At 45.2% G+C, this 521,996-nt stretch overlaps 8 protein-coding genes and 1 long non-coding RNA gene across 33 annotated transcripts; 4 read left to right on the top strand and 5 right to left on the bottom strand.

The window, feature by feature from the left end:
• Positions 1-18,950: 18,950 nt before the first annotated feature.
• DYRK3 (dual specificity tyrosine phosphorylation regulated kinase 3) lies at positions 18,951-28,738 on the bottom strand. The gene is made up of 3 exons (XM_068538479.1): positions 28,521-28,738; positions 26,531-26,642; positions 18,951-20,761 (listed from the first exon to the last, which is right to left on the bottom strand). The coding sequence occupies exons 1-3, from the start codon at positions 28,595-28,597 to the stop codon at positions 19,187-19,189; spliced, it is 1,764 nt and encodes a 587-aa protein (XP_068394580.1). The 5' UTR covers positions 28,598-28,738; the 3' UTR covers positions 18,951-19,186.
• A 20,043-nt stretch (positions 28,739-48,781) lies between these two features.
• Positions 48,782-67,683, top strand: EIF2D (eukaryotic translation initiation factor 2D). 3 transcript variants are annotated; one of them, XM_068541629.1, is made up of 15 exons: positions 48,782-48,979; positions 49,905-50,095; positions 51,598-51,681; positions 52,165-52,255; positions 54,824-54,931; positions 56,776-57,032; positions 57,529-57,646; positions 59,261-59,306; positions 59,698-59,801; positions 59,923-60,072; positions 60,442-60,531; positions 61,264-61,359; positions 62,425-62,545; positions 65,785-65,959; positions 67,478-67,683. In XM_068541629.1, the coding sequence occupies exons 1-15, from the start codon at positions 48,924-48,926 to the stop codon at positions 67,546-67,548; spliced, it is 1,758 nt and encodes a 585-aa protein (XP_068397730.1). In that variant the 5' UTR covers positions 48,782-48,923; the 3' UTR covers positions 67,549-67,683. The 3 variants fall into 3 exon arrangements, with proteins under 3 accessions (XP_068397730.1, XP_068397728.1, XP_068397729.1); XM_068541627.1 differs by lacking the exon at positions 59,923-60,072 and having other exon boundaries at positions 48,819-48,979; XM_068541628.1 differs by lacking the exon at positions 48,782-48,979 and having other exon boundaries at positions 49,947-50,036.
• A 2,412-nt stretch (positions 67,684-70,095) lies between these two features.
• Positions 70,096-141,748, bottom strand: RASSF5 (Ras association domain family member 5). Of its 3 annotated transcripts, none has more exons than XM_068541625.1 (6): positions 141,227-141,748; positions 114,468-114,589; positions 76,043-76,153; positions 74,725-75,022; positions 74,121-74,236; positions 70,096-72,529 (listed from the first exon to the last, which is right to left on the bottom strand). In XM_068541625.1, exons 1-6 carry the CDS (start codon positions 141,690-141,692, stop codon positions 72,377-72,379), a joined length of 1,266 nt encoding a protein of 421 aa, XP_068397726.1. In that variant the 5' UTR covers positions 141,693-141,748; the 3' UTR covers positions 70,096-72,376. The 3 variants fall into 3 exon arrangements, with proteins under 3 accessions (XP_068397726.1, XP_068397727.1, XP_068397725.1); XM_068541624.1 differs by lacking the exon at positions 70,096-72,529 and adding an exon at positions 73,602-73,831; XM_068541626.1 differs by lacking the exons at positions 114,468-114,589; positions 141,227-141,748 and adding an exon at positions 99,394-99,832.
• A 9,880-nt stretch (positions 141,749-151,628) lies between these two features.
• On the bottom strand, positions 151,629-174,759 carry IKBKE (inhibitor of nuclear factor kappa B kinase subunit epsilon). Of its 13 annotated transcripts, none has more exons than XM_068541619.1 (22): positions 174,536-174,759; positions 173,842-173,931; positions 172,084-172,198; positions 171,275-171,415; positions 170,769-170,898; positions 169,571-169,752; positions 168,937-169,097; positions 167,997-168,107; positions 167,509-167,688; positions 166,703-166,899; positions 165,865-165,929; positions 165,683-165,774; positions 165,436-165,522; positions 162,368-162,458; positions 162,151-162,263; positions 160,178-160,254; positions 157,547-157,586; positions 156,690-156,791; positions 155,284-155,380; positions 154,425-154,537; positions 154,131-154,202; positions 151,629-152,432 (listed from the first exon to the last, which is right to left on the bottom strand). In XM_068541619.1, the coding sequence occupies exons 3-22, from the start codon at positions 172,168-172,170 to the stop codon at positions 152,399-152,401; spliced, it is 2,172 nt and encodes a 723-aa protein (XP_068397720.1). In that variant the 5' UTR covers positions 172,171-172,198; positions 173,842-173,931; positions 174,536-174,759; the 3' UTR covers positions 151,629-152,398. The 13 variants fall into 13 exon arrangements, 12 of the variants coding, with proteins under 12 accessions (XP_068397720.1, XP_068397721.1, XP_068397712.1 ...); XM_068541620.1 differs by having other exon boundaries at positions 172,084-172,195; XM_068541611.1 differs by lacking the exon at positions 173,842-173,931.
• Positions 174,760-179,703: 4,944 nt separating this feature from the next.
• Positions 179,704-413,817, bottom strand: SRGAP2 (SLIT-ROBO Rho GTPase activating protein 2). Of its 7 annotated transcripts, none has more exons than XM_068541600.1 (24): positions 413,709-413,817; positions 411,355-411,963; positions 323,403-323,595; positions 296,010-296,172; positions 257,622-257,684; positions 249,353-249,568; positions 248,653-248,781; positions 240,817-241,041; positions 237,037-237,138; positions 235,855-236,052; positions 227,508-227,592; positions 224,740-224,767; positions 222,835-222,859; positions 217,363-217,423; positions 209,365-209,442; positions 208,302-208,436; positions 206,396-206,501; positions 196,586-196,810; positions 192,897-192,976; positions 190,654-190,834; positions 189,018-189,164; positions 185,729-185,767; positions 185,192-185,516; positions 179,704-183,077 (listed from the first exon to the last, which is right to left on the bottom strand). In XM_068541600.1, exons 2-24 carry the CDS (start codon positions 411,419-411,421, stop codon positions 182,694-182,696), a joined length of 3,255 nt encoding a protein of 1,084 aa, XP_068397701.1. In that variant the 5' UTR covers positions 411,422-411,963; positions 413,709-413,817; the 3' UTR covers positions 179,704-182,693. The 7 variants fall into 7 exon arrangements, with proteins under 7 accessions (XP_068397701.1, XP_068397702.1, XP_068397703.1 ...); XM_068541601.1 differs by having other exon boundaries at positions 240,817-241,038; XM_068541602.1 differs by lacking the exon at positions 185,729-185,767.
• LOC137761552 (uncharacterized) lies at positions 261,093-281,752 on the top strand. The gene is made up of 2 exons (XR_011073429.1): positions 261,093-261,255; positions 281,497-281,752. It is a non-coding gene; the product is annotated as an uncharacterized lncRNA (long non-coding RNA).
• On the top strand, positions 413,375-425,064 carry FAM72A (family with sequence similarity 72 member A). 3 transcript variants are annotated; one of them, XM_068541609.1, is made up of 4 exons: positions 413,375-413,526; positions 417,880-417,957; positions 420,472-420,596; positions 423,932-425,064. In XM_068541609.1, exons 1-4 carry the CDS (start codon positions 413,375-413,377, stop codon positions 424,024-424,026), a joined length of 450 nt encoding a protein of 149 aa, XP_068397710.1. In that variant the 3' UTR covers positions 424,027-425,064. The 3 variants fall into 3 exon arrangements, with proteins under 3 accessions (XP_068397710.1, XP_068397709.1, XP_068397711.1); XM_068541608.1 differs by lacking the exon at positions 413,375-413,526 and adding an exon at positions 414,321-415,476; XM_068541610.1 differs by lacking the exons at positions 413,375-413,526; positions 420,472-420,596 and adding an exon at positions 414,321-415,476.
• A 54,004-nt stretch (positions 425,065-479,068) lies between these two features.
• On the top strand, positions 479,069-484,110 carry AVPR1B (arginine vasopressin receptor 1B). Its single transcript, XM_068538478.1, has 2 exons — positions 479,069-480,011; positions 483,782-484,110. Exons 1-2 carry the CDS (start codon positions 479,069-479,071, stop codon positions 484,108-484,110), a joined length of 1,272 nt encoding a protein of 423 aa, XP_068394579.1.
• Positions 484,111-495,207: 11,097 nt separating this feature from the next.
• Positions 495,208-498,843, bottom strand: RHEX (regulator of hemoglobinization and erythroid cell expansion). Its single transcript, XM_068537645.1, has 5 exons — positions 498,833-498,843; positions 498,501-498,601; positions 497,291-497,434; positions 495,924-495,985; positions 495,208-495,432 (listed from the first exon to the last, which is right to left on the bottom strand). The coding sequence occupies exons 1-5, from the start codon at positions 498,841-498,843 to the stop codon at positions 495,208-495,210; spliced, it is 543 nt and encodes a 180-aa protein (XP_068393746.1).
• Positions 498,844-521,996: the final 23,153 nt, after the last annotated feature.

Genomic DNA, 521,996 nt, shown 5'->3' with positions numbered 1-521,996 from the left:
GTTTATAGCAATACAATCTCACCTCAAGAGACAAGAAAAATCTCAAATAAACAATCTAACCCTACACTTAAAACAACTAGAGAAAGAAGAACAAAGAAAACCCAAAGTCAGTAGAAGAAAAGAAATCATAAAGATCAGAGCAGAAATAAATGAAATAGAAACGCTTAGGCTTTTATTAGTTACTTCTGAGAACTTTCTCTCCCCTAAGTTGTACATTTCTCCAGGGTGGGTACTCTATTCCCAGTCACCTATACATTCCTCAGTAGCCCTGAGAAAAGCAGCCTGTGCCTTCTGGCTACTTCTGCAATGCCTCCTTTGCACATCTCTCCTTTTCCTTTAGGCCCATGTTCTGGACTGGAACCCAGCCTCCTGAACTCTCAATCAAGAGAGCACTGCTCTTCTGTCTAAATTCCAGAGGAAAGCATGACGTCCAAAGTCTTGTCTCCTATTATGATCAAAATGTGGCCAATTGGAAAGGTTAGGAAAATCTACCTCCCAGTGGATCAAGAATGACCAAAAAGCACTAGAAGCCATGGAGAGGGCTAACTGACGTTTCTTGCTTAGAACTGTAGATGTAGGCTTGTTTAGCCTGGCTTCAAGCAGAAAGGTGAAGAGATATGACTTCCATAATCTTCACTACCCATCACAAAGTGATCGGCAACTCAGGATTGTTTTAAAGAGTGATGGTCTTGACTGCTACTTTAGGGAAGAAGCCCCAATCAGAGATGCTTCACTTCGACATCTTTAAAAGTTTTACTGGTACCCTGATCCCATTTTAAGACCAACCTAAATTACCTTGGGTCCAGAATATAACAACCTCCCCATATCAGTAAGGATGAACTCAGCTGGAAAGGTAACTAGCAGTGGCTTAACCCATAAAGCAGGTAACAGTTTCTTAATAAGACCTGACAGAGGTGATCTCAGGTTTCTCAGCAGCTCAACAAAGTCGTCAAGTACCATCAAGGATCCATGTCCTACCATCCCCCTGTATTGCCATCTTCAGCAGACTGGATGTCACCCTCCAGCTAGCTCATCCCTTCACTGTTCCAAGGAGGCTGCAGCAGCTCCAAGCTTCTCATCCTCAGAGGACATGGTTCAACTGAGCAAGGAAAGAGGCAGGAGTGAAAAAGAGAATACAAATAAATTTTAAATTTTTAAAGGCTTTTTTTTTTTTTTTCCTCCTGTGACTGTCTTATTTATCATGGGAAAACATATTTCCAGAGGACCGCCACAGATTCCCCCTTATATCTCATTGGCCAGAAGTGGGTCACATGCTCGTCCTCAACCAATCACTGGAGAGAGGCAGTGGAATTCCTCCAACTCCTCCCCTGCCCGGAGGGAGGAGCCCTCCCCAAGGGAAGAAAAAGGGGTATGGGTTTTGAGTTGGTAACTGACAGTATTTGCCCCACTCCCACTCAACTGACTCTTTCTCCTGATCCTGTAACACATTTAAGTATCCTTGGCCCTCAGGCCTGCCTCTCCCTGACACCTGCCCCCTTTCTCCTCTTCCCTTCCCCAGCAAACTCACTGCAGGAGCCATATAACTGCATTGCCTCCGATGAATGATTGATAGGATCTTGTTACTATTAAAACCTGGGGCCCATAATAGGCCCTATGTCCTCTGTCCCAGGGGAATGGAACCAAGTTTTCGGATTTGGAAAGAGTAAAAGATGTGGAAGTTTAGTTTAAAGGATGAGAGGAGTGGCCTGTGTGGGTAATTTTGTATGGGGGTGGGTGGAAGGAGAGGAAAAACGCGTAACATGAACAAATAAATCACAACAACCATATCCAATAAAATAGAAATCGGGAGGCTCAGTGTCAGATAAGGGGAAAGTAACTTTCCCCTTTCATGGTTTCTCGTTATTAAAATCCCAACTTTAAAAGGCTGAGGTCAGAGCTCAGACAATGGGGAAGATGGGGAAGATGCTCCTTCTTAGGATCTAACAAAAAAGGAGCCAATAAGAAATGGAGGGCTTCCCTGGTGGCGCAGTGGTTGAGAATCTGCCTGCCAATGCGGGGGACACGGGTTCGAGCCCTGGTCTGGGAAGTTCCCACATGCCGCGGAGCAACCGGGCCCGTGAGCCACAACTACTGAGCCTGCGCGTCTGGAGCCTGTGCTCCGCCACGGGCGAGGCCGCGACAGTGAGAGGCCCGCGCACCGCGATGAAGAGCGGCCCCCGCTCGCCACAACTGGAGGAAGCCCTCGCACAGCAACGAAGACCCAGCACAGCCAAAAATAAATTAATTAATTAATTAATTAATTAAAAAAAAAAAAAAAAAAAGAAATGGAATCAAAAAGGAGAAAGTCATTTCTGGAAACGCATCTGTGAGATCCTCTCGTAGGTGGAAGGGAAAGAGAATTAGCGTAATTGAACTTCTACCTACTCTAAGGTAAAATACGTCATATACATTGCCTCATTCAGGCCTCACACCATAAGTTAAGAATTATTCCCATTTGTGACCTAACAAAGAAAAACCGAGCTGCATATTTTGTAAGGGACAGAGCCAGCACTTGAACCCAGATCTTTCTGACCCTAAAGCACATGCCTTGTCATCTCCCTATGACCATGAAAAGCCCATGAAGTCTCCTTTCCAAGGATAGTGATCTATCTGTACAGGCTCATTCATTCATTAAACAAATTTTATTTGAGCCATTATATGTCAGACACAGAGGTAGGCTGTAGGTTAGCTGTGGTTCTGCTCTGGGGAGGGGTGTTCAAAAGACCTCTAGGGGTCTCTTCTGGTTACAGAATTCTGCAATTGTAGGAAAGCAAGGCAGCCATAGCTTCCTTCTCTGCTGTTGTCCATATCTGATGAATTGCCACTGGGGAAGAGGCCAGAACATGGTGGACACTACTTTTCTGCCCAGGCTAGGAAGAACAGTAGAAGGGAGAGTCACCAAGAAGTTCAGTGGTCAAACTGGACTCTAGCAGTCTCTTCCAGGGTCCAGTGTTAAAAAGAGGCCTGGTATAGAGTTTCTTTTGGGGATCATGAAAAAGTTGTGGAGATGGATAGTGGTGGTAGTTGCACAACATTATAAATGTCCTTTAATGCCACAGAATTATACACTTTAAAAATGATTAACATTGTAAATTTCATGATATATCCATCTTATCACAATAAAAAAATTTAACGTACACTTGGCAAAATAAAGTCTTGAAAATAATCTTGAAACACACTTTGCAACATTGCTCCTAAATGTACAGCTATCCAAAGAATTAACCATTCAGAGCATTCATGCACTCAATTCATTTTAGTTTTGAGCTATCAGTACAAAAAGGAAGGAAGGGAGGGAGGGAGGAAGGAAGGGGAGAAACAGTAGCAAAAGCTCCATTAATTTATACATGGAAAGAGTCACAACCATAGTTGAAGCATAGAATTTATTCTTCTGGCTTGTTTCCCACCAACAGCATCCAGTGCCTGATAGATAGAGTCACAGTGCACATTTTAAAAACGTGCAGTAAGGTTCCTAAAAATAATTGTAAATCATACAGACTAAGTGACAACAGTAACAACAAAATAGACCCAGGACTTTGTCTTTCCAGCCTGAGCACCACAATCACCAGGTCACTCTGACCTTCCATGGCAGGCAGCCCTGGGCAGCTGGAAAAAGTGACTTCCTGACCAGGATGCAAGGAGCCTGGCAGCCACGAGGGGCTGAGCCATGTGGGGTGTCTTGGTCCAGGCTGGAGTGACGGCCAGCTTCCAACACGGAAGACCACACCAGCAATGGGACTAACTGGGTCCCAGGATCAGGAAGTGCCCCCCTTCCCCATACATACAGTGACTCCCCACTCCCCACCTGCGACACTAGGAGAGGCAGTGGCCCCTCTGGAGGGTGGGCAGGCAGTGTCTCCATCACCTCCACGTTACAAATATGGAAAGTGCTAGGCTTGACTAAAGTTACAAACAGGTAGTTTCTTTTCCTCCGTGGAGCAAAAAGGAAAAGTGACTCCATGTTCTCATTGGAACCAGGCTGCTAGTCACAGCATAGCTCCAGTGTTTTTTCCACTAAATATGTCAATCTGTAAAATTGAAAGAAGATCCTGGCTAGGAGCCATAACTGCAATCAGGAGATAGAGAGGAAGCTAGAGGGACTCTCCAGTTATCCTTTTTTTTTTTTTTTTTTTTTTTTTTGGAGCTTAGAAGAAGCGGCTGCGTACCAAGGTAGAGGGTGAAGTGGCTTTATCCCTTCGCTCACCACCAGAGGGGCAGTGTAACTTTATCCCTGTACTCACCACCAGAGGGGGCAGTTGCTCCACATCGGTGGTCTCTGCAGTGCTGAGAAGGTACTACTTGCTAAGGGTGAGACCCCCTAAGGCTCTAAGGGTCATTTTAGCTCTCCCTTGCCCCAGAGCTGCCTGCATTTACTTATCAAACCTCACTCTTAGATAAGGAAGGCACTGCAGGGATCATCTGGTCCCAGACAGCTGGGTGTTTCCCCCACTCTTAAAGAGCTCCAGAAATAAACTCCAGCACCGCGCCTGGCTGTGTCACAAGGCTCTCAGTGTGGGCTGCCTACAGCCACCGAGACAGGAGCCAGGTGAGGGCAGATGAACCCCCTCGGGGCAGGCCAGCTGTGCATTAGCCCCTGTGGAGGGAGGCAGCTTCCTCCTCCTGCCCAGGAGACCCAGGTACCGGCTTCCATCCTCTGGCCACCTCGCAGACCAGGCCTGAGAGCAACAGACCCCTGCCTGTGAGCCCGAGGGCTGAAGCCTCTTCATCTGCCTCTTGGGCTCCTTGCTTTAAGAGGCACCCTTTGTGGAGGTGAGTTTGGGCTCATGAGACAACCCCATTTAACATCGACTCCCACCCCTCCTTGCCCCCAATGCATCTGTCTCTGCTTCATTCCATCTGGTGTCCTCAGAGGAATGGCTAATTAAATTGAAAAGAGCTGGCCTATTTTTGGTGTTTTTTTCAGCTAAGACCTGGAGGAATAGCCACAAAGTTTGGAAGGAACCACAGGGAGGCTGAAAAGCTCTGGGGTTGGCTGGTTATTCTAGGATTGTCAGGTCCTAAGTCCCATAGGCTGGCTGTTCCAGTTAAGGTTCCATCCCATTCCCTGGGTCATCAAATTAGGGGATGGGATAGAATCTGAAAGAAGGGGAAATATCTTCTTGGGTATTCTCATCGCACATCGTCCTAGAAGAAACAAGCTGATTTATTTGGCTTATTTGTTGCAAAGTCAGAGCAGCAACAGCAGACCAAATAAAGATTGGTCTCTGCAGAAAAATGGCAGGAGTCGGGGAGGGTGCGGGGGGTAGGATGTGGGGTGGGAGCAGGGGTACCTGACCCTTAGCTCACATTCCATTACCTGCATTTGAACAAATACTGTTTCCTTCCAGAAAATTACTTTCTTTCCAAAAAGAAAACTCGTCATATTACTTCTCTACATTAAAACATCCTTTGGTTCCTTATTTGTCTGCCTAACTGACAAAATCCTTAACTGTACTCCTAATGTCCCTTTAAACCAGCCCAAACCTTTTTCACCAGATTCAATTCCTGCCATCTTATACACTAGCCATCCTGAGTTTTTCACCATCCCTTTTCACCTCTTGCTGTCTCAACACACTTCAAGTCCTCTGCCAGAAATTCCCTTCTCAGCCTAGCAAATTCTAGTCATTAATGGACTTGCAGTGCAAATATTAGCAATCTGAAGTCTTTTTTTAACACCTCCAGGAATTAGTCACTTTCTCTGCTGTGCTTCCCTAGAACTTGGATCATACCTCCATGAAACCTCCTGTCAAACACATTCTAATAATTTTTTTACATGTCTCTGTTCTGTGTAAAATATGACCTCCTGAGGACAAGGAGTGTGTTTTATTCACCCGTACTTCCAGCATGGGGTTCAGTGAGTTTTTTTTTTAAAAAACAATGTGTTTTTTTCCCTTTAGTTTTCCTGATCATCTAATATTATTTTATTTTATTTTTATTTATTTATTTTTGGCTGCATTGGGTCTTCATTGCTGGGTGCGGGCTTTCTCTAGTTGCGGCGAGCAGGGGCTACTCTTTGTTGCAGTGTGTGGGCTTCTCATTGCAGTGGCTTCTCTTGCTGCGGAGCACAGGCTCTAGGTGCGTGGGCTTCAGTAGTTGCAGCACGGCAGGCTCAGTGGTTATGGTGCACGGGCTTAGTTGCTCCGTGGCATGTGGGATCTTCCCGGACCAGGGATCGAACCCATGTCCCCTGCGTTGGCAGGTGGATTCTTTTTTTTTTTTTTTTAATTTATTTATTTATTTATTTATTTATTTATTATTTTTTGTCTGTGTTGGGTCTTCGTTTCTGTGCGAGGGCTTTCTCTAGTTGCGGCGAGTGGGGGCCACTCTTCATTGCGGTGCGCAGGCCTCCCACTGTCGCAGCCTCTCTTGTTGCAGAGCACAGGCTCCAGGCGCGCAGGCTCAGTAGTTGTGGCTCACGGGTCTAGTTGCTCCGCGGCATGTGGGATCTTCCCAGACCAGGGCTCGAACCCATGTCCCCTGCATTGGCAGGCAGTTTCTCAACCACTGCGCCACCAGGGAAGCCCTGGCAGGTGGATTCTTAACCACTGCGCCACCAGGGAAGTCCAAGTGAATTTTTATTGATGAATTGCTTGATGAATTAGCACATCACTCTTGGAAGTGGAGAAACCTGTCCTCAGAAACCCCAGGGGGAAAATAAACAGTTCGGCAAATTGATCCTTCCCAGGGGAGATGAGAAGTAACGTGTGGACTAAGACAGCCCCGGTCAGGTGGGCGTCTTTGGCCATGGCTAGGATGTAAAATCTCAGGGATGGAAGATCTGAAACTTGACCTTGGGACGGATCCAGTTGCAAAGTGGCATTCTGCTCCCAGAAGGAAAGAACTCCCAGCCCTTGTCTCACCTCTCTTCCGAGCTCCATCTCACATTCCCACTTCCTCCAAGAAGGCTTCCCTGAACACTCCTGCTCCTGCCTCCCCAGGAGTCCCAGGTTCTTGAAGTTTTACCCCCAGTGGGTGGCACAGTGCTGGTGCATGTTCTATGCTCCAAAAATGTTTATTGATGCTGATGAAATTGCCTGCTTAGGATCATGGAGACTGTTGTACCTACTCTGCCCCTCTGGATCCACTCCCCAGCCTTCTCCACTGTGCTCTGTGCCCCAGAGAGTTGGCCTTTTGGGACTGCACCAGTCAGACTCTCTCGTCCTTTGGCTTTGGTTAGGTTTGGTCAACGGAGGCACAGGAGTGAGAGGAGACGGCAGCATATTTGTCCCCTTGGTTCCTCCTTGCTGGCCAGAGGTTGGCAGGGCCACCCTCCTCTACTAAGGGCCTCCTGTAGAGGGGCCTCTCCTGCAGCCTCATCCACAGCCATGTTCTCTAAGGTTCTCTTGGCCGTGAGGCTATGCCTTGTGTGCTTCACTGTCCCTTGAGAGTTTCCTATAAACTTGTCCACATTTTGTAAGTGGCCTCTTCATCAGACTCTCCCCAATTCCTCCGTTTTTGAGTGGGGACTGGACCCAGTATCCATAGGAAACTTTTTCATCCTCATGTGTAGCTTGGTGCCTATCAGGCTTCTCCAGATGCCTGTTCTACATTGGCGCCTGAAGTTGGCTCAGAAGCAAATGTATTAATTACAAGAACTTAGATGTTTCTGCATATGTCCCAATCCCCCACGGATTTCATAAATTTTCCAGCCAGAGAATGCGGGCATCTGGCCCCAACCTTAGGAGGAATCTCTACGGAGTTTGGAGTTCCAGAATTGTTCTTGAAATCACAAATGATCCTGTTGCCTCCCTATATGGTCAGTGTTTTTCTGGACCAGTTAGATTTGCTAACTGGGAGTGGGTTTTTTGGGGGGGGTGAGGTCCCGATTTTCCCCTTGAACAATCAACCATCTAGTCAGTAAGAATCTCCAGAGCTGCTGAGTGAGCCCCGCCTGCCCACCCCCAGGCCATCACCCTATTCATGCTCCTCGAGGTCAAGCCGTTCCCTTGGCCTCCCCATTCCGCAGCACCATGTGGTCCTGCAGAGAACAAGTTTTGTCTCCTTGTGATCCCCAGGCTGCTATCCAGCCACCCCACTGCGATGGGGCTGCACGCTTCCAGCCATTCTACACAAGGTGTTTGCTCACCAGGAGGATCTGAGCAAATGAGTCTCTTGGCTCAAGGTTCCCCAACATCTCAGGGAACTCAGATCTGAACAAGAAGGTCCTGCGCTTGCTGAATCATTTCACCTAGTTCAGGGACTTCAGTAAAAGATCAGTTCCAGAGTAAAAACTCTTCTCTCGGGAGCCTCTCTGTGTGCTGCCCTAGTTTGCCTGGAGAGCCCTGAGGACCAGATCTGAAACATGCAGCCTGGAGGGAAACTGAGGCCTGGAGAGAAGCAGCCACTGGCCTGTGTCACAGGAGCCGGTGGGCGGGAGAAGGGAGCAGGGTCAGGTGCACTGCTGAAGGGAGACGGATGCTGACATTCTGAGCTGGGTGGGTTGCAGGTGGGGCAGGAATGCACGCAGGAGGACAAAGCTACAGGAGAGAAAAGTTATACAGTGGGTGGGGCGGTGTGCGCACACATGTCAGGGGGCAAGGGGTATGCTGGCAACAGCGGCTTTGGCCATATTAAGACTTGATCAGGGAACTTTTGCCAAGCGTTTCTCCCTTCGACTTCTCCATCCACACAGCCCTCACCAGACTTATCACCCTGTCCCAGTGCCAGGACCTGCGGACTACTGATGGTTTTGCCTGGAGTCAAGGCCCACTGGCTGGCTCTCTCCCTGGCCCGAATTGCCCCTTCCCCCTGCTCCTCCCTTTCCACCCAGGCCCCCGTGAAGAAGAGCTGGCACCCTTGCCCACATAGCTCCCCATGCCAGAGGAGACACTTGAGCCGGGAGATTACCGGAGCTCTTTTTAACCAGCTTCAGCTCATGTGACTGGCTTTCGTCCAGGCAGACATATGCAGGCCAGCCCTCCAGGCAGGGCACACAGCGCTATTTATTTCCTGCTGGGTTCTCTTCAGGCAGAGCTGGCAGGGTGGGGCTTTTTCATTGTATTTAAGCCTCAGCTGGCGCCACTGAACTGCCCCAGCCTCAGCCTTTGCCCCTTTCCCAACCCTGTCGGTAAAAATAACCCCCCCCCCATTTTGGCACCTCTGGGGAGTTGGATGGGGACTGGGGAAGGAGGGTTGCTGGGAGTGCAGTGTAAGCAGTGCATGGAGGCCGGGTGTTGAATGGGGCATGGTTTTTTGATAGCAGCAGTGGAGAGTCTGGCTCCAAACCTTGGCTCTGCTGCTAACCAAAGGGACATGGGTATTTGCTCTCTCCAGTTTGGGTCTCGGCCTCCCACATTTTCAGTTTCGAAGAGCCTGCGCACCATTCACCCATGATCACTGAGGCAGGAGGCCTTGTAGATAGTGGGTGGTCAGTGGGGGAAATGGTCATGGCTAGTGATGGATGGGGCAGTCACCACAAAAACCCTTTGCTGACTTCTACCCCTACCCTTCTTCTTTTGGCGGGGGGGGGGGGGGGGGGGGGATGGGCAGGAGGAGACTCCACAGGGCATCTAGTCTGCGTCTATCATCATATGTATCCCATTGTATGTCAGTTCTTCACCAGAGTCTAACTTTCCACTGAATTTGAGAGCAAGGACAAATGTCTTAATCACGTGTGAATCGCCCAGCACACTGCCTGGCACATTCATTTACTGAAAGAATGAAGAGAAGGTGGTAGGGGACACCTGGTGCCCACTGGGGAAGCCCCTGCAGAACACACAGCTGGGAGCAGGGAGAGGACACTCCCAGAGCCCGGGGCTCCAGCTTCTGACTTTACAAACTGTGACTCTGTGGTTGAGGAGCTCTCAGCCTCGGCCCCACCCAGGCTTTCCCAGCTAAAGTTGCACCTCTCTCCTCTGGATGTAGTAGAATTTAAGGCTGGGAATAAATCAAGAACGGAGGGATTACTCTCTCTTTGACATGCAGCTGCCAGGTTGAGGTAGTAGGGGTGTCGGGTGTGACACAGCAGTTGGGAAACAGTTGTCCCTGCAGGAAGATCCACCGTGGAAACCCTGGACCCTTATTTTAGCAGGATCAAGGGGAAGCACCTGTGGTCTCCTAGAGAGGTCTGGAGACTTCTCCCTCTCACTCATGCTGCTTTGCCTGGAAATCGCTCTGACATTTTAAAGCAGAGAGTGACTCTGGGTTTCAGGGAGAGGAAAGGGACTCCTGGATGAAGAGGGTTTACTGAGAGGGCGCTGGCACCAGGACAGTGTGGGACGGCTGCTCGAAAACTGTAGGAGAGGATCTCAGGGATGAAGTTCCTGACTCCATCCCATGTATTCACCTCAGTCTTGGGCTCAGACAGGGTTTGATGATGGGACAGAAGTAAAGAATGTTGATTTAGCAACCAGAGAAAACAGCAACGCAAGCCAGCTCATTGTCGAGGGAAATAAAGGAGCGAGAGGCAAGAGAGGTCGGGAAGCCTGGTGCCTGCCGTTTCCTCCTCTCCCGGGGTTGCTGTGGATGGCAACTTAGAAATAGAATGGATGTTTGAGGAGGGAACAGCAAGACTCACACCCCTGACCTGAAATCACGTCGGAGAAACCCCGAGGGTGACCCCGTCTCATCTTCAAGGTCAGAAACAGAGGGAAGTGAGAGCGACGTAGCAAGGGGATAGCGTGTCTCTACACCATCTTTTCTCCTCCGCCTGCAGCTCCGAACACAAGACTCCAAGTCTCGGCAGACTCAGAACATTCTCTTCTGAAACTCTCTCCCCTTCCCACCCCATTCACTTGCAGATTTATTCAAATTTTAAAACCAGAACGGACTGTAGATAACTTGGCATTTTCTCTAACTCCACTGCCTGGCTTTTAAAAATTCTGAACAGTCTACGTTGCTGCTGGCGCGCTCCGTCCCTGCCAAGTGCCACTGGAGTGCTCTTTTTCTCACACACAGCAGTTGCTCAATAAGTCACTGTCAAAAGAATAAATGCACCAATAAAGGCCTGTATGGACGGGCTTCAGAAAGGCAGAGGTGAGTTTAGTTTGGGCCAGGGCTCCACCCCAGGGATGACAAAGAATTCTCCGCGGTGGTTCGGATTGGGTGTCCTGAGTCTGCTTGCCATCAGAAGCTGTCAGCAGCCACTTGCAAAGGCAGGGCTGAGCAGCCTCTGTAAACAAGCAGGGCGCATTGCACCCAAACGCATGCTACAGAAAGGTCAAGATCAGCCCTCGGCATTGGCACAGTCGAGCCGCTGTCACTTCATGTGCCTCTGGACTGATGCCTTCCCGGACATTGAAAAGCAAAGGACAACACACCTTGAGCTCTCATTGCCATTTCACTGCCTTTTCCAAGCTCTGATGAGCTTTTGCCTTAAATGGAACAAAAAACCATAGGAGTGTCCTGGCTTGGGGTGTACTAGATCACGGGGAAATCTGAACAGCTATGTTCTTTTAACTTCCCCCTGGCCTGTAGTTTCTCCAGCCGAAGTTAGTTTTTCTAACATGCAGCAGCTTCATGTGAGTTATGGGAAGGTCCTTTTCTAGCTTTAGGCCCTGCTCTCATAGGGCAGGAAGCCCATTCAAGAATCCAAGGGACAATTCAAGGGTGGCAGAAGGCAGTTCTTCCGTGTCCACTTAGCTCCTGTTGCCAGGGCAGGAAGGGCTCAGGGCCAACCAGAAGCAGGCAGCAGCTAAGGTGCCTGAGGGCCCCTAAGAACATTCTTTCCCTTTCCATTTGCTCAGTTCCCTTAAGCTTAACGTTACCCACAGACAAAAACCCCGGAAACTTCCCAAATAAGCTGCATTCCTTAAACTGCTTGCCAGACCTCATCCTTAAGCTAAGCTTAGGCCCCAGGAGAGTAAATGTGATAACTCTCTCCTGATGGGAGAGCTGATTGTTAGAGCTCTGGGAAGCAGGCCATCCCTGGGTACCGCGCCTGTTTCCCAATCTCCCTTCTTTACAACAATGCCAGAGCTTATGGACAGATGCTCTGGGGAACTAAAAGGATATTATAGGATGAATCTCTACAAGGCTGTTTCTCATTCCACTTCTTTTCTCATCCCAATATTTTCTTTTTTGAGCATTTTCTTTCTCTATCATTGTCGTCAAGTTAAGAGAGGCAGTACCTGCAGCACAGCCCTAAAAATTCAGTGATCGATAACTTGCCTACCACACTGGGAACATTTCAGAGTATAGCACTCAGGGCCTGCTGGGAAAGTTGTCAGCCTTGGTTTTGAAACAGTTATGAGATGCTGAAAAATTCTCAAAGCAATTTTTATTTTTTAAAAAACAAACAACCTAAAATAAAATAAAATAAAAAAAAACCACTGACTCATCCATGCCAAACTGCGCTTTCCAGAGGAAGTGTGTCAGCAGATTCAAGTGAACAATGATAGAATCCCATGATCCCAAATGATTCAAACCTGATGCTTTAGAGGCTGACATCCTGAGCTGAAATAGCCACAGGTCACCATCTGGCCTGATTTAGGGGAGTCCTTTCTTTTTAGTTTATTTCTGTGGTAGCAGAAGAGGTGAGAATCTTCCGAGTCAACTGTCAGGCAGGCTTCTCCCGTTATAGAAAAAATTATGAGAGCTTGGGCTTGACTTAGTGGTTGGTGAGCTATATTAAGAATCATATTCTTTCTTTCAAAGTCTAGACGATATATTTGTAGCTCTGGCTTATCTCAGGGGCTATGGCTCTCAGGGACCAGAGAGCTTTTAGTCCTTACATGGTTGGGTTCACTTAAAAACTTTTCTCACTGAAATCAGCAGGCATAATTTGACAGGCACTTGGAAAGGATTACCCCTAATCTCATTCTGGTTGAAGGCCAGGTTTGGAAGTAAATTCTTTTAAAATCTTGGGCTTTAGGAAGCACAGTTTGAAGGTGAAAGCGGGACATGTCATGTTGAAAAGAGAATGTTAAAAATATTATTAAAAACTGAGAGGCTGATTCCTGGCAGAGGACAACTCTTCCTTGATTTGCTGATCCCTGGCCTCGTCTCTCTCCTTGTTTGGAAGACTCCAGGTTGCTCACGTTGTGGATGCCTGCAGTTGCTCTGTGCATATTAAGTTATAGGGCTCTACAGACTGGTCACCTCCGGCGAGACTGAAGAGACAGAGGAGAGCATGTTCCAGCAATTCTACCTGGTTCAAAGGATAAGCTCTTATCCTTAATTCTCAAAAGAGAAAAAGCATACAGACGCAGTCTGGAACAATCATTGTCACTCTTCCAACTTCCGTGTTCATGACATTGAATAATAGATGAAAGAGAAATAGTCAAAAGTAAATGAGAAAGAGTTTTCCATGATTCGCTAAAGTAGTAGGAGTATTCTGTTAGGAAAGCCCAGAACAATTTATCGGCTGCTACCTAAAATTTCGCATTTAACTTTAATTATGCCTAGTTAGGAATTAAGCAAAACAGAAAGTTTCAACATGACTAGCTGCTACAGATCCCGACTGTTTCACAGTTGAGATTTTTGTTTAATCTTTTGTTCAGTTTTTTGATCACGCAAGAAACCCCGTTCTTAACAGATTCAGTGTCATGAAAACTAAAATATAATGACATCAGCCAGCTAACCTGTCTGTCCCAATCCGCACCTTAAAACACCTAGGAATAAAGTATACTACTATGGTCATAAATTAATTTCATCTGGGAAAGGAGATGCAGGTTAGACTCTTTCCTTCTTCACAGAGCCCCTGGGAGACAGAAGCAGACTCTTTAATATCATAGTTAGGTTGCGGTTGCATTTTCCTTTTCATTATTATCAGTATCAAATACCGGACCAGAAGAAGGTGGCCTCACATAACCCTTCTCCAATTACCCTCTCTCTAAAAGAAGAGATCGGAGATTGACTACGTAGGTCAACTTGAAAGAAGACAAGAGGTGAGCACACTCCTGGTACACGGAGGGAAACGAACCCCCATCATCTGCACACGCTCGGTAGCGTCACAACCGATTAACTCAGAGCTTCGTGATGAATGGGAATGCCCGTCTGAAGCTTGCACTCTAATACAAGGAGAAATCGTGACAGCACATGATAAACAGATCAGTCACTGTGAGGGTAGAAAGCGGGATGGAGTCTAATAAAATAAGCAGGTATTAGCCGGATTAGCCAATTTTCCATGTTGAAAGAAAAACATGATCTTAGGAATGAAATAAAACAAACATTCCTACCCAGCTCTGTACTGTGTCAACAACAATTTGGAAACTCGGTTGATTTCGTGAATTTAAAAATCAATATAAGGGGTGAGAAGAGTCCCTCCCTGGATGGCACTTTGGAATGGAAAGAGCTTGGCAAGGTTGCAAGGAAAGCCAAATGGATCTGAATTAAATGCCTTTTTTTTCAAATAATTTTTTTTAAAAGCATTTTAAAAGTTCCACCTAGAATTGTATTTAAATTTTCCTATAAATTAAAATAAAGTGAAAAACAGTGACCCCGCTCCACTCTTTGCGGCCTGGCTTTTGTTTCTCATTTTACCGTTAGAAAAGTCGGGTTAGAGTTGTGTGGGTGCTGGGCGTTTAAGCTCCATTCTCCTTAATCAGGAGAACCACCTCAATGTTGTGACGCTCCAGAGGAAGCAGCTTGCCCAAGTCAGAGATGAAATATATTCGGAGTCAGGCATCAAACCCAAGTCTCCTCACTATTTTATTCGTTCCTGGGGCAAGGGGAGAATGACGGTTGTTAGTGTGTATTTCAGAATCCAGTTCTCAAACTTTGATGTGCATGTGAACCCCCTGGGAATCTTGTTAACGTGCAGATTCTGACTGATAAGGTCTAGGGTGGGGTCGGCACTCTGTACTTCCAGGAGATGCTGATATTGCTGGTCTGGCCCACAGGCCACTCTGAGTAGCAAGAGAAGTCCACTGCCTGCTAGTGAAGACACTGAAGTGGACTGGCTAAAAGTCAGTCACAGCAAGTTTGGGTCAGGAAGAGCTGGGACCGTATCACCCACCCATCTCTGCATTCCCTGCTAAGCCCCCGTCGTGTGCTGCACCTCACTGCTGACTCTTACTGAATTGGAGTGAACTTTGGGAAACACCCAAAGGACCGCTGACAAGCCATGTGGTAGTTGGCAAGGCTTTGGGAAGGCAGTGCTCGCAGATCAGTGAAGGAATACATCCGAACACGGTTGCTCCCATTTCTCAACTTAGAAACAGTATATCTTTAAAAACCCTGATCATCATCTCCAGAAGTAAGATATGGAGAAGACACACAGAAGAGAATTAGCAGACAGTTTCTGGCATTCTCTTGGAGCTGAGTGGTTAAAGATAAAACTAACTCATACAGTAAGATTCAATGACCTTTATATTCTAGTGACAATGATAATAATAGATGATATAAAGAAACCTGCCACCTCATTCCTAGAGTTCAATCAGAAACTTGGGACTTCACCCTCATTTCCTCTTCCAGATTTTGTCACCTTCAGAGATTTAAAGAAAACAAACACTTTTGGTTTCTACTGTCATCCTTCTCATTGGCTCCAAAAAATCTTGACCAAATAAAGTGATAATTTAATCAAGATGGGTGGGGCGTCAAAAAGACACTGACATTATAAAATTAAAATAGCAGCAACTATTCTTAGCTGACAAATAAGTAAGGCATAAATAATTCTATCTCCCCAAGATGCTCCTCAAATGTGCCATCGAAAAAGAACTAACCAAGCCTCAGTTTTCTTATCTGGTTAATGGGGATAATACTAATTCCCGTCCTGCAGAGGTAGCAAATGAGATAATGCTGCAGGTTCATTGCCTGGTATTTTGTGGGGTACCCATTTTCACAACTGAACAATTCTTTCCCCAAAAAGTGGACAATGCAGGTGAGAATCCAGATGTATAAGTGGTCCATGTTGAGGGATTATGAGGCTAGTTCAGTGAGAAGGGCAAGGAGGAAGGAGAATTGAGGATGCCAATGAGACACGATCATGGGATCCAGATTCAGAGGAACCAAGTGAGATGAGAAGGGAGTGATGGTGGTGGTGGTGAAGGGTGGGGAAGGTGGTGGCTGCTGCTCCCGAGGGAGGGGGTTGCAAAGGTGAATCAGCCGGTCCCTGCCCTCTAACTACAAAAGCCACTCCACCCACACACTTCAGGGAACAACACAACCCAGCCAAACTGCCCTCATCACTTTGTCACAACAGTGGAAAAGTTTCTGTCTGGAAGACTGGTCAGATCCTCCTGAATGTCCATATACCTTAGACCTTCTATTGAAGCCAAGATTTTCTGAATAGCTGACCCTTGGAGAAAGTTGCATTGATTTTGAGATTGGGAGCCTCGTATCTAGTTTCCAAATAGCAATACAGAGTGTTCCTCATTCATGATGTTGCATACTACTTGATTTACTGTGATTCAACAAATGTAGTTCCAAGCCCCCCAAACCCACACCCAGGAACAAACCTTGGAGTACCTTTCTTCTCTCCAACTCCACACTGTAAAAAAAAAAAAAAAAAAAAAAAAAATCAATAAAAGAAGGCGGGACTTCCCTGGTGGCACAGTGGTTAAGACCCCGCGCTCCCAATGCAGGGGGCCCAGGTTCGAGCCCTGATCAGGGAACTAGATCCCACATGCATGCTGCAACTAAGAATTCGCATGCCACAACTAAGGAGCCCACGTGCTGCAACTAAGGAACCAGCGAGCCACAACTAAGAAGCCTGCAGGCTGAAACTAAGGAGCCCGCCTGCCGCAACTAAGGAGCCCACACGCTGCAACTAAGGATCCGGCGAGCCGCAACTAAGGAGCCTGCAAGCTGCAACTAGGGAGCCCGCCTGCCACAACTAAGACCCTGTGCAACCAAATAAATAAATAAATATTAAAAAAAAAAAAGTCAACCAACTTGACCTGTTTAATTAAAATGACAAAAATGGCTAAAGAACGATCCAGCAACTGTAAGACACAGCCTGAATCTCTGTACTAACTCTGATCCAATTTGGTCATTCAGTGCCATGGCTGGGCAGGGATCCAAGCAAAAATCTGACAGTGGCTGGAAAAAGGGTGACAGCTTCTAAAAACTACAATTGTCCCTAAACTTGAAACACACTCATAAACCTCCTCAAATCCATCTGGCACAACCGCCATGTTTTAGAGCAGCCCACTCTCCCCAAACTTGAACCAGCCCGCAGAAGACAGTCATGCCAACTTGAATGACTCTGCTCTGCGTCACCCTCTAGGTTGACAAATTTAGGCATAAACACATCCATTCACCCTCCCAGAGCTTTCTAGAATTTGTACAGTGTCATGGGTTGTCTATATCCTGTCGCTTGGCCCAGGTTCTGTAACCTCATGGTCCATTCACTACACAAAAACAGACCACACGCCAACCTCAGCCACAGGCTCCCTTCTCTCCCAAGTCACACACAATGCTGGCTGACCAAGGAGACATCTCACTGACAACACAGACATCGAAATCCAGCACGTGGCAGATGTGTCTGGGGTTGCAGTCCTTTCAACACAGTTTGCTTAAGAGAGCAGGTCTCCCACACAGATAACGACTGGAAAAACCACCTCACCATATGCTCTGCCTAGATAATGCAGGAGTCTTACACGACCTCTCTGTAAGTTAGAGCATTCAGCAGGAGTTAGGGGGCTGAAAGGAGTTGCATATTCCATTGCCTTCTGTAAACTAGGGGTAGGGGAAATAATTAAGGTTTTAAATAGTCCACTTGCTCAGGCCCCAGAAGTACCAGGACATCCCCCTTTGTAAGAGGCTGAGGTCACAGTCTGAACCCTTCTCTGCCCTGTGGTCCTTGTGCCTGAGAGGCTGGGGCCATGCTCTGGACATTTGTTCTCACAGCCTGTGCCGTGAGGAATACTTTTGGTTAAGGCAAAAGTTCCTTAAGTAACAGGCCCATGGCATTTTCCTTCTTTTTGTGACTGTGCTGCCCAACAGAAACAGCCTCGTTCCGACCTTATGGAATCTGTAGAGACTAAATTCTATCATAAAAATGGAACTGGATAGTCCTGAGAACAGTGTTGGAGAAAGCAACGGTCTACTCTGAAGAACACACTGTCAGGACAGGATTCAGGTGGACTCTTGTTTTGGAGGAGGGTGGAAGCAGAGGCACGGCAGGCGGAAGAAAACAAAACTGCAGCAGTGAGTTAGTTACCGTCCCTTTCACCATCCTTCTGAATAAGGCATCCGGCCAGCAATTAGTTTTATTACCAGCCCTCACTGTTTAAATCTTAGCAGAGAAAAAGAAAGGACGTTGAAGTGAAGAAAAAATGAAATGGATTACCACCAGTTTCTGGATTTTCTTCTTATATCTGAAGCTCACTCCCAGTCTAGGGAATAGTCTTCGGTTTAAACTGAAAGTGAGAAAATTGTGGCACATTAAGGTGGCAGATAGCTGGAAAGAGGAGCGAAAGCAATGAGGCTGTAGTTAGGGTTATGTGATAGCAATCACTTTTATAAGGAAAGAGTCCATGGAAATGCAGAACTGCAGTTTGCAGGCTGATTCTACCTTTAACGTTCTGGGTCATTTGGGGCCAAGAACTTCTTTATCTTCCTTGGAGATGGGAGGAGGGATGCATATGACTTGTTTTAAAACCAGTACTTTGTGAAGTGGTAAGATGTCTGTAAAATGCTTTGAGAGCCCAGGAAACAAACCAGTGGCAAAATAATAATAAATAAAAATAATAACGACAACATACAATAAAAACACCATGCATCACAGAATTGAAGGGCAGAGAAATGAGCCACTTGGAAGCAGTGACGAGACTTTTCTAGGGGACCCACAGCTTCCCGGAGCTTCCCCCACCCTGTACTCTGCTGTGAGCCCTTTCACCTAGCATGAGCCCACAGGACAGGCTGCTGGCGCGAGAGATCTAGCTTTGAGTCTCATCTATAACTACGGCCATGTCCCAAATTAACCCTCTAGAACAGATGCCGAGGGAGACTAGAAGTGAATGTTCCGGATATACTTTCTGGTATATCGTTTACCTTGAGAGAAAGGGATTTAAACCAACAGAATAATACACAGGTTGATGCACACCTGACAATAATAACAAAAGATGCACTGACCTATAAAAAGCCTTTTACTATGTATCCCAGGATGGCCAATACAAGCTGGTTAGGTAATTAGCCCTTCAAGAGTTTTTTTACAGTCATATAAAAATGCTTTGCCTTGTTAAAAAAAGATATCTAGTCTACCAAAAACATATCCATGAATGGGCTTGGGGTTTTTTTTCCATTTTCAGGTTTGCAAGATAATTAAAAATACCTACATATCGTCTCTGAGCACACCAGCTGTCCATTAGCTAATCAGTTTTGGCAATACACTGCACAGAGGTATACCACCACTGGTTTCTGACATTAAGTTAGCTTTAAGCTTATTGGCTATTCCTACAACTGGAGGCAGCTTGGAACCCAGGCCCTGGAAAGCATTTGCAGGATTTACTACCCTTTTGCCTGACACCTTTTCAATGGTGAGAGGTCTGGGCACAGACTTGCTAATCCAAGGGTGTCTTAGTGCTTGAGCTGGGGTCAGGCGGGCAGAGGGGTCCCAGTGAAGACACCTTTTCAAAAACTCTACGAATAAGTAATCATCACACCCCTTCAGTGCTGTCCCCCAGTCTTTGCTGCCTGGGGGACCCCGCTTCTTACCCCTCCGTGAACGACCTCCCACAAGCACAACCCTCCCATCTGCCTGAGTGGTCACAGAACAGTAGCGAGGTAGGCCCTTGGAGTTAATAAAGTACTTGGCACGTTTGGATTGCTCCAGGAGTTTTGGTGGTGGCATCCCTAGAAGCTCCATCATACAGGCCAGCTGGTCTCCTTCATCCTCTCCAGGGAAGAGAGGCTGTCCTGTTAAAAGTTCTGCAAGGATGCAGCCAAAACTCCATATGTCAATGGGCGTGCTGTAGCGGTTTCCTAAGATGATCTCTGGAGCTCTGTAGAACCGAGACTGGATATACGTGTAAAGCTTCTGGTACTCAAAACAGCTGGACCCAAAGTCAATGACCTTAGTCGCACTGCGCCCATGGTGTTTCAGGAGAATGTTTTCTGGCTTCAGGTCACAGTGAATGATCTTGTTTTTGTGGAGAGCATCCAAGGATTGCAAGATGGATTGAGCAAACTTGCGAACCAACTGGATGCTAAAACCCTGGAACTTGTTTTTTTTAATGAGCTCATAAAGGTCTATGCTCAGCAACTCAAAGGCCATGCAAACATGGTTCCGGAACGTGAAACTTTCCAGCATATGAATAACGTTCATGCTACCAGTTTTATCCTGCTTTTTAAGATGCTCCAAAATCCGGATCTCCTCGGCTGCTTGGCGATGGAAGCGCTTTTCATTGCGTACCATCTTCAGGGCCACGTACTGTCGAAGTTTGTGATCATAGACCCGGGCTACCTGCCCAAAACTGCCCTTGCCAATAATTTTCAGCACTTCATATCGATAAGCTAGATGGTCTCGAGGCACGTGAATATAGGCCCCATCTGCATCATCATAACCCCCATTATTGGGACCACCGATAACTCCATGTCTTTTTTTGGCATTTGGACCCACAAAGTAAATTTCTGGATAATTGATGATTTCCAGCTTCTCATAAGCAGTGAGGTGGTGTTTATATTGCTTCAGTGCTTGTTCTGGAGTCAGAGGCAACACTTTGGATGCTTTGGATGAACTGCTAGATTTTACTGTATTCAAACTATCTGAACTTTTACCCTGAGAAACTGTAGGAGAGCATTTTTCAGAGTCGTTGATGCCATCTGACTGAAAAGTATCAGATCTTCTGTTGCCAAATTCTTGAAATAGTTGTTCTACCTTCATCTCACCTCCATTCAGGAAGCGCTGAGTAGGATCTCTTGTTAAATGCTCAGTGGTGATCTACGGCAAAGAGAAGTGAAGAAGTTAAAGTCACTAAAAACGGTGGAAGAATGAAAGAATCGTCCCCCTGACTGAACAAAACAACAAAACATGCCAGTTGTGTAGTCAAAAGACCCAAAAGTGAGATGAGAAAAGCAGGAGTCTCTAGAAACTCATGTTATGTTAATCCTTAGGTTCCCTGACTGCTATGGCCACCCCAACCCCACTACATAGGCCTCCCTTTGTTCAAGACAAGACGGTCATCTTACCATACCCGGAACATGCTAGATTCCTTCTAACTGGTATGTCTTCCTACCGAGAATCTTTTCACCCCATCCACTCAAATCCTACGCTCTTTCAAAGCCCAATTCTAGTCCTCCCTCTTCCACTTAGAACTACTCCAAGCCCATACTAACTATGGGCTTACACTCACATCTTAACTGCAGCTTTTCGAGTCTACCACATAATCTGGCACTTGTTTTTGTTTGTTTGTTTGTTTTAATTTATTTATTTTTGGCTGCGTTGGGTCTTCGTTGCTGCACGCGGGCACGCGGGCTTTCTCTAGTTGCGGCGAGCGGGGCCTACTCTTCGTTGCGGTGTGCGGGCTTCTCATTGCGGTGGCTTCTCTTGTTGTGGAGCACGGGCTCTAGGCACGCGGGCTTCAGTAGTTGTGGCACAGGGGCTCAGTAGTTGTGGCTCACGGGCTCTAGAACACAGGCTCAGTAGTTGTGGCACACGGGCTTAGTTGCTCCGCAGCATGTGGGATCTTCCCGGACCAGGGCTCGAATCCGTGTCCCCTGCATTGGCAGGCAGATTCTTAACCACTGTGCCACCAGGGAAGCCCGGCACTTGTTATATATATACTGTCCTATATTGTTTACAAACTGTTTCAAGTACCTTCCCAAATCTTAAGGGCATGTACCAGGAGCAAAATAATACATATTAAAGTGTTCTGTAAATGATAAAGGGACAGAGGCAGGATGTGACCCCAGGTCTTCTGAATCTTGGTCCAGAACATTAACATAACCTGGTACCAGGTTCTCCTAGTGCCTGTACTATTCTCCAGTAGGGCTGAATGTTGACTTTGGCCTGGAATCAACCAAGGCCTCATCATCTACTCCTGGGTCCCCAAATAAATGATCACATCTTTCTATCTCAGTTCACTGAATCAAAAAATTTCTAATCCAGAGAGAACTCTTGAGATCACCAAGGCCAATTCTTTATGTATCTGATGAATAGCAGTGAGAATCTAAGGCCCCAGGGTGCTTCTTGTAAAACTCTCCTAAAGACAAAGAGTCTCCTTTCTCTCTCCCTCCCTTGCTCATAGACACATACACTAGTCTCCCTCAGCAAAAGCCTACGTGACAAAGGCATACAACTCTTTTTACTTGATTTGGCATCACCTTTTCCTGCAAGGAACAATAACCCACAGAAAAAACTCTACTTACTAAATGCCTCTGAAATGAAATAAGATTCTTTGAAACTCGATGGAGGGAAAGACAACGAAAAAGCCAAACACTAAAAAAAATACTAAGAAAAATATAATGTGCTAGAAGGAAAGAAGAAAAAAAGTGCTAAATCTGTTGTTTAAAAAAAAAAGTCTGGGATACTTCAAAGAACAACTATTTTTCTTAACAGACCCTGAAGAACTGTACCCCTGATCTGTATGATTGAGAGCCTCTTTGATCAAGGGTAGATAATTCCAGAGAAGCTCTGAGCTATATTTATGATCTCTTAAAATATAACACAAATTATAAGGTAATGATCCAAAGTGGCCAACCATTTAAAAAATAGAATTTTAATATAACCTAAGCAAACAACACCTGACCCATCACCTATGTAAATAAAAATATAAAAGATGAAAATATAAACAACAAAAAAGGGATGAAAAAAAAATTAAGTGTTGGCATACTTTAGACAGCCCCTAATTTAGTTATAAAAGCACGACATTAGTTCCTGCCTGCTTCTTTTAGGTCATTTAATCAATTTAAACATTTATATAGTACTACAGTTACGAAACTGAGGCACTGCACCATCTTACATATAAGCAAAGCGGCCAGTACAACGGTAGCCATACTTTGGCATCGAGTTTCTAAATAAAGAGGCAAGATACGGACCAGGAGAGATCTCTGATACCAAAATAGAGAACTATCACTAGTCAAGAAAATAAAATAGGCTTGCAGACAGAACCTAAATACCTTGTTAAAATGTAAATATAATGCAACATTTTTTTTATCAGCAATTAAGTCAAATAACCATTCCTGTTTTTAGGGATGAAAAAAAAAGGTCTCATCCATCCATCTAACATTCACATGAGCATTAATTGTTCACAATTATAAAAGTGCCAAAAAACAGGTTACCTCAAGGCACTACAATCTATTAGGAGATAGGTTTGGCTGAGCTAGGGAATTATAATTATTTGGTTTTAGGTAGATTTACATAACAAAACCAAATATTTGCATGCATCTAAACCAGTTTTCCTTAAATTTTTACTACCTAACCTAAATGCATCTAAATATTTACTGCCAAAGTCTTGGGGACACATTCTGAAGAAATGTGAAGTCAGAAGGCCTAGGCTGGGGTCCTGGCTACACTGCTCAAAAACTGTAGGTCCCAGGGTAGGCTTAACCTTTAGCCCAGTTTCTTAGCCTCAATTTCTTTATCTTTAAAATGTGGATAATAATACCTCCTTGCACGATGTTGTGTGAATCAAATTATAATTAATAATATATGTGAAAGACCCTCAGAAACTATAAAACATGTTAAAAACACTGGTAACAATTAGGCAAAATTCTCAATATATTGTTTAAACTCCAATACACCCTCCCTTTCCCCTTTTAGCTTATCTTTTCTCTCTGTGGTGCCGTCCTCTGCAGCTCCAGACTCTCCCTCCGCCAGACATCTGGCATCAACTATGCCTTCTGCTCCATGAAGGCCCGCACAATCAGCATTCCCTTAGGATGCATGGAAACACCTCACCCACTTTCTCCCCCACATAAAACCTCCTTGCAATTTGCAGTGCAATTTAATGGGTTATCTCTCCAGGGATATTTGACCTTTAACAAGATCAATGCCTTAACCCAAGGGAATGACTCTCTAGGACCCGCAGTCATCAATGACAAGCTGGTAGAAAGGTATTTGTGGTCCGGGGTCCACCCCTGGGTGGACCTACTATTTCACCTACTCTGCCTACATGTAAGGCTGTGCTGGCTCTGGAGGTCTTCATTTCTGTTTGTGATAAAGAGAGGGTCTCAGGTACAGAATGTTAATAAGAACAGAAATTTAATTTCCACAGAACTATTACAATAAGATTAAGGATGTCATTTGGATTTCCTGACTCATGGTTTTTCCTTAAAGTGAGCCTAAATCTCTCTCTCTGCAAATTAAGTCTTATTTTGCCCTCCGGAACTACACAGGAGTGTCCAAATTTCCATGTTAAAGCCCTTCAGACACCTAAAAGGGGCTGTCCTGCCTTCACCAGTTTTTCTCTAGGCTCATCATCCCCATCACATCCTCCACCTCACACGCCTGGGTCAGGCTGCCTTACTATATCCTATTCACATTCTCAACACGGGCTGCACGTTATGTATCTCTGCAAGTGTGGCTCCCAGAACAGAACAAGACACTTCAGGTCTAGTCCCCCTGTGGACTATCAAGGTTTGAACCTCCAATGAATCTGAAGAATTCCAGAAAGGAATTTTTTCCACACAGGGAGGGGTTCTCGCCTTAGCTTTCTTTCCTTTCCTGTAATAACTCAAATACTGGTCTGAATCAATTATGGATCAAGTCTGCTGTGCTAGAAATAAAATCTTCCTTCCATTGTTCTAGGAGAATCTACAATTTTCACACATGTTAAAGTAGTTACAAAACACTATATATGTCTAGTCTAGGGTTATAATCACAATAACTGACCAATGTCTGCAATCGACTTCAAATATTTTAACTATGTAATTATATCCAGAGAGATAAATAATGCCAGATTAATCATGTTTTATTTAAGAATCCTTTATATACATTGTTAATTTGGAGCACTCTTTTTTTTTTTAACACCTGTATTGGAGTATAATTGCTTTACAATGGTGTGTTAGTTTCTGCTTTATAACAAAGTGAATCAGCTATACATATACATATATCCCCATATCTCCTCCCTCTTGCGTCTCCCTCCCACCCTCCCTATCCCACCCCTCTAGGTGGTCACAAAGCACCGAGCTGATCAATTTGGAGCACTCTTGACGTTTCAAATAGAATCTTCAACTGTGTTAATCAAGTCTTGAAGATCTTGTTGAGAAATTCAGAAAAGGAATATCCTTCTCGTCCAGATATAGAAACACCACACTCTCCCTCGCTCTCGACCCTAAATCTCTGCAACACAAAGCTAACCCAATAAAAGCCTGTGAGCAGATGATTTATAGTTTACAACAAGAATGTAAGGGCATCTTGGATAAACAATGAAGCCAAAGGACTTTGTGAAATAAGCAATAGCGTCTCGCAATGAAGTCATGGCATAATGAACTATAAGTGTTACTAAGAGGTCAAAAGCACTTTTTTCAGCAAAATTTGCAAAGACACCATTGGTTTAGAATCTAAAATCTTGTGTTTTGCAAGCTGTGTTACTCTGAATACCATACAGTAAAAAAATTCATTTTGATCCTGAAACATACAATTTAATTGCCGTACTATATGGTGATTAGCACTGGCCAACTCTGAAGTAAAGTTAAAATGGACTTTAAGTCACATGATGACCAACTGCAAAAGTTTCCCAGAGAGATGTGCTAATTGTCAGCAAGTAACCACGAAATCTGATAGTCAACACAAGGAGTATATAGGTGGTTCTGGAGCTCTTAGAGGTTTTTACATATTAAAAAAAAAAGCTTGTGGAGAATGGAAACTTACTACACTTCAGAAAGGAGATTAAAAATAATAGGGTGACCAGCCTTCCAAATATATATAGCCCGTATTTTGTAATATTATTAGCCTTGAAAGTAGTGAAGGGGTTGATTTTTAATGGCAAAAGCTGACAAACCGTTGGGAAGGACTATGAAAAATGCAAGCAATTTTTTACATAGAAATAATTTTAGGTCTTAAACAGAAATATGAAGGAGAATTATTGATAAATTAGTCTACTCAATTATTCAATTTGTTCATTGACGATATATGCAGCAAATTTTAAAGTCACAGGATAGATTCTCCCTGTCATGGAACTTGTCCAAACCCTGCTCTCCCTACCACTCTATGAGTGGCGAGGGAATGGGAATTAATTTATTATTTTAAACGTAAAACGGTGTCAAAAGCTAAATGTCTGCAAGCTCCAAAATGATTAAATGCATCGAAACCAAAATGTATTGTTCAAGTTTTATTTATGATCTATAAAATGGTTCTCTTAAGCATACTAATAAGCTAGGACTGCATTTCTGCCGTGCAGGAAAAATCTGCAGATCTGTAAGTTCAGAGGTATTTTCTGTTTCTTGTTCTTGTTAAAATGAGCCATCATAATATACTGTACATATCATTCTATTAAAAAAAATAACCACTATCTAGATAAAAGTAGCATGTCATTTTTTTCCCTATTTACCCCAGTGATTGAAAGGAATAGGTGGGCTCCAAATCAAAATCATTCTGAAAAGCTGAACTTGGACCACAGAAATTGTTATTTCAAAGTAAAGAAAAAGCAAAAGTGAATAAAAAATAGCCTGGGTTACCAGTGAGATGTGACTGTACCTTGACCATTTAAAGTAGCACTTCCTCCTTTCCAGGCCCATTAGAGCTCAAAGAATTACTTCATTTACTTACATTTAGTCTTCTGGGTAGAGGTGGTTCAGAAGGATTGCAGAGTGCATTTGAACAGGGTGGGCATTTGGTTTCATCTATCATCATGAAGGTATCATAGACACCATCACCCAATCTAGTTGAAAGGATTACAGATAAAATCTGTCAGTAACTGAAGTATATACATTTGTATTTCCAAAACACCCTGTGTCTTAACTGCTTCATATCTGCTACAAAGAATAATTAATACAAACAAATGTCTACACTGCATTTTGGCACTGAATACACACCACAGGGGTATTTGGCAGATGAAGAGAGGAAACCCAACTTTTCCTCCTTTTTTTATTTTTAAAGAAAGGACAGCATTTCTAGGTTTATATTTTGAAATCGTTAAAGTAAGTCTTACTTTCTGAATGTTGTTAACAATAGGGACTATCAAAAGAATCTCATTTAACTTACTCCTTGAAAACGAACGCTAGTTGAAATCTGAAGCCTAAAAGCTAACCAGAACAAACAAACAAGACAGAGAACTGTGTTTTCAAGTAGGAGACTTGGATTCTAATCTCAGCTCTACCACTGGCTACTCTACCTTCCTCTCTGAGCCGTTGGCCACATGTTGTAAATGGAAGAGTAGTTCCAGTCTACGCACTTCTGGGTCTCATAAGCAAGAAATAAAAGGCCTTCTTAGGGCTGTTTTCTCTTTATTTATTTATTTACTTTCCTACTTAACATCTATCTAACTTGTAGAAAAATACAGTGAATTCTACAGCAAATACTACAGTGATTCTCTAAATTACAAAATGTACTGGATTTCACGTCTTTACCCACTTAATTTTCTGGTGGATGGTGGAAGCTAAATGCCAAATGATCATTTCTCTGCTCTTTAACACTGTGCCTCCACCGCTGTAAGGGAACACAAAAGACGGAGAGGATTTATTTAATCCACAAGATGGCCCTGAATAATGTATTTCATCTGCCACCAAGAACATGGATTTCCCAGTAACACACATCAGCATTTCATTGTACCATTTTTACATGATATACTGTGAATACAATGATAATGACCCAGCTGCAAGGGAAGAATTTTTTTTAATCTTTAAAACGATGCTGGAATATTTTAGTGGCTTATAAAAACTGTTTTGTAAAATTAGTTCTAGAGTTTTCTTAATCGATGTGTTATAGGAATACAAAGAGAAAAAAAAAAAACGAAAAACAAAAACCAAACAGAAAACCCACTACAAATATTTTTGGAATGTTCTCTTTTTAAAAAACATGCTTACATTCTGATAAAATTACACCTTTAACGGGAACTGCTTCATTGACAAGAACCAAAAATTCTGGATGTGACTGATTCTTTGCCAACAGCATGAATAAAACAAACAAAATGGGACAGACGTCCACATTTACAGAGAAAAAGACAGACTGAAGACCTACAAGATTTCCTATAAATAGCCAAAGGAAATTACCCAAAGGTAGTCTCCATGCAAATGAAGTGGGCAGGTGGTCCCTACTCTCCATTAAGGTGTAAAATACAATGCAAGGTGCAGAATCTCTCAAAACATGATCCACAGAAAGCCCTACTCAGCAGAGCCCCTCACCTACACCCCTCACGGCAAAGCCCTTGGTTATCTGCTCTGAGCAACAGGGCTTCTTTGAAAAGGTATTGCTCCCTGTCTCCCCCGGTTTGCTAAAAAGCCCCACAAAAAATCCCAGCTTCTCAGAGTTCCTTACCATATACCCCCGATCTAGGACTTCAGAAATAATCTCCAGGGTGGGAATTCTTCTTTCCCTAACTCCGCTCAAGCCCCCTCCCGTGCTGGGGTGGGGGGAGGGGAGCTGATGGAGAGGAAGAGGGTGGGCCAGTCCCGGGGAGGGAGTCAGACCCCTTCCCTCGTCCTTCCTGCTTGGGGGCTCGCTCAACCTCCAGCCCAGTCCATCCACGCCCCCCGACCTCGCCTGCCAGCTGCAGCGGCTCACTCGGGCGCCCCAGCCCGTTATCCCCCGGCGCCGTTACCTCCGCTGCTGGGGCGGGAGTCCGGCTCCTGGCGGCCCCGCATCCTTCCGCCCGGGCCCGCGAGCTGTGCCTCCCATCTGTCAGCTCGGGACCCCCCGGAGGGAGGGGCGGCGGTTGGACGGTCAGGCAAGCAGTGTCCACCTGCCCTGGGGCGGCTGCCTCCCGGGCCGCGACGTTCCCTCGGTAACTCTCTTCCAGACACTGCAGCTCCGCGCGCGTTCGCTCGGGACTGGCTGGGGTCGAGAAGAGCCAGAGGAGCAGCAGGGGCGGGAAGGGGAGTGGTGTGGTCGCCTAGCAACCGCGGCACGCCCCGGGAAAGGCCTCTGCGCAACTACGCGGTCACGCACAGGGGCGGGGCCGAGGCCTCTCCCCATTGAGCGGCGCGTGTCTCGGAAGCTCTAGCTGGCTCCGGAAGGTGGGAGGCGGGAGGCTCGGAACCCGCCGCCTGAGGTTCTCTGGTCGCTGGCTGAGGCCTGAGGGCCGCGGCTGGGGAGGGAGAAGGGCCCTGATGGAGGGTTTGTGAAATAGCAGCCCCCGATTTCTGCCTCAGAAGTGGCAGCCGGCACCTCACGGTCAGCTATCTCTTAGCAAGTTGCAGCCTAGAATTCTAAAACCTCCCTTGAATATTAATAAAATGAGAACGAAAGACATGGGTAATTTCTCAGACTTCTCCACTGAGGGGTGTCCCTCCGGAGGGTAATGAGTTAACAAAGGAAACCAATAATAATAAACCCATTTTGTGACACCACCGGCGCCACGAATATTTTCATTTAACCTCGGTAACCATACCAGATGATATCCCTCTTTTATATAGATTTAACTAGGATCCGGAATTTAAGCTGAGGTATGTCTGACTCCCCTGCAATAAGATGCCACGGATGGTAGGGCTCAGAGCCATTTTAAGGATGAGGAAACTGAGGCCAGAGGAGATCATGTGGTTGGCGAAGCCTGAACTAAATGTCTCCAAATTCCCAGCCTTCCTCCTGCTGCACCAGACCCCCTGGAAAGAAGGGCTCTTCCTGTCTTCTTCCTTGGAATGGGTGGGGTTTTTCCCTTTACTTTTCTGAAAAGTTAAGATGCCTCGGCAACACCAAGGTTAAGCGGATTTGGATAGGTGGAACGAAAGTGAAAGGGCAGGAGGTTAAAACAGAAGAACACAAGTGTTGTTTTCTTGAGCGTAACAGCCAGTCGGATTATCTAAACCTACAAAACACGAGGCAGGCTGTCTGACCCTTGAGGAGAGAACTAAATGTTATGGAAATGCCGAACATGGGCGCCACCTGGTGGGGCTTGGGGACTCATTGCCCCAAGCCTGCAGAGCATAGTCCGTAAACCTGAAAATTTCCATCCAAGGCTCATTTCCGTGTGACTAAAAGTCATAGTCCCTGTTCTCATGGCTTTAGTAAAAATGCCCTTAAAATCCAAAGGCTCTTCACTTTATAAATTAATAATGTGTCAGTTTGGGGAACTTTACTCTTTGCAATCAATGCTTTCTTTAGCCTATGATACAAATATAAATTCAAAGATTTTCTTCCACGATGATTTAAAATTTTTTTCTAATCTTATGAATAATAATCTTATGAATTAAGTCTAATCTTTTTTTCCCTAACCTCGCCCAGCCCCTCCCCCACCCTTCCCCAACCAGAACAATCCTGCTTTCATGTGGGTTTGTACTTAGACTCCTATGGAAGATTTTGTTTGAAGGAAGAGTTCCATGGCAGCGAAAGGTTTGGACTAGATTGTTGCTGAGGTCCTTTCCAGCTCTAAGGTTGCAAAATTGTATTAAATAATCATTGTTCTTAGTACTTATGTGGACCCCTCAGACCACGTTTCGATAGGACTTGCCCCCACAAGTTTTGTTACCTCCTTCTGAATCACTGCTCTCTCCAAGTCTGTTTTAAGACATAGCTAGGTAAGCCACTTTGAAGCATCCTGCTCCCCTTCCTGCCCCTGAGGTGGGAAGCACAGAGGCCTCCTTTGTCTTTAGGCTATTGATCCCAAGGTCACGGGAGGGAGGATTGCGAGGGTGCTGGCACTTCATGAGTCCCTGACCTTAGTGACCCAAGTAATTTCTTCAAAGAGCCCCTGTTTCATAACAGTGTGGCTGGATTAAAGCCCAATGAGGGATCTAGCAGGAGCCTCCACACCCCAGCTGAACTGCTACCCTGTGCGCTCCAGCTCCTGAGCAGCTTCTACATCATTTACGCCCTTTCTTCCCTTCCCATTACCAAAAAACTGGCTTTGCCTCTTGGTGGGTGTTGAGCCAAAAGACGCAACGAAGTCAAAGAGTGAGAGAAGGAAGGATTTATTACTTGCAGCAAGTAGGGAGAACCCTGGGGATCTTTCCCAAAGCAGTGTCTCCCAGAACTGTAAAACTGGAGAAGGTTTAAGCATATTCATGAAAGGGCTTGGGTGGTTGACAGAGTTCAAGCTTCAGTTGATTGAAGTCATGAAGTTCATAAAATGTCAACATCATTACCCCTTAGGTTCCAGTTGATCTGGTAGCTGAGCACTTCAGGCTAATCTTTGCCATTGAAAAAGAACTGGGACTCTTTAGAACTTCTCTTGCCTAATAACAGGCAATGTTTCTGCATTCTTTTCTTCCCTTAAGATCGTTAATTACTGAGACCTGTTCAAGGGCAAGCATTGTGGCCAGGCTTAGATCACAAAATGGCTTCTGTCAAGAAAGCCACGCCTGGTTCTTTTTCTCCAAGGATCCCCTACCCTATCTACTTATGCTCCCTTGCCCCACTCAAGAGTAGTTCAAAATTTCCATTGTCTCTCTCAGTGCAGCTAAAGCCAGATTTACCTATCGTGGATTAGCCAAATATCATATAAGATACCTGCTTGCTTGTTGAAGCCAGTTCTAAAACATCTACAAAATAAGGAGACCCTAAAAAATGAACATGAAAAATGGAACTATTCTAGGGTCTTCAAAAATCATCAGAACATTCGGAATGTGATTATAACAGTTTTAAATGTATAGATTAAGAAAATATTCCCATGGCCACATGCACCTGGAATTTTGTGATGAAACACCTGTTGGTGGGTTAAGTTTAAATTATTTTCAATAGCTATAAATTATTCTTTGCAGCATGATGTGCCATAATGCATAGTATATCATATTAATCACAAAATTGCAATGCATTTAAAAAAATCATTTAGAGAGAACCTATGAAACTCACCATTTTCCCCAAGCTATGTCGACCTCAAGTTCACCTGAGCTCCAGAAACACGTATAGCTATTTTCAGAAACAGAGATTTAACTCACTGAAACACTAAAACCATGTCATTTTTCTGAAGTTTCAGAAAGCTGTCTCTCTTCTGAACCTCATGGACTTCTGTTACCAAACTCAGGTTCAGCTGTTCACCACTCGAAAGCCCATACTTGAGAGGCAAGTGTTGGTTGGAAAGGAAAGGTTGCTTTATTCAGGAGGCTGGCAACCTGGGGAGAAGGCAGACTTGTGTCCAAAAACCAACTCCAGAGATTCTGCTGGACCATGAAAGTTTTTAAAAGGAGAATCATTTGGGGAGGGGGTCAGAGTCTTCATTATCTTCTACCTTGTACAGACTTCTGATTGGTTGGTGGTGAGGTAACAGGGTGGTGTTCCCAGAGTCTAGTGCTTAGCCTGAAGTTACCATCCTCCACCTGGGAGGGGGCCTTAATTCCTGCAGAAGAACTCAAACATATATTGTTATGTATATTCCTTGAAGAGGAACCAGGAACCTGCCCCATGCTGCACTACTGTTTCTTGATTTCTCCTCCTTTCTTTCTGCAATCCCTCCCTTCCCTGATAAGCAACTGTTTGAATCTGCCCTTTGGAACTCAGGAAAGGTCAAGGAGGCTGAATGAAGACTATTTCCTACAGATAAGAGACAGGGTACATGGAAAGGATTTATACCTGGGAGGGCCCCACAGGGTCCTGCAAGGTTTCACTTCTTGTACTTCTTCCCTCTCTCTCTCTTCCCCAAGTTTTGAAAGTTGCCCCATTAATGCTTCTGAATCTTGAAAACAACAACAACAAAACCAATAAAATCCCTATGCTTCTTCCAATACTGTAGACACTTGGTTCTATATCTCCTAAATCCTGAAGTTTGTCCTTATTAATCCCTAACCCCAGAAATATTTATCTTTTCCCAAAATACCTGTCACCTCTTCTCACTTACTCTTCCCAAGTCAGCATGACCAGTTCCACCGACAGACCTGAGGGGCCATATGAAACTACGTTTCTGAAGTTTTAAAACCTAACCAGGACTCTTTCTAATATAATTACCATTTTTTAAAAATATATTTATTTATTTATTTTGGCTGCACCGAGTCTTAGTTGCGGCACGCAGGATCTTCGTTGAGGCATGTAGGATCTTTAGTTACGGCATGCAGACTTTTAGTTGCAGTGTGCGTGCAGGATCTAGTTCCCTGACCAGGGATAAAACCCGGCCCCCTGCATTGGGAGCGCAGAGTCTTACCCGCTGGACCACCAGGGAAGTCCCTAATTGCCATTTATCAAGTCTATTATGTTCCAGGTACCACCAGAAGTGCTTTACATATATTTTCTCATTTAAAACTTATAACAGTCCTGTGAGATAGGTATTATCCCTATTTTACAATTCAGAAAACATTCTCAAAGATTAACAACTTGTCCAAGTTTACCCAGCTGGTGTGTGGTGCCAACTAAAAATTGTCACTTGCCATCTGGGACTACAAAAATGAAGTCTCAAGCCACTGCAGTTGTTGACCTTCAACACACCCTGAAAGGAGTTTAGGGTAGAGATCAGGAATGAGGCATTCTGCGCTCTGGGAAAAATTGGCAGAACAGGCCTTCAGATAGTTGGATATTTTCAGAAGATTTTATGAGCCCAGTTTCTTGCATCTTCTCATATCTAGAGAATCACTAAAATCATAAATGGAGACATCTGCTCCTCATGACTAGCAACAACCTTCTGCCAAAATGTGTGCTTGACTGCATGTATCCCTCTTCACCAAAATCACATATATACTGACCTCCACCCTTACCTCTTCAGAGCAGTTCATCAGAGTTATCTGAGAAGCTGTCTTCTGGGCTATAGTCCTCATTCGCCCCAAATAAAACTTAACTCACAACTCTCATGTTGTGCATATTTTTCCAGTCGACAGTTTTGGCGACCATGAAGGGACACAGAGCAGACTTCTCTCCTTTACCTGAACTCTAGGAGGAACTGGAACACTGATACCAGCAGAGACCTCTTGTGCCCATCCACCTCCTTGGAGAGTCCAGACGAATTTGGGTGAGTCTCTCCTGGTTCTTGGATCTCCTGTATTGGTTGATGATCCTGAGTTTTATTTGGCAGTGTATAACAGGTACCTGGACCCCTTGTTGAAAGATTCTGGGGGCAGGGGGGGCTGGTTGAAAAACAATGGGGTTTGCTCAGTTTAAAGACACTGAGCGGTCTGGGCTGAGTAGTTTGGTAAGAAGCTGATCTGACTCTTTTCCTCAATTTGGCTGCCTTAATAGAATTTGTCAGGATAAAAGTGAAGATATTACATGAGAGCTTTGCTCCAAAGAAGAGGGACAAGACCCCTCCTGGTCAGTTAGAGCTTTCTCAGGCAACTGAGATATATATGGGAGTGGTGGAGGCAGAGTCCTCATACCGTGCAATGGTCCCACAGGGAAATCCACACATTAATTAAAAGACTTGCTCATCCAGGAATCATGTATAAGAATTGGTCATTCAGTGATCTGAGCACTCACAGTGGTCTTAGACCACCAAAGGGTGAAACTGAGCCATATAAGAGGGGTGAAACTGAGCCACATAAGAGGGCTGAAACGACTCTAGGGTGATGCGTAGAGGAGTTAAGCTCACAAGCAGCACACTGGCCCACCACACAATTTCATTAGTAAGTTTTACCCCTGACAAATTCAACTTTAAAATGGGAAATAGAGCCTCTCAAACAGAGAAATGAGGAGCATCAGAAAGCCAGCCTCTGACTAACACCCCTGCCAGGTTTATGTATGTACAAAACTTATATTTACAAGTACTTACTTATTTGGAATTAAAGGAAATCTTTGCCCTGAAAATAGCCAATATGGGCTCTTTTATTGCGTATTCAGTTGTTAGAGAAAGCTGACTTAATAAAACATCTTTTCAGAATTCTGACCCTTGAGGGAACAGGTCCTTCTAGGAGAACATGCTTTTCTCTCCCTGTGCCTTGAGACCAGGGCTCTCAGGAACAGTTATCTAGACCATCTCTAATTCCAGAGACTGAGGAGAAAAAAAGGGAGGAAAGAGGCCTTTTGAAATTTGACTTATTCTAACTGTCATAAACTAGTGAGTTTTATATTATAACACCTGATTCATGACTAAGTTTTAAAATAAAACTATGAGATCTCTGATTGTATCTGTCTATATGTCTATGTGTGCACATATGTCTTTACCTTTGGATGGTATTATCAAAATTAATTTGTAAATGAGCTCCACTTAATTGGCTTAAAGGAAATTAAGCATTTATAAAAATTCTCAGAAATATAAAAGGAAACTATCCAGTATGAATTTCAAGTGCATGTGAACTGGGAAATATTCAGCATTAAATTAATACCTGGTATTAAGGTTTGTTTGTAGATTTAATTAATACAGACATGTCTTAGAGTCATCAACATTAAGTATACTTTTATTGTACCTAGGTTTAATAAAAGTCAAATAAGATCTTATTATATCTGTTGCAAATTTGTCCACAAGAAAAATAACTTGGTATAATGAAATTTTTTATTAGTAAATTAAATGTAAATGAGAAAAGAGGTTTTGGGTGAACTCTTTACGAAAATTGTTTTAGGAATATCTACTTAAAAATATTCTCTCCATATACTTGGCAACTTTAAATTTTAGAGTTGTACTAAATTAAGTTAAATGATGGAAGTTTATTGAATGACTAGGTAATTCCCAAATAAAATAAGATAATGAAACATTAGTTACTGAACACTGGCTTCCTTTTACAGGGAAACTAAAGGCATTAAGTACTATTAATAAACATGTCTGGAGCCACGCTGAGATATTTTCTACAAAAAAAACATGTTTTTTAGAAATTATTACTGGTATTTATGTTTGCCAATCTACAGAATGAAAGTGTAAACAACAGTTCATAATTGCGTACTTCTTAGTCTTCACTAGAAAGTAAGGTTTTAAGAGTTGTGAATTCTAATTTAAGTATGTAATTAAAGCTACTAGAAATAATAAAGGAAACATTTCAGCATATATGTAGCAAAGTAGGATGTATGTTTTCAGTAAAAGAAGGTATGAGGAACGGAATTGCATTTTGTTAAGGGAAAAAAAAGTAATTTTGTCCTAGAGCTGGTTGTTTATGGATGGGAAAAAAATAAGGGACAAACTAGTATGGATACAGAAAGTTACAGAAGGTTTATGGAGACGGAATCCTGAGAAAAGAGTTCTGTGCATGGTCAGGATTGGCTAAGTTTAGAATAAATAAATAACTGAGTAAATGAATTTTAGAAATAAGCTGGTGCAAAACCTGAATTTGGTTTTTCTCTGTTAAGATGACAAAGTTTTCTTAGAATATTGATCCACTTTTGATAACAGATTGTAAGGTTTCTTTTACCTTTAACTGGTAATACGTTATAACTGTCTGTAATTGCCTTTGAAATATTTTTGTCACTTTGGTTAAGTGGATAAGCATTGTTTCACAGTGACCTATGATCCTATTTGACCAAGAGTTTTAAAACCTTTTTGATATTTTTTGACGAAGTTCCCAAATCAAATTCTAATGAAGTTCCTTTGACCTCTAGCTAACTTTGACCTCTAGCTAGCTTCAAAGGGCTCCCTGAAACATCCCAAAGAGAGGTATTAAACTAATTAGGTTCATTTGGTATGTTAAATTACATGGGAACTATTGTCAAATGAGTAATAAATCTTCTTAGGTTGTATTGTATGGGTAAATATTATTAATATACATAGTCTAGAAATTACCTAAAATTTCTAAAAATCTGGTATGTCCTGGTAAAAGTTATCAGTCATAAATCTGGTTATTATCTTAAAATGTCACAGGAGTAACCAAGTTTCTTTGTCAATAGCATTGTAATCAGGTCTTTAACTGTGCCATCTTAAGTCTTTTGTCGTTCATAGACAGTTACTGTCTTACACTTATGCCTTTGCAAAAATGCTTCCTCTTCAAGAAGATTCATAGCAAGGACTTTTTGACAAGTACAGGTTTCTGATAACTTTCAGATCATACTGCTGAACTGGGTAAGAAATTTAAAAATTCTAGTGGAAAACCGGATGGCTTCATGAAACTATTAACAGAAACGATTAGTTACATAGGACTGAGTGAACTGATGAATGTGGTTACAATTTTTATGGTTTCTGTCTAAAACATTACTGGCTTTTAATCTGTTTTCCAGATATAAGCAGACCCTTCCCTCAAGCTAATTATGACTTACAGCAATTTGGTAAGTTATACCTCTGTAAACAGAATTGAAACTTTTATCTTTTCTGTCTACCTGATTCCTCCAGAAATTGGAAACTCATATGTTCCCAGTAGCCTTATCAGGTAAATAAGGAAGGCAACCTCCTGGTTGGTGATATTGTGGGGATCTTGAAAAGGGAGGAATTCACCCAAATCTGTAAGGCAAAATCTGTGACAAGCCTTTGGCATTGCTTTCCTTGCCCTTGAGGCCTTTTTATTTTTTTTAATATTTATTTACTTTATTTTATTTATTTATTTTCTTTATTTTTTTGGCTGTACTGGGTCTTCGTTGCAGCACAAGGGCTTTTTTCTAGTTGCAGCACGCAGGCTTCTCTCTAGTTGTGGTGCGTGGGCTTTCTCTCTCTAGTTGTGGCGCACAGGCTCAGTAGTTGTGGTGCACGGGCTTAGTTGCCCTGTGGCATGTGGGATCTTAGTTCCCCAACCAGGGATCAAACCCGTGTCCCCTGCATTGGAAGGCGGATTTCTTACCACTGGACCACCAGGGAAGTCCCTGAGAGGGCTTTTTAAAAAAAAAAAAATTCAGTCCGAGACTCCTTATGAAAAGTTCCCAACAGCCAATATAAAAGATGCTATATGATCAATTACACTTACCTAAGTAATCAGGCCAAGTTTATTAAAATTAGACTTAATATGCAAACAAATTAATCTTAATTTGGCTATATTTGGTAAAAATGAGGGTAATTTTAGAGAGAAAAAGTTTATGTTTTAGTGGATATTAAATTCTAGTTTTGTTAATTGAGGTCTGTATTTACTGCCTAAGCCTCACTTCCGATTCAGCTTCTTGCTATTATGTTATATTATTGTAAAGTTTAATTGAATTATTAAAAGGACACTCTATTTTGTTTCTGAAGTTTATCTCAGTAATCTATCTTTGGATGAAGATCAGATGCCTCATGACCTGTAGCCAGGGATTATGCATACTGGAAAAGACATCATTTAAAGGACTATCTCCAACCTAGATGGAAAGACCCTTATCAGGTACTCTTAACTAGCTCATGCACAGCGAAACTGAAGGGAATTGACTCTTGGATTAACGTTTCCACTTAGAAAGGGCCCCTGTACTGGACTGGCCCATAGAGAGGATTGCTGACCTTAAAATCACCTTAAAACAAGACTCAAACAGAGGAGAAACTTCCAGACTAGGATGAGAAGAAGATGACATCTGAAATAGACATCTGACCCAAGATGCTGGACCAGGCCTGTATACCAATTACTTTGATAATTGCTCACAACTTTGCTTATGAACTGAATGTATTTCACAATCTTATACTGAGTTTAAAGTTAATCCAATTGTTGGCTTTATGGCTAATTACCTATATCCAGTTCTTCTGGGTTACTTTGGTGGATTTCTCCACTCCAAGGCTCTAATTGGATAGCCCTTAGGAAATTTATTCTAGAAGAAAGAAATTATAGTTCTCTTTAGGCCACTATTGATATTACTAGGTGGGATCCCTCACCTGGCCAATTAATAATACTTGCTCCGACTCTGACCATAAATATGAATTTTCTTTTAGGGTCACTCAAGCTCACTCAGAACACCAAGCTGAATCTCAGTCAAAAACCATAACCTCCTGTTTATGACAAGGAAACATCCCACAGTTATGGTATGTATCTATGTGGCTAACACCAGGCTATGCTCAAGTTTAAAGGCTCCTTTAGTATATTAAATCATACTAAGGATAACCAGCTAATAACAGTAGGAAATTGGGTCGGGTGCCTTATAAACAATACCAATATATAATTTCCTTTAAAGATAAGAATTGGTATAGAACAGACTAAGTCAGATGACCTGGGGATATACTGGGCTACACCTAATAGAAGTTCTAGGCTTAAATTCTTATTTATAACCTTACTAATACTACTAGCTATATCATTTGTATCTTGCCTGTTTTACAAAATTGTCTATTTTTTAAATAAGTTTATTTATTTAATTTATTTATTTTTGGCTGTGTTGGGTCTACGTCACTGCTCACAGGCTTTCTCTAGTTGCAGCGAGCGGGGGCTACTCTTCATTGCAGTGCACAGGCTTCTCATTGCGGTGGCTTCTCTTGTTGAGGTGCACAGGCTTCAGTAGTTGTGGCACGCGGGCTCAGTAGTTGTGGCTCGCAGGCTCTAGAGCGCAGGCTCAGTAGTTGTGGTGCACAGGCTTAGTTGCTCCGTGGCATGTGGGATCTTCCCAGACCAGGGCTCGAACCCGTGTGCCCTGCATTGGCAGGTGGATTCTTAACCACTGTGCCACCAGGGAAGCCCTAAAATTGTTGTTTTTTGCATTATCAAATGTGTGACTGAGCCTTTGATAAAATGATGACTAGGTGAACTTGAAGCAGTTGACCAGATATATAGTTCTATATCAGATCAATGATCGTAATAGTGTAACTCTAGATATGGGAAAAGGCAACAAGAGGGAATCACTTCCTGGACCATAACAGACTAGTAAGACTGTCTTGTGGTCCAGAGACTTTTGGCTACTGTTAATAGGGCCTAGTCCAGTAACAGCACACTGAGTTGCCTATCGACGAAATCCTCACCTGATGCAGGAATGTCCTAGCATTTTGGGACAAAATGGTCATGAAGTGCCTCCCAAACCATGGTCGAATTTATGACCATGATTGGGCAGTGCCAACTAAAAATTGTCACTTGCCATCTGGCACCACAAGAATGAAGTCACTAGCCACTGCAGTGGCTGACCTTCAACACACCCTGAAAGGAGTTCAGGGGAGAGATCAGGGATGAGGCACTCTGTGCTCTGGGAAAAACTGGCAGAACAGGCCTTCAGATAGATATTTTTAGGAGAGGATTTTACGAGCCCAATTTCTTGCATCTTCTTGTATCTAGAAAAGCACTAAAATCATTAATGGAGATATTTGTTCCTTGTGACTAGCAGCAACCCTCTACCAAAATGTGTGCTTGATTGCACGTATCCTCCTTCACCAAAATCACATATATACTGACCTCCCCCCTTACTTCTTCAGAGCAGTTCCTCAGAGTTATCTCAGAGGCTGTCTCTTGGGATATAGTCTTCATTTTGCCCCAAATAAAACTTAATCACAACTCTCACGTTGTATACTTTTTTTCAGTTGACAGTGGTGAACTGGAATTCAAACCTTGGTCCGCTTGAATCTAAAGCCCAGTCCTGGGGCTTCCCTGGTGGTCCAGTGGTTAAGACTCCACGCTCCCAATGCAGGGGGCCCGGGTTCAATCCCTGGTCAGGGAACTAGATTCCACATGCTGCAACTAAAAGATCCTGCACACCACAATGAAGATCCTGCATGCGGCAACGAAGATCCCGCGTGCCACAACTAAGACCCGGTGCAGCCAAAAAAACAAATAAATATTTAAAAAAAAAATAGAGCCCAGTCCTTTGACTGCCTGTACGCTGCCTGAGCACCCAGAGCCTGTCAGGGTAACCCAGACTAGATCACTGGATCCTTTGAATTATGTGACAGTTTCCCTTGATCTAAGATTCCCAAATGTGGTAGACAGAATAATCATCCTCCAAAGATGTCCATGCCCTAATCCCCAGAACCTGTCAGTATGTCACCTTATATGGCAAAAAGGGACTTTGCAATGTGATTAAGGATCTTAAATTAGGGAGATTATCTTAAATTATCAGGATGGGCCCAGTGTAACCATAAGCGTCTTTATAAAACGGAAGAGGGAGGCAGGAGGGTCAGAGAAGAAGATGTGACAATGGAAGCAGAAGTCGGGGAGGTGGGGAGATCTGATGCTTGGTTTTGGTCTTAAAGCTTGAGGAGGGGGCTGCAAAACAAGGAATGAAGGTGGCTTCTAGAAGCTGAAACAAGTAAGGAAACAGATTCTCCCCTAGCGCCTCCAGAAAGAACACAGCTCTGCCAACAAATTGATTTTAGGACTTCTGACCTCCAGAATTGTAAGATATTAAATCTGTGTTGTTTTAATCCATTAAGTTTGTGGTATTTGTTACATTAAAGCTTAAGAAGCTTGGGTACTGTGGTAGATTAAACACGGCCACATATTCTTTGCAGCTACTCCCATTAGGTGGTGGAGATTAGTTTCCCAGTTCCTGACTTTGGCTAGCCATGTGACTTGCTTTGACCAATAGAATGTGATGGAATTGTTCTTGTGTGATCATGAGTTTAGGCCTCAGACACCTCACAGTTTCTCTCTTTCTCTCTCTCTCTCTCTTAGCTGCTGCCACCATATGGACAAGTCTCAGCTAGATTGGTGGAGAATCCTCAGCCAACATCAACTGCTAGCACTTGAGACAGGAGATGAGTTGCCACATGGCAGCAGCCACATGAGGATCCCAAGCAAAGCTAACAGAAGAACCAAGTCAGCAGCCCCTTGAGAACTGTGAGCAAATAGGTATTGTTATTTTAAGCCATTAAGTTTTGGGGTGCTGCAATACATAAATGATATGGGTGCTTTTGAAAAATATCAATTTCTGCCTATCCTCCATTTCACCAGATATAGTGATCAAGAATTTCTTGGTAAGGAGTCCAGTTGTCTGCAGGGATTTTAGGTCTGAAAGCTGTTCTTCTCTGCCCTTTTCCCTGACCAGCTCAGTCCCTCTCTCCTCTAAACAAATAAGCACATATCTGGGTTTGAGGGAAATCCGGGTATTTCCACTGGCCCTGATTATAATGATGTGTGCATGGGTCTGTCTCACTCCCTGAGACGGGAACTTTGTTTTATTGATAATTTTCATATTCCCCACATCAAGTACAGTGCCTGGCATATAGCAGGCTCTCAGCAAAGATGTCAATGTCACCAGAATTTTAGAAACCACTTCCTGATAAATGGAAATCTGTCTTAATATCCACTACTCCCTTCAAAATTGTACTTGCTGGTCACCCTGATGCTGGGGAGTCTTCACTTTTGTTTGTTTGCTTTTTAAGACAAAAGCCTGGTCTTGCTCATGAAGAAACACAGTCCTTCTGGACTGAGCCCCCTCAAAGAGCCACAGAGAGCAGGAAGCATGCTGCCAATGGGCTCTGGAAAGTGGTAATACTTTTCTTCAGGCTTCCAGAGCTCCTGGTGGGTTTCTCCATTGTCCAAAGCCCCAGGGGTTGCTCCCTCCCCTGAGTCTTTTACATCTGCTGCCCTTCTCAGATGCAGAAAGCACTAGTGAATTAGGAAATCACAGCTTTCAATAAGGAAAAAGATATCTTTAGAAAATGCCACCTATATTCTAGTTTGTGGTCCTTCACCCTACTGAGCATGAAGTTCAAGAAGGCTCACTGGGGGAATTCCCTGGTGGTCCAGGGTTAGGGCTCAGCGCTTTCACTGCTAGGGCCGGGTTTGATCCCTGGTCTGGGAACTAAGATCCTGCAAGCCGCACTGTGTGGCCAAAAAAAAAAAAAAAAAAAACCTTACTGAAATAAGAGCAATATGTCCTCATATCAAGTGTTCCCAGAAATAGCATGGTCCTGAGAACTGAAGAGTAATGGAAAGGAAATTTGACTTTTTGAAACTGATCTCTAAAAGAGCAATGAGAATGCTTTCATTTTCCCTGGGATTTGATGATTAGAAAGCAAGGCATCCTCTTCCCTCATACAGTCTTTTTTTAAACAAATAGCTTTATTTGTAGACTGCCTAAGCATTCCAGGAAATACCATAAACATGAATGTGATCTCAAACCCATAGTTTCTGCTTCCTGTTCTCCAGTGTGTGCACCAAAATCAGAGTTTATCAAGTGTCTTTTGTAGGCAAGGCCCTTTGCTAGGTGCACAGAGGATCCAGATTTTCATCCACACACCAAAATCCCCGTGCCCTAGCCCCTCTTTCCCCTGCCCCCTTTTGTTTTTCAGACATCAAGAATCAGTTCTCAGCTCATAGTCATTGAATTTATACCTACCATAGGAATTGAACACTTTTCATTCACTTTTCCTAAATACTCCTTTTTTCTCTGGCTTTACCTGCCTTTCCTGGGCTGGACCTCACAGGTCATCAGCATATTCCCGCCATATGACCCAATACATAGGTAGGGTATGAGTATGTCTTATGCAATATTTGGGACACGCTGATACAAAAAATTATTCATTTTTCACTTGAAATTCAAATTTAACTGGGCACCTTCTATTTTTGTTTGCTAAATCTGGCAACCCTACAGGTAGGGAATAAAACCTTTATCTGAACTACTTTGGATTAGACTTGAAATCTGGTCTTGGAAAAATCACCCTAAGTAACTCCCCTCTCCCACCTTTTCCCCTGAAACACAAACACTCAAGTGCGTATAATCTTGTTTCCCACTTTCTTTTTTAATTTTTGGATTTTTTTATTTACTAATTTTTTAAGGTAAATTTACACCCACTAAAATGCACAGATCTTAAATGTATATTTTGATGAGTTTTCACAAATGTGCACCCCTGTGAAACACACACCCCAATCAAGATATGGACTATTTCTATAACCCCAGAAAGTTCCCTTGTGCCCCTTTCCAGTTAATTACTTCACCCCAGAGACAACCACTGTAGATTAGTGTTGCTTGTTCTTGAACTTCATATAAATGGAATTATACAGTATGTTCTCTTTAGTGTCTGGCTTCTTTCTCTCAACAAGTTGCTTTTGAGATTCACTCGTATGGGTGCATATCTCAGTTGTTGATTCTTTTTTATTAAGGAGTAGGAGTCCACTGGGTGGATTTAGCACAGCATGTTTATCCAGTCACCTGTCAGCGAACATCTGGGCTGTTTCCAGTTTGGAGCTCTTTATGAATAAAGTTCCTATGAACATTGTGTACGGATCTTTTTGTGAGCATATGTTTTTACTTCTCTTGTATTAGTTTCACAGGGCTTGTATTAGTTTCTCTTGTATTTGTTTGCAGTTAACAAATTACCACAAATTGGGTGGCTGAAAACAACAGAAATTTATTCTCTCACAGTTCAGGAGGCCAGAAGTCTAAAATCAAATTGTCAGCAGGGTTGGTTCCTTCTGGGGGCTCTGAGGGAGGCTATGTTCCATGTCTCTCTCCTAGCTTCTGGTGGCTGCTGGCAGCCCTTGGCATTCCTTGGCTAGTGGCTGCATTCCTCCAGTCTCTGCCTCCGTTATCACACGGTGTTCTTCCCTGTCATTAATCCTGTGTAGCCTGAGGGACAGTGGAGTGGGTAGATAAGCAGGGCAATGGGGCATTGTGACTAGATGTAATGGATACTTTTGGGTCAAATCCTGTCCCCACCCTTAATTTACAGGCTCTCTGCAGGCTGGACCTGAACCCTAGGCTGGGCTGACATCACTGATCCGAGCAAAGATGTTCATCTGCTTCTTTCCAAAGCAAAGGAAGCAGACATCAATGCTTGCAGACATGAAGCCGATGTTCCTGCCCTTCTTCCCCAGAGTTTCCCCTCTCTGTATATCCACCCCTAAACATCCAGCCTTCCCATACTCCAGAAGTGTTGCCCAATCCCAGATTCTAGAAATTCTCTTGCCTTCAAGTCCTCTAGAAATGAAATGATAAACAAAACCCAGCCTGTCTGGGCTTGGCTTTGCTGTGGACAGCACAAAACCAGAGGAACTGTGATATTCAGCAATATACCCACAGCACTTGTCCCCTGGGCCTCTTTCATCTACAGCCTCTGCTGTGTGATCTGGGCAGTTCTAGCTCTAGGTTTGATCACAGGATCCAGAAGTACACTAGGCATCAGTTAAGAAGGAACATTTCTCTAAGGGTCTGGTATTATGTGAAATCCTGACTTTGAAGTTAAGGAAGCATCTTTTTTTTTTTTTTTTTTTTTAATTTTAATTTTAATTTTTTAATTAATTATTTATTTATTTATTTATTTATTTATTTATTTATTTATTTATGGCTGTGTTGGGTCTCCGTTTCTGTGCAAGGGCTTTCTCTAGTTGTGGCAAGCGGGGGCCACTCTTCATCGCGGTGCGCGGGCCTCTCACTATCGTGGCCTCTCTTGTTGCGGAGCACAGGCTCCAGCTGCGCAGGCTCAGTAATTGTGGCTCACGGGCCCAGTTGCTCCGCGGCATGTGGGATCCTCCCAGACCAGGGCTCGAACCCGTGTCCCCTGCATTGGCAGGCGGATTCTCAACCACTGCGCCACCAGGGAAGCCCAAGGAAGCATCTTGACTCAGTCCCAGGGCTTTGCATCTAGACTTTGCCTGTCCCCTGCCTGGTCTTCCCTCTTAGAGCCACAGTAAGAAGCCCACAGCTGGCTGCAGGGCTTCCATTCCTCCTCAGTCACCCCCTGCACTTGGCTTTTCCCTCCTCCTCACCGCAGACATCCAGCTCCGAGCTCAAAGGTCCCTGGGAATGCAGGTCATCTGTGGTGTTTTCCCAGAGTCCATTAGTTTCTGAGAGTTTCCAACGACAGGTTTCTGCAACAGAAACCTTAGGTCAGTCCCTTCCAGATCTATCCCAGGCAAGGAAATAACAGTAACTTTCTGAGATGTAAAAGATTTTACTTCTGAGCAGCTATACAACTCTTTTTTTTGCCCAATTGCCAGTGTCTGAGGGTTCCTACATTAGCTTTTGGGTGTGTGAGTTTGGGGGAGGCAATGAAGAGGAAAGGGGATTTTCAAAAGCCCAGCTGAATATTTAGTTTGAGCAGTCCCAAGAAAAGAGAAAGGACAGGTGGGCATCAAACTCACAAAGAAAGTCTTTACCCTGCTGAAGCAGGGGGCAGCTCAGGGCTCCCAGGGCATGTGGGGCAGGCTGGCTGGGAAGTGGATGCAGCTGTTCTCAGACTGGGTGCTCTGGTCTTGGCTGGCACCCACCTATCCCTGAATACCAGGCAACATATCAGTGCTGAGCTGGGCATAGTGGAGCTCTGCCTTCTTCAAATTTGCCTTGTGGTTTTATTTTGCAAGTGCAAGCATCCGATGTGCATATCTTTGCCTCCTGTGTCCCCCTTTTATATTGTGAGTTCAAAATCTTAGGCTTTTAGGTTTTCAATTTCCACATCGTAAGCAAAAGAGCCAGTGGAGGATGATTTCCTGGGAGAACAGCTGGACTGTACACAGTTGTGGCTTCCATCACAGTGACATGGACCAACTGGCTATCTCAGGTTCCTGTATTAGTTATCCAGTGCATCATAACAAACCGTCCCCAAGCTTAATAACTTAAAACAATAATTATTTACAATCTCATGACTTCTGTGGATCAGGACTTCAGACAGGGCATAGTGGAATGGCTAGTCTCTGATCCCTGGTGGCTGGGGCCTCAGCTGGAAGGCTTGAAAGCATGTGGGATGGGACGACTTGCCCAGGGCTGGAGGCTGTGCTTCCAAGGTGACTCAATCACATGGCTGGCAAGTTGGTGCTAGGAGATGGGTTCCTCTCCACGGACCTTTTTACAGGGCTTTCTGAGTGTCCTTTCAAGATGGTGGGGGGTTTCCCCCAGAGCAAGAAATCTAGGAGACCAAGGTAGAAATGGCAATGACTTAGCCATAAGGAGTCACACAATATCACTTTGGCCATATGCTAATGGTCACAGAAGTCAGCCCTGGTCTCATGTGGGAGGGGACCACATAAGGACATGAAGACCACTGAGAGCCCTCTTGGAGTCTGGCTACCATAATCTACCCTCTGCCCTTCAATGATTCATGTGCCTCCTAAATGCAAAACACATTAACTCCTTCCCCAGGTCCCCTCAAATTTCACTCCTTTATCTGTTCAAAATTAAGGATCTCATCATCTAAATCAGGTCCAGGTGTGGATAATGAGCCTCAGGTGTATTTCCTTGAGTATAGCTGCTTGAGTACAGTTCTTGATCTGAAGATCTGTGAACAAAAGACACAAGCTATCTGTCCCAAACAAATTCGACATACAATGTTGGGACAGGCGTATTATAACCACCTATAACCATTGTAGACACTCCCCAAAGGGGAGAAAAATGGGAGGCACACAGGAGTCACTGATTATAGCTAATACGAAATCCATCAAGGCATGTGTTGCCAGTTCCTTGATTATGGCTGAAGTCTTGTGAATGACAGTTCTTGGCTCTACCCTCCGGACTCTAACGTCTACCTTTCCTTTTTTAAAAAAAATAAATAAAAGAGAGCCTGTGTTTGCAGCTTACCCAAGAGTGGGCAGCAGGTTGGTAGCCCTGTGGGGCTGTACTGGAGCCATAAAGGGAAAGTTAAAGAATCTAGGCTTGCTGGACTCAGGGTTCAGCCAGCTTGCCTAGCAACAGGGCCACCGGCAGGGAGCAGACAGATCCCTGATGCAGGCAGAGAAGTTGGGATGGCGCCCTCCTGGGGAAAGGGAGATCTTGCTCTGCCAATAGGGAGGCAGGATGCTGTGTACAGAATCCCCTTGGGTCTTGGCTCCTCCTTGTCAACCATGAATTAATTTTTAGGCTGCTAATCTGTGCCTTCTTAGCCAGGACATCTGGTGTGTACAATAGTTTTCCCAGCTTGAAATTTCTAGTATTCCCTGAATAACCTTCCTCAGCTCCTTGGACAGAGACTGCTTCCGTGGCTGTATTGCAATAGGCCTGGTCAGCAGCACAGAGTCTGGCATCACACCCCCCCGAGTGTGGCTGGGTGGGGGCCCAAGGGGACAAGGATCTGTGGCACTCTCCTCCTCTGGGCTTTTCTGACTTTGGCTTTATGGCTGGGGTTGTTCAGAATAAAGGCATGGTGGGTCAGAAGTGTAGGAGGAGCTGGAGTTGTGGCTGGCCCCAGATTAAGGGCAGAGATGGTGGTAGACAGAGACTGTGGAAGGCCTAATCTTTGTTATAGCCCAGATGGACTTCTCCTTTGTGTGACTGTATCACCAAATTAAAGCAATTAGGATTTTTTTTTTTCTTGGTGGATGGACACTCTGCTCTGAAATTTTCGTAAGCAAAATTAAGTTCAGTAGGGGCCAGGTCCCCAGGTGTTTAAATCCTTGTCTCCAGGGTACACAACAGTCCCCTTCAGGGAAACCCAATCCCTCACCCCTGCCTGAGACTGTTTTTTGTTTGTTTGTTTTGGACTAATATCTACTATTTATTGGAAAATTTCAAAGCACCCTGCAACATATCACATATGTTACCTCAGTGGTTTCTCACAGAAGCCCAGTGAAGTAGGTATTACCTCCACATCTTACGGAGAATGTAAGAGTTTCAGAAAGGATAAGCCATTGGCCCAAGATCAAACTGCTAGGGAGAAGCCAAACCATAATTTGATCTTACTATGCCTCAAAATTATTTTTTTATAAGCATTCTGAGTTTTAAAAATTGCTTTGGAAACAAAATCCCCCCAAATAATGCCTGAATGCAAAAGGTACATAAAAATGTCCCAAAATGTGGGGTTTTTTAACCAAAAATGTTTTAAATAACAGATTTGAAGATCATTTGTATAGTTGTTTCCTCTTAACAGGAGGTCAAACCTGGGACTAAAGTGGATACCTTGTTATTGCAATTATCACCTCATGTAAATTAAAAAACAGGGAGGAGAAAATCTCGGAAAGAATTCTAGCTGAGGCCCCAAGTGTGCAATAAAATGTAAAGATCTTAATAAACAAAAGCCCTGAAGAAAAGCATTCAAGAGGCCTGCAAGTTTAATAAAACACAAGAGTTCAATTAATTTTGTGCAGCTGAACTAAACTGACTGGAATGAGAGCTGGCAGAGCTCCTACTCAACACACTATAACGCTGATGGAGTAAAAATGAACGGAATCGCTGTTGGCCCCAGAGATACTACAGACGGGCCCGCTCAAGCCACTCGCGTAGGCGCAGAGCCGGGCAGAAGGGGTGAGGCGGCCGGGTGCACCGCTCCGCGCAGGGATCCGCCCCGCCTTCTCCGGCCCCGCCCCCCAGGCTTCAGTTCCCAGCCTTGCCACTAGGGGCGGCCGCGAAGCTGCGCGGCCCCGGTTTCCAGCCGGGCCCCTTTCCCAGCCGGGCCCAAGCATGGCTGCCCCCAGGACTGCGGGTCGGGAAGCCGCCGTGCTCGCGCTTTCCTGACAGCCCTTGGCTGCTGTGGTCTCCTTCTCTTCCCCAGGCCACTCCAGCAGACATGTTTGCCAAGGCCTTTCGGGTCAAGTCCAACACGGCCATCAAGGGGTCGGACAGGTGAGGGAGAGAAGAGCCTGCTCTGCCCACCAGGGCACCCAGACATCTCTCAAGCTCGGCTGGCTCACAGCCTTTTCTGGGCTGGGTCAGCCGACTTGGGGTGGAGGCCGAGGGGTACAGCCGGAGAAGGGACCCCGGGGGGCGGGCAAGGGTGAGTTAGACGTGTTTTGAGGGTGAAGATGGAGAGGAGGCCTGATTTATCTCCCAGGCTGTCTTTTGGATATTTTAGTGAGTTTACGAGAAAGCGTAATTCAATCAGCGCGTATTGACTGCAGGCTGTTTAAGGTGTCGTGGAGGATGCAAAAATGAAGGAAAACGGGGTCCCTGCCCTACCAAGAGCTTTGAGTCCCTTGGGAGAGATTAGACGGGGCACAGAGAACTACAAGTATACGAGAAGAAGTGTCTAGTGATTACCACTGGCAGGAGACACAGATGGGGGGTGAGGTGAGAGAGGATAAGGCACATGTGGTAAGAACTGTATCTGTTCAGTTTTGCAAATGAAGGTATCACCTTGGGGATTTTGGAGCCAGTGTTCTGTAGTTGTCATTCTTGGTGCCCTAGCAGAGCTGTTTAATCATAAGTTGACAGCTTTGCCAAGCATATATGAGAAAGGAGTGGGTCCAAGAGCTATGTGTGGAGTCAGGAAGGCAGGGCTTAGTTTCCAGTGGCAGGCTAACTTGGGTTGCTTACCGGATCTCAGTTTTTTCCTTTCTTTGTAAAATGGAAAGACATGCCCCGGGAACATGTGAAAATAGATGAGACATTGGATGAGAAAGAGAATGGGATGTTTTGGAAGAGTGAGAATAGGGCATCATCAACCAGTCTTCTTCTTGGCCCTCGTGATTTTATAGTAAGTCTTGAGTCCTCAATATTTATTAAAATCCATCCAGGCAGCATACATACCAGGTATGTGTGCTCTCTGCAGGAGAAAGCTTCGGGCCGATGTGACAGCTGTTTTCCCCACTCTTGGAACGGATCAGGTCTCTGAGTTAGTACCTGGAAAGGAAGAACTCAACATTGTGAAGTTGTATGCTCACAGAGGGGATGCAGTGACTGTGTACGTGAGTGGTGGTAACCCCATCCTATTTGAACTGGAGAAAAATCTATATCCGACAGGTATGGCAATGGGATGGAGATGGCCATTACTATGGTCCTTGCCTAATATCTGTTTCTCCTTGTTTCTTCCATTAATCTGTCTTCCTTAAAACAAATAAATGCAAAATCTCCCTAAGAATCTTTTTGGATTTAGTGTCCCTAGAATTGGGTCTTTCAAGATTAGGAACTGCTATAGAAGTGAGGGGAAAAAAGGGTTAACACAAAAAGAGGGTGGTTGCCAAGGGAAATTCTGAGGTGAAGAAACACTAGTTTCTAGTGGGTTAACTAAGGATTGGAGCAGAGGTCGTGAAAAGGGTGGAGTTTCAGGGCATGTAAAAAATGCTTCTTAAAACTTTCACTAGTGGAATTTTCTTAAGATCCTGAAGAGATACTGTGATGGGAAAGAAGCTGGGTTAGTTAAACTCCATACCCAGGTGTCTTAGTGGTGGACTTTGGTTGAGATATCTCACAGGGATTCTTTCTTAGACTCTGTCTGGCTCTCAGGATTTTTTGCTTGCTTTCTTTGTCACAGATCTCAGAGAGGCAGTGTCCTTTTCTCTTTTCCATGGCTGCTGACACCTACTTTGTCATTTGGGGGCTTTTCTTCCTCCCAGCTTGGCTGCAGCAGTGCAGTGCAATCTCCTACCCCAGGCCACCCCTACCCCCACCCTGCTTTGTTGCTGTACACATACAAGCCCTTTTTGATCTAAGGGTGTTACTGCTAATCCCTGTGGAAACAGAGAGAATAAAAATAATAAACATGGGAAAGTTTCAGAATTTCTTACAGGCTGGTGCCCTGGTTTCGGATTACTTGCTTCTGAGGTCATAAAAGGAATCCTCGTTAGGGCTCTGTCCCTACTTTTATCCACTATGGCCATTTTCTGCTGCTGCAATCCAGGTGGAACAATAGGTGCCTCCAAGTCTCAAGTGACACCCAGTTTCTTAAGTCTCTGCCTTCTTCAAGACTGCAGCCTCGTTGAGAAGGGAGTCAGCCTGATGTAAACTATATGGAATGTGTTTCCCACAGGAAAAGGGGCACTCAGTTCCCAGAGAGGGGAAAAGGGATACTGGACAGGCAAAAGCAGATGTTCACTTCATCACTAGTTTTAGCCTTATACATAAATATCCAACTTTGGCAATTAAACAAACTCTTAAAGCTGTAGCTCACTTCATGTGTCTTCCAACCAGTAAAAGTGATAACTTCTCAAGATCACAGATTGAGAGAAACTACTGCAAAGAGCTCAGTATAAATATGTAAAGAATGCAGGTCTCTAGGGCTAAAGTAAGCAAGGATTCTAAAGTAAATAGCATATAACATATAAACCGCTTCACAAACTTGGGGTAACCTAATAAAAAAAAAAAGAATGCAACTTCTTTGGGCATCCCTTTACAACCTTCTCTCTAGCTTTGAGTTGAGTTTCTTTTCTACATCTTGATTAATGTGCCCTTAGTGTTTGGCTTTGCCATTCCCCAGGGGGTTGACTTTTGGGCAGTAAGTGTTTTCTGGCTCTCTTTTTGGACAGTGTACACCCTGTGGTCTTATCCCGATCTTCTACCAACATTTACAACATGGCCCCTGGTGCTTGAAAAACTGGTGGGGGGAGCAGGTAAGAGTATTTTCCTATATTCTGGATACTGGCTGAAACCTACTTAGTAAAGGCCAACTACTTTAATAAATGTACCCATTTTGTGCATTCATATGATTGAAAAATAGAATTTTTCCCCCATGTCTGTTGTATCTCTTACTTGGCTGCTTCTATAAGCTCTCTGGGCCTCTCTGACCCTGCTGTAAGGCTTACATAAGATAAGTGACATGAAAGTGCTTTGTGAACTGCCATATGCTATACTTTAGATTAATAAACTGAATTTAGGAAACCAGAATAAGATAGATCATGGAACTGGACCCTCAGCTTGGTGCTTCAGTTTGACCACTAGTCTCCCAGAAGGAAAAGGTCTGATCCTCAGTTTGCCACTTTTAATTTTCATTATGAATAATGTAGTTGATGCTTAATAAATGTTTGTTTGTTGAGCGAATGAGTAAATGATGAAGTAAACTGTGGAGTTAGTTGCAATGCTTTTGTTTCCTACAGATTTGATGCTGCCAGGACTAGTGGTGCCCCCTGCTGGTCTGCCTCAGGTACAGAAGGGTGACCTCTGTGCCATTGCCTTGGTGGGGAACAGGTACTGTGCCAGTCAGCTGTGCCTATGGGGAAAAAACTTAGGGAAACTTGGGAGGGGTGGGAATGACAACTTCACAGCATATGGATAAAGGATTAAAAGAAAAAACAGATTCTTCCTGAACAATCAGAGAGTGGGGAATGGCAGTGAGCCTGTGGGGTGTCCATACATCTGGGCCAAGTGTATTTGCTCCTGCTGCTTCTTCTTTTTAAAATTTTTTTTTTTTTTTCTCCTTTAAAAATTTTTTTCTTAGATTTACAGAAGAGTTGCAAGTATAGTACAGAGTCCTGAAATACTCCTTACCCAGCTTCCTCTAATGATAACATCTTGTATAACCACAGTACAGTTATCAACACTAAGGAATTAACATTGGTACAGTCCTTTTGACACTATTACAGACTTTATGCATATTTCCCCAGTTTTCTCACGATGTCTTTTTTTCTTTTTTTGTGTTCAAGAATCCAGTCTAGGGTACCGCATTGCATTTAGTTGTCATGTGTTCTTAGTCTCCTGTCTGTGACATTTTCTTGGTCTTTCCTGCCTTTCATGACTTCAACATTATTTTTGTCTAACATCCACATCATCATCCTCATCTTTTAATTATTTTTAATAGATCTATTGAGATATCGTTTTCATACTATAAAATTCACCTGTTTCAAATGTACAATTCAGTGATTTTTTTTAGTATATTTACAGGGTTGTTCAGCCATCACCACAGTGTCTCTTTTTAAAAATAAATTAGGAAGTAATCATATGAACAGTTCTGAAAAATCAAAACCCTCTCACCCCATAATCCTTTTCTCCTAGAAGTAACCGTTATCATTCTGATGCATGTCCTTGTCAGCCTTCTTCAATGCATATATACACGTGCATATAAAGTGTATGGTTTGGGGTGTGTATGTTTAAAAATACAAATAAACAAACTTTATCCCTATTACTTTTTCACTTCAGGTAGTGGGGACATTTTCCATGTCAGCAAGCACAGATAAGCTGAATCTTTTTACCCACTGTGGGGTGATGGGAAAAGTCCCCTCCTAGTGGACATTGTGGTTGCCTCTACTTTGTCTCTATCACAAACAAGATCTTCCTGATGCCTCTAGGGACACTAGTGCCAATATTTTTCTAAAGTAGATACTAAGAAGCAGAACTGTTTGGCTGAAGATCGTGCATATTTTCTGTTGCCCTATAAAAATGCTGTGTCAGTTTTCCCTCCTACCTACAGGGTATATGGAGCCTGTTTCCTTACATGCTCACAGACACTGGATATGATGGGTCATTTTCATTTGTCTCATCCTGAATGAAAAATGACATCTTATTATTTTACTCATTGCTTCTTTGAGAGAGAAACATGGTAGGCATGGGAGGGGTCAGTGTTTAAAGATCTTATTTTTGCTGCTCATATTCTCCTATTTTCCTTGAACCTTTTGGAACCAAGCACCTAGAAATGTTTCCTTCCTTGTTTACCTGTAGCAAAACTTGAAGTTGAAAAGAATGGTGAAATTATTGTTTTTTCCCCCCAGTATTCTATCCAAGATAGGAGAAAACTACATAAATGTGTATTTGGCCTCTCAGTTCGGCATTTAGAATGTTTGTGGGAATGAAGCCTAGGTGGTTTATGGAAGGGGGTGAGGGTACAAGGGAGTTTACTAAAACTACAAGCCATGTGCGAGACTGAAGTTCTTGAGCCATTGACCGTTCCAAGGGTGGAAGACAAAGACCCGTCTTTTAGGAACTGGGAAAGAAGCCAAATTCAAAGATTCTGTGGCAGGAACTGACCCATGGGCACAGTAAGTGGAGCCACCGGATTAGCAAACATTTTTTTGAAGTTCAGGTGTTGGGAAATCTGCCCTTGAATCGTCTCCCTTGGGTCCAGGCAACGTTGCCAGGCTTGTATATTCCCCTACTGTTAGCCAGCTGGACACCAATCCTTACAGGCAATGTGTGAGCATTGCTGAGTAACAGTGGGCTGACAGAGATTTCCTATTTGGGCTTTGGAAGTTTTTTGTAGTTGTTGTAAATGTGGTTGTTTTTGATATTTTGGACACATCCAGTTCTTAGATAGATAGTTATACAGAGCAAGCCCTGTTATAAAGAACCAACTCAGAAGGAACCTTTAGTTGGTACCACTGTATCTCTCTTCTCTCTTCCCTGTGGCATCCCTCAGCCTAATGTATGGCATATGAATGGCCTCCCTTCTGAATTTCCATATAGGATGGCTATGCCTTTTTTAAGATAGGGGAGATAATTTATATTTTTGAAATTAAAGAAAGGGAACTTTAAATATCCTTCTGAGTCCTGCCTGGGTTTGATTCATAATAAGAATATAACAATGATAACATCAGTAGAGGAGTTAGTTACACAGAAGGGAATATTTGGTCAAGGAATTTTTGAAAGTCATATTTGTAGGTAATTTGAATAAGATTGAGACTGTACCGAGTTTTAGCTCTGTGATACAAGTGGATGCTTCAGATTTGCAACCGTGGTGCTTTGAACACATGTGTAGAAAGCTGGTCCTGACATGTGCCCTCCTGGAAGACTTTCCCTGACCCTCGTCTCTGGCCTCCTTCTCAGAGCCCCCGTTGCCATTGGAGTTGCTGCCATGTCCACAGCTGAGATGCTGACCTCAGGTCTGAAGGGAAGGGGCTTCTCTGTGCTCCACACCTACCAGGATCACTTGTGGTGGGTTCCATGCTTTTTCTGTTTTATAGGGAGCTGGGTGGGCGGAGAGAGCACAGGGCCTGGATTCAGAAGCGAGAGTTTTGATCCCTGCCATGTCCTTAGTCAAGTTGCTGACCCCAGACATTAATTTCCCTGCAAAATGTGGAGAAAAGATTTTTTTTTTTTTGCCTGTTTAGAAAAGAAATTACAGAGAACTTTATTTTCTAGGTGAATTGTAGAATCCTAGGCCTGGAAGAAGGCCTTAGGGATTGTCTTCTCTGCCTCTCAGTACAGTGATATTCTTTATTTTTATGGCACTGGTCGATCTGGCCTTTCCTGCCGTGTACCTTTAGGCATTTTCTGACCCCATGACGAGGGCTCGGGAATTCTCACATCTGAATCCAAATCAAAGTAGAGTAGATCCTCAGGCACCAGGGTGATAACCTGATTACTTTCATGTTGTTCAAGTTTCACATTTCGGATCTCCTCCTCATTGTGGAACTTGCACTTTCTCACTGTGACAGTTGCTCTCTGGAGCTGTATGCGAGTTTATTTTCTGGTTATTTTCATGTCATTTAACCAAAATAGTAAGTAGTGCTTTTCTCGAAAGCAGTATACCTGGTCTTTTGGCCAAGTGTTGTGGCCTGTTGGTATAGATTTACCCTTACATTTTTAGTCAGTCTTGGAGTTACTTATTTTACAAGTATTGGCCAAGCCCTGCTTTGCTGGAAGTACAGCCTCAACAGTCTGGGTTTCAGCAGGCATTTGAGGGCTGCTTACTCACGTGCTCCCAGCACCTTGTTTTCTGACTGTTAGTCTGAGCAATTAAGGTCCTGTTGTCTAAATTGTTTTTGTCAGCGGCTGCCTCAGTCTCCCCTCCTCCCACCCTTTGAAAATACTTAATGGTATTTACCTGATCAGAATAGCCTAAACATACGCTCTGGCCTCACTAGTAGCCATACTAATAAGCCTTGCTGCAGCTGTTAGTAAAACTTTGTTTGACTTGCATAATCTTAGTTAACATAAAGCTTTTTGCTTTTACCACTCTGCTATGTGGCACCCCTTTTTTTCCTGTCTTCATAAGGCTCAGTGGCATAAAACCATTGTAATCTCTACTCTGCAGGTTAGATTGCATTCTTTTTTTTTAATTGAGGTATAGTTGATGTACAATGTTGTGTTAGTTTCAGGTGTACAGCCAAGTGATTCTAGTGATCATTAGTATATCTAGTGATTCTAGATATAGATATATACATATATGTTCTTTTTCAGATTCTTTTCCATGAAAGGTTATTACAAGGTATTGAATATAGTTCCCTGTGCTATACAGTTGGTCCTTGTCATTCATCTATTTTAGATTGCATTCTGATTTAACACAGAAGCAACTGTTTTTGCAGTCTTGAGCAGTCCAGGTGTTTGTAATTTGTTCCATACGCTCAACCTTGGGTTTGTATTTCACCAAACTGGTACTACAGATGCGTTTGCAATCTTAATTTTGTTATTTAATTCAAAATGGTTTTATTTTTAATTTATATGAAGGGAATACTTTGGAAGTGAGGCTCCACTTTAACCATGTTGTCTTTAATTTTTCTCTGTCCCTGAATTTCTGTTAATATTATTATTATTCCTTTGGGTTAAGGAGGAGGCAAGAATTACTCTCCCCATTTCAGAGATGAGGAAACTGAGGCATGGGACTTCTCTGGGCCCAGAATTGGAAACAGAGTTGAGAGGCACACCCAGGTTCTCTGGCCTCTCCTGGACACCCCTGCCTGTGGGTCTTACTCTCTCTGGACCCCCGCTGACCCCCTGACCGGGGCTGGAGAGTGCTGTGGCTGATGCTCAGTGTTTCTGACATGAGGTTTTTGCAGGCGATCTGGAGACAAGTCCTCTCCACCATCCATTGCTCCACTGGCCCTGGATCCCCCAGATCTCAGTGAAGAGAAGGGCTCTGTCCAGGCAGACAGCACCGTGCAGGGAGACATGAGGCGCCTGACCCTGGAGGGAGAGGAGCAGGAGGAGGGGGAGGTTCAGCAGAGGTGTGGGGAGAAGTCCCTGTCAGAAGCCACGGAAGACCCCAGTGTCGGGGGCCTGAACCCAGACCCCACGGACAGCAAGACCCTTCAAGGTACGGCTCTGGCAGAAGTAGGGCACTCTCCTCTCAGTGTAGGAGACTTAAGTGCTCTGCTCTGCTTCTGACTAGAGCGGCACCACGGCTCCGGGAGGGGAAAGTCCTTATTTTTGGTGAGGGTGGTGCCACAGCCCTTTGCCATCTTACCTGGGAGTCTTCCGCATATGTCGCGTTTCCCTGGATACCCGTCGGTGCTGCTATTTGGACTGTTCCCAGCTACACGGCCCTCTTAGTTTTCTTCTGGCTCTGACTTCTCTATCAGAGAAGCATCTGCGCCTAGCTGGGTGGGACTTTGTGGCCTGACCCCTTCTGTGGGGTCAGACCTCTGTGAAGGCTCAGTGTTCTAGAGAGTCTGGGAGCTTTGGTGCCTGGGAATGGGCTCCTTCAGAGCTGAGGGGTGAGGTACGGATGTCACCGAGCGGGGAGTTTACTTGTGCTGTGCGGGCCTTCTGCGGCCCTCAGGAAGGATGTGGTTCTTGTCTTTTCCTTGCAGAACAAATGGACGAACTGTTGCAGAGATGCTTCTTGCGTGCTTTGAAGTACCGCGTCAAAAAGGCTGACCTCCCTTTACTCACCAGCACTCTCCTGGGCAGCCACATGTTCTCCTGCTGGTATGGAAGGCATGGTGTGGGCTGGGGGCCGGGTGGTGGGTCTGTCTCTTGCTCTTTGGTGTTAGGATGGGACAAGGCTGATGGGGGAATTGTTTTAGGGACATGATGTGGAAAGAGTGAAGTGGAGGGTTGATCTAGCAAATACTGAGTTTTAAAGACTTAAGTTTTAGCCAGGGAAAGGATGTTGAGGAAATGAAGGTTAACATTCGCAAGACGCTTTGGGCACTGCCTCTGCTGTGGTGATTCTGGGCTCTTTTACGGATCGGGCAGCATGTCTGGCCCCGGAAGGGCCCTGGGGCAGCCTGTTTGTCTGGAGGCTTCAATCCCCTCACACCTTTCTGAAGAGTAGGTGGGCCAGATTAGGTTGTGTCAGCAGGAAGAATCGGTGTGAACCCCCCACCCCACCTGCACACACAAGCCACCAGCAGAGGGAGTGTTACATGTGGGTTGAACCTGGACTTTGAAGACAGAGCCATGTGGGCTCAAAAGCCAGCTCCCCAGGGTGTTGGAGCAAAGGCGTATTTGAGCCCATTACCAGGCTTCTCTGAGCCCTGATTTCCAACACTTGTAAGATTGCTGTCAAGATCAAATAACCTGACATTTAATAAGCACCCAGTAAATATTATCATGTCAGGAGATTTGCTTATTGATTTTCACCTCAAGTCTGAACTTCTTTCTTTCTGAGAATTTTTCTCTGTTTTTTAAAAAAGTGGTTTTAATGTAATTCTCTTCCTCTACATGTGAGCTTCTTTAAGGCATTCTATACAAGTATGGGGTCTGGAGTGTGTGGCAGGATACTTGGTAATTTGTCCTGACCTTGCCGGGTTGCAAGTAACTGGGAAAGGGGTAGAGGTTCTTAACCTGGGGTGGGTTCTACAAGGGATCCCTATGAATCCCACTGCTTTTGCTTGTCACATTTTGAGAGAAGATGTACGTTCTGGGGAGATAGAATGATTACAGCTTTCATTAGGGAGCTCTCCCCCAAAGCTAACAGTCTATAAAGAGTCAGATAGTAATTATTTTAGGCTTTGCAGGCCCTACAGTCTCTTTTGCAACTGTGCAAGTCAGCCATTGTGGCAGTAAAGCAACCACAGACAGTAGGTGAATGGGCATTGCCAGATTTGGCCTGCAGCATGTGGTTTGCCTGGCTGCCACAGTGAGCTTGCTGTTGCAGAGGCTCACCTGGAGGTGAAGCTTCTGAGGCCACAGAAGCTTGTCTAGTTTGAAGGGACTCTAAAGCTGTATCTGGTACAGTAGCCACAAGCCATGTGTGGCTATTTAAATTTAAATTAATTAAAATTAAATAAAATTTAAAATTCAGTTCCTTAGTCACAGTCACGTTTCAAGTGCTTAATAGCCACATTTGTCTAGTGGCCACCATGCTGATAGCAGAGAACATGCCGTCTTTACAGAAAGGCCTTTTGGACAGCAGGATCTGGAGCAGCTAAGTCTGCATCTCTCTCCGATGCTGCCGATGGGCAGAGAGCTCTGGAACAGCGGCCTCTTTCTGAACATACAGGAGGAAAGCTGAGGAAAATGTCCTCCTCTCAGTGTCAGGCAGGCCGTACCACTACTGCTTTGTTAGCTTAACTTGCCTTTTCCATCTGCCATCAGCCCCGAAGGACGACAACTGGACATAAAGAAGTCAAGCTACAAAAAGGTAAGCGGGTCTCTTCTCTGCATACCCACACAGGGAGCTGTGTAGGGGCACACGTGGCGTGAGCTGGTGGGCATGGGGAAGCCCTATCTGCAGGGCTGAGGCTAGAACTAAGCTTTTTGATTCCAGGTATAGGGGGCGGAAGAAAACTCTCCCTGGGCTGAGGCAGTTGGGTGGGCACCCACTCCCCTCTCTCCTTCCCACCCCTTTATATCTGATCCAAGTTCTGAAAGGCTTCACCGGTAGGGGCCCTTCACTTCCTAACTGGATGAGGACAGGGACGGTCCCACGTCCCTCCCCGGGACCTGCCTAGCTCGGTGTCTGGCATGTCTCAGGTGCTCAGCGTGTGTGCAGAGTCGATGAGGTCCCCTACCACTGGCCCTCTCTCCCTTAGCTCTCTAAGTTCCTGCAGCACATGCAGCAGGAGCAGATTATACAGGTGCAGGAGCTGAGCAAAGGGGTGGAGAGCGTTGTGGCTGTGGACTGGAAGCACCCGAGGTGAGTGCAGGGGGCCTGGTCACCGCAGCTCAGCTGGCCGCAGGGCACCTGGGCCACGGGCCGGGAACCGCCGAGACGCTAGCATAAAATGTGTTTTCTCTTTCCTTCTGCTGGGTTTTAGGATCACATCTTTCGTCATACCCGAGCCCTCCCCGACCTCCCAGACAATCCAGGAGGGTAGCAGGGAACAGCCCTATCACCCTCCAGATATAAAATCCCTCTACTGTGTCCCAGCCAGCATGACCCTGCTCTTCCAGGAGTCTGGCCACAAGTGAGTTTTTGGAGAGCAGCCCTTCTCTGCCTGCTTGGTGTTCTGGCCTATAATCCTTTCAGCCTGAGTAGCGTTCTTCTGTGACTGGCAAAACCTGCTCTGCCCCCTCCTCCCTTTCTCTCAGATCCAGCTTCAAGCCTCCTTCCCCTGGGAAGGGTCTCTGGACTAAACGAATGAGAGAGTAGGTCTCTCCCTTTTCTACCTGTAATTATTCTTCACACGGCCCTGCTGGCCCCAGGCAGGAAAAGGGAAGAACCCAGAGGTCGAGAAGCTGAGGACAGCGCCCTGCTGAGCAGGAAGTGAATCTTGGTATTTCCAGTTTGTCTGCCATCATAGCGTGAATAACCACCCCGGTCACTTCTCACCTAGGAAGGGGAGCATCCTCGAGGGCAGTGAGGTCCGAACAATCGTCATCAACTACGCCAAGAAAAATGACCTGGTTGATGCAGACAACAAAAAGTGAGTGGATGGGGAGGAGAGCTCGCCCCGTGTCTTTCAGTGTTCATCTTCAGAATATGTGGAGGGTGGCTGGGAGGGAGGGGTGCAGGAGATCACAGCCTTCTAGAAATAATCAAGGCCAGTGGTTTCTAAACCACAGGCTGCGGACACTTAGAGCTGTGGTCTAAGGTAGTCAGATCCAGGTATGCTGTCAACATTGACTGTAGCCTGAATAAGCATCATCTCATATGTATCTACTGTTGATTTTCAAATGCACTTGCTCTTGTGACGAACAAAATGCAAACTTTAAAAAATTTTACCAAAGTCATCTTAGCTTTTTGGTATTCTCTATTTTCTTAGTAAGTGGATATAGAAGGTAAACTACTAAATGAAGAGTGTTTCATTAATTTTTTTTTTTTTTTTTTTAATTTCAAAAGATACCCTCATGATCAAAAAGTTGGGAACTACTGGCTTAATCATGGTTAGTTAGTAGCAGAAGTGAACTAGGATCCCTGTCTTCGGATTATTTTCCCATCCCACTTTCCCCTCCACTGCCCGTTTCTCCTTTGTTCTAGGAAAGCAGACGTGTACCTCCCATCCAGAGGGTACGTTGCTTCATGGACTGTGAACCCCTAATTGGTTCTAATAATCCTGAATGACTTTAAACAACACATAACACATGAATCCTGAGTGGACCCTGGGATCAGAAGGGGCGGGGCTAGGAGTTCTTTATTGCCTTTTCTTTCCCTTTAGTCTTGTGAAATTGGATCCCATCCTATGTGACTGCATCTTAGAGAAAGGTGAACAGCACACAGTCATGAAGCTTCCATGGGACAGTCTCCTGAACAGGTAGTGGGGATTGGCAGCCCCTCCCCAATGTTTCCATCCCCTCCCCTTAGTGTCTATCACATTGGCCTTCAGAATTGTCACTCTCATCATCTCTGACTTTCTTTCCATAATTCACACCATGTCAGTCTACATAAACACAGGCTTGGGTAATTCTGATGTGGACGGTCTTTGGAACGATCTGAGCCAACACAGTATAGAAGAACTTGAGAAGGAGAGAGAAGAAGAACATTAATTAGAAATAAGAGCTTCAAAAAAAGAAGGTGTGGGTGGCAGGTGGGGTTTGTCTTAAAGTCTTTTCAAAGGAAGGATTCTTATACTCTTTCTTTTCCGTAGACCCAAAACTGAAAATAACTTCTATAAGGAGTTAGCAAACTATAGCCTGTGGGCCAAATCTGGCCTGCTACCTGTTTTTGTAAATAAGGTTTTATTGGCACGCAGCCACACCCATTTGTTTACATATTATCTGTGCTGCTTTCCTGCTAAATGGCAGAGTTGAGTAATTTCAGCAGAGACCATATGGCCCTTGAAAGCCTAAAATATTTACCACCTGGCCCTTTCTAGAAAAAGTTTGTCAATCCCAATATATATGCTAGCAAAAGAAAATCTGTTTAGACAAAAGGTAGAAATTCCTTGTGGTAAAGGTGTCTATAAATGATGCATGATTGCAGCATGTCAGAAATGTGAAGCAGCACTTTATTCTGCTGGGTAAGGGAGACTCGTGAGACAGTAAACTCCACAAGCCCGCCTGGGCAGGTTTTCAGAAGGCCAGGCCAGTGGACAGTTTCTAGGGGCTCGAGTCTCGGATGTTCCCTTCCCTGAGTCAGTGGGTCTTGACTGTGGCCACACTTTGGGGAGCTTTAAAAAATGTATCTTCCTGATCAGAGTTTCTGACTTAATTGGTCTGGGGTTTAGCTCCCTAGTTGATTTGAATGATTCTACTGTGCAGGCAGAGGTGAACCACCACCTGTAAGATCAGCTTCCATCCAGCTGTCTGCTGGGAATGGGATATGAGGAAATGGTTTCTGCTGGCTTTATCATTCACCAACTCATTAACTCCCATTTCAGATGTTTGGAAAAATTGCAACCTGCCTATCAAGTGACCTTTCCGGGACAAGAGCCCATTGTGAAGAAAGGCAAAATCTGCCCAATTGACATCAGCCTAGCACAGAGAGCTTCTAACAAAAAGGTAATTGTTAAAAGACACAACGTTTGAAGATGGTGATTTAATGTCCCTGCCAAGTTCTAGTCTCTCTAATGTGATCGGAGGTTTTTAGATTGGCCTTAAACGCCTCAAAGATTGTTTAGGAAACACCCATGTTTGTGTGACTGGGCTAGGCCCTATGTAAAACAGGTAAAGCTGACCCCCTCCCTCACTGCTCTCTAGGATTTTGTGCTAGGAAACTTGCTAGAGCCTGGTTCTAAAAGTAAACAAGATCTTATATTTATTTTTTTCTTAGAACTATGGTATGGATTTTCAGCTCTTACTTATTCTGTTACCTCTTGGGCATTGCTCAGTGAAAATAACTACTAAAGAATCGCTAAAGGAGGGACTTCCCTGGTGGTGCAGTGGTTAAGAATCTGCCTGCCAGTGCAGGGGACATGGGTTTGATCCCTGGCCTGGGAAGATCCCATATGCTGCAGAGCAACTAAGCCCACACGCCACAACTACTGAGCCTGCGCTCTAGAGCCTGCGTGCCGCAACTACTGAGCCCACATGCCGCAACTACTGCAGCCCGCGTGCCGCAACTACTGAAGCCCACGTGCTTAGAGCCTGTGCTCTGCAACAAGAGAAGCCACCGCAATGAGGAGCCCGTGCACCACAACGAAGAGTAGCCCCCGCTCGCTGCAACTAGAGAAAGCCCGCGCACACCAACGAAGATGCAACGCAGCCAAAAAAAAAGAAAGGAAAGAAAAAAGAATCGCTGAAGGAACTGAGCGTGTTTAGCTTGGCAACACAAAGTCGTAGGGAACGAACTACATCTGTCCTCAAATATGTGAAAAGCTGTACTGGGGGAAAGGAGTGCACTTATTTTGTATGCCTTGAGAAGACAGAAATAAGATTATTGGGTAGAAATCCCAAGAAGACAGACTTGGGTTCAAAATAAAGAACTTTCTAGTAGTGTGTGGTTATGGACGTGGGCTTTGAGATTAGAGACCTGGGTTCCAGTGTGGCCTTTGCCTTGCTGCTTGACTTTGAGCAAGTTACTTAATGTCGTTTTGCCTGAGTTTCCTTATATGAAGAATGGGGATAATACCTACCTCATAAGGCACTGTGAGGATCAAATGAAGGGATATGTGTAGGCGAAGCACTTAGAATAGTACTTGGCATATAAACATGCAATAAATGAGAACCAAACAATGATAACCTTAATAATTAGCAAGAGCCGCCATTTCTTGAATGTGTAATTATGTGTGATGATGGTTTTGTCTTTATGTTAAAAAGAGCCCTTGTCTTTTGGCGATACATACTGAAATACATACATATTTGTAGACGAGATCTGATGTCTAGGGGGATTTGCTTTAAAGTAACACAGGAATGGGGGAGGGTGGGTATATAGATGAATCAAGGTTGGTCATGAGTTGATAATTGTTAAAATTCGTGATGGGTACATGGGAGCTCATTGTACTATTCTACTTTTATTTATGTTTTAAATTCTCCATAAAAAAAAAACTTAAAAAAAAGTATATGAATTTTTTCATTATTAAATTTGTTATGGTGATCGATGATCAGTGATCTTTGATGTTACTATTGTGAAAAAGGTTACAACTCGTTGAAGGCTCAGGTGATGGGTAGCACTTTTTAGCAATAAGGTATTTTTTAATTAAGGTATATACTTTGTTTTTTAAGACATAATATTATTGCAAACTTAACAGTATAGTGAGAACATAACTTTTAAAAATATTTCATTGAGGTATAGTTGATTTACAGTGTTGTGTTAATTTCTGCTGTACAGCAAAGTGATTCAGTTATACATATATATATTCTTTTTTGTATTATTTTCCATATGGTTTATCACAGGATATTGAATATAGTTCCCTGTGCTGTACAGTAGGACCTTGTTGTTTATCCATCCTGTATTTACTAGTTTGCATCTGCTAGTCTCAAACTCCTAATCCTTCCCTTACCCACCCGCCTCCCCCTTGGCAACCACAAGACTGTTCTCTATGTCTGTGAGTCTGTTTCTGTTTCATAGATAAGTTCATTTGTGTTGTATTTTAGATTCCATATATAAGTGATATCATATGGTATTTGTCTTTCTCTTTCTGACTTACTTCGCTTAATGTGATAATCTCTAGGTCCGTCCATGTTGCTGCAAATGGCATTATTTAATTCTTTTTTATGGCTGAGTAATATTCCATTTTATATATGTACCACATCTTCTTTATCCATTCATCTGTAAATAGAATGATAGATTGTTTCCATGTCTTGGCTATTGTAAATAGTGATGCTATGAGCATAGGGGTACATGTATCTTCTCGAATTATAGTTTTGCCTGAGTATATGCCCAGGAGTGGGATTGCTGGATCATATGGTAGTTCTATTTTTAGTTTTCTTTTTGTTTTTTGTTTTTTGTTTTTTTTTTTTTTTTTAATTTTATTTATTTATTTATTTTTGGCTGCATTGGGTCTTCGTTGCTACACACGGGCTTTCTCTAGTTGCGGTGAGCGGGGGCTACTCTTTGTTGCGGTGCGTGGGCTTCTCATCGCGGTGGCTTCTCTTGCTGTGGAGCACGGGCTCTAGGCATGCGGGCTTCAGTAGTTGTGGCACGCGGGCTCAGTAGTTGTGGCTTGTGGGCTCTAGAGCGCAGGCTCAGTAGTTGTGGCGCACGGGCTTAGTTGCTCCGTGGCATGTGGGATCTTCCCAGACCAGGGCTCGAACCTGTGTCCGCTGCATTGGCAGGCGGATTCTTAACCACTGTGCCACCAGGGAAGTCCTATTTTTAGTTTTTTGAGGAACCTCCTTACTGTTCTCCATAGCAGCTGTACCAATTTACATTCCCACCAAGAGTGTAAGAGGGTTCCCTTTTCTCCACACCCTCTCCAGCATTTATTATTTGTAGACTTTAATGATGGCCATTCTGAACAGTGTGAGGTGGTACCTCATTGTGGTTTTGATTTTCATGAGAACGTAACTTTTATATGCACTGGGAAACCAAAAAATTCATGTGACTCATTTTACTGTGATACTCGCTTTATCATGGTGGGTCTGGAACCGAACCCACAGTACCTCTGAGGTGTGCCTGTACTGGATGAGGTAGAAAGAAAAAATCAATTTAGAAGCACAAAAATTAATTATTTGGATGAAGGTACCATGGTTGTAGGGATGGTGAACCTAGGGGGTGAGGAGGCTTCTGAGGCCCTGGAAGGTTTCTGGAGGGGAGGGCATGTGGTCTGTACCCACCATCAGTCTTCTGTCCCCCACAGGTGACTGTGGTCCGGAACTTGGAGGCCTATGGTCTGGACCCATGCTCGGTGGCTACCATCCTCCAGCAGCGATGCCAGGCTAGCACTACTGTCACTCCTGCCCCTGGGACCAAGGACATCCTGCAGGTTCAGATCCAGGGAAATCAGATCCACCACCTCGGCCGGCTGTTGCTCGGTGAGCATCCCCTCTTAAGAAGCAGACACATTGGTCTAACTTGGCAAAGATCTGCCTACCAACTAAAGTCACCCTAGTGAGTTTACCATATAGGTAGCTTTTAGCAGCCAGAGAGAGGTGGAACTAATGTTTGAACCAGATCCTTTAGCCCCCAAATTCAATGTTTTCTCCACCATACTAGTAGAGTAGTTTTCTTCCTGGTTTTCCTTTTTTTGTAAGACATTTGTTGAGCACCCAAACTTTGCTAGGCACTTTGCTGGGCTTTTTGCAGGCTTGGTCTCTCTGAATCATAATGATGCTGCAGAACTGTTTCTGTTTTGCAGATGAGGAAACTAAGTTTCAGTACTTTGCGCTGAGGTATTCAGCTGTTCAGTGCTGCAGCTGGGCTCTGAACTTTGATTTGCTTGACTCCCGAGCCTAGGTTCTTTCTACCAACCCCGAGTCACCCAGCCTCCAGTCTGTCCTCAGTTCCAGCTGCCGGAGTCAGCTTCCTAAAACAATGTGATCACATCACTCCTCTCTGAAAAACTTTTTATATCTCCTTAATGCCTTCAGAATAAACTCTTAAGCTCAATAAACAAGACCCTCCCAGCCCAACGCCATCTTCCATCCGGGTTCTCTGTCAGGTCCCTGATCCCCACGCCAGGCTTCAGCCGTGCTGGTCTCCTTTGCTGTTCCCCGTGTGCACCTGCACATTCACACCTGGGTGCTTTCCTCTGTGTTGTCCCCTCACCTTGCGTGTCCTCGCACAGCCTGACCTTAAAGGCTCATTGGCCCAGCTCAGGGGTCACAGGAAGCCTGTCTTAGAACATGTCCCATTTTTTTTTTTTCTGTTTCCTTAAATTGACATTTAAAAAACTGCTAACATAGTACTTTCCAATTGTGTTTATATTTCTGGTTAGTGTCTACAACTTGGCTAATTTTTTCTGTTGTCTGAACTCCCTGTTAGACTGAACTTCTTGAATCAGAGACCTTACCTTTTTCATCCTTTTTTCATGCCCAGGGTCTGGCCCATAGTAAATGCTCAATAAGCAAATTTATTTTATGGTCTAAGGCAGTACCCAGCAGTTAACTTTCACAGTTGAGCCCCTTTAAGTGAAAAACCCCATATGAAATACAGAGGAAAAAAGATAAACACATGACTGAACTCAGACACACACATTCTCTCTTGTGAGAAAATTATAAGTGCCTAAAGTACACCTAGAAAGTAGCTATCAACATGAAAATTGCTGAAATACACACGTCATCATCAAGGTGTAAGGATAAATGGTCCATTCCCGTTGGAGTTGAGTTTGAGCTGGGTGTAGAAGAGCAGGTCATATGATGGAAATGGTTTGAACTGAGAGTTGACAGCAGGAATGAGCACACAGTGGGGCAAGAGGGCCAGGAGGTAGCTGTGCAGATTGGGGACCTTGGAGGTCAGGGCCAAGGAGGGTCATTGTAGACAAAGGGGAAGGGGTTGCGGGGAGGAGAGCATACACAGGCCTCACTGAGGAGTTTCTGCCTTTTGGATTGTAGAAGAGTATCGGCTTCCTCGAAAACACATCCAGGGCCTGGAAAAGGCCCCCAAACCTGGCAAGAAGAAGTGACAGACTCTTGTTTCATGTGGTTGATCCAGAGGAAATCCAAGCTGTGGGCTGGTAATTTATATGAGTATTTTCTGCTTTTGCAAATTAAAAAAAAATATAATTCTTTACCAAAATAAATTTTTATTCTAATCTAAATTTGATTTCCCTCTTGTTTCCTCCACTTAGCTAAAATGTTGTACGAAGTTTTCAGATCAGAAGCCATTTTAAATGGACACTCGAGGCCGTTGTGGAGTGCCTTTTCCATTCATGTGGTTTCAGTCATTTTAGTTCGTCCTCTGCTTTCAAGGCTGAATAGCCCATCCAGAGTTCAGGCAGGTGGGCCCTTCCCATTTTTAAAGTCCCTCTACCAAATATTCAACAGCCTCTTGCTACTCTTACTACCTAATTAACCTCCTAGCCCAAAATCATTCCTTCACATCTTTAAAGGGCTATTTATATAGATATTTATATTTGTCATCAATCAAGGCAAAAGAAGGAAGGGTTGGCCCTAAGTTATAGCAAAGTTTAGGCTAGACAGAAATAAGAAACAGTGAAAGCACATTAGGACATGGAATTCTATACAACAATGATTCTTCCCCAACATTGGCAACTGCCACTAACAGCCGTAAGTTGCGATGCGGCTGCAAGATGATGGCTTTGCTACAGTGAAGTCTTAGCCAACAGATGCTCTCTTTAGCCTCAAACTTCTTCACCTGGGGCTCATGGACGAGGTCTTCAGTTGAGCTTCAGAGGGTCCACGAACTTCTCTGAAAGAGTGTGCAAGATTTTGTATGATCGTTTTCCTAAAAGAGGTTACCATGCTTTTGTCAAATTCCCGGCAGGATCATGTGATGCCAAAAAGGTTCAGAACCCCTGCTGTGGTCCCTGCTCAGTTTGTGGCAGTCATTTCCGTACCAGGGCTCTCCTTGTATGGTAGGAAGAAGGGCTGAGCTGAATAACTGCAGGGTTCTTTGGTTTTACCATCAAAAAAACACACTTCAGTTTACTTCCTTTTTTTCCTTGGTCATACCACTTTTTTTTTTTTTAAACCAAGATAAAGGCTTGAAACTATCTACAATAGTCACAAATTCCCCATCTGGGGCTTGAAAAAGAAGAAGGGGATGAGTATGAAAATGTGTGTGTGAGGTCCCTTGCCTTTTGTTATTAGCCCCCGAATAATTGTCCTTTTCACTGCTGACTCACTGTAAGTAAACTCCTTTTTTACCGATCCACTCTGTTGACATTAGCAATATGAAACTGAGAAAGAGATTTCTAGAAATTGACCCCAAACAAGATTGTTACAGCAGAACCTTTGGACAGACAGAGTTTGATCTAAGGGAGCACAGTATGTACAGCAGTCATGAAATATGGTCCTCATATGAATACAAATAACACGTAGTACTTTATAAAGTTCTTTCACAGACGTGATTTGTTTTGCACAACGTTGGAGGGATTGGAGCCTCAGAGAGGTTGTGTCTTGCCTTGTTAATCCCTGCTAAAGACACAAGCCAGTAAATGGTGAGGCTGGATCTACAATGAACATCCAACTCTTCACTGTGGTTTGACCCAGAATTCTGCTGTGAAACAGTGTTGTCAAGACTTGTGCTTCGAATGGTTTTTCCAGTAATGGTGACGCATTTGCACTGACTCATCTTCCCTTTCCTCCTTGTGAATAACATAGGTACATGTGAGGAGGCAGGGGAGAGTTAGGCTGTGCAAAGGATTCCTTTTTTCTATGTGCTAAACTGAATAATCTATACCAAGGTCAAATGTACAACTTTAAACTTAATCCCATATTGTAACCAAATGAGTTTCAATGAAAAGCAGAAACTGCTTCATTTCTGGGTTTTGGCAAAATTATTGAAAGGTGTACTTCTTGGAGGTCTAGGTGAGCAAACATTACAGATGTGACCCCATTCCTGGACACTTTTAAGAATGTCTATTGGACAGGGGGTGCTCTCCTAGAGGGAGGCCGGGAGTGGACTGGATGAGCTCCGGGGGCCCCCATTCACTGCACTGTGTGTGATCAATACTGGAAGGCAGGCGAGAATTTCTTTCTAATAACTTTTACGTGGTTATTGCCACGATTACTGAGGTGTTCCTTTGATGGACGTCAGAGCTAAGGTGAAAGGACTGTTTTAGTCATCTAGCCCTCTTCCTCCAGGTGAGATGATCTCAAACTTTCAAAGACACATTCCTATCTAATTTTAAAATAATTCTGAAAATAGAAGAATTATTGTTTAACTCAGTAGCCTATTCTGGTGTTCAATCATCCTTAGCTCCAGAAAGCCCCTCCTCTTTTCTAAGTACTCTTTCTGTAGTAAGTCCCCTTTCCTCTCCTGCTCTGTGGGGATGCAGAATAGCCAGTCACCTAGGCAGCACCCCCAGCCCATGCCTTTGGACGGTTTTCTCAAGCTGATTTGAACAGTAGCCTTCATTCCTCCATTCGTTGGCAAAAGGAAATCTGACTTGGACACAAAATGTGCGCGTTCCTCTATTCCCACCCCCTCTCCCAGCTCCCGATTTCCATGAGATGGGGAAGTTCAAGGAACACATCTCTGGTCTGAATGATTTTTGCAACAAGCTTTTATTACTTTCTTTAAAACCCATATAAGAAAGACATTTAAAAAGAAAACGTCCCCAAAACAAACACTTTACGCACTGGGCAACACAACAGTAGAAGGCACTCCAGCAGTCATGCCCACCCTGGGAGGGAAGGGACACTCCCTACACACTACTGTTTCGGAGGTAGGGCCTCAGCCTAGGTCCTGGTCTAACTGTGCTTTAGAGAAAGTCTGAATTTTCCCATAGTTTCCTTATTTCATAAACACCGCTATCTCTTTATATATAGCTATATGCCTTTATGTATATATGTACATGACTTCTTTTCCTTCTCAAAAATAAAATAGCCACCCCATCAGAGGGAGGCTCTCAGCAGCATTCACAGCGGTTGCACAGGAGCCATGCCTTCTATTCATGTTACAGACATGCAGCTTGAAGAAAAGAGGACTCTGCACCCACCCCTGTCGATATACAGCAGGGAGAGAGATTTTTTTTTTAAGCGGGGGTTGGGGGGGGGATACGATAAGGCTGAGCAGGAGATGGCAGATAACTAGGGTTTTTATGATGTAAAAAATCTTTTTTGAGCTGCTTAACTTGTCCTGTTTTTGCAGCTCTGAAGACTAAGTAGTTTGCATGAAGGGGGCCTGCATTCCTTCTGTGATCAGGGGCGATGTGGACTCAGCGAGGGTCAGGGAGAGAGGGAACTTCTGAGGCTACACAAAGAAGCGTGGGCTCAAACCAACCCAACAGGGACTTGGGAAGGCAGAGGACGACGAAGAAATGGTCTCTCAGAGGCTGACGAAGAAATGGTCTCTCAGAGGCTGCACTGGAAAACTGGCCCCACTTTGAAAGTCCAGAGTCCTTCTCCCTCTGTGCAGGAGTGTCTCTGTAGTCCTGGCTACTGGCTTGAACTGTTTGGCTGGTTTTAAGTTTGAACCTAAGCAAGGAGCCAGTACACATGTAGAGTTGGGAATCAGATCCGCCCTGTCCAGGCAGTTTGACCTCACTTCTCAGAAGTCAGAGCCCAGGACCTTAGACGGGAAGGAGGTCTGCGACCCTCGTCGCATACTTGGAGAGAAGATTCTCCTGGCCTTGTCTCCCACACCGCCGTGGTCCACTTCCTGGCAGGAGCAAGCCAGCAGCAGAGCCTCAAGCAAATGCCCCTGCTCCTGTCCCTCTTTGAAAACAAAAAGGCACTGAGGTCAGCGGGAGGCCAGCCCCATGGCTGGCCATTCTTCCAACATAAAGGTCTCCAAGTTGGCTGAGTTGGAGGTTCCCCGCTCTGTGTACTCAAGGCAGCTCCTCTGGCGGTACCTGGAGATCCCAGAGTCCCAGTGGGAGGAGAAAGGCAGTGCTGGAGGCCAAAGGGAAACCAAGGCAGCCAGGCCTCCCCTGCTCTCTAGCCCGGGGAAGGCTGAAGACAGCTCGGACACATTTATCTGCAACATGTTTTGGCTTTGACTGCCCAATTTCCATACTCAGCAGGAGACTTTAAAAATGGTAAAAGGCTGGTTTCCCTTTGGTGGAAACACATGAGGATGATGGCAATATTAAATTCAAAACTGTAACTCAAAAACAAAGAGTTGTTGACAAAGATGTGGCTGAAGACCACACATACACAGATACATATGCCTTTGGGTTCACATGTGCACAGACTTTTGGGCCATCAGGGCCAGGGCCGGCTGCAGCTTCTCTGGAAATTTCCCAGGCAATCTCAGCTTCAGTGCTCCTGACCCGAGCCAGTGGCTTTATGACCGTCCCTTAAGCCTGAACAACGGGCATCTGGGGAAAGTGGGGGACAGTCCTTTTATGAGCACTGTCGTGCTTTCAGGGGCTTAGCTCAGACCTGCTAAAGGAATATGCTACAATTTTTGGACTCATAAATAAGGGAACCATGGATGGCAAATAAGAAAGAAATTGAAAAAGAATAAAAGGCAGAGAAAGAACATATATCTCTAAAATCTTTTTTCTTTCCTTTGCCGGCTGGTGTGGAGAGGGGCAACTGTTTGGTTTGTGAAAGGCTTGCCGATGGTGAGAGGACGTGGCGGATCTTTCACACGAGCAAGCGCTGCTCCTGGGCAGCGTGCAGAGGGCACAGCGTGACGGCGGGCAGGCCCCAACTCCGCGCACACACGTGTCCATCAGAGATTTTGTGCCACGTCTGGAACTGCTGGGCGGGCACAGATGCACCCAACAGAGGTGTCCTGAGAAAAAGTGTCTGTGGCAAAATAATAATTAATAATAAAAATAAATCCGTGGGCATTGGGAGAAGAGGAAGCAGGACCGGCTAGGCAGGTTTGCCCTGGGATTCTCTTAAGGCCTCCTCCAGTTTCTGCCTAAACTTGTCATACTTCTTCTGCACTTGTTGGATTTTGTCCTGCTCCTCTTTTTCCAGGATTGTTAGGAAGTTCTGGAGCTCGGGGATGGAGAAGGCATCCCACTGTGGGGCGAGAGGGAGATCGGGGGAAAAACAATAGGAGACAGGTTAGTGGTCGCCTGATCTGAGGGCCCCTGCTGTCCCCACTCTTCACACAGTTTGCACATGGTTTGCTACTGAATAGGCAGATGTGACAAATAAAGCTTGGGGTTTCCATGCCGCACCAGCAACAGAATTTCAAATCCTGGCATCTCGTGGCCAAGAGTTACTAGTCCACAAGCCATATTTTTATTCAGAGAATCAATAATCTTAAATTTCTCTGTAGCCGCTGAGATCTTAACAGTGATGCTGGAGCTGCCTGGGACGCAGCTGTCTGCTTTGGGGTGATCAGCAACAGGCTCCCAACATGCGGACCCTCAAGTGGCATCTGGAGGAGAGCTGGACCTGGACTCGGGAGACTGGGTGTCAGCCTGGCTCCACTGTGTGGCCTTGAGCACAGAAGTCCACCTTCTCAGCCTGTTTTCTCATCTGCCGTGGAATTAGGGTATCTGCCTCCCTTGGCTAGCAGAGCAGGTGATGAGATGAGTCACTTGCACAGCTCTGCAGAGCCTGGTGGGCCCGGGCCTGCCCGGTGGGACCTGGCCTCTCAGGACAGAAGGCAAGTCTGACTTCTCTCAGGCTGACCCAGGAACTGAGGCCCCCATGGGGCCAGGGGTTTCGACTCCTAAGCTCTTTGAGCACAAAGGAACATTAAGGTTTATCTGGTTTAATCCCCACATTGTAAATGAAAAAACTGAAGTCCACAGAGGGAACCACAATCACAGACACAACCACCACAATCACAAAGCTTATAGCAGCAAAACTAGAACTAGAAGCCAGGCCTCTAAACCCCCAGGCCCGTGAGCTTGCCATGGGCCAGCAGTGTTCAAACAGCTTCAGCGGAATACTTTTTCCAAACAAAATCTCCCACTATATAAAGCAGATGGAAAGCAGAGCTGCCTGGTGGAGGCCGGGAAAGGACAGGGCCCCACTCACCTGGACCCCCCAGATTTCCACAGTGGCTCCCAAGACTGCTTCCCCGAACCCCAGGCCTCCACTGAATGCAGTGTGACAAACTCTGTGAGAGGCACCCTGCTCTTGGTCACTCCTCTGTGACCCCACCCGCCACGTAGCCCAGGCCGCGGGGGGCACCAGCTTGGTTTCACCTCACTTCACACCACAGACTGGACTCCGGTGAGCTTCCCTTGGGGGATCGAGGTCCGCTTTGAAGAACCAGGGAGAGACAAATGACTCAAAAATACCCATGCCCAGTGGAGCCCAGGGATGGAGCTTGATGGGCCTCAGGCCATCCTGGAGCAAAAGAACCTGGGTGGAACACAGGGAGTTTCTCAGCGCCCCTCCACCCTGAGCTTTCAGAAATAAAGCGCATGAAATCCTGTCTTTCCACAGGCCTTGCCAGACACAGGCCCTGACTTGCTCCCCCAGGGCGCTTACAATCCTGGCTTAAATGCTGAACCTCAGCGGCACTCACCCCAGATCAACTGCCTTGAGACATTTTCCTGCTGTGCTGGGTGGTGAGGATAACCCCACCCGCGCCCACCCAGCGTGCCCCGAAGGCTGGGTTTGTGCACCAAACAAAGGGTCCCAGACCTACCTCCACCTCTCCAGTTTCGTTCTCCTTTAGCACGAAGCTGAGCACATCCGTGTCAGGCCCAGCGAGTAAGCGCAGGTAGAGGGGGCAGTCAGCAACGGAGAGTTTCTGGAAGAGCACTGCAAACCAAGAGAGGGGGCTGGGCGCTCATCTTGGAAAAGAAGGGCAGGGGCTCAGGATGGGTGGGACCGATTGGAAATGCAGAGGCTGGTGTTTCTAAATGGAAGTGGCCATCCTTTCAACCTAATGAAATGAACCTGACAAGAATAAATAGGGTAACAACCTTTATCTTCAGTGTCTGCTAGAGTGTGAAGCATGTTTCCATTCACGTCATCCCCTAAAAGATTAGTAGGAGTGGTGGGCGGGTTCTGTCCCATTCCACAGATTAGGAAGTGAGAGCCCAGGGTGTGGTTTTCCTGAAGTCACACGTGGAGGGAGGGGCACAGTGAGCGGGCAGAATGTGCGTGTGGCCCTTCCACAGACCTAAGCCACATGGATGGCTGGACGGAGGTGCCACGAGAAGCCCACTCCTCCCACTCAAGTGTGTTGGGGAGCACAGACAGAGTTGGGAAAGGTAGTTTCTGGGTGGGAGCTAGCTCTCTCATACCTTGCCCATCCTTGTGTATCCGCTTAAAAAGTGCAAACTTCTGGGGATTGTCCACGACCATGAACTTCTTGAGCAGCCCCTGGATGACCTCACTGACCGTGGTGGTGCTGCTGATGTGCAGCTGCTTGATGGCATCCAGCGGCAGGTAGAAGGATGTCCGCTTGTCCGTGGTGGCTGCCAGGTCCACTTCCTTGATGGCGTCATAGATGGACGGCGGCCGGATCCCAGCAGGCACCGTCACCGGCCGCCGAAGTTTCAAATGCACTTTGATGAAACCCGTGTAGGTGCCGTCTTCACTCTGCCGGGGGCGGGGGCGGGGGGTTCATGTGGGGTCAGGGGGCGTCTGTGTTGCTTGATCCTGTCTGCCACTCTGGGCCGTGGCCCCAGATCCGGTGGGCTGCAGAGGCCTTTCCTAATAGCAGTGCCATCCCAGTCAAACCCCCTCCCGACAGGCTCAGGCTGCCTGCCCCAAATCCCCTGCCACGAGGCAGATGCCGACTGCCTTTGGTGGGTCCCCAGGCCAAGAGGCAGGGTCTGGAGTGGCCTCTCTAGTTTGCCCCTCCCAACCAAGGAGGAGCAGGAAGGCTCTGTAATAAGGCCCTTGGAGAACCAGCGCACTGGATTTTCTCCTGCATCTCTTTCCAAAACCCGGAAGTCTGCAAGACTTAAACCCAGGCCTGTCCGCGACTGGGTTTTCTGGCGCCCCACCCGGCTGAAGCCCCAAAGAGCCAGTTGCCGCCAGCCACCAGCAGGGGGCAGGGTTCTTCTACTGTCTCCTCCCCTCCCCACTGAAGATGGCCTTTCCAAACCTGGCACAAAGTTGGTGCCCTCCCCTCTGAGCTCTGCACAGTCTAAGGAAGCTTCCCCAGACACAGGCTGTAATGACCAAGAAGGGGAGGAGGAGGAGCTGCGAGCTCCCCTTGCCCAGGGCCTCCTGGGCCCTTAGTCACTTGTATATCATTTAATTCCCACAAGCGCTTTGACAAATGGGAACTAATATCTCTCTTTTACATTGAAGCTCAGAGAGGTTAAGGTTTCCCAAAGCCACAAGTTAAAAACAGGAAGAGCCAGAGACTAGATGTGGATCTTATTCTAAAGCCCATTCTATTTCCCTAAAACACACGGAGACCCCTGATAACCCGGGCTCTCAGCTTCACACAAGCCTGGAGGCCTCCAGGAGCCCAAAGAAATGGGAGAGCCCTGGTGGGGGTATCCCCCAGAATGCAGAGGGAGAGCAGGGGAGCCACACCGGCAGGGGCTACGGAGCTGGGAGGGGGAGAGAGGAAGGGGGCGGAGAGTGCGGGGCAGGCCCCCTCACCAGCTTCATGCCCAGGCAGTTCTTTTCCCGGGTGTTGTAGCTGTCGATCTTCTGCTTGATCTCCTGCAGCGTGGGCGGGCACCGCGGCTCCTCTGCGGGTTTACAGTCATTCTGGAACAGACACAGATGTGAGGGTGGATGTACAATGGTTCTCAGGATGAGGAAGGGAATGACCTCGTCCTCCCAAAGGCCTCTCCAACCGAGAATAAGTGAGCACCAGCCTCATGCAGTGAATGGGATGGACTCAGGCTGAGAAAAATCAAAGGTCAAATCCCTGCGCAGCCAGCTACCCCGGGGAAGTGACTTCAGTCTCTCTCGGCCCCAGTCTCCGCACCTGTGAAATGGGGGCAATACCCACCCTTCAGGCTTGTTGCAAGACCAAGGTGAAAAGGCCCGGCACACAGGCACTGGGTATGAATCTGGTGACTCAGCAGAGCTGTTTTGCTTATGGAGGGTGTCCATTTAGATGCTATGGGAGATGCAAAGAAATGCAAGCCATGGTCGTCTCCTCAAGGAAGTAACAATAGAGCTGGAGAGACAGGAACATGCACGTGATCCCAGTATATGCTGATGGGAATGACAGCAATTCTCCCAGATTGAGAGGACCAAGGGCACATGGACATCAGTCCAGGCCCCATGTCACTGGCCACAGCACTTTGCACATAATAAAAAAAAAATATATATACACACACACACACACATATACATATTTATCAAATGAATGCATGAACTAGTGGGGGCAGGGGGCTGTAGCCTTCCCTGATACTTGAGGGGATAAATCTCTGCTGGGGCACAGGGACAGCCAGCGTTTACTTAGCACCTCCTCTGTGCTGGGTGCTTGGCTTGCATTATCTCAGTTAATCCTCAGAACCCAAACTGCAAGATAAGAGTTTATTACCCACATTTCACCGGTGAGACAGTGGAGACTAAGAGGAGTTTAGGAACGTGCCTAAAGCCCTGCCGTCAGTCTCTGCAGAACCAAAAGGGATGCCAGTCTGTTCTGCTGTGTTCTTCTCATGACATCACAATTTATTCTTCTGACTGCCCCCCCACCACACCCCCTCTAGGAAGAAGGAAGTCAAGGAGATGAAGGTCGATGTTGTTCACACTGTGGACAGAATTCAGGGGAGAATTCTGCGGTCTAAGCAAACCTGTCCGTCTGTCAATTCCCTGGGTTTCTCTCAAGTCCATTGCCACCCACCTTCCCTGCTTTGTCTTCACGCTGTCCTGTGTGGTTGAGAGTGCAGGAGCCACAGTTTGGGGGAATAAATAGGTGAGTCAAAACCTGCCTAGAGTTTGCCTTGTCTTAGAAATCTAGCAGACCCAGGGTGGGTCAGGATTCTCCTTTGGCGAATGAGGAAACTGAGGCCCAGAGGGGTGGGGCAACCGTGTTCTCCAGGCTGACATCACCCAGCACTGCCCTGTGGGTGTCTGGTTTGGTTGGGGAATTTCACAGCCATGCTGCCATCACAGCGTCACCCAGCTGAACATGTCAGGCTCCCAGGGCAGAGCTGTCCAGCCTCCTCCCTCCAGCCCGCCCACGGGAGACAAGTCACACTCAGCAGGACGCTTTCACTTCCCCCTCCCACTTTCCAATCCCACAGAGCCGATAAGATGTCAAGCTCTGTGGCTGCCGAGGGGAGCGGGCGTGGCCTCCCACACCCACCCCTCAGCATGGAGACGAACTGACATCCGTTTTTCCATCACAGGATCTTCCGTTGGCCTGTCTGCTCCCCTCTGTACTCTTCCTTGAGGATCTCGATCAGAACAGCACTGTACGCTCACATACCTTACATACTACGTATGTTATTCCTGTTTTACAGATTACAGACAGAGGCTCAGAAGGGTTAAGAAACACGCTTGTGGTCCCACCGCTAGTAAGCATCTGCGTTGGGCCTGGAACCGAGTCCATCAAAGTCTGGAACCCATGCTCTTCTCAATTCCACGTGGTCACCCTAGGACGGCCGCTTCAGCCACTCCCATAGCGATCACTGAAATTCCATGCAACAGGGCTGGGACGAGCAGCCGCTACACCAAGACCTAAAAATTACGTGACCTGTGAAACGTTCAGTGGGTCCCCAGAAGCCTCAGGACCTGGGGCCACCGTGTCACCTGTAAAGATGTCAAGGAGGGACTTCTAGCCTCTGGCAGGGGGAGGCAGGCGCCAGGATGCAGGGCCCACCCTTTTCCTATGTGGCCACTCAGGTCTCTGGAACAGGACCCTGATTCCATTGAGGACCACCCAAGGGGAAGTACTCCCCAGGGCATCTCCCATCTTCTTGAGCTGAGCAGCAAGTGGTGTGAGCCACACAGAGTGTCTTCTTTCACTGTCGACTTATTAATCCAGGGACCCTCACAGTGGAGCTTCTCATTCCTCGTCCCTCCCCGCTTAGTTCCTGGAGACCCCGCCCCCAGCACCCACCCCACTGGGCACATCTCTATGGGACCAGACGTGCCTGCTGCCCTCTGGGAGCTTCCAGTCAGAAAGACCAGTATCCCGTTACCATTACATACACTCCATTCTGTCCGTCTCTGAAACATGCAGGCTGTTGCTCCTTAGGAGTTAACAGCTTTCTCATACTTATCTACAAAAAAGAGTTAGAAGCTCTAGAAGCTCCTGGAAGATCTCTCATAGTTTCCAAATGAGCTATAGCCATTTCCCGGTAAGAAAAGGCAGCTGTATCATGGCTTTCAAAGGCCAGTATTCCAGCCTGTTTTTGAATACAGTAAGAGTCAGAGCTGCCTTAACCTCAGGTTTTTTCTTCCTGTTCTCTTTTCCTTCAGCAGATAACCCATCTATTCCCCGCTTCCCACCACAAACCTGGGGAAGTGACGCAAGTGGCCGTGGGCACCCTTTGCAGGACTCACGCAGAAAACAGCCATCCTGATCTCCACCCCGTCTGGGCGTGCCAGGAGCCCTGTCTGGCCAGCACATTGAATCTCCCACCCTGGGATGACAGCACCCCTGGCTGCTGCCCACACCAGATCTGGCAGACGAGATCTGACCATAGACTGAATGAATCACCTCCCAAAGCAGGCCAGCCAGCCAGCCAGCCATAGCTACGGGAGTCCACTCTTTCCCATCCTAGAGATGGTAGAAAACCTAGACCAGCGCTTCTTAAACCTGGCTGCACGTGGACTCCTCTGGGGGATCTTTAGAAACACAACACCTGGGCTCCATCCTGGAGATTCTGATTTAATTGGTTTGGGATGCAGCCCGGGCAGAGGGAGTTTAAAAAATCTCCCAGGTGATTCTAATGTGCAGCAATGTTGGAGAAGAACTGGTATAGACCCCTCCCAAGCAATTTCAGACCTCAAGGGTCCCCATCCAGCTGCAGACTTAACACTTTTGCACTCACAGATATGCACTGCCCCAAAGGTTTACCGAGAAGGCAGTATCCAGGGTGTGAACAGATCAATAATATTGTAATCTTCAGAGGATAAGTCAAAGACCCCACTTTCTATTCACCTGCCAGATTCTCAAGTCCTCAAAGTGAAAGATTTGTCTCCATCTATGGGTACAAAGCTAGAAACCAGACAGAGTTTTGTCTCCTGGGGTGGCCCAAGATGGAGACAGAATGGGGAGCTCACTCTGTTGTGATTTTAAAGGTAACAGGCATTGCCCTGTGAGGTGTCTCTCCTAGGAGGCTTATACATCTCAGTGCATCTGGCATGGGACGCATCTGCTCTGATTAAGCTCCTGGCATTGGTGGCAGACAGTTGAGTGGTTCCCAATGCAGCCAGCACATCCAGGGCACTGGTGAAAAGCAGATTTGTGTTCATAGGTCCTAAGCCATGGAAAGGTCTGTGTCCTCCCTAACTCTCAGGGTTATTGGGATGCAGCCAAGTGAAGAGGGCTGGGCGCTAGGGGTCAGAGCAGAGATGGCCCTTGTGACAGTGATCCTCAGACTTTTCGATTAAAATATTATCACACCAAAACAAAGAGGACCATCCTCTTGTGGTCTGCGGCCTATCTCAGAGCAGATTTACCCTAAGTTGAATTTTACTTTATATTAAGAAAAAATCCAAACACTGGCTGATTCTGCATCCGAATCAATGGCATATGTTAAGTCTTAATTTCGGTTACTGGGAAGTGACCCAACCAAGAAGAGACTCTGAGTGAAGCCTGTGGCTTTTAGTCTCCGCAGCTGAGCTCAAGGCAGCCCATGAAAGCCCCAGTGATGAGGGGGACCCTCAGGGTCAGGAGTGGGCTGAGGAGAATGTGTTGGAGCCATCAGATACGTTCGGGCCCATTTTTTTCTGGACCTAAATCACACAAACCTCATTTTTGCCAGAAATTTCACTTTCCCTTTGGGACTTCCCTGGTGGTCTAGTGGTTAAGACTCTGCGCTCCCAATGCAGGGGGCCCAGGTTCGATCCGTGGTCAGGGAACTAGATCCCACATGCCGCAACTAAAAGATCCTGCATGACGAAACGAAGATCTCACACACAGCAATGAAGATCCCACGTGCCACAACTAAGACTCGACGCAGCCAAATAAATAAACAAATACATATTTAAAAAAAAAAAAAAGAAATTTCACTTTCCCTCTTTTTAAATTTGTCAGCCTCTTCCTCCTGCACACAGCTTTCATCATCTTACTGCTGTCTGTCTATCTGAAATCTTTCACTTGTCAAGGCCTCTCTGACCACCTCAGCCCTGCATGATGATGACGATGATCGTTGATTGTTGTTAACAGGCTATGTGCCAGGCACTGTTCTACTCACTTAGCGTGTATTAGTTCATTTCATCCTCACCATGAGGAAGTTTATGAGGAAGGTACTATTATTATGCCCATTTCACAGATGAGGAAATGGAGCCCCAGCAAGGTTAGAGCTAACCTACATCCAAAGCTAACACTATACTATCCTGCACTTAAATATCCATCTACTTATATTAACCTCCAAGTAGACCATCCATCTTGGTTTTTCTTCCTAACTAGACTGAAGCTCCTTAATGACTTACACCATACTTCTATCTCTTCTCCACGCCCAGTGGCCCTGAGCATGAAGCAGATAATATATGCTTGCTCAAGAACCTTCAGTGGTCCCCCATTGCCTACAGGGGGAGAAAAATGATCTTGCTTTCTGCTAGGAATTATAGTGCAGTAAGTCTTGGATTGCCATTTGGACTGAGTTCTGTGATAGAAGCACCTGTCTGCTCCACCATGGGGTCCCAGAGCTCAGTTCCAGCTTGGCACATGGTAGAGGCTCAGGCAATACCTGCGGGGTGAACATAAGCATGTGTTCAGGTTCTGACTCCCATTACTAACAAAGTGATCTTGAGAGAGTTGGATCATGTCTTTAAGCCTCAGTTTCCTCATCTATAAAAATCCTTTATCGCCTCATAGGATTGATGCAAAGGTAAAACCAAATGAAATAATGGGTATTTTGGAAATGATTGAACCCATCCAAAAGGCATGCACTGTAACTATCCCTCCAGGCATACAAAGTCCTATCTCTGTTAGCCAATTTAATTTCTCACTTTCCTGGAGCACCTCCTCTGGATTGGCTCACATGTCATAGGGTTTGTTCATTCTTTTCTCTACACTAGTGCTTGGCAAACTTTTTCTGTAAAGGGCCAGGGAGCAAATATTTTAGGCTTCGTAGGCTATCCAGTCTCTGTTGCTACTCACCTCTGCCACTGTAGCAGAGAGCGACCATAGGATGAGTGTGGTTGTGTTTCAATAAAACTTTATTTGTGGACTCTGGCCCATGAACAGTAGTTTGCCCACCTCTGCTCTACACTGTCGTTTGTGCAGTTTCTCTGCCTAGGATACACAGCCCCCATCTCCCCTAGCTCCATCTTCTCTGTGTAGTTTCCCGAGAAAATTTCTGTGGCCCACAGCAATCTCCTCATTTTCTGCTCTGCTAATCTTTTAGGTTCCTGACATTTTAATTTCCAAATGGAGAAAGGTATACAGTATACAGGTTTGTACTGGTCCCTGCCTTTCTCCTAATATCATACTTGTATCAAGAATCAGGTGTTTCCTGTGTATGTCCTCCCACCACCAGTGGATGGGCCTCTGGTAACTTCACTCTCACTTAATGGACACTTTTCACAAGTAGACAAAAGCTTTATCACTTCATTGGAGTTCTGCTTTCTCTCCTCCCTTCTCCAATTGGGAGGCAGCCAGCTGGCTGAGGAAGGATGCAGGTGGGCAGCTAAGCTCACTCACCAGCTCAGGGACTCATTTCCAAACACCAGCCCCATGGCCTCAAAGCCTCAGATTCCTGTCATAGCAAAGCTGCAAATTCCACGTGCCATGGACCTCCACAGCTGCCTGCTAATGTTACCTCCACCACTACCAGGACCTATGGAGGTGCCTTCACAGCCTGTATGGCTACCTTTAGCAGCTGATTATATGCTGCCTTTTACTGTTTAATTATTGTTTCACCTGTGTCAATCCCATCTCCCCAATTAGATGCTCCCTGGAGGGAGTCAGACAGGATATCTGATGATTAGTCTTCTTTGGCACCCTCTGCAGGGCTCAGCGGAGAACTGGGCTGACCTCCAAGGACGTGTCAGAAAAATACCTGTTGCTTGGGTGGCAGGGAGAGAGTGGACCAGCCTAGGTGATACTCAGCCCAGAGCCCAGCGTGGACAGCAGTCAGGTCCAGGAGCACCTCACACCAACCTGCACCCCAAGAAGCAGATGCTGAGAAGGTGTGGGCTGCGTGGGGCTGTGGGCTTTGGCTGGAAGCCCGTCCCATGGCTCAGCTCTTTGCAATTTCTTGTTGAGAATGAAAGCAAGACCATCCAATGACCTGTGACCTCTGGCGAGTCACTTTCACTCCTGGGGCCTCAGTTTCCTCATCTGTGAAATCATGAGGCGAGACCAGCAAAGTTCTAAGACCCCTCTGCAGCTCTAAGATTTTACACAGAAGATAGGATAGGGTGGTTTCTTTCATCACTGCTTCCTCTTCTGTTTCAGAGAACTGGGTGTGGGGATGGGGGCCTCTGGGAGGAGAGCTGGGAGCTCAGCAGGTCTGCACTGCAGCAGTGACAACTGGTCTACAGAACGTGCCTAACGCTTCTCTTCGACTTGACTTTGCTCCTTACTCACCACTGGCTTTCTCTACTCGTTGGCCAGACCCCACGCTGGCCAAGCTCAAGTAGGTCCACACCTTCTGAACTCACACAGTTCAAGAAAACAAAACAAAAACTATCCCGGAAGCCGGTCACCATGAGCCTTTGCCACATTTCCTCTTTCTTAGCTCTTAGCAAATCCGTCAGCAGCAATTCTTTTGCCCCTTGGGTGGGAAGCATCTCCAGGCCTCTGTCTGGGAGGAGAGCCTCAGGCATCAGCTGCAGGAGAATGACCACCTGCAGACGCCTTCTGCCCAGCAGCTGGCCTGACCCAAACACCTGGTGTCTCTGTTTGGCCCATCGTAAGTAGGAACCTCTGAAGGAAAGGGGCAGGCACCCATCTGTCCAGGCTGGGCACACCCTGCTCGAAGCTCAGATCACATTCAGGGTTCACTGGCCCCTTTGTGATGGCCTCAACCAGATGGGAAAGAGGAAGCCCCATGGGGCTTCGCTACAGGGCCCCCTCCCAGTCCCGACTGGCCGTGTTCTGGAATGGCTTCCCCAGCCCCACCCAGGGCAGTGAAGGTGTTGATTCCCACAAGTCCCTCTATGAAGCTGTCCAATGTCCCGAAATAAAAGAATCAAATTCCTTAACTGTGTTCCCTGATAGGTTATTCCCAGCAGAGGAAGGAAGGAAGGATGGAGCCATCCACACAAGCAGAACCATGTGGAATTTGAGCTGCTTTGGGCGGACGTAGAGGAGGAGCAATGAAAACTAGAAAGAGACTGAAGTCCCTAAAGACAAAAATATGGAGCGTGGTCAGTGTAGACAGTCAGCAGTAACTGACTGAATTGCCCATGGGTTGGGGACTGTGAAAGGCACCTTGGGACATGAAACCGATGCGGTGTGGTCGCTGCCCTTGGAGCTCACAGGTTATCTGAGGAGGGAGGACAGAGACGCACATACTGTGGACACCGGAACAAGCACGGCACAACCCGGGACCAGCCTCGGCGGCTTCCCGGGCAGCCCAGCCCAGCTCCGCGTGTGTGGGCATCATGTCTGGGGGCTCTCTGGGCTGCCAGCATGTCCTGGAGCCTGGGCATGGCGTCCCTCACCCTTTCACTTGGCCACCTCTGTCTACCGGCAGGAGCAGGTCACCCGGGGTGGCAGGAGCCCCACGCAGGAGGCTGGGAGAGCCCTGTGGCCTTGGAGCTTCGCACTTAAGTTCAGGCCCTGTAGTGCCTCATTATCATGATAAAAATCTCAACAGCCAGGCATTCGCAGGGTTTAGCAGTCACAATCTCATTTAATCCTCGAAATAACTCAATGATGGAAGTATGTTATTACCCACTAGGCCACACTGCCTGCACATCCAGCCATAGGTTGGCCTTTGCTGGCCATACCCTTGGTCGTCTGTGAACGTGGTCAAGTCAGTCTCACTGAGACTCAGGATGCTTTGCCTGCGAAACGCAGATAAGAAGGCCTTCTTTACACACTTCTTGCAGAGACGGAATGAGACTGCACATCTGGAAGTGCTTAGCACAATGCAAGCATACAGTAAGCACTCAATAAACGCCATGGTAACCACCAGCAGCATCAGTAGTCATTCATCTGGCAGGGCAAAGGGAAGTTTGACTGGTGGGTATTGACCCCATGCGGGAGTCCTCTTGCCTTAACCTTGGCCCCTGACAGGCCTTTCAGCCTGGGCCACATCATGACTCTTGTTCATCCACTTTCATCTTCAGGGCTGTGGGCCCCTTTCTCCATAAAAAAAGTCTTGGAAATTATATTTTATGATTGGTATAAAAACAAATATATAAATGTCATATATTAAAGTACTTTCTTCAACCTAAAAGTTCATTTTTTTTCTCCTGATTTTAAAAGAAATTAAAACATTTTTGTGGGCCCCTGAAGTGCTGTGGGCCCCTGGCACTACATGCCAACTGTGTGTCCCATGGTTAAGTAGGCAGTGCCTTCAGCTTGAGTCCCAGGTAGGGTGACTAGCTGTCCCAGTTTGCTTGGTACTGAGTTTTCTCAGGATGCAGGACTTTCAGTGCCCAAATCAGAAAGTCCTGGGCAAACCAGCACATGTGGTTACTCTAGTAGCCCCAGGTATCACCTCTCAGTCCTAGGCGGATACCCACCCTCACTTTTTCTGTCTACTGCAGGCCCCAGGGCACAGCTTGTTCTTCTTTCCTCTGTAAAACTGCATCCTTGTACTCTACCCTGGAGGTTTTCTTGACAGTCCCTCCCCCCACCCCACCCCCAGCCTGGCTGTGGCCTGGACACAGGTGCTCTGGCTGCCTCTCAAGGTCAGCACACATCCATGCAGCTTGAGCATACACTAGAAGCTTCCCAAGGGCAGGGACAGACTTGTTCACTGACGCGGTTCCCAGGACAGTGCCTGGCACACAGGAGGGGCCATTAAACATTTGCTGAATGAACTGAATAAAACACAAAGAAGCAATAAGACACACACATGCACACACACACAAAACCCAAAAACGAATCTATGGAAATGAAAGGTTCCAGAATTGTATAAGGGTCCTATAGGATTCCTGCTCCATGGCACCTATCTACTTCTGAGACAGTAACTGGAAATCAGAGGAGACTCCTGCACTCTGACTGTTTCGGAGGGTAGATGATGCAAATCCCTTCCACTTCTGTTCTCCCCTCCCCTGGACCGTTATGAAGCCCCCCTTTTTTAGCTCAGAGGTCTAAAGTGTGAACCCAAGCAGAATAGGGTGACACCCGTTCTACTGCAGTGGCAACAGGAATTTTACCTTGGGGCATTCTCTTGTGCCCTCAAGAGTTTCTAGGGCATGAGAAGGTCTTTTTTCAGGTTAGTTTTCCTCACTGGATCTCCTTCTAGGTCCCTGTCTCCTTTCAGTCTCCCTGACATCTTAGTTTGATCATTCAGTCTGAGAGGTCCTCCTCCTCATCTGAGAGAATTTGCCCCCTGGAACTGACATATCTTTTGGGGATACTTTCCTTAATCCACCACTTCTATCTAGAATTAGTGGGCTCTTCGACAGCATGAGCTTACGCCCCAATATTATTCCAGCACTGGTTTCATCCTCTATATAGTAGTATGAGTTGTGTCTCAGCCTGTCTCCCCGACTAGACCATGAGCATCCCAACACCAGGAGTTGTACCTTTTCCATCTCTGTATTCCCAGAGAACCCAGGACCAGAGCACTGTAGAGTGAATTAGGGATGATGGTGGGCAGGGTGAGTGAGTGGGTTCCAATAACTCATCCTAGACTCCAGTCTCTTCAAACGCTAGACTTGGCTCTTTTAGAATCAATTTAAAGAGGATTCCATTGTAAATCATATGTCTGACAAGGGACCAAGATCCAGAATATATCAATATAAAGAGCCCCTATAACTCAACAATAAAAAAACAAACAGCCCCATTAAAAATGGACAAAGGACTTGAATAGACATTTCTCCAAAGAAGATATACAAATGGTCAATAAGCACATGAAAAACTGTTTGAAATCACTAGTCATTAGGGAAATACAAATCAAAACCATGGTGAGATGCCATCTCACACCTATTAGGGTGGCTATTATCAAAAACACAGAAAATAACAACCTGTGTGCATTGCTGGTGAGAATGGAAAATGGTGAAGCCGCTATAAAAAAATGGTAAGGCGAATCCTCAAAAGATTAAACATGAAATTACAATATGATCCAGCAATTCCACTTCTGGATATATACCCAAAAGAAGTGAAAGTAGGACTTGAATAGAGACTTGTTCACTCATGTTCATAGCAGCATTGTTCACAATAGCCAAGACATGGAAGCAACCTGTTGATGGATGACTGGATAAACAAAATGTGGTACATACAATACGATGGGATATTACTCATTCATAAAAAGGAAGGAAATTCTGACATATGCTACAGCATGGAGGAACTTTGGAGACATTACGCAAAATGAAATGTCAGTCACAAAAAGACAAATATTTTATGATTCCACTCATATGTGGTTCCTAGAGTAATCAAATTCAAAGAGACAGAAAGTAGAATCGTGGTTGCCAGGGGCTGTGGGGAGGAGGGAATGAGGAGTTATTGTCTAATGGGTGCAGAGTTCAGAAGATGCAAAAGTTCTGGAGAGGATGGTGGTGATGGTGGTACAAAAATGTGAAAGTGCTTAATGCCACAGAACTATACACATAGAAATGGTTAAAATGGTACATTTTACATGATATGTATTTTCTTACAATAAACAAAGAAGATTCCAAGGGCAGGGGAACCTGGGGGCCATGTAACCAGCTGGATTCACCTGGTTCCCGTAAAGTTGGGAGTGTCCCTTACTTTCTATATTCCGGGAAAGTGAGGAGTTGATCCTACTTCTAAGCAAGTGGGCCCTCATCCCAGGACCTCCAGGACCAGGCTCTTTTCCTAGGCCTGGCCCCTCTCCTGCCAGGTGCACTAAGAAATGGCTGAAGCCTAGGGATGATCTGGACAGCCCAGCCCGGCTCAGAGGAACAGCTGCAGCTAGGAGAGGGTCTTATAGCTTCTCAGACGAGCCTCCAGAGGGGAGCTCGGGTGCAATTCAGAAGCCTGGGCTCAGAGATCTGGAACGGGCCTGGAGACGAACAGTCCAATCACCCACATTCTGCAGAAACCTGAATCGTTAGGCGATTCAAGCAGTGGGCACTTCCCACCCTGCTTCAGATGCTCTCCTCCCACCCCGTCACAGCTGGCCACGAGCAAGGAGCTACCCCGGCTTTCCAACCTCATACATCCTAGAGAAATGGATGCGACAGCAAAAGGAAGATCTGGGGCAACACTGCCTCATCTTTCCTCTGCAGGCCACGGAGTCATGGAATTCTCCTGAAGTCACCGAGCTGGGAGCTGGGAATTGGCTTGCCTTCAGAGTTCTCCATCCCCACCTCCGAATCCCTTCCTCACTCTCACCTAGTGGACATCTCTGCACAAGAATGCTTTGCACACAGGGTTCCGCAGCTTCTAGGATCCCACGTGCTCTCAGAGCCATCAAGTCAAGCCCTGCAGAGTCACGGGGCCGTGAGAGATGGGCAGCTCTAGCAGTCCAGCTCGTGTGTTCTAATCACAGGCCGTGGGTGCCAGGACAGCAGGCGCACCTTCTCCTACCACGTGCTGGCTCCAGCTGGGGCCGAGCCTCCGTAAGTGATTCAGAGAATTCCGAGGTGGTGAGCGGGCGCGTGGGAGCCAGTGCCAGCTCCCCGCATCCCTGCACTGCCACGCTCGCTCAGAGGGGACGGGCGGCTGGGACACCAGTGGCACTGCCCTGCTGAGGGGAGTGGCTCCTTCTCGGCTCCCCTCTAACTGGAAGCCCCGCCTGTGCCTTCAGCTTTGCCGGCTGGGCTGGTGCTGGGTGCTGGAGCCTCGCCACTGGCCCACACACACCCTCTTGTCCCTGTGCTGCCTGCCCGCCCTGCTAACCCAGCCCACGCTGGTGCTCCGGGATTACTCTGTGATACTGAAACGTGTCTTAGTTGGTCACTGAGTAGCTCAGAGTCTTTCCACGTGTGTGTCTTCTCACTGTATCCTAAAGGCTCAGGGGCAGGGACATCTGGTTTCCTGTCTCCTAAATGGCCTGGCAAAGTGCGCTGTCCTCAGTGACTCCAAGACAAATGCTGCTGACGTGGGGCTGCATCTGTGAGCATCTCCTGGCTTCACTGCTGGGGCTTCGGTTACTTGGGTAATTCTGGAAAGAGCTACAGGAGAGGCAGCATAGCTTAGGGGCTGGGAGCTCTGGCATTAGATTACTTGGGCCCAAGTTCTGGATCTGCCCCTTACTACTGTGTGACCCTTGAACCCCTTCAGTGCCTCAGTTTCCTCACTGTTAAATGGAAACCATACACACAGTTGACCCTTAAACAATGCTGGGGTTAATCTGCATATAACGTATAGTGAGCCTTCGGTATCCTGCATCCGCGAATTCAATTAACCACAGACTGTGTACTACAGTAGTATTTACTATTGAAAAACATCCAAATGTAAGTGGCCCATGCAGTTCAAACCCTCGTTGTTCATGCGGCAACTGTAGATGATGTGAGGATTAAATGAGTCTGTACACTTAGAACAGTGCCTGGCACACATCAAGGCCCAGGAACTGACTATTACTATTTACATTCTAACCACTTCCCAGCAGACCCCTAGCTCCTGCCCTTTCTCTGTTCTGTGAACAGAACCTTATGCCTCCACACACCGCAATCAAGAACCCCACCTCACGTCACAATTCAACACCCATCTGCATTCCTCGAAACAGCCTTTATAATCCCAAGCCCAGGAGTTCTCCACCCATTCTCACAGCCAGATGCTGGGCCCTCTTTAGCAATTATTCTCCACTGGAGGGGCAAGTCTCCCCATTTTACAGAAGGAGAAAGTGAGGCTGAGAGCAGTGAGCATGCTTCCTGAGGTCACCCAGAGTGAAGGTTGAGGGCTTGGGTTGCCAGGCCCAGTGTTGGGCCCACTTGAGGGCCTGGGGCCCCCGCCCATTCCACCTGGGCTGTCTGAGAATGCTCAAACTACTGGGGTCACCAAACTGGGATCTTCACTTGCTTAGAGTTAAACTGGGAAAGTAAAACAAATGAGAGGTGTATTGATTCCTCCCCCCTCAACCTGCCATTCCCATGGCTGAAAGGCAGACAGGAGAAGTCCATCATAGTGGGCTCTCCTGCCTCCCCACATGGACCCCTCTGCCTCAGCCCCCCAGGGAGGCCCCACTTGAGGAAGGACCACGCCAACACTTGTCAGCAGGTGCCAGGGCCTGGTTGCTTAGTGACCCAGCTCTGCCTGCCCTCATCCTCCAGGGCAAACAGCTGAGCAATCAGACGGGGTGGAGGGGGCCGCTCCATGTTTGGAAAGTTGTCCTTGCAGTTTCTGCTCACTCAGTGAGATTTTTCTTTTCAAAGTCACTGGAAAAATCCATTGATTCCTCATCCAGAATCTTAGCAAGCTTCCCTTTCTCACAGTCCTGAGATCCGTTTTCACATACTTTGCCTAAAGTGCTGTGCGTGTCCTCTGGGAGCCCCCGCTGCCTCTTCGGGAAAGAAATTTTTTGAGGAAGAAGCTCCAAGCCCCTCCTCCTTTATCAAACATGCATTAAGTGCCTACCATGTGCTGGGGACACGATGACGAACAAGATCTGGTTCCTCTTCCAGAAAAGTACAGCCCATCAAAATGAGGGATAGGGGAGAAGGATACACCAGTGTTTTGGGAGCAGAAAGAAGGGAGCATCAAGTTGCAACTGGAAATGCTCTCTAAACACCCTGGACCCACCAGCTCCCACATCCTCCTCGCTAACCCACACTTTCCCAGCCATGTGTGACTCTGGAGTTTAGGTCCGCCTGCTGCCTCTCCACGTGTTCTGGCCAATGGAGGGCCCTGCCTCTCACACTCTCCGCCGCAAGGCTGGTGCCCTGTGGCCCCAGCTCCCCTTGACGCCTGTATCACGGCGCGGGGAACAGCCCAACACCACTCCTCACTCTGGGGGAGAGCCAGGAGATGAGAAGGATACAGAGGGGCTCACGGACTGGAGGCTGATGAGGTGCTGGTGGCAGAGTATGGCGACCAGGTTTCCCAAGACCAGAACAGGGAAAAACGGCCTGGATTTTAGCATCAGGAAATTGGCTGAATGAGAAAAACAGCTTCCTGTGGCAGGTCACCAGATTAGAGCTGGGAGATCCGAGTTTTTTGGAGCCTTTCGAAACTTGACTCTCACCCGAGATGCCATGTGTGTGGTGGGAAGAGCACGTGTTTTGGAGTTGGATGAGCGTGGGATGGGCGCCTCGCCCTTGGCTAAGCCCCTCTCACATACTACCTCATTGAACATGCCAACCTTTCGGCTTGACAGCAATAGCAATTCTGCCAGTGTGGTCTGTTAGGCGGAAACGCTCTGCTGCCGCCCTCCCTGATTTTTTTTGCCTAGAATTGTAGCCTCATACACAGCAGGGATCCAACCAGCTGGAGTCACGTTGTCTAGCACCGTGGACAAGGGAGGACTGATGAATGGGTTGGAGGAGGATGGTGGTAATGAGCACAGCTTCCCTCCCTGCCTGTATCAGTTATATGCAGGCCTGCTTGGAAACAGGGGAATGGCTGTAAAGACCCCCGACAGTCTCCTCCAGCTCCAGGAGTCTCTGCTTTTCAGAGGTTAAGTTAATCTCCTCCAACCCTCCCAGTGGCTGCTGCAGCTCTGTCACTGCCAGCCTGTCCCCAGCACCCTCCTAGGCTGTGCCCCAGGCTCTCTGATTCTGGGAGCTGCTGCCACGCCTTGATGAAAGTCACATGGCTGCAGGGCAGATGCAGCGTGTCTTCCCCCTGGATGACGCTTTGCTCAGGGGCCCCCATCCAGACACTTCATGGGTGGAGAAGGGGAGCAACTAGGGTCTGTTACACAATGTGGCTGGGGCCATAGGTCTTTAAGTGTGGAGACTGCATTTTATCCATCTCTGTATCTCCCACCACCCCAGTGCTCAGTGCTATAAGAAACTTAAAAACACAACATTTTGATTGAGCTCAGACATTGTGGGGTTCTGGATGCTACATAACGAGCAGGAACGAAGTGTGGGCTTTGCTCTGGAAGCAAATGGGGGGCTCCGAAGGCTTCGGGACACCAGACCGATATGCCATCGAATGCAGGGTATACAGAAGGAGAAGAAACAGGATGGAAACTGGTTGGGTGACCTCCTGGAGCATCTAGGGGTGAGGTGACAAGCCCCCAACATAGGGCAGGGCGGGGGACAGAAAGGAGAGACCGACATTTGCAACACTGTGGAGGCAGAAGCCACAGTGACAGACTGGATGGAAGAGACGAGTGGGAAGACCCCTGAAGTTTCAAAGGCAGGGGACTAGGAGGGTGGGGTAGAGACGGGGAGAGAAATCAGTCATGGGCAGAGCTACGAGTTGGTTCTGGACATATTAAATTTTAGGCATCTGAGGGGCATGGGAGACCTCCAATAGGCTATAGAAAATCTATTCTAGGGACTTCCCTGGTGGTCCAGTGGTAAAGAATCCACCTTCCAATGCGGGGATGCGGGTTCGATCCCTCGTCGGGGAACTAAGATCCCACATGCCAAGGGGCAACTGAGCCCGCGCGCCACAACTACTGAGCTCGCGCGTCTCAACGAGAGAGCCTGAGGGCTGCAAACTACAGAGGCCACGTGCTCTGGAACCCGCACGCCACAACTAGAGAGAGAAAAAAACCCAAAAAACCCACACGCCACAACTAGAGAGAAGCTCGAGCGCCGTAACGAAGATCCCGTGTGCCGCAGCAAAAAACCCCACGTGACTCAACGACCCGAAGCAGACAAAAAAAAAAAAAAAAAAAAAAAATTATTCTAGAGCCAAGAAGAGAGGTGAGATGGGGGATGTAGGCTGGGGAGTGATAAGTAAAGCTGGGGTGGGGTGGGAGAAAAGAAGAGACACGGACCAGGACAGCACCAAGGACAGAAGCCACAGGCTGAGGGAGTGAAACCTGAAGTTTTCTGCCACTACAGCTCCCTTCTTCCTCCTGGCCCTGAACTTAAAGGCTCCTGATTTTTGGCAAATGTATCTGGTCCTCTTATCCCCAGAGAATATGCCATGCCAGGACTGGGATGCTACTTTATGGGTAGACTGAGCCATCCAGAAGAGGAAACCGGGGTCCTGAATGAAGACAGGTCTGGGTCCTCCATACAGGGGGATCCCAAAGCTGGAAAGCACACAGGTGTGTGTTACCTGGCAAGTCAAGGGCAGCAGAGGGACGGGAACACAGGCTGGTGGGCACCCAGGCTGGGCCCGATGATGCCTCCCTTTCAAGCTCATGGGGTGGAAGCTGGATCCAGAGTCCAATCTGATGGTGTAAACTAAGAGCTAGGATTCAAGGTTGATACCAGTGTAAAATCTTCCTTTCTCCCTAAACTGCGTGGGTGTATGGCTGTTGCATGTGCCCTGAGCTATAACTGGAACTGCTTTAGAGAGAAAAGCCAGCTGAGCCAGGATAAACTTGTGAAGAGAGAGGGGTGGGTGGGAGGGGAGGAATCTGGAACACAAAGGTGAGGATGTCTTGGGTAAGTCCCAGGTGGTCCTGGAAAGGGGGCTCATGTAGCCATTCAGGCCCTCTTCTTGACCCCACCCTAGGGAAGTCCTTACAATTTAGAGAACTTGGTAGTCAGGATCTATCCCTGCCAGTCCCATGAGAAACTGGTAAGAAGGGGCTTCCCTGGTGGCGCAGTGGTTAAGAATCTGCCTGCCAATGCAGGGGACACGGGTTCAAGCCCTGGTCCAGGAAGATCCCACATACCACGGAGCAACTAAGCCCGTGGGCCACAACTACTGAGCCTGCGCTCTAGAGCCCACGAGCCACAACTACTGCAGCCCGCGTGTCTAGAGCCCGTGCTCCACAAGAGAAGCCACCACAATGAGAAGCCCGCGCACCGCAACAAAGAGTAGCCCCCACTCGTCACGACTGGAGAAAGCCCGTGCGTAGCAACAAAGACCCAATGCAGCCAAAAATAAATAAATAAAATAAATAAAATTAAAAAAAAAAAAAAAAAGAAACTGGTAAGAAGGCTCTGCTCCCATGCAAAGTGGCGAGGGACTCTCAGATAAAGAAGAAGGACAGGCTCGTATCGCACTCGCTAAAAGGACCAGATGAAGCGCCTGGGTCTGGAGGGTTGAAGTGTCTTGGCCACAGCCCCTCAGTTAAGAGCTGGGGCTGAGATGAGAAGGCAGGACTTTGCTTACAGTTCTGTGCTGCTTCCGTTACATCACGCACCAGTCATGATCACCAGGGGCTGTCCCCTCAGCATCCCTGCTAGCACGTTGTGGTGAGAGTAATGGGGACCGCTCTGAGCAGGGACCCAGGGGCTCTGAGTCCTTGGTCTGTCTCTACTTAGCTGTGTGACCAGGGACAAAACCTTTTACCTTCTGGGCTTCCAGCCTAGGAGGTTCTCTGGAATCTGTGATAAATGTTCGTCTTGAATTCCAATTGAAGTCATCAATTACCAAACATTTCCTAAACAGGTGGGTCCCAGACTTCAGTATATATGAGAATCACCAGGGGGAAGTATTAAAAAAGCAGATTTGAGGGTCCTACCTCCAAAGACTCAGGAGCCAAGAAGTCTAGAGTGGACCCTTGACACTCCATTTTCAAAGAGTGATCCAAAGAGAGATTCTGATGGCAGTAGCCAGGGCAAACCTTGTAAGCACCACTGAAGGCATCAGATGCTACAGAGGAACCGGGGCAGTGCTGAATAAGGAAAAGCATCTGTCCTCAAAAAGTTCCCAGTGTAGTTGGGGGAAACAGGACACCCCGCCCCCCATCCCTGGAAGAGCACATCCTTGGTGGCAGATGGAGAGGTACAAAGTCAAAGAGACAGAGGTTACGGCCCTTCATCAAGAAAGCAGAGCAGAGCTTCCAACGGTGCTTGGGCAGAGAGGTAGGAGGAGGGATGTGTGGCAGAGACAGCTAAGTGTTCACCACATCCGGCTTCCTCGTCCGCCTGGGCTCACAGCTGTACTTCATTTCCCAACCTCCCTGTGCTTAGGTGTGGCCACGTGACTGAGTTCTGGCCAATAGCACGTGGGTGTAAAACACACACACCATTTCCCGGCCTGGCCCACAAAACCTCCCATGTGTTATCCTGAGCCCCACCTGCCAATGTAACTTTACTTAAAGAGGGAAATAAACTTCTATTATACCCAACAACTGAAAATAACGGGGGCGGTTTGTTACAACATTTGGTCCACCCTGATTATACAGGATGCAAGAGAGATGAGGCAGCAACTAAACTCAACCAGCATTTAGTCAGCGCCTGCTTTTGTAACCAGTACTTGGTGCTGCCTTGCACCTGAAGGGGATGCGAGTTCTGATCTTACAGGGTTTACCATCTTCACGGAGAAAAGGAACACTGGGAAGGGCCAGAGAAGCAACGAGAAGTAAATTCCACAGGAGGGGAATACAGGTTCCAGCCCCAAAGGAAGGCTATTGTGTGGCTGTGCTAGCGTGAAGAATCTTTTGAGGTGAGTCTTGAGCTGGGCAGGCTTCTGAGAAAGCACACAGAAAAGCAGTTATGTGGTCCAACGTTTCTGAAGGTTTAATTTTTATTGCTCAAACTTGGAACCTACTTATTTTTAGTGTTCTTGTCTCTCATGCCAAGAAGGTCAGGGGCAGGTGCTGAGCCCGAGACCTGGGTGTGCCTGCTGCTGGCAGAGAGACGGGGATTTCCCTGACTGGTCCCAGGGCTGTCAGGCTTGGATGACGTCCCTGGGGCCACAGAGGCCCAAGAGGAGATAGGGCAAGTGCAGGGACGGAACCAGGAGTGGCTTCGGACTGTGACCTCTGAGACCCCCACGCCTTCCTCTTTGCATCTTCCTTGAATTTTTCAAGAATCAACGGTAACAGTGTAGACCAGGGAGGGCCTGGGTATGGGGGGTGGGGTGGGGGGGTGGCATGGGAAAGTATTCCAGCTGTGCTTAAGTATAATATTTAACCACAGATGGAGCCAAACTTCCACCTCCATATCCACAAAGAAAACATGCATGATGAAGATACAGCAAGCAGTATTCTAGGATAGACAAGAAGAAGAACTTGTAAAGTTGTAAGATTCTGGGACTGATGAGAGGGACCCCTGCTAGTGTCAAGTGTAGAGTGAATGTTTCTTGGGCCGCTGTGCCTTAGGAACGGGGGGACGGTGAGGACCTTATGGAGTGGAGGGATGTAAGGACCCTGCACCTCTTTCCTAGCCTGAGGTTGTTTGGGTCTTTCCATTTTGCAGAAGGCTCTGAGAGGACAAGGACTGCAGTTCATCCCTGTCACACGCTGAGTGAAGAAGACCAAGAAGAGCTCTTAACAAGGTTTCTAAGAGGGGTGCTAGTCCTGGCTCCACCCAGCCCGATATTTGGCCTGGTGAAGTCCTCGCGCCTCTCTGGCCTCAGCCTCTCCATCTGTAAAGTGAGGTGCCAGATCCGGTTCCTTCCAGCTCTGACGTGCTGCAAGCAGCAGGCTTTCTGTGTCCCCAGAGCATTCACCCCGATGCTCTGGATGGCTCCTGGGGTCCCGGAGCCTGTGGAACATGCAGAGAGAGCTCAGAGTGCCCGTGTCCCTGCTCAGAGGGACTAAACTGCCACCCTCTGCAGGCATTTGGGGAACCGATGGGAGTGGAAGTTGGCCTCACTTCCAGAGTCAGATCCCAGACAGGAAGAAAGGAGCAGCTGGCAGGGATGCCCAGAGGTCCCAGTCACCAGACCCACAAATCACCAAAACCTGCCCTTTGTGGGCCTAAAGCAGAAAAACCTCTGGGCTGGGAGATGAGAGACGTAGGTTCTAACCCTGGGTCCATCATGAACTTTCTGTGTGACCTCGAATGACCCCTCCCACCCTAACTCCAATGTCTTGGACTGAGTGACCGTGTGTGCACCTTCCTGAGAGCAGCTTGGTCTGCATCCCTGAGCACACAGGTTGGGCTTCCCCCAAGCCACCAAGAGCCCCATTTGGACGCGTGACCCCGGGTAAGCAATCTAATCGTGCCCAGCAGCCAAGGGGGAAGTCCCCGGAGGGCCCCACCTCAGCCCCCTGAAATGAAGACTGAAAACTGGGTCTCTTTGCCCCTCTCAGAGAAGGCCCGAGGCCCCAGGAGGCAGCTGTTTTCTGAAAGGAGAGAACAAGCCGGAGGCGCAGGGCCTAGCCCCACTTCCTCTGCTGCTGCCTCTCTGCCTTCAGGGCCTCCTCTCTGTGAACGAGGGCCCTTCCCCACCCTCCCACATCCTGCCCGAGGGGCTGGTGAGAGGCCTCCAGGACCCCTTGGAGGCCGGGCCAGGGAAGGCTCCTAGAACAGCAGGAGGCTCCCGGCAGCTCTGCTCCAGCCCGGCGCGCGCACCGCGCGCACCGTCAGATACAGGTCGTTCTGACGAGGCTAATTATAGAAGCCGGCTTGGCCTTTCCCGAATGCGGCCCTCAGTCTCTCAGCGACCGGGAAGCACACAAACGCTTTTCCTTGGAGACAGGAAGGAGAAATTCTCCTAGGAGCTCATATGCGATCTCTCTTTGGGTAGGAAAAAAGCAATGTTAGGGGTCAGAATGGGGTCACGAGATGGCAGATCTCTGAAACCCTTTCCAGAAGTGGCTCCAAGGGAGAAGAGAGAGCTAAGATGTTATTAAAGGCGGGAAAACACGCAGAAGGACCAGAGACTGAAATATGTGGATGAAGCTCCCCAGCTCCTGAGTCAGCCACACGCACCCCGTCACAGCCGGGGGCCACCCCAGTGCCTGCTCCCCGACGAGAGGCAGCCCTGCACCCCCTGCAGAGGGCTGTGCGGATGGCAAGTCTGGTGCTGAGAAAAACTGTCCCCGACAGCAGTTCTGAATCTCGGTCAAGACTCTTCTCACACTGCAGCCAGGCAGAGGCCGGGGATAAGAGGGGCTATGGCCACCTCTCTGTCTTTCTTTGAAGCATTTATCCGTATCACCCTGTGTGGGATTCAACAAAACCCGTTTCTTAGAAGGGATTCTCGCCCTCTGAGGGCTTATAGACTTGGGCAAAATGAGGTAGGGGGCTACGCAGAGGCCTCAAGACATGCCATGAATTCAAGAACCAGGCAAAGTGGAGTTGATGTGTGTGCCAAACCGAAGGTGTATTTTCAGGAGCGATGCTTGCAGGGGGATTTGGGGGGAGAGTGAAGAGAGGAGGCTCTCTGGGCCAAGGAACAAGTCACCTCTCCCACTCCCACCCCACCCCAGCATATTTTATTGTCAAATATCTCTGTTTCTCCCAAGAAATACCAGAAACAGATACCTTTTTCATTTGCCAACTGAAAGAAGCCTCAGCTTTGCAGTGCCCCTTCCTCTACCCAGTCATGCAAAAAACCCATCTTCTGGGACCGAGGGCTTACAGCCTGGCGGGCAGTGAGGGCAGCAGCTAAACTTTGTTCTAAAAACAGGAACCATTTCCTTCCCAGGCAGCAGCAAAACTCTCTAGAGCAATGGTTCTCAACCTCAGCTGCATCTCAGAAGTACCTGGGGAGCTTTTCATGATCTCGATGCCCAGGCTTCACCCCAGACCAAGGAAATCAGACTCCCCTGCTGTGGGACCCAAGTATCCTCATTTTCTAAAGCTCAGCAGGTAATTCCAGTGTGCAGCTAAGGTGGAGAACCACTGGTCTAAATAAAGACCCCAGATAGCTGGAGTGCCCTTATGTGTATGTGTATGGGTGGGGGTGAGGGTGGGAGCCATGCTTTCTGCATGAGCCCTCCTTACCCCAGCCCCCAGTTCTTGAGAACAAGTGCAGCTCCTCGAAGGGGTGCCCCAGAACACAGGTGCTGGTTCCAGGGGCCTGTTTTAGATGATCTTTCAAACACTAAAGTCAAAACCTCTCTTCTAATTCTTGGGCGTCCTCTCGCAATTGAAAAGTCCAGGGCATTTATTTGAAGGTCAGACCCCAGCCAATGCGGGCCCTACGGGCAAGATGAATTATTAACCACGGAGGCCCCAGAGTCAGGCCTGGGGAAGTTTTTGGTTAGTTCTACTCGGTGTAGGACTGCTAAATTAATGATGGGCCTGCACACACCTGTGAAATTTAACAGCTCACTTCAGTGTACAAACAGGCCCTTTTAGGCAAGGACCTGGCTTGGAGCCCTCTCATCTAAATAACAAAACAAATAAATAAACGGAGCTCTGCCACCACTCCCACCAAGTATGTGGCAGATATATGGCCGCACTGGGAGGGCGAGGCCAGGGGACTCAGGCAAGCTGGGTGTCTACCACATACAACCCCATTAGGGAACACAGGCAAACTCCTTTCGGTTATCCCCAACTAACCCAGGAAGTCAAAATGGTAGTAGGACAATGACCTAGGAGAGAAGTTTTAGTTTGCTTCTAAAAACACCCTAGACTTCTGCAAAGTTGCGGGACTGTGTTTTAAGATGGTTTCTGGCCATTTGCAATACGGAAGTCTCAACCTATGAATGATTATCTTAATGAGGGACTGGGTGCCATCCACTTGCCATGGAGAGCTTCAAAGCTGGGATTTGGGGGAAGGTCACCCTCCCAGGCACAGATGAGCATGTCCCCAAACCACGAGCCAAGCTCTGTCCCCAAATCCTAGAGAGCCATTTTGAAAAGGTCCAGGGACAAGAAATGCTGAAAGGAGCATTTGCCGGTTGTCCCCAGAGGGCTCCAGATCCAACCCGTGGTCTCCTCCGCCAACAAGTTCAAGAGGGTGCGCAGGGCAACTGCCCACCCACGCCCGTAAGACATGACTGCCTGTTTGCCAGGTGCAAGGTTTCCCTTCTAGACCACAGAGGTTATTTCCCCACAATGAAAGTCTCTTGTATTATTAAGTTTACCTTCCGAGGATGTTTGCTCTGCACATTCCTGAAAAAGGTGGTCTTGGCAGTGAAGAAGCAATCCTCCAGTTCCTCCTCCAGGCTGCAGTACCCACTGCTCATGCTGCTGTCCACTGTCATCTAGCCCGGAGCCCCGGCCGGAGGCAGCGGGCGCATCTGATGGGGCCAGGCTCTCGGGATGCGGCGGAGGGAGGTGGGGATCCCTCCCCAGGCGGCCGCGGCGTGAGCTTCTAGCCCCGCCGGGGAGCGAGTCCGTTATCGGGCCGGGCAGACCCGGAGCCGGCTGCCTCGGTTTTTTACACTGGGGCCCGAGTGGCTCGGGCGGCGGGGTAACCTGTTCCCCAGCGGCTGCCAGCACGGGGGTCGGACCTGGAGTCCGCCGCGCTCACCTCGCTCTCCAACTCACTAGGCATCTGCGGTTTCAGCCCCTCCGCGCCGGCTCCCCCCTCCGACCCGTGCGCCGAGCGCCATCTCGACACCTCCCCCGCCTCCCGCGCCTTTCCTGCCCCTCGCACTGCACGCAGAGGAGTTCGGAAGCCACTTCCTCTCGCAAGGTTCCTCAAAGCCGCTGGCTGTCGCGGCGCCCCTCCCCCTCCTCCCGCCCCAGGCCTGCGCCTCCCCACCCTGCCCCTGGACCACGTTGGCAAGTGGACCTAGGGCATCACGAGTCAGATTAGGGATTCAGGGCAGGAATAGACTAGGATGGACCCGAGGGAGAAAATTCCCTCTCTCCTCTCTTCATCCTTCTGGAAGCAGCTCATTCTCATCGCCCAGGATGGCTCAGGTTCAGGAGTAGCATGTGCTCTAAGGTCGACAGTGTCCCTCCTCCCTTCCCCCCATCCATGCCTCACCTCACCCTCTCATTCCCCATTCACTGGGTGAAGGAGCCACGTCAATCAGAGTGGTTAGAGAAGTGACTGCATTAGAAGAAAATCAATATCGGGCCTGTCTGGAGAAGCAGGAATATTTTAACTCGGAAATGCCAGAAGAAATGGCAGGGCCCCCCCCCAAGCATATGCAAATCATATGCAAAGTTATGGCAAACTGCCGAGCAAGCAGGCCCTTCCACCCACACAGGGAACTTGGCCTTCAGGAAGCCTCAGGTTAATCAAGGAGCCTGCAGACACCACCCAGGTTACTGGTGCATCTTCCTGGTGGTCTGGCCAAGAGGGGGCCGGACCTTTGCCAGATCTTTTGATTCCCATCAAGGAGAGCTCAATTACATTTCTCCATCAGACTGGATGAAGGAACACCTTCCTTGGCGGGCTGAATCCTTCAGATCCTTCATCCACAGTAGTTACTGCCTGTGCCTGGTGATTTACATGCAGTCTGTCACTTAACTTTCCCAATAGCCTTGAGATAGAGATTATTATTCCCTTTTTATGGATGAGGAAACTGAAGCTCAGAGTCACACAAGTAGGACGCATGTTCTGGGACTCAGAACCAGGTGTGTGCAATTCTAGGGCCTGTGCTTCTAGCCACTGTGATGTACGGTCTCTCAGCAGGGATGGGACTGATTTGGTGTGCGTGCTGACATCTTTCAACAGAGTGGGGCTTGGAGTCTTAGGAAAAAAAACAAGCCTTCAGAGCCTGGCAATGCCAGGGGCACCATGCTTGTGGAGTCTCATGGCCTGGGGACCCCAGAGGGACCCTGGGAGCACCCCAGAGAGCGGCTGAGAGGGGTTATCAGGACTTTCTCCAAGTCTGTGTCTCCTGTAGTTCTGAAACAATCCAGTCCTGGGGCACAAGCTGGGTGGAGGGCTAGACTCAGCCCCCAGACTGCAAGCTGCCAACTCCATTTTAAGCTCTGGCTACTTTTGTGAGGAACCCTCTTCCTCCCCCATCTTAGTCAAATCTGTCAGCGCTCAGGATGGTTTCAAACTGCAGCCCAATTTGGCTCCATCCTCCCACACAGTCTTTTTTTCCAGAAGCCAGTGAGTGCCTGGCAGGCACGAACACGAGCTAGCTGAGAGCCAGTGCCCCAGCCGGCTGACCACCCTCAGCTCCAGAGAAGGGTCAATACTGGTAGCTGGGAGATACCTTGGCAGGGAGATAAGTGGAGGTAAACAGCTGGGGGTGGGGGCTGAGGTGAGCTACGGGGTGTTTCCAGGGAAGAACTCACATTAGTGGGGTTGAAAGTAGGTTTTGGCTTTGTCTAGAGCAATCTTTTCTTCAAATGAATATTTTAAAGGCTGTTCTTTTTGGGGGGGATTACCCCAGAAACTGTGGTCCAGGCAAAGGTTTTGGCCTCACCAGCACCCCTCAGGCCAATGCCAGAATGATGAATGCTGCAGGGAGGGGGGAACTGCGTGACCCTTGGGCCATCAGTAACAGCCTACCTGCTTTGTTCAGCCAGGGAAGGAATGCACGTTTCTTTGTAAAAGGAACCTCCTTGCTCAGTGGGAATCCAATATTTAAAGAAAAAGCAGGCCCCAGATTCTCTGGCCACGCTGTGTCCTTGGAGCCACACAGTGACCTCTGCAGAGCAGCTACAGTGCTACACATTTTAAATGCACAATCTTAAAATACAGCTAATAACAAGCTTTTTGAACCGCAAGCCAAAGCACCCCAGGAGTCAGCGTGAGTCTCTCCTTGTGAGCAGCACACTAGATGCCAGACCTACTTAGGAAAGGTCTAAGTGACACTGCATTCTTCTAAGGTGCTGCTCCCTGCCAGTCCAAATATTATGAAAATTGACATCTGAATAGAGCTTTTCAAAGCCCTTTTACCTCATCACGTAGGTTGCTCTACAACCTTGAGAGCAGATTTTACCCCCATTTTACAGATGAGGAAACTGAGGGAAGCAACATGTTCCATCACAGCTCATTACATACTCTCAAAGCCTAGTTAGTGTCTCTGTCTCTACCCCCACTCCACCTGTCAATGAGTCTAGGCTTGGAAGGAAGCCACGTGTAAGACGCCAGCGAAAGGGAGACTGTGCTGGCGAGGACCCTGGGATGCTTCTGAACCCGGCAAAGATCACATACGATACAATAAGTTGGCCAGCCTCCAGGAGGAAAAATCCAGATAGAAGCTCCACAGTCCCAAAGGGAGGAAGCTTGGATTAGTTTCAGTGTCCAGTGACTCCGTCTGTACCCCTTCCCCGTGAACAATCAACAGTAGTGGTAACCTGACCAGGGAAGGAGGGAAGGTGGCAGGAAGAGCCTGGGCAACAGCCTTTCAAGGCTCTGGAAGTGAACACACAGGGACAGGAACTGGCTGTTCTTGTCCCTGGTCCCAGGAAGAGGAGTCTGGACCTGAAGATGCAGCATCCAGAGCCGCAAAGCCATGGCATCATGGTTGGGGGGTGGGTTTCAGAAAGCCCCACTGAGATGGTGGATGGGCGACTTCCCTGTCTCAGAGCGTCAGATGATGAAAGACATTATTTTAAGCTGTCTTCCTCTCTCAAATGCCATCCTGACACGTAGCCAGATCCCCTTGTTAAATCCACCCTGTGGGTCTGTGTTCCAGAAAAGCTGTGGTACAAAAATGGAAGCCGGGAGCTGGTATTCTAGGCCCAGCTCCAACTCTAGCTTGCTATGGGATCTTGAGCAACTTTGGACCTCAGGTCTCCTCATCGGAGCAATTGAGGAGTCCAGATATCAGATTTGGGGCCTCATGACTGACCAACATATTCAGAGGCTGAAAATGGGGTGAGGTGCCAACCCTTCCCCGAAACCTGTTTTGAAATCATTATTAGCCGCCTTGTGCAGGCGCTGTCCTAGTAACTTTATGTGCTTCATTTCATTTAATCCCTACTGCGTACCAACGAGGAAGCTCCAGTTATTATCTCTGTTTTACAGAGTGGAAGAGAAGGTTCTGGCAGGTTAAGTAACTTGCACATAGTCAGACATGCTAGCTCATGGTGGAGCTGAATCAGCCCGGCTGGTCTGACTCCAGACCCCAAGTTGTTGAACGCTCTGCAGAGTATGTAGCACCTATCCTGGTTGCTCTCAGAATAGCCATACTGCCTGAAATCGCAGTCCGACACAAACAAGTCAGGAGCTACTTTCTCAGTTCTCCTACGACCCTGTCTTCCCTTTGGCTCCTTGGGGGTTTCCAGAATTCAGCCACTGACTGTTTTCTCCACCCCCCTCCATGTGCCCGTGCTCTCCCTGGGAGCTTAGTCTCACCTAGGCCAATGGTATCAACTAGACTTTATACACACATGTCTCATAATTCTCTCTCTTCCAGGTAGCTCCAGATGAATACCTGCACCAGCTCGCTGGGTCCCCAGCTCTCCCCACTAGAGCCTCACTCTCAACAGGTCCAAACTGAGCTGATTATTCCCTGCCTCGCCCTCCACCTGCTCCCCCTCCTTTAGAATTTCCTATCTTGAAATTCTATCTTGTTGATGAGTGCCATCAACATAGATTATTACAAAGCCTTCCCGTAGTTTCCCTTGTTCCCATCTCTGCCTCCTCCAAACTCCTCACTGCCTTGTTGCCAAAGTTACCCTTCTAGACCAAGGTCTGATCAGTGTTGTTCTATCATAAAACCTTTCCATTCAGATGTCAACTAATAATTATTGAATAAGTACTGAGTTTCAAGACCTAGTATCAAGCTTATTCATTTATTCAACAAATAATTACTAAGCACATGGCAGGCACTAGACTGGGTGTTCTGAAGAAGACATAGTTCCTGCCACCTCATAACAGCCAGTGTAGTGGAACGACGTGAAATAAGACATTATATTGGAGTTACCGAGCTCTCACACACTTCATTCTCTCACTTAATCCTTACAACCCCGCAAGAACGTATTCTACAGATGAGTAAGCTGAGGCTCAGGGTGGCTAATTTTGCCCAAAGTCAAAGAGCTAGTAAATGGTGGAATCAGATTTCAAACCCGGGGCCTCTGTGTCTGACAATTTTTCATCACAGTTGTCCCTCTGCCAGTGACGCCCCAGTGCCTACAACAATATCCTGAACTCCAGAGTGGGTCCTTCAAGGTCCTTCACAGCATGTGCCCAGCCAACAGGTCATACCCATCTCCAGCCACAATCAAGCATCCCTCCTTACAGCCGCACACATTTGATTCACGTTCCCAGCAGCCGCCCTGCCCTCTTGTGGTCTTGCTCTCGCTGTTTCCTCTGCCTGTCAAAATCCTCCTGTGTCCTCCCACTTCCTGACACCCGTTCACCAACCACGACCACACCTCCCCCACCTTCCCGGTGCCTCTCAGAAGCAGCCTTTTTCAGATGTCCTCTCTGGGGTGAATCTTAAGAATGCCACCCTCCATCCTGAGAGCAGCATTTGACAGCATTAAACCTCCGTGCACAGCACAGAGCTCAATTTCCCCCCAGGTGACTTCCTGTTGTAAGAAGTACGTGGCTGCACACTATTTAGGCTGACTCACAGGAGAGTCACTTTCTTGGGGCTTCTAGCCCACTCCACACTTCTCTCGCTTGGCTGCGAGGCTGACAGCTTCGATAAGGCCCTGACACTTACAAACACCAAAGGCAGTTAAGTCAGCCCATACCAAGAAGCAGAGGCCCTGAAGAGCTCATGCTAGGTCTGAGGTAGGCACCGGGAGTCTGCCATCTAATTGCCCTCCTTTAGGGAAACTAGAGAATCATAAAAGATGTTTCTGATCAACAACCCCATCCCTCACGCGGCCCTCTTCAGTCCTCCAGGAGCCAGGGCAATGTGGTCACTGGCGTGAGATGTGTCAATAACTCTTGCGCTACTACACATAGAAAGAGAGCCTTGTTGCCTCCTTAGAGCCTCAGGACAACCTGGCCAGCCAGAGGTCATCTCAGACACCTACTGATGCTAGGATAGAAGGAGTGGGTGGGGCTGTGAGGAGCACAGAGAAATGTCTCCAGTGCTTAAGGATTTCTAGAGAAATAAGTACTAGAGCTCTGTCCCTCCTTGGAGCCAGGATATCAAGTGCCTTCTGGTGGGAAGCCGTTCCCCTCTGTCTGATCAGAACTGGGCTCCCCTGGGTTGGCCTGGGCTGGTGAGAGAGGCCTTAGGGCAGCTCCCGTTAGAGGCAGCTGTTTAGTGGAGTCAAATCACTGACAGCTTTGGCCAGCACTTCTGGCTTCTAGAGCATGGAGGGAAATCTGTGGATCGAGGAGCAACTGTCCCAGATATAGCCAGAGTGGAGCAGAGTGGCTGGGGACTGGCTCCTTCCTTTGGCACCTGAGGATGGGCTGGCAAAAAATGAGATAAAATGGAATCATAAAATGTATTTGATTAATCCAAAAGAAGGAAGAAAAGAAAAAGGAAGCAAAGAACAGATTTGACAAATAGAAAACAAACAGCACGATGAGAGACTTAAAATCTAATTATATCAATAATCACATTAAATGCAAATGAGCTAAATAACCCAATTAAAGGGCAGAGATGATCCAATTGGATTAAGAAAAACAAGATTCAACTATGTGCTGTCTGTAAGAAATGACCTTTAAATATAAAGACACAAATAGCCTAAAAGTAAAAAAATGGATAAAGAAATATCATGCTAATGGTAATCAAAAGAAAGCTGGAGTGGCTATATTAACATCAGACAAAGTAGATTTCAGAACAAAGAATATTACCGGGATAAAGAAGGTTATTTCATAATGATAAAGTGTCAATTAATCAAGAGAATGTAATTATGTTAAATGTTTATGCACTGAATAATGGAGCTTCAAAATACAAGATAGAACTTTAAGGAGAAATTGGCAAATCCACAATTATAGTTGGGATTTCCACACCCCTCTCTCAATAATTGATAAAACAGGCAGACAGAACACATGGTATGCCTCAACAAATGTTAGCTACTGTTGTTATCAGTCACAGTTCAGTTTGATAAACCTTTATTGAGCATTTCAGAGGAGACCCAGGACCAGAATTCCCAGAGAGGAGTACAGGTATCAATCAAGAGTGTTACTTAGGCGTCATTATCAGAATCTGTGTGCAGAGGAGAAAAGGTTGTGAACTTATAGGCACAAAGAAATAATAAATCAGACTAGAAGTGTATCATGGTGAAAGGAAGAAATGGTATACCAGGATAGAAGGCTTTGAGTGCTAAATAGAAGGCATCTTGTTATGCTTTATTGGTTTTTGTGACTTTAAAGCATTTAGCTTAATAGTAATGATATTATTATATTGTTTTAAGATGAAAAATCTTTGTTACAATTCATAATATGAGGAGTGAAGGTAAGTAAGCTCCTTCACGCAGGCCATATGATAAGCTCAATTCTTTCTGCAGACAGCATGACAGAGAAGGGTCACGAAAGGATTGAGTGACCCTCTCAAAGGAAAAATAAACTTATTGCAAAAGAAAAAAAGGAGCGTTACTTAGGGAGCCCCAGTCTCTCTGCAGAGATAGACCTGGTTCCCCAGGTTCTCCCCTCCCGGCTCCCTGGCTCCCCCGTGTGGTAGTTCTGGGCTCAGCCCGTGACGTTGGGAGGAGGGCCAGGGCAAGACCGGTCACAGGCGCTTCCTCCTCTGGAGGGTTCTGGAAAAGCAGAGCCCCCAGTAGGGTGACACTGGTGTGGCTGCGGAGGGAGCACAGGGCTGGGAGCCAGGAAACTCGGCTCTCCACGCCAGCTGAGTCATTGCTCAGTGGCTGCAGGGGCTGAGGGAGGGGATTCCAGCGGGGGCCCTGCTAAGGAATGACAGCGGTGGGCTAGGGGTGGAGGTGGGGTGCATAGGCAGAAAGGCAGCAGCGACCTGACCTGTGGGGCTGAAACACCAGCAGGCCGGGCTGACCCACCCTGGAAGCCGTCTGTCCCTGTGGTGAATGGAGACAGGGTCTTGAGTCTTTTTATCAACAGAGTAGAGCAATAACTCAGGCCGCAGAGGAGGGGATAATCGTAAGTCTTGTAGCAACAAGTACCCGCCAAACCACAAAGCTGTAGTGTCCTGGTTTTATATCCAGGAGAATAATCCATCTTTCTGGTATTGTGGAGAGTAGGCAGAGCCAGACCATGAAGGGTTTTGTGTGCTAATCCAGATTTAGACTGATTCTGAGGGTAATAGGAAGCTGCTGAGGGTTTCCATCACAGGGTGACACGATAAAAAATCCAGTTAGGCTGTTGGAAGCACCAAAGTCGGCCCTGGAATGTCACCCGGTGATACTGACACGCTTTCACATACATCTTCTCACCGGAGCCACACAACCAGCATTTCTCAGAGGAGAAACCTGAGGCTCAGAGAAACTAAGAGGCTTGTTCCCAGTCACATGCCAAGAATGTCATCTACACAATCTGAATTAGAACCTAGCTCTCCTGTCACTCAGGCCAGGGTTCTTTCTTTTCTTTAAGAAAATATGTATTGCCTTTTAGAAATGCTACACTAGAAACACATGACAGCATCTGGTTATTCAAACAGCCCTGAAGCAAACAGCAAAAGTCGAGAGTTCTCTCATTCTACCCATCACCTCCCACCCCCTCCCAAAGTGAAATCCCTTCGAACAGTTGGCTGGGCGCCCTCCAGGCCCTCACTCTGCATTTAGACACACACGCATACACACATACACACATATGTACAAAGTACAAATGGGCTTGTCCTGCATGTACCACTGGGTGACTTGTCTCTGTTGGCACTATTCCTTGTCAGTACATACAGATCCATCCCTCCTTTGTAAAGCACCTTGGCCTTAGTGCTGGTGGCTGGAACTTCCATCCCGGCACCCCCGCGGCTCTCACCACTGCTCACGGTGCCCCTTAGGAAGGGGCTGGACCCAGTGCCCTGGTAGTCAGGGCACCAGATGACCAGAGTGCAGCCTCTGTAGGGGGAATTTCCCACTGAGGGCACCTGAAAATATTTTAGAACGATGCCTGGCTCCATAACTATGTGTGGAAGGAATCTGAGACCGTCCTTAGGCATACTGTTTCTTAATTTTAGAGATTAAATATTAATTTAATGTGTGTCAGGAAAAAAATCTTAAGTACATCAATGGTGATTGAAGGATTTAAAATTTTTCCTTTAACATAAGTTTAAGTTTACTCAAATCTATGTAAAGAGAAATATTAAGTAAATAGTAGCATAGGTGGAATATTGATATGGCCAGAATCCTAAGTGTGGAAAGTGCCAAAGTGAGGTTTGGGAACTGCTGTGGGAGGGGCTGGAATTGGCAGGCGGGGACCTGGGAGCCTGGTTTCTGAATGCTGCTCCTGGGTTCTGGAGGGCCAGGAGGAGGGGATGGAATCGGGGCCTGATGGATATAAGATTCATTCCCCGGCTGCAAGTGATTTGAGTGGAAGGAAGAGTGCTTATGTTTTAGTCTTGTCATCTGTGCATTCCATGTACCAAGAAAAGTGGCAACAAAGGCCTAGGGAACAGAGCTGCCAGGAACCCCCTGGGCTGCAGCAGGTTATGATGAGCTTTATCAACAGCTGTGGGCAAGGGCTTCCTCTCTTGGGATCTGCTTCCCCAAAGGCAAGGAAAGGACTGAACCAAACCAGAAGAGGTCTCACTTCATCCTCAGGGCACTGGGGAGCTACTGGGAGTTTTCTTCATCACAGGGATGACAGGATAAGAGCACCTTTAGGACCACCTGAAGTATAACATCTTTGGAGCATGCCCCCAAATAAAGGAACTGCAGCTGTTTTGGCAATATATTATGATCTTCAGCCAATGGCAACCATGTCCTCTAGGAAACAGGCTAAAACTGAAGAAAGGATCTGGGGTAGACTTGAAGGGGATTTGCTTGGTCAGCATGGGTACCCAAGAGAAAAACCAGACATCACAGACCTCTGAGATCTCCAAGGAGAGACTGACAAAAACATAGGCAGCTCCCAGCCACTCTTCCTCTGTTTCTCCACCTGAGAGAGACATGCACGAACCACACACCTTGTGAGTGCAGCTGGGGCTCTGAGCCCATCCCTGCCCCGTCACACGCCCGCCCCTTCCTCCCTCCCCGCCTCTGTCTGGCATGGCAAAGAGAAGACAGACAGAACCTTGGGATTACTGCTTTTCAAAGGTTGAGGCCAAACACTTACATACAGGATGATCTCAACTGTGTTTTGAAAAATGTATGAACGTACCGGAAGAAAATATAAAAATGTTAACTAACAGTGGTTCCTTCTGGATGGAGGAAGATCAATGATTTTCTTTTGTTTTAAAGAACAAAGCGGAGAGACCTCCTAACAGCCATGTGCCTCCAAACTAGTGGAGCTCTGACCTGGGCCCGGGCCACTACAAGTGCCCACCCCCACCCCGAAAACGGCACTCGCATATTTGGTTAGCTCAGACCAGGCGACGAGGTCAAGGTGAACGAAAGCTCCATCCTGGTATGCAACAGAAAATCGAGCCAAGGCAGAAATCAGCACAAACAAGCTTTTTAGAAAAAGGCGAGTTAGCCTGGAGCAGGGCCCAGGTTTTATTGACAGAAGGCTAGGTCCTGTCCCAGCTGTGCCTGAAGCACGCAGCCAGGCCTGTCCAAGGCAAACACTGCAGCCCAACCCAGCCGGCCCGGGAGCAAACCCCATTCCAGGCTGGCTGCCGGTGGGAGCGCTGCTCTGCTGCACCCACGAGGGACTCTTGGCTCCTTCTACGTGTCTTCTTCTATATTTCAGTGGTGGTTCTGCTCTAGACACAGCCCTGATTTAGCCTGCCAGAAAATTCCAAGGTTGACTCATCTCCCCAACAGCGGGAAGGGAGTCACTCTGCTTCCAAATACTCAGATCTGGAAACACCTGTTCACTGAAATCCTGAGAATGAGACGAGGCATGCAGCAAACCCCAGGCCCTGCTCTGGGGCCTTCCCTCCCACCCACTTGAGAGCTGGCTAAGCCACTCTAGGGCAGGGTTGCTCAGCCTCCGCACTGCTCACATTTGGGGCCAGATGATTCTTTGTTGCGGGGCTGTGGCTTTCCTGTGCGATGGGGGCAGTTTAGCAGCATCCCTGGCCTCTGCCCACTAGGTGCCAGTGGCCTCCTCCAAGCTGTGACAGCCAAAAGTGTCTCCAGTAACTGCCAAATGTCCCACCTGGTGGAGGGGGGCAAAATCACCCCCTCCCATTTGAGACCTGCTGCTCTAGAGAAAGAAGTAGAGACCCAAAGTAGAAATGCAGGATGGGGCTTCCCTGGTGGCACAGTGGTTGAGAGTCTGCCTGCCAATGCAGGGGACACGGGTTCGAGCCCTGGTCTGGGAGGATCCCACATGCCGCGGAGCAACTAGGCCCATGAGCCACAACTACTGAGCCTGCGCGTCTGGGGCCTGTGCTCCGCAACAAGAGAGGCCGCGATAGTGAGAGGCCCGCGCACCGCGATGAAGAGTGGCCCCCGCTTGCCACAACTAGAGAAAGCCCTCGCAAAGAAACGAAGACCAAACACAGCCATAAAAATAAATTAATTAATTAAAAAAAAAAAAAAAGAAATGCAGGATGTAGTGGGGTAAGCAGGCTCTGGGATGGGGGATGGGTAGGCTCGAGGGGAACAGAAAGAAGGGAGACTTGGAAGTTCCCAACGGGAAATAAAATTGGGAAAATAAAGAGTCGTTTAAATAAGATTTTTAGTAAATGTTGTTATAGGGTGTGCTATGTAACTTCCCTCCTCCATCTTCTAAAGAAAACCTTCAGCAAAAATCTGCGTCATTCACCAGGGCTTTGGGGGTCAGATTTGTCTCCCTTCCTTTTCTCACCCTGGACAGGGCGAGGCCCTCCCAAGAGGTATGGTTACATTCAGACTACGTTATAAACAGTTCCAATTCCAAAGTGTGTGGAGGATGTACATAATATTTTTCTCATACTAAATAAACGAGTTACTTTATTCTGTTTACGGATGGAGCATTCCTCCATGATGAACGAAGTTGATCCAAATTTATTTCTTGTCCTTTTTTTTTTTTTTAATCTTTTGGCTGCACAGCTCGGCATGTGGGGTCTCACTTCCCTGACCAGGGATCGAACCCGCGCCCCCTGCGTTGGCAGCGTGGAGTCTTAACCACTGGACCGCCAGGGAAGTCCTATCTTGTAGGCAAACCCCAATCGGCAGTACCCCAAATGACACAGCATTCTTAACCAGGGATAGGTCTACCTCAAGTACATTTGCAAGACCTGCAATACTAGTATGCTCATCTGTGGAAACAAATACAGAGTTTCAAAACAATCAATCACCTTGCACTCGATTCATTACAAAACCTGCAAGAGGAGGAACTACTATATAACTGTCATCAGATATCAGCACATCCAGATAAATAAATCCTGTGTTATATAAACTATGTACTACATTGTAATCTAGTGATCCAGAGAGTTGAGGCCCTGCATCAATGATCTTATCAATAGCACATTTCTCAGGCAAACTGCATATCTTTATGTCATCTTCTGTGATATAGCCAGCCTACACCACTCAGCATGCCTCTCTGGCAATTTCCACTGGCTTTACTGGTAAAAGATCATGGGCGGTTTTCCTTCTGAAAAAAATTTTTGATGATCTACACAGGTTCATCAGATCAATGTACTGGTTTCTTCCTATGCCAAGAAGCCTTAGGCAGGCAGCAGCAGTAAAACTGGGCAATGAATCATAACTTTTCTCCCTGTTCATAATGTCATCCATGATCCCAGGATAATATGAACACGGTGTTATCCTCGGGCCCTTTACCATATCTGATAAATGGTAAGGGTACCGCATGAGATGCTCTCGACTGTACAGTTCCCCATAGTACTTGGGTTCAGCTTTCTTGACATGTTTAAGTATTTCTATATTGTAACTGACTGCGAATAGTGTACAGGACAACCTGCTTCTCATATTCTCTCTGTGAATTTCCAAGACTCTGCCTCACGTTGACTGGCAGCTTACTCCAGGGGTAGTTGTGCCGGATGTGGAACTCCACGGCTACGTGCATGATGCTGGGAGCCAGGGCAGGCGGCAGCGGCCGGGCCCGAGGCTGGAACGATGCCTCCCGCCTGCCAGCTCTCACACTGCGGATGGCCCAGGCCGCCCCATGGCCAGGGTGTCTGAGGGCTCAGCGAGGCCTGGGCCACGGGGCGCGGGAGCAGTGGAGAGGGGCGGCTCCAAGTTTCTTCCGGATGTACAGAATTTAAAAAACATATTTTTTAGAACGAATTCAATATCATTCTTATAAAAATACACATCATATTTGCTTTCTAGTACTACTTTCCCAGTGGGAGAAAAAGGCCTGGGGAACAGCAGGGAGGCCGGTAGCACCCATGGGTGGACCAGGTGACTGAACATTGTTGAGCATGTACATCATGGTCAGAAAAAGCGTGTGGATGGCTAGTCTGGGCACTTGGGACTGGACCCCGATTCCCCAGGCCCACTTGTACTCTCTTGAGGAAATAACCAGTCACTCAGCATCTGTGTTGTCTCTCACAGCACCCAGGGCTTTTCTCTCAGAAACATGGGGTTTAATTAAAGTCTTGCTCCCCTACTTTACTGCATCACTAAGTCCCTGGCATTCCCGGACCTGGCACATGCTCTACATTCAAAACATATTTGTTAAATAAATAAATGGATGATGTCCTTACAGTAAGGATGGACACTCCTTACTTCCTTAACCAGCAACATCTGACTCATACATTAAGGCTTACAGTAAATGTCACCTCCTCTGGGAAGTATTCCCTGATTTCTCCCAACAGAAACAATTGCACCGTATACTCAAAATGCTTCATTCGCACTTTTATTGAAACATGCATCACACTATATACTATTTGGTTGTATTCTGCCTCCCCTGCCAGAATGTAAGCTCTCTGAGGACAAGAACTATGATGTATCATTTATTATCCCCACTCTTACCAGTGCTTGGCACAGAGTACATAATCAATGTTTCATCAATGCAAGAATTAAAAGCAACGTTCTCCTGTCTCCCTCCCAAATCCTCAACATCAAAGGTCAGACACACCCTAGTTCAAGTGGCTTGGCAAAGCCCAGAACCAAGAGCTGCTTTGGGCATCAACCTCCCGGTCCTTTGACACAGGGAAAGAACATTTGCACAGTCCCCCTGAAGCTGATCTGGTCTGGCTGGCTGACTGGCAGGCAGGACGATGTGCTGAGAAGCCTCAGCCCCAGCATCCCCACTGCCCCAGGGCTACGAGGCCTCAGAGGGTCCTCAGGAGCTTTCTCTGGGACCCCCACCGCTACCCCGACCCGTACCCACACCTATGGCTGGAGCCCTAGGCCAAAGCAGGCTCTGAGCTTGGGGTGGACTACAGGGCACTTCTCAATAGTGACAGACTTCCCTGTGTCACCGATTCTGTTCCATCCCCCCAGCCACCTGGAAGAGGGTGTCTGATATTGTGATTTTTTAATAAGAAATATATATTTGGTCTCTGTCTCCTTTCCTGGCACAGAGCTCCTAAAACCCTTGGAACTTCCTAAGTGAGGAGAGCAACAAAGGTGTTTCTTGTTATGTTAATGAGGTGATTTTGGACGCCACCTAAGGATGCAGGCTAGTTGCCAGGAGAACCAACCAAGTGTTAGAGGACTGGAACTTTTAGTGCCACCCCCTGACCTCTGGGGAGGGGAGAGGGGCTGGAGGATGAATCAATCACCAATGGCCAATGATTTAATCAGTCATGTCTGTGTCATGAAGCTTCTATAAAAACCCAAAAAGTTGGGGCTTGGAGAGCTTCTGGGTTGGTGAACACGTGGAGGTGCAGGGAGAGTGGCGCCTGGAGAGGGCATGGAAGCTCTGTGTCCCTGCCCCATTCGTTGCCCTCTGCATCTCTTCCATCTGGCTGTTCCCCAGTTAGATCCTTTTATAATAAACTGCTCATCTAGTACGTAAAATGTTTGAGTTCTGTGAGCTGCTCTAGCAAATTAATTGAACCCAAGGAGGGAGTTGTAGAAGGTGACAACACGGCCTTGCAACTGGTATCTGAAGTGGTGGTGGGGAGGCGCACAGATGCCTCCCCACCACCAGAACTGAGGTGAACTGCAGGACACCCAGTGGGTGTCAGATGATTGCTTTGGTGGTGTGGGACCCTCGCCCCCCACATCAGAATTGGGTGTAGAATCAGAGTGTGTGCTGTGGACCCCATCTAGCCAGAAGGGGACCCCAACATCCAGCGTGTGTGGAACCCTCACACCACCTCCCCCTCACCAGAGCTCCTGGGAGGGACAGGGGAGCCCGGGACACCTCGGAGGCTGTTCCCAGCCTGGTCCTTGAGCCCTTGCTGCCTACCTGGCTGAAGGTCGAAGTGAGGGTGCTTTCTGGAGAGGGTCTGTCCCGGGAGGGGCCTCCCTGCTGACTGCAGTCCAGCTGGATCAGGCTGCGGCACTCCGGGTGGCAGGTGAATTTACAGTCTGGAGGGAGAGAACCACAGGGGGATTAGGGGCCAGACAGGAGGCCCAGAGAAATACCCTGGAAGATGGCGTGTATCTCCTGGAGGGAAGAGCACGCGGGAGGGAAGTGGAGGGGGGAGAACACCGGGAGAATGTCACCCGCTCTCCGCGCCACCATGAATGGTGAAGGTGAACAGGTGCTTTACAGTTTGCAAACTATTTGCACCTCTGTTATTGTGTGTGACCATGCAACCATTATTACTACCACTTTACAGACAGGAAACTGGGGCCTAGGGACATTGGTGACTTTCTAAGGGCAGATCATCTGGCTCTGGCTGGCTCTCTTTCTACTAATTTATGTTAATCACCCGGGGTCACGGATCCCTGGGGAAGGACTTAACTTTTCTGGGCCTTGTTTTGCAGTCTGTAAAATATAGGTACTAACTGCCCTGCCTAGTGCACAAGGATGTTTATAGTTATAGGGGGGGAACAGGTCTTAATAAATTAAAGGTGCCTCCAGGGACAAAAGCATTATTATCAACAGGAAGGGCTGTCACCTGTCTCTGACCCTGCCCCATCTAGAAATGTGGGGTGGCTTCTCTAACCCAGCTGACATAGCTTACAGACAACATCCCAAACTAGGTGCTTCGGGGAAAAGCACACGTTTATTTCCTAGACAATGTTCACTTCCACGGAAGTAAGACTTAATGACCAGGGTTGCAAAGAGTCTGGGCGACTACCTCGCAGATGGGGAAGCTGAGGCTCAGAGAGGTAAAGCTAGGTGCCCAACGACACACAGCTCAGTGGCGGAGCCAAGGCTGCGAGCAGTCTCCAGCTTCCTCAGGGCTCTCTCTGGAGCCTCCTTGGCAGAAGGGAGGTGAAGTTGAAGGGGGCAGGAGGCAGAGAGGCTGGAGCAGGCAAGGGGAGGGGAGTGTGTGTGGAGGATGGCAGTGAAGAAAAGGTGGGCAGCAAGAGAAATCAACACAAGCCCATCAGCAGGCAAAATGCTCAGATTTGAGGCTGGTTCTCACAGAAGCTGCTGGGCCTGCCAGGGTCACCTGTCCTGGAGGTGCCACAGCTCAGCCTGAAGGCCCAGCTGAGGGAGGCTGCCGGAGTCTCCATGAGAAGGCTGCTCGATTGTGATCCCGGGTGCATGGGGATGCGGCAGGGGACACGACAGCCTGGACTTGTTTGTATAACCTGGGGACGTGGGGACAACTTTTGGCTGATAAGGGCTGAGCCTCCTGACACTCTTTCCCTTCCTTTTAACAAGCTCCAAAACCAGGGCACATTGGGACTATCTTCTTAAAGCTGTGAAGCGCACTTCCGTCCTGGGGCGGCGGTAGGGGTGGGTCTCCTCTTCTCCCCACGCTCTCGGGGAGTTTTGGAAAGAGACCCCCACTCTCCCCAGCTGCCCCCTTCCCTTACATTCCCAAAGATAAGCACCTGGACCACATTCCTTGTACAGGTTTTGCCATTAATGCCTGCAGGGGAGCACCCAGCAAATGTGGGGACATGAAGAGATTCCAGAACCCTGCAACCTTCTGACTCAGTGGTCTGAAGTCCTGACTGCCTTTCTGGGATGGCATTTAGAAGCCCTACTGCTCACCTCCCTCATGCCTGCAGGTGAGGCCCACGCGACATCCTCTCCTTCACACCCCACCCTCTTCTGGGCATTCCCAACTCTCCTCCGGAGGGGCTGTGCTCTCACCTGGAGAGGGGATGGGTAGAGCCCACTCTGAGCCACGCACCATAACCCTGCCAGAGCCCACATGCATTCCTGGGCTCCCCCAGTAGGAGATCTCTGCCCGGCTCGAGGACGGCCTCACCCTTGGTGGGGGTAAAGGGCACAGGCAGTGTGCAGACCGAGTCTCCCCTGCCCGCAGTGCCCAGAAATGCCACGGCTTTGATAAGGGAGCACCGAGGCCAGAGCCCACACAGAGAGGCATTGTTCGGGCTCTGCTCCTGGGACACACCTATCCAGCTCCTGGCCAAGCTCTGAGCGATGAAGAATTCTCCGGGGCTGCCAAGGAGTGGAAACTCGCCAGCTCTACCTCAAGTGAGAGCTGCCACCGGCTCCCAAAGGGGAGAGCGTCTTGAGAAAGGAAGAAGTCTTCCAGTCTCCTATTTCAACTCTGTGTCCTGCAGACACGGGCACTCTGTGTCCACCTGTGCGTCTGAATCTCTCCATTTCTGTCTGTCTCTCTCTGCTCTGCCTCTCGCTGACACACATGCGTGCGCGTGCACACGCACACGCACACACACACACACACAGCACCAAAACCACAGGAACATTTTTTTTTTTACAGACTCACGCTGAGCTGGACGGAGTGGGGGAACAGAAGACTGCAAGAGGAGTGGTTCGGGATTTTATAAAAAGCACATCTGAGCACCAATGAGTCTGTCCCATCAGACCCTGTAATCACAGACTGTAGCAAAACCACTGAAGCACGTCTTGATATTTCCTGGCCCCTGGAAATGCTAAGCCCAGGGCTTTTAGGCCAGCAGAGATGAAGTCACAGTCTCCATGTCCTTCTGCATACACAGAAGCAAGCCCCGCCAGCCACAACCAGTAGCCTGCAGGCCTCATGCGCTCCGAGTGGGGACATTCATGAGGTTGCCAAGGCAGGGTTGGGTTCCACTGGATCCCAGTGCTTAAACTCCCACAGGCCATCTTTCCCTCAAGATAGGAGGAATGATGGAGACACAACCACAGAGGGGCCCTTCTCAAAGAGGGAACTGTGTGCCAGGATGCAGACAGGGCTCCTGTGGGTTACCCTCAGACCCAGGCTGTACTGGTTTCCTCGCTGCTATAACAAAGCACCACCGACTAGGTGGCTGCAAACTGAAATTACTGTCTCTCAGTTCTGGAGGCCAGAAGTCTGAAATCAACTTGTCAGCAGGCTCACGCTCCTTCTGAAGCCTGTAGGAGGATCATTTCTGGCCTCTTCCCAGCTTCTGGTGGTTTGCTGGCAGTCTTTGGCTGTCCTCGGCTTGCAGCTGCATCACTCCGATCTCTGCCTCAACCTCTACGTGGCCTTCTCCCTGTATGCCTGTGTCTTCACACGGTCATCCTCACATGACACCATTTGTATTGAATTAGGGGACCATCCTACTCTAGTGCAACCTTTTCTTAACTAATTACATCTGCAACTACCTTGTTTCCAAACGAGGTCACATTCTGATGTACTGGGGGTTAGAACTTTGACATATTTTTTTTTTTGCGGGGAGGGGATACAATTCAGCCCATAACACAGACCCTGGGCCATATTGGGAACCCAGAGCCCTTAGTCTCGAATGGATGCGGGTGTCTCATGGACACCATCTCCAGGGGTCAGCAGCAGACTGGCAGAGGAAGGAGGCCAGGAAGTGCTGAGCTGAGGCCAGGACCACCTCCCTACTTCTACTAGCCCTGCTCCTGGCCTTCTCGGTCCCTGAAGGTCACCACCAAAGGCACCATCTCGAACAAGGGGGTCAGGCCCAGAGGCCATGGCAACCTATGTCCAAAGATACAGTCTTTCTTCCACTTCAGCCCAGAGGAGGTGAATTCAGCAGATGGAACTGTGCTAGGAGATTGTTTTCCTAAATGCAAAAGCTACAAAACTCCCCTTAGTCCCCAGGGCTGCCATAGTTAGTTCCTGCCTGACCCCAGTTGCCAAATGCGCGCACACACACACACACACACACAGGCACACAAAGAGGCTAATTTTTCTGAACCAGAGGCATTCTGTTGATAAGGAACCCTTAAGGCCCTGTCACCCCAGGGTCATATGCAAGAGCCCAAGATAGTGTGGAGCTCTCCACTTCACTCTCCCCCTCCTGCAGCTGAAGCCAGGATGTGGGGTGAGGATGGGGCGGGTTCCCAGGATTCAGAGCCTGGGTTATAATGAGCTCATAGGCCTCCCTTGCGGTCATTCCCAGGTCAGGGAAGAGCAGCTTCTCACCCTGCATGGCCAAAGCCACTACTGAGGCCCGAGGGGAAGCATGACAGCCTCTGAATCCAGGAGCCCTGTGTCCATGCTCTGGGTACCCCAGGCCTTCTTGGACAAGGTCAACCTCAGAACAAACTTACCACTTCCCCCGTTCCCCCTCGGGACCTGGCCTGTGCTATGGGGAAATGGAAAGAGGATGGACTTGGAGGAAGGCCTGGCCTCCACTCACTGCTCAACCAGCTTTGTGAAATTGGGTAAGTTATTGAACTCCTCGGATCATTAATTTCCTCAACTGTATAGTGGGAATAATAGCCTGTTCATAGGGCTGCCATGAGGATTAAATGGGGTCCATGATGTAAAGCACTGCACAGGAGGCCTGGGACACAGAGGCCCCCAGTTAATGTTCCATCCCACCTCTCCCAACACCACTCTGCCGTGTGGATTCCTTCCCGCCCCACCGAGCTCCTGGTGGGTCATCTGTAGTCTCACCAGCTCCCCCTAGCTAGCCATTTCCAAACCAAGCACACAAATAGCTTTTAGTTTTAAAATAATTTTGTTCTTAGGCACTACAGAGAAATCTGAAAAAACACATAATGGAAAAGAATATGAAAAAGAATGTATATATATATATATATATATATGTATAACTGAATCACTTTGCTGTACAGCAGAAATTAACACAACATTGTAAATCAACTATACTTCAATAAAATAAATTTTTTAAAAATTAAAAAACAGAGACTTCCCTGGTGGTCCAGTGGTTAAGACTCCACGTTCCCAACGTAGGAGGCCCAGGTTCGATCCCTGGTAAGGGAACTAGATCCCACATGCCACAACTAAAGATCCTGCATGCCACAACCAAAGATCCCACATGCCACAATGAAGATCCTGCGTGCCGCAACTAAGACTCGGAGCAGCCAAATTAATTAATTAATTAAAATAAATTAAAAAACAAACAAACAAAAACCACTATCACCACCACCACACACACAAAAAAGTGCACTGGAAAATTACAATGTTACAAAAGTTTTTAAAAAGCAGGAGTAAGGTCTTTCCGAGCAAGTCAGTGGGGACAGTCCTCAGTCTTGGGGTCCCTGCCTTGGCTCCCTTCTCAGATATTTCTTCAAGAGTCCCCCATTCTTGTGCTGGGGGTCCCTCCACTCAAGACCAACCATGTCCACTCAGAGACCACCCAGAATGCTCTCTGTGCCTGTCTGTCCCAGGCCGGCCCGGCCCTGCTTCACCACCTGCAGCCCCGCTGCACCCTGCAGCCTCGACCCCCCCTGCTCCCCCAGCCAGAAGCACCTCTCTCCACATGGCTCCAAGATTTCCCCTCGGACCTCAGGCCCTCTAGTGTCCTCTGCAACCACACGCCCCTCTAAACCCCCAGGGCTGCAGCTCCTGAAGTCCACCCTTTCCCAGCCCTTTGCTCTGGGCCCTGCTCAGTGTTCAAGAGGACCAGCCACTATTAAGCATTTGGAAGGGAGTTAGTACGAATTGGTTGAGTGAATAGAGGAAGGAATGAATGGTCTTCTGCCTTTTGCTGAAGTGGAGAGACCAGAGTGTGAGTGCTGACCTACCCCTAGGCTAGTGTCCTAACTCCTGCGTGCCTCAGCTTCCTCTCTAAATGGAGCCTATGGCAGTACCTGCCTCACAGGGTTGCTAAGAGCATTAAACGAGGTAACTATGTAAATCATAACACAACACCTGATGCAAACTAAGAGATCAATAAATACTAGCTATTCATATGAACTGGCTAAAATCCTAGTCAATCTCACCAGAAGCCACAGCATCTGGCATCCTCATCCCGGAAGCCCGTCTGTGCTCATCCCATCACTGCCCACTGACCTTCCTCCAGACCTCCACTGAGTCCTGATAAAAAAGGCTCTGATGCATCCTCAGACCCCCACTGAGCCCCTCTCCCCACCCTGAGCAAGGGAGGCCCCTGGTCTCGGCTCCCTGCAGAGGTGAGGTGCCAGGTGCGCACGGAGCCTGGTGAGGGGCAACTCTCCCCCACCTCGGAGAGGCACCTTTGCCCACCTGGGAGGTCTCTCCTCCCCGCCTTCCTACCCACCCCCTCCAATATTTGAACTTCTAAAATCTTGCTCTAGTTTCAGAAAAGAAAATTGTTAACCAAAATTGATAACTTTGAGTATTAAAGAGGATGTGGGTAAATGAGAAGGTTCTTGCCTTATTGGTGGTACCAATTTCCTGCAGGAATGTATCCTCAGTGTGTATTTATTTGTATCTAAATACGTCTCCACTAAAAGGTTCATCACACAGTTATTTACGGCAACAAAATACTAGAAATACCGCACATCCATCTACAGGGGGCCAGCTACAATTATGGTATATTTAGCCATTATATAAGATGATGTAGATTGGTCAACTTGGAAAGATGTCCACAAGCATATTATTGAAAGAGAAAAAGGCTGTGTTTCGTGACCCTAATTATATAAAAACATACACATACTTACATATACATTATGCATAGAGAGAAATTTGGAAGGCAGGTGATATGCTTGCTCTGAGTAATGGGATTTCAAGTGTTTTTCCTCTCTTTATAGTCTAAATTTTTATAATAAATATATATTCTTTTTTTAAAATTTATTTTTGGCTGCAATGGGTCTTCATTGCTGCGCGCGGGCTTTCTCTAGTTGCGGCGAGTGGGGGCTACTCTTCATTGCGGTGCGCAGGCTTCTCATTGTGGTGGCTTCTCTTGTTGAGGAGCACGGGCTCTAGACACGCGGGCTTCAGTAGTTGTGGCTCGTGGGCTCTCGAGCGCAGGCTCAGTAGCTGTGGCGCACGGGCTTAGTTGCTCCGCGGCATGTGGGATCTTCCCGGACCAGGGCTCGAACCCGTGTCCCCTGCATTGGCAGGTGGATTCTTAACCACTGTGCCACCAGGGAAGTCCCAATAAATATTAATTCTTTATATTTTATAATGAATATATATTCTTTACTAAAGGTACAAAGAAAAATCATGAACCCACATTGTGGTGACAGCGGCTACCATTATTCACTATCTACAATGTGTTAAGACAGCTTATATACATGACTTCACGTTATCAGTACTATGCCTGTATGACATGTTTCTACCTCTATTTTTTAAAAAGCAGACTTTTTTAGAGCAAAACTGAGCAAAAGTATAGAGAGAGTTCCTGTATACCCTCCGCCCCCCTCCCACGTGCACAGCCTCCCCCTGTACCAACATCCCCCACCAGAGTGGCACATTGTTCCGATGAGCCTACTCTGACCTGTCGCTATCGCCCGAAGTCCATCATTTACATTAGGGTTCACTCCTGGTGTTGTACATTCTATGGGTTTGGACAAATATATAATGACATGTATCCACCATTTAGTGTCACACAGCATAGCTTCACTGCCCTAAGTATCTCTGTGCTCTGTCTATTCATCCCTCTCTCCCCACTAAATCCTTGGTAACCAGTGATTTTTTCACTCTCTCCATAGTTTTGTCTTTTCCAGAATGTCACATAGTTGGAATCACACACTATGTAGCCTTTTCAGATTGGCTTCTTTCACTTAGGAATACGCATTTAAGGTAACTCCATATCTCTTCATGACTTGAGAGCTCACTTCTTTTCAGTTCTGAATATTATTCCAGTGTCTGGATGGACCACAGTTTATTTATGCATTCACCTATGAAGGACATCTTGGTTGCTTCCAAGAGTTGGCGATTATGGATAAAGCTGCTGTAAACATCTGCGTGCAGGTTTTCACGTGGATGTAAGTTTCCAGTTCCATTCTTCTACTCCTATTTTAGAGATGAGGAAACTAAGGCTTGGAAAGGTTAAGAGACTTGTCGAGAGCCACACGGCTGGTGAGTGGCAGAATTGCGAAGGGAAATCCATCCCACCTGGCTGCTTCTCAATAGCCCTGTTTTCTGGGAAACCATCCCCTCCACTTGGTCCTGGTCCTCCCTACCATGCACTACTTGAGGCCAGGGGTGGACTTTATTAGGGATGGGGGTTAGGGGGGCCCAAGTCCAGAAGAGAGCATGGGTCAGAGGGATTTGGGCAAGGAGTGCTTTTCCCTCTGCCCTAGCAGGTAACAGCAAGAATGTCCCTCCCCAAGGCCTCTGCCTCATTCTGGGAAGTGCCAGTTCACAGCTTGAGTCCCAGCTCAGCCAAGCCACTCGGCCTGGGAGAACCCACCCGGACTGTCTGCCTGCTCTGGACTGGTCCTCCATCCACGGCCCCTTCACCTCTGGGAGACTATGAACTACTTGGGCAGCAGCCGGAGGTTCTTGCGCTGAGCTCCTCAGAGCACCAGAGAGGCCAGCTCTTCAGTCAAGGTCAAGCGCCACAAGTAGTGGGCGCTCGGCCTTCCCCACGCAGAGGCCCAGCCTCTGCAACTCTGCACCCCGTGACACCCAAACAGAGCCAACTGCCCCATCACGTGGAGAGATGAGGATGGTGGGAGAGCAACCAGAATGGACACAGGCCCCGAGCACCAAAACGCACCCACTTGGCATCTGTAAGTCAGGCATCCTCAGACAGGCCGTGTGGCCCCTGAAGCACACTGTTTAATGTGCATGATAGAGGTCTTTTAGAAAGGGTGCAAGCGGCAAAACACTAAATCAGGAGCTTCGGAGTACACGGAATCTGGCCTCCAGAGCCACACAGATCAGGGTTTGAATGCAAGCCCTGCTTCTAATTGGGTATGAGATGCCTGGACAATTTACTTAACCTTAGTAAATACGGAATCTATTTTCAGCCTCAATTTCCTCATCTGCAAAATGGAAGTAATGATATCTTCCTTGCCAGCAGATGTGTTGCCAAAATTAGAGAGAGTGTATGTAAAGCATCCAACAGTGCCTGCACATAGTAGATGTTCTGTCACTTTCAACCCTGGGACTCCTGAGTCTGGGTAGCCGGACTCCTGTTGACTTAGCGTGTGATGCTAGCCCTCAAATCTCTCAGTTTGGGGTCCTCTTCCAATGTATTAACTAAGAAGAATCATGAACTTTCTTGCTCACCTAAGTTCCTCCTACCTGCCCCTACCTGCCTCCAGCCCTGCCTTTGGTGGCCCAGGGGAGTGAGGCAGGGACACAAGAGGATGAGTCATGCTGGAGAGAGGGAAGGTAGGGAGACAGATTTGTCAAGCTTGGAGGGCTGTGGCCATTGCCAAAATCAACACAATCTACACATTTTTGATACTCCTGGTTAAACTTCTAGTGAGGCTGGCAGCAAGAGAATGGAAACTCCCCACTCCTGGGGTCAGACATCCAGCTCAGGACATCTGCATCTTTGTTTCCAGGAAGGGGCCTGAACCCCAGCCCTCTGGAGACCATATAATGTAGCTCATTGTTTCAGAGGACAGGCCAACCCTGAGGGCACCCAGCACCCCGAACCCCAGCCTGGAGGGCCTGGAGACACACAACTGCCCCCGCGCACCACACAGCCCCAACTTCACACACACACACACACACACACACACACACACACACACACACACACACACACACACTACAGACTGTGCCAGAATGCAAGCCAGGAAGCCAACAGGAAGGGTCAATGTTATGGTAGAGGAGTGGCCTGGAAGCCAGGCCCATGTCCTGGGTCAGAGAAGCCAGCCTTCCGGTGGACGGCTGGCCTCACTGGGGTGTCGCCTTTGTGCAAAGAGCCGCAAGGGAATGCTCCTGAATGCGCTCAAGTCTTCATCAGATGTTGGGGCCCCAAGTGAAATGGGGGGCGGGGATGGGTGGGCTTTATGGGAAGCAGGCGTCCGGATCAGGCAGGTGGAGGGAGAAAATGCTTCGGGGAGGGTGGTGCTGAGGAGCCTTGAATGAATTGAGGACACGAGGCCACCCCGAGACCTTGGGCCACGCCCTCTCACAAAATGACCTATCAGCATTGCGTGTGGCAGGGCTGGAGGGGTGATGGGCACTTTCAAGCCACCCTTTTGTACTGAAGGGAAAGGCAAAAGGCCCTGCTGAGTTGTTGCTCAGGGGCCAAGGCAGATATTAAAATTCTTCCTGGGGCCTCGGTCCCTGGATCTAAGGGTCCGTTCTTCATTCCTGAGCCTGGCTTCTTGGTGGTCACATTTCCAAGCAGGCCAGATGTGACCCCTGCACCCTCTTCCCAAACTTGGCACCCAGGCTGGCCTGCAGAGGCACGATCCTGCCCCGCGGGGGTGGGTGTGCCTCTCGGGCGGGCCCATTATTCATCATCCGTCTCCAACACAACCACACACCCCTAGGCTGAAGGCACCAACAAAGGGAAGGCACTGCGGTCAGGCCGGGCCAAGCGTGTTGGGTGGGGGAGAAAATAGAGATAGGCGAGTCTGCAGGCCCTCAATGCAAGGGGCCGGTGGAGGGAGGGAGGGCAGGACAGTTCCCGGCAAGTTCAGATGGATGATGCAGGGAGCAAGGGAAGCGTCAGGCGCGCCCGCCCTGTGCCCAGCGAGGCAGGGGACAGGGCCTGACCCCAGGGCACCTTCCCACATGGTCTGTTTCATGCCACTTCGCTCTTTGGGGGCGGTACACCCTGAAGCATGCCCCCCACCCTGCCTTGTGTGGATGTGTATATATGTTTAAAATTATAAACAAAATTAATTAATAACAATTCATGCTTCTACTTTAGATACTTTAGATAGTATTAACTAACTCCCTGCCAGGACTACACTAGAACTCTTCCTCCTGTCAACTCTGCCCCCACGCCCTGATTTTCACTCTATTATATTATTTACACTTCCAATGTTTATGACATTTACATTCTGTTGTAACTATAAATTGCATGGTTGTCTAAAATTAACTCTACTTTTAAAATGATTCAGTTTTTTTACAACAGAAAAACTATTTTTGATTTTAATTAATCTTTTGTTTGACTGAAATTTTTGGTATTATATTTTATATGCCTTATGTTTGCCAATGATGCTTCAAGCACCTTAAAGAGATGTGCCCCATTTTATTGTCCTTTTAATACTGTGGTGCTGGGGCCTTATGCATGAAAATGATGATCAGGAGGAGATGTGCATGGACAAAATAGAGATAGGCGAGTCTGCAGGCCCTCAGTGCAATATTACAGAGCATCTCTGAAAAGCTCCCCTTGGCCAATAGTGGTAGCAGGCAACAGATTTTGGAAAAATGTACAAGTAAGTGACATGAGGTGGGGTCTAGGGTGGGAAAGCCAAATGAACCTCATTCCTCACATGCAAGTGTCTGTAGGAGACCTGTCACCTGGACCCTCTGACACCATATCCAAAAAGGTCCAAGTTGTATTTAGGGTGTGGCCATGAAGATAGAAGTGCAAAGACATGGCACAATATTTGAACAGGGACAATTAAAGTATGTGCACCCACCAGGACACACATACTCAGAGAGAGAGTTAAACCTTTTTATGACAATTATGTCTCTTATCTTTCCACATCTACCTAATTACTAGTCAGTTTTTCATGTGTGCAAGCATGCATCCACTCAACATGTATTTATTGGGGGCCTACCAGAGGTCAAGTACTGTTCCAAAGGACAGCCAGTTATATCCAAAGACTTGTGTAAAAGGAACAAGTAGATGAAAGGAATATATATATATTCAAAGTTATATATTTTAATACAGATATTAAAATCCTGTTTTGATTGTCACCACAGGAAAAGATAAATCCTATTGCCAGAGCACCTTAAGAAAAAATACTTTAAAACACTGTAGACAGCCATAAAAAAGAACGAAATAATGCCATTTACAGCAACATGCATGGACCTAGAGATTGTCATACTGAGTGAAGTTAGTCAGACAGAGAAAGACAAATATCATATGATATCACTTATAGGTGAAATCTAAAAAATATCATACAAATGAACTTATTTACAAAACAGAAATAGAGTCACAGATGTAGAAGGCAAACTTATGGTTACCGGGGGGGAAGCGGAGAGGGGGGGGGGTGGCAGGGAAGAGGGATAAATTGGGAGATTGGGACTGGCATATACACACTACTATATACAAAATAGATAACTAATAAGGACCTACTGTATAGCACAGGGAACTCTATACTCTGTAATGACCTATATGGGAAAAGAATCTAAAAAAGAGTGGATATATGTATATCTATAACTGATTCACTTTGCTGTACAGCAAAAACTAACACAACATTGTAAATCAACTATATTCCAATAAAAATTAAAAAAATAAAATAAAACACTGTAGACAGTTGGATTTAAGGGAATTTTACGAACAGCAACAAGCCCATGAAAACTAAAGCCAGTGTGGAGCTGCCAGATGCCCTCTCGGCTCAGGTCACCTCAGAAGGGGCATCTGCCCCCTCTAAGCATGTGTCACTCTGCTCTGGGTGTAGGAGAGACAAAGCAGGTGGGGTCCCCCTCTCCAGGGCTCAGGGCCCCCTGCACCCATCCCTGGGGCCCCTGAGGAGATACACGGAGGAATCTGGGCAGCTGGCAGAGAAAGGACGTGGGCCTAGTAGTGAGGGGCAGAGATGGAATGAGGAACATGAAGGCTTTTTTTGGTTTTTAGCTTTTGTTTTTAAAGCAAACACCATCTTAGAGAGGCGGCAAAGGGCTGCCTAGCCTCTTGCTAAGCTTGAGTATATTTTTGGTAGTGTTCCACAGACCCCAAAGATAAGGACAGCCAAATAGTTTTGCAAGAAGTCCTGCCTAGGCATCTGTAGACCACAGGGCAGGGGCTGAAGCTTCGACAGGTGTGCAGATGTGAAGGCACACACAGGTGCGTGTGCACAGGTACGCCCGATCCGAGTGCCGGGAGGTCACAAGAGGGCAGGAGCAGAGAGGTTCAGTCCTTTATGGAACAGCCAGGCGGCTGCATCCAACTGGTTTTTCCACACCTGCTCTGATGTCATTTGATTTCAGAGTGCCAATCATCAACTGAACATCAACCAACCGGGTGAAAGGAGACTTTTGCAGGAGGAGAAAAGTAAACAGATGACGTCTGAGGCCTTCTCTGCAGAAGACATACAAAGGCTTCTTTACAGCTGTATCCCTGTAACCAGGACCACCAGAGACTTCTGGAGAGAGCCAGGCCTGTGTCCCAATGACCCCCGAGCAGCCTTTTTAAATGATATATGCCTTGCTCCTTGGCAGCATGCTTGCTTATCTCCTAATGATGCCCGGTGGGCTAATCCAACCCCTGCCTGTTAATTAAGTGGCATGGTAAACTCAATGATAGGAATTTTTCCAGAGAATGTGTTTAAGAGTTTTGTGCTCCTCCTCTATTCCTGCCTGGGCAAACCTTCAAACCCTATCTCTTTCATTGAGATGGGGGCAGCCCGCCTTGGCCCAGGTAAGATGGAAGAGCAGACAGCATGCTGGGGGCTTGCACAGATGACCCAGTGTGAGCCATCGTTAAAAGTCTTTCTGGGAGCAGCTGCCGATGAGGGGCTGGCTCTGTGACCAGCATCATGTCGAATGGTTTCCGTCAATGTCACGTTTAACACACATGACACCTGCTTGAGATGGGGATTCTTTGCTCCATTTTACAACGGGAAAAACTAAGGCTCAGAGAGGTTAATCTGTACAAGGAAGGCCCTACCACCTGGCACCCAAAGTCCAGGCTCAAGCTGCTCTGGCTCATTTGCAGCAACCTGGATGGGCCTAGAGATTATCATACTAAGTGAAGTAAGTCAGAAAGAGAAAGACAAATACCATACGATATCACTTATATGTGGAATCTAAAATACGACACAAATGAATATATCTATGAAACAAAAATAGACTCACAAATACAGAGAACGGACTTGTGGTTGCCAAGGGGGAGGGAAGGTGAGGGAGGGGAGGATTGGGAGCTTGGGGTTAGCAGATGCAAACTAGTATATATGGAATAGATAAACAACAAGGTCCTACTGTATAGCACATGGAACTATATTCAATATCCTGTGATAAACCATAGTGGAAAAGAATACGAAAAAGAATATATATATATATATATATATATATATATATATATATATATATATATATATATGTATGTATAACTGAGTCACTTTGCTGTACAGCAGAAATTAACACAACATTGTAAATCAACTATACTTCAATAAAATTTTTTTAAAAATTTGGCCTGGCTCCAAGCCCATTCTCTTAAATGCTACATTACAGGTCGCTCACAGAGCTACTGCAGAGTCCACGGGCCACAGTCTACCACTCCCATCATCTTTGAGCATCCTGTCTCGCCCCTCCCCTTCCAATCAATTCAACCCAAATGCTAACACAAGTTAAACGAGCAGTAGCCGCAGTGCAGTATTTGCCCAGACCTTAATGCTGCCACTCCAGGCCTGATTGATTTCATTAGATCTATAACTCCTTGGGCTAAAGAGCAAGGAGCAAGGAAATGCTCTGTTGAATAATTCTTAAGGAGGGACAGAGGGGACAGGATGGACACGAAGACGCGAGTGAACATTAAATCGAGGAACTCAGTCTCCAGCTGTCCTCTGCGTGAGGGGCACAGTATGTATTAGGCTATTGATGAGGATAAATTATTCAGGCTGGCTAAACAGTATTTGTCTCCAAATGGGGATTAGATCTAGTGGAAGTGAAATTCCCACCTTTCAAGACGTAAAACTGTAATCAAGAAAATTATATTTTCCGCAGTTAAGATCATATTGCCTTTCAAATTCTGCTTTCACAAACTTAACCCAGAGATGACTTTTTAGTTTAGTTCCATCCCTAAGACTCAGTGTTGGGACCCACCCAAATGCCCACCTGTCCCCGAATGTGTGTGAGAACAGCATGGAGACAAATGGGGCAGGGGCCCAAGGAAAGCTGATGTGCTCCAAAGATCCAGCCATCAAAGAGAAGCAGCTAGAGGCCAGTTAAGATGAGTAGAACCCGGCAGTGAGGGGTTCCAGGTCTGACTGTGCAGCTCTAAGCCTTAGCCAGGGGCCTGACTTCTTGGGGCCATCTCATTTGTGAAATAGAATAACCCCTTTCCCACCCCTAACATACAGAGATCTGGAGGGAATAAATGATATTTAAAACAAACAAAACACCCAAACAAACACAAATCCCTTGGATCTTTAGCAGAAGAGCGCTGCAGAAATAGAAGATGCTGTAGCTAGTCTGATCCAGCAGGAAGAATGCTAGGCTGGAAGGCAGGCGCCCGAGACCCTGGTCCTGGAGCTGTCACCAACTTTTGTTGGCCTCAGCCTCCTTCGTTTGAAAAAAGGAGTAGATGACCTCAGATTCTATGAAAATTGAATTGCTACAGTCTCTCCTCCTCATCTTTCACTCAGCCCACACTGTCCCGTTATCCTTCCCCAGCAAGGACTGTTCTCACCCTAATTAGTGCTCCGGGAAGGAAGCTGCAGCCCGGTCACTGCCTGAGGCTGGAGCTCCTGTCCAGCTGTGTTCCGCCTGCAGCCTCTGTAGCCCCACACAGTCTGCTTGTGTGCCCCCCATAGGCACCTCCACTAACCATGCAGATGAGATGCCTTTGCCTAGGAAACTTCACTGCTCCGGGGTCCTCGGAAGGCTGACTCAGCAGCTTCGCAAGGTGTGATGCCCCTGGGAGCTACAGGATGGGCAGAATGGAAAAGAGTGGCCACCCCAGATGCCCATCTATATTCTGCCTGCTCAGGGACCAGATTAGGATGACTGATCGGCCCTAATTCTCAGTCAAGGAAAGGCTGTTAAAGCCCACAGCCAACACGGGCTTCTGAAGTTCCACCTAAACCTGGCAGGGTGGCAGCACCTGAGCTTTGGGCCTGGGGAGTCAGGGCGGCCAAGGAGCGGTGCTGAGCTCAGCATTAAATACCTGGCTGCCAGGGGGCTCCTGCACTGCCTTGCCCATGGGAGAGGCCACTAGGCAGGCCTGGCCTCCGAACCCAAGCCCCCCCTGAGCACCCCCAGCTGGAATGACTTAGACCTACCTCGAGGAAGCCGGGCCTCGGGGTGGAACCTCTGGAGGGCCTGGAGCTTTACGGATCCCAAATGACTCTTAGGGAGCCTGCGGAAGAGGCGCTGGAGCCGTGAGGTGACCGTTCCGAAGCAGGTAGAGGCCGCCTCCTCAGCCCGGCCCTCGGTCATCCCGCTGGGCTACGGGATATCAATAGCTTCTCTCCAGGCCTGGCATCAGGGACAGAGTGACGAAGGGGGGAATCACTGGCCCCGGGAGGACTCCGGGCCTCGTGTGAGCCAGGCTTTGCTCAAATCAGCCCAGCCTCCTTGTTCCTCCGAAGGAAGTCACGGGCACTGGGGACCCCGGGCCGGCACCAGCCCAGCCTGCCCGATGCCTTCTCTTCCCAGCTGAGGTCCTATCCCCTCCACCTCCCCCAACGGAAAACTTTCTATTCCTGGGGCTTTTAGCTTGATAAGATAAACATGCCCCCACCAAACAGGCTGCAGAAAGAGCCTGCCCTGGGCCTCACTTCTCAGGAGCGCCTGTGAGTCTGAAAATCAATGTCTCCAAAGTTTCAACAGACGATAGAAGCGATCCGTTACCTCACGCTGGTGCCTGGCCCAGGAACTCGTTAATGGATTTCTTTGGGGATGTCGGATTAATAATGCTTTACCAGCTGTACAGGCTCCCAAGGGACAACCGGACTAATTCACATCCTCCTATGCTAAGCCCAGGGTGGGGGAAGAACTTTCAGCTGCCCAGGCCCATAGGAAGTGGTGCTGCCTTAAGAGGGTCAGACCATTTATCTGAGAGCGGATACCTGCGCAGAGCAGAGGCGACAGGAGTAGGAGGAAGAAAGAGAAGAGAAGAAAAGAATAGCGTCTCTCATGAAGAGGGCGGAAAGGTTGTTCTCTTGCCCTAACATGGGGCTCACAGGGTGTCCCCTAAACAGTGACTCCCAGAAGCAACCAAGTCCTGGTGGGGAAGTTCCCAGAGGCCCTGTCACCCAGGCCGAGACGGGCGATTGGCGCTAGACAGGCAGCAAAGCCTTCCAGGAAAACCGCTGAAGAGGGGAGCCTGTTCCCACGCTGCCCAGAGACTCCAAAAGTCACCTGCCCACTGCCAGCGGGGGCCAGCTTCAGGGGAAGCAGGGGTGCTGTCCTTTAACTACAGGCAAGGTACCACAGAGGACCAACGAAGCTGCATTGACGCCTCTGGGGGCTGGTCACCTAGTGCTGGGTCCAGAAGGTGAACACTCACGAGTTCAGATGTGAGCCCTGCTGGTCCTCGTGCAGCTGCCAACCTGCTTCCACCATTTCGTGCTGTGGTTCCTCCCCAGGCCACAGAGAACGTTGAATGGCATCACATCCCAGAGGCCAGGCCCTCAGGCCACTGAGAGAAGAAAATGGTAGAACAAACCCAAGCTGCACCTGACCTTCCAAATAGGCTCCCCTATCACCTGCCCCCTCACAGGATCTCTGGCCGGGAGGCCCCAGCTAGATCACGCCTCCCTGCTGAGGCCCTCAGTCCTTGGTGCAGTAACAATAAAGCACACTGTTTACAAGTCATCTATTTAATAGAGAGATGCCCCCAAATGCCCCCTTCCTCGGGCTGGGACACTGGTTCTTTCTCCCTAATGCTTCCTTGGTGGGGGGGGGGGACTGAGCTGCCAGTGGTCTGTTTTGTGATCGTCTAGCTTATCCAGGAGCTCTGCATAGACAAGGCTCGTGAGTCCAAGTCCTGAGATGACACCGGGGCCGCCACGTGAAGCTGGGAGCCCAGATTCCTGGCCCCACTGGGACATGAGATCTTCACGAGGGCCCAGGTACTCCCACGTGGTTGAGCACAGGCAAGGGTGGCATTCCCACTCCCATGCTCAGAGAGGAGGACACGCACATGTTGGGAAACTTTAAATCATGAGTCATGTGTCATGGGGGAAAATCCCTCCTGAATGCCCCACTTGGGCTGGAGGATACACTGATCTCACTTCTCCTTTTCCTCATCACAGAGATGATTTTGTGGACAGGTTAAGCCATTGGGGAAGCCAGCAGGAAAGAACTGGCTGAGAATCCAGATGGGGCTTTGGGAGGTTCTAGAATCTTCACTCCTGACCTTTAGAAAACCTGGATAGATTTTCTACTGTAGGGATATTTCAGGAGGAACACAGTGACCTCCTGCTGCCCCAACATCTAAGCACTGACCCTCTGACCTCCATGCTGAAAAGAGAGTCCAGCCAAGGCGAACCGAACTTGAAGAAACAGGCTTCATCATCTTAAGTGCTGGGGTTACAACATATTCTCACCTTGAAACCCTATTCATATAAAGGTCCTTCCAGATTGCTTTTTAAAACACTCATCACTAGAATAGACATTTACAGAGGGTATGCTCAACCCCTTTTTCTAAAAACTCTCAAGTTACAGCTGGAATCTTTTGTTCCATTTGAATAGTAAGGCATCTCTGAGGTTCTTTTTTGGATTTTTAATACTTTCCTCAGTTGCAGAAAGGACATAATTGTTTCAACAGAAACCACAAAACCTTCAGTTTCTATTCAACTTGAATGGAAAAAACAGCTTCCTCCAAGTCAGCAAGAAAAGTAAGTGACGGTACCCAAATGTGAGCCTGACCTGGAGGCACACAGGGTTGGGGTGGCAGTGGGGGGCTTTCCCCAGATTTGCTGTCCCCCGCTCGGCCACACCACTGCCGGGGACAGGGCGGAGGGCCATCATGCAAACCTCGGTTTATTTTCCAGTCCCGATCCAACTCTTCTGCCCCGTAGCTGTCCCCTTTGAGACACAACCTAATTTTTCTTTGGTTCATGGTGAGTCCTGTGTCATGAACCCTGGGTCCTGACAAGGAGGATCTTTTCAGTTCCAGGAAAAGGTCTTCAACCTGCATTTCCACGCCCACCTCCCCTACACACACCTAATACCGATGGGTGGGGTGGGGAGGGGACAGACACACTTGATTCTTTCCTCTTATGATTTAAGAAAAACTTCACCTTTTGTTTCAAGACCTCATGATTTACACATGCGGAAAACCTATTTAAAAACCAAACATGGAAAACAGGCTGAAGTGCCGCCAGCTCTCAGCTGTCCAGGACCTGACTGAGCCTCTAGCTTGCACGCGGCTTACCCGCCCCTTGGCTCACCCTCCTCTTTTTCTGTACCTCTTTTTATGGACATTTCAGCATTCGTTGGCAGAAGGGAGGCAGATGAATGAGGAAACTCCACTAACTTGCATATTCAATGGCATTAGCTCACAGGGCAAAATGCTATGTTGGGTTCTGGTGCTGATTTTGCTGCTAATGATCCAGGTCATCGCAGAGAAGTCACTGACTCCCTGAATGCTTGGTCTCCTCATCTGTGAGGTGGCCATGACCCACCCGGCCCTGCCTGCCTCACAAGGGCGCTGCAGGGCTCAGCAGAGCCAGCAGGCAAGAAAGCACTTTAGATACAGCCAAGTCATCTCTGAGATAAAAGTCATCTCTGTTCCCATAACTTATTGGCCATTCTCAGTATTTCTTGTTCCACATGAATATCTCCATCCTTGCGGGCTCACAGAACACCAATTTGTATCTTCAGCAAACACGACAATTCTTTCCCAGATCCAGCATCCGGTAGAAACAAAACATAAAAGGATAAAGAACAAAATGGGCAAGGAACATCGCTCTTCTTTCAAGGCTGACTTTCGTGACCCTCTGGTCTGATTTCGGAAAGGTTCATGTAAGCCACATTTTCATGTTCTAGCAGCCCTAGCCAACAGCAACTGCAGACATCTGGGTGAGATCTGCTCTGCCCTGGAAACGTTTGTTCAAGAGACAGGGAGGGGGAGCAGAAGGTGGCGTGCAGGCCCTCCACTGAAGGGTAAACATGACCCCGTCTCGCTACAGCGTGCAGGCCCTCCACTGAAGGGTAAACATGACCCCGTCTCGCTGTGGTCACAGGTGAGGGACATACCCAGTCACCTGCCTGCCCGCCCAGTGATACACAGGAACTGACTGAACGTTCCAACACCACCCTCCTTACCAACCTTCAGCACAGTGTCGCTCGTGCTTTCTTTCCCCCGATGCCCTCAGTGAGGCTAGGGCAATAGGGGTGGGTAGGAATATCCTGAAGAAAATCTGGGAAGCACTACAGCAACCAGGGGTCACAGACTCCTCAGCTAGGACAGAGTACTGTCCACCAGCAGGCTGGGCACAGGGCAACTGTGCCAGCACAGACCCCTGCTGCTCTTCCTCCTTCCTCTCCAAAAAGGCAAAAAAGAACCAAATGTCGTACTTCCCTGGTGGTACAGTGGTTGAGAATCCGCCTGCCAATGCAGGGGACACGGGTTCGAGCCCTGGGCCGGGAAGATCCCACATGCCGTGGAGCAACTAAGCCCGTGCGCCACAACTACCGAGCCTGCGCTGTAGAGCCCACGAGCCACAACTACTGAGCCCGCGTGCCACAACTACTGAAGCCCGCACGCCTAGAGCCCGTGCTCCGCAATGAGAAGCCACCGCAATGAGAAGCCCGCGCACTGCAATGAAGAGTGGCCCCCACTCGCCGCAACTAGAGAAAGCCCGTGTGCAGCAGCAAAGACCCAACACAGCCAAATATAAATAAATAAAATAAATAAATTTATATAAAAAATAAAAAAAGAACCAAATGTCACAGCTTTCCTTATGGGTGCATCTCTCAAGAATGTTCTCCATGCCAGGAACCACGGGCGGGCTAGAACAGGCCCTGCATGAACTTATTGGCCACTTTGGCCAACACCACCACTACACCGTGGAGAATTCTCGGGGTCCATCAGGCTCTGCCCATGTCTCCTCGGCATGGTGTTGGGGTGCCTCAAAGAACATGCAAATATCACCCCCCTAGGTCTGAGTCAAGACAGTCTTGACCTTGGAGTGGCACTCCCTGTGACTCCTCCCTGGCACCGATTCTATTCCACTTCAACCAGGGAACCAAGCCTGCTGCCCTGCCTGACATCATCACCTCGGCCTCCTTGTTCATTCCCCAAAGCCTAAAAGCTGGCTCTGCTCTCCTCCTAGCCCCGAGATCCAGCCCTGAAGATGCAGAGAAACTTGCCAAAACTCTTGGAAAAAAACCGAAAGTGACTAAATGCATAGCTATCTCCCCAGTCAGGGCTGGCCTTCCCAGGGTCAGCTGCCTCCACCACTTCCCGACCCAGCCAGGGGAGAGCCGAACAGAGCCTGCGGGAGGAGTGGGTGGCAGAGTGGGACAAGGCCCTCTGGAGAGTCAGAAAGCATCCTGCCACGGGCACCGGCAGATCTGCAAGCCCATGGTGGGTGAGAGGACTACACGAGCTGGTGCTGCTGGAAGTCGGGGTGGCGGCAGGGGGAATGTTCTGTCTGCATGCTTTGCACGCCCACAAATACTCAGCTGCCCAAGAATACTCACCTTGTCGTTAGAGGAATGCGAACAGGAAGGGCCTCTGGTCAGGCCAGAGATGTGTTTCCAGCTTCCTCATCAGCCTTAATAGCACCCCAGCAGGCAGGGCAAGAGCAGCAAGCAGCTCCTTCCACGGGGAGACTGAGGGGTGAGGGGTGGGTGTCGGGAGCCAGCGAGGGCCCTGTGGGAGAGCACCTGGGAAGCAAGACCCAGGATGCTCCCACGGCCAGCCCAGCGGGGGGCTGCCTCTGTCCCAGAGATGCTGGGCACGGACCAAAGGAGGGAAATGGCTTGACAGCCCGAGATCTCGGTCAGAGGCCATCTTCAAGGCCAGTCGGGTTTGCCCAACCTGAGGGTCTAACCTTCCCCTGCCCCTAGCCAGATGGACGGGCGACTCCTTCTCTCCACGTGAGACCTCGGCAGAAGCCTCCCTGCATTCTGACCCCATGAATCTGTTCTGAGGACGAGCGTGGCAGCAGTATGCAAACTCTTTGGGCTCCTCAGAGAAAAGGCACCGTGGACCTGTGAAGAATTCTTCCCATGCTCATTCTCAGAGCTAGGCTGGGTCTGCCCTGAGCCTCAGCGGCTCTCCTGAGCCTTTGGCCCCTGTCACCACGCAGAAGCCGGCTTCCTGAGGCAGGAGGGTCACCTCACCAGCTAGGAAGGGCTCTTCGGCTGGGCTGGGGGCTCTCTTTTCCCTGTCACTCAGGGCCTACCTGCCAGGCTTGGCAGCAGCTGAATTCACTGGTAAACTTGGGGAAAAGAGGGAGGGTACTGGATCAAACCCGCAGTGCTGAGGGGAGATGTCAATTTACTTCCACCTAATAACTCTGCAGGATCAGCAGGAGAACACACACGTTCATTACCAAGTCTAATTAGGCGGGCAGACAAGTGGCATTAATCATTTTTGACTGTACCTGGGATTCGAGCCCCTCTTACTCGAATAAGTAATTTTCTGAATAATCAGAAAATTTCATGCTCTGATGAATAGGGGGAAAAAAATTAAACCCACATTTAATCCTTTCACTTTCATCTTTTGAAAATACAGGAAGCAGGGAGGAGAGGAAACAGAATAACAGCTTGGGGAGCTCAAATGGCCTCTGCCAAAGCATTCCAGGTCCTTTCTCTGTCTTCCCTTGTCCCCCCGCAACCCACTCCACTAGGACGTTCCCCAAGAAAAAAACCCCAATCAGAGCCAGGGGCAGGGGAGGGATGGGGGATTCCACCATCTCTAACAAGAAAACATCTATTTCAGGGCTTAATTTTCCTAACCTCCAAAGCCAAACATGGGCCTGAATTAATGAAAATACTTCAAGTCAGATACTTCAGTGCTACCTAGTATCCTGGACAAATAAAACACTTTCCAAGTGCCCAAGGTTCCCGGGTCTGCCACAGGGAGACTCAATGTCCATGTCCCCGTAACCTCTCCTACAAAGAACCCATGACAGGGCGTGGGTTTGTAGGAGCCTGTGGCTGCCACATGCGTGGGTCCAGTCTGTGCAGAGAGGTGGGTTAAGCTCAACCATTGATGCAGCGACGAGACAGAGCTAGAAAGGCTGGACAAGGGGCTCTGTGAGATACCAGCCTCGCTCACCAAGAAGGTCCCTGTCCCCATCCCTGCAGGCTCCATGGCAAACACCTCATACTCACACCATAATTCAAGTCTATCACAGGAGGGGAAGGTCAGGATGATGAACCCCTGGGTCCCCCTTCCACCCTATAATCCCAATCACGTAACACTTCACAGCTCTGATCGGCACCCTCGAAAGAGGACTGACTCCACTAGCAACATGCAAGGCATGTCTAAGCATCCTGCCCTGAATGTTGAGTTGGACTTAGCTTTCCCCATTTTCCAGACCATTCCTTGATCCAGGATGGCTAACATACCCACCAAAATGTGATGAAAAGTAAAAGGTCAACTCCATGTGCCTTCTACAGAAGAAAGGGTCCACAACTTGTAAGGGACATTCCCTGAGAACAAAGCCAAAGGGCAGCCTGTGAGAGTTTTAAGGGTTGTTTGCTATTGACCGTTCCCTCCTGGAAGGCTGGAAATGGGCTCTCACTGCTGCAACTGCCTCCATCCCAAGACACACACACACACACACACACACACACACACACACACACACACACACACACAAATTCATACAATCTACCTCTCTCTCCCCCTCCCAATCCCCACTGGATTTCCTTCTCTATCTAACAAACATGACTTCTTTAATCCTGGAAATGAATATTAACTTTGAACTTTTCCTGTTCGCAAATCCAGCATTAACCAGAGCTCAGTTACAGACCTTGAAGTAGCGGTAAGCTTAAGGTAGAGGGATTTTCACTAAAAAGGCAGGCAGACAGTGGGAAGACAGTTTTCTAAAAGCTTCCCTTATTAAAAGCCCATTTTGCCAACACGGCTCCCACCCAGTGTCAGCCTCCTGCTCAGACAGATGTCATTTATATACCCGCTGCCCTTCTGCTTGTTTCCAAGAGCAGGGAGATTTAATGGTAAAAACAGGCGACCACCCTCATCAACCACTACTTACTGAGACTGTGCTGTGCTGGGGGCAAGTGGTACAAAGACAAGGCGCCTGGGTCTTCGTGACCTCTAAGCCACGGGCACCCTGTGAGGATGCCTGTCAGCCCCAGCAGGCAGGAGCGGCATTGCGAGAGGACGATTAGTGCCCACACTGCCTGGGGTGCTCAAGGCACCTTCTTTCCCACTCAGCTCAGCAACCAAGCAGAGGTGGAAAACTGTACTCACTGCTTGGAAAGGTGATCCTAAAGAAGTGTCAGGAGCCCAAATTGTTACAGCTGTTTGATGAGAGGGGATAATAACACTCATATTGCATTAAACATTTATATTGCCTTCTGCCAGGCACTGTTCTAAGCCCTTTCCATACATTAATTCATTTAATTCTCACATTAACACGATCGTGAAGGTAATGTTATCATCCCCATTATTATTTTTTTTTGGGGGGGTGGGGAGCGAGGCTAGGCTTGTGGGATCTTAGTTCCCCGACCAGGGATCGAACCCATTTCCCCTGCAGTGGAAGCGCAGAGTCCTAACCACTGGCCCGCCAGGGAATTCCCGATCATCCCCACTTTTTAAAACAAGGAAGCAGAACACAGAGGTGCCCAGGGTAACACAGAGACCAAGACGCAGAGTCAGGATTCAAACCTACGTCTCTGGTTCCAGGCCGTTCGCTTAGGCACTGCAGAGTATTGCCTTTCAAAAGTCATGTTTTTGACCCTTGCTTTTCGAAACAAAGATAAAACAAACCAACCCCACCATGGAATTAGAACTTCAACTGAAAGAAAGATGATTGGTGAGTTTGGCGGGCTGTGTCTCTACCTGCCAGCCATCAGAACATTTCTCAACTGTTCCCATCCAGCCACAGGTCCACAGTTAAATATTAATAACAACAAACAGAGGCTCCTCTCTATAGCCCCTTGATTCCAACTCTGCTCCCTCTCTGGTGTTCAGACATCCCTGGTTGGTATTAACCCACCTGGCCGGGGACCACCAAGTCACACACAAAGTCAGAGGACATGCCCGTGCACCTGGTGCTTCCGGCCACCAGAAACTATCTAATGTGAAGCGGGCATAAATTCATTTAATCATGGAGAAACACGCATATTCACATACAAAGACACACACGGACACCGTTATCAACAACACCCCCCCCCAAATCATAAAACTATAGGCCAAATAGTCCCCCAATGTCTTTTTCGCTCTTGCTTGCAAAATTTTTTTTTTCCCGCGTGGCGCGTCATGCGGGATCTTAGTTCCCCAACCAGGAATCGAACCCATTCCCCCTGCAGTGGAAGCTCGGAGTCCTGACCACTGGACGGCCAGGGAATTCCCCCAATGTCTTAATACAAACTAGAATTCCAATGAAGCGGCTTTCCCAGGATTCCGGCACATTAAAACCCATTACAACGAGGATACTGCCTCTCCCTGTGTTGACGGGGTTGGTGGATGCAGTAAAGCACCCCAGGACCCTTGAGAGGGCAAAAGCTGCCAACACATCTGTGGGAAAGTTGCATTTGATTCTACTGAAGGTCAGGGACATTTGCCAAGTGACAGCAGCCCTTCCACCCACGTCACACACCTCTATATCTTTTGCCCTTCCCTTTTTAATTAGCACCCGAATTGAGTTCAGGTGGTGGAGGGAGCAGCACCCACTTTCCCCTCCAATCTTCCTCTTCCACTTGACCCTGGCTTAGAGTCTGAGCTCTCCTTCCCCGAAGCCAGCTGCAGTGGGAGGCACACTGCACAGCCTTGGCTGTGGACCACAGAGAGAGGCAAGGTCGGGTTTTCCTGATGTGGAGGTAATTGCTGCTGTACAGTGCTGGAGCTGGGTGGGAGATGTGGGGCTGTTGTCATGCGGGAAGAGGCTTTGCTGAAAGATGCAAGCCACAAGCCATTTCCAGGGATGCTTTCTAGAGGTTGTGCCATTGTCTGTGCTTTGTGCTTCAGATATTTAAACTATCTGTATAAACACATAAACACATGGGTATGGATATCCTCTGCCAAAAATGGTAACAGCAAATATGGGGTGGGGTGGGGTGGGGGGTAGGAAGAGGACATCTTTAAAGAAATACACACACCTAACTGTCGGAAGAGAAAAATAATAAACCCTCAAGAAGACCGCAAATTTGCTCAGAAAATCTATACACTGGATGCCCTGTGTTTCAGTCAGGCTTTGAGAAGAGTCTGGCTCAGGAGGAGACTGGAGGGACCTGAGAACTCTGGGGAGGAAGGGACAGGGCAGGTAGTTGGGTCATTTTTGAGCATGATGACTGGTGCAGTGACCTAGGAGGAGGAGGAGGCAGGGCACAGCCAAACATCAGAGCAGAGTCCAGAGGTCTGAGGGGCCAGAGGTGGAAGGCAGGAGAGGGCACAGATTCAGGGTCACCTCAGGCTCTTTCAACCTCATAGCCCGTTTCCATCCAAAGCCTAACCAGATCTCCTCCCTATCTCAACAGGTCGCCCTGGAGGAGGGGTGTACCACAGGCAGGCATGTACCATGGGCCTGTACCATAGGCAGACACATAAGTCATTTTGCCACTACCCTAATAAGCACGGGTCAAATGGTCACCTCAATACCAGCCTTACAACCCACTCACAAGAACCTACAACAAAAGCAAGAAGGTGCATGGGAGACTAGGCAATGACCTGGTAGCTTCAGGTATCGACCCCAATCTACGTGTGTGTGTTTGTGTGTGTACGTATGTGTCTGGGGAGGAGCGAGGCGTGCACCTGTCAGGGGAAGAGGTATTTGTTAAAGACCGCATAAGCATACCTGGGCAGTAGGCAGTCACTAAAGGATACCGGGCAGGGGACTAAGGCGCAGAGCGTCTCTCCAGGACTTACCTATCTCAGTTAAAGTCGAGGTCTCCCCTGGAGCCAGAGAGGGCAGTGCCCCCTCTCTGCCTGCCTCAGTCCCCTCGCAGTTGCTCGCCCGTGGACTGCGGTCTTCCCGTGCGCCCCTCCCCACCCTGCCCTCACACTCACTAGCGCAGCGCAGCGCCTGACGCAGCACCTCTCGTCCGCACAGGTCACACCAGCCCCAGCCGCTCCGCAGCTCCAGTTCGGTGAAGCAGTGGCCCTCGCCTCGCTCCGCCGGGACGCGGGGATCCTGCGGCTGCTCGAAGATGCTCCGCACGTCTCGGGGCCGGGGCGCTCCAGGCCGCCGCCGCAGTCTCTGCTGCAGACCAGGCCGGAGCGCGCGAGCGGGTCGGGAAGCCCGAGGCTGTGGCTCCAAGTGCCCCCGGGCAGCCCTTCTGGCACCGCGTCCCTCGTGCGCCCCGGGCGCAGTGGAGAGGGGCGCGGGGGCGCAGCGGCGCGAGGACCGGCCCGGGGGCGGCGGTGGCGGCGGCGGCGGCTTGGGGCCGCTCAGGCTCTGTAGATAGCGCGGCGGTTCTGGGTCCAAGAGTAGAAGGTACGGGCGCTGCCCGATGGCCGGGGACGCCATGGCCATGCCTGGCTAGCGGCTGCGGCGGCGGCGGCAGCTCTCGGCGTCGGCGCTGCTCCCGAGTCCGCCTCGAGAGAAGGGAGGCCCCAGACCAGCGCGCCTTTAAAGGGACCGCAGCCTGCAGGGCGGGGCGGGGGCGGGGGCGGGGAGACTTCGGAGAGGCAGGAAGGAAGACCCGAAGGAACAACCGACCCGACCAAGTGGCAGGGGTGGCGGCGGGGGGCGTCTGAGCGAGTGTGGATTTAGGGGAGTCTTCAGGAAGCTGGGGCAGCTGAAGGATTGCGTATGGGAAAGGCTCTATACAGGACAACTCAGAAGAGGCATTCTGTTGGGGGTCACCTGCCTTCAGCCCTGCCTCCTTCCCTCTCCCATCATTTCCCCCAACACCAGATCCCCCGCATCCCGCACCCCAACACGCCCAGAGGAGGGATCGGGCCGGAGGGAAGGCTTTAGGAGCTAGCTGAGGATGGGGTCTAGAGAGGTTTCCACCGGCTGAGTGTCCGCCCGCCACCCTCCCGGTTTTCACGCCGACCGGAGGGATTTGTTCCCCTGCTCTTCCCCTCTCCGCCGTCCACCGTCCCCTTGCGCGCAGAGCCAGGTGTGGGTAGGGGATGCCCGGCTCCGGCTCGCGGGCCCGCAGCGGCTCAGAATCCCGTTGGCGCGGAGGGACGCGCGGCGGGGAACGCTTGCCGCGCTGACGGCGAGAAGCCGCCTCCGCGACGCGCAAGGCTGTCCGCGCGCCACTTTCACTCTGGTTGGATTTCCCCTCTCTCAGCAGCCCTGTCGGGTAGGATAGTCCTTTCCCGGAAGACTGGAGTTATAGTGGTCCTGGGTCCTAGATTCTGAGAACGCTCCAGCGCGCCTGGGTTGGGAGAGCTTTTCTTCCTAAGTCAAACCCGCCTCTCCCCATAGCTGTTCTAGTCATTAATGTGGAAATACAACCACCATCACCACCCCCGACCGCAAAAGCCCTATTTTGTATCCGGTATGGACAGCTCACCTGTGGGGCCCAAAGAGAGATCCCCATCTATCAGTTCCAGATCCAGCGTAACCTGGATCTGGAAGCTTCATAACCTCCCCCCTCCTCTCGAGTTTAATGTTCTGCTGTCACCGCCTTGAAAGCCTTAATAATTTTTGAACAAAAGGCCAGCATTTTCTTTTAGCACTGGGTCCCACGCATTGCGTAACCCGTCCTGACCATCTCTCATAGATGGGGAAAGGGGACTGCTGGATCTTTGAACCTGTGTGTCCCGTCACAGACCTGCTGTATGACCCTGGACCCTTTCTAGCTTCTACAGTTTCCTTAGCTGTAAATTGGTCTGCGAGTGGGGAGACAGGTAGATGCTTTTCCCATCCTCTCCGGTTCCACCACTCTGATTCAGTGATCACTGCCTGTCCTCTCAAAACTTGGGGTTCAGTTTGGTTGATTTAGCAAGAAGTCACCAGCAAATCAACTTTGGAAATACGCAGCCTAAATTCTAGACCTGAGTTGCTCCCTGCTCTTCCCAGGCCAGAGATGGGTCTCCCCCTAGTGTCTCCTAGGGGAATCTTCACTTTTGCTTTTCGATTTCCCCTTGGAGGTAATTTTTAGGTAATTCCTAAAATTTCAAGAGTCCAGTGGTCAGGGAATTCCAAGCTTGCTTTGGCCCATGGCTTCTCCCTCACGGTGGTGACAATCATGGAATCCTCTGGTCCCCTGGGTCTCACCAGAGGCTGGAGCTTCTCACCTCATGAGGTGGCTTCTGGGTACTTGAGAAGAATGACCCCCAGGAGCCAATAGCACAGTGCTAAGAAGCAGAAGGAGTTGAGATGGGGGAGTGTGAGCCAGAGCCACGCCCTCCGCTCTCCTCCTCCACTTCTCCTCTCCCCTGTCTGAACCTTGCTTTCTCTACATCAGTGGTTTGCGAAAGCCGCCGTGCATCGCAATTACCTGGAGGGCTTGTTAAATCACAGATTACCGGGCTCCACCCCCTGAGTTTCTGAGTCAGTTTGTCTGGAGCTGAGGTTTGAGATTTTGCATTTTTTTCTTTTCCATTATGGTTTATTACAGGATGTTGAATATAGTTCCCTGTGCTATAGAATGGGACCTTGTTGTTTATCCATTCTATATATAATAGTTTGAGATTTTCCATTTTTAACAAGTTCCCAGGCAGTGTTGATGCTGCTGGTCCAAGGACCCCACTACTTTAGATTTGGTGATAAGAGAATGGGCTTCTCTGCTCTTTGCTCCACAGAGCAGGTGAAGTTCAGTGGGACACAACTGAGAAAAACGCAATGGGGTGTTATTCTACAATGCTTTCTGCTGAACGTTGAAAAAGGAAAGCACAGTTTGCCTTTGTGGTCTCTTTTTCCCATCTCTCCCACTTCTTCTGCAAGCACTTTTGTTGCAGAAACCTGTATTGCATATAAATATTTGCTTGTATCCACTCTCTGTTATCCATCCATCTACACAGACTTGAGACTTGTTCGGAGATCACTCCCTCCAACTTTGGGAGAGCAGTGAGCTGGGTGAGGTCCAGGGTGTGGACCAAGCTTGTGCTCTGGTGACAGCTTGGTGTGGCAAGAAGAAGGGACCTGGCAAAGAGTGCATCACTGGAAGGCCAGTTTTGAAATGCCATTTGTGAAATTGCCAACAATCGCCATCTCTGTCCTGCATCCCCCTCCCCCAAGCATGAGTTTGGGCAGCCCAGCCCAGATTCCCAGGAGAGGGAGGCTCATGGGATGAGTGTCTCCTCTGGCCCTGGGAAACTGAGGACCATCTGGAATAGTCAGGCACAAACCCCTTTGCCCAGTTGCCTGAGCTGTACAGAAAAATGCTCTGGTTTTGTTTTCCTGCTCCAGCCCTGATTTGGAGGAGTAATAGGAGCTGCTGTCAGCACTGCAGAGGGGAGGAGATAGAGCAGGGCCAGAGCCCTACATTTGGCTTCTGGGATGGGAATGGAGATGAAAATGGAGATAACATAACTCCATGTAACCAATCCAAAAAGTTTATCAAGTTTATCTTAAGGTTCATCTCCCTGAGCCAAGCAATTGAGGTCGGAGAGGCAGCTGCCTTTTCTGAACCCCAGCAGGAGGCTCTCTGCCTGGAACTTGCCTCTTCTGATGTCATCTTTCCCAGCCCAGTCTCCCTCTTCCCTGAAAGAGCATCCTCTCCCACCCCCCACCCCCACACACACACGCAACCCATTCCTCCTTCATCAGGGAAGAAGTACTAAATAAACTCCAGTCTTATTGTAGGGTTAGGACCTGGGATAATGTCTGATGGTTGAACTTCAGAATTGCTTGGATTAGTCTTTGGTCATGCAGGCCATGGGGTGAGACCACAGCGTCTGCTAAGATACCTCCACTGGGAGTGTTTTCCCCTTGTTAGCAGATCCTCTTGGCTCAGAGCCATTGATTTTTTTCTGTTTGTGACTCACTCCCAGAAGAGTGGGTGTGTTGTTTTTTTTTTTTTGACCAAAGGGAAGGATGATGACAGTGAGTTTGAGTGTGTGGTCAGTGTGTGAGGTCACTTCAGAGGTGGCCCCAGAGGCTGTCGGGTCCCTCATTGGGTGAGTTGTTTCAAGGCTATCCCTTCACCCCCAGGGAGCTTCCCAGTAGGAAGGAAAAGGGGAGGACAGAATGTGGCCTGACCTTCTGAAGGGGAAGTTTCTGGGTTTGTTTGGCTTTGAGGCATTTGAAGTTGCTTGAAATCCCCAAAGAATTTAGGGACCTCCCAGTAATTCTAACAGTACAACTATCTGCATGGGATCAATGGACCTGTCAGGACAGGTTAGGTTATGCTGCAGTAATAAACAACCCTCAAGTCCCAGTGCCTTTAAGCCAGAGACTTCTTTCTCACTCACATTACATGCCCTTTGCCTGTTGGTAGGGAGATTCTGTTCATCAAAATCACTCAGGGACCCAGGCTGATGGAGCAGCTACCACGTTGAATGTTGCCCATCACCAAGCCAGAAGGAAACCGAGAGAGCCCAGAAGCTCCTACGCCAACCAGCATGGAAAAGCTCCAGTCACTTTTGCTCGCAACTCATTGGCCAGAACTAGTTCTATAGCCCACCCTCCACAAGGGGAGCAGGAAGTGCATTCTTTCCGTGTGCTCAGAATGGGGAAAGAGCTGGAAATATTTGACAAACAGCACCATTCTCTGCAGTCTTTGAGGGCACAGAGCAATCATTGATTTAACAAGTAATTACCTAATATCCGCTATATCTCAGGTGCTGTTCTAGGCACTAAAGGTGCAACAGTGAAGTAGCCATGCTCCTGAAGCTTACGTTTAGTGGGAGAGCCAGGTAATAAACATACCAACCTAAGTGTAATAGAGCCTCAGGTCATGCATGCTATGATGACAAACAAAGCACAGTGAGGGATAGAAAGCAACAGGGGCTACTGTATTGGATTGGGGGGTCAGGAAGGACCTCTCTGAGGAGCAGACATTTAAACACAGACCTGAGTGGAGTCAGCCATCTGTCTGTCTGTCTGAGCAAGGGTGGCCCAGGATGAAGGAACAGCAGGCACAACAGCCCCCAGACTCTCCCAAACTTTGTGAACATGAGTTTGCTCCAAATATGTATTCCCAGACCCTCCCTCCAGAGACTGATTCTGTAAGCCTGGATATTGGCCTGTATTTTATGTGAGCTTGATGAATGTGACTCAACAGACCACACTTTGAAAATGGGACCAAGGCAGTGGGTAGTGAGATTGTGTGAGCCCCTTCGTAGACATTTGAAGAAAAACGCTCTTACTCTTGTTAACTGCAGGATGACAGCTCTTTGAGCTTCTTCCTCTCCCGCCTGGGCAGCTTTGGCATATAGAGCTCAGCCCCCCCCAGAAAGTGGGTAATACCTTCCATTGCTAGACTGTGAGCAGAGACTGTGACAAAACATTGTCGGGGAATTAAAATGTTTGCCACCTGCTATGTGTTATACATATTTACTCTAGAAACACACATTGAGTACCTACTGTGTGGCAGGTACTCTCGGCTTGAATGACCTCATCTTCATGGCAACTCTGTGAAGTGGCCAGCATTCCCGTTTTACAGACGAGAAAACTGACGCTCAGAGAAAGCATGTGACTGGCCCCCAAAGGTGTCACAGTCTGGACTGAGATCTGTGATTTTGCCTTTGCACTGCCCAGCGGGTGTGGTAAAAACAGCAGTGTTTAAAATCTCTGATCTCACTTTGTAGGTGCTGTTTGAAGAATCAGCAAAATCTTTCCCCGTTTTCCTCTCTCTATGGAAATCTTGTCCAACTTTCAAAGTCTAGTCTGAATACCAGGCCCTCCATAGAGCCTTCCCACAGTCACCCAGACCTAATTCACTGCCCTTTCTCCCAAGATCCCACAGCAAGTTGCTTGTGCCTTTAGCATCCACACCATCCTAACAGGATTCTCATTTTGTACAAATGTAGTTTGTACATTTTTGCTTCCCTCACTTAGGTCTTGTCAGTCTTTCTGATCCCACTGTGCAGGGCAAATAAGAGGTGCTCATCAAATGTTTAGTGAAATGAACTCAACTGGAGGCTCCCAACCTGTACCTAATACAGAATTTATCTCTTAATATCCCTTCAAGCTATGGCTTCTGTACCCAGGGAGGGGGAGATGAAGGAATTGTCTGGTTCAGGAAGAATAGAAGGCACTCAAAGCCCTGAGGGGGCTGGGTAGAAGTGGGGTGGTGTTGGGAGCTCCATTTAAGGCTCACGCACATCCTCCAAAGTTGCTGGTCACTGTGGGGGATTACCTGTCTTCATGTGCTAGTAACTGGCTAAGGGTGAGGGCTGGTAGGGTACCATCTCTACTTTCAGAGGGTTGGGTTTTGTGTGTCACCCAACACCAGTGCTCCTGTGGGGATCATCTAGGTCCTTGACAGTGCCTGGGGACAAGAAGGGCAAACCAGGGAAGGAATGTGAGCAGGGACATGAGGGCTGCTGGAACGGTGTCAGCATGAAGGGGGGGGGGGGTGGGGCTTGTTTTCCAGCAGTTTAGTGGTGCCTCCTCCATCTGCATTTCAATTATGGAATTTTTCCATACCCAGCTACTCTGCCAGGCATATGATAAGACTGGTTTGTGTGTGTATGTTTCTTCTTTCTGTGTTGGAAAAACTCAGATATTCCAGGCAGATTTGTCAGCAGCTTTTGCCCTCAGCCAGAGGGGAGGCTCCAAGCCACAGCCACGGATGTTCCAGCACTAAGCCATTGCCGTGGCAGGCGGCCATGGACCAGAGCAGTGACAGACCAGTGCGAGCAGAGTGGCCTGGACGACCTCCCGTTAGACGCATGTGTGAGTGCATGCACACAATACGCCTGTCTCTCTTCTGGGCCTCTGTCTTGTTCCTCTTATTTCTGCTCCCCCTCCCTTCCCATTGTCTTTCCCTCTCCATCTCTCTATCTCTCCCTTCCTCTCCATCCTTCCCTCCTTCCGTCCTACCCTCTCTCCTTTCCTCACTCCCAGCTCTTCTCACTCCCTTCTTCTCTCTGTCTCTCTCTCTTTTTCTCTCTCGTGAAGCGTGCAGGGAAAGGATTGATTGCTTCAAGTGGCTGCTGAAATTCTGAGCTTCCAAGGAGAATAAACTGAAGCTATTTCAGGTCACACTAGCCCATTCCTTACCACCTCCCATCGGGGTTGCCTGATTATGGAGATTTTTGTGAGATGAAGGAAGAAGAAGCCAGGAATTCCACCCTTTACAAAATCACTGAAGCAGTTTGGAAGTGAATCCCCGATGACCAGCTGTGGCGATCCTCTGGGGTTGCCCCTGCTGCAGTGAGGAGGCCCCAGAAAGCAAATGGTGGGCCCAGTAGGAGGGAGGGCAGGTCACTATCCCTTAGACCGGCTTCCCTGGCCTCAGTTGTCAGGTTGGGAGGTGGCGCCTGGTCCAGTGTACCACCCACTGCCCACGGGCCTGTACTGGGCATTCACATGTCCTCTGCTGGACACGGCAAACTCTGCCTCAGTATCCTTGAACTTTAGCTTGTGGAAGAATCACTGGGGAAACTCATCAACGATGCAGGTTCCTGGGCCACACCCTTACCAATTGAAATCAAGAGGTGGGTGGGGTCACAGAATCTGGGTTTTGAACCAGAATGCCTGTCTGTAAAGAGGAAACTGCGTAGGGACTTCCCTGGTGGCGCAGTGGTTAAGAATCTGCCTGCCAATGCAGGGGACTCGGGTTCGATTCCTGGGCCAGGAAGATCCCACATGCCACAGAGCAACTAAGCCCATGCACCACAACTACTGAGCCTGTGTGCCACAACTACTGAAGCCTGCGTGCTCTAGGGCCCACGTGCCACAATTACTGAACCCGTGTGCTGCAACTACTGAAGCCCACGCACCTAGAGCCTGTGCTCCTCAACAAGAGAAGCCACTGCAGTGAGAAGCCTGTGCACAGCAATGAAGAGTAGCCCCCGCTCACCACAACTAGAGAAAGCCCGCGTGCAGCAACGAAGACCCAATGCAGCCCAAAAATAAATAAATAAATAATTTAATTTAAAAAAAAGGGGTGGGGGGGAAACTGCGTAGATTCTGAGAGAGATGCAAAAACTATCGCCCTGAGGCTCCAGGGCACGGAAAGAGGCACCAGCCCCTCCAGAGCCACTGCACTTCCCCCCGGGGAGCCCGACGTGCCCCTGCTTCCTTCCAGTTGGGCCCCTTTAAACTGAGCCGGCCCGTGTTTTAGAGCATGCTCACCGTGAATCTGAGTGCTGCGTGGACGCTTCCCAAATGTTTGTGACTGATCTGAGCCACCAACTGAGCCGTTCTGAGACAAGGGCTCCTGTTTCTCCATCCACCCTGCATGGTGGCCTCAGCCCCGGGAGGTGGGGCTGGGAGGGTGTGCAGGGAACCCACGTGGTGTTTCAGGCCCCTTGTGGAAGTACAGAATCTACCCCTACCCGTAACTTTGAAAGATATCATCTCCATTTTACAAATGAGGACCTGAGGCATGGGGTTTCAATCCACACTCCACACGGGCACCCAAGAGTTGTATCTTTAAAATACCAGTTGGACTTCACCTAAAACCTGTTTCTGTGATTCCCTGAGGTAACGCCCAGGTTCCTCCGTGTGGCCCACAAGCAGCTTTTGGGTCTGGCCCCTCCCTTTCCCCAATGACCACTCCCCACTTCAACCTGCTCTCCAGTGACACACACACTTGTGGTTCCTTGCGTGCCTGGGCTGGTGGTGTTCCCACTGCCAGGGGTGCCTTCCGTGCCTTCTCTGCTAGGTAACCCTGCTTACCTGCCAAGACCCCACTCTGGAGCAGCCTGCTCCCCAGGTCCTTCCCTGACCCCCTCCCGGCACCCTGAGCACCCTCCCCTGCGAGGGCGGTGACGCAGACCCACACCTGAGCTGTGCATTCCTATCTCTGAACGCTCCCGTGATACTGAAGTGCCTTTCCCCATCGAGGTAAGCTCCTCAGGGGCAGGCATGGCACCCTAGTCACCCACGTAGTTCTAGCCCCTCGCCCGGGCCCTGGCATACTGCAGGTACCCAGTTCACATGTGAGCAGCTGAACGGGTTCTTCATTTTAAGTGTCATGTTAGGAATCACTACAGAGAACAGAGGTCGTCAGACACCTGAGGACCTTACAAGGTTCTGGAGGAACTGGACAAGGTCATGGGCCTTGGTCCAGTTCCTTGCTCCCTCCTGAGATGGCATCAGAGGCTCTGCAGAACTATGGGTGGGGTGGGGTCACCCATGTCAGTGGCTCTGCAGCATAGGAACAAATTGAAGCTTTCAAGTATGTCTCCTGCTGGGATTTGCTCGTGAGATCATAGAGCCAATGATCACATCATTCCCCAAAAATCTGCAGTTGGATTTCAGGGATCCCCTAGCTCCTTTGCTGAGCTCCACCAAGCATGTGGGGTCCAGAAGCAGCCTCAGCTGCCAGGGAAAGTCCACTGTGGGACTTCCCTGCAGGGCCATTGAAGAGCCATGAGTGTCAGCCTGAACTTCATGCAGGCGGAGCAGCCCAGAGGTGGCCCAGTGTCCAGGGCCATTGGAGCCGCAGCTGGCTCCTGAGAACCCAGAACCTGAACCCACTGGGCTTAAGTGACCCATGGGCATGAGGCCCAAATGGCACACATGAAGCCACTTAGGCCTGATGCAAGCAAACCCAGCAACCCTCCCCCGGGTCTTTAGAGGGTGCTGATCTTTCCATAGAGAAGCAGCCCTGAGGATGTCAGACTCCAGGACCCAGCCTTCCTCACCTCTGCCCTGCTGGGTCATTAGAACAGCCTCTGAGGATGTGAAGGCTCCAAAAAAATTGGCAGGAAGGATTTCTAGGGTTATCTGGGGGTAAAGCATAGTGTTGTCTTCATGTTTCAAAGCACAAAGTAGGGCTTCTCACTCTTTTCCTTCCCGTGGTGGGGCTACTTTACTGCATCACCCTTTCCCCACCCCTAGGCTAGGTGGGTAGTCCAGCCCTGGTTAAGGGAAAGCTGGATATATTGCAGGGGAAGGACTAAATTTGCACAAATCTGAATGCCTCACCCCGGCATCATTCTAGCTTCCAGGCAAAATGAGGAATGTTCAAAACGACCCATAGTACTACTCTCACCTGATATTTAGGACACAGCCTATATTTTGAACAGTGGAGGGGGGGTGGGGGGAAAGGAATAGGCAATTAGATGGTGGATTTGAGGTTAAAAAAAAAAAGACCCTTCTCTGCAAGTTCCAGGCCCTTACAGAGCTCCCCAAATGACAGGGAGCAGGAAAAGAGAGGGAGTGGGAAGGCAAGCCCTCCCAGCAGGAGGGCATGGTCCCTGGGCTCCTCCCTGAAATCAGGGCCCATTTGGGGGGTGGGAGGAAGGCAGGAATCAGGAAGTGAGCAGTCCTGCCTCCATTTCCCAATCCTCCCCCTCACAGATCCCCACCCTGTGCAGTGCCTGATTGGTTGCCAAGCGCACCCAGCCGAGCCTTTCCCACCTCCCAGATGCAGCCCGTGAGAGCCACTCAAACAGAAAAGAATGTCGTTTATTTCACTTCTTGAAGGCACAGGCCTTGATTTCCTCAGGGCTCTGGACTTACGGGCCTGTGCTAATTGGCACGGCTACTGTTGACACCGCTGGCTACAAACCCCAGAACCTGGTGGTGCCTCAGAGGGACAGGGGAAAGGGTCCCCGAGACACTGGCACGCCGCCTCGACCACCTGCGTTCTCAGCCTTAGGCTCAGCCAGACCAGAGGGGAAGGGAACTTGGGCTCTGTCATGCCTGGGGCCACGTGTGGCAACCCTCAGACATCGCGGGAGCAGAGAGAGGGCTGTGTGTTCAACGTAGAAGACCTTAAGAGGAGGGAAGACTGAGATGAGGTCGTCTGACCCCAGGAGGCCTCCTCTTCTGTTCCCTGAGGAGCAAAGCCCTGTAAACCAGCGGGGGTGGGAGGGAGGGGCTTTCGGAGCCTCTTCTCGCCACAGCCCGGCCAGGTTCAGCTATACAGGCCAGGGCAACAGAAGAGCTGTACCTGAGCCTACTAAGATGCAAAGGTCAGCCCGGGCAGTGGGGCCAGGATGTAGAGATGGCCTGGTGCCCCAGGTCCTGCTGTGCTGCTTCCCGCAGAAAGGCAGTGGAAGGTAATGCTGGCAACATCTCCTGGCCGTCAGGCAGGAGGGAGGTAGGCTGATGAGATGCGACCAGGTATCATCCTGTGTTGGGTCCCCCAGTGCAGGCAGGAGAGCAGTGTCTGAATGATTCTAATGCTTCAGGATTCCTCATGCACCCCCCAGAGTTCAGATGTCAGGAGCTGATGGGACCCTACTTAACCTGTAAAGAGAGGCTCAGGTTAACTTCTGCCCAGGTAGAGAAGCCTGCAGACCATACTCCAGGACCCAACACAATCAGCTTTCAGAACACCAAGCAATTCGAATCCTCAGGTCTCCCCTTGCAGCATCTGTGTCCACTGACAAGAACTCTCCGGTTCCCATCCCTGACTACACGTTAGAATCATCCGGAAAGCTTATAAAAATCCCCCAATCCAAGCCGCACCTAGAGTCTCTGGGGACAAGACCTAGGCATCTGTACTTTTAAAAGCTCCCTTGGTGACTCCAATGCAGCCAAGGGTTAAGAGGAGGGGGAAAAGGAATTCAAATTGTTTCTTTAGGCTCTTCGGTTACAGCTCTGAACAAGGAAGTAAAAATTCACTGAAATAAAATTTTGAGCTATCTGTAAATAGACTACATGTCACAGCGAGAAAAATTTATGTCAGCACTAAAATTATAACTTCCTGCCCCTGAGGGCTATTTTGGAAAGTTTTTCTAAGAAGCTGTCAAATTTCCTCTTTGCAGACATTTAAGAGGATGGGTTCTCCACTTGCTGGACTGGAACATGGGATGCCTCCTCAACCCAAGGACCCTCTGAAACTCTAGGAACAACCATGAGCTCTGCTCCCGGCTTCCCTACCTCCCGGCCCCAATTCTGGCACCCCAGGCTGGCGTGACCTCTGGGGAACACCTACCATTTGGTGAGTCCCCCTTCTGTGCACCCTCCCCGCCCCAGCACATTGCATATCTCATCCTGTTTAATCCCTGCATTAACACAATGAGGTAGGAATCACTATGCCTATTTTTCAGCTCAGAGCCAAACAAACCTCCCAGGGTCACACAGTTGGTAAGAAGCAGAGTCAGGGTCAAACCCTGTTGGAATCTCTGCAGACTCTTTCCACCGTGCCACTGGTTCCCAGACGGGGAAGTGACAGACATAAGGACGATGGGGAGGATGTGGGAGGTGCGTGCGCGCACGCGTGAGTGTATATACGTGTAAACAGGGCTGATTTTCAGGGCGAGGACCATCCTTGATTCTGAGATTGTATTCTTCCTTCTCTTTGGTGTTAAAATGCACCTTATAAGTGGGACTTCTAGGTGGCACGGTTTTTTCCCTTTCAATTCTGCTTACTGGGTGATATGAGAAGTTGGGCACTCTGTTATTCTCCAGTTTTCTTTTGTGAATTTTACTGGTGTACAAAATCCAAAAGGCTGAGCCCTGCTGCATCCGCCAGCATCTTCCCCAGCACCTGCCCGCCCCCCGCCCGCCCCGCAAGGAAGGGACTCGATCAGGTGATGATGCAGAGTCTCTAACGCTGGGCCTGCAGCCCCGCGCGGTTCTCCCCAGCTCTGTGCCGCGTTTCCTGGTTCATCACCATTCTGAGGATGGTCGTAAAGGTGACAGGAGCCAGTTTGCCTGGGGCGTCAGGCAGAGTCCACATTCATGCAGAGCTGGACACAGCCGCAAATCCACGTGCCTCCCAGCCCCCATCTCTGACTGCACTGAGGCGCATATCCTCCAGACTACGGTGAAAGCCTACACCTGGTCAGGACACCGACTCACCTGTGCACAAGGCTCTGATGTGACTGGAATATTGGCCCCCGTCATCAAGCCTCCTTGGGCATGCACGGGGCCTGTGCCCCAGGGGCGAGGGCAGTCTGAGGGCCCAGCCTCCCCACCGCCCACACAGCGGGGCCTCACCCTTCGATGACGCGGTTGTTGTCCTGGAGGTCAGATGCCAGCACCTTCATCTCCTTGCAGAGCTCTTGCATACTGTCCAAGGCAGAGGCGAGAGAGGCGGCGGTGGCTAAGGCCCAAGTCGCTCTGCCCAGACCACTTCCTGGGAGGCCCCCCTTCCTCCACAGCCCCACCGAGCCTCATTCCTGCCTCTCGGGTACCTGGCAAGAGGCGAAGCCCCTAGCGCGCACGCACACACACACACACACACACACACACACACACACATATGCACACATCCCCCTCTCTGGCACTTACTGGAGAACCAGGTCCTTCAGTGCAGGGCTAGGATAAGGAGCTGTAGGGGGTGGTGAGGCCTGAGCCCCCTTTGTTCTGTCCTGCAGGAGCTGGTGAGATAGCCAGTCAAGGATCTGAAAGAACCACACGTTAGTCAGAAGGGATAAGCCAGCTCATGTGTGGAGGGCAGTGGAGGTGTGGGGAGAGGTAAGAAATGGGTGATACAGTGGCCCCCAGCCCGCATCCCCGGAGTGTCAGGAATTTCCCACAAGCCCCTCCTTCTCATCCTGGGAGCACAGCTGGCACAAGCACCATCACTGTGTGCGCTTGTGTTTAGGGGTGCAGACTGCCAAGCTCCCCTTTGTGTCTGACCTGTACCTGTCATGACACAGTTGGAGCCAGGAGCTGCAGAGAAGGGGTGGGGGCAGCCCAGCACCATCTCGGAAAGAATGGGCCCTGTGCTGGGGGCTGGGGAAGAGCATGTGGGCCTCGCTCCTTGAAGAACAGCCTTTCTCTGTCCCTGATGGCAAAGCAAGTGGCTTCTCAGAGCGGCCTGAGTTTGTCTCTTCTAGGAGAGCAGATCAGAAGACCAAGGAGCGTTCATATCGCCCCCCTCAGGGAGCCTCCCAGGCTGCACAGGGCAGAGAGGGAGATGTCTCAGCATTTTGGAGCCTCTGCCCTTACAGCGAGTGGCCTTCAGTCTGAGAACACTAGGAATTGCTGTCCACACAAGTGGATCAGAGACCTCCCATCCACACCAAAGTGTTTGGACTTGGTCGAGGGCAGCTCTGCCCCGAGGCAGGGGAATGGCCCGGATGCCCTCCAGGTGCCTGACTGGCCCAGCTCTCCTCAGCAGCCCCGGGGCCCCGAAGCTCCCCACCTTGCTGAGGCTCTCCTGGGCTCCCTGGGCTTCTGTGTTACAGGCGGCCACGGAGCAGCCCACCAGGCGCAGGTGGTTCCTGGTCTCATGCACCACCCTCAAGAGAGCAGAGAAATGTCAGAGCCCGGCCCACTCGCTCTCACCGGGGCCCACCCAGCAGTTCGGTCACCACACAGACACGGAGGAGAGGCTTTCCGGGTGGCAGAGGCTGGAGCTGGTGGGTGCCAGGCACTGGCCTCCCTCACTGCCTCTGCCCTTCCAGCTGTGCCCTCAGCCCTCACCTGTCCCAGGTAAGGATGCTGATGAGCACTCTGACCGGGGCTAGTGAGGGTCCTGGCGGAACCGCAGTGCGAGCTGCAAATACGCCTGTCTCAGGCCGGGCCACACAAGCCGGTGAGGGTGAGCAAGGGCCCGGGTCAGGCCCTGGAGAGGCAGGGACTGCCTGCACTGGGACACTTAAAACGGGAACTGCCCACGTTCCCATTCCCAGAGCAGATCAAAGTCAAGACTCTGTTATGAATTCTCTTCTCTCTCTAAGTGGGGGGAGAGAGCGAGAACATCGCCCCACGGCACAAAACGTACACAGAGTCCTGGAGGGGTTCGACCAGTGGTCGATTCTCAACTCTGGCTACACATTAGAATCACCCGAGGAGCATTTAAATACTGCCATCCAAGCCCTACTCCAGACCAATTAAGTCAGAATTTGGGGTGGCTTGGGTGGGGGAGATGGAAACTGTATTTTAACGTAAGGATAGGTGAGTGTCTGAGTCTCAGCCCCATAATAAGCCCACAGGTCACGTGGGCCACAGAACCAGCAACACCTGGGAAACTGCCCTCTTGTCTCAGGAGGGGAAGGGGGAAGGGGCTTGTCTGAGAGGCAGAAGCCAAAACTCCTATAAGGGACAGTGTGCGAGGCGGGTTCCATATAAGGGCCTCTGCCTGCCCCTGCTTCCCAGACCACTTGTCCTCATCCCAGAGGGATCTTGTGTTTTCCCCAGAGAGGGGGCTTCTGAACACAACCACCTGGGACATGGAAAGAATCTAGATTTTAGAGGCAGTCATACCCATATGCTAGTCCTGGGTCTGCTATTTACTAGTGGTGTCGTATTAAGGAAGCAAACTGCTCTCTGAGCCTCAGTTTCCTCACCTGTGAAATGGGGTGATAGTATCCACCGTATAGGGTAGACATTGCGGGATTAAATGAGTCAATGTATAGAAATCACCCAGCATACTACCTGTTCCACCCAAGGCCAAAAAACCACCCCCTTTTTTTTTTTGCTTTTGTTCCTTTACTACCACCTCCCTCTCAGTCGGGGCTCTGCAAAGCCCAGGGCTGTCTGAGGTGGGAAGGGCCAGGCCAGGAGGGCCCTGGGGACCATGAGTTCAAGAGTGAGGGCCAACGTTACCTCATTCTCTTGCCATGCGTGACCAGGGATGCCTGGTACTTCTGCACACGCTCCTCCTGGAACACCTGCAGGAGCCTTTTGGCTAAATGACTAAAATTCACCCTGAAAAGACAGAAACAGAGGCACAGAGATGAGAAGCCAGAGCCACCTGTGCATAAACCTAGCATCCCTGGGTCTTCATCACCCAAATGTCCAGCCCCCGGCTCCACAGCAGGGCGGCCTCTCCCAAGGAGGAGAGGACGCTCACTGAATGTGCATCATGGCGAGCAGAGTGGCTGCTCTGCAAAGCAACTCCAACAGAGGGATGTGGGAGAAGGACAATGGACCTCAGGGAACACACACGCTCTTGAGCTCAGCCCCCAGAGGGAAGGAGAGATGGTCGTGTGTGTGTGTGTGTGTGTGTGTGTGTGTGTGTGTGTTTGTGTGTGGAGTCAGGGGTGGGGGCAGAACTGGGGGAGTGAGTCCCCCAAAAAGCATAAAATCAGGGACGGCTTCCTGGAAGAATAGAGTGTCCAGGAGACAGAGGAGCAGAGGGAAGCCCAAAGGAGAGCCCAGGCAGAGGCCAGAAGCAGGAAGTAGTAGGTGGTAAGTCAGCGAGGACAACTAAGGAAAGAAATTCTTCAAACAATCGTGTTCATACCAGAAGTCAATCCAGTTCCATCAAGACTGCTGCTGAGAAACCGCCCTCCCCTGGCCCCAGATAACCTTCCCCAGAGGTAGTTAACCCCCTTTCCTCCTGCCCAGCTGTGGCCTGGGATCAGGGCCCTTTACCACCTCTTGTCTGGCACAGAGACTCGCTCTGCCCTGGTGACACCCACCCTCCTGCTCACCCGCCTGCCAGGGGGACAGGCACTCACTTATCCAGCTTGTGAATCTGCTCCTCGTTGTAGCCAAGCCCTGAAGGAAACAGACAGGGCCAAGGTCACCTATTCAAGCAGTCAACAGAACCGAATGGCGCAAGGATGGCAACAACTGCAAAGTGAAGGCAGCAGCCTGGGCCCTGCTCCACGGAGCTCACAACCCAGCGGAGCCAGGAAGGACAAACGGAGGGAAACAAGCACCCAAGACACTGCACTATGACCAGGTAGGGGTCCACCTAGGCCAGGCAAGCCCGCAGTGTAGGGAGTGGAGGGATGGGTGCTCGGGGAACACTTCAGGTGGACAGTGGTGGATGAGATGGGCCTTGAAGGATGTACGGTCAGCCCTGACCCCTCATCCAATCCCCTTCCCAGCGTGGCTGATGCCTACAGCCTATTGACCCCATCCCTGAATATTCGGGCTGCAGGCAGAGCCACCTGGGCTCTGCAGCAATGGGCTGGATGAGCCAGGCCACCACCCTCGACCTCCGCTTCTCAGCCCAGCCACTTTTGCCAGAAGGAGAACTTTTGCCAGTAGGGCTGAAGTTTTCACTGCTTTGGCAGCTTCCTGATGCTCTCTGTGCTAGGGACATGCTGCCCCCTCCTGGGCTTCAGGGGAATGGCCTCTGAAGGCCAAGATGAAGCGATGAGGAGATTCACCTTGCTGCCTGCCCCCACCACTCCCCTAATAGCAGAATCACCTCCCTGGCCTCTGGGTCCTGGGCCCTGCGCTCAGCCAGCTGACTTATGAAGTCCAAGCGACCGATCTGGGATGAGGCCCAGCTCTGCCTCCTCTTAGCAGGGGGCTATAGGCAAGTGATTTTGCCTCATCCATCACATGTAACACACAGGATGGGTGTGAGGGTAAAGTGAGAAAGTGCCCTGAAAACGATAGAGCATTTTCCAGAATGGCATCTTTCCACACCCCAAGTGTTGGCGGTTAAGTGTTATTCTTCCCGGTTCATTTTTAACTTTAATAAAGGACTCTTACAAACCAATACAGATCAAACTCTTTTTGAGGCTGTAAAATGGGGTGGTTACAAGCACCTGGACCTAGGTTGCTTGGGTTACTTAACCTTCCTGTGTCTCAGTTTCCTCATCTATAAAACGGGGAGGGCAACAGTGTCTAGAGCATTAAATAAATTAAGAACACGCAAAGCCCATAGGACGGTGCCCAGCGCATGGGAGGTGCTCAGAAGTGTCGTGGTCATAGGATGACAGAATTCCAGTGACGGAGGCAGAAAAGCCTCTGAAGGTCTCCTAAAATCACAGCAAAGGTGGCCAACTGGGTGTCAGGCCAGGCTTCTTGAGCCCAAGGTCCCCCTGGTTTCAGGGAACATAGGAGTCGCAGTTCTCCTGTCTCCTGTGCTGCCCCCCTCCAAGGTCAGACCGAGAGGCGGGACTGAGGCTCCCATCTTCTAGAATCTGCATGTCCAATGCGGTGGCCATGTGGCTGCTGAGAACTTGAAATGTGGCCAGTACGGCTAATGTGACTGAGCACCTGAATTTTTAATTTTAATTTAATGAATTTGATTAAATTTAAAAACTGAAGCAGTGTACAATGTTTTTTCCCCATCAAACACAGCTTTATTATTTTGGTAAGAGTACATTTCATTTTGTTAAAAAATTAGCTTCCAAATAGAGATGGCCAGTGAGTGTAAAATACACATGGGATTGTGAAGACTTAGCACAAAAGAGAATGTAAAATATCTCTTTAATAATTGTTTCTATGGATTACATGCTGAAATGACAACTTGAATATATTGGGTTGTATAACATGTTATTAAAATAAATTTCACCTGTTTCTTTCTACTTTTTAAATTTTGGCTACTAGCAAACTTAAAATTACAAACGTGCCTCGCATTGTATTCCTATGGGACAGTGCTTTTTAGATAATCCTAGGGACAGAAGAGAATTTGCAGTCAGGTGCAAGCCCTCAAGTATTGATTTCCTGCACGTTAGGAAATGCTGGGGGCATGGGTGGGCGAGAGGGTCGGTCGGTTCCTGGAGTGTTAGCTCCCCAACCCCGAGAGTCACCTGGAGCCTCCCCAGGCTCCCCCCACAACCCCCGCTGCCGTCAGCCCCAGCCCTGGGTTCGACCCTCCCCTACCCCATGATGGGCGAGAAGCTTCCCATCCCTGGGCCTGTAAATGAGCTGCTCCTGCCCAGAGGGTCTTTGTGAGCCTCGGTAGATAATGCAGGCCAAGTGCCAGGACTAATGACTAACTGGTATTTCTCCCGATCCTTCCTTTTCTGGAAAGCCTGACTAACACTTCAGTGAGCCAAAGTCACAACGGATAGGGAAACACTCCTTAAACTGTAAAGTGCCCTGCAAAGGTGAGGGGTCTCTTCCAAGGCCACCACGTCTATAGCATCCAGGCCTCAGCTGAGCCCCTATGTGGCAACAGGCAAAGGTGGAAAGGCTTCATGTCCCTCACTGGTGTGCAGGCAGCCTGCAGGCAGCGACCTTGCCCTAGACCAGCAGCACCCGGGCACCACAGAGCGCCACCCGCATAGTGGGCCTCCAGCAGCGCCACTGATGGAGTGTTAGGGACAGCCAGCTAACCCAAGGGAAGGAAGGAGGGAGGGAGGGGAGAGCATGAGGAGTGTTTTGCTCTCCTTGCGGCTCACCTGGCCTCATCCTGGATTTCTTGAACTGTTTGTAAATGAGATACATCTTGTCCAAACAGCACTGAATCTGCTGGATGCTGTGGGCACGAGACAGGGACCAGGTGATGGAAGAATCAAACAGCACAGGTAAAGGGTGAGGGAGGGGAGGGGATGGCGGTGGGAGGAGGGAAGCTGTCTCCCTGCAATAGGAGCCTCATTGCCATAGTTTGTGGGGCCAATCTGGGAGTGGGGGTGACTCTTCTGTTTCTAAACTTGTTTGAGGTACCCTCGGGTTAGCCAGCCAGTCATCTCTCATTCCTATGTTTATTCCTTCTCTCTTCCACACACACACACACACACACACACACACACACACACACACACACACAGAGGAAGAAGCCAAGCAGGACAGGCGACAGGAAAGTGGCCTTTGCTACACAACAGGGCTTGAGAACAGGCTCCGGGAAGGAGTCTTGGACCCTGAAACAGGAGAGCCTGGTGGTAGCAGCTGCGTGTGGGAGCAGAGTAGAAACTTCTCTTCTGTCACCTGGCAAGGGCAGAAGTCGTGCTTTCTGAGAATATCCAATGCCTGGTATATAGAAGGGACTTAAATCATGAATCAACAACCCTTGTTTAAAACAAGAATGAATCAAGGTCTTTGGTCCTGCCTGCAGGCAGGGGAATTCGGGAGATGACCTCTCTACCCTCTTGGCCTGGGGTTTAAGGTCCTTATTGTTTCTTCCTTCCCCTTTTCAGGATACAAACACTTTGTTTGAGATGTTGGGGGTGTTTGTGGGTGTTTGTGGATGAGGATCCCTCATCCTCGGGCCTATTTAGCTCCACTTCCTCCCTGCAGCTCCTCCCAGGACCCTGTCTCAGCTATTTCTGGAGCTGGACTCGGGGCAGAGCCCAAGTGTGTTCCCAGGACTCTGCGGACCCCAGACCCCTGCCCTCCTGACACCTGGGGTGGGCAAGACCCCAGGTCCAGTCTTTATCCAAAGGGCTTGAGCCAGATGTGTTCCAAATTCAGAACTACCTTCTGATTTGAGAAAGGTGGTCCAGTATACACACACTATACTGTGGAATTCCCCCGGAGGGCATGGTCTGGGGCAGTACTCCCTCAACACATACCCTCAGTCTTCAGAGAACCGTAAGAATATTCACCCTAAGTGAGATAAATAAAGACTAGGAAGAGCTTCGTGTCAGTTTAGGTCAGGTTTTACAGGCAAAACAGCGAAGAAACACCCTGTGGTTTTCAGAGCTTTCTGCATTCAGAATTGAGGACCGGGCGTGCGGATCTGCGAGGGCCCTGACTGCGGGGGTTGTGGGGCTGTTCCAGGAGCGGGACCACGTCCAGGTCAGAGCAGAGCGGGAGGCAGGGGGTCCACACACTGGGCTGTGAGGGCAGGGGTGCTGGGGATTTTTCTGTCTGTTTAAAGGGAGACTGGGTATTCAGAGCTCGAAAATCCCTGGTGCAGGCCAAGCACATAGGCTTTGGAGGTAGGCAGACCTGACCCGGAGCCTTACGTCTGTCATTTGTCATTTATTGGCTGGTGTCTCGGGGCAAACTAAGCTCCCTGAGTGAGCTTCCTCACCTATATAAGGAGCATAAGAGCAGTAGTATTGTTATTGTTTTGAGGATTAAATGATAGAAGTAGGAGGACCTATTCGAGGGTCTGACGCAGAGCAAGGGTTCAGAAGAGGTAGGGAACTCGATTATTCTTTTATTTAGAACTATTGCACCTGCTAATATTTGTAATTCACTCTCTAACTCCCAGGTGGAGGCGGGACCCCAGATCCTTTTCTCCTTCTGGCCAGTCTCATGGGAGGGTCTTGTACATTCCTGGATCCCCTACCCCTAGCCCCAGGCCCCAGCATCCTTGCCAAGATAAGGGAGAAGGCAGGCTGACTCCTAAAGAGGCTACTGGGCCTTTTGCACTCTGTGCACCCCCCAACTCCCCCCCCCCCACCACCAAGAAGAAAATCCCACAGACCTTCTGTCCTCATGTACCTGATCCCGGTTCTTCATCAGCTCAGAGCTCAGGTTGCTCAGGGTCATCTTGGTCTCTGTGATATTACGGGAACATCTGGAGAGGACCTCAGCCAACTGGGGGACACAAAGGCAGACCCCCATGGGGGCCTCAGCTGGAGGCTCCGATGGGAAGCCCCACCCCCCACCCCCCGCTCTGCGCCTGACAGCCCCTCACCAACCCCAGCCTCACTCACGGTCCGCAGCTTGGACCTCAGCTCTGCGGCCCTCTTCAGTTCCTGGATCTCAGTCACCCCAGCCATGTTGCTGAACCTCGAGGGAAGGATTAAAATCGACGTGAAGAACATGACAACCAGACACCAAGTGTGTCTTGGATTGGATCCTGGTTGGGATGAAAACAGCTAGAAAAGAACACTTGCGGGATTACCAAATTTGAGTATGGATGGGTACTATAGATGAGATGGAATGTTTTGACACGGAGGGGGCAGAGATCATAAGCTGAGAAAAGCAGGTTATAAAACAGCACGTACAAGAAAATGACATGTAGGTTAACATACAGAAATAACAGAAAACTATCGAGAACGATATATATGACTAAGCAGTGACAGTCTATCTCTGGGTGGTAGGATATGGTATTTTAATCTCATTTTTGCTTATCTGTATTTTCCAGCTGAGTATAATTAGCACATACTGATTTTATAACCATGACAACTGGGGAAAAAGAATCCTGTGTGTTTTGGCGTGGAAGTGAAGGGGAGGGGAGAGAATTAGGAATGAGGTGGAGGCCCCGTGAAGGCAGGGATACTGCCCACTCTGCTCACCAGTGTATCCCCAGTGCCCAAGAAAGTGCTCGGCACACAGCAGGCACTCCACACATGAGTGTCAAGCAAATTATCGAACACACGGATGGATTTTAGGGCATGGGATACTTGGTGGCAGAAGAGGATGAGGCTGACCCAACCCTACTGGACCGAGTCCTAGTCTTGGCTGCCACACCTGCCTTCTGCATGATCTTGGTAATCACTTCAGCTTTCCAAGCCTTGGGCTCTTCATCTGTATAATGGGGAGATAAACCTCCTTCCTGCTACCATAAAAGGTGTTCGTGGGATCAAAGAGACCTCAGAGATAATTGACATGACTAGAGAACACATTCACACAAACACACGCTGTTTTGGGGGTGAGGGTGGGGAAGCAATGGGATTCCCTGAGCCAGTCCTGGCTGCCTGAACGGTGCCTCTGGGTGGCAGCGGCTGCTGAGGAGGGCCGGGGAGCTTTGGGACAAAGGCAAGGACACTGCCAAGGGAGCGAGTCTTGGAGAACCCGCAGAAGGAGGAGCGCCCTGTAGGGGAGGCTGGCGATGATGGCCAGTTCGTGCCACGTGCTTGGGCTCCTCCCAACATGAAATTCAGCTCATTAAGATATATCAGGTTCTGCTGTGGGAGGAGCTAGTGGCTTCGGACCTTAGAAGAACCGACAGGTCTGAGCATGTTCAGAAAAGAATGAGATTGCTACGCATGGGAGCTGGGAGGCCTCCGAGATCGTCCAATCCTCTCATTTTGAAAATGAGGAAATAGAGGCCCAGGTAGGAAAGGCGACAATGGTCTGAGGCTAACAGTGAGTTAATGAAGAGCTTGGGCCGGGCCTTCTGACTCTTGGCCCAGCGCTCTTCCTCGTGGGAGAATGAAACAGGCCTCAAAGCAGGCACTTGCCTGACCCTGAGCTCTCCACACCCACCACGCCTCGGAGGAGGCCTTGGAGCCAGAACTGGAGAAACAGCGGCCAGCAGACCCCAGCACTCCAGCCCTGGGGCTAGCCTGTCGCTTTCTACACTCGTCAGCCCAGGGAAGGCGGGCAAACAACTGAATGCTCTCTCTATACATTTCTTTCTCACACAAGAACCTAGAATAGATCCTTGTTGGTCATTTTAGCGAGGTCCAACCTCTCATCTGGACCCTAGGACCTGCCTGCACTCTCCCCTTCCCTCTGTCCCTCTCCAATTCCACTCTGGGACATTCTGCACTATGACTGTGGCTTCAGCAAACCTCCGCAGCACCTTCCCACCCCTCCAGTCATGTCTCTGCATAAGGCCTTCCCACCCCAGGTATTTGCTCACATTCTGGCCTTGACAGCCTCCCTTCCTCCGGGTCTTCCTGGCTGCGTCTGCCCATCTCTTGTCTCCCTTTACCCAACCGTCCTGCCACGCGCACATGCTGGGGAAGGGCTGTCCTCCAGGGCCGTCTGCAGGCCTGGGGCCACATCCAGCCCTGGAAGCCCACTCTGTGCCTGGGCAGATGTCTTCTCAGAGCGACTCCACCACAGCGCTGCTGGCTGATCCTGCCCTCTGCAGCCCCTCTTCTCTGTCCCCATTTGAAGGCGGCTCAGCCATGCCGGGGACTCATCTGGGGACACTCCTCTTCCTCCTCCCTGCCCGGCCACCACCCTGTCTACCCCACGGTCAGCGTCGCTGCTGCCGAGCGCCAGGTGGAGGGCAAGTCTGCAGTGAGTCACCCTGCTCCTGGGAAACTCCCAGGACCTTCCTGAAGACAAGGGCTGCGGGACGTGACGGGTAGGACACCGGGCGTGTTTGGCACAGTCTCTGCTCTTCTGCCACCACCTGTCACCGGGAGAGGCTCCAGCCACCATCAGCTTCCCTGGGCCACAGGGCTCCCACCTCTCACCTGTACCGTAGCCCCTGCCACCTTCTCAGCAGCGCGCCGGCCAGTGGAGTCTTCCTGCTTCTCATCTCCAGACCCTCCAGCTTGATGTCCTCCTCCCCAGTCTCTCCCTTTCTGTAACCCTAATTAGCCCAAGTCAGAGGAGTGGAGGGTGTGGATTTCCAAGGACTGGGGCAGGGAATCCCAGGAGGCGGGGACAGTTTCAGGCCCAGAGGAAGCAGGAGGAGGAGTGTGGAGGATGAGACCGCCTAGGTCTCCATCCTGTCAAGTCCAGGGGACCGTGTGTGAGTGTGAGTGCTTCTCCTAGAGCCCTGCTCCAGGGCCTGGTGCAGGTGAGCGGTTTAAATCTTCAGAGGTGGGGCTGGTAGGACAGAGGCCCCTTCCTGGGGCAGGGAGGCTCGGCCCCCTGAGGTGAGGGACTGGCTGGTGGGGGGAGGGATGGGGCGGGAGCACCCTCTCCGTTCTCGCATGGCAGGGAAGTCGGGAGCTCTGGGTGGGAGGAGGCGAGGGGCACTGTTGGAAAGACTGGGGTGAGGAACAGACAGAGAGAAGGGCTGATGGGTCTGAGCGGGGCTCATGCCGGCTGCGGCCCCCACCCTGGACGGAACACCCACCTCTCAGTGCCGAGGCTGCTGCTGAGGAAGAGGAGGGCCATCCTCGTGACCTCCAGCGTCCGCCTGCACGTGGCCTGGAGTATCTCTCTGCCAACGGGAGCCTGAGTCAGAGCTGCCTCCTCCCAGGGGACTGAGGGCACTGTGCCCATGGGCACAGCCCCAGGGCGGTGTTGGAAGGGGTCTGGGTCTCCTGTCCTACCCTGCCCATGCTCCTTGCCCTCCCCACCCAGCCCTTGGGGGTACTCACACGAACCAGTGCAGCCCCCGAAGCATCAGCTCCTGTCCTGCCAGCAAGGCCTGTGCCAGCCGCAGGGCCTGGTAGCCGGCACCCAACACACCCTGAAACACAGAGGTGGGCAGGGTCAGGTCCCGCACCCCGAACCCCTGCATGAACCACCCCCTCCCTGCCACCTGGGGGCCACCCCTCACCTTGGCCGTGTTGTAATCTGCCTGCAGGTCCACTTTGGGGACAAACTTGGGGATGTCCAGAGCAGCTGCAGATAAAGACCTGGTCTGAGGGGGCTGCCTGTCCAGCCCTGGATGAGGTCTGAGCTCATCATTCCTTATTTCCAGCTCACACTCAGCCCTCACCACCTATCTGCCACCTCAAGCTTCCCAACTCACCTAGAGCCCCGACCTTCTAAGCCTTAAATGCACTCAATGTGCTTCTTTACAATTGCAGTCCCTCACTGCCCCCTTGTGTCCACTCTGGAGAACTACAGCCTCATGCCCAAGGCCCCATCTCAACAGCAGAAAATAGACTAAAAGCACCCCTCACACTCAGGGGTTTCAAGGTCAATTCCCCTCCCAGCCTTGGAGACCCTGAAGAGGAGGATGAAATTGGCATCATTCAAATGATAAGGAGTGATATTTTTGCCGGAACTTGGAGGACAAAACTCTGGACCCCTGACCACCTTCTCTTCTCTCCAGCAGCTTAGGCTCCTGCTTCCTCCAAACCAAACTATTGGAGGCTTCCCCACCAATCACAGACTGTGGAGACCACATTAAACCCACATCTCCCTGTTTCCATTGGAGTTTCTTTCCCAAATCTTTGGACGCTGTGAAGCAGGTCGGGCAGGCCACTAGCCCGAGTCACATGGCATTTCAGAGGCATACGCAGAATTAGAACCCAGATCTGCCTTCTACACACTGGGGACCCAAAGAAACACCCACAAGAAAATGAATCAGTATCTTGGATTATAAACCCCTGCCCCTTGGAAGAGAATGTGAGGAGGAGAAAAGATCCAGCCTGGGTGGCCCTACTCACGGTCCCTGAAGGCCAGCCCCTTGGGGGTCTCGCTGACCATGCTGAACAGGGTCAGGGGGCTGCTTGCTGTCGTGTGGGCGATGTGCTGTGCTGAGAGGCTGGGCTCGAGGACACAGAGGTGACCCTCAAAGAGGTACTCCTGGTGCTGGGGGGCCACGTTGGTCTGCTTGTACACGGCCTCCAGAAAGATGGCTATCCTAGACACACCAGAGGCAGAGAGAGGAGAGGGGGAGGGGAGGGCATGTCAGCAGGCAGGATACGGGGTCAGGGTGACCCAAAGCCCAGCTAAGACTTTGGGTTCTGCTTTTCAGAGGGAGGGACTGGGTGATTTTTTCTCTAGGGCGGGGAGATGAAGGACAGAGCTCATGTCTTATAGTGGATGCAGACAAAGTGGGGACAGAACTCAAGAAGCCTTCACATCTCTTCCTGCCACACTTCCATTAAAACTCACCTAGTCCCATAGCATGCTCCAGAAATACAGGGTTCCATGAGTAATACACTGGGGAAATGCACTGCCAGCACACACACACACACACACACACACACACACACACACACACACACACACACACACACACACCCCCTCAGGAGACTTATAATGCATCAGCTTTATAAAGTTTGCTGAATCTCTCAAGTCCAGCAGCAAGGAGGCCTGTTTAACTTTAACTTGGTGGAACGAGTATTTTTCCAAACTAAGATTGGACCCAGAAGCTTCCAAATCTAAACTGCCCACAGAGCACTGCCCAGGACATGCCCCTGTGCTTGGGGAGAGGAGGCTCGCGCCGCCCTCGCTCGCGCCCACTCACGTGTTGTGCGCGTGGATGTAGACGTGGTGCACGACGGCCTGCGGCAAGGAGAAGACGTGGACGACAACTCGCTGCAGGATGTCACTGGTCTCCGCAAAGAACTGGTCGAAGCCCCAGCACTTGGCCTGCTCCACCTCCAGGATGTTGGCCAGGATGGGCACCAGCTGGCTCTGCAGCCCCCTGCCCCCCGGGACATGGAGACTGTCAGGGGCCGGGGCCCAGAGTTGGCCTCCTCAAGTAGGTAATAGGGGCCTTCCATGAGAATGTCCTGAAGAGCCAGGGCCAAGGGGCTGGGGCAGGGTGGGATGGAGAGGAAGAGCTGGAAGGGTCTTCCAGCATCCAGATGGAGAAACTGGGGCTAGAAAGGGAGAGTGGTGTACCCAAGCTACCAGCACACAGGGTGCTCCGCCGGGCCAGGCCTCAGCTGAGAGAAGGACATGGGCCCAGACTTGGGTTTGTGTCTGCCCCTCCCGCAGGGTCCCACTCACATGGACAGCTGGCAGGTGACGGGGAGGGTGTAGCTCCACTCCAGGGGCCCGTTCTCCAGCCTCTGAGTGCCTGCAATGGCCCCGGCTGGCTTCTCCGTGGTGATCCGGTACCTGCGGGAGACAGGACCAAGTCAGCAGGAGCCCCCAGGCCATCACACTTCAAGGGATGATGGACTCAGCCCGGAGGGCTCAGAGCACTGGGGCAAGTCACCCAGCTGCTCCGAGGCACCCTGAGAATGGAACCTGGGAGTCTGGCTTGCTGTCCTGATGCTCTCCAGTCAAGTTCTCCACTCTCTCCTCTGTCCGTTTCCTCTGCTCCCTCACCACACGTCCGTGTCCACCTGCCTCCACACCTGCACCTGCACTGTGCTCGGCCCCCGTAGCCTCCCCTCCACCTCACTGTTCCAACCTCCCCTCCCTCCAAAGTCCAGCTACCCTGACAGCCCCCATCCAAGTCACAGCTTGACCCCTGAGTTGAAGGGGCATTGACCTTCCTGCAAATCCACTTTAAATCTCTTTTGCTCTGGGTGGTGCCCTCAGTGGGAGCAGCCACGGTCTCCAGCTACTTCTGTATCAGACAGCAGAAAAGCATGAGGGACCTGGGACCTGGGATCAGGAGGCTAGGTCCTTGCCCTTCCCCTTTGCCCCTGGCAGGCTCTGCAACCTTGGCCAAGTCGCTCTGGGAGCCTCAGCTGAGATGTGGTGAGCCACAAACAGAGTGGGGTGCTCAACGGAAGCCCTGAACTAAGTTCTCCCATCAGGAAGGGACAGGGCTCAGCCTCTTGTTTGATGGACTGATATCCAAGGATCTAAAAGAAGCCTGTGTGGGGGGCAGACCAGGAGGACCACAGAGTCAGAGGCAGAATAGGGGGCACAGCAGGGACCAGAAGGGAAGGCCCAGGGTCCGCCCCTTCGCCCCCTGCCCGGTGGCCCACCGTACATGATCTCCTTGTTGCGCCGGGGCCCTCCAAAGGGGACGAAGGGCAGGCTGCCAGTGGCCGCATGGTACAGGGTCACCCCAATGCTCCAGAGATCCACGGCCACCCCAAAAGCTTTCTGTTGGGGCTTGCGAAGCACCGCCCGCTCATACATATCAGGATGCTGCAGGAGGGGGAACCAGAGAGCTGTCATGGAGGGGGAAGGGGGCAAGGGCCTGAGCGCACCCCATTCAGACCTCCTTCTCCCACCTTCAGGAGAAAACAGAACCGTCAGAATGCATCTCCTTTGTCATCTCAAAAATGGGCGTGGCATGTGCTTATCCAAAGCACCCCTCCCCCAAACCCCAGCCTCTGCCCTGGGGGAAGTGGTGACCAGCAGTGTTCCATCCTCCAGGAGGATCCTATCAAGGACTTAACTGAACAGGGGAGGCCTGGGCAGGCTGCAGCATTGCCTTTTTGGCCTTAGAGAACAGAACAAATTGTTCTGGTTGGGGATAGGGGGTGAGAGATAACCCTGCTGGGCACAGGGAGATTGGACAGAGCCCCTCAGAGGGGCACTGAGAGTCACAAGGTGTGGGGCAGCCAGCTGCAGGGGAAGCCCTCCGCTCGGGCAGCGGGTCCCCCACGCCCGCTCACCAGGTACTCCTCGGTGCCGTAGACCGAGACGAACTTCTCGTCGTCATCCAGCTCCCGGGCTGCCCCGAAGTCCGTCAGCTTGTAGATGCTCTGCCCCTCCTCCCCGACCAGGCGCATGATGTTCCCCGGCTTGATGTCTCGGTGGACGATGCCGTTCTCCCGCAGGTGGTTCATGCCGGCCACTGGGACAGAGGGAAGGCTGCTAGTGGCTCTGGCCAGGAACAGCCCAGTGTCAAGGCTCATCTCAGGGGAAGGATCCACATAGACAGAGAGTGGCAACTCATGGGACAACGGGGCCACAGGAGCAGCAGGAGAACAGAGACAGGCACAGAGCAAAGGATGGGGGTCCCAAGGATGTGGGGTGTCGAGGTCCCATTGGGGTTCCCTAAGAAACTGAGAGGGATGGCGGCTCTGTCTCCCAGAGGAGGGCACTCTCCTCCCTATCATTTTTTTAAAATTATTATTATTGGTTTTAATTGCGGTAAAATATACCTAACATAAAATTTACATTTTAACCATTTTTAAGTGTACACATCAGGGGCATTAAATACACTGACATTGTTGTGCTACCATCACCACCATCCACCTCCAGAACTTTGTCAACTTCCCAAACAGAAATTCCACCTATTAAACACTCACTCTCCATCCCCCCACCCCAGCCTCTGGCAATCACATTCTATACTTTCTGTCTCTGTGGATCTGACCTCTCTAGGTCCCTCACATAAAAGGAATCACAGAGTAGTTGTCCTTGTGTGGCTGGCTTTTTTCACTCAGCACAATGTCTTCCAGGCTCATCCATGTGTCCTTTTTAAGGCTGACTAGCATCCCATCGTACGTATATCCCATATTTTGTTTATCCATTCATCTGTCTGTGACATTTGGGTTGTTTTTGCCTCATGGCTATTGTGAATAATGCTGTTATGAACATTGGTGTACAAACTATTTTAAATTTTATTCTGAAATTGGAGTTTTAAACTGCTGATTAGCAGGAATCAGACCCTTGGGTTCTGTCTGTTCATTAGCATCTGTCCCAGGTCTGTGAATGGGGAGCCTCTTAGCTTCCAATGCTCTACTGGGTTTGGATACTTGTTCCAGAAATGCCATACCCCTCTGGGACTTCACCTGCTGCTGAGGGCTGGGTCTGCGGCTGGCCTGAGGTGGGGAGGGGGTCCCCGGTGGGAGTCAGGGAGGGGCTTACCCACACAGCGCAGCACCACCAGGAACTCGTCCTCGGGCAGCCCAAAGGCGTTCTCAGGGCCCTCCAGCACACTCATCAGGCTCCCGCTGGCGCAGTACTCCATCACCAGCACCTTCTGCCGGCTGCCCCCCTGTAGGGGACAGAGGGAGGCTTGGGGAGGAGGGCGCTTCTTCTCCCCTTCCTCAAGACGGGGTGGCTCACCCTAGAGCCCAAAGCCCCCATTCTCTAGGTCTCCGCTTCTAGCTGGCCTTCCTTCCTTTGGCCTCAAACTGAGCCCAAGGTCACCTTTTTCAGGAAGCCTTCTTTGATTAGGCCTCACTCCCCATCCTTACCTTCCCAGGCACTGCCCCCAGCCCCCTGACACCCTTTACTCCTCTCTGGCCAACCTGCTGGCCGACCTGCTGATGAACATGTGCCCAAGTCTCTATTATTATGTGACCTGACCCTTCCCAGCCTGTCAGAGTCGAGGACAAGACCGTCTTCCTCTGACCAAGCACTGGACCCACCATCTCCTCCACCGCAAAGAGCTTGATGATGTTCTGATGGTTCAGCTTCCGCAGGACCTCAAACTCCCTCACCTGCACCTCGCGGGGTCGCAGGTAGCTGGCCGTGTTGAAGACCTTCACGGCAACCAGCTCCCCGGATTTCTGCCATGGGGGATAACATAAATGGTACCCCTGCCCTGGGAGCGCACCCCCTCCCAGGCCTCTGTTCAGCCGCTCCCGCCAGCCTAACCCCAGGGACGAGCGAAGGCAGCCTGGTTGGGGACGGGGGCTCCCCCCCTCAGCTCCTTCCCCTCCTCAGAGGGTACACAGCCCGTCCTGCGGCACTGGGAGATGACAGGAGCTTGGCACACCTGATACCCTGCAGGGGACGGTTTGTTGTTACTGCTGCTATTGCTATTGACAGTAACTACAGTGGCAGCTAATACTACTGCCTGGCCTTAGCAGCAACGTTCTGTCTGGCTTCAGCTCTTAAGTACAAGATAGTGCAGTGTGTCTCGTATTCAGTACAGCTCTCAATCAGAATAAAGGCAGGATAAATCCAAACGAGTCCCACTTCCCACCTCTGCTCTTCCTAGATTTGCTGCCACCTCCCTTGGATGTTGGCTTGTGTCTTCATCCCTTTCTCTCCAGCCCCCAAACTTGCCTGACAGAAGCTTCATCCCAAGGAGCCCTCTTCAGTTCCCCACACCTCTGCTCCACTTCAGAGGGTGCAGAACACAGTCAGAGAACCCTGCACACCACCCTTCCTGCCCACTGGGGGCCGACTTCCTGGCCGTGAGGGGGCCGGGGTGGGCTGGGCTGCATCCTACCTTGTTTCGGGCCTTGTACACACTGGCAGTGGCCCCCTGCCCCAGCAGGTCATCCGTGTGCCACAGGTAATTGACGGTGCTCTGCATCTCCTGCTCCCAGCTGGCCGGCCACCTTCTGTGCAGAAAAAGAACATACTGGGGTCTAGGATTCCACCCCTGACCTGGGGTGGACACTGGTGACCCGACAAGTAGCTCTGCCCAAGACCACCCCGTGAAGGGCTCCATGTGGCCATTCCAGAGGCAAGGGGGCAGGGGAAGTGTGAAGCACAGAAAGGTTAAGTAACTTCTCCAAAAAGAAGCACAGCCACTGGGCCCTCAGCCCACAGCTGGGGCCTGTCCCACCGCAGGGCATTCTACCTGTCCCGACTCCCCAGGTCCCTGTCAACGCCCTCCCCAGACAGACCATTCTGTGGAGACAAACCCTTTTCCCTGTCACTTCTCCCAGGCACTGCGAGTTCTGGGGGTTTTGGCATCCAGGCCTGGGATTGTCCCAGGAAGCAGAAACAGTGCTTGAAGGAAGAGCCCCAGGTCAGACAGTGTCAGCTACATCACCACAAATCTCCAGGATTGCAACACGAGCCTGGAGCCCCTCCCCACTGCTCGCCTGGGCCCACCACTTCCTGCTGCTGTCAGCTAACGTGGCCAGGTCAGAGCTGCTCAGGAGAAGAAAGTGCTGCTGTGGAGGGAGCGTGTGTGTGAGTGTGAGTGTGTGTGAGTGAGCACGTATGTGCGTACTTATGAGTGTGAGTGTGTGTGGAGGGGGTGGGAGAGGCAGGAGGCCATCAAGTCGAAAAGCTCAGGAGCCTGCGGGAGGATCTGAAACCGCTCTACAACTCTGTTCCCCATCTTTGCCCTCATCCTCTTCTCTCCAAAGGCCAGTTCCTCTCAAGCAGTTGGCTCCAGAGAGTGTAGCCTCAGAAGTTAAATTCGGTGCTTCTCTGAAGAATAAGGCCGTGGCTGGTCTTTATGGGATGACTGGGAGGAGCATAAGAAGGGCCACCACCCCTTAAATACTCTCAAATGAGGCTGAACTAGACAGGGCTGCTTCCTCTTCTATCATCTGAAAGGTTGTCAGTCCTCGGGTCACCATGCCTGGAATCCCACTGTTCCTTAGCTTTGAGCCTTCTCTCTGTAATCTTTTTTTGTTTGTTTTTTGTTAATGGAAATCCTGAGAAGGTCAGTTCTTTGAGCCAGAGGCCACTTCGAGAGATCAGAGGTCAATTCCAGTTTCAGAAGTTGTATTAGTGTTTGCATTTTATAGAAGCAGCTGAGGGGCTGAGAGTCTTTCTGAAGACAATGTAATAGCTTAGCAGGAATGAGTTGGTGAGATTTTCCCCTCCGAGGCTGAGGAGGAATCAGCCCGCGGGCCTGGGGCTGTGAAACCAGGTAGAGCGTCTTGAAATCAAGGCCAAGGGCCCAGCCAGGGGAGATTTCACCACCTTCAAAATCCTCCCCAGGGCTGGTGCTGGGGCAGAGCACAGCCGAAGGTCTGAGGAATGGGCAGTGTGGCAGAGAGGGCACAACCTAGACAGGCTGGCATGCCCTGGGCTCTGCTCCTGGCCCTGCCAGGGCTATCCTTAGGAGCTGATGGGCAGCACATCTGGTCGGGTCTGCGTGCTCTGTGCCTCCCAGCCCAGCAGCTGGTGCACAGAAGGGCTCACTATCCTACAGCAGCGGTTGGATGGATGGGAGCTGGGAGCCCGTCGCCCCACCCACCTTCCTCCTCCTCCAGGCTCTACAGTAGCTAAAAGCACTTACCCTGTGCTCTGAGCAGCCCCCGATCAGGCAAAGACTCTCCCCAGCAAGTGTGTGTTATGTTTTCTGTCTGTGGCAAGTCCAGGAGCTGAGCTACACCGGAAAGAGGAGGGCGGATGAGAGGCACCCCTGGGCGCCGTTTGATTCTCAGCCTCCCAGCCTCCGTCAAAGGCCCCTGGGCCCCCAGCCCTTTAACCCTTTCCTGTTTGTCACCCTCCCCCACAGAGCTGGGGGTTTCCAGCCCAATTCCCCAGCTCCAGGAGACTCTCCTCGCCACTCCCACCCCCAGGACCTGGGCCAGTGAGAAGGACCTCAGGAGAGGTGAGGGCAGGCGCCAGAACCCAGGCAGAAGAATAGTACAGAGGCAGAGCTGAAGGCTGGCTTCAGGTGCTGGGAAGCAGAGCCAGGGAAGGGAGCATCGTAGGTGGGCTGCAGCTCTCCTCTGCGCCACTCCTTCCTGGCCTCTCACGGGCCTCCAAGCAGTCCTTGGCAAGGGTGCCCACCTGAGATGGCGCACAGGGCGCCGCTGGGGGTGGGGGGGAGGAGCAGCAGCCGCAGAGAGATACAGGGCAGGGACGTGGGCCGGCGGGAGAGCAGCTGCTGACAGGCCAGTACCCCGGCGCTCTGCTAAGCGCTGTCCTGCAGCTGCCTGGCGCCCCGGCTTCCCCATTCAGCGCCCTCCCTCCCATGGACTCACCCCATCTCGGCTGTGGGGCATGCAGGCTTGTGGGACTGCGTGGCGCCCCCAGAGCTTTCAGGGCTTGTTGTCATTCATGGGCAGCACCCATAGCATCCTGGTGGCCACGGGCCCTGGGAACCCGAAGACGGGCCAGTTGAAGTGGCCGCGTGCCACCCTGGGAGCTGGGAGAGCTGGGAGCAGAGGCCCACACTCAGCTCAGCTCCCTGCCGCCGGCTCTCAGTTCTCTCACACTTCCTGATTTCGTTCTTTCTCTCTCTTAAAGAGACAGAGGCAGCTGGGCTGCCGCCACCACCCCCGGCAGGAAGGAGAAAGAGGATGCTCTGGGTTCCCAAGTGGAGGCAACAGGACCAGAGTCTGAGCCACAAAGAGGCCGGGCACTGAGGCTGAGTGGCTGTGGTGGGCCGCTGGATGCTATTTCTGTACCTCCCGTGGTTCACTGGAGCACGGAAGTTCAGACTCAGCCCCTACAGAGCAGGTTGGGCCAGTTAACCAAGTGGAGAGCTGCCTGGGAAAACGAACTTCCCACACCCAGGGTTCCAGGGCAGGTCCAGGACCTATGACCAGCCACTTCTAGAAGTTGGATCTGACTCATCTTCCCAGTGAGCCTGCAGAGGTCCAAGAGCAAGCACTGTCCTCCAGTATGACCTTGAGCACAGCATACGACCCCTGCCAGACAATCTTCTCACCCAAGGCATGAGAATGGTAACATGACACCATTGGCTGTGTGAGTGACATGGGACAGTATATTTGGAAATGCATGGGCAACTGGAAAGCGCTTTACAGAAGGCACTGAGGCTCATACACCTTCAGTAATTTGCCTATGATCTTCAGAGACTGCTGGGGCTGGAACCCAGGTGTGCCAACTGCCCATTCAGGACTCACTGCCCCAAACCAAGTTCCCTAGGAGGCTGAAGAGGTCTGCCTGGCTCTGGTCAGCTCCAAGATGGCAGTTGGATAAGAAATGGTTAAAGCCAGGAAATTCCATGTTTCAATAGAAAGCTGGAGGGACTTCCCCATGGCCACACCTGGTGGTTTCCTCTGGCAGCCCCACCCCTAGTACAGTGACACCAGAACAGGGAGCCCATTTGAGAACTGCCTTGTGCTCACATAGATACACTTACTGATGCCCACGCCCCTCCCTGCAAGCAGCCAGAGCTGCTGGGTGCGACCCGGAGGTGCTGCCCTGCCGTCTCTGACAGCAGGACTAGGAGAAACGTCCCTTAGACCTCCTGTTCTTCACCCAGGATTCCCAGCTTTCCCCCTGCCTGGCATACAGTAGAATTCCATTTCCTTGACACCCTCTGATTAGGCGGGGCCATGTGATTTCTTAACCAAAAGCATTTAATTGCTAAGGCAAGACACCCTGCTCCCCCCAGCCCCTGTGACAGTGTGATTCTGTTAGATGTGATGACTGCCCTCTCAGTCTGGGTCCCCGAGTGACCACAGAGCAGAGCCCCCCTGCTGGCCCACAAGGGACGTGTAGCTTTGGTGAGAAATGAACCTTTGTTGTTTTGAGCCACTGGGATGTGCGACATTAACCCAGCCTATGGCTAAAGCTCTCCTCGTTTCCCCCCCCGACGAACCTACCTGGTCCTCACCAGAATCCCTACTCTGCTCTCTCTGCATCAAGCCCGCTCTCTTTCCCAGCGTCTTAAGCACCCTGAAGTGCAATGACAGTGTGTCCAGCATCTCCTAGGAAGCAGGCACTGTGTGCCAAGGACACAAAGGGGAGACCCAGTCACCCCCTCCGCCAGGAAGCCGGGGTTCAGGACAGCATGGTGAATGCTATGAGATATACTTCAGCAGGGAGTGATTCTGTGAGACTGGTAGAGGGGGACTGCAGCGTGGAGGGGCAGCTGATGACCAAGAAGGGCTTGCAAGAAGAAAAGATACTCAACCAGCCTTTGGAGGGAGGGGAATTGGGCAGAGAAGAGGGGGTCGGAGGTATGGCATTCCAGGTCGTGGGAACACAGGCAGAGGCACAGAAGTACGAGGTGGGCGGTGAGCTGGTGTGTGGTGACAGACCAAGTTTTGCTGGGCATCCTCTGTGAGGTCACATCCTCTGTGTGGACAAAATGAATGAATGTCCTGACTATGGTTTTGAGCTGCTGGCCCGAGCTGGGCAGCATGTCTGTTGTTTCATCTGAGGAGGTACAGGAGCCTGGCAGGCTCCTGAGGGGAAGAGGACGCCTATAAGAGGCCTCACCACATTTTCCTGAGTGGCTCTGAGGAGTCATAGAAATAGAAGTGGCAATTCAGAGGTAGTACTAGGACCAGAGGCATGGGGTGGGATGGGGGGGCGGTCTTTGATGGCAGCTCTCAGGGAGAAAGCTCACATCTGCCTTCTCCAGAGGGAGGCCAAGTGGTGTCATAGGAAGGGCAGGACTTTACAGTCAGAGGTCTGAGTCTTGACTTGAGAAAGTCACTCAACCTTTCTCATTGACTTGGTGCAAAACCAAAATGAGATGCAGTGCCTGCTACCCAGTAGGTCCTGAATAAATACTAGGTGCCTTTTCTGCCCCTACATGGCTTGAGCCTGTTTGTCAGAGCTGCCTCACCTGTCCAGTGCCTTAAAGAAGAGGGGAAAGAAGGACAAGGGCCGGTGGGTGTGTGGAAGAGGTGGGCAGTGTGTACTCAGCGTGCCCAGACATTTTTGAAGGGCTGAGTGATGAGGTCTTGGAGCCCTGCTCCTTGTCCCCTTCATAGGTCAGGTCTGGCCAGGAGCTTTGAGTACAGAAGGAGGGACAAACCCTGCATCCAGACCTGGCACCACCCCCAGGCAGTGGGAAAAGATGCAGTGGGTGCAGCACCAGGCCACTGTGTACTGTCTTTCTTGGTATGGAAAAGTGAGTATTTCACTCATTCTCTTAACCCTTCAGACCTTCTACTCACCATTTCCTCCCACGCTCTCAGCTAAAGGATTTGCAATCAATTCCGCTGAAATAAAAGAAGCGATCAAGAGGGAACTCCCTCATCTTCTCACCCCACATCCACTGCCTGCCTTCCCTCCCCTGAGATGGAGGAAGTGAGGAAGCGCCTCTTCTCTGGCCCTTGCTGGCCCTTGCATCTGTGCTCTGTGATTTCACCCTCATTCTACTGGGTCCTGCCCTTGAGCAAACACGCCTCAACATTGTCCATTGTAAAAAGAGAAACCTGGGCCCTTGACCCCTTTCGATGCTCCCCATTCAAAGCAAAGCCTTTGAATGAGCTGCCAGGAGTTCGACTCCCCCTACCCACGTGCTGCCCAACTCACTCCAATCAGCTCATTTCCCCTGTGCGGCAAGTGCTATTGACAAGGGTGACCTTTCTTCACTGGCCTCATCTTACCCCACAGGCATCTGCCAGCCGATCCTCGTTGTTGAAACATTTCCTTCTCCGGGTTTCTGTGACTCTCCCAGACACCTACTTCTGTCACTTGCTCCATCTGCCCTCTTTGCTGGCTTCTTCTTCTCCTCTAGATTTCGAATTATTGGGACCTTCTCTTTTTTTCCATTTGTATATTCTTCCTGGGGGATCTCATAGTTTGAGTACATCTATAATGCAATAGCTCCTAAATTTGTCCCTAAAACTCCATATTCATATATCCAAGACTTTACTTGATATTTCCACTTGGATGTCTAATAGTCATCTCAACTTTACCAGGCCAAGCAGAATTCTTGACTAACTGTACTACTTCTTCCCACAGGCACTCACTATTTTATTATATCGTTTCATTTTTAGAGTAACACTTATTTTGCTTATTCATCTGTTCTCCCTGAAACCAGAAAGCTCCATTATCTGTTCCTCTGTTCAATACTATATGACAGTGTTTGGCACACGGTCAGGCTTAACTGACTAACGAATGAGTCTTTGGCATATGTAATATGCCAGGGTTTCTAACTCCTGAGTAAAAGGAAGCTTCATATGCCTATGGATAAAAACATTTAGGTTAGATCATCATAAAGACCGTTTCCTAAATTCAGACCCACCTGGTCTCCTTTTTTGGTTTCTATCTGGATTGAATGGGTCTGTTTTGACTGTGTTCATTGTCACTGGTTTCCATCAAGCTCCCATCATAATATATGAGATGAGTTAAGAGTACCCCAAAAGGATAGCCCGCCTTTGCCTTAGGACTCTCTGAAAAGGATCTGGGGTCCTCTGCTCACAGCTTAAGCACCAGCTCCATCTCACAGCTCGTCACCTACGTTCCACCGCACAGGGTGGCAGAAAAGCCTCAGCTTTGACTTAGCTAAGACCAAGGGACCAGCGAGAGAAGATCAAGCTGGAGCTCCACCATAAAGTGAGGGAGGGAGAAAAGATGACACATTAGAAGGGCGTGAGAAAGTGGAATAAAAAATATACAAATAACAGATGGCAATGGCAAACCTAAGGAGAGGATGTAACGTGTCTGGGGTAGGATTCCTTGTATTACCACTGAACATTGGGTATGAGAGGTTTGATCCACCCCAGGGGCCTCTGGTATTAGAATAAGCCCATGAAACCTAAGTGTGGGCCCTAGGGGCTCCAGGATGCATTTCAAACGATCACCTTTGAATAACTTCACCCTCGAATATATGATCTGCTAGAATCAAAATCTAAGGGAGAGAAAGCATTCTCAGTATGCTCCCACCCCACCCCTGTACTCAACACCCACAGCACAAACACACGGGTAAGCTCTGCTTCCAGAGGCAGGGGGCTGCCAAGGGCAGAATGACCCAGGGCTTTGGTTGTGGAAGAAATAAAACCTTCAGTCACCCTCAGTTGTGGCTGACAAAGCTTCCAAGCAACTGCACAGGCTCCACTCCTGCAAATGGGGAAATCTGACTAGTGACAGAAATGAGAACAGTCCTCACTGAAAACAGGGGAGGTGGATTCTGGGGAGGAAATGGTTCTCATGGCAACAGACTGCCCAATGGTGAGCGGGAAGACCTGCTACACAATCTCTTAGGTTCCACACATGGGCTAAATGAAAATGCTGGGGGGAAAAAAAATCCACATTCTAAATGCACCTCTGCTGTGTCTTGCTGGGGGAGGGAGAAGACGGTTGGCTCCTGAGGTCACCCCAACTCTCCTTCTGTTGCCAGGCAGGGCTCCGTAACCACAGACAAATCAAAATCCCTCCTGGGAAGCGGGACTCCTGGATTGGAGATTTCAGGGAGTGGAGAAGGGATATAAACTGCAGCATCGAAACCTAAAAACGTATTTTATTTCGAAGTTGTGCTTTGGATTTTCCCCAATCCAACATCTGTTGAGTGACAGTCTTAGGTTCACACAAAGCATCTCCAAGCATACATACAATATTCCAGTTATCAACACTATTTTAAAGAATATACCGTCTTACACAAACGTGACATACAAGTCAGACGCCACAACATTGCAATTCCCTGGAAGACCTAACTTCTCTTCTGAACGTGAAGTACATATACCCCAGCCCTTCCAGTGGTCTGTTCATCCTGTTGCTGGCATCATCTCTCCTCATCTCTTTGGGGAGAAACCAGGGCACCCTGAGGAGGTTGGCTGAGACCAGTGTTTCCAGTTTACAGGCTGCTGGCTGCAAACTCCTCTTTTCCAAATTGGGATGCTGGTAGCCCCGCCCCACTTCTGCTTCCCAAAGACTGACCATCAGAGTCCACACCGGGAAAAGGATCCATGGCTCCAGGGGCAGACTGGGGTTCTTCGAAGCATCATGCTGGTTTAGGAAGCATATCTGAGGAAGACTGGTCTCCCTAGGCCCTGGGTGGCCAGCTCCGTTTGGCTTTTCGGTGTAAAAATCACAGTGTGCAACCTCGATTCCAGTTGATTGCAATGAGCTCTGCCGAGAAGGACTCTCCTCCTAGGGTTCCTAGTCCTCTGGACAGGACCATCTCACAGGTGTCAGGAGCACCAGAGAGGGGAAGACAACTCGGCTCCCAGAGCGGGGGTAGCAGGTGACCTCTCACACACTGTCCAGTTCATGATGCAAATCAGCAGATGGACACTGACCGAGGGGATGGTGAATGCAAGTCATGTACTGGGCTGAAAGAGAAACAAGGCAGGAGCAACAGAACAGGCCCAAGGTGTTGTCATTAAGGAGCTTTGCCTTTCCTTTCTTAGAGAAGGATGTGCCGGAAAAAGAGGAAAAGGGCAGGTATGGGCACCAATTTTGACCAGTTGCATCAAAAGGAATGTCAAGTGAAGGGTAGGGTTTCATTTCCAGCAAGGAAACAGATCCTTGGGTATGAAAGGCCCCTATTGGCTCAGGACCTGTGTAAGTCCAGGTGACAGACAAGGACAGGCCACTAAACAGAGCAACAAAAGCCAAGAATGCGGAGGACTGTGGGTTGCCTCTCACAGGTTGACACACGCACTGAAGGAGTTCTTCATCTCTCCCTCCTGGCTCTTGGTATGGTTTTCCTGGTGTTGCAGGTTACTTACCTAACTAACAACTTCCTGCAAAGCTTCTCTTTTCCTTCACACAAAAGGAGGAAAATCCTACCGCTTTCCATAGAGCCAACTACCAACTTCAAAATGTTGGTCTGAAGAGGATTTTCTGGGTCAAAGATAAGAAAATTCAGATTTTCCTATCTGAATGGCAACCCGTTATCTCTCCTAAACTGTGGAAAATAAGGCAAAAAGCACAGCTTTAACCAGAAAACAGAGAAGAGGAATGAGTTTCAGCTTTAACTCAAGTAGTTGTCTGAGACTCATGAGCCTGGGGTTTGACTGCCCCCAGCCCTGGTCCTCCTGGGATAGCATGATGTTAGGGGAGCTGGGACCATGGGCACCAGATTTGGAAAGCAAATTAAAGCAGACAAGGGTATTATTTTTGCTTTTTGGAGGTGAACCAGAAAAACAGCCAAAGGAAGGCCAAAATATTCAGCATCCAATTTTTGATTTTCTTAGATTCGGGCCTTGGAAAGACCTTAAAGCCTGTGGGGCGAAGAGTTCTCTTAGTTGTCCTTGTCTGGATAAATGAAGACCAGTTTTAAGGAGCAATGTCTCTCTTTAATCTAACTAGGGCTCCCTAAGCCCCCGCTGGTCCCTGAAGAGAGGCCTTGTAGAATAACCCAACTAGGGGATAAACAGAATAAATTTTCATTTGGGAACAATTTTAGGACTAGCAAAGCTGAATTTAATTTTTAATAGGATAATGAATTTTATGTCTTAAGTACCCAAAAAATTGGGAGGAAGGACCCATTTCTTACCTTTTCCAAACCTGCCAAAAACACAATAAAACTGTCTTAAGCCTCTTTACCCTAAAAGCAACCAACTATAAAACTGTCTTATACAGGAAAATGTCTTAAATGGAAAATGGTCCATCAGAGACAAAGATAGGAACCCGAGAAACGTCTATACATTCAGAAAAACTTTAGAAGTTCTGTAAGAAGATTGGGTTGTAGTCTAGAGAATGGAGGAGAGCAAAAGCAAACACCAATGATCAATTCACACCAATAGAAAGAAGACAGAGAGAAAGCCCCCAACCCCAAAGAGTTTACAGGATTGAGTCCCATCCTGCTAAATTTCACACGGTGGAGAGATTTCAAAGGCTAGGTTCTCTGGCCCAGACAGAGTTGAGATTTGTAACGGAAACAGAGACCCCTGGTGGCTCCTGTGTGAACTGCCACAATAGCTTACAAAGAGACCGGTCTATCTAGGACCAGGAGAGGCTACACATGCCAGAGACTAGAAAAACTCGTGTGTGTGTGTGTGTGTGTGTGTGTGTGTGTGTGTGTGTGTGTGTAAAACAGAGAATGAACTGTATATGATTCTCTATATTCAGTACCCAAAACAAGATGCCACTGAGAGCTGGCCGTCAGCAGCCAACCATCTGGTTAGGCATCCCCTGTGTCTGAGGGGACTGAGACTTCAGCCCACGGCCCTGTGACTTGCCTTGCCAGATTTCACAGTGACCTGATAATGGAAAAAACCTATCTCTGGCTAACCTAAGAACAGTATGTACTGTAGCTGGCTGGATTACGACAACTGGGGGAAGCAGAGGGTAGCGGGAAGGGTGGGGGAGGGCTGGGCGATAACGAGGGCTTCATTCTCAAGGTTTTGGGTGATGGGAAGGCTAATTCCTGCAAGAACAACTTAGAACCTAATTTTCAACTGAAGTCCCCAAGCTAGTTAAATAGGAAGATTTTAATAACAGTCAGTCCCTCCAGTCCCCTTGTCTAGACCAATTAAATTACATCCCTCAGACAGTACAAGACTTGTCAGTGGGCTGTGGGGAGGCAGAGGAGTTGACACCGGGGCTAGTGGCATTTGTTTTGGGGAAGACAGTGGGCTTGGGCCGTGTGGCTGGCGGCTTGACTGGGGCCGCCATCTTGACAGACTTGACGGGCCGGAAGGCGCAGGCGATGTCCCCAGCAGTGCTGGCGCTGCGCTGGAAGGTGGGCTCGGGGTCCTTGAGGATCTGAGTGTGCAGGGGGCTGGAGGGCTCCGATGTGGGGGCCACCACGGGGGAGGTCTTGAGGGGCTCCAAGGTGTCCAGAACCACGTCCGGGGTGTGCTTGACGCTGCTCTGCCGTTCTAGCTCCCGCAGCTCGTTCAGGGCAGAGTTCATGGTCGCCTCAATATCCTGCGGACAGGAGAAAGGAGAGAGTGAGGCTCACGTAGGGAGAAGCCCCCAGGGTCCTATTTCAACAACTTGGGCCAAATCATGGAGAAACCAACTGTAAGGAGATGTCCAGATGATTTTATTTGGCCAAAATCTTTGAACATATGGATGTTCAGAATGGGAGGAAAGGGGGGCAAAAGGACTTTCATTCTCATGAGGGTTTTTTTCCCCCCTTTAGACAGAGTGGTTGAGATGCTTTTTAAATAGAGCCCTCAGGTTTTAGACACATGCACAGATGTATCTATGGATGAGATGACATGTAATCCAGCAGGGACAGGAAAGGTGGATGAACTAAGAGTGGCCAGGAGTTTGGTCATAAGTACTTGGGATTCATATTCTACTTTTGTTTGAAACTGTACATAATAAACAATTTTTAAAATAAGTGGTACAGATGAAGTATGATCTTTGTTATCTTGGACTTTAAAGGCCAAAGGTTGAGAGGGTTAGTCCTTCCTCCTCAAGGACTGAGGGAAGGTTCAAGAGCCCTGGCCCTGAGGATCCATCAGGACACCCCCACACCCCTGCCCCCGCTCCACCCCATCCACAGCGCTCATCTTGATGAAGCCATTTCCTTCCACCCATCACCATGAGAGGGGACCAAGGAGTGACCAGGAGGGGGAGCCAGAGTCCACATAGGTGAATCTCCATTGAGTTTCACAGTGGAGTACTCCAGATCTTAGGAAACAGCAGTCCTAGCTCAGGAGCTCAAGGCCGAACCAAAGACCCTCTGTATGCAGCCAGCTGCCTCCCAGGGAGACCTCCCAGATCCCTCCCCACCTCTCCACACACTGTGCCTAGCACCCCCAGACGACCGCAGGACTCCTCCCTTGGGATTAAACTCACATGGAAAGACTGCATGTTTCAAGCAAAGGCCCCTGGTTAAGCCTTCTTTGCCCTACAGGGTAATCCATGCTTTCTGCTGACAGTGGTTCAATTTCACTCATCCCTCTGTTGTTCTCAAACCTTAAAATTGTGCAGAAAGAACTCCATCTCCCTCCTCAGTCCCGCTCTGCAGCCAGAGTCTGTCCCAGTTATGTAGCTATTCTGATGTTCTTAACACCTGGCCAAAGAGGGAGCTGGGAGGATTCCCGTGGTGCAAGGCAGATTGCAGCCAAGAGCTTAAGGAGAGGCACAGAAACAGAAGGCTAGCAAAGCAAGACATCTCAGGCCCGTAGCTTAATACTGTGCTTGCCAGGTACACCATCCCTAAGCAGAGCACCGTGATTAAGCCAACAGAGGCCACACCAGCCTCTACCCTGGAAGTTGGGGTGAGGAGAATCTCAACTCAGTTGAGACATAAAAGGGCAACGATGAGTCCTTAGTTCCTACCTGGTCTAATGAAAATTATAGAGTTGGGAGAGACGTCTGAGTGAACTGCTTGGAGTGGCCCCGAGAGTCGTATTTTTAGAGGTGGGGTTGGATCTCTAATATTTCATGGAAAACAGAGACTCGTCAGTGTGATGCATACATGGAAGGAAGACCCTGTAGCAAGGGAGCTCATCTCCACTGCCTCTGGAGGCTTGGGCTGGAAACCTTTCTGGTACCGGAGTGCCCAGTGGCAGAGTAATTTGGGGCCTTCAAGACCAGGAGCAGATTGTTGATTGATCATTGATCTATCACTAGGGACCAGAGATTAGCCTCAGGGATGATGAGGATGGCACATTGATATGAAAATGCGGCCAGAACTACCTCTGAGCCTCACCACTCGGGCAGCTTCACTGAAATCTACCAGGGTCTCAAGACTCAAAACTTGGGCTGAATGGATTCTATCAGAAACACTCAATCTGTAACTACTGGCTTTAAAAATTACAACGGGCTTGCAAATAGCCCATATATGAGTAAGAAGCCTGTCTTCTTTTATTTTGTCTTCAAGTTCTTTTTGGGGAGAGAGGGATCGACAAATTTCTTGGAAAGCCATCTTGTCGGGTCTAGTTGTCTAACAGTCCCTGAACTCAGTGTATAATGTACAAAGCACCGTTCTCTTTCAAGTGCCGTCATAATGAGCATGGGCTGCACTAAGCAGCAGTGACAAGTGTAGGCTTGTGGTAGCTATTTGTCCAAGAGCCCCCAGTTACCTGTGCAATGACCTCAGGGTCCACGGGCCGGTGGTTATTGAAGCTTTTTGACCTGCCTGCTGTCACCGTCTTCCGGATCTGTGGACTGTCCAGCCGGTTCTTCAGGGATGAGTGGCGGCTGATGGAGTTGAGGCTCCCATGCCCACTGATGGAACACTTATCTGGCCCTTCCTTGGGGAGACTCTGGCTCAGGATGGGCTGGGAAGATGGGCGGCAGCTTGCCCCCACCCCCGGGGGGGCGGAATCAGTCAGGGAACTGCTCAGCCCATGGCCGTCGCTCCGAAATGTTTTGCGGATGCTCCCAGATTCTGGCCGCTTCCTTTGCCTTCAATGACAAACAGAAAGGGCGGTGTGATCAGGGAGCCCTGGCTCCGAGGAAGCTAGGATTAGTGAGAGACGGGCAGATGTTGGCACCCAGGGATTTCTGGAAGGAGAGGACACAGAGCATGTCCTCTCCTATGTCAACTTCCCTTGCTTTCTCCATGTCTTTGTCTCCCTGCCACCCCCGACCTGGGCAAAGGAGAAATAGATACTTACTTGGTGGTCGTGGGCTTTGAGTTCTCAAGATGTAAGGTGCTGTTAGGAAAAATGTCTGATTAAGCAAAAGTTTCTAATGGGAGACAGATTCATGAAAAGGTACCCTCCGTTACCTGCTCTGAACAGAAAGCAGGCCCCAGACCCCAGGTAGGAGAAAAAGTCTCACCATCACCAAGGAGGTAGGGAGTTGCTGGTAAGAGGAGAGTTGACTTTTCCAAATTTTAGCATGTTTCTTAGTCCACTGACAAGACTAATTATTTTGGGCTTTGGCAAGAGGCTGTTGTTGCTTATTCTGCAGACATGGAACAGAATATTTTTCAAGAGGCTGCAATGCTGCAGAGTTTGGGCCACGTTTGTGCATTTTCTAGGGTGGAAATACATCTACGTGACCCTAAGTCACCCAGCACTGGGCTGAACCCTGGCTCTGAGCCGATCTGTTTCAGACCACTAAAGCTCTCAGATGAAATGGTATGGCAGAATCTTATTCATATGGGTGTTGCCCACTGCTGAATAATTTCATTATCTCTTGGAATCAGATACTATAGGACCTAATCTAAGAGGCAATGACACTTCTGGTTTGGGATGGCAGCTGGGCAGCTCTGAACTTGAATCTACTAAGGGCCACTGAGGCTGAGGTGGGAGTTGGGGACGGAAGAAGGGAAAGGGTAGGACCTGCAGATAAGGAGCTGGTCCTTGGGGCAGGGCCACTGCGGAGGTCTTCCTCATCATACATGCCCGGGGCCCGGTTCGGGATTTGGCACACAGTAGCCACTCCGTGAGGCTGCCTGCTCAGCAGCTTTAGCCTTGGGGGTCAGCCACTCTCCAGTGGATAAAGGATGTTCGCAGAGTCTTATAAGGTCCAGTTGAAATGACTTTTCTTCCTCTGCAAATTCTTCCCTGCCCTCCCTCCCCCATGGGCAGGCAGACTTGATCACTTCCCCTTCTGTTCCTTCAGTGCATCTATGGAACCACTTTTTAGTGACTTGTCTCTGTGGTATTCACCTTGCCCGACTGTGAGCTCCGAGGCCAGGGATCACCTTATTCGTCCCTGAAGAAGCGGCATGCGTACCTGGCACAACAGGAGGCGCTCAGTAAACGTGTGGAATTGAACTGAGAGGCTGCACCCTAATAACTCCTTGCTGATTTCCTTTTTCCTTCTTGTGAGAAGGGCTGACTTACAAGGCCCAAACTGCTAAGGAGGCAGATTTATGGAGTGGCTGGTGTGGGCCCGGACCCAGGGATATAGAGGGAGGAAGACAGAGTTCCTGGTTTCAAGGAGCTTAGCCTGGTGGGAGATCCAAGCGCAGCTTGTGTCCTGAGACTGCCTTGGGAATACAGAATAAGGGCACCTAACTCAGCCCTGAGGAATTCAGGGGTGTCAGAAAGGCTTTCCTAAAAAGAAATCTTCGGACTGAGTCTCGAAGGGAAAGGAGTCGACCAGGTGAGGAGACAGCAGATGTGAAGGTCCAGGGGTGAGAGAGAACCCAGGGTACTCAGGAGAGAGAAGGAGCTCGGGAGGAGAGCTGTGTGGGGCAGGAGGTGTGGCTCGAAGGCCGAGCAGTCCTAAGGGCAAGACATCCCGGGGGGCGGCTGCTCACCCACGGACCAGCTGGTGTCTGGGCAGACCACGTCCTCCAAGACCCCATCCTGATACCACCAACCAAGGAGTTCACGGGAACCGCCTTGACTTTCTACCAGATGTTCCTCTTTTGACTATTCAAGGTATTACTGTCTACAATTCCTTTGTACAAATGGCAACAAATATATGATGGCTTAAAAATATGTACCCGACTAATTAGCTAACTCTCTCTCCACCAACCTCGCCTTGGTTTCTGGGTTAATTACAGGCTTACAACCTTATGATTATAGGCTTATAATTAACGTAGACTTGTAAATAATGAAGAAAATGTCATTAGCCCACAGTTAACTTTGTACTAGCTGGCCCCCCCAACAGGGCACTATGCTGGAGGGAAATAAATTAAATCCTTGATGTTTCTTACCATCTGACTGAAATTGTAACTACACTGACCAAGTGAGCTGAATCAGCTACTTTACTAAGTAGAGGGTGAAAGAGATGGAAAAGAAACATGTGCCCCAACCACTCCCCCTGCTACCCTCTGGTTGGAAAAAAGCCAAGAGATCTGGGCGACCTGGTGCAGTTTAAAAACAACAAGCATCTTTTATTCTCCTTCCAGTTTCAGTGTCCAGAGGCTACGGTTAACAGGTTTTCAATGTGCAAATCATTTCATTCCTCCAAAGCCAGAGGGGAATAAAAACTGTACATCATCTCCAATCCATATTCATCGGGAGCGCCCTGGGGCTTGTCATCCTGCTGGCACTGGGCCAAGTTTCAGGGTCTGGCGGAAAGAGGTCTGTAGGCTTTGGGGCTTGGTGTCTGGCCCCTTGAGATGAGATTAGTTCTCCAATAACCTGAATGTCTCTAGGGGAGGCAGCAGCACACAGGCGTGGAATCCCTCTAGACGGCCAGATCAGGTGTGGGTGGAGTTAAAACCCCAGGATGTTGCTAACAGCCACTGTGAGAGCTGGGGGGCACAGTTACGAGCCTGCTGGACAGAAGTGGGAATCTGCAAAGGGACTAACAGGGAAGGATAATACACAGGGCCAAAGCAATAGGGAAAAAAAATGGCAAATTATTTCTACTGGTGTGAAAGGGCAAGAGAAAAGGGAGCTGGGGGGTTAGACAGTGACGAAAGAGCTCAGGACAAAGCTTTCCTTGGGGGTGCTGGTGGGGGTAGTGGTCTCCTTTCCTCCAGGGGAGCGAATGCAGGATGAGGGAGAAACAGACACGTGATATCTAGATAAACCATCTGGGGTGACGTGAACCTGGTAGAAGATGCACAAGACTTCGGATCTTTGAACAGACAAGGGCCAAGGAAGACATCAAAGACTATTATTTGAGTCAGAATTGGAAAAGAGAAGGCACCTCTGAGAAACAGTACAAAACCAAGTTGCGTGAAGTGACTACAGCTTTGGCCAAAGTTTCAGCAGTCAGATGGCCAGGAAGGTCTGAGCGGACATACGCTGCGTGGACAGAGGGGCACACCCGTCCTTAGCGTGACGGCCACTAGCCGGAGACCTGGGCCTGCTGACGAGGCCTGTGGATGTTTCCTTGGCCCTGTCCACCTTGGAGCAGCCACGAGCACATGCAAGCTGTCGGGCCGGGAAGTGGGGGGATGCAGCACAGGGATGGAGAGGGCGGTTAGGCCAGAGGGTGAGGCGGGATGTCGCAAGTCATTCAGGGGAGCAGAAAATGAAAAGCAGAGCTTACTTGTTGATGTTTGCAAGATAAATATCGGCTACATGACCCCCACTGGGACAGCTGGCCCCCGCTCTGGCTGTCACCTTTTCTTCAGGTGGCTCAGAAATGACCTCAATCTCAGACTTGGGGCTGGACCTCTCCACGACACCGTCCTCGCTGGGGGAGAAGGGGCAGGCAGGCAGGGAGGAGGGGAAAACAACAACAACACAAAAAGCAGTGTTAAATCGGCAAGATGGCCCCCCCGACACACACGCGACCCCGCAATGGTTCTGAGGCAGCAGCGACGCCTGGCTGGGCTCTGGGAGCGGAGGCAAGGAAAGCTACGGGTCTTTGGAGGGTCATTTAAATAAAAATAAATAATCCTGCTGAGTTCTGCGGGGTCCTCAGATCCTCTGAAAGCTGGGCTAGGGGACTCCTGGATTCGAGGTGTCTGCCTTCTACCCCTCGCTGCTTTCCCGGGGCAGCTGTGCCGGGGCCACCTCCCGCAGGAGGTCCAGGTGGCTGTTTATGTGCTCAGGTCCCGAGCACAGCTGGGCAAGGGCAGTCAGCTCTGCCGTGGCTCTGGAGATGCCGGCATTGAGGCAGGACACCGCCACACTCTGTCGTAGCGCATCTAGCCCCGCTTAGAGCGTCCAAGCCGGTCCCAGGTCTCTCCATGGCTCTCCCGGCCCCTCTGGCTACTGATGACAAAGAAAGCCCCTTCTCCCCCACAATTCATCTTCTCTCGGTCCTGGAGTGAAGTCATAATGCTAAATTTGGGAGGGTCCTGTCCACGCACAGATGGCCACCAGGTATGCGATGTTATCAACAGAGGGAGGATTTCCCCGCAGAACGAGCCGGGGAGAGGCTGGGAGGGTGCAGACTCATTCAGGATATCAACCTTTAAAAAATAATATTAAGGGAAGGACTAAAAACACTGACAGCATCGTATCCAAGGGGAGGGAGTCGGGGTCAGAGGCAGGGCAATGGGGCAGGGAGGCAGATTTGAGGGGCCACGGGGAAAAGCCTTCCAGATCCAAAGACATTGCTTCAAAGAGCAGGAACCAACCTACAGCCCGTGTGATGAAGTCTCTCTGGAATCAGTCCACGTTCCCTTTGTTCCCCAATATCCTTTCCCCTCCTCTCCCCTGTCTTTCTCCAAGTCAACCTCATCTGGGTTAAATGAACTGGGTTATTTCCACAAGGCTGCTTAAGCTAGATTTCTACTAGAAAATGAACTCAACATTTTCATTTGCAAGTGGAAAAGTGCCATCAGGTTGTTTAAAAAAAAAAGACAGAGAAATCAAAATGTTTTCCCAACCTGATCTTTCCAGAAAGAAAATATAAGTGGTCAAATAATAACCCCTCATTATCACTCATCAGGTATAAATGTGGATGAGCGCTGGCTGGCAAGTTTCTAAAATGACTGGGGGTGGGGGAGGGTGGTGGAGATGTGATTGGCGGGGGAGTAGAGAGTGGAGAGATGAAAAAATAATTCTCCACTCAGTCTCTGAGTCTGGGGGCCCTTCAAAGGAACCATGACACTTCAGGACTGTGTCGGCGCCCCCTAGGGGTTGGTCTTCCTCATCCTCCTGGGCTCCAGAAATAAAGTCTCACTCCCACAGTGCGGCCAGGGACCCCTAAAGGTGCAGGGGGCCTAACGTACGTGTCTTGGACCACGATGTACTGATGGGGGATGAGTCCGTCGATGCCATTGTGCCGGCCTTCCCACCAGTCGTCGGAAGCCCGCTGGTAGAGCAGCAGGGATGCCCCCTTCTTGAAGGACAGCTCTCGGGCTGTCCGGCCCACGTAGTCAAACTTGGCAATGGCCTCGATGGGCTCACACTCTGAGAGGGGTGGAAAAGAAGGAAACACATGTTGTTGGGACTCACAGACTCAGGAAACTGGGTGGAAGAGCCCAGTTCGCTGAATTTACAGTGGTGGGAAGATAACCTAGTGTGAAAATAAGTCACAGATGATCTATAAAGCAGGTGATTCCCGTGCAGACTGTGCAAACCCCTGAAAGCACTTGTATGCCCTTCCTTGCCTTTGCTCATGCTGTTCCCTCCACCCGGAATCCCTCTCTCTGTCACCTGCCTGATGAAACACATTGAATCACAACTCAAACATCACCTGCTTCCTCTAGTAACTTCCTTGGTGTTTCCATAGCTCTTTATGCCATACTGTACTTGTAAGCATTACTTCCTTTCTGACTATAAAATAACTCCATTAATTTAGAACACTTAACATATTGTACTTTGAATAATTTATTTACATTATCCACTCTCCCTACTAGAACATGAGCTTTTAGTCTCTATAAAGAGAAAATAACTTGCCCAATCAACTTTCCAAGCAGCAAAATATGGAAATATATTTTGTGGTCAATACATGGAAAAATGCACATGTAAGTGATTTGAAAAATTAAAAGGGGTGTGCAAAGGCAATGTATTTTTACTTTTGTGTGAGCTTCCGTTTCCTCATCTATAAAATGAGGATAATAATAGTGCCCTTTTCAGGAAGTTGGTATGAGGAGTCAACACATAACAATTTGTAAAAGTGCTCAGAACTGTGTGGGCCCACAGTAAGTGCTACATACGCGTCAGCCACTGTTATTATTGCCATCGTTGTCATTATCTGTTCTGGGCGGCAGGTAGAGGTCAGAGAGCAAAAAGAAGGCACCCACAGATCAGGAACCCGGGGCTAAAATCAGATGTTCTGAGTAGTGGAGAGAAAGGCTACTTACAAACAAGACTATGCCTAGACAGCCGGGGCAGATGGGTCTGCTCCTGAATGGGCAGGGCTGGGGACTTCACTACAGGGGGCCTGTCTAAATATCCCAATGTCAGTTCCATACAGCTGCGGGTTTGTCACTCGACCTCTCTGGCCTCAGTTTTCTTAACTATTAAATAGCAGCTCTATCAATTTCACTAGGGATTAAGATATAAGACATATAAAGCCTCTAGCAGTGCTGGGCACACGTAGGCTCTAATCAAATACGAATTTCCTTGGTTCACCAAATCCCTTCCCGTTGTGTGGTAAATTATCATATTGATCCATCTGACCTTAAGAGCCAAAGCAGCAATCCTAATTTTTTTTTCTCCTTTAAAAGCTGGCCTAGGATTGCAGAATTCATAGCAAGGCAGGGAGCAGGGAACACTGCAGTCTGTGCCATTTTGTTCTTGTGCCCAGAAAATTCTGAGGCCCCTTGTCAGCTGCTGAGACTTCCAGAGCCCAAGCGATCCAGAAATGGAGGTGTAGAACTGTTGGCAGGAGGGGGAATGTGCTGGCTGGACAGACCCTAATAAATCATGGGCACCGCCGAGGCCCACGGACGACAGCTGCGCATTCCAGCTCTTGACGCACACCCGCCAGGCTGCGCAGCGCATGTCTGTGCTTTGGAAAGGGTCAATTTTTCCAGTCGGCAGGCGTGAGAGCATGTGGTTTCTGCGTCCTGATTCCCATCCCCCTCTGGCTTGCTTCTGCTGGGTTCTTGGCACCCAGCTTCACTATTCCCTGGGCTCTCTGTTTTTCAAATGAGCTCTCCTTCACTTTGGTCTCCAGCTACCTGGCAGGAGTCTGGGCCATGACAAGGGACTGACAGTATACTGGTGAGACAGCCAGACGAGACAAAGAGCTGGGAGGTGGACGAGGGGCAGTGAGGTGGGGCGAGAAGGGTGAAGGGCTGAGGTCTAGCTCTTCACCTCTGGTTTAATACAGAGACCACTCTGTTTGAGAAGGTGGGCTGTCTCTCCAAGAAAGGGAAGGAGTGAAGCTGGGAGGCAGGAGAGCTCCCTGCTCGTCTTGAGGGCACTGCTGGGCAGGAAGGGTCATCAGGAGCACAGGATACGTAATCTCTCCTTTCTGCTTCACCACCCCACAGTCCCACTGACTCCAAGTGGGGCCTCGTACCGTCATCACTTGTATGGTGCTCTGCGGCCACATCCTGGGTTGAGTCTTCAGCCGAGGTAGTCTCTCCGTGAGGGCTGTCACTGCAACAGAACCAAGAGTAACTGGGACCTCAGCATTTGCTTACAAAATTCTTGTCTTCTCTTTCACACAGCTTCCTTGGACATGGGATCTATCCTAGGCTCTCTAGATCCTGCTCACACACTCCAGACAGATGCTTATAATGAAATGTAAGGCTCTCGGGATTCTCTAGGCTAGCTCCTGCTACAAAAACTACTCGAGACTACATGGGACTTACAACATCTTGACACAAGGGGAACCCCATTTGAACTTATAAATCTTTTCGAAAATACGGAACAACTTAGCTCCTCAAGGGCTATTTCTCTAGGTGAATTAGTTCCTGGAGGGAGCAAGGGGGAAGGGAAACACTGGGCTTTAGCATCGGATACAACTGGATCCAAAAACCAGCTCTGACACTCGGGAGCTGTGTGACCCTGGGCAATTACTTAATCTCTTTCAGCCTCAGCTACCTAATCTATAAATCGAGGATAATGGTCTATATATCTCACAGAGTTGTGTGAGGATTCAATGAAATAAGAGGGAGTGATTAAAAAGCAGTGCTTTCTTTCCTTCTTTCTCATTTTGCTTGATGCCTCTGGCTGCTTTGTGGTTTAGTACTGGTGAGAAAGTAGGAGGTGAGTCATAGAAATGAGTGGGAAACACAAGCAGGGGAAGAAAGTCTGCTGTGGGCTGGACACTGCAAGAGGGCAGCGGATGAGAGCTGGGTCAAGTTCTTGACAGAATTCATGGAGCCTAAAATTACCCAGGGTGGAGAATCGAGAATGAGCAGGGAAGTTATTAGGAAAGTCATTTCTACTCCTGATCTCTTGGACTTCAGAGTGCATGGGGAGGAGGCACCAGGAAGTTCTGACTTCCTGAAAAGTAGAGAAAAACCCTGTTCATTTCTAAAGTTTCTTCCTCTGGCGGTAGGTAGTAACAAGTGAGACTTTCCAGGCAGTTCTATGGAAGCACCATCACCCCTCAACCCCACATCCTGGCTTCAGTTTCTACCTTTGAGCCTACAGCCTCTCCCTCCTCAGCGGACGGGTCCTTCACTCCTAGAAAGTTCCTCAAAAACTAGGGGACTAATTTAGAACTCACCCCGTGTGAAGCAAGAGTTCCAAGGAGGCTCTCCAGACCCCAGAGAACATTATGGGAGAACATCAACAGGGATTCCTCTTTATCAGAAAATGTGGGCACACTTTCTCACTGTTTTCTGGGCCTAAAAACCCTCTGAATGAGTCTGGTGACATTCTGGAAACCCTTGGGACCCCAGGGGTGTGCAGGGCAAAGGCTCACTTTCCCCCAGACCTCTGAGTTCATTTCTGTGGCCGTCCACTAAGGCGGCAGCTCCCAAATTTCACAGAGCCCTGGATTGCTTGTTAAAAAGAGACTGCCTCACCCACTCCCAGAGTTTCTGATTCACTAGGTCTGGGTGGAGTCGGGACACTTGCATTCCTAATCAGCCCATGTGAGGCAGGTGCCGTTGGTCCAGGGACCCCACTTTGAAAACCACGGCTCTAAGGTAAAGACAAGCTGATGCTTTATAAGGTCCCTTCTAGCCCTGAAATGCTATGCTTCTCTCATTCCACATGCACACCCCAGCCTCACTAACACCTGTGGTCTCAGAAGCAGCCCAGCATGCTACATGGCAGGCAGTCCTGGAAAACTGGGTTCCGGTTTCAGGGCTGGTAAGCGTGGCGCAGTGGGGCTGCGGGGAGGCCAAGCGGCCTGGTGCTCCCTCTTCCTGGCTGTTCTGGTCTCCTGGCCCATCTCCAGTATACTTGGGCTCTGACTCCCCCTTTGCCGCCCCTCCCTCCCCTCCTTCATCCATCTTAGCTCACTTCGCTGGCACTTCTCTCTCTTCTGATGGAGAGGCTGGGAGCCTTCTGAGTGGCTATGAACCCAGCAGTCAGATGGCCCCTCCTACCCAAGGTCATTTACTCTTGATCCTGGGGTGCTTCTGGCCTCTCACCCAGTCTGTGGTAGTAACAGGCCCTGACTCATCTTGTGGTTTTCCCAGAGGCTGCTAATAAATGGCAGATGCACAACCAATGGGGCCGGGGGCTGGTGGTGTTGTGCTGGGAGAAGACCTTGGACAGAACTGAGAGGAAGGTGCCCTCCCATCTGTGCCCGGTGAGCCCTACCAGGGCCCTGCTGCACCGGGCCGTGACGGGGGCTCTGTGTCCTGGAATGGGTCCAGAGCCTGCAGCGGTTTGATATGTGAGAAGGGAGGTGAAGCAGGAATCGGGAACACTATTCCACAGCTTTTCAACACTCATGCAAGGGAAACCAACTCTCCAAGTCACATGCACAAGGACAGCTCCCTGGAGCCCATCAGCCAGTAGGCTGAGACCTGAACAACATCCCTAGTCCCCACCAGCCATCTGTCAGTGACCGGAAGCTTTCTCTCCGAGCTGGTGAGCCTAGATTTCTCCAGCTCAGCCTCAGATGCCGGGATCTACAGGACAGCAGAGAAGACCGAACTCAGCAATGTCAGTGGTATTTTTATGTTCACAGACACATGAATAGCACTTTCCTCACTCCTTGGGCTGGAGGCTCCTTCTGTAGGGATTAGGGAGAAGCACGGACTGACTGGCCTCTCATTAAGTAAGCAACCTCCCCTGTCCTCCCCTACCTCAGTCCATAGCAATGGGGCTGGCTGAATTGGTTCCAGATGTTGAATTCAGATGGAATCCGATTTGGGCTGGCTTATGCTTTCAGCCCAGGCTGAAACACTGTTTAGGGGAAGAAGGGAAAGGGAGGAGGAGGAAGAGGTAAGGGATGTTAGGGAGTAAAAGAGAGAGGCAGTTGTCTTTGCGTTTACTGGGAAAATGACCCTGTAAGTGGCACGATGGGGGCAGTGTGGGGCAGTGGGTGGTACCCTGCACTGACAGTCAAGGGGTCAGGGCTGGGATCCCCACCACTGGGGTGGCCTCAAAGATTGTCCCTGGCCTCTCTAGATTGCAATGACTTAATCTGTAAAATGGAAATCTGTTATTTGTCTAACGGAAGGGTCTAGTAAAGATGTGCCCTAGGGATTCCTTTTATATCTCTATTTCCAGGTGAAGTCATGACGAACCTGCTTCAGTGGGGCACTGGGCCTAACCTGCCGAAAATGGACCTTACCCCGCTTTCTCGTCACAAATGCCTGAGATCATTATTAAATTATCATTGTATAAACTCACAGTCAGGAAATTACGCTTCATATCTGAAATCTTCCCAGTAAGACAGAAATTCCCTGGGACGCAGGACTGTTCTTCTCACAATAGCCAGCTCCGAGCAGGAGCCTGAGAGACACCGCTGCCTGATGAACGGCAGTTCTGCGTACAACCTGATCAAATTTCCTTTCCTGGAGGTCATTAATGTTCCTGTTATTGCTGTCATTATCTTTCAGAATGGTCTCTCATCACTCAGAACTCGTAAAAAAAGGAGGCAGCCTGAAGTGGCACTTAGTAGTTTGGGTCGAGGTGGGGCCCTGCCTACAGCAACCCCTGATCCTGGCAGCTTGAAGTGCCTTGGAGTGGGAGGTGGGAGGATCTGGGTGTTTCCCTCGGTCTCGCTTGGCCATCTGGCCCCCACGCCAGTGCGTGTTGGTGACATTTCCCCTCCTCCAACCCTGAGCCCCCTACCAGTAATCCTCCGTGCTCCCTCCTCTGCTGTAGATGGGGCCCTCCAGCTCCCTAGGGTTTGGGAAGATGTTCTCGTGCTGGATGATGATGGTTTTGATCAGCTCATTCACGTGGGCTTGGCAGGACACCTGGTCATGGCCCTCAGGCACTGACATCAGCGAGGGCCCGAAGCAGATGGCGAGGTTGTAGGGGTCCATCATGTTCTCTTCACTGAACTGTGATAAACTGGAGGAGAAGGAAGAGGGGGCAAGCTGAAAAGCACTCGCATGAATGCCCAGAAAACACAATCACAGGAGGCACCGCCAGGAGCAAGAACAGAAGTACCACAAACGGCCACCTGCTTTTCTGGGCGTCAGAGCCCGTCTAGAAAGCTGGTAGGGGGAGCAGAGAATGACCACCAGGATAGTCATTCAGGAGCCAAGGGAAGGCAAAGCGGAGGTCCCTCCTTGCAGATCTCACCCCTCCTCTTTCTCTAGCTCCCTGTTCAAATCCTACTTACCCCCCAATCCCCACCCCAACCCTAGACCATATCCACCAAATCCACCCTGCCTTGAGGACACACCACTCTGCAGAGCTGGATACGCTCCCACAGACCAACCCACTAAGCTGACAGAACAGACGGAGCCCCTCGGGCTGCCCTGGTAATGACACGGTCAGAAGACGCAGGCATTGTGCATTGTGTACCTTCTTGAATGGCAAAATAATCAAATTATTAGGGATATTCCATTCTAAGCTCCAGACTTATTTTAAAAAATAGCCAACCGATTAGCTTTTGTATTCCATCAAGCCCGTGAATTTCTTCCTGGAACAGCTAATGCAATCGTTTTTCATTTTCATAATATCCTCCTCCACTATTACATTCAGGATTTATTCAGGAAAAGGTCAGCATGTAGCTCAGCTCCTGCTCAGGCTTCCCCTGGACGCAGTCTGACTTCATTATCAGGTATTTTATTCCAGGAACTCCCCCTTTCCAGCCAGCAGCTGCTCCAGCCATACCTCCAACCCTGGCCAAGGACCCAAGCCCCTCAGTGGTGAGTGCCCACTGGTCTGTCTGTCCAGGCACTGAAGGCTGGGCTAGCTCTGGATGTACCCCACCCCTAAGAGTCTGCAGAAATGTGAGCTCTGCTATGGGGTTCTGCCTCCCTTGTGGGCATCTGGATTCTGATAGATCTTGAGAAGATACCAAAGCCATGGTGCTGAGCCAGAGGCCTGGGACTCAGCTGTCTTCATCTGAGTAGCTGTTCTTCAGAATTGAGCAGAGTTTACTTCTAGTGTATCCAGCATCCAGACTCAAATTACCAAGCTGGTCTCTATCTCAATGATTCTCTCCTTCACTGAAGATTCAGATACGTCCCCGGTCCCCTTAGAGAATCACTGCAGAACATGTGAAGTGGGACAATGAAGTGCGACAGTGACAAATAACTGTCATGGCTGAGAACCACTGCTCTGTAGGACCCGGTCAGATGCAGGGAGGCCTGAGATGGGTGAGTTGATGGATCTCAGTGGCCAGACTGCTTCATAGGAGGTTTTAAAGATTTAATTTTATAATCCTCTCTGGCTCCTGAATTAAAAGAGAGCAGAGATTCAGAAAAGGCTGGTAGAAGTTTCCAAGTCTAATTCTTGGTCAAATAAAAACTGGAGAGAGACAGGAGAGATAATTAGCTTGGGAACCTTAGCAGGGACAACGGAGGCATGAGGTGCCACGGGGCTAAAATTGTAGCCCATCCCAGGCTGGCTGGTTCCTCGAGTCATGGAGGGACAAGGAGGAGGAAGCCCGTTTCTTTAGTGTGATCTGACAACGTTTTGGTAACATGGAAGAAAAGCAGTAGTTTCTGGGAAGCCTGGTGGTCAAAGGGAAATAAACTCTAGGCCTGAGGGTCCCAGTCTAAGCTCACTGAGAGAAGAGGAATCTTGCCCGGCCTTCTAAGGCAAGGACTGCTCAACTCCTAGGTGGCTACAATGACCAGGGCCAGAGAGGACCTGTGTTCATGCACTGGGGTCCACTTCTCATGGGTCCAGGTCCATTTCTTACTCCCATTAAAATACAGACCAAGATCCTTCTTTCTCTTCCAATCTACTGGAACACCTAAGTTCTGGGGGTAAAGCCATGGTGCTTAACTACTTGAGGGACACAGGCTCCTTCAAGAATTTGACAAAAACTAAGGATTCTCTCCCCAGGGAAATTCATATATGAGCACATAACAAATGCACACAATTTTGTATATAATATAATGGTGCTAATAATCCTTGAAGACTCCGATGGCTGCACCTGGTATAAGACCTCAAACACTGGATTTTTATTTTTAAAGGAATTTCTAAAATGGATAATACTGGTAACAGCTCCCTCTTTAAAAAAAATGTTTTTTGGTATCGACTTCTATATATGCCATCTCCTCTAAGAATTGTACTATATTTCTTTAGTTTCTGTCCATAACACGAGTGAACTTTCCTAATTGATTTGAACTCATCCTCTTTTGAGCACCTTAAAAAGGTCCAGTGCAGTGGGTTTTGGGGGGAATGAGAAAATCAGGATTGGTGTGGGAAACCTGTTTTTCATCATGCACTTTTCTGGACTTTTTACTTTTAAATGATGCATATTTGTTGGTTCTGAAGAACCTAGGAGCAGGACAGGAATAAAGACGCAGATGTAGAGAATGGACTTGAGGACACGGGGAGGGGGAAGGGTAAGCCGGGACGAAGTGAGAGAGTGGCATGGACATATATACACTACCAAATGTAAAATAGATAGCTAGTGGGAAGCAGCCGCATAGCACAGGGAGAGCAGCTCGGTGCTTTGTGACAACCTAGAGGGGTGGGATAGGGAGGGTGGGAGGGAGACGCAAGAGGGAGGGGATATGGGGATATATGTATACGTATAGCTGATTCACCTTGTTATACAGCACAAACTAACACAACATTGTAAAGCAATTATACTCCAATAAAGATGTTAAAAAAAATGATGCACATTTGTATCTCTGATTACATTTAAAAAGAAAAACAAAACATCCCAAGAATTTTAGAGTCAGGCAGACCTGGTTTTGAGCCCCAGTTCCATTGCTTACCGTCGTTTTGTACTAGTTCCCTAGTTGCTTCATAAAATGGGGGCAATTATGTGCCCCCTGATGGGCTGTTGTGAAGATTAAACGAGGTAATATGTGCAAAGCACTTAGCACTGTGCCTGGCACATAGGTGATGTTCAAGAAATATTTTCTGTCATTTTAATGTCCTGTTTGCTTCTTGACATAGGACCTTTGATTCCAGTCAGGGAATGGAAAGCAGGGCCGCTGACATTTGGCAGTAATTGACTTACAGGTGTCCACCGTCTTCTTCTCCTGACAGGCATACTCTAACAAGCTGAGGACTCTGCATCCCCAAATCAAAACCTTAAGTCCTCAGGGAGAACACGAAGCTTTGAACACACTGTTTTAAACATGACATTTCCATTAAAAACCTTCAATTTCAAGGCCTCCAGGGGTTTGATTTGGCAACAACCAACAGACCATGGGTAAGATATTATGCATCAGGGTTGATTTCAGGTTTGAAAGGGATGAAGAGAATTTGTACTATTCACCATGGCCCCAGGCAAAACGTGGGGTTGAGAATCTGTAAATCCATGGTTTAACAGACTTTCCCAAAAGGCTCCTTAAGAGATAAGAAGTGGAAGGTAACTGTGGCTGACTCTTCCTGATGGCCCTTCAAAGGCACTCCCTCACTCCCCTTGCCTATAAAGCCACCTGTCCCCAACTTCCATGCTCCCACATCCATTAACTGACTTGCCTTCCTCCCTATGCAGTCAATCCCATCCCCTCTCACTTCCTCAAGAATAGCACTCCAGCAATCACCTTGCTCTCTCCTCCATCATCAGTTCTTCTCTATGGGGTCACCCTCGCTAGCATGCAAATGTGCAGCAATACCACCCATCTTAAAAACAAAATTCTCTCTTAAGCCCATATCCACGCTGAATTACTGTCCCATTCTCGTCTCTTTATAATAAAATTCTTTGAGAGTTGTCTCTGATTCTCTGGTTCTTCTTCACCGGTTCTGTTATGGACTGAATTGTGTCCTCCCTGCCCCCCAATTCATATGTTGAAGCCCTAACCCCCAATATGACTGTATTTGGAGACAGGGCCTTTAAGGAGGTAATTAAGGTTAAATGAGGTCATAAGGGTGGAGCCCAAACCCTACAGGACTGGTGTCCTTATAAGAAGAGGAAAAGAGAGCAGAGCTCTGTCTCCCAGTGTGTGCACAGAAGAAAGGCCACGTGAGGACGCAGTGAGGTGGTTGTCTACAAGCCAAGGAGACAGGTCTCCCCAGAAACCAACCCTGCTGGCATCTTGATCTTGTACTCCCAGACTTCAGAACTGTGAGAAAACAAATTCCTGTTGTTTAATCCACCCAGTCTATGGTATTTTGTTATGGCAGCCCCAGCAGATTCACACACCTACTCTCTTCCAGTGTGCCCCACCAACCCCTCTATCGTGGTAAAACACACACAACAGAAAATTTACCATTTTAACCACTTTAAAGTGTACAGCCCAGTAGCATTTAGCTGAATACGACCCCACTGTACGGATCTACCACATTTTGTTTATCCAGCATCAGCACCCCTTCTCGCTTGAACTGACACCATCAGGATTTTGCCCCTCCTCCTCCACCAGGACAACACCCATCAAGGTCACTAGTGACATCTATGCTGCTAAATCAGTTCTCAGTCCTTTTCTTAGCTGACCTGTCATCACATTATCCCAGTTATCACACCCTCCTTGAAACACGTTATGTGGCTTCTGGGACACCGTTCCCTCTTGGTCCTCCTCCTACGCCACTGCCCACTGTCACCTGCTCAGTGACGTGTCCCTGACCACTGTATACTAAAGAGGAAACCCTCACACCCACCTCTTACACTCTCCAGTCCCCTAACATGCTTTATTTATTTATTTATTTTTGGCTGCTTTGGGTCTTTGTTGCTGCTCGCTGGCTTTCTCTAGTTGTGGCGAGCAGGGGCTACTTTTCCTTGCGGTACGCAGGCTTCTCATTGCGGTGGCTTTTCTTGTTGCGGAGCACGGGCTCTAGGCACGTGGGCTTTGGTAGTTGTGGCTCGTGGGCTCTAGAGCTCAGGCTCAGTAGTTGTGGCGTGTGGGCTTAGTTGCTCCGTAGCATGTGGGATCTTCCCAGACCAGGGCTCGAACCCGTGTCCCCTGCATTGGCAGGCAGATTCTTAACCACTGTGCCACCAGGGAAGCACCCCCGTAACATGCTTTAATTTTCTCCACAGCCCTTATCCTCTGACATATGACATGTGTTCTTTCTTTCTTTTTTTTTTTTTAATTAATTTCTTTCTTTTTGGCTGTGTTGGGTCTTCACTGCTGTGTGCAGGCTTTCTCTAGTTGCAGCGAGCAGGGGCTACTCTTCGTTGTGGTGAGCGGGCTTCTCATTGTGTTGGCTTCTCTTCTTGCAGAGCATGGGCTCTAGGCATGTGGGTTTCAGTAGTTGTGGCACATGGGCTCAGTAGTTGTGGCTTGCGGGCTCTAGAGCACAGACTCAGTAGTTGTGGCTTATGGGCTTAGTTGCTCCGTGGCATGTGGGGTCTTCCTGGACCAGGGCTTGAACCCGTGTCCCCTGCATTGGCAGGTGGATTCTTAACCACCGTGCCACCAGGGAAGTCCCATGACATGTGTTCTTATCAGTTTTGCCTGTCTTCCTCCAGTTCTATGTGCTACGTAGGCTCCATGAAGGCAGAGACCTTGACTGTTTGGTGCAATCTTAGATATCCAGCAACTAAAACAGGGCCTAGCACACAGTAAATGCTTAATAAATACATGTTAAATAAATAAGTGAATAAATACATGAGCATCTGTGAGTCTCTAGGACAATCCAGCCACAACTCTACTTGTCCATTTTCATACAGAAGCTAAAACACTCCTTGTGAAAGTCAGAAGAGCAGTGCAGACAGAATCTTTCCAAACTGGGAGGCACCTGAGATGGTGAAGTTTGGAGGAAGACTCAGCTTTTCTGGAGAGCAGCTGATGTGTCTTAACAGTGAGAAAAGCACCACCAATTCCCTCTTTCAGATTATGGAGCAATATTGGAGGATGTAGAGTGATGCTTCTCGGACCTTCATGTGCCTATGACTCATCAGGGGATTTTGTCAAAATACAGATTCTGATTCATAGGTCATCGGGGGTGGGGTGGGGGAGGAACTGAGACTCTGCATTTCTAACAATCTCCCTGATGATGCTGATGCTGCTGGTCTATGGACCTCGCTTGATTAGCAAGAGACTAAAAGTCTATATTGTTTGACATCTGAAGAAATCAGGTTTCAAAAGGCAAGCAGCAGAGTCAGCGGCAGTGAGGGGTAGCTACCTGCACTTTGTTTCAGGGTGAAAACCCACTGAGTAGTACAGATGCTGTGGCTGGCAGCCTCTAAAATGAACCCTATGGTCCCTGCCTACTGGTATTCATGCCCTTGTGTAGTTCTCTCCCTTTGCGTGTGGGCTAGATTTAGTGACTCGCTTCTAATGAATGGAGTACGGCAGAAGTGATGGGACGTCACTTCTGAGATTAGGTTACAAAGACTGGCTGCTCTCTTGGGCACTCTCTCACTCACTTGCTTGGAGCAAAGCCAGCTGCCATGTCACGAGCAGCTCTATGGTGAGGCCCATGTGGTGCAGAACTGACGGAGGCCTCTGACCAACAGCCAGCCAGGAAAGGAGGCCCTCAGTCCAACAACATGCAAGGGACTGAATCCTGCCAACACCATGTGGATCCTTTCCCAGTCGAGCCTTCAGAAGAAACTACAGTCCTGCCCCCAATACACTCACAGCAACCTCAAGAAACCTGGAGCTAGAGGCCCCCAGCTAAGCTGCACCTAGATTCCTGATCCACAGAAACTGTGACATAACAATAAATGTTTATTGTTTTAAGTTGCTAAGTTTTAGGGTAATTTATTACACAGCAATTGATCATCAATGCAGATGCTAAGAAAGGATAACGTTAATAATTAACAAGGCTTGCTGGACAGGCATGTACCCAAGGTTCATACAGTGGATTGAACACTAGCTATATAGATATATGTGGAACCAGGTCAAGTCGACACAGCACTGGTGCACTGTGTAAGGAGTTCCATACATATATCTCAGTTCTGGGGGTTCCTTGAGATGGAGGATGTGTACAACCTACAAAAAGACAATAGCCAGAAATAAATTACACACTGTCAGGACATGTAACAGCAAACGAGAGGGGTCCTAAAAGTCTGCGCCCAGGGAGAGTCTCCATGAGGAGCTACCTGCCAACTCTGGTTACACCTGTTGATAAGTGCATACTTATCACCTGTCACCTTCCTGTGCAGGCAGGTAGTCTTCTCTATCGCCTGTGTCCTGCACTCCATTTATTATTTTAGGAAACACGGTGGTTATTAATGCAGCATCTTTTCCATGAAAGACTTTGATGAGCAAGTTAATCTTTTTTTAACCAGAAAAAGAAGTGAAACAAAACAAAAGTCATCATTTGAATGGGTGCAATTTTCCATGTTTCCTTTGACAGTGGCCACCCTCTCCAGCTCTTATGACGCTTCCTCTACCGTTTCTCCCCACCCACAAACTCCCTCACCCCTCCACTTAGCAGGAGGAAACTGTGGGCAGGATGAGACCATTGTGCTTACACACACAGTCACGCCAGGACCTGCCTGCTCCCCTGCCTGTGTACCCACAACCGACATGGTCCTCGCTCTGGGGGAGCAGACTAGGCTCTTTGAGGGCAGGTATTGGTCAATGAGGGGAGACAAGGCCTGGTGGCCCTGAGGGGACCGACTGGCTTGAGAGTCATTACCAGAGTTTCCATCTGCCTAAAACGGGCAGCATGTGAAACCCTGCGTGAGTCATGAGGGGTTCTCAACTAAAGGCAGTTGTGGTGCTGAGTCAGGGCTTGGCTAATGAATGGTGCAGACACAGCCACGTGGAAGCAGCAGGCTGCTGGGCCAGGACCCTCTGTCACTCTGCAGGGCCAGCAACAGGGCTAGAGGACAGTGTGGTTGCCCCTGAAAGGTCTCAGGTGGGGGCTGCTAGCCCAGATGCCTCAAGGTCAGGCTGACCCTGGTCTGTAAGCAGGCTGAGGCTCCTGAGATGGCCTCTGAACTTGTATTCCTTTGAAGCAGAGACCAACCCACTAGGAAGAGTCTTCATTTTCACAAAGCCATATGAGCTAAAACACCCTAGCCCCTTGGTCTACTTTTTGTTTTCCCTTTTTTAAAAAACTAGATTCATGGATCTAAAGAAATGTTTCCCCACTCTATGAAAAGCCATAAAGCCAGAGAGATGATAATGGCAACTGAATTCAGCCTCAGCATCGGGGAGTTTCGGGGAGAGCTGGGGACTGTGGTGAACTGGGGGCACCTGACCGCCTCGTCTAGGCAGCAGCCCGTACTCCACAGGGAACTGCGGCCGCCTGGGCGTGCAGATCCAGTGCTGTTAGACCTAGTGATTTTTTCAAGAGAAGCTAGAAATCTACATTTTTTTAAGAAGTAGAATCTCCCAATATTTAAATGGTTCAATGTTTTCAAGACAGAGTGGACTTAAAGGGAACACATCTATGGGCCTTATCTGGCCCTCGGGTTGCCCACTGATAGACTTTGGCGTCGGCTGTTGAGGGAGATGCTGCAATGAAAGCAACGTGGAAAGACAGCGGTGCCTAAGGGAAGAAGCATGTCCTTGCTCGTTGTCTTTGCTGCCCTCCATGCCTGCCCTGGGCGAGGACACACTGCTTAGACAGGGAGAAATACTCCGGCTGAGCCCAAGGCCCCTCTGATCCTCAGACCTCTCTTCTAGCTACACTCACTCCCTGGCGGACCAGCTAACTACCATCAGTGCACAATGACCCCACACTGTATCTCTGCTCCAGGCTTCTTCCCTGAGCATCCGATTCCTACGTTCAGCTGCCTACTTAGACTCTCCATCTGGAGGGCTAACGGGTACCTCAAGTTAACATGTCCACATCAGCACCTTGTCCTGACTGCTTCTTCCACATCTTGTCTTCCCCAGCTCCACAAATGGCATCATGGCTTCCCCACTGCTCATGTCAAAAATGTAGATTTTTTCTCTTTCCTCACATTCTATATCCTACCCATCAGCAGGTCCTATCATAGCTGTATTCCAAATAGATCCTACACCTGACCCCTCCCATCACCCTCCACCATTCCCTCTGTGGTCTAAGCCACCACCACTCCCGACCGAGACTGCACAATAACCTCTGGTGAGGTCTCTCCCGCTTCTCTCCACGTTACTCTATGGTAACTTCTCCATGAAGTGGATTTTAAAAATATATTAAAAAATCAGATCACAACACTCTTCTGCTTAAAACTTTCCAATGGCTTCTTCAAATCTAAACTCATTTTTGCCATGACTTTTGGGGCTTGATGACCTTGACCATCCCCGTGGCTCCTTCTTTCACTTCATTTAGGCTGCTGCTCACACACCGTCTCCCCAAAGAGGCCTTTGCCGAAGGCCCCTCTGCAGTGTCTCTCCCTCTTCCACCTCTGCCCCTGATCCCTTAACTTACACTTCCTTATTCTTCTAAGCACTTATTACTACCTCATGTTTCTGTAATTGTCTGTGTCCTCTGCTGGAACACGAGCCAGATGGTATCCAGGCATTTGTCTCTTATTTCACAATGTATTCTTACATCTTACGACCGTGCCCAGCACACAGTAGGTGTTCAATAAGTATCTGTTGGGCTGGAGGAATCAACATAGGTCCCTACGTAAACTTCCAGCGGCCGAAGCTAAGGCCCGATCAGTTGCTCCCTGGGAAGTCTACTCACTGGTTGAGGAAGGCAAAGAGGTATCTCATGATAATCAGAGTGGTTTTGGGCAGGACCAGGAGGACCTTCCGGATGTGCAGAGCTCTCTCCTGCAGGTTGTCCATTGCTGAAAGAAAAAAGCCATGCATTACCCTCCACTGTAACTGAGATCCCAGGAAATAGTGGTCAGAAGGCCCTGACTAGCAGCGGGTGCAATATGGAGAGCAGCCAGTCAAGTCCACACAGCACTGGGCCAGTGTAAGGAGCTCCATCTCTGTGGCTTCTTGGGGTGGGGCTGTTGTGATGGGGCATGCAGGCTCCAGAACCTTCTCCGGGTCAGGACTTAAGATGTATGCTCCTTGGGCACAGAAGGGGTTGGAGATGCTCCCCAGAGCATCTACCACCCCCTTATTACAATACCACAGGCAAGGAGCTGACCAGAAACTGCTATGACTGCTCGACACCCAGCCTTGGAGGGCCTACATGTGGGGAGAGGGAGGGGCTGCACAGGTCCTGTCCTGCCCGCTCCACACGTGCATCACCTCATCCCCTGGACAAGTCTGGCTTATCTTCCCCCCTCCCTTATCTGCAGTGGGGATGAGGAGAATGTGGCCAGAGGCAAGAAATGGCAGGCCCCTGTGTAAGCAGTGATATCTGGGGAGAAAACCAGAGAACTTTCCTGACTCTTGTGCTGTGGACAGATTAATTCCAGGTACGGCCCTAGGCCTGTGCCTCCCTCATGGCCCGCCTCCCCACTTTCACGGTGTGCCGTGTGGATATTGTCATTTTCTAGGAGAGCCTCTCCGTGAAAAAGAAATGGGAGGTACTAGATCGGGAGCACATCTCAAGGGGAGGATTGGGCAGCCAAGGTATCTTGTACTGTCCTGGCAACCCCCATCCACTTAGGGTATTCCACCTAGGCCCAGTCCTGGAAAAAGACATGAAGGTAGGAGGGATGCATATATTCAGTCACCCACAGAACGCATTTCCACTAGGACTCCCACAGATCGTGGGTAAACCAATAAAACAAGAGAGCTAGTTTCCTGAGTGCTCTGGGCCCCTCTCTCCGAATAACAGAGAGGGACAGTGCTCAGGAATCAAACTGGAAACTCGGGGGTGGGCGGTGGGGGATGAAGACCTTGGTTGATCTGGGAAGAAAAACTTTTCTCCATTTCAAAGGCATTGCCTCCTCCAGCCTCTGAAGCCACCATTTCAACGGCATCTGCTTCCAGAATGACCTAATACTAATCCAAGTTTCCGTGGACAACAAATGAGAGGGGGGTCCAGCATAATGATCTAAACTAAATGGCCAGGAATAGCTTTTCAAGCCCTAAATTTTAGAGTAAGAGGCAGAGAACCTCTAAGATACCTGCTTTATCTAAAGATCAAGTAGGGACTATCTCTCTCTGAGAAAACATCATATCACTACTTTTAAATATGCAGAGGCTTTTATTCCTAGAAGAACACATATTAACACATCTCACAGGTAAGTCATGCCACATTTAAAGCAACAAGCAGGAAATATTTATAACACTTATGTATTCTCCCTTTGTATCATGAAAAGCACAAGCACTAATATATGAGCTTCTAATAGCTGAAAAGGACTGTGTCTTATATATGAACAAAAATGTATTTTAATGAAGAAAGATAAAGCCCAGCGAAGCAACAGAGTTTAAAGTGAATCAGAAAGAAAAAAGCCAGGAGTTCTGACTTGTGATCCAGACTCTTCCTGAAAAGTCACTCTTTTTCCTCCCCTCCTAGGGGATAAAGGAGTGACAACAAGGAAGAGAAACTTCACCGAGGAAAAGGAAAAAAGGAAAACATTACTGGAAAGCTTATGAGAAAAAAAGACCCTGTGGAAATTTGTTATCTGTTGCTATGAGGTGCTCTGGCCCAGAAGCCAATCTGAGGCCAGGATGATACTTACTGACGCAGGCCATTAGGTCATGGAAGATGTCCTTGGGGAAGAGAGGGTGTTCCAGCCCCCGGAAGTAAAGCTTCAGGACGCCAGCTATGGAGTCCATGTCATGGTCATTCTGGTCCCCAGCCAGGGGGTCCTCTCCTAAGGATAAGCAATCCCCCCAAAAAGGAAAGAGAGAGTGAGAGAGGTAAAAACAAACAGGATGAAGCAGAGGTGGTGGGGAAGGAGTGGCCTATTCAAACCTTCATCGCAGTCCCTCAGCTTTCTGCCCAGCATGGTGGCCACGAGTAGGGCAACCAGAGACTAGCGAAAGCAAAGACTGCTTAGGCTCAGGGGCCCCGGGGCCAGAGGAGGGGCACAAAAGTCCGTTAACATAAATTTGCTTGTGCCAGACTAGCTCAGGGACATTCCCTCTGGGCTGGGGATGGGACACAGCAATTGGCTCTCTCATGAGATCATGAAACCAGGCTGGGACTGAGTCCCTAGGGGAGGGAAATGAGGCCAGGGAGGCCAGCCCCTCTGATTAGCTCTCTCTCCTCTTGGCCTGTAACAAAGCACACCTACTTACAGGAGAACAATCATACTGGAGCTCCCTATGGAAAATTTCATATCAGATGTAATTAGATTTAATGATAGGACCAACCTCAAATTGAAACTATATATATCCATTTCAGTGACGGAAATTGCCAAAGCTTGCCCATTACCTTAATAGCCCACAAGATAATAAATGGGCTAAGATGAACAGGCGCATTCGCTCTGCCACCAAGGGTGCTGGATACAGCCATAAACTGCCCAGATATCATAGTTAACTTCTTGGGTTTGGGTAGATCATCCGGAGGAGAGGGGCAGGATGAATGGGGCTGAGAAGGAGGAAACTGGGATGTACCCTGGCATCTCCCTGCATATCTGGGTGGGGGTGGGGGGATGTCTACAGGAGAGAAGGTGCTGGGCTGAAGACGGAGGCAAACTGGCTTGCTAACCTCTGGGTACCTCTCAGGGAGAAAGCGTGGAGCTAGTATCCTGGGGAGCTGGCAAACATTTGGTCTTATCTTTCAGGCCGTTTCCTCACCTCTCTCAAAGGCGTTTTTGATGTCATTCACTTCCACCTGGGATCCTGACACTCGGAAGATTCCCTCATGCTGTAGTCCTAGAAAGACAGGGAAAAGTGATCAAGGAGACAAAAAAGCAAATTCACCACCACGGCTCCAAGCCTAGTTGAGTGTCTGTCTCCCTCAGCCAGTGTGTATTTAAGCATCCTGTCTCTCTTCTTCAGGCCAGAGGAGAAAGCCTATACAAGGATGGTGGAAAAGTCACTGGAATGAATATGAGGCATTGGTCTAAAGAAAGCACCGAGTCAGAGACTTAAGGGAAGAGATGTCTACATCATTTCTGATTCTGACAGAGTCTATGAGGCAGGCTCCTTCTCCAGCCTTTGCTTCTCTGTCCCCAACTGCAAAGTAGGGAAGTGATTCCTGGCACCTGCTTATCCCTAAGGGTCAGGGATGAGATTTGGGGACATGGCAGGCAAGCCACTACACATCACCAGAGTTTCATAGGGTCTGAGATCATACTTAGTGCTTTAGCTGTTCTAACACTGTTTGGCTGTTCTAGAGGACAATGCTTTCACTACTTATGAAAAAGGGAGGACATAAATTGGTACAACCACTATGGAGAACAGTACGGAGGTTCCTTAAAAAACTAAAAATAGAATTACCATATGATCCAGCAATCCCACTCCTGGGCATATATCTGGAGAAAGCCATAATTCGAAAAGAGACATGCACCCCAATGATCATTGCAGCATTATTTACAACAGTGCGGTCCCCAACCTCTTTGGCACCAGGGAGCAGTTTTGTGGAAGACAATTTTTCCAGGGATGGTGGGTGGGGGTGGGCAGGATGGTTCAGGCAGTAATGCGAGCGATGGGGAGCGGCAGATGAAGCTTCGCTTGCTCGCCCGCCGCTCACCTCATGCTGTGCGGCCCAGTTCCTAACAGGCCGAGACTGGTACCGGTCTGCGGCCTGTGGGTTGGGGACCCCCAATTTACAGTAGCCAGGACATGAAGCAACTTAAACGTCCATTGACAGATGAATGGATAAAGAAGATGTGGTACATATATACAAGGGAATATTACTCAGCCATAAAAAAGAATGAAATTATGCCATTTGCAGCAACATGGATGGAACTAGAGATTATCATGCTAAGTAAAGTTAAGTCAGACAGAGAAAGACAAATATCATATGATATCACTTATATGTGGAATCTAAAAAAATGATACAGGGACTTCCCTGGTGGCCCAGTGGTAAAGAATCAGCCTTCCAATACAGGGGACGCAGGTTCGATCCCTGGTTGGGGAACTAAGATCCCACATGCCGTGGGGCAACAAAGCCCGCGTGCCACAACTACTGAGCTCGCACGCCTCAACGAGAGAGCCCGCATGCCGCAAACTAGAGCCTACGTGCCCTGGAGCCCACACACCACAACTAGAGAGAAGCCCGCGCCGCAGGGAGAGATCCTGCACGCCTCAACAAAGACCCTGTGTGCCGCACTAAGACCCAACGCAGCCAAAAAATAAATTAAATAAATAAATAAAATAAATAAATATTTTTTAAAAACCTAAAAAATAAAAGATACAAACTTATATACAAAACAGAAACAGACTCACAGACTTCGAATACAAATTTATGGTTACCAACGGGGAAAGATGGCGGGGAGGGATAAATTAGGAGGTTGGCATCAACATACACACACTACTATATATAATAGATAATCAACAAGGACCTACTATATAGCACAGGGAACTCTACTCAATATTCTGTAATAACCTATATGGGAAAAGAATCTGAAAAAGAATGGATACATGTATATGTATAACTGAATCACTTTGCTGTACACCTGAAACTAACACAACATTGTAAGTCAACCATATTCAAATGTAAAATTAAAAAAAAAACAGAGAAAGAAAGAAAAAGGGAGGACATGAAAAGACAAGTGATCAGGCACTGCATTGCAGGCACTGTGCCAGCCACTGGTCCTTGACTGCAGTTTGACTCTAAAGGCAACATGCCTCAATGCCACACTAGAATAATGTGCATGAAAACGATGTCTTTTTGAAGTTTGTTAGGGTAAAAATAATAATAGAAAATTAATGCATGTGTGGTGATTGCTTATGTGCTTATAGCCACATAAAGCAGGGGTTACCAGCAAGCCCATTTTCTAGGTGAGGGGATTGATAAGGGATGACCAGCATTAGGTTATACAGGTGATAAGAGCCAGATCCAGGGGCCCAGGCTTCCTGGCTGCAATCATGTACTCATTCCTCAATGCCAGGCTTGTGAGTCCTATTGGAGTGAAAGCACAGAGGGTGGGGGATCCCATTTGTCAGTCTGACGGTGGATACGGCTCATAGAGAGCACCCCACATGCAACTCAGAACTGGGGAGGGATCCAGGAAGCATGAGCCCAGGGGCTGGACTGAGCTAGCATCTTTTATCATATCAGGCCTGTCCGGTTTTTCTCAAGAGCACCGTGGCTCAAACTTGGACATTTTGTCAAAGTCCCTCTGTTACAGCACGATCCATCAAAATTCTTGAATCTCAAACAAATTTCTTCTTTGGAAAGCAAAATAGAATAATGCTACATTTTGTCCACTGTTTTAGGACTCCCCTCTTGATGGGGGTGGTGTGGTAGTGGTGACTGGTTTCTATCAGCTAGACCTTTGCAGTAAACCACACAGGCCAGGACTGAATCCCGAACCCAACTGTAGCAATAGTAAGAAGGAAGCAGGGGGAATTTAATTACCTGGCTTGTAATAGGACTTAAGTTGTCTGTTCCTCTAGGGGAATCTCCAGAATATCCCTCACAGAATGGCAGGCAATGTTAAGACCCCAATGTAACAGTACCATATTAGTTACCAATGGGGTGTGACAGCCAGATAATGCCGTATAAACAAAGAATGTAAACAGCAAGTTTCTGACAGAAACAGTCAGCTACTCAGCGACTCGACAAAAACACAGTATAATATAAGGAACTGTCATCTCAGGGACCAGGCTACTCAGTCTCATTGGTGCAGCCAACAGTTTGCTGAGAGAGGATCATCTCGGTACTTTTGGTAGATTAGACATCAAGAACAAGCCAGTGTGGCCCACGGGCCCAGAACAAGAAGAAATCAGAGGAGAGCTTATTGGAAACCAGGCAGCAGGCCTGAGGCACACCGAGGTCCCTTTCTGTCTGGTTTCCATTTCCCTTTGAGAACCCAGGCTTTAGAAGGGCCAACATGTGTTCTTGCTCAACAGATAGAATCTTTAGAGTGTCTAATCTGATGATTCTGAAAGTAGGAACATTAATAAATGGTCGGTTTCCAGAAAGTGAAGGGGAAAAGCACTTGGCTTTTTATTATAACGCAGGTAAGGCCTCACATAACCAAGCTGACACATGCATGACCTTTCTCATTTTTCCTTAGTGCTCACTAACATAAAAGTATAAAGCCAATCAGACTTGGGTAAGTTATTTGGAAACGGCACAAAACCTTCCATTTTGCGCTGGATCCAGCTGTTGCCCAGAGTTGCTCTCCTAGAGAAGTCTTGAAATGATTGCTACAACACCACGTCTTGCTCACATGTCTCTGCTCCTTTCCTCACGAAAATGGTGGGGTTTTTCCATCCTGATCGAGTCTCAGTTGTTCCTCACATCCCTTCTCTTCCTTTAAGTCTTCCTGGATCACCCGGACACACCATTTACAAGTGAGCCTCAGCTTTCTCATCTGTATAATGGGGACTAGAACATCTACCTCCCAGGGAACATGAAGATAGTGAGGATGTGCAAATGTTGGCAGTTGGTGGGCCACAGATGTGTTTGGGGTTGACCAAAGTTATGGACCCTATCCTCACTAAATGCACATATACAAACATTTTATCCATCATCTTTAGGGAGTTCAGGAATACCTTAAGTCCCTATCTGGGGGAAAAAATTCAATTTGCTGAACAATTTTTTTTTTTCTGGACACACCACACGGCTTTCGGGATCTTAGTTCCCTGACCAGGGATTGGATCTGTGCCCCCTGTCGCGGAAGCGTGGAGTCCTAACCACTGGACACCAGGGGATTCCCTGAACAAATGTTTTTTGAACAGCTACTATATACTAAGGTTTTTTTTCTTCTTTAAATCAACAATATATTTATTTGCTTCATCTTATAATATTTACACATAAAATGGCTTCAGAATTGCTAGCTCACCACCCTGTGATAAAAACAATTACCGACTACTGTGCATTATTTGTTTACAGTTCTTTTTGTTGTTAGACTTACAGTATATAATCAAAATACTGTTTTTCAAAGAAACTTAGATTATTTTCTTCCTCATCTCCTCAGTGTGCCTATGTTATTCATCTGTAATACAGTTAGGTTTATTTGTTACCTTTTGTATTCCATTTGGAGTTTTACCCACATCCTTGTTTTATATATTTGTTTATTTATCTTTTGAGTATGGAAAACACCCATGTAGTTCTAAAAGTCAAAATTACACAAAAAGGAATACTCAGAGAAATGTCACTCTTCTCCCATTTCTCATTCCCCCATTCTTTTCACTCTTTTGACCCATTCATGTAAATAACCAGTCAAATATTAGTTTCTGGATTCATCCTTCCTGTATTTCTTCTTGCAGAAGTGACAAGGCACATGTATATTCTTATACCCTCTTCTTTCTTACATGAAAGGCAGCATGCTATAGATACTCTTTTGCCCTTTGCTTTTTTCCACTTGACAATGTATCCTGGCAATCTCGCCAGGTCATTTCATGGACATCTTCCTCATTCTTTTTTGCAGCTGCATAGTTTCCCACTGTGTGCATATACCATAGTTTATTCATCTATTCTTCCATGTATGGCATTTAGGTTGTTTTGAGATTTACTTTTTTTAAAAAATTTTATTTATTTATTTATTATTTATGGCTGTGTTGGGTCTTCGTTTCTGTGCGAGGGCTTTCTCTAGTTGCGGCAAGTGGGGGCCACTCTTCATCGCGGTGCGTGGGCCTCTCACTATCGCAGCCTCTTTTGTTGCGGAGCACAGGCTCCAGACGCGCAGGCTCAGTAATTGTGGCTCACGGGCCTAGTTGCTCCACGGCATGTGGGATCTTCCCAGACCAGGGCTCGAACCCGTGTCCCCTGCATTGGCAGGCAGATGCTCAACCACTGCGCCACCAGGGAAGCCCTAGGTTGTTTTGTTTCTAATATTTTGCAATTACAAATGAGGCTGCAATAAATAACCTTATGCAAATGTACTTTCGTATTTTGCAGGTGTGTCTTCATGGTAAATTCCTAGAAGGACTGCTGCATCAGATCAGTGCATATGTAGTTTTGTTAGACGTTGTCAAATTCCCCTCCAAAAGGGTTGTATGGGTTTGCATTCCCATCAGCAATATGTGAGCATACCTGTTTCCCCAGAGCCTCACTACAGAAATATGCTAAGTTTTGGTTTCCGCATGTACTGTGCCTGTACAGGGGCAGGGACAGTACATTCAAGCCACGATATCCAGAACCCATCCACTTCTCAACAACTCCACAGCTGATGCCCTATGCCATGTCTTCCCTGGGCTAATGCAGCAGCCTCCTATTTCCTCCTATGGTCTTATCTCTACACAGCAGCCTGGAATCCTTTAGAAAGATCACTCCCTGTTCATAAATTCTCCAACAGCGTCCCACTCACTTAGAATAAAATCCAAACACCTACCTTAGTCGACAAAACTCTAAGAGTCTGGCCTCTGGCTTCATCTCCTGCCACTCTCTTCTCCACTCACTCTGCTCCAGCCACACTGGCATCCTGCGTGCTGGTCCTTGCATATGCCAAGGATCTCTGCATGTGATGTTTCCTTTCCCCAGAACACTCTTCCCCAGATACCCATGTGGCTCACTCCCTGACTTCCTTCAGGATGGCAAATGCCACCTTCTTGGGTGACTTAATAGTTTCCCTGAACAATCCACCCAGAACAGTATCCCCTCTCCATTCTCCTTCTCCTCACCTTGCTTTATTTTTCTTCATGACATTCACCAACACCTGATATATATTAATTTGTTTATTTATCAACTGATCATCTATTTATTGGTCCTTTAGTAGAATGTAAGGTTCATGAACACAGTAACTTTTTCTTGGTACACAATGAGCAATCAATATACACACAGACGGTCCTCAACTTACAATGGTTTGACTTAAGACTTTTCGACTTTACGATGGTACAAAAGCGATACACATCCAGTAGAATCTGTACTTGGAATTTTGATCTTTCCTGGGCTATTGATACGTGGTACAGTACTCTCTCGTGATGCTGGGCAGCAGTCATGGGCTGCAGCTCCCAGCCAGCCATGCAAACATGAGGGTAAACAAACGATACACTTACAATCATTCTGTACCCAGATAACCACCCTGTTTTTCACTCAGTAGAGTATTCAATAAATTACATGAGACATTCAACACTTTATTATAAAACTGGCTTTATGTTAGATGATTTTACCCAACCGTAGGCTAATATAAGTGTTCTAAGCACGTTTAAGGTAGGCTAGGCTAAGCTATACATGTTTGTGTATAAGGCTTGCAGGTTAGGTGTATTAAATGCATTTTTGACTTTAGATATTTTCAACTTACGATGGGTTGATAGGGATATAACCCTATCATAAGCTGAGGAAGATGTGTGCTTGCTGAATGAATGAATGAACAGAATGTATGGATGACAGGATCCGAGTTCAGACTCTCTTGTTCCTATTGTCCTTTAGGCACAGATAATTCCTCCCCCCCTGAACTCAGTTTGGACTTATCTTTGCCAACTGCTTCACTATTAATCATTACCATCTTGTGAAATTTCTTGTACTGCTATTCTGAATTACTACAGCTTATCTCTTTTTATTTAACTTTTTACTTGCTTATTTATTTTCTCCCAACTGCTTCTTAAAACCAAGTAAAGACAGGGTTACCCCTGTTTTTGTTTTCCTATTTGGCAATGCATGGTGCCCAGCACCGATCAGGGGCTTGATAAATATTTGTTGACTGTTCAAGAGTGCTATACAATGCTGTTACTTCTGGTGGATGGAGATACAATGAAAAAATAGTAGCTGATTAGAATGGCATAAGTCGTAAACATGCTAACATAATTATTATTCCAAAAATAAACCCAAGCAATGCCCCAGTTTATTGGGAGAGAGGAAGGAGAGGAAGGGAGAGAACGGCTGCTTCTGAATTGAGACCAGCGATCATCTACATACCTCCTTAGCGCCAAGAAGGTCATTCTGTCACTTTACTTATAACTAGGCAGGATAACATCTAAAAACAATTTCTGATGCCCAGTTCCTAAAAATCTTCATGGTGCTTGCTCAGATATCTGTGTTTTCTAAACACTCTTACACTTGGAAGGCTCAATTCATCTCTTTCCCTAAATTCTGTCCAACCAGCCTAGGAGCTGGTGAGGAATGGATTTATGAGATTCAGCGTCATCCAAGCAGAAGACAGCGTGACTTAGGTTGAGAAGAAGCCAGCCCTGCCAGACTCTCAAATGTTGGCTGCAACCTTAAGAGCAGCTACTAACTGAGCTCTGGAGATGTCCTAAACAGCGAGACCAAACCAGAACAAAAACTGAATATTACCAGGAGTCAATGCAATATTGTAAAAGGAGCTTGTTTTCAAAGCAGTCTGCTGCAGAAAGCCAATGTGACACAAAGGTCCAGCCTATGCAGTGGGAGATACCAACATGGGCAAAGACGGTGAGTAATGGCGAAACTAGCGTCACCACATCGGACCAGCTAGACTTACTCACATAACAGCTATAATTTAAAACTCACTCTAAGCTAGAAAAGGGAGTGTGGTAAGTGGCTAAGGCACCTGGGGGTCAAAAATACATGATATTTTTCTCTCAATGTCTAGGTGTGGCCATTCTGAGGTAGCAAACATTATGTGAACAAATAAGATTTTATTTCTCTTTGGAGAATGTCAGGATGGGAAGTCAATCTCTATTCTTACTCTATAAAGAATTCCTGGAAGTTCTTCCCAGTTCTTGCACAAATATGGGCAAGGCTGTAATCCTGCTTACCGTGTCTGCTGATAAACCGGATACAGCTTTCTACCACCAAAGGAATTGCCTGGCTGGAATCCTAAAAAGCCAAAGAAACACAACATTAGAATCTTCAAAGAGAGATAGCCCAGGGTCAGAGAAAATGAGCCAAAACCGTGTGGAACTTGTCTCAGCTGGATCAGTGGTTGGTCCACAAGAAGCATCCAGCCTAGCCTCCACGCTCCAAAGCATGTGCACAACCATCTACTTGGAATGCCTCATGCCGATGTCTTAAATTCAGCGCGTCCTATATGAAACTGATCATTTTTATCCCACGTGCCCCCCCCCCCGCAGCCATACAATCAATCAATACATACATATATTCTGTCAAGTTTGCCTCCTAAATCTATTTATTTCTCTCCATCTCTACTGCCACCAACCCAGTCCAATCCACCAGTATCTCCATTCCCATCCCTGTCGTCCTCCAAACCAGTTTTTCTTCCCTCATATTGGTTAGATGATCTTTAAAGGTGCACATTCCATCGTTTACTCTCTAGGCTAAACTCCTTCAAGGACTTCTCGCTACTTTCTGTAGCAGCCTTTTGTGTCTGGGGTCCTGTCTTAGCCTCCAGTTTTGTCTCCTTCTGCTCCTCCTCCCACTCTGCTTCAGCCACACTGGCCTTCCTTCCGCTCCTCAGTAAGGCCTCCTTTGCTCATGGCTTTGCGTGAGCTGCTGGAATGCTCTCCTCACCCCGGACCCCCACCCCCAGGGTCTCAGTGCAAGTATCACTTCCTCAGGGATGCTTTTCCAGACTCCCCGGATGAGATCAGAGCCCCTGTCTATGGGGTCTCAGCACCTTGTACTTGGCCTTCACAGCCTGATTGTGACTTAATTGTGTGGATATGAACATTTGTTTGCATTTGTCACCATTATAGCTCGAGTTCCACAGGGCAGATCCTATGTCAGTTCTTGGTGTCCAGCTCTGGCCATGATGCTCTCATATAGCAGGTGCTCAATTAATATCAGTGGAAGGTAGCAGAATGAATCAATGGGAACATCAGAGAGGGGGTTTGTTTGGCATAAAAGGCAAGAAAGAAAAAAACCTAACTCTTGGAAATAGTGGAAACTAATTGGTACTAACTTAAGCAGCAGGTCTCCCAGATATCAATCTTTGCTCTGCCATTTTTGCTCTACAATCCTGCCATTTATTTAACTTCTTTTGGCCTTAATTTGGTATCTACAAACTGGGGAGGGGGATTGGTGGTGAGGAGAGTAATATTTCCTATTGGCACATGAACACAGTGCTTAGCATTTACAAAAGAATTTATAGAGGTGTTGGGTATTAAGTGCTTTAGATAGATTGGTCCTGGTAACAACCCTATGGGATGTGTACTATTATTATCCTCATTTGACAAGTGAGGAAATGAAGGCTTAGCAAGGTGAAATAGCTGCTTACGGTGACACAGTTGCTAAGGAGAAGAGCCAGGATTCAAACCCAGGCAGTCTCCCCCTGAGACTGAGCATCTCACTACCACCCATACTGCATCCTAGGAGCTTGGCAAACATAGTCAGGTGTGAATACCAAATATTACTGAAAACCAGTAGGGTTTTCTAGTGCAGCTAAATGCACAATCACTCAGTTACAGGGAAGGAAGGGACCAGGCAGAGTGACCTTAATCCTAGTTAGAAAGGGCTTTAGATGTTCAGGACAGAGACTGGGTTCTCCAGTAGGATGGGTCCTGTGGCGTCTGCCCATTTCACAGGTTTGTTTGTGCCTCTCCCCCGGCCCTAAATTTTCAACTGTAGCCGGGGGTTTGGCCCCCAATAGAGAAGCAGCTGGGTCTCATGAAGATGCCAGGCTGAGAGAAGAGCTGGCATGGCCTCCAGCTCCTGAGCTTGCTGGGAAGCCAGGATGCTGCCAGAGGACGTATTGTGTACCAAAGTGCAGCTGGCGTCAGGAAGGTCTCAGAGACCCAAATGCTCGTCTCATGACCCCCAGACCCGTCTGCTTCCTCCAGCTCTCCAGCTTCAGTAGCCGGTGTCTGCCTTCTTGTTGCCACCAGTAAATTCTACCAGTCAGCCTAGGCTGGTCTCAGAGGAAGAATCTTTGTCAGCTCTTCCTTACACTAATGAAGAAACTGGGTTCCACTATAAAAAAAACCCCAAACCGAATTTTTTGGAGGTCTTTTTATGTTTACAAACATTGTTATTATACTTTTCATTCACAAACAGTAGGTAGCGGTGATAATGAGGACAGTGATATGAGGGTTTGTAAAGTTTTTCTGGTCCTAAGACCCAGAGTGAGGGAGGTTGGGAAGCTCACAGGTTATGGTTTCAGTAAGTTACGTGAGTGCAAAATTCTGCCTAAACTTGTGGTAAAAGGAATATCAATGATAGCTAAAGGGAAGCATGCAGGGTTGCAGAAAGCAAGGCATCAAAGACATTAACCTGCATGTCCATGGTTACCAGAAGTAGCCCAGAGGATAATTTGTGGCAGACAAGAGTGGGCCAGAGATGACCTGTCCTACTGCAGAGGAGTATTTTCCTAGTCCCCACTGCTCCAGTGGAGCTTAAGTCAGAGTCCAGTGAAAACAAAGGACAAAGGACATTGCAAGGACAAAGCCATGAAGGCTTCAGACTCTCTCCTTGTAATGTTTCTGAGCTCCGAGTGAATCCATTTCCCCAGGACGTGCCCTGGTGAAGACCCTCACTTCACCATAGATCTTGCAGACAACTGACTGAGCAGCGTCTATGTGTGTTCTTATTCAGTGTCTGTCTCTCCCTTTCTTCCTCTCTCCTTCCCTCCTCCAGTGTTAGAATCCTTGTCAGTTTAATTCTTTTGTTCATAATATTTTTGGTCATTTAACCCCAAGGTTGGAAGGGCCCTTGAAGGACGATCGGGTCAAATCCCCATTCAGTCAGATTAAAGGAACTTTAAACCAAAAGTGGAAGGAGAAAAGTAGCAAACATAACTTGGAAGAGATAGTAAAGCAGGGGTCCAGTGATTTGCAGGGGAAAGCAATCAAGAAGGTGGCTAGATAATGTCTAAATATGTCATTGTTTGGCATAATTTCTCACACGTGAGAGAGTTACGATTTTTGCCAGGTACTGATCTTTGTTACATTTGTTAGATTTACGTTTTCACCAGGGAGAAAATACAAGTCTTGACCCCTGATTAGATGTGGGTAATAAGGAAAAAAGAGGCATCAAAGATAAGATGTGGGGCTTCAGGGATTGTGAAGAATAGAGGGTCCCCATAAGAGTTGAGAAGTAAGGGGAGGTGCTAAGGAACTGAAAATGTGGTGGGAAGGTGAGGAGATGGATGCTGAGGGTAGCAGGTGCCACCGCAACTCCTGAGCATCAACGTCCTGCCCATCAGTTAGGAGTTAGATCCAAAGACTCAGAACGACAACGTTACAGAACAAGTGGATGCTTCGGGAAGGAGAGAAAAGAGACAGAATCATCTAAGGCAACACAAGTGACAAGGGAAAGAATATGGAAGGAAGTCAAAAGAGGACCAAGCCTTGGGGAAATGCTTACATTTCGAGGAACAGAGAAAGATGGGCCAGCAAACAAGATACGGAAGTAATAGGAATGAGAAAATTCTGGGCTTGACGGGAGCAGGGAATGCTTGGAAGCGGCAGTTGAGGCATCTCTTTTTGAAGAAAAGTCAGATGGTCTGAACCTAGGCTTTGCTAGGGTCAAAAATGATTGGAACGCATTGCGGAGACTCAAAAGCAAAAGCTACCCGGTTCTTCCTCTTGTTTGGCTGATTTGCCATAAACAACCAAACAAATTTTATTTCTTGGTTATGTATACAAGATTACTCCTCTTCCAAATTACTCACTATTTACCTTTCTATCTTAGAAAAACTCTTCACTGATCCACCATTAGATTTGAACTGCTGGAAAAAAAGTGAATGAAAACAAGGTCTTTACTTGATTGGGGTTTCTGGTGCATGCTGGAACTCTTACACAAATCTAGCACCTGGCAAATATGCTTTGCCTGCAACTGCCTAGGCACAGCAGGATGAAAACCAGATGGGTGCCGTTCTTTTCTGATTATGAGCCCCACCAGGGACACATATCACCTGCCAAACCGTGGCCTTTGGCACTCCTGCAGCCAGAGTGGTCGCACCCAGGCTCCATCTATATGTAGGAGGCTCAGTTTCAGTCCAGGAACTGAAAGGAACAAACTTCAAGGTCAATCCTGTTCTTATTTTTGAAGGGGGGGAAAAAAACCTTGCTCCCTCTTTAAGATATCCACCTATTAATTTTAAATGTAATAAATGATCCCGGGGAGGCACTCCATTCCTCTCTAGTTTTAACTGAAATTATGAAAGAAAGGGGAAGAAGAAAGAAAGAAGAGGAATAAGAGGAAAGAGAACTGCAATGACATCATTATAATTTAAAAAATGTGTAATTGCATCTGATGGTGTTCTCATTAAAAGAAGATCCAAAATAGAGAAGGGAAAAAAATTAGAGACAGCAAAGCTAAGACAAGTGCGGGCTATGTTATCAACTTCCCCAGCTGGACTGCCCAGCCAGCTGAAGCAGTGAGATCAGCTGAAGACCCTGCAGGGGCTACCACCATCGCAGAAACCATGTGCCCTCTACATTCCATTAACTCCCTGTGGCTACAGCCACTGTGAATTACCCAAAATGATTTTTTAAAGCCTGGATCAGCTTTCCCCTGAGTAGACACAAAGACATTTCTGAGCTCTCTCCACCCCCTCTCTGCTAACTGCCTGCTGCATAGCTGGTACGAGCTTAGGGGATACAAAACCATTTTAGTATTTGCCATAAAGTATAATTAGGAAGTCCAATTTGCAACTGCAAAAAAAAAAGAAAAAAAAACCTTCAATTAATTCTTTTTAAACAAGCACAAGTGATGTTTAGATTATCCACTGATGTGGACTGCCCATGCCGAGCTAAGATCCCTCCTAAGGTGGGTCATGAGAGCTAGCTGCTTACAGCTCAGTGTCAGATTTTAATACAACTCTGAAGATAATGCACATAATTGCAGAGCTCAACGTCTCTTGTTTATCATTCCTAGACCAGACTTATCTTTACATTTTTAGTATGTCTTAGAAATACATCCAAGATGACCATGCCACCAGAAACAAACAAACAAAAACCTGCAAACTTGGTCTAGGTGATTAGATGCTGTGAGTTACTGTCATATTGGTACCCATGTACGAAGTGTGAGGCCTCTTTCACGGTCTCCTAGAGAAGTAGCACCAAAGATAGTTCTGGCACAGTCTGCTGCAGTCAAACCAGACCTCTAGTATGTAAGAGCATAAACGACTAGAGAGGAGAGGAACGAGTCCCTGCCCCCCTCGCTAAATCGATGAAATTGCCGTAATATTAAACATACTATGACTAAATGGTACATTCCAAATGTAAGCATGAAGTCAGAAAAGTGTCTGTCCCATCCACACTGGAGTTCCATAAATATCTGGGATCTAACCATTTCACGCCAGACAAGCCTGCCTCTTGCTGGGCCCTTACCTGTTTCCTCACAGTTGAGCTACGCCTGTGGTTGAATCCAGCAACAGGGAGGGAAAAGAGAAAATGAGATTAAAAACAATCTGTGAGGCGGTTAATGAAACAAGTCACATTAATCAGCTCAGTCCCAGAAGTGGCTAAGAGACTTGATAAGTTACCTTCCAAATGAAGCCCAATAAAGCGCTTTTCACAAAAGCTTAGAGACCTCTGGTTTTAATGTCTGCCACCATTCAAAAGTAGAATAGGAGGGAATTGGTTCAATTTGCAGTAAAATATATATAGGTCAGACAACAGGAGGATTTCTCCATTTGCAAGGAGACACTAGTAAACACCAAAGGAAGCTACGATTTTCTTTCTCTTGGAAATCCTTAGGGAAAAGATAAGGAGCGATTTTCCCGGAATTTAGACAGTAGAGTGTCCAGACTGGAAGGAACCTTGGTGATTCCATAGGTCAATGCTTTTCAAGCTGTGTTTAGCCTTGGAAGCCTTTTTTCCAAGGGAGTCTGACTCAGACAACAATCCCCCAAGCAAGGAGAGCAGTGATGCCTATTTGAGTGAGGGTAGGAGGTAGGGACCAGAGCCCGGCTGCCGGGGCACCGTCTGCCACTTCCACTAGGCTGTTCTTAAGAACCTCTTTGGAATCCTAGAGCTCCTTGGGTCTAGGTGAATGCTCTGTCTTGTCTTTTTTTTGGCCATGCTGCACAACTTGTGGGATCTGAGTTCCCCTCACCAGGGACTGAACCCATGCCCCCTGCAGTGGAAGCATGGAGTCTTAACCACTGGACTGCCAGGGAAGTCCCTCTCTATCTTGTCTTATAGATGAGGAAACTGGAGTTCAGAGAGGGGAAAAGAGCAGCCCAAGGTCACACAGTGAATAACACAGCACAAGGGAATTCAGCTCAGCTCTTTTCACTCCCATAGAGCCTTCTGCAGTTATGGCACTTTAGGTGAACTTACACTAAGACTTTAGCACCAAGAAGATATATTCTACAGAATTCCATTATCCTGGTTCCCTCCAGTCAACAAGACTAGTATATTAATGGGATCTTTATTGTAATCCACAATGACAAAACGATGAAAGCCAAATGAAGCTATTTTTAAGTAATGAGCCTATAATTGTAAATGGCCTCATGACTATTGTGTGTGTTGCCAGATATAAGTGGTTTATATAATGGGCTAACGCAGGGTCTCTAAGGAGTCCAGCCCATTAAAGCTCTTTCCCCAGTTAAATCAGCACATTTTTAGGCATCTGAGAACCGTCGGCTGAATGAATGCCTTGCTCTCCGCCAACTCACGAGTTTTCTCATAGCAGCTCCATGACTGAGAGGGAAAATATTTGGCTGGGGTGGGGGAGGGCGGGGAAGGTGGGGAAAGATTGGGAGGGCTGCATACTTGTACATCAGGCGAGGATGTCTACCAATGCTGTTGGCAAGCAATGCAATGTAATATTTCATTATCCAGCGACACTCGCTAATTAGAGGCTGTCATCTTTTCCATGTATAAAAAAAATTTCAGGTCAAATGCTATCTTCTGATCCTCGTTCCCTAGGTCAGAGACTTCCCAAAACCCACGCGTTGAAGTCTAAAAGCTAAGGTTAGGTTACCAGGATCCTCCAGCGTCGAACATTTCTTTTCCGTGCAATGCAGTGGTTTTGGGGGGTCTCTGGGACTATTTCGGCAAACGGTAACTCTCTTCACTTAATTCTGCTCAGCAAATCCCATTTCCATTTGAGGCCAGATGGGGTCAGCAAGGTAAAGGGATGGAAGCCACCCCTGCCCTAGGCCACTCCTTCACAAAGTCATCCAACACCTCTACAACTCAACTCCTTGGCTCTTTCCCAGGCTGGGATGGTTCTACCCCTCCGGCCTCTCTTCATCCCTTCCCAGGGCTGTCTCAGGCCATACCTACCTGGCCAGACTGCAATCTGTCCGCTGACCTGTTGGAAAGACAAAGGCAAAAAGCACATGTTGAAGCAGACGGGGTGAAAGGGGGAGACTTGCTCCCGGGAATGACTGTGTCTGCCCGGCTCCCCAGGGAGCCACTAGCATCACGTGTGACCAGCCTTCCAGGCAAAAAAGAAGAGAGCACCCAGGGCCTCTTTCTGGGCCTCGTTTCTGATGCTTGTTCCCAGCCCGGGGCTGCTGGTATCCTGAAACCTTAGGATTGCCAACTCTGCTTCCCAGTGGGAAAACGGGTGGATGTGGGGGAAAAATAGCAAGGCAGACCATATCTTAGAGAACAAATTATTAGAAGCTTTCCCAGAGATGAAATTCAGCTTCTCTTCTATGTATGCTGGGTATGTGTGTGGTGGGGAGGGAGGGATGAACTTGCTTGCCCTTCAGGCTATGAACACACACACACACACACACACACACACACACACACACACACACGGTTGCGTGTGGAAGGGGAAGAAGGAAGGAATAGTTATTCGGGGAGAGGAGGGAGCATACGTCGAAATTCTCGTTTTAGATTCATATTAAATTCTCACTCCCATTACGCTGGGCTGAAATGACAAGGGAAAAATGATATTTAAAATGCTGCTACTGCTTTTAGACTGTGGTTCTCAACCCAACAGTGGGCCCTAATACTAAGCTGAATGGATCATACACAGCCTTAAAAAATGGAATTGAAAATCTTAACGCTCATCTGAAGTATTCTTATGTTTTTAAAAAATACACATGCATGTGCACTTGGGCCATTATGTAATCTGTGTTGCTTTTTTTGGGTCCACAGTTAACCCAGCTTGGTCTGTATTAGACTGTATTAGATAAACCAGGGAAAGGGTAAGCAGGCACTGAGCCGGGGAAGGAGAGATTGGCTCCCACGCTCCTCATCCAGGTTCCTGGAAAGGCGACTCCAAGGGCCGAGGTGTGGGGCTGGGGGAGGGCAGGGCTTTTTCCTGCCTTTAAAGGTTGCTAATTGTTGATTACAGTTCAGCTCATCTTGAGAAACACCTCCCCCACCCCAACAGCCTCTCTTACCAAAGGCTCAGCTTTCGTCTGCAAAAATATTATTCAGAGCCATTATTTCTAACATCTGTCCCATTTCCATTCTGGAATATTCATACACATCAATTATCCCTCTGTGGCAAGAAACAAGGGGCTCTTGCGTTAGTGACAAATACATACAGAAGGCAGGGACATGATGACCTGCACACAGGAAGATCTATATTTTTCATTATTGCTAGAACTTGTCATCTTTAGATGAAGGCAATTTGCAGCACTGATGAACGGTCACCAACCTTCACCCCTTCATAGTAGCACACTTGGTGCATGTATGTGTGTTGCAAACCCCCCCCCCCCCCCACACACACACACTCTCTCTCTCTCTCCCGCCCTGTTCCCCATCTCACTTATGGGTCATGCTTAGATTATCCTGGCAAAAAGAAATCACAGTTATAACTTGCTTCAAATAGTTCTGGGCTTTTCTTCCTCCGATTCCCCATGGAGCAATCTGATAACTCAAGAGTAAAGATTTTCTATAAGCAAAGTTTGGATCTCAATGCCTAGACCTGTTCAGCCTGAGTCCCCTGGGTGGTGGGGAGGGAAGACAACAGAAGTTACTTAACAGGCTTTCTTCACATAAAAGAAAATGCCTTAAAAATCACAAGATCAAAGACATTAGAGATAAAAGAATTAATCATCTGGGGGAATCGTTCAGGGCAGGAGAACAGGGTAAGAAGGGCGGGTAGGAGGCTCTGATTTCTGAGGCCATTGAGCCAGTGAGTGCTGTATACTTCCCTAGATTCTGCAGTTGGTCTGAAGAATTTATTTGAGAACACTAGACCTCTGTGGGTGCAGGTTTTGCCTTTCACTGGTGTTAGCACCCCAGTAGCCTCCCCCTCCCCATCTTTAAGTGAGGAGATCAGTGGGGCAGGGCCTTCAGAGGTGTCCCCAACTTGGGAATTCCATTAATCATAGGATGCTGAGAGCTGTGCAGGAGACCTGGGCAAGGTGCCAACAACCCCAGGGAAGCTTCTCTTTCAACCTCTGCCTTCTGTTTGACAGCTGAGGAGAGAAAGCCCAGAGTGCCAGTCCAGTCCTCTGCCTTGCTACTTTCCAGGGTCTGGCTAAAATCATCCTATGAGACCAGATAGTCGATTCAGCACCACAGCTTCAGCCTGGCCAAAGCAGGGAGAGGGCTGCCTCTTAGCACCAGGGCCCTTCAAAGCAGAAGAAAACCTCTGCCCCACCTTGAAGCTACAGACAGCTGCAGTCTGCCCATCACCCCTGCCCTTGAGAATCCTCTCCTCTTTTCTCCTCAGAGCAGCTGTGTAGCTCACCTCACAGCTCCCCACCTTCTTGCTTCAGCCTGGGTCCCGCTACAGAGGAGCTGAGAGTTTTCCCAAAGTGTCTGGACAGTAAAGAACCCACCAGCTCCTTGGCCCCAGCAGTGGCAGAGGAGGCGCAGGAGCAGGGCTGGGTGGAGAGCAGGCACACTCCATTTAAACAAATAGATGATGCACATTAGTGCTTCATTAAGCATCGGCCCTTCCCCATTACTCAAGCGGTCATTCGGGGCGTGTGCTTCCACATCAAACGAGCGAGGAAAAACAATGCATGCATATAACCAGACTGGGTCTGCTTGGCTGAGGATGGAGGCACGTGCTCAGCACTTGGGCCCAGGGCTCGGCCTTCCCTCACTGCCAAATCTCCAGCAGAGCCCACACTCACTCTCTCCCAGGGTTTTCTGGAGAAGGTCGTGCTTGGCTTGTAGCTTGGTGATGAGGTTCCTGCCCTCCAGGTACTCCTTCATTTTCTGTAAGGCAGGAGGACAAAGAACAATCAGACTCCTGAAGGAAAAAAAAAAAAAAAATCACAGATTCTCAGCTGTACAATTCCCTTTCTAAGAGGGCTTTTGGTTTCTGACCCAATTTCCACCGGGTCCGGTTTTTTTTTTTTTTAACTTAAAAAAAATTTTTTTAATTTTTTATTATTTAATATTGTATTTTATTTAATAATATTTAATTTATTTAATATTTTATTTTATTATTTAATATTTTTTATTATTTATTTTTAAATTTTTTAAATTTAATTTTCACCGGGTCCGTTTTTTATTTTTTATTTTTTCTGGCATCTGAGCAGCTGCTGATTTTCCTGGTGGATTAGTATCCTGCTCTATGTCTTCCTGGGAGCTCCACGTCGGCCACCATAAGAAGCTATCTCCTCGAGCCCCTCATCCATCTCTTTCAGCTCCTCGGAAGAAGAGCGGGGGGTGGAGGGACTCACTGAACCCCGCCTTTTTGGTGTGAGGATCACACCTGCGGCTCATCACCTCCACTGACATCCAGCCCTGCCCGGCCCCTCCCAGGGTGCATTCCTTCACACCAGGAGCAATGTCAAGGCTCAGCCCCTGCCTCGGCTGCAAGCACCAAACATGGCATTCAGCGCATCTCTGTCTGAGCCATATTTTCATCATTTCAGTCGCTTCCTCCTCTATTGTGCAGTCTTTGTGGAAAGCTTGGGATTTCTGAGCACACAGAGAGAGGGGCTGCCACCCTCCACTTGTATACACACATGCCGGCGGTTCCAAACACAAGATGAGGTTTATGGAAATGCGATCCCATCTGCTCTAACAGTCAAAATATGATTGCTGTGCTGTACTTTGTGATTTGACCTCTCTCAACCCTTGTCTGCCCAGCAAGAGACCATGTTTCCCTGGACAATTCATCAAATCTCCAAGACAACTCTATGAACTAGGATTATCATTATCCCCATTGTACGGATGAAGGCACTGAGATTTGGAGAGATTCAATAAGTGGCTCTAGGTCAAACGATTAGTGAGTGGTGGAGCCAGTATCCACATATGCAGTTTGACAATACACTGTGTGCTTTTAATTGTTATGATAATGTGCTTGATCCATTATGGTACAGAGCAGAAGGAGAGAAGCAGAACAAAACTTCACAGTATTGATTCTTCACATATGTGTAGCAATTTAAGAATTTTTAGAGTACTTTAGCATGTATTTGACTCTCACAATAACTCTGTACAGCACATAGGGGAGACATCATATTATTTCCTGATTACGGATGAGAAGGGGAAGGGGGCATTGCTGGTCGCCACAAGCCAGTAAGTGGCGGTGTCAAACCTGGATCCCAGGCCTTTGGACTGTTAAATGGTGTCTTTCCTACCCTACCCCGTGGCTGTTCACAGGGATCTCAGTTTGCCTTGGTTGTCTCCTGCTGCAATGGTTCATCTGCTGGGTCAGGGGTCATCTGCCCACGTCTAAACTCACGAGGTAAAATGGCAGTGTTTCCCTGAGCGTGATCTGCGAATCACTGGTGATACGTGAGGTAGTGGGGGGGGGGGGGGGGAGTAAGTGGATATAACACCTAAAATTATAAAGTCCTATCTTTTAATGTACTAAGCAAACAGTATAATTATACGTCAAGACTTTGATTTTATGGCTATTACTACTTAGGGTGAAGACAGAAAGAAAGGGTGAAAAAAATGTGAGTTACTTTTATTCTGTACCTTTCTGTACAGTGTGAAGTTTTAACTGAGTGTGTATTTCTCTCTCTCCCTCCTTCTCTCTCTTGTGAAAACAAAGAAAAATGCTGCTTTCTCTGGGATGCTCAACCTGGCCCTCCCTCGTTCACCCAGATGCTCCTGTGTGGAGCTTCGCAAATCTCTGACAGCACTTTTCACCCAGCCCTGTCATGGAGGCTTTGCTGCTCCTACGTCTTTCCCTCCAAATGGTATCCTCTCTGTGGTCAGAGACTGTGGCATTCACTATTCTTTGCATCCCTGATGCTTAGTACTGTGCCCAGAAGATAGTAGACACTCAATAAATGTGTGAAAATGAGTAAATAAATGAACAGTCTCACTCTCCTCTGGATAGAACCTTCCTCAGCAGTTACACACCACGCCCCCAAGTATGCCCCTACTCTCTGAATTAAATAGAAGACAAACAAAAAACAAGCCCTATGACAAATCATTTCTGCTGCTTTCCTCACGACCTGTTCCCTCTGCTCCTTTGTGCTTTTGCATGAGAACATCTGCATGAAAATAGGCTCCGTTGTCACCTTCCCCATCCCATCTGCTCCAGCTGCCAGCTCACCTGCTGTCAGTCTTCCCTGGGTGACATCCTAATCCCCAACCAATGCCTAATTGTGAGGCTTGGAACAGTACTTCAGGGCCCAGAGGCGAAACACCTTCAGGAAACATCCACTGTTAACATCTGAACCGCGAGAGGCCCCTCTTTGGAAGGTTATCCCAAGGAGACTCTAAAGGTGTCCTAATGAGGGAAAATTCACCCAGACACTGTAACCCTTAAAACAAGACCAGAATGCTCAGAAAACAGCCAGAATTCTGAAAGGAGATGGATGCAAATTCCTTCCTCTCACTCGTGTATACTTGTGATTCCGGAAATCATCTTTTTCATTCATGTTCACAGTTCACTAGTTAACTCTGGCTGTCACTCAGTGAACCATTAAAATAAATAACAATCTGATAAAGAGGTATGATGAATTAACTTTTTGGGTTCCACTAAATCCTGAAGGATCAAAAACTGTGTCAAGGTATATGACCTGCATGCCTAATAGGGGAAACAGTGGTTGGAAGTTTTCCGTCTAGGTAAGCCAGGTATGGGAAGGTAAAAGCATCCTATTCGCAGGCATGTCATTTATCACTTCCCTGTCCCGCCCATAAATCTGCGCTCATCTCTATGAGAGGTAAACTGGGAGAAGTAACCTGGGCTTTCCTGGGAGGAGCTTAGTTAGAAGGCTTCAGCTGCTGCTGTCCAGACACACAGCGAAGGGAGCTGAGACAGCTGACGACAGGGGAGGAATAGGTAGCTTTTCAATGATTTCTGGAGGCCAGGGGGCTAGGAAAATAACTGTTCATGTGTAATCTCAAAATCTTTCCTTGGGCAATAAGGGTCACTTTCCTTATTTAAACCATGTCCCAATATTAGGTAATTAATTTTCTTTCATTCCACTCCCTGTACCGTGCTCCTCTCCTGAAACACCTAAAGGTAAAGTGATTACCTGGAGTTTTCCTCAGTGGAGGAAAAAGGAATGGATCATGGTCTATTCCAGATCACCAAAATGAAGTCAAATTCCTAAAACACAGTCTGATTGCCACGCCCCCATAGGCCCCTACCCCCATTTTACACGCAATATTATAAAAACTGAGATTTTTTTCCAAAAATAGGAAGGGAGGCAGGAGCCTATTGGGTGGTTTTGGTTTTTGCCATTGTAAACCTTCAATTCAGTTTTTATGATCTCACTGATTTCTTTCTAAATAATTCCTAATTGGGTATTAACTGTCAGTGATGAGTTTTATTAATTGAAAAGGATTAGTATAATAATTTTTCTTTCTGAGCCTGCCCTCCCTGACAGACATTTTAGTTGCAGTAAAATGGAGAAGTCTGAATTGGTATATTCTAGTCCTACCACTTACTAACTCTTCCAACCTTGGGCAAGTCACTTAACTCCCAGAATCTTAGCTTCCCCATCTGAAAAATGGGGATAATATCTTTTTTCACAAGGGTGTTAAAGATGAAATAAGATAACAAGCATGACTGTGATTGTTAACACAAGGACTGGCAACTAGCAGGTGCTCAGAAGTGTTCCTTATACAGAATCACCTGCTCAACCGAAAAACAGTCCTTCTCTAAACTTCTTTGCTTTGTGCTAATACTTAAGAAAGCTCAATCAAAGCACGTTTCTGGCCTTAAAAAAAAAAGTTAGAGGCACAAGAATGGTTTTCAAATTTAATTTAAAAATACCTCTTCTCTTTAAATACATTCTTTCCATGGTGGTATAAAACTCACGGACCTTGCCTAGGCCTTGAATTTAATCTGTGAACCCAAGGCCATAAGTATCCGCTGCTGCCAGAAGGTGGGGTGGGTGGGAGGAGCGAGCTATGCCTAGCCAGCCCCGTGCGCAGAGATACACAGATGTCATTACTGTGGCTGCTTCCCCACCATCCAAGCACGCTGACATTTCCCCTCCTCCCTGTCAGTTTTTAAAGCAGGAAACAGCTGTCAGACAGAATACATAATAGAGCAAACATTTCAACAGGAGCGTATCTCCCCACTTTAGTTGACAGGGCAGGGGCATTCAAGCATTTGTACCTGCTTAGCACACATTTATCAAGTATCTGTTTATTCTTGGAGAATACCAAGATAAAAAAAGGTCTTGGACCTCACCAAGTCTAGCAGTCTTAGAGCACTCTCCATTCAATGGCCAAAGAACTGGGTCCTCTCCAACCTCTTACCTTACCCGAATCTGTCCTCCCAAATTCAGGCAGTTTAGCTTTGTTTATTTTATCAGCTATAAGCCCTCCTTCCCCCATTTCATCCCCCATTCAGGAACCCCATACTCCAACCCCCATACAAGGAAATACCTATAAGGGTTTGACAGTACTTGGCTAAAAACAGTGAGCATTACTGCCTATGAGCAGGGAATTGGTTAAATAAATGATGGAACATCCATCCATACAATGATATTCTGTGCAGCCATTACAAAAGGAGGCAGATCTTTTGGACTAACATTAAGATAATAGCCAAAATAAATTAAGTGAAAAGAGCAAAGTGAAGAACGGTATGGATGGTATACTTCTATTTGTATTTCTATTTATTTTATTTCCTTACATTTCTAATGTAATACTATTATATTAAAGGGTACATCAGTGGTTGTCTCCACACAGAATACCTCTGGAAGGACACAGAAGAGACTGGTTTCAATCACTGTCAGAGGGGAGGGGAAGTGGGAGTTGGGGATGGGTAGAGGCTTGACATTTTTCTGTATTCTCTTTTGAAATCTTTGCATCTTTTTTTAACACTTGCAATAAAAAGGCAATGGGAAAAAAGGTAGACAGTGCTGCATTGTTTGTTATAGAAGACAAGTGATACAAAGCCAAGGAGGTCAGAAAATGTCTTCTCACTTAGAGCAAAGAAGGGCAGAAAGCTGAACTGTTCCTGAGCCTTCCCCTCACCTCCGCTTCCTCAGCAGGGCATAGAGAAGGCCTGTGTCCTGAGACCAGGAGACCAGAAGATCAGAGCTCTGATTTCAGCTCTTGCTGAGGACTTTAAACAAGCTACCCATACTTTTTGGATTTTGGGGGTTTTTTTTTTAGTTTTTTTAAAAAAAATCTTTCAAATGAGAAGGTTTGGTTAGATGATTTTTTAAAAACACTTCAAGCTTTAAAATTCCATGATTATTTTCCTGGGACTCTTGCAAACGACTGACCTTTGTAGGTCATGCTTCAAATTTTCAATAGATGTCATCTGGGCAGATGAATCTGATGACAGCCGAGAGTGGTCAGAAAGCTTTCCTAGCAGCCCTCTGGGTCACTAGGCACACTACTAGGAGTGAAAGCCATGACAAGGGACCTCTTCCCAATCTTCCAAAAGAAGGCAACTTCTAGGATGCGCTACTCTGATGTCTTTGAAGGGCACAGGGAAACACATGGGAAACGTTTGTGGAGACAAAAGACTAAGAAAAGCACATCTGCAGTTGTGTTGGCTTTGTAGGGTTCGGCAAGCACAGGCAGCTGTCCTGGGGAACATGCACGCCCCCTTTTCTTGAATGTCCATTTTGCCACCTCCCAAAAGTCTTTTTATCATGAACTATCTGACGCATTCCAAACACCAATCACAAAAATGATGAACTCTCTTGTAAATCTGTTACTAGACAAGCCCAGACAAAAAAACCTTCCTGCTAGCCAAGGAAATTTGCACACAATTGTGATAAGTAGCATTACGGCCACAAAAGACAGGAAATGAGTTAGAGGACATCAGTGTATTCAGACGGAGGTGAAAGGATGGGTGGGATTTGGGAGGTCACCAGTTTGAATATGGTCATTCCTGCTCTTACTAAAGGTCAATTTTGAATACAAATGTTATAGCTTCACTTAAAGCCAAAAAGTAATTTCTGACAGTCTTAAATACCGATTTTTATGTCCAAAATCCTTATTTAATCTTGTTCTGCAAAGTAACAAGATTGGGTCATTTAAGTAGCGTTATATCTAAGCAGTCCAGACAGACCAGCCAGACAATCCCAAAAGCCTCTCGAGGATTTAACAACCTCCTGAGATAAAGAAGCTTGGGGAGGTACACAGCCCTCACTATAGACAGGAAGTTTTCTTCATGTCTGTCCCAGGTATTTCATGCCTTCATGCTTTTGCACATGTTGCTCTTTCCTCAAGGAATGCCTTTCTCCTCTTGATTCACTCATTGCCTGATCAGCACAGAAGTTACTTTGTATGTAATGTTTCCCCAACTCCATTTATCCTGATTGCCATTCATGCACATGTGCATGTATGCACTTAACATTTTTTACATTTATTTTTTTTAATTACCCAAATCAACCTATTGTAATTGTATTGTAATTGTTTACATGCAGTAAAGAAGGAAGTTTTCCCTTCATAGGCCTAATTCCATCATTCTCCTCTTCATTTTATATTCTTAGCATTCCCAGCTTATATAGCACAGTGTCTGGTACATAGTAGATCCTTAATAAATGATCAATGAACAATTTAATAATATTCAATGAATAAATTAATAGTGATGATGGGGATAATAAATTTTCAGCAATTTTGAGCACTCGCTACAAAACAGGCAATGTGCTATGTATTTTACAAAAATGAATGAATGAGCCAAAATGTCATTCCATTCTTTCTCTGTATAGATTTTAGTATTTTACTCATAAATGTATTAAAGAATGTCATAATGAAATGACTTAGGAAAATATTAATCATTTGTTAAATGAAAGCAGCAGATTATAAAACAATATGTACAACGGTATCCCATTTTTTATAATAAAATTATAAATATATGCTCACATCTGTGTGTATGCATAGAAAAAAGCCTGGGAGAGAATATATTCTAACACTATTATTTCTAGGTTATTGGGATTATGGCTGATTTTTAGTTTCTTTTTACTTCCAGATTCTATATAATAAGCATGTTTTGTTTTGTATTACAAGAAAAAAAAAGTTATTTGAAAAGAATAATATTGTTAAATCACTCCCTTTCAACAGTCTTCTCCAGGACTTAAAAAAAAAATTTTGAAGAATTCTGAGCTTAGTTACGTGAAAAAACAGATTTCTTCTTTGAAGGAGATAGCAAATCACTAGTGTTCTTAATGGAGAAAGGGCAGTGTTCAAAGAAGAATTAAACAAATGTTTCCAGTTGGAGGAAAAATTCAATTTACTACATGCAGACTGTGTTTCTTGACTGAAAAACAAGTTAATTCCTCTCATTCAGAATCAGTATGCATATTCACTGGCTATATTTCCTCTCACATCTGCAAACTTAATTTCTTCTTTCTTAGTCGTCAGAAGATTAGGAAATAAATTTTAGTTCAGGCAATAAATCCTACTTGGCAAGCTCAAAATAACTTAATTATTAAAAAGTAGCACCAAAGACCAGCCAGCAACCTTCCAAAGGACTGTTAACACTACTTAAAAAAAATTGGGTCCATCTGTCTAAAAGAGGACTGGGAGATGCATGAATAACAAAATATAATGTTTTAGAATTCTCTGCAAACCAACAATGCTGCACATTACCTGTCCCTTTGAAGTTCAGCCATAATTATGAAAAATAATTTCCCACTTTAAATTATGTCATCATATCATATCAACTAGAAAAGATTACAGACTTTAAAAACAAGATATGTGTTAGCCAAAATATTTCAACGTAGTTCTCAAGAACCAAGAGATGCAGTCCCCCTTTCACGACCCCTAGGGGTGAGAAGGAAACTTTCAAACAAAATCTTACTAGCTGGTTAAGAAAGTCTTCAAAAAAGAAAATATTCTTGGTAGTGTACTTGGGGCCATCCTTTCTCTTGGGGGTCCCTGTTAGATATACAACTTGTGTATATTTGTGTCTTTAAGTGTAGGGGTGGTCTCTGAACATGCCCAGATCCAAGTCAAGATATTCAAAGACTTGATATCCTGCAAGACACTTGATAAGATATCCTGCAGACACTTGACAAGGACACTGGGATCCAAATGGCCTGTGTGTGCTGCAGTGCCTAAAGATGATCTTTAAATGCCACTGAACCCCCTCACCGTGAAATAGAACTGCTCTGTCTCTTGCTGGTTGGCTCTCCTCTTGGCAATGCTGGGTTTGCTCATGAAGGTTTCTGAGACTGTGGACTTGACGGATTCCATAGAGTTGCTGTACTGGAAGCAATCGGACACATCAAAATCCTCGACGGTCACAATGTCCTGGATGGTCTGCAGAGTGGCCTCCATTGTCTTCTTTACCTGCCATGATAAGGGCCAACATAATGCATGAGGGGCAGGCTGCAAAACAAGAGGTGATGGAGAAGCTTGGAGAAGTGGGCTGAGGAAGGAGGGAGGGGACTGTCAGAGGGTGCAGCTCTGCTTCCCATTGGACGGTGCTAAGTGAGTGATAAATATCACACGGACCCTACTGTCTCCAGTGAGGACCTAAAACCACTACTCCCTTCATGCTACATGCTTGACCCAGCTATTTAATGTTCACTTTTTAAATTTAAGATTAGCTCCTGGCTATGCTGGACGTGCTAAGGGAGAGAGGATGAAACAAATCCAAACCAACCCCATCATACAAAGAGCTGGTTAAAAATGTATAATGGGCCTGGTCCCGCAATGCCCCTGGTTCTGTTTCCCGACCTTCAACAAATGAATGAACCTGTTTGCCCATGTGCAAACTAAGTGACCCATCCCCAGGCTTTCCTGATCTTACTGGGGAAAGTTAGACTTACTGAGATGCCAGGTGAGAAGTCACGTGAGCTCAAAAGAAAGGAGCTGATAATTAATCATACTGCCTTTTTAACTGGTTGCTGAAAGCAAATACGTCGGGCCCAGAAGTCACCCTTTTCTAAGAGGATGGAGATGTTTGAAGTGTCAAAGTCAAAGGCCTCTGTTTGTTTGAAAATACTGGAAAAAGCCAGGCATGAGGGGGTGGTTTCAGAGACACAATATTGTTCACACAGCTGCCAAGTGCCATTTTGATTAAATGTGCAAAGGGGGGAAAAAAAAGCATTTTGCAAAAGCTCAAAATAGAGCTCAACCTTTGGCAATGCAAGAGCAACTTCCTGGAGTTCAAGGGCAGGATGTAGCAGAAGGGGAAAATCCAAGCCTACATTTGGCTAGGAAATGTTTGCAGCAGCCCGGACATTCTCTGCATGCTCCTTCCACCTGCTCCCAGACGGGCAGCAGCAAGAGGTTGGACAGGGAAACTCAGAGGGTGGTTCTGAGTCTCACCTCTTCGTTCTCAATCTTCAGGGTGGATAAGCGAGACTGCAGTTGTTGGCATCTCTGTACCAGCTCACTCTGGACGGGCTGCTGGGCACAGAGCTGGGAAGCCTGCCAAAAGAAAGCAATACTAGGTCAGGAAGGGGACACAGTTCTTTTGTCAGAGTCCCATTACTGTTAATAAAATTACTTATATTCAAGCTGTAAAGCTCACAAATTCTATGTTAAAACAAAATCCAAAGCCAAAGTGTGTAGACCTCTTCCAGGACCAAATAGCACAAGAAAGGAATGAGCAATGGAACCTGTTTGGAAAGATCTCTCCCTCTCTTTGGAGCCCACCTCCAGCCTGGTGCTTGGCAGGGACAGGTCTATACAGGGCCTGCGGCTCCAAGGAAGCTGGAGTTAGGGCAGAGAAGAGTGCCTTAGGCAGCCCAGCTCCAGATACACAAAGCTTTGGCACAGTGAGGACTTCCTGCCAGAGGTCCAAGTGGCCACCTCGTTGGCCCCTCCTTCATTCCCTGCTGTACACCAGAGTGAAAGCAGGAGAGAAGTGGGTCAGGAGGCTAACATGCCGCTGTTGGCAGCCAGCATGTGTTTATAAATCTGGGCCGTGCATGAGAGCTCTGACTCAATGAGAGAAAGCATGAAGCCAGGAACAAGTCCATGGGCTTTGCTAGAGGGCCCCAGAGGGCACGGAATCTTGTGGAACTTGGCATTTTCAAAAAGCCATCGTTTTACTCCAGATCTTCACCAGATCTGTGTGGGAGAGAAGTCTGCCCTTCCTCCAAGGATCGCTGTCAACAAGCTTCCCCCTGTGTGAGGGGATGGCTGAGCCACTGTCTCCTGATGGGCCCATGGCGATGGCATGGGCGTGAGGTCACCCACAGTCCCCAGGATGACCGATGAGGAACAGAAGGCTGGCAGATTGGGAGGCAGGACCACGTGGAGGCAGCTCCTGTCACCTTGCCACCACGTGTCCTTTAGCCTCTCGTCTGCAAAGAGACATCTGGATAGAACTGGCCTCCTCGTTCCCCAGCAACGAGTGGGCACATTCACATGCCCAAGACCATTCTCTTGCTTGAAAAGACAAAACCTCTGTTCAGATGGAGGGGGCTGGGACTTGACCTTTTCCTCCATTGGCTTTTAAGCTCTCAACTGACTTGACCTCCTCCCCCAGCTGAGAGGCTGGCCTGAGCCAGCTCTCAGATCTGAGGAGAGCTGACTTCATTCTGGCTCTTGGATAAGCAGACACAATGGAGAAAGCTCAGTGGCCAGGATGGGTTAGTGCCAATAGTGAAACTCTCTGGCTGCCTGATGTCACTGGTCAGGCATTCAGAGCCGCACAAGTCTCTGGGGGCACCAAGGGTAGAGCCAAGCACCTCCTCCTAGTACATCTGAGAGTGCTTGGCATCAATTCATGTGCTGAGTGCCCCAGAACACCAATCAGTGTCGGGCCTTGGCCAATTTCAGGGCTTCCGGTCAAAATGCCATCCGAACTTTGGCCCTAGTTCAAGGACTTCCAGGCAGCTCCCTCTTGTTGCCTCCACAGTCTACAGACAGCCCTCACTGACTGGGGATAGATGGCTGCTTTTCCACTCACATGAAGGCTAGGCTGGAATGCAAAACCTTTGCAAGATCTAGGACTGGCCCTGGCCCCTGCCTGGCCCAGCCACTGATCAGCTATATCACACAAAGGGAGGCCCTAGGCAGAAGACTGAACTATTGATTTTTAAAGTAACTTCGACGTAGCAGGGAGGAATCATGGAGGGAAAACCACCTCTATGCTAGTTTCTTTAAGAAGCAGCAGGGCTGCTGAGGCATGCTTTGGCAGTGGTCCTCTATCGGGGTGCAAGGTAATGCATTCCAGCTGTGCTCTGGAGGATGGAAATGAGGCTCTGACAGGGCTAGGAGGGGGCCTGAGCACCCAGCATTTGGAATCCCCCTTTATGGAGACAAGCTGTTTGGCTTAGAAGGCATCTCAGTCAACACCAGAAAATGTATCACTCCACTCAGCTGGTCCCCAAGTTCCACTGCTTCTTGGGAAGGAATCTCTGTGGCAGCTGGAAAAGGGACTTGGAAGGCAAGTTTGACCAGAAGCCAGGGCAGGTGAGGAATGGGGCTTCCTGGGGCTTGGTGACACACCAATACACCCCCGTATTCTAATTGCACATGCTGCCATCTCACTTCCCCATCTGTTCAGATGCTGACATTTCCTAAGCCACAGCAATGGAAACAAACTGTAAATGGTCTGGTTTTCCCCAAGAAGGAGAGGAGGAAAGAAATCATCTTGATATTTTTGTCTTTAGGATAGAAATGTCCCACTCTCCATGGTGGCCTATTGATGACAGCAAATCCGCTGGTTACAGTATAACAGTTGTCATTCTGGAGGAGGGTTTTCTAAAAAGCATCTGGATGCTAATCTTAACGGAAGCACCACTCCCTTGTTGAAAGGGCATTGTTGTTTTTCCGTCACCCAGCATTCATTCCTCCTTCTTCTGGTAACTTTGGCCTGACTGTCCTTTGCGGGGAACATTCCACTCACAACTCAGGCCATGTGCTTTGGATGGGGCTCTCCCCAACTTGGGGATGCAGTGTGAGACCTCCGCATAAGCCAATCAGCCGACTGCAGATACCAGCCACAGTGACTGGCTCAGGGATAAGCACGGCACCCAATCAGGACCAAGGAGACACAATGAGACTTTTGTGGGGGCTTCTAGGAGGGAAGCAGACACTCTTTCTGCTGGATTTCAATCTACAAGGAGATAAGGCTGGAAATATAGTCACCTTGCCCCCAAGGGATAAAAGCCTATTTGAGAATAGAGCCAACACACAGGATGTGAAGCAGAAAAAGAAAAACTAAGTCTTGATAAAATTCCCGCTCCTAAACCCAACCATGCCTGAAGATCCATCTTGAGCTTTTCTATTATGTAAGCCTATACATCCTCCTGCTGATTTAACCCGCAGGTCAAATGGTGGCTCCTACCCCAGCAATAAGATTCACTTTGATGTGTATGTACAACCACCAGAAGAGAAACCACAAGATTCACAGTAGTGAAAACCAAAGAGCTTCTCACTCCTCTCACTTCAGTTTATTTAGGCCTTTCTTGTTTTAGTCATCGGAGGTGAAAAGTCATAAACAGGGCCCCCATGTTCATGCACTGCTGCCTGGATAGCCATTCTTAGGGTTCACATCTTGGCTCCTGTCCTTTCTGTAGGTACCCATTCTTTTTTTGTTCAATACCCAGGCAAAACTATACCTTTTATCACAATCTTCTAAACCCAAGAAAATTTGATCCTTCAGAACTCAGCTGAGTGACAAAAGATCACGTCATCACCCTGCTTAGCCCTCCGTCCCCATCAGAAGCCTTTAGTATCTGGCCCCATCTCAGCTCTCACTTCTTCCAGCCTCACCACTTGGAGGCCTCCACCTCTCTCTTTCCCTTTTGCCATACTGAACTGTTAGTAGCTTTTAGAACACGCTGGCTGTTTTTCACCTCCCCTGATCCTGCTGGCCCCTCTGGGTGCCCCTCCCTGTGCATATTTCTAACTCTCAACTCAGTTGACTGTAAGCTCCCTGAGGGCTCCAATCCCCAATGTCTACGGTCAAGCCTAGTGGACAGCAGGCACCCAGGAGCTGTTTGCTGAATGGCTGGAATGGGCTTCACCCACCGGACATGAAGCCAGCCCCAGGCCTCGCCTTCCCCAGAATAACATGGCTTGAGTGCAGTAAATCTAGACACAAGTGAGCTCAAGCCCCTTGGGGATGTGTGGGTGGGAAGAGGGTCTCACCATGTCCCCCATGTGCGGCTGGAACTCAAACTTCATAGGTGGACAGAAGACATTGTTGTACATCTCCATGAGGCGCTGCTTGTCACTGGTGGCATCGAGGTTTTCTACAGCATTCTCGATGGCGTCCAGACCCTCGTGCTTTGACTGCTCCAGATTCAACTCAGCGGAAAGGAAGGTGCGTAGCGCGCGGTTCAGGCTGGCGTGGTAGCCTAAGTCACAGCACTGCTGTGGAACGGAGAAGGCGCGTGAGCAAACCATGGACAGCCACAGGGCTTGGCAGAGGGGGAGGGTGGCCCCCAGGGCAGATCTGACCCTGTCAACAAGACTAGCTGTGCAGCCGGAAGAGGGCTGACCCTCCACGATCTGGGTGATATTTCTCAGTTCTTGACTCCTAGTTCGATATGGAGGACTCCTTAGAGGACTGTGAAGTGGGTGGAATGAAGAGGACTCATTGGGACAAAATGAAATTATGTAATCATGCTCTTCAGTAAACATAAAAGAGTTGGGAGTTAAGGAGAATATTCTTCTATTTTCAGGTTCCTCTGCGGATACCACGTAGCACAATTCAACAATAAAAATATAGCCTGCCACTCTCTCAGGGTTACTGTGATTTAGTCACCATATACCAATCAAGCCAGGCCATTTCAGCATTCAGGTTCAGAAATCAGAGGTGGTGCAAGAGAACTCCAGGTGAGAGAAGAAACGAATGTGTGTGTGTGTGTGTGTGTGTGTGTGTGTGTGTGTGTGTGGGCTGGGGAGGGCGGGGCGCTGACCCTACTGGTCATCAACCCCCGCCTCCGGCAAACTCCCAACATTTTAGGACAGGCCTTACTTGTAGATTAGGATTTCTGTACTAAAGCTCCTGCTTGACAGCATTTATGAGATCAAAAATTTCTAAACATAAGCCTTACTGGGAAAATTCACATCATCTAAAGGATTCTGATTGAAGTAACATGGAAAAAAAAAGTGCTATGAAAGAGGCAATAGTATAAAAAAAAAACACTGGAAGTCAAGCAACCTTGGAAAAGCCACTCCCCATCTCTGAACCCGTTTCCTCAACTGTAAAATGAACAGATTTGGCCAGGTCAGTGGTTTTCAAGCTGTAGCGCAGAGCTCTATGGTTCTGTGCTCAGGCTGCCCTTGAGAAGGGGGTAACAGGGCAGCCCAACTAGCAGGACTTGGAGTCTCCTACCCCTGCTTCAACCAAACCAGCTCTGCTCTTTTTTTCTATTTAATATATTGGGATTCTATGTAAGGCCTGGTTTGAGAAAGAAGTCTTCTGCTAGAGAAAAAGTCTGAAAATACTTGGACTAAATATAATCCCCGAGGCCCTCTTCAGCAATGGCATTCTGTAACTCTATGACAATATTCCCCATCCCTCCCAAAGGACCCAGAGATCCAAATTCCTTGGCCATCTTTTATCCCCTCTATTGCTTAAACAGCTTTGAGATCCAGAACTTGAGAAAAAATATCAGAGAAGAATCCATGGATAGAGTAAGACCATCTGCCTGATTGCCATTTCATTCCATAAGCAGGCATTAACTTAACTCTTCCCCCAGCCTTTCCCCCTCTTCATGATCACACTGGGACCAGCCACTATTGGGGAAGAAAAAGCATGTGATGTGCCTCCTCCTCCCAGCATCTAACAAGAAGCTCCGTGACAGAGTGCCTGTCGGGCTGGGCTCTGGATTCAGTGCCAGTGGGCCCTGGCAGGTGCCTGGCTGTGCGGAAGAACAGCATTTACAGCTTAACTAGAGGCGGAGGATGGAAAGACATTAAATTCAGTTGGGAGGGAAGCTAGACAAAAGCGGCTGATTGGGAGGCTGCACGTGCAGGGGCACTTCCTCCTCTGGGAGATGCTGCTGGTCTAGCCAAGCTTCCCTTGAACCTGTAAACCTTCCTGACTAGCTCTGTGTAGACCCTGATGATGAACTCCACGCCTGTAAGTCTGATGAACGGAAGTAACGCTGCCCACAGGGCTGAGCAGGTACGTGGGGGTGGGGGGAGCTTTTCAGTGCAGAAGAGAATTAGGGGGAGGCAGTCTTCGTAACCTTTACATATTTTTGGTAACTCTCCTTTCCTCTCCATTCTCACTCCCTCTACCCTAATTCATACTCTTATCATCTTACAGTGCTGTTTGCTTCACTGTCCTCAAATATGGCTTTTGTTACGCCTACTCCCTGCTGAAGAACCTATAATAGCTCTCATTTTTTTTCCAAAGTACCGTCCACCTTCCTCAGTTGGGAAATTTAAAAATGCCTCCAGGGACTTCCCTGGTGGCACAGTGGTTAAGAATCTGCCTGCCAATGCAGGGGACACGGGTTCGATCCCTGGGCGGGGAAGATCCCACATGCCGCAGAGCAACTAAGCCCATGCGCCACAACTACTGAGCCCACGTGCTGCAACTACTGAAGCCCGTGCACCTAGAGCCCATGCTCTGCAACAAGAGAAGCCACCGCAATGAGAAGCCCATGCACCGCAATGAAGAGTAGCCCCCTCTCGCCACAACTAGAGAAAGCCCGTGTGCAGCAATGAAGACCCAGCACAGCCAAAAAATAAATAAAATTAAAAATAATTTAAAAGCAAATAAATATTTAAAAATAAATAAATTTTTTTAAATGCCTCCATTTACTAAGTGTGCTTATTATGTGCCAGTGTGCTAAGAGCTTTATGTACATTCTACATTTTAATCTGCATAGTAACTCCAGTGAGGTTGGTATTATTTTAATTTTCCAGACTAGAAAGCTGAGGCTCAGTGAAGTTAAGCAAGGTCAATAGCCAGAACAAAGTGTAAGTTGTCTTCAGTCTGACCATCTAACATCATCTCCCTCTATTTTCTTCTTTAGACTCTTCTGTTCTAATCCAATGACATACTTTGCTCAGGGTCAAGTATTAGAAAACCATAGGCCTCAAATCAGCTGTATGACTGTAAGCAAGCTACTTAACCTTTCTGAGCCCCACATGGGGATAGCGCCAGCCTCAGAGGTTGTTGTGTGGCTGATACACATTTAAACATATCTGGCACCATGCAGACACTTAAACAAACACCAATCACGAATATCTCCAAATCCACTTTCAGCTCCCAGCATTCTCTCCTCCTAAAATATTTCTTACTCCTTTCACCCGGGAACTGACCCAATCTTCAAGATCCAAATCAAATTCTCAGCCCCTAGGAAGCCAGCCAGCCCTGCAACTCTGGCATATATTGACCTTGGCCTCCACTCAGAACAACATTCTTCTGCAGCCCTCATGTGACACAGAATGACACTCCCTCATTCTGTGACTCGCCATTTCACATCGCCCCAACAGAAGGCAAGAGGGCTTGGCCAGTGTCTTGTTCCTTCTTTGCATCCCTCACCATTAGGCCTTGCTCATAGTAGGCATTTAATAAACATCAGTTAATTGATTGATGCCAGGAATACAGATTCTAGCCTCCCAGGAAATAATCTACTTAGGCTGAATACTGATCTAAGTCAAGTGGGCAGATGCGGTCCCTGAAGCCTTTTGTTTTACTTAGTCTGGATGGCCTTCGGAAGACATGGAACTTTCCTGGGCCAGTCCACTGTCTCTATTATATAACTGCTCTGTAGCTTCTCTGTGTCAGCGCATGGGGGTCTGACTCACAATGTGCCCTCAGGCTCCTCTATGCCTCCAGCCAACCAGGGAGATTCGGAATAGGTTTTCCAGAGTCTTGGCTATCCACATATCTGAAAGGGCAAGAGCCAGAAACTGAGGCTTCAACAAAGAAGCAACTTCTCGCAAGGTTAGGTAAACAGGATTTGAATATTTCATCCCTGTTCCCGGTAGAATCCCAGTGAGTAGAGGCAGCACATTATTTTGCTCACAATGGGGACAAAGTATGCTTTCCATGGCTTCTGATGAGTTCTGTGGCCATGCCAGGCTCCCCTGGCCATTTCTGGGTTATATAAATGTTTGATGAAAACTCTCTCAGGGGAAATCAAATTTTTATAAGAACTTAATGATAGCCCTTCCAGATGTGTGATGACTTGAACTGACAGCTCATTAACCCTTTACCAGCTGATAGTCTCACCCAGAGACTCTAGAGAAGGCCTAGAAAGGAAACACCCACTTCAAACTTCTACGGAAGCAAGAAATAATTGCCCTTAATAAAATGTCCTATTGAGAAAGCTGGGTTCCCTCCTGTCTGACTTGGGTGCACATGGTGTCACAGATTCTCTGCCCACGCACACAGCACTCACAACACTCCATGAGGACAATGCCCGGTTCTTCATTCCTCCATCTGCTCCTGGGGGAGAGAAGCACATTCCAAGGAGCCTGTGGTTCTTAGACTATCTCAAGTCACTTCTGAATATCTTTTTGGTCTGAAGTCAAGGTTTTCCTGGTGTGTGTCAGATGCCTCATGTAGATTCCTACAGTCTGAGATTAAATCTTATACTATATAATAAAAAGAAGTCAAGGGCTAGTCCTTGTGTCAATGGACTGACATCGACAAAAATCACTTCTTTCACTTATCCTCGATGCCTTAGCACACACTGAGCTTCGACACCGCAGGAAGGAGGCAGAATGGTGTACGTAACAGATGGCAATGGACTGGCACAAGATTCATCCCACATCTTAAAGCAAGTTCTGGATACTGTCGAGATCAGAATGCCAAGGGACCCGGGTTCCCCACTCACTCCTGCTCTAACTGTTGGTTCATGGCCAAAGCGTCCTTTTGGCCATTTTTATGGCAACAGATCGGCAAGAAAAAGCAAGGAACTAACTGATACGTGTAATAACATGGATGCAGCTCAAAAACATCATGCTGGGCAAATGAAACCAGATATAAAAACATATATACTATATAAAAATCCCATCTTTGTGAAGTTCTACAACAGGCAAAACTAATTCACAGTGAAAGAAATCAGAACAGTGGTCGCCTCAGGGTGTGGGATTGATTGGGAAGACAAAAGAGGAACTTTCTGAGGTGATCGAAATATTCTACATCTTGATAGAGATGTAAGTTACAAGGGTATAGGATACTCCACAATTTGCAATTTAACACTTAAGTTCAGTCACTGTATGCAAATTAGATCTCAATGAGAACAGTGTTGAAAGGCATAAAAAGGAAAAAAATCTTGGCTTAGGAAATCATCTTCTTCCTCCTTCTATTCCTTTCTTCCTTCAATAAACAGATTATGTGCTCAGCTATGCAGTAAGCCCTATACTTATGTATGTATGTATGTATGTATGTATTAAGGTAAAGAGGAGACTTGGTTCCTGCCCTCATGGAGCTTATAGAGACTAAAAGACATTCCTTTGTTCTTAGTGCAGTGGCTCTCAAACATTTTTGACCTCCAACTTACAGTAAGAAATACATCTTATATTGTCTCTCTCTCTCTCTCTCTCACACACATACACACATACACACCCCAACACAATAGTTTCACCGAATAAAACTTAACCTTACTAGTATGATGCACCCTGATATTTTTGTTCCCATTCTGTTCTAGTCTATTCTACCCTAGTATAGTTTATTCATTAAAAAAATAAATAAATCAAACCCATAAAAATTATTTCATGACTCCTCTAATGGATCATGACCTACAGTTTGAAAAAACACTGTCCTAGGGCCTCCTGTGCTTAGCCCTGGTGCTGCAATTAGCCAGTTACATAGAAATGATTTGTCTGTATGTCTGTGAATACTTCTAGGGTAAGAACTACTTTATTCTTTTTGTACCCCTGATGCTGATGAGCACATAGCTTCGTCCCAAGTAATACTTAATGAACATTTGTAGAGCAGAATAATGTAAGCTTTTATAAAAAAAGAGTAATTAATTTCACCTCAGGAAAAACACAAACAACAAACAAACAAAATAAAACAAGAGCAACTTTACTACCCATGTGGCCTGGAATGCTACCAGCCTGGACTTGCTCATAGTGACCTAGACCCATGCCCTGGCTGAGCACCACGGAGGCTGGCAGACTGCTTTTTCATGGCACCTCACACAGCATCCTGTGAAGACAGGCTCTTAACAAACTTCTTTTTTTTAAATGATGAGAATAAGAAGTAAAATAGCTTGCTTCTTGGACTGATTTTAAAATACCCACTCACATTTGACGGAGGCTCTGTGGACTGTGCCTGACTTAGCAGTAGCCCCTCTCATCCCCTGAGGTCAGGGTTTTGGTGAAAGGGGAACGAAAGCTACCCTGGGGGCAAAAGAAAGAGAAAAGGACAAACCAGTAGCAGAGGTGTGGCGGACCACCCAGGCTGAGTTTTTTAATCGAATGTGAGATAAATAGCAGAAATTGAGCACAAGAAAGAAGTGATTCTCTTCCTCACGCTGAGAACAGGCCTCTCTCCCAACAGTGAGGAGGAGAAAGGATCCTGTCTAGGGTCCTGACCTCCACTGAAGGACAGTGTTCAGATTGGCATCAACAAGCAGAGAGAACAAAGCAGGGCCTGAACAGGGATCAGGGCTCCACTTCCCCAGCAAGACAATGACACCCAGGGCATTAAGGGGCTGAAATCTACTGACTCAAAAAGCCTTGGCTGAAGGGAGACATAAATCTGTATTTTAGAAACTTTCCCCAAGCAGCTCCAATGTGAGGCCAGATTTAAGTACCCAATGATGTAGCCCAGTTCTTCAGTTTGCCAGAGGGTGGAGGGGAGACAAAGCAGAGTTCCAAACCAGTTCCACGACAAGCCCCAGATCACCCAGCTAGTTACGCAATGGTGAATCTTAGACCAGAACCACACATGACATTGTGAAGTGTGGCAGGTTCATTCGCGGAGAAACCAAGGTAGACAGGCAAGTATGTGAGGTCTGGCCAGAGGCTTGCAAAACCCAGCTGCTCCTTGCTGACAGCCAGAGGCAAATATCAGGCCTCGAGAGGAGACTGGCCAGGGTCTGCCTGAAGCCCTGGAAACTGGGATGCTTATGCTGAGTTGGCTGGCTCCAGGCCCCTCACTTTGATGACAGGAGAGAGAGGTGAGAAAGGGTGTACTTACGCAGCTGCAGTCAGGGCTGGCTCAGAACTGGGCCAGACTGGAGTTTGCAGGTGAGATCGATTGCAAGACTTAACTATAAGGTGTGAGGAGAAGCAGCAGGAGAAACAAGGCCACGGTTGACCCATAAGGCCAAAGACAAAACCCTTATCCCTTGTGCCTGCCCCATGCAAAACACATGAGCCTCATATCCTGCTTCTCTCGTCATATTTGTGCCACAGCGAGAAGTATGGGTCACATGTCAGAGGCATCTGGATACCTTCCGGACCAGGACTCTAATTTGCAGTTTAACTTTGGGCAGGAACCCTTTTGACCCTTACCTAGATGCCTTATCTACAAATTGGAGATAGTAATATTGATCCCAAAGGGTGACAAGACAACCAAATGAGATAATATTGAGAAATATTAAGTGCTATATAAATATAAGGTATGACATTCTAACACTTTAGCTCTTGTCACTCACTTCTATGGGCAAGTACCTGATCTAAGGGAATATTTCCTAGGAGACAGAAGTGCACAGTAGTTGTGAGCCTGGGTTTAGAAATCAGACCTAGGTACCAATTTTCCCTCTGTCACTGATTAGCTGACTCTGGGTAAGTCATCTAAACTCTCTGAACTTTAATCTGTAACAGTGGAGGTAATAATGCCTTCCTCCCAGGATTCCAGTGAGGACTGAATGAGAAAAACTATGAAGTGCTTTACCTGGTACCTGGTACATGGCAAGCCCCTGAGGGATCATGGCTACTATCTTCATAATTGTTCTCAAAATGCTTTAAGATGCCTGAGTAACAGAACTGGGGGACTCCTGACCAGATCTTCGAATCCAGGAAAGAGGTGCCCTTGTACCCTTGGCTTTAAGCACTTACATCAATAAGGTCAGACAGGTCGTGGATGTAGTACTTGAAGACAGATGCATTGGTTGCTTCCAAAGCCAGTAAGTACTCATTCCGGGCTTTAATGGCCTTCAGCTTATTCTCTGTATACTTGGCTTGGCGCTGAAAAGGAAACAAAAGTTCAATTTTACTTTTTTTTTCTTTTTTAAAGAGGGGAGATTGTTCTCTAAAAGATGAAAGTACAGTACATTCGAGAACCACAATTGTGCTGCTACTCCCTATGCGCATCTGCCTTAAATTGGGTACTAATTCTGTTTAATGAGATTCAAGGGCATAATGTAGATCAATCCAAGAAAGGTTAATGAGGCTCCCTACTTTAGATGCGTGTCCCACTTTGGTTCTATCTGTAAATTCCATTCTCCATCCTTACACCGCGACCCTGAAGGAGGTGTCACTATATCTGCCTCTGAACACCTGACATCTGAAGCCAAACCCTACGGTTCCCCTCCCAGGCTTAGGAAAGGCAACTACTGTTTCTTGTTTGTCTGCTACAGATGCCCAAGTTCTTCCAATACCTAGGATTTCTTCCAGGGCAGACAGCAAGGTCATTAGGCACTAAAGGAACCCAGAGCTTCCTTGTTTTGCTCTCCACAGGGTTTACTGGAAAATTCCTATCAGTCCTGACTTCCAGAGTGTTCCTCCCCAGCCCCTACAGTTGCCAGAGCCTACACACCTTCTCCTTCATCTTCTCGATCTTCTTCACTGAGCTCCTCCGGACATGCTTCTCCTCAATGCGGACGTTGGATGTGGAGTCAGGGGAGCGTGGGGTCTGCCGGTCCTCCTGCTTGACGGATTTTCCAATTTGCTTCTCCTCCTGCTTCTCCGCCTCCTTTAGCTTGCTCTGAGCACTGATGCTGTCGGCATTGTACATGTGATATGTCTTCATGACCTGTAAGACACCGCCCGCCCCCACCCCTAGAGGTCAAGCCAATGGGGTCAATTCTCTGTTTTACAGGCTAAGAGACTCAGCTGGACCTCTCCCCCATGAAGCAATATCCTCATATCCTTAAGTGCAAAATTCATACGGTTTGGTTCAGCAAACTTTCTATATGAAAGAACACTCCAAAGCACAGGAAAGCAGTATTTGAACTGAGCCAACATGTCTTATTATTAAAATGATTTTACGTCTTCCACCGTGATCATTTACTTCTATTTATTAACATTTATAAGCATTTCTATTTTATATTGGCCAAGTAATTTCCATCAGTTAGTCATCTCACAAGACCAAGATGGGAAACACCACCACTCAGACCCCAGCAGCAAAGCCTTCCCGGGCTGTTTGGGACCCTGAAGAGGGCAGCACAGCCTGTGGAGTAGCCTATACTTTGGGGACTTTCAGATATAAAATGGGGAAGAGGAACAGCTCCAAACCCGCTTTCTACTGGCCTCATGTCCTAGGGATCTGTCTTTCGGCTTTATCCAGATCATACACCCTCTCTCACAGCAGCAGCAAGAACAAGGGCAGCTACCATTTACTGAGCACTCCTGGCTGTGTGCCAAGTGCTACACACACATTTTCTCATTTCATTCTTGTAGCAATCCTGTGATCTAGACAACAACCCCATGAAGACGGTAAACCTGCAGAAAATTTCAGGTAAGAGCCTAAGAAGGAACAAAATCCACATCAAATGAAACTGGAGTTGCCACAGAAAGGAAGTAATATCAAAGGAGAGGACACAATTTTCAAATTTTCCTTCAAAGCAACTGTCTGGGAGTCGGGCCCCTTTTCCTAATGAGGAGGCTGGAAAGCCTGGGACCTACGTTCATTTCCTCCCAAACGTACTACTTCCAGCCACCAGGTGCCTGCTCCTTCCTGCTGGAGCTCTCTGTTTCCACACAGGGAGCCTCTTCTTCTATCTGGAAATTAAAAATGCTTGATAACAAACCAAGCAAGCTGAAGTTCAAGAGTGCTGACATTTTGATGCCATGAGAGGGAGAATTAGAGAGTGTAGGGGTTGGGGTGTATGTGTGTGTGTGTGACGGGGGCGGGGAGTGACTGAACAACAGAGGAGAGCCAGGGTGTAATACTAATAATAATCTCTATCAGTACACGCTGTGTGTCAGGGGTCTTATGTACGTCACCTCATTTAATGTTCACAACAAGTCCGAAGGACATGCTATTATTTCCACTTTTAAAGATGAGGAAGCTGAGGGACTCCTCTGGTGGCGCAGTGGTTAAGAATCCACCTGCCAATGCAGGGGACAAGGGTTCGAGCCCTGGTCCAGGAAGATCCCACATGCCACGGAGCAACTAACCCCGTGTGCCACAACTACTGAGCCTGCGCTCCAGAGCCCGCGAGCCACAACTACTGAAGCCCGCGCACCTAGAGCCCGTGCTCTGCAACAAGAGAAGCCACCGCAACGAGAAGCCCGTGCACTGCAACGAAGAGTAGCCCCCACTCGCCGCAACTAGAGAAAGCCCATGTGCAGCAACGAAGACCCAACAGAGCCAAAAATAAATTAAAAAAAAAAACAAACAATATAAAGATGAGGAAGCTGAGACTCAAAGAGATTAACTATCACACCCAAGGTCACACAGCTAGTAAATGAATCAGAATCAGGATTCAAACCCAGGATTGTCAGACCACAAAGTCCACATTTTTAGCCACTAAGCACCAGTGTCTCTCCTCTGCCTATGACTACGGCTGGATTAGTTGGGAGGAAAGGCTAAATTTAGTCAAGAGAGGCTTAAAAAGAGAATCTGGTTTCGTTTATAAATGTGAGTTAGAGCAGTAGGCTCAAATGGGGGCTAACTTGGCCCCCGGAGGACCAATGCCTGGAGACATTTTTGACCGTCACAACGTTATCTGGCCCCAAATGCCCATGGTTCTGAGGCTGAGAAATCCTGGGTTAGAGGGATTTTGTGGGTATGTTCCTCTTTTAGCTGGAGGTGGAGGAAAGCGTAAAGAATACTGGGACACTGACAAAATCAAAGTACTTTAGACTTTAAATAATGTCTCATTTTCGATGCAGAATGTTTTAAATCAGCTTCACCTTATTCTGAACCTGACATCATTTCCCATAAGTATTAAGACCTACTCTGTATATTCTGTACACAGGAGAAGCAATATTTAACAACTGACAGCATTAAAAACCTTCCTAAATAATTCAGTCTTTCCAGATTGACTAAAAAGCAAGAAAGAGGCATCTGTCATCCTGGCTGAAGAAGGGCAGATAGGAGGCTCCTTTTTCTCTTTTGACCTGAATGTGACCAAGGGATTCAAAAGTTTGAGTGAACAGTTTTAAAAGTGAATTGATTTTAAGAAAGTGATTTCTTAGTCCATGAAGATGCATAATAAATAAAGAAGAAACACTATGAATGAACATGAGAGACAAAAAAAGGGGTCAAAGGAACAGTGTCAACAGGACAATAAATGAAGTAATAAAAATCAACAATTTATATTACTCCTTTCCCCTAAAGAACTTAAAGAACTTGCTTTAAAAGAGTAAAACACTACCTCATCTAAGAAACTATAAATTCCTAAGGGTAAGCACCACTTCTTTTGTGTTTCCTTTCTGCTTCACAGTTAAGAAATATGTACACAGTAGTAGTTTTACAATCAATGTGGTTGCCCAAATGACTTAATGACACTGAATCTCTCCTCTTTGCAACTACAGAAGTGTAACTAGTGTCTTTCAACTCAAGGGGAAACTAGGTATCCTGAGGCTGAAGCTTGAATAACTGATGTCAAAACAAGTGGAGAAATAGGGAAGTCAAGATAGGAGTTGGAGAAATATATATAGTGAGGCAAAACAAACTAGGGGAAAAACTCAGAAGTCTAAATTCGCAGTTCTACAAAGGAATTCACTCTACTTTGAAAAACTAAATATTGAATTCATGCCTCTAGCTCTGCTCTTCCCCAAGCCACACTAGAATAATAGAAAAGAGTTCTTTTATTATTATTTTTTAGGTATAAACTGAGAAAAACAAAAAGAATGGAAGCAGAAGCTGAAAAGGGGAGGGGCAAGAAGTAACTGACCTACTGAATCCTAAACCAAAAGTAGGGAGAGGCACGAAGCAACCAGTAAATCACAGAAGCCCTCAGAGGAGTCGGTGGCAGTGGGATGAAGGTGGAGCTAAAAACAAGAGAAACTATTGAGCACCTGAGAACAGTTAGACTCCCAGACCCCATCCCCTCCCCCTCTGTGGTGGAAGACTAGAGGTTTATTTTCTATGGTCTGGGGACACCAGGCTCAGCTGAAGATAGGGGTACTGAACTTAAAACAGGAAAATTCTACACTGAATGTTGAGATGGCCAGGCCTCTTCATGACTCAGCCCCCAGACACAGGCAGGAGATCAGAAGAGCCTTATCTGAGGAATCTGCCCATCTGATATAAAAGATCTACAAATACTGATATCAGGGCTTCCCCATGGACACAGTCCAGTCAGATCACCCTACAGTAAAGACCACAGTTGACACAGAACTTCCAAGCAGATTTTTAGTGTCTCACTTTAAAATATGAGCAGGCAGCAAAAATTACCAAACATTTAAGGAAAATATCTAATGTGAAAGACCAAGACCAAAGCAAACAATTGAGAGTTAACAGAAAGTACACAGTAAGAAGAAAACTTCAAAAATAATCCATCAGTAATATCCTCAGAGAGATCAATGAGAAATGAAAAGACATTGCATCATGAAACAAGAGCAGGATGCAGCAAAAAAGGAATATTTAGAGAACAATAAAAGAGCTCTTGGCAATTAAGATTCAATTCACATATCTCTCCAAAGAGCCTGACTTCATGCCCTTCTTCTGTGTAGACATGTGAAAGATTCATCACCTCGTATTTTACTTACTGCTTTTGCTTTTCTGTCTCTTCTATTAAAACTAATGCCTTGAGTTCAGGGACATCTCTTATGTGTCTGAGTGCTGAAGACAAACAGGCAGGCAGAGTGGGGGGACTATTAACTGACAGTGTTTCAAGGGAGCAGGTGCTAAATTCCAGTCTGAAGTGGCTCTGCAGACAGCTGCTGCACCAAATCAAGGGGACATATATTCACGGGGAGGACAGAAGCTTGAAACCTCTGGGGCAACAACAGCTCCAGTGTCCCAACACCTTTTCTTCCTTTCTCAATTCTAGAGCTTCCTTGGCTCTTCCTACTCAGCCAGTCCACGTGGCTCAGTGCCCCCACCTTCAATCCTTTCTATGGGACCTTGCTGGGCTTCTCCAGATACAGCCTCTGAGTATAACTGAGGCAGAGAATTCTGGAGTTCTTTTCCGGAGTTCTTTGGGAAGCAGTGTGCTCTGACTTCAAAGGCATTCCTGATTCATCAGTCAGAAAATGAAAACCACTTATGCCATGGCCTGTAAACTAGCCAGCCCATTAGGGGGTAAAAAGCACGTGGAGGAGAATGCTCACTGGGACTGCTCTCTGAGAGCAGCTGTGGCAAGCGGCCCCTGGCACAGAGTGCCAAGTCAGGAAAATCAAAGGCCTTTCAGGCAGATAAAAGGAAGGTACAGAGAGGCAGCTGGCCCCTTATGGTGAGAGTCTGGGCCTCTCACCCAAAGGCATCTTTATTTGGGAACACCTGGGTCCTGCCCCTTGGATCATCAAGGTTCAAAAATACCTAAATTATCAACCCGTAGGTGATCAGTCTCCCAAAAAGAGGTATTTGTGGGCATTAAGGGCAGATACAAGGTAAGAAGAGCACTGAATACGGTGGGTCTTTACATCCTTGATTTCCTTTATCCTATGCCCACGAATAACTTCTATTGCTTATAGAGGCCCTTACTGAAGATCAAATAAGGGGAATGTTCCTTATAAGAAGTCCTCCCAGGCCTCCCTGGTGGCACAGTGGTTAAGAATGTGCCTGCTAATGCAGGGACACGGGTTTGAGCCCCGGTCCAGGAGGATCCCACATGCCGTGGAGCACCTAAGCCCGTGCGCCACAACTACTGAGCCTGCGCTCTAGAGCCCACGAGCCACGACTACTGAGTCCATGTGCCACAACTACTGAAGCCCTCATGCCCTAGAGCCCACGCTCCGCAACAAGAGAAGCCACCTCAGTGAGAAGCCCACGCACTGCAACGAAGAGTAGCCCTCACTCGCCGCAACTGGAGAAAGCCCACATGCAGCAACGAAGACCCAACGCAGCCAAAAATAAATAAATAAAATAAATTTATTAAAAAAAAAAGAAAGACGTCCTCCCTTGTTCCCTTCTTAACTCCACTGAGAGAGGCAGAGACACAGAGAGAGTATATACAGCAAGTATCTCCTAAAAGCCAGCATACAATAGTCCCAAGTTCCTACTTGATGAAACCACTGTCCCATATAGGGTGACCGATCATCCTGGCTTACTCAGGACTTTCCTAGGCTCAGCACTGAAAGTCTCATGTCCCAGGAAAGCCTTCAGTTCCAGGCAAAACAAGATAGTCAGTCACCCTAATGCCATGGTGCCTTTCTCAGACTAGTCCTACACTTACCTCACCCTCCAGAAGAAACAACTCATCATTCTATTCTCTGAACTTTCTAATGGCCTATAGAATCTGCAAACTCATCTGACCCTTAACTATAGTCTGATATTTCATGAAGCATGACTCCCCCAAACTCCCCACCCCCAAGGAAATGGAGACACCAGCACATGGAGTATGTGGAGAGCGGGCTCAACAGAGGTCGGGAGCATCCCCTAAGATCATATAGCTGGTGGAGACTGGGTAGAATTTGGGTTGCCTAATTCAGGAGACTCTAGTCATTAGACCAGGGTTTGTCAGTCTTAGTACTATTGACATTTTAAGCCAGACAGTTCTTTGTTGTGAGGGCTGTCCTGTGCATGATAAGATTTCAGTTGCACCCTGACCTCCAGCACCCTCTGCTCCAGCTGTGACAGTTACAAACATCTGCAGACATTTCCAAGTGTCCCCCTGCATGAAAAAATCCCCCTGCTTGAGAATCACTGCACCAGACTGTTCTGCCTTCTCTGGAACTTTCCAGTGCTCTCTACTCTTTTTTCTCTTCCCATTGCCTACTAGAGGAAAATGTCAAATTTTTGTTTGGGCCTTGGATAGATTCTAAGAGTGTGTACTAATTCACCTAATGAAAGGGGACACCAAGCCCAGCCAGTTCTTGGTTTGCACACTAATGGGAAGACTTTATGCTCTGCGTGGACTATGGCCTCATGGTGGCCAGTGAAGTCCTGGGCAACTTCGGATGGCCTGGAGACTATAGCCCAAGGTGCCAGCTCGGCCCTCCTTAGAGCAGTGAGTTCCAAGGTTTTTTTTCTCACTCCAACACATATTGTGCCTTTTCACTTACTTATTTAAAAAAAAAAAAAATCAGCATATTAGGAGATCTAGAATTCAGAGGAAAGCTAACAGGTCCCTAGATGCTGCTCTTCCTCTGCTGCCTCAAGTCCCGCTGCAGACGTGGCACACTGGATTTATACTGGTTTGCAGTTTGCTGATTACCCACCCGACTCTTCCCCAGAAAGGGCAACAGCAGAGGCCCAAGATGCTTATGGGAAAACAAAAGGATTCATATAATGACTACATGTGCCATTTTCTATCTTAGTGAATTATTTGCCAGGAGAAAGGAGTAGTAGCTCTTCTTCGTGCCTAGATGATGCTCTAAAAATACATAAAGTGCAGAAGTAAAGCATTTAAAAGACCAGAGGGTTCAGGAAACTCATCCAGTCTGAAAAAGGTTCACGTCAACATGCTCCTATTTTTAAACAGCCTTAACTTCATTTGAAAGAAATGAAAACTTGGGAACTGAACCAAAGGGAACCATCTACCTACTTGGCTTCAGAGCAGAAGAGTCACAGAGTAGAAATTGCAAACAAACTGAGCGTCACTGGAGATAAAGCTGATGACCACTCTACCCTATTTACTTGCTTAACAGTTGCCATGACAAAGTGGCCACACCTAGGCTTTTGGATCAAGAACATGGAATTCTCTGATCCCAAATGCCTGTGGTACTTGTCGCCACTGCCTGTCTTCCTGTGAATTTATAAAAAGAAAGAAAGAAAGGAAGGAAGGGAGGGAGGGAGGGAGGAAGGAAGGAAGGAAGGAAGGAAGAAAGAAAGGAAGAAAAAGAAAAAATGCAGTGAATAAGCAAGTAAACACAGGAAATCAATTTCACTTCCAAAACAGGATGGGGCAATCCTGGAGAATGACACCAAGGCCTGGCACAGCCCAGCTGGAGAAGGGGGCCCTGAAAGGCTTTAGCTGCACAATAGGAATATTCCCTATAGGGCAGCAGGCATTTCCTTGGTGTGCGTGTTTGTTTTAAATTATAATTAACGAAACACGGCTGGGGGGAGAAACAGCCCCCACCACCTCCCAGTGCATGAAGAAACGCGCATCAGCCACAGGCATCACGTGCCTGAAGCGCCAGTCACTTCAGAACAAATTGTGTTTCCTTCTCCAAACCCGAAGCCTGGCGCTTCACTGAGGTGTGGCCTTTATAAAGCCCCAGGGAGTCGATGCAAAGCTCTCTCTGCCTGAACTGGTCCCTTATGTTAAGGGCATTTAGGACTCTGCGTCCCTGTAGAGCACTCGTTCTAGTCTCAAACCAGGAGATCAATCCAAGAACTGATGCAAAACTTTGAACAATAGGTCCTTTCCAATAGGGCGAGTATCGTTCATGGAGCAATGCAAGCTATGTTCCTTGCCATTAGGTTCGGGGGTCCCTGGTTTGCTGTTAATGAGGGTCAGTTGTGCTGGTGACCTAGGCCTTGGCTGGTCTCTGGTGATAATGCCCCCAAAGAAGCCAGAGTTAGCTTGCACAGCTGAAGAGAGATCTTATTTTGAGAAAGTGTCTTTGGGCTCATTCCAGTTTGAAAATAAGAGTGTGAAAAAAGAGATGGGTGAAGTCATCCCTAGCGGGGACCATGCATGTCCTCAACCTCAGCTCAGTTCTGTTGCTGACATGAGTATGGCCACAAGCTGCCAAATGCTGCTTCCCTCTGCTTGTGAAAGAGCCAAGCAACCCAGCTGATTTACCGAGTAGAGCTCATTCAGGACCTTCATCAAATCATCTTGGAGCTGCTGGCCAACTTCTTTACTCTGCAAAGAAAGAGGAATGAAGGTTAATTGGGAAACAGAAGGAGGGAGGAGGGGGCAACAAAGGCAAGGGCAGCACTGGCTCTACAAATAACACAGACTCAATTAAGGCCCATTATTTAACCCAGCAAATCAGATAATCACTCCGATCAGACCAAATTATGGTCAGATTACTAAAAGAGTTTTAATAAAATGGAACGTGCCCCTTCTAGAGCCTAGCAAAGGAAATCGTGTGGAGGGAAAATGGGTTGTAGCCTTTGATTTTTCAATTGGTCCCCGAAGAGCAGGCCTGAAAGCCACAACCCACTTGGCAACAGTTGTTAGGTGGGACGAGCTTTCTTGAATCCTTGCAGTCAGGCTTTCCTGAGAATTGTGGAGGAAAGTAAGATGTGAAATAGGATGAGATAGGCATGCGTATATAAACATCCAAGGACTTCAAAGTACCTGACTAAATAGGAACCTCCAAGCAAGAAGAAATTATACCTCTTACTTGCTTTATTTCTACCTCAAACTCCCAGGGCAGTGGTACCTCAATCATGACTGGTTGCTAATGTTACTTGATACTGATGATATACGTTAAGGGGCCTCCAACAGGTTAATCTTAAGGAGTGGTGGCTGTCAGGTTCTTCGCTGCTGCTGCCCAGGGCTGGCATCTAACTACATGGGGAGAAGGGTAGAAATAGAGAAGATTAAGGAAGCAGGAAGGAAATGAGTCACGCCTTTGATACTGAGTGTTTTATGCCAAACCCACGAGAGCAGGACATAAAACTGATAGGCATCACTGGGTCATTGAGAGGGGAAACCTTTGTTTTATCTTCTGCCAGCTCCTTCTAGTTCTTTCCTACTAAAAATCAGATACCAACAATGGCCTTCTAACAGAAGGTATAATACTACCTACCCCCTGGTACAGCTCAGCTCCCAGGCAAAGAAAGGAAGATGTCCTGCATGTCAGAAACATAATCATTTAAGATCTTGCTTTTTTTTTTTTTAAGATATATGACTTTAAAAATATTTTTTTTCTGATTACAAAAGGAATATATGTTTATTGCCATAAATAAGAAAACTGTAGAAAACCTCAAAAAAGAAAAAGCAACCCTTAATTCCCACCCCTAAGAAATCACCACTTTGGACTTTGTTATACATTTTTCTCTCTACAATTTTTATGGAATTGGGATTGAATTACACACTCTGTAACTTATCCACTTAGACATATGTTGTGAACACTTCCCTACATGTTATTCTTCTATAGTATTATAATAGATTATATTGATGTAGTTCCTATATTCTTGGACATTTACTTTGCTTACAATTTTTTGTACTAAAACATGCTGTATTTAATTACTTTGTATATAATCTATGCACACACCTGTCATTATTTCCTCCTAGAAGTAACATTGCTGAGTCAAAGACTGCTAACTTATACCATTAAATTGCCCTTGGAAAAAACTGTACCCATTTAAAATACCAATAGAAGCATATAAGATGTTTTTTACTTTTTTTTTGTCTTGAAAATTTGATATGGCATCCTCTTTTAATTTGCAGTCCTTTAATTCTAGTGAGCCTAAACTTTTTTTTTACATGTTTAGCAGTCATTTTCACTCTTCCTTTATGCTTCGCCATTTTTCTATTAAGGAATTCATTATGGAATATAACATATGTGTGACCTTTGTTGTGAGCAGACATGAATTTTTACACCTGGTAGTGTGGAGAGGGATGGAGGGAGCTCTGAATTGGCAATCACAAGACTCTTCTATTTCCAGCTCCTCCGCTATCAGGAAAATAGCTTTGACAACCTGGTCCATCTCTCTGGACCTCTGTTTTCTTTTCCATAAAATGAAAGTCTTTGGCTTAAACATTCCTAAGGTCTTTTCCAACCTCTGCCATTCTATAATTCTTCACCATCCTTTGCCTGGCTTCTTGAGTCCACAGTAGATTCCAACACCCCCACTTCAGTGTACGGGGGGTTGGCCTTCCTCCACAGAGCACAAGATAATCAGCAGGTTCTCCTCAGGGACCAAGATGCTCTACAAAATGGATGGCTTCAGGAGTACCTTGCTAGCCTTAAATTTACTATTCCCAAATGACTCTCATTCAATGGCCTCAACTGCTGGAAGAAGCCATAAGAGGAAACGCCTTTTTCCAGGATCTCACATACCAACCTCTCCTTCCCATTGTGAGGAGAGCTGAGCTCCATTGAAGCAGCAGAGGCCCAAGGAGTGGAAGTGAGGCAAAATGACTCACCAACCAGCCACAGAGTCAGCAACAAGGCCAGGAAGTGACCATGAGTATCATTTCCAAACACCCTGCCCTCCTGCCTCCAGGCCAACTCCCCCTGCCAGCCTCCCAGCCTCCCTTACACCACCTGGTGTTTAGAAGGCAGAGGTTACAGGAGAAAGCTCCCATTCCTCTACCCTGCTGCTTACCCATGACTTAAATAACCTAGTCCCCAGAGGAGGTGGGAAGGAGAGGGAGAGAAAAAGCGTAACCAATAAAACAGCAATTAAGCCCGGGCAGATGTTTCCTTTCGTGTACTGATTAGTTGGAAAAGGACCGGCTCAACTATTATCCCTGTTTATTTGAACAGGCTGCTGAAGTGATTCTGACTTACTCTCCCTCTGGCTGCGGGCTGGGTTGGGAACACACGCGCTGTTAGCCAGGTTACAGTTATGATAAAGTCCCCAGCAATTGGGAGAAATTCTGACTCGAGGAGAGAGGCAGGAAATAGCCTGTACCTCTCCTTGCGCAGACGATAAAAGGCCACCGTTCTCTATTTCAGAAACCTTAACTGTGTGCCTCTGGGGGCAAGCGTGGCCCCAGCGACCCCTAAAGGGCTTCTGTGCTGGCGGCTGCTGCAGAGCAGTTGTCAGAGCTGGGACGCTACAAGGGGGCCCCACCCAAAGACAAGGAGGACATTTATTCCTGGGAACAACAGGACCTGATGAGGCCCAGTCCATGACAATGCAGACTGTGGAGCCTTTCCGTTTCCTATAAAAAACAGCAAGGGATTTCTAGGCAGGGAAGAGAAAGAGAATTTACAGAGCAGTCTTTGTGCCCTATCATACAGCCTGCATCTCTTTTCTTTAAAATTTCTTGGAAGGGAATGAGTCATCTAAACATCGCAGGAAACCAAATAGAAGTCGAGGGAAAAAATTACTTTGGGCAAAATTTTTCTCTTAAATGTTTGCATAGTAATCTTTGCCTAGAAAAAAAAAAAAAAAAAAGAAGAGATGCCTAAATTTAGACCAGAGATGTGGCACAGTGAATGCTGGTTCTCTGGGATAGGAAGTGCCATGGTGTGCTCAGGAGGGAGCTTTTATTTTGAAACTCACCACAACTGTTTGGCCAGTGTGTTTCACAGGCCCCCACTCTGCCTGCTGCCGGGGCGGGGCTGATTGGAAGGCAGTGAGATTGCAACAGCGCCTGCCAGCTGTGAGCTTACAAAATGGGCAGGGAATCCTCCTTTTCCAACAGATAACAGCACTGGCCAACAGAACCGAAACACACAGCCTCATTTCCCGAAGACCATCAAGTCCTGAAACCTCCTCACTCACAGAAAGGATGCAGCAGCAGAAACGTAAGGACACATGAGGTTCTGTGGTCTGGGCTGCCGGGACACTGGTCACTCAACTTTGCAGCAATACATTTCCTGAGCTTGGATGGGTTTGTCTATGAGCATTTGCCAAAGAACACTGATTATGAAAGGGTTTTCAAACCAGTCCTCGTCAGGGAGATTACCTGCTACCTGATTCTCTAGGTACTTAGCTCAGCACTAGTATGCTTTCCAAGTTGGGGAGGAGGGGCTGTTGTTTACTGGCTATCTATACTACAAAGCTCTATTATCTGACAGGCACAAAATTACCCCTTATTTGTATGAAAAAAAAAAAAAAAAAAAGAGGAAGGCATGTATCTGCCATGTGGTGAGAGCTAATTTCAGCCCTGTCCCAAGGCTGAGCCTGTCAGCAGGTAGAAACAGTAGGGTCATTTAGTTCTCTGCCGATTAGCCTGTGTCAGCAGATTTCCAAAAAGGAATCCAATTTTCAAGGGCATATATCTCCCTCCACCAATGCTATACCCCCCTCCCTACCCCAAAGATACTTCTGAGACCAACTGTTAAAAAGACCTAAAAAAATGTAAAATTGAATTTACATTTACAGGTTTCAGAGGAAAGAGACATGAACCCTATACGAAGCTCTGACAGTAGGAGAAGTGCCACCAGATGTAGGGTGACAGTTTCAGGGGCACTGGCTCACCACTTCAAAGTGGCCAAGTTTCAAGAGCTGGAGCTTTGCCTGAAATGCTTTTGGTGGGGAGGACGGGGCTAAAAGGAGTGGCTGTGTGGCAGCAGGGCTAGTGCTAGGTGATGGTGGGCACTGTGTCTGGCCTCTCCCCAACCCAGCTCAGCCCATCAAAATAGGTGGTGCAGGATGCAGCAGTGAGGGTGCAGGGTGTGGTGATCCTGCAGGTCAGAGCTCAGGAGTGATTTCTAGATTTCCCTATGGCCACACTACTTGTATCTATGCGGGGGGACTCTTTCTATTCAGCTTTCACTCATTGATTAAGATAGCACATGGTGGCTCTAGCAAGGCTGTGCTCCGGTTAAGCTCTGGGGAGCCCACGGTAGCATAAAATACAAATATACTGAATTGCAAGACATTTATAGAGAGGTAGGCTGGGAGCTGCCACGAAAGAGACACCTGAAGTGCTTTTACCTTCTGAAGATAGGGTAGAACAGGATTTCAAAAAATACATTTTAAAAATTGTAATCCAGTATAACATGTGTGTGTCTACAGTAAAAGTACTTTTTATGTGCAGTGCATTCTGATTTTTCCTATTCTTTTCTCCTCTTCAATTTTTTTAATGTTAGTCATAATTCATTAAATTCATTTTACAACTAATCAATGAGTCATTATACACAGGTTTAAAAACACTGGACACACTAATTGGGGCATTGATAAAGAAAATAGTGGATTAAGGACTGAAGCCCACCAACCAAGACAAGCGCTAAGTAACTTGGCTCTCAAGGTGGCTAACTGCATGTTTTGAAGCAGGTTCAATTCCTAGGTCCTGGCAAAGGGGGAAATGCTGGATTTTTAAGGAGTGATCAATAAAGAGTCCATTGGCAAATATTTATAGAACACCTATTATGTGTCAAGTCCTTGTGGTTTAACTGAATATAGTAGTATACAAAACAGTTTAAAAGTTTAGTCTACTGAGAAAGATGGACATTAAGCTGATATCTGAGCCTATCAGAATGCAACTCTTCCAGTCTCAAAAGCATTACTAGAAATGGAATTTCTTAAGTTAGTTTTCTAGTTGAAGATGAATTTTTTTCTATCTCAGCCAAGAGGTTTCCACACTTAACTCCAGAGCAACCTAGATATTGAATCTAGCTTGCCAGAAACAGAAATGTGATTTCAAAAAATCTTGCTATTACATAGCAAATCCCTTCTTTGAATTTGCCTTTCTAAGTTACTAACAGATATTTCAGGTTGTAAAGATACTGCTTCAGTATAAGCGACTCCCAAAGCAGTCACATTTCATTTTTAAAGAGTCTCTTGAGCTTCTCAGCACCATACAAACTAAAAAACTCACCAGGTGCTCCTTCACTCAGAAGTGAATGGGTGTAGTTAAATTCTCTCAGTAACAAGAGTCATATTTTAAGAGAATAAAAGAAAATGTCAGAAACCTGACACAGTCTGAGACCCAATACCCATCTCAGAATTTGTCTTTTGAAACACAACTGGTTTCTCAATTAGATTCCTGTTTAATTATCTAAAAAACTTAATCTAAAAAAAAAAAAACCAAAAAACCCAAAGCTACTAAAATATGAAACCATCTAAAACTAATGAAAGAGACAGATTATAACTTTTAAAACCATATTTCTTAAGTGCCCAGCCCACTGCTTTGTACACAGCAGCCAGTAAGGTAAACAGCTGTTGAATCAATTAGGTAAAATTTTAGACTTAAACATTATGCTTTCACATAATCACAAGAATAAAACAATATAGCTGCGTTTACTTCATGTAGATTACTGAAAGTGGAAACTCCACCTGAAGTTATCCACATGAGCTCCCTCAGGTTACAGTTCACAGATGAGCCCAAAAAGTTGAAATGACTTTTCCGGGGTCGCACAGCTATCCAGTATCCTGTCTGGGACCACATGCAGTATTCAAAGAGGGTGAAACATGCAGGCACTAGAGCAGGATTTGACTCCTGCTTCTACTTCCCATTTGTATGACCTTGGGTAAATTGTTTAACCACTCTATGCCTCAGCTTCCGCATCTGTAAAATAGGATAATAATGAGATAATCCATGTAAAGTGCTTAAGGTAGAATCTAGCACTTAGTATGCTCAATAAATGTTAGCTGTTATTAATATTAGAATCCAGCCCTCTTAACACCCATTTGAAAGCTCTTTTCCACCAGTGTGCTGCCTCCTGACGTACCCCCAAAACATGTAATGATCGTGATATGTGGAATTGGGAAGGCTCCCAGAAGCTAATCCCCAGGCAGAACTGCAGCTAAATCCCTCCAGTGGAGGGGCTCTATCAACCACAGGGAAGAAGAATCTTTGGTTTTCCTCATGCTGCTGATGCACAATCTATTCCCCTCCCCAGTTTCAGTAAGAACCAGAGTAATAATAACTCTGTAAGAAATATGAAGTTTTCCTAAGGGGGAAGGGTAGGTGGTTAGCAAAAAGGAAGAAATTGGCGGGGGGTTGTGGGGCAGTGGCTGTAGAAGCAAAATAAAAAGGATAGATTTACTTTCTATCTCTCTAGGTAGATTAAACAGGAAAGATCCTTCTCAGATGCACAACCAGGACTTGGTTCAATTGGGGTCATAAATTAAATGTCCAAAGGTAGGAGCTCCCTACTGTCTAGGTCAGAGAAGACAAAGAATGCCCATTACTAAGTTCTGGTTTAATGAAATCCAAGAGCCTTCTCCTCTAGGGCACTTGTTTCTGAAAGCCATTTCCTTAAGGCTTTCCCAGAAGTTCTGGAATGTATGAGTAGTCAGACTTAATAACCCACAGTAATGCTAGTGGGCACTGGGAGAAAATCCATTCTTTGCCATGACAGCGAACGCTATGGATTCAATTTCTACCTCCTGTGGATGCTTACTATGCTCTGTTACAACTGACCAGAGCCTCTTGTCAGGGAAACATATGATTCGGACAAGGCTGAGTCCCACTGGACTGGGGCAGGGGTGGGGTGGGGGTTGGGGGACAGGAAGAGGCTGAAGGTCCTCTGCTCTCCCAAGACCTCAGATGGCACAGTCTAAAACAAAGACCTGTAACAATCTGAATGTCCCCCCATAGTTGTTTCAATCTCTTGGAATGGCCTATTCTAATACTAAAAAAATAAGCTGAAAGCAACATCCCTTAAAAGGAGACAATCAAGTCTGAGGCTTCATTTCTTAAACCACCACTATGATGCTTCTCTTGGCAAATTTCCATCTTTAACTCTTCTGGATAATGATTTCAGTGGGAGTGTAATAATGTCTTTAGGCCCTGATCTCCAGTGCCAAAGGATTTCTTGAGGTCATATTGAAGATGAGTGATCACCCCATCTCCCAGTCAGGACACTAAAGGCATAGAAATGGTGTCTTGATGACCATGGCATCCTTGGGTAGACTGGGACACAGGGGACAAAAGACACAAAGACAAACAGGCAACATGAGAGCACAAATCTCTCAGCAGCTGTAAAATGGATTCTAGAGGAAAAATAATCAATGGGTTGGAACTGGGCAAGAAAGAAAAAAAAAAAAAAAAAAAAGCCAGAATGATAAGGCTGAGCATATGCCCGTCCACAGTTAGGAATTCCAGGAGCTGGGTGATGGGAAGAATACCCCGGTGGCTCCCAGTTGACTGGGAGGAGGCTGGAAGCATAGGAGTTAACAGAGCTCATCTGAAAGCTGGCAGCGTGAACACGGCATGGGAGGCGGCCTGGTAGGAAGTAAAATAGTCAGCAGCACCCATACAGGAAATGCCTGGGGTGCTGGGAAAATCGCTGATTAGATACTTTAAAGAGGAACCTGGCAGCAAAGTCAGTTCATTGAGGGATCTGTGTAGTTCTTCTACTTTTGGAGTTGCCTTAGAATCCCACCGTCGAGATAAAAGGAGGAGCAGAGGGTTTAATTATGGAAAGAGCATCTTGATACTTCAGGTGCCAGAGTTGGACCAGAGAGGAGCAAAAAAGCCAACTCTGGGAGATAAATAGAGTTCTTCACTGGCAGAAGATTAGAATGCATTTCCTTGGGGCTGGGGTGGAGCTCTGAGTCTGGACAGCTTTCTTCAGTGACAGTGGTGGTCTGTACCCTTTCGTCTTTGTCCACACTGTGTCCACATGCACAGCCACTCCCGTCAGTCTACGGACAGTTAAAAAAAATCTTCGTCCTTGGAGGAGGGCACCTTCCCTCATCCCCAGTGAAAAATCAGTGAATTGTGAGAAGGAGGATGTCCAGAGTTTGGAACTGATGATTTCCGGTCCCCAGCTCTAAGTGATTCAATTTTTCCTCTTCACTTCGGGCTTTATAAGTTTTCCAGGTCCACCAATAGAACGTGTATCTGACTGCAGTTGCCAGGCATAGGGCCCATATATGTCATTTAGGCCAGGTTTGTTCATTGTTTTTCAAATCTTCTTTACCTTTACGGATTTTTTGTGTGTGTGTTGTTGTTGTTTTTTTTTTGTCTGTTTGATTATTTGCTAAGTCAGGTGTATTAAACCTCCCACCAGGGTTGATGATTTGTCTATTTCTCCTTTTAATTCTGTCCATTTTTGATTTATATGTTTTAAGTTTGCATTATTAAGTATATAATTCTTCCTGGTAACTTGAATCTTTAATTATTATGAAATATCCTTCTTTATCTCTAATAATCCTTTTTGCATTAAAATCTATCTTGTCTGATTTTATCAGAACTATCTTTTCCCATCATTTTGCTTTAACTCTTTCTATATCCTTATATTTAACTCTGTCTATATCCTTATATTTAAGGTGTGGCTTTTCATGCTTCAGTTTTGTTTATTTAAAATCTGTTTTTTAATTTTGCATGAGTCTATTTACAGTCATTGTAATTACTGATACATTTAGGTTTAAATCCACCAATCAGCTGTATGCTATTTGTTGTATTTTCTCTCATTTTTTACCTTCTTTTTTCCTTCTAATTAAAAAAATTCAGTAAAAGTCACTCTTGGTTTATTCTCTGTGCTTTGACACATTCATGTACGTTTGTACACAAATGTACAAAGTGGGTATCCACCACCACAGTTAAGACATAGAACAGTTCCATCACCCACCAAAAAATTCACTCATGCTGCCCCTTTATTGTCAAACTCTCCTCTACCCTTAATCCCTGGAAGCCACTGCTGTGTTCTATATTCCTATAGTTTTGTCTTTACCAGAATCTTTCTTACCATCTCTTGGCTAGTTTTTATTTATCAAGTTTCCCCCTCTCTTAGATTGGTAGAGATACTATTTCTTTAGTGATAACCCTAAATTATAACATACATCCTTGACTTGCCAAAGTCTAATATAAATTAATACTCTTACCACTTCCAGGACAATACCTTTAAACCTATTTCCCCATCTCTGCCTGGGCACAGATTCTATTGTTGCCATTTACATTAATTTTATGTATGTTTAAAACCCGGCAAGAAATTATTTTTTTAAAGTCAATATTCATTTAGATGTATACTTTTTGTTTCTCTTCACTTTTTCCTGCATCTCCAAGCTTCTATCTGGGATTCATTTTATTTCTGCCTAAAGAATACCATTCAGGGGCTTCCCTGATGGCGCACTGGTTAAGAATCCGCCTACCAGTGCAGGGGACATGGGTTCGTGCCCTGGTTCAGTAAGATCCCACATGCTGCGGAGCAACCAAGCCTGTGCGCCACAACTACTGAGCCTGCGCTCTAGAGCCCACAAGCCACAACTAGTGAGCCTGCGTGCTGCAAATACTGAAGCCTGTGCCCCTAGAGCCCGTGCTCCTACAACAAGAGAAGCCACCACAATGAGAAGCCCTCGCATCACAACTAAAGAAAGCCCACGTGCAGCAACGAAGACCCAACACAGCCCCCCAAAAATAATAAATAAATAAATTAAAGAAAGAAATAGAAAAAAAAATTAAAAAAAAAAAGAATACCATTCAGTATTTCTTTTAGTGCAAGTTCTGCTGATGATAAGTTATATTAGATTTTTCTTGTCTGAAACTGTCTAGTTCACCTTCATTTTTGAAGGTTATTTCTTTCAGCATCATTCTACTGTCTCTTTTCTTCTATTGTTTCTGTTGCAAAGTCAGCTGTCAGCTTTGCTGTCTCTCCTTTGAAGGTAATATGCCTTTCCCCCCGCCCCCCCCCTTTGGCTGTTTTTAAGATTTCTCTCTGTCATGGTTTTCAGCAACTTTACTATAATGTGCCTACATGTAATTTTCTTTGTATTTATCTTGCTTGGGGTTCATAATCCTTCTTCAATCGTGACTTGATGTCTCTTCTTAGGTTGGGACAACTCATAGCTTTTATCTCTTCAAATATTGCTTCTACCCCATTCTCTCTGTTCTCTTCTTCTAGAACTTCAAATGTATGCATATTAGGCCTATTTATCATATCCCACAAGTCTCCTATGCTTTTTTTTGTTTTGTTTTGTTTTTGGTATTTTCCATCCTTTTTCTCTTTCTAAGCTTCCGTATGTATTTTTTTCTGACCTATCTTCCAATTCATTAATTCTTTTCTTTTTTAAAAAATTTATTTATTATTTATTTATTTTGGCTGCATCGGGTCTTAGTTGCAGCACGCGGGATCTTGGTTGAGGCATGTGGGATCTTTCATTGCGGCGCGTGGGCTTCTCTCTAGTTGTGGCATGCAGGTTTTCTCTTCTCTAATTGTAGGGCGCAGGTTCCAGAGTGCGTGGGCTGTGTAGTTTGCAGCACACAGGCTCCCTAGTTGAGGTGTGCGAGCTCAGTAGTTGTGGCGCGTGGGTGCCCGCAGCCTGTGGGATCCTAGTTCCCTGACCAGGGATCAAACCCACACCCCCTGAATTGTAAGGTGGATTCTTTACCACTGGACCACCAGGGAAGTCCCCAATTCATTGATTCTTTAGTCAGCTTTGTCTAACCTGCTATTTAATCCACATTGAGCTCTTTATTTTAGTTACTATATTTTTCAGTACTAAAATTTCTGTTTGATTCTTCTTCTTTTTTTTAACATTGAGATAAAACTCACATACCATAAATTCACCATTTTAAAGTGTATGATTCAGTGGTTTTAGTATATTCACAAGGTTGTGCAACAGTCACCACTATTTAATTCCGGAACATTTCATCACCAAAAAAAGAAGGCTCTCACCTGTTATTAGTCACTCTCTCCCCTGAGCCCTTCCTCCAACTCCTGGCAACCATTAAGCTACTTTCTGTCTCTATGGATTTGCCCATTCTGGATATTTCCTATAAATGGAATCATACAATATGTGTTTTTAAGGTTCATCTATGTTGTAGCATATATCAGTACTTTCTTCCTTTTTATGGCTGAGTACTATTCCATTGTATGGATATGCCACATTTTGTTTACCTGTTAATTAGTTGATGAACATTTGGATTGTTTCCAAATGTTCATCAACTGGTTATTATGAATAATGCTGTTATGAACATTCATGTACAAGTTTCTGTGTGGGCATGTTTTCAGATATCTTGAGTATACATCTAGGAGTGGAATTGCTTGGTCGTAGGGTAACTCCACGCTTAAGTTTTTGCATAAGTTTTGCTTAAGTTTTTGAGGAATTGCCAATCTGTTTTTCATAGCATCTGCACCATTTTACAATCCCACCAGCAATGTATGAGGGTTCCAATTTCTCTACATCCTTGCCAACATTTACTTTTTCTTATTTTTATTTTTGAATTATAGCCATCCTGGTGGGTGTGAAGTGGGGTTTCATTGTGGTTTTGACTTGCAGTTCCCTAATGACTAACAATGTTGATCATCTTTTCATGTGCCTCTTGGACATTTGTATACCTTCTTTGGAGAAATGTCTATGCAAGCGTTTTGCCTTTTTAAAGATTGGGTTGTTTCTCTCTTTATTGTTGAGTTGTAAGAGTTCTTTATATATTCTGGATACTAGATCCTTATCAGACACATGATTTGAAAATATTTTCTCCCATTCTATAGGTTGTCTTTTCATTTTTTTGATAGTGTCCTTTGAAGCACAAAAGTTTACAATTTGGATGAACTTCAATTTATGTACTTTTTCCTTTTGGTGCTTATGTTTGGTGCCATATCTAAAAAACCATTACCTAATCCCAGGTCACAAAGATTTATGCCTACGTTTTCTTCTAAAAGTTTTAGCTCTTCCATTTATACCTTCAATCCATTTTGAGTTGTTTGATTCTTTTTTATAATTTTCCAGTGTTTTGTTATTATTTGTTTTCATAAACATAGTTAATTTAAAGTTTGTCTGATAACCATTAATATGGACCTCCTGTAGGTCTATTGTTTTTCTTACTAGCATTGCATATACAAAACACTGAGAGATACTAGGCCTAGGATGACAGCATTGTCCACTAGAGAGGATTTAAATTTGCTCATAGCCACTAGATATCTTAGATCAACTTAATCCTATTAGAGATTAAGATAATTTGAAGCTAGGTTTCAGTCCCTGGGAGCCTGCTAAAGTCTGTTTCTGGTTCACTGTTACTACTAAATTATATCCCTGTGGGGTTCCAAAGCCTGGGGAAGTTTACCAGGGCTCCCCTTCCTCAGCCTGAATTCCAATTTTTGTCCTGTTAGCCCTATAAGGCTATTAAAAGCTCTGCTTGGCTTCTCTTCTAGAATAGCAGATGCCTCTTAGGCAAAAGCAGCTTCAAAGAAGCAGAAGGGCTAGTCTGAGTTATCGAAACTGCCATTTCTAGTAGCAAAACTCAAAGTTTAAACTTTGAAGACAGACATTATCTTTATGTGTAGCCCTCACCAGGTCCAGTGCAATGTTGGATACCTAATAAGTATGCTTTGTAAGAAAGAAAGAATGGATACTGATGAAAGTGAAGGCTTACCACATTTACATTTTAAAGTTGTTCATTTCCCAGGATATGGTAACCAAAATACTCTGGTAAAACAAGAGAGAAGTAAGCTTGAGGTTTTAAATATGGTTCTTCATTACTTCCTTAGAGGCTTTTCAAAAACCACAATCCATCAAAGGATAGGAGAGGGATGAATCCACCTCATATAAAGGGCGTATGTGAAATTAGCTGTAGTGATTGAGAATCCAGATTTAAATCTCAGGCATTCTCTGGTAACCCGAAGTCCACCAAATGGAGGAACTCCCCATGAAGTTCTAAAAATGAGCACATATAAAAGTCTTATACGGGGCCATTTGGGGCTTGAAGAGGTTTGGCCATCTACTTCCTGGGACATATGTGAAAATAGCTCCACCAACTATCCTGAATTCCTTAACAGCACACTGGCCTTTCTTAAGTGACACTAGCATAAAAACAGGAAAAAGTAATCATTGACTTCTAATTCTCCAATAAGTGGCCATATGCTGCCGATTTTTCCTTTACGATATATGTAACATCTGTCTCCTTTTCATTCCTCCTGCCACTGCTACCACATCGTGGGCCCTTATTACCCTGCCCCTGGATTAGAGGCCCAGTCTTTCTGAAATAGCAGCTCTATTATATCATTTTCCTATGAATAAATCTTCCTTGGTTCCCAAGTGCTCTCCTCATAAATACTCTGGTTTAGCCAAACTATGTTACTCACCACCCTCTGAAGAGTCCTCACACATTCCTGCACTCTCTTTTGTCCTGAAATCTGTTCTTTCCATATGGAATGTCCTTCCACTCTAACTCCCCCTCCACACTCATGAACTGCTCACTTTTCCATCTCTAATTATGAAATCATTTTCATTTATGAACTCCTCACTTTTCCATCTCTAATTATGAAATCATTTTCATGTTCAAATTTCACCTGTCTACTTACTGTATGTAAAGCATTTACTGTAGCTGGCACAGGATAAATCTTCAATATATATTCTTAAAAGAAAACTGAGTGTGTGTGTGGGTGGGGATATAATTTTCAATCAATGGTGATATGGAAATTGCATGTCTACTTTTCAAAAAATTAAATTGTGTCCTACCTCACATTATATATAAAAATTGATTTCGTGGAGATGGCTTAAAGACTATAATGTGAAAGACAAAACTATAAGAAGATAATACAATGGAATATCTTCAAGACCTTCGAGCAGGAAAGGCTTTCTTAAATATGGCAGAAAAAGCACTAACCATAAAGAAAAACGAATGTAACTACATTAAAATCAAGAACTTTTACTAACCAATAGAAAATATGAAAAGGAAAAGATAAGACATAGTGTAGGAGAATATATGTCTAGCTATATAACCAATAAAAGGATTAGTATTCCAGATAGGCACTTCGTAAAAGAATATATTTAAATGGTCAATAAAAATAAGAAAAGGCCCTCAAACTCATTAGTAATCAGATTGTTGCAGATTAAAACCAATATGACAATAGCTAAAATTAAAAGTAAAACTACAGCTAAAGTTAAAAATCTGACCATACTAAACACTGGCAAGGATGCAGAAGAATGAAACTCTCATACATTGCTGGTGGGGGTGAAAATTACTAATAACTACTTTGGGAAATAGTTTAGCATTATAAAAAAGAAGATATGCCTATTTTTTAAACCAGCAATTCCACTACTTGGTATACACCCTAGAAATCTGAGCATATGTACACCAGTATGCACATACGAGAATGTTCACCATAGCATAGTTTGCATTAGTCCCAACTGAAAACAACCTAAATGCCCATTGATAACAAAATGGATAAGTAAATTGTGGTGAATTCATAAATGGAAGCCTACAGCAATGAAAATAAACAAGGTACAGCTATATGCAACAGCATGGATGACTCTCACAAACTGTGGCAAACAAAAGTAGCAAGACACAAAAGGATGCATACAGTATAATTCCACTTACGTAAAGTTCAGAAACAGGCAAAATTAAATTATGCTGTTTAAAGGTGAATACCTAGGGGCTATAATTTAAGAAAAGCAAGAAAATAATTATCACAAAGTTAGGATAGTGGGGAGGAATAGAGAGAGCTGTGACTGGGGAAGAGTATAGCAGGGACTTTTGAGGTGCTGATAAGATTATGTATTGACCTGTGTGGTTAGTTACTCTGGTGTTTGCTTTATAATTACTCATTTACTATACACATATATTTTACATACTTTTCTATATTTCAAATTTAAAAATTGAAAAACAGAAGAGTTCCATGATTGATTGGTGATATCTATCACAAATGTAGGAATGAAGTTTTTGCTGATACACATTGGTTCACAGGCCTTCCTTCAACAACCAAGCTGAATATGAGCTCCTCCTTTACTGCCTGTCCCATATTCTCTAGCAATTATTATCAATGCCATTTACTGGACACATCATATCTACAATGCCTTGATTAAAGCATTTATGCAAATGTCTTCTTCCCTTTCAACTATAGCATAAGCTTCTGAAGGAGCTGGACTATTTCTTGCAATTAGTAATTAGTAAAAAGAGTTAATTGTAGCTTACATTTACCTAATGCTTAGTGTGAGTTAACCGTTTATAGGCATAACCTTATTTAATCTTTGTAATAACTCTATGAGGTATTTGTTATTATCTCCACCTTATAGATACTAAATCTTGCAGAGGTTATTTGTCCATGGGAACAGCTATGAAATGTTAGAGTTAGAATTTGAACCCACAAATTCCTGTTCAATGCTATTTTGTCAGATTTGTATTTTCCTCATCTTGTACAATGCCTTGCATATAGTAAGCACCCAATAATTATTTATTAAGTGAACATGAGAGGATGAAGGGCTGTAAGCTTTCATAGCAAGAAAAAGAGGGATAGTACAAAAGAATATCCTTGATGCATCAGTTTTTAAATCCTCAGGTATATGTATAAAAGGTTATGATTCCATCTGTTAAAAAGAGAATTATATATGTTAGCCATAAAAATTAGCTGCTAGGATATTCCGGTTACAAGGAAGGAATCCAAAACTTAATGAGCTTTAAATCCATTTGCTGTATTTGGATGGCTGGCAGTTCAAAGGGCAAATGGCAAATGCATATCTCGTGAAGCACCCTGGCCATCGTGCAGACAGAACCGAGCCAAGGGGTGACCGATTGCTGCATTCCCACCAATGCAGTGGCTCTATGCAAGCCCTGAACAGTTCATCTGTTCTTTGCTTTGGTCTTGGGACTTCAGGATGAATGGGATGAGGATGGGGGTAAATGACAAGGGCGAGCACTGTCCTGGGGGCACTGCTCTACAGAGTTCAGGCAGCAATCTTCTTGGGGAGCCCCAAGGAAGGGAGTGGAAAGAGGCTTAAGACAATGGGTGCTTTCAGGAATTCCCTTAGTACCCAGAGGAGAAGAGAGGAGCAGAGGGTAGGTTCAAACACCCAGGGGAAAGGAAACCACTTTTTGATCCATTCCAAAAACAAGGATTGTGATCAAAGAATCAATTGCTGAAGTTATAGCAAAAAGAAAGCAACAACGGGCCTTCCCGCATTCCTGTCTTTCCATGCCAGGCTGTCCTCTCCCCCTGATCATCCCCACCCCCCAACTCCTGGGGACAATTGAGCTGTGTCTCTGGTATGCGTGGAGCTGCAGGTCATGGCCATATTTAACGAGAACATTCATTCTCCACAGGCTCTACAGGGCTCCTCAAAACGCCCTTTGTGTCACTGTGCCTTTCTCTCCACCCCCCTTGACACTAATTTAATCAAGATGTCCTAGCTCGTAGATGGGGAGGACTCGTCAGTTCCGCATTCTTTGTGGCATTAGGGTTTTGAAGCAAAATATGTAGAGTTGAAACCAGCAAGTCGAGGAGATAGGGTCAGGGTCTCCAAGCCAGAGCATGCCAACCTTTCATGTAAACCCTAGGCTTAAAGAGTGCACTAGGTTTGTGACATACTCTTATAATTTTTAATTAACCCTAAATATTCTAGTGAGGTTGAGAAATATTTCTTAGGCAAGTACACAGGCAATCAGGAGAGAAAAAAAAGAAAGAAGTGAAAGAAAGAAAGAGAGAGAGAGGGAGGGAGGGAGGGAGGGAAGAAGGAAGGAAGAAAGAAAGGAAGAAAGGACGAGAGAAGGAAAGCCAAACAAAAAACAAAGGAAAAAAAGAGATGATAGGATTAAAATAAAAGATAGGATTTACTCATCAGCACTGTTTCTAGAATGCAGAACTAGAAAAGAGCAGCTCGTTGCCTGCTCTTTCTCTCCTAGTCTCCACTCCACTCACCCATAATTTGGCAAAATTTGAAAACTTCAGTTGCCGTACCTACAAACCAGATTTTAATTCAGATGTGCCTTTCTTAGCTGCTTCTCTAGACCACAGCCAGAAGTGAATCTCAAAATTGTGGTAGGGAATTAAACTAGTAAGAAAAATAAACAAGGAACCCATCTGGAGCCCTGGGTCCCTGCCCAGGTTACCTGATTCCTAGTCTGATGTTCTTTTCCTATGCTGTGGTATCTCCCAAAAAGAACCTCACCGCTCAGCACCACTTTCCTGAGTTGATTTGTGGATGCCCAGCTGGGCCTCTGAAGCCTGAGTCTTGTGGGCCAGGAGTCAAATTCAAAGAAGGCAGGAGGCAGGCCTGGGGATCTCAGACAACCCATCTGAGGAACTGACTTGGGTATGTGTTGAAATTCTTCTCGTCAACCACAGATCCATTTCGTCATGACCTCCCTCCCGCTGGGGACATATAACCAATTCCCCTCCATTATCTGCTTGCCAGTTTAACCAGCTCACATCACCACGGACAGCAATATAGTCAAAGGGCTATTGTTTCACACCCCATGAGAGGATTTTCAGAAACCTAGCAAGCAGGACTCTAGATTACAAGAGGGGTGTATCCTCCACAGCTTTTGGAGGAAAAAGAATCTTGAGCTCAATTCTATCTCCTCTTGCCTAGGTCAAGTAAGCAATTGGCCTGGCATCAGGAATAACCCTAAATGCTTAGACTAATCCCTGAATTCCCATGTAATTCTACAAACCCAATTAACCTCCCAGGCATGAAAAACTAAAATGATTTTCAGCACACTTGCAAAGCTGTGCTAAAAAAGTTCACTACCCTCTAGTAAACAAACATCTTCTCCAAGCAGCTTAAGGTAAGAACTGAGCCTCTGCCCTCCCCCCACCTCTTTTTGCTGACTTGCATATTTTCTCTATTTTCTGGAAAAACTGATAAGAAATGCTTCCCTGATACTGTCAGATCATGACTACGGCCTACAGCCCTGGTTTTTATGTTAAGGCAAAGAGAGGATACCAGCTAAGCTAACAAGTGGCAGAAATTTGGGAAAAGGGCCAGTGGAAGCAACCTCTGTGATATGGAGAACAATATCTCAGTTTACCATATTCTATAACCAAACGGTGAGCACATCTGCACTGGAGATTAGAAACGGCTCTGGGTTGAACAAGAGGTATTTGGTCTAAGCCTGTCCAAGAGGAGAAGCAACACCTTGTGAAACTTCATTTAATGAGATCTACAATATATTTAATAAAGTTAGCTACTCTAGTTCTTACAAGAGTAACCCAGTGGTTATATAGAGATAATCTAGAGAAAATGTGATTTTTTTTTCCTATTTCAAAATTTTTCCAGCATTTAAATCTATAGCCCAAAATGTAAGCCCTGCACACTCTGATTCCAAATACAGCTGGAATGTCTCTCCCCCATCTTCTCCATGCCTCCTCCCACTGCCTTAATTCAGGACCCCATCATCTCTTACATCAACTATCAGGATAGTTTTATTATAACTGTTCTTGCTTTTCTAAACTCTCTCACATCCAAACATTTCAGAGTAATCTTTCTAAAAGGCAAATCTGTCCATGGTACTCCCTTGGTAAAACCCATTACTGGGATTGTTTCAGTTAAGAAGCATTTATAGATGCTAATAAGTAGTGGGCAAAGATGAGAAGAAATAGGATATTTACATTGTCTCAAAGATTCTTTTCACAAGTTATTTGAAGTGCAAAGGGAAAGAAAGTAACTTACAGTAAAACAGTCTGGCAGAAACCTACCTTAACCAAGCAATCAGAACGATCACCACTAGTAATGGGAAAAATCAACCGGAAGCGGCTCCTGATAAAATACGCAGTATCACTTCTGTGGTGTTCGTGCCAAAACCCGCTTAATCAGATCTAATCATGAGGAAATAGCAGACGAACCAAAACTGAGGGACATTCAACAAAATAACTGGCCAGCACTCTTCAGAAATGTCAGTCATGAAAGACAAAGGAAGACAGAGGAAATGTCAGTGATTAGAGGGGACTAGGGAGACAGTAAAACTTAGCACAATGTGTGATCCTGACCTGGCTCCTGAACCAGAAACTGGACATGAGTGGGGCAACTGGTAAAATTTGATTTAGACCAGTACGTTAGGTAATAGTATTGGATCAGTGTTAATTTCCTGATTTTGATCATCGTACTGTAGTTATATGAGATTTTAACATTTTGGTGAAGGGTATACAGGAATTTTTGTACTGGTTTTGCAACTTTTCTCTAAGTCTGAAGTTATTTTCCAAATGAAAAGTTAAGAAAAAAACAAAACCCAAAATAACATTATGAGGCTTCCCCTTTGCTGGCTTCAGACTCTAAGCTCTTTAGTGAGGCATGCAAGGCCGGCCTGATTCTTCCGCCTCATCACTTGCCATCTCCTAAAAGGGTTCTGTGCTCAGCCATCCTCACCCATAGCACCTATAATTCCAGGACACTATTTGCTTGTCTCATCTCCCAGGAATCCCTATTCACCACCACGCCCCCCTCCCTCTCCCCCACTAAGACTCAAACAACTTGGTAAGGCAAACCTCAGCTCATGCTTTCCTCCATGAGGAACCCATTATTATACTGTACTATCACAGCTCACTTGTGTATCTGTTTCTCCCACTAGACTCTGCTCTTAGGTCAGGAACCTCGCCATGCCATCTTCCCAATCCCTGGCAAAGGGCCACATAGAGTCAGAACTCAAACACTATTTGTTGTGCAAACATATTGTCTTCACTTAGAACTCTCTAACGGTATACCAAACACTTTCCTAAAAATCCCCGCACTTCCTTACAGAATTTCAGGAAGAAATCTTAGAAAGATGACTCCAAACCCTTATTTTAGCAGATTAGAAAACCAAGTCTTAGAAAGATTAAAAAGTGAGGTCACACTGCGAGTCAGTGTGAAAGCTGGGAAAAGACCCTCACCCCCAGATCAGGGTCTTCTTTGATTCGTAAACTACAACAGAGCCCTCTCTCCTCCAAACCAAGAAAATACTGCAGCATGCACGCAGGCAAAAGTGTCTGGGCCTAGCGTGGCGCTTGGGGAAAGCATTTAATAAACACTTGCTGAAACAAACTGAATCACCAGGGAGCAGCACCACAATTCCTTACTTCATTCAGGTTGCACCTGAACAAGATGTGACTGGCTCTCAGGCCTGACCTGCCCAAGACACCTGACTGCATCCTGCAGTCAAGAATGGACAGCTGGAATAGGCTAGTCTTCAGTGTGAAGGACTGGTTTTCTACCTAAGAGGCCTATGATCCAGAGAGAGCAGGAGCCTGGCTTTCCTCCAGGGCTGGTGGGAGGCTGAGGCAGAGACTCTGCATAGCCCCGAGCTATGTGGTATCAGGCCAGAGGCAACACACAAGGATCACATCCTTACATCTAACCTGGGGAGGAAGCCCATCCCTCAGAAATCATCAGATGTCAGAAATCATCTGCTCTGATTACAACACCCTTTTTAATCTTCCTGGCCCAGGAGAGGATATGCACTGATAACTTTAATGATGCCAGCAGGTACAATTAATTTCCATTCCTGCTCTTCATACACTGTTATGTGAAGGAGACTGGAAGGACAAAATTAAACTCCACTGGGGCTTCAGCCTGCAGCTCTAAGACAGACAGACTGCTCAGAACTCAGCACGGGAAACCTCACCCTGTGTTGGACTCACGCTGACCTATGAATGCTTGAAAGACCTGTGTGGCCTTGGGCGCAAGGGTCACTGAAATTAAATCACATTTAAAAGCCCAGGCAGGATTTGATATGAGTCTAATGGACCTAGGAATCAAGCAAGGTTTAAATCCAAATGATAACTGAAATATTTTATGTTGTTTCAAAGAGGAATATCAATTTTATCAGTCAGTGTATCCCTAATGTAAAGGGATGTATCCCTAATGTAAAGTTTTTTTATACCTCTATCAAGATTGCTTTCAAATTAAAAACTTGTTAACATCAGCTAGAAAAGAAATCTTGATTTATGTACCATTTCTCTTCCAAAGCAGTTTCATATGCTTTTCCACCGTTATCTTTACACCACCTCCAGGAGCAAGTGGGCAAGAAGGATGCTTTCTCGTTCAGTTTACCGCAGGGCACACAGAAGTCTGGGAAGGTCAGACTCCTCTGTAAGACTCACAAGAACGTAACGCTAGAGTTGGAAGGGACTTTTTAAAAAATTCCCTGTCTCAGGCTTATGCTACTGTACTCCTTCTCACTATTAGCTGAAAGGATAAGTAAAGTGCATAAAAGCTGAGTGGAGACTTTGTTGAGGACACCACAGTTTCCCAAGATTCTGAAACCCAAATCGAATGACATCTGCTCAGATCCCATTCTTCCCGATCCCTTTAAAGGACCCACCATTGCTTCTTCCTCTTCTCACTTAGGTTCTCGGAACCATGTTATTCTCATTTTCCTTCTGCCCATTTTAATTTGCTCTTCTCTCCTCTTTGCTGGCTCCTCAAAATCCTCTCTCTAGGCCTCAACTGCCCCTTCCTCCGAATTCTCACTCTCATGCCTTCAAACTGTCAGTTTTATGCGGTTAATTTCCAAATTTCCCTTCTAGCCTTAACCCTCACTGAACTTTCTCACCTTGCCACGTCTAAAACTGAACTCAGAAAGTGTGGTATTGACCTGGTAGGTTGGTCCCACCTCTGCTACTACCTCACTGGGTGACCTAAGGCAAGTCACTTCTTCCTGACGCTCAGATTCTTCACTAATAATTAAAGGGCTGGACTAGAACCAGTGGCTCTTCCACACACTTTCCCCAGTAAATGGCAACTCTAACTCCCAACTGATCAGGCCAAAATGCTTGGAGTCATCTTTGACTCCTCTTTTCCCCACATACCACATTCAAGCCAGCAGCAAATGCTCCATCTTCAAAATACATCTCAGACTCTGACCAAATCTCACGATCTCCACATCCACCACTCTGTTCCACCATCATCTCCTGCCTGAATTATTTATAGGAGCCTCCTTAACTGGTCTCCCTGTTCTGCTCCTGCCTTGCTCCTCCTTCAGTCTTCTCTTAACCCAGCAGCCAGAACAATCCTATTTCAACAAGAGTCAGACTGTATCATTCCTCTGTTCCAAATCCTCGTGTGGCTCTCCACTGGCCTCCAAGGCCCTTCCTGAGGCAGCCTGCCCCACGACCCCCAGCCACATCACCTACCAATCTCTCTCTTGTCTACTGTGCGCAAGGCCGTTTTGCTGTTTCTCTAATCAGATAAGCACACTCCCATCTCATGGCCTTAGACATGCTGTTTCCTCTGCTTGGAATACTTTCCTCAGAGAGCTGAATAGCGAGATCCCTCATTTCCTCCAAGAATCAGTTCAAATGCCAATTTATCAATGAAGCTTTCCCTGACCACCCTATATAAAACAGCAATGTCCCCAGGACCCCCATCCTCTTTACCCTACTTTATTTTGTCATCATCTAATATATATTGACTGGTTTATTTGTACATTGCCTGTTTCTCAGACTAGAATATAAGCTCCATGCAGGCAAGGGCTTTTTCTGTTTTTGTTATCTGCTGTATTACAGTGCCTACCACAGTGCCTGGAATGTGGGAAGCACACTGTAAACGTTTGTTGAATGACCAAATGAATTTTGATCCTCTCTAGCATTTACCTCCTTCCACATCATATCAGGTCACTCGGTACTACCTACAACTTCTTTGCTATGCCTCTTAATAAATCCCATTCTTTCAGTTTCCATTGCCATTATCCAAGAACTGGGTTCTATTACCCGCTGGATTATTGTAGTGGGCTCCCAAATAGTTTCTTCCACCCTAAACCACACTGAACATTGCCACCAATGCCACTGGAGACCATGGTGTTTCGCTATTTCACTGCCCTACCTAAAATGGTCAATGGCTCTCTTTGACCAGTAGCTTGAACTCCTTGAGTTGGCATTCAAAGCCCTCCACACTCAGGCTCCAACCTCATCCCACATCTTTCCCCTATTGCTGGCCAACAGAAAGTCTCTGCTGCTGTCAGACTGGTCTCATGGGTGGCATCTCTAATGGGGACAAAGAGGCAGGAGAGGAAGTTGGCACCAGGTAAAACGGAAATATTCAAAGGATATTTCCAGAAGATAAGACATGGATAGATAATTAAGAATCCTGGCAGCATATAATTAAAAGAACATCAGCCCAATTCTTTCCCCCATATGACGCTTACCTGACTCACCTCTCATGAATCGGTGCCTTTTCCAAACTCCTATAGACAACTAATTATCTGTACCACTCATTAAATTGGTGTCTTAAGTTGTAACCTGCTTCTGGAGTCTACGGCCTGTCTATCCAACTGAAACATAAGAAATCTAAGATCTTGAACCATGTTTTAAGCTTGTTCTGCAGCCCTTTTATAGTGCCAAGTTGAATACCAAGCAATTAAAGACAATCAAATAACATTTATTAAACTGAACTGAATGAACTGGTAGTGGTACTTGTGCTCCTGGATTTCAATAAAGCAGGGCTCTTTCTCTCTCTTTTTAAAGTGTCTCTGAAAGAAGAATCAGGTGGGCTCTGCAGTTTTCCTGCCTGAGAACTCAAGGACCCAGAAAGGCCACTGACTCACAGAGCTGCAAGAAGAGAAGTTTTTTCTACTCTCCACCCTCGAAATGAATATCAAAAGGAAAACAAGGTCATGGGAAGAGGCAGGGCAGGAAAGGATGCGATGCTTATGTGGGCAGAAGGATTGGATTTTCTTGGCTTTGGAGAAGAGACGATTAAAGCTACAGATGGGATCTCCCAGTTTGCCTTCTGTATTTCCTCGCTACCCTATATGATAACACAATGCTAAAAAAGATTAGCTTGGAGAGGCAAGGACCACCCTAGCAGGGAGAAGGCACGAGGGCCACACTCTTCTACGTGAACATAACCAAAGCTCTGCAGAGCACTTTCTTTCTTTCTTAACTTTATTGAGGAATAATTAACAAACATAACTATATAAAGTATACAATATGATGATTTGATATACATATACATTGTAGAATGATTACCAAGATCAAGATAATTAGCATGTCTATCACCTCACACAGTTAACTCTTTGTGTGTGTGTGGTGAGAATGCTTAAGATCTACTCTCAGCAACTTTCAAGTACACATACTGTATTATTAACTGTATGCTGTACATTAGATCCTCAGAACTTATTCTTATAACTGAAAATTTGTGCACTTTAACCTACATCACCCCATTTCTCTCTCGGCCCCTGGTGACCACCATTCTACTCTCTGTTTCTATGAAATTGGCTTTTTTAAAAAGATTCCATATATAAGTGATACCATACAGTATTTGCCTTTATCTGCCTGGCTTATTTCACTTAGCATAATGCCCTCCCATTTATCCATGTTGTCACAAATGGCAGGATTTCCTTCTTTGTATGGTTGAATAATATTCTATTGTGTATATATATATATATACACCACATTTTCTTTATCCATTCATCTGTCAAAGGACATGTAGGTTGTTTCATATCTTGGCTATTGTGAATAATGCTGCCATGAACATGGGAGTGCAGATACCTTTTCAGGTACTGATTTTAATTCCTTTGGATTTGATTTCAATTTGATTTCGGATACTGATTTCAATTCCTTCAGGAGTGGAATTGCTGGATCATAAGGTAGTTCAATTTTTAATTTTTTGAGGAAGTGCCATACTCTTTTCCATAATGCCTGTATACCAATTCACATTCCCACCAACAGTGTATAGGGGTTCCCTGTTCTCCATATCCTCATCAACATTTTTTATCTCTTGGCATTTTGATAATTGCAGAGCACTTTCTTCCCAGGTTTTACTGATTCCTGTGACATTCTGGGAAGGAAAAGTGAGAGTATGAGTAATATTCTCCAGTGTAAAGATGAGAAAACTGAAACCTACCGTAGTGAAAGAACTCCACTGAGCCAACCAGGGCCCAGGTCAGCCAAAGGTCTGAGGTCTAGACTCCCAGCTGAACTTGGAGACAATGAGGAAGATAGAAGAGGAAGAAGAGGGGAAACCCTCTCTCCTTGCCTTATATCAAGTGGAAGTAGGGTACTTCCAAATGAAAGCACAGGTCACCCAACGTTCCTACAAGCAAGTGACTTCCAAGAAGATACCAATGAGATTCTGGATTGCTTCTGGTCGTACCAGAACATGTTCCAGCAGACAGTCAAGACAGCATAGCCAAAGAACCGTAAAGAATGTAGGAATGAACTGTGGGATAACTAGCATATAGAATGCTGTCTAATCATTAAAAACAATGTTTTTAAAGAGGATGCAATGACATGGGGAAAATGTTCACTTAAAATGGTAAATGAAATAAATTGCACAAAACTTAATATATAATATAATCTTAATTTTCTAAAGAAAAATGTGCATAGAAAAAAAGATTGGAAGGAAATACACCAAAATGTTAAGACTAATTCTAAGTAATCATTATTTTCTTTTTTTTGTTTGTTTGGGTTTTTTTTGTTTTCCCCACAATGTCTTGGAAGAATATGTATTACTTTTACTACTGGAAAAAAGAAACTAAGCTAAAGGGTTTTTTGTTTGCTTCCAAATCAAAGGAAACAGAAAATAAAGACAGAAAATGTTGCTTCTCAGTCTTGTCCCTGGGCCTTAACAATAACTACTTAGCTCAACGAGAGGATGATTCCGAGAGCTCTTGAGACATGAGGAAGTTCCTATGGACTCTCAAAGACAAGAATTAGTGCAGACAATTAAAATTAGCTGATAACTGAAAATTTCATGTTGGGTAAATACTAGGAAAAGCTGGACAGAGACCCAAATGATTTGTGGGGCACAGAGTCAAAGAAGGAAAGACAAAAAAACAGAAAGGCTAAGAGCTGGGCAGGATCAGGTAGAAAAACCATAAGATCAGAAAAAGTCCAGTGCCTTAAGGAAAGAAGAAGAGAATGGAAAAACTGAAGATGTTATCTCAAAAGAAGGAGAATTTAATTTTTTTTCACATTTTTTTAAAACATCTTTATTGAAGTATAATTGCTTTACAATGGTGTGTTAGTTTCTGCTTTATAACAAAGTGAATCAGTTATACATATACATATGTTCCCATATCTCTTCCCTCTTGCATCTCCCTCCCTCCCACCCTCCCCATCCCACCCCTCTAGGTGGTCACAAAGCACCTGAGCTGATCTCCCTGTGCTATGCGGCTGCTTCCCACTAGCTATCTATTTTACATTTGGTAGTTTTTTTCACATTTTAATTAAAAATCATGCTCGGGCAAGCAGGGAGAAATTCAAAGGAAAACTCCTGACAAAGACAAATAGGAGAATCCAAAGAAGCCAGTCCTGCGAGAAGGGAGGCAGAAATCAAAGCTGTCTACTCTCTCTGGACAAGCTGGGCAAGAAGCTGAATCAGAGCAGCACAAGGGAAGTCCTGGCCTGGCAGAGCACCTAAATGCGTTACTGCAGAATGCACAAGTCATTAATTCCTTGCAGAAGCACTGGCCCTTTAGCTTCCCAATATGGTGACTACCACCTTTCTAAATGTGAGGGAGCAGAGCACAGTGATGTGAAGAGATGACGCAGGGGAAGGGGGTCATCTAGCTACAAGTCCCAATTCTGCTACCAACCAGCTGTACGACCTTGAGTCAACTGCTTAACCCCTCTGCCCATGTTCTTATCTATAAATGGAGATGATAAAGCCAGTCCCCATCATAAAGGGCTGTTGTGATGATTAAATAGGTTAATACATGTAAAGTACGTAGCATAGTCCCTAGCATGGTTAGCACTCATTTAGTATTAGTTACAATTATTATTTTTATTATTGCTGTGAATCTTATAATAAACAATTGATACCTAGTCAGCTTTCACACCATTATTGTAGTTTCTCCTGGGAGTAATATGTTTTTACAAACTACTGTCTCTTTTCATGGTGCCTGATGAGTTGTATTAATAATCTTCTTTTCTCAGAGAGGCATCTTACAGTCAAGTATAAGAAGTACAGAGATGGTAAAAAGTAACTTGTCTAGAATTATCAATTGATGTTAAAAATATCAGATGAACCACTGAACTGGCACCCAAAATTTGTATGATAGCACCATACATAATACAATACAATAGGCTTTTTTATCATGTGAGAAAAAAATGTAACTGTAAAATAAAGGGTTCAGACTGTCACCACCCTAATCTGGAGGGTCAATATTGGCATCATTATTGGTGGGTTTATTTCCTGATGTGATGCAACATGAAGTATCCAGTGTCTCCTATTCTGTATTCTAGTCAAAAATATATAACATGAATAGATTTGGCCTTTAGAACCACCCTCTATTTACAGGAAAGACAGGATACAGGAAGACGTTAAACAGCAAAACAAGGAATCTAGTAGACAAATCTAGAAGGAGGGAAAATCTGTAGGACAACTGGCCTCATCTGTGCAACAAATCAGTGTCATGGAAAAGGAACAGTGCTAGATTAAAGGAGACTTAAGGGACATAAAACCAGGGTATATTAGATACTAGATTGGAAAAACCAGTTGTCAAGGACATTTTTAGGACAATTAGGGAAATGTTTACACGGCCTGGGTATTAGATGAGATGAAAGTTTACTGAAATGGAAAAGTGGAAATCTTGACTAAAATAACAGATTATAAAATAGCATATGTAATATAATCTGGTTTTTTATTATCATATTTTTGCTTCTTATATTTTCTAATTTCTACAATGCACATGTGCTACAAAATTTTAAAAGGTTATTCGAAAGAATAGAAAGCCAGGGGGAGGAGGGAGGAAAAAAGAGAAGGGGCGAAGAAGAGGTAGAGAAAAGGGAGAGGGAGACAAGGGGAGAGGAAGAGGGAAGCAGGGAGAGAGAAAAGCAGGTTTTGAATTCATTATCCTTAAAGCTCAGACTGTGACCTTGTTCAACAATCTGATTTGGCAATAACTATGTTTTAAGGATACCATCTATGAACCCTGAAACACGGGTGGCAGGGTGATGCCGTAGAAAGAGCCTGGGAGTTCAAATACCAATGTCACCTCTTCTTGGTCTTACAAAAGAGTATTTTACCAATACAAGCTTTAATTTTTTTCAGCTATACAGTGGGAAGAAGAATAACCTTCTAATATAATGTTTATAGCAGGCTCAAACTGGAAACTTATCCAAATGTCATCAACAGTAGAATGAATAAAACTGAAAGTCTCATGTCCCAGGAACATCCTCCTCATCCCCAGGCAAACTGGGACTGCTGGTCATCCTAGCTGCTGCCCACTATAGGGGAGATGGAATTTGGAGTTCAAAGCCTGCCAAGTTAGAGGGCTTGATAAGCATCCCGGGCTTTCCATGGAAACCCCAGAAAGGTCATACCTTATGTGTATAGAATATGTTCCAGGACTAAGTACAAAACCAAAATAGACCCATTTTAACAAAGCATAAAACCAATTCTCCACAAGCTCAAGGTGATCAACCAGTATTTTAACTGCCTACTAGAACAAAACTTAACACTCTTCAGAGGAAGATAAACACATATAGAGTCTCAATAATGACATCTACAATCTCTAATATGTCATAAAAAGTTAGTAGATGTGAAAAAATAAAGAAATGTGACCCATGGTCAAGAGAAAAATCAATAAATAGAAACAGAACCACGGATGATGTAGATGTTGAAATCAGCAGACAAGAATTTTAAAATAATTGCCAAATATGTTTTAAAAATAATGGCTGAAGAGAAGGGAAATTTCAGGAGTTATATGGAAACTGTAAAAAAAAAAAGATGGAAATCATAAAGCTAAAAAATATAAAATCTGAAATAAAAAATTAATTGGATGCTATTAATAGCAGATTGGATACAACAAATGAGGATTGGTAAACTTTAGAAATCATCTAAACTGAAGCACACAGGGGAAAAAAAGAGCTTGCCTCAGTAACCTGTGGGACTGTATCAAGCAGTCTAACAAATGTGCAATTGGAGTCAAAGCAAGAAGTGAGAACAGGACAGAAAAAATATTTGCCATAATTTTTCCCAAATGAGGAAAAACCACTATCCATGGATCCTCACTATTTAGATATTGTACTTATCCAAGCCAAATTTTAAAAAAAATGAACATCACACTTAGACTCATTATAGTCAAACTGCTGAAAACCAAAGATAAAGAAAAAATATTAAAGGCAGCCCCCCAAGTCCCCAAAACATTACATCCAGGGTAATAACAATAAGAATCATAGCTGACTTCTCATAAGAAACAGTGAAAACCAGGGAAGAAAAAAATGCCATATTTAAATTGTTGAAAGAATATTATGTAACTCCATTTATATAATTTTTTTTTTCAAAATCAGCAAATACTTATACTGTTAGAAGTCAGGATAGTGGCTTTTAGGGGATAACGAATGGAAGGGGGCGAAAGAGGGGACTTGTGGGATACTGGTAACATTCTTTTCTTTATCTGGGTGATAATTACATACTTGTTTCCATTTGTAAAAATACATTGAACTTTACAGTATGTGCACTCTCTCTAACTACCTTACACTTATGTAAAAAGTTAAGGGAAAAAAAACTTTGCAAAATACATGAAAAGACTAGAGAAAATACAGTTATTTTCTATTACAGTATATAATATTTATAGTAAGCATTTGAGGAAAGCTTGTTACTTATTAGTATTATTATTATCATCCTCCCACCAAAAGTTTTGGGAGATTTAAATGGACTAAAAAGTGGACTGAAAAGCCCTAAGCTCAATGGGGGCAAATCTTACTCCTCAATTTGATTTTAAGTGCTTTTTAGCACCTAGCATAATGCTGTATATATAGTTTAATTGAAAATGATGTTTTATTTTGTATATATAGTTTTCACTAAAATACTTATTGACTACATGATTTTCTAGTTTAGGGTAGTATTCAAATAGGTACAAGGTTGCATGTGGACACTTGTTTTCTGTCCACTGCACCTCTCTTTTCCATACTCCATATTTTAAAATTGTTCTTCTGATACTCTTAATCATCTTAAATCATCTTGATTTATAAAGATCGAAGTACCATTACACCTTTGAATGTTCTGAATATAGCACCTTGTGCTCTTTCAGAAAAGGCAGATAGATACCTGAGGACTGAAACACCAAAGAGGCAAACGTATAAACTAACCTAAGCCAAAGACAGCAGGCATCTTTGATGCACACATTCCCTCTTAGCTGAATCTTCCTAAGTCCAAAAAAAGCCTGGACCACCCAGAGAGAAGCCCCAAGGGGCAGGATACAGATGCTGCTGACCTAGTGTCACAGAAACCAAAGCTAAAACACCACAAACAGCACTAGCTGCAAAGCTCCCCTCAGTGTTGGATTTGGTGGCAAACCTGACACCCCTTATCAGCAGAGATGCCTTTGAAGTAGCTGGCAGCCTTCCATCCCCTACTCAAATAAGCTCAGCTTCACATCCTATTCTTTTTTCCAAAGGGGATCTCTCCATCAGATATGAGAGAATAAAGCTCAATTAACTGGAACAGAGTTTTGCTACCAACAAGATAAATTAGGCAACTGGAACAGCTGTCTGTAAAGCACCACACAACACTGTTAGTGACCATGTTATAACATGGAGGAAATTCAATCAATATCAGATACTGAGATCCATGGGGGAGGGGGTGTAGGGTAGACTGGAGAAGAGATGAAGGGATAAATCAATCATCTACTCTTTCTCCCAGAGATATCGCCAAGTTAAACCCGTTCTCAAGAGGGCAGAACACAGACTTTGGAAATCCATTCTCTCTCCATTGATTCAACCTATGGTACCTACCAGGGACATTCAACTCTACCAGCAACGTGGGTCATTTCTTCTCCTTTTCTCAGTTATGACAACACCACCATAGAACATGCCTCCTTGCAGAATCATCATCCTCTCCTCTCACATATGCCAAACAGCTGGACTCAACGACTCTATAGGAAATCCTATCCAAAGGGGATAAATGGGTAGGTAGGCAACAAGTACTGCTTTTAGTTTCAAATCGCCTTTATTCTCTTTTACTGCCAGAGCCATTTCCTTGGTGCCAAAGGAAATCTGACTGGTCATGTCAATTCTCTTGTGACTGATCTCCTGGGAAAAGGACATTAACACCTCAGGGCCCTGCAGAAAGCTATTAATTGAACCTCTTATGTTTCTTCCTCATCACCCTTCTTGCATTTCTTAATTCTTGAAGTGTGAACTATTTACCTGATGCCAGATTCACCCTCTGTCACCCTCCAAGAATAAAGCAGGGAAACTATAATGGGTTGCCTTGACAAGCTGACCTAGATGCTTCAACACTGTCTGTAGCAGGGGAAAACATGGCTCACAGACAGACAGATGGGATCTTATGGCTTCAGATGTACCGCGGTGCTCTCGGGTTTCCCCAAGATGGAAACCAGAGTATCTACAGCAGTGATTCTCAACCCCGACTATATGAAAGAATCAGCTGGGCCCTATCCCAGAGAACATGATTCAATTGCCCTGAGGTGGGGCCTTGGCATGGTGTTTTTTAAATTATCTTTTAAATCAACTTTATTGAGGCATAATTTACATACAATAAAATGTATACATTTTGCGTATGTACTATGATACATTTTGACAAATGCACACACTTATGTAACCACCACCATAATGAACACTGTATGACATTTCCATAACCCCCAGTTCCCTTGTGTCCCTTGGCAGTCAACCTCCATCCCCAACTCTGGCCCCCAGGCAATCACTAATTTACTTTCTATCACTATAGATTAGAGTTATCTTTTATAAAATTTCATAGAAATGGAATCATACAGAATGTACTCATTGTGTCTGGCTTCTTTTTATCAGTATAATGTTTTGTGAATTCATCTACATTATTGTATCCATCAGCATTTCATTTCTTTCTATTGCTGAGTAGTAGTCATAGATGGATGTAACACAATATGATTTTCCACAATATGCTTATCTATCTGTTGATGGATATTTGGGTTGTTCCCAGTTTTGGCTATTATAAATAAATAGCCAAAACTAACTACCATTAGTTTCCTATGGTAGCCATAACAAAGTTTTGCAAATTTGGTGGCTTGAAACAACACACATTTATTCTCTTATAGTTCTGGAGGTCAGAAGTCCAAAACCAAGATATCAGCAGGGCTGAGTTCCATTAGAAGCCTCTCAGGGAGAATCTGTTTCCTTGCCTTTCCTAGCATCTAGAGCTGCATTCCTTGGCTCCATCTTCAAAGCCAGTGGCCTAGCATCTTCTCTCTGTGACTTTGCTTCCCTCTGCTTCTCTCACATGGCTGGCCTTCTCTTTTGTCTGTAATCTCCCTCCACCTTCCTTTTACAAGGACACTAGTAACTGCATTTAGGGCCCACTTAGGTAACGAAGCATAAAATCCCCATCCTAACAGCCTCAAATTCATCATATGTATAAAGACTTATGGATAAAGTAAACATTCACAGGTTGTAGGGATTAGGACAGGGACATCTTTGGGGTGGGACCATTATTCAGCCTACAACAAAAGCTATTATGAATATTCAGGTACAAGTCTTTGTGTAGATATATACTTTTATTTCTCTTGGATAAATACCTAGATGTGGAACTGATGGGTCATGTGGTAAGTACATATTTAACTTCATAAGAAACTGCCAAACTATTTTCCAAAGCGGTTGTCCCATTTTACATTTTCACCAGCAACATATGAGAATTCCATCCATCCGAACAGTTGGTATTGTCAGTCTTTTTGATTTTAGCCATTCTAGTGAGTATGTAGCATATCTCCGTATAGTTTTAATTTGCATTTTCCTGATGATTAATGATATTGAGCATCTTTTCATGAGCTTATTGGCCATTTATATATATCTTCTTTAGTGATGTGTCTATTAAAACCTTTTGCCTATTTTAAAAAATTTGGGTATTCTGTCACCTTATTATTGAGTTCTATGTATTGCAAATATATTCTCCCAGTCTGTGGCTTATCTTTCATCTTCTTAACAATGTCTTTCCAAGAGCAAAAGTCCAAGAATTGATGAAGTCCATTTTACCTTTTATTTTTCTTTTATAGTTCATGCTTTTTATATCCTAAGAAATCTTTGTCTCTTCAAGGTCACAAAGATTTTTTTTTAAGAACTTCCCAAGTGACTCTCTTGCAAAGAAGAAGTTGAGAACTACTGGTCTATTGGAAATCTGACCTAGCTTTCTCAATTTAACCTGACTTTCTGCCATAGAACCTTAGGGTAATAAACGTAAAACAGGAGTACAGTTACCTGAAATACCATAAAAAGAAGAATGCAATTCAGAGTCTTAGGACTGTCTGAATTGACTGGTTTCCAAGCCTAAGTGTGAGCAGCTGTTAAGGGCTAGAAACAGTGACTTGAAAAGCCAGGTTGGAGGTACTTTTAGGGTATCCCAGCCAAGTGAAAGGAGGAGGAGAGGACAGGATTGTCTTCTCCCCAGTGGGAAAAAGCACACCCAAGTTTATTTCAATTTAAACTGAGAAAGTGAGAAAAATGACTTCTATTCTTGGTGCGATCCTTTAGAACATGCCTCTCAACAGAGACGAGATGGAGCTGGGCGTTAGAGTCGGCAGTATTTGGCCCCCATTTTTGAAGTCACCACATTAAACAAATGAAGGTGGCAGCAATAATATTTCCCCAGACCTTGGTTCCAACAGGGGTTAGACAGACCGAGCTTTCATTGCATGAAAGGAGATGTCAGGAGCACCAAACGGGCACAATTTTCCCTGGAGTCCTAGACAAAGTGGGCCTGTTTCTAAGCTGTGGACAGGAGGTTACTTTCTCTAGATGTTATATTTAGCTAAAGGAGTCTCTACCAGGGCTTCATGCAACGTGTAAAATATGTCCCAGCAGACATAACCACAAACTAGAGGGCCAGCAGGGAGCATCCCTTAAGGGGGTTCAGTAGCATAGAAGGGCCAATTGTGCAGCCACCCTGACATCCCCAGATTAGCTGAGTTAGCTGTGAGCCAGATTTTTGGTCAGTTCTCATATTTAATGAGTCTTTGTTTCCCTCTTACTAGAGATTCTGCCCCTGGGGAGAAAAACACGCTGCCCTATTTCATTCTCAACTTCCAGCTGCTTGCCCAGACACCAGGTAGGAGAAACAACCCAATGTTGATGTTTAACACCTCCAGACCCTTTGAAGGGTTGTGTGCTAAAGAAAAGATTAGGTTAATTCTGTAACTAAGTGAAATATCTGAATTCAATGAAAAAGAGCAAGAAAATCCAGAGTACTCTCTACTCTGCATACAACACCTAGAGAGGCCTAATAGAACACGTAGGTGGAAAACCTTGGGTTCTAGAGCCAGATGACTGTATTTAAATATACTAGTCTCACTTCTTTTTTTGCTTAATCTCTCTAAGCCTCAGTTTCTTCCTCCATAAAATAAGGATAATAGTAATAACCACCTTCTAGAAGTATTGTAAGGATTGAATCAGATAATGCATACAAAGTGCCTAACATATTACCTGGCACATAAGGGTTCAAAAAATTTTGGTTTTGATGATTACAGCCTTTGCCAAAGGATCATTAAGTTTTATAGATTAAAAAAAAAATTTTTTTAAGGAAGAAAACCCATGACTTTTGCCAGTGACAAGCAGATTCAAATTCACTAAAACGCAGGTAAATTTTCACAGGTGTCCATAGCTGAACCAGAAATAAAGATATCTTTTCTGAAGCCTGTGTCTCCAGAGAAATGTGGGTTTTCCTTTTGCTACTGGAACCAAATTTACAGGTAAAATAAGAGGTATATTTATTTTATATATTTGGATTTCAGTGTGGTGTCTCTTGGTTGCTGGACAACCAAGAATAGATATATCTATCTATTCATAGATAATAGAATCTGAAACAATGCTTCATTCTTTAAGAAATGTGGTCTTCCATTGCTTAAGCTAGCCCCCTCTCCATACGCAGACCCACTTTTGTTCACTCTTATCTTGGGGACTGTAGCTTACCTATCACAATTTAACAAAGGTCATCCAACAACTGGAAGGAAGCCCTCAGTGTAGGATGCCTTTGTCATCACACAATTACAGTGTATTCGATTTCTAAGGCAGCATGGAGGTCGTGTAGTCCAAACACTTTTCCTTAAACTTGAGGGGACTGAGGCATAAAAAAGAGAAGTAATTGTCCAGAGTTCCAGAGTTACTGGCAAAGCTGAGCAGAAGGGAAAGGGTCCCTTAGAGAAGGGCTCTGCTCTAATAGCATAAAGTAAGCCCCAGAAAGCTTCACATAACTTCCAGGGTGACCACGGACATTGCTCAGTTCTCTTACCCAATTATTATAGCTCAACCAGTGGGATTCTAATTCTTCATGTGCAACATACTCTAAACAAAAGAGACTGAAAATTTGAGGTGTGGAGAGAAAATGCTTCTTTGTCCATTACTAGAAAGCAGAGAGCCTCTCACCCAGCCAAAAAGAATTAATCTATTCTTACAACCAGCCAAGTCAGCTTCTACCTTAGAGTTCTCTGCGTACATTGGACGCCAGGGGAGAGAAAAAAGAGGTTATTCACCCTGTGGGATAGTAAACATTGGCTATTTGACAATCCTACGGATATCTCTAATCAACTATAATTTAGCTGATGAAACGTTATAATGATCAAGAGAAAATCCTATGATCTGCAACAACATACAACCATATGAACAAATCTCACAAATACAATAATGAATGAGAGAAACCGGACACAAAAGAGTACACATTGCATGATTCTATTTATATAAAGTATGAAACCAAGAAAAACTAATCTCTGCTGTGGACAGTCAGGACTGATGTTGTCCTTGGGTGTTGGGACCACCCCTCCCAACCCCCCAGTGACTAGAAGGGAGCATGAGGGGACTTCTGGGGGTACTGAAATATTCTGTTTCTTGATCTGGGAGATGGTTACCAGGTGTGTTCAGTTTGTAAAAATGCATTTAGCTGTAAGCCTATGATACATGCACTTTTCTTCAATGAAATGTAATATATAAACAGTCCTGTGATTAATTAGAAATTCTTCCTTACACCCTCAGCATAGAAATGCATGGCTTAAGGAGGTCAATGCTTAGACCACAGCTAGGAATATCATTCATGAGTGGATAGGGATATACACCATGTCTTATATACATGCCGTGCACTTAGGCTTTTTGTGAAATGTGAATGGCATTTGAGGAACCAGGAACATGTCTTTGATAGCTGGCTGCCTTTGGCATAAACATCTCTGAGGTCTGGAGGGGTTATAAGACTCTCTCTGCTTGGTTCTTCTCTAACTTTCTGAAGCTGGGAGAAAAGGGAGCTGAGAGATTGGGTGAAGTCTAGATAGCTGAAAATGTCTCATAAAAGTTTTTCTCAGATGAACAGAGAAAATGGAGGAGGGAACTATCCATCAACTCCTTTTCTTCTCAAGATAGTCTAAGTGGCTGTCAAGATTGTAGAGAAGTGGTATCTGATCGCTGTCAAGGTTCCACCTAAATAGGTTTAAAAATATGTTTTTTAAAAATAAAGATTGTATATATTTCAGGTGTACAACAAGATGATGTGATATACATATACACAGTGAAATGATTCCTACAGTCAAGATAATTAATATATCATCTCCTCACATAGTTACTTTTTTTGTGTGTGTGAAAAGAGCCCCTGAAATCTACTCTCTTAGCATAGTTCCAGTATTCAATACAGTATTATTAACTATAGTCATTAATTTTAGTCACATACAACATCACCAAGTGTTGCAGAATGATTCAAGTTAATGACAAGCAAGCTAGAGCAGATGCTGGGAAGCATGAGGAGACGGTGAAAAGTACCCTTGCCCCTAAACCAAGTATGGCCCCAACCAGAGCACAGCCGGGCCACTAAAAATAGCTAGTGAGCTCTGCAAGGAGTTATCTTTCTCTTCCTTCTTTTCATTCTGAGATGATTGTACCCTTAATATCCTGTCTGTAAGACACAGGGAAAGCCCCTTCACAGATGCAATTATGTAGATGGACGATTCTAAAACAGTTCTTTTTTCATGGTGGTATAAACAGAAGAAGTTGGGTTCTAATTCCAGACCTACTGAGATCTGTATACTTCCTAATGTTAAGAATTAGAAAACTGACCAAGAACTAAGGCTACTATCGACCACAGTCCTGTTTACTGAAGTCCATTCTCTCCCAGCCTCAAATTTTAACACTGGATTTTGTCAACTGGGAACCAGTGAATTCCCTATATATGAAACCAATGATAGCCCTCTATATATCCTCTTTTTACATATCACTTGTGGGAAGATTATTCACCTTCTAAAAAGTCTTCTGGGGATGTCAGAGCTTGAATGTTGGACATGGTATATCATGTACAATGGTTGGGGCTTTTGCCACCATTTGTAACCAAAAGTCATGAATAAATGACTCCATTAAGAGCTCAGGTTGAGAGAGCTTAGAAAAGAGCTTCTTGGGCTTCCAAAAGGCTAGTTCCACTACTGACAGGTAAGGTGAATTTGGTATAAATTTCTTAAGATTATCACAATAAATTTTGAGTTTTTCTTTAGTCAAAGTTTTCGATATACACCCAAGGAATTGTGACAAACAACTGAGCTTCAGAAAGCATTCAGGGATGGGTTTGAATTCCACCTGGGGTACCAAAAAAATAAATAAATAAAATAAAAGAACAAAGCATTCAGGGACCCAAAGACAAAGATACGTCATGATAAGAATAACCAAACTCATGAGTTCACCTTGGCCAAGATGAGAACTTGGAAAGAGAACTAAACCAAAAACATAAACATACATGGATTTGCTAAATGAACTAGAAGAAGAAATCATGAAATGACACAGAAGGTTTCCGCATCTCAACAGCTTCACAAACCACTTAGGAAATCAACCAAACACAGTCATTATTAATATACGCAAATTATGAATTATGCTGCCAGTCCTGGGGTCGTACCTTGCAAATGGCTACTTTCTCAGGGCTACTATACATTCAACTCAGAAAGGAAGAAAAAAAGCCAATTCAATATTTTTTCTCCATAAGTACATGGCAGGGCAAGACCCATGGAAAGCCTTTTAAGTGGGCCAATAAGATATTCTTTCTCTTATTTACAAGACTGTGTCTGTGACTAGAAATAGCTATTTACCTTTTTAAAGAGTCTTCCTGAGTCCTCGCTGACTTGGACAAATCGAGGAATGATATTATTCAGGTAGATGTCACTCAGGGTGGTGTGGTCCCTGCTCTCCCGCTTCACCTGGTTTAAGAGGAGATTCCAGCAGTTGACTGGAGAGAGAACATTTTGATCCTTCCTGTGAGAAACAGCAAGAAAGAAAAAAAATCAGTGTTGGTAAGCAGGCAGGGCCAACATCTATGACTACAGTCCATGTCACAAAATCACAGCAATCAGAGCCAAACCAGAAATAAAGATGTCTTTCCTGAAGTTGCAACTCTAGTTTTCTCTTTTTCTAAAAACTCAGTGGAGGCAAAAGGGAGAAAATAAGAATAATGAAAAGGAGAAGGAGGAGAGAGGAAGAGGGAAAGAGGAGAAGAAGAAGTAGGTTTATCTGTTGAGCATCTATTATGTTCTAGAAACTTGGTAAAATCTTTATATGCATTATCCCATCTAAGCTCCATCATTTTGTTGTCAGAAAATAACTACCATTATCTCCATTTTACTGATTAAAAAAAAAACACTCAGAGAGGTTGTCACTTGCCCACAGCTAGTAAGGAGTCACAGAGACAGTAAAAGGGAGTCAGGGACCAGAACCATAGTTCTGTGCTGACTAGAATGATTCTAGGAGGTCTGACTCCAAATTCCATGACCTCAACCACTAAATCATTTGGTTTGTGTCTAGAATTAGAGGGAAAAGTTAGTCTCTAGGCAAAAGTCTACACTACAGACTAAATAAATCCCCACACATTCATCTCTCGTAGGATTCAATGAAGACAACTGTGGAGGCATTTGCCATAAAAAAGTCACTGAAAACTCTTCAGTCCTACAGAACACATCTACAGAGGTTTGATTTCATTGATTGAGCCATTTTCTCATGTCCCATACAACCAAGAGCATAAACTGTATCTGAACACATGTGTTCCAAAGATGTCTACAGCCTGAGTGGAGCAGTAAAGCACCAAACCTAGATGCTCATTTCTACTGAAAATGCTGTGATCCAAAAGAATTATTGATTACATAATCAGCTCACAGCACTAATTTAAGCAACACAGAGTTTTGCATCTGCACGTTGGACTTCTTAAAGGAGAGAAACAGAAGGTAGGGGTTATTTATCAAGCGCTTACTGTGTACTTGGCCCATGGCTGGGCCCTATACTCATGTTGTTTAACTTGAACTCTACAAAACTTGATGAAGTGTGGGTTATCAACCACATTCAGCAGATGAGGAAAGTTGGACTAAGAAAGGTTAAATATCTTGTTCAAGGTCACATAGCTAAAAAGTGGCAATGCTGGCATTCGAGAACAAGCCCTGTAATTGAAAAGAGAATTCTTGTAATCACTGCAAAGTATCACAACCAGTTTGTTCCCGTTTCCCCTCTCCCCTCCCTACAGACGGACTCTTAATGCAAAGAAAGTGAGCTGAGAGTGGCTTGGTTAGCGAGTCTGCACCGCCTCCCTTCCTGCTGCCAGGCACCTGTGACTTGTAGAGCATGGAATTCAACTTAGAAGGGCTCTTTCAGTTCAGTCGGAAGGTAACTATTAACAAATAATCACGCCACACCTATTCTGGCTTCTGAACACGCCATTAAATCAAAATATCTGTCTGACCAGCACCAACAGGCTGCTTCAAACCAATGAATATTAGAGTCCAAACTGAAACTGTTTTATACCTGCACTCCTCCCCCACCCGCTGCCCCAGGCACCACACTTCTGTGGTCAAAATCCCTAACATGTATGTGCTGACCACTGTGGGAACAATTGTATCCACTTACCTTTCTAGGGAAATTAAAAGATTTCTATGGAAATTAAAAATATATACTAGCTAAGAGAGAGAGATACATGTAATTAGTCCACTCCTTTCAAAATTTCTAGCATCTGGGAAAAAAAAAAGGTAAATAGGAAACAATCCTAAACTCAAAACGGTGAGATCTAAGCACAAGCATTCAGCAATATTTGATATTTCCACTGCAAGAAAACTTTCAAATTGATTCCAAATCAGTCTCTGTTACAAAATCCTAAGGAATCTAATTTTTTTGGGGTGGCAAGACATCCATGTCCTCAGTAAGCATGGGATATACCAGGCAATTACACTTGCTTTTTAAAAGGGCAGATCTCCTCTCATCTTTACAACTGGTTTCAATCTGTTTCTTGCAGATGAATGTGGGTTGGTGGTCCCCCTTTGTTCTTCTCCTAGAGTGCTTTACACACATAAAAACAATACTACAATTCAATTTTATAAATGTATAAACATTTGTAATCTTAAATGAACAAAGTACAGTAGTAGGAGCTTTAGTGGTTATAAAAGTGCTGATGTCACAGTACAGTGCGGGAGACAAAGGAAGACCTATAATATAACAAAAGGTTAAAGGTATGAACAAGGGGCCTCCTAGCTCACCAATGTACATCACAGATCACAAGTGAGGCAGGAGAGGCAAAACCGGTTCAACACCATGCAAGAGGATGCAGAGCATAAATCCCAAGGGGACCCTTGAGTAAACAAAGATGAGTTAATAAGAAGGATGGGCAGAAGTGGGACTCTTTTAAAATGCCTTATCACTTAACACTCATAAATTTATATTTATTAAAAACTTCTAAGGTGCTACAAAAACTTTTACCACATGTATTTATTTCCATTCTTACAGCATGTGGTGGGACAGCCATTATTAGTTTCAGTGAGCAGAAGCTTTAAAATGTGTTCTGAGAAATGCTGGAGTTACAGAGAATCATATTTCAGTTTCAAACAACTGTAATATACCCATTCAAATGAACAACCCCCACTGAAATATGTAAAGGGCCCAGGACCCAGTTTCCCTGCAGTAGATACCACCACAATGTCTCATGGGCTGCTGAGGTGAGCTTTGTTATATGCAAGCTTTGGAATAAAGAATCAATGCATGTATCCAGACTGCTGGAAAACGTGCTATCGATTAGAATGAATGTTGCTCTGCACAGGTTTAGTTTTTAATTCAACCTGTGTGCCTCCTTGAGTAAAGCTGTTCAGGTGAGCACATGATTTGACACACAGTGGCCAAGTTCAATTACGTGCCACAGAAGGCTTAGGGGCCTATGCTGGGTTCATGGTAGACCACAGTTGGGTAGTAAGGATATACATGCTCAATATCATCTCATTTCATTATCAGTTGTTGTTAGGCTTATTATACATTTCCATTTATCCAATTAATATTGATGAAGGAGAATAGGAATAGCTTCTGGGTAATGTCAGTGATTCAACTTTAAAACAGAAAACATCCTTCTTTTTCAAGCATCTAAATCAATTTAAAACTATCTCAAGATTATGACAACTCGTCTGCGTGAGTCGGGATTTCTTGATATTGAGCAACCCAAACCAGAACCTGAAATAACTTGGATGCTGAAACTGATATAAAACTGCAACTCTGATTCATAATCTGGGTTCATAAACCCAGCCTCATTGTTTCTACTGATTAACTCTGTAATAAGTACTCTTTACAAATTGGCACTTCAAAAGTAGATTTACACCTATGAAATACTGCTTTGATCTGTTGCATATATGGGAGTTCTATGTAAGATTTTTATTTTAAAAAAGGAGTCTATGGCCCTAAAAAAAAGTACTAGACTCTGTTGTCTGCTTCTCCCAGGGTTTCCCCCTCTTTTTTTTACTATTACTGTAGTTTTCATACAATATTTTTGGCTCTTTGAGTTTGTATGCTTTCTCAGACTTATTTCTCCTTCCAACGGAGGTGTTTTAATTCATTTATTTATTTTGGGAGAGTGGTGGGGAAGGAGAGGTGTGGGGCATGCAGTAGGAGGGGAACACAACTCCATTGTAGAGGCAATTTTCCCAGCCAACATGAACAAAGGCAAAACACACTTCAGGCTGGAAAATGAGCAACTCAACGAGACGTGATTTCATAGGGAGCAAATTAAGGTTCTGCGAGAGTGGTTTCCTGCTTCAGCAGCTTTGCAGCCTGGTTTTATTTGGGGCTGCTAGAGCCAAGAGAGCTTCATTTGGTCAGGAGATTGAAATTTGTCTTCATATCTTTTCCATCTATCATTTGTTTGTACAGTTTCTTTACTTTCCCCACCCACGGAGTCTTAGGTTGTGTGATACTTGGGCATTTAAAGAAAAGGGTCTGCATCCCTTAGGCATGTGCTGAACAGCTGCAAACCTCCTCAAACACTAATCCTTAAAAAGCAGACAAAATATCCAGAAGTATTTTTATTACTTAAAAATTTTTTCAGGAGGAAGATCAAGAAAACGTAATCCTGTAATTGAGAGGGAATGACTCTGGAGTCAAAAAAAAAAAAACACCAGGAAAAAAAGGAGGCTCAGAAAGTCACGAGCCAACTATGCATCCACAGAATGATCATTGTAAATGATTATCTGAAAGAGCTAAACCCGCACAGCTGAATCATTAGCTTCAAATACATTAGCCCAGTTTTTCTCCTTCAACTTAGACTATTTATGAACATTCAACAAACTTGATCAACAAATCCTTAAATGGATTTCTCTAAAATACCTAAGGTGAAGAGCTAACTCCATAAACGTCCAAGTTGGCCTCGACAGAACACTTCCTCTTTTCCATATCCCCTCTGTTCAGTTTCAATTGTCTCATCTATAAAATGGACACATGTCCTGTTGTTGTACATCTAGCTCCCCAAAGATCTTCAAAGCATGACTGTAAAATCCTGCAAGCTCTCCTGGCCTAAGGTGCCATTTAATTAATCATGACTATGTTCACAGCTCTGCAGATGGGCTGCATGACACAAGCCTGGCATTACCAGACGGCTTGAGCTTCTGCGTTGTTCTACTGAGGTACGTTTCCCTTTGGGCCAATGGTCTCTGACTTGCCCACCTCATGGGGCTGTTGTGTGGCTCAAATGAGATGATGGATGCAAAAAAATTACATCAACAGTAAAGCACTATACAAATGTGAAGAAATATTATTATTTTTATTTCCAAACAAACTAGGATTCAGCGTTCATCAATTTCCAACATGCCCCTCACCCGGCCCTGGGCCAGGGCCAAGAGCTCAGCCTGCTGCAAATGCACAGCCCTCAGCAAATAATGGTTGGGATCAGACTGCAGCAACAGGCAATTAACCAAGCAGCTGTAAGTCTCTGGGAAGACATGAGGGAGATAGCAACAGGAGAGCAGAATTTAATCTTCCACTGTCCTCTGCCAAGGGGCAAGGTGGAAGGATCAGTCCTGCGTTCCACACAGGAAACTGTGCTGAGGTAGACAGGAAAGAAGCCAAAGGGAGCCCAGATTGCCAGAAACCTAGATGCTTCTGCAGCTTCCACCGAGCCCCCTTTCCCAACATTCCTATCAAACCTGTCAGTCTGTATATAAAGATGGCAAATGTCAATACATCTAAGAAGAATGTGGTTTCTCACTTTTAAAAACAGACATACATGTGAGGGTATACAAACACCCAGATGAGTTAAACAAATACATCATTCAATATAGATTATTAAGTACCCAACTATGAGGAGGATAAAAAAAAAATAAAAGGGATCATTTAGTGATAGTTGGACAGGAAACTAGTGACAAGGAGGAGGCTAGATTTTTAAGCCTCAATTCCTTCCTGGTACCTTGATTAAAATGAAGTGAACTGAGGCAGCCAAAGAGATTATTTTATTCAGATGAGTGTTATTAGCCTTTCTGGCTTACTTTTTCTATTATGCATTTTGCTGATGCTGACAGAAGCAGACCGGCTGGATAGAGAGGCAAAGCCGCAGCGGATTTATGGCTTGACAGTGCCATGCATAAAATCAGACCCTTGCTGACCCAGATAAGCCAGAGGATGGATGGGATTTGCTGGGGAAGGTGTTAAAAGAAGGAGGGGAAAAAAATCACCAAGGTAAGAACTGACTTGAAAAAGATTCTGCCTATAATGGTTGCTGCTGGTTGTGTGACCCAGTAGTACAGTGGCAGCCTGGAGGTATCTTTCAAAGATAGGCAGGCGGGCAGGCAGGGAGGGGGCAGGCACACTTCCCTGGGCTTATCACAGCTACAGCTTCAGTTTTGCCAGCAATGAGATCAGAGTAGGAGAGTTCAGAGACAGAAAGAAAAAAGGGCCGAAGGCAAAAAATGTATATTCTATGTATGGAGAAAGCAGCTTTCAAATTTTCAGGGACAAGTTAATACCACAAATTGTCTTCAGTAGCCTAGACAGATGATTAGAAAGGATTCAAGCAGTGGTGTACCCGCCTTACTCAAAATAGTCTAAACTGTCCCCTATAATCAGATTTGGGGGAAGAGCTGTATGGAAATGGAATTCTTGTGGCTCTGGATTAGTTCCAAGGAGCCCAGCCACACCCTTGGGATAATGGCATATTCAAGATCTGGGAGCTTAGGAATCTGCTTTGAAGTTGAGAACTGGGCTAGCACGTGTCTGACATCTTAATGACTATTTCCTGAATGATTGTAGGGCCAAGGTTCCTCTGAGTTAGGTCAGAGAACTGGGAGTGGTTCCCAAATCTGAGCCATTGTAGAAGCGAAATGGAAGCGTCTCCAACAATTTATGTCAGGTGAGAGACTTTGCCTGCCCTTCAAGCACCCCCCACCCCATCCCATGTTCATGGCGAGAGAAGGTTAGAGGCTCACTCAAGAGAGCTCTGTGGACCCTGTGAGAAGAAACTTGGTTTTGGGGGGGAGGGCGGGGGGGCCAGGGTCGACGCAAGATTTGAATCTTTTCCATCCCAATTTCTTGCCTAGATTTCTGACAGCTTATTGTCCAGCCTTCTTCTCTGAGTCCCTGATCTCTAAAGTCTTCTTATTTCGTTCATTCATTCAACAAATACTGATTGAGCACCACTATGTGCCAGGCACTGTTCTGGGCACTAGGGTTAAAGGGAGCAAAATTCTTGCTTCTGACCTGCTTCTGCCATGTTTACAGACCTCCTGGATCCAAGACATGACTTTCCTGCTCCTAAACTGTCGATCAGCTATAACCCACATCTTACCCCAGTCTTGATGCTTGAGTGTACACTGGCTTGGATGGCCCATCATGAAACCCTGATTTGGCTGACTTAGAAGATCTACCTTCCCACCAGCCCATTCATGGCTTCTGCAGACCTGGGTCGTTCCCTTCATTTATATCCCATGTCCTGCCACTAGCATTCTCAGAACTATAGGGAGGTACAAACAAAGAGGTTACTAAACCCTCCTTGTGTACTCTGGGTACAATCAAAATGCTGGAGAACAAAAACTATGCCAATATGATCCACAGAACTAAGGGCCTAGAAATTTACTTATGTATTAAAATTTCCCCCGTCAAACCCCCAAAATAGGCTGTGATCATTCAAAAGTCTGAGCTGACTAATTCACTTAATTAAAATGAAATATCATAGCAAGAGCAAAAGACATATGATTGATGGCCAAGGAAGAAAAAGTCATATATGTTTCTCAGTTTAAAAAGATTTTATAACCATCTACATTAACAGTTAGATACACATATTCCATAGAATAACCTGCGAACAACTCTACAGTTATATCTTCAGTTTTTTCTTCTGTAGTTAATTAAGATGTCACCAGAAACCCCATAAGTAATTATAGCACATGACAAACATACAGAGAAAAAAAAATACACGCAGATGTGTTAGCAGATTTTTTTTAATGAATGAAATCTTGGGAGATGACTGAGACAGACAGTTTGGCTCACTCCTGGTAGTTCATTCTAGAAAAATAAATACCTGTTTGTGCCAAACTGGAATGATGTCACTCAGAAATCCACACAGATTTTCAAAGCAGTAACCACTACCTCGGGAGCAGGCATCTCTCAGGCACCAGGCAAGAGCGGAGAAGCTTGATCTACAGCCAGTAACTCCTCTTGCCTGGCAAACGGTCATTTAGCGTGTCAAGAACCAACAAGCCACTTGGGAAGAAAGGGTATCCCTTAGATTCAGACCTCCCCCTCCAGAATACCTGTTAATGAGGCAATATGTTTCCTTACTTGGCTCATGATAACAATGAGAAAGGAGAAATAAAGTAAAATGATTTGGTTCTGTGAAACTATAGAGCTACATGGAATGAAGTCTAAATACTCATCAGATCTGCTGCCTGCATCATTATCAGTTCTCATGTGTTATTTTGATATTTATCTTGCTTACTAGAAGGAAGGCTCTTGAGGACAGGGGATAGTTTGGAATATTCAATGAACGTCTATCACCAACAATGGGTGGGTAGTTAATCATCATCCACTAATGACAGATGTCACAGCCACAGAAACCCTGTTAAATGTAGAGCACAGTAAGACAATTCATTTAATGAATAGTTAATATCTTCAGCCTCCATCAATCTTGCCTAATCAACTACTGCAGCATGAATCTGGGAGGCTGCTGAGTGACTGAATTTGTTCACCCATTGGTTTGTGTGCTGTAAATTACAGCATATTATTAACCATGCCGATACTTTGCTGGCAAAATTTTAAAGGGATGGGTGGAGTAAAAGACGCCTTGGTCAATTTCCAGGTTAGTCGGTTACTGAGTTCTACTGGTCTATAAGGACTCTGGATGAACAATGATACCCCATCTCAGCAAGGTGGTATTCTGTGGAAAGCACTCTGAACCATGCTTACGACCTACAGTCTAGTCTTAATTCTGCCACTTGCTGGCCAGGTAATCTTGGATAAGTCACAGATGCACTCTGGGCCTCAACATTTCTTCATCTACTTAAAAAAAAATAAATGGGGACAGCAGACCTGCCCTGCCTAACTCACATGGCTATTATGAAGATCAAGTCACACGAGGTAATGTCCATAAAAAAAAAATCATAAACACTTAAAATGTTCTACACCTACATATCAGTATCGTCATCATGTGTTATTATTGTTATAGCTATGTTATTACTTGGCAGTCCATACAATGTATTTACACGCACAAAACAAAGTAGCTAGAGTCATGTCTGAAAAGACAAACATGTCCCCAAATTCCCATGCCTTATTACCCAAGTTGCAATGTACTTGCTTTATAAATTTCATACTTTGTCCGTGCACTAAATAGGAATACATTTTGTTGCTATTAATTTATCATCTGGTTCTCGGGAAATTCCCAACCTCAGTGAATCTCCTGTGGAGAGGAGACCTAGGAGAGGCTTTAAAGGGAAGACTAAAAGTCTTTAAAAAAGTGCAAGGAGAAGCACCAGAAGCACCAGAGCGTAAAAAAAACAGAATCCTGGGCTTCCCTGGTGGCACAGTGGTTAAGAATCCGCCTGCCAATGCAGGGGACACGGGTTTGAGCCCTGGTCTGGGAAGATCCCACATGCCGTGGAGCAACTAAGCCCGTGCGCCACAACTACTGAGCCTGCGCTCTAGAGCCCATGAGCCACAACTACTGAGCCCATGTGCCACAACTACTGAAGCCTGTGCGCCCTAGAGCCCGTGCTCTGCAACAAGAGAAGCCACTGCAATGAGAAGCCTGCGCACCGCAACGAAGAGTAGACCCCGCTTGTGGCAACTAGAGAAAGCCCACGCACAGCAACAAAGACCCAACACAGCCAAAAATAAATATAATTAATTAATTTAAAAAAAAAAACCCAGTATCCTGGTATTTCAGAGCTAGAAGGGCCTTTCAAGATGGTCTAGAGTCTAGAACAAACTTGTCATTTTCTAAGTGAGGAAATTGAGGATCAGGGAGCCTGGAGTCACAGAGATAATGGCAGAGCAAGGCAAGGAACCAGGTGTCCCGACTAGCAATCATTTTCTTATTTTACTGTGGTTGTTGCTCTATTTCAGCTAAGATGCTCTTAGCATCTATAAAGCACTGGTGCTGAAAGAGTTAATGGGCAATGCTCAGCTGCCCAAGCCCCAGAGCACAGAGCTATTCTAAGACAACACATAACAGGAATACCAAGGGTCCATGAACCCAGAGGGAGCAAAACTGCTGGTGCCTAATGGCGCCGGGAAGCATGTTGACACACTGCATGTGGTTACACATGAAAGGCAAGTGACTAGGAAAAGCAGTTTTGAATCCCACCCAATTCTAATTTGGGATTGGCTGTGGTCACCTACTGGAGGGCTGAGCCACACCCCAGCCACTCTGTAAAATGACCCTTCAGTTCCTTCGCTCCCTATTCTGTGGCCTCAGTTAACTCCCTCTCTGCCTTCACGAGGGCTATAATAGATACCAGGAAAAGAGGACGATCAAAGGACAGCAAGGTCCAGGAATGAGTGTGGGTGACCGGGATCACTCTATAAGGGGAAGATTCTCAGTCTGGATTCAGATGATTCTCACTAATATCTACCATCTCCAGGCAAGTGTGTGACCTGAAGCCTTGAGCAGCCATGCTCCTAAGTCCATAAGAGAGTAGTTTCTCTAAGTGTGAGTGTTCAGGACCCCAAATCACCTGGCATCAGAATCACCTGTAGCGCTTGTTTAAAATCTGGATTCCTGTGCCCCTCTTGCCAGAGATTCTGATTTGCTACAAGTGGAGTGATGCTCAAGAGTCTGCATTTTAAATACCCATCCCAGGTTATTTTATGCACACCAAAATTTTAAGAACAAATGTTCTTAAAGCAATGTTTTTCAAACTGTGGGATACAACCCATTAGTGGGGTTAAAAAAAGTCAACTTAGTGGGTCACCAGCTAGCATTTCTCGGAAAATGAAACAGAAAACAGTGGAACAGAATAACACAGAACAAAGTAGAAAATATCAGAGTACATCACATAGAGCAAAGATACCTAGGTTTTGTTTTACAAAAATGTTGTTGTTAGTTATTTATTTTAAAATATACATATGTCTGTGTGTGTATTCCAGCTTGCAATATAAGATATTTGGGGGGGGGGGGGCCGGTGATTACACACCCCAGACCCTTTTGAGAATCTGAGGACTTCTTCAAAGTATTCACCTCCAAAGAAGGGAGAGAAAGAGGGAGGAAGGAAAGAAGGGAGGGAGGGAGGGAGGAGGATGTTAGGTACATACACATCTTACTTCGCATGAGTCAGGGGTCCCTGAGGACTTCTCTTGGGGACAGTTCCTACAGGGTCTAATACTCTGGTCACAGTAGATGCCTGATATTACTGGACTATGCCAACAGCTTTCTCCTGATGCACTGTAAACGACAGCCAGTGTCTGCAAGACGCACCTGTAAGATATGTGGCCCCACCATGTTGATTCTTTTCCCCTTATGTTTATGGTGACTAGAAATGTTGAAGTTAAACAATGTTCTACAGAACACTAGGAGAAAGCTGATGGCAAATTCCAAGAATAAGGACTCTGAAAGCGATGGTGTGGGCACAATGTCACTGCTACTTGAGGAACACGCTCCCTGTCTAGAATACGCAGGGGCAGCCTGTGGGACTGGCACCACTGTGCACCCCTACTGATAAAGTCATTAGAGGAACATATACTTTATTCTCAAGTTAGCGACTTCCCTGACCTGTCAATACCCACATTTAAAGACAGAGAGATGCAGCCTCACTTTCTCTACATGACCAAAAGGACAGAAATTCCTTAGTCCTTGATGGAAGATTCAAAAAGGGCACAAACAATTAGAAGAAGAGCAACAACCCAGCCTGATTGTCAACACAGTCTCACCCCAATGGTTAGAGCTATCTGCATACAGAGAGGGTGAACACAGGGGCTAAGGTTTTAGAAACCAGCCCTTGCCAAACGAGGCATATGGAGAAGAGACGGAAGGGTGGCGAGATAGAACATGGGAGGGGGCAGGGGGAGATGGGGGAGCGGGCAGGGAGGACCACTGAGAAGACAGAGAGTCAAACCTCAAAACTATTCTAAAATTCCCTGATGCTTTTTAGTAATTTGTTTTCATGTGGTGGATATTGGCACAGCATCTAGGATGCTTTGGGTCCATCTGTTTTTGAACTTCAGCTGTAGGCAAGATTCAGAACAGCTGGAATCAGCAGCGCTGACCATGTTATATGTGTCTGGAGGAAGGAGAGAAATAAAATGAGTGTGTGGGAAGAGGGTTAAATAGGGCGGAGGAAGGGGAATCTGGAAGCCATCCCCAGACAGAGAGGAGAAAATGTCCAGGTCAGAGATGATGCAGAAGAGCTGTTAGAGAGGCCAGGGCATCTGAGTGAAGAAGGCCAAGGAGGAGAAGCAGCAGGGCCATCAGAACTGGGAGTTAGCAAACAGGGCTGAAAATTCTACAAGCTCATGTGTCAATGAGCAGTGCCCTGAGGCTTCACCTCTGAGGGACCAGATCGAGCTCATCCAAAGGTCCTACATCAAGCATATTACATGAACTACTGATAAACAGTCCTCACAATCACAGCCTAGAACTGAGATGAAAGCTAGATTCTTGGTTCCCTAAATGCAACGGAGGTGACCATGGAGAACGCCAGGGAGAACAGGAGAGGAGTAGTCTTAGGAGAAAGCGGCAAGGGTCCCAATCCATAAAATGGCTTTCCCAGAGTCACAGCAGGCCCAGGGATGGGGGGGTGGGGGGGTGTCCACAGGATGGTCCTCAGTGTATGCTTTGTCTGGACTTTTGAACACTGTGTTTTGGTCCTCAAGGCTAAAAACAAAAACAAAAAAATTTCAAACCACTATTGAAATCTAGTTAGTAGTAGTCATGCCTGTTTCAGAGCATGGGTTAGCAATTCTGAAACTCTGTGTATACTCTAGGAATGAGTAAATAAATATATTATGGACAATGCGTACCAGCTTTCTCAGTGTTCAGAGAACAGAGTTACAAATATGGAAAGGGGAGAAAATAGAATAAAACATGTAGTATTTGGCTGGAATTGAAGATATCAATGTGAACTCACAGGCTTCGATATAGATAACACACAGACAGATAGAGAAATTGATATAGAAGTATGTGGGTAAATGTGTGTGCACATACATACATCTATTTACTACCTCTGTCTGCTGAGGGGGACTCTAAACAATGGTACCCCAGTAACAAAGAGCACACCTAGCATCCATGGTTTCTAAATACCATTCCCCACTAAAAGAAACCAGGGCTCTTTGAAGAAATGGCTCCAGAGCTGAAACAAGGAAAATACAAGGTGTACCTAGAACATCTTGTTGCGCCAGTCAGTATAAGAAGTACTCAAAGAATGATGGGGACATGTCAAAAGGACACAGGAACCAGCCTGAAGGGACTCTACTAGCCAAATCTGGAACAATATGAGCATTAAAATAAAGATGTTAAAAGATTATAAACTACTGAATAAAATCAGAATCCATGAGTCCACGTTGATATAAACAAACAAACCACCAGACAAATACAGAAGGAGATTCTCTTCCCTACAGTAGAATCCTAACTGATAAATGTAGAAGGAATGATGGAAACTAGAAAAATTACCACTTGGTAACCATCATAGTAATAACTGATTCAAGCAAGAATCATCAATAGATGCTAAAACTAGTGGGTGTAAGGTTTGAAAAATAACATGATATTTACATGGTCTCAAATGGGACAAATCATTGGCAAGTGCCTCCTCACATGGTACATTGAGAAGAATACAACATCCCTTCTATGGTATTCCTGCCCAAAGTACATAACCTGAATAAAGAAATGTTAGACATTAACAGAAGTTAATGTTAATGTCAAATTAGAGAATATTCTACAAAATAGCTGGGCTGAATGTTCCCGCAAGATGTCAATGTCATGAAATACAAAGAAAGACCTAGAAATCTTTCCACATTAAAGGAAACTAAAGAGACAACTGAATGAAATGCATAATCTTGGACTTTGTTTTGCCAAAAAGAAAATATTTGAAACAAATGGTAGATCTGAATGTCTGCAGATTATACAACATTATTGTGTCAATATGTACACCCTGATTTTGATAACTACTACCATTGGGTCAGAGAACAACTTTATTTTTCGTAAATACACATTAAAGTATGTAGGATTAAAGGGGTATCATGCCTGTAACTTATGCTCAAGTGTTTCATAAAAACAAAATATGTATGTGCATGAGTTGTATATGGAGAGAGAGAAAGAAAGAGAAATATAAAGCAAATGTTAATATGTTAACATTTTTGGACAATCTGGGTAAATGGTATACAGAAATTCTCTGACCTATTGCAATTTTTCTGTAAGTCTAAAATTATGTCCAGAAAAAATTTAAAGATCCCATTCTGGATGAAAAGGATATCAGTTCTCCCATCTTTCTTTCCTTTGGCGGTAAATATATGCTACTTTGTGTTGTCTTTCTTCGTATAAACCTTCTGTCTTCCACATGACATGACGAGCCTCCTGAGGGCAGAGGCTGGGTCCTATAAATCTTCGTGACCCCAGCACCTGCCAGAACCTGTTGGTCATTGTTGATGATGAAGATGCAGCCGAGTGTCTATTACTGAATCACATGTAATACAGGTGACTAAAAAGGTCCCTCTACAATTCTGGCTCTTCAGTCTTGAACTCTATACCTTGTCAGAACACACACATTCACACATGCATATATATATACAACCTTAAATGTTTCACATTAACTGGTAACCTCTATAAGCTAGAATACTGGCTTAGTCTTCTGTGCATATTTAATTCCTAGAACAGCCCTAGAATAAGTGCTGAATAAATGTTTGCTGAAAGAATAAGTGAACCTCGAATAGTAGGATTGGTGTTCACCAAAACTTTCTATGCTAATTCACAAGAGGGCCAGGAGTGGACTTGTTTTTCAGAAGAAATAATGGCACAAGGATGTTCTCAGCCCCCAAAACAATAAGCAAGAAACCTTATCCAAGATTTTCAAACCAATTCTTTCTGGCTAGAATGGCTCAAAAACAGGTCCAGATCTGATAAATCACTTTTACATTATATATATATTTTTTGTATTATATATATTTTTTCCATATGGCTTCCCTGAACTATGCTGTAAAGTAGGTTTCTTAATCATTCATCAGCTGTCTGGAAACTCAGTATGTGTATCTGGGGGCCGGGAGTGGGGTGAGGACAAAAAAAAAAGAGGCATCACTGAATTCTTTATAAGCCACATTATCTTCATTCACTTCCAGTTAATGATGTAAAGGAGACCTGGCAAAACCAACACTGAGAATGTGCAAGAATCAGGTTAGCATCCAAGACAAAGCCCCTAACAATACCATTTAATCCGTATACTAGAAGCACCTGAATGGCTTCAGGAGGTGCTAATGGAAGAGTGTGCCGCACACCTACCTGAGCGTGTGCACGTATGTGTATGTAGAACTCAGTGATAGGGAAGGGCACACATTTCCACCCAGGACCAGAGAAAACAGAAGCAAGGAGGTGGCTGACAAATCTAGTCTGTGTATAAAAAGGCGGCGGGGGAGGGGGTGGTGGGCACAGGCGGGGAGAAGAGCAGAAAGTCAATAAACCTAAGAAACTGAACCTTTCTTAATTGTGCCTGCCTTCCTGGGTTTATTTGCTCTCTATTCAGAGTCCACTCAACGCCTGTGCTTTTGCCTTCCAAAGGAAATGTTTGAGGCATCATTTCCACCTGTACGCTGCGGCATCGATTCTGTACAACTTCCTCCTTTTGCTAAATCCTCGAGATGCTGCCTGTAAATTCAAAGAATTTCAAGCATCAACAGAAACCCCCACCCCCACCCCCAGAACTTAGTTACGAACATCTGTTGTTTACAAGGGTTCAGGCTGAGAGCTGCCAGACTTGTTCCGCAACCTCTACTTTTAACAGAGGCTGCCAGGGAGGGATGTCTGAATTCCATGCAAGGATGCCCTGTCCCAACTGCTTAAGCAGAAATCGGCAAACACAGCTCAGCATCCTCCCGTTGAAGATAATCCTAGTTTGTTCGATTCATTTTCTAATCCTGATTCTTTAACTAGCTGTACCTAAAATATGTTAGGAAGCAGAGCTGTGCTCATCGATCTTCCCTGAATTAAAACCCAAGGGGCAATGATCCAATGATGGGTGGAGGTGTATAAGGGCAGGAGACTGTGGAAAGGATTTCAACTCTGAAAAACCCAAACCCTACTTTTTTCGTATTCTCCCTAAATCCTTCATTAACACTGAGCTCTTCCCACATGACTCTCTTTCTCTTCACAGCACGATACTTCAGTGCAGCACAGAAATTAGATATTAAAGTCTTTACTTCAATTAACTTGGGACCAAATCTAATTGAGAACATAACTGCTATCCTTTACCTCTCCCTGGCTGAGCCAAGCACGAGTGCCTCCCAAGCCCTCCACCTTCCCTCCCTTCCCGGTGACTACTGAAACCTGCTTTACACGGGGTCCTATTTTTAGATTCGTGTGCCCATGCGCACATGTGTGCTTATTATTCTCTCCCAGCCTGTCTGATTTTTCCCCATATCAATTATGAGTGTCCTTATGGCAGAGAGTGTCTTTTCTTCTCATCTTGTAAACCCTCCCACTTAACACAGTCAGCTCCCAATAAAGATGACATGGCTTTTGCCTTTAAAAAAGAACTGGCTCCAAGTCAATTCACTTAATTGGCTATGAATTTCTGAGAATTAAAGAACCCGCCGCACATTGCTTCCTGTGTCTCCTGTGGAATTATTATGGGCTTACAAGAGCCAAGAAAATGAATACTAAAAGTTCCTTGAGCCCAGCACTGTTGTTAAGGGACATGATTACCAGGGCTGTGCCCCGGCAAGCTGAAAGCCCAAGGTGTGTCCTGGTGACATTCTGACAGCACAGCCAGAGAGACACAGGAAGGCCCCAGCCTCCAACATCCTCCCAACTGTGCATAAAAGCATGTTTTGCTCCCGACCTGCCCTCTATCATTCCCTGCCCTAAAAGGATGATATGAAGCCATTTATGCAGAAGCTTGTAAGCCTCTGTTTGGCCTCATGAGACAGACAACCCTGTAAACCACAGTCTGTTATGCTCATGACTGAGATTTGTGCTGCCCTGGCCTGCTGGTCGTGATGGTGGCCGCTCAGGAGGCTGAAGAGGGCTGGCGTTCTTTTATTCCCCTGGGGCGTGGTTGGGACCTGTGGGTCTCAACACTACACCTTTAATGATCTGACAATTAGTGCTAACTACTAACTCCGTGAGGACAAGGACATCTGAGGGTGATTGTAAGACAAATTTCCTCCTCTTGACGATTATGAGCCTGGATCTAAAAATAACATGCCAGGGTTAATAACCTGGTTCAAGGTAGTTCATGACACCTTGTGGATAAGACACCGTATAGGACAAAACATACAACTGCTGAGTTTTTATAAGAACTGGACATACAATTATATAGAGTCACTTAATTGCGTATTTCCTCCCAATGTAGCCATATCATAAAAATCAAGAGGCAGGAAGAGTCTGTCATTTGGGAGGGCCCATGGGGGTCGCTGAAGTAAATGGAGACTGACATACTATTACCTAGGGCCAGGCTTAAGAACGCTTAACTGTGCGCAGGGAATAAATGGTGAATCTAATCTACTAGGGTCTTACCTGGTATAGCTATGTTTGGCCCCAACTCCTGAGGACAAGAAAAATTGTCACTGCTACTTACACTTACTCTGGGTCAAGCACTGTCTAAGGGCTTCACATATATTAAAATTTGTTTAATCAGCATAACAACTCCATGAGGTAGACACTATTATTATCCAAAATTTACAGATGAGGAAACTGAGGCAACTAACAACCTTCTTGTAAAATCACACAGCTAGTAATTAGAAAATCCAAGATCAGAGCCCAGAAAATCTGGTTCCAGAACCTGTGATCTTGACAATCACAGCTATATTCCTTCTGTGGTGATGATAATTAGATCGGCTACCATTTTTTGAGCATCTAGTAAGTTATAGGCACTCGGCTACTGCTTTACATGTATTATATCTAATCTTTAGAACAACTCTTCAAGGTAGGCATTACTCTCCACATTTCAAGGATGAGAAAACTGAAGCGAAAAGGTGTTAAGTGACTTGGTCAAGGTCACACAGCTGTAAACGGAAGATCCAAATTTGTCTGGATTAAAGCTCTCAGCTTTTTCTGCTAAGCTGTAAAGCCTCCCAAAGAGCTTTCAAATGAATTCTTTCTCTGTTCAAAAGACAGGCCACCACTCTGTCTTGCTGATCCCCCAAACTGCCTGTGTTGCTTCTATCCTCTTTTATCCACATGAGAGGAGACCTCCCAACTCTTCCAAAAAGGACCCAACCACCACTTAAGGTTCTATATGGACTGGGCCAGTGAAAAACTCACCAACAGACCTTTTGTTAGTTTCTAAATAAAGTCAGCTTGAGCCATGGCAAAAGGAAGCCAACCCTTGCTCAACACCAGATGCTAATTCTCGGCAAAACCTTCCCTGAAGGAACAAATAGCTCCCAAATATGTCCAAAATGAATGAGTGACATACTGGTCCCAGGAAGTAAGGGGTTCTTCCCTCTGGCAGCTTCAGGCTTCTTCCTACCTCCCTCCTCAAAATCACCCCATATTCAAAGAGGAACTTTCTGGTCCTCCACTCTTTTCTGATTTGCAATCATAGCTATAACATTCTCCACAGCCAGCTGACTCTGTTTTTCAACCCAATGCTGTCCTGTGAGGCTGGTGAACAACTCTGAACTCAACTCCAGAGGAGAAATCCATCGGCAAGAGGTGATGTAACTGCAGAGACTGTGCACATTCAAATACCGGGCCCAAGGCCAAGAACATGGACACTACAAGAATTTCTCTTTAATTAACTGTGTACCTAACCTCCCACTGAAAGGAGTATTGCAGGTTGAACATCTACCAGATTCTTGAGATACCTGAGTGCCGCTCCCTCCCTCACATCCCTTCCAATAAGTTACACACTCATAACCAGGCAAATAAGCAGATATACTTTCCATGTGTATTTCCTTAATATACTGCTAATTTAATGTTAGTGAGAATAGGATAGTGTCTTATTCCTATCCCCAGTACCTAGATCAATGTCTGTATATAATTAGGTCCCCAAAATGTGTGCTGAATGAATACACAAATAAATATATCTTTTAAATCCCTTTTCACTCTCTGCAAGCTGAGTACCACAGACAATACAAAGAATGTTCCCCTCTTTTAACTCCTAAAACCTTTACTGTTGGAAATCAAACATTTCCACAGCCTCAACCATTATCTCTCTATGAACTTGCCCCACTCTCTACCAACAACCCACACATTAGCTCTGAATATGGTCCAGATCTTTAGCCCTGAATACAGCTATTCATTTTCTGTCAATTACAGATATTTCAGCTTCAATATCCTTCTGATGTCTTAAACCTAACAACCAAGAACCAAATTTCTCATATTCCAGCCCTTCAAAAACAGCTCCTTCTCCTAACTTTGGTATTTCTATTAAAGGCACCATTAATCTACCAGTCACCCAAGTCCAAAAGAAACTTCACAGCCCTCTTTCTTTTGTGTTGCCAAGATTACCTGAAACCCAAATCCCATCAGTCGGGACTTCCCTGGTGGAGCAGTGGTTAAGAATCCGCCTGCCAATGCAGGGGACGTGGGTTTGATCCCTGGTCCAGGAAGATCCCACATGCTGCGGAGCAACTAAGCCCGTGCACCACAACTACTGAACCTGCGCTCTAGAGCCTGTGAGCCACAACTACTGAAGGCTGTGTGTCACAACTACTGAAGCCTGCGCACCTAGAGCCCATGCTGTGCAACAAGAAGCCCGCACACCGCAACGAAGAGTAGCCCCCACTCGCCACAACTAGAGAAAGCCCGCGCGCAGCAACGAAAACCCAACGCAGCCAAAAAAATAAACAAATCCCATCAGTCAGTAATTCCTGTAGAGTCTTCCTGTACCAGCTGTTTTCCATCTGTCTCTAGACTGTAAGCTCCAGGAGTGCAGGGGGCAGTATCTGTCTGCCTGGCATGTGCGTGGCGCATGGTAAGAGCACAATACATGCTTGCTAAATGGACTGAAGAATCGATTTCGATTCTTTCCATCCCTACCCTCCCACCCTAATTTAGATCCTTATTACTTACTGTGACAACTGGTTTCACTGTCTCAAGTTCCTTGTGAATTAGCAAACCATCACCATTAAGGATAAGGTTAACCTTCCTTAAGCAGAGTTCATAACCTCAGCTTGGACACTTGCTGTTCCTACCTTCAGTGGTTTCCAGTGTCCACTACAGAGAGCCAAATCTTATTCAAGAGTCAGGGCTCGCCATGATATGGTCCTATCTACTTTTGTCCAGTTCCTCCATATACACTCATTATCCCAACCAAACCAGTCTACTCACTGTACCCCAAAAGTGCTTTGTACTTTCCCCCTGGCTATAGCATCTTTCCCCTCCCTCTCTCTCCATGTGTCAAAATCCTAGCCATTTTCAAGGTCTGCTTCAAATCCCATTCCCCATCTTGAAAGTTTCCTGACCTACCAACTGTGCATCATGCCTTCTGTAGCACGCACTTGGTACTTACCCCATATTGCCCTACAGTGAATATCTGTGTTATTATGTTCAGGCATAATTTGTCCCTGATTAGATTATAAAGTCATGTGGGAAAGAACCACTACTTCTACTTCTTTGAATCTCTCTCCTCTAAGAGGCTAGACTAATACCTTAAAAATGTTCAACGAATATTTGTTGTTGAGGAGAAGGAAAAGCTGGAAGAAAGACAAGATGTTGGCAGTGGGTTATAAAGTAGCATAAGGTCTTTGTAAGGAACACAGCGGGATAGCATTGCAGGAGTATTCCTCTAAAACTCAACAGGAAAAAAAAAAAAAAAACCCCACAACCCTACCTCAAAATAAAAGAAAGAACTGAGCTATTAAAAGTAGGAGATCAAAACCAAATGAGCTATGACTGAAAGGTCATTTACAGCAAGTTTATGCAAAAAAAAAAAAAAAAACAAAAAAACCCAGCCAACACATTATCAATTAGAGTCCTGCTGGGCAATATTAACACAGATTCCGCTTAAAAGAGACAATCAAAGGCTTAGCAACAAACAGGAATACATTTAGACTCTTCAAGGAGCCAAAGAAAATGTAAGAACATCTTCCCTAGGAAGACTTCCTACCCTCTCATAATATCTCTGCTCTTAATCAAACCAGGCAGATAGAATTTCAGACATTAATAGGGTCCTCCCACAATTCAAAGGGATGGAGGAAGCCATATTACCTATCTTAAACAAAGCAGAATAAGATAGATAGAAATAATCACTATAGTTCTATCTGTAGGGGGGGAAGAGAAGGAGGGGGAGGGGACTGCAGGGTCAGACTTTGCAATGGAGTCAGAGTTGTGTGAGATTTAGTGAAGGTGTCTGCACTGAGACCGTGTGGGAGAGGACAAAAGGTAAGCAGGAGAAAAGCAGACTAGGAAGCCAAGCCAAAGAGTGACAGGGTAATGGCTTCCAGGGTAAGAAGTTGTCCAAGAGAAGATGAAAACAGCAGTTCAGCAACGTTGGTCCCTAAATGCGGTCACTTAAGCCTATAAGTTAAAATACCCAACCTAACCCAGTATGAGGGGCTGAAATCTAGCCAGGTTGAGAAACTGGCCTGGAAAAGGGTGGGACAATTCATGTAGACCAATTTCAGCCCTGGCTAACCTACCCCATCCCAAGTTGAATAGTTTCCATGTCCCTGAGATGCGTCTGTCCAGGGCTCCTGCTGGCAGCTGCTCTCCTGGCAGCACAGGGAGACAAATTCATGGCATTACTGGGCCAACAGCTGCTACAGCTCTGGGGGAGGTGATGAGTGCCTGCTGAGATGCTCTGGGCAGAGAATGAACTATTCTAGGGACCAGCCCTAGAGTCAGCGAAATCGAGGCTACACTTCTCCGGCTGAATGAAAATACAATACAATTGCCACTCCAGAAACCCAGAAAACCCATAGCCCTTCCTCTGTCCCAGCTTCTTTGACTTCAATTGCTTCTTGTCCTCATGTTTGACCCATCCTTTCTAGTTCCCAGGGCACGACTTCAGTCCCGGCCCCCATTAACCTTAGGCTCACTGCCATCCCTTCCTAACAGGTCTCCTCCCTCCAGTCTCTCTGCTCCAGCTGATCTTATGCACTTTTGCCATAGTTACCTTTCCAAATCGCAGCCACCCATAATTATGCTCCAAAACTATCAGTGGGTCCCCCATGCTTACAGAATAAAGCCCAAACTCTTATCACCTGGCATTCATGGACCACTGTAATCTGGTCCCTACCAACTTTTCCAGGCTTATGTCACTATCACGTTTATTACTCCTGTGCTTTAGCAAAACAGATGAGTTACCTACCAGTTTTGTTTTTCCCAGCTCTATGCCTTTATCAACACTGTTCTCTCTGCCTAAAATGCTTCCTTCCCGATCCTTTTACCCTCCTTCTACAACTTCTGCATCGTTTCAATTGAATTAAGCTTATAAAACCAATACCTTGCGTTGGCACTTTTGTGTTTCCATTTCCCATCCACTGAACCTCACCTCCGTAAAGCCCACTCTTCTCTGTGCATTTATGGCACTTTACAAAGTGGATGAGCAGAATGGTCTTTCATACACCTGCCTGCTCGTATATCACATACAGTGTGGTAGAGGCTGTTAATTGTCCCCCACTATCTTTCCCAACCAACTATATTAATAGAAACTCTACTTTCTGGTCATTAGAATAATAACTACATTTCCCAGCCTCCCTTGCAGCTCAGTAGAACCATGCCAGTCAGATGTGAGCTGAAGAGATGTGCCACTTCCAGACTGCACCTTTAAAGGGTAAGGATGTGCCTGCCCCTGGCCCTTTTGCTTTTCCTGCTGGCTGGAATGGGGACATGGTGGTCTGAGCCATCTTGGGTCATATAGAACAAGCGCAACACTCTAGGGATGGAATAAGGACCCTGGATGGCTAACGCCCAGACGATTACATGAAAGAAAAAGCAACCTCCATCTCATGTAAGATACTATTATTTGGGTCTATTAAAGCTGCCAAACCTATACCATAACCAAAACAGACATGCCTAAAAAGCCTTTCCTAGGCCAAAAATTTCAATTTTCAGTTGCTAACAAATGTTTCAAGCGTGGCCTGGTGGCGTTGTCTGCCAAGGGCCAGCTCTGTTTCAGCATTGTGGTTGTCTCTGTACAGTAACACTTGTATGTGCAAATACCTGAATACTTGGCTCCGTTTTACAACACAGAGATGAGTGGAAAGTGGAAAAATGCAAGTGCTGCTGCTAGCGTTACATTGAGAAGTAGAGTCTCATCCCTGGATGAACAACACAAGGTTAGAAATCATCAGTCACCATAATTCCTCAAATGTTCCCTGGACTTATGCAAGCAGACCATGGGTTTAATTGTGGCAAAAAGAAGAAAATGAAAGACAAATGCTCAAAGTTCAACAGGTGAGGTGTAATTCAGAATTTCACATATATACTTATAGTAATAGAACCCACCTACTCCATGTAAAACTCCTGTACTTTTTAAGGAATAAATTATGTATGAAAGTAGGATGTTGCCTGGACTCCCTTACTGAGTTTCTCACCATCTTGCCTGTGTTAAATGCACTGGTATGTATGTCTCATTGCCTCTTCTATTAGGCTGTACCACATGAATTTGCCACTATGTGACATTTTGTGTCTTCCAAAAATCAGCAATTTCATGTTGCACTCTAACAGATTGAAAACTCTTGGGTTTGGAAGTCATTTTAGTCATCTTTGCCTCTCCCAGTGCCTTATAATGGGAGAGTATCAATAAGAAATTGCTGGGATTAACTTTTACAGATCTTCTACTTGAAAGCCTGCTAGTTCCATAAGACAACACTATGCTACATACCTTCCATCCTTTTAAGTGCTTAAAAAAATCACCTCTCCCTCCTTTGTTCCCCTCCGCCTTCCCTCCCCCATCCTCTCCTGGTAACTTTTACTTCTGGTAATTAACATTTACTACTCCCTAAAATTGGGTGTGCCCAAGCCTTGGGTCCCGGGTTTAGCTCTCTGTCCTTCTCTTTCTCTTCCCTGAGTTCATATAGTTTCAAATCTTCCATAGTCACTTTTTACCTCACCTCTTACCTCAACAGTACAACATCTCCACTGGACAGCCCTCCCACCACCCCAAACCCAACATGCCCCAAGCAGGCTCACATTCAAACCAGGTCTTCCCTCAACAGCCCCACTTCTATCATAGATGCCCAATTCTTCCAGGTCACCAGGCTAGAGACACTGGGTCACCTCTGACCATTACAGTTCTTTACCCAATCAGTTACCCAGTCCTCTTCAGTTTCTTGAATACTTCTTGAATATATGCCTTCCTCTCTATTCTTTTTTGCTCTCACATCGTACATGGATTATCCCCCCAAAACCTCCATCTTGGCCTTCTCTGGCATAAAAATTCATTCTTCTACCATCTTTCCTCATGTCTCCTTCCCCACACAAGAACCCAGAGGGCTCTCTACCATGCTGCCACATCAAATTTGAACTACCCTGCTTGTCTGTCAAAGAACTGTTATTTGGTGTCTACTTATCTAAACCCTATTTTCCACTGCTTTGGGAAATACCTGTGTTCTCATAATATTTTGCTCATACCTCTGTTAAAGCCCTTTTTACATTATATTGTTTACACGTCTCTTTTCCCTGTTAGCCAAGATTCCAGAGCTTATGTCAGTCTCTGAAGGAATCAGCACAGAACACAGTACCCAGTAGGCATTTAGAAGGGGTCTGTTGAATAAGTATCAATAGATTGCTCCTCAGGATAAGATCCGACAAGAAGCTATTAAAGTAACCTAGCCATAAAGTGACGGCAAAGGAGTGGCAAAGGCTCATCTACGAGTGCTTGTAGCCCTTTGTCCTTTTGTTCCGCAACACTTACCTCAACTCATCTAACTGTGTGATGTGTTCAGTGCCTGTTTCCTCATTCTATTATAAGTGCCATGTGGAAGATGGTGCTTTTTCATTGTTATATCCCAGGGTACAACGTCTGGTCTGAAGGAGTTCAAGGAATGCACAATGGACATTTGTTGAATGAATGCATACGAACCTCCTGTAATGAAGCTGGATCCCTCACTAGCCCCTTTACCCCTCACCACCAAACACTCCTTCCTCTCTTGCACATGCTATTCTCTCCTACACAAATCTACCTGTAAGGACTAACCTAAATCCCACTTGCTTCATGAAAATGCTCCTGACTATTCCAGTTCCTTTATCTGTCTCTGATGATTGATCACTGACCTCTTATCACATCTATATTCTACATAAAACCAATGATCTCTTAATGAGACCATTATTGCTTTATCCTCTAATTGCTTCCTATATTAAAAATATTTTCTCCCCAACCAGATATGGCTCCCTATGGATACACACAATAAACCTGTCTTGTATCTTCCAATACCTGTACAACACAGAGCACATAGCTGGCTCTCAAGAAATACTCACTTGTTGACTGGGAAAAATGAAGCCAGGTACCAACTTTATCAGAAGGGAAATCAATTCTCCCAGTCTTGGAGAAAACACCCTATTTCTTGTATGTGATCTTAGAGCAGTTCAGCACATCTGTACCTTAATTTGTAGTAAATGTGTCCTTAAGCTGAGAATATAAGATAGTACTAAAAATCAAATGCTATTTTAAACTTAGGAGGAGTTTATCAAGAGAATAAATCCAACTTTGAATCATTTTTCTAAAGCAAACAATACCCCCACCGATCTTCATTTATCATATACTAAAATAACATTTTAGTCTCTCAGGATTACTTATCATAAAGAGAACAGGACTTGCAAAAGATAAGGGACTTGGAGGACAAAACATCTGGAGGAAATTCTCTTTCTGGCTTCTACTGAAAGTATCATATGTTCTCCTTACTTATTCGTTGCTCAGAGCTGGCTTGTAAAGGATAAATTGTGTCCCAAATTATTAGGGCGATAAACAAAAATAGAAAACAGAGGGAAATAAGATACACTTGGCATTAATTCTTAAATTCACTCATTCATTTACTCATCCAATAATATTTAGTGAGCATCTATTATATATTACATTAGGCACTGTGGGAGACTGAACAATGAATCAGAAAAGCTTATACAGTTCACTAAGGGAAGATAATATAAGGCAGATAGTTCTGAATGTCCTAATAAAAGAACAAAAACAAGAACTGCTGTAAGAATTTAGAAGAGGGAGAACATTCTTCCTTCTGGGAGAATCTGGAAAGTTTCTTAAAACAGGTTGCATCTGCATTCAGTCTTAAAACATGGGTATGGCTTCGACTTGCAGAGATGTGAAGAATGGGCACAAAAGTTCACATAACAGGATAAGCAAAGGCCCAGTGGAGTTAGTGTTCTGTTTGGCTGCAGTATAGTAGAACAGAAACAGGAAATAAGGTTGGAAAGCTGGTCGGGCCAGATGTAGAGGGGCTTGAAGACCAAGCCAAGGAGTGTACACCTTTGTGAACAGAGCAACACTTCTCAAACTTAATTGTGCACACAAATCACCTGGGGATCTTGTTACAGCAGATTGGGAGTGGGACCTGAGATTCTGCATTTCCAAAACCCCGGCGGTGCTGATCTTGGGAGACCACATCTTGAGTATCAAGAACACAGACATCGGGGAGCCATTGCACAGAGAAACTGCCTGATCCCCAGTGTGTTCCAGGAAGACTAAATCTGATAATAATGGATCAGGTAGACTGGAATGGGGAGAAGCTGAAGACTGTTGTCCTCAACGCTGGTTGTTCGTTAGAATCATCTGGGAAGCTTTTACACCACACTGTTACCCAGCCTGTACTCCCAGAGATTCTGGTTTAATTGATCTGGAGTGGGGCCCAGATTTCAGTATTTTTAAAAAAGTTCTCCAGGGAATTCTAATGTGTGGCCAGGATTGAGAACCTCTGCTAAAGATGATACAGTAAGTATTGCAATCACTCAGGCAAAGATGATGATGATCTAAACTAGTGCAATGGCAGTGAGAACAAAGTGAAGGGGCCAGTTGTATAAAATACTGTAAATGTAGAAGGAATAGGCTTTAGCAACTGTCTGCACAGCGACTTAGATTTATGGCTACAACATTCATTTCTTCCAGTTAAAGACAGTTTGGTGAAATGGTTAAGAACACAGACTCTGGAACCAGATTGCCTGGGTTTGGATTTCAGCTCTGCTATTCTGCTATTTATTTATTAGGGGTGTGTGTGTGTGTGTGTGTGTGTGTGTGTGTGTGTGTGTGTGTGTGTGTGTGTGAGATCGAGAGAGAGAGAGACCTTGGGCAAGTTCCTTAACCGCTTTATGACTCAGTTTCCTCATCTGTATGTTGGGGATATAACAATAACTAACATACGGAGTTGTGAAGATTAAGTGAATTAACAAGTATGTAAAAGCCCTTAGAACCATGCTCGGCATATAGGAAGAGGTTTAAAGGCGTTTGCTGTTATTATAAGCGTGGTTCATCATCTATTCTGATCTCTCCAAGATATCGAACTGAATGTAAGACTGATCTGGAAAAGGAGAAGTCCTTGAGGGCTCTCAACCCTCAGCCAATTTGAAGTCACTAGGTCACCTGCTTCATAAATACAATTGGATGGAGGTGGCACACCCTGCCTCCCTCCATCCCGGACCGCATTCTCAAGGTCTCTAAAAGTAACAGCCACAGAGTCCCTACTTGAACTGCTGGTCCTTGGTGCTTCGCGTCTTGGCCAGGAAGCGCTCTGCCAGCTTCTCCAGGTTGCGGGAGTAGTCCATCTCGATCTCAGCCTTCTTCCGGAAGAAGTCCTGGAGGTCCTGCAACAGCTGCACCCGGAGCTCACACTGCTGGTCCAGGCATTTCATCTGCTCTGTGAGCTGAGCACGGATCTCTGCAATGAAAGCGAGGTGGGGCAGTCAGACAGAGATCCCTGGAAAAAACCATAACACCAACATTTACCCCTTCCATTTAGTTGTTCCCTGTGCTCTGGGGAACTTAAAGGCTTTAATTTTTAAAATGTGATGTGAGGCACCACCAAACTCACCAACTCTTTTCAGACCCTTAAAGAACACTGAACCCAGGGATCTGCTAAATCATTTAAGAGAAACTGCTTATCAGAGGTAATAATACTCAGAGCTACCCCTTAACGAGCAATTTATCGTGCTTCCAGCACAGTGTCAGAATGTAGGCTCCCTTCTGGCAGAGAGCCAAATGAATTATCTCCCAACCATCCTATTAGGTTAGTACTACTTTCATCCGTATTTTAAAGATGAGAAAACTGACTCTTAAAAAGAAGTCATGCTATTAGGTGGTGGAGCCGGGATTCAAACCCAAACAGCTTGACTTTAGAGCCCAAACTCCTACTTTTTATACTTTCTCCCATTATTTCAAACTGTTTTTCCACATCTTCATGAAGTAGGGGGAGAGGTCAGGATATTTTAATGGAGATAGAAAGGGCTCTGCCCAAGGGCAAATAGTGGCAGTCAAGAATGAAACAAGCACTGGGACCTCTAGGCATGCAAACGATTAACTGTCAATCGGATTCCATAGTTTCCAATACCACTGGATGTAATCAATCTTCAAGAAGTTGATATTTTCACCAACAAATATCACTCATATCTCTGATGCTTCATCCTCACGGATGCTCAGAGCCTCTGCTGTGTCAAAGCTAGAAATATTTCTGGTTAAGCTCTAGCTTGGCAGCTTTCTGGCTGGCCAGAATCCTCGTACAGGGTTAGCAAACACCCTCTCTGGAACTGCAGCAATGGCAGCTCCAGATACAACCAGATCTGCCTCAGATGCAATACTGCATTCGTTACTGACAAGAGACCTGGCACCCGCAGGAAGCAGCTTGCCAAAGCCAGACTGCAAGGCCTGCAGTGTGTATCCTGCTGAAGTTATGTCCCAATCCCCATCTGAGTCACAATGGAGTCACTTCTTTCATCCCTTTCTTCCCCACCCCTACCCCCAAGCCTGCTCAGCTCCAATAGCTTAGGATGTGACAGTAGCTCCAATCCCAGGGAAAAAGAGCACCTGTATTATTACGCCTTTCCTCTGCATGCTCCAAATTCATTCCCCAACAGTAGAGTTGTAACAGTGCTTTCAGTCTATGCTCTGTAATGCATAGGGTGGGGGTGTGGAATCTAGGGTTTTCATCTGAGCTGCGGATAAATCAGAGGCAAATCCAGGAACGAAGCTATGATGTTGAAAATTCTGCCAACCATCCTTTTATGAAGCAATGAGGGATGAGCAAATGGTACATTTGGCTTCGCCTTGGAGTAGCTGCGGGTCCATCATCCATCCCCATCTTCATTTTTGTTTGTTTTTACAGATATCAGGATGTACCACAAGTATCTGGTCCTTTATGGGTGATCTCAGGTGATCTGTGAGTGTAGTTCTTACCCTCTTTGGCTCCCTGCCTCCTCCCGTGCCAACCACCAACACCAACCAGACCTGCAGTAACCTCACCTGAACTGAAACTGAGCACCGGAGGATTGTTGCAAGCAGACAGAAGGCTGAGCAGAAAAGCCGCCTACCTCATCAAAGCTCTCTTGTTCTGTGTTTTTTTGGAGTCTGATTACAGGGGTGTTGGGGGGGAAGATCTGCAGAGGGCATGCCAGGCATCTGGTTCCTGCCAGGGATTTCTGGGCCTCTTAAAGGCAACAGCCCTTGCCGAGACTATTCCTCGAGGCATCTGTCCTCTTTCTATCTTTGATAGATAGAAGTAGTAGCTGGTAGTAGTAGCCACTGGGTAGGCAGACTGTGGGTGGAGAGGACATTCACAGTGCTCATTGATATTACTTACAACTTGTCCATTAAATAAGAATCAGGGCATCTTAGGGTGAAAAGGCTTTCCAGGTACCCAGTCAGTAACAGATGTGCAAGAGGATGTGGATAGGCAAGGGGCTGTCAGCCGTCTCTGAGTCACTTGTAATTCATTTAAGACTTTACCTCAATAAACTCTCTAACTAGTGGAGCAGAAAGGGAGCACAGGAGGATGGATGATGCCCACCTTCGCCATAAAAAGAGGAGGCTAGGGCTTCCCTGGTGGCGCAGTGGTTGAGAATCTGCCTGCCAATGCAGGGGACACGGGTTCGAGCCCTGGTCTGGGAAGATCCCACATGCCGTGGAGCAACTGGGCCCGTGAGCCACAACTACTGAGCCTGCGCGTCTGGAGCCTGTGCTCCGCAACAAGAGAGGCCGCGATAGTGAGAGGCCTGCGCACCGCGATGAAGAGTGGCCCCCGCTTGCCGCAACTAGAGAAAGCCCTCGCACAGAGATGAAGACCCAACACAGCCAAAAATAAATTAATTAATTAATTGTTTTAAAAAAATTTAAAAAAAAAAACACACACACGCACACAGAAAGAGGAGGCTAAGCAAATTCCCACAATACCCATGAAGTTCCAGAGGTAGACCGCTCCAGGGTTGTCCTGTCTGAGGAACAAGCACTTCATAGGAGGCCTTTAAGATATATGAATTAATCTAAGAAGCCCCAACGTGCATCCAGCCAGCATGGAATTCCACCCTGACCTCCTTAGGTGTCTCAACAAATGGGCAGCATTACCCAAAGTGCACCCCAACCTCAGGCATCCCCTCCGGGCCCCTGAAGGAAAGGGAGCACGTGCTTACTGAACACCTTTATACACATCATCTCATTTAACCTTTATTACTAGTCCATAATTGGTATCCCCAATTGTCCTGATTGCACAGATGAGAAAACTGAAGTATGACTCAAGTAATTTACCAAAGGCTCATACAATGAGGTGCAAATGGGGTTGAAGCCAAATGAAGGTTTTGCCTTGACTTGTCAAAGAGGTTGTCAGTGGGGCAGGGAAACAAGAGAAACAAACAAGAGTCTGGGGTCTCTGAGGTATTTCTGGGGGAATCACAGTGTCTCTCGCTCCAAACCCTGGAATGTCCCCTTCCCCACCTTCCAGATGAGGTGGTGACTCAGGCCCCCAGAGTCAAGTTTGGAGTAGCCCGGTGACTCACTAACTAGCCCATGTTTTGACTGGTCCACAACTGGGCTGGATCCCTCCCTGCTTCTTAGATCTCCTCTACAGGGCAGCTTTGAAGGAAGTGAGAATGCGATATCCCCACCCCAATCCAGGAAAAGGAGAGTCTCTGCTAAGAGATACCACCTGCCACTGTGGTTAATTAGTGATGCGACACCACTGAGCATCTCCCCGGCCCCCCCACCCCTCCCCATGGAAGGAGATGCTGCCCTGGCTCCCACCCTCAGAGCCTCTGCACAGGCACTTAAGGGAGACTCCAACTACCCCCATCTCCAGGCCTGCAGCTCCAAGACAGAATGGCTGCTCTGTCCAGGGCAAAATGTGCTCTGTCCAGGCTTTTGCTGCTGCTGCTTTTGCTGCAAAGACAAACAATGGTCCCCAAGAAGGCAGCTGTGCCAGCCCCAGTCCTCTGTCCATGCATATGAGGGGCAGGAAACAATAGGCCACTGAACGCCAGCACGCCTGGGCCATGTGCCCAGGCTGGGGGCCCCTCTGCACACTGGCCGACCAATAAACTACAAGGGCAGAAAGAAGAAAGGGGCAATTTATAAAAACATGGAGGAATTCCTCACAGTTCCATCCACACAGCTCCATCGTGTGCTTAGGCCAGAATGCACGTGCACACGTGTATACACGCAAAGGCACACAATCACACCACCCACACTGCTTCACCACATCAACCCAAGAAGCCTTTGCAAGTTCAGTTTATAGTTGGATGAGAGTTCCTGGGAGCTGGGGATGATGGGATCTTTGTAGGTTCTGTCCCTAGAACTACACTGAAGAAATCAAGTTCTCACTTTCTACATGCAGCTGTATCTCAGGGCTATAAATGTATTTCATGGCCATCCAGAAAGCCAAAGTACAAAGGTCACCATGAACGACCTGGAGTGATACATGCCAAAAATGACCTCCCCTGGGCACCTCACACAGCCCATTTATTCAGCAAATCTTTACTGTGCACCTACTGTATAACAGACCCTGTGCTAGGTGATGGCAACAGAGGACAAAACAGGCCCAAGCCCTGCCCTAATGAAGCATGGCTTGACAAGAAGAGGAAGGAAAAGAAAGCAAAGACAATCTCATTATTTTTGCTTCAAATATTCTTTACGATAGATAGCCATGGTATTAAGCCCCCACCTAAAGACCAAAGATTTAAAAATCATCAGTAGCAGGCAAAAGATATTAGGCAACAAGCCTAAGAACATTTCAATGTCCTCTGACTCTTTTTCTATTATGTTTTATAAAAATGACACTTGAATAAAAACTGCAGCTTCCCTTGCAAAAGGGACCAAAGTTCTAGAACAAGTTTCTTGAAAATCAGAGTTAACCTTTGGTTAGCATTTCATTCAAAGATTCAAGTCAAAATGTAACTCCACTGTTCTGGAACTAGACCGTGACGATGGCTGCACAATCTTGTGAATATACAAAAACAAAAAAGAAAAAACCCACTGAATTGTACACTTCAAAGGGGTAAATTTTATGGTATGTGAATTATATCTCATTACAAAAATTGAACCCCACCAAAACAGCATGTCCTGCTGAGTGCCATCCTGCCAACTAAGGGGAAAATGGTCCAGCAAACAGGCACCAAAAGGAGGAAGGAATTCTTGGTTTCCATTTCTCCACTTGTATGGGCTGAATTTCAGTTCTGCATTGAATATTCTTAAAGCAAATCTTAGAAGCTGTCCCTCAGGACAGGAAGCTTGGCCAGGACATTGAACTCCACTGGCAGATCACCATTCCATCATTTCCGAAGGGTGTCAGATCAAAACCTGGCAAGGAATGTTTTTATGTATGAGTTCAAATGCAGGCTCAGCACACACGTCCAGAAGTGCTCCCCCCAGGATATGCTGACGCCTTGTCCATGCTTGGCCATAGCTGAGAACCTAACTACACCTGTCCTGGGAGTTAGAAGGAGGCTCATTTCCTTTTTAGAAAGAAGCTGAAGGGTCACAAAACGGATGAAATTCAAAGAAAAACTAGACCTAACAGGATACTGATCATTTAACAAAAACAGGGCCCTGCCACAGCAACAATCATGGAGACTCCTAAATTATATAACACCTGCCAATGCAGGTGACACAGTCCTCTAGAAACTGTCCTCACTTCAGAGAACACCCAGGAAATTCATCAGTCAGCAGAGTACTGGGGGGATTCTGTTCAGCTCACTGCTTCCAATCCAAAGATATTAACCCCTTTCTTTCCCGCTTTCAAAATTCATCTCCTCTTTTAGGAATTCTGCCTGGTTAAGTCACACGGAACCCCCTCCTATGAATCCCTTATCTCTGAGGAGAAAATGGGGGTCGGGGGGAGGCCGGGAGAAAGATGTAATCTCTCAGGAGATCAACACAGGCACGTCCTTCCCTTCTCCTTGACGTGCTGGCACCTAGGGGACAAGAGCTGCCACTCCCACAGGCTGTGCTCAGAGCCCGTTGAGCATGAGGTCAGCCTGCGTTCCCCACTGGGAACCAGGCCTGATGCCGGTCTTTTTCCACAAAATCTGTCTCTCCTGCTTTTAGCCTTTCACAAACACATGATGTCACCTCAGCCATCTCAGGAATATGAATTCCTAGTACCTTTCCAGCAAGTGTTATAGAAGAAGACAATTGAGGCTTTCACCAGGCTCTACCCTCCATATCTCTTACCAAGGCCTCTTATCAAAATGGTCATCGGCTCCTCTCAGAACTGTTCCCTGGGAAACAGAATGCTGGAATACCTTGCCAAGTCTCACTCTTTACCTGCAGGTTTGCCTTTCTACAAACTCAGTAATGGGAGGGCCTTTAAATTTTTTCTTGGACAGATAGAACCAGAGCCCAGAGAAGGGGAAGGAATTTCTGGAGATCACACAGCTATTAAGTTGCAGATCTAGGCCTGGAACCCGGGTCACTGGGTTCCTAAGCCAAAGTTCTTTCTTACTTACTCTTGTCACAAATATTTATTTGAGCACCTTCCAGGTTCTCTGAGAGTACAAAGACAAAAGTCCTCTGTCAATGTTAGCAGAGCAGTCAGGAAGAGACAAGTAAAAAACCTACAACAAACACAGTGAAACAGTAATATAAATAAACGAGGTATGTACACAGTGTCGTGAGAGCAGAGAGAAGGAAGACACGTATCACCCTCAATCAACTTCCTATACCACATCTTTCAGTGACTGACATTATTACTTATCTCAGTAGTCAGTATGCCAAAAAAAGCCATCAAGCTACTCTTAGCAAACTAGAAAACAGCAAATATTCTTCCTCAAAGAGTGTGACTGATGGCCTTTTTCCTCGTTACTTTACCCTATTGAATATAGCATAGAAACAAACATGAGTTAATCCAAACAATCAATCAACAAATAGCTACTAAGCTTCCAGAATATGTGGATGTGACATACTTATTGTTTTCCCTTCCTTGCATCCATATCCTCCCCGACTCTTAGTACTTTTGACAAAGCTGATTCCACCTCCGGCCTCTCCAAAGATGGTAGATGTTACCTCCAGGCCCTGTTTAGGAGCTACAAGACCTGGGGACAATGTCAGTCTGAGACAGTGCTACCATCTTGCCACCACGACTGGAATGGAGCCAACCTAGAGGAAGCAGAGCTGAGGTATGGGAAAAGGAAACTTGAGCCCCTGAATCAATCATGGCCAGATGCCAGCCCTATCCCTGGCCCTTTCCAGCATACAAGCCAACTCATTCCGTTTTTGCTTAAAATAGTTTGCATTGGGGTTTTGGTCACTTGCAAACAAAGGATTCCTAGTGGACTAAGTAGGGAATTCTCAAGTATTCAGAAGCATGAAGGTCCCTGTCCTCAAGGAACTTACAATCTAATTGTGAAAACATGATCAAAATATAGAATACATTTTCAAAAAATACAGAATTATTTACATATTACGTAATTATGCAAGATATATAATTAAATATATAAATCTTTATTATAGTATACTGCAAGAATGAAACTGAGAAGAAACATTACAAGTAAAAGTCTTAAGGACTCAAAGCAGTGGGGACTAACATTGCTAAAATAAGGCTTCTTGAGAAAGACTAAACTCCTTGAGAGGGAGAAATTGTTTGTTTGGCTCACTAACATACTCCTAGACCCAAAACAATACCTGGCATATAATAGGGCTTGAAATTTGTGGAAGGAAGGAGAGGATAAAGAGAGAAAATGGGAGGAAAGAGAAGTCTGAACTAGTATTCTGAGGATGGGTAAAATTTCAATAAATGGAAGGGTGAGGAGACAATCTTCCAGAAGAAGGGAAAACATAAGCGGAGAGATGGGAATGTTTGAGCGTGGCCTCTTTATGAGATAGTGAGGAGGCTGGCCTCACCAGAACAAAAGGTGACGTAAGGGTAGGTCAGAGATAAGGTTGCATAGGGAGGAGCAGCTCCAAAGGCTAACAGGGTAGTTTGGATTTCAAGAGGCCAGAAATGGAGCTGGTGAAAGTTTGTGTCATGATGGGAACAGAGCTGAAGGAAGATCAGAGTGGAGGAGGTCTGCTGGATGGGTTCCTAGGCCTTCTAAATTAAGAGATGGAGTGAGCGTTAATGAGCAATCCAGGCTGAATAGTACAGAGGTCAAAAAGAATAGGAGAATTCCATGAGTGGAAAATCCCCACACATACTAACGCTAATCATTAGTAATAATACATACTTTAGAGCCACTGATCCTAAAGCTAGTGAGTCCAACCTATCCTTTCCTATACAGTGGGGAGCAAACTGGACATGTAAGAGAGATCGTTGGGTTCAAAGGTAAGACAGTTACCTTGGTGGGAGGAAGGAGGGGTGGTGGCAACTGGAGTGCTAGCCTCTCCGGCTTTCCTTTTACTATAGTTCTTTGTGTTGAACTTTAAGTTTGGCCATCTTCAAAACTGTCTGCCCTGTGCAGTAGATTTCCCCAAAGTTAGGAAAGAAAGAACATTTCCTCCCCTCGCATTAACTCCACACTACCTAAGAACAATGCATGCAGCTTTGGAGACAAAGAGAAACCAGCCAGGGGGAAGGAGAAGGAGAAAAATGGCCTTAAGAGTTTCCGAAGGACATCCATTCATTAACTGTTGAGCCCCCAAGTGAAGACACAGAAAGCAGCCTCATAAAGCCAATGAGACAGGAGGGTGTGAAGGGGAATAACTCAATGAACTTTAATCATCAGGACTGCTCTTGGCAGGCCACCTTGGTTCTTTTAAGTGACTCAATAGAAAGTCAAAGACAAAAGGCTCCCAAATGAACAAGCTGCCACATCAAATGCCAAAGTAGTAATTTTAGCTCCTAGGCCTTGCCTGAGATGTTTAAGAAACAGAATTCCTGAGGTCCAAAGTCTAGAATTAGCTTGTACTACAAACTAAAGATCTGGAATGAGATGACCAACAGCTCCTCTGGGAAATGTTACCTAGTCTGATGCCCCTGATTGATTGCTAGAGACAAAGTGGAAGTGAATTCCCAAGGACCATGATAACCGACCAACAAATCTAGCAAATATTTGTCTCATACCATCTCTGTGCAAAGATCTGAGTGACAAATCATTGGAACACACGAGAAAATACAAGACACTGTCTTGCTTTCAAGGAGCTTATAATCCAATTGGGAAAAAAAGGAGACTAAATGCAAAAGCATTCAACTCTATAGGACTGTGTGTGCTAAGTGCCAAAATAATGGTCCCAGATTACGCTCAGAGAGGAGATCAGTATAAACCAGGATCAGCCTGAGTTAGTCTTCAGGCCTGGAACTGGGGAGGATTTAAAGAGGCGTAAGGGTTATAGAGGAAGGAGGGCTGTGATTACTAGGGCAAAGGTGAGGAGGCAGAAATGGGCAGATCAAGCCCAGGAGCCTGTGTGAGTACAGCACAGTGATTTGAAGGTTTATTCAGAAGAGCATGTAGAGAAAGAGGGGGGTGGAAAAGCAAGAAAGGGCGTGCATGCTCGATGAGCAGATCAGATACACTGCTCCAAAGGGATCTGTAAACTGTGGATAAACCAAGGTAAGGGTCTTGAAAAGCAGACGGACAGCACAAGAAGAGTCAAAAACCCAAGGACTTCCCTGAAATCAACTCCTGAAAAGACTAAATGTCAATTTCGACATGTCCACTATAGTTATGGGCAACGGTAAACTGTATGCTGCTCAAGGCTCCAGCGCAACTGAATGGAAAACAAACCAGATCAATCCTAAAATCCAGACCTTAAATTCCTAGAGAGCTGGCTCTGGAGGATTTACTTCATTTTGTGTAGGACCCAGCTTGGCCTACAGTATTGGCACATCGTTTCAGATTTAGTTCCACCAGCATGGACCAAGCCCCTACTGGTTGTTGGGAAAAGGGACAAAGATGAGTACAGAGGACCAGGAGATTCACTCGGCCTTTGAAGTGCCTGTGGAACTTCCTATTGGAAAATGCAGTTTTGTTCTCCAGTCTGGAGTTCTCAGGAGAGGTCAAGTCTGGAAGGAGACATTTGCGAGCCATCAGCAAGTAGATGGGAGTATGAAGTTAACCATGAAAGCGAATGCAGCTGCCCATAGAAAGCATGGAGAATGAAAGAGAAGTAGGCCTAAGCCTGGGGACACCCTCATTTAGGTGGAAAGCAAAAGAAGAGGAGATAGGAAACTACAGTGAGAATGAAAAGAGATGTATCAAGGTGTCAATAACTGCAAATCACTTAAAGAAGACAGAAGGGCAAAGAGTTGATTAACTTGGGCGATCATTATTGAGAGCCTGCTATGCATCACCCAAGATGAACACAACCACCTTACTGACAGGCTGGGTCAGCCTGTACTGCTCCAGTTGCTATGACTGTTCCAGTGCTTCATGCTGGTGGGCCGCCCTGACAGCCCCTTGCCTTGTACCTGTGCTACACGCCTCTCAATTCCCACTCCAGGGTTTCCCTGTCGCCACTGAGGCATGGGATTTGGAGGGACCTGCTCAGCCACCAGCCATGCCATGAAGAAGCACAGGGGAATTGAAGCTCTAGGACATCAACCCCTGAGTAAGAGGGGATGGAGGCTGGCAAATGAAATCTTCTCCCTCCTTTCCCCAGTGGACCATTCAGAGATGTAGTAGCTTCACATATTTTCTCTGAAGATGTCCCACAAGACCAAATGATCAGCCTGTCATGAAGCTGTGGCCAGCCTCTAAGCAGTCCCTTATATTTGTTCTCCCTCCCTCCCTCCCTTTCTCGCTTCCCTTTTCTCCTCATTCCTGCTTCCCTGTGATGGCTCTCACAAACAAAGTGTAAGCTTTTGCCTCTAGAGCTCTAATTCTAGGGAACCCAGACTAAGACAATTACCATGGGCCAAGCACTGTTCTAGATGCTGGATAGATCATCTTTTCTTTGATGAAACTTATTCCCCAATGAAAGTATCTGCCTAGTAGAGTGTTGAGAATAGCTAACTAATAGTTATTTTTCAAGGACTCAACATATTTGTGAAGTGATTGGTTGGTTATAAGAACTGATTTAGTTGACTACAGTTTGTTTTCTATGAACAGGTAAAGTGTCTCTACAAAAGTTATGGGCAGGTATACAATCAACAGTGATCACAGATGCCATTTATTAAATACTTTCTATGTGACTCATAGAAAGTTGAGTCACCATTTAAGTGTAAATGTATGCTATCTCATTTAATCCTCAAAACATCCCAGTGGGATAAGTTTGCAATAAAGCAGGATGGTTAAGAGCCCAGACGTTGCATTCAGAAAGACCTGGCTTTAATTCTAGCTCTGCCACATGCTAGTTGTGTATCCCTGAATAAGACACTTAATCTAAGTCTGTTTCATTAACTATAAAATAGAGTTTGTAACAGCAGCCACACCAGTGGATTATTATAAAGCGTAGAAGAGATAATGTAGATAAAATAGGTAAAGTGTTTACTATATGCCGGGTACCTAGTAAGATTCTATTAAAAGTCAATCATGATTCCGCTTCACAGATGGGACCACCGAGGTTCAGAGAGATTAGTTAATTGCCTGAGGTCACCAAGATAGTTACAGATCACGACAGGATCTGAACCTAGATGTGTTCAATTCTAAAACAGGGCTCTTACCCACTCTCCTACATTTTTTTTTAATGAAACTGAGATATGGACTCATTTAGTTGCCTTTCATACTGGAATCCTATAGTTCTAGCTGGCAATATTGATTGCGATCCTTGAATTTCTTCAGCTTATCACGCAAAAGTCCTCATTCTTACTGCCTTAACTCTGAGTATTTAAGTATTTGTGTTGCAGTGGAGTGGGAAAACACCTTTATATCATTTCTTCTTGAAAGAAAGAGTAGCAAAAAGTCCATGCCCACCTAGAGATGCTATCAACTGGAGAGGCAGCAGAGCAAAATCTGAGTTACCATTCAACTTTCTCTGAGCCTGCTTGGCACAAAGAAAGTATTTAGTAAGTGGCATCTATGATCACTATTGACTGTATATGACGTGCCTGCCTATAACTGGAAAACAGACTGTCTGGGCTCAAAATGCCAGCTCCATCACTTACTAGCTGTGTGACCCTGGGCAAATTACTTAACTTCTCTGTGCCTCAATGTCTCTATGTGTCAAAGTTCATTAATAATAGTACCTACCTCTTAGAGTTTTCATGAGTTAACATTTGTAAAGTAATTAGAATAGTTCCTGGTACATTGAAAATACCATATATGCTTTTGTTAAATACATAAATCAAATCTGTCTCATGGGCTCTTTAATCCTTTAACTTTCTAGACAAGAAGGTATAGAAGTGATAGGAATTGAATAGAATAAATTAGTGGCTTGCTAACTCTTACAAGCCAACACACACACACACACAGGAAACACAATTTCATGAAACAATACATATTCCAAAAAGTCTGTTTTTTTACATTTTAAATGCTGGTTGTGGCCCACTGATTTGATTTCATGACCTAGTAGAAGGTCTTGACCTGAAGATTAAAAAAGCTATGGAATAAAACACATGGCCACCAAAGGCAGAACTAGAACAGAGTCTTCAAACCACTCAGCTCCTTCTTCATGGTCATTACTAAATCAGAAAGGGCTTAAGTTTCACTTCTTGCTTGCAAAGAAACTGTACATTCCGGGTCCTCCTCCCATTCCTTCCACATTTCACATGAACACTAGAAATTCAGAGAACACCAAGGAACCAACGGATACTTCCTGTCTATGCAACGCCTGCTACTGTTACCCAATCCAATATGTCACCACTGTGTATCAGGGAGAATTCTCCGGCTTGTCCTTTGAGGTTTGTCTTCCTGATTTTGAGGTCCAGCAACTATGATAACCCATCACACCTTCAGAGCAAAAAAGCTACTGATCTAACACAAAGGCAATGTCATTACATATTTAATAAATGGATTATAAACAGAATAGATGACACTTATTAATGGTTAAGTTGAAAAAAAAAAAAAGAGTTCTTATCTCCTAGAGATAAATACTGAAATATTCAAGGATGAATAATGTCTGGTATTTGCTTCAAAGTGATGGAGGGGAGTGACGGGTGGGGTGGGGAGTGGCTATAAATAAAACAAGACTGGCCATGAACTGAGGATTTTCGAAGCAGGGTGATGGGGATATGGGAGTTCATAACACTATTCTCCCTACTTTTGCGTATGTCTGAAATTTTTCATAAAGGTTTTTAAGAATCCAATTAATGGGGCTTCCCTGGTGGCACAGTGGTTAAGAATCCACCTGCCATTGCAGGGGACACGGGTTCAAGCCCTGGTCCGGGAAGATCCCACATGCCGCGGAGCAACTAAGCCCATGCGCCACAACTACTGAGCCTGTGCTCTAGAGTCCGTGAGCCAAAACTACTGAGCCCATGTGCCACAACTACTGAAGCCCGCGTGATTAGAGCCCGTGCTCCGCAACAAGAGAAGCCACCGCAATGAGAAGCCTGCACACTGCAACGAAGAGTAGCCCCCACTCGCCGCAACTAGAGAAAGCCCACGCACAGCAATGAAGACACAACACAGCCAAAAATAAAATAAATAAATAAAATAAATTTATTTTTAAAAAAAGAATCTAATTAATGGCATGTTAAAAAAAAAAAAGACTTAAAAAGACTCATAGTAAAGGCAAAGGAAGATCAACAAAATAGAAAGAATACCCAGAGATATAATACAGAGCAATTAATTTCCTTAAAATGGATGGACTAAATCTGTGGGTAGAAAAGGGATACTACATACCAGGAAATGTACATAAAATAATCAACATCAAGACAGATACTGTTTAAATTTTTGAACTTCAAGGATAAAGAAAGAATTATTTAAGAATCAATGGAGAAAAAGCAAATTGTCTAACAAAGTCGGGGGGGGGGGGCGGGGGGCGGAATCAGGATGGTCTCAGATTTTTCCAGATTGTTCCAGGCAATATTTGAGGCCTGAAGTAAATGAAGCCACATTCTAAAATGATTCTAAGGGAGAGCCACTGTGATCCAAGAATTTATGGCAAGCTGAGTCACCTCAAGTTCAAGTGTGAAAAAGGCTCAGCCATTGCCAACTTGAAAGATCTCAGCCTATATAGACCCATGAACCCCTCCTGAGAGACAGAAATCCTGCACCAGTAGCTCAATCAAAACAAAACCACAGGAACAAAGAAGCAGTAAAAGAAAAGACCCCCAAAATGGGAGCGTGCAGCTCAGAATGTAAATGTTAGAAACACTGCCAAGGAAAAAAAGCCAGATAAGCTACAAAAACTGGGAGATGGGAAAGAGAGGTACAAGGAAGGGCAAGAAAATGAATCACCTAATCTTTCCAGGCAAGGGATCAGCCAGCCTTGTCAAAAAGTGAAGATTTAGCTAAAAATGTAGTTTAAAATATCAGCAATGACTTCAGCCTCCTAATGATTTTCACAATCATTTTCTTAACCTTAGAGAGAACTTAAAGGACTACGATCTTTTGTGGAGAAGAAACATCTATCTGAAGTTCACCAGTTTCTTTACTTTCACTTCAGTTTCTTTTTCTTCTGTTAGATTCAAGTAAAATTAAATTCAATTGTTTTTATTTTTAAAGCACATATGGCATAATGCCAATCTTATAAAATTATTTCACTCCCGCCAGCCACCAGTCTGTTTCCATGCGCCGAAAGTGTGCACTGGAAGAGAAAGTCCACATGCCTGGCACCAAATCCACCACCCCCACCTCCCCTCCCAGCCCTCCCTGTCTCAGCGCCTAGCCTAGGTTAATCTTTCCACCTGCACACTAGAACCCACACCTTCTTGCTCACTCAAGGCCCTTGCTCCTGAAGTTATACACCTATTTTCTGTATCATCCTTTTCCCCTCTCTGCCGGATCATTCCCATAAGCAAACAAACATGCTATATTCCCCCCCAAGGAAACACAGTTTCCTTGCTCTCCCCCTTCCTCCCCAGCTACTTTTTCATCTTGTCCTCTCTTTACAATAAAGCTCAGAATGGTTGTCCATACTCCCAGCCTCTACTTCCTTTCTTCCCTTTTTCTCTTTAGCCCACTGTAATCAGGCTCTTGCTTCTTCCATTCTCGTGGTGGGCAGTAACGATCTCCATGTAGCCAAACACAGCCAATTCTCGGGACCCAGCTTCCTCCACCACCACCAGGACTGGACAGAGGGGATCACTCTCTGGCCCCGGGACACCACCCTCTCCTGATACGCCCCTGGACACACATTCTCAGTCTCCTTCACTGGACCTTCCTCCTCTCTCCCAACCTCCAACTGCTGACACCCCAGGGTTCCATCTAGGGCTTCTTTTCCATCTCTACTTGCTTCCCAGTAGATCTCTTCTGGTTCTGTGCCTGGTAACTGCCAAATCTGTATCTCCAGTCTGGACCCCTCCCTGAATTCCTGGCTCCTATAACTGACTTAACATTTCCTCTTGGATGGCTAACAGGTACTTAGAACTTAACATGCCCAAACCTGAGTTCTTGATACACACCCTGATCCCCATGTTCCCTGTCTTAGTAATGACACCACCTACCAGGCCAAAAACCTTAAGATTTATTATTGATTCTTCTCTTTCTCTCAAACTCCCAATCCAATTCATGAGCAAATCCTGTTCGCTCTACTTTCAAAATTCAACCAGAATTAAACCACTTCTTATCCCCTCTACCATTCCCAACTCAGTCCAACTCAGCATCATTTTGTTCTGAATTACTGTGGTAGCTTCCTAACTGTTCCTGCTGCCACCACCCTCACTCCCCTACAGTCTGTTCCCTGCACATCATCCTCCAACAGCTTCACATTGTAGAAAAAAGCTGCAGGCTTTCTAAAACCTTACATGGCCTAACCCCTGGCTATCTCTCCAGTTTCTCTGTTATGTTCACCTTACTCACTGGTCTCCAGCCACACTGGCCTGTCTGTTCACAGAACATGCCAAGCACACTCCCACCTCAGGGCCTTTGCATATGCTTTCCCTCGGCTTGAAGCACACTCCCCCAAACATTCACATGGTTAGCTCCCTCACTTCACTCAATTCTTTGCCCAGATGTTGCCTTCTCAGAGCAACCTTGTGGCCACTCCATTTGAAAGAGCCCCTGACTCTCTCTATGCCTTTACCTCGTTTTATTTTTCTTTATGACACTTATAAATCTACTTAGTTATGTATTTATCATCTTACCCTCCCGCCAGAACATAAGCCTCACGATAGCAGGGACTTGATCCCTGGTGTCATAGTGCCTCACACATAGAAAGCACTCAATGTATACTCATTGAATGAATGAACGTAGAACTCTTTTGGTGTAATAGAAGTTGGAACAATTTATTGCTGACTTCTTTGTACTTTTCAGTTTTGCATATTTTTTAATGAGCATTTCCTATTTTATAAGGAAGCGACAGCTATTCCTTTAAAAATTAAAACAGAAAACCAATCAAAAATCAAAGGAGAGATGTATTATCTAATCAGCTCTGCTATATTTTGACAAGTGTTTTTGCCCCATTATTTATGATAGCCACAAAAGAGTTCACAACGTAATGCCCACAGGGCATTTTTCATAACCGATGAAACTTTTTAGGAGGAAACTTTACTGGAACAAAAGTTTTAATTGCCCAGTGCTGACCAAAGAGTGCAAAGACAAGCCTCCCAAGTGAGAATGAAAATTGGCAACGTTTTCCTAAACATCACTACCCACTATAATATTTTTTCAATATTGCTGCCGTAATCTAGATGCCAGAGTCTGTTAGCATCCTGCAAACAAAAGTGTGATGGTCTTCAGTAATACTTACATAGAAAATAAAAGTATCACTTTCAAATAAGCTGACACTTCTGAACATGTAATAACCAGGGTCACAGAATCACAGGGGCCAGTGAGAAGATTAAAAAGGGTCCCTGTGAGCCCCACTGACACACTTACCACCAGGAAAAGTTCCTGTCCCTCCAACCAACCCACAGCAACACCCAGCAGTGTCATTCAGCAAGTGGAGTGATCTGCTTCTTCCACCCCCAAGAGGCCCCGGGGAAAGTGGAGAGGGCATAGGACCAACCCCTTGTCACTCATGAGTGAGGTCCAATGGCAAATACAAGGCATGAACGGCACACAAAGCTAGGCCACGGTTTCAGTGTCTCTCCCTTCTAGCCTCACCTCCAGTGTTACCTGCATCTTCTGCTCTTTTCATGATGAGGAAGAAAGCAGCAAAAGCCTGTCTGCTCTGGAAATGTGGACTAGTGATCTGGCATAGTGGGACATACCGCAGAAGTTACCTATCCCAAATAGGATTCAAACCCTGGTCTCCTAATACGTCCACCTACATTTTTCTAAGGCTGTTGACCAAGCAGTAGACTGTGAATCCCAAGCAGTTGACACATATGTTCTAGGGTCTTCACATGACTAATGGCATTCAGAGCAGCAACTTCTTTTTTTTTTAATCAATAATCTAATTGTTTTCCCTTTAAAACTAGAAAGTTTAGAGCCTCTGTATATCACACGAGTGTGCACAATGGTTAGTGGCGACAAGTCAAACATCATTAACTAGGCCAAGGCGATTTTTTAGTGTGGTAAAATATACACAATATAAAATTTACCATGTTAACCATTTTTAAGTGTCCAGTTCTAATGCGGCATTAAGTACATTGCTGTGCAACCATCACCATCATCCATCTCCAGAACTTTTTCATCTTCCCCAACTGAAACTCTATACGCATTAAAGACTAACTCCTCATTCTCCCTTCCCTCCAGTCCCTGGCAACCTCCATTTAGGCCAAGGTGGTTTTGAGCGTTCTACAGTTTTTCATTGTTTTAGTTCTTTGCCACATATCATAAAATGTATAATCATAGTGGACTATGGGTTGAAAACAAGAAGCCTAAGAATACAAATGATGAAATGCAATTGTCAATTAGAAGTATAAGTATCAAGTCATCCAGTTCACATCAAGATGGTCTTCGTCAGGTCACCATGTAGCATTCATGTGATTCAATCTTATGAATCCATTGTTAAAGACACAAGACATAGGAATAACCATAACCAAACTGACTTCTCAATTGTTAGAAGAAAGGCATTCCATACCTACAATGTGTTATTCCCTGTAAGATATGTAGTTGAAACCATCTGCAGTAACTCACCATTTAAAAACAAAACTTTAGAATTACATTTAAGAAGAAGTCATTTTTTAAAGAGTGCATGCCAAACATTGGGTCAAGAAGTCAAGTTTCTCTTATTTTTAAAAAAATATATTAGCAAGTCATTAAATTTCCAACTACATTTTAATGAAGTTGGTCCCAAATTAAGCACAGTATTTTATCTTTAAATTTATTTTGATAAATCACACTCTTTCATAATTTATTTAAATAAATTAAATAGTGCATATCACTTGCTAACTGAGAAAAGAAAAATTATCTTGATATATAATGGAGGCTATTAAAATTTTAAGTCTATGTTAAAATAAACTGTACACTATAATATAATTTTAATAACGTTGATATAAAAGAAAACATTTTACCTAAATTCACTTCTTTAGCATAGTTTATAAAAGTGACAACATTATCTTTTAAATTCTTGAGGGGGTTTACAAAATTATATTACTCTGAAAGGAGTTCCTAAATTCTAAAATGTTACAAAATGCCAGTCTAACATAAAAAACTTTTTGATCAGACCCCAGTAATTTTAAGGAACTTCTTTTCTCTTGACCCTGTGCCTGCCTTCCCAAGGAAACTAATCTACCAGAGAAAAACTATAGAAGTTCTTGCAGTGTGATGAGCCCAGAATCAGGAGAAAAGAGGGTGCTGTAGGAATATACAGTAGATAGGACCAGCCTGGTCTAGGGCTCAGCAAGGGGCTCTCAGAGGTCTTGGAGTATCAGAGTGAGCCAGAGGAAGAGGGCAGGAAAAGTGCTCCAGCCCACAGGCAACAGCATGCTCAAAGTCCCAGAGGCAAGAGAAAGGAAGCCATGTGCAAGGAATTGAAAAAAATCTAAGAAATTCAGATTAGCTGAAGCACAGAGTTTAAGTGAGAGGGTGAAAGAAAAAAAAGAGACTGATTAAAAAGAGAGGCAGGGATCAAGCCCTGGAGAGTAATGCAAATAGTCTGAAGAAGAATGGAATTTTTCCTAAGAGCAGTGGGAAGCCATTAACACATGGAGTAGAAATTAGATAAGCAAACTACAGTGTTTTTAATGACATAAGTGTTCCACTCCAAGAGAGAGCCAAAGTAGAAGGGAAATGTGAGACTTTTTATTTTCAGAGGGTTTAAGGCTTTTGAGACTCTTCTTATAATGACTCCCTCAACCTGAATATTCCAAATAAAGCAAAATGCAAATTCCCCACAAAACACAAAAAGCCTAGTGCTTCCAAATATTAGCCAAAAAACAACCACATGCCCCGATCTTATGAGTAGATCAGTGCCATCATTTAGATATTAGAGGCAGCAGCAGGGTATCTGCATGAGTCAGAAGATTTAGGTCTCTGGGTTTCACTTTCCTCATCTGAGAAACTGTGATAAGTATTTATCCTCTGCCTACCCACTTCACACCCTTTGAAGGCCACGTCTCGAACAATTAAGTGGAAAGGATTTTACCAGCTGCTTTTATTCAATCCTAGAGACAAGAAGAAGTAAATGCTTCAGAATGTACAGTTAAAAGGCTGTCCAAACATTTCACACCTCTGAAAAAATACTCCACTGTTCAAACCCATAGATGGGTTTATTCAAATTTCTCAGCGGGAACAAAATTCAGAGCAAAGTCAGCTGACAATTAAAAAAATACTGAAATAAATAAAATAAAAACTAAAGAAAAGACATTAAAACTCAGCTCTTGATTCAGTCTGGTTCCACAGTCATGGGATAGGCTTGGTCCAAATGCAGCTGACAGGAGTAAATTAGCCTGCATTTGGGAGACCCAGGTTCTAGATCTGTGACTTGCATTGCTATTTCTTTTGTTGAATTAGTCATGATTTTACATGTCCCCAAAAGTTTTTACTGACTTTAAAGATCAAAGAGAGGCTTCCCTGGTGGCGCAGTGGTTGAGAATCCGCCTGCCAATGCAGGGTACACGGGTTCGAGCCCTGGTCTGGGAAGATCCCACATGCCGCGGAGCGACTAGGCCCGTGAGCCACAACTACTGAGCCTGCGCGTGTGGAGCCTGTGCTCCGCAACAAGGGAGGCCGCGATAGTGAGAGGCCCGCGCATCGCGATGAAGAGTGGCCCCCGCTTGCCGCAACCGGGGAAAGCCCTCGCAAAGAAACGAAGACCCAACACAGCCAAAAATAAATAATAAATAAATTTTTTAAAAAAAAATCAAAGAGAAAGTAAAAGCACCGTGCTGTGGGTTGCATCAGAGAAACGTGCTCAAGTTCCTATTGTTTTGTCGGGATTTTTAAAGGACATTCTAGAAAATCGTTTTACATTATTTTATGTGTCTCCAGACTTTCCGGGCAGGGATTATGCCAAAAAATTTGTTTTTAAAAATATTTTTTAAGACATTAAAATACTTTGAGTAAATGACATGAAATAACACAGTAGCCTGACTAGATGAACCCAATGTGCTTAGAAATTTCATTTTCCTTTCCAATAGAGTAACTTCCCCAACTTTTAGAAAAAAAACCCCAAAAAACCCTATTTTAGTTCTTTTTTTATTAAATGGCACATTTCTCAGAACGAAAGGCTGAGAGCACAGTTCCTCTAATTTGTAAGACCAGTTTATACACACTTTCTATTATGACACTCAGCACAATGTACAGTAATTAGCAATTTACATCTGTTTTCCCTGCCAGGCTAAGAGCGTCACAAATCCAAAACCATGTCTTATTCACTGTTACATCCCAGCACCTAGCGCGAGGCTGGCCTAAATGTTGAGCCGAAATAAATGGAAATGAGTTGTGCTTTTCGTGTCTTCCACAGTGAATCTTTGGCAGATTCCAACAAAGCCTCAGAGTTAACTACGTGCAGATCCTGGGTCAGCTAGACTCACAATGAAGATTTCTGCCTAATTGCCTCTTTCTCCACTCTTCCTTCCCCTTCCCTCTCCATCTCCAGAGGGAGTTCCCACTGGAAATTGCACAACTCTTTGTGCAGAGAGAAACAGCCAGCTTAGTTCCTGTTGACCTGAACAGCATTATGTTCTAGCACAATAACTTCTACCGTCATAGAAGAGTAACAAACCCAATCTGGGTTGTTTTTCTAACTAAAAACTGTCATTCCCACTTCTACATTTATCTCACAGAGCTAGAACCTTCCGAGGCACTCACTTCTCGTCTATCCTCACCAGTCCCATAATAAGCAAATACAACATTTGGACAGACTAAGATAGTGTTTTAACTGTTTTGACCGTGACCCATAATGAGCAATACATGTTACGCTGTGCCCCACTATACACATACACAAACACACACACACACACACACACACAAACACACACCCCTAAAAAAAATTGATGCAATATTTATCCTTTCTACTTCCAATGCACTTTCATATTTTCTATCCTTTTTTTAATACTATTCCATTTACATTTTCAAAACGCTGGTGAGAGACTTCCCTGGTGGCGCAGTGGTTAAGAATCCGCCTGCCAAAGCAGGGGACGCGTGTTGGATCCCTGGTCCGGGAAGATCCCACAGGCCGTGGAGCAACTAAGCCAATGCGCCACAACTACTGAGCCTGCACTCTAGAGCCCACAAGCCACAACTACTGAGCTCACCACTGCAACTACTGAAGCCCGGGTGCCTAGAGCCTGTGCTCCGCAACAAGAGAAGACAGCGCAGTGAGAAGCCCGCGCACCCCAACGAAGGGTAGACCCTGCTCGTCGCAACTAGAGAAAGCCTGCGCGCAGCAACAAAGACCCAATGCAGCCAAAAAAAAAAAAAAAAACCTGGTGAGTGGGTGATAAAATTGGTTTCATGACCTGCTTGGCAAAGTCAATTTTTCTACAGTCAGAAAACACTAGTCTGCAGCCAGGGCTCTGGTCAGTGTTTTCAAAATCCGTTTGGAGACTTTAGGCAGTAACACAACAGCTCTTGAAAACAAAACAAATAGAAAATCAGGTACACAAGATGAAATTCTCATCTAGAATAAACCATTCCACATCCCCCCGTGGAAAACTATGCCACCACCGGACTTCTTAGCACAAAGAAACACAGGGACTAGGTACTGATAAAAAAAGTCAGGGCTGGACTGGATCCAGATTTGCCCAATATCCAACCAAGAGAGAACTCCTGCCCAAGAGTATTGCTCTGGCTGTGCTTTTCTGGGTATGAAGGTGGGTAATGCAGGCTCTCTAGTGATGCAGCCTGACCATCTCTTCCAGGAGTTTGAGTTTCAAAGGGCTTTCACGTCTATTTCTTCACTTAAACGTTATTGGAAAGTTCCTTTCCAGAATTAGAAAGTATCATGTCAGTGGCATAGAAAAGTGTTTCAGGATGCTCTCTGAAGCATATTTATGCCAAATATGCCAAAAATCATTCTTGAAGCAGAAGAATTCTTAAGCAGAAGAAGGGGAGAAGCTGGGTTAAGAAAAATATATGGACTTCCTGTTCTGTGTGCCAGGGAAGGGTGGATGGGAGGAACCTTACCAAAGGACCAAGTCTCAAAAAGCCCAGGTTCAGGTCTCTAGTAAGGCTTTGGTATAAGTTTCTCTACATTCTCCCTCATAATCAACCTCCCTCCCACCCCCAGTTCCTAAAGACAGACCTTACGGAGTTAAGAAGATGGGAGAGATACAAAACTGTAAGGTACGATGGTACCTAGTGTGATGTAGTTATGTATATAGATGTATAGATAGAGATATACACAAAGATAATTACAGAGTAAAAGCCAATGGCCTACATGGCATGACATGATCAAACATCGTCTTCCCCTATAGACCCTAGCCCCTCCTCTCAGACCTCATCTCCTACTCCTCCCCATCCCCACCAAACCACTCTGCTTTAGCCACAGAGGCCTCCATGCTATTCCTCAAATACACCAAGCACACTTGGGCCTCTGACCCTGCCCCAGGGCCTTTGCATTGGCTGTTTCCCCAGCCTGGAATGCTCTTCCTTCCCCTAGTATCCACTGACACCCTCCCCTCCTTCAAATCTTTGCACAAATCTTAGCACAAATGTGACCTACTTTATAAGGCCTCACCTAAAGGCTTGCCACTCCCTGTTTTAAAATGCAACCAGACCTCACTACCCTGATCCTCTTTACTGTACTTAAGACCTTCTAAATACTAAGTAATTTACATATCCATCATGTTTATTATTTATCTCCATCTTCCCCCACTGGAATGTTAACTCACAGAAATCTTTGTTTTATTAACTGATATAAACCACGCACCTAGAGTAGTATCAGGTACCTGACAGATGATCAACAAAATAACTGTCGAATGAATAGATGAGTGAGTAAATACAGGGATGAATAAATGTATAGTATAGAATATAGCTCTTTCTTCACCTACTTGGTGATGGCTAACACAAGAACAGGGCCTTCTATTCACAGATGGAGATGAATGACTGAAATACAAACGTTCATTTACACTACAGGATAATGGTCAAACCAACAGTATAAAATTAATACTATCAGATCCTCCTCTGTTTTTATAGAATAATACTTTTCTGCAGGTGAGAATGACAGCCACCACAAAAGGAGAGAAGAGCCAAGAAAGGAGAGAGGTTTACAGAAAATCAGAAACTTTTAAAAGTTCACAACTTATCCATGAGCCATTTCTATTTACCTTTAACCAGAGAAGGAACAAACAGAAGTTTTAGGAATATGTTTTTGTCAAGTCTCTGAATGCCTATAGCTCCCTCTAGAATGATTTATGAAGAGGCCAGGCTGTGAAAACCGCCAAGACTTTGGGTGTGTCTACTGGCCCCAAGGGTGATATGTGAACATTTTGGGGGCGGGCTTAAAAGCCAACAGCTTAGATTTCCAATCCGGAAATTTAACAGAACTCAGCAGCAAATATCCAGCCGCTGTGCAATAACAATTCAGGATCCTGAGCCTGCTTCTCTGTGGGAAGTTACCAGCCTAAAAATAAAGTAAGGAAAGTTCAAAGAAGCTTCCCCATTGGTCTCCTCCTCCGTGTCACTGAGGAGGAGATGGGTAGATGTATTTCCCACCAGCAAGCACAGCCCACAGCCTAAGGAAAACCCCAGAAAGGATTTCAGGCCACAAGGGGGCAATTTCAGAAGGATGAGGCCATAAAACAATTAAAGAGGGAAGAGGTTAATCTGTAGCTGGTCATAATCCATATGCCCAGAGCAGCATCGCTGCAAAAGGCAATCTCACATCAGTCACTGGCTTTTCAACCCAGGCAATTTTCTTTACTCTCCCTTTTCCCCACCCCCCCCCCCACCCACAAAAAACACATTTTATGATGAAGGAGAGGGAGAAAGAAGGCAGAGGGTTAGATTCCTCACATCTAAGCCCCTCAGGCAACCTGAATTTACTGAAGTCACTCTCCCTGGAGGGGGCATATTGTGACCAAGCTTCTTGCAGTACCTCCTGCCATGTGCAAAATTAAATTAAATGGTCCTTCACTTTTGAAATCCTGCCATCAGTGTACCAAAAGGAACATCTGAGTGTACCAGCCAGGGATGATGGCTTTTCCTTTCTACCAACATACACAAATCATTAGGAGATTAAGTCTCTGAATAGCTAATGTGCATTTTCATAAAGAAGGAGAAGTTAAACGCTCAGTCTAACACCCACGTAGAAGGGGTTGAAAGGGACTGGGATTGCACTCGCTGCTGCCTTGGGAAAGTGATTAAAAGCAGGGCAGACAGAAAGCTAACGGCTTTTTTTACCTGACTTTCATGGAGTGAGGGGTGTGGGGAATGGACATGGGAAACCCAGCGCCAAAGGCTAAAAAGGGAGGAGAAAAGGGCTGCCGTAGGTATAGAAGGTCCGGAGAAGACTGCCCCACCCAACAGGAGCTGTTCTCTGTGGGCATTAAACCCAAGGACTCTGAAAGGCCTGCCGCCACCACACTGCAGATGGATGCTCTAAGGCAAACTGGGATTTAAAGCAAAGCAAGGTATTACTGTCACCTTGGTCCTTTCTGCTCTACCACGGTTTCCACTTTCTGACCCTAAAACCTAAACAAAAGATTTTGATGGTTTTAGTAATCCATCTCCCCTACCTTCCCCTGACTGAACAAAGTTATTTTCACACCCACCTAGTCTCACTTCCAGTATGCCTAAATTTGGAACAATGGAAGCAAGTGGGTGAAAAGAAACAAAGAAAGGAAAATTCAGGAAATGACAATCTTCAGAGCAGCAATATATAATTTGAAAAGTAACTCAGACTGGGAACAGACTGAATATAAAATTACATACAAATCCTATTTAATTCAAACCACTTCAATGTAACAACTCTTTATTGAGCTCTTACTATGCTCTATGGAGAAGACAAAAACTTATGGGTCAGAGCCCTGATCAGTCTGTCTACAGCACAGCGGGCTCCTATTCAGGCTCCAGGAGGGGACTTTTGGGCAAACCTAGTAGAGGCCCTTGGTTAGGGATAGACGAGAAAGAACTTGCACCTACCTCCAGGTCACTCTGAACGGTTTCTCTGTACCTACTTGCCACCCCCATCCCCAGAGTGGACAAAGAGGAAAGTCAAGTGGGCAAGGCAGAAGCAGGGAGAACTCAGAGGGTTGCCAGCAACGATGAGGAACACATACGTGTTTCTTGATGAGTCGTCTGGCAAGCAGGGTGGTAGAAAGAATCTTTACATCATATTCTTACAGTCTTCAAGGGCAGTCATTCACCGAGATTTTTTTTTAAACTTCCAGAGTCATTTATAAGCCTGTTTCTCTCCCTTTTCCTCTATCCTGTTCTGAAAAATACAGAATTTTCAGAGAGAATAAGGAATAAAAGCACCTCTTGATTGGGGATAAAGGAAAAGATACTGGGGTATCAGAATTGACTGGGTAAAAGGGTGGGGGGAAAAATCATAGAAACTGGGAGCAAGGGAATTCTGCAAAGCTCCCTGCCACACGATGTCTACCTTCCCAAGCCCGACCTCCAACTGTCTTCATAGAAACACATATCTGATATCACAAAAAACACCATCAATTGGAACAGCTCATAAATTCTCATCTCTCAACTTCAGAAGGGTTTTTGTGAAAATGAAAAGTCTCCCCAGAAGCCTGAACTCTGAGGGTCATCAAAACAAGGACAGTCTCTTTTGAGCTTTCACATTGCTGTCCTCAGTAGGGGGCTGCTCCAGGGTCTGGGTTAGTCTGCAACTGAAGTGATATCAGCCCTCTCTGCCACTTATTCCTACTGTCATTATCCGCCAGGAACAAGCACAAGTCCAAAGCCTTCAGGCAGAAGGATTCTCTGGGTCTCAATTCTTCGCTGAAAAATTCAGCAGCATGAACAATCTGTATTTCACAACAAAGAGGTTCCACCCTAAAAACGCAAGAACACAGAGGAAAGCCAAGGCAACAGAGCTCGAATTCTGGTAGAAAACACACATCCCCAGACATCTTCTTCCCCTGTCCAAGAGCAAAAGCTGACCAGGTATAGGGAGGAAAAGCTCCTGCACAGTCTAGTACACACCACTCCTGTCCTTCCTCCCAGAAACCACCCTCCTTGGCAGGTGACCAAAGCCAAACGTCCTCCAGAGACGCACTGCCTTCTCCCATTCTGCAAGGCTTTAAAGCCGAGCCAGGGCCGCCTGCTGTTTTCGGGTACCCTTATAGCACAGGGTTACAAGTCTCTGACCCTCTGTGTGCCAAATTCCAGACCCTCAGGGATGCAACAAGTGGAGCGAAGGAGTTTGTGGCTTCAAAGATGGAGAGAAAATGACAGTTTAAAAGAAAAGTTTAAAAGTCTCTCTTGATAATTATTTTCTTCATTTTGCTCTCCTGTATTTTCCAAATTGTCTATGATAAACATGTTGCTTTCCTAATTAGAAAAGAGGAATAAATGTCACTTAAAATGTTTTGAAAAATCAGCATAAGCAGTATCCAGAATGCTCTGAGACAGTCCCTGGGGGTGCCGCGTGGGGGGAGGGAAGCAGGAGGTGGGAGGCTGAAAGAGAGAGAAAATCCAGTTTTTTTAAAAAAGGAGAAAAGCTAAGAGGTTGGGAAAGGGTGGGAATTTCCTGTGATTTAGTTGCACGTTTAGAAAAGACTGAGTTTATAACAGAAGGCACCTGGTTAGTGTGCTGCCCAAGAAAAGACTCAAAATAGAGAATCACTATTTCTGGGTATGTTCTAAGAAGACAGATTTCTACCTTGATGTTTTTACCCCTGGGTGTGTCACAGTGTAAGACCCTGCTAGACTAAAGACTCCTAAAGGCTTAGGGTTTCTCTAATGTCTCAAAAGCTTGCCTCCTGTTTCAGGAGGGTCAGAAACAGCTCTTGGCCACTGCCAAGCAGACAAGTCAGGAGCACGGCCCCCCCGGTGGTAGAGAGCCCTCAGCGCCCCTCCATTTCTGCTCTCCTCGTGGCCTCCAGGAACACTAGGGCCTGATGGGTTCTTCATCACGAGTCTCCTGAGAGAGGCTTCTAATGTTAATTCAGTGCTACATGGGCCCGGGCTTGGAGGAAGCAAGGGGAGAGACAGATGCCAATTTCCAACAGAAACATCTGTTGCCTTCCATCTCAGAAAACTCTGCTGGCAGAGAATAGCACAGGAGGATTTTGTCATTGTTGTTACAAAAAAAAGCTAAAAAGCACACCCTAGAAAAATGGACCAATCCTATCAGGATACAACCAATCCTCCACGCCTTTTAAGAGAAGGGAACCAAAATCCTCCTTCCTGAACTCTTGGCCATTTTTACCAAAGCCTGAGGGCTACGTCTCTCCCCAGCAAAGGTGCAACGCTGCCTAGTTAGAGCTCGCTAACCAGTCACTGGCCCTGGTCAACGTCTACCATTACTGGCTAAAAACCCAGAATTATAGAAGGGAAGTTTATTTAGGTTCCTCTCCAGGCAAAGGTCTACAGCTGCCCATGGTAAGACCCTGCTAGTGTAGCAGAACCTGGGAACTGAGTAACCCTGAAGAGAAGTTAGATTCTTAACTCAAACAGCACCCCCCCACCCCACACCCGGGGTGCTCACAAATCTACTGGGGCGTTTTTTGGTCACCACAGTGATTGGAGAAGTGCTACTGGCATTTAGTCCAAAGGGACAGAGATACACCCACAATGCCAACAGCATCTTTGCTAAGAATTACTACGGACAGTAGAAGTGGTTTTGTCTTGTTCTGTTTTGTCTTATGTTTTCCTAAAGGGGTATAACATTCACCTGGGGAAACACTTTCCAATAGTAGAAACAGTGCAAAACAGTAAACAATGAGATGTTTCCCTCCTATCCCTGACCCTGCTTTAAAATTCTATACCTCTAAGGAAACACTGCTAATATTTTCTTGTATATCCTTCCAGATATATTCTATGTGTATACAAACATCTGTGTATATTCCCCTCCCCCTTGACTCTCTACCAAGTTTTTTTCATTTAACAGTATATCCTGGAGATTTTTCACATTAGCACTCCACTTGATGGTTGTGCTTTTATTTATTCAACTAGTCCCCTTTTGATGATCCTTGTCATTGTTTCCAAGTTTTTGCCACCATAAACGATGCCATTCTAAATGCAGATATGAGAATATCTATAGAATAAAGTCTAAGAAGGGAATTGCTATGTCAAAGGATATACGTATTTTAAATTCTTTCAGATACCGCCCAACCAACAGGGTATAAGTGCCTGCTACCTTGTACCCTGAGAACACAATGTATTAGCAATTTCTTTTTCTAATATGTGAAAAATGATTAAGTGCTGCAGTTACAATTTAATTTGTATTTCCCTATTATGAGTGAGATCTGGGCATCTTTTCCTGCATCGTATGTTGCAATGTCTTTGTGGCTTTTTGTTTGTTTGAATCAACAGTTCATGTTCTTTTTTTTTTTTTTTTTGATTGGCGTATAATTAATTGCTTTACAATGGTGTGTTAGTTTCTGCTTTATAACAAAGTGAATCAGCTATACATATACATATGTCCCCATATCTCCTCCCTCTTGCATCTCCCTCCCACCCTCCCTATCCCACCCCTCTAGGTGGTCACAAAGCACCGAGCTGATCTCCCTGTGCTGTGCGGCTGCTTCCCACTAGCTATCTATTTTACATTTGGTAGTATCTTTGCTCATTTTTTCTTTTGGATTCTGACCACTTTTCACATTTTGTTGACTGTGAGCACTTTATCTATAAAAGAAATTAGCCCTTTGTCATGGGCTGCAAATATTCTTCCCAGTTTATTCTTTTGACTTTATATATTTTTTTAATTTATCAATCTTTTCTCAAATAGCTTCTGAATTTTCTGAATCATGCTTAGATTATATTCCATGGTTTTAAAAAGTATTCTCCCATGTTTTCTTTTAGTATTTTTATGGTTTCATTTTTTCCATGTATATTTTTAGTCCATCTAAAATTTACTTTCATATAAAGAAGATAGGGATCCAATAAAAATTTTTTTCTAAATGGCTACCCGGTTGTCTCAAAAGCAGTTATTGAAAAGTCCATTCCTCTCTCCCATCCCACCAATATGAAATTCCACATTTAATCTATGCTAAATTCCTGTGTGTATTTAGATCTGCTTCTGAATTCTCTATCCTGTTTTTCTAGACTCTATTTTTAATTTGGAGATGGCAAAAACAAATCTAGGGAGCAACCTTGACATATCATAAGGAAAAGGAAATGGCTTCAATAGCCTAGAGACAGTGTTCATATAAATTGGAATTTAAAATCACTCTCTCCAATGACTAAGTTCAAGATTGCATGAGACTTTACCCTACACTTTGTCTTTTGTTTATAAACAGTTTATATTTTCAAATGTAGGCCTTTTATTAAAATGTAACATACATATAGAAAAGGACACAACTCAAGTATCCAGCTTAAAGAATTTCCACAAAGGGAACAAAACCACACAACTCGCACTCAGATGGAGAAACAGTGCCCTAGTGCTCCACAACCTCTTTTGCATCGCTTTCTAGTCATTACCCTCCCCAAAGGAGGACCAAGATCCTGATCACTATCACCATAGATTCCTCCTGCCTGCTTTTAAACTTCATATATTATTTTTATATTATATATTGCACATACATAATATATGACATATATAGAAACTTCACATATCATATATGAAGTTCATATTCCATGTAACATATTACATATGTAACATTATATGTTATATGAAATTTAAAAACAGGCAGAATGAATCTATGGTGAGAGTAATCATATATGTCACTGTATTGTATAAATTGTATAATCGAAATTTGCTAAGAGAGTAGAACTGAAATGTTCTCATCCCCCCACCCGCCCCCAAAAAGGATAAAGATGTGAGGTGATGAATGTGTTAGTTAACTAGATGGGGGGTGGGGGGGATGGTCACCATGTATACTTGTATCAAATCACCATAATATAGACTTTAAGTATCTTACAATTTTTCATGTCAATTATACATCAATAAATCTGAAATAAAAATGGAATAAAAATTTTTAAATGGAATCATATACCATGTACTCTTGTTTTGAGCCTCTTTTGTTCAACAGCTTGATTATGAGATTTATCCATGTTGTTACAGGTACTTCTACTTCATATATTCTTATCAATAACTGCGATAGTATTCCTCTGTGTGACCACAACACAAATTTATTGTGTTTATATTGTTTTACACCATTTTTACTGTTTCTACTATGCTATATTCATTTTATAGTCTTTTTTTACTATTTGGGAGGGTAGGTATTTTTGTTCTAGTGGTTATCTTTATACTAATACGTTTTGTAGTGTCCATAGCCCCCTTTTCTCCTTACTTAGTCTCCTACTATTTGGCTTGTCAGCTTTAATGAATCCTTGGACTCCTACCTATTAACTCTGTGACAATCGTAATGTCTTCTACGTCCCTTCTCTTCTTCTCCTCATTTTTGTTTGGTTTATTTCTATTTGTCAGAATATATGTATAATTTACATACATTATTCTATTATTATTCTGTTCTTATCTCTACCTTTGCTTTTGTCTATCTTTAATTATATTCCATGAACACTTTAATCCATTAATTAATATTAATTAAGATATTAATCCATTTTTTTCTGGCTTCCTATTTTTTTCTTTCCCCAATTGAAAATTCAGCTGTCAGTCCTATTGAGTATCCGTTGAATAGGTCTTTTTTTTCCTTTGGTTGCTCTTAAGATTTTCTTTTTGTCTTTGTTTCTTAGGCAGTTTTACCATGATGTGCCCAAAGTGTGCTTTTCTTAACTTATTCTGCATGCTTCAAAGAGCTTCTTGAATGTATAGTTTGAATATTTTGTAGTTTTGGAAAACGACTCAACATTATCCCTTTAAATATTGCTTTTATCCTGGTCTCTCTGCCTCTCCTTCTGGGCCTCCAATTACTAGTATGTTAGATGTTTTCCACATGTGGCTCCCTATGCCTCTAGTGTCTTTTTTATATTAAAATGAGAATTTTGGTCTCCATGCTTCCATTGGCTATTTTCTTCTAGTATATCACTAGTTTACTAATTCTTTCTTCAACTACATGAGACCCATTCAATACATTCTTACTTTCATTCGTTACATTTTTTAGTTTGATATTTGTCATTTTATCCTGTTTATAGTTTTCAGATCTCTGTCAAAATCATCAAATTTTTTCTTACTCTTAAACATATTTTGCACAGCTATTTTTTAATCCATGTCTGATAGCTCCATTATTTGGATCCTCTGTGAATGTTTCTATCGTCTGTTATGTCTCTTGTTTTCAAATCATATTTTCAAATTACCTTATATATCTGCTTGTTTTTTATTGTCTACTGAATAATTTATATGAAAAAATTATAGAAATAATTTAAGGCACAGCCATCCAATCAGGATCCTTACTTAATCCAATTAGGCAGTTAGAGGGTATGAAGCTTGGCCTCAGTCCCTGGGGGGGGCTAGTCAATTTCTAGTTCATGCTTAATTCTAAAATTCAGCCCTTCAGAGTATCAACCCAAAGCTCAAGATATTTACTAGAGCCCACTCTCCTTGGCAGGTCCTGAATACAATTTTTTACTCCTAGCCCTATAAGTAAAACTTCTGCTAGGTTTCCAGCCTCTCAGCTGCATCTTCCAGATGCCGCTAGAAGAAAAGTTGCTCCAGGGCCACTCTGAGTTTTCCTCTTCTCCAGGATCTTGACCCCATAATGTCTTACTGCTTTGTTGGCTCTCCATGACTTCAAACAGATTTTTAAAATTCTGTCCTATTTGTTGGTCGTATGTGGAATTACCTTGCCCATGATATGCAGAGGCACTCCAATGAAGAAGCCTGGAGGCTGGAAGTGCAGAGCTGGTGAGTAACTTAATGATGTCATAAGGGATTCAGGGCTCAATTTGTTATTCTTTAGTGAATTAGCATGGCACTTTGTATCACAAAATGGCAACTAAATTTCCAGGCATCACATCATATTTCAAGCAATAAAAAGCATGGAGCATGAAAGAAATGTGCCACACCAGCCAGGTCTATTTCTCTTTCCAAATATTCTTTAATATATAAGAATTTTCTTCCTTTGGGTTCTTTTTGCCCTATTCATAATAAGTCACCTTCTCTTTTGTAACAGGAGACTATGGACAAGTCACATAACCTCTCCAGGTCTCAGTTTCTGTCAAATGAGTGACTTGAACTAGATGACCTCTAAGTTCCTTCCAGCTTGAACATTCTTAGAGTCTATTAACTTACTTGTCTTATTAGGAGAAAAGTAGAAAAAAATTAGGGGAATTTACCTATTTAGGAGATAAGAACCAGAGTCTGAAGATACAGAATGTCCAGAGCTTTATCCCCTAGATAGCAAAGGTCCCAGTTTAAGTTAAAGCAACATACTAAATCCTAGATTTAAAAATTAGGTTGGAGAGAAGGAAATACGTTCACTTTATGAAAAATAATTCCAATCGTCTATCAGGTCTTGTTATAATGTTTTCCTAATACCTTTAAATTATTATTTGATTTACAGTAATTCAATTTGCACACAACTTTCAAAAACATCTCTAAGCTCTTTTTGTTCATGCCCAAGAACTATAATTTTACTATTATTTTCCTAAAACAGACCAACACTCCTTGGCTTGTGTATCACCAAGAATATCAGACATTCCTTCCTTTTTGGTATTTCTCTGACCACCCTTCTATGACTTTCGGAGCAATTTTTGGAGTGTTTCTCAAGCCCAACCCAAAACTTCAGCTATCAATGTGCATTCAAAGGAAACATCTTTAAACTTCCAACTTGAATTTTTATATATTTACTTCTTTAGAGATGGACTGTTGAGAGATTCTATATATTTAGTTGAAAGAAATATGAAAAGATTCCTTAATTTTCCCCACCCTTCCTCACATTCCTCATAACCAATCCCCCCACCAAAAGGGGGTATAATTTGCCTACATCATGTCAAATATTTCAGCTTTATTTTCACCATGGAAAAAGCATTAAATTCAGCTGAATTATTCATGAGACCCTAGGTAACATGACAGTTGTTTTTGGCCTTAGGCTTCAATACTTTCAGCCTTGCAACTCATTTTAGGATTTCTGAATGGGGTAACAAAGGACTTTGTTATACACATCATTAAATTGTTGGCACGTGTCCTGGCACAGAAATTTACACTGCATCAACATACCCATATATTTGCAAGGATGCAGGGTAGTTCTTACATTTATCCATTTTTTTCTACTTCCCTGAAGTTTCACCCAGATGGGATTTTCAGAGCACATGTCAATGTGAGATGACTGAAATATTCAAGATGGAAAAAAAAAGGTCTGGGGTCCAGCTTAGAGATTCTCAGTCTACCTCTGAGGATGATCATAAGACTAGTTTGACTGATGAAGGGCAAACATCACCATGTACAACCCTCTGGATTCCTTTGCATTGAGACTGCAAAAGCATTTTTCTGAATTAGCTCATAGAATTCAGCAGTCCATACTCACCTAATGCCCAGTCATTTAATGAATTGTTCTTCTTTGAACTGTCATTTAAACATGCCTCCTCACCTGACCTTCCTCCATTCTGATTGCTCTGGTTTGTCCCAAAGAAAAGAGAGAAAAGAAAAGCAGACAAAGCTCTCCTTCCCCATTACAACACCCAAGCACCACTTTTCTCACTTCTTCAGACCACAGCAGAATAGGTGTTGCCCACTCTTGTACCAAGAGATTTCTTCCAATCCTATGGTCACATAAAATAAATCGCTGCCAGTTGGCAACGGAACCAATGTCCCTCAACAACCAGACCTGAGCTCTATCCCTATGCTTCTTTCAGAAAAATTATAACCAGTCTCAAAACTTTCATTGGGGACATTTACGGAAATTTTAAGGAAATATTTCATCATCCTATTTTCTTTCAAAATTGTATTAGGTAAGATATAAGGATTATGCATCCATCTCTGTTCTACTTCTCCTCAGGATAAGAGTCAGGTTAACACTACTAAACTGGACCAGTGTCCACCAAGCAACCAGATGTCACGTCAGGACAGTCTGACTGCTGAAAATGGGTGCTCTCTGCGAGGGACTTAACACAACACATAAACAAAACTCAGATTTCATCTCCCAGTAAACTCAGTGGGATACTAATGAGTTTTCAAAGATGAAAAGCAAACTGATATCACTCTTGGCTGTCATTTTTATTTTGGAATATACTAGCTATTTAATTTTGCCACAATGCTACCAAGTAATACGACAAATTTCTCTCTTACTTTTAGTGTTATTTTTTTTCCAAGGCAATTGAAACTACTCTGGAAGCACCCAGAGTCTTAAGAATATCAGGAACTATTAAAGAACATTAACAAGACCTCTGGTAGGGGGTGGGGGGTGGGGGTGGTTCCCATTTCCTTCTCATGACATCTTTGCTCTCTGGAGACTTGTCTATCACATGACCTCATTTATTTTCTTTCATAGCATCTATCTCAACTCGTAATTATCTTTATTCATTTGTTTACTTATTGTCTGTTTCCCTCATAGAATGTAAGCTCCATGAGGGAAGAGGTTTGTCTGTCTTGTTCACTGTTATATCCCAACCTAATAGTGCCCAGCCTGCAGCAAATACTCAAAAAATACATGTTAAGTAAATACTGAAGCAGTGATGATGGGCTGGGTTCTGCTGTGTAACAAACATCCCCCAAATCTCAGTGGCTTGACATAACAAAAGCTCATTTCTTGCTTATATTGTGTGTCCAACATGAATTAAAAGGGGAGAATATGTCCATTGCTGTAGTTCAAGGACCCAGACTGACAGAGGCTCTACCTGGTCACAAATTTTCATATCACTGAGGCAGGAAAAAAGAACACTGCTTTGTCTCATACTGACAGCTAGCTGCTTCTGCCCAGAAATACCATGTATGGCCACATTTGCTGGCCAAAGCAAGTCAAACGGCCACATCTAACTACAAAGGGAAAAGGAAAAGTGGATATGAGCACTGGAAGCCTACGGAGAATTAAATAGCACATCTAGACTCATGCTGTTGTAAGGGGGTTCATTGGGTCCATTCCTCTGTGTCTGGGTAAGGTTGCAATTAGAAGAAGGTAACAGATGTACTAAAGAATCAAACTAACAATGGACATTACATACATCATACCAAAAAGCTTTTCACAATCAGTTATCGAGTGATATTACTGGAAAAGCCTTTATAAAAAGAAAATATGTCTTAATTGCCGAATCAAGAGGAAATACCTGTATTCATCATGTCATTTACCTCAGGAACAAACTAAATGATTAAGATGCACTCGGTACTCATGCTCTTTGTAACTGAAAGTCCCCCCTTCTTGGGGACTGATAACCAACAGCAGGAAAAGGTGTAACAGTTTGATGTCATGTTTTCAGATGACAAAAAAAAAAAAAAAACCTCACTGAAATCCCATTCATAGATTTTTTTTTTTTAATCCAAGTAATACCTGTGAACAAAAGCAGTAAACTGGCAGCAGCATTTGAACCCACAAAGACACCCCCCACCCCATTATCATGGAAGGCCCACACAACGTTCTGACCCACCTACAGAACTTTCCCTAGAGCTCGTCTTTTGGTATTTCCTGCCAATATAAAGCGTGATTTCATTCCTGCTAGACGGGCCTTTTTTTATCTCCACCAGTCAGACTCTCACAGTGAGATAACCTCCAGTCACAACTCTCTCTCCAAATGAATTCCCAAGTTGCCATGGTAACTAACACCTTCCTCCCAACTGTCAATATGTTTCCCAGTCTTAAAGGCAGCCCTCTTGATTTACTGCCAGAAGTACCAGTGTCCTCATGCAAAAGAAAGTACCTTCCTTCTCTCCAAATCTATAAAAGAGCCCCTTTAGAAGACTCTCTGCTAATACTAGTAGCAGCCCCCACCTATTAGAGCCTACTTGTATCTATTATCTCATTTAATCATTATTTTAAAAAGCTCTGCACAGTAGATATCATTCTCCTTATTTTACACATGACAATAATTATAAATCAAAGGTTATATAATTTGGCCAAAGGGCATACTAGGATTTGAACACAAAATTCTCTGACCAGACTGTCTCTGAGGCACCTTCCCTGGGTACAGCCCTTCTCCAGCTCAGAGGAGCATCCTTACCTGTCTGGTTCTCTCAGCCCTACCCCTGCTCCTTTTTCCAAAAGGACTTTCTACATTCCAAGACACTTTAGTTTGCTTTAATATTAACACAACACTACTCCAAATCCAATGGCACTTTAAGGTATGTTAATGCTGATGAACCACTGAGAAAGAAAAGGCCTCATTCTTCTGCTGTCTCCTACTCCAAGGGCTTTGGTGGGCATGAACCAGATAATGGGTGTTAAGTGTTTTGTACTGAGAATGAAGGTACAAGATCAATACCCCAAAGATGTTAAGGTCTCCACAATGTGACCAGGTGCCAAGGAATGTCCATAAGGGTGGAACTGCAGCCAAGTCTCCTGGATTTGCTTCCTTTGGTTCCTCTGAAAGCCCCTCTCCCCCATGTGACCCAAATCCCCACCCTTCTCCCCTAAACACAAATTGAGGGACACACAAAGCAAGCACTGTACTTACTTCTTAACTGATCCGTCCCCTCCCCCACACCCAACACACAGGCAGACTATGTTAGCCTTGTAAATAAGAGCCAAACACTTACCGTCGTCCCACAGTTATTTTTCCAGTCTGCCTTTTTTTAACCACTCACCTGGCAGAAACTGTTATTCCCCTGGCCAGCAGTTATTTGTAAAACGGGTCTGCCTCCTTATTTTCACACCAAAGATACTAATTCCTTAGCGGAAAGGGGAATATTCCAAATAAGACAATTAGCAAGTCACCTAGAAACTCCACCCGCTTCACAGAGGCACACAAACAAGAGAATTAACTCAATTTGTTGTCTATAATAAACAGGATGCTCTACCCACCACAGAGCCCCAGAGGTTGGTACGGAATGACTCATCCCAAGTAGTAATGGTTACAATGGCCCAGTTCCCTATTTTGTAAAGCGATGTACTGAAATTCAGAAAGTGCTCCTCCCCCACCCCATCTTCCCTTGCATACTTCTGCATATCAATCCATTAAAAATCCGAAGAGTAATTTATCTTATTCGCTATTATCCTGTTAAATTGCTCTACCGCCACAGCAGTAATTGCACTGATCAGTGATTCAGACTTCTTGAGCAAAAGGCCTTAAGTAGGTTTCATTATTAAAATTTCCCAAGGTTTTATTATTAAAATAAACCTGAGATAAAGCAGTATGCCTCCATGGAGCAGTCATACTAATGATTTTAGGGTTAGGAAGGGATGTCGGTCCCATCATCAATGTCTCACTCATGAATACCAGTAATTGGGAATTTATCAACCAATAAAACCAACCGGCATTCTAAGAATGAGAAATAAAAATCTCATTTTAAGTAGCACATGCAGTGCTGTGTGATCCTTTAAAAGGCTGCCTTTGTTCACTGAGGTAGTGCTTGTAACAGCACACACTGGAAACAATGCAAGTGTCCATTTCTAAGGGACTGGTTCAGTAAACTAGGAGGCAGCCATCCACACAGTGGAATACTATGCAGCTCTGAGAAAAGAATGAGGAAGCTCCTTCTGTACCAACATGGAAAGATCCCCGAGACATACCGTTAAGGACAGAAAGCAAGTTACAAAACGAATTATAAAACATGCTGCCTTCATCATGAAAAAATCTACAAATAACAAATGTTGGAGAAGGTTTGGAGAAAAAGGAACCCTCCTACTGTTGGTGGGAATGTAAACTGATGCAGCCACTATGGAAAACAGTATGAAGGTTCTTCAGAAAACTAAAAATAGAATTACTATATGATCCAGCAATCCCACCCCTAGGCATATATCTGGACAAAACTCTAATTCAAAAAGATACATGCACCCCTATGTTCATAGCAGCACTATTCACAGTAGTCAGGACATGGAAACAACCTAAATGTCCCTTGACAGATGAATGGATAAAGAAGATGTGGTACACATATAAATGGACTATTACTCAGCCATTAAAAAGAATGAAATAATGCCATTTGCAGCAACATGGATGCAACTAGAGATTATCATACTAAGTGAAGTAAGTCAGAAAGAGAAAGACAAATACCATATGATATCACTCATATGTGGAATCTAAAATATGACACAAATGAACCTATCTACGAAGCAGAAACAGACACACAGACATAGAGAACAGACTTTTGGTTGCCAAGGCGAGGCGAGGGATGGAATGGGAGTTTGGGGTTAGTAAATGCAAACTATTACATATAGAATGGATGGACAACAAGGTCCTACTCTATAGCACAGGGAACTATATTCAATGTCCTGGGATAAACCATAATGGAAAAGAATATGAAAAAGAATGTATATATATATATATGTATAACTGAGTCACCTTGCTGTACAGCAGAAATTAACACAACATTGTAAATCAACTATACTTCAATAAAAAAAAAATCGACAACAAAGAACAAAAAAATAAAATAAAATAATAACTTGCCTTTTGTACAAAAGAATAGGAGGAAAATAAGGATATATACTCCTATTTGCTTGTATTTACATAAAGAAATACTATACTGATATATAAGAAACTACTGAGCGGCATGTATAAGGGGCAGGGGGGTCTATTGGGCAGACCAGAGCTGAGATGGAAGTGATTTTTCTCAACATATACATTTAAACATAATTTTCCATGTCTTTAATTTATATTTACTACCTATTAATTTGGTAGTAAGGGTTAGAAGGCTCTATTTTCTCCACTTTGGGGTCAAATAACCAGGCTTCAGACTTCTTACCTGGGCCTGCTCAGAGTCACTAACCTCAGGGCAGTAATAATTTAGGTGAGAGGAGTAACAAGACTATTACTTGACTGTCTCCTTAGGGAAGGAGAAACCGATAAAACATGAGGGCCCATAAAAATTTGAACACTATACTTAAGACTGGGTTAACTCAGCCTTCTAAAATGTGCAAAAACAACAGAAACGTGACACTACGCTAAAAACGGGGGTGTGGGGAGAACCGGGTAGAGAGTGGCCTTCCTCTTTTCACAATTGTGATTTTATTCTTGGGTTTTCATAATGGACTTTTGTGAAGAGGGGAGATTTACATCCAAGTCTAGGATTACAACTATCTTAAGGCCACTTTCAATACAAGTGCTTTTTCATAAATCGCTTCTGTGGTTTCCCTGCCCCAAACAAGTAGAAAGAAGGGAGAAATAGAGGGGCACGTCAGGGGTTTATCTAGCTTTGTGGGTTAAGAGGATTGGCACCAAAATGAATAAAATTCAAACAATCGTCTAACCCTGGTGTCAGAGAGTTCTTGCTTTAACAAAACTCCTAGGCCAGCTAAGACCTTCCTACCTATCCAGATCCTCAACAAGATAAATGCAGACACGAATCAACTGCAGAGTTAAAAGGCCACAGATGTTCCCGTGTTAGCAGGGAGTCTGGGAAGGAAGAGCCCCCAGAGCTGCCCCAGTCACCCCACTTAAGGGAAAGAGGTTGGCACCCAGGAGAGTGAGTAAGGCAAGCCCTCATGGGAGCCTGCCAGTCTCCACAGAAAAAATATCCTGTAGTCACGAGACGACCAGACTAACGGATGCAAACCGTCCAGACAGCTAGTGTAGCTTTGCCTCCTCTGTAGATCCAAGTCTGTAGAGGAAATAAATGCCATGAGCTCTAGTTCTGCCCTCCTCTTCTTGGGAGAGCCTGCATTAGCTAATGACTCCAACATGCCTGTCACCACCAGTTGAGTCTCATGCCACTGAGCTCCAGACCTCTTTCAACTATCTTTTGGACATCTCTACCTGGACGTCCTGGGTGCCCCATGTCCTTCTCCCTGGCAACATATGCCCTTTCTAGCTCCACTCTCCCTGCCTCAGTTAATGGCAGTGCCATGCACCAAGATACCTAACCCAGAAAGCTGAAGGGTATCCTACACTCCTTCTGCCTTGCCCCTACTTCTATCCACTCATCAGCAAGGAGCTGTACTGATTTTTTAACCTCCTAAATATCTCTCAAAGCCTTGCTTCCTTTTTATTTGCACTGTCACTGCCTTAATCTGTACCTCATCATTCAATCAACAATATTTAGAGAGGATAGATAACAGCTAGGTGCTTTTAAACAGAATAAAAGCAGAATGACCTCTGCCTTCTGGTGTTCAACATCCAGTAATTTCTTATCTGAACTATTCAGATATACTCTTTCTCCTACCACTCATTCTCTACATAGCACCCAGAGTGTCTTCTCAAGACTTAAATAGAGCATTTAATTCAGAGGTCAGCAAACTTTTTCTAAAAGGGCCAGTTAGTAAATATTTAAGGCTTCTGGGCCATATGTTCTCTGTCACAACTACTCAGCTCTGCTCTTGTAATGTAAAAACAGCCATAGGCAATTTGTAAACCAATGGCCATGATTGTGTTCCAATATGCTTAATTTACGAAAACAGGCAGCAGGCCAGATTTGACCCATGGGCCATAGTTTGCCAATCTCTGACTTAATTAATTGTAGTGCTTCTCACTCCACTGGAATGAATCCGAATTCCTTCCCATGGCCCACAAGACCCTCCAAACTCACCTCAGTACCACTTGCCCTTCCTTCTATGCTCCAGCCCCCCCGATCTTCTTTATGGCCCTCAAACACTGTGCCAGTATGTTCCCATCTCAGGGTCCCTGCCCTTGCTGTTCATCCCATCAGGACCACTCTTCCCCACATCTTCCTGTAGCTGCCTCAGCTCCAATGTCACCTCCTCAGAGAGGCTCTCACTAACTACCCCAATAGGTCAGCACCTACCCTGATGCTCATTCTAACTTCCATTTATTTATTTTCTATTCATTTTCTTCAAATTACTTATCACCATCTGAAAAATATCATGCATATTGTCTGTCTACACGACCTCACACCACCACTAGAATATAGGCTCCCTGAGGGCAGAGACTGTCTGATTTGTTCACCCCTAGGTTCCCAGCACCTAGAACTACACCAAGGACTAAGCAGGGGCTCGATAAACATCTATTGTCTGAACTGTTATTGCCTCCAGCCTCACCCCCTCTAAATCACTTTATCCTCACTGCCACTAGTGATCTTTCTAAAATATAAACTGAATCATGTCACTCCCCTGCTTAAAATAATCCCGTGGTTCCCAACTGGCTTTAGGATACACATGTAAAGTATGTGGCAAGACTACTACAGCTCTTCTCGTACCTTCTGATGCTTTCCCATTAGACTGTGAGCTCCAGGTGGCAAGGACCATGTCTTGTTCATCTTTTCATTTCAGGTGCCCCAGCAGAGTGCCAGGAACTCTGTAGGTGCTCCATAAATGTAGAATGAAATTGATCAATCAAAGGGGCATAGCAACTAGTACAAGGCTAAATTAAAATGTGATAACTCAATAAATACCATATTTAAAGCCAATGAAGCAAGATTTTGTACAAAACTCTTCCTTTTCTTCCTTTGTAAGCAACCTGGGCAGGGGTTATGCTTACAATTCTGAATCTAGCTTTGGATTTTGTCATCCAGATTCTACCTGGCAGGCAGCCACTCACCGTTTTCTAAAAGAATGGTAGGAGGAGGCAAAGAGAGAAGTAAAGCAAATCTATCTATGCTGTTTTCCTGTGAGCAGCTCTGGTAAAAGGGTTAGGAAAGGTGACATAACACCTGAGCTAAAATGCAACTCAGGGAGTCTCCATGAATTCCAAATGTCCACATTCTCTCTGTCATCTATTAGCAAAGAAAACCCAATGCTGGCTGTTTTACTTTATAAAATAACCCAACACGTTTGGGGAATTTCTGCAGAACTGTCTTACCAATAGAACGGAAATTGCTACTTCTAGAAGAATTTCCATTAGCCCTTTGAAATCCTTCAACATTCATTAAGGCCAAGGAGTTTTTACCTAATGCAATCTGATGGGTGTGAGAACAGAGTCTTTCCAGGGAATACAGGCTCCCAAATTGTTCAGCTGGGAAGTAGGGAGGGAATTTATTACTCAAAATCAAAGGGAAATGAAAAGAGGCCAACCCAGAATGTTATTACTCTCTTTCTCAGGTGGGGGATTGAGTTCCAGAGTCATTCTGTTCCCTTCATATGGCCTCCTTACTTAGCATCTAAAAGCTTCGGGTCTTAGACGCAGCCAGCTAGGTTCTCTTCTAATGTAATAGAATCTGCTTCAGCAAAGCCATCTCCAGACTCCAGAAATGATAGGCTATAAATTACTGAGTCTCCCACCAGATATAATGAAGTGCAAGTTACTGCAGTCCTGAATGACCACTCCCCATGCTACTCTGAGTTGCTTGAAGTAAATTTGACTGAGGACTGGAGCAAGCACGAAGCAGAGCTAGATCTGGGCTTACTTCATTTTGAGCCTAGCTCCTTACTACTCACCAATGGGTCCCGTTGCAGAACCCAAGTAGGGGATGGGAGGGAACAAGGCTCCTGGGTTTCTCAATCCTAATGTCTGCTTCTCTTCAACATTTACGGTCTCCATATAAACAAGCGAAACTAAAATAACAGAACAAGTAAACCTTATACACAGAACCTCCAGAGATTCACAAAACTGCATTCAAGATACACAGTCAACCTTGAGGAAAGCTAATTGACTTTCCTCTGAAGTTAAGTACAAGTGATCTGCTAGATTTGGAACCATTCAAAATTCCTGTCAAGGATCTGCCAGTATGGGAGCCAAGAACCAACTGTTCCAATGGGCCCCGCTGCCCAGACTCTTTACAAGGCCATCTCCTCATACTGTTCCATTTAACAAAACTGTAGCCCATTACCTATACTCAAATCCCTTTGCCAATGGTACAGAGCCAGAACATCCTACTCCCTGGCTGAAAATCAACAGGACAACCTACCAAACACCACTCAGAAGATGCTGAAATGCATGGATTACAAGAGTAAAGAAAAAGTCGAGAATAAGTCAGCCAGGTACGTGCTGTGCCAACAGCACCCTCTAACCCCCGTCCCCACTCTGCCTAATCCCAGCCGGGTTGACACTTACCTCATGAGACAGACCTATAGGTTCTCAAACTGAAACAGGAACACCTGAGCTGGTTCTTCAGCACCCAAGAAGCAGCAGTAAATCTTTAAAGACCCGATAAGATTTTGATGAGGGAAGAGAGGGTTTCAGATGAATGGAACGCTGGGAATGGGTGGAACACAAAGCCCACAGGGGCAGAAGTTAAGCTGAGCCCAGATAGAATCTTGCTTACAGGGTATTAGGCATGGGCTGGGGCAACTATTCTAGCCTGGGATGTTGGCCCCGGTGAGAACAGCTTGGCAGTCCAAGGCACAGCATACATAGCACTAGCCAAATTCAGGGTGACTGAAGCAAAAGTGTCAGAACCAGGGGATAGAACACCAGATTCTCAGAGATGAATCCTTACCAGAGTGAGGCAGAACTCCACAGTGGGTGACTATCAATCTGTTGACTCCCAGTAAGAAGCTCACACTGGCTACGAGCAGGGGAGCAGGCTGTAGTCCCCGAGGAGAGGGTTGACAGTTGACAAAAGTAATTTAGTCCTAGAGCCCAGACTGTGTTCTCTACCAAAAGAAATCAAGGCCCCCAGGAGAAATGGCTGATTCCACATCTGGTGCAAGATATACAGCCTGGAACATCTTATGCCAGAAAGCAAGGAAGCTATCAAAGTTCAATGGGGTCATGTCAAAAGAACATGGGATGAACTTGAAGGGATGTCCACTGACCTAAGATGAGACAATGTGAGCATCCAAAACAATTAATGAATAATGAATGCAATGGGTTGAAGCACATTGATAACATAATAAATCTGTAAGTTCATAATAATGTTTTAAAAAAACAAAAAAATTGTTGTTCACCACTGGAAATTACTAGGTCACCAACTCATTATTCTGAAAAGCGATTTTAAAAGGTAGATGGGGTGGGGAGTTAAGTAATTATTTAGCCTTTCCTGTATAACAGTAAATGTTTAAGGGGTCTGGGGAAGATGAAAACAATTTGGAAAAATGGGGATAACTGTTTTATCTGGGTGCTGGGTAAATGGAGATTCATTAAATTTCTTGTGTGTATATTTGAACCCTCTCCCTGCCACCACCACCACCACCAAAAAAAGAGCAATTCAGAACTTGAGTCAAGCAGCTTGGGGTTTAGGCAAGGTCTCTGCCTCTAAGAGAGACCAGGATACGAGCGACAATTTTAGCCCTAATGGGCTGAGCCAACTAGAGGGATGTGGGGAGTTACAGGGGCGTCATGGTACCCAGCCCTTGATCTAGAATCCCAGATCCCAGGTCTAGTTGGCAGCACGGTTTACCAGGTGGTGGATCTGAGGCTGCTTATAGAACTTACTTTTCAGTCATAATTGGCTCAGGAACTAAAAAGGAACCTGCTTTTGAAAATGGAGCCCTTAAATAAATTCAACCAAGAGGAGCTGGGGAAATTATAGGCTGAGGAAGGGGGCAACGGCTAGCAGAGAATTATGCATAGAATAATGGTAAAAGTCACATTGACTCCTGTAGTCTGGACTCCTTCACCAACAAAAAAGAAACAAAAAAAGACCTATCACTCCCCCAACTCACCCTATCCGCATCTCAAGAGCCACGCACAACAGCACCAGAGGCAGCAGAATGAAGATGACGTTCTCCCACTGGTCCAGCTGAGAGTGTCCAGACAGAAGACTGGCCTCAGCAGCTCACAACGCCCCGCCCTAACCCCCACTCAAGTAACCAGCTGGGAAAGCATTCAGAAAACCCGCATCCTGACACACCACTGCCAAACAACTTAAACAGCAAGCACAGAACAAACCGTCTAAACAGCAATGCCGGCTGCCAGGAAAAGTTTTGTAGGGACAATGAGTAGAGGAAAAGCAGACCCTTCAGGGCCCCCTAAGACCCAGTCTCTTAGCTTCAGCACTTTCAAATGCGGAATCCATCTGCCTCTGGGGCCCGAGGAGCCTCACAGGCAGGTTGTCTCCTTCCATCTCCTCCAAGATAAATGAGCAGGCGAGCTGGCCAGAAAACCACTCAGGGGCATTACTTTTTAAAGAATCTTTATAGGGTCAAAGAGGAATGGGTCTACAGGCTGTGCGTATTCCCCACAGATGCCGGGGATGATGTCAGACTCCTCTTCCAGATGTGTTTAACACTCTGTGGTCACTTGTATTCCTGCCACTCAGAGTCAGTGCTGTGCTAATTTGACTGATTCCAGCTCAGGCTGCCCCCAGCCCCCTGGCTCTGGTTACTATTAGCGGAGACTGTCATCTGTACTGTACTCTTCCAGACAGTCCTAAAAACAGGTCTTCACCTGCTCTTCCAATTCAAGTAATAATGGCTGCCAAAAGAACGGGGGGGTGGGAGGGGGAAGGTTACTAGAGAAAATACAATTAACATGCTACCAAAACAGCAAAAAAAAGCTGGGAAAAGACTATGTAGGTTCACATTTATTTCCCAGGCTGGGTAAATATCCTTTTGCTTTTGTCTGAATGAACAGCCAATTTCAAACTGCTACTGGAAAAAAAAAGAGAGAGAGAGAGAAAGAAAAAAAGAGGCAGGTTCAAATCTCAAAGTAATAACTTCTAGCACAAAAAACAAGAATGGGTAAGAATTCCATTTCCTGGTTATTGAACCCACAGGCTGAATAGTTACCTCTGCCCCTAAGGATCAGAGCATTCTGTATTTGATGACAGAACCCAAGTGAGAATCCAGCATAATCCCAAACAACCCAAGACATCAGGGTGAGTTCCCCTGACCTTGAGATTGCTCCTCTAGCTCTTTGGTAAGAAAATGTACAATAATCAAGAGGAGAGACCCTCTCACTGCCCTAGTTGTGTGAACTCAACTACTCAAGGTCCATCTTGTCCAGATCAAGGGCTCCCATGAGTGACAGTGACCCGGATCGGACCCCAAAGGGGTCCGATTACAAAATCTGAAGATGTAGAAGGGAGAATTCAGTGGTGCTCAGAAACTCCACTAGCCCGGCCTGAAAAGAAATAATCTGTAAATAGAGTCACTCCTGATTCCTAATTCTAGGTCTTATTGTTTTGCTGAGTGTCTTAGGGCACAGCTCTAAACTTTCTGCCCTTTATTATTTTGCCCACCTAAAGTAAGAAAACTAAGCTAAAATAAAATTTTCAACCAAACCAAAATGAAGCTTTTTTAGCTAATATGGCTACTGTACTCAGGATACTTAACTTCCTTTGACCCCCAAAATGGCTACCTGGAAGTCAGCATCCCCAGAGTACATTTCATATCTAAACTGAAAATATGCTGAAATAAATTAAGAAAGTCTAGAGCCTTTGCTTGAGCAAACCTAGAAGCAGCAAAAACATGGGCTTTTTGCATGTTTGATAGGTACGGTCAAAGAGGCCACCGAGACTAGAATTAATACAACACATTCTTCATGTATGATCAAAGTGCCTTCTAAAATCGGGGCACCTTATATGACAAAACAGCTGACAAGAAATTAATAAACTTAAGCCTTTTTTCTGCCATCCCAATTACAGCTCGGTCAGCTCACAAACATGTTCTAGCAAATGCTGAAGGAGTTTTTCTCTCTTTGAGGGTCCTCTCTCACTTCACCCTGCTTAACAAAAGACCACACACACGCACTTAAAAAGAGGATGGAGGCAGGCCAGCTTTAGGACACATGCTGCATGGGGGGAACTGACTGTCGCAAAAAGAGGGCTCTACACCCCTCTGACAAGTCCACAATAGGCCGGCTAGACACAAACGCCTGAAATAAGGAAGTCCATCGAGAAAATGAACAGTTGGCGAGATCAAGGTTTCTGGCCTAAAGGGCTTGCAGCTGGTCTGGCCATTCATCAAAAACTCTGAATTTAAATGGAAGACACATTCTGACTGTGACATGTAATAAAATAACTGGAGCGGCAAAGGATCTTGATTTTGGTTTCCTTTCCACCCTACGCAGCTCCTGCCAACGGAAGAGCGAGCCTGCCTGTGGTGCTCCTGGCACATCTGGGGTAGTTCCCATTCACACTGGTCAGTCTTTGGGATTTTTCCACATATTACAGGGTCATCATCCATCTACACTCACCCAGAACGTCCAGATAAAAGCTCCTGTTTGGAGTCTGGAGAGAGATTGTCAAATCTGAAAGCCTGTGAACTCTCTCAGCCAGAGGAGACTAGATGCAGTGAAGACTATGGAACCAGATGTCAGAGGCCTAATTTCAGGTTAACCCTAACCAGCTTTAAGACTCTGGGTAACTCACCCACTTTCTTTAGACTCTTATTCTCACATCAGTAAGAGAGAAGTAGACCTAATGGTGTCCCAGATCCCTTCCAATCTTAACATCCTCTGACTTTACGACTAAAAAGTGATACTAATAAGGCTAAAACTGTAGGCTTCAACCCAACAGGAGCCAGTTGGGATGATGCTAAGAAAAACTCTATTCCACACAGGCAGAGCCAATCTAACCACGTCATCCCCACACCAGCCACCCGAGAGATGTGCACCACTGGTCTAAGAGCCCCTTCTACAGAGGACATTCACTGAGTGATTCAGCAATAGGCTGATTTGTTCATTCAGCCAACAAGTATTTTCGTTTTTTTAAATAAATACATTTATTTATTTGTTTATTTATTTATTTTGGCTGCGTTGGGTCTTTGTTGCTGCGTGTGGGCTTTCTCTCTAGTTGTGGCAAGCCGGGACTACCCTTTGTTGCAGTGCGCGGGTTTCTTATTGCGGTGGCTTCTCTTGTTGCAGAGCGCAGGCTCTAGGCGCACGGGCTTCAGTAATTGTGGCACGCGGGTTCAGTAGTTGTGGCACACTGGCTTAGTTGCTCCACAGCGTGTGGGATCTTCCCGGACCAGGGCTCGAACCCATGTCCCCTGCATTGGCAGGCGGATTCTTAACCACTGCGCCACCAGGGAAGTCTGGCCAACAGGTAGTCACTGAGCATCTTCTAGGTATTAGGGCTATAGCCATGAACAAAACAGGCAAAATTCCTTCCCTCAGGGAGTTCATATTCTAGTGAGGGGAAAGAGGAATCAGACACTAATCAAATGGGAAGTACAAGGTGGGGGTACCTTTTATAGAGAGTGGTCAGGAAGGACCTGCTGATAAGGTAACTTTTGAGCAGAGATCTAAGGCAATGAGCTATGCAGATCCCAGGGGAAGAATGTTGCAGGCAGAGAGAAGAGCAGAGCCTTAAGACAGGACTCTGCCCAGGATGGCTGACATGTTAAAGCAAACACCATGAACCCAATATTGATGAAGAGGAGTCCGAGGGGGAGAACAGCAGAAGGCAAGGTCAAGCAGATAGTGGGGGCCCAACCATGCACAGACTGGAAAAACCACTGGTGGGTTTGAACAAAGGAGTAACATGATCTGAATTCCATTTTTAAAAGATTGCTGTAGTTGTTGTGTTGAGAGTTGACTGAAAGAGGCAAGAATGGAGGCAGGGAGACCAGTTAGGAGGCTGCTGAGATAGTCCAGGTGAGAGGTGATGGCAGCTAGGCCCAGGGTAGCAGCAGTTGGGGGGGGGGGGGGGGAATGGAGGACATCAGAGAATGACACACTCTGAAGTAAACAGGACACTGGGGGACAGGGTCTTGGGAAATCTTGGAACTACTGCAGAATCAAATGAAGCTAAATGACACTAAATTCCAACATCTACCGTGAGATCTTAAGATTTAGGAGTTTGTTCATCTCTGTCATTCAATGTCCAACGTGGTACCTGACACAGAATGGGTATACAGAAAATGTTGAATGAGCAACTGTGAACTGAATATATTATGAAGCCAGAAGATCTGCAGTTGGATAGGTCTTCAGGAAACAAAAAGCATTTGGCATTAGACCTATTTTACTAACAATGGATCCCCTCCCCTGGGTGAATCTATCTCTTTTTGTAAAAAGTTCCCGTTTATAACTCTTCAGTGGTAAGTAGTGAAGCTGACAAAAAACGTCACATAATGTAGCTGAGAATCTGAACAACTCGGCCATTTTCCTAAGAGGCCAAATGTAATCACACCACCTCACAGCTCCCATCTAAAATACAGGGAGAAACATTTCATGAGTAATCTCATATGTTTTAATGAATACTGAGTCATGAGGGTAACTAGAAAGGTATCATTATAAATAACACCATTATTACAAGAAACAAGAAATAACACAAGCCAAATCTGTACTCTTCCTACGGGACAAGGCTATCATTGAACGTGCTGCCCTTCCTCTGCGAAGCTGAGGACAGGAATTTCTAGAAACCCCCCACCACCAACAGCACTGCTCTGAAAAACGTGACAATTCCCAACTACGGCAGCTTCTCTGTCAAGGTTACCCTTGAGAGTCCCAAGGTTCTTAACCCACAGAAACTGACAGCGTGCAAAATATAGGGGCAGAAAATTCAGCATCAGGGAGAAATCACAACAAAGGTATGTTTTTATAAACCACATTCTGGCAGCAGTTTTCTAGGTAAAGTCATTGATCATCTTGAAGGGCTAAATTTAAAAAAACCCATCGTTAATCAGGAAGTAGGTGTAAGAAACATCTTATTTACCAAATGAGAAAAAGGAGAAGAAAGATAAGCCACGCAAAGTGGTGGAGACCAGATTACACTGTAAGGGAAGCTGCAACATTTGGGACACCAAGTCCTAGATGGATTTGTCAGCTGAGTTGGAAATCATTTGATGTGACCTTGGACTAATTATTTAACTTCTGTGCCTCTGTCTCCCATCTGTGCCTGAATCTCCCACTTGCTGTAAAGGAGAGCAAATGATTTCAGATCCCCCCGTTTCGACAGGGATGTTATGAAGCTGAGATCTTGTCTCTGGGAGCTCCAGAGTTCCCAGAGAAAGACACTCCACGAGCAGAGGGCAATGTCTTTAGTAAGATAATTAAGGGATCAGGCTGCTCTTAGAAACATCCCCACACTATGGAGGCGCCCAGCACCATGGCTCCAGAGTCGGGCAACCAAAATACTGCATAAAATGCCAAACTCAGGGTCAGGGCCAGCCTCTCTGCAGATAATGTCAGGAGCTCTATGGTGAACCCAGTCTCACATATATAATAACTACATTCAGATGTTTAATGAACATTCAGTGATGCTTTTAAATCACCAGGATCTTCCAGACATGACCACATTGTTGCCTCTCTATTAGGAGAGATGGCATGCAAGGTATGAAATAGTAGAAGGCCCATGACCACGACCCCTGGGCAAGTCCTGACCCTCTGTATTACGGGGCTAAAAATAATGAGGAATAAATGAAGTAAGATGCGAAATGCTGCTGACACAGCCCTGGGCTCTTAGAAGGAGCAAAATAAGTGCCAAAGCCCTCCTCCCTCCCAGGGCTCTGCTCAATAAATAACAAGCGCTATTAATCCTTTAATCACAGATCTAGAGAAAAGAAAAAAGAAACAGGAAACGGTTCACCCATAAATATCTTATCTGCCTTTATTCTCCTATAACCCCTCAACTGGAGCAGAGTAAACAGGCTGAACTTTAATTGGATCATAATGTGGGACGGCCCCAGGTAAGCCAGACTCATAAACTGCAGACAATTAGGAGACTGGCTTTTTATGGACTGCCCCCTACCTGGCCTACTCAACGACAGAAGCAGACCCAGCCCTTTGTCCCAGCTTCCCAAAGAAATCCATTAGCAGGCACACGTGGCTCCGGTGGGATGTCAGGTTAGAGGCTTTCTATTCCGGCAATTGTGGTCTTAGAATTCCCAAGCACAAGGCAAACGGATTCACAAGGATTGTGTTCATCTACTATTCAAGTCACCATCTGAGGACTATTTAAAGCACAAAGCCAGCGAGCCCTGCTCTGAATGGGAGACTGAGAAGAGGAAACAAGCTGGGTATATTTTTAATATAGTTCTATAACTTATACAGACAGCGCAACTTGCAGAACCCCAATTTTGGACCCAGGATCCATCCTCACCAGCTCAGATATCTCACTTGGCTCCCTGTCAACCACTGAGTAGGAAATGTCAAGTTCATTTTACAAATGGAAAAGTGGGAAGCACGGAGGGACAGATGCGTACATTGCTAAGTCCACTGCTAATAACAGAAACAGCTGAAGCTGATGTGTGCCTCCACATGCCAGGCCCTTCCTGGGCATTCCACCTTCTAACCTCACAACCTCCCCATAAGGTAGGCAGTTATTCTGCTCAAATTTTACAATGAGAAGACTAAGGTTCTAGGAGATTAAATGATGTGCTCAAAGTGACACAGCTTATACATGGCACAGTCAGGATCCGAATCCAGGTCTCTCTGACACTAAAGCTGGTTGTTTGGGGTTTTGTTTGATTCTAGTTACACCATACTGCCTCTCTTGGTTTCTCTCTGCTAACTTAAGAACCCAAGGAACCTATCATCCAAAACCAAACTAATGTTTAGACATTAGATCTCATGCCTTACTACTGATGTCATCAATTTGATGAGCAAAGAGAATCAGGCAATCCAAGCCCAACATCAGTGTCTTTAGGGACAGAAACCAGACTATAATTCCAATTAGCTAGACAAAACAGGGAAATTCCACATCAGAGGAACTTTTGCTAGAGAACAACAGAAGATCTTCAGCCTCTGATAAAACTTCAACGCATCATTTCTCCTGTCTAGACACCCCTTCACTTCAGCTGGCTTCACATATTGTGATCCACACAGAAGACTGATCCAGCACCTTGCCATCACGAAACCAAAAGGCAAGTTCTTTGGGATCGCATCAATATGAATATTTTATTTTATTTTGTGAAGCCATTTCCCTGTCCAGCCTCCCTTGTACATATCTCATGTCAGACCTCACATTTCCCAGAACACACCCTAAGTGACCAGGCCTGACCAAGTTCAGCAGAACTGATCGCGATTTGTTGGATCAGGGGCAAGATCAATTCTCTGCCCTCTTGCTTCCACAGCTCTTACAGAAAGCTACCTTCCTTGGAATTTTTGGTGTCACGTAAATTATCAACAGCAGTTGCGGGGAAGAAATGATGCAAAAAAATTCAGTAGCAGATATAAGCCAGAAAAAGTAAATGTGACACAATCCAAACCAAGAGGGGCACATTCTCGCAATCCCTTGGGAATGACTTTACCTGAAGGCTGTGTGACTCATCAAACTCAGCACTTAAGATGGCGAGGTCTACGGATCCACAGGGGCTCCTGGCAGTAACCTCCACGCTTTTTCAAGCCAGGTCTCCAAGGCCTGGCACCGACATGTTCACCACTTTAATGGAGAAGCTTACAATTCTGTTCTCTCCCCTCCTCCTCCCCATCAGGTGATACTAACTGGCACTTGTCTTACCTAAGGAGGCTAACTTGTAGCAGTGATATATAGTGTGACAACTGGAAAATATGGGGACCTCACATAGTCAAAGCACAGACTTACCACAAACAGGAACATGCTGTGAACCAGTTGTCAGGTCTATAGCCAGTGTTTTCTCTACACTCATTTCACACAAATCTTAATCAAATCAGGAAAGAGGTAAAAGGCCACTCTGAGGTTCCCATGTACCACTCTAAAGGAAGAAAAAATTTTCTTTCTTCTAAGAGGGGTGACCTGCCTATAATAACTTTTGGGGTAGCTGAATGGACTTAGCGTTCTGAGTAAGAAAGAAAGAAAGGAAATGAGATTTTTTTTCCATTTAGAGAAATGAGGAAGTGGAATGGTTTCTATACAGGCCCTATCCCTTTTAGAGAGTCTGTAAATTGTAATGCCACAATTTCAGGCCCTCCTTGAAGAAATCCCATCTCATATAGGGTTCTGACTAAAGACATGCTCTTGTAAATGTTGACTTGGAGCTATTGTCAATGTTAGACAATAAGCATACAGGGTGGGGGCTGGATGTATATCACCTTCCCACACCCGGTCTAAGAACGTTCATAATAAAGATCATTCAGTGGTAATGACAGTGACAACACAGATCCTGGCTAACACCATCACTGTCCTAATCCAGGAAAATGCTACCTGGAAACATTCCTCCTATCAATCACACCCTCAGATAGGGAAGCTGGGTGACTGGTCCAGCTACCAGACCCTGATATATTCAAATCAATTAGCAGTCACTGGGTGACAAGAAAATGGCTGGCATCCACTGTGGCTATAACATACATCAGGCATTTCTAGTCTTGGTCTTACAAAGGCAAATCAGGTTTGACCCCAACGTGAGAGACTGAACAACAAACCAAAGAACACAAGTTTCTGAAGAAGGTTTAATCCAGGCAGCCAAGGCAACCCTCTCTTTCTCAGAAGCTAAACCACTCAGAGTGAGAGAAGGTACTCCTTCTAGCACATAGATGTGGATCGTTCCTATGGAAGAAGTAGTACACGTAGGAGGCCCACTTCCCAAGCTTTTCTCTACTTTCTCTCCAGATCCGTTAAAAGAGAAAGCCATCCCCTCCTCCATCTCAGTGTGAGACACACGACTATAAAATTTTTTACCAAAAGAGGAAGGTCTGGAGGACACTAGCAGCTGCCATGAGTTTCTCTATGACTCGAAGCCCCTTGGCTCTAGCCTGGGGCAGCTGGAGTCCACATTCAGAAGCATCGTGTTTCCTGTTCTTCTCTAGGTTAGAGTCCCAGCTAAGAATAGCTCCCCATTCATGCCACTGTGTACACATCCTTTTCACTTGCTGTTTTCTCTTATATATGCATGAAACCCTGTTCTTGTACGTTCTCCAAGGTAAACAAAAATACTTTAAGAAGGGCACAGAGCAGCAGTTTTATTCCCTGTCCAGTCTACAAAAAGGCACTCCCCGGAGGAATTCCACTCCAGAGCTGAGTGTCACAGGAACAGTTGGGGCACAAGCTCCCTCCCTCTCTGAAGCTCCAAATAGAGACTCATACTCCGAGCTGGGAAACTGGTGGCAGTGTTTAGGATGCACTATACCTGCCCAGAACCTCACCTCTGTGCCTGTCTTAAACCTAAAGAAGACCAGAAGGCTGTAAAATTGGCCTCTTTTTATTAGGTTGGACCATGTGAAATTACCTACAAAATGATGATTTCATATGATTTAACCTAAGAGAATCCTAAAAAGCAAATCGGACATTTTGCAATAAGCAAGAATGCAAAATCCATTATTTCCCAGGTGGCTCCACCCAAGACCATTTCCTATCAGTCTTTAGGAATTAAAACATTTTGCAGGAAGGTTAAAAGCTACGGGACCCCCTTGTAAGACAGGCCTGGCATTGGTAACAGACCTCCTTTCCCTTATCCGTTCCATATCCATATTCATATCCACATCCATATCCATTCCTGGACCTCAAGAGCTCACAGAGGAACAAGCAAGTAATCAGGTAAATGGAACACAGGATAGAAACTGCTACTCTACAGACAAGTACAAAATCGGAACTGTGAGTGTAGCTCGATTACAACATTTCTCACATTGAATTTGCCTGGTTGTTTGTATGTGGGCTTCACGATCAGATGATGCACTCGGAGGCAGGAAGCATGTTCTCTTTGTCTTTGACCCCTGGCATCTAGCACAGTTCTTACACATAGTCAGCACTCAATGATGTTTGTTGAATAACTGAATGACTCATAGAGGCTGAGTGGCCTCTCTATAAAATGAGGCGAGTAAGCAGTGTTTCTGTTAAGAACTTTAAGGTTCTTATGTCTTAGACCAGACTACTAATTATAGCACTAGAAAGAGAATAGCAGACTCCTGATTAGAGAACTAGAAAGAAAACCAAAAGGAAAAAAAAAATAGAGGGGTCGCTATACTTTATAATCAAATAAGTCTGAAATTATGGATTAAAAAGCCTGCCTCTAGCTGGGAGTGTGGCAGCACCATTTTCTCTCTCAATTTAATATCTTTTGATTTCAATTGATTTTCCTTACTTTATAAGTTCAAGACTATCAGCAACAAAGGAAGTGAAAGATGTTTTATGAACTAAAGCAAAGGGGACAAACCCAAACCACTTTCTATTTGTCTTTAGGAAAAGAGTATTCACTGGGGTGGGAGGGGGAGTTTTATTTCCTCTGGGGGCTAGAATGCCTTTTATGAGTTCAGAAAAAAAAAAAAAGTCTAATTCATATGTGCACCAAAATAGGTAATTAAAGGATCAAGATGAGGGAAGACATTAGACTGACTGCCAGGTGGTCAAAGTTGAAGGAGGTAAAACACACACACAAACACACACACACACACACACACACACACACACACACACACACACACACACACACACACACACAATGTCTGTAAAACTCCTCCCAGACTTAAAAAAGTCACTTGGGTCACCTTTTAAACCTATAGAAAAATCATTTCTAAAAGAAACAGCAGATAGCAAACTAACCTCAAAACAATTCATCTTTCAAAGTTGAATATTTTGATGTAGGCTCAGGAAGTCTTTCCCTCGCTTCAAATAATCAAAGCTCTGAAAAAAGGGCAGCACAGAGCTCTTCCCAATATGAAATCTTTTATCTATATATTTTACTTCGAAAGGAGAGAGACTGGCCTGAGCACCGCACTGCTTTGGAAGTAGAGGAAGTCTTTATCCTAATGAATTGATCTCATCAATTTAACTGCACATTTGATCCCAAGACCCTTTGTGGGCCTGATGACCCCAGGGAGGCCCTTAAGTGAAGCTGTCCCCAGGGTGGTGCAGTCCATCACGGCCACCAGCAGACAGGAAAGGGCCATTGGGGAGATTCTAATTTTATTATGTAAATCACAGGAAGCTACATTTAGCTCCTCTCCTCTGTGCAGCATCCTTATTTCTACCCAGTGGCCATCAGAGGAGAAAGAAGTCTGTCCACATAAATGAAAATGGCAGGGCTGACTGCTCCTATCTGACAGTAAGGGTCCCCCACAAGCACCTATCTGAACGCTCACAGTTAGGTTTCTCTTTTTCTCCCTCACACCCATTTTAGTTCATTTATTTCCAAGGAGTGCAAAAGGCAACATAAACGGCAAAGGGTTGAGGTCAAGTTCAGAAGCCCTGTGGGAAAAGCATAGACTTTGAGTCAGACTTTGGAATCCTAGATCTCAGTTCCTAGGATCTACATGACCTTGGGCATGTCACTTAATTTCTCTGAGCCTCAGCTTCCTCTCTGTAAAATGGGGATAATGATACCCACCTCTCAAGGCTCTTGTAAGGATTATGTTTGGGGGAGCTTTTAAGGCCAGTGGTTTTGTGAGGGCTATTTGACTTCATTCTGTCTCAGGAAAGCGGAAACTGGATATGAAACTGAAGAAGAGTGACATCCAAATATGGCCTAGGCAAGAACAATTTCTGATTGCATGCATGGCTAGGATGCTGGCGTTTCAGAGAACCAGCTTCGCGGGTTTAAGGCCAAACTGCAGAAGCCTTTCACCATGATGGGCACGGCACTTTCCAGAGACAGGACCCACGTCACACAAAATTCTCTCCCTACTCTAGAATTCCTGAGGTGGACAACTTTATTCAGCTCAGAATAAAACTCAAGGTAGTCAACGTCTTTCTTGTCAAGGAACATAAAGTAATCCAAGAAGGATCTAGAGAATTCATTCTAACATGAAATCAACCTTGCTAATAAATGAAATCACCCTCCTCAATTAAAATCTACACTCTTGTCAAGACAGCTGTCAAAAATTGTAATTTCTGCAGACAAGTAGAAAAAAATGGCCATACAGCAGCATAAAAGCCCTTTGGCTGAAAAGTACATCAAGAATCCTTTCATTTAAGTTCTGGGCCAAGGTGTCTTTATATTAATTTAAAGTCAACCACAAAATCAGTTACAGCTTTTCCTTTGAAAAGGAGGACTAGAGAAGGTGGTCTCTGAATGCTGTCTCCTTCCAACCTACAAAAAAGGGACGAGTCCAACATTCAGACGTAGCCTTGAGAAGAAATTCTGTTTGCCAATCCATGGGCGTTTTGTGTGTTTGTTTCTGCTGTTGATGTTCTCACCCTCCTGACCAACAGGCCCACGGACTAGCACTTTTTAAGATTCATTTCTGTCATTTGTGAAGACGAGGTCTGTGATATCTGCTGGGTCCCAAAAGTGTAGATAGACCAAAGATCCTACCTCTCTCTTAAATTCAGCTCAGAAGCAATCTCATGCCAACAGCTGGGAAAATTAATTCCATCATCACTGCTCCAAAATCGAGCCTCTCCACCCTCTGCCCAGCTCCCAGCCCAGGCTTCCGGGACCCACACTGCTGTTTGTATTGGCACCTGCAAGCAGCTTGTTCCCACACATCCAGACCAGCGGAGCAGAAGGAGTTCAGAAGAGCCCGCCGACAAGTGAAAGGCCTGGGAGGGAAGTGACAGGCAGGATCCAATGTCCTGCAGTAGCTTGTTCTCAGTGCCACCTTGGCTTTTCCTCACCACCTGCCAGGAGCCATTCAAACACTCTGAGCAACACGCAGTCACAAGGATCCTTTTTATTCTCTGGAGTCCAGAGAGTGCCTACCCTGGATCCCAGAAAGCCAAAAGCAAGTACAGTTTCTCCCTCTAGGCCTTCTCTTTAGATTCAAGGGCTCCTTTCACCCCACTTAGAGGGACCAAACCCCTAAAATAAGAAGCAGCACTCTGAAAACAAACTGTACTCATCACTCAACTGTTCCAAGATTAGGCCTTCCAAACGTTCTTCATCTGTAAGTAGGAATAATAACACAACATTCTTTGTTGTGTCTCCTTTCAGGGTTGTGGCGATTAACTGAGATAATATACATTTAGCACAGTGCCTGACACATAGTAAGTACTCAGTAAATACTAATTATTATTGATATTATTCTTATTATTCTAAGAATGAAGTATAGCTATTATTAAGAAAATACCTTCCTAGGGACTTCCCTGGTGGCGAGGCGGTTAAAAATCCGCCGCAATGCAGGGGACATGGGTTCGAGCTCTGGTCCAGGAAGATCCCATGTGTCGCAGAGCAACTAAGCCCGTGCACCACAACTACTGAGCCTGCGCTCCACAGCCCGCGTGCCACAACTATGGAGCCCACGCACCGCAACTACTGAAGCCCGCACGCCGCAATGAAGACCCAACACAGCCAAAAAATAAATTAATATATTAATTAAAAAAAAAAAAAAGAAAGAAAGAAAATACCTTCCTAAAAGACATGTCATTCTAACCCGAGGGTAAACGCTCCACAGTCAATTTCAGTCTCTCCTGCAAACAGAAGGAACAAGTGCGAAAAAAAATCTAAACAATAGACATTCTAAAGGTTCTTATTTGAATTTTGAGTACATTATGTGCAGTGATACACATATAGATCCATTTATTGAGAAAGAGCTGTCTGGCACCAACTATGTGTACAGCACTACACTAAATATGTGTGTGTATATACACATACACACACACATGTAGAATCAATAAGACAATTTACACTTTTAAGCATCTACTATGGGCCAGGCATTATATTAGGCAACGAGAGATATACAGATAAATAAGACATGGGCCCTGTCCTCCCTAAGCTTATAGTCTAACAGAGGAATTACGATTACAGGTGCTAAGATAAAATTCCATATATCAAGCAATGGATGCAAAAAGGAGATACGTACAGACGATGCTCTCTTAACCAACTTGCCAGCTTATGTGACATACTTCAACTGTTCTCTACACTACATTGGCTGGGTTTTAAGTAGTAGGCCTTTTTCTTGTGTATCTGCTCCCTTCTGCCCCATCAGCCAGGCTGGGTGCTTCCCCAGGGTCAGTAGTCTGTTCATAACAGATATTATTTTAATTATGTATTATATAAAGTGATTAAATATGAGTAAAAAAAGGTGTTTCTATGAAAAATAAATTGAATGCTTTGGAAAAACTTGATAAAGGCAAGTTGCTAAAAAAAATTGCCGATGAATTAGGTGTGGGCAAGACAACGGTAAAAAATTGTATTGGTGGAACTAAAAAAATCTAGAAACATTATGCATTTTATTTCTCAAGTGTATTAAAGAACTCACTTTACTTAAAGAGACAAACTGGAAATCACAATGTGTTAAGTGTGCAGTTTATGAAAGAAAGTCAACAGAACTCTACTCAGGAGAACCTCACTCTAAGAAAAAGCCCTGGTCCACATCAAAAGATTTGTGAATATATGTACCTTTATTTATTTTGAAGTTTAAATAAACTGCTTAGGGACGGTATCTTTTTTTTTTAAGATTCTCTGCTGGCCGCATAGCACAGGGAGATCAGCTCGGTGCTTTGTGACCACCTGGAGGGGTGGGATGGGGAGGGTGGGAGGGAGGGAGATGCAAGAGGGAGGGGATATGGGAACATATGTATATGTATAACTGATTCACTTTGTTATAAAGCAGAAACTAACACACCATTGTAAAGCAATTATACTCCAATAAAGATGTTTAAAAAAAAAAAAAGATTCTCTGCTGTAACTGACTTTTGGGACTGACTGACCAACTACTGGTCCAGTTGCCCGGATAAGAAGGTGTCCCCACTACACCTGCCTGTTTCTCTTAGGCCAATAGCAAAATGAGTTCATATTCCCTCGGTCCAGTGTAACTGGGTAGCATAGAAGGTTGACCTGGGATTTTATAAAAGTAGACCCATTAAACGTCTCTCAAACAGACAAAGTGCATGGAATTTTAGCCAAATTTCCAGAGACTGAGATGCTAACCCTTGTAAGCATGAGCTGCACACTGACTACTCATAGCCTGAAGCATGGACCAAGAGATGAAGGATGCCCCAGATGCCACCTCAGCTTTGGTCACAGATCTTGGCACGTGATGCCATCTCTGCAAGAAAAAATGTCTCAGGTGATGTTTTATTGAGAAAAGACACAAGTACTAACTATCAAGCAGGAGTGAGATCCCTTCCCAGGACCCCTTGATAGTCAGTCTAATACATTTCTGTTAATTTGCATAGAACGCTGGATTTCTATCCCACATAACAAGATTCCAGCCACTGAAACTGAACCGACATCATTAGCTTTCCACCAGAGCTTTATGCCATCAAGATGCAGTCTGTCAAGGGAGAGCAGCACGGGGCCTCATGTCAAAAGAAGTCTGCAGGAGCAGAAAGCCGAGGCAAAAGGGAGCCTTCAGCAGAGTTTCAGTCTCCTGACAATATTTTTAAAAGACATATTTAACGTATGGAGGATCCCATTGATGGAGGAGAGAAAAATACCAACCCTTTTTTTCTTCTTTAAAGACACGGGATTGGTACGAGAGGAGGGAAACGAACTGGGGAAGCCTTTGTATATTGAAAGCTGAGTTTATTTTTATTTTCTCTGCCAACAGAGGCAAGGTAATTCTATAAGCATCATTTAACTTTCTCACTAGAAACAGAGTAAGGCAGTTAATGCCTTGCATTTTACATGTTCCATTCCCACTCCAGAATCACATGTTTTCCCCCAGAAAATTCAATTGATTCTCACACAATGGCACCCAAACGTGTGCTTTCAAAGGCATATCCCCAAACTGATGGGATCCTCAATGAGAGGATGAGGAATTATTTTCCATTTCAATCTGGAGTCAGGAAATCTGTAGGTCTCATTTCCTTCATTAGGGGTCAGCCCCAATGACCTCGAGGATCTCTCTCCTTCCAAAGGAAGAAAAGGAAATGAGTTTCAATGACAGCTGTCGAATTTTAAGTCAGATATCAGCAAGAAATTCCTAATTTGAGAGCTGTCAATCAGTGGAACAGGTTTCAAAATAGGCTGTGGAATCTTCTTCCCTGGAGACAGATAAAAATAGGCTAGGCCGCCATCTGTCTTGGTAGGGTGCAGCCCTTCCAAGAGGCGGGTGAACAAAACCCTTCTTTCCTCCAAGAGAGTCTACGAAGAAGTGATTAGGTTGATGAGGGAAAAAGGAGAGAGGCAGCAGTCCATCTGGGCCTGGGGAAAGCTGGGGGTTAGGCAGCTGAGACTTCCTGTGGAAAGGGAAGATTCAAACTGCAAAGAGGAAAATACAAGGGGAAAAAGACAGGAAATAACCACACAGCTCTGAGCTCTTTGGGGAGAGCTGAGCCAATTTGTTTCTCAGCTGCGGCAGCTCCGTTTGGTCCTGGGGACAATGCACTCAGCCACAGATCCTTGGGGAGGGTATTATTCCCCTCCCTAGTTCCCAAACAAGTGTATACATGAAGCCTAAGTGGAAGATGGGAATTGTCAAATAAATCCAACGTCTCCCCAGGTGACCAGCAGCACCCACAGAGCATCTCCAAAAATTTTTCCTTTAAAAGACACTCTTTTCTTTTCTTGGCAACCCTCTTTGGCCATCTGAAATCCTACCCATTTCCTGCATTTCTTTCATTGCTATGGAAAGCTCTCTTGGGGCATGAAAAGGAATGAAACCTTCATGGATCTTTAGAAAGCTAACTCCAATGGGAGATGCAAGAAACAGCATCACTACGGCCTGTAACCTCTGCAAAATTGGAGTTGTCCCTCTCTCTACAGACGTGAGCTGACCTTTGACCCAATCTCTGTGCAACCACATCAAATGTACACATTTGGGGCTCTCAACTAAGTCTTTGTTCTAACACTGTCTTCTCACAGCACACTGGAGTCAGCCACATGGCGTTGTCACAGGGGCCTTTAGGTACCCAGCTTTGCTGGTAGACAAAACACAGGAAGCCCACTGTTTTCTAAGTCCATATGGTACAAGAGGCCCCTGCAGGAGGGCAGCGAGGTCAAGGAGTCAACACCAGGGACTCACCGAGCTGAGGTCAACAGCAAACTAAAGATGGAGGCGAGGGATGGCCACCAGCTGTTGAGAGCTAGACATTTAAGGGCATACAAGGCAAAAACCAGTGCCTGAGGCTCAATTCTTTAAAGAAGAATTTTTTTCTGGCAGGGGTTACCAGCTAAGGAGAAACCTGAAGCTCAAGCATGCAGCCTGGTGACTTTTTCCCCCTTCAGCAAAGCCAGAGAAATTTGCAAAGATAACTAGAAGAAAATCAATACCGTAGGGCCCTAGATTTTAAGATGAGCCTTTGCAGAGGAGAAATCTGAGTCTGTTCTGTCCTTGCAGCTGTCCTAGTCAGATGAGACAGGGCTTTTACCCTCACAGAAGGGACTAGACTTATTGAGAAGAACAAGGAGATAATGGATAGAAAAGGGCCCTATAAACTCACGCAGCCCAAAACAAATTAAAGGAAGGGATTATCATCATTGCTAATAGCACAAGGGCTGTCCCCCAACTGGGTGGTGAAATGGGAGCAATGTCACCTTAGAAAAGCAGAGACTGCATTCTGGGTCACCCCCTGTGGCCACTCTAGGGTTTCAGCTAGGTAGGACACCATCTTCTATCTTGCTGGGGCAATGCCGGCTATGAAGAGGGGCAGGCCCCTTCTCTTCCTTTACTGGATGCTACACAGCAACCTGGCCAGACATCCGAACCCTCTGGAATGTGCCAGACATTCTGGTCAAAATCCGGGACTTGGGAACAGCATATCGGGAAGTGTCTCTCCTCGGAACCTAGCTCAGGTGCAAAGGGAGAGTTCTCTCCCAGACCCGCCCTACATAACTATGAAATTCAGGGTTTGCTCATTTTTCAGAGCTGGGATCTTCAACACCTTTGGGGATTCATTCATCAGATATGGAATTCGGATTGCTTAAGGCCTTAGGGAACTGCAACTAAGCAGCAGAGAGCTGGTTTCCATGGAGGAGACTGAGCAGACGATCCGGGAGTCAGGCATCCCCTAGAGGTCGTCTCCTCCAACACCCCATCACCTCCGGCTCCCCTCTGCAGACTACAGGGAAGCCAGTACAGGCAGGTGAGTGGGTGTCCTGTTCTTCAAGCTCTCCTGAGAGGGGAACCCACACGAACTTTCTGTAGCCTGGGAAGGAGGAACCAACACTGGAGTAACCAACCTACTGGCTTCCCATTCACTCTCATAACAACACGATGAGGCTGGCTGGCTACCAGCCTGTATTCTCTGCAGCAGGATAGAGCTAAAAAGGCTGTCAAATCGGAGTATGGGGCAATGAAGAGAGCACTGGATTAGACATCAAAAGATCTTGGAGGGGGGATTAATTAATGCAAAAGGAACAGGAGAGAATTTGAGGGGATATAGAAATGCTCAGCATGTTACAACTGCGGTTACACAAGTGTGTACACTTGTCAAAATTCACTGAACTCTAGGTTTTAAGTGGGTGCACTTTCTAGTATATAAATCACACCTCAATAAAGTTGTTTTAAAAAGAAAATTCTGCATTCTAAATTCTAATTCACCTGTATTAAATGTGGGACCTTGGACAAGTCACTTACCTACCTAATGCTTCACTCTTCCCATCTGTTAAATGAGGTTAATAATTTCTGCCCTGCTTACCTCACAGGATTTTAAGGTCACATGACATTATGTATGTGAACCAATTTCAAAAGGCACGAAATGCTAAGCCGTTATGAGGTAACTGTAATTATGTTTGTTCCCCGGCACTTGGGACCTCCTTGCTATATATATTTCCTGATGATCTTCAGGTGCGGAGGGAAATTCTGTTCTAATTAATAGCTGATGGTTCAAAAATCTTCCCTCCGGAAAACCTTGACCTGAGTATTCTTTCCGCTCGCCCACTTCTTCACTATGTAAAGGTCACTTACTATGGGCGTGTGGGCCTTTCTGGTTCCCACAGATAAGCTCCCAACATGGAGCACAGCTACTGAGCATGGCCATCTGACCAGAATGCAGACACCATGGCAGATACCATTCTGGAAGTGTGCACCCTCCCCTTCCTGGGGAAACTAGTGAGTTGGCATTTACCCGTGGCCACAGAGCACCCTTTCAGGCAGAGGAAAAGGAAAGAAAATGCAGGATCTTCTCACAAAAGGACTAAAGGGGAAAAACTCGGAAGCCTGGGCAGTTAGGTACAAACCCCCCTGCTAAAATTAGCTAAAAGGGACTGAGATCATCGAATCCAACTTCTTCATTATCAAACTTAGAAAACTAATTCTCTGAGAGGGCAAGAGTTCAAGGCTAAGCAAAACTGGTTTTTTGTTTTGTTTTTGGCCGTGCCATATGGCTTGCGGGATCTTAGTTCCTTGACCAGGGATTGAACCCGCGCCCTCAGACAGTGAAAGCTCTGAGTCCTAACCACTGGACCACCAGGGAACTCCCTAAGCAAAATTGTTAAGTAGGTTCAATTGCAGGTGCCGCAACCTTCTAGTTCTGGCCACGTGTACATGGGCACTTTCCCCTGAGATGCTCTCCTTCCCTAATTTGGCATCTAGTAGGCTTAGACCCTTATCAAAACCTCTCATAGGAAACAAATGCAATCTCACACTCAAGTATAAATACACAAATAGCACTTTTGAGTAATGTGAGGGAAGAGACCATTGTAAACAGGTAAAGCTAATAGTGGAAGAGACGTCTTCATCCCATCCCCCCACAGGGGACCTTGACAACAGCCCCCGAATCACACCCAATAGCTGGTTTTCTGCCCAGCCTCAGGCAAACAGAGAACTAAAGCTTGAAACTGTTCCAGATAAGTTCAAGTGGGTTTACAAAGAAGTTCAAGTGGGACTGCAGAGTTGTAGGTCTTATCTGCAGGCCTGCCATATCATTCTACAGAGCCTGGGCTGTAAATGGCAATGCTGTCCTGTAGAAAGGTGTGTTATCCACCCTGCATAAATGGAATCAGAGCTCCACATACAGTCCTGCCACTCATCCTTGCAAATGCTCCTTTTAAATCCATCTTGAGAATACCATTCATTCTGGGATAAAGAAGGTGTGGTATATATACACAATGGACTATTACTCAGCCATAAAAAAAGAATGAAATAATGTCATTTGCAGCAACATGGATGGACCTACAGGTTATCATATTAAATAAAGTAAGTCAGAAAGAGAAAGACAAATACCATATGATATCACTTAATTGTGGAATCTAAAAAATAGTACAAACGAATTTATTTACAAAACAGAAACGGACTCATAGACATAGAAAACAAACTTACGGTTACCAAACGGGAAGCGGGAAGGGGAGGGATAAATTGGGAATATGGGTAAACAGATGCACACTACCATATATAAAATAGATAAACAACAAGCATAGTAAATGTATAGCACAAGTATATACAAGCATAGTAAATGTACAGCACTGTATAGCACAAGATATATTGAATATCTTATAATAAACTATAATGTAAAAAAAATTTTTTAAGAATATATATATATATATATACACATTAAAAAAAAAAGAATACCATTCATTCTAGTTTCGCCTGGTGGAGAGAGAAAACAAGTCTCACACCTGTCTACTTTTCACCTAGTCAAAGCCACCAACATTACTCACTTGATTACTGCCAAGAGTCCAACTAATACCCTTGCTTCCACTTTTTACCAGCTAATGTCTGTTTTCCACTCAGCAAGCAGCGTGATCTTAAAAATAAATAAATAAATCAGACATTCCACTCCACTGCAGCTGCCCTCCAGTGGCCTCCCACTGCACCCACCGGAATCAATGCATAGTCCTGACCGTGCTCTCCAGGCCGTGTGGTCTGACCTTGCCTGCCTAGTCCACCTCACTCCACATCTGTCTCCCATCTGCTCTCTACCTCTGGCTGCACAGACCTTCCTTCTGTTCCTCAAACGAGCACCTTCAGACCTCAGCACCTGCTGCTCCCTTGCCCCCAGATCTTCAGGAGTCACCTCCAAGAGGTCTTCCCTGACCACACATGGGTTAAGTAAGCTCCCCCCACACTGGTCCCTGCCAGCCACTCTTGAATCCACCACCTGATCTCTTTTTGTTTTTATTTTTTGGCCACACCACACAGCTTGCAGGATCTCAGTTCCCCGACCAGGGATTGAACGCAGGCCACAGCAGTGAAAGCCCGGAATCCTAACCACTAGGCCACCAGGGAACTCCCGCAACACCTGATTCCTTTATTTCCTTCAGAATACTCAACTACCTTTCATTACCCTATTAATTGATCCACTTATCTTTTTACTGTACATTTCTCCCACTAAGATTACAGCTCCATGAAAGCAGACAGTTGCTCTGTCTTGTTGGTAACTGTCTCTAGCACCAGACCACAGCCTGGTACATAGTGAACATGCATCACCGCATGTTGAGTGCATGAATGAAAAAATGAATGAATGAATAAATGAATATCTTTTAAACAAATTGAATTGAAATCTTTAAAGACAGGGTAAGGCTCTCTGGTAGGCCCCACAGAGACGGTGTCCTGGTTCACTCCCGTACTCACAAGAAATGCCAATGCTGGCACACACTTCACCAACAGGGAAATAAGACGCTGAGGTAAAATCAAGTGCCTCCATCAGGCATTTCCATAATTAATCATCAGCGTTCATAGGCTGAGAGTTACCTCTAATACCAACTCTAGCATCAATCTAAAGGAAACCTATTCATTTAAACTGACAAAAACATGCTGTCGTTTTCATTTCCATTACAAAGCATGCCAATGTAGCAGAAACACTTTGATTGATTGAACATCTTTCTCTCAATCCAAGTGCAACTGATCAGCTTACCAAGGGACAAATAAGTTCAACAACTCATGTCAAAAGCAGAAAAGTCTTTCCTTTCTTTCTTTCTCTCTTTCTCCCTTTCTTTTTTTCTTTCTTCCTTTCTTCTTTCTCCTTATGAGGCATAAGTTAGATATTTAAAATACAGAAAATTACTAAGATGTAAAATTCTCTTTTAGGAGACACTAAACTGTGACACTGTCATCCATTTTGTTTGAAATAAGGTAAGATGTATATATGTGTGTGTGTGTGTGTGTGTATATATGTGCATATGTGTGTGTGTGTGTGTATATAGATATATAGATATATAAATCGGGCAACAAGTAACTAGAAGAACTCCTATTGTAACTACCCATGGAACACGGACTCCACAGCCCAGTAAGTGATGCACCACTTCACCTCCATCAACACCTAATTCCTGCTCCTACAGAGAATAAATGAGATGACAGAACTAAAAGCACTTTGAGTCTCTGAAAGAAAGAAGCTATAGAAATCCTGAAAGAAAAAAACACCAAACCCAAATACAGTCTCTGAGGAAAAAAAAAAAAAAAAGATATTGCCTAAAAAAGAGAGGCAAGGTGTTAATTGCTGCAGAGTCCTTCAGGTTGAAGAGAGCCACCCTTGACTAGCTTTCTGTCTCCTTTTCAAGGATCTGCAGTGATCGGGTCTCCTATTAAAATCAGGCTGTTTATTCAGTGGCCTTTTGACAGCTAAGATGCTAGGAACTGCTCAAGTGCTCAGGTGCAGCCCAGCCAAGCAGGCCTGCACAGGTTTCCACCACACCCAAGTTTCAGCTTGGCAGATAATGAAAATGGCCAAAAGAGTCATTAATGATTTAAGTATTCGCTGAGATATGCTCACAAGATAAGACAAAGGGAACCTCAGAACGGTGAAACCAAATCAAACCAAGAAGACCTTCAACAGTGGTGAACGTCATTACACAACTTTGGCACAAATTGAGGAAGCTTCCGAAACAGAACTAAGACTGCAAGATGCTAAGGTCCAGGCTTCTGCCTCCACTCAGAAGCAGCCCCACCGCCACCCCCACCCCATACCCTTCCTTAAAAAAGTATTCTATTCTTTTCTTTAAACTCTCTTGAGCAGAGTATTCAATAGCCTTTCTTTTTCAACCCTACCCCTCAACTGCTTACAGTTGGACTTAAGCAACTGCTTGAGTTACAGCCCAGTCCAACTGTACTGTAGACTAAACTTGAGCAGGACAGGACTAAACTTGAGTTGTTTCCTATAGACAAAAGTACAATGGTTGACATTAAAGAGCACCTAATTGCAGGAAAACTGGTTTTAAGCAGATTAGTAAACTCCATGCTTAAGGTCCAAGGTTCTCACACTTGGTATATTTTTCAGAAACATCCCCAACAAGATAAGAAGTTGGGAAATGGTTCCCTTGGCTAGTTAAGAAAGAATGTCATCTTAAAAAAAAAAGAAAAAAAAAATCATACTAAGGAACTGGCAGACACATGTCATTCTTTTGGACAATGTTTTTGCAAGTAGATTTGATTTTCTTTACTCAAATGTATCCAACTTTGGAGTTTGCAAGACCAAAATAGATACAGAAGAAGGTCCTCCAATTTCCCATTCTTGGCTCCAAAATAAATTAGTTTTATATTAAGTCAAGACACTGAGATTGCTGCTAAATAAGAATGATTCTAGGTCATGATTAAGATTGCTTTTCAGGACTTCCCTTGTGGCGCAGTGGTTAAGAATCTGCCTGCCAATGCAGAGGACGTGGGTTCGATCTCTGGTCCGGGAAGATCCCACATGCTGCAGAGCAACTAAGCCCGTGCTCCACAACTACTGAAGCCCACACGCCTAGAGCCCGTGCGAAGCCTGCGCACCGCACGAAGAGTAGCCCCCACTCGCCGCAACTAGAGAAAGCCCGCGCGCAGCAACAAAGACCCAACACAGCCAAATAAATAAATAAATTTTTTTTTAAGTTAAAAAAAGTTAAAAAAAAAAAAAGATTACTTTTCAAACTATCAACAATAGTATATCTTGAATGCCCAGCACTATGCAAAACATCAGGGGCAGGTACAAAAGAAGTATAAAATAGAGTTCCTATCATCCACACCTAACAATGTAGAGACAGCTCTCAATTAATTTACCAAGAGTATGTTGCATAACAAGATTATTTGTAAGTTTGTGTTTGAAGTGCAAACACATTTCCCCAAAAAAGGCACGCGATAGAGTTTCAGTTCTCAGGCTGGTAGAAAACTGACTCAGCCCACAGCGTAACTGAAATATCCAGTATGTGCAAATGAAACATGATATAGAAAAACCAGTGTAAAAATAGAAATACCTGACATGTATATGGTGCTTTGTTAGCTACAAAGAGTTTTTCATACACATAAACTTCACCATGACTCTGTGGATAGGTGATATTTGGTAGAACATGGCGATGTTGTCAACAGTTGAGGAAATGGAGGCACAGAAAGCCTAGAAACTTCTTCAAAGTCACAGAGCTACTAAGTGGCAGTAGGACTCTAACACTGGCCTGCCGACTCCAAATCCCATTCTCTTTCCACTGGTGCAAAACAGAATAAGAAATAGGTTGTGGAGGGTTTTGTTTGCTCTGCTGTTTTTAGACTGATGCCTGAGAAAGAAGAAATTTCATTTGAGAAAGATGAGGAGGTAAATGGAAACTTTTAGGGATGCCAAAGGAGGCGTAGGGGCACTTTTAGAAGCTTTCAACATTGACAGCACTGGTGCTTTATTGCTTTCATTTCACTGTGAGCCTTGTGGAGGGGCTTTTCTCCTTTCAGGTTCATCACTAGTGCTTTTCCGGTTCATCTGCCATGATTAAGGTATGTTGGAGGCGGGTGTTCAGTTTGGGCTCTAACTCATGAAGAAGAATACACCATCGGCAAGAAGGGTTTGGAAAGATTTCCTTGATAATGGATAAGCACTGGAAAAGAGAAGGGAAGGAACAAGTGTGATGAAGACAACCATGTGCATGAGGAAGACTGCCTGAGGCAGACAGAAGGCAAAGGGGATAGGGGCTGAGGGAGGCCATTATTCTATTAAGAGACCACAGGCCAGTGTAGAGTCAGTGCTCACCACTGCACCATCAGGCCAAGGCAGCTTGGTTGCAGGCAGACGAAGCAGGAGGCGGCAACTGCCACAACCCAGCTTTGCATAAATATGGGTCTCTCCTCCACAGTGAGGGTCTCCAGTTGAGACATCTATAAAATTAGCAGATGACAACACGAATAATCACACATCTACACCTTCCACAAAAATCCTTTTAACTGAATAAAAGTGCCAAGAGTTTCATTCATTCATTCATCCAGTAAAACAATAAACATTTACTGTGTGCCAAAGCGCTACACTAGATGCCAGAAAAACAAACATAAACAGGGACAGTCCCTGCCTTCAAGGAGCTCACAGTTTAGTAGGTGAGAAAGATGTACAAATAAATAAGTGCAAAGTAATGCAACTGGTATGAATGTATTTAGTTAAACATCAAGTACAGCATCAGCATAGTATACTCAAGCATAGACAGAGCCAATAGGTTCCCCAACACACACTACTTGGCAGACTTGCTGTTTATCATTTACCCATCTGTATACAGAGGCCCACACTAATATTAGGCCAAATCTACATTATTAATCACATATTTGCCTGCTAAGTCACTATCTTGATGTCTGCCCTGCCCAAGTTGTTGTTTTGTTCTTATTGGGGAAGAATGGGTGTGCACATAAATTTCACCCAAATTGTGTAAGAGCAAACCTAAACTTGGGGCGGTACAAAAGAGGTTCACCATAACACGGCATGTCATTTCAAGTATGGCCCAGAAGGCAACGGGTGATTCACTTTAACAAACATCCTGAGTCAATGTTACACAGGTCAAGTCTCCTTAAAACAAACTCCAGGAGACCATCCACCATTTTCTGTCACAGCAAATAAAATCTTAATGTATACTTGTTTGGACTGTGTAATTTACAAAGCAGATGCACAAGCATTATATTATTTAATCAACACAGCAACCCCTAGGTATGCTTATTACATGGTCATCTTATATCTGAAGAAGCTGAGGCCAGGAGAGGTTAGGCATTTACCCAGGGCCGTGTAGTTAATGTAGTTAAGGGTCAAAGCTAGGATTGGTGTGCAAGCCTTCAAACCACCATTTGGGTGGTTTTTTTCCTACCAAATTGCTTAAAATCTGGTTGCTTAAAATTCCCAAGCCAACTGTGGATAATCTTTGTTACTCAGAAATTTTTTTTAAAAAGGAGATTATAATAATTCCTACAGTCTCCTTGTATCCAGCACATTGGATGAGAAGCAATCACAGGCCATTCTGCTCAAAACAGAAATAACACTAAAAATTCAAAGCCTTTGGAGGTGATGATGGAATCCACTCGGTCCAACTGCCAATATCGAAAATATGTTTTCCCATAAACAGCTTTAGTCTGATCTCCTCTGTCAACAAATTCCACATCACAATCTCCAATCAAGCCCTCTATCTCACCATCCCAAAGTTATTCAAATTAGGACAATTAGCCACTTCTGCTCCCACACCTTGAAACAGCCCAGGCATCACCCAGTCAAGTAGCGCTGAACTCAGCCTCTCCCACACTCCCTTCGGATGCTTTTAAAATAACTTGTTCCTTTGCCAGCTCCTTGTCAACCCTGAGAGCTCCGGTGGTGGAGGGTGGTGGTGGGGTTTGACTTGACTTTTCTTTAATTCACAGGTTGACCCTCAAAAGGGGCCTCTAACCGAATCTCGGGCCGGAGAGAGGTTTATCAGAGGAGAACAGGGCAGCTAGGAGCTCAAGTTTTTCCTTTCCTTGTTTAGCTGTGCTCATCCCCTACAGGGACTGGGGAAAGAAAATGCTATTAATTCCTAAACACAAACAGTAAGTCCCCCTTCAAGGGAGAACATTTCTCAAACTGAAATGTAAAGAAGCTGCAAATGAGGTCAGGTATTTGGCATGGGAGTGAGGTGTCATCTATTTCACGGTTTCTCTGCAACATTCTCAATTTAGAAGAAAGGAAAATGACAGATTTAATGAGTGGGGTGGTAGGAGTGGGGAAGGGATGGCACTGTCACTTGCCTGATGCAATTCCTGCTTGAATGGAACTGCCACCTCAAACTCAGGATGTCTAGAATAACGCTCCCTGTTCCCTCTCTCGGCAAGCGCAGCGCCCCGACTTCCCCGTGACTATTTCTGCCATCGCCACCATTGTCCTCTCTGTCTCCCAAGCTAGAAACCTCAGGCATTCCTGACTCTTACCTCGGCCCTGGTTCCTATCTCTGCAGCCCATTTTCCTACCTTAGTAGTGTCTCTGACTATAATGTGGACAAACATGGTACTAAGGGTAAAAGAACAAGCAGGCTTTGGAGCCCAACAGACCTGGGCCTCAGTCACCACCCCACCCCAGGTCACCTGTCACCTTAGATCATCTGTCTGAGCACAAGTTGATAGTTCAGTAAATGGAGAATCACACTCCCCTCATCGGTGGCAATAAGAATTGGTCATATTTAACAACATATTCACAGCGCCCACTTCCGGGCCGGGCACAGACTGGTGTACACTGTGTAGGCAGGAGCGAGTCTCCCTTCCCAGTCCAGAGCAACCAGAGTGTCTCTGAAACAGGACTGCATGGCCCCACTCTTTAACCTAGATGGCCTCTATTGTTCTGACCGCGGCAGCACAGAGTCAGACTCTGGCTGATCTTCAAAGATCATCAAAATCCATCCAGCCCAATCCTACTCCCCTGTCTCTTAACTCCTCTGCTCTAGCCAGGGTCTACTCACTCACTCACTCAGCAAACATTTTTTGGGTGCCTACCACATGCCAACATGCTGCTGGATGCTGGGAATGTGAAGATGAAAGGCTGCCCACCCTCAAAGAGCTCACAAGCGCCTTTCTGGTAGGGAGAGTGTATCTGCGGGAAGGGGCACGGGGTGGGGTGAGGGTGGATAGAACCACCATTGTATTACGGTGTAGGAAGTGATGCCGGAGGGGTGAGCATGGTGGGGGCTGTGGGAACACCACCAAGGGAAGTGCACACACGGCCTCTGTTCTTTCCTCCTACCCTCCAGTTAGCCAAATCCTACTCCGTAAGTCAAGGTCTTATTCATTCTGGCCCACACCTCTCCCATCTCTGAATTCCTCAAGTTCTTATCAACACTACTCATTTTCAGTCATCCACTGGCTGATGTCATTTCTTGTATTGCTGTCGGTTAAATTTTTTTTTTATTACTTTTTGTATACGTTGGCAATTTTTCTCCACTGGTTTATGCGATTGTAGAGGATACCCACTAAATTCTAGACAGCTCTAAATCTCTCGTGGAACCTATATATTAATTATTGGTGGCATAAGTGATATGTTCAGGGTTACTGACAATCACAAAGTCATGTATTTATTTGGCACATTCTCCCCTCACCGCTAGGTCCTGACTTCTGCATGGCTTACCCTTGAAATCCAACCCAAAACAAGAGAGAAGACCCCTGGTTATCTCTGAAACACTTTCCAACACATAATTTGCTACTACTATAGTTTTAAAACCTTTCCAAAAAAGATTTTAAGTGTAAGAATATCATCAAATAAAATCTGAGGTGGACACCCAATATAGCAAACATAAAAGCAGAGCTGTTCTGGTTGGAGCCATGGTGACAGCTTACTGCTGCCTACCTCAGGAGGGAGACATGCAACTCTTCGTCAACACCCCTGTCGCACATTCCAGATGGCAACAGTGTTAACACCACTACAGCATGAAGGCAAGCTCATCTTGCCCACAAATATGTGGAAATTCAATACATGTCCAAATATGACATTACAAATCAAGGGGGAAAAGATGGCCCCTTTCAACAAATGGAATCAGAACAAATGGTTAGCCATACGGAATATAAAATAAAGTTAGAGCCCTACCTCACACCATTCACAACAATAAATTCCACATTTATTCAAGTCAGATTTGTGAGAAGCAAAACTTAAAAACATTTAAAAGAACACATAGGAGAATATCCTTATGATTTCAGGATAGGAAAGGTTGTGTGTATGTGCATTCTAAAATAAGCTCAAACGATAAAGGAAAAGCTAGACAGACTTGAGTATATTAAAATTTAAAATTTCCTATACATCAAAGAATCCAATAAAAAGTGAAAAGTTAAGCCAACTGTGGGAGAAAGTATTTGCAACCCATATCACCAACAAAAGATAAGTAACCAGAATATATAAGAAACACCCACACAACAATATTAAGAAAAAGAAAGGCCACCTAAAAGAGCTGTTTCTAGACTGCAATTCAAGAACTGCTCTGGGTACGTTTCCAGCTCAGTTCTCCCAGAAAACACAGTGAGGTGGTATCTTGTCCCACTGAGAAATGTTTATATTTTATTAGAGTTTATAATGTTTGTTACCATATATTATCTCAGTTTATCTATACAACAACTCTAGCATGTAGGCAGAACATATATTATGCCATTTTATTGATGAGGAAATTGAGACTCAAGAAGTTAAGTGATCAGTTTTAGGAAAATATATACATCACTTCCTAGTGAATAACAAAACCTAGATTTTCCACCTTCTAATCTACAATCTTTCCATTTAAAAAAAATTACCTCCATTTTTTAAAAAACACCTGTTCACACAAAAATCTGTACATGAATGTCCACAGCAGCTTTATTCTTAACAGCCAAAAACTGGAAACAACCCAGCTGTCCTTCAATGGGTAAATGGTTAACAAACTGTGGTACATCCATACAATGGAACGTTATTCAGCAATAAAAAGGAATCATCTAGTGATACACAAAACAACCTGGAGGGATCACCAGATAATTATGCTGAGTGAAAAAAAGCCAATCCTGAAAGGCTGGATACTATATGATGCCATGTATATAATAGTCTTGAAATGACAAGATTATAGCCATGGGAAACAGATTAGTGTTTCCAGGAGTTAAGGAATAAGGACTAAGGGAGGTGAGATGAGGTGAAGGGGGAGACAGGACTAGAACACGTCAACATGAGGGACCCCTTTAGTGACAGCACCGTTCAGCAGTTTGTATCAATGTCAAAGTCCTGGTTGTGACACTGTACTATAGTTTTGCATGATGTTAACCATTGGGGGAAACTAAGTAAAGGGTACGTGCAAGCTCTCTGTATTACTTCTGACGATTGCATGTGAATGTGTAATTATTTCAAAATAAAAGATTTCCAAAAAGCCCAGAAAACAAAGACCAAAACTGCCTGAAATCACACTGCCCTGTTGTCGTGCCAGTCATAGGTTAAATGAGATAAAGTATGGAAAGACACTTCTCAGACTGTCGAGTGCTCTATTAATACCAAGAGGCAATCACTATCCTCCTCCTCCACCAGCCTCATCAATGTTAATCATTGTCAGACTATTCTCTCCCTTCTGGGCCTTCTATATCCCTCCACTGTGGCCCTGTCACTGTATTTGTGTAACCTGTCCATTCCTTTTAATAGGCTGTAGCTCCTTGAAAACCAAAACCTTGTTATGTACCTCTAGATGCCCACAACCCAGCACATAACAAGCACATAGTAGGTGTTCAATAAATGGGTGCTGGATTGAAATTAGCTCATGATTTCCTCGTTCAATACCAGATGAACCAAAACTGGTGGCAGTGGGGAAGGGAGGATACTGGGAAGAAGAACACCCCAGCAGCCATGAGGCAACGCCTTGAAAGTTTCATCAATTACCTCCTCCTTCCCTGAGCCACTGAGAACCCAGATGAAGCAAAGGTCTGTACAGAGGGAGTGGCGGCAGTAGCAAAAACATAAGTTCAGTTCATCAGGCCTCCTTTTTTATCCTGTTTCAAGCTCCACAAATGAAAGAATTGACCATTTATAGTTTGGGTCACTGGAACAAGATGGAAAGGTAGGCTACAGTGTACTCTCTGGAAAAGATTTTAAAGGTTAGCTGACAGCCCTTTTCCTGACATGATTAGACTGAAGAATTGCCGGGGGCAGAAGAATATACTAAATGATCTGTTGGGATCTCTCAGAGACCTCACACTCTGTCTGGGCAAACAGATTTGGCTCATGGGGTGGGGAGGGGGTTCCCACACCCTGAAAACAATGCTAGCAGCTCCTTACTCCTCCTCCACATAGTTCTCGAGCATTTAAAAAAAAAAAAAAAAAAATCCACAAGCGAGTGCTTTGCTGCTCCTAATGTTATCGGATAATTTTTCAAATTCTTATTCAATTACATATCATGGTCTTATCTGCAATCTCCACAGGCCAAATAGCCCTGCTTTCACATCATGCCCACTGAGCCTGCACAACACAAGTAATTCCAGCTCTCACAAACATGAGATCGTTTTACATTAAGTTTTGTAAAAGAGTGTGTGTGTGTGCGTATATGTGCATGCGCACGCCTGTGCTCAGGAGTGCCTCATCTTCTGTGAGGAACAAGGAGAAGACTTTAGGTAACGGAAGGTTAAAAACTTGGGAGGTTTGTTTCTGCCTGGATAATGATGAACTCTTTTTGCTGCTGAATCCAGAAGAGCTAGCATTTCTGGACTGGCAGCCCTGCTCCCTGGCCCAAGAGGGAAAGAAAGCTCACATGCACACATGTACTGTCAGAAAGAACTAACTGGTATCGATCGATTTCAGGCTTTGGCAGTGGGAACACTACTGTAGTTTTAAAGGGTACTAGGTGTTTTAAAATTGTATTGTCACTGGTCTTAAAATATCCAGATCAAGAACCTCATTAATCAAATCAACAGATATCATCTACCCAAAATGCTTCAATGTTTGTTTAAAACTGCTGACAGCAAAGCGTTGAGATAACTTACATCACCACAAATCACTGAATAAATAAGAGAGATCTAGAGATACAGCACAACTGACTCCAAGGACATCTAAAACACAAAGCTTACTAATGTCATTTAAAGATGAAAACTTAAACTAACATGTGGAATCTAATTTTTAAAAATGATATAAATGAACTTATTTACAAAACAGCAACAGACTCAACAGATTTCGAAAACAAACTTATGGTCACCAAAGGGGAAACGTGGTAGGGAGGAATAAATTAGGAGTTTGGGATTAACATATATACAGTACTATATATAAAATAGATAATCAACAAGGACCTACTGTATAGCACAGGGAACTCTACTCAGTATTCTGTAATAACCTATATGAGAAAAGAATCTGAAAAAGAATGAATATATATATATATATGTATAACTGAATCACTTTGCTGTACACCTGAAACTAACACAACATTGTGAATCAATTATACTCCAATAAATTAAATAAAATTTAAAAAAAGATGAAATCTTAAACCAGGAGTAGGAGAGATGAGTAGGAAGAACCTACAGTATCTGTTCTATGGTTTCTAGCCTTCTCTTAGGACAATTATGAACATGTAAACTCTATGTGTCAACTCACTTGAAGATAACCATTTTGGATCATATCTCCTAAAAATGACGAAGCAAGGAACTAGTAATCCATCTTTCTACTTTCTAGCTGAGAAGCTGAGAATCCCAAAAGTGGTAGGACTTGTCCAACATGACATAGCTAGTCTTCCATGGCCCTACAGCCCTCCTTCCCTCCCTGTGAATGATATTTTTTAAATGCTGTACTGATAAAAATATGAGCTGTCATCACTATTAATGGTACTCATTTTAAAATGACAGACTGTTACTTAGCCTATTCATTAGGTGGAAAGAAAACAAACACAAACGTGGAACACTTCCACTCCATATTACAGCATACCTCATCACAATCCACAAAGAAATCCCTTAGTTGACAAAGGGCTTAACACATGGAGAGGAATATAAGAGGCAAGAGGCCATCCTACATCCTGGGAGAGCCTGAAGTCACTTACCCCACAGCCCAGATGTCTAGATTAACCCTACCCAGTTCCGCATCCATGCCACCTCCGCCCAGTTTGTCCCAGACCAGATGTCAGGGATTAAAAACCTCCTACTTCCTTATTCCATAATTTTAATTTAAGACAATCACCCAACTTCCATTTTCTTTTTCTTTTAAACTCAAGTTCTGCACACAACATAAATTTCTATAATACCCAGCGTTAACACAAGTTCCACCTCTGGCCCATGACCATTGATGAGGAAAACCATATACACCAGTATCAGGGGAGAATTTTCTCACTCTGTAAGTCTCTGAGCTTACTGGAAGTCCTAGGTTTAATATATTTATCCTGATTAAAGCATTTATTGTCCCTAGTAACCCAGTCACAAGTCCACCTCTAGGTCAATCAAGTAACTATCCCTCACCTCAATTTCTCCAGCTGTGAGGCTCACCTTTCTATCAGATAGTGACACCTAACCAAGTGTCACTTCAGATGCTCTCCAGAGCAGCTGCCACTGTGCCACCACAGGGGTCCACGCTCCATGTGTGCAGCAGCCACACAGACATGGCAAGCCCTGGGGCTGGGGAGAGTGTCATTCAGACAATACAACGGGTTTTGTACTTACAAGTGTGCCTGCTAAATAGGGGCAAAACTGTTACCTTCAATATCTTCAATAAGCAAAACTAATGAACCATGAAAGCTGCGGCGGGCCTTAGAAATTTTCTAATTTAACCCCACTTTCCTAGATGAGAAAACCAAGGCATAGGCAGATCAAATAGGTACATACTAGGAAGACATTTAGAACACTGCATTTAGAACTCCTTTTAGCATCAAGATACTAGGAAATGAGAACAATCAACTAAATGTCCACAGCATTTCACAGTTTCAAAGGCATTTCAAATGAATTATTTCATTGGAGCCTCACAACAATGTTGAGTGGGCCTGGTTTCCCACTCTGCCTTCATCACTTACTAGCTGTGTGCTTTGGAGTAAGTTATTTAACCTCCCTGTTTCTCATCTGTCAACTGGGGATAATAATAGTAGCTACCTCATAGGGCTGTTGGGAGATTCATGAGTTAAGACTACACGTAAAGCACTTCAAACACAATTTAGACGTAAGAAGTACTCACTAAATGCTAGCCATCTTCATCATAATCACCATCACCATTAGCCAGGGCCAAGAATTGTTGTCCCGATTTTACAGATGAGGAAACAAACAAGGAATTTTGAGACCTGAGGTGAGTTACCCCCAAAATCACAGTTGTAAATGGCAAAGCCAAACTAGAACCAAGGCTTTCTGACTCCAAATCCAGCACTCTTTCCCAGGGAACCATGCTGCCCTGTAGTTCAGTTTGTTATGAACCCAAAGAACTACTGCTCCAAAATAGATATCTCAGTCAAGATGCTTTCCCAAAGAGCAGTTTACTCATCTGACAAGATCTGGCCCAATTACCCTCACCCCCCTAAAATAAATAAATAAACACAAGAAAAAGACTAGTGGGAAAAAGGAGCAGATCTCCAAGGGGTTTCAACGTTTGGAGAAATTGGTGCCAACTCTTCAGAAACAGGATGTATTTCTTAAAGCTCCTGGCATATCACGTCTTGGCCAGCTCACGCTCCTGGATCCCTTTGTTTTCTGTGCTTAGTCTTCCTGTGGAGCCCATGGCTGGTGAGGTCACCTTCTCCAGGGTGAGCACTCAGACCCTACTATGATTTGAAAGGCAGAATCTGGGCTCAGGCAGCAAAGACAAGGTCCCAACTTTCATGATGCCTTTTGGGTCACCTGCCCACTGATTAGTGCATTTTTAGAAGAAAAGGTTAAAAAAAAAAAAGGCTCTGCCTTCTCCCTAACAGATGGCATCCTAAAATACTCATAGAAATGGAGGAGGTGCACTTCCCAGCTGCTCTTCCTTCCTCATGAATGTATATTTCAAGTTCAGAACCCTTCATTCACAATGTATAAATAAAGTCAAGGCTACTTAATACCAAATGACTAGAAAAACCAGCGGGGAGAGTTTTTCTGTTGGGCACTTTGGACCTTTCTTCCCCTTTTACCATAGACCATGCAGCTGCTTCTAATAAGGCAATAGCTCTCTCCAAAACCATGCCTTGAAAAAGTATCCCAGCAGTTCTTCTTCAGGTCAACTCTGTTTTAACTCCTGGTCAAAACAGACCTAAACTTTCTCAAATTTAGACCTGGAATATCTGTTTTAAATGATGAATAAATCCTGGACAAATGTAGAATGTGTTTTGCTTCAATTACAGAAAAACCTTACTTTTGTTTTAAACTCTTTCAAATTTCAGAGTTAATATTTTCCTTGAATATTAAGGAAAGACATGATTGAAGAACTCAAGTATAGCTCTAGGGCAATGATTCTAAAGGGGCAGAGGGGGTAGTAAATAAGGAAAAACTTAACACCATTGGGGAACCTCCACAGCGCGACATTGTTTGTACTTGTCCCTGTATGATGATAATATTCACAATGCTTAATCTACTTTGAATTTCAAATAACATTAACATAAGGAGAAGTCTTGTTATTGGAGTAGGAGGAGAAATGCAGAAGCAAGGCATTCTGGCATTGTCAAATCCAACCTCAACTCAGAAAAGGTTCACATTCAATTTATAAGTATTTATTCATTTCCATGCCAGAAGCTGGACGCATGGAAATGAATAAAAGACAATTCCGTCCCCCAGGTGCTCAGCTACTTATAAATAATGAGGTGTAAATGAAGAGATTACAATGTAATATGATGAGTGCAATATACAAATAAGCACAAAGACACTGCTGAGGAGATGCTGAGGGTGGGCTGATTAACCCTGTGCAGAGATGCTAAGGAATCCTGCTTGGGATCTTGCACAGGGTCACTATGCAGAGAGTAGGGATAAGCAGGGAAGACTTCCTGGAGGTGGTGACATCTGAGCTGGGTTTTAAAGGATAAGTTTTCCAGGTTCAAGGAAAAGGACCCATTCCAAACAGAAGACACAGCATGGATAAAGCATGAAGCATGAAATAACATAATGCAGTAAGGGAACGAGAGGCAGTTTAGCCGTCTAGTGGTAAAAAATGTGATCAAGGTAATTGGGAAGTGATGGATGTAAACAGTCTATGCTATGACCTTAGCAGAACGATAAGTTTGGTTTTTTAAAAAATCACTTTGGTGGTATTATGCAAGATATATTATCAAGATCAAATTAAGAAACTACTTCTAAAAAAATTATTTGTAGTAGTCCAGGTCATTCATTTATGCATTCATCATTACAGCCAGTATATATTTACTAAGAGCCACCATTTAGGCTACAACACTATTCTAGACATGTTTACTATCTGAAGCGGCCCCCCCATAGTAAGAGTTACTTATTTAGCATTTAATACTTGCCATACATGGAGCTAGCATTTTACACACATTCACAATACACTGGCAAGGTTGGTCTTATCTCTGTGTCACAGAAGAGAAGTTGAGTGAGCAAGGATATACAGCAAGGAGGTGATATTGACAAGATTCCAACTGAGGGCTACTTCCAAAGCCTACACTCTTCGCAGTGCACTGCACTGCACTACACAACCTCAAACCATTCCTACCAGAAGTCTAGCAGTAGAGAGAAGACTAAAAGACAAATATTTAAAACCTAAGTCAGTACAAGATCAATGCCATAGCGCTATGTGAATGAACTAGAGAGAATGGTCATTTCTGATCAGTGTGACCAAGGAAGGCATCCCAGAAAAGTTGAGCTTTACTAGAAGGGTGAGATCTCAGTAGGTGGAGATGTGGGGCTGGGCAGGGAGAAAGAGGTATTTCATGAACAGTGCTCAGAACTTAGACTCTGGTGATGGCCAAGGTTCTAATTCCTGTTCATTCACTAGCTGCAGCCTCTGGGTGAGTCGCTGAATCTCCTACACCTCACTTTCTTCATCAGCAAAATGGGATAATAACAATATATTCCTCCTAGAATTGGTGTAAGAATTATGAAATAATTTATGTAGAGTATTTAGCATAATGCCTAGTACATTAAGCCCCAAACAAACAGCAAAATATTAGTTAATAGTATATGCGCCTAAAGAATGGCAAATAGGGAATTCCCTGGTGGTCCAGTGGTTAGGACTCCGCACTTTCACTGCTGAGGGCCCGGGTTCAATCCCTAATTGGGGAACTAAGATCCCGCAAGCCACGTGGTGTGACCAAAAAAAATAAAAAATAAAGAATGTCAAATAGTGCAGATAGGCCTCCAGTCCTTTTAAAGTAAAATGAAAAAGTATGGTTGACATGATAGGTTGCAGCCAGATTGAAGACCAAGTAATATTCACCTTGGAAAGTTGGTCTCTATTCAACAGACGATAGGGAATCAATCATTAGAGGAAAGAAGCCATATTCATAACACTCTGAGCAGATCTCCCATGGGAGCCCCCAGCCCCTCCCCTTGGCATCTGGCTCACTTGTGACCAGTTTCAGAAGAGGCCTGAGGCCCAGGGGACTAGTTCAAGCAAGGACTATAGGAAAATAGATACTGTCACTCTTCAACTTGTAACGTATCCAAGATTTTTTTCTTTTCTTTCTTCCCCTATCCTGTACCCTCTCTCCTAAACATGGTACTAGCTGAGACACAATTATTAACACAACTTCCCTGGGAGATTGTTTATTTTTATTTACTAAGGTTAAATAAATTTTCCAGGGACCAATCTGGGTGGCTTGGATCATTATTTAAAACTTGGTAATATCTGGCTTATACTTATTTATTTTTAACCTAATGTCATTTCTATAATGCAGTATTATCTTACTCATTTATTAACACATTATGATGAAGAAACTTTGTGATGGTTTCATTCACTTATCTTGATTGTGATGTTTTCATAGGTAGACAACATGCCAAAACTTATCAAATGTATACCTCAAACATGTGAGGTTTATTATATGTCAGCTAAACCTCAGTAAAGCTGTTAAAAATACAATAAAAGTTTAGTCATTCATGTAATTATTAAAAGGTATAAAATTAATATACAATGCTTATACTACCAACATAAATATATACTCATAATATGAAAATATGTATATTTAAAGGTTAATTCTAAAAATTTAATGAGGACAGGTGATTATATAGAAATGTATACACAGGCCTGTAAAACTTTGGTGTAGAGGACATTTTAAAAAAATAGGAATATACCTATGTTCATGGAAGCATTATTTGCAATAACCAAAAGGTAGAAACAACCCAAGTGTCCATGGATGGATGAATGGATAAACAAAACGTGGATTATACATATAATGTCCTTAAAAAGGAAGGAAATTCTGACACATGCTACATCCTGGATGAACGTTTAAGACATTATGCTAAGTGAAATAAGCCAGTCACAAAATGACAACTACTGTATGATTCCACTTATATGAGGTACCTAGAGTTGTCAAATGGGGGCAGGGGGCAGCTATTGTTTAATGGGTACAGAGTTTCAACTCTGCAAAATGAAGAGTTCTGTGGAATGATGGTGGTGATGGTTACACAACAATGTGAATGTAATTAATGCCACTGAACTGTACACTTAAGAATGATTAAGATGATAAATTTTATGTTATGTGTATTTTACCACAATTAAAGAGAGAGAGAGATGAGAGTTCCTACACATTATTGTAAAATCAGTAAAGGTGTTATTTTGTAATTTTCAAAGACATTTTTAAGTGCTCTCATTACTTATTTTTAAATCAAATAACTTTGAAGGTAACTCTCCCAGATTCCCCAAAAGTCCAATTCTGTAGCTGACCAGTTAAAACTATTCACTTGAATTGTATTACCAGTAGAGATATCAACTTCTTTTTCCCTACAACATGACATCATATTTTCCTAACAAAGCCCTCAGAGGTCTAGGATCTAAAGTAATCACAATTCCCATGAAGAAAACCTCTCTTCTGGAAGGAGAACCCTACAGGTGCCACCAGCAGCCCACGTTTATCTAGAGTGAACAGTGAGAGTTTAGGAGTCAGGGGCTGAGCACCTGCTGATTTTAAAAGGGTGTGGACCCTACATATCAGGGCCAGGTCAGACCCTGTAAACTTCAAAACAGAGAAATGATTAGGGCTTGTCTGGGCTGTCAACCTGTGTGGTGCATAATTACCAGATGGGCTTCTCCAAAGGAAATTTCTGTTCCCATTCCCCAAGAGAATGCCTGAAATTGGAAAAGTTAAGGACTCCTCACAAACCTTGTTTCTAACCATTGCTACTTTGCACAGCGCACAGCATCCCCAGCTCCTTGCCCACCACCTTCCTCCAGGGCCTTTTAACTTGGAGATACAGAGTACAGTACTTTAATTTTTCCAAGAGCTTCATTTTCTTCCAGGAGCTCACCTTACTTAGAGTCCTATTTTCCCTGAGCAAAGGAAGAGGTGCCTTCAATCATCTTGCAGGAAGATGATAGCATCTGCTTGGGGATTCCAATGAGATGTTTTACTGCAGCTTTTCACAAACTGATTATATTTAAAGCTCCCTTGAGGAATGGGGGCTGGGAGGAAAGAAGCTTCGGAGAAGACCTTTGCTGGCAGGAGTGAAGAACCGCTCACACCTCCCCGGGGAACAAGCTTGTTTAAATATCAGCAATCCGCATTCCCAAGTGTTTGTGCACACACAATATGTCTAAAGTTTTAAATTTCATCTCCTGCTCTGAAAGGGTCCTGAAAGGGTTAAACTGTTCCAGGCAAAGGCTTTTCTATCAAAATGCTCCAGATGGAAATTACAAAATTTCACTTCTCAGCTCTGTGGTGCTCACACACTGTTCTTCTAAGACATTAAAAAAAAAAAGATAAGACCCCTAATGTTCTCAAGAAAGAGAATTTGACAGCTCAGCACACAGTGCCACTCTGTTTCAGATGATTCCTTCTAGAATATTTGCATTAACTGTCAATCTCAAGTTTTCTGGGGGACAGTAAAAACTCAAGGTGTGGAGAGGGTACAGGAAAGGTAGCCTTGAACAAAGACAGGACAATAGCTGGGAGGGTTTGCTGTGATGTGAACTCATCCAAATGCCAGCTAGATTATCACCTCTTGTGATGGTTATGCCCTGCACCTTACCACCTTTTGCTGCTCCAATCCCCAAAGAAGCTAACTAACTAGAGGCCAAAAGGCCTCAGGTTATGACAATGAATCTGACCATGAATCTGTCAAGAATTTACAGAGATTAATGTATATGAAGCGCTTTGTAAGTTGAGCCATGTACAAATACGAAGAGTATTATTGCTTTCGAGTCAGAGATTGAAAGGCATGAACTTTCAAAGGAATCTGAACACCCACAAACCAGAAACAATGATGGTTTTTAAGAAGTCAGCTCCAAGGCAGACTAAGGAGTCACGCCCCTCATAAAACCACACTGGGGTAGGGTTGGGGCTGCAGTCTCAGAAGTCCCTCAGGGCACACGCAAGCAGGTGGTTTAAAGGGACCCAAAACCACAGGATAGACAGGGTCCCCCAAAGTCCATTAAGGGTCCCCTTGATTCAAACCACTCTGACTGAAAAGCAAGACCCAGGACTCTGGTCAGAGACACATAGAACAACAGCGGCCAACAATTAGACAGTTCACCTGTTCATTTTACAGAATGGGAAACTGAGTTCTAGAGGGTTTAAGTGACTAAACCAAGATACCTTTCACTACTACTGGAGGAACTTAAACTAGAACTCAAGTTTCATCCTAGACTTGTTTCCTATCATTATAACTGGCACTTTGGGAGTGAAAAGGCAATGTGGCCTTAATGGTCATCCCATTTCAGCAGACCTTACTATTATTGAGCATTTACAAGTGCCAGATACTGTGCTAAATGATTTTGATATACTATCTCATTGAATCCTCACAATGACCTTAGGAAACACATATTATGTTGCCTATTTTCCAGGTTAGGATCCCGAGGCTTGGACAAGTCAGGTAACCTGCCCAAGGAGCGAGGCAAGCGAGTGACAGCGCTGAGATTTAAACCTGGATCCCTTTGACTCAAAAACTTGTGCTCTTAACCACCAGACCAAAAAAGCAATTTTCTTTTTTATCTTGGCATCTATAAGAGAGGTAAGACTGGCAGCACTATGAGTCCCACACAACACATAAAAAGCTGAAACATCATAAATCTGACCAAGGGCTTCCAGCTAGCAGGGGAGCAGAGCCAATCCAGAACCTGGGTCCTTTGTCTCCAAGTTCTATGATCTTCCATGGAGAACACAGACTCTAGAATGCAAGCTTCATGAGGGAGAGGGCTTTTTCTTGTTCACTGCTACATCATCAGTCCCCAGAACCCATTGAAGGCACTCAGTAACTAGTTGATGAATAAAGAAGTGGAGTCCACCTGCTGTGGTTTGGCTGTGTGACCTTGGGAGGGCTTCTTTATCCTCTCTAAGCCTCAGTTTCTTCATGCAGTGAATAGAGGATGAAGTAATATTCACCTCCACGTTTTAAGTGAAGATTAAATGAGACAATTCTTATAAAGCACTTGGGACAGGATGGAACATAATGACCACCCAAAATGTAATCTATTATTATCACTATTACTACTAGTATCCATTGCCAGACTTTGGCTTCTTGAGTTTTTTTTTTCCCTACTCTGGTCAAATGATGTATCATAATAAATATGAATAGAATAGAATAGAGAATTGGGAGTCAGTAACCTGCTTCTAGTTTCAGATCTACCACCACCTAGCTGTGTGACCTTGGACAAGCCTCTTTATTTCTCTATACTCCCCTCAGCTGTAAATGAGGGACTAAACCATTCAAATCAGTCTCTTAAGCATTCATTGGGCACCTTCTCTGAGTAAGACATCATGCTCGGCCACCTATAAAATTCTACGATCCTGAATAGTGTTAATGCAAAAATATCAGTGCAAATCAAAAGAGTCCCCTGCTTGTGGCAAGGGTGAAGAGAAACCCCAAATAGTCAACTGCATTACATCATCTCAATGAGTAATGTTTGTAAATACACAAAGTATTTAATTGAGACACTTGTGAGAAATCCTTCACCAATACAGAATCAGCAGATACAGTTCTATTAACACCTATCAGTCCCGAACCTTCCAAAAAATAAACATGCAAAGTCACTTTGCACCTTAGTCAAATGGCGTGCTTCTGGAGAGAAATCTGGGAAAGTCAAAGTTATTAACGCTCCCTATGGCAACAGTTAAGAATAGGATGTATTTAAAAAAAAAAAAAAAAAGAATGACATATCTGGTTAAAACTGCAGGGGGGATTCCAGCAGCAAACTGCAGTGCATCTGGACAGGACACCGAGGCCAGTGGCTTATTGTTTACAAAAAGAGGCCCAGATTATGAACAGTGACAAGAGGCCAAGACCTCAGTTATACCTCACAACCACACCTCTCCCAATCCCAGTTCAACTGAAGCTATCCATCAGTCAACTCCCCCATCTCTGCAATAAACCCACCAATATTTGCAGCCCAGTGGATAGAAGGTCCCTCAGGGCACCTCCAGCATTGACCAAGCTGATGACATTAAAAAGATCCTACAGGCACAGTGGGGACTTCAAACTACCTTCCAACCTTCCAAGAGATAAAGCAGCTTCCCATTTCAAACTCTAGCCCTACTCGCACCCCCCGCAATCATTAGAGGGGAGGCATGGCCCTTCCCAAGTCCTCTAGGATAGGAAAAGGTCTTCTCACATTGGTGCAGGGAAAGAAGGAGGGGCCCCTCCCTCTGTACTCCGAAACAAAGGAAAACCCAGAGCTCCAACCATGTGGTGTAACATTCAAGGCCACCCACCTCTCCCACTACCCAGCTGAAGTCTCAGTGGGCTAGAGCCACATGGCTCTTTCCAGTGACTGGCCAAGAAGGGACGGTGCCTTGCATAACCATATGCTGGGGCTCTTTAACAGGCGGGAACCCCTTCTATGGGAATTGCTGGTTAAAAAAGGCTATCTGGGAAGGGGTTTTGATTCATGCGCCAAGTCAGGCAGTAGACTAGATGTGCTGGCAGGTCACTTGCTTTCTCTAGGTCCACATTTTGCTTTACCCCTCATATTTTTGCAGAGAGGTAAGCAGGCCTTTAAAACCATGTATTCTGGAGCAGAGGACAACACAGAAGGGTTAAACAATTATGTCTTCCCATTCTCCAGACTCTGCACCACCCAGCAACAACCCAACTCCATTCAGGTTTAGGTGAGGGCGGAGACCGGGTGTGAGTGACCTTATTCTTTCTGTTCTCTGATCTCTGAATGCAGACAACCAGAGACCAGGTAGGTACAAGGTGCACCCAAGGTGGCCACAGACTTTCTGTGCCTGATGCCATAGCAAATGTCATGTTTTGATATAGTGCATCAGAAAAAAACCCCGCCTCTCCCAGGGCTCTCCAAATGGTACACCTTCTCAAGGTTGCCTTTCTCTGCCTGGACTCCTCTTCAACCTCTGAAATAAATTCCCAAACACCTGTCAGATTTCAGTTGTCCTTCAAGGAAATCTGACCCAGACACCCAGAGGCAAATTGCCGCCTTTCTCTCTCCAAGAACCTCCTGCCCCTCCCCCCATCCTATTTAGCCTGGGGAAAAGGACTGCCAAAATAATGGCCAGCCCTACAGACAAATCTAAAGCCCACTCTGAAAATTCCTTTCCAGAGCCTGTGGCCCCTGGCATGGCCAATCCCTCGGAGGCTCAGACCATATGAAACCACCTCTGGGGTCAGCCTGCCCCCACCTGCTCCACCCAAAGAAATGAACATCTTGCAAATCAGGGTGGAAATCCATGTCTCAATGGTCTACAGAGAATATGCATTATGCTATTTTTCAAAGCCCTTACCTTTGACCTGAGTATCGTACTCTGCTATAATCTCCTTATCCTTTTTGAATTTGGCTGGAGACGTCATGTTTTCCTTCTTTCTTCCAAATTCGAATTGTGAATTGATAAATCCACGGGAAAAATCCAACCACCGAAATCAATACCTCCAAGATCGCTTCTCCCAAGGGCAGAAGGGGCCCCCCGCGGTGGTCTCCAGCGCTCCGGGGAGCGCGGGCTGCGGGCTGGGCAGGCGGCTACGGCGGACACATGCAGACGGTGGGCGCTGGGGCCGGCGCGGCGGCGGTTGGTTCCTGTGCTAGAGCCCAAGCCGCAGCCTTAGCATTAGCCGGGAGAACTGCAGCGCCCGGAGGCTGGCCTGGGGTCTGACATCAACGACACAGGCGGGGAGTGGAAGTCCTTCCGCACAACATGGTGTGGGGAGCGCGGGGATGTGGACTCGCCCAGCTGGGTCCCCGGGAGGGAGTGGGTGCGTATCGGGGTGCCGGGGGAGGGCTGGGCGTGCTTCGCGGTTTTTTGTTGCACAGCCTCGAAGATGCTGCAAATCAAATCCCAAACGGGAGCCGCAGCAGCGCAGACTGGATCGGAAGTCGTTTGCTCCGGTTCACTTGCCTGTAAATGCAGGGAAAAGAGGAGGGGGCGATCAGCCCCAGCGCAGATCCTAATCGATGCGGGGGTGGGGTAAGGGAAGCCGTTTCCAGGCTGGCCTGGGCCCATTCATCTTAGCCAAACGCCGCCCGGCCCGCAGAGCCCGGCGCAGCGAGGTGGGGAGGAAGGAAGCTCCCTCCGGATTTTGTTTTAAGGCTGAAAGAAAACACTTTGGAGCAGCCGCCTTCGAGGGCTTGGGGTGGGGACTAGCGGCGGGAACGCGGGGCTCCGGGCGGGGACTGCGGCACCTCGGCGACCTCCCGAACCTTGCCAGCGCTGGGCAGCGGCTACCGGAGGGAACCCTCCCGGCCCTGCCTACGATACGGCCCCCGACCCCCGGCTGGGGCAACTCCCTCGACTTAAAAGGGGATCAAAGCCGGGGAGGGACAAGCCACCCGGGCACAACTTTTCTTCCCCTCCGCCCCTCCTCCCAGTTGTTTTGTTTTTGGTTACTAGCTTCTCTTGGCAGCAAAATGTTGGGGGGTGAGGGGGGAGTGATCTGCAGGAAAAAGCCTGCTCGGCACGGGACACATCCAGGAAAACAATGTGGTCGGCAGAAGCAGGAAACGGGTTAGAGGCGAGGGTCGGAGTCGGGAAAACCGGGAAGGCGGGGGGTGGGGGGCGGGGGGGGAGGAAGTCAGCCACCGCCTCTCAAGCCATCCCCAATTGGTCACCCAAGCCCAGAGATCCAAGATACCGCACCCAATCCCCGGCTGGGGGTTGGGGGAAGGTCGTTGAGGGTCGCAGTCCCAGCTCCTCGCACCAGGAGGTACCCGAGGAGATCCCGCTCCGACCCAGGCCCAGGAGGTGGGAGGGACTGGGACGGGAGTGCAGAGCCGGGCGTCTCGCTCCCGGACGCGCCGCAGCGGCGACCCTCCCTCCTTGGCCGCCCCTTTCCCTTTCCGCGCCGGGAGTCTCCCACTTCCCGCGCCTGGAGAAAGGGCCGCACCGAGGGAGGAACAGGGAGCAGAAGAAGCGGCGTGGTGGTTCAGACAGGCAGGAAGCGGGGAGGGGGGTGAGAGGTGGGGTCCTGAGGCTGCACGGGAACCGAGGATAACTGGAGCTTCTGCACACGCTTGATAGGCGAGGAGAGGGCAAAGGGAGGATTACCTTGGGGGTGAGGGGGATGTTAGGAGACTATCGTGGGCCGCGATGTTACATGGAGTACTAGGATATTAGCAACTTTGGGGACCCAGATATAGGTCTGGGAACGGGAGTGCGTGAAGAGGAGCCATTCCGGGCGGGCCGGGGGCTGGGGCAGGGGAAGAGCCCCGGAAGCAGCGCGGAACACCCCTCCTTCTGGGTCCAGGGCTGTAACCCGCCTGTCTGCCAGGACTTGGAGACAGAGGAAGAGAGCAGCCGATGGTTACGGGTGATGCCAACGACGGTTGCCCAAAGGTGGACCAAGGCTGCCAGTGTGCAGAGGACCTGGGGAGGGGGCTGGTTGCGGACTGCGCGGCGGCATGTGAGCCAAGGCAGAGTCCCAGGCAGTACGGTAAAGGGCGGAGATGCAGTCCTAAAGAAGCTGTACTGGGAGATTGGGAGTGGGTCAGGAGGGAGGCGGTCTGAGGGATTTCGGGCGGCAACGCTAAGGAGACGCCGAAAGCAGCATCCGCGCCCTCTCCTTCCCGCCTCTGCCCGGATTTGTTCAGTCAGGGCTCCAGCTCCGCGGCGGGGAAGAAGAAAGGGGAGAGGGAAGGAGCCTTTACCTGGCTCTGACGCGACGGGTCCCGGGCCCCCGGCTCCGCTTCCCACTCAGAGCTCTCCTCCCCTCTCTTCCCCGCCACCCGCGTCTACGCAGATCGGTCCCCCAGTCCCCTGAGGAGCCTCCGCCAACTCCGCAGGACCCCGCCGGGAAGCAGAGCCCACCCCCTTGCCAATCACCGCCCGCTTTCTATCGACCGATGGGGCCTGTAGCCAATAGGAATAGGTGATCCCAAGAGGCTAGGAATGAGGAGGAGGGGCTGGCGAAACTTGGAGGTGTGACTAGCACTACCGAGGCGTGGTCACAGAGTAAGCTCCTCCTCGGGTTGCCGAACCCCAAAGTAGAACTGATGGGCGGGATTAAGATAGAACCAACAACCAAACACATACTTCTGAGAGAAGGCACAACCAATTGGACCGGGGTAGTGAGGAGGGGCGTTGCGGAGAATTTTAGCCAATAAAGAGTAGAGAACGGCGGGGACTGTAGAACGTCTTCCAATGAGAAGTGCGAAGGGCGTGCCTTGCCTCTTTCACTGGGGCGGGAGTAGGGTTCGCCCAAACCTCCCGGAGCAGACCAATGAGATCGGAGGAGGGGCCAAGCTCAGCCAACCAGCAAGCCGAATTTATCTAGGCACCGTTACTGGGGCGGGGCGTAGAGCTCCTGGCCACTAAGATCTCGCCAGGGGCAGGCTCCCGAGCCTTCCAATGCGGGACGTGGGCGAACTCTAGTTCTCCCAATCAGTGCGCAGCGCTGGCAATTCAAACTGACAGCCGGTTGGAAAGGCAGAGAGGGGAAGAGGGAGCAAAAAGCGACGTGTTCAGTGGCAGAGGCACCAACGCCGACGGAGCCCCCAAAGCGACCTCTGCCCCGCCCCACCAACACCACCGCGAGCTCTGGAGCGGCCGCTCGGGAAAGACTTGAGGGGACGTTGGGGGGCACGAAGGAAAGCTGAGGGGAGGGAGTCGCTAGAGGAACGACGCGAGAGCCCGCACGCTGAGGGCTGGGGACTGCCAGGAGAGAAGTGAAGCGGGCGGCCCGCGAAAGAGCAGAGCGGAGGAGGGTCGCGGGAGGATTAAGGAGCACCCGGGATTGCCCGGTGGGAAAAGCTGAGTGGATTTCTGAATCCTGGGGAGAGGAGAAAGATTTCCTAAGAGGACGCGTGGGTAGGGACGCTTAGCCAGCGATCCGAGAGAGAAATTGGAGCGCTCCGAGGGAGGGGCTTAAGGGGGAAGCTTTAGATAAAAGAGCCTGTACGGGAGAAGCTAAGGGAATTGCAAAAGGAGCAGGAGCTAAAGAGTAGAGGATCCTTCAGACTGGAGAAAGGGAAAACTAGAGAAGTTCCCGAGGCACCTTGCAGCCTGCCTCCTCCCCACTTCAAACTCCTCTCCCTTCCCCGAAAGTTAAAGAGAAAGCCAAGGCTGCTGCTTCTCCCCTGTTTCTACTCAATAAATACTACTTTTACCCTCCCACGGGAAAACAGAAAAGAACTCATTTCCTTCTCAATTTTCGGGCTTAGAAAAGATTGAGGCATCGCAATTTGATTTTTAGCTTGGGAGAATCAAACTAGGGAGGGTATTGCTCTATTTTCAAAGTCCCGCACCTCATCCTTCCCCGGACGCCATGTCTACGAGCAGCTGTAGTTTCAATGACCGGCGCGTGTCCATCCTGTGTTGCAAATTCTGTAAACAAGTGCTCAGCTCTAGGGGAATGAAGGCTGTTTTGCTGGCTGACACTGAAATAGACCTTTTCTCTACAGACATCCCTCCTACCAAGTAAGTCATGCTAGTGGCGGGCAACGGTAGCCTTTAACTAGATGGGAAAAGTGTATGGTTTGAACCTCTGGGAGTCAACAAGGAGGTTATCATTTTGGTGTTCCAGCCACTTCCAACAGTCTGATGATCCCCCTGGAGTTTAACTAAGGGGGCAGACTGTCTGGACAAAGTCTGTGGTTTAGCCAGAGTGGTCAGTCCTGATGTAACGCTTCCAGTTCAATTATAGTCATGTGGTCCTTTCAGTTGAATCCCTGGCTACTGTGCCCTGCCCAACCATCCTCTCACTGGATCAATTCCATGACTGAGACGGTAGGTAATTCAAGCAAGATTTTCTGTACTGTTGGAGAAGAGAGGTCATTTAAGTTTTTGATTTTTTGTTACTAAAGTTTTACTCCAAAAAAAATTCCCTAGCTTTCTACCATTTTTTGCAATTGGCATGCTGATTCAGATCCATTGTCCACCTAATTCAGTATTCTCTTCTTATAATCTCCCTCTCTCTCTCTTTCTGAATGAGAGAGACATATAGATTTTTATGGGATGAAACAGGACTTATCCCTCAAATAACACATTTCAATTCAGGTTAGCCAAATTTCAAGTACTCAATAACCATGTTTTGGATAGCACAGGTCTTTGGGTTTTCATTTTTGGTCAGTGGAAAGCTATTGAAGGAGTTTTAACAAGGGAGCACCCATAAAGCTTATTTTAGATATTATGCATTGGTTTGCATACCCAAATCCTTTTAAATTCTGTTTTCAGTCACTACCCACTTTTAGGTGTAGAGTCCTTAAGAATTTGCTTCCTATTTGGAAAAATAGCCATTTTATTTGACTCAAATATACCTTTTTCTAGCTCTAAAAGGTACTTTCTCTTTCTCTAGTCAACATATATGTGCCTTTACATGATTTTCAAGATTTTGCTGTTCATTGAAACTTTATCATTAAAGTGAAAGAGAAATTATCCAAAATGCACATGGACAGCTGTTCTTTGGACACAGAGCCAGAGAAGGCACACTAATAATCAGAATACTTTAAAATGAATTTCATGATAATGATAGAAACTTTTTAAAAAATTAAATATACTCAGAGCTGTGGACTCTTCCTCCCTTGAAATCTTATCTTCATTGGGTTAAGTGTAGTCATGCCTAATGGCAAAGCCAAAGGCCCTCATTTATTGCAAAGATAAATGGGTTATTATAAGTACCTCTGTGCGTGTGTATGTGTTACAAAAAGAAAAAGCACTAGACAATAAATCTAGAACCTACTACTGCAAAGTTTCTGTGATTTATTGTCTAGTGCCTTTTCTTTTTAGTAGCACATACAGAAACAACAATTTTAAATATTAACCCATTCGTCTTTACAATAGCTATGGTAAGTATAAAATAGTCATAAGGTGAGCTCAGATATGTGAATTGTTAAAGGTTAGACCAGAGTCTGGAGTACAATCAGGTCTTTCCTCTTGTCTTCTCTTCCATGTAGGGGTTATAATAGTGATGGATTAATGTGCTAAGATGTATACAAATCAATGAACACATAAGATTTTTTGAATAGAAGGTTTGTCATATTTATAGTGAGCTCACAAATATTAACTTACCCTTGCAAAATACACTATCGTTTTCTTACAGTTTCTCTTAGAGTCTCTTGCAGCTCTTTGAGCCTACAAAATTCATGCTAAATCACAATCAAAAGTACATTTTGTGGCAAGGGTATGAAAAAATGGAACCCTGTGCACTGTTGTGGGAATGTAAAATGGTACCACTACTATGGAAAATAGCGTGGCGATTCCTCAAAAAAATTGAAAATAGAATTACCATATGATCCAGCAATACCACTTTTGGGTATATATCCAAAAGAATTTAATGCAAGATCTAGAAGAAATATTTGCACACCCATGTTCTTAGCAGCATTATTCACAATAATCAAGAGGTAGAAGCAGCCCAAATGTCTCTCAACAAATGAATGAATAAACAAAATGTGGTACATGCATGTAATGAAATATTATCCAGCCTTAAAAGGGAATGATATCCTGCCTGTCACATGCTATAACATGGATGGACCTTGAGGACATTATGCTAAGTGAAATAAGCCAGTCACAAAAAGACAAATACTGTATTATTCCACTTATCTGTGGTATCTAAAGTAGTCAGATTCATAGAAACAGAAAGTAGTGGTGGTTGCCAGGGGCTGGGGGAAGAGGGAAATGGGGAGTTGTTATTTAATGGGTATAGACTTTCAGTTTTGCAAGATGAAAAAGGCTGTAGATTTGTTGCACAAAAAATATGAATACACTTAACACTTATGAACTGTCCACTTAAAAGTGGTTAAATTAGTAAATTTTATGTTATGTGTTTTGCACAACATTTTTTTAACAGTACATTTGACTATCTCTACACTTTTCCCTCTCCAGTGCAGTGGACTTCATTGGAAGATGCTATTTCACTGAAATTTGCAAATGTAAACTGAAGGACATCGCATGTCTAAAATGGTAATGTGTGGCAATATTCCAAATAGCCCTGGGTTTGGGAGATGGATGTTGACACCGAAGCACAGAGAAAGGTTCAGTGGGCTGCATCGAGCACTGGTTATCACCCATGCAATGAACCATTGAAAAACCATTTGTTACTTAGAACTGTTTTTCAAAAGGGTCTTATGACACTTTACCTTTGTATGTGATTTTACAATTTTTCAAAGTGCATTAGCAAATATCTGCTTTAACTTTCAGAAAATGGCAATGTAGTTTAGAGGGAAAAAAAAAAAAACGCTTGGATTTACAGTCATAAAAATCAGGCTTGAGCCCTGGCCCTACCCTTATTCTCTTGTTGTCTTGACTAAACTTCTTAAATCTCTAAACCTCTGAACCTCTGTTTCCTTATTTAATTTATATCTTAAGAAGACAGGTATCTTCTTAAGATAGATAGGTATCTTCTTAAGATAGAAATTAAAATATCTTTTGTGTTTACGTTACAGAGTTGTTGTAAAGATCAAGTGAATTATGAATGTTAAAAGGCTTAGTAAACTATAAAGTACAACTCAGAGGTCCTACCATATGCGAGTCACTGTTATAGAGGCTGGAAATCTGGCAATAAAGAAGACAAAGTCATAGGCCTTTGGACATTATATTCCAGTAGGAAGACAATCGATCAGTAAGATATTTAAATAAATAAGATCTTAAATAGGGTGGGAAGTACTCCAAAGGAAATAATAATAATAAATGACAGAGAATAATAGAGCTTGAGAGAGTGATAAGAGCTATTTTAGATAGCATGGTCAGGGAAGCCTCCTCATGAGAAGGTAACACTGGAGTTGAATCCTAAAAGATGAGATAGGGAGGAGCCAGAGGAAGAATGTTCTAGGCAGAGGGAACAGCCAGGGCAGAGAACCCAAGGCAAAGAAGAACATGTTCAAGGAATAGAAAAGACAATGGCCAGTGTGGCTGAGAGATTGTGAACATCAGGTGAGAGTAGTATGGGTAGATTAACGATGCAGTCAGAACCCAGATAATCTAGAGCAGCGCCATCCAATAGATGTGTGCAAGCCACATATGTAATTTAAAAATTTCGAGTAACTACATTTTACAAAGTGAAAAGAAACAGGTGAAATTAATTTTAATTGTATATTTTACTTAATCTAATAGATTCAAAAAATTGTCATTTCAACATATAACCAACATAAAAAATTATTAATGAAATATTTTACATTCTTATTTTTTATTCTTAGTCTTTGAAACCTAGTGTATTTTTATACTTTCAGCACATTTCAATTCACGCTAGCCAAATTTCAAGTACTCAATAGCCATGTTTTGGGTAGCACAGATCTAAACCTTGGTAGGAAGGGTCTTTGGGTTTTCAATTTTGGCGAGTGGACAGCTATTGAAGGAGTTTTAACAAGGGAGCAGAATCATCTGAAGTGTCCCTAGTAGAAAGCTCCATGAGAACAAGGACTTTACTCCTAGCACCTAGAACAGTACCTGACACATAACAGATGCTCTGTAAACATTAGCTGAATGAGTGAATGAATGGATGAATACAGGTGGTAATTAAAGCCGTAGAATTTAGTCTTGCAATATAGCCTTATAAATAACTGTCAGTCCTAATCCAAGAACATCTTTTGTTTTCATTTGTTTGCCTTTCAAGCCGATTATGATTAGAAGACATGTTTTAGGTGGGCTGGTACCTTTTATAGTATTTTTTGTAGGGCCTCACAAAAATGACTGACTCACATCTCACAGGGGAGGAACAAGCTATAATAGGAATTTTTACAACTCAAGGTGTAAGCAGTTCATGTGGTCATTAAAAACAAAAACAAAAAAACTTCTAGCTAAAATGTTCCCTGTATATTCATTCTATTTAATAGTGACCAGATAGGAAAAAAACCTATGGAAGAGTGAGTTATTTCTAATCAGAAGGATAACCCTGGAGACAGTAAAAACTTTTGCAACTTTCTCTAGAAGCTATGGATTTGCTTCATTTCTGAATTCCTTCAAAAACACTGAGACTAAAATTAGATCAGCCAGCTTGTGTTCGGTTTTCATGGGCTCATGCTGTCTTCCAACTCTTCCATCTGTTGAAACAGTTTTTAGGTGCTGGCATGGACCTGCAACATATAAGAACCCAACTTGCCACAGTCCTGGGGAGAGCAAAAACCTTTTATCCACAGGTCTGAGTTTATTTAAAATGTATTTTGTCTATACAGCCCATCAATTTTGGACAAATCACAACCTTATGTCATTTAGAAACTAGCTTCTGAAGGGGGAATGCATAAACAATACTAGCAAAGAAACAGAATATGTTACTCTTATTTCACTTAAAGACTGTTTTCCCACTTGGCAGTAGAACTGTAACCATTATCAGAGTAACTCCCATCCCAAAGATCCCAGCAATAGAGGGTGTTAGGAGAAAATGAGATCTTTATATGGTCTGTCTGTTTACATTAGCACATAAAAATGCTTACATGGTCAGCTATTACCTTGTATCTAATAATATTTACTTTCTCTTTTTAGTGGGAACATTGTAGGTTATCATGTGATTGTTCCATGTTGTTCCTGCCTTCTTTCCTGCAACAATGGACACTTTTGGATGTTTCACAGCCAGGCCGTTTATGGTATTAACAGACTAGACTCTACTGGTAAGAAACAACAGACTCAGACATTCCTCTAACTTTTGTCTACCAAGACTTGAGTGAACCTCTCCATAGATCATTTCAGGATCCCCTCTGAGACTTTCTCACCTGGGTTGGATCCACTAGAGTGAAACTTCAATCCTTTTATCCCAAACATTTACTTACAGAAACTACTAGCCAAAATTCATTGCATTTCTATTTCCATCATCATATTTAGGAGCCTCAAACTTGGCTGGATTCCTTGGCCTTTTAAAATTAATACTTTAATTGCTCTAAATTTCTGCCTTGATATATAATATGGCTCCAGAGAATTTTGGAAGAATTTAGATTTGATAGTCAATTGTGTGTATGGGTCTGTGTGTGTGTGTGTGTGTGTGTGTGTCTAAGAAAAGGGAGGAGGGGAGGCTAGGGTCATGGGGAGCTGGGAGGAAGGAAAACTAGGTAACCTCTGTATTTGGTAATGTTGTTTCAGGATAAAAATAGCCATTTTGACATCTATATTGATAAATTATGATGAAATTTCAGACAAGGGAAATATTTAATACCAATATGTTTTACTGATTATTTAGTAGAAAAATACACAACCTATTCTTAAAAGATATTTACATAATATATTTTATATTGTCTGGAGCCTTTCAGTTTTGTTATAGGATACATGTTCTCAATGTCTAATATCTGCTTACACAGAATACGAAGTTGACTTTAATACGAAGTTGACTTTTAGTGGGACTTTTTTAGGGAACTAAAGTTTACAGAACTTTAGTATACAGAACAAGTTTAAAGAACTTGACAATCCAAGTTGGCACTAACATTCTCAGGTTTTTAAATGTATGTCTTAGTCTTCTTCAGAACTTAAAATATACTTCTTTTTTGAAGTATGATTTGCCTTCACAGACTAAGAGATCATGAGTTGTAAGCTAGGTTGTCAGTGTCTTTAAACTCTCCAATTATGCTTGGGTTTTTATAGACTCTAACTTTTTTTTTTAATCACCTGGCGTTCAGTTGTGGCTTTCAACCCATCATTTGGAGGCCTTAATTTAAGACTCTAGTATGTTAAGAAGGCCATTTTTGAGCAAGGACTTATCTGAACCCCCCTAAGTGAGATATAGCTTCCTAATTTAGGCCTCCGGTTTTATATTTGTGTTGCTCATGGGACACATTAAAGGAAGTTTCTGCTTTGATACTATTTTTCCTGCTTCATAGAATTCAAAACACAGGGTGGAGGTTTTTCAATTTTGATTTACTTTTTAATATTGGTCAATTTTTCAAAGATAAAAGCCCAGCATTCTTCCATTTGCACTGAATCTAATCCATGAGAAACAGATGTATCGCAGGATTTCCTTCCTCCCTTCTTAACAGAGAAAGGAAGGTGCTGCTTCTGTCAGATCCCGTCTCTTAGTTTATTTTTTCTCCTTTGAACCAATTGTGCTGAGCCACTCATGTCTCCGAGTATCGACTCCAAGAATATCAAACTTCTCCTTTGTAACCCTAATATTATGATTTGAAGGAAGATTTTTCTAGATGCTTCGTATAAAACAGGATTTCTCATGGCATTGGAACTGTACTTGAATCACCTGAATCAGCAGCATCAAAGGAATACGTACACAAGCTTTATAAAATTCTAGAATGTTTAGACTGAAAGGGCCCCAGGAAGTCTATGTTCTAGGTTAGCCTTCACGTGTAGACCTGATTTCCTGAGACTCTCCTGTGGAGGCTTGGGAAACCTCAGTTCAGATTCCATGGGACTGGCAAATGCCCTCAAAGGAAAGTTGTCTTCAGCTCTCCATTCACCTTTATGGGTTCTAATTCTCCCTTAGATTTCTGCCTAGTGATTCCTTACTATCCTGTCATCTCTTCAAAAGCAGAACATCATCCATTCTCCGGGGAAAAGAAGTGTTTTTTATTGAAAACAATTCAAACATACAAAAAAGTTACAGAAAATAATATGATAGACATCAATATGCATCAAATAGATGCTAATTTCTTGCCTGATTAAACTCCAGTATCTCACCCAAGAGAGACAGCTCATTGTTTCTGCTATTTTAATAATGCAACAGTGTGCATCCTTATACATGTCTCCTTGGGCACCTGTGCAAAATAGGCAGTTAGAGGAAAGGATGAGTGATGGGCCATATGTAAGATATATATATTTTTTTGTTTTTAATTCACACAATGGAATGCCCAACAGAAATAAGAGATGAGCTAAATCTACACATATGGACAGGCAAATCTCAAAAACATAATGTTGAATGAAAAAAGCAAATTAGAAGAGATACATATAATAGCATACTATAAAAAATTTATATACACAAAACAATAATATATATTGCCTGTGGTTATATACATTTGTAGTAAAAGTAGTAAAAAGATCCATGGTGTACTGTTAGTGGTGGAAACTGGATTCAAACCAAATCTCCAAACCCTGGCTCATTCTATTCCACCATGTGACCACTATCTTAGTATGTGTGGAGTGGATACCCAGAGTTGCTGAGTCTTCCCTGTGCCCACACTGACAACTGGACAGCTTGAGATTTGCTTTCTTATTGGCTCTCCAAGAGGTCAATTAATAATGGTATTTTTTTTCAATTTAGTGCTTTCAAGTTATAGTACGTGCCCATAATAAACCATCTCATTATCCTCTACCATATATGTGGTCTTGTATCGTATACCAGTGCTGGATTCTTTAATATGATATTTGACTGTTCTTTCATAATGAGGCTTTAGACTGTCATTTTGCTTATTGTACTGACAGCTACAACCTGGTCCTAAAGTTTATAGTTTTACCTTGACAGCCTCTAGCCTAAAACCCATGTATATCAAGGATTACTGTTCATATTATAACTGGCTCCAAAACCCTGCTTTTTTTAACCAGAAGAAAGGCACCAGTGACTTCCATACTTGTTGAGGAGATAAGGAGACTTATTCAGGCCTTTCCCATGCACCCTCCAAGAGAAATGTAATCTAGAAAGATGTTGTGAGATCTCCATTCTTAAAAATCATTAAAATAGATTTGAAAATTCTCAGTGTAGAGTGATTATGGCATAATGTAGCTGGAGGCAAGGTTTGAGGAAATGGACTCCTGAGATCTTTTTGAATTCCAAGATTCTAGAGTTCAAGCCCTTAATTAAAAGTGTTTAAAGAATGATTATATTCTAGATGTTGGATAATTTTAATATCTAGGTATCGATCATGCTATTTGTGGTTCATTCTTTAATAGCTTTTCTCTTAACTGCTAACACTGTGATTTAATATAAGAATGTTAACATATAAGGTTTTATATATCATGTTCTGAGTTGTAACAGTAGTCAGCACCAAATAATTTTATGAGCTTTTCTTTTCAGGTGTAAACTTCCTACTTTGGGGCAACTTGCCAGAGGTAGAAGAGAGTACAGATGAAGACATGTCAGATATCTCAGCAGAGGAATGTATTAGATGAATAGAATTATAATAGATATAATATTTAAACTTTTTCCTATGTAAAAAATATATTAATGGACCAATTCAAAAATTGTTAGTAAGGATTTGCCAGTGATTTATTTTTTTGGAAAACAAAAATGGGGCATTTGTTGATTTATTTATTTTCTGTCTCAAATTAATTACCTGAGTTTACTGAACCAATGTAGTCCTTTTCTTCTACTTCTGCTTCTACTTCTACCCTTCCTCTCTCCATCCCTCTTCCCAGTATAGGTGTACTCTTAAATTCAGATAGTAGAAGAATCTTTCATGTGTCACTCAACTATCTCCCAATCTGGGGACGGTTTTCTTACAACTAGATGCCAGATGCTATTAATTTTACATTCGAATAAGGGGCATTAGTATCCACACATATATCACCATGCTTATATCCATGCATAAATCTATGCATATAACCATGCATATAAGCATGTATATATGTGTGAAGCACAGCTGGGAATTAAAGCTTAACAGGGACTTTTTAAAAATAGGCTGTTAGGTTTCCATGGGTACTGGTTATCATATGTTATATTGGTGATAACTATGTTAATATGGAACACGACTTTGTGAATGTATGGGGAAATCCTCTTGATTCCTCAGCATGATTTTAGATAAATGAATTTGCCAGGAAATTATCAATATATACTGTTTACTAATATTATTTATTTACATTCTTCTAAAGTCATATGGATATTGTATTATGAAAGCCAGATAACCTCCATCTTTAAGTTTTCCCATTCTCCAGGGCTTTCTCTGTGAATAGCAAATTTTAGATGAGTAGTCTCAGTCCTAACCCTTAAATAGAAAAAAATTAAAGAAGTGGTTTGCTTAAGCCATTGTACATTATAAAGAAGGTTTTTTAAATTTTGTTTTGCTTTGTTTTGTTTTGTTTATCTGCATTCAGAGCCACACAGGAATAAGAAACTGGGATAATGTTGGATTCTTGTTTTATGAAAAGCTAAAAATCAATGTATCACCTTAACTAATATTTTAACCAAAGGCATTTTGTCAATAGTAATACCAAAACAGAGCAAGTTACAGTTTTGTAAATAAAGTTTTGTTCTAAAAATGATCAGCCTTCCTTTAATTTTTAATTTTAGCCACTTTTCTTACCTAAAAATATAGAGAAAAATATTTCTTATTGTACCTACTTTTCTTACCTAGAAACATAAAAGTATAGAATATAAGAGGTAACATTTATTGCATGCTTACCATGTACCAGTAAGTGCTTTACACATTTAATTCACTTACTCCACACAAGGAACCCATGAGAGGTAGGTATCATTATTATTTCTTTTTTACTGATAAGACAGGTGAGGCATAAAGAGGTTAAGAAGCTTGTCTAAAGTCACATAACCAGTCAGAGGCGTGGCCTGATTCAAACTCAGACAGACAGACTGACTCCAGAGCTCCTGTGCTTAATCATTATGCTGTACCCCCTGAGCACCTTCAGACATGAATCAGCTATGATTTTATTTAGCTGGGACACATGCTGGGTAACAACTACCTTGTTACGTGGTCTAGGTGAGGGCCTCAGTGACTGATTTTAAGGTTAAACAAACTCACTGGATCTTACGGTAAAACTGACCTGTGGGCACTGACAGGATCATTTGCTGCATAAAGATGGAAGATAAAAGATGCTTCAGGAAATGCTGTTACTAGTACTGGAAAACTTTTCCAAAAGTCTTTCACCCTGACTATCAGCACTGACAGAAGGTACCCAAAAGAACCAAAGGGATGAGTGTGGAACAATTTGGTTTGGATTTGGGTTTTTTTTTTCTTTAAACTCTCTTAAAGACTCTGGAACAAGGTGGCATAATGGATAAGATAAAAAATAAATTGATACTACATTATATACTTCTTCGGTTAACTTGTTCAGTTAAAGAAGAAGAGTTTAATGCTAGAGTAGACAATGTGGCAAGTTTGGAATTCAACACAGTTCATCTGGTTTCTGTTCTGCTCAGGCCTTCAAATGCTATGGTTGACGGAGGAGCTTTTTGAAGAGCAAAGCCAGACAGGGGTTCACTGATTGAAGCAAACCCCAAATGTGATCCCACCCCAGCTGGAGAGTATTTCAAATGACTCAGCTACCTTTTGGCTAACCGGGTTATGGGAAGGCCAGTTCTAAGCCAAAAATGGATTAATAATGTTTTATCTAGAGAAATACATTCATGATGCTGTTTTTTAAATAAAAGTAAATTACACGCTCTCTGGTAAGAGCAAAGGCAAAATCTCATATGTGGATTTAGCATACACTTTCTAGTCCTAACATAATTCCCAGGCCTAGAAAATCTATTTATGCTTTGGTCTTCTAATATTTGACTCAATTGAACAAAACTATATTGTGTCCTATGGTGTGCCAAGAATTGCACAATGACAGGCTCACGATTGCCCATATAGAGTATTCAGTAAGTTTGGGAGAGGATAGAACCCTATGAGTCTACTTAATGAGTGGGATGCTTCCAGTTCAATGACTCGATAGACAAAAGAACAATCATTCTGAGTAGTAGGAGAGAACAGAAGTTAAGAAAGCTACAGAGAAGAAATCATACTTGAGACAGGCTTTGAAGTCTGTTAGGGGCTTGCCAGCTGGGATGAGAGTTCTGAGCAGAGAGAATAGTGTAAACAAGTGGACTGGAGTTTAAAAGTATCTGGTTTATTTGGTAAATTATTAGTGGTCCCCTATACCTTCCACGATATGTAATAAGAATTAATTAGAAGATGAAGGTGCTAAGGAAAGTTGGGATCACGTTATGAAGACTATTCTATGCCATCGTAAGTTTAGACTTGATCCAGTAGCAATGTAGAGTTATTGAGGTTTTTAATCAGGGGAATAAAATGATCAGATTTAGGGTGATAGTGCTGATGGTAAAAAGTAATTTAGTGTTCCTAGTTTCCTTTCTTTGATGCACTCAACAACTTGACCATGGAAATTATATTTGTTGCCTTTACCCTAAGAACATATATAAGTTTTTAAGTTCCCTGAATTTCTTGTCTTTCTTGAAACATCTGGTCTGCAGTGGGGCACTGCCTTTCTTCCCCTCTTCCATCTTGTCATTCCTGAAGTTCAAGGAAGGGGCGGTGAGTCATCAGCTCACCCACTATGGCTTTTTTTGCTTTTTTATCTTTTTCCTCAAGTCAGTTTCTCAGCCTCAGACTCAGGCTCTGGTGAGGCATCTTGGGTGGGGCATAATCTTAAAGCCATAATATTCTGAGTAATCCCTGGCTCTGAAAACCAGGTCTTTAAATACTGCTAATCTAGGAAGTTTACCCGGCAAAGAACTGCTCTTTTGACCTCTGAGTCACATGTGACTGATAAAGAATAACCTATTTTACTTTTCTTTGGTGAGGGGGAAGCCACCATAATACATAAATCATGGTATATAAAATGACTAATAATTAGAACAAAAATGGGGAGTGGGAAAAGGTAGGAGAGGATATGGATTAAATATGCTTGCTTCAGTGGTGAATTACTTGATGAAGGCTTTCTCTATTCTAACATTCATGCTTATAAGAGGAAATAGTTTCTTTTTCTGCCTTTTTTTAAAACTTTAAAAGCAGCCTAAACCAGTTTCTTTCTTGCCTGGTATTGAGTGTATGCCAAATCTACCCTAAACTGCACAGATGGAAAAAATTAGTCTATGTCTGTGGTACCTCTGGGGTTGAATATTTTTAGTACTTAAATCTTTAGCTAAAGATTCTTTCTTCCAAGACTCTCATAGAATCATTTGATTGTCATCCAATGGATAAACTTACTGAGATAAAAATTAATAATACCATGTGTTGTATATCCCTATATATTTTATTGGGAGCGTTCATACACACTTTAATTTAATCCTCAGAATAACCTTGGGAGTTACATTTTACAAATCGAGAAAGAAAACCTTGGTATCAGCACCCAGAGAGTTAGAAGAATTTAAACTTAAATCTTGGTCTTCTCATCTTAGTTTAGGGGTTTTTTCCTACCTCCCTAACCTATCTTAAACCTGAGGTCTGTTTTTCCCTCACTAGCTATAAAACTTAGGACAAATTCTCTTTCACTTTTAGCCTCAAAACCTAGCTACTTTCATTAATTAATCCATTCAACAAATATTTGTTGAATGTCTACTGTGGGCAAAATAGAAGCTGAGGATCCAGAACAAAATCAGGCAAAGTCCCTGCTCTCATATGGAGCTAACATTTTGTTGAGGAAGAAGAAGAAAGTGAACTAACATTTATTAAGGACTTACTTACTGTACTCCAGGCACTGTTCTAAGCGTTTTACACTTAACAACCCTTAAGAGGTAGATCCTATTGTTATCCTCACCATACAGTTCAGGAAACAAGGTACAGAGACATTAAAAAACTTACCCAATTATCACACAGCTAGTAAATGACACCACTCTAAGATTTGGAAAAGCCAGAATTAATTAGCTTAATGACTATGTTTACTTTTTATTTTTCAAAGTGGTTGTCTTCTATCCAAATAAAGTCAAGTTTTCCATCAGGGATCTTCCTGTACACATCTTTCCCTTGGTAGATTTTTTTATTTAAATTAAGATGGTGACAACAGCATCTCCCTTTTCAGTAAGGGAGACTTGGTGTGCCTGTAAATGATAAAAATGCTAATCTTATAACTAGAGAGAAAGGAAAAAATAAATCTATGCAAAACTCTTAATTTCCAGCTTTGCTGCATTTCTATCTGGAAACAAAGTCTTTTTTACTAGTCCAGATTTTTATCTTACAAGCAACAAAATTTCACTAGAGAGTAAATACCTGTTCTTTAAACTTTTTGTATGTCTCAAATATTTCATAATAGAAAAGTGAATTAAATGACAACCTTTTGCGAACTGCTCTAGTCTCAGCCTTCCTTACAAGCTTGTATTTAAAATCTATTTCTATGGAATTTCAGAAGCTGTCTTGCCTCAAATGAGCACTACTGAATCTTCATAACAAGATTAAGTATTTATTATGAGAGGAGTGAAAACAGGTATTAAATCCATAATCAAATTGTGTGTTTTGAGACTCGTAGAAGAGTGGGTTGACAAATATCTAAAGATTAATTGGATCTGCCAAATATGGGCACCATCGAAGCTTGCCCACCAGAATGCATCTCTACACCTCCATTCACACAACCCACTTCCTCTGGAAAGGGGCCCATGGTAAGAGTAGGCATATGGGAATGATTCACTTGGGGAAAGCTGTACCCAGAATATCAAAACAGTTTGCTTTTTGTCTCTTATCCTTGCCATAATTTTTATACCCAAAGGAACCACCTGCTATTATGGCTGTGACACCTGAAAAGTTTTCTGGAGATTGCTGGAGATTGCTCATGCGGGGGTGGATTTCCAGGCTGTTCAGTGGTATTTTTAAAAATGTTTTTTGGGGAAAAATATTCTCAGAGACTGGAACACTGTCTTATCAAAATTGCTCTGTAGCCTTGTTCATAAATACATTAAAACATTGAACTACAGATGGAATTCAGTAGAAGACATACTGAGCTAATTTCCTTTGCATGATGTTACCCAGAGAAATCAAGCTGTCAGTATCCTGAAGAACAAGCCCTCAAAGAGAGATGGTGGCCAAAGCCATGGGAAGCAGGAAAGACTAAAGAGCTCGCCCTTCAAAAACTTCTTTCCATCCTCCCAAATTCACCTTTTTAATGAAAATTTATTACACATGAAAAAACCCAGTGTGTTTGACTCAAGATGGTTGCACAGTGATAGTAAAGATGGCAAATACTAGATTGAAAAAAAATCTTGAATTATAAGTCTTTCTCGATACTCCAGGATATATTCAGGAAAAGGAATGACAGAAACAGGGGTTTAGGCATACAGAATGTCATACTCTAGGCTAACTAGAGACAATCATCTCTCAATCATGCCCCTCCTTTATCAAATTTTAGTTCAATCATTTAACAAATATTTAATGACCATCACTTATGTGCAGGCATTATACTAGGTGCTATAACAGTGAACAAAACATTTTTAAAAATTCTTCCTTTTGTGCCTTTCAGCAGCACATAGGCTAAAAAGCTAAAAATTACATTTCCCAGACTCTTCTGCAGCTAGAAATTGAAACATAATTTACTTTTTGCCAGTCATATGCACTTGCACAAGTCTTTTTTTTCTTTTCTGTTTCTCTAAACTTGTTAGAGAGGTCTTTCTTAAAGATTGATCGATTTATTTATTTTTTATTTTTGGCTGTGTTGGGTCTTCGTTTCTGTGCAAGGGCTTTCTCTAGTTGCGGCAAGTGGGGGCCACTCTTCATCGCGTTGCGCAGGCCTCTCACTATCGCAGCCTCTCTTGTTGTGGAGCACAGGCTCCATGCACGCAGGCTCAGTAGTTGTTGCTCACGGGCCTAGTTGCTCCGCAGCATGTGGGATCTTCCCAGACCAGGGCTCGAACCCGTGTCCCCTGCATTGGCAGGCAGATTCTCAACCACTGCGCCACCAGGGAAGCCCTTAAAGATTTATTATTAAAAAATTTTTGTAAATCACACGAAGTAGTCTAGAATACCAAATGGATTCTGTGCTTAATTTCATACCTGTACTTGCACACGTCTTGAATTCAGAACTTACTTAAGTGGGGAAAAGGCACATTAATCATTCATTTTGCTAATGTAAAATGACTGTGGTAGATCTGCAGCCAGCAGATCTTGTAACAAGTCCCTGATGCCCAGATCATGGCTAAGGTGATGTGTTTCTGGAACTAGAAAGTGGTTGGTGGCTTCCTGACCCTTAGATTATGGCAGAAGTAGTAGTTCCCTTGGCAGGCCAGTTCTGCAGTATTATTCTGGGAGTCATTCCTAGAGGCCTAGCCTAAAGCATGCCCCTGCAGCCCTTCAAAGGTTTTGCAAGCCCTAACTTCACTGACATTTCAGTTACCTTTGTTGTGTAATGAACACCCCCCCAAACATAAGTTGGTTGGGTGCTTCTTCTGCTGATATCACCTGGGCTCACATATGCAGTGGTATTTAGCTGTCAGCTCTGCTAGGCTGGAAGGTCCTAGATGGCCTCCTTTACATGTCTGGGATCTTGGCAGGGAGGCCTAAAAGTCTCAGCCCTCTCTCTTCATGTGGACTCTCATCATTCAGTAATTTAGCCTAAGCTGCTTTATATGAAGGCTGCCTTCCAAGAGGGTGAAAATGGAAGCTGCAAAAGCCTCTTATGGTTAGGTCTGGGGGGTCACACAACATCAGTGCTACCTCATTTTATTGGTCAAAGTTAATCAGAGGGCTAGCCCAGATTTAAGGGATAAGAAATACAGACTCCATTTCTTTTTGGGAGTTGTGGCAAAGTCATATTGCAGAAAGGTATGTGGGATGGGAAGGATTTTTGTAGCATGAATCTACTACAACTTTATTAAATCCCTTTCTGCTTCAGATAACTAGAATGGCTTCTGTTATCTGCAACTGAACTCTGACTGATACAGAAAGCAAGCAGAGAGACCAAACAGCAGGCTGCTGTAGTAGCCCATGGAATAGAGGAAGATTTGGGACATATTTGAAAGAGCTCACAGGACTCTGATGGACTGGAAGTGAGTATGAGAGAAAGTGAGGAAGATATGAAGGACGGAATCAAGAATGACTCCAAGGTTTTGTGATCTCAATTACTGAGATGAGGAAGAACAAATTCAGAGAGAAAACTAGAGTTTGATTTTTAATATGACTATTAGATATCAATCAGGCAGTTAGATATAGGCTTCTGGTGTTTGGGGGAAGAGGTGTGGGCTGCAGATATAAATTTGAGAGCTATTTACCTATAAGAACATTTAAAGGCATGAGACTTGACGCTATGGAGGGAGTAAGTGTAGACAGAGAAGAGACTGAAACTTGGAACAGCAATGTTGAGACACAGGGAAGGTGAGTAGAATCCATTTTTAGTGTATATTGGGGTCTCTGGAGATACTCGTTAACCATGTAGATTCCGGAGCCCTACCGTCATCAATTCTGATGCAGAACACATAAGGAGGCCTGGCAATCTAAGTTGTTGACAAGCTCTTTAGGTCATTCTGAAGTGGGTAATTTGGGAGTACCCTTCAAAAAACACTGAAATTTTTTACCATCAATCTAAGAAAACATTTTATAGGTCCTTAAATTCAAGAATACTTCTTTTTCCCTCCCCACTTCCTCTTATGGATCCTACAGGAAAAACTTGTGAAATGCTGAGAGGGAAAGTTGGGCCTTCTCTTTTTTTCTAGTTGCCCTTTACAGGGTGGGTGAAAGTGAACTAAGAACTCCTGCCAGGAAAAGGAGAGGGGATATAGGTCTAAAAATAGTGTCTGCCCTTCAAGAGAAGTATGTTCTCCTTTAAATACCTAACTTGATGCCCAATGATAACACTTTATGAAGCGAAACCAAAAGCAAAGTCAATATTTATTTGTCTCCTAATTATAAGTAGCATACACTCCTTCCATATCTCGGGGAGAGAAGAGCAGTCATATTCTTCCCCATGTTTCATGGAAGGTTTAGAGAAGATTAAATGAAAAACAAATGCTTAGCAGCCTGCTGTAGTTTTACTCTCCTGTCTATCAAAATTAATGCTGATCAGGCCTCTGTAAGGGGAAAATGCCCATCACTGTTTATGCCATACCATTGATACAAGACTGAATTCTTACTGTGTTTCTCAAATATAAAAATGTGAATATATTTCCACTTGGACCTCATCTGGGACTGTAAATCAAATGCTGTTGGTGGTGAAATTAAACAGATATATTCTCCCTTTTGCAGTTCAGTGGTTGCAAGGGGGCCTGAAGCTGCAGGAGCCATGTGCTGGGATAATGATTGCATTGATTAAATGCCAATTAGTCCTGGACACTTTTCAAAGGTTTCTGCTGCGGAGTCGAAACTGGGCTTTCTGTCTCATATTAGATCAGATCTCCATAATCCTAGGTGATAGCTGGTTTGGGATCTCTGGCAATTACTTGTGCCATGTACTTTAATCAAGAGTGTGCTTACTATTATAACAAGTCTCCACACCCACCATGAAGCCAAACTGTGTTTCCCCAGCCCCAACCCCACTCACATGAAACTGATATAGGCTTCTGGTGTTTGGGGGAAGTTCTGACTGATTGATAGATGATTAAGTCACTCTGGTGAATCATCCTCTGTGGGATGGGGGCAACCCTCCAGCCAGAGCTAGACCTTTACCGCAACCAAGTGCCTGTCTGGAGGGATGATGGATCCTATCAGTCCAGCCAGAGGTCAAGTTACCTGTCTCACTGTTCCACCGCGTATCAATCTTCTGGCTGGCATGTAACCAGCAATTAATTCTCCTATTTAGCACGTGCTTTCATTAGCAAATACTTAGAAAGGGTCTATGCTTGCATATTGTCCCCAAGGAAATTCTTTTCAACAAAGTCTTGGATCTAATCACCATCATAGGCTGATTTTGCCGCCATCTTTGAAATATCCAGCAGATTAGGAGAGACATAGAAGGACCAAAGGCTGAGCTAAGAGGGTGACAAAGTCACCAACTTGCTGTGTGACCTTAGGCATCTTATTTCAAAATAAGGGGATTGAGCAAGTTGTTTTCTGAGATTCCCTTCCAACTCTAACATTCTATGGATTAATTTCATTTTTGCAGAGATTCTTATTCATTTGCCAGAGGAAATTGTGTTAGTTTGCTAGGGCTGCCATAACAAAGTACCACAAGTGGGTGGCTAAAACAACATACATTTATTATCTCACAGTTCTGGAGGCTAGAAGTCAGAAATCAAGATGCTGGGAGGGTTGGTTGCTTCTGAGGGCTCTGAGAGAAGGGTCTGTTCCCGGCCTCTCTCCTTGGCTTGTAGATGGCCATCTTTATCTTCACATGGTGTTCTTCCTTTACATATATCTATCTCCAAATTTCCCCTTTTTATAAGGACACCAGTCATATTGGATTAGGCCCACCCTAATGGCCTCATTTTAATTTGATGACCTCTTTGCAGACCCTTTCTCCAAATAAGGTCACATTCTGAGATGCTGGGGATTAGGACTTCAACATATAAATATTTGGGGAACACAATTCAACCTATAACAGCAATTAAATATCAACTAGTATAAGGGATAAAGAATAATTAGTTGATTGATTTTAAGGCTGATGACCGACAGGGGCACAATCAGCTAGCAAATAAATATAGATTGTTGAATTTATTTTGTATACGCTAATGGCTTAAACCCACACTGATACTAATCTTTATCCCCACATATTGATTTTGTGTAAGAATCGGCTCTGAATCCCTTTGTACCTGAAATTCTTAGCTTTGCTGTACTTTGTAATGTTTTCATCTGTTTTTATAATTGCATGTGAAACTTCCTGAAAAGGTCCTATGACTAACCAATTATTGATCAAAGAAGCCTCCCGGGGGTTAACAAGTAGGCAGGCCATTATTTAATTAAATGACCCTGTCAAGGTTTGATTGAGTTTGGCCATCAAAGGATATAATTATGAGTGGAATATGCTTTTCTGTGCTGATATGAGTCTCCTGATCATATAATGCTATTTATATATTAAGAACAGAGAAAAGGAATGCTTTAGATTCTGCTGACTCACAGTTACACATTTGGCTTTAATGGAAATAAATGAAAGAGCTCACTCAATCTGAACAAAGACAGATTGGGGTGGAACAGGGTATTGTCTTTAAAGAAAATGACTGAAGTCCAGTTTGATCAGCAAAAGTATACCTTTCTCTTCTGGTTTCTTTTCAGAGTCTCTCCAGCATGGAAATCCACTAGGTGGAGCAAAGGACCAGGAATTCGCTGACCGGGAGCGCTCACAAGCAAATTTGCAGCTATTCCTTTTCCTTACAAAACTAGACAAAGGCTGGGGGAAATTTGGGTTTCTGAAACTGCTTCAGATCAAATGTTCCTTGCTCATTAAAATGGGTAGTAGTCCAAAGAAGAAAGAAACTCAGCTTTGCTGAGCTGGACACGATTACTAAACACACAGGAGGCACACCCGACTTGGACTCTTTCCCCATGGCTTGGCTCACTTTACACATTTCCTTTCTGCTTTCATTGGTGGCAGATGGAATTTGGGGCAGACCTCTTACCCAGGCTCCTGTAGTCCAAAAATCCTATGCTTAGATCATGCATCTTTTTCCTGCCTGCGATAACCCTCCTAAAGTTCTGGTATCAACCTGGTTTCTATTTGAATATGTTCTCTTTGATTCCAGGCCCTTGGATTAACGCTTCCTTCCTTAGATTCCAATCTTGTCTTTTTTTCTGCACTTATGGGCTGTTGGTTAGCTGAGCAGGGGCCAGGAACTTGACTGATATTTATTTGAGGACTTTTAAGGTGTAAAAGAGGACTATCCTCAGTCCCCCATCATATTTTTGTCCATTTTGCAAAGCATACTCCATATGCCTTTGCATTCAAATTGCAGGGGTTAAATGTCTTGTGTCTCAATCCATATCTACCAGTGGAAGACATGGTTTTGTTTATATATTATAGTCATCATTCCAGAACCACACAAGTCCAAACACTTGCAGACGAAATGATGGAGGTAAATTCCAAATCCAAAATTATCCTGTTTTCCATGGCTATGATTCTGTGGCAGGATAATTTATTGAAATATGAATTTCTCTGTCTTCTTCCTATATTTTCTCTTCCACTTTGATCTAAGCAAGTTAGATAGGCCTTCAGTAGTTTCTCACCTTAGAGATTTTTTGCAGAATGATCTCACTGTCTTTAGATAAAACCTGAGTTCATTGAAGAGAGTATTCTCCATGCCTTTGAAGGCAGCAGGAAAAGGGAAGGAGAAAACCTCCCAAGGATATGAAGAAGCTTGAAATGTAGAAGTGGGAGTGGGTAAGACTACACGCTGTGGCTAGAGAGTCTTGAACTGGGTCAGTGGACATCTCCGCGGTGACCAGGGTTGGCTGAAAACTGTCAGGGTCTCTACCAGGCAAGACCCCAGGACCTTGCACAACCCTTGGAGAGGGGAGCCCCAATAATGACTAAGATTATATTTTCTTCCAATAAAGCTGGATGGGGACTCAGAATCCGTTTTAAGTTGACTCAAAGAAAGTATAAACGTCCTTGCACATCTGAGTTTGTTTTCTAAGTTTTGTGTTGGCTACACTATAATTAAGAGTTTGTCATGGAAGTCTGAGACTGCATAGGAGCAGTAGAACATGGTGGCTAAGACTCTGGTCTTAGAACAAAGGTGCCTGGGTTCAGATCTCAGCTCTGTCACTGATTAGGTGTGAATCCTATTCAGTCTTTCTTTACCACAATTTTCCCACTCTGAAATGGCGATAATAATAGTACCCACCTTACAAGGTCCTGGTTGAATTCAATCAAATAATACATGTAAAGTGTTTAGAAAATCAGTGCCTGACATACAGCAAAATTCAATGTGTGTAAGCTATTTCCCATAGATTTTTTTGTGTGTCACTATTGTGGGTGTTGAAATTTTAATTACTTTTTAAAATATACACACAAATGGTACAAAATCTAAATGTTAAAAAAAAGTATACAATGAAAAATAAGGGTATAAAAGAAAAACTGTTTTCTAATTTCCCTCTCCAGATGCCACCTGTGTCACTAGTTTCTGAATATTAAACAAATGGGATTACCTACATGTTTCTGTACCCTTTTCTCCCCTAGCAGTACATCATGAAGATTATTCTTTAATAGTATCCCATTATATGGATATACTCTAGCTTACTAATTTATTTACCCAGTCTTCTTCATAGACCTCTAAGTTTCTTTCTTTCTTTTTTTTTTTTCTCTCACAAATAATTCTGCAATAATTATCTTTATACTTACATCTTTGAGCACATGTCTGGAAGATCTGTGGGATAAATTCCTAGAAGTGAAATTACTGGATCTAAGTAATTACTACTCTAATCTTTGTGCACTACAAAATTTGATAGATATTGTCAAGTTGTCTTCTGTTCAGCAAATTATACTCCTAATACCTTTACATGAAAATGCCAAGAGAGGAGGTTATTTAAAATTTTTGCCAATCTGCTAAGCATCCTCTTGTAATTTTTATTTGTTTTTATCTTAAGAGTGAAATTGAGCATTTTTAAAAATATTTCAAAAATCTCATTTTTTTCCATTTTGAGAAACAATCTATTATAAAATGGACTTTCAGAAGTGAAAATGATACATCCGCTGGTTTTATGAAGATCCTTCTAGTCTCATCACCAGGAAAAACAATATTTCTGCCGTCACAAGCTGCCTGACAGCTCCGTTATAGGATGTACTCTGATTTCTTTGTGGTTGTTCCTCAATTCCACTGCACCAGAGCTAACAGGAGAAGACTCTTGTTTTCTTTAGTGTATTTGGTAGTGGAAGGTGCCCAGGGGTCAAAAGATGGAAGTGATATGATCTTTCCTTAGATGCATTTCTTTTTTTTTTTATTTATTATTTTTGTCTGCATTGGGTCTTCATTGCTGCGCGCGGGCTTTCTCTAGCTGCGGCAAGCGGGGGCTACTCTTCGTTGGGGTGCGCGGGCTTCTCACTGTGGTGGCTTCTCTTGTTGCAGAGCACGGGCTCTAGAGTGCAGGCTCAGTAGTTGGGGCGCACGGGCTTAGTTGCTCCGCAGCATGTGAGATCTTCCCAGACCAGGGCTTGAACCCGTGTCCCCTGCATTGGCAGGCAGATTCTTAACCACTGCTCCACCAGGGAGGCCCCTTAGGATGCATTTCTAGAGGCTGTCACCTGCTCAGAGAATTGGAGGATCCAAGAGCAAAAGAACTTGAAGAAATCTTTTACATCCAAGATACCCCAGTGAAATCATTCAGAGATGAGAGAAGCAGAAAAATCAAATCTTACAAAATGTCTGAAAAATTTAAAAATTATTCTCCTGTGCTGTTACACTCCCTACAGTTTTCCTGTACAAGTAACAGGTGAAATGAGAATGGATCAATCAGATGTTAGCCATTTATCAAAAAAACCTCAGGAAAACCATAAGCTCTGTTGTCTTAGCTGTTATCTGGGAAGGAAGAGGCTCCCAGAGAACTGCACAGTCAGAGCTCACAAGAAACCAGGGAAGAAGGAAAAATACTATCCAAAGGAGCTGCTCTCTCTGACACGCGCTATTTCTTTTCCAGGAAGGAAACATTGCTAACTAGGAAGCCAAATCCAAATTTAGGATTTAATTAATCTTCCATTTGAAAAGTACAATCGAGATAATCAGTGTCTACTCTAAATCACCCTCTCTGCCACCCTAAGTATTAGCATACTTATGTGTGTAAATTACCCAGAAGGTGAATTGCTATTCCAACCATAAGATGGGCAGAACCAAACATTTCAGGGATCATCTAGTTCATCATTTAATAGATGCAGACATCTAAGATAAGAGTCATCAAGTGACTTTTCCATGGCTACTCTGTGGAGAGTGGGTACCATTGCTAAAATGGGAATGCAAGCTCCCCACCATAGTTTAGTATAAGGCTCTTTCCATCGGTAAAACCAGCTCTGTGCCTACTCAAGGTTCCTATTTCAAATATGTATTTACAAACAAACCTGTTTCAGTCTCCTGAGGCTGCTATAACAAAATAACATGAATTAGGTGGTTGAATAACAGACATTTCTTTCTCACAGTTCTGGAGGCTTGAAGTCCAAGATCAAGGTGCTGGCAGATTTGGTTCCTGGTGAGGGCTCTCTTCCTGGCTTGTATATGGCCACCTTCTCACTGTGTCCTCACATGGCAGAGAGTGCTCTGGTGTCTCTCTTTTCATAATAGCACTGATCCCATCATGAAAGCCCCACTTTCATGACCTCATCTAACCCTAATTACATCCCAAAGGCTCTACCTCCAAATACCATTGCCTTGCGGGGCGGGGGGTGGGGTGGGGGGGGGAGGGTTAGGGCTTCAACATATGACTTGGGGGAGAGGAATGCAGTAGGAGGACACAATTCATATGTGTGTATGTATGTACTTTTTGTTGTTGTTTGCCTCTTCCCACCAGGAAGTAAGCTCCATGAGGGCAGGGACTTATTCTGTTTTATTGACTTCAGTATTCCCAACATAAAACAGTGTCACATATTGAGCCACAACTATATTCAATAAACATTTGTGGGGTAGTTTTGTTTTTAAATTTAATTTATTTATTTTTTGCCACACCGTGCAGCTTGTGGGATCTTAGTTCCCTGACCAGGGATTGAACCCGGGCCCTGGCAGTGAGAGCATGGAGTCTTAACCACTGGATTGCCAGGGAAGTCCCAATAAACATTTGTTGAATTAATGGATTTATTGATGCTTACTACGTGCCAAGCACTGTTCTAAGCATGTTACGTTAACATACAGAATCCTTATATAGCCTTATAAAATAGATACTATTATTCCCTCAATTGATGTGTGAGGAAACAAGCCCCAAGAGGATAAATAGTTGCCCTGGTTTCACAGGAGGCAGAGCCAAGCTTTGAAACAAGGCAGCCTCCTTAGCCCATTTTCTCATCCATTACACTATGAACAGAGTATAATTTTCCCCCAAAGCTACTAGGATGCCTATGGAGTTAAAAACTTGCATGGATTTTAAGTACAATCTTGAGTAAAGTGTTGACATTTTATCCCAATATTCCGTAGTTTCTAGAAATGCTTCTGATTATCACACCTCAAATTCTCTAATATAAACACTATTGTTCTGGTGGGAGCAGAGTTTTCATTGCACCATTGGTAACCAGGGTTATATTATAGACATATATTACTGACTAGCCTTGTGTTTTAGGTAGCCAGGGACAGGGGTTCCCTCCTACTCAGATGCTTCCCAATACAATATTGTCATTGACTAATTTTCCATTCTCAGGGAGTTTCCATTGCTGTAAAAAGTGATAATAAGGTTGTCGATGGAAAATGGACTTGGGGGGGTACTGGGGGGCAGTAGAGAAGACCTTCAGAGACTTAGAGCCATAGGAGCAACAGGAAAGCATGACACAGCTTGATTTTAAGAGAAAAAGTCTTCTTGCCAGTGAGGCTGGACATTCTAGGAAAATAACATAAATACCATGTTTATTATAGGCTAGGCACTTTCATATTTCGTGTTAAATCATTCTTACTCAACCTTGAGATGTGGGTATGGAAAAGGAACCGACACCTCATAGCTAATAAGAGGAGGATCTGGGATTTGAAAGCAGGCCTGTGTGACTTCAGAGTTTTGCTATTTCTGCTGGCCTCTTCCAGGAAGAGCTTCATCCTTTAAAACAGTGAGATGGCCACCCCCGTCGTCCAGTCACTCTTTAAGGTGAGGAAGTATTTGCAGTCCTTAGGAACAGCAAGTGTGTTGCCGAAGCAGGAAGCATATTGTACCATTATCACATCAGCATCTAAACGAAAAGTAAAATCCACCAATGAACCAGAGTCATATTTCTAACCAACCTCCAATTCTTTTCTGTGGCAGCTGCAGAGTCTTTTTCTCTCCCCGCCTGCGTCTGTCTCGGTCTCTCTACTCAGAATAGTTACTTGAGGTTTATTTTCACTTGAAATATATTAGTGATCGAAGTATACTTTCCCCTTTCTCTCTTTTTAAAACAGTTTTGAGATAATTTACATACCATAAAGTTCACCCATTTAAAGTGCACAATTCAGTAGTTTTTAGTATATCTCTAGAGCTATGCAACCATCACCAGAATCTAATTTTGGAACATTTTTGTCACCCCAAAAGAAACCTTGTACTCATTAACAGTCACTCCTCAATCACCGCCTCCCCAGCCCTAGACAACCACTAATCTATTTTCTGTCTCTCGATTTGCCTATTCTGGACATTTCCTATAAATGGTATCATGCATTCGTGACTGTCTTCTTTCACTTAGCATGATGTTTTTGAGGTTCATCTGTGTTATAGCACATAGCAGTAATGCATTTCTTTTTATTACATCCAAGATCTCCTTTTTAAAAAACCCCTTTTTCATGCATAAATTTGTTCTGACCTCTCCAGGGAGCCCAACCCTGACCAGAGCCTGTTTCCTGGTGAACCAGCTTTAACATCTGACAAGGGCACCATCAGGACAGGAACCCTATTCAAGGAGAAACAGACCCCAGGTTTCTTTCCAGGCCACTGTCCATGGCAATCTCAGGATTCCTTGGAAGGACAAGATGTGGCTGTGTGGATGGCAGCCAAGGAACGACACCCTGATCTTTAGTGGCTGAGGCTAATGACGCTCGTTCCTCACTGTTTTGTTTTTGTTCTTCTGCTGAGTTTAGATTTTTAGATGAAAGGTTTTTACTAAAAGCTGCTTCTCTCCTCCTCTGAGAACCATCTGAAGCTCCAGAAGCTTCTTGCTGTGAAAAAGCTTGATTCTGCTGCCACCTGCTGTCCTTAAGCCAGAAACAACTTTGGAAAAGATGAGGTCTCGTTCAAAAGCCCTCGTCTGAATATGCTGTGCTTGTATATTTAGGCCTCTTCTTTATGTCTAGGTTTTTATGTTTTCTACCTAAAAGTTCTTATCCCTTGAAAATACATCATAAGAGTGATCTGACTGAAGCTCTGTCAATAGAAAAGTTCCTCATAAACTTTTTGTTATTTAAATCAGATCTCAGGCATGGTAGCAGAGACAGTGGCCAGGGATCCTCCACAAATAGCTTGTCAGCAGAACACGAGCACATGTGAGAGACTTCCTATCAGCCTCAGAAATAACAGGGGAGATGGAACAGCCTAAGATCATGCAGCTGTGCTGCTGGAGGCCAGGTGGTCAACACAATCTAGCACTGATGTTAACGTGGCCTCATTGGTGTCCATGGGCGTGGGAGGCCTGGGAACATTTGGCTTACATGCACATGGGGACACTGAAGCCCGGAGAGTTCAGGGAACTCGCCCAAAGGCATCCAGCAAATAAATGGTAAGGAAGCCAAATGTCCTGCACCTTTGCAACTTTTCAAAGTTGGCTCCTGAATGGGCTCCTGTTAAGGAAAACCTGAAGAAGTGACTTCTTGAATTTTTTTATGAAGCAGGACCTGGAAAGGACACAGCATTGACAGAGTCTGTGTTGAGATCAGCTTCACACAATAGGACATGCAAAGTCCCAGGAGGCCCGCTAGGGAAAAATACCCAGACCAGGTTTTTACCAGCTGTCCTGTAAAAGAGGCCTGCTCTGCACACTGGCCAGTCAGACTGGGACCCATCTCTGCAGTCCCCAGGGGCATGCAACCTGCCTGGACTTTCCTCTTGGATTCATTCGGGCCCAGATATCATAAAGACCCTAATATTGCCTGCCCCAAGCTCATGTCAGAAATCTCATACATCATTCTTTCAATCTGTCAGCCAACAAATAATTACTCATTTCCAATTCTGAGTCCCAGACACTGTTCTAGGCTTGAGAAGGATAAACAGAGAAAACCCACTGGCTCTGCCTCCAGAGCTCTCAGTCCAGTGAGAGAAGTAGATGGGCAGATGGATATTTACAGCATGGCGTGGATATTTACAGCACCCTGAAGGAAGGGCAGGTAACACAAACTGGGGAGAGGCTCGTGGACGTTTCCTGGAAGAGGTGACAGAAGCTATAACTTGAAGGACAAGGAATAATTCATCCTGAGGAGGAGCAGTGGCACATCTCAGCTGAGGTGTAGAAAGCTCAACAGGATGGGAGAATGCACAATTACTGTGTGATGGTTGGAGCCGCGGAAGATGAGATTTGAAAGGTGGTCAAGGGCCACATCATGAAGGACCTTACATGCCATCTCTGGGCCTGGGTTCTTCCCAAGAGCAGAGCCTGAAAAAGGGTTGGTGTTTAGGTGGTCTATCTTGTGATGTTCCCAAGGAACTGGAGTGAGAAACTGAAAAGGTAAAACAGGAAAGGAGGGAAAATCAATCTGAGGGTACGTATGGAGTTGGCCTCCTCTGAAAGCCACTGGGCCTTGATCCCACAAGGATCAGAGTTGTCTGCCTGAGAACTGAAAGAGGGGGTGTTTATCTACCAGTTCCTGGCCCTCATTGGACAAGAGTTGTTGTCCCGGGGGTGATAATTCCCTCGTGCTTCCAGTCTCACACACACAGGGTAGTTGGGCAGGTTCCCAGTTATCCCACACGACAACATTGTTGGAGAAGACCTGGGACAGAAGCAAGGGATGGACAGCTGAGGAGGGCTGGGGTAGGGTCACACTTGCATACAGCTAGTTGCTGCAGCAAAGGCTGGAGTAAAATAGTGGGTCGAGGGGATGTGAGAAGTGTGTGGAAGGGGTCAGCATCATGCTAGGGAGCTTGGAGTGTTTCCTGATGGTACTTAGAAGCCCACTTTTTTTTTTTCAAGTTTGTCCTGGCAGCAATATGGAGAACAGTCTAGAAAGGATTAGAAGGAGAGCCGAAGGCTATAGATGAGCTTCACAGGGTTGTATATTACATGTAAAATGGTGTGCTTATTGTGTCCGTGTGATTTTTAGCTGAGAGGGGTCAGAGTTTTCATTGGATTCTCAAAGGGGTCTGAGGCCTGAATGGAGGAAGGCAACTGTTAAAGCATCTAAGCAAAAGTGCAAATGGGTGATAATAACAAGAAGCAAGGCCGTGGGTGGAGTGGCCAGGTGTAACTGGCATCTCTCCTGGCCTGGGGGGTCCCAGTGAGTGTAAATTTTGGAAGGACAATTATTTGGTACCTTGCAATCTCCCCAACTATATTGCTAGAAGGGGGAGGAGGGGCAGATATCCCTTGCGTGTCTTAGAGCTGCTGATGGGCTCTGAATGTGGCAGACTTAGGGCATGATGGGGACATGGGGTCCATGTCCCACCACATGGCAGATGGCCCCACACTGGGCACCCGACTTGGTGAGTGAAGCCAGTGACGTGCTCTCAGCCTCCCTAGGCACCATCTACATCACAGGCACTGGCTGCTCTGGGTTGGAGACTTCTTGAGGAGAAGTGGTAGATAAGGTGGGATCCTTGCTAACATGTATCCATCCATCACCCCAAAGAGGTGTCTACTCAGTAGAAGGAGCCTTCACTTCTGACTCTTACAGGGCTGTTAAGGGATTAGGTCCCTAGTTTAGTATTTAATCTATGCCCTCGTCTCCATTTTATGGGTTGGTTGAAAGCAAAAGCTGCTATCACTTTCTTTAACTAAAAGGTCACTGGTTACAACCGGAATACCTCATGCATTAAGTAAAGATAAGGTTCTGACTGTTTTGTTTCTAAATGAACAAATAAGATAAAAGGTTTCAGGCTGCTATTTATAAGCACTTTTTGGCAAATAGCATGTTGTAGGTGTAGAGAGTCTTCATTCCCAGTAAGTGAAAAGCCAAATGGAATAGGCTGTTATAGGGTCCACCTGAGCCCCTCTGCCCTTGACCCTGCAGCACAGAGGTCTAGGGTTCCAGTTCCACACTGTGGGTGCTCTGGAGCCACTGTGGATTTCTGGCTCTGAAGAGTCCTCTGATTTCTTGGTTTGGGTCAGTTTATGTTTTGTTCTGTTTTGTTTTGGAAAGTTGGAATCCTGCCACTCAAAATGGCCCCACGCATGTATTCAGTGACCAGCTCAAGCATGTAATGTGGTTTCAACACCAAGCAGGCAAAGATGAGGTATGGGTTGACTGAGTAGCTGGACCTCAGGCAGCAGGGCAAGTCTGGGATTAGTTATTTTCATTCCAGTTGTGATTGTGTCACAAGCTGATTCAGGAAGCCGCAGGAAGTTGAGATTCAAGTACTTCCCAGAGAAGAGTAAAGCAATGTTTCCTAATCTAGTGGCTCATGACGCCTGAGAGATTTATCATGTTGTCACAGGGGCTTCCATCCTTAAAGTGGGATTGGTAACTACTTCACTTTTAAAAATTCTGTAAATATCAATGTCAAAAAAAACCAAAAAACCCCAGTCAAAAAATGGGGACCTACATAGGCATTTCTCCAAAGAAGACCTACAGATGGCCAACAGACACATGAAAAGATGCTCAACATTGTCAATTATTAGAGAAATGCAAATCAAAGCTACAGTGAGGTATCACCTCACACTGGTCAGAATGGCCATCATCAAAAAGACCACAAATAATAAATGCTGGAAAGGATGTAGAGAAAAGGAAATCCTCCGCCACTGTTGGTAGGAATGTAAATTGGTGCAGCCACTATGGAGAACAGTATGGAGGTTTCTGTAAAAGCTGAAAAAGAATTACCGTATGATCCAGCAATCCTACTCCTGGGAATATAGTTGAAAAAGACGAAAACTCTAATTTGAAAGATACATGCACCCCAATATTCATAGCAGCACTCTATAATAGCCAAGACATGGAAGCAGCATAAATGTCCATTGACAGATGAATGGACAAAGAAGATGTGGTATATATACACAATGGAATATTACTCAGCTATAAAAAAGAATGAAATAATGCCATTTGCAGCAACATGGTTGGACCTAGAGATTATCATACTAAGCGAAGTAAGTCAGACAGTGAAAGACAAATATATGATATCACTTATATGTGGAATCTAAAAAAAAATCCAAAATCTTGAATATATATATATATCTGAATCACTTTACTGTACACCTGAAACTAACACAATATTGTAAATCAACTATACTTCAGTAAAAAGTTGTTTGTTTTGAAAAAAAATTCTGTAAAAGTAAATCCATTTCTCAAAGGCCGAATGAAAGAATAAAACATCAAGCCTTGAACTTCAATGTCTGTTTTAGAATGCAAACCCCAAACCAAACACTATAGAACATGTCTTTTTAAGACTTATTTGTTAACTAATCATTCTTTTTCATGCTATTAATTTAAGGTAAACCAAGGAGCCTGCATTATTTGTTAATGGGGAAAAGCAGAAAATTATCTCAATGTTATAGTAAAGATTATAGTAAAACAAATATTATAATGCAGTCCTTGATCATGTGCTGATTTAAACAAAATATTTGTATTTAAAATCATATTGTTATTACATACTTTATTATGCAAATGACCTAATATCCTTTAATAAAATGATCTTTAAACATTTTAATTTATGTACTTCCAAAATAAATTTAATGAAGCTGGTTTTCTAAAGTGTTCAGGTCATTACATACTTCATTGCATTTTAGGAACATTTTGTTCTACATAGGTAAATGTTCCATTGAGACTGCAGCTTAAACTACCTTGTGGAAATAAATAGCAAAAGGAAAAGAAGGGATTGAGCTACTGGTAAGTGCGGTGCTTACAAAAGATATAGTAATTATGATTTTAAGTGCATTATTTACAGTTGGGTTGACAATATATTTCCATTAAGTTAATCTAAATCTAGTAAGTGCATAACACGAATGACTAAACCAGAGGAATAGTGGTTAATGAGGAACAGCAGGAGATTGCACCCCAGTAAAAACTGACTATGGGTTTATGATATCAATAATCTTTTGGCCAAAATGAACGAAATGTTTCATCTACAAGTTTGAATGAATGTTTAAGGAAATATGGAGTGGCTCTACTTACTTTTAATATCTTTTCCTAGCTTGAAGATCTAATGTTGATCTGTTGGAAATAAACATGAGACTTCTCATCTTCTCTTTGAAATAATGCATAATTCTCAACTGAAATGTGAGTGAATGTAGGTGAAGTTTTGTAGCATACTGCTATTCTCCAACATAAATTTTACAAATTTTGATATCTTAATTCTAAGCTGCATAGGAAGACAGAAGAATGAAAGGAAGGAAGGGAAGAAAGGATGGAGGAAGGAAAGGAAGGAGGGTGAATAAGGCATAGTCTTGCTTTGCCATGATTTTTTTGCCTAGAAGAAATGGCTCTGCTAAGCTTAATATCTTGATCCTCTCTGCTTTGATCTCACAGAACTCTTCCATAATAATAGTGCTTTCTTCAACAATAACCAGGGGTTGGAAGATCACTGAACAAAATTTGCCATCACTCCTGCCACTTCACCCTGCGATACACATGAATTCAGGACATCCCAAACCACCTTGTTCCTATACTGTATTTCACCCTTATCAGAAATATGGGTAACATAGAAAAAGACACACAGCCCTAGTGTAGGATTACAATGTCTTGAATAAAGAAGGCTTCCCTAACTACAAAATATCGAATTGCCCATCACCACCCTGGAGGTTATTTCAGCCCGGTACAATGCACCATAATTAAGTGCAGTAAGAGTACTAGTCATTCATTCATTCATTCATTCATTTTTAATAAAATGGAGAATAGCAATTCTGAAAGAGGAGATGGAAAATGTGGGCCAGTATGACACCTTGACTTCAGACATGCTATAAGGCAGATTAATTTTAAGAAAGAGTACTTTTAGAATTTAGGAAATCAGGAATTGATTCTCTTAAAAATCTAAGACATAGAAACTGTTCTCCAAGGCTGGAAACTGAAAATCCATGTATGGAATCTCAATCTCCAAGCATAGAACTTGACATTCCTATATGAAATACGGACTTTCAGGCATTGATTTAGGTCTTCTAGGTGTTAATTTTACCTTTCCAAGCATATAATCTGATCCTCCACATGATAATCCACTGAACAGGAAAGGGACTTGGACCTCCCAGCATAGAACCTAGTTCTCTAAGCATGAAAACTTGTAAAACAGGTATAAAATGTGTCCCTTCAAACATGGAACATGGCTTTCCAACTATGGAATTCAACTCCCCAAACATGGAATATCTCTCCAGTTGTGAATCCTGCCTCTCCAGGCATAAAATATGACTAATATGGGATCCCAATATCCAAGCATGGAAGCTGGCCCTACCAAGCATGGAATCTGGTGCTCCATGTATGGAATCTCACTTTCCAGAATGGATCCTGGCACCCCACATAGGAATCTCTATCACTAAGCATGGAATCTAAACTTACAGGAATGGAATAGCACACAATGGGTGGAATCTCAGTCTTCCAGTATGGAATGTGGCTTAATAAGTGTGGAACCTGGCACTGCAGACATTTAATCTGGTGTTTCAGTCATAGGAGTTGGCTGCCTAAGATGTGGAACCTGGTCACCCAGGCATGGAAGTTGGCACTCTGTGTACAGAATCAGAATATCCCAAAATGGAACCTGGTGCTGTAATTGTGGAACTTGACATTCCATGAAAGGAATCTCAATCCCTAAGCATGGAATTGGCTCCCAAAGCATGGGACATAACACTCCATGTATGAAATCTGGAATTTCAAGTATTAATTTATGTGTTCTAGAGGTGAAGTATGCCTTTCCAGTCATATATTGTGGTGGTCCTTAAGACCCAATCCTACTGGCATGGAACCTAGACATCTAAGCATGAATAATTGCCCTCCTGGTATAGAATGTGCCCTTCAAACATGGAACCTGGCCCTCCAACATGGATTCTGCATTCCATCCATGAAGACTCTTCCAGGTGTGAGCCTGCCTGTCTAGTCATAAGATCTGGCACTCTAGGGTTGGAACCTCTACTTTTATATGTGGATCCTGATGCTTTAGGCATGGAATTAGGCCTTACAGTCATTTCATGGAAACCTGTGTGAAATCTCTCTTTCCAAGTTTGGAACCTGGCCTTCTAGGTTGGAACCTGAACCTCAAGGCATGTCATCCGGCACACTGAGCATGGAACTTAGTCACCTTGGCATGAAATCTTGAATTCCAAGTATGGAACCTAGAATTTTAGGTAGGATATAAGGTCTTACATTCATAAGAACTGATCTGTAGAAGTAGAATCTGGTTCTCCAAGTAAGTAACTTGGCCTAAAATGTGAAAAAACTGAATTTCTGACTGTGGAAAAGCAAATCTCTAAGTAATTATTTGACCCTCCATTCACAAAACTGGAACCTGGCATTCCATATGTGGAATCTCAACCTTCAAGCATGGAGATCAGCTCTGCAGGTGTGGAACCTCGCACTCCATGTATGAAATTGCAATGTCCAAACATGGAACATGTCCATACATGTCTGGAGGCTGGAACTCCAGATATGGAACCTGGCATTTCAGTCATAAAGTTTCATTCTCCATGCATAAAAACTGGCCTACCAGGCATGTAACCTGGCACACTAGGTACAGAACCAGTGCTCCTATGTGTGCATTCAGGCCACGTAGACATGGAATTAGGCCTTCAGGCATGCCATGAATTACTAAACTGTGTGATATCTTTCCCTCCTAGCTTATAACCTGGCCTTCTGTGGCATTTAGTTAGAACTTGAATGTCATCTAGCCCACCACGTATTGAACCTGACCATCTAGGCCTTGAATCTTAACTTGGCAAGTATGGAATCTCAGTCTCTGAGCATGGAACCTGCACTACTAGCACTGAATTTGGCACAATGTGTATGGAACCTGTGATGGTTAATTTTATATGTTACTTTGTCTGGCCACGGGGTGCCCAGATTAAACATTATTTCTGAGTGTATCTGTGAGAGTGTTTCCAGAGGAGATTATCATTTGAATCCATGAATTTAGTAAAGCAGATTGCCCTCCCTAACGTGGGTGGGCATCATCCAATCCGTTGAGGGCCTGAATATAACAAAAAGTGGAGGAAGGAGGAAGTCACCCCTTTACCCCCAACTCACTACTTGAACTGGGAGTTCTCATCTCTTCTCCTGTCCTCAGATTGGGATTTATGCCATTGCCTCCTTGCTTCTCGGGCCTTCAGACTCAGACTGAATTATACCACTGATTTTCTTGGGTCTCTAAATTGCAGATGGCAGATCATGGGACTTCTCAACCTCCATAACTGCATCAGCCAATTCCTCATAATAAATCTCCTCATATACATCTATCATATATATGTATATCTGATAGGATTCTGTTTTCTGGTTCTGTTTCTCTGGAGAACCCTGACTAATACAGATTTTGGAACCAAGTGTGTTCTAGAAAAACAGAATTTTAAGGATGAGTTTTCTGAATTGGTTCTGGGATTTCTGGAATTGACTCTCTAATCTGATTAGATTTAAAACACTAATGACTATTTCCTGTAGTAAATAGAGTACTGATAGTCCACAGTATGAACTGTTTATAGAGATATGCAAAATATCTGCAATGAATATCTAATTAACCACTAATAAGATGCAAGGAGCTGGATGACTCTATATATGATACTTTTTTCATTTTTATTGCTTTTTATTGAAGTATAATTTATTTACAATATTGTGTTAATTTCAGGTGTACAGCAAAGTGATTCAGTTATACATATGTGTGTGTGTGTGTATATATATATATATATATATATATATATATATATATGTCCTTTTTCAGATTCTTTTCCATTACAGGTTATTACAAGATATTGAATATAGTTCCCTGTGTTATACAGTAGGTCCTTGTTTATCTTATATATAGTAGTGTGTATCTGTTAATCCCATATTCCTAATTTATCCCTCCCCTTTCCCTTTTGGTAAACATAGGTTGTTTTCTGTGAGTTTATTTCTGTTTTGTAAATAAGTTCATTTGTATCATTTTTTTTAGATTCCACATATAAGTGATATCATATATTTGTCTTTCTCTGTCTGACTTACTTCACTTAGTATGATAATCTCTAGATCCATCCATGTTGCTGCAAATGGCAATATTTCATTCTTTTTTATGGCTGAGTAATATTTCATTTTATATATATATCACATCTTTTTTATCCATTCATCTGTTGATGGACACTTAGCTTGCCTCCAAGTCTTGGCTACTGTAAATTGGGGTGCTATGAACATTGGGGTGTATGTATCTTTTCAAATTAGAGTTTTCATTTTTTCTGAATACATGCCCAGGAGTGGGATTCCTGGATAATATGGTAACTTTATTTTTAGTTTTTTAAGGAACCTCCAAACTGTTCTCCACAGTGGCTGCACCAATTTTCATTTCCACCAATAGGGTAGGAGGGGTTCCTTTTCCCTGCATCCTTCCCAGCATTTATTATTTGTAGACTTTTTGATGATGGCCATTCTGATCAGTGTGAGGTGATACCTCATTGTAGTTTTGATTTGCAGTTCTCTAATATTTAGCAATGTGGAACATCTTTTCATGTGCCTGTTGGCCATCTGTAGGTCTTCTTTGGAGATCTATTGGTCTATTTAGGTCTTCTACCCATTTTTTGACTTGGTTGTTTTTTTGTATTTTTATTGAGTTGTATGAGCTGTTTGTATATTTTGGAAATTAATCCCTTGTTGGTCGCATCATTTGCAAATATTTTCTCCCATTAGGTATGTTGTCTTTTCATTTTGTTTATGGTTTCTTTTGCTGTGCAAAAGCTTATAAGTTTAATTAAGTCCCATTTGTTTATTTTTGCTTTTATTTCTTTTGCCTTGGGAGACTGACCTAAGAAAATATTACTACAGTTTATGTCAGAGAATGTTTTGCCTATGTTATCTTCTAGGAATTTTATAGTGTCATGTCTTATATTTAAATCTTTAAGCCATTTTGAGTTTATTTTTGTGTATGGTGTGAGGGAGTGTTCTAACTTCATTGACTTACATGTGGCTGTTCAGCTTTCCCCACACCACTTGCTGAAGAGACTGTCTTTTCCCCACTGTATATTCTTGCCTCCTTTGTTGAAGATTAATTGACTGTGTGTGGGTTTATTTCTGGGCTCTCCATTCTGCTCCACTGATCTATATGTCTGCTTTTGTGCCAATACCATGCTGTTTTGATTACTGTAGCTTTGTAGTATTGTCTGAAGTCTGTGAGGGTTATGTCTCCAGGTTTGGTCTTTTTCCTCAGGATTGCTTTGGCAATTCTGGGTCTTTTGTGGTTCCATATAAATCTGAGGATTATTTGTTCTAGTTCTGTGAAAAATGTCATGGATAATTTGATAGGGATCACATTAAATCTGTAGATTGTTTTGTAGATCTTAACAATATTAATTCTTCCAATCCAAGATCATGCACTATCTTTCTATTTCTTTGAATCATCTTCAATTTCCTTTACCAATGTTCTCAGCATGTAAGTCTTTCACCTCCTTGATTAGGTTTATTTCTAGGTATTTTATATTTTTTGATGTGATTTTAAATGGGATTAAAAATTTTTTTTCTCTTTCTGATATTTCATTGTTAGTGTAAAGAAATGCAACAGATTTCTATATGTTAATCTTGTATCCTGCTACCTTGCTGAATTCATTTATCAGTTCTAATAGTTTTTATGTAGTCTTTAGGGTTTTATATAAAGAGTATCATGTTATCTGCATATAATGACAACTTTACCTCTTCTCTTCCAATTTGGATACCTTTTATTTCTTTTTCTTGTCTGATTGTTGTGGCTAGGACTTCCAATACTGTATTGACTAGAAATGGTGAGAGTGGGCATCCTCATCTCATTCCAGAATTTAGATGGGAAGGCTTTTAACTTTTCACCGTTGAGTATTAGGTTGGCTGTGGGTTTGTCATAAATGGTTTTTGTTATGTTGAGATGTGTTCTCTCTATATCCACTTTGGTGAGAGTTTTTTTTTTTTTTTCTCATGAATGGATGTTGAATTTTATCAAATGCTTTTTCTGCATCTATTGAGATGATCATGTGGTTTTTGTCTTTTCTTTTGTTGATGTGGTGTTTATGATATTTTTGAACATTTTTGGAAAACTAATGAATATAATGACATTGGTTGGCGCTCTTAATGTTGCTGCACAGAGTAGTGAAAGAAAAGATGAGCTCACAGATTCCAATTCCCAGCTCAAACACTATATAAATGACCTAAGAGCTTCAATATGTGCTCTGAAAGAGATCCTTATCTCCTGTAGCCACAAGGCTGAAATTGCTGAAAACATGAAACTTCATCCTGGGACTGGCTGAATTATAGTACAAGTTGAACTCCCAGTCTCGCAGGGTATCTACTGTTAAAGTGAAGGCATGGGTTGGGAAGATGTGGGGTTGTATAATTTGGAATAGAAACTTACAGAAAGACCCTTATGAAGCTGGGGACATTGAGCCCCTAAATTCTGAGGTTTTTGTTTGTTTTTGTTTGCCAGTGGAAGAGGTCTCCTCATCTCCAGTGGCAGTGGCTTCCCTAACCCCAATGGTAGGCCTTTCCACTTCTGTCTGAGGGGGCTACCTCAATACTCAAGCATGGAACCTGGCCATAAATCAAGGAATTTGGCATTACATGTATAGAATCTCAAACACTAATCATGGAAGATGACATGACCAGCGTGGAACCTGGCTCTCCATGTATGAAATCTGGACTTTCAGGCATTATTTTGGTATTCTACGTGTGAATTCTACCTTTATAGGCATTCAGTTGGGTCCTCCATATGCTATCCATCCCTATAAGCATGGAACCTGGCATTCTCCAAGAATTGAACCTGGTCCTACAAACATGGAAACTGGTACCCCATGTACAGAAACTCAACCTCCAAGTATGGAGCATGTCCTTACAAGTGTGGGACCTGTAACTCTAGACTTGAAACCTGGAATTTCAATAATAGAAATTTTCTCCTCAAGAAAATCAAACCTTCCCCTACCAGCATGGAACTTGGTACTCCATATGTAAAATCTTAATCTACGAGCTTGGAATCTGACACTCTATGTGTGGAAATCAATATCCAGTCATGGAAAATGGCCTAATAAGTAAGGAACCTGAAACTCCAGACATGGAACCTAGTATTTGAGTCATAGAAATTGGTTCTACATTCATGGGACCTGGTCTCCCAGGCACTCTATCTATGAAATCTGGACTTTGAGGCATTGATTTAGCTCTCATAGGTGTGAATTCTGCCTGATCATGCATATAATCTGGTCCTCCAAGTGAATCCTGGCCCTATAGACATGGAACTTGGTCTAAAGAATCTGACTTTAGGCTTGGAAAATGTGTCCTGATGTAGATCCTACCTCTCCAGGCATAGAACCTGGCTCTCTGATTGTGGAATCTGGGCTTCTATGTGTATTCTTTGGTCTTCTAGACATGGAATTAAACCTTCTGGGCATGACATGAGGATAAAATATCTCTCTCCAAGCTTGGAACTCAGCTTTCTGGGGGTGAAACCAGAACCTCATGGAATGTCATCTAGCCCACAAATGAGACAATTCAGGCTCACGGTTAAGTGATTTTCCCCAAGTTTAAACAACTGGTTTTCACTAGCTTGGGGGCTGAAATCTAGGTCTCCTGCTTTCCAACCAGTGTTCATTGTACAGAATGAGTTCTGCTTATGTTGCCTGTCTCCCTAGTGGTGTAGTGAGAGAAAAGAGAAGTAGCAAGAGTCAGACTCTTCCCTGTCTGCCTCTGTGTCCAGCTGCACTGAACTTCACCACCCCCCATTTCAGGCAAAGAGAGAGTCAGACTAGATGGTCGCTGAGACCAGCCCAGCCCTGGCATTCTGTTCTCTGCATCTATTTTGTGATTTCTCTATTAAGGTCCTCTTCCCCTTGTCTTCAAGCTGTGTGAAGCTCAATCAGTGTGGGGCAAACCGGGCCATCTGAGCAAGGAGCAACCAGAAGACTAGCTTTGATCCTACCCTGACCTGTCCTCCCTCCTGTGGTTCCCTCCATTATTTCAGCTATTGCCCAAGGAAGGTATTTTTTATTTGGTTGAAGTTTCCCTTTCAACCCAGAAAATCAAATACCATTTTAAAAGATCTTGACTTTGGAAGTTAGCCTTGCAGCTGCCTGGGACACCTCAAGATCCCCCTCTATTCAAAGGCCTGTCCTTTTTCTCCACTTTACAGCTCTTGTCTGAGACTCTTCTTTCTGTTTGGATGGGGTTGGTTGCCACGGGTTCAGATCTGATTGACGCCTGGGTATGAGCAGAGGAGAGTGTTAGGGTTGGTGGACTAACCTAGGGGTGGAGGAAATCTTTAGAGCATCTCCTGTCCTTTCCTTCAAGGGCAACCACTTTGAACTCTTTGCCCTTCATATATCTGAAAGATAAACATCTAGAACTTTGTCTTGATTTTTCAATTTTAGACATTATTTATTTCCGGCTATGGTAGATGAGTCTTTCACACACTTATGGGTGCCCAGCTCCTCTCTTCCATCTACCTAATATAGTGTTTAGGCTTTTATAACCCTGAAATCCTGTTGACCCCAGAACATGTAGTATGTCTGATTCCATTTCTTTTCTTCTCTAGATTTTCTCCACCAAGTTTCTACATTTCTTTCTTTTTCCTCATTCTGTTTGCTTTGATTCTCACGTCATTTTTTAAAAAAAAACTTATTTATTTAATGAACAGAATTTGCCTGGAGTCGCAAAATAGATTGTGTGTGTGTGTGGCTCATTTGTTTGTTTTTTAAATTGAAGTATAGTTGATTTACAATGTTGTGTTAGTTTCAGGTGTACAGCAATGTGATTCAGATATATATACTCTTTTTCAGATTCTTTTTCCTTATAGGTTATTACAAGATATTGAGTATAGTTCCCTGTGCCATACAGTAGGTCCTTGTTGGTTGTCTGTTTTATATATAGTAGTGTGTATATGTTAATCCCAAACTCCTAACTTATCCCTCCCCTGCCCCTTTCCTCTTTGGTAACCATAAGTTGGTTTTCTATGTCTGTGAGTCTATTTCTGTTTTGTAAATAAGTTCATTTGTATCAGTTTTATAGATTCCACATGTAAGTGATATCATCTCACCTCATTTTTTTTCTCGCCAACTCTTCATCATCTCACCCATTCTACTTGGTGCCTTTCTTCCCAGGGATCTCCTATGCAGTGCCCTCTGTCAAGGAAACACTTTACTGTTTGAAAAACAGCCCTGCCTACTGACAGCCAGGGCTACTTCAGTGAATTCAGTAAGTCTTTATCATTTCTTTCAATAACCATGTATTGAGGGTCTACTATGTGACAGGCATTAATAATACAGAGATAAGTAAAATATTGTCCTTGTGCCCAAGTAGTGACTCTATCTCTTTCTCTTGCCTGGGGTGGGATCTCTCCTGTTCCCGGCACCTAGCCTGGTACCCTCAGTAAATGCTTATTGAGTACATGATTGGGACCCATTTATCAGGCCCATTTTCGCTCATCTCACCCCTATTCTGCTTTCCTTAGGCCCCAGACAAGCTGCACCCCTGGCACAAAGTCCTTACTCCCAGAGCTAGCCCCAGGGTTGGCAGAATACTGGGGACTAGGGTAGGATGGCAAATGGGAGCTTGGGCATCCATCCCATCTCCCCATCTGTGAAGCCTAAGGCAGTCCCCTCTCCTCTGAGTCTCTGTTTCCCTGACTATAGAACTGTGAAGCAAGGCCTGCCTTCTCTCCTTCTTTGCATGCAGTTTAGGACAAGGTGAAAGTTCTTGGCTATGCAAGGCTGCATGAGGCATATTCATTTACTCTTTAGAAGGGTTTAGTTTCGGCTCAAATGTATTCTGCAATTATTTTCCAGTGACAAAGAGTTTATGTGTGCATCAAGAGATGGTCCCCTTCTCCTGCCCTGAGGACATCAGCACCTGCTCACTCAGGACAGGGTTTTCCAAAGATTGTCCCCACTGCCACCCTCCCTCCTCGGGTCTCTGGTTACCTTCCCGGACCATGTAATCCAACCCTCCATCTGGGCAATAGATTAAAAATCTCCACATAATGCAAAGGGCCCCTGCAGATGGCCGTGCACCTGGGACTCCAGAGTCTCTGGGCCACAGGGCCTGGCTTTGGACTTCCCTGCTTGGCCAGCAGCCCTGGAACCTCCAGCTCATCTAGCAGGGAACTGCAAAGCCGGCCCCTCATTAGGACAGCCTCCAGCCCAAGTCAGCTCTGAGAAGAGGTGGGAGGTGTTAAACTGATGTGTGTTACTTAATATCCGGTGTATTGGCCCACACAGGGCACAATGGAGATGCAAGCTCAGCCACCTTGACTCTGGTGACCAGCATCCTCTCCCCACACTCAGCGTGGCTGGCTCCCAATTTTTCAAGTTTTAGCTTCAACATCATCTTTGAGACATCCTCAATGACTTCTCTGTCCCAGATCGCTCCCCCGGCATGCCCTTATTCTCTCTTACACCTAACTCCCTGCTCTGATTCTCCAATTTATTTTTAATTGTATAATATTTTTATTTACTTGTTTATGCTATGTTTCCCCCTAAATAGTAAGCTCCTGGAAGGATGGATTATGTCTGTTTCATCAACCAGCCTCTGACACAGTGCATGGTACATGGTAGTTGCTCTACAAATATGTGTTGAATGTCGAAGGAACGTCAGGAAATGAATTCAGGTCAGAGCACTTCAGGGGTAGCAGAGCCTTTTAGAGCAGTGGTCTCAAACTTTGTTGCATATTAGAATCACCTGGGAGGATTAGAAATCCCCACAGTAATTAAATCAGAACATCTGGGAGTGAGACCCAACCACCAGTATGGTTTATAAAATCCTCAGGTGATTCCAATGTGTAGCTAAGACTACAGTGTTTTAGAGCAGAGGCTCTTAAATAGAGTCCCAGACCGGCAGCATCAGTGCCACCTGGGGACTTGTTAGAAATGCAAGTTCTTGGGTCCTACTCAGACGAACTGAATGGGAAACTCTGGTGGTGGGGCCCAGTAACCTGCTTTTAATGAGCCCTCCAGGTGATTCTGATTCAGGCACTGCTTTAAAAAAGGTTGTGCTGTCTCACCTCTTCTTATCTGGTCTCCTTTTGTGGGCATCACCAGTAGGAAAAAGAGATGATCTTTAGTAAGGTGGCCACTATCCCAGATAACTGGGAGATCGTCCCAGATTTACTGGAAATCCTCCGTCCTGGCAACCAGGACATGTGGTCTCCCATCTCTTTAGAACTCTTTCAACTCAGACACCAGATCCACCAGAGAAGATGAATACAGTGTAATAAGTGCATTCGTGGCCTTTACTCCAATATCCATGTGATGGCTACCCTAAGTCCTGGGGGATAGATATGAGGCCATCAGATAAACCTGGTCTCCATGACTCCCACTTGAGATATCTGCAGAGAGCAAACACTGCTGGGCCTTACTCAGAGCCACCTCACTGCGTGCTCTATGTGGATAATTTGGCTTTGTTTTTCAAAGGGAGGCACCAAGACAGTTAAGAAAATATTCTTAGAGACCCACTATCACCTTCCTAGTCACATAAATAGTTTGGAAGAAAATGAAAATAGAACTTTCTGTCCAGTTCTTTTATAGGCAACAAAACAATGACACCATTTGCAGGTTGCAAAGGCCTCATCAGAGAGTATCAGAGACTTCTACCTTTTTTTTTTCCTCTTCAAAATGTATTTACTTGCAAATTTTCCAGTTAGCTGGGTATGCTACAAAGAAGCCCAGAAATTTGGCTTTAGGTTAAAATCAGAAACCCGGATCATCATCTACTCCAGACTTCCTCACAAACCAACATGTATGAATGAATTTAAAACCTAAATGGCCATGGAAGTCAAAGAAACAACCACAAATGCCTTTTAATTCAAAGACTGGTTTCAAGAGTGAGTTTAAGCCTTCTAATGGTCACAGCCAGGATCATTTGGAGGTGGCTTATGACCAAGAGGAAAACGGTGACCTGCCTAATTCTCTGACCCCCACCCCAGCCCCAAACCACAGTCCCTCATCTGAAACCACTTAAACACGGGCAAATGCAACCTGCCCCAAACCCTGGACCTTCTCAGGCAAGGAAAGGTGAGAGCATTCGATTCAGCCTCAGGTCAGCGTTGGTGAGTCCTAACCATCAGATTCAGGCCACATTCATCTACTAGCCTCTATTAGGTGCAGGGGCTGTGTTGGTGGTGGTAGATCCGGGGTCTGATGAAATCCTCACAGGAACTCTGGGAGGAGGGCACAACCAGTGTCAACACCTCCATTTGACAGCAGAGGAAACTGAGGATCAGAGAGGTTGATTGACTTGAAGAAGGTCACATATCTAACATTCTACAAAAATAGGATTAGAATCTGGTGTCCTGACTTCAAGTTCAATGCCAATTCACAGCTCTCTCAATTCCAGCAATGAGACCCTTAACTAGTTTCTCATTATTATTACCAGCACCACCGCTACTACTATTACTCTACTATTACACTACTAACTCCTGTGAGCCTTCACAATTACCATTACTATTGCAATTACTATTTTAGCCCCTGCTATGCTCCAGGCACTGTCCTAAGCCCTCCTTGTGCATAATTTTATTTATTCCTTTCAATAGCCTCATCCAATAGCCTCACCTTATCAGATGCAGATTGGGACCTAGAAAGTTTAGTAAATGACTGGCCTGTCCATGCGACTCCAAGGCTGCACTCTAAACCCCCTGTAACATAGTGCTATCCTCTCCAATTGCAGTGTCTGGGTCCCTCCTTGTCCCTCACGGTTGAATTCCTGCCTGGGTTAATTGTCTGGTAATGAAGTTCCTGGAATCAGGGTCTTGCCTTGTTTCTTCTGATCCTTCTGGGCACTGTCTCGTCTCTGACTGCCAGCTCCTGAGATTAGATGCCACCCTCAGCTCACAGCCATAGCCTCCCCTTCACTGGGCTTGTCAGCTAAACCACTGTCTGTGGCTGCCAGACCCCTCTTTCTCAGTGCCTACCTTCTCAGATGAAATTTATCCCTGGCCCTTACTAGTGGATTCTTTTGAGATGTTGCCCCTTTCTCCGAATGTTACTCTCTTCCTCATTTTGGACAATGCTGAGTGAACCCTCTCCCAAGTCTCCTGGTCTCATTCTGGTGGGTGAGTCCAACCTCCAAATCTGCAGTCTCTGGTTAGACCATCTCCCTCTCACAAAGGCCTAGAACTCTTTATTCTTTAAAAAAAATTTTTTAAATTAATATATAATTGACATACAAAAGGCTGTACATATTTAAGTATACAACTTAATGAGTTCGGAGATAACTCGTTGAAACCATGAAACCATCAGTACATTCTATGCCATGTCCATCTCTTCCAAAAGTTTCCTCCCACCCTTTTTATTTATTATTATTTGTTTGTGTGTATATTTTAAGAACACAACACAAAATCTACCCTTTTAGCAAATGTTTAAATACACAGTACAGCATCATTTACTACAGGCACTGTGCTACCCAGTGGATCTCCAGGACTTATTCATCTTATATAACTGAAAGTTAGTGCCCTTTGACTGCTACCTTTCCCTTTCTCCTCCTCCCAGAACACTTTATTCTTATATTCTCAGGAAAAAGAGAGTAGGGTGGACTGTCACATATTTACAAGGAGTGGTGATTATGCAAATGTTTATTTGCATGTCTGCCATCCTATCAGAAAAAAAAAGCCTGCCGAGCATATGTACCCTCTCCTAACCCTCCATCCAAGAAACAGGGAAGAGCTGTCTCCCTGGGCAGGCTAAGGGACCCCCACCCCTTGCCTTAAACCCCCAGCTGGTTGTCTTGGGGGAAACTTATGTAAACTAATCATTACAGTAACCATGCTATATTTTAATCTGTGGCAGTCTTCACCAAGTCGTATGGACTCAGAGAGGAGTGAGGGACTAAGCCTGCCTGGGTAAGTGAGGGAAGGCATCCTGGAGAAGGTGACATTTGAGATGAGTTTCAAAGGGAAGGCAAGAGTTCTCAGTGTTTTAAGATTTCCCTGTGTTAAGATCTTACTACCAATTTATAGCTTTTCATGTTTACTGAAAATTTCATACAACCTAGCCTTTCAAACTTCAGTCAGTAAGTTCCATGTCCAGATTTGAGCTGGTGAGGGGAAGACAAAAGAATGTAAGATATGGCCACTATCTTTCAGGAGCTTGCTGTTTTGTTAGCAGAGAGCATACCTACATATGTAACATTTATGTTATTTAAGTAACTTTTCAAGATTGTTTATGTGCTAGAATCAGAGCCTTGGCTGTCTCATTCATTGTGGTATCTCTGGTTCCTGGATACTGACTGCACTTGACACTCAGTAGGTCCTCAGTAAAGGCTAGTTGAGTATCGGAATGAATGATGACTGTTTAGTGTGAGGGGAAGATATGATTTGGACTTTGAAGGCAGGGCCATGTTTGAATAGAAAGAGGCAAGAGTGTATATACTCGCTTATGTGACTTAATCTTTCTTGTGGGAGGTTCGTGTCACCGACTAAATCACAAACATCCCAGGGGAGGGGCCATAGTTCAAGCATATCTCGTACCCGAAAAGAACTAGGTATTTGGTAGATATTCATAGATATTAGTTAGATTCAAAGGCAAGCTAGGGTTGGGAATTCCCTGGCGGTCCAGTGGTTAGGACTCGGCACTTTCACTGCCAGGGCCTGGGTTCAATACCTGGTCAGGGAACTAAGATCCCAAAAGCCGTGAAGCATGGCCAAAAAATTAAAAAAATAAAAGGCAAACTAGAGTTTTATAAGCCCTTACTGAGAAATTACAAAAATATTGGTGTTGGGAAAAGATGACTCAATTCAAATATTCCCAAATGTTCCCTCTGCCCAAACTGTTTGTGTATAATCTACATATTAGTGGATAAACATGTGTTCATTGATGTGTGTGTGTGTGTATATATATATATATATATATATATATATATATATATATATATATAAAATGGACATTGTCATCATCTTTATGGAACTTACAATTCTGCAGTAAAACAGGAATGACCCGATAGAAAAATATCATCATTTGAAATATAACTCCAAGAATCTCAAAAGCGAATTGAGTATTTTGGCAGGTTAATCTGGGCATATGTCCTGAAGGAGGAGAAAGATCTTGAGTTGTTTGTTGTTGAAAGCTGTGATTATTGAGGTTCCCTGAAAAAATCAGCATTTCATGGAATCTCTGACTATTCATTATCTGGGCTTGTCTTCTTTAGACTGCTATAACAATAGCTGCAGCCCCTTGCTGGGTCAGATTGCTTTTGTGTTGCATCTGTGATTCAATACCTCTCGCTTTGCAACTGTTAGGTCTGTGTTGTTGATACTTTGTATTTATCTGGCTTCCGGAATGCCAAACTGTAACGATTAGAATTTTGGAAGACCATTCCTCCCAGATCAGGTTCTTTAGAGAGTACCTAAGAAAGCCAAAAGTAGAAGCTGAGCAGGGGAGGGTTTCAAATTTCTTTGGCCTCAGAGTGTTCCAAGTTGCCCTGCGAATGAGCAAGAACTAGGTGAGATTCGTAGAGTGAGATCTAAAAAGGGAAAGGGCAAAGTGGTAGATGTGTTAGTACCCCGGGGAGAAACTACCAAGTGGACCCAAAGTACTCCAGGTACTGACAAGGTCTGCTCTGTGAGTCCAGGTTCATGCCCAGTGGGAATAAAATCTCTCCTTTTATAGCCACTGGACTCTCTGCCAACTCCCCCTGCCCCGCACCCTGGGTTCCCACTATCCCACCACTAGGAACTTATCCCCTTGATTTAAGGCGGTGACAGCACCAGACATTTTCCTTAAAAATATGAAAGAAGTAATGCCTTGCGGAAATGATTTTCAAATCTTTTTCTTTTTTTTTCCTCAACAGCAAACTCTTTTTGTTCCTAATAATAAAACCTGCTCTGGCTGAAGCAGGGGCGGAAGCCTCCTTCCCCCTCAACCTCACCCTTGCTGGTCTCTGAGATATTTGTGCAGAAGCCTGAGGCTAGTGGGAACACTATTTAAAAAGCTTCGATGCCAACAAACCAACCACACAAATTCATTCTTGACACAACTGGGGAAATATGAATATGGACTGAGTATTCATTTTGATAGGTATGATAATGGTATTACGGTTATGTGAGGAAATGTCCTTATTTTTTAAAGCTTCATATTCCATGATGTCTGTAATTTGCATTAAAAAGAAGCCAATATGGCAAAATGAAAAATAATATTAAATCAAGGTGGTGGGGCGACTTCCCTGGTGGTCCAGTGGTTAAGAATCCGCCTTCCAGTGCAGGGCACGCGGGTTCGATCCCTGGTTGGGGAACTAGGATCCTACATGCTGCGGGGCAACTAAGCCCGCGTGCCGCGACCAAGACCTGACGCAGCCAAAAATAAATAAATAAATAAATATATTTTTTAAAGGTGGTGGGTATATAGGGTTCATTATAATATTCTTTCTGAAAAATGCAAAAGCAGAGCTTAACACTGTAGGAGTCCTAGGCATCATCGTAAGAGTAGGTCTATCAGTGCAGTTTTCCTCTGAGATCACACTGCGGGTGGGAGTCTGCTGCATCCTCTCCACTCACCACTCACGGGGGGCTGGCAGGACACCAAGCTAGACTGAAGGGCAAAGGATGTATAGCATTTTTTTAACATTATGGGCAGGGCTGGCCCCAAGCACATCTTCCCCCCCCCCCCACCCCCGTGTTGGGCCCCTCCTGCCTGTCTTCTCCCTCCGTGCCCTGCTCTAACCTTGCACCTGCTGCCTCAGAGGAAAACCGAGCTGATCAGCGTGTTCCTTCTTTCTTCCCCCACCTCCTCTCCCTCTCCTGGGTATCCAGGGATCCCAGGAGAGCGCCTCTCGTTACCAGGAAGCTGAGAGATGCCTGCTGGGGCGATGCTGCCCTTTCATTTCCGAGCCCTGCCTTAGCCCACTGGCCAAATGCCAGCGCCGCTCTCGCTTCTCCTTGCTCTGCCCTCTGCCACAGTCAGCCTAGCAAGATGAGTTGTAGAATCTGAGAGAGAAGTACAGCCTCCCAAGCAGAGCAAGAATCACCTCAGGTATCTCTGCTGGGAGGACGGGCAGTCACCTGGCTTCTGCTAACATGTTTCCGCTTGAAATTCTTCCCACAAACATTTACAGAACGCTACTGTGTGCCAGGCAGAGTGTGAGGAACTAATCATGGTCAGAGACCGGTAACATCTCCCAGGGACAGTGAGAGCTCAGGAGCAAATGAACCAAGAAACCTCCTGCAGCCCAGGAAATTTAGACCCACTAGTCTCCAACTGCAGACGCTGGAGCCCCTGGGACTGGACAGATCTATGTCCCTGTAATGGTGAAATGTGGCTTGCTGGCCAGCGACTCTGTCACTTGGTGAGGATGCTGTTTGTCAATATTCTGGTCCTCAGCTTTGCACGACTAGGAGCTCAGTTTTATTAATTCAGGTCCTGGGGGATATAGGCCCGTGCTAACCATACCTCACAAGAAACGTGTATTCCATATCTACAAGTGAGCAACGCTTGAGCATGGCTGTCCAGTGACCAGAATATTCACACCTGCTTTCCAAGACATACATTTCCCGAATGGAATTTATAACCAGATGGCTGCTTGGAGAGCACAGGATCAGCCCAAAGGAAGGGAGTGACTGTGAGGGAGATTTTACTCAGGCTATCGAAGAGGCCACGGAAGAGCCCCCTCGGACATTTCTACACCTAGAATACCCTTGAGTAGACTCTTCTCAAGATGCGCCTCTTTCTATACACCTTTTTTTTTTTTTTTTTTGGCTGAGCCACGCAGCATGCAAGATTTTAGCTCCCCAACCAGGGGATTGAACCCATGCCCCCTGCAGTGGAAGCTCGGAGTCTTTTTTTTTTTTTTAATTTTTTTGTTTTGGAGGCTTATCCACACTACAGCATGTATCAGTAGTTTGTTCCTTTCTTTTTTTAAAATTAATTTATTTAATTTATTTATTTTTGGCTTCATTGGGTCTTCGTTACCACGCGCAGGCTTTCTCTAGTTGCAGCTAGGGGGGGCTACTCTTCGTTGCCATGCGGTGGCTTCTCTTGTTGTGGAGCACAGGCTCTAGGCGCGCGGGCTTCAGTAGTTGTGGCGCACCGGCTTAGTTGCTCCGTGGCATGACGGATCTTCCCGGACCAGGGCTCGAACCCGTGTCCCCTGCATTGGCAGGCGGATTCTTAACCACTGCACCACCAGAGAAGCCCTGGAAGCTCGGAGTCTTAACCACTCACTGGACAGTCAAGGAAGTCTTGACTAAACACCTATTCTTTTGTTAGCCACCTATAACACCATCTCAAAAGATTACAACTTTCTGCATATTAGTTTTAATCGTGCTTTCTGGAGGCTGTCTTGAGGTTCTGGGGGAGGCGAAGTGACTTAATGGGAAACTCCCCAGCCCAAGGCTCTCTGAAGTACTGTAGGTTCTGGCATTTCTACACCAATATGTGGAGGTGGGAGCGGTGGGGCGGACGCAGCCCGGCAGCTCTTTCCTTCGTCTGGTTCTGTGGGACGTGAATAGACGTTATAGCAGGGCTTGCCAACTTAAATGCAGCAGGGAACAGGTGTGTAGCGTAGTGAATCGGGCTGAATAAAAGAACAATTTCAATAGCAACTTGAGCATAAATATGCTTCTTAATGCTTCTTAATGCTCTTCACTATAAGAAAAAAATAGCACAGGTGTGAGGATAAGTGGCAACTGATGCTCAGTGGGGGAGGGGACAAGGTGAGTCCTGGGGACTCTGGCAAACTGGAGTGGGCGCCTCCCTTTTCACAATGACACAGCGACTGTGGCCTTGTCTGGATGGGGTCCTGAAGTTACCAGATCTGAGTGTTTTTCAAGAAAAGTTCATAATCTGGATTTTTAGGTGAAATCACCTGATTTTTTGGAATATTGGCAACCAATTCAAAGTTTTAAAAAATGCTCCTCTAAACAAACAAAACATGTCAGGGACAGATTCAGTCAGTCAGTCAGTTAGTTTGCAACTTCTGTTTTATATATATATATATATTTATATTTGGCCCTGCCGTGCAGCTTGGGGGAACTTAGTTCCCTGACCAGGGATCGAACCCATGCCCCCTGCAGTGGAAGCTCAGAGTCCTAACCACTGGACCGCTAGGGAAGTCCCTGCGTTATATTTTTGAAGGATCCCATGATGAAATATTTTAGAAAATGTTGGTTTAAAAAAACTAAATAGGCAGAAAAAAATTAAGATAGTGCTTGGGCCTCTGCTGGCATAAATGGAATCAGTTTTTTCCACACTATTTCATACTTTTTATGTGTTTGTCATCTATAGCCTTCCAACTTTCAAAAGGAATTGGTGACTGCCCGCAATTAAAAACACACACACACACACACACACACATCTGTGACGCAGGTTGACATGTGGCATCTGTCCCTCCTTTTCAGCACCTCCAGCTCTTATCTCACGCTAGGCTACTGCCAACACCTCTGAACGAATCTCCCATCTCCAGCTTCCCAATCAAGTCCATCCTGTGCACTGCTGCCAGAATAATCTTCCTAAAACACACAGTGATTGTGTCAGCTTCCTGCTTTTTTATCATTTCCACCTAGATTGTGAGCTGCCTGAAAATATAAACTATACTCCTTTATATTTCCTATGTTGTAGTGATTCTCAAACTTTGGTGGGGAACTTATTTAAAATGTGACTCCCTGATTCTTACTACCAAAGATGGATCTGGTAGGACTAGGGTGAGGTCAGGAACCTGCCTTTTGTTTCCAGACAAGCACCCCCAGGAGACTGTGGTGCTGGGGGTCTATAGACTACAAATTGAGAAGCGTTCTCTTTTGGATCTGGTAGGGACCTAATAAATGGATAAAAATTGAGTTTAGTTCTTCTTAAATCAATGCACCTATATTTCACCTTCCCTGAAAAGATTTTAGTTCCCCATTTCCTTCACCCCAGCATCTGGTAGAATGTCATTGATTAGTTTCACACTGAAGTGATTTTTTTAAATATTCAGAGGAGAAAAGAGGAGGAAGGCGCTTATAAATGGCTTTCACTGCACACCTGGCGGATCATCAAGGTGATGGTTTGGAGGCAAATGGTCCTGTCAGTGGTGGCTGTGTATAACCCAGGTGCTCAGGTCACTGAAAAAAAGTCTTTTCCATCTCTGCCTGCCCACACCATCATTTACCCCTCCACAGCGGACTGTCAAAAGAAGCTATGGCTAATGGAAATATATTTTAAGGCCTAATTTCCAAACTTCATGCTCACTTTCTAAAAAGAGAAAGGGAGCCAGGGCCAGGAGGAGCAGCAGAGAATAGCAGCAGGGGTAAAAAGTAATACGACATGTGCTTCATTGAACACTTACTGTGTGCTAAGCTCTGTCAGGCACCTCCCACAGGCAATCACTGATCTTCACAATAACCTGCAAGTTGGTATTAAGTGTCCCCATTTGGCAGATAAGGAAACTGTTTGCCTTCTTCCTGTGACATCACCATGACTCAAGCAAGGGCAACTGGGAAAAAACAGGGCATGAAAAGATCACCACATATTCCAGAGTCAACCCCTGGGCACTTTTGTAATGCAGCTTCAGAAGGGGAAAGGGCCTAAGGTGGGGGAAAGAAAACTCAGTCTAAAGGCCCTTCCTGAAGGCATAGGAAATGACCCTTCTGATCCCAAGTGCTCACGGGCTGACTTTACCTTACCCCCAAACAGGCCTTGAAGTGCTTGGGGACTCTGTGATCTGTTCAGCTCATTACCAGCCAAAGATAAGTTATTAAAGGTAATTGACACTTTCTTGAGCATAAATTCCATTTAATTGATCAATATTACATATCTCAAAAACAAAAACGAAACAAAACAAAACCCAGAAAACAACTCTCGCTCAGACCACCCATCAGCAACATCATTGTAATCCCAGGCTTGAAATCTCTGCTCATCTCGGGTGTCCTCCTCACCTGTGCTTCTGAGCTGTAGTCCTTCTGGCCATCTGGGGAGGCTCCCGGTCTGTGCTTCCCCGTGCTCACCGAGTGGCTCCCAGACCCCTGGTTTGGCGTCTCTCCCCATCCCCCACTCCCTCCACCTCCCAGCCCTTCCCCCTCCCCCAAGGCTCTCCTGTCACAGGACTGACACACTTGGCCTGCATGACAAGGATGTCGCTCCTGCCTCAGGTAGATCTGCTCACTTCTCTGTCCGCCTCCATAGTCACCCTACTGAGTGCACGCCCCAGTGTTAGGATCTGTTATAAGGTCCCCAGCCAGACTGACCTCTGCTCTGGGTCCTCCAGCACATCTGGTGGCAGGGCTCTGCCAGTTCATAAGCGTTCCTCTCCTGAGCATCCCAGCCCTGCTGGCTTCTGGGCTCACCACGCTTTGCTGCTCTGAGTGTCTCGCACACACTGACTCTCATCTTTTCCTCTTTTGATGAGTTCCTTTTCCATCTGGGCGAATGTCTGGGAGGTTGAGAGAGGGTCATCGATCCCCAGCATCTCAGGGTCTAAGCCTTGTGAACAGCCATCAACCCCAATGGGTCTAGTCATGAATGCTCCGTGAAGGCCTGAAGCAAATACAGCCTCCTGCCTACCGATTCATACCCAGCCCACGAGGCCCAAATGTGTAACGAGTATTACAATGGAGTCCTTTGCTACATATATTTTTTGAATCACACTGCCAGCACAGAGTCTGTATTTTCTGAACCCTAAATTGGAAGGCACGATCTAAGATAAGTTTTGCAAGAAATGGAATATGTCTCAGAAAGCCTGGGACATGTGGCCATCAGTTAATTAAGACACGTGAGACATCTCTGCATCAAGTGGTACACTTAACAACGTTATTAGGGAGGCATGGAAAATTGAACATTTCCAAGTTCCCAACAAGACCAAGTTCACCTGCCCTGAGACTGAGCAGGAGAAACTTCCCTGCTGTTCGAAGCTGTGGAGGGGTGGAGCCTTGAAGGCTGGCGGGATTCAGATAAGTCTAGAGGGGCAGACAGCATTTTTCAGCTGAGAGGAAAAACAAAGCCAAGGTGTGGGGACAGAGGCAGCAGTGTGGATGGGAGGGGAGAGCAGCCTGACCGGAGCAGAAGATTCATGGACGATGGTGGGAGAGGCCAGGCTTAAGAAATTTGATTTGATTTAATAAGCAGGAAACCGTGTAGCTACATGCACAGGGAAGAGCCGTAAACAGTGTTTCCAGATAAATAAGCAGGCAGTAGAAAAAGTGGGATCATTTGAGGGGAGTTTGGAGTCAAGGAGCCCAGCTCGGGGTACACGCTTTTGTAGCAGCGAGTCACCTGCTGCTCAGGATCTAGAGGAGATCATCTGAGCCCCCGCCCCACACACTGCCTGAGCTTCACAAGCCCTTGCTTACTCCTAGTCACCTTGGGCTCCATCGTCTAGTTCTGCTAAGTGCTCATTCTGCGTCTTGCAGGTTTCTCCTTCCTCTCTGCCTCAACATTGACCAAAATGTAGGGTGCAACCTCTTCTCAGTCCCCTCCCCATCCCCTCAAATGTCCTCATACCAGGCAGCTATGTGTAGGGGAACGAAGTGGGCACGGGGAGGACAGGCGTAGAGCAGATAAGCAGAGAGCTAAAAGGAGACTTCCCTGTTCTGAAAAAAGCCCATGTGCCATTTCTACCGACTCAGCACCAGCCGTCAACCTCAATATCCGCCCTCTCTCCCTCCTCCTCTTCCCCCCTTTCTTCACTTTCCAAATCCTGGCTTATATTTTTATGCTAGTGGTTTAACCATCTCTTCCTTGCTGCCTTCCAAATCATGTCATCAGTGTCTTACCTCTGTCGCCCTGCGGTTTGTTAAGTCTTTCCCTAAGCCAAGGCAAATTCTGTGTGAGAGACTCTGGGGCCAGTTTTATGAATTACAATTTTCTTTGGAGCCCCACTCCCAACCTGACCTTCCCTTCACCCCCCAGGGCAGCCCCTGGGGCACGTTTGAGGAACTTCCAGGCTCCACTTTGAAGCCAGTTTTGAGAGTCCTTCCATGTTTAAAGTTCCTGAGTCTACGATTCCTGAATTTCAATTCTGTGTGACTGGAAAAAAGAGGTAGAACTGCAAAGTTGAGAAGCGGGTTGGCTTAGAGCAGTGACTTTCACAAGTTCTACTCTCGGAATCCCTTTATACTCCTTATGAGGACTCCAAAGGGCTTTTGTTTTTGTCCCTTGTCTTAGTGTTTATGTCCTGGTGATCTTGTCCTAGTGATTAGCTCTTCCGAACATTACTATCCTTCTCCTTAAAAAATAGGACTGAAATACCCATCCAAAAGGACTATGGTGAGAATTAAATGAGATAATGTAGGGTAATTTTTCAACTCCTAAGGGTATGTAAATATTAGCTGTTACTAGTATTATTGTTTGTATAAGTAGATAATGGGGATAATGTCTCCTCTTCCAAGTACATAAGAACAGCATATTTTGGCAGAAAGACTGAGTTCTGGAGTCTTTTCTGGAAAAGATCTGGAATCCTGGTCCTTCACTTACTGGCTGTGTGGGCAGGTCACTTAACCTCTCTGAATCATCTCAATTTCCTCACCATTAAGAGAGAGAGAAAAAAGAAAAGGATAATAACATGGTGTTTATTTTCCAGGGTTGCAGTGAGAATCTGAGATAATGTATGTATAATGATGGCACCCAGGTAGATATTTAAAAACAAACAAACAAACAAACTCAAGTCTGTACATCTCTCCACATACTGGTTCACTCTAATCCACCTTCCTATGTAATCCTTTGTCTGGAGTATCTTCCTTCTTTTCATTAAACCTTCACTGTAGAAACTGACTGGCAATTCTACTTTTTTTATTGAAGTATAGTTGATTTGCAATGTTGTGTTCAGGTGTACAGCCAAGTGATTCAGTTATACACACACACACACACACATACACACACACATATATATTCTTTTTCACATTCTTTTCCATTATAGGTTATTACAAGATATTGAATATAATTCCCTGTGCCATAAATAGGCCCCTGCTGTATATTGGCAATTCCATTTTAAACTGGTCCTTAATGGCTCTACAATGACATTCCTTGAATTGAGGCAGTCAGGACACCCAATTCTGAAGGCAGAAATATGTTAGAGACCACATGTGAATTTAGATGAGCCCTGGGAAGGGCATGGGCCTGGGGCAGCGTGGGAGGCATCTCACAGAACAGCACTGCCTCGCAGGATGAGCCTCTCACCTTGTGTTCCCACAACACCCTGCAGCCTGGTCCCGCTGCATGATATGCAGACATCCTCTGTGGGGCAGTTACTGATACCCACGTCTGACTGGGACTCTGGCTCAGAATCAGCCCCCATAAAACTAATCTGGCCCATGACTTTGAATTTCTTGGCCCCGTTGGCTCTGAATTTTCAGAATTACAGCTTCTCCTTGGATTAGATGCCATTTTTCAGGTCTGTTTTAAACGTATCTCCTGAGGGGTTTAATATTTAGCCTTAACAGCTGAGCTTGGGTCAGGAATTGTGCCAGCATAGAGCCATAAAAGAGGCATGGCAGGAAATTTAGAGATCAACCCATCCAACCACCTTGGTTTACATAAGAGGAAACTGAGGCCAGGGTGATGAGGTGACTTCATCAAAGGCACACGGAGTTACTAACAGCACCAGGAGGAAAACGTAGGTTTTCTGACTTTAGGTCCAATGACTTTTCCATTTCTTCCATCCATCTTTCCAACAAACATTTATTGAGCACCCACCATGTGCCAAGAGCCATGGTAAGAGCTGGGGATATTCTTATCATCAGGGATGAATAATAGATACGTTGGTCATTTCATGCTGCTGCCTGCCTGTAAGTGTTAGCAATATAGATACATGAGCTCCCTGCCACCCCTCCCCCATTAGTGGGGCACAGAATAGGTAAGTGTGGATGAGAAGAGGAATGTCTCTAACATGGGCTGTCACCTACATATCCACCCACCCAACCTGGGCAATAAAACTTGCCACGGGGATTCCTGGGCTGTTGGGCACAGCATGAGGGTATTGGGAACATGGAGGGAGAATGTAGCAAGAAGTAAAGGAAAAGAAGAGCAGATCCCTGAAAGCCGTCCTCCCTCCTCCCACATGGCTGAACGGGGGTGGGGGTGGGGGGCTGGAGGGGGTAAGGGGGGGAGGAAGTACATGGGCCTGCTTAATGATGAGACTTGAGACTCTACTCTGGGGAAAGGGGGAGCACTAGAGAAGGAAGCAGTATTCAGTAGCTGTCCCCCACCTTCCCCAGCTCGGGCTCAGCAGCTGTGCCCCTCCCCACTTCTGCCCCACCCCCGCCCCCGCCCCAGGGCCCCTCTCTCCAGGGCTCCTAGCCTCAAACGGTCAAGTCCACTAAGTTGGCTGGGGACCAGCTTACCTGGAAACTAGAGAGCTGTGCTATGCATTTATCTTCAGTGAGTCACTGCTTTCATTTCATTAAACTTCAAGGAAATTGATTAGAGTTCTGATAGCCACAATGAGCTTAAAAGGAAAACTAAGACTTTCTCATGAACTGATGATAATCAATGGAGAAAATTTCAACCATCCCCCAAAGGGAGTCAAAGGCGGAGTTATTTGAGCATAACAGGATCACCTCCTGTTCTAAAAAGCCACGGCAGAGAGCTGAGTACCTCTGGGAGACAGCCCCAGCAATAGGGACGCTATCTAGCACTAACTCTGCCTCTTCTCCCCTTGGAGCTGAGGTCTGCCCTGGGGCCAGGATTGCGGAACAGGCATATTGTATAAAGGGCCCCCAATCTTTAGCCGCCTGCTATGTTTCTGGCCACCAGGATGCCTGGGCACTGGGTCCGCCCACCTGCCACAGGTTCAGGGGGATGTGGTCTGAGAGGTATCCAAAGATACTGCACACAGGTAACTCGACCCTGGCCTAGTGGGGCTGTGGGTATTCTCAGCAGCATCAGAGTCACTTCTCTGATCTATTCTCCAGAAAACCTCTATTTAAAGGCAAATTAGATACTATACAAATTATTATACTAGTCTCTCTACTTCTGTGAATATTTTTAACTGTCTACAATAACGTTGAGAAATAAAACAACGTTACCTGGTGGGGATAATTCATTTATTCTTTTGTGCTCATTAAATCTGAATTAATATTCAACAAAAGCTTATTGACCTTCCAGTAGGGGTCAAGCACTGAGTTGGCTTTATCAGCTTCAGTGCTGAAAGCTTTGCCTTACGGCAGTGGATCACTCTCTGTGGGTGAGGCCTGGGCATTTTACAATTTGTTCAGGAGATTCACATGTGCAGCCAGGGTGGAGAACCACTGTCCTGAGGGATCGATGGAGAAAAGAACACGTGGACAGATTTGGATCCTGGTCAGGTTCTCACCTTCAATATCCATGTGGTGTTGAGAACCTCACTTTCATCTTTGGCTTTCGGGTTGGACTTTCTTCTGGAAAAGGAGAGAATGGGACTTGATGGTCTCTGAGATCCTTTCCGTCACTCCTCAGTCTCTTGGTCGAATCAAGGTACAAGTCCATTTCAACTCCAACATTCTAGGACTTTTCAAGATGTTTTGTGGTGAGAGGAACTGGAGACTTTTGGAGAATCCCTGAGATCAACACTGGTTCAGCTGACCCTCCCATTCTCTACATCAACTTCTTTTACCCATTGGCTTTCCAGCAGTCTCAGGGTTAAACCAACTTAACAGAAGACAGTGGCAACACCAAGGCTGTAAAAGGTGCATTAGTGCCCATAATGGCCCATCTTCCCCAGACCGCTTCCTCCATCAAGACATTTATGGGACACTGAATCAAGGGTTACTCAGGGAAACAGAAAGGCCAGCACCTGGTGGATGACAAGTGTGACGACAAGGAACCAGGCATCTCTCTGAAGTGCCAGCTCTGGCAAGTAACTCAACACTCTGAGAGGGTTCTGAGTCCCAACCAAGAAGAGGCCTCTGCAGGCTAGGCACCCAGAGGCTAAGAAGCAAAATGCCCTTATCTACTTCCTTTTTTTTCTTTTTTTTTAAATTTTCTGGGGATTTTTAAAAAAATTTATTTATTTTAATTTATTTATTTTTGGCTGCGTTGGATCTTCGTTGCTGCGCTCGGGCTTTCTCTAGTTGCAGTGAGCGGGGGCTACTCTTCGTTGCGGCACGCAGACTTCTCATTGCGGTGGCTTCTCTTGTTGCAGAGCACAGGCTCTAGGCACGTGGGCTTCAGTAGTTGTGGCACGTGGGCTTCAGTAGTTGTGGCTCGTGGGCTCTAGAGCGCAGGCTCAGTAGTTGTGGCGCACGGGCTTAGTTGCTCCGCGGCATGTGGGATCTTCCTGGACCAGGGCTCAAACCTGTGTCCCCTGAATTGGCAGGCGGATTCTTAACCACTGCACCACCAGGGAAGCCTCCTTATCTACTTTCTTCTGCCCAGGTCATGGTGTGGCACAAGAGGGACACATAGTCCCCATTCTTCACTGGCCAATAATAATGTGAGAAGGATTTTGAGTTCACCCTTTTGGCCAAAATGGAAGATTATTAAGAGAAGAGTTATTGATAAATATGTAAATAAATTTTATTTTTCACAGTAGGTCTATTCCCGAAAACATTGTGTTCAAGTTGAACATATGAAAACAGAACACTTCTTTCTTCTTTAATTGAAGTGGCATCTAACAACTTCAATTTTTATTTCTCTGCCTCTTAGTCTACTAGTTAGTAATGTAGAAACCAACATTCAAATCCATAGAAGCAAATCCTTTCTAAAGGATTAGATTAAATTACTTGAGGATGAATCATGTCTTTCTTAAATTTTTAAGTATTTTGGCTAAAGGCTTTACCAATCTTTATTACTGCATAAAGATTCAACTTTCAGTTCATACAGTTGGTCTCAGATGGAGACTCACAAGTTACTCTTCCCATTACTCTATTGAGAAGATGGGGGTACAGGAAATATGCATGTGAGCAGTGGGTCTCTGTTGAAAGGGCACCATATGCTCAAAGGGAAGGTCAATAAATAGTGCTTAAAATGAAAACTAAGAAGTAATAGTATATGTTTGTTATTTAGAAATATGGACGTTAATAGCAAATAAATGCTAAATGAGTTAAGAATGGTTGTCTCTGTCAAGAAATACCACAAATCACGTAAAACGATCAATGACAAAGTGAAAAAAGAAATTGCAAGTTAAATGTCAGAAAAACGTTAATTACCAAAGTATATAAAGTTTCTAAAGGACAGAATTAAAAGGTCAACAATCACAGAAAAATTGACGAGAGATATCAATAATTATTAGAAAAAGAAATATGAATGGCTCTTAACATTAAGATGTTCAACCTCACTCATAATAAAAAACAGGCAAATTAAAACTATGCTGAGAATATTATTTTTAACTTAGATTGGCAAAAATCCAAAATTTAAGAATACACTGCTGTTAAAACTTTGGGGAAATAGGCTCTCTCATACATTACAATAGGAATGAAAGGTGGTTCAATCCCTACAGAGGAGAATTTGGCAATATATAGCAAACTTGTTTGTGCAAATACTTTAAAACCCAGCAATCTAATTTCTAGTCATCTACTGCAAAATATGGGAAACTATATATATAAGGCAATTTATTGCAGCACTATTTTTAACAGCAAGACTGTATACAAGCAAAATGCCCATCAAAGAGGATTGGAGGAATAAACTATGGTACTTCTACAAACCAAGTACTAAGCAACTGCAAAAAGAAAAGAGGAATATCTCTGTAATCTCCTATGAAGAAATCTTCAGGATATGTTAAGTGAAAAAAAAATCAAGTGGAGAAAAATGTGTTCAGTATGATACTTATATAAAAAAATGCCTTGTCACACCTGAAAGTAAGAGAGCTATCAAAGAAAACTAAGGTTTTGTCAAAAGGACTCAAGACAAAATGATTCAGCTTCTTTGGAAAACAGTTTGACAGTTCCTTAAAAAAGTCAGAGTTACCAAATACGACCCAGCAATTCCATTTCTAGGTGTATACCCCAGAGAACTGACAACATATGTCCACACAAAAACTTATACATGGATGTTCATAGCAGTATTATTCATAGTAACCAAAAAGAGGAAATAAACTAAATGCCCATCGGCTGATGAATGGGTAAATAAAATGTGGTATATTCATACAATGGAATATTATTCAGTCATAAAAAGGAATAAAGTAATGATACATACAAGGTTCACGGATGAACCTTGAAAACATTACGCTAAGAGAGAGAAGCCAGACACAAAGGCCACATATTGTATGATTTCATTTATCTAAAATGTTCAGAATGGGAAAATCATACAGATAGAAAACAAATAGTGGTTGCTGGGGACTGAGAGGGAAGAGGAATGTGCTGAATTTAAGAGCAAGTTACAAAAATCAATGTTGTTCCCAAATACTGGCAATAACTAATCAGTTATTAGAAAATGTGATGGAACAACATTCTATGTATAATGGTAACAGAAATTGTTAGGTATATGGGAATAAATCTATCAAAAGTTTGGAAAACATTTATGAAGAAAAGTATAAAATAGTACTGAAGGACATAAAAATAGATCTGAATAAAATCATAAATATGTCAGTTCTCCCCCAAATTATTCTCAAAATTCAATGCTTTTAACCAAAAGCTCAACAGAAATTTTTGTGGAACTAGACAAACTGATACCAAACTTCACAATTTCAAACTGGTGAAAACCATTTTGAAAATAAGAGCAAAAGGGAGGCTTGCTTTTTACTATATATTAAGGTTTATTATAAAGCTTTAGTACCTAAAACAGTGAAATATTAGAGCAGGGACAGAAAAATAAAACAATGGAACAGACCAGAGACCCCAGAAATAGCCCTATACATATTTTGAAACTCAATATATTATACAGCTGACAGTGGGAAATGATGGAGTACTCAATAAATTGAGTAATTGGTTTGCCATGTGGGAAAAAAAAAAAACGAAGTTAGATTCTTACCTCACAGATACCCAAAATGAATTCTGAATGGATTAAAGACCTAAATAGTGAAAAACAAATGTTAAAAGTGTTAGAAAAAAATACGGGATATCTCTGTCCTTAAGATAGACACAAAAAGCAGAAAAGATAAAAGAAAATATTGATTTCATTAAAATTTAAACTTTCTTTGTAACAAATGACCCCATAAATAAAATTAAAAGATAAGTGACAGATTAGAGAAGATATCTGCAACGTCTCAGAATACATAAAAGATTCATATCAGAACATATAGAGATTTCCTACAAACTGATAAGAAAAACTACCTAATAAAAAATTGTGCATAGGATATGAACAACTCACAGAAGAGGAAATCCAAACAGTAAATAAATACATGGCAAGACACTCAAAATACTTAGTAATCAGAGAAATAGAAACTAAAAGCAACATGAGATGCTATTTTATACTTATCAGATAGGTGAAAATTAAAAAGTCTGGCTGTGAGGATGATGAGAAACTCAAATGCAGCTGGGGGGAGAATAAATCAGTAGAACAAATTTAGAGATAAAATATTTAAGATTTAAGATATGGTCCTATCAAATTGAAAATTCATACATTGTATGACACAACAATATTGATATCAAGCATATACTTCTCTATGTACACCTGACAGAAATTCTCACACACGAACACAAAGACACATATATAAGAATGTTCATTGCAGTATTAAAAAATAAATAGAAAAAAAAAAAACAAACGCTGGAAATAACCTAAACTATAAAAATAGGGCACTGAATAAATAAAATGTTTTATATTCACATACTCGAATGTGAATAAACGAGACCTATTATTATCATGGACTGATCTCAAAAATAAAGTAGAATTTAAAAAGCAAGTTCCAGAATAGTATATGTAGTATGATATCATTTATGCAATATGTAACATTTTAAAACATATGTTTAAATATATATAATTTTAAATGAATACATCAAGAAATGACAGCCCTTTTGAGTTTTGCCGTCGAGGGGAAGAGATTATAACAGCTGGAGGTCGGGGTCCAGTGACTGAGGTGGGTTATATATATGTTTTTTAAATGCTCAGCAGTAGAGTTTGTTTGCCTGCCGATGGCAGTGATCCAGTAGAGAGACTTAAAATAATTATTCATAAAGAGCAAAATCCTTGAGAAGTTGGGGCTTGGGCTGCAGAGCACAAGAGGAGGATGCTAGGGTATTTTAGGTGAGAAATGGTGAGTGTTTGAACTGTGGAGTGGGATGAAGTGGAGATGAATGTGTGGGCTGTTCAGGACAGAGACTCTTCAAAAAGTGATGTTAATTGGGTGTGTGGGTGGGTGGATGACACTGTAAATGGGGGTCTGGTTTGATTATAAGGCAAGACAAGGGGACCTCTGGTACGATGATGGGTCCTGACCTTTCTGAGGGTGGTAGACGATGCTATTGTCACTCCTAAGGCACTTCTAATCTGCTCTGGAGAGTCCCAACAATCCACCTCCTATGTGTACTAAAAACAAAGTGAATTCCACAACCACTACCACGCATTACTTTCTCCGCTGAGTTGTAAGCTTCCTCTGGGCCCTGGGGGTCTATTTTTATTGCTCCAGTGCCTCTCACACACTGGCTGTTAGTCAAGGCTGCTCTGGGAAAAGCACACTGCTTTACTAGTTCCGTGATCTTCTAGAGCAAGTCACATGACTTCTGCGGCCTCAGTTTTCTACCTCACAGGGTGGTTAACTGCCTTGAGGCTACTGCTGGTGAAAGACTCGGCGCGGGGGGTGGTGGGGGGCTGGGGGTTAAACCTTCCCCTGAAACCCAGGACTCCAGGTCTAACTGCTCCCACCCTCACCTCTCTCCCGTCACCACCACTGACCCCTCTCCAAACACATCCTCGCATTTTCTTCCCCCCCTTTATGGCTCCAAGTCTCCACCAGAGTCTGTGGTCTGACGTCACCCCCAAGGGCTGAGGGCTCCGTCTGGGGCCCTACCTCGCCCACCTGGCCACCCCTGCAGATTTTGGACCTTTCTGGGCTAACGGGGAGCCCCGTTCAGGGACCCAACAGAGCAGGCAGCCTTGGAGTCCCCACATAGGTGGGTGGCCACCACGCGTCCCCCGGGTGTGCACCTGTCTCGGGAGACAGTCCGGGGGTTCCAGGTGCGAGCCAGGGTGAGGTTATCTGTCTGTCTGAGGGTCCGTGGGTCGCGCCGGCTGGTGAGCGCTTGCTCGCCTCGTCCGCTTCTCTGGCTCCCTGTCCCTGGTCCACCGCCCCCTCTGCCCCTCCTCCAGGACCCTCCCCCGACACCTACCCCCACCCCTCCACCCAGGCTCTCGGTCCTTCCTCCTGTGGGTGTCACTCCGCCCTCCTCTGCAGGAGCCAACCGGCGCGCCGAGGGGCCGCTGCGCTCGTGCTGCGCTAGAGCATAAAACTCGCTCGGCCGAGCCGCTGCGCTTCAGCTGCCGCTGGTCGCCGCATGCCGGCCGGGGCGCGTGGGCTCGGCTGCGGCTTCCAGGCCGGCGGGCGACACCGATGGCCGGGAGCGCGCCTCCAAGCAGGCTTAGGGACATCCGCTTTCCGCTTCCAGAAAAGTTTGGAGAGAGTGAATTTGGGGTGGATTTGGGAGTGGTGCCAGCTGCCCCAGCCTTCTTTCCCTTCCAGAGGCCTCGCCGTGCACAGCCTCATCCATTCTTCCTTTCCTGACACCTTGCCTCCCTGACCCCTCCTTCCCTTCGCTCCTGGGTTCCCCCTCCCCTCTCTGGGATCAGCATCTTCTCCTTCCTTATCTCATTCTCCATCGTCTTCTCTACCCCCATCTTCTTAACGATTTCCACCCAGTTTCAGCCTTTTCCTGGTCATCCCCAACCTTCTCCTTTTTTCCATCTTAAAACTTCCCCTCCCCACTCCATCTCCTTCAACCAACCTCTCCACTCACACTCACACTCTCCATCCATCCCTCTCCTTCCTCCCGTTCCCTCCCAGCAAACTTCCACCATGGATCCTGGGCCTCCTTGGATCACCAGCCCCACGCCCGGGAGCACCCTCTCTGTCCCCAATGCCACCACACCCTGGCTGGGCCGGGATGAGGAGCTGGCCAAGGTGGAGATCGGCGTCCTGGCCACTGTCCTGGTGCTGGCGACAGGGGGCAACCTGACTGTGCTGCTGACGGTGGGGCAGCCCGGCCGCAAGCGCTCCCGCATGCACCTGTTCGTGCTGCACCTGGCCCTGACGGACCTGGGCGTGGCACTCTTCCAGGTGCTGCCCCAGCTGCTGTGGGACATCACCTACCGCTTCCAGGGCCCCGACCCCCTCTGCCGGGCCATCAAGTACCTGCAGGTGCTCAGCATGTTCGCCTCCACCTACATGCTGCTGGCCATGACGCTTGACCGCTACCTGGCCGTTTGTCACCCCCTGTGCAGCCTCCAGCAGCCCAGCCGGTCCACCTACCCTCTCATTGCAGCTCCTTGGCTGCTGGCTGCCATCCTCAGCCTCCCTCAAGTCTTCATTTTTTCTTTACGAGAGGTGATCCAGGGCTCTGGAGTGCTGGACTGCTGGGCAGACTTCCGCTTTCCTTGGGGGCCACGGGCCTACATCACCTGGACCACCCTGGCCATCTTCATCCTGCCTGTGGCCATGCTCACGGCCTGCTACAGCCTCATCTGCCATGAAATCTGTAAGAACCTAAAAGTCAAGACCGGGGCCTGGAAGGTAGAAGGAGGGGGTTGGAGGACTTGGAACCGGCCCTCACCTCCTTCTGCACCAGCTGCAGCCACACGGGGGCTGCCATCCCGGGTCAGCAGCACCAGCACCATCTCACGGGCCAAGATCCGGACTGTGAAGATGACCTTCGTCATTGTGCTGGCCTACATCGCCTGCTGGGCGCCTTTCTTCAGCGTCCAGATGTGGTCTGTGTGGGACGAGAATGCCCCTGATGAAGGCAAGTGTGTGGTCTGGTGAGGGGTGGTGTGGGAGCATGAGGTGGAAAAATGCGGAGAGGAGAGCACAAGAGTATTAGGACAGGGTCACAATGGCTCACAAGGCCACATAGGTAACAAATAAGTGAAGCAGTTAGGAAAAATGGTGCCTGTCCCATGTAAAAAGGGACAGCTGCAACTCCCTTCCAGCCAAAAGATGCCATGTGAGTATCTTTTGCGTGAATTTCCATATTTTAAAATTTTGGTAACTAATGTAAACATTTTAAAATACTATTTGGCCCTAAAAATATATGACCATTAGTAGATTTGGCCGAGCAACTCGCAGTTTGCTAGATGTTTGAAAGGGATTTTCAAATGATTCCATCCAGGATGGCAGTTTGTGGCCCATGAACTACATCTCTCAGCACTCTTCCCCCCTGCAACTGAACAAGACGTTGAACTCCTTCTCAACAGCCACTTTCAATGAATTAGCCTTGGTGCACAACCCTGAAATTTCAAGTTCAACACTTTTGTCTTGCTAATGAGAAAAAAGAGGCTCAGAGAGAAAACATGACTTGCCCAAGGCCACACAGCAAAGTGAAAAGTAGGACCCAAACCTGGTGCCTCCTCGTTTTTTCCCTCAACTACATCCTCCTGCCCCCCACGCCCCCATAACCCTGGCTCTGAAAGTGATGAGGAGAGGGCCCTTCCTCCTACGTGAAAAACAAAATGGGACTGTGTTCCAGTTGGCACATAGAAGGCCTTGTTCTGGTCATTTTTTGGAGTGAGGTAGATGGCAGCCTCCTAAGTTTTAGACACTGCCAGATGGTCAGGCCATTTGGGGGTGAACTTGTCCTCAGAAAGGTAGACGCAGTGCCTGGGCACCCAAAATGTTGGAGAGAGGTATTCAAAGACATCTGTTCCTGCTCCCCTAAGTGGGGGACAAGTCTGTGAAGAGGGGTGACTGTGTCCTCTGCAGTGCATCACATCTTATGCACAGCTCGGGGTATATAATGAGTGCAGCATGTGACTGCCCTAGGGAAGCCCTGTGCACAGTTTCCTCTGGAAGCTTCCCGAGGGTTCACTGGCCAGCAGACCCTGGCTACCACTTCCTACCAGCTCTTAGGGAGTGGTCCCCCTTCCCTGTGCTTTTGTTTCTAATCTCATTTTGCTCATCCTAGGACACGCTTAAGCCAAATGCTTTGTTTTTCTGGAGAGATGAAGTAAGTGGAAGGCTGTTCATGTTGTTAACACAACTCTGTGAGAGAAGTGTGACAGCAATACTGAACTCTCACAGTCCCATCATACCCCTTCTTAACCACCTTTCAGACACCAATCTGGACCAGAGACTATTTATAAATTACCCTTAAAGCAATGAGCGTATTAATCCTAACCACCTGTAGGGACCTCCCTGCTCTAGTCAAGCACAGAATAGAAGGAAGGAGGGCTTTCTAGTGCCAAACACATTCAGGCCTTGTGCTACTTCGGGGTGACCTTCTCTACATCTGAGTAACCTGAGACTCAGAGAGGTGAAATAACTGGTCCGAAGTGCCACTGCTAGTAAGAGATGGAGCCAGGAATGGAATCAAGGTCTTCATGGGCCAAGCTTTAACCGTGGCATGGCTTTATTCCCAACAATCACAGCTGAGCTGATGGCACCAGGGGTGAGAAGGCCATTCACCCCTTTATCAAGGAACCTACAAGAAGATGGGGATCCTGCCGTTCAGCCAGTGCAGGCTTTCCTGCTCGCCTGCTGTGCTCACTGTCATCATCAGCCTGTCCCAGAGACCCATGTATACAGTGACTTACCACTTACCAAGAGCCTCACTGAGTTTGAAGTACAGGAACTAAGTATCCCTCAGAAAATGTGCTCCCTCAGAAAATTGGAAGCCCTCTGGGACCTTTGAGTCAGGCTGACATTCATTACTTTAGACTTACTTTCCAGTACACTCAGTTTCCCTCCACAGCAAACTAGCCTCCTGGCCGCCTGTCCCTGAATCTTTGGTGAGAAGCTGTCTGTATCCTTGCCCTTGGCCCTGTCCCCGACTGTCAGCTGAGCTTCCGTCAGAATGCAGTGCAGCAGCTGGCCAGGACTAGTAGTGGATCTGCCCTCGGGGGCTGAGAGGTGAAGCCTCTGCAGACTCCAGTGCTCCGGGCCCATCTCCAGCCCCTGCACTGGGCCTGGCTCAGACAGGGCCAAATCAAACAGATGCTTCCCAAGTGAAGAAACTTCTGGAACCCCTAAGTCTCTGGCCTAGTCTAGGAACTACATATATATGTCGATGGAGCAGACAGGATGAATACCACCCCTTAGCCAAAGCAACTTCCCAAGTCTTCTGCAGCCCCTGGGTATTAAGTTAACTGGGGAGCAGGCCAGAACCCAGACAAGCCTGAAGGAGGCTGTGCTTGTTGCTGAAGATGGTCCCTCCTCCACTTACAGATGCTCCCTCCTTGCCCTCACTTCTGTGCCCTAGACCTGCCCATCCAGGCCCAGGTGCCTTCAGCTTCCTAACTCTATGATTCAAGCCTTCTCTCAAACATTCTGACCCTGTATCTTCCCTTCTCTTGGGCTATGAGTACCGCACTGGAGAGCATACCCTCGGGAGAGGCGCATGAGAAATCTGTGTATCGGAAGATTTCATGGTGCTTTACAGAGCAGGCACTTGAGCTTTGCCTTGAGTTTGTTGGTTGCAATGGTGGCAGGGTGCAGGATGGCTGCTTTGAAGAGGGAAGACCTAGGTTCAAGTCTATGCCATAACCCTTAAGGTTCCTTCCAGCTCTGACGTTGTATTTGGTGATTCCACCTCTAAGGTTCCTTCCAGCTTAAGCATTGTGCTCAGTGATTCTACAGCCTCCACTGAAGAGCAGGGTAACTCAGTATGCAACCCACGCCATAACTGTAGCCGTGGTGCATCTAGCAGGAGGACGGGGCCCATCCCAGCAGCTTTCCTGTTGTCATGAGAAGTTTCATTTCATTTTCAGAAAGAGTATTGTATCTGGAAGAAATCTTATCAGAGTCTTTGAACTCTCACATTTTGACTGCCCAAGAGAGAAATTAGCTCCCCCACCCGCCAAGGATGGTGCATTCTTTGGATGTAATTTCTGATGACAGAGAACAAGTACTTGTCTGGAACGGGATGCCTGGATGCCCTGTACCTAGAAAGTGCACAGTTGGAGATGACATCATGGGACCTGTAGGGCTGTCAGGCTCCACTGATCGCCCTACCAGGTCCCTATCACTGACCTGGCACAGTCGATACTCACATGCAAAATGACTGAATGACAGAATGACTGGGACTGACACCTAGGGGTCAAGGAGGACAGAATTCGGGAGGCAATGTGCACCCGTATCTATGACATAAGTGTGGATGGAGGTGTGCCTGAACGTGGCTAGAATCATGGTTATTTTTCCTGTATGTTTTATAGAAGTTGCTTCATCCTAGCTGTACATCCATTAGGGGATTCAAGATCGAGGTTTTGGAACAAAGACAGTGTCTCCTATTTGGGCCGGTCCTGTCCCGGACTATGTTTGCACCTCTAAAAGTCAACTCAGAGCAAGCCTCGGATCCTGTCGTCACCCTGTAGTACAAAACGAACAAATAAATCAGTGAGGCAAGACTCTGGAGTCAGGAGTCCCAGGTTCATGCCCCAGCTTTGTTCCTTTCTAATTATAGAACCCCACGTGAGTCCCAGGTCCTCTCTGCGATTCAATTTCCTTCTCCATTCAGTAGGGACCGGGACTCTCTCCCAGGTCTCTTCAAGCTCTGAAATTCTTGTGCTTCTCTCTCGGCAGATTCAACCAATGTGTCTTTCACCATCTCCATGCTTTTGGGCAACCTCAGCAGCTGCTGCAACCCCTGGATCTACATGGGCTTCAACGGCCACCTGTGGCCGCGTTCCCTCTGCCGTCTGGCCTGCTGCGGGGGGCCGGGGCCCAGGATGTGCAGGCAGCTCTCCAGCGGCAGCCCATCCAGCCGCCGCGCCATGCTTCTGACCCGCTCCAGTGTCCTCCCCACCCTCAGCCTCAGCCCCAGACTCAGCCAGAGGCCGGGGCCCGAAGACCCACTGAAGGGTGAAGAGCAGGTGGACAGGGACACCATCACTGAGACCAGCATCTTTTAGGGAACGCTCCCCGGAGTGTGGCAGAGGGCCGCTACCCATCTCAGCACTGGGTGTAAGTGCTGGGAGCACAGGACTGGAGTTAGGGGAGCCCAGTTTGAGGCAGGGCGAGGAGGCCAGAATGGCTGCTCCTACTCTTGGTTACACAGCTGCCGTCGTTTGCTCCCAACCTCACATGCTCGGAGTCAGGGAGAAGCAGACTGTCTGCTTCCCTGATCCTGCCATATTCACAGGGTGTCTGGGAACCACACGTGTGGTAGATGTGGTGCCCCAGATCTGACAGGCCTAGGGCTGTCCTGTCTGGGGGTCCACAGGCAGCAGGGACTCAGAGGCTGGTCTCCTATCTGGTTTGTCCCATCCTAACCTGACTAGCGCATCCCAGTTCAACCAGGAGAGGGAAGGAGTGAAAACCTTCGAGAAGGACCCTGTTTGCGTCCTGAGTTTTTGTTTTTTGGGTTTTTTTTTGGCAGAGAGAGGATTGTTTAATGAAGAAAGTGAATAGGTGTGAGGGCTTCGCCTGCTATGCCCACCTGTCTACCGAAGGGAAATGCAGGGTTAGCACAGCACCTGGTAACTGGTAAAAACTCTGCAAGCGCTACTTCTCTTCTCCCCACGCACCTCGTTTAGAGTTAGGGTGGGTGACGGGGCAAAGTATTGCATATTCTCAGTGGAATGACCCACGGTGGGTGAGCGTGAGAAGAAAGAGTGAGGAAAGGAGGAGATGAAAACGGTCACAATAAAATTCCGAGTGGGAGGAAGCCTCGGAGGCAGCAGGGATTGGTCGCTCTCCCTCCTCCCCTCAAGGGGTCCACATGGCTCCTGCCTCTTGGGGATGCACAGAGGAGACATCCTTTGAGAAAGTGTGACTCAGTCATGGCTCTGGATTTGTTTGAGGCTCTTCAAAGCTTCCACACGAATCACATGCTTGCCGTGATCAAATCAGGAGCCCAGGACTGGCAACTCGGCTCTGCCGTGGGGTATCTGTATGACCTTGGGCAAGTCACCTCCCTCTCTGGGCCTCAGCTCCTCACCTGTAGAACAGAGTTGATCTCTAAGGTGTTTCCCAGATTGAAACTTTCATGACTTTGCAAGACTGGAGAAGCATTCTCTAAGGACGTTCTAACCAATAGGCTCTGGAAGAATTGTTGTATTTTCATGACAATGACATTTATGCCCTTTGACTCAATTCTGGTGACTTTGGTTCCTGTCTTGGCCGTACTCTCCGCTTTTGCCCTCAGTTCTGTGATGCTGTTGCCAAGAGAGCCTGGCAGATAGAATCTGAGGCTTTGTCCTGCTCCTCATTATCCCCAGTGGGATTTATACCATGGGATAATCTCCCCACCATGATTCTGGTTCTAATCAAAGCGATGGTCTTGATGGTGGAAAGACCATCAGCTGAAGTCAGGAGAACTGGGTCCTGGTTCTACCACCATGCCACCACCAATGGCCTTGCTTTCTCCATTATGAGGGTCAAATAGGACTGTGTGTGTGCAGGTGGTTTGTAAACTCTTGAACTATACTAAACACATGAATGAACCCCTACTAATGTAGGGATTGCTGATCTAATTAAGAGCTCCTGAGAGCGCTCTAGGGAGCAGTCACTCTCTGCCCTCCACTCCTAGGGAAGTTTTGAGGAGTGACTGTGGCTTTGGGGATACACTTCTTTAAAAGGCCACTTACCTCTAAGAAGTCTCATTAGGCTTCCTTAAAAGAAAAGAAGCTAAGCTGAGTGTTGTGAGTGAACAAAGCACCCCAGCCCTTCAATACTAGAGAAGTGGAGAGTGGGACACTGAACCCTAATGAGACCAAGGCTCAAGGTGGATGTGGGAACCCACTGTCTCTCTTCACTGCACCCTGTTGCTGATGTCAGTCCCTGACATCCAACCACTTCTTCCCTGTCCATCTGTCCTGATGGAGCTGGGCTGAGGAGCCTCCCATGCCAGCGTGAGCTGTTGAAGTTGCTCCTTCCTCTGCTTCCACTTCAGACCACAGTTCCTGACCCTGGTGCCCATAGGAGGTACTAAGTAAATCTTTGCTCATCACGATGACTGGGAGGCACAAGGGATACCGGCCTTGTACCCCCAAACCTGGGTTTGAGTCCTGATCTCACCTCTTTTCTACCTGTTTGAACTTGGGCAAGTTATCCAATCTCTCTGAGCAACAGACACCTCATTTGTTAAATAGAAATAACGATGCCTGCCTTGCTGGGAGGGCACGGATGTGAGGCTGTAGACTATACAACACTCTACTGACGTTAGAGAAGATAGTGGCCTGGCTCGGGATTGCATCCAGTGGGTGACTTCCAGGGCACTGGGCCCAGGAGACTCTATAGTAGGGAGGCGAGAAGAGACCTGGAATCAAGATTGGCTAGAGCCCCTTCCATGCCTACTCTGTGCCTTCTATAGCAAAGAGTAGCACATAATCCCACTATTATATTTCCAGCTTTGCATCGCATGAGGGCAGATTTACTTGTGGTGGTGGTTTGGGGCCCTCCCTCTTCCTCCCATGGAAAGGCTGCAATTGACCTTTTCCAGAAAGCTAGTGCTGTCCTATGATGAGGGCAATGGGGAACAGCTGGACACTGGGCTGGGGGCTTCAGGAGCCTATTCCAGGAGGCTCCTGAAGGAAATGGCAGGATCCTGTCTGGATCTATGAATGATGGTTTTGCAGTCCCTGTAGGAAGCTCTCACAGGCATTCAGAGCCAGCGCCAGGGCCTTGGATAGGGTCCAGGGAGGTGGGCCTTGTGGGAAGCAAGAAGGAGGTCCCGTGCTCTCTGGGTCAATCTCATTTCTGACAGCTCACCCCAGGAAAAACTGAGCGATACTGTCCCTGGGCTGAGCAATTTTGTAAAATGTTTATGCCTTCCTGTGGACTCTGTGAAATACAGTACTTCAGTCCCATGGAACCCATGTGGGAGCAGGGGTCTGGGGGGTGGGCAGGGCAGAAGATGGAAGGAGGAGGTTAATTGCTTGACTGTGGGCATTTCTCAGAATGGCTTTTTATGTTGTTTGGTATAGGCCAGTAATTTTGCAGATGACTCTGTGTTTTGTATGTAAATAGGTATTTTATCTATCGAGGGGCTATAGCCTCAGCCTAGGCCACAGCAACTCACTCCTGGGTCCAGAACCCAGACATGTGGTTGAAATTGACCAATACAACTACTTAATAACCAGGAGATTTCTGGGCATCTTTGTTTCCTATGAGCAGTGACAATGGAATATGTAAGCTAAAATAAAATTGTGATCTCCTTGAACAGGACAGGGCCAAGGGGAAGGTTGAGGGGCGGGGAACCACCTTCTTGGTACCCTTACATTCACTTAAGAGGGAAAAGGAGACAAGAGTGACCTGGGATTTGCCCTGGGGCCACATGGTGGCAGTGTGGAGCTGAAAGTGTGTCTGAAGCAGTAATGACCCACAGGGACCTACTGGGAAAGTCACATGGGTCTTCCAGTTCTTATGCCATACTAACTTTCTCTCAAGTTCTAGAGTCTTGATCTCTCATTTGACCAGCTCTGTTGAGATACTTGGACGTGCAGTTCTTTTCGTCTAAGTTCACAGAGGATGTATTTGGCAAGGAGGGGCAAAGAACAAGAGGTTTCTTCTGCAGGGTAGGGGCCTGAGTATAGAAATTCCTTCCTGAAAGGGTGAGTGTATGAGGGAGGTAGGGGACCTCAATGATGAAATTATAATGTGTTTAGTTTAGAGGCCAGGGGCTTGGGTAAGAAGGCCTCTTGAGGCCCCTCTGGACCAGGAAGACTGTCCTGATCTGAGAGCAAATATCCCACTGATGTTGAGCATAAAATACCTCCTCACCCTGTGGGTCTTGCTGGCCAATAAGTTAGTGTCCCTCATGGAATTCTGCTTCAGTTCTATGGTGAGAATTGGGTGCTTGCTCCTTTAGAATAAAAATTCATGGAAGACAGATCACATTTACTCTAGTCTACTGTGTATTCCCAGTTCATCATTGGCATGTAATCAACTTTCTACTGGTTGCCAGTAGCAAATCAGTTTATCAGTACCTAGGTATAAGATAGTTTTGGAGAGATTTTATCCAGTCTTTATCCACAGAGGAGCCCAGAGTGGGGCAGCATGATTCTTCCCTGGAGGTTCTGATGACATACAACATGGGAGAGAGTGACTTCATTGTACCAGAAGCTGTGCTCCTCAAATGGTGATTACTCGTACAGGCAACCATTTATACGGATTTAAGCAGCTAACCCTTTAAGCTCACAGAGGTATCACAAACAAAAAGCCATTTTATTTCTAGTAACATGGCTAGCAATGAGGATCAGGTCATATTGTTAGCTGGCCCCAGTCATCAGCTTATTGGCCCAAGCTCTTTAGGATGTGAAATCAGTCCTCCTCTTCACTTATCAGGTCATCTAAGTCATCTGCACCATTGATGGTCAGTCAAACCTCTGTAAGTCACTTGGAGTCACACTTTCAACTCTATTCTTAAACAGCAGTTGCCAAGAATGCCTTCCCCTTATAAGTAACTGGGGTGAGTGCTAATGTTAACCTCTATGATATACTTACCTGCCGTGAAAGTCATACTTTTGAAGCCAATCATAGCAGAAGTTCACTATTGACCTTAATCAGGTGGTCAGTGGCATTCTTGTCTCTGTTTTCTCTGACATCAACATCGTGCTCCCAAGTATCATCACTGCTTCTGAGTTCAGTTCAGGTCAGTCCCTGGAGAATTTATTGAGTCCCTCCATTGCGTCAGGCCTGCTCCCTTTCCTTCTGCCTCTTCTCCCATCCATCAATTGTCCATCCTTCTTCCTAAACTGAGGTGAGACACCACCTCCCTCTGAGATGTTTCTTTCTGATTAGGCCCACCTGATCTTAACATTCTTATACTCAATCTACTTAAACATTGATGAGCTCTGGTTTCATTGCTCTGTGTTAATTCTCCCTTGTCACATGTTGTTTTGTACATGTTCTTGCCTGTCCCCACAACTAGGTCATACATGCCTTGACCCCATCCACATGCTCAAGTCTTATTTTTGTGTTTGATCCTCCTAACTCCCAGGGCCTATCCAGAATTCTGCAGAAAGCAGGTGCTCTGTCCATGCTACTGCAGTTGTCCCCTCTCCTGGTATGGGAACTGTCTCAGCAGTATCTCTGCCCAGTCTCTCTTGGGTGTGTTGTTGCTGAATCTCTTCAGCACACTCTTGAATTCTCTTTTTTTTTTTTTCTTTTTAGAAGAGATCAATAAAAAGTAGGGTTTTATTTCTGTTTGCAAAGATGGTGTCATTGTTGTTGACTTTGGTAGTGGTTAGTCTTCATTCTGCCTCTCTAATCAGTAGAGTCTCTTTTTCCCCATTAAGAAAAGCTTCAACAAAACTGACAAACCTTTAGCCAGACTCGTCAAGAAAAAAGAGAGAGAAGGCCCAAATAAATAAAATCAGAAATGAAAAAAGAAGTTATAAACGACACCACAGCAATATAAAGGATCAAAAGAGATTACTACAATTATATGCTAATAAAATGGACAACCTAGAAGAAATGGACAAATTCCTAGAGATGTACACTCTCCCATGACTGAATCAAGAAGAAATAGAAAATATGAACAGACCAATCACCAGTAATGAAATTGAATCAGTAATTTAAAAAACTCCTAACAAACAAAAGTCCAGGACCAGACATCTTCACAGGTGAATTCTATTAAACATTTAGAGAAGAATTAATGCTTATCCTTCTCAAATTATTTGCAGAGAAAGGAATGCTTCCAAACTCATGCTACAAGGCCAGCCGCACTCTGATACCAAAACCAGACAAAGATATCACAAAAAAAGTAAATTACAGGCCAATATCACCAATGGACATAGATGAAAAACTCCTCAATAAAATGCTAGCAAACCTAATCTAACAATACATTAGAAAGATCACACATCGTGGTCAAGTGAAATTTATTTCAGGGGTGCAAGGATTTTTCAATATCCACAAATTATGTGATACACCACATTAATGAATTGAAGAATAAAAGTCATTTGATCATCTCAATGGATATAGAAAAGGCTTTTGACAAAATTTAACATTCCGTTATGACAAAAATTCTCAACAAAGTGGTTATAGAAGGAACATATCTCAACATAATAAAGACCATATATGATAAGCCCACAGCTAACATCATGCTCAATGCTGAAAAGCTGAAAGCATTTCCTCTAAGATCTGAAACAAGACAAGGATGCCCACTCTCAACACTTCTAACCAAAATAGTATTGGAAGTCCTAGCCACAGCAATTAGACCAGAAAAAGAAATAAAAGGAATCCAAATTGGAAAGGAAGAAGTAAAACTGTCACTGTTTGCAGATGACATGATACTACACATGGAAAATCTTAAAGATGCCACCAAAAAACTACTAGAGCTCATCAATGAATTTGGAAAAGTTGCAGGATACAAAATTAGTATGCAGAAATTGGTTGCATTTCTATACACTAACAACAAACTATCAGAAAGAAAAATTAAGAAAATAATCCCATTTACAATTGTATCAAAAATAATAAAATATCTAGAAATAAATATAACTACGGAAGTAAAAGACCTGTACTTGGAAAACTATAAGACACTAATGAAAGAAATTGAAGATGACACAAACAGATGGAAAAATATACTGTGCTCATGGATTGAAAGAAATAATATTGTTAGGGACTTCCCTGGGGGCGCAGTGGTTAAGAATCTGCCTACCAATACAGGGGACACGGGTTCAAGCCCTGGTCCGGGAAGACCCCACATGCCACGGAGCAACTAAGCCTGTGCGCCACAACTACTGAAGCCCGTGTGCCTAGAGCCCATGCTCCGCAACAAGAGAAGCCACTGCAGTGAGAAGCCTGTGCACTGCAACGAAGAGTAGCCCCTGCTTGCTGCAACTAGAGAAAGCCTGCATGCAGTAACAAAGACCCAACGCAGCCAAAAATTAAATAAATAAATTTATTTTAAAAAAAAAAGAAATAATATTGTTAAAATGACCATACTACCCAAAGCAATCTACAGACTCAGTGCCATCTCTATCAAAATACCAATGGCATTTTTCACAGAGCTAGAACAAATAATTCTAAAATTTGTATGGAAACATAAAAGACCCTGAATAGCCAAAACAATCTTGAGAAAGAAGAACAAACCTGGAAATATCATACTCCCTGATTTCAAACTATAATACAAAGCTACAGTAATCAAAACAGTGTGGTACTGCCACAAAAGCAGACACATAGATCAATGGAACAGAATAGAACAGCAGTACCCAACCCTTTTGGCACCAGGGACCAGTTTCATGGAAGACAATTTTTCCATGGACAGGGGTGGGAGGATGGTTCAGGCAGTAATGCGAGCAATGGGGGCAATGTTTGAGGCAGTAATGTGAGCAATGGTTCAGACGGTAATGCAAGCGATGATTCAGGTGGTAATGTGAGCAATGGGGAGCAAGCAGCAGGTGAAGCTTCCTTGCTCGCCCGCTGCTCACCTCCTGCTGTGTGGCCCGGTTCCTAACAGGCCACAGACCGGTACCAGTCTGCCGTACCAGTCTGCGACCTGGGGGTTGGGGACCCCTGGAATAGAGAGTCCAGAAATGAACCCACACATATGAAGTGTGGGTTAGCCTATGACAAAAAAGGCAAGAATATAAAATGGGGAAAGGAAAGCCTCTTCAATAAATGGTGTTGGGAAAACTGCACAGCTACATGCACAAGAATCACACTGGACTACTTTCTCACACCAGGCACAAAAATAAATTCAAAGTGGACTAAAGTCTTAAATGCAAGGCCTGACACCATAAAACATCTAGAAGAAAACATAGGCAGTGCAGTACACATTTTGACATTGGTCTTAGTAACATTTTTCTTGGATATGTCACCTCAGGCAAGGGAAAAAAAAGCAAAAATAAACAATTGGGACTACATCAAATTAAAAGTTTTTGTACCATGAAGGAAACTATCAGTGAAAAGACTGTCTACTGGGACTTCCCTGGTGGCGCAGTGGTTAAGAATCCGCCTGCCAATGCAGGAGACACAGGTTCGAACCCTGGTCTGGGATGATCCCATATGCCACGGAGCAACTAAGCCTGTGTGCCACAACTACTGTGCCTGGGGTCTAGAGTCCGTGAGCCACAACTACTGAGCCCACGTGCTGCAACTACTGAAGCCCGCACGCCTAGAGCCCGTGCTCCACAACAAGAGAAGCCACCACAATGAGAAGCCTGCGCACCGCAACAAAGAGTAGCCCCCGCTCACCACAGCTAGAGAAAGCCCATGCGCAGCAACAAAGACCCAACGCAGCCAAAAATTAAATAAATTAATTAATAAATAAATTTATTTTTAAAAAAAGACTGTCTACTGAATGGGAGAAGAAATTTGCAAGTGATATATCCAATAAGGGAGATATATGGATATCTCCCTTACTGGATATATCATTTACAATATATATACACGTATATACGTATACATGTATATATGTATATATATATAGCCACTTCTTCTTTATTCATCTATTGATGGGCTCTTAAGTTGCTTTCATATCTTGGCTACTGCAAATAATTTTGCCATGAACATAGGAGTGCGTATATCTTTTTCTGCCATAAAAAGAATGAAATCTTGCAGTTTGCAACAACATGGATAGACCTAGAGGGTATTCTGTTAAGTGAAGTAAGTCAGACAAAGAAAGGCAAATACTGTATGATTTCACTTATACGTGGAATCTAAAAAACAAAACAAATGAACAAACATAACAAAACATAAACAGAGTAATAGATACAGAGAACAAACACATCATTGCCAGAGGAGAAGGGGTGAGGCAAGGGGAGAAATAAGTGAGGGAGATTGAGATACAAACTTCCAGTTGCAAAATAAATGAGTTGCAGGTGTGAAATGTACAGTGTGGGGAATAATACATAATATCTTTGTATGGTGACAGAGGGTGATTAGACTGGGTGATCATTTTGAAAGTATAGAAATATCAAATCACTATGTTGTGTAACAGGAACTAACATAGTGCATAGGTCAATTATACTACAAAAACAAACAAACAAACTCATAGAAAAAGAGATCAGATTTGTGGTATCAGAGGTGGGAGTTGTGGGAGGGGAATTGGATAAAGGCAGTCAAAAGGTACAGACTTTCAGTTACAAGATAGTAAGTACTAGGGATGCAATGTACTTCGTGATAAATCTATCACACACTGCTGTATGTTCTATGTGAAAGTTGTTAAGAGAGTGAAGAGTTCACAAGGAAAAACATTTTTTTCTATTTCTTTAATTTTGTGTCTATACAAGACGATGGATGCGCCCTGAACTTATCGTGGTAATCATTTCATGACGTATGTAAGTCAAATCATTGTGCTGTACACCTTAAACTTATACAGTGCTGTATGTCAATTATATCTCAGTAAAACTGGAAGAATAAAAAGAAGAAAAGCTTTCTAAGGAGATGTCCTGGTTCCTACGGCTCCATAAAAAGTACCATAGACTGGGTGGCTTATAAACAACAGATATTTATTTTTCATAGTTTTGGAGGGTGCCAGCATGGTTGGTGAGTGTCCTCTTCTGGGTTGCAGACTTCTCATTGTATCCTCACATGATGGAAGGCGCTGGGAGCTCTGTGGATTTCTAAGAGCACTAATCTCATTCAGGAGGTTGCCACCCTCATGATTGAATAACCTCCCAAAGGACCCGTCTCCCAATACCATTACCTTGGATTAGGATTTCAGCATATAACTTTGGTGGGGGACACAAATGTTCAAACAATAGTAGGAGAGGAAGAACAGTGGTAGCTAAAAGGTGTAGGGACATGTGTCAAAAGTTTCCAGCCCCAGAAACTCAAAACCATCTCTTCAGGTCATCTTGGGGAAGAGGAACCTGGAAAGATGAAAGCTGCCCCTGCCCCTCCGCCCCCAGCCCCCTCAGTACCAGGGCTAGAAAGGTCATTTATAGCCAGCAGATGGCGCACAGCTAATGAATGGTCTCTAGACCTGAATGCCACTCATCTGGGGTTTGAATTTGGCTAGGAGTATTTCTAGGGTTTCCTTTTTTTTTTTTTTTAGCATTTTTATTGGAGTATAATTGCTTTACAATGGTGTGTTAGTTTCTGCTTTATAATAGTGTTTCCATTTTTGAGATGTTTGCTTAGTTATTGTGAGCAATTTTTTTTTCATTTCGTGTCTTAATTAGCTGTTGGGAAAAGTAAGTTGTATATTTATCTAGTCACTGCTAACTGCATTTTATTAATTTTAAAACATAGTTAATTCCCTAGCATATCGCAAACAATGACAAACTTCTCCTCTTCCATAGTTATAGCCTTATTTTTGTTAACTGTTTTACTGCACTGATTAGAATTTCTAGAGCAATGTTAGATAGTAAAGAAATGTTAGGCTTTTGGACATTCCTACTTTGTTCCATGATTTAATAGGACTGCGTCTAGGACCTTACAGTTAAATATCATGCCATTAGCTGGTTTCAGATAAGCTGTTCTTAATCAAGTTAAGAAAGTGTCTTTTACTACTAATTGGTAGTAAAAGTAAAAACAACAACAACCACAAACCAAGAATGGATATTGATTTTTATTGGATTGAATTTGGAAAGTTTTTTTGGAATAACAGATTGTGATGCTAGTTGGCATTTACTACTCTCATCTTTCTTTCCTAAGAACAGCAGATTCAAAGGTTAAGTAATGGTGAGCTTTCCAAATGCACTATTTAAAGTTCTGAGGGCAGAGCAGGATTACTCAGCAAGATACAATACTGATAAAGGAACAGCATGCAAGGTTAAGCCAGAGGAAAAGAGGAACCTGTTGTTGCTGTTTTATTTAAAAATTTTAAGGAAGTTGTTTATTGCCAATAATTAAATAGCTCAGAGAGGCATTTAATCATAAGACTGTCAAACAGAACTCTACTACAGTTGATTAAAATCTTTAAAAATTTTTTTATGGAGAGAGACTTCATCACTTTCTCTACTGATATGCGCCAATGTTTTCATACTTAACCTGGAAGTTCTTCCTAATCCGAATATTCCTTGCTGACATACAGGCATACTTTTTCTCCTATTTCCTTGTCAAAAAAACCCCCCAAACACTAGTCCCCCTACAAAATAAGTGCAAGAATTCATAAGGAACTACACCCCATTAAAAAGCCTAGAATTCACATGGCCACTTGGGTATTCCACTGGCTCAAAGACACCAGGGTTCACAGAAGTCCAGAAACTGGGCTTGTGGCTTTTTGGTTTGACATTGATGTAATCTGTGGCTTCCTCTATGTTCTCATAGTCCAGGACAGAGTCATTTCTTCGTCCTCCAGGAGCTGAAAAGACCACTTGTGTGTAGTTCACATCCTTGGTGGCCTTAGGGGAAAAAAGCAAAGAAATTTGGTCAAGATCCCTACCATGTTTGGAGGAGGTACTCAACTCTCACTCAAAGAGGCTCGCCCTAGGCTGGATGGGAAAGAACCTGGGTCCCGGGTAGCTGTGTCTGAGAGCAGGGCCAGGGCAATGAGGAAGATTGCTCCTTGTGCCTGTGGGAATGAATGGGTTTAAGGAAGAAAGACATGGAGACTTAATCCAAGTGAGGTCAGGACTCAGAGTGGACCCTGGTCAGTGACTGGGACATGGGGAGAAAGGGGTTTCCTGTTAGCACCTTCATTTTTATAGTTCACTCAGACCCACTTTGTTTGGATGCTCTGTGCTGATACGGGGCTGGGAATGAAAGCCCAACCACCCTCACCTAAGGATGATGTAATGCCTCCAGAAGCACCTCCTTCCTTGCTCCCATCTCTGGAGCCACGGTGACCCCAGACTGCATATGGAGGGCTGGGATCACTAGGAGTGTCCATTACCTGGTGGGTGGGAGGTGAGCCGTCCGAGCTGTCGGAGCTGTCTGAGGACGTGTCACTGTCATCTAGGGTGAAATAGAAACTGTTCTTCTTCTAAAGAAAGCCAAAGGGTGTAAAGAGAGGATAGAGGCAATGGAAGGGAGAATGAGATGAAGACAGAGGCAGAGAGAGGAACTCAAAGAGGAGTGGGGAAGAGAGATACAGAGCCCCCCGAAGAGAAAAAAGGAATAGAACAGAGAAAGGGGGGAGCCTCCCAAAATAACCAGGAACATGTCCAAGAGTCCAGGCACTGCTGTTTTGTCCAGCTCCATCTAAAAGTAACACCAAGCCCACCAGGCTGGACTGTGCTTGGGGAGGGCTATCTGCTGGAAGGGGAGTAGGCGGGGCATGCTGAGCCGCTGCGGCCCAAGGCAAAGAGCTCTGGCCCCAGAAATCACAGGCACAGCTTCTCATCTAAACCTGTCACTAACTCCAGGAAGGTTACATTCCTTTTTGTGCCCTGGTCTTGTCCCCTGTAACACAGAGAGTTGGACGATGATCTCTGAGGTCCCTGCCAACCATGGAGTCTTTGATTCTGACCAGGCTTCAGGGAAGCATCAGGATCAGGGGTTGTGGCGAGGCCCATGCCTCTCCCCTTCCATTGAGACCGTGAGTTCATGCAAATGGCATCTTCTGATTCCCACATGCATTGAGGCCTTATCTTGGTGGCGAGGAAGCCTGACAACCAGATTTCTCCAACTGAAAAGATAAAATTTAGAAGGACAGAGCAAACTCAAATCAACCAAAAGATAAAGCAGTGGAAAGAGCAATCTCTGGTGAGTGACTCTCTTGCTGTGGAAGCAGCAGTTTCCACTGTGCGAATAGTGACCTGGTGGGTCTCCCAAGCTGAAAGAGAGAGAAAACGAGCACGTGATGTTCCTGTTGGTTCACTTGCCGGAGGGGGATATAGATGTGAACCATCACCAAGACTCAGATTTATTAAAGTGTCCAGATTCCATGGCTGGGGGCAGGCAGAGGCAGTTGAAATCTCGGCTCCACCACTAACAGGCAGGCAGAAGAAAAGATGCCATAGTATCACAAAGACAGGAGCAGAGACAGCCCCCAGTCCTCCGCGGCAGCCATTCACACAGGACCAAAGCTAGAGAAGAACTTAGACCCACACAAACCCAACGCAATCTGCCCCACTGGATAGGATGAACAACCTTCTGAAAATGGGGGCTTGGCTTGGCCTGTACTGGGGAGGGTGTGAGGAATCCTCCGGCTAGTGGTTTGGGCAGGACAGACTAGGGCTGCTGCAGGGAGGCTCCCCGGGAGTCCAGACAGAGCAGAATAAGCTTTGAGACAAGTTCTCCCCCCACCCCTGTACTCACGCAGGTAACGGGGTTCAGGCACAGGAGTGCTTCTCTCTGCCCGAGTCTCCTTCATCTCCTTGGCAGCAGGTGGGCAGTAGTGGGCAGGGCTGGGCCTGGGGACCTGGAGCCTGGCCTTTTTCAGTATCCGCTCATTCTCCTTGGCTAGAGGGGACAGGGCAAGAGTCAAAAGTGAAAGTTCACTAAGTGAGGCACATCCTATCTGTGAGCACAGCTCTCATTAGGGAAAATTGATCAGAGGGATCTCTTCAAACCTCAGCACGCCTCTGCTCAGAACCCTGTAACGCCGCTCGCCTCACTTGGAGTAAAAGCCAAAGTCCCTCTGAGCCTCACTCCTCCTTCCTCTTCCTGCCGCACCTCAGCTCCAGCTACCCAGCCCCTTTGCTTCTGCTGTTATGAACAAACTCTCCTGGCTTACGGCCTTTGTAGGTGTGGCTCACTTCCTCACTTCCCTCAGGTTTAGACTCAAGTGTCAGCATCTCAGGGATGCTGACCCCCATCCAATTCGTATCTCCTTGCCTTGCTTCATTTTTTTTCTCCCTAGCACTTACCATAACCTAACACACATTTTACTTGTTTATTGCCTGTGTTACCCATGGAATGTAAGGTCCATAAGGGCAGGGATTTTTATTTTGTTCCCTGTTGTATTGAATGAATGAATGAATGAATGAATGATTGACTAGAGTAGCTTAGACTTACACCATCTTGCCCAATCCCTTGTCTTAACACAGCCAAAGCAGTTTATTTTTTTCCTTAATTGTAATGTCTTCCCTGGACCGAGCTTCCTACTTTCCACTGCAAATCAGCTCAGGAATTTAAGCTAATCTCTTAGTCTAACCATACCATTCGCCCTTCTGTTGTAATTCAAGGCCATTTCTTCACATTAAGTCCCTTGGCAGGGATGAAGGAAGTTCACCAGGCTCAGGTTAAGTGAGCGCACCCTCATGAGCGTCGCAGCAGCTTGTCTCTAGGCAGAAGCTTGTCTGGGTAGTGGAAGGACTCTGAGCCATCATTCCCAACCGCAGATAGGTTGGGCCAGAGTGGGGATTACCGGCTTAGAGGTTGGTGGAGTGAAGGGGCATCTGGCCAGGGATTCCTCAAGTAGGTTTTCAAGTGATATTCGGGGGCTCCAAAGGGGGCTCATCTTGCTGCAGGCTCGGGAGTGGTCCCTGAAGGGAACCAGGAGGGAAGAGGATGTTGAGCCAGTTACCCATGCGCCTGCTGAGCAGGTAGTTGACGGCTGCGAGGAGGCAGGCCTGCAGTACCAGAGACACCACTGCGATCACTACTCCGTGCCAGACCTTCATTTCTCTGTTGGGAAACGAGGAAATCAGGTTAGGGGTTGCAGAGGTACCGAGACGGCTGCAAACCCATCCCTGCCCTGAGCCAGAGGCAGCCTGCGGGTGTTGCTGTGCGTCTTGGGTCTCTTCCCTCTCAAATGGGAAGGCTTTAGGGGCCGGGGAGGGTGATGTGCACACTTGGAAGCCGGCTACATCCATCAGCCTGAAGGGAACCTGAGCCGGCTCTTCCCCGGCCACTCACTCCGTCAGCATGACGAGTTCTTCTCAGGGCCGTCGCAGGTCGCAAGAGGGGCTTGGGCTCTCTCAGGGGCAGCAGGAAGAGACGTGGATGGAACCACTGGGGGTACCTCGTGTCCAGGCAGCACCAAGAGTGGGACTGCCCTGGAGACCCACAGAGGCGAGGCAGTGGGTCAGGACTCCTGGGCAGTCTTGGCTGCTAGAGGGTCATTTGCTTTCCTTGCCCCAGATTCCAGTTCTTGAATCTACAAAATAGGCAGTAACAATATTAGCACCTGCCAACCGGTGGGTACTCGCTTGCTGCCAGCCACAGGGTTGAGCCCCCGGCACACCAGCCACCCTACCTGATTCGCACAATCCCGTGACCTAGATCTCACTACCCTCCTTTTATAAGGAGCAATGTGAGGTCTAGAGGGCTGAGGGAGGAGCCTGAGGCCGTACAGCCAGGCCTGGATTTGAGCTCTACATCCAATCCTACACCCCCAACCATTCATCTCTGCTCCCAGAGCCTTACCTGCTGCTGGAAGCACAAAGGGGTCCAACAGGAGCAAACACACTGGGGGAGATTCTGTGAAGAAGCCCCATGTCACACACACACACACACACATGCACACACACTCACCCACACCCTCTGTGCCTTCGTTGGGCTTTAGGCCCAGGACTGTGGACGGTGTTCCACCCTCATGAGTATGTTTATTTTAAAAATTAGCATATCAATTCCATCAACATGGTGCTGAAAAGGGATAAATTAGGAGTTTGGGATTAACAGATACGAATTACTATATATAAAATAGATAAGCAACAAGGTCCTAGTGTATAGCACAGGGAACTGTATTCAACATCCTGTAATAAACCATAATGGAAAAGAATATGAGAAAGAATATATATATATTCTGAATCACTTTGTTGTGCACCAGAAACTAACACAACACTGTAAATCAACTATACTTCAATTTAAAAAAAATTTTTATTGTCAAAAAAAAATGGTGCTGAATATGGAGTTTACTGCAAGAAAAAGACAGGATGGTTTCAAAGCCTTTGAAATGATGTTTACTCAGCACAAGATGGGGCCGCAAGAAGGCCCACTGTCCTGCTGCAGATGGTAAACATTGAAAAGGCTTTTATTGCCAGTAAGGCTTATTTTCCCTGTCAGCATTTCCAAGTGATAAGGGCAGTGTGGAACATCCTGACATTTTTGTTTCTGCATGTGGTTCTCACACTGGGGCTATCCAAGATCAAACCTGGACCAAGTTGGGAGAGAGGGGAGGCAGGAACTGGGGAGGGAGGTTGTGGAGTTCGCCACCACTGCCTCTCCAGGGCTGGGTGTTGGCCAGCTGGAGGTTGCCAGGAGCTCTTCCTCTTTGCTTAATAGATCATAAACTTGTTTCCAGATCAGAAAACCTTCATTAAACAGACTCAATCTGGGGCCCACAGGCCAAATTTGACGCCTAGATGACTTTGTTTGATAATGTGCTTTAAGGATTTGTATGCGGATGCCCTGAGGAGGGCCATGTACTTTTCAGTCCCTGACTGATCCCTGAAGGCATCTGAGTTTGCCACCTTCAGTCTTTTGCATCATTTAAAATTACCACTATTCCATTTTATTAGTGTTTTTTAGTACTCTTGACATTTGGAGGCAGGCAGTTCCTTGTTGTTTAGAATTGTGTCCTGAGGGACCACCAATAACAGGTGTAACAGGTTAATGCAACAACCAAAATGACCAAAAATGACCCCACACATTTCCAAACGTCCCCCTGAGGCAGTCACTTTTGCCCCCAGTTGATAATCACTGCATTATATTAATGTTCCATTACTTTAAAACCAATATCTTGGGCTTCCCTGGTGGCGCAGTGGTTAAGAATCCACCTGCCATTGCTGGGGACATGGGTTTGAGCCCTGGTCTGGGAAGATCCCACATGCCGCGGAGCAACTAAGCCCGTATGCCACAACTACTGAGCCTGAGCTCTAGAGCCCGCGAGCCACAACTACTGAGCCCACGTGCCTAGAACCCGTGCTCCGCAACAAGAGAACCCACCGCAGTGAGAAGCCCGTGCACCGCAACGAAGAGTAGGCCCCGCTCGCCGCAACCAGAGAAAAGCCTGCACGCAGCAATGAAGACCCAACGCAGCCAAAAATAAATTAAAAAAAAAAACCAATATCTTATTTTGTCTCTTTATACAAAACTATGTTGCCTATACTTCCTTCTATCATTTTAATATACTGTGAGCACCTTACTAGCCAAATGACACACAGTACCTGTGTCAATATATAGCATAAAAGTCAAACAGATCTCAATATGGATCCAAGCTCTGTTCCCTTCTAGGTGTGAATTATTGAACTTCTCAGTGTCTCAGTTTCTGTACCTGTAAAATGGGGACAATGATAGTATGTACCTCACAGAGTTCTTGTGTGGGCTTGGGGAGTTATGTTTATAAAGACCTAAATACAACGGCAGGCATGTGGGAAGCACTCAGTAATTATTAGGTATTATTCAACCCTAAAACACTGCACCAAGATGATGACTAGAGTTGAGCTATTAAAATTGGGTCTGTCTATTTTTGGAAACTTAGGCATTCATTTTGAGTACAGTTTGAAGATAAAATCTGGGCAGGATGAGGTATGAAAATGATGACAGATGTCATTATGTCAGTGGCTAATGGCCCCTCACCGCAATGAGCAGGTTGTTCCTTAGGGTCTAACTGCAGGTTGCTGATCAGACAGTCGGCAGAAACATCTGCTCATTTGTACACACACACACACCCCAAACAACCGGGAAATGAGCAATTTGAGGTAACTATGTTCAGAAAAAATGCCTGGACCATGTGAGAGTTTCGTACACGTCATTCCATCATCAAGATGGGACTGTCCTGCCCTGCCCTCTTTCAGGTTTGGATACCCAGCCCCACATTAATGCAGTGTCTTGCCAGCTGCCTCCAAACCACACGTGAGCAGAGGGCTAAGAACATTTCTTCCTTTTACTTCAGACCTGGTGGAAACCCTGGGTCTTCCAGTTAGGGCTGAATTCCATTTTCTTGTTTCCCCTTCTCCTGATAAAGGAGCTCTCTTGTGGCCTTTCTAGTAGGTACAGCATAACAAAAGAGGTAAAATAATAAAAACACAACTTTTCCTGTCTGAGGCCTGCTTTCTTTGGTTAGATATATTCTGGAAAGAGTGCACAACAGAAGATGATTTATGTGAAAATCATATGGATTAAAGTAATCAATCAATATTGCTAAGCTGACTTGATCACTCTTTTAAAATTAAGTAGCTTTAAAGGTTTTTTTTATGAAGTGTTTAAAAGATTTTTTGACAGGCTTCATTAACTTATTGTCTTTAAAATGAAGAATTTGAGCTATAAGAGAACAAGACAGGGAGATGAGAGCCAGGCTCCTCCTCCTGGCTCTGTCACTTGCCAACTGTGTGACCTGGGACAGGTAGAAGTCCTTTCTAGGCCCAGCACTTGACAGTACTCCTAAGGCTCTTTCTAGCCCTCAGCATTCTGTTCTTTAAAGACTGGAGGAGGGGAAAGGGAAGCATAGTTGGATGGAAATGGAATATTTTGAAAGAAAAAAATACTTCTTTCCATTTTATAATATCATCTGGTCTCCTTCATATTACTAGACTTTTCTCCCCTAATTGAATATGCAGTTTTGAAGATCAAGAAAAGGAGGAAACATAAATAAACCAGACTAATAATGAATATAACCACAGAAACAGAGGAGGTCAAAAATTGTGAGACTCCTGAGATTTTCTTTTTGTGAAATATCAATAAAATTATTGATTTCCTAGAAAAATATAATTAGCAAAATGGATTCCATAATGCACAGAAAACTTAAACAGACTAAAACCAAAGCAAAATAACAAGAAAGCAATTTGGGATCCAAGTTCAGTTCCCCTCTAGCTGCTAAAGGCAGAGAACTTGGAGTCAGACAGCTTGAGTTCACATCCCAGCTCATCCTCTGCATGAGTTGGGTCTAGTTATTTAACCTCTCAAAGCCTCTCTTTTCTTGCCTGTAAGATGAGAGCAATAATAACTAATTCTCAGGATTAGATAGATGAATATAAATGATACCCTACTTCTGTGAATGAAATAAGATGCAGTATGTGAAGCAGTTATTCTACCTTTTGTCACATAGTAATAAGCATCCTATAAATGACAGCTATTGTTATTTAGAAATTAAAAGCAGTATAAAAACTATGTACTCAAAATTTGTGTCCAGGTAGTTTTACAAATGAGTTATTTGAAATTTTTAAAGAACACAGGGCACAAAAAAAAAAAAAAAAAAGGAAAACTCTCCAGGCTCATTTCACTTATGAATACAGAGGTAAATACATAATATTATATCAAACGTTACTCCAGGGGAATCAGCCTCCCTGACTTCAGACTATAATACAAAGCTACAGTAATCAAAACAGTATGCTACTGGCACAAAAACAGAAATATAGATCAGTGGAACAGGATAGAAAGTCCAATAAACCCACGCACCTATGGTCACCTGATCTATGACATAGGAGGCAAGAACGTACATGGAGAAAAGACAGTCTCTTCAATAAGTGGTGCTGGGAAAACTGGACAGCCACGTGTAAAAGAATGAAATAGAACACTCCCTAACACCATACACAAAAATAAACGCAAAATGGATTAAAGACCTAAATGTAAGGCCAGATACTATAAAACTCTTAGAGGAAAACATAGGCAGAACACCCTTTGACATAAATCGCAGCAAAATATTTTTTAATCCACCTCCTAGAGTAATGAAAATAAAAACAAAAATAAACAAATGGGACCTAATTAAACTTAAAAACTTTTGCATAGCAAAGGAAACCATAAACAAAATGAAAAGACAAACCTGAGAATGGGAGAAAATATTTGCAAATGAAGCAACTAACAAAGGGTTAACCTCCAAAATATACAAATAGCTCATGCAGCTCAATATCAAAAAAACAAACAACCCAATCAAAAAATGGGTGGAAGATCTAAATAGACATTTCTCCAAAGAAGACATACAGATGGCCAAAAAACACATGGAAACATCACTAATTATTAGAGAAATGTAAATCAAAACTGCAATGAGGTATCACCTCACATGGGTCAGAATGGCCATCATCAAAAAATCTACCAACAATAAACACTGGAGAGGGTGTGGCAAAAGGGAACCCTTCTACACTGTTGGTGGGAGTGTAAATTGGTAGAGCCAATATGGAGGTTCCTTGAAAAACTAAAAATAGAACTACCATATCATCCAGCAATCCCACTTCTGGGCATATACCCAGAGAAAACCATAATTCAAAAAGATACATGCACCCCAATGTTCACTGCAGCAATATTTACAATAGCCAGGACATGGAATCAACCTAAATGCCCATTGACAGGAATGGATAAAGAAGATGTGGTATATATATATATATATACACACACATACAATGGAATATTACTCCGCCATAAAAAAGAATGAAATAATGCCATTCTCGGTAACATGGATGGACCTAGAGATTGTCATACTGAGTGAAGAAAGTCAGGCAGAGAAAGACAAATATCATACAATATCACTTATACGTGGAATCTAAAAAACAAAATGGTACAAATGAACTTATTTACAAAACAAACAGAGTCACAGATGTAGAAAACAAACTTATGGTTACTGGTGGGGAACGGGAGGGGGCTGGGAAGGATAAACTGGGAGATTGGGATTGACACATCCACACTATTATATATAAAATAGATGACTAATAAGGACCTACTGTATAGCACAGGGAATTCTACTCAATACTCTGTAATGACCTATGTGGGGAAAGAATCTAAAAAAGAGTGGATATATGTATATGTATAACTGATTCATTTTGCTGTACAGCTGAAACTAATACAACATTGTAAATCAACTATAATCCAATAAAAGATTTTTTAAAAATTAAAAAAAGTTACTCCAGGGATATACAGGAAATTAATTATTACAATAATAAAAATTAACGTTGAGTATTTGCCATGTGGTTTTTTATCCTCTTGCTCTACAAGAATAGACATTATTGCCATTTCCTAGATGAGGACACCAAGGCTTGGAGAGGTTGACCAATTTGCCCTGGTCCCTCCACTGGAAGAGTCAAGTTTTAAACTCAAGCCCATCTGACTCAAAAGTCTAACCCTCAATCATTACAAGGAGCTGCCTTTTATATACTATAAATACAACATGGATAAATCAAATATTTTAAATGAAGCTGGAAGTTTCTCCAACCTATAATAATAATACTGAATATTTATTGAGCATGTTCTCTGTGTACTTTCACATGTATTAATTCATCTGATTCTCACAACCACCTTAGGAGGTAGGTACTATTATTATTTCCATTTTACAGAGGACAAAACGCAGACACAGAGAAGTACGTTGCCCAAGATAATGAGAAGAATTAATGAGGCTTTGTGCCCAGACAGGCTGGCGCTGGAGCCTCAGCTAATAACTGATGCAATGGAGCAAGGAAAAGTCAAGTTTATTCTTATTTGCAAAAGATGTGATTTTATACCTGGAAATCCCAAAAGAATCAATTGAAAAACTAGTGAAATTGATGAGACGGCTCAGGAAAGTCCTGAGGGCATGATAAATATTCTAAAATTACCAGCCATTCTTTGCTGGTAATTATTGCCATTAATAGCAATAATATTGCTATTATTCTAGCCACAGCCAGTTAGAAAATGGAATTGGGGACAGGGGGAACCAGGAACCTTAGCAAACATCGCAACAGATATATCTAAGAATAATTTTAATTATAAGAATTATTTTGAAGAAAATTGTAGAAATTCACTGAGAAATCTAAAAGACTTTAAGAGAAAGACATCTGATGGGTTTCAGATTGGGAAGCTGAAAGACTAAAAATAAATCACTTTGAAATTGATTTATTGGTCCAATATAATTCCAATCAAAATTAGAATGAGAATTTTCTACACCTCAAAATTATTCAAAAGTTTATCTGGGGAAAAATAATAACAATCCAGAAGGGTTGAAACTTGTTTGAAAAGGAATTGTGACAAAGTGGGTTCCAGACATACCACTTTTTAAAAGTAGTGTAGACTTGTAAAATATGACTACGTATAACACATATATTATAAAAGTGGTTCACGAAGCAGGGGGAGGAAAGGAAAGGGTTATTTAAGAAATTTTGCACACAGGATAATGAATTAGCTACCTATAGGGAAAAAGAAAATATCTTCTATTCAGACATGATATAACAAAATAAATTCCAAAGGGATTAAGGAGGTAAATATTTTTAAATTGAGACATTAAAATTAGAAGGAAATAGGATCGGATATTCACATATTCAATAATATTTATTAAATCCTCAGATGAGAGAAAACTTTCTCAGTTTATGTGCAACAGAAGAAATCACAGAGCAATACAAGAAAAATAGACTTGGTTCTAAAATATTAAAACTCAATATGTTAAAATGAAATTTAAAGGCAAACAGACAAAAGAACTAGAGAAAGTATGTGCAACACAATTTTAAAAGATTTTACGTTTTGTTTTTACAAAAATGGTTAAGAAAAATCCTAGCACTCCCCAAATGATAAATTGGTAAAAGGCGAGGAACAGACAATTCAACAAACAATTTGGAATGAGATCAAAGGTGTTATTGCAAGGTAGTTCTACCCACTGTGGATTATAAAAGTGAAAAATGGAAAACAATCTGACTGAAAAACAAAGATTAAATAAATTAGAGGGAAGGTATAGGATGGAATATTACACACTTAAAAGTATGTTCAGGAAAAATTAATCTAGGGAAGGAGTCTTCTGTGAAAAAGTACAAGACAGTCATATTTAGCTTGTACTTCATCAGTATATATATATATATATATATATATATATATATATATATATATATATATATATACATACATTATATATATACAGTATGCAATATACAATATGATCACAACCCTGTAACAAGTAAATATAAAACGAATGAATACTTGTAAAGAAAAAAACTCTGGGTCATTAAAATTTTTTTGTCTATTAGTTTAATAACCTCCACCCCTCAATTCACCTGATCTAGTTAATCAAATCCAGAATAATTCATTGATGATTATTTTGCATATCAAATATAAATTTTCTCATGAATATACATTTATGAAAATTAAACTGGGGAATCTATTTTCAAAGAGGGGAAATGGAAGAAAATATACCTAAATGTTAACAAAACTAGGTACTGAAATGTTCTGGATGATTTTTTCCAGTTAGGAAAATATTTAAAGAGTATGGAAACAAGCCTAGAATTTCTGAGTAGCTTAAATTAGCATGAGACCAAATTTATCTACATAAACATTTTATTTACATCTAAATTCTATCTCACCATATTAATATAACATTGCGATAATCAGCTAAATGTCTGAATTTCAGTCAATCAAATATTTATTGAGTGGTCTATGTGTGTGGTCCTGGGTGAAATACCCTGATGGCTACGAAGAAGGGGAGAACGCTACCTGAACTTCCAAGAGCTCATGTTGTACTTGGAAAATCAAGACATTAATGTGTAAAAAAATATCAAAAAATACAAGAGATGCCACAACAAAGCATGATGAATTGTCAGAAGGCGTGCTATCAATAGTACCTAATGTTTTAGAGGAAAAAGAGATCCCCATGCAATAGAATATTCAGAGAGGAGTCACTGAGGGTATTATTTGAAGAACAGGTGATGGATGGGTGGAAAGTGGGGAGCACAGCACTCCAGCTAAAGGTGTCTGCCAACCCTGGCTGTAGGGGACAGTTTTAGTGGAATTAATTGTCTTCAACAGAGTTCACTATAGATTTGACCACATGGGAAGAAGATGATATGGGAGAAAGCTGAGTATGCTGCCAGGCAACCTCACAAGTAAGGGCAGGAAAATGGTGAGGAACAGGGACTTAGTGGCCAGGTGAACTGGGCTGGGGATTCCAGCTCTGGCCTTCCTAGCTGTGACTTGCTTTCTCTTGTCAGGCCCCAGTGTTTCATGGGAAAAATGAGGACGTCACCTGTTTCATTTTTTTAACTCACACATGTTTTGTGCTTACTGTATGCCAGCATCATGCAAAACATTTTGCATAAATTATCTCATTTAAGCCTCAAAATAACAACCTTATGAGGCAGATAATATCACTGTCCCCATTTTACATATGAGAAAACCAGGCTCTAATCCGCCCTGCAGGAGAAAGAATTCAAACCCAGGCTGTTTGGAGCGAGAGCCTTCGCCACACTGCACGTAGTATCTAAGAAGCTTAGTCGAGTGCCTGGCATATATAGGTACACAACAGGGGTGATCCTCAGACCAGAACAGAACGTTCAACCCCAAATTGGCTTACCTATATAAATGCACCCATTTCCACAGGGGCTCACACATGATTTTCAGGTGGGAGGTATAAGCAACTCAGTAAACAAAGCTATATGGTCCTGGGAGGTCCTTGGTCCTAAACAGTCCCTGCTCCTATGACTGTCAACCATGTCCATGCACCAGGAGACAGAGAAGGTCCAAGTACCTAGCTGTGAAAAGGGAGGAAATCGCGTCTGACAAACACCACGGAGAAGAGGACGACAGAGGGTTAGGGCGTCACTTCTGTCCTGGGTATCAGAGAAATTGTCTCTGGATTTCCTTCAGCTCTGGTCACCATTGCAGGGGCCTCACCCCAGGCAGTTGGGACGCATCTGGACTATAAAATGAGAACCCGGATCAACATTCCAGCTCGGCAACTTTCTAAACTCAACCACCTTGGACACCTTGCTTCCTCTCTCTGAGTCTCAGTTTCCCTGTCTAGAAACTGAAAGGGGTGAGATAAATAGATTTAGTTCTGACATTTTGTTGTTCTAGAATTCCATGAGTCTAAAATGACATAAAGGATAAGACTCAAATTAACCAGAAATAGCAACTTTGAATCTCAACCAGCTAAGCCACACCTCCAGTCACACGGATTTATAGGTGCAGGCACAGCCAATTTTTAGGAGGAAAATAAGTCATCCAAAATTTCTAACTAGTAATTTGACGGAAAGCATTTTTGCAAGAAAGTACTTGAGATGAATGCAACTTGGTGATTTGGGGGAAAGCATTTTTACAATTACTTGAGATGAATGAAACTTAGTACGGAGACTAAATCAGCAAGACAAAGAATTGCACGCAACTTCAGGAGTCATTTTGCTAGTTCTGCAAAGCTCCAGGTGAATTGGAGGGACCAACTAAATTTTATAGAATTGACCAACTAAATTTTAGAGAAACTAAACACCTTCTACAGATTATGCCCAGTTTGTGAGCGCTTTGGTGGCTGGGACCATGTCTAGTCCATACTTTAGCTCCACAATTCCTGGCACAATATTTAGAGACGATGTGTGGGGAAAAGCGCTTTGTAACATTCTGTACTCATTGCAGTTCAATCAGTTTGCATATAATAAACACTGTTTAAGCTTGGTGGGGGGCACTTGATGTCCCTGAGTCTCAATTTCCTCCTCTGTTAATCAGAAAGCCGAAGGCCTCCCTCACAGAATTTGTCAAGAGGGGTAAGTGAGACCATGGAACTTTCCAGCACTGTTCCTGCCTCACTACTGGGTCTCAGGGCCATGGGCATGTCTCCTGTACAGTCCAGTAGGACCTCAAGCTCAGAAGGGCCCCATGATGGGTTTAGTGCTCTGCTGTTGCCATCTTTAAATTCTTAATAATTTTTAAAAAGGGGCCCAAGCCGGGTTTCCCTGCTGGCGCAGTGGTTGAGAGTCCGCCTGCCAATGCAGGGGACACGGGTTCGAGCCCTGGTCTGGGAAGATCCCACGTGCCGCAGCAACTGGGCCCGTGAGCCACAACTGCTGAGCCTGTGCGTCTGGAGCCTGTGCTCCGCAGCGGGAGAGGCCGCGATAGTGAGAGGCCTGCGCACCGCGATGAAGAGTGGCCCCCACTTGCCGCAACTAGAGAAGGCCCTCGCACAGAAACGAGGACCCAGCACAGCCAAAAATAAATAAATTAATTAATTAAGAATGCAAATGACCCAAGGATCAGGTGTTTCCATTTAAAAAAAAAAAAAGTCAGGTTTATGGATATATAAGTTACATACGGTAAAAAATTCACCATTAAAAAAAAATTATCTGGCTTTATTTAGCATACCAATATATAAAAAAAAACAAAGAGGGGTCCAAGATGTTCATTTGCACTGGGCCCTGCTGATTACGCAGCTGATCCTACTCAAGGCATTGTATTGAGTAGGGTTGCCGAAGCCCACACAAGGTCAGTGCGCCGAACAAGAGCGGAGTCGACCAATAACCAAGTCTTCCTTGAGTGCCTGGTCTACACTTCTGAGCTCCCAGGCTGCAGGGACCATGGAGAGAAGCCTGCTCTAAGAACACTCTTCTATGCTAAAGTATTCTAGAAGAGTTTTCTGTCACTGACTTCAGTCAAGTCACTCAACACCTCTGTGCCTCAGTTTCCTCAATCATAAAGAGAAGCTATGAACAGCACCTATATTTTCAGAGTTGTTGTGAGGATTAAATGAATTAATCTACGTGATGCTCTTAACAGTTCCTGGGACATAGTAAGCTCTATGTAAGCGTCAGCTATTATATTTTGCTGTTGTTGTTGTTGGCTTTTCCTTGCCCAGATGTTTGCCTGGCTTTTTTTTGACAGCGTACATTTTCTGATTCTCATTCATAACAGTTTTAAACTGCGAGGCTGGTTCCCTTCCCTCCACACATCCCAGTTCTTTGTAGCTCAGAATGAATCTTAAGGGAAAAACTCCTGCAGGGAGATATTCTCTGGGATCTGGTTCCCAGTTGACTTTAAAAGAGTAAATAATTTATAGCTACTATTGATGGAGTACTGGACTGGGCACTAAATGTATATTTTCTGTAATCCTCATAGCAACACTGAAACGTGGCTGGTTTTATACCCATTTTACAGATGAGGAAACTGAGGATTACAAACACTTAGCAAAGTTCTTTGGATCTGGTTCTGTCTGCATCCAAAGTCTATTTACCTTCTAGCCGGAGCCCTGAAGGACACTGCTGCTACTGAAGACAGATCTCAGGTCTCAGGAGCAAGAGACTAATGTCCATAAAGTGCACACTGACAAATCTTAAGCTCACTCCAAGCCGATGGCAATTGAATTCCACACTCTGGCACCCTAGCACATAAACGGAGAACCCCCTCTGAAACTTCTACACATATATGTTCACAAACAGACACACACCCCTCAAACTAATTTAAAATCCTACATGCCCAGACAATACTTACCCCCAGGACCATGAGAAAGTTCTGATCCCAGCCTGTGTTTCAGCGATGTCCTGAAGGAAACATCTCCCTCACCACCCCCCCAGCCCCACCCGGAAGCTTCTCAGTCACTGGAGGTCAGTCGCCAATGTTTCATCATTTCCAAAAGGGCGAGGGCATGCTGCTCTGAAGATAACAATCTAGCTCAGTTTTGTAGAGCGGGGTGAAGCAACAGATAACACCTCCTGTCTCTCTTGGCAGGGCTCTACCCTACTGCTCCATGTAGACAGTTTACGTCGATGGAGATTAGTAGTCTCTTTCCCTCCATGTGAACAAATGTTTAAATTCCACAAACATGCACACGGCCTGGTAGAGCGGAAAGAGCCCTGGAGGAGGAGTCAAGAGGCCTGGGTTCAAGTCCCACCTCTGGCACTAACTTGCCATATGAGCTCAGACAAATCACTTTCCCACCAGTGGACTCATGATCTTTCTTTATAAAATGAAGAAGTGGGTCTCTACATATTAGCAAAGGTCCCTTCCAGCTTGCCTCATCTCAGAATCTGTGTGTGATGCGACCATAGATTATTATGAGTGTGTATATGGGACGTACGGCAACTGATGAGGATAATTTTTTAAGGGCTTCTTTACCGTTAAACATTGAATGAGGCCGAACTCAGACGGCTGTTGCAGTTTGTATGACAGTGCCAGGAAGGGAAGGAAGGTCAATTGCAGGTTTTTGGGGGGTGTCTCAGGCTAAACCCCCACGACCTAAATTTGGGAGTGAAGAAGAACAGGAGGAACATAAAATGATGCTGAGATAAAACAAAGAAAACAGAACTTTATAGGCCTCTGTGATGTCACCTCCTTGCTCGGGACAAGATAACCAGTGTAGAATAATGGCTCCCAAGTCAGATATATTCAGGTTTGAAACCTGGCTGTACTACTTGGTAGCTGGTTGACTAGGGATAAGTTACTTAACCTCTCTGGTTCTCAGTCTTTTCATAGGTTAATAATAAATGTCTAATTTTTAAAAATCTCATAAGACTTTTTAAAGTTAAATGATACAAATAAATAGGCAAAACACTTAACAGAAGCTCCTTTCTCTGGTAAACAACAAATGGTAGCTATTTACATTTTTATTCTCTAAATTAAAGTTAGAAATCCACTCCTTGGGCTGAGTGCTGCTCAGTGTTTTCCAACCCGCAATGTATTATCAGTTCACTGAGGAAATATGTCTAGAGCTACAGTCTTCTTTCCTTTGCAGAGCTATGTTAAGAACAGGAAGTGCCATCCTTACTCAAAGTTTAGGAATGCATGGGGATCCTGGAAGCTTTACAGAATGATTTCCTAACTGGGTTTTCAGCACCCTCCAGGTTCATCCTTACACTGTCGACATACACCTCGCTGCTCCTGACTCTGCCAGAGTATCTCAGTAATTAACTCTAGCTACAGTTAACCTACAGGAATCAAGCCAAGAATTTTGACCCAATACCTTGATTACCCTTTTACCTGAACCCGGGGTAGATATGGCAGCAGCCAGGGTTGTGTATCATTCACACTGCTCTGCTCTTCTGTGTAGACCACTCTTGGACTAGAACCTTCCATGATGTCTCTTCAAGGCTCACAATATCATGTAGTTGCTAAGGATTTTTGAGCATGACATATTTGGGGTCCTCCATGTGTGTACTCTCACTACAACAGTGTTGCAACAATAGAAAGTCCACTTGACTTGGACCTGGAAACCCGAGGCATTCAACCTCTCTGGACTACATTTTCTTCATAAACAATTGCAAGTAGTTTTGATTCAATCATCCATGACTCTGCTCTAAATCGAGGGTCTATGTCTTACTCTACTGTGTCCCTTGTCACCAGAACTCTGCCTGCTTCTAGTAGGTGCTCAAGCAGTGTTTGTGGCATGTATAAGTGAGTGAATGACTTAAAGTGCTCAGTTATTTATACATGCCTGGGGTATGCCCCCATCTCACACACTGCCTAACTACATGCAAACACTTGCTGAAGATGAGATGATGATTTGCTCACAAAAGCACTTAGTCTGCTCCTTCCCAGAGGCCACTGTCAATGGATTCCTGCTGGTGCTCCTTGGGAGGTCCACATCCAAGCCTCCATCTGCCTAGCCCGATGTGATATGGTCTTCCTCTCTCTGCTTTGAGCTGACAGCCCTAAATTAAGCTATAACATCTGTAACATCAACAGGAAGCTATTTCTGATAGCTTATCACCTGGTGGAAGAAAGAGCAGCTGATGGAGGTCGATAACTCACATTCATCTCCCACACCCTACACATTTTGTAAGACTGCATCCCTCCCAAGCCCTTTTCCCCTTGCACAATGCCTCCGACATTCGTGGGATGCAATGCCTCACAGAGAACATAGCTACTTTCTGCAGGAGAATCAGTTATCTCACCCCATTTTTAAGGGGGAAAAACGGTGTGTCAAGAAGACTAAGGAAATTTTTTTTCTTTTTCGTTCTCTTTTTATTTTATTTATTTATTTTTGATTATTTTTTGATTAAGGAATTTTTGAAAAGGGGAAAAATACTCATTATCCAATCATCCTAATACATTTTTGCATAACCCTTTTCCTGCATACTTGTGTTTTTTAAAAATAGCTTCCCAAATTGTTTTCCACATTATAATAAATGAGATTTTAAAACCCTCAATTCTGGTTATGTCACTCTCTGCTAACAACTCTTCAGTGGCTTCCCACTGAGTTTAGATCCTGAACAAGATCTACCCTCTTAGCTGTACCTCAGGTACTTCGCTTGCCTTTGTTTCTTCACACTCTTCCAGGCTCTCTCCCACCTCAGGGCGTCTGCACACGTGGGTCCCTCTGTGCCCAAAAAGTTTTCACGGCATTTTTAATTGTTGCCTAATATCCCGCCTTGCTGATATAACTGTAAGTTCCAAAGCATTCTTTGAAGCATCATTCAGTTGTTTCCAGTGTTTTTACTATTGGAGACAACACCGTGATGGGTAGCTTTGTACATACTGATTTTGTTGTTGTTGTTGTTGCTTATTTTAGACTATCTCCTTTGGATAAAGTTCCAGGAGTGGATATCTAAGTCAAAGGAAAGTGACTTTATGGCCTTTGCATCATATTGACCTTTTGTTTTCAGAACACGCATTCCATTAGCAGTGTTTGAGTGTGTCTATTTCACTACAATCTGGATAGCAATGAATTCTCATTTTTCAGTAATTATATAGTGCTATTTCCATGCGTGTTTTAATTTATTTTTTCAAATCTGTTTATTATTAGTAATAAAATGTTCTACTATTCATTAAACACCAGTATATGAAGTTGCTTCGCATATACTAGCTCCTTCAATCCTCAAAACAACCATATAAGGAAGATACTAAGAATACTGTTTTAAAATAAGGAAACTGAATATTGGGAAGGTTAACTTCCCCAAAGTCACAGAATTGTAGTAAACAGCAGAATCAGGATTCAAATCTAGATCTTGTATTATTATCTCAAAAGCCATTTGCTTTATGTATTATTTCTCTACCATCTGTATCTTCCAACTAATTGACGTTCTGCAACAGTGAGTTTTGTAGACACTCAACATACCAGAGCTTAGGGTGCAGTGCAGCACCCTAAGTTCATGTGACAACACATATGGAGCACCCAGCCCATGCCTTTCCAGAGTCAGCAGTCTGTAAACAGGCCTCCAGCCCCCCGGCCACCTCCACCACCCCTCCCCTTCCTTTTAGATGCAACTTTTTATTGATTAAAGATCTTCCTCCAATAACTGAAGTTAAGACTCATTGACAGATGCAGTCAAATGCCCACCTCACAGAGTTGTTCAAGATTCAGTGAGCCCACATGGGCTGTGTTAACCCATGTGAAACACTCTACAAATACTAGGCTTTATTATCTTTTTAAAATAACATAGAAGGAAATGGTGACTGACTGCTAATGAGCACAGGGTTTCTTCTGGGGTGATGAAAATGTTCTAAAATTGTGATGATGGTTGCACACCTCTATGAATATACTACAAGCCATAGAATTGTGAATTGTATGGTATGTGAATTCTATCTCAATAAAGCTGATATTTTATCAAATAGCAAGGGCTTTGCTACTGTGGTCACTATGTTATTCCCTCCAAATTGTTCTGCCATTCATTCATTCATGCTACAGATATTTCTTGATAGTTGACAATGCACCTGGCCCTGCACTTGGGATCCAGAGGTAAAGAAGATGGACTTGATCCCTATCCCCATGCAACTGGGATCATAGACTTCAGACAAGACACTACACTAAGGTGTGATAAATGCTGTCTCCTGGAAAGTTAAAGGGACCCAGGGAACATATAGCAGAAGGGCTCATCACAGTCTTTGATCAGAGAAGGATTCAGGTCTGACCTAGGGAGTGGGGGGAGGGGTACAGGCAGAAGAAAGAGCATGGGTAAAGTCTCAGTGGGGAGAGAGAGAACTAGTGCATTTGGAAAACTGAGAGCCAGCCAAGATAACGGGGAGAGAGCGGGAGGGCAGTGAGGAGTGATGGGGCTGAGCAGGTGTGTATGGGTGGGATCACAGAGGGCCTTGTGGGCCCTGCTAAGAAGTTAGGATTTATCCAATGGACAGCTGGAGCCCACTGAAGGTGCACTGATAAGCTGAAGAAACGTTAACTGATAATGGCCACTCAGAGTTTGTTTTTTGAAGAACCTCTGGTTGCAAGGTAGAGAACAGATTAGAGGGAGAGACAGAGGCAATTAAACAGATTTTTAAAATATGCAAGATGTAGAAGTGATAGGATTTGGTAATCTAATTACTTGGAATGGAAGTGGGAAGAAGAGAATGGCAAAGTGACTCATAGATTTTCAGATAGGGCCAGTGGGTGGCCGGTGGGGAGGGAGAGGGCAATGGGGGAGCTGCAGCATGCTTTCTGTGCCTGATGTGTTGAACGTGAGTACACAGGGGGCCAGTCCACAGAGTGGTTAAAGACGGGGGCCCTGAAGCCAGGCTGACTCTGCTGCTACCTATCTTCTCTGTGACTTGATTTCTTGAAGACAAGAATAACAGTAGCTTTCTCAAGTGCTGCTGTGAGGCTTATATGAGTTATATGTGAGGCACTTAAAATATGTCTGTTAAGACTATGTAAGTGTTTACACACAGTTGCGACTACAAAAGTATTTATCATTATTATTGCTGTCATACACCCAAGAGGTGAAGGCCAGTAAGCAGTTAGATGTGTGTCTACAGATGTCTACAGTTGGAGACGTAGATTTCAGGGGTGTCGGCAAGCAGACAGCACTAAAGCTTTTGGAAACAGAGTGAGGAGGCAAAGGGCCAGGAGAGAGCCCCGAGGTGCTCCAATATCAGAGGGACAGGTGGAGCCTGCCAAGGGCACCCCAAGGGCACGGCAAAGACACAGGAGGAATGGGGTGGGAGCGCCCAGGTGCCAAGCCTCAAGGAACATCCTTCTAACTCACTGGGGCCTCTGGCTGTCCCCCCACTTTCCTTGTGCAGTCAAGATTGCTCCAGCTAGGTGTTTCCAGGGAACATTGGTGAATTCAGTAAATCAAGTTTTTAACATCTATGCCCAGAGTGTATTAGAGGAGGGCACTATTTTTACAAAGCCTGAAATACACCCACTTATAAAGACAAGAATCCTTTTGGAATGAGGGACATCCCTCTACACTCTTCAATTTCATAAGTTTGGACCTTTGTACATTCAGTATATCCTTTTCTCTATCTGGGCTGGCCTTCTTTGCACACAGATTTTTTTCCCACTGTTTTTTTTGTCTGTTTTAACTCCCCTTAGATCATCGGCTCTTAAGGAAGTGAAAAATTAAGGACCACGTGATTTATTTATTTGTTGAGTTCCTGTTTATGAGATGTTGCTGCGTAGCACTTGAGGCAGGTTCTCAAAAAAAAAAAAAAAAAAAAACGTTAACTGATAGTGGCCACGCCCTTCTAATGATGGCAAAATCGTCCTGCTGTTCTAGTGCATTCAACTGATCCATGAGAAATATCTCCTTGTAACATGATCAATTGTCATATGTCAGTTGATAATAATTCTTCACATTTCTCTACAGCATCATGTAATTTACAGAATATTTTCATATAACATCATCGACAATACCTATCTTCAAAGTAGTCACAGATTATTTCCATAATCTGTGAAATTACTATTTCCATTTTACAGATGAGAAAATCTGAACTTAAAGAAATTAGCTAACTTGCCAAAGGTTGTACAAGGTAAGTGAAGGGCCAAGACTGATAGCTGACAAGAGAGTGGTGCATGGAGTGGGTGGAGGGCAGGTGGCAGTGGGAGCTGTCCATCCTGGAAGCAGGCGCTCAAGGGGTCCATTGTCTGCAGTGGATTTAAAAAATAATAAAACCAACTAAAGGCAGTCTGCTTTTTGTTATTACCATGCACCAGTAATTCCAAATACCGTCAGAAATACTCCTCCCTGCTGGGCACCGAGAAGCTGGCTTTTTCTATCCTCTAAGAAGAAACATTAAGGGAGCAAGTGAACCTCATTTCCAGTCACACAGAGAGATTTTTCTCAGGACTCTGCAAAGCGTTTTACGTTCCAAATCCCTGCCCTTGTTAAAACAGATACATTTCTTTGAGGGTGTTCAGAACATTGCAGAATTATGTTTTCCCAAGAGAAACAGCAACCACCACATGGCCAAACGTCTAGAAGCTCCTCAGCCTATTTAACAGAATTTCCCAAGAATCTTTAGAAGAGCAGCACCCATTCACTCATTCAGCAAAATGCACTGATCAGCTCCTCTGAAAGTGATGGAAGGCAGGAGCCATGGGTGCGGGTGAGCAACAAGGAAAGGAGGACAGCTACATCCGCCAGGCCAGTGGGTTGTGGACAACTTCTTTTGCAGGTGAGCTGGAGGGGTTTGTCTTAGTGCCCAAGACCTGAGCCTCCTTGGAGTATATAACTCACTTGCCCTCTGCTTTAGCTGTAAAGGTCCGGAATTCTCCCATCCTAACTGAGAAGGGCAGCTGTTTGCTCTAAAACCACAAAGGCTAATTCAGAAGTGGAGAGTCCTAGCTGCTAGCAGCCCAGATCTGAGGGGTTTCCTGGAACCCATCAATGCTAATACTCAATGCTCTCAGTGCTAAAACTAGGACAGTCCAGGGCAAATTGGGATGGTTGCTCATCCATCCTTCTAGTTGCTGAGATTTTTAAATCATTATTTAGTGCTCATTTTACTTCTGTTGAAATCACTGTGGGTCCCAAGCTTGGGGCATGGAGAGTCTGGTCAACATCTTCATCTTAGCTATGTATCGGAACAGGAGCTCCAGGAAGAGGCTAGAGCAGGGCTTCTCAACAGCAGCATTTTGTGCAGGATAATTCTATTTTGTGGGGGGGGGGGGAGGGCTTTCCAGTGCATTGTAGGATGTTTAACAGCATCCCTAGCCTCTACCCCCTATATGCCAGTAGCACACACACACACATACACACACACACCACTCCATTGTGACAATCCAAAATGTCTCCAGATATTTTCAGATATCTGGGAGGGGGAGCAAAATTGCTCCCAGCTGAGAGCTACTGCCCCAGAGAGATGTCTCTGGCTGCCTAACTAACAATTGGGGGCTGTTGGGTACAGATCAAAGCTGGAAGAGGGGGTGTCCTCGCTTCAGACTGGGCACAGCTACCCCCATTTGCCACATAAAAGACTAATAATGACTATTCTGCACCCTCCTTGCATAGAATCAGAAGCAGAGTTAGGCTGGGGTCTCCCTGTGACAGTCCCGCCTCGGCAGGTGTCCCCTTAAACAAGCTCTTCCCACAGGGCATTACAAGGATTACTTCCTGTCCTATGGGATGCTCCCTAAGAAAATAAAAGGGAGTTTAAAGAATACTATTCATAAAGTACATTACATATCGGAGGCTCTGAGAAGTCTCGCCATAAAGAAACCTGTTTAAATTTTTCAACACAGATATATGCTGAGGCCAAACTATCCATTTAAATACCACTGTTAATATCCCAATTGTAAGTTCTTTGGAAACTCTGGTGCCCTCCCTGAGATTTCTGAGAATTTTCAGAGGGTTTGTGTTCTTGTGTTTGCTTCCGGCTCTGAGTTCACCCTTCCCCTGAATTGTCCAACCCATTCAGGTTGCACCTCTTACCACTTCCCTCTTATTTCTGCTCTATGCTGACCAAGATGTGGATTTCAGTCCCTTTTCCATGATGTCCCCTTCCCCAAAATACCCACACCAGACCGTGGTGTGTTCAGCGGGCTTTACTGAGGTTTGTGGTGGTGGAAATCTTTTACATGATTTTAGCCCCCTTTCCCCTCAAAACTTTCCTTGTTGTCTCCCCAGCAGCCTCCTCCACCCCCACCCCAACTCTATTCTCACTTTATTGTACAAAACAACTTTGCTCTCCCCTCCTTATTGGCCTTGGACTTGCTTTTGCACTTTCAAAGCCTTGTTAACAGGTGACCACAAAGCCTTGTTAACAGGTGACCACATAATTTATCACCCAAACTATGACACTTTTGAGAATGAAAGTGGACCTAATAATAGTTTCTCTGGGACAACAGTTGTATACCAGGAAAGTCCCCAACAAACCAGGGCATGTGGTCACCCTACATCTGTGCCATAACAAAGGGCTCTCTGCCCTTGGACTTGCCCAGTATCAACAGAAAAGAGGGCAGAGGCTTAGAAATCTTTGTGTTTCCTTTCTACTTCCTCCTCCCCTCTCCAGTCTCTATGAGTGGAATGGAGCCAAGAAGAATGTGTTTTCTTACTGATGTGAACCATGCCATCCTCCTTCGAAGACAGAAGTGGCTTCTATCATTTTTGGTTTTAAATGAAAAATTACTTTTCTCCATTACTCTTTACTTATTCATCATTTCCCACACTTATTTGGTCATAGATCTCATCTACTCTCTACATCCCAACATCCATTAACATCTCTCATAACTGGAAGAACACACTTTGGGAAACTTTAAGCTCAAAGGTGGGGAGGATCATCTACACTGCCACGAAATAACCTCGAGTGATGACAGGATTAGGGTGGAGTGGAGACCAGGAGTCCCCTATAAATGAGGAGAACATCTGGAGATTAACAAATGTCAGCAGCAGGAGTATAGAGAGTGGTGCAGCCAGAGGCATAATCCCCAAAGGATCAGGGGTCCCTATACTCCCACTGCATGGAGTATGCTGTGGGAAACATTGCCTTAGATCACTGATTCCCAAACTCAGGTGCTGATTTGTTGCACACACCTCATCTCCCCATACTGCCCCCCCCCACTCCAGACACACTAACATCCTTGATATTTTTTGACCATGTAAAGTATACTTCCACCTCAGGGCCTTTGCACTTGCTGTTCCTTCTGCCTGACATGCTCTTTCCCATTTATCCTCAGGTCTCACTTTCTCACTGCCTTCAGGTCAAATGTCAGCAAGCCTGTACCTGACCATCTAATACAAAATAGCAACCCACTCCCACCTGGTGTTCCCTACCTTCCAGGACTTGCTTTATTTTGGTCCATAGCACATGCTACCATGTGACAGTCTGTGTACTTTCTTGTTTATTTGTTCACTGCCCCCCTCCTAGAAGGTAAGCTCCATGAGAATAAGGTTTTGTCTGTTGAATTCACTGCTGTATTCCCAGGGTCTAGAATATGGTGGTGTTTAATGCATGTTTTTATTTATTTATTTTTTTTTTAGGAATTAATTTTTTTATTTTTGGCTGCATTGGGTCTTTGTTGCTGTGCGTGGGCTTTCTCTAGTTGCGGCAAGCGGGGCTACTCTTCGTTGTGGTGCGCGGGCTTCTCACTGCGGTGGCTTCTCTTGTTGCAGAGCACAGGCTCTAGGTGCGCGGGCTTCAGTAGTTGTGGCACGCGGGCTCAGTAGCTGGGACCCGCCGGCTCTAGAGCGCAGGCTCAGTAGTTGTGGTGCACGGGCTTAGTTGCTCTGAGGCATGTGTCTAGGACCAGGGCTCGAACCCGTGTCTCCTGCCTTGGCAGGCGGATTCTTAACCACTGCGTCCCCAGGGAAGTCCTAATGCATGTTTTTAAATGAAGGAAAGAAGGAATGAATCAGTTGCAAAGTTCCAGACATCATCCAAAGTTCCCACGGAGCAGACACTGGTTGGTGGTGACATGTACCCACTTCCACTGGGTGCTCCTTCCCCAGCTCCTGTCCCGGGTGGCCCCGCATTCTCTGCGTTCACGTCCTCAGGAAGAAGACTTCACACGTCCCTGCAGTTCCCCCATGCCTCCTCCCCCCCGCACTTGGTACCTAGTCCGGCAAAGCTGCTGTGAAGACGTAGACACTGCCGTCAGCCATTCATGTCTCCAGACGTGAGTATGACTCATGAATTAACCTCTACGGGGTGTCAATTCCTGACAGGGCAGAACAAGAGAGACAAAATCCAGAAGCTGGTCCTTGAGTGGTGCGAGCCCCACTCCTCAGTCCTTGCCTCAGGAAGGGCAGGGGCGAGAAAGGGCTCCTCTGTTGGCAAGTCTCTCTCAGGAACCTACTCCCGGGGCTCAGGGTGGCTGGAATTATTGTGTCCCTTGTCTCTCAGATCTCACTCCTTTCCATTATAACTGCACTTTGTTTCCAATAAATTAGAAGAAATACCCAGTCGTTTACCTCCATCAGAATATGGTTTATGCATTTTAAACACACACACACGCGCACGCACACACACACACACACATCTAAAGGAAAAGCCGTTTCAGGATCCAGCTGGGGCACAGGTCTGACTCTGCACTCTGAAGCATCTCACTGGCTTCCCATCAGTGGAATACAATGGAGGCATATTCCACTTTGTCTGGTGATATCCTCCTGGGGCGATCGAAAGGGGGCACGTTGGCATAGACAGCGAAGTCGTCCTCTTTCCTGGGGGCCAAGTTGATTACGTTGGAATATATGGCATCAGCATGGCAGGAAAGCTCCTTTAGAGATAGGACACAGGTTAGATGTACCAGCCACTTCCAAAGATAAAACCTGCTACTGGGACC

Source organism: Eschrichtius robustus, chromosome 3 (genome assembly GCF_028021215.1).
Source record: "Eschrichtius robustus isolate mEscRob2 chromosome 3, mEscRob2.pri, whole genome shotgun sequence".
Lineage (NCBI taxonomy): Eukaryota > Metazoa > Chordata > Mammalia > Artiodactyla > Eschrichtiidae > Eschrichtius > Eschrichtius robustus.
The sequence above is the reverse complement of the archived record's forward strand: the minus strand, read 5'-3'. Positions and strand labels throughout refer to the sequence as shown.

Coding starts and splice junctions, on each gene's coding strand:
- EIF2D (XM_068541629.1), top strand. CDS start 48,924: ATGTTTGCCAAGGCCTTTCGGGTCAAGTCCAACACGGCCATCAAGGGG. Junction 48,980..49,904: donor GCCATCAAGGGGTCGGACAG/GTGAGGGAGAGA, acceptor TGCTCTCTGCAG/GAGAAAGCTTCGGGCCGATG. Junction 59,802..59,922: donor GTGGACTGGAAGCACCCGAG/GTGAGTGCAGGG, acceptor GCTGGGTTTTAG/GATCACATCTTTCGTCATAC.
- FAM72A (XM_068541609.1), top strand. CDS start 413,375: ATGCCAACGACGGTTGCCCAAAGGTGGACCAAGGCTGCCAGTGTGCAG. Junction 413,527..417,879: donor GATGCAGTCCTAAAGAAGCT/GTACTGGGAGAT, acceptor TTCCCTCTCCAG/TGCAGTGGACTTCATTGGAA. Junction 417,958..420,471: donor GACATCGCATGTCTAAAATG/GTAATGTGTGGC, acceptor TTCTCTTTTTAG/TGGGAACATTGTAGGTTATC.
- SRGAP2 (XM_068541600.1), bottom strand. CDS start 411,421: ATGACGTCTCCAGCCAAATTCAAAAAGGATAAGGAGATTATAGCAGAG. Junction 222,860..224,739: donor ACAGATTGCAGTCTGGCCAG/GTAGGTATGGCC, acceptor ATTCAACCACAG/GCGTAGCTCAACTGTGAGGA. Junction 209,443..217,362: donor CCGGTTTATCAGCAGACACG/GTAAGCAGGATT, acceptor CTGTCTTTCTAG/GACTACAGCATGAGGGAATC.
- RASSF5 (XM_068541624.1), bottom strand. CDS start 141,692: ATGGCCATGGCGTCCCCGGCCATCGGGCAGCGCCCGTACCTTCTACTC. Junction 76,154..114,467: donor TCACTTCGACCTTCAGCCAG/GTAGGCAGCAAG, acceptor TGTCTGTTCCAG/AATGACTGTAAACCCGCAGA. Junction 75,023..76,042: donor ACTGCCTGGGCATGAAGCTG/GTGAGGGGGCCT, acceptor CGCCCCCGGCAG/AGTGAAGACGGCACCTACAC.
- RHEX (XM_068537645.1), bottom strand. Junction 495,986..497,290: donor GCCTGAACCCCGTTACCTGC/GTGAGTACAGGG, acceptor ATTTCACCCTAG/ATGACAGTGACACGTCCTCA. Junction 495,433..495,923: donor GCTCACCTCCCACCCACCAG/GTAATGGACACT, acceptor TTTTCCCCTAAG/GCCACCAAGGATGTGAACTA.
- IKBKE (XM_068541611.1), bottom strand. CDS start 174,609: ATGACAACAAGCCCTGAAAGCTCTGGGGGCGCCACGCAGTCCCACAAG. Junction 168,108..168,936: donor CGGCGCAACAAGGAGATCAT/GTACGGTGGGCC, acceptor TGTCTCCCGCAG/GTACCGGATCACCACGGAGA. Junction 157,587..160,177: donor GAAATCCAGGATGAGGCCAG/GTGAGCCGCAAG, acceptor TGTTTCCTTCAG/GGCTTGGCTACAACGAGGAG.
- DYRK3 (XM_068538479.1), bottom strand. CDS start 28,597: ATGGGAGGCACAGCTCGCGGGCCCGGGCGGAAGGATGCGGGGCCGCCA. Junction 26,643..28,520: donor CTCCCGCCCCAGCAGCGGAG/GTAACGGCGCCG, acceptor CCTTTCAACTAG/ATTGGGTGATGGTGTCTATG. Junction 20,762..26,530: donor CTCTACCCAGAAGACTAAAT/GTAAGTAAATGA, acceptor TCTTTGCCGTAG/ATCACCACTGAGCATTTAAC.
- AVPR1B (XM_068538478.1), top strand. CDS start 479,069: ATGGATCCTGGGCCTCCTTGGATCACCAGCCCCACGCCCGGGAGCACC. Junction 480,012..483,781: donor CGAGAATGCCCCTGATGAAG/GCAAGTGTGTGG, acceptor CTCTCTCGGCAG/ATTCAACCAATGTGTCTTTC.